General features: G+C 47.5%; 41 protein-coding genes, 4 long non-coding RNA genes and 1 other non-coding gene across 63 annotated transcripts; 20 read left to right on the forward strand and 26 right to left on the reverse strand.

Moving 5' to 3' along the window:
• Positions 1–3768: 3768 nt before the first annotated feature.
• Positions 3769–4780, reverse strand: LOC26533017 (uncharacterized). Its single transcript, XR_001451502.2, has 3 exons — positions 4543–4780; positions 3984–4457; positions 3769–3898 (listed from the first exon to the last, which is right to left on the reverse strand). It is a non-coding gene; the product is annotated as an uncharacterized lncRNA (long non-coding RNA).
• Positions 4781–8802: 4022 nt separating this feature from the next.
• LOC6896700 (NADH dehydrogenase [ubiquinone] iron-sulfur protein 4, mitochondrial-like) lies at positions 8803–9825 on the reverse strand. 2 transcript variants are annotated; one of them, XM_002136878.3, is made up of 3 exons: positions 9671–9825; positions 9285–9587; positions 8803–9210 (listed from the first exon to the last, which is right to left on the reverse strand). In XM_002136878.3, exons 1-3 carry the CDS (start codon positions 9721–9723, stop codon positions 9018–9020), a joined length of 549 nt encoding a protein of 182 aa, XP_002136914.2. In that variant the 5' UTR covers positions 9724–9825; the 3' UTR covers positions 8803–9017. The 2 variants fall into 2 exon arrangements, with proteins under 2 accessions (XP_002136914.2, XP_033232537.1); XM_033376646.1 differs by having other exon boundaries at positions 9667–9766.
• A 517-nt stretch (positions 9826–10342) lies between these two features.
• Positions 10343–11152, forward strand: LOC117183366 (uncharacterized). The gene is made up of 3 exons (XM_033377078.1): positions 10343–10773; positions 10827–11054; positions 11116–11152. The coding sequence occupies exons 1-3, from the start codon at positions 10598–10600 to the stop codon at positions 11150–11152; spliced, it is 441 nt and encodes a 146-aa protein (XP_033232969.1). The 5' UTR covers positions 10343–10597.
• A 69-nt stretch (positions 11153–11221) lies between these two features.
• On the forward strand, positions 11222–12371 carry LOC6896699 (prolyl 4-hydroxylase subunit alpha-2-like). Of its 3 annotated transcripts, XM_033376692.1 has the most exons (5): positions 11222–11404; positions 11456–11640; positions 11703–11833; positions 11885–12119; positions 12272–12371. In XM_033376692.1, the coding sequence occupies exons 1-5, from the start codon at positions 11232–11234 to the stop codon at positions 12325–12327; spliced, it is 780 nt and encodes a 259-aa protein (XP_033232583.1). In that variant the 5' UTR covers positions 11222–11231; the 3' UTR covers positions 12328–12371. The 3 variants fall into 3 exon arrangements, with proteins under 3 accessions (XP_033232583.1, XP_033232582.1, XP_033232581.1); XM_033376691.1 differs by lacking the exon at positions 12272–12371 and having other exon boundaries at positions 11462–11640; positions 11885–12227; XM_033376690.1 differs by lacking the exon at positions 12272–12371 and having other exon boundaries at positions 11885–12224.
• A 15363-nt stretch (positions 12372–27734) lies between these two features.
• On the reverse strand, positions 27735–29470 carry LOC4800302 (uncharacterized). Its single transcript, XM_001357569.4, has 2 exons — positions 29228–29470; positions 27735–29167 (listed from the first exon to the last, which is right to left on the reverse strand). The coding sequence occupies exons 1-2, from the start codon at positions 29375–29377 to the stop codon at positions 27815–27817; spliced, it is 1503 nt and encodes a 500-aa protein (XP_001357606.4). The 5' UTR covers positions 29378–29470; the 3' UTR covers positions 27735–27814.
• A 1772-nt stretch (positions 29471–31242) lies between these two features.
• On the reverse strand, positions 31243–39442 carry LOC6896696 (prolyl 4-hydroxylase subunit alpha-1-like). Of its 2 annotated transcripts, none has more exons than XM_033385719.1 (6): positions 39333–39441; positions 38889–39262; positions 38527–38829; positions 37618–38470; positions 37387–37555; positions 31243–31277 (listed from the first exon to the last, which is right to left on the reverse strand). In XM_033385719.1, the coding sequence occupies exons 2-6, from the start codon at positions 39173–39175 to the stop codon at positions 31258–31260; spliced, it is 1632 nt and encodes a 543-aa protein (XP_033241610.1). In that variant the 5' UTR covers positions 39176–39262; positions 39333–39441; the 3' UTR covers positions 31243–31257. The 2 variants fall into 2 exon arrangements, with proteins under 2 accessions (XP_033241610.1, XP_002136910.3); XM_002136874.3 differs by lacking the exon at positions 31243–31277 and adding an exon at positions 35862–37312 and having other exon boundaries at positions 39333–39442.
• LOC6896697 (prolyl 4-hydroxylase subunit alpha-2-like) lies at positions 33778–35908 on the forward strand. The gene is made up of 7 exons (XM_002136875.3): positions 33778–34065; positions 34142–34293; positions 34349–34499; positions 34557–34750; positions 34809–35440; positions 35503–35671; positions 35730–35908. Exons 1-7 carry the CDS (start codon positions 33851–33853, stop codon positions 35804–35806), a joined length of 1590 nt encoding a protein of 529 aa, XP_002136911.3. The 5' UTR covers positions 33778–33850; the 3' UTR covers positions 35807–35908.
• Positions 39443–39620: 178 nt separating the features above from the next.
• Positions 39621–42446, forward strand: LOC6896695 (prolyl 4-hydroxylase subunit alpha-2-like). Of its 2 annotated transcripts, none has more exons than XM_015183340.2 (8): positions 39621–39675; positions 40085–40347; positions 40413–40564; positions 40620–40770; positions 40828–41021; positions 41080–41711; positions 41774–41942; positions 42001–42446. In XM_015183340.2, the coding sequence occupies exons 2-8, from the start codon at positions 40139–40141 to the stop codon at positions 42075–42077; spliced, it is 1584 nt and encodes a 527-aa protein (XP_015038826.2). In that variant the 5' UTR covers positions 39621–39675; positions 40085–40138; the 3' UTR covers positions 42078–42446. The 2 variants fall into 2 exon arrangements, with proteins under 2 accessions (XP_015038826.2, XP_002136909.2); XM_002136873.3 differs by having other exon boundaries at positions 39630–39955.
• Positions 42447–56788: 14342 nt separating this feature from the next.
• On the reverse strand, positions 56789–59033 carry LOC4800236 (prolyl 4-hydroxylase subunit alpha-1-like). Of its 2 annotated transcripts, none has more exons than XM_015183122.2 (7): positions 58715–59033; positions 58349–58651; positions 58113–58291; positions 57920–58050; positions 57368–57868; positions 57151–57316; positions 56789–57093 (listed from the first exon to the last, which is right to left on the reverse strand). In XM_015183122.2, exons 1-7 carry the CDS (start codon positions 58900–58902, stop codon positions 57023–57025), a joined length of 1539 nt encoding a protein of 512 aa, XP_015038608.2. In that variant the 5' UTR covers positions 58903–59033; the 3' UTR covers positions 56789–57022. The 2 variants fall into 2 exon arrangements, with proteins under 2 accessions (XP_015038608.2, XP_001357605.4); XM_001357568.4 differs by having other exon boundaries at positions 58113–58297; positions 58715–59029.
• Positions 59034–59441: 408 nt separating this feature from the next.
• On the reverse strand, positions 59442–61753 carry PH4alphaPV (prolyl-4-hydroxylase-alpha PV). Its single transcript, XM_001357567.4, has 8 exons — positions 61374–61753; positions 61005–61307; positions 60743–60930; positions 60543–60682; positions 60002–60469; positions 59893–59946; positions 59665–59830; positions 59442–59602 (listed from the first exon to the last, which is right to left on the reverse strand). Exons 1-8 carry the CDS (start codon positions 61736–61738, stop codon positions 59532–59534), a joined length of 1755 nt encoding a protein of 584 aa, XP_001357604.4. The 5' UTR covers positions 61739–61753; the 3' UTR covers positions 59442–59531.
• Positions 61754–61910: 157 nt separating this feature from the next.
• On the forward strand, positions 61911–62753 carry LOC6896694 (uncharacterized). The gene has a single exon (XM_002136872.3). The coding sequence runs from the start codon at positions 62023–62025 to the stop codon at positions 62677–62679; it is 657 nt and encodes a 218-aa protein (XP_002136908.1). The 5' UTR covers positions 61911–62022; the 3' UTR covers positions 62680–62753.
• Positions 62754–99793: 37040 nt separating this feature from the next.
• On the forward strand, positions 99794–102272 carry Spn100A (Serpin 100A). Its single transcript, XM_033377013.1, has 2 exons — positions 99794–101252; positions 101310–102272. The coding sequence occupies exons 1-2, from the start codon at positions 99891–99893 to the stop codon at positions 102159–102161; spliced, it is 2214 nt and encodes a 737-aa protein (XP_033232904.1). The 5' UTR covers positions 99794–99890; the 3' UTR covers positions 102162–102272.
• A 1690-nt stretch (positions 102273–103962) lies between these two features.
• LOC4800268 (cAMP-dependent protein kinase catalytic subunit 2) lies at positions 103963–105335 on the reverse strand. The gene is made up of 4 exons (XM_001357565.4): positions 104887–105335; positions 104649–104814; positions 104315–104592; positions 103963–104259 (listed from the first exon to the last, which is right to left on the reverse strand). Exons 1-4 carry the CDS (start codon positions 105297–105299, stop codon positions 104046–104048), a joined length of 1071 nt encoding a protein of 356 aa, XP_001357602.1. The 5' UTR covers positions 105300–105335; the 3' UTR covers positions 103963–104045.
• Positions 105336–105341: 6 nt separating this feature from the next.
• Pka-C2 (Protein kinase, cAMP-dependent, catalytic subunit 2) lies at positions 105342–106947 on the reverse strand. 3 transcript variants are annotated; one of them, XM_015183019.2, is made up of 5 exons: positions 106602–106947; positions 106298–106527; positions 106063–106228; positions 105720–105997; positions 105353–105665 (listed from the first exon to the last, which is right to left on the reverse strand). In XM_015183019.2, the coding sequence occupies exons 1-5, from the start codon at positions 106770–106772 to the stop codon at positions 105440–105442; spliced, it is 1071 nt and encodes a 356-aa protein (XP_015038505.2). In that variant the 5' UTR covers positions 106773–106947; the 3' UTR covers positions 105353–105439. The 3 variants fall into 3 exon arrangements, with proteins under 3 accessions (XP_015038504.2, XP_015038505.2, XP_001357601.2); XM_001357564.4 differs by having other exon boundaries at positions 105353–105653; positions 106602–106946; XM_015183018.2 differs by lacking the exon at positions 106602–106947 and having other exon boundaries at positions 105342–105665; positions 106063–106246; positions 106298–106439.
• A 99-nt stretch (positions 106948–107046) lies between these two features.
• Positions 107047–122479, forward strand: LOC117183346 (uncharacterized). Its single transcript, XM_033377015.1, has 3 exons — positions 107047–107266; positions 107324–107444; positions 122238–122479. The coding sequence occupies exons 1-3, from the start codon at positions 107179–107181 to the stop codon at positions 122461–122463; spliced, it is 435 nt and encodes a 144-aa protein (XP_033232906.1). The 5' UTR covers positions 107047–107178; the 3' UTR covers positions 122464–122479.
• LOC4800306 (uncharacterized) lies at positions 115133–116808 on the reverse strand. 2 transcript variants are annotated; one of them, XM_001357563.4, is made up of 2 exons: positions 115612–116808; positions 115133–115541 (listed from the first exon to the last, which is right to left on the reverse strand). In XM_001357563.4, exon 1 carries the CDS (start codon positions 116679–116681, stop codon positions 115623–115625), a length of 1059 nt encoding a protein of 352 aa, XP_001357600.3. In that variant the 5' UTR covers positions 116682–116808; the 3' UTR covers positions 115133–115541; positions 115612–115622. The 2 variants fall into 2 exon arrangements, with proteins under 2 accessions (XP_001357600.3, XP_015038607.2); XM_015183121.2 differs by having other exon boundaries at positions 116081–116803.
• A 1995-nt stretch (positions 122480–124474) lies between the features above and the next one.
• On the forward strand, positions 124475–126395 carry LOC117183348 (uncharacterized). Its single transcript, XR_004468507.1, has 2 exons — positions 124475–125241; positions 125341–126395. It is a non-coding gene; the product is annotated as an uncharacterized lncRNA (long non-coding RNA).
• Positions 126396–138724: 12329 nt separating this feature from the next.
• On the forward strand, positions 138725–140410 carry eIF4H2 (eukaryotic translation initiation factor 4H2). The gene is made up of 2 exons (XM_001357562.5): positions 138725–139843; positions 139906–140410. Exons 1-2 carry the CDS (start codon positions 138861–138863, stop codon positions 140336–140338), a joined length of 1416 nt encoding a protein of 471 aa, XP_001357599.4. The 5' UTR covers positions 138725–138860; the 3' UTR covers positions 140339–140410.
• A 15731-nt stretch (positions 140411–156141) lies between these two features.
• Positions 156142–157228, forward strand: LOC4800309 (adenylate kinase). The gene has a single exon (XM_001357561.4). It carries the CDS (start codon positions 156280–156282, stop codon positions 157147–157149), a length of 870 nt encoding a protein of 289 aa, XP_001357598.2. The 5' UTR covers positions 156142–156279; the 3' UTR covers positions 157150–157228.
• A 913-nt stretch (positions 157229–158141) lies between these two features.
• Positions 158142–158713, reverse strand: LOC4800310 (MD-2-related lipid-recognition protein-like). Its single transcript, XM_001357560.4, has one exon. It carries the CDS (start codon positions 158670–158672, stop codon positions 158190–158192), a length of 483 nt encoding a protein of 160 aa, XP_001357597.2. The 5' UTR covers positions 158673–158713; the 3' UTR covers positions 158142–158189.
• Positions 158714–171692: 12979 nt separating this feature from the next.
• LOC117183349 (uncharacterized) lies at positions 171693–172248 on the reverse strand. The gene is made up of 2 exons (XR_004468508.1): positions 172004–172248; positions 171693–171931 (listed from the first exon to the last, which is right to left on the reverse strand). It is a non-coding gene; the product is annotated as an uncharacterized lncRNA (long non-coding RNA).
• Positions 172249–185938: 13690 nt separating this feature from the next.
• zfh1 (Zn finger homeodomain 1) lies at positions 185939–213911 on the forward strand. Of its 2 annotated transcripts, XM_001357559.5 has the most exons (5): positions 185939–186528; positions 196560–196720; positions 196780–197529; positions 208206–210402; positions 210472–213911. In XM_001357559.5, exons 1-5 carry the CDS (start codon positions 186429–186431, stop codon positions 210663–210665), a joined length of 3402 nt encoding a protein of 1133 aa, XP_001357596.4. In that variant the 5' UTR covers positions 185939–186428; the 3' UTR covers positions 210666–213911. The 2 variants fall into 2 exon arrangements, with proteins under 2 accessions (XP_001357596.4, XP_033232903.1); XM_033377012.1 differs by lacking the exons at positions 185939–186528; positions 196560–196720; positions 196780–197529 and adding an exon at positions 207696–207960 and having other exon boundaries at positions 210472–213197.
• LOC117183347 (uncharacterized) lies at positions 207268–207915 on the reverse strand. Its single transcript, XR_004468506.1, has 2 exons — positions 207776–207915; positions 207268–207702 (listed from the first exon to the last, which is right to left on the reverse strand). It is a non-coding gene; the product is annotated as an uncharacterized lncRNA (long non-coding RNA).
• A 988-nt stretch (positions 213912–214899) lies between the features above and the next one.
• On the reverse strand, positions 214900–237005 carry wts (serine/threonine-protein kinase warts). The gene is made up of 9 exons (XM_001357558.4): positions 236623–237005; positions 230139–231473; positions 219229–220731; positions 218280–219168; positions 218099–218219; positions 217327–217442; positions 217188–217266; positions 216927–217122; positions 214900–216860 (listed from the first exon to the last, which is right to left on the reverse strand). Exons 2-9 carry the CDS (start codon positions 230259–230261, stop codon positions 216459–216461), a joined length of 3429 nt encoding a protein of 1142 aa, XP_001357595.4. The 5' UTR covers positions 230262–231473; positions 236623–237005; the 3' UTR covers positions 214900–216458.
• Positions 237006–244327: 7322 nt separating this feature from the next.
• On the reverse strand, positions 244328–246714 carry LOC26532333 (uncharacterized). The gene is made up of 3 exons (XM_033377186.1): positions 245970–246714; positions 245243–245908; positions 244328–245181 (listed from the first exon to the last, which is right to left on the reverse strand). Exons 1-3 carry the CDS (start codon positions 246390–246392, stop codon positions 244486–244488), a joined length of 1785 nt encoding a protein of 594 aa, XP_033233077.1. The 5' UTR covers positions 246393–246714; the 3' UTR covers positions 244328–244485.
• Positions 246715–246817: 103 nt separating this feature from the next.
• On the forward strand, positions 246818–247734 carry dj-1beta. Its single transcript, XM_001357557.4, has 3 exons — positions 246818–246977; positions 247031–247350; positions 247408–247734. The coding sequence occupies exons 1-3, from the start codon at positions 246852–246854 to the stop codon at positions 247562–247564; spliced, it is 603 nt and encodes a 200-aa protein (XP_001357594.2). The 5' UTR covers positions 246818–246851; the 3' UTR covers positions 247565–247734.
• Positions 247735–248239: 505 nt separating this feature from the next.
• Positions 248240–273831, forward strand: cindr (CIN85 and CD2AP related). 4 transcript variants are annotated; one of them, XM_015183343.2, is made up of 8 exons: positions 248240–249237; positions 260885–261119; positions 262228–262339; positions 262470–263022; positions 264995–265147; positions 270663–271241; positions 271306–272527; positions 273492–273831. In XM_015183343.2, the coding sequence occupies exons 1-8, from the start codon at positions 249228–249230 to the stop codon at positions 273532–273534; spliced, it is 2907 nt and encodes a 968-aa protein (XP_015038829.2). In that variant the 5' UTR covers positions 248240–249227; the 3' UTR covers positions 273535–273831. The 4 variants fall into 4 exon arrangements, with proteins under 4 accessions (XP_015038829.2, XP_002136903.4, XP_015038828.2 ...); XM_002136867.4 differs by lacking the exon at positions 264995–265147; XM_015183342.2 differs by lacking the exons at positions 248240–249237; positions 260885–261119; positions 262228–262339; positions 262470–263022; positions 264995–265147 and adding an exon at positions 267959–268037.
• On the forward strand, positions 265433–266634 carry LOC13036322 (UBX domain-containing protein 1-like). The gene has a single exon (XM_003736165.3). The coding sequence runs from the start codon at positions 265565–265567 to the stop codon at positions 266540–266542; it is 978 nt and encodes a 325-aa protein (XP_003736213.2). The 5' UTR covers positions 265433–265564; the 3' UTR covers positions 266543–266634.
• A 973-nt stretch (positions 273832–274804) lies between the features above and the next one.
• Positions 274805–289736, forward strand: LOC4800315 (SH3 domain-containing protein C23A1.17). Of its 2 annotated transcripts, none has more exons than XM_001357556.4 (4): positions 274805–275540; positions 281066–281352; positions 286069–287845; positions 288624–289736. In XM_001357556.4, exons 2-4 carry the CDS (start codon positions 281308–281310, stop codon positions 289469–289471), a joined length of 2670 nt encoding a protein of 889 aa, XP_001357593.3. In that variant the 5' UTR covers positions 274805–275540; positions 281066–281307; the 3' UTR covers positions 289472–289736. The 2 variants fall into 2 exon arrangements, with proteins under 2 accessions (XP_001357593.3, XP_015038549.2); XM_015183063.2 differs by having other exon boundaries at positions 274805–275525.
• Positions 289737–301529: 11793 nt separating this feature from the next.
• On the forward strand, positions 301530–303835 carry tll (nuclear receptor subfamily 2 group E member tailless). The gene is made up of 2 exons (XM_001357555.4): positions 301530–301970; positions 302095–303835. Exons 1-2 carry the CDS (start codon positions 301895–301897, stop codon positions 303381–303383), a joined length of 1365 nt encoding a protein of 454 aa, XP_001357592.2. The 5' UTR covers positions 301530–301894; the 3' UTR covers positions 303384–303835.
• A 14282-nt stretch (positions 303836–318117) lies between these two features.
• On the forward strand, positions 318118–319631 carry Cpr100A (Cuticular protein 100A). Its single transcript, XM_001357554.4, has 3 exons — positions 318118–318366; positions 318437–318687; positions 318763–319631. Exons 1-3 carry the CDS (start codon positions 318355–318357, stop codon positions 319232–319234), a joined length of 735 nt encoding a protein of 244 aa, XP_001357591.2. The 5' UTR covers positions 318118–318354; the 3' UTR covers positions 319235–319631.
• Positions 319632–322013: 2382 nt separating this feature from the next.
• SMC5 (structural maintenance of chromosomes 5) lies at positions 322014–326520 on the forward strand. The gene is made up of 15 exons (XM_002136866.3): positions 322014–322169; positions 322267–322639; positions 322710–322888; positions 322946–323192; positions 323274–323372; positions 323436–323825; positions 323881–324089; positions 324162–324325; positions 324394–324726; positions 324787–325004; positions 325069–325293; positions 325352–325576; positions 325640–325797; positions 325854–325971; positions 326208–326520. Exons 1-15 carry the CDS (start codon positions 322096–322098, stop codon positions 326310–326312), a joined length of 3117 nt encoding a protein of 1038 aa, XP_002136902.2. The 5' UTR covers positions 322014–322095; the 3' UTR covers positions 326313–326520.
• Positions 326521–326894: 374 nt separating this feature from the next.
• On the reverse strand, positions 326895–329051 carry LOC4800318 (eukaryotic translation initiation factor 4B2). The gene is made up of 3 exons (XM_001357553.4): positions 328291–329051; positions 327982–328227; positions 326895–327919 (listed from the first exon to the last, which is right to left on the reverse strand). Exons 1-3 carry the CDS (start codon positions 328306–328308, stop codon positions 327062–327064), a joined length of 1122 nt encoding a protein of 373 aa, XP_001357590.3. The 5' UTR covers positions 328309–329051; the 3' UTR covers positions 326895–327061.
• Positions 329052–330073: 1022 nt separating this feature from the next.
• LOC6896687 (uncharacterized) lies at positions 330074–331870 on the reverse strand. The gene has a single exon (XM_002136865.3). It carries the CDS (start codon positions 331637–331639, stop codon positions 330338–330340), a length of 1302 nt encoding a protein of 433 aa, XP_002136901.2. The 5' UTR covers positions 331640–331870; the 3' UTR covers positions 330074–330337.
• A 628-nt stretch (positions 331871–332498) lies between these two features.
• Positions 332499–338296, reverse strand: LOC6896686 (zinc finger protein rotund). The gene is given in 7 exon segments (XM_033376984.1): positions 332499–333715; positions 333890–334426; positions 334552–334917; positions 335012–335121; positions 335183–335681; positions 337642–337800; positions 337873–338296. Coding segments are annotated over 7 exon segments (2247 nt in total). The 5' UTR covers positions 338131–338296; the 3' UTR covers positions 332499–333397.
• Positions 338297–338411: 115 nt separating this feature from the next.
• LOC4800321 (uncharacterized) lies at positions 338412–340177 on the reverse strand. The gene is made up of 3 exons (XM_001357552.4): positions 339808–340177; positions 339658–339746; positions 338412–339595 (listed from the first exon to the last, which is right to left on the reverse strand). Exons 1-3 carry the CDS (start codon positions 340077–340079, stop codon positions 338847–338849), a joined length of 1110 nt encoding a protein of 369 aa, XP_001357589.2. The 5' UTR covers positions 340080–340177; the 3' UTR covers positions 338412–338846.
• A 140-nt stretch (positions 340178–340317) lies between these two features.
• Sap-r (prosaposin) lies at positions 340318–345710 on the reverse strand. Of its 2 annotated transcripts, XM_001357551.5 has the most exons (9): positions 345595–345710; positions 345305–345453; positions 345112–345208; positions 343483–343765; positions 342158–343414; positions 341537–342092; positions 340990–341477; positions 340780–340921; positions 340318–340715 (listed from the first exon to the last, which is right to left on the reverse strand). In XM_001357551.5, exons 2-9 carry the CDS (start codon positions 345348–345350, stop codon positions 340711–340713), a joined length of 2874 nt encoding a protein of 957 aa, XP_001357588.3. In that variant the 5' UTR covers positions 345351–345453; positions 345595–345710; the 3' UTR covers positions 340318–340710. The 2 variants fall into 2 exon arrangements, with proteins under 2 accessions (XP_001357588.3, XP_033232874.1); XM_033376983.1 differs by lacking the exon at positions 345595–345710 and having other exon boundaries at positions 345305–345584.
• Positions 345711–348795: 3085 nt separating this feature from the next.
• On the reverse strand, positions 348796–348961 carry LOC6896685 (U1 spliceosomal RNA). Its single transcript, XR_053339.2, has one exon. It is a non-coding gene; the product is annotated as a U1 spliceosomal RNA (small nuclear RNA).
• A 2631-nt stretch (positions 348962–351592) lies between these two features.
• On the forward strand, positions 351593–357766 carry Cyp4c3 (Cytochrome P450 4c3). The gene is made up of 7 exons (XM_001357550.3): positions 351593–352029; positions 355418–355650; positions 355715–355874; positions 356011–356080; positions 356545–356830; positions 356905–357184; positions 357258–357766. Exons 1-7 carry the CDS (start codon positions 351795–351797, stop codon positions 357596–357598), a joined length of 1605 nt encoding a protein of 534 aa, XP_001357587.2. The 5' UTR covers positions 351593–351794; the 3' UTR covers positions 357599–357766.
• Positions 357767–357774: 8 nt separating this feature from the next.
• LOC6896684 (uncharacterized) lies at positions 357775–358558 on the reverse strand. The gene is made up of 4 exons (XM_002136863.4): positions 358499–358558; positions 358282–358437; positions 358054–358221; positions 357775–357991 (listed from the first exon to the last, which is right to left on the reverse strand). Exons 1-4 carry the CDS (start codon positions 358556–358558, stop codon positions 357836–357838), a joined length of 540 nt encoding a protein of 179 aa, XP_002136899.2. The 3' UTR covers positions 357775–357835.
• Positions 358559–359992: 1434 nt separating this feature from the next.
• Positions 359993–360764, reverse strand: LOC13036467 (uncharacterized). The gene is made up of 4 exons (XM_033377087.1): positions 360741–360764; positions 360488–360643; positions 360260–360427; positions 359993–360198 (listed from the first exon to the last, which is right to left on the reverse strand). The coding sequence occupies exons 1-4, from the start codon at positions 360762–360764 to the stop codon at positions 360043–360045; spliced, it is 504 nt and encodes a 167-aa protein (XP_033232978.1). The 3' UTR covers positions 359993–360042.
• On the reverse strand, positions 360695–399046 carry LOC6896683 (uncharacterized). The gene is made up of 7 exons (XM_002136862.4): positions 398912–399046; positions 398755–398835; positions 395184–395933; positions 362011–362167; positions 361795–361950; positions 361566–361733; positions 360695–361508 (listed from the first exon to the last, which is right to left on the reverse strand). The coding sequence occupies exons 4-7, from the start codon at positions 362068–362070 to the stop codon at positions 361338–361340; spliced, it is 555 nt and encodes a 184-aa protein (XP_002136898.3). The 5' UTR covers positions 362071–362167; positions 395184–395933; positions 398755–398835; positions 398912–399046; the 3' UTR covers positions 360695–361337.
• Ptx1 (pituitary homeobox homolog Ptx1) lies at positions 377116–393837 on the forward strand. Its single transcript, XM_001357549.4, is given in 5 exon segments — positions 377116–377316; positions 377756–378523; positions 385818–385958; positions 386787–387040; positions 392001–393837. Coding segments are annotated over 5 exon segments (2154 nt in total). The 5' UTR covers positions 377116–377297; the 3' UTR covers positions 392973–393837.
• A 156-nt stretch (positions 399047–399202) lies between the features above and the next one.
• Positions 399203–400023, reverse strand: LOC4800325 (uncharacterized). The gene has a single exon (XM_001357548.4). It carries the CDS (start codon positions 399917–399919, stop codon positions 399521–399523), a length of 399 nt encoding a protein of 132 aa, XP_001357585.2. The 5' UTR covers positions 399920–400023; the 3' UTR covers positions 399203–399520.
• Positions 400024–400056: 33 nt separating this feature from the next.
• Positions 400057–400608, reverse strand: LOC4800326 (uncharacterized). The gene has a single exon (XM_001357547.4). It carries the CDS (start codon positions 400562–400564, stop codon positions 400187–400189), a length of 378 nt encoding a protein of 125 aa, XP_001357584.3. The 5' UTR covers positions 400565–400608; the 3' UTR covers positions 400057–400186.
• Positions 400609–411082: 10474 nt separating this feature from the next.
• On the reverse strand, positions 411083–411871 carry LOC6896680 (uncharacterized). Of its 3 annotated transcripts, none has more exons than XM_033376711.1 (2): positions 411302–411871; positions 411083–411193 (listed from the first exon to the last, which is right to left on the reverse strand). In XM_033376711.1, exon 1 carries the CDS (start codon positions 411757–411759, stop codon positions 411325–411327), a length of 435 nt encoding a protein of 144 aa, XP_033232602.1. In that variant the 5' UTR covers positions 411760–411871; the 3' UTR covers positions 411083–411193; positions 411302–411324. The 3 variants fall into 3 exon arrangements, with proteins under 3 accessions (XP_033232602.1, XP_003736206.1, XP_002136895.2); XM_003736158.3 differs by having other exon boundaries at positions 411083–411231; positions 411302–411870; XM_002136859.3 differs by having other exon boundaries at positions 411083–411234; positions 411302–411870.
• Between the last annotated feature and the right edge of the window lie 11379 nt (positions 411872–423250).

Raw genomic sequence — 423250 nt, forward strand, 5'->3', positions numbered from 1 at the left:
TCTAGTTGTTGGCCAAAGGTAACAGCGGCAATTTATCAAAATTTGCGCACACAAAGAGGCTGAGGAAGCAGAGGCTGAAGCTGAAGCTGAGTGATGGGGCAGGACATGGAGAGATGTGGCTACAATTGGCATATGCGTGTGTGTCTAGGTAGAGAGGATGCCTCTCACTCTGCCCACTCCGCCCCCCCCCCCCCCTCTCTCTCTCTCTCTCTCTCTCTCTCTCTTTGTCTCTGTACTTGACTTAAATTGCTTTTTTCAATGCCAACGGCTGCTGCTGCTGCTGCTGCTGTTGCTGTTGTCCTCCTGTCACATGCGGAGCCAAATGTCATTTCAGCAAAATCCCTCAAGTCGTTCGTGTGCCCTTGTCTGTCGTATTCGAGTATCTGTGTGCGTTGTACCTCCGTGTGCGCTGTGTTTGTGTATGCGTAAGAAAACATTGTGCAAAATATGTTGGGGCAACAACAAGAGAAACAGCAGAAACAACATTTTTCTGCGGCTGCTTAAATTGCATTGGGAAATAGGTTGGGGATCCACTGGCACAGCCACTGCCAAGACAATAAACAGTTGTTGCCACTGCCTCTGCCGCTGCTCGTGCAACACTCTTGAGTGTGTGGCTGTTGACTGCTGAAAGGTGCATTTGTTTCGGCCTCAGCAATGGGTATTCCATCTGGGGATTTCCCTTTGAAATATCGTTTGTCAACTCTGATTCTGGTTCCGAAATGGCTCTAATTGGGCGACTCTCCATAACCAGTTGAGTACTCTCCATCTAATCCTATCAGCCTTATCCCACAATCTCTTTATCCTTGGTCCTGTTGCTCCGTTCTCTCTAATAAAATTAAAATGCCAACCATTTTCACTCTGAGGGCTCCTGAAATGCGATAGCCCCTCCTCCGACTCCTCTGCTGTTAAAAAATTAGCAACAATTTTTCAGCATCGCATCAAAATGTGCCCTACCCTGCCCTGCCCAGCCCTGCCACTGCCACTGCCAAACGCACCGCATCGTGAGGCAAAGCCACCCTCAGTCTCAGTCCTTGCCCCCGCTCCGTGGCACTTATCAAGAAGCTGACTTACTTTGCGCTACACCTTGTGGCACTTCCCATTCCCACTCTCCCCCTCTGCTATGCCACACGCACTTTGTCATCTCCCTGGGCCCCGCCTGGCTCTGGTTCTGTCTCCGATTGAGACTCTGCTTCTATTCTCCTCCATCCATCCAGCTCCGTCCTGCTCCACCGTGGCCCATCCTGCATCCTTCGTGGTAATTTGATATGCCGTCTCGTGGCTTACATTTTTTATCCGCCATTACCGCAAAACGATTTACTTCCGCGTCGCAATTTGCTTTAAATTTTTATTTAAACAACAATTTGTTCAGATTTCGAGCAGATTGAGATTTCCGCTGAAAGATGTGCCACAGAGAGATTTGATTTGATTGTGGGGCAGGACACAGGAGCGGGGGTGGGGCAATGCCATCCATATTGTCAACTCAATGATGCACCTTCAGCCACAGGGCTGCCAAGGATGTGGCTGCAACGGACACTCGACAAATTAATTTGCTGCAGACTCTGCAGCTGCCTCGAAATGTTGGGTGTTGTCTCCAGTCCAGTCCTTGCCTCTTGATGGCTGTCCTTGATGCTGGCTTAGTACTGGGTAGAGAGGGTCAGCCAGAATAAAAGCAGTCCTCTCGATCTAAGAAATACTGTTCTTTTTTCTTTGGATGTGTATGTCGGTCTACATGAGCATCTGGATGCTCAGGACTTCAAAATGTTTATCAGTATTTATTTAGCTTAGTTTTTGTTTCTGCTACACCTCACCCTACGGCCAACCGACCGAGAGGCGCTGCTGCTTGACGCGTGACATGTGCTACCGAACCGTGCACTTAAATTAATTACTTTACAAGCGCTACAAGTTTATTAATACTATTTATATATATTTATATTTACTATTCTTACATTCTCTCTCTCTCTTTTTCTCTCTGAATGTTTTCATAATACTTTGCGTGAAGTCTCTTGACTTATTTGCCCCTGACTTATTGCAGGGTATCTTTTACTTCCATTAGTTCGCCCTTTGCCTGCCTTCCTTTTCTTTTTTGCTGCTTTTCTTTTTCTTGAGCTCAAATTGGTTTCGTGTTCATTTTCATTTGCGCTTTTCCGCGTCCACGCCCACCTCAAGGCGCGATTTAGTCAAGAACCCCCCTTCCATGGAATCCACTCCTCCTTTGGCTTTCCTTTGTCCTTCGCCCACTCCACTGTGGCTCCTGCATTTTTTCTGCGGTTTTTAATTTGATTTCTTGCACCTTTTCTAATTGGCAATTGGAGCCGCTTGGATGTCGCTGACAGCAGCGGCAGCTTTTGCCACTGCAACAGCACTTTCCTTTCGCCCCAAAATTTAAAGGCTTTAAATTATCCTGGAACAGGGGGAGAGATGGATTCGCCCCTCGACTGGTCCGACTCCTGGCGTTAATGGCTCTTTTATGGCCGCCGCTGTGCGGTCTCCCCGTTGCTGCTGCTGCCGCTGTGGCAGCTGCAAATATTTTGCCACTCCGCGGCAGGGCAGTCAGGGATTGGAGATGGGGTCTTGTTTCAGCAAAAATCTAATCTATGCAAGCCCCGCCATGTCCCCTCGCTCCCGCTCCACGCTCTACGCAGTGTGGCAACTATTTTTTTTGCCGCTTGCAACGTTTTTTGCTGCTGCTGCCGTTGGGAAGCTTAACAGTTAATTGCCCCTTGAAGAATACCGCGCCACGGACTCCATAGCTACGGGAGCTATACAGATCCACAGATCCGTAGTCCGTAGTCGATTCCCGTACCACGACACGTGGACACACGACACAAAAGCCCCGCCCCGGACACTGGCGTCCCATTTCCCTGTCCTGTCTTCTCGTATCCGTGGCCGTATCCGTGTCCGTGCGTGTGTTTTAATCGGTTTGACTTTGTTGCCTGACCTGCCTGCTAGGGGAGGGGTGTAGGGGCATGCAACAGCAAGGACAAACAACCAGTGTTGCCAGTGTGTGGCCCTGGCCCTGGCCCTGCAGCAGATTGAATCCTAATCGAGAGGATTTGACTTTGGTTACGTTGCGTAAACACGCAACAACGACAGCAAACGTCCCAGACCCCTCCAGGAATTCCCACTCCCACCCCCCACGCAGTCAGGATTACAGTGGAGACTGGTCGGAACGAAATGAAACCGAATGAAAGCTGTTTCTGTTTCCGTTTCCTTTTATATAAAATATATAGTACATAACGGATGCGTATTGTGTCCAGTTTGGGCCCCTTTCGATCCACAGACTCTATGGCTTCAAGATCCATCCTCTGGCATATCGCTGTCAGTCCGAAAAGGACTCGCAGGAAGCTGATGATTAGGAACGAAGTTCTCACTGTACAGCTCTGTTTCCGTGTGTTTTCTTGTTAATCCGTTTGTGTCACATCTGTGGGGTTTATATTTTCGATTTTGACGGTTTGTTTGTCTGCGCAAAATCTCAAATTTCCGAATGGTTCGCCAATTGATTGCCTGAGTACCAGAGGACCATCCAAGGGCGATCCCTTCCGTTTTACAAGTCACTGTCCTTTTGGGAAGCTGTCTCACGAGCTGATCAAGACAATCGTCAGCTGGCTCAGTATCCAGCCAGTAGTGCTCGACAACAATAATGATATTATATCCAGCGAAGGAACCACCTAGGAACGATCCTCAATGGCATGAACGAGCAGTTTCCATTTGGCTCGGATCTTCCCTATAGGCACTGTGGCTATGTGGCTCGGAGCATTTACAGTGAATCTTGGATCTAGTCTGCCGTCGAATCCAAACGTCAGGGTTCTATCCGCCGATCCCATGTTACTCATCCCATTCACCGCAGTCGATCCTTATCAACTTGCACGCGAACGAACAGGATTGCCCCCAATGGACCCTACAATTTCGTTGTGAAATGGTCGGAAATGGAATTGGTAAAACAGATCGGCGCATCAGTTGTGTCTCAGTAAAACATTTCTCACCTCAAGGACCGACAGTGCAGGTGACAATTGGTCTATCTTCTGATAGAGATCCCTCGCATCTCCAGAGGCTCTTGGTTGAGGACGCTGAATGGCTGTGGATGGCTCTATTCTCAGAGGGTTGCAAGAAAGTTTTGGAGTTTTATCATGAGAAAGAAAGACGCATTGGTGGGTCTGACAAGAAAGATCTCTCGTGTAAACTCTCATTTAGGAGTGGCGACATATCGCAGTTAAGGTCTCAGATCCCAAGTTTCTCCTCATCTCGAACCGCTTCTCAGTGAAGGTGGCCAGGAACCACATGGCCATAACGTAGGCCGTGAGCATAACTACGATCCGTGCCAAGTGGGGGCTGCCTGTTCGTGCCATTGGGGCCCGTTCCAGGGCGTCCCATCGGGGGATATAAAGTCATGTATGTTGACTAGCACTCTGGATACTACCGATATCGATACCAACACGGTGCACCCGGACCTCCAATATCTGGGAACGTCATGAAAAAACACACACAACAAGACACAAAATAATCACAAAATTCACGACAAACCAAAATTTATTTTGTTCTTACTTTTTTCACAAAATCTTTTTAATTTTGTAATTTGGAATTTGATGTTGCCTGGTCGGAGGCGTTTCTAGTTGACTGAAAATTGTCCAGAGCTCCAGGCTTCGATTCGGATGTGTTCCATTTGGGTGATGTCTGATGCCTAATTTGGTCCTTCAATCGGTAGAGGGACACTCGTCGTGTGAGAGTCTTAATCCGACATAGTATGCGAGTAGGCAGTTTTCCTACGTATTGTACATTCAAGTACAACGTAGTGAAATAAGTAATAACTTAAAAGGACCCCTTCAAAGGGAGTGTCATTCGGCTTGCTTTGACATCCAACCAGAGCGATTCCCAGTGGGACTCCTTTGTAGTCTCCACTGTACCCTGCATCCGAGTGCAGTTTATTGTGGCATATACGCAGCTGTTGTTTGCTTGTCCTTGGGGCAATTCGGTGGGCTGTTGGCTGTTGGCTGGGTGGAGGCCTTGTCTAGAGGGTGGGGGAGCAGGAAGGCAATTTGTATGTGTGTGTGTGTCCTTTAGGTAAGAGGAGCCAGTGGGCCGTGTGTGGAGGGAGGCCTTATTCGAGTGTGGAGTGGAGCCTGCAACTGCTTCGGCCGTGGCTCCCTGGTGTTGCTGCTGCAGCTTGCGGTTGCGCTTAGCCATTTCCTGCCCCCTTGGGCCCCCTTGTGCCCACACCCACTTCTCTTGGCCAACTGTTGGCCATTGCTTTAAATGCGCTTTTAATCGCTCGGAGGCTCAGAGGCTCGGAGACTGTGGGTTCTCCGGGTTCTCTGGATTCTCTGGCCAGCCAGAAAGTTGAATCAATATTGAAATTGAACTTCTGCCGGCGTGTGTCCTGTCTGAGGAGCAGAGCAGCTGTTGACAGGCAGCCAAAATCAGCAGCGCTCGACGTTCACGTAGAGAATTGGGCAGGAAGAGATGGAGTGGGAGAGGTAGATAGAGATGGGTATAACTTTTTGGCAGTTTTAAGTTTGAGCGGGACTCCTCGACTGAATCTCGTTCCCTGGGTGTGTCCCTGTGCGTCGTTGGGTGCGTCCCTGTGTGTTGTTTGCAACTTGTGACACAAAGGCGCCGTCCTCCATCCTCGATGTGTCTCCATCTACTCCCTCCTTCCCTCTCTTTCTGTGCCGCATCTTCATGGGTGGTTTCCTCCAGCTCTTGGGGCATGCAACAATGCGCTGACTTGACTTGTCTTACTCTTGTCTGTTGCCCTCCTCCTGCCCTGCCTGCGACCTTCACACACACTCAAGGAAAACTTAGGCATCACGTAAGCATCCATTGCCCTCCTCCCACTCTCGCCGTCCCTCTTTCTCTCTTTCTCCCCGATTTGTACATACATCAAAAATTTTATTATTTCTTACAATTTTTGCTTAAATTCTGCTTTTACTTTTCGTCCTGCTGCTGCTCCTGCTGCTGCTGAAAAGGTCAGACATTGTCAGTTAAGTGTCCATGTCCATGTCCATGTCCAAGTCTCAGTCGAAGAGTCGAGAGTCGAGAGTCCAGCGTCCAGCGTCCGAAAACTCTTGTCCAAGATTTCGAGTGCTTTTCACAATTTTTTAGTGCTCTGATCCCCTTCCCTTTTCATTCTCTTTCCACTGTTTTGGCCTGTCTTTTGGCCCTTATTGAACGCCTTTCGGTTAGGTGTCAATGTGCAGCAGCAGCACCAGAATTATGGCACAGGCAAATGGTATTGGAAAACTTTGCCATGCCAGTAAATGGATATTACAATTCAGATTCAGCTTCTTGGGGCTGGGTGGAAAGGGAAGGCCAAGAGAAAGAGCAGCCGAAAGGATGAGGCAGAACACATAGGAGGGATCCCACTACAGATGTATACGGAATGGTATGATTGAATGCGAATGTACTATAAGTGAACTTGTGGAAGAAGGAGCAGGCTTCTAAGTTCTTAGTTCGAATATTAATATATCATTAATAGCAATTCCTTCATAAATCATTTAAGATGGATATTGTTTGATAATTTTATTATAACTCAGTTATTCTTTTTACATTTACATATGCAGTGCATTTTACCTATTATAGGATCAATCAGATGGTATATACATTTGAGTTCCGGTTCCATTTACTGGATATCCCTCCGCTTCCTTCGATCCGCATGGTGTTCCCTGCTCCACCATTTCCCAGTCTCTAGATATATATATATAGTAGATAGAGTATTTCCTTCCTTCCCATCGAATCTGAATCGAATCGGAGGAGAACGAATGCATACGCACACCGTGACATAAATCACAAAATCAACAACTAACACAAAACGGTATAAAAAATACACATTTTTGATTTATTGGCTGCTTCCTCCACCCTCTCGCCACATACAGATATGTTCACCCCCCAGCCCCTCCCCTAAGTAGACAGCTCAAAGGCCTAAACGTGGCCTAAAGCAAACAGAAGGAACACAGGGCCAAAACAAAACAAAGCCAGAAACCAGATATGAAAGAGGAGCAGAGGAGACCCCCCAAAAAATGGCGAGAGCCTTTTGATTTGTGACTTGCGACTTTTCACGTAGCAATTTTCCCTCCTGCTCTACGCCACAGACACACGCACGCACGTGGAGAGGAAAATCTCCATAAAATGAAAATATGAAAATAAAAATCACGCAACAGGATATTGAAACGTCACACATATGCCACAAGTGCCACAAGGCGAGACCTTGCTCACGTAGTGCAGGGTGGCGGAGAGTAGAAGAGGGGGGAGTACGGGTGTGGGTGTGGGGCAGACAGGACTTCATTCGGGTGGCATTAAAACTGTCAGTGGTGCAGATTGCCTGCGGTGGCTAAGGACAGCGACACCTACACTCACACCCACACCCACACCTTCCATACCAGAAACACACACACTCATGCATGATTTATTTGCCATTGCATTTATTTGTTTGTTGCAGCAGCATCGAACGTGGGAGGGGGAGACACAGACACGGGGGCGTTTGTGTGTGTGTGTGTGCGCTAAGAGGAGAAAGTGAAATTGGCGCAAAAAACTGCGCAAAAATTCGCCCGCAAACCCGTAAGCCCGTAAACAGTTGCAGCAGTTTCTTTAGCCTTATTTCGTCACGTCACCCTCTTCTCTCCTCTCCCCCTCGAGCGAGCACGTCCTGCGAGAGCAGTGTCCTGCGGAGGAGGATGAGCAGCTGTTGGCCAAAATACAGATAGAGGTGGGTCAGAAGGAGCAGGAGCAGCAGTTGGCTCTCGATTGTGAGTGGGTGAGAGAGAGAGAGAGTCCTGGATCCTGGCCAATTGTCAGACGCCGACTGATTGGAACTTTGAGCCTGCAGCAGCAGCTTCTGCTTCTGCCACAGTGAGAACGTGCAGCGAAAGTTTAAATAAACACAGGAGCAGGACTCACTCGATAGCGAAATAGGGGAACGGGAGTAAGGACATGCTCAGGGGATGGGAATCCGAGTTAAAGTTGCGTGAAAGTGCCACAAAAACTGCCTGAAAAACAAGCGTAACCGGAGCTTTAATATACATGTACGTACCCTTGCAATCTCTCCTGCCCTGAGTCTTTTGTTTGTGGGAGTGTGTATGTGTGTATGCGTGTCCTGAAAGCATATCCATTTCACGCACAAGTGCCGTGTGGTGGTCGTGGACTGGCGTGGTCGTGGAGTGTGAACCGTGTGTCAAATCCATTAACCTTCTGTTTACTTTTCTACGTCCAGCCAGAGGCCAGAGGCCAGAAGCCAGGAGCCAGAGCCAGCAGCAGCCGCAAAAAATCACAAGGAGCCACCCACTCGAAACACGAGGGAAAGGAAAAGGGAATCAGGAGCAGGAGATGTCCGAGTGAAAGTGTTTTTGTGTGGCTGAAATTTGATATTTTCACTAAATTGCGTTGCACACTTGAGGAGGTCCTTCCCTCTCCGGGCATAAATCTTACCTTGGTGTCTGGGGCGAACGGTGCGGGGGAAATGGAGCAGCAAATCAACTCCCACCCGCACGTATCGGTGGGGCAGCCACCCACCATCTCCACTAAACCTCTTGCCCCCCAAACTCAGTATGAAATGAGTATTAAGTTGACGTAAATTGCGGTCCATTACATTAACCGAAGGAAGCAGAGAGCCAGAAAGGCAGGGGGAAAGTCCAAGGGTGACCGTGGGAGGGGCGCAGCCAATTAACCTCCGACCGCCTCCAATGAGTGTCTCCGCTAATTGCTTCTGTAGTTTCTCTGCAGCACCGGAAACAAAGCAATATCGATAGGAAAAGATGGACGCGAACGGCAATGGGAACGGGAGAGGTGTTCATTAGAAGATATATGGGCACATGTGTGTGTCGGTATATTAACAGGAATAAATACACTTCAATTGTTTTCAGTTCTTATAGTATATAAATGGGTAATATGTGCTCTCCTTAGCGAGTATTATCGAATGTTTTTGTATGCCACGATCTGTATTTATGGTGTAATTCATTTCGTTTTGTGTCTTTTGTGTACATTGATGGTTCATCGAGTGATCATGTTAATCCCCTCAAAGCTCCAATCTACTTGGTGGAGAGACGCGTTCGCTTGTTCCAGGAAAAGTTGACCCCGTAGCTCTTGAAGCGCTGCTTCTTTGGTTTTTGTCCTCTGTCGCTGTCTCTGTCGACATACCAACGCCAGCCATTGCGTTCACAGTAGGTGATGGCCTCGTTCTTGGATCCGAACTGCAAATTTAAATTGGACAACGGGTCGCCACTGTGGATATAATGCGAGACAAGACTAGGACTAGTACTGGGCCATTAGTTACTGGGTCTGATCGCGATACTCACGAGGAGGCCCAGCCCATTAGGGGGTTCTCCCATCGCTCCCGATTGTCGAACTCAATCAGCCACTTGTTGAGGTAGTTTGTGCCGCTCTGCATGGCATTCTTGGGTGGTATGTGGATGCGCACACGACGCTCCTTCAGCTGCTGCGAGGGCACACCTGAAATGGGACTCAGGTCTACGGCTGTGGGCACGGTGATCGTTCCACTCAATTTGCTGTGTTTCTCCAAGTCCTCGGGACGGGCCAAGGCCGTATTTAGGTCGAGTGGAGCATCGGTATCTTTAGAAGACGCGCAGCGGGAAGTAAATCTACAGCAAAACAATTGAACGATTTAACGGAGACGGTTAGCATCTCAAAGATGTGTGAGGGCGAGGAATAATATTTCACCTACAACTGCAAGGAGGTGGCGGTAGTCCTGCACATTACTCGACGTAGGAGCGACATTTCTCTCGCAAGTTCAAACTTACGTACGTACAATTTGGAACGGAACACAAATATCTCTTGTCACTCGGTTTTATTTTTCTTAGGGCTGGGACGAACCAACAAAAGAGAACTACTACTCACTGCAGTGAACGAACTACTTCAAACAGTTCACCTTTATCGTTCTTTTGGTGCATATTCATTGTATGAACTGACACATCTGTATACTGTTCGTGTATTTGTATAGCCGGCACCGTCTTTGGGGACGCGGGCTCCACATCCACATCGATAACATACTATCGCAACCCTTTTGATTGCAAATGAAATCGCATCCTTTTGCCATCCCTATGATAGAATTTATAGCGATTGCACATCACTACCAGATAAAAGCAGCATCATCGCACAAAAGTCGGAAACAGCTGGCAAATAAGAATCTTTATTAAAAAGAATTGGTATGTCTTCTTCGGTTGAACCACTAACCATACAGTATATATATACTGTATGGTTAGTGGTTGAACGCATAGAGGATAGACGTTCGCTGCACGGCCGAATAGAATTCCTAATAAAGTGGAAGGGCTACCCACGGAGTCAGAACTCGTGGGAGCCAGAGGAGAACAGACTTCCAGTGGCGGTGGCACTGCTGGCGGAACAGACGAGGCAGAAGACGATCTAGGAGGACCAAAATCCGAATGAGCAAGACGAAGAGTTGCAAACCATTTAAATCGATGACTAAAAATATTTGCAATAGTGCAGTCGAAAAAAATAGAGTGCTAAAAAATCACACACATCTGTCTCGTCTCTCATTTTATCACCCCTTCTGCGACACAGGCAGACGTATACCTTACCTTATATACCTTACGACTCGCAAGGTATATTCGGAATCGATAGGCACTGCGATATGAAGTCGATAGGACACCAGCAAAAGTGTAAACAATTGGCAAAGATCTTCCTATTGACGCAACTTTTGATTAGATCTGGATCTTGGATTACGGGACGGCAAAAGGCGAGTTGGCTGGCTCTTCCACACAATCCGATTTCCCAGGACCACGTGGTGGTTGATTTCTGGCTGTCCAAGTAGGCTTGCGTAATCAAAGCATACGGAAATTATTTATTTGTCCAGCTTCCAGACGGGAAATCTATCCTACATTCAAGATGCAGATTCAGTGCTGTCTACTGTCTTTATTGCTCCTGCCGCTTGTTGCAGCAGGATCTCTTACCGGAGCGGAGTACTCCCTCTCAGTGGTGTCGATGAAGCCACTCGTGGAGCTGGAGACAAAGCTGATCCAAAACCTTGACGACTATGTAAAGGCCCTGGAGCACAAGCTGCAGATACTCCGCAGGGGAGGGATACTTCGGTGCACAAGCGATTCAGGTGCAGATTCTGTAAGAGATTCCTTCTGCAGGCACATATCAGAGATGCGATTGGAGAACGAGAAGGCGCAACGCAATGTAGTCCTCTATCTGTCGCATCCACTCAACGCCTTCGCCCTCATCCGACGGCTGCACCTCGACTGGGTGCACCTCGGAAATACATGGAGCAGCCCGTGGGAGGGGCGCAGATGCGAAGCTTTGACGCCTGGCGGGACCATCTCCCCACGCAGTTGGATCTGCAGGATGCGTGCAATGGGATAGCCCGCATTCAGGACATCTACGGCCTCCAGGAGAAGCATATCATGAGGGGACAGCTGGCCGGCATTAAATACAAGTGAGTACAAATACAAGGGAAAAGTGATATATGTATGCCTGATTCCTGCAGCATCAGCATGTCCACTGGCGATATTTTCGCTATGGGCCAACACTTGTCGAGGACCACAAACGCCAAAGAGGTCGTTCCTTGGCTGGAAGAAGTGAAAAGGCGCCTGCGAAACCAAACGCCCGGACCCCTGGCTGTGGATAAAGCAGAGGTCCTGTTGCTGTTGGCAGAGACGTACATCAAATCGAGTATGGAGGATCCTTGAAGAGGAACTGCTTCAACTAATGAACCCAATCACCTGATTTTCCAGAGCACTATGCAGAGGCTCTACCCATCCTTGATAGAGCCTTGAAGCACAACATCGCCGACGCTGTGCTTCTGCGTCGCAGGGAGGAGGTCCAGCAGCTGATTGCGAAGGAGCCCAGCACCGTCTTGGATAACGTATGTCCCGGGATCATCAATCATAACATTTTATGACCCATTCACCCGCAGGCCGAGCCCAAGGACAATTCCAAAGTGGCTATATTGAAGTGGGGATGCAGAGGCTTCTCCAGAGAGCAGTCCCCTAAGGCGCTCCACTGCTGCTACAACTTTACGACTACGCCCTTTCTCCGCCTGGCCCCCCCTCAAAATGGAGCTACTGGGGGAGCATCCCTATGTCGTGGTCTACCACGACGTCCTCTCCGACTCGGAGATAGCCGAGATCCTCGAAATGGCAGAGCGAAGGATGGCCAGGACATCGACCGTGGCGCAACCGAATCAGACTTCGTCGCCGACCCGCACAGCCATGGCGCATGGCATCGCTCCTACTAAAATGAAAGGAAAGGTTAAATAAGGTAAATGAATAACTAATGACTAATTAACTTTACCTGTTGGGGTATGAGGAGCGGATCGCGGCAGGGCAGTTTGTGGCCAGAGAGGTTGCTGGCCAATAGAGCTGGAGGGAATACAAAATAAAGAAGAAGAGCCTGGAAAAAAAGCCAATGGATGAATAGGTGGGAAAGGTAAGGGTAAGGGATGGTATTCGCGGTAAGGGAAGACGATGTCGGTAATGTGTGCACCTGCGAAGCACTTACTAAATATTATACCAGCTGCTGGCGCGATGCACGCGTTCGTGGATGCAGTATCGATCCTTGAGTCAGAGTGCGCTCACTTTCTCTCCGTCTTCAAGAGCTTCTCCTAATTGAATTCTAATTGTCATTGATTTCAGCTCTCACTTTTGGAAGACAAAATGAAAGAGAGAGAATGCGTTGCAGAGGTTGTACTTTCGAAAGCAAACCAAATTTGCATTGTTATCCTCTTGGCAAAGAGAAGCCAAAGGAGCAACAGGAGGAGCCACAGCCACAGCTCCAGCTCCAACATCCTTTTTGCTCTTTTGACTCTGCTACAAATAAGCGGGGCATCAACTTTAATCACCTGCTTAATTAAATCAGTTTCCCCTGGCGACTGGCGCCGGGTCCAGCACTGGCCAGGCATAGCCCCTGTTCCTGCCATTGTTCGCTGTAGGATGCTCCTGTGTCCTGTGTTTTTGGTCCTGCATAAATTACGTGCTGCATAATCACCTACAAGCGTTCCATTTATTGTAAGCTCCTGGCAAGTGTCTTTTGCTCTCCACCTCTTCCCTCTCTTGTGGAGTTTTTCTTGGCTTTGGCTTCACTTTTTGTTTTTGTTTTTGTTTTTTTCGTATCCTTGCTGCTGGTCGCTGATGTCCGTCCGATAAAGTTCTTAAATCATTTACGTTTTCCTCGCTTGCCCTGCCTGTGCTTTTCTTTTGTTTTTTCCGCGATGCGGTTTTCATTTGCTCTGTTCCGAGTTCTCTTTTTATCTTGATTCTGATTTAGATTCAGATTTATGTTTTTTAATTCCATTAGCGAGCCATTTACCTCCGCAAGAATGCTCTGGTACTCTGCAAAGGGGGGAGAGGGAAAAGTGTTTAAAAAGAATTTAACGATCTGTGAATTGTGATATGATGGAAGAGATACAAACGACAAAAACATGGTGTTCTATAGGATCTTATAGCTTAATATGCGAGATTTGGATGAGAATTTGTTTAAAGGACTTTTGGCACTCTATCTCTTAAATTTTTACCAGCCAGCATTCGGTTTCGGTTGAAGTTTTACATAAAATCGATCGATCCATTCGCAGGACACAAGGACACACTTCCAGAGGCCAGAGGCCAGCGAGAACAAGAACGCACTCCTCGACAATAAAACGCCAGAATCAACAATTATGTTAATTCATTTTGTGGGTCAATGTCTCGCACACACACAAAGGGCACACACACTCGCTCCCATACACATTTACATTGAGCTGTATTTTATGGCCGCTTCTTGGCCAACTGTCAGCACACTCTTGGCCAGAAGACGAAGGAGGAGCAGGAGGAGTAGGCCAATAAGAAGGAGAAGCAGACAGTTGCAGTGGCAAAATAAATTAACATTATTTATGATTTTTAGTGCTTAACATTTCTCGCATTTCTGTAAACTGCTAACATGGTTTCATTTCCCCTTCTGTTAAAGGTTAACAGTGCGAGCTCTCTGTTAGGCTAACAGACCAACACGACTCTCTCGCTGTTAGCACTCTCTCTCATTCTCACGGGACTTGATGGTCCGAGTGCGCATGCCTCTTTCTTTCACTCACACACCTCTGCGGTGGGGTCTCGACACGTGCTTTCTTCGTCTTCCGTCGTATATATAATGTACTGTACCTTACGCATCCACCAATCTACCTGCGTCAGTCCCCCATTCCTTTGATATCCGCCCCCCCTCCCTTTTATTACCGTATGTACTACTCTCTCTCTCTCACACACTCGTCCTGTACCTGCTTTAGGTGTTTGTGGGGGGAGGGGGGTCTGGTCTTCGTCTTCGTTTGGCAGCGACGTCGTCGCCGTCGTCGTTTCTCTCTGTTGGAAGAGTGCAGCATGCGCTGAGTGGTAGGTGCCAGCGACACTACCTCTCTCACTTGTACCTGCCGTGGGTAGCCCCCCACACTCCTTTAACCATTCCCCCTTCCACTCACCCCCAATGACAACCGCAAGTAACAGTTGTTTTGCGTTCATTTCTCACCTCTCTCTCATTCGTCGTGCGTTTTTCGTTCGTATTTCGCTCTCACCTACACTCATACACACAGGTTGCTGCTTTCTCGCTTGCTCTCTCTCTCTCTCTCTTTCGCCCACCTATAGGTGTATATGTAGGTATTTTAAGGTAAACGAAAATGTTGGCAGCCAACCAAAGCAGAGCAGCACCTTGACGGTGGTAGGGGTAGGGGTGCAATCTAAGAGTGGGAGGGAGAGAAGAACCTCTTGCCGTAGCCGTTACTGTATCCCTTTTTATGGTTTGAGGTTTTGGGGGTTTTGTGTATGATTTATGGCTCCATAAAACAATTACGCCTCAGAAAATGATTAGAAAACCTCATTTGACTGCTGCCACCTCCCCACCGCCCCTTTTCTTTCACCGTTGCGCTGCCTTTGACGTTTCTGCTGCGCAGCTGCTCTCTTTTACCATTTGTTTCCTTCCTCTATCCTCTTTCCACCTTCCACCTCCTCTTATCAAACGTCAGTAGTCGTCGGGTGCGCGCCGTCAACGTCGTCGTACTCTCGTCTCGTCTCGTCTCATCTCATCTCCGTCCTTCCTTCGTTCGGCTTACACCTTGCTGCTGACGCTGTCGCTGCTGCCTGATGCTGCTGCCTGCTGCTTGATGCTTCTGTCTCAGCTGCTGCCTGCTGCTTCTCTGTCTCCGTCTCTGTCACTGCGTGTGGGGTACTCTCGCTTCGGCTGGAGGTGGCTTTTTGCTGTGTGTAGCGCAGGTCTAGAGGTGCGCGCAGCCAGCCAGCCCCTCGCTCGTTAGGTACTCGTTTCGTGCTTTTTCCTTTCCTTCTTTTTACCGTGCTGTGCTTCCTCCTCCTGTCTTAGGTAACTCACACACACACATACACACACACACACACACAAATGAGACCCGAGCAGTAGCGGCTCCTCCACCTTGCAGCACATCTCTGCTGAGAGGCACGAATAAGAGAGAGAGAGAGAGAGCCAGCAGGTGCGCCCCCCCCCTCACCATCACCACCCGTTCGGTCGTTCTCTTTGGGTTTTTTGAAGGTGTGTCGTCTCTCCGAGTGCGTTAGGTGCGCATCAGCATCATCATCGGTGGGTGCAGGGGAGTGGGAAGTAAGACTGGGGGGAGGGGAGCGTGATTTATGCCAGCCAATGGTTGCGTCTCTCTGGATACGTGTGGTAGGTGTGCCACAAGACCGTTAGTTGGCTCTCTCTGTCTGTCTCTGTCTCTTTCTGTGACTGGAGCACGCTCCACCTTCTCGGTGGAGAAGCCCACGTGCGCTAAAAAATGGCGACGGACGGGCAGCGACAACTCTCGGCTCTTGCACCTATGAGCGTTCAGCTCTGCCTCTTGCCTCGCCGCCCCCGCGCCTTCTGCCACGGGAAACGGGGGAAAACTTTTCTAATTAGCCAACAGTGCAACAGGGTGGGTGGGGCACGGTAGGAGCAGACACAGGATAGGAGCATGCGGAGAACAAAACTTGCTCTTTAAGGCCCCCTTCCATGGCCGCCTCTTTATGGATTTTTCCGACTGCCCGTTGCTTTTTCTTTTCTTTTTCTTTCGCTCATTCCCATTCTTTTCTTTCCTGCCATTTCCCCCTCTGCTCACTCTCTTTCTCCCTCCCAGACGGTCCTGGCGGTGTCAGTGTCCTCGTTAGAGGATGCTGAAACATTTTCCCGCTGGCTTGTGCGCAGCGATTTTCCCATATTTTCCATCCCTCCCTCTCTCCCTCCGTTCCGGAGCTTCGTCTCCGTCTCCGTCTCGCATCTTTTGTTGCAGATAAAATCGATGGCATTTTATAGCAATTTAATATGACCTTCGGTTCGCTTTGGCATACAAATACTTGTACACATATTTTTCTGTACTTTCGCTGTGTTTCTGTACTTTGGTTTTTCTAGGCTCTCCCAGTCCCACTCGGCCTCGTCTCTGCCTTCCCCCTCTTTTTTGTAGGCGGTTTTTGTTTATAAGGCTGCTGCGTTTTTCCTTCGAGTTTTCTGCTTTCTGCGATGTTTTTGGGCTCCTCCGTCAACAGGTCGTATGCGCAATCTGTTGCCCTTTGCCAGAGGTCAGTCGATTCGACATTGAACTCGACTCTTTCTAATACCCCATCGTCGGTCTGCTATTGAACTGCTTATTTTTTTGGGTGGAAATGGTATCCCATCGATGGGGTCATCATAATCAGATATCGTGGTATCTATAGGATTGAATAGATTCAGAACAAGGATTAGGCTGGCTTTTGTTTACTGATTGTTTTGCTGATAAGTTTATTCGTTTCTCTGAAGGATTTTAGTGTATGTACTTTGTTATATTCCTTATTCTTTAGTGGGTTTCCCGGAATCCATGTACAGCCCGTAAAGAAGTTGAGATTTTGGGATAAGTTTTCTACTAGTTAATTATTAGTTTAAAAATTAAAACCACAAAATGAACAGATCTCTGGCTAATCTATTACTGGGATTTATCTACAAAATATGTAGACATAGCGAAGAATGGCAGCAGTATTTAGTACGTTTTCCGCCTCTTATGTACCCATATTTATATTAAATATTAAGTGTTTATGTACAAGTATAGAGAAATTAATTTTAATCCAGCTTTGGTTTAAACATAAACTACTAATAAAAATTTAAACTAAATACTTCCATACTAAAAAGACATAAAACAGTGTGAAATTACTAAATCACTTTCTGTGCTACAATTTACATTCTCAGCTCAAATCAATTGGTATAAATCTATTAAATTTAAGTGTGAATATATGCTATATAAAAATATTTAATTCATAGTAACAATTATTCTTTAGTAATACTTTAGTGAGTGTGAATCGGATGAAATTACAGTATTTCGATATATTTCAACATACAACTCCATCAAAGTGAATAGCAGTCGAGAACAATATCATATCATTCTTTCGCTTTTGTAATTATGTTTCTATTTAGTTCCTGCAATCAAAGCTTACTTTTCGCATCCTCAAAATCCTCAAAAATGTTTTGACCCCGTGTTCATTGGGAGTCAAGTACACACATACCCCGCTCCCATTCCCATTCTCGAAGATACTCGTACTTTGAGGTTTGTCTGTTGGCACAAGCAACATGCCTCACACACACACAACCACACACACATACCAACACAAACTGACTGCATCCCTTCCTCCACCCTTTCTGCCACTTGAGGCACGCAGTGGTTGGGTTCCGTTCAACAATAAGTCAGGGCATTAGTCGCTTGAGAAATTGTCTGTTTACCTTGTTGGCCAACAGTCGCCGCTCCACCGCTTCCATTCCCCCGGTTCCTCGCCCCGCTTGCAGCTTGCCAAATGGAGAGCCAAATGGCACTCAAAGCAGCGCTAAAATATGAAAAATGAGACGCAGGAAACGAAATTACAAACTCGTTGGCCCCAGCACCAAATCCAAGACGGAGGAGGATGCGGATGCGGAGGCTGAGTATCCTGCAATCCTGCTGCACCTCCAGACGCGACTCAACGACAAAGAGAGAGAGAGAGAGAGAGAAGAGAGTGCGGGAGAGCGAGAGAGAACCACCTAGAGAGAACCCAAATGAAAAGTTGAAGTAATAATTGTGCGGACCACGAGACGACGCTGCGGGGCAGCCTCCTTTTTACACATTTTCATTTGGTCATGTCCGGTTGCCGTAGCCTTCGTCTCGGTCGCCATCCTTCTACATCCTTGGCGATGGGTAATGTTTGTCCAGACGACCCCAAGTAGCAGCCACACAACACATCTCCTCCTCATCCTCCTCCGCCTCTCCAGCAGCTCTTTTTTCTCTGTCAACGGCAAATGTTGCCAGCGCCAAAGGCTGACCACTGCACTGTCGCAGGATACTGGCCAGGATAGTGCCCAGGAACGGGGAGGCCTGAACCAGGGACACCTCGTCGCCTAAGTGGCGTTCATCAGTGGCGCTTCGCTGGGCCTCTGTCCTGCTCATCATCTTTTCCTCTTCTCTTTATTCTTCGTTCACTTCTCTTTGCATCTCTGCCTTCGTGCCTGTGTGTGTTTTCTGCCTTTAGCGGTTGCCGTTTTGGGGTCAAAGTTCAGACGCCCGCCCTATCCCTTCCCTTACGGAGCTCTCTCGAGTCTTTATTTATCTTTAAGATTTTCAAGTCAGTGCACAGGTTCCTTTTTTGTGTTCGAATGAGAGAGAGAGAAGAGATCTCCTCCGCACTCCTGACTTATAGCCACAAGAATGCGTCAGGGTAAGGCTGCTGGACACTCGCTAGCTTACACTGAGAGGAAATATGAACTTGAACTCCCTTGGACGATCTGTCTCAGATTGCTGAGGAGCTCAGGATATGCCGGGAGAGGTCTGTGCTTCTTTCTGTTACTTTAAATGCTCTCTAAAAGAGATCTTTCTCTCTGTGAAAAGTAGTAGTAGCTTACTCCTTTCATTTCTCTCAGTGTATGTCTTGCTGGGGGTTTTTTGTCACTGTCCACGTCCACTCACTGGCCACAGCAGCAGCTGCCATTTGCAGCGTGTCCTTTCGCGTGTGTCCTCTCGCGTGTGTGGCTAAGTGGAAACTGTAGTTTTTCTTACTTATGTCCTGGCAGGAGAGCCAGGAGCCGCCAGGAGGCGAGCGACTCATAAAGATTTGTGTCTGCGTTTGTGTCTAATGTCTAAGATGTCATAAGTCAAGTGCTGGTCGCCGCAGTTCGAGAACTCGACTCCTCACGTGTGCCACGGAGGAAGGAAAGGGGAGAAAGCACTTTACTACCATTCTACATACTCCTGTTTCTACTACTCTTTATACTGCCTTTTGAAACACTCTTTAACTCCTTATCTTTGCGCTCCTTCAGCTCTCTTTTCTCTGTTGCTTAATTGAGAGAGAAAGAGAGAGCGAGGAATCGAGAAGAGCATTAAGCAATTACTGAAGGAATGAACGGAGTCGGAGTTGGAGTCGGACTTTGGCCTTTAATTTAATTTGTCACACTTTGCAGGACACCCATCGACAACGAGGACTTTACACTCTGGCCACAGGAAAGTGGAGCAGCAGCTGCGGTGTCCTTTGGGGGTTCTGCTGTCCTGCCATTTTCAATTTGACTACAACGGAAGTTACCTGCTGGCGCCAACATCTTACACGACCACTCAAAAGGACACCCCTACACACACACACCCTACTCTCAGGAGTGGAGAGGGGGATGGGGACTCCGGTGGAGTGGACCGGCACTGAAGTCATTTCCTGTGTGTGTGCCACTGGGGGAACAGGGGGCACAGAGGCACAGCAGCCTGCTCTCCGGTGGTCCAGTGGTTTTACGAGTAAGTGTCCCATGTGGCATGTGGCAAGGGCAGGAACTGCGGGACTACAGGACTACGGGACTGCGGGGCTGCGACGGCGAGTAGATTAAATTGGCATCTTTTGTTGTGCCGCCACCGAAGTGACTTTGTTCTCGCAAATGAGAATGAGAGCAAATGAGAATGTGAGCAAATTAAAAGTTGGCCAAATGTAGGGGGGTGTGCGGGCGGGTTAAGGGGAAGGGTCCTCGGGGGAACCCTGGAGTAAGGAGTGCCCTTAGCTTAGGCGAGTTTTTTTCGAGTTCTCTGTTTTGGAGATTCCTATTCGAACGGGGAGCCTGTTTAGCAGTTTTGTTTTCTCTCCAGTTACCTTTAAGGATTCCTGCCAGGATATTTCCCCCTGGTTCTCAATCACACACGAAATTCGCCCGTTTAAACTTCAACGTTAAGATGAGCCTCACTCTGCGGTTCCTCATCCCTCAAGGATTCTGTGATTGTGACCCATCCATCCATCAAGTGAAACCTTATTGATGTCCTGCATTTGGTGCTGTCGGAGAGACATTTCCGCGAGGATTCCCAGACGATTAATCGCCGATTAACGAAATATTTACAAAACTCAATTCGGCAGACGATGATACGATGCTAATTAATTTCGCTCTTGCTTTTGCTTTTGCTTTTCCTTTCAGACGAGGCTTTTGCGTTTCTTATCTTCACGCTTCACGACATTTCACGCTCAAAATTGATGTCTGCCACTGCTTTCTGTCGCTCTCTAGCTCTCTCGCTCCCCGGCTCTAACCCGCTAACCCTTTTCTTTGGGCAATTTCCTAATTGAAAAACTTGCCAAATTCCCAAAATACAAGTGTATGAGTGGCACACACAGGGAAATAGTTGGCCAAAGGCACATGAAACAAGGCAACAATGCTGTAAAATGCTGTAAATGCCATCAGATAGAGATAGATACATACTTGCGTCTTGCGATACTCGGTTGCATTCAACGACTCTTTGAGATGCGGTTGATTTTTTGGCATGGAAGAAGAAGTTTCTGCCCCTCGCCCCCACTCCCCATTGAAGACGCTGCAGAAGTTTCCTGTGGCTTTGGGTGGGCCAGAAATGAGTGGGTCGGCCTGGGGTTAATGCAATTTGCGGCCATTCGAAGTCCAAGTACGAGCCATATCTGATTCGGATTGTGGGGTTAGCCACACAATTTATGATCCGCACACTTTCGATTTCTTCTGCGTGTCCTTCCTGGTAATTGGAAGGACTCTGCTTCGCATATGAATCGAATGGTCGAATGGCAGAGCGGTCGAGTGCTTCAGACGGGGAACAAAACAAGTTAATTAAACGCTTTGGCCGCCGCAAAAGAAGGAAAGTTTTCGCTTTCTCTTTTGCATGTGCTATCGCAGTCCTGGCATCGGGCATTGCCTCTTTCTCCGAGGGAGGCCTTTAATTATGGAGATTTGTATGCCGCTGCGGCATCCGCTCTCTGCCTGGAATCTCGGATTACGTCTCACATGTTTTTCTGTTTGGGGCGGTTGGGGGTAGCGCTTTTCTATGTAAATTTATTATTTATTAACATAAATTATGGTGTGCTCTTGTGGTCACTCGTCGTGTCGCGTCGCGTAATTGAAGAAGCGTCCGTCTCTGATTTTTGGGGTTGTGCTGATGTCAGCGATGCCCCTAATTAACTGGCAATTTGTTTGCCAGAAGAGTCATCCCACATGCCACATGCCACATGCCACACGTTCGTTGGTCATCCAGGGGTGCGGTGGGAAAGGAATGGGTGAAAGTTTCTGCTTCTTCTGAATATTAACTTGGTATATAAGACTTATATAAGTCCCTTGCCTCCACTAGCTGAAATCGGCTATTCAAATTCTCTATAGAGATTAACCCACCATACATTTACATGAACATATGTACATCCGGTACATATTCGGTGACTCATTCTATGAATACCCCCCAAGAATGTTGGAAAGGGTGAAATTATTCTCCAGAAAAGCGTGAATAATACTCGATAACTCCAATTTCAATCTTCGAAAGCTCAATCCGTACATGAAAACACTTCAAAGACACACTTTCTCCTACCCTTAATATCCTTTCGAAATGCCCTGAAATGTAGGCAACAGTTTTTAGTGACGTCGCGACGCGTCGTCTCCCCATCTGCTCAGGCCTCTAACAGTTACAATTTAACATCCAATTAACACGTAAAGCACTCACCCATATGCCCACATGTTTACGTCCATATATGTAGCTGTGTGTTTACTCCAGTACTTGTTGTTGTTGTTGTTGTTGTGTGGTACGTGTTAATAAAACTAATTTGATTAGCTAACTAGTAAGTAGTGTAAGTAGCGGTTTCCCCACACACATGTCTATCTGTTTGCGTATGCCCAAGCCAACAGACCCTGCCACACTGCCACTGCCACACTCTCTTTGTGCCACCTAAAACAACAACCACACTGTGCTTTAGCCTGAGACTGAGAGGGGTGTTTACAGGAGGCGGGGAGCGAGTGGTGTATCGCACACGTTTGGCATTAATTTAATCCTTCCGCAGAATAAAGTGATAGCGCGCGGGGCTCTCCCTCCTCCTCCGGGCCAGGCCACTAACAAGGCAAACACATTAAATATTTATGCACATACATCCAAGCCAGAGCCCTTTAAAGGATATGTGTGTGAGCCTTTTAATTGCTGTCGTCAAAGGCTGAGGTAAGAATAATTGCAAGATTGGGAATAATGTGTCAAGTTAGACGATGATTGAGGCGGAGAAACAGAGAGGCAAAGGCAGATTACATCAAAGAGCACACACAGATACTCATACCCACGCAGATACATTCACACTTTTGAAGTGTCAACAGGCAAAGGCAGCAAAGCAAAGAGAGAGAGAGAGAGAGAGCAGAGACAGCGGAGACAGGCAACGTGGGTTATCCATCAGGCGGCATCTTTCACTTTTGTCAGCGAAATAACAATGGCCTCTTAATTACGCCTGTATCTGTGCTTGCATGTGTGTGGTATGTGTGTATCTGTGTGGCAGGCAGTATGTGTTTGTTCAGTCAGATGTTTGCCTGACACTTTCCTTTGGCTGCCTGCTGTCCTGCCGCCCTGCCGCTTGCTCTTGTGGCCAACACTTGTTGGGCAGAACTTTTCTTCTTTTTGGCTTCTTCTTATTTTTTTTCGTACGTCTTCCGTCTTTGACTTTGACTTTCGACTGGTTCTGGGTTCTGGCCACAATAATGAGCATACAGGGCACCTCCTGCTACTCTGCTACCCTGCTATCCTGGCATATGTGGAGGAGCAGCCAGTACCCAACAGCCAACAGGATGTTAATTTCAATTTAAATGCTCGACAGCCTGGACTTCTCCTTAGCTACAGCCCCAGGGCATATGGCTCCCTTTTAGCATGTGTCCGTGTCCGTGTGTGTGCCTGGGAATGGAATGTCTCAAGCTCAAGCTCAAGCTCAAGTTTTGTCCACTTTTGGCCACTTCCTTGACTGGCCAACACTCTTTGACCTCTTCTGCAATTGCATTTGGGAGCCTGCGGCAGAGCCTTGACTCTGGGAGTCTATTTCTGACTTTAATTGGATTCTTTGTGCCACTGAAACTCGAGCTCAAAGATTGAAATGAATTCATTTGTGGCACACACACTCTGCCCAGCCTCTGCTCCTGCCCCTCTTTAGCTCTATCTTTTGGTTGCTCTCTTGACTGCTTCCTGTTCCTGTTCTTCCCGCTGTTCTCTTCCTGCATGATTCTTCGTTCACGAAATGAGTCCCTTTTTCCCAGAGATCTTTGGCCACTCATTTTCGCTAATTAAAATGGCATAAGCAAACAGCCAGAACCCCACCCCCCCCAAATGAAAGGAAATCCATTTACATTTATGAATTATCGGTTTGGTTCGGTTCGGTTGTGGCATATAGCACACCGTCATGCCCCCCTCGATGGTTGCCTCATAATTCACATATCGAAAGTCGGGGCTAAATCTTGGCAGGAGCGCGAAAATCACGTTCCGACGGAGAGAAAGTTTCGCTGGGGCATGGATTTTACTGGCATTATTGTCTTTTCAGCTAACCCAAAGAGGCATGCCACACCCCCTCCTGCCGCTGCTTGTGCTGCTGCTGCTGCTGCTGCCATCGACCACAACAGCTAATTAACGTTAATTTATTAAATCAGTGAGTAAGTAAAGGCATCCTGAAGTAAGTTTGTGTGTAGCAGGAGTGGCAGGAGCAGCGCCAGAAGATAAAAGTTGCACACGACTCTTGGAGCTTAAGCACTTTGCTTCAGCTGGGGGTTTTTCTTAGCTGGAAAAGCATGAAAACCACACGCAGCAATTATTAATTCAATTATTTTAGCGCAAACAGAGAGCCACGGCACCACCTCAGAGTCTCAGAGCCAGAGACTCCTCGAAGATGCGGGAAGGAAGATGGGAAGGATAGCTGCTGTGTGGCATAAATGAGTTCTCTTCGAGTCCCTTCGAGTGTGTCTGTGTGTCGCTGTGTATCTGTGTGACTGGATGAAATAGAGTAGCACAAACACAATTAAGACAGCAGCAGGAAAAGAAAGAGCATGGGCACAGGGAATGGGAGATGGAAAAAGAAAAAAGAGCGAGTGGCACAAAATAAAGTGCGGAAATTTAATTAGGAAATAAGAAACGAATGAAAGAAAGAAGTGGAAACCAAAAAGCAGGGATACCTGATGATGGGATAGACCCTGCTGGTGTCCACACACACACACACACACACACACTTGCACCCGCAACACGGATATGTGAATTAATAACAGCATCCGTTTCCGGTGCAAAAATGGTGCATGCCCCAAAATAAGGAGCATTATAATAATAATATTAATAATGAGGCGAGGCGAGGCGGCAGGCGAGTGGCCAAAAATCTGCATCCGCAGCGGACAAACGGCAGACCCGGAGAACGACGCCAAACGGCGGACAACGTGTCCGTAACAACTTCCGGAATGGAGTCGGACTCCGTCGGACATTTCATTGTCGCAGAAGCAGAAACAGCAGCGGACTCGGAGTGGGAGGCAGGAGCAGGGAAAAAGTTTCGATTCCCCAAAGCGAAATGTAGGTAAATTCTGTTGGCTGGAAAATGCAAAAGTTTTCCCCAAGTTAAAGTTAAAGTCACCTGCACGGGTTCCCAAACTATACCAAACCCACGGAAGGAGGGAAGTGGGAAGTCCCTTTGTTTCAATTCATGGCACAGGACAATTGGCTGGGACCGGGACCTCATCAGGCATCAAGGTATAATTCCGAGACCGGGGGGACTATTTCATTTTACGGCCAAAGTGGCGGCATTTGCATAAAGTTTTATTTTCTTTGACCCGCACTTTCTTTGGGGATTTCTTTGGTCCGAGCATCCTTGTTCCTTGTTGTCCTCCTGTCCCCCTCCTGGCTGCTACTGATTTCCATTTCCCGTCGTCTACTTTGTCGCCAGGAAGTGATTTCCTGCAGCTGCAGCGCAGCTACGATTGAAATTCAATATCTTCTGTCTTTCGTATGCCTTTGGCCCCATCCAGGGGAATGGGCGTCTTCCAGGGGGAAGGGAATGGGAATGAGGATAGATACCCAGGGGATAGGAGGGGGCATGAATGTACATATCTGTTAAAGCTAGAGATCCTATGGTTAAGCTTTAACAAATGCCCAAACCCTCAGCCGCACATCGCACATCACACATCACTCCATTCGACATCATTCACTCTCTAGGACCTTCCTCCAGAACCATGAAAAAGGTAATTTGAAAATCAAACAACGCCAGGACGATGATGATGCCGCCTTCGATGCGTCCTTCTTCGGTGTTCGAATGTTGGCTCTGTGCAAATCCTTTCAATTGCTGCAATTTACTGGATAAATAGGATCAAAATCGAATTTAAACGGTAAACAAATTTCTCCCTCGCTCGTGATTTCGATTTTTTATTGACAGAACTTTTCACTTACTCGCACGAATATGTTGCAGGAATAAGCTGATTATGCCACAGCCGCCCCGCGACGACTACAGAAATACGAGCGGGATACAAGGGTGGTACAAGGGGGTTGTCTACACACCTACAGCCCTATGTCTCGGAACCCACATAAGAGCAAACACCCTCTGTCCCCTGTCTACTCTTAAAACCCCATTTACATATGCGTTTTCTTGGCGATTTTAAACGCCTACTACCATACAAAGGTGATTTTAGAGCGAACGGTTTTGAAGCGTTTTTAAACGCCTTAAGCCTATACACACACGTTTTTTTTACCGTTTATAAATGCCTGATACTTTCATATGTTTGTACATATATGTATGCCGCTTTCATGCGAGCGGTTTTCTGGCGTTTTTTAACGTCTTGCAAAAATATTTTAATAAAATTTTCGAATTTTCACCACTTGAATGGTTTTTTCTATCCAGTGGCAAGTGGCAAGTAGCAGAAACTATTTACGTTCCCCGAAACAAAAGTGAAATCATTCGATTTTATTTATTTTCACTCCAAAAAGTTCTTCTCACCCTCTCTACGCGTCCCCCTTTCCATCTCCTTTCGTTCGAGAGGAAAACTTGTGTGCAAAAAGGCAACGCAACCGAAGAAAACTTTCAAGAAAACTTTCTTGCTTTTCTCTGGCGTTCGCTTTTCCTTTTCCTCCCACAAACATAAACAAGATTAATTTCACATGTTTTCCGTGGAATGAAGGATGGGGTGGGAGGAGGAGGACGAGGTGGGGCAGGGGCAGGGGCAGTGGAGAGGGTTAGGAGTTATTACTTTGATTATGTTTATTCTAGTCATGGAAATCCGTTCGAATGCCCGTTTCATGTGCACTTCATTTAATAAGACTCCCATCCCATGGCCCCACCCCGTGGGTATGGAGTGGAGCCGCGAATATTTATACTCGTAGACACATTCCATGGCGTTTTCGCCTACTCTGCTCTGCTGCTGTTCTTTTGTGTGATTAGCCAAGTGAAAAAACAAGAGATTAGGCCCGGCAACTATTTCCAAACTTCATTTGCGACACTCGAACGGAGGAGTCCCCATCTCTACCTCCACTCTGGAAAGTTCTTTAAAGACTGGAGGTGAGTTTTGGGGCAGACGCATCCCACACAACTCTTATAATACTTGTCTGATCTATTCATTGCCATCTGCAATATAACTTATTGGAGTTACAAAAGACATTTGGGGAGTTATGCGTAGTTTAGCCCCGAGCATTCATTGGCCCTTCTTAGTACCATCTGGAAGTCCTTAGTCATCGTATAAGTTCTTTCTATTGACTTTAATCCACTATGAGGCTATTTCTAACTTAATTTGCGACTTCCTCTCCCTCATTTAATCTTTCTTTAATGGAAAATGAGGTCACTTTATGCAGAAGGATCCCCCGTCGAACATTCCTGATCGACAGAAGCATCGTCTGAGATCTTAGTCTCTCTCTCTGCCAATTGCTGGGAAACTTGGCCAACATCCAATGTGCACAGAATACATCCCACTGCAGAATCTGCACCTCGTCTGTCTGCCTCTATAACATATCTCAGTCTCGTACTACTCGTACTATATCTCTGCCGGCAGTGGGGCAATCTCCATCTCCGTCTCTGTGCGGAGTCGGCGACTCTTAAGTGCTTTTAATTACTCGTGTGTCCACTTAAGTCTCAATATCGCCCGCCGCCAGCAGCTTCCGAAGCGAGCAAATCACACGAGCCACGATGTGCCACACGCAGCGCTAGAGGAGGATCGGGGTATACGATCCGCTCCGCTCCGCACTCTAAATAAAGCATAACAATTTATGAAATTATAATTTCTTACACTTAATAACAGGCCGCCAAGTGATGGGCGTGAAACGAGTGAAACGATGGGGCAAGGCAAGCGAAAATTCAGGAGAGGAGACATCGCAACGTTCTATAGAGACATCAGCGAGTGAGACGTTAAGGCAGGTGGCGGCTGCTCCGCGATGTGTGGCAACTTGTGTGGCAAGAGCAGAGCAGAGCAGAGCGGAGCAGCAGCAGACGTTGGGCGCAATTAGAGATGCCCCACCGCTATATTTGGCGGAGTTCCCCCATGCCCCATCCGTTGGAGATTAGCAACGGATTAGATGAATTTATGACGCTGTCCGATGCTGTCTGATGGCTTTACTAGCGGCTTTTCGCACATGCACAGGTAGAAGAGACACTAGGAATAGGAATAGATTGTCGGATTAGTCGACAGCAGGGCTTGATAGCCTCTTTACTTCGCCGAGCATCTGATCGATGAGGATCTGCTGCTGGGCCTCGAACTGCGCTTGGAGGCGCTGCTGCTCCTCCGCCTGCTTGGATACGAGCGCCAGGAATCGCTGGCGCTGCTCCTCCGCCTCCGCTTGGTGGATCGTCAGTGCAGACAGCGTTTCCTTGGGAGTATTCGAGGGAGGATGAGTAGTCGTCGATGCCCTTCCCCTGTCAAAGGCAGCGGACTGCCTCGGACTGAGTGGGAGCTGCCTTCCCGCCACCTTTTGCTTAGCGTCCCGCATGAGGGAGGCCTGTGGGTCGTAGCTGCGCCTGCGCTGCGTGACGCTACTCATCGATGAAGCAAAGTTGTGGCCGCTCCAGGAGACATTGTGGGGTGGGGCAGGGCGTCTCGGAGAAAGAGAGAATCTCCCTTTGGACTTGGGTTTCTTCTCCAGGCTCTGCTTCCGCTGTTTGGGCTCTTCATTCGCCCCTTTTTCTGGTCCTTTCTTTGCCTCTTCTTGAGTCTCCTTTTCCTGGTTTTTCGTTGTCGGAAAACGGTTTGTCCTTGGAGAATTAGGACAGCTGTAGACGATGGTGTTCTGCCGCTTCCACAGTTGTGGGTGTAGCTGGAGACTGGACTCTGTTTCCGAGTGCTTCCGCTCGAGACTGGACTCTGTGTGGCGTTGCGGCATCGTGTGGAAGTTGGCCTCCGTGTGGCGGTGTGGCATCCTCCGGAGAACGGGATGCGTGTTGGAGCGCAGCAGAGGCGCTATCTGGAGGACGCCCCAGGGCAGAGTCTTGGCCACTTGGATGAGTTTCATCGTGTGCTTGTGCTCCAGGCTTAGGTTCTGCTGCTTCTCCCTCTCCCTCCGCCACTTCTCCTTCCTCTCCTCCTCCAGTTCCTGCTCTTTCAGCTTCGACATGGCTCTGGGTGGGCCAACGATCAGGGGCTTCGCAGGAGGCGTGGCACGAGCGACGAGGCTTTTGCTGGGCTTCGCGAATAGCGGGGCGCACAGCTGCACCGCCGCCCGCTGGACGGCCATCAGAGGGGGGTCCTCGATCAGCACGGAAGACGACATGCGGATGGCCGAGGGCGGTGAGGGGGGAGTCCGTGGCGGGGGTTTGATGATCCTGTTGAGGCCATTGTCGTAGATCAACGTTTCAGAGCGCTGCAGCTGCTGCGGGAAGCGTCCTACTACAGATAGAGGGGGAGCTTCTTTTTTCATTTCGGGTGCCCGCAGAGAGCGAACCTTGGATTTGCGTCCATTTTTCTCCTTCAGATACCCCTCGATGGCCAGGGCGGTGGAGCGATGATTCTGCATCTCCCGCCGTCGCTGGGGCGTCATCTGTGGATGGTTTGAGGATTATTCAGAATGGGTTTTCAAATACTCTCTGGCATCTCTTACCAAAGGAGGAATAATGGGGGAACCCTGGTGGCTAAAAACAGAGATAAATGTCGTCTCCTGCTCCTGCTCCAGCTCCTGCTTCTGCGCCTCCACCTCCGGCAGGAGTTTCAGCGCCTGTTCGTTGACCAATTGGAGCCAGTATTCCATCATACCTCGTATATATTTTTGTATATTTTTTTCTATAATTTTATTCTAGCTGGAAAGTAAAACCAAATGAAACGAAACGAAAGGAATGGAATGCTGCTTCGATAAACACAAAAACATCTGACATTCGTGAAATGATTGCTTCGATTGCTTTGAATTCCAATTCGAATGCTGCCCACAGGAGCCCAGGGGCAAGAGGAAAGGGCAAGGACTCTACATGCAGTGGCTGACAAATGCGCCGCTCGTCCCATGTCCCATGTCGCATGTCGGAGTGTGCCACAAAAGGTGGTAGAGGATAGAGGGTGGTACCATTCGAAGCATCGAAGCATGTCCAGCAACAAACAAGGAGCGCAAATAAAGTCCACTCCATTACCGGCGGGACTTCAGGACTCCCATACGTGTGTGTCCTTTGTGTGCACTTCCTACGTCTGTGTGGAAGGTTTTTTGGCCCCGGAAATTTGTCTTGCGGCTGGTCCTTGGTCCTTGGAGGTGTGATTTGTTTTTTAAATTTTCCGGGGCACTCCTTGAGGGAAGTTCCGCCAGGAGTTGGCCAATTTGTCCCTGGAATTCCTTCCGTGAAACAGGGGTTTCCCTGTTCTCGCAGGACTTTTGCAATGGCAGTCACGTAGCATTTTCACTTGCATCAGCCCCCCCCCGATCCGTGCGAGTATTTGCCCAATGACATGCGGCAATTTTCCACTAAATTTGCTCCGTCAAACATATTTTCCAGACGGTAGAGGGAGGAGGAGAGGAAGAGTCCTGCCCTGCTCTTGCCTCCCACTCTGCACCTTCTCATAAGGAATTCAAATTAATACATTAACAATCTGGAGAGAGTGATAAGCGACCTTCAGGGATGGGAGGCAACTCCTCTCGCCAGGTAATAAGCGAAGAAGAGCTTCAGTTCGTGCCACAGTCTAGCATTGCTTGGTAGCAAGCAATCTGCCTCAAGTGGCAGTTAGGGAGCGTGCCAAGTGCCACGGATTACACAAGAACCGGCGGGGGTGGGTGGGTTGGCAAGGGGCTATGGTTAACCGCCACAAAGGTATTTATCCCCATTGTGCTTCGTGGCGTCGTGGATTGGATTAAGTGCTGTTGCTCTCAAATTAGGTGAGTGTCGTCACGTGACACAAGATGTGGCAGGAAGATGAGGCTGAAAATTAGGCTGTAGGTGGCCGTAACGATGGGGTAGGTATACAGGGGGAATGTAGCTCCAAAAGGAGGTGGAACTCAATCAGAAAAGAGGAGGAGCAGATTAGGAATCTCCTTAATGCAGCACTTTGGCTATGGCTCTCCGTCCAAACAGAGCTTAACCCCTTGAAGGTCCTACTTTCCTGGAGTCTCGCCAGGCGACAGACATAGCTGCTCTACTCTTCTCCGGTTACACTTCATAAATCTAAAGAATTATGAGCCGTAACGCAGACGGAAACGGAGTGCAACCGCAATGGCAACACGTCCGTGTCGGTGTCCACCAGCAAGAGACAAAGGGACACAGAGAAAGAGAGGGAGGAGAAGAGCAGGGAGTGCCAAAAGGGAGCCCTGAACAGGTAATAACGGTTGCACGATTGGCTTCCCCTGACAATTTCTGTGAAAATTTACAAGCTCCAAATGGAAAAGGAAGGGCAGACACAACACTCAGGGAAAACATTCTTAAATGTTTTTTCGTTTCACTTTATACTTACCTAAAATGTTCGTAGATTAATATTTCCAATAAATCTATGAAAGATTCAAATTTGTAGATCTCTATATCTGTATAATTTCAACTCACTTTTGCCAGTATTTGACAGTCATTGTTTGGATGACGGGGTCGTTGTCGAATTTGTTAGAGTTGCACGCCGATACCTGGAAGGAGGTTGCCCATCTGCCAACTTATTTTGTCATTCGCGTGCTTACGTCGCAGCTATCGTATCTTTAATTGAAGACGGAAAACTTATGTATTTATTTGTAAAAGTATAAACACTAATTTTATTTTGTAAATGGAATTATTTGTATTAATTCCATGAAATACTAATGAAAAAAGACTTTATTTATTTTGGCTCTATTTATTTCCCCAGCGAATCCCCCCAACCGGCGACAGCCGTGCAATGTATCGGATTACCGCAGCTGCAGCACGAGTTTCAACCTCTTTTCTCCCTTTCCCCATTCTCTCTCTTTCTCTCTCTCTCTCTGCATCGCCTCGAATTTTATGATGCCCATAATTCGATGTCGCATAGAGTTTTATGGGCGGACAATCGATGGCATTGATTTTTGCCGGATCAGATTGTTCCTTGAGGCAAGAATCGCCTTCAAGTGGAGGTTGAAGTTCAAAGCGACGCGACGTGGCAATCGCTTTAATTGAGTTGCGCCACGGCCTCATGCCTTTGTGCCTCATGGCCATGCCCCGTGTCCCGTGCCTCATGCATATGCGGCGCTCAATTAAAAGTGCGCCAAGAAAAAGACAGAAAGACAAACAAAAACGAACTCCTTTTCCTTTGAGGGGGGTGCCACAGCCACCGTCTGGTCTGATTCGAAGTAGATGTCTGCAAGTGACTCGAGCCTTGAGTCCTGAGGAGTCCTGTGTCCTGTGTCTTGAGAGTCCCCTGTCTGTTGACATTTCGCGGTATGGAAAAAATTAAATTAAAATGCAAATTAGGCATTCCTGTGGCTGTGGCAGTGTCGTCTGGATTGCAGTCTTCCCCTTCTTCCTTTTTGGCAGCAGGTCCTTGAGGAGCGGCAGCAGGTTACCAAAAAGTGACAAATTGCTGTAAACACCGAATCGTTACGTATACGCCTCGGGGGACCTACAGGAAGGATACTGGAAGGCCCTCGACTGTCACCTACTAAAAGGATGAGAGGAGAGGAGAGAGTCCTACCTAGTGTTTTATTTTATCTTGTGTATATTTTTGTCTACTCCCAAGAAGTCCTTGGGATTTCCTTTGCTGCCAAGATGAATGTTTTTTTTATTTCTGCGCCCCTTGACTTTTTCTCCACAGTTTTCCTCCATTTTTTTTTGTGGTAAATTATGCAAAGTAGTTGCGTAATGCCCTTGTTACAATAATTTAATCTTGTAATCTGTTTCTGTGTCTCCCGTTCGGCTTTCGGCGGGGCCACAAGGGAGGGAGCAAGTGCCATAAATAATTCACTGGAATCTGCCTCTGCGCGAGGCTTCTGGCTGAGATGGTTTCTTCAAGCGAAGGCATCTTCAAGGAATCTCCTTTCGCATTTTTAATTTCAAGGTAAATAAGCGAAGCATCCAGAAACGGAATCCTAATGAGAGGAATCCTCCACTCAAGGTGACTTCTGCCTCTTCTGCGACACAACCCTCTCTTTTTGCCTCTCTCTCTACCTCAAAGATTGACATTTCAGAGCGGAGCAAAGGCCCGTAATTCAATTTCCGCGGAAGCTGAAAGCTGAAACAAAAATAAAAGTAAAAGGCGCAAAGTTTTCCAAAAAGCCAACCCCTTTTCCATTTCTGATTGGAAGATGGAGTGGGATGGGAGGATTATCTGCGGCTGGCTAATTATGGGACCATTCTTTGAGGAGCAGGTCCTGCCCCTGTCTCCCCGTCACCACATCCTACCCCCAAGGAGCACACGTCAGGCCATAAATCAGCTGCCAGGGAAATGTAAATCCAGAAAACCCAGCGAAAAGCGAAAAGAAATCGCAGACAACATAAAATTTCAATAACATTCTTGTCTCCGTGCCACAAGGTGCACAAACGAGAGGCAATAACACACAAAAGTACAAAAGCAGGAAGAGAAAGGGGAAGGGGAAGGAGCAGGAGAAACGGAAGCAATACACGTTGACACGTCGCACGGATACAAAATGTGGCGCTGTTAGTTCCGCAGCTAGACAAAGGACCAGGGCCAGGACCACGACATGGGATACAAAACGGAGGACGAAGGACATCGGAGCAGCGTAATGTAACGGAAACTCTATTGAATTGCGATAAAAATCTCGTTTGCCAGGCTGGTGTTCCTTTTTGCCATCTAGAATGTAGAATCCTCCTCCTCCTCCTCCTCCAGCAAAAGGATGCACGGCAAAAAGAAGGAGACACGGGTTTAGCCAGTTTAAAGGATACTTTGCGGCTTGTCAACAGGCGGCAAAATTTATTGCAAATGTACGCCAAAATGAGTTGCACGAGTTCTTCGATGTGTTCGGTGTGTGATGAGAGTCTAGAGAGGGGTATGATGATTTTGAGGAGGGGATGGAAGGGACATATGTGGGATAAATGGAAAGGTGTCTAAGGGTGTACAAATGTATTCCTCCATTTGAATTTCACGAAGTTCCAACAAAAAAACCGATAAATCAGCAGATAATCAGTACTGCGACATACTTAAGCCACCGTTGGCTTTGTTTCACAGCATTCGAAGCTCACTAATTAAACACCTTATTATTTCCATTCAAACGATACGTTCAAGTTGCCCTTCACTTTTTAAACACACGAAATAGCACAAAATAAAAGCTATATTCTGCTTTCCAGATGATAAATCCAACACTACAATGCTGCCACTCCTGATTCTCCTATTCCTCACGAGTGCTACTGGTCAGAGTCAGAATCAGACGAGAACGGAAACGGAAACGAGCTCCAATCCACCCAAGGAGTTTATGATCTCAATGGCTGATCGAATGGAGCTGCTGCTGCTGGACAGGGAGCTGATCTCAAACCTCGTGCAATATGCTGAAAAGTTACAGGAAAAAGTCGACGTGCTGCAGAGGTGAGACTAGAGATAACGAGATCCGACCCCCTGAAAACCGTTTGAATCGCTTGGGTGGGGTTGGGTGCTCCCACAGATGTGCAAAGGCGATGCGGACACCTCTCCAGGCTTCGAAGGGAAGGGAGGAGGAGTACCTATCGAATCCACTGCACAGTTTCCAACTCATCCGCCACATGCACGAGGACTGGAGCCATTTGGAGAAGTTCATGCGACAGCCTGTGGGGCAGGGTAAGTGCAAATCTACGAAAGAATAATGGATATAATCGCCACGCATTCTATTCAGATCAGATTAGTTTCCTCAAAAACAAGGCAACAAAATTTCCTTCAGTAGAAGAGACTGAGGATGCCACGGAGGCTATTTATCGGATTATTCTCACCTATAATGTTCAGCCAGCTGATCTCGACCAGGGGCTAATAGATGGCATGCATTACAAGTAGGTCTCCAGCAGGATTACTCTACTTCAGCTGTTTATTCCAAAATCCTTCTGCAGCAGTAGTATTTCAGTCAAAGATTGCTTCTCTCTTGGAAGCCTTTTCTTCCAGTGGGGCGAGTACGGCAAGGCTGCAGAAATGTTAGCCTACTCCTTGGACCAGGTTAATCCAGAGTATTATTCGGTCTACGATGTGCTGGAATTTGAGTCAAGCGAGGTCTTCATGCTCCTGGCCCGCTGCCTCGTGGAGATGGGTGAGTGATCATGATCCGACATTCCTCTGCTGAAGATCTATCTCTCATTCATTGTCAGACATGGAGGAGGACGCTCGAACTACACTGATGGCCCACCCAGCTCTGGTGGAGCACTCGGAGCGTCTGCTCACCCTCTACAGAAACACGAGACACGTCCCTGTTTCGTGGGAGCTGATGCCCTTTCTTCCCGAGGAATTCAATCAGATCTGCCGCTCCTGGCACCAAAATAAACCCTCGCGTCTGCACTGTCGCTACAATACCACAACCACTCCCTTCCTGCGCCTGGCCCCCCTACGGATGGAGGAGCTGTCGCTGGATCCTTATATCGTGGTCTACCATAATGTCCTCTCCGACGCGGAAATAGCCGAAGTGGAGAGAGTTACTGAGCCGCTTCTGAAACGCAGTGTCGTGTTTGATGGAAAGGAAAATAAGATGTCCACCAGCAAGAAGCGCACAGCCCTGGGCGCCTGGCTCCCCGACGATAATATGGACGTCTCGGGCCGGGCAGTGATACAACGCATCTTCAGGCGCATACACGAACTGACCGGCTTAATAATAAACGATCGTCAGGACATGCAGCTGATAAAATACGGCTACGGGGGCCACTACGATATCCACTTCGACTACTTTAATACCTCCTCTCCGATCACCAAGGCCAGAGGCGACCGCATGGCGACTGTCCTCTTCTACGTGAGTCTGATCGAAGCTCTTTTTGAAGGATAACTGAAGGATTACCTCTCTCTCCCTCGAAGCTGAACGATGTGAAACACGGCGGCTCCACTGCCTTTACCGATCTACAGCTTAAGGTCCCCTCGGAGCGGGGCAAGGTCCTCTTTTGGTACAATATGCGGGGGGAGACACACGATCTGGACAGTCGAACCCTTCACGGTGCCTGCCCCGTCATCGATGGCACCAAAACAAGTAAGTATTTCTTGTGGGCTTTCATTCCTCCAGCTAAAATGTGTCATCTCTTTTGCAGTCCTTTCCTGCTGGATACACGAGCTGGATCAAATGTTTATCCAGCCCACCTATCGGTCAGGGAATAGGCACTCATAGAGCATCAAGATGTGGTATATTAAATTCTTGCCATAGCCAGAAAAGAAATCCAAAATTCTCTGTAACAATATATTCTTTATGAAAAAATTCTTCCAAATTCTATTAAAGTGTGTATCATGTCTAGCAGACTATTGAAGATTAAGATAAATACATCGGCTTTTGCTCAATTTAAATGGAACTAGAGGACATAAGATTTGTCATTAGATTTGTTTCAAAAGATATAATCTATCTGGATCTGGAATATATCAGGTGTCGGACACCTTTGTGATCTCGATAAGAAGTAATGCGTGGTACGGGAGTGGGAGTGGGGCCAACCAACGTGCTCACACGCACATTTTCGTAATCTTCTTTGATTTTTCGTCTGTTCTTCCTGTTCGTTCCTACAGTCGACAGTCAAAAAAGGCCACCTTGCGCAAAAGTTGAACAAATTGCTGTTCTTAATTATTTACTTGGCAGTCACGACACACGCAGCACATATACACAAATAGATCAAAGCATTCTTGATTATGTTTACATTTTGTACAGTATATTTGAATATTGTTCATACAATCCCGATTACAAAATTGTGTGTTTTTGGGAAGAAGGTGAAAAATGGATTAGCCTATTCGCATGGCCACCAAATGTGAGGAAGTGTGTGTTTAAAATCACTTGAAAGGAGTAACACTCCCGCCGAATAATTTTGGACAATGCCAGAACTGTGGAATTTATGACTTATCCCTTTCAAATGTCATTGTTCTTTAGTGCCTGTATCTAATCTGTTCCTGTTTATAATACATTCCAATGATTTTAATCCAATTCTACCTCATCTCGGATAAATGTGATCTTTTTATGGCCTCGCGCACACAGTAGCCCAAAGCGAAGCCGTGATGCTGCGATTTGAAAGAACTTTGAAAGCTCTGGTTTTATCAGCAACCTTTGTGCCTACCATCAATACTCTATGATATAGTGGTCCAATTTTCAGCAAATTTTTGTGGGCTATGTACAAGCACGTAATTGGATCTTTGTCTTGTTGGGATCTTAGCTGCAAAGCAAGTGTTTTAATGCTCTATTCCCACTCAAATTACCCTCACTTAGAGGATATATAACTCTTAACAGCTAAGAGAAGATTTCTCAGAGCGCCGCTCTCCAAAAATATCATCAGCGAGTCAGTATATGAGTCGCTGCACCCGTGTCGCGACCTTACAATACTCGATACTGATGCATTACCGGTCTCGGAAGTCAAATCGATCACAAGAAAATACTATTGCCACCACAACGGATACATCTTTGTTGAAAGTATTGAAACAAGTATCAATTGGATCGCTTCATGTGACAAAACCTATTAGTAATCACTGTGGCAATGTTCGTTAAAGATGAGACATTCCTGTGACCCTAATACACTAGGGCTTTCAATAGCTATTCAATAGCTGAAGTCTTAATTTAATTGCCTGTAGTCCTTCTGCCGAGGTGGATAGTAGGTGGACTTGACAAACATCTGATCCCACTCGTATATCCAGCCCGCCATTACTGTACGGAAAGAGTAATAGATATATATAGGCATACTATCTACGCGAGTATACAGATACATCCTCCCGACTCACCCATTTTAGTGCCAACGATAACGGGACAGGCGCCGTGGAGGGTGCGATAGTCAAGGTCGTATGTCTCGCCATCCATGTTGTGCCAGAAGAGGACTGCGCCCCGCTCCGTGGGCACCACCAGATCCAAATTGGGGAAGGCAGTGGCCCCCCCATGCTCCACATCGTTCAGCTGTGCAAACAGAATCTATAGAAATGAGTCGAAATTCTTTGGATTCCACTGGGAGTACCCACGTAGAAGATCACGGTGGCAATGCGATCACCATGGAGACGTGAGGTCGGTGTGTGCACGCTGAAGAAGTCGTGGTGAGGCACGTAGATCCCGCCAAAGCCGTACTTCAGGAATTGAATACGTCTCATGCTCGTTAGCATGAGGCCCGTGAGATCCGTTATTCGTTTCTGAATGCACTCCACCAGCTGTATATCCTCTGTCACCAACTTGGGGTTCGGGATCCCGACTTCATCGGCGGAGCGGACGGGTGAGATTTTGGGTTTTTTTGTCTCCTTATCGAAGATGCGCGCGCGGTGCAGCAGAGGGGTGCTCATGTTTTCCAGCCTGGCCATCTCTTCGTCGCTCAGGACATTGTGGTACAGCACGATGTAGGGGTCCAAGGAGAGCTCCTCCATCCGTAAGGGGGCCAGTCGCAGGAAGGCTGTGGTTGTGGCATTGTAGCGACAATGCAGGCGCGCAGGCTGCGAGTGGGCTGCGGATCCGTCCGTCTTCCGTCTGCTCATCGATCTGCAGAGGCGGTTAAATTTCTCTGTGAAGCCCCTGCTCCCAATGTTGATGGATTGCTGGGGTGGATGCTCCTGGAAGTGCGACACGATGTGGTAGGCCTTGTCCCCGAACGTTTTGTCCCCCCTCAGAAGAATCTCTGCCTCGTGGAACCTGTCTAAGGCCACCAGGCAGCGGGCCAGCAGAAGGGTAATGCCACTGCTCGTGGCCCCCAGCTCATCGTAGTACTCCAGAGGTTGCTCCTCCATCAGATCTTGGGACAGGGTCAGCCACTTGATGGCTGTCTGGTAGTCGGCTACGTGGAAGTAGAACTTCCCCAGCGCCTGGCAGTCCAAAGCAGAGAGCCGACCCCTTTAAGAGCGAGGAATATCAACAATCTGCATCCAGGATCTCTCAGCGGTACCCACCTGTACTGGATGCCATCCAGGACTCCCTCGGCCACATCCTTCGGTTCGAGATTATGCGTGTGGACAATGCGGAAAATTCCCCACATGGCCTCTGCCACATCTTCCGCCCCGGGAAGATGCTCCCGCATCAGCTCCAACGCAGCGATCTGCTCTTGCCCCACGAGCTGCTGCATGAGCCTCTCCACGGGGCCCCAGTCTTCGTGCAACGTGCGGATGAGCGGGAAACTGTGCAGCGGATTCGATAGGTACTCCTCCTCCCTGCCCTTTGCCTCGTCCAAAGCCCGCCGCCAATTCTCAGCCACTCTAAGACCACAGATTATATCTAAGACTGGTCCCATATGAAACTCTCCCCCTGAACTCACCTCCTCAGCACACTGATCTTCTTCTGCAGCTGCTCCGCGTATGCGTTGAGATTCGCCGCCAGCTCGAGGTCCTGCTCCACAAGCTGCAGTCTGCTCTGCTCCGAGACGACATAGTTCTTGCGGTGGGTGTGGTCTTTCACAGTCTCATCGTACCAGCCCTCAGCCACGGAGGCCAGGCCGAGTCCAAGAGCCAGCATCCGCATTATGGGAGTCATCTTTCGTGAGTATCGCTTTGCCAGCGAGTGGGTGATGGAAAATCGATGCATAAATAGCATGTCATCGGGCATTCGTTGCGGTCAAAAAGTGATGTAAAAATGTAGCTGTAGCACACCACAGCTGGAAGTACGCTTGATAAGCACTGAATTGTGATGCCACTGATTTACGGGGAATGTAATAAAGAGGAGTATGACTGGAACGCAACAAACACATTTTCAAATCGATTACCTGCATAAACAAACAGGAAGTCTCAATGCAATACAGAGCCCTATACTAATCAACACGAACAAGTGCGTTCTCCAGAAGCAATCCGACACCGATCGCCAGCTGCAGTCGCGCCTTTTATGCAGTCCCACCGTCTCCCACACTTAGGCCAACGTGCCGATCGCTTATCAGCCGCTCTCAAAAAGTCAACGACGCTGACGATTTAAGCCGAAGTCGAAGCCGAAGCCGAAAGAAGCTTTAAGCTCCGCAGCCGAGGTGCAACGATCAACAGATTATGAAGAATAAAACAGTTCCTTGTGAGATTTTCTAGAATTCTAGTGTACCAAGTTCCAAGTCAAATTTATAGGTACCGAAAAAACTCTATTATAATTCACATCAGTTTCCATTGCAATCTTCAAACAGCGAATATTGCTCTCTGAGAAGTGCCAAACTATTCCTCTAAGACAATCATCGAAAGTCGCTCTTTCCCTTTCTAACCCATACACACTGCTGCAGAGGAACACGCTCAACGCGCGCTTGCTTCATTTTGTCCCCTTTGAGCCTCTCTGAGCGAGTCGTCTCTCTCCTGCGCACTCTCTCACTAACACCTACCCAGCAATGGGACAGACAGTGGATAAAAACAAACGGTAAATTGTAAAGAAGGCAACGAAAGAATACCCTGAGAAAAATACTTGGTCCCGAGATACATACATATATTAGTACCACTTAGGAAAACTGCTGAATACCAATAATATCAACCCCTTTCTGTTTTTCAGATGGTATTTTGTGCTTTTGATGACGGTTTGTAACTTATCACATCCAACACTACAATGCTGCCACTCCTGGTCCTCCTAATCCTCACGAGTGCTGCTGGTCAGAGTCAGAGTAAGACGAGCGCGGAAACGAGCTCCAATCCACCCAAGGAGTTTATGACCTCAATGGCTGATCGAATGGAGCTGCTGCTGCTGGACAGGGAGCTGATCTCAAACCTCGTGCAATATGCTGAAGAGTTGCAGGAAAAAGTCGACGTGCTGCAGAGGTGAGACTCGAGATAACTACTGAGAACCGTTTCAATCATTTGGGTGGTGTTGGGCGCTCCCACAGATGTGCAAAGGCGATGCAAATACCTCTGGAGGATTCGAAGGGCAGGGAGGAGGAGTACCTATCGAATCCGCTGCACAGTTTCCAACTCATCCGACACATGCACGAGGACTGGCGCCATTTAGAGAAGTTCATGCGGCAGCCTGTGGGGCAGGGTGAGTGCCCATCTACGAAAGAATAATGGATATAATCGCCACGCTTTCCATTCAGATCAGATTAATTTCCTTAAAAACAAGGCAACGAAATTTCCTTCAGTAGAAGAGACTGAGGAAGCCACGGAGGCTATTTATCGGATTATCTTCACCTATAATGTGGATCCAGCGGATCTCGTAAAGGGGCTAATCGATGGCGTGCAGTACAAGTATAACTCCAGCAGGATTACTCTGTATCATCCGTTCATTCCATGTTCCTCCTACAGTAGTAGCATTTCAGCCATTGACAGCCTCTCTCTGGGAACCCTATTCTTCCAGTGGGGGGAGTACAAAAATGCCCACGAATATCTTCACTACATCTTCGATCTGGTAAATCCAGAGTATTATTCGGTCTACGATGTGCTAGGATTGGCCTCAAGGGAAGTCTTCATGCTCATGGCCCGCTGCCTCGTGGAGTTGGGTAAATGATCATGATCCGACATTCCTATGGTGAAGATCTATCTCTCATTCATTGTCAGACTTGGAGGAGGACGCTCGAACGACACTGATGGGCCACCCAGCACTGGCGGAGCACTCGGAGCGTCTGCTCACCCTCTACAGAAACACGAGACACGTCCCTGTTTCGTGGGAGCTGATGCCCTTTCTTCCCGAGGAATTCAATCAGATCTGCCGCTCCTCGCACCAAAATAAACCCTCGCGTCTGCACTGTCGCTACAATACCACAACCACTCCCTTCCTGCGCCTGGCCCCCCTACGGATGGAGGAGCTGTCGCTGGATCCTTATATCGTGGTCTACCATAATGTTCTCTCCGACGCGGAAATAGCCGAAGTGGAGAGAGTTACTGAGCCGCTTCTGAAACGCAGTGTCGTGTTTGATGGAAAGGGAAATAAGATGTCCACCAGCAAGAGGCGCACAGCCCTGGGCGCCTGGCTCCCCGACGATAATATGGACGTCTCGGGCCGGGCAGTGATACAACGCATCTTCAGGCGCATACACGAACTGACCGGCTTAATAATAAACGATCGTCAGGACATGCAGCTGATAAAATACGGCTACGGGGGCCACTACGATATCCATTTCGACTACTTTAATACCTCCACTCCGATCACCAAGGCCAGAGGCGACCGCATGGCGACTGTCCTCTTCTACGTGAGTCTGATCGAAGCTCTTTTTGAAGGATAACTGAAGGATTACCTCTCTCTCCCTCGAAGCTGAACGATATGAAACACGGCGGCTCCACTGCCTTTACCGATCTACAGCTTAAGGTCCCCTCGGAGCGGGGCAAGGTCCTCTTTTGGTACAATATGCGGGGGGAGACACACGACGTGGACAGTCGAACCCTTCACGGTGCCTGCCCCGTCATCAATGGCACCAAAACAAGTGAGTATTTCTTGTGGGCTTTCATTCCTCCAGCTAAAATGTGTCATCTCTTTTGCAGTCCTTTCCTGCTGGATACACGAGCTGGATCAAATGTTTATCCAGCCCACCTATCGGCCAGGGAATAGGCTTTCATAGAGCATCAAGATGTGGTATATTAAAAAATGGTGCCATAGCCAGAAGGAAGAATTTTCCAGAAAGGGGTGGCGAAACTCTGTTGGGGTTTTCATAGATATCTTAGTTTCATTCCTTTTTGAAACACAATGTCGCAGCGGCCTGACCGAACTTGGAAAATTCGGAAGATTCCCATAGTACTTCCTGAAAATCCGATATTTTCTGTAACATTATGTTATATTCACAATATATCTTTAAGATAAGTAGACTATGGAAGATTCGGATATTCTCTGATGATGATAGAATTTACAGCAATATCCGGAGCTATATCCGGAAAAAGAAGCATCGAATAAAAGTGGGAAACAGCTAGAAAATATAAATCTTTACTTGCAATCGTTCCTTAATCGTTTTTATTTTCCGTGAAATGCGTGAAGGACAATCGTTATCTGAACGAACGCACTGAATATAACCCAAAGAGGAAGGAATTCGTGAGACCCAGGGGAGCACCTCAAGTGCCCCAAGAATCAGTCAAAGCAACCATACGCATGTGCAAAATGTATGTGTCTTACGGCTTGGACCCCAGACGTGTGAAGTCAATCTTCTCGGACTGCAAAAGCGGCTTTAGTGGCTCAGCAAAGACGCGAATCCCTTCGACGAGACTCTCCTAGAGCGTGAGCCTGGGCACCATACCGAGTATACATACAATGATCATCTGAAATGACTGGTATACCCAGACGTTCAGACGTTGATGAAGACAGCTCCCAAATTTAATTAAAGTTACCTTCCCAATGTTGGAGTTTGACTGTAGACTGCTCTTATCATGGATTTAATTGACAGTCTGTTTAATTACGGTGTGTGGTGCCTCCACCTCGAGGAGCTTCACCATTCCCGCCACCGATGTGGAGTAGCTCTGTTCCCCTTCGACCTGACATTGGACCTGTACCCATCCCCAGTGTGCGATCAGTGTGAAAAGCAGAATCCTCCACTTCATGGCTCGCTCTGTGGCGTCTTGGTCTGTCTGACTGCCAGAGCCAACTGTCGCTTTCGGCGCCAAAGATAAATGCTTACCATGATTATTATTGCTATTGGTATTTCCATTGCTATTTCTGTTGCTCTGATGTTGTGCTGTGTCTGTGGCCCACTGATAAGCGGCGCGCATTGATAGCGACACGCACGATTTAATTAAACCGAAGAGCACCGGCGCAGAGCCCCAACTGAGCGGACCGCAGACGTGACCGCAGAGCAGGCAGCGGGCTGAGAGTCACCGCAGAACGTGCCGCTCGTGGGAGCGGAAGAGATGCTTCTGATCGATGTTTGATCGTTTGATCGATGACGGCGTATGCCCTGATGGATCTATCGAATATAGAAATATGTCAAAAAAATATTGTTCGGATCAAGAGACACCGAGACACACAATACAATCAAAGTTTTGGGAGACACATTGGCTAAGTTTAGAAATTTCTCACCTTTATTAGACATATAGTACATCGACCTGTATTCTTTATTTGCAATATATGAAAAGAGAATCTGGCATTCGTTTTCTCTGACTCTACTTCGTCCTTCTTTACGGTGGAATGTGAGTTGCTGTGCTCCTGCTGACAATGTTATCGTTACGGTTATTGATTGAAATTTGTACACTCTGTTGCCACACATATGGATGCTTGCCCCCAAGAGGATGAGGTGGGGGAGTGCCACAGGAGAAGGCGACAGCTGTTGCCGCTACTTGGCTGTGGCTGTTGCTGTTGCTGTTGCTGCTGCTCCGTTTTTGCTGTCCTTGCATTTGTCTCGCTCCTCAGGCAGGTATCTCCATCTCCTACTCGCCCTCCCCAATTTTGTGCTACACGCACATCCTGTCACTTGCAGGACCTAACACAGAGATACGCTGAGAGAGAGAGAGAAAGAGAGAGAGAGAGAGAGAGAGATGTGTGGGGGAGAGATGGACAATGGCCACATCAATTGTGCATTTCATTTAACTTGCCACGCCCGTGTGACTTTTAAGTGTTGCCACACACTCCCCTATCCACCATGCTCTTCATTTGCACCCCTTTCCCCTTTCTCCTGTGGAGAGAACGAGAGAGATTCTCTGTAGAGAATCCCTGCTGCTGGACATGACAGCTTCTGCTTGAGCGAATGCGAATCTCTGCCCCTATCCAGAGGCAAACATGTTGCTGCCTGGCCCAAAAGGCCGAAAGCCAAAAGTATCTCCCCCCCGCCGCAGCCCCACTCCGCCTTTTCACTCTGTATCTGTATCTCTGTTTGGGTTTTTAGGTGTGTTAGGTATTATCTCTCTGGTCCATCCACACACCCACACCGACACCCACATCCCGCTGTTTCCCTCGGAGCAAACTTTCCCTCTGTGTGCGTCTGTGTGTCATTGTTAAATTTTGCGCTCGAACGATCTGCAACGGATGACATCCGTATCCGTGTGGCAGGCGTATGGCAAGAAGTTACTTTTGTGATTTACAGTATGCTGCCACTCCGGTACTTTTTGTTCATCAAAGAGTGCCCTCCCCGGCCCCCACTCCCCCACGGAGCTCCCTCCTCTTCTGTTCGAAGGTGCAGCCCAAAGGTCGAATGTCGTTTGCTGGTTGTCGCTTGTCGCTTGTCGGTTGCTGGTCGGTCGTTTGGCTCGTCCTGTCGTTAGCATTTGGCTTAAATTGCGCAAAATGCGTGTAATTGCTGGAACTGACGATTGAATGAGTTCTCTCGTGTATTTGTCGTGTATTAGAAGGAGGCATTGGAAGGGGTAGTAGTAGTAGTGTCCTGTTTCCTCAAGATTTAAAGTTTCTGATTTGATTTGCTCAACCCGCAGCCAGACAGACAGACTGCCTGCCTGCCCGTAGTAATTATGAGCGCATTGTTGTGCGAAAAATTGAGTTTAAGTTTCGAATTTTCCAATGGAGAGCAGCTCGTCCCGGAGTTTGTTTTCACTTGGAAACTTGTCTCCTGCCGCAGCTCCTGCCCCTCGAATTGGACTCTGCCAGATGTTTCCGTTTCCTCTTTTGGGGAGAGTGAAAGTGTTGCCGAGGATAATCATATTTAGAAGTGGGGCTACCAGATGAAGTTATACTGGGTTGAAGGTTTGAAGGGTATCCTGGCTATCCTTTGGTCTGGCAGCCACAATTAATGCATTTTTATTGCCCCGTTCATCATTCAAAATTTGTCAATAGAACGAACCCCTGCCAGAGCCCGGAGCCCAGAGCCCGGAGCACAGATCCCAGACCGCAAGCCATTTAATATATATCGTATATAGAAAGAGAGGAGGTGCTGCCGCTGGACACCCAGGGGACAGGAGACACAGCCTATAGGTATTTTATTATTTATCAGCCATTCACGATCGCAGGACCTGCTCCTGTTCGAGGCTGGGGGCTTCTGTTTTATTTTATATAAAGGCAATATTTCTGCGAGCGAAACAATAAAGTCGCGCTGTCATTGATTTATTTGTCTGCTACTGGTGCTGGTGGTGCTGCTGCTGCCCCTTCTGCCTCTGCTGCGTGCAACAATAAACTGGCAGGCACTGTGCAACAACGCAACGAAATGCACTCGCACAATGCACAGGAGCGGCAGGAGTCTGAATGGAGGAGGTCCTGGCTAGGTGTCGAGCCTCCAAACATAATTCATTTCCGCTCATTGTCAGCGCAGTGCAGCGCAGGAGTTGATTCTTTTTTCTGTGGAGCCTGGATTTAAAATAACAGAGCAGAACCCATGAAAAGAATCCTCAAAGTGCGAAAAAAACACCAGAGGAGCCCCAGGATCAGGAGAGGAGGCAGGAGGCTGCAGGACAATGCAGGTAAATTGACTGTGGCAGATCCCCGGGCTTTGTCCTCCACAAATTGTCCTCTCGACTGCTCCTGCCATGCAAAGGCTGTATAAAAATACTTGACGATTCATTGAACAATTCGCCGGGAGCTTAACGCAGTCCTTGAGTCCGATTCCAGGCTCTACCCCTGCTGACATATGCCCCAAAGTGAACTAAGCTTCCCCTTTCCCTCGCCCCCAAAGAAACACAGAGAGAGAGAGAGAGGCAGGATGACATAATTAAATCCTTGCAGTAATTAAATTCCCCAAAAAAGCAAATAAAACCCTTTTTCTCGGGGAACTACCTTAATTGCATGCGATAAGCCGTTAGATTCGGCCAGGGCCAGGGGATGGGGTGCCCTGAAGTTGTGCGGGAGACGGGGCGCATACGTAATGCAAATTATTTTCAACATTTTCACATTTAATTGCGAGGCAGAGGCAGATACAGGGGACAGCAGCAGTAGCAGCATCAGAATGAAAGAGGATTCCGGACGGGACAGGACGGGACACTCGGCACATTCATTAAGCAAACCCCTGCCAGAAGGGTGGTATGGGGCGACTACTGGTCAAGTGTCCCATGTCCCATGTCCCATGTGTCCCATGTCCAGTGGGAGGACAGAGGAATGCGGCGCTGCAGGGGGGGACCATCGCATACCACATGGAAATTAAGTTTTCGCATTTCCTACCTTTCCTACCATATGGGGATTCTCGCATTTCGGGGCTTTCTCTCTCTCTATCTCTTCCTTTTTTCAGTTGATAATCCAGCATAATGCGCTTTTATTTGGAATAATAATGTTGCTGTCGACATCGGTCCGGGCTCATTAAATGCCAAGTGAAATGCCAGCAAATGCCGCCAGCAGGAGACGAACCCCAAAAAAAAACTTAACAAAAAAAACGTAGAGAGATTTCCACATAAAAGTTGTGAAAGTCCCAAAAAGGTTTGTTCACCGCAAAATTGTTGCATGAGGTGTCAAAGTTCATTCCGTGGCTGTGGCTGTGAATTAATTCCAATGCCAAACCGCCCCCGCTGTTTCGCTCCCCCGTTAATTGTGGACATTTTCCGGGAAATTAAGTTTTTCTGTGGGATGAGATGGGTGTGGGCTGGATAGAGTGGGAGATTTGATAAGTCATAGAGCTCCACATTTATATATTTCTATCATTTTATAAATAAATAAATATTTGCGATATTTATGGGATTCTAAAGCAGATCGAAAGATATAGTTTTAGTAGTTTTGTAGGTGCATGTTTTGAATTCCATTCCATTCATAGATGAATCCCCAGACATGACAAACGCAGTGGCAGTCGCATAAATTCCAGATTCCTGGGCCAAAAGGACAACGAACCTTTCGGTTAACCGAAGCTTCCACAATAAATCTCATGGAAAACGATTTCCCAACATTTCCACTATACCCCCCACCCCTCCAGTACACCCCCTCCTGGAGAATGTCGCACTTTTGGCTTCTTAGCAGAAAATTCTTGCGGCCTTTGCTCAAAAATAATTTATCATTTTCCCTACGCTTTTCCCTGAAACATTTCAGTGTGTGAAAATTCCCTGGCTGTGCCACACGGTTGGAGGGGGGAGTGGTGGTTGGCTGCTGCGGTTGCAAGTGCGAAGGAGGGGTTCCTTCTACCTTTTCCAGGGTTTCGTGCGGTTTCAAGTTTTGTCAAACTGTTTTATCGTCATTTAAAGTTTTTCCGCCGCCTGGCGCTTGTTTTTATAGTTCTGTAATTTTGGAATTGTTGGAATTCCGGTACAACTCTCTTCCAAGGGGGAGAGGGAGGACTTTTCCCCCAGGTGGGGGTGTGCCCCGGACTGGGGACTGGGGACTGTGGACTATGGACAGTGGCCTATGGCTGGAATACCTCAACATTAAAATGCCATTAATGCATTTGCGTAATGTTTGCCACGCTCCCCGCTCCGCGCCCCCTGGCACAGCCTCCTCCCGGGGCACACACCTCATTGAAAGCCCATTAAAGTGACTTATGAGTGGGGGAGTCCGTTCCGTTCCGTTCCGATGCACTGTCCGGAGACCTCGTCCTCGTCCCGTTCCCCCTCTCCTTTTGGGTGCGGGAGAAATGTAAAAATTGCATTAAAAGCGAGTGCCATCGGAGGAGGGGATGGCCAGGAGAGTGTGTGTGTGTGTATGTGGGAGTGGCAGGTGGATGCAGCATTTGTCTTATCAGCTCCTGGTTCTGGTTCTGGTTCTGGTCCTCGGCCATCCCTCTTCTCTGGAAACTGGGACTGGGACTGGGACTGGCAAATGGCAATGGAATGGCCAAATGGTCGGCCACACACATTTGCCTGACCATAATGAGCGGCAATTACCCCGCATCGGCCGCAAATTTGCATTGCACATTCGGGAAAAATGTTGCAACACATTGGTGGAACGTGCAGGGAGAAGGGACAAAAGGGGAGTAAACATTGTGCAATCTTTTATCAACAGCAATAATAACAGACATTGCGAATGCAAATGCAAATGGAAATGGAAAATGCAAGTGGAGCCCCGAGTGCAGGAAAAGGGAAAGGAAACCCCAACTGGCATTTGGGGGTTCGTTTTTTGTTTGTTTTTTAATTGCGCCTACTCGAGGGTTAAGCGACTCGAAAACGGTAAGAGGTAATATGCGAAAAGGGAAAGCATATACTTTCACTTTCTCTAACCAATAAATGTGCATCTAAGAATCGAACCAGCTCGACGTTTGATTGAGCTTTAACAGCGCAATAGCAATGGAAATATTCAGAGAAAAGCAGAGAAAGAGTGAATCAGAAATTCCTTAAAACATCAAAGGGTAGGTACAATGTTTAAACGTTAAACACCCAAAAATGCACTTATTCCTGATGAATTGGTGATGGGTTCTCCAGCCTCAACTTCAGAAAAAACTTGAAGAAGTTAAACCGCAAGCCGGAAGCTGCTCTGGAGCCTTAATCCGACTCCCACTAATACGACTCAATTTAAGCACCGCTAAATCAACAACTGCCACTCAGCGGAGAGGCAGAGGCAGGAGGGGAGGGCAATCTCCAGAACGGAGACAGAAAACGTTCTCGAAGATACGAAGATACTCGTACCAAGAAGATTGAATAAACTGTGAGTAAAATTAAAAGTGCCAGAAGGAGAGTACGAGCACGAGGTACTAGAGTAAGGAGAGCACCTAGAGCAGAACAGCCACAGTACACCTACAGGACACCCACTTCCTTAGACCGCTTCCTTAGACATTTTCCCCATTTCCCATTCCCATTCCCGATTCCCGACTTTCCCATTGCTGAAGAACAAGTTCCGTCAGAGTGCGCAACATTTTTACGCTTCTTTTGGTTCATTTTCAATGCATTTAACTTGAGTGACTCTTTAATCCTTGTAAGTATCTTACCAGGACCCCAAGACCAGGACGTGCCACCAGGGGAGGGGAGAGAGAGAGGAAGGAAGAGTGCCTTTTTGGAAGGAAAGGCATCTTCTGCTACAATATTTATTTACCTTGCGCCTTTTGTGCCCACGTGCAAGTTTCGTTTCCTTCTGCGTCTTGGCCTTTTTCTTCCTTAGACTTCAGCTCCCCAATTGTGTGCTCCCTGTCGTCGCTCCCTGGCTACGTGTCTCTCAGGCCAGACCTGTTCCCGGACAGAGGACAGGGGACAGGGGACACGGTATGAGGGGTTGGGATGTCTGCCACTTGGCATATTTTAAATACATTTCATGCGCTCCTGAGCTCCGTTTGCTGCTGCTGCTGCTACTGCTGTTCCTTCAGGATATTTACTTCTTGAGAATATGTTTACTCGTGTTGTGCATATTTTAATCGTTTACTTTGCCACAGACTTTTCGGCAGTTCTTCCCCTCTGCCTCTCCATCTCTTCCTGTCTCCTTCTTTGAGTTGCGTTTAAGTTAAATAAGCCATGCGAGTCCTGTCTCCAGTCTCCGTCTCTACTCCTGTTGCTGTGGCTCCTTTTCATTTTCTTGACTAATTTCTGCTACGGACTTAAAGCTTCCTCTTCAGGGAAAATACTCTCATAATTGTTATGTTCGTGCCACAATTTGTTAGCGTGGAACGCGACTCCGCCAAAACGAGACGCATAAATCAGCAGAGCCATGAAGTCCGCTAATAGAAACATTATGCTATGGACAATGACCACAGGAGCAGTACTAAAAGTACACTGGAATAAAGTTTGAAGTTTCTACTGTAGAAAAATAGGAAATTCATGTAAAACATACCTTTTTTCCATATATTTTCTTTAGGTGTTCAGATCTGTTTATTGTGTCTTTGGGTTGCACTTCAATTGACCCTATCCCATCTGCGATTTTTAGCCAGTAGTCACCCGCACTCTGTGATGCGGGAAACAGTGCAAAAACAGAGAACCAACGGCAAACAGGTGTTGATTATTTATCTGTCTGAGGATTGCACGTCCCCCCTGGAACTCTCCTCCTCCCCTTATGGCTTGTATCCCTGTTTCTGTTTCCTGTGGCTGCTCCTGCGAAATTTATAATGAATTCTAATGAGCTGCAGAAGATACGCCGCGTATCTGGCGGCCTCCGGCGCTTCGTTAGCCGCGATGCGAGCTGCGCTTCAACGCGTACCGGTCCGTTCTGTTCTGCTCTGTTCCTTCTGGAGGTAGCAGCAGAACAAAGCGGGATGCTCTGCTCCAAGGAGAGGATGGGGGAGGCTGAGAGCGGGGCAAAGTTTGGCGCACAAATAGCCAAGGGCTAAGAAGGAGTTGGTTGTCTGCAAAAGTTCGCCCTGGTATGGGACTTACATGTGTTCCACAAGTTTTCAAATCCTTCACTTCATTGATGTTTATCGAATATTAAAGGTAATCCACCCATCCATGCACCCATCCATCCACTCATACTCCCTTGGGTTGGACCCTTTGATTGCTCAGTTTGTCGTAAAACTTTTGGCGAGTGGTTCCCCCTCCGCCTTCTCCGGGGGAAACGCCTGCCAAAATTATTTCAATTAAGTTTCTTACAAAACAACCTTCATCCCATGCCACCCCTCTCAGCTACCCCTTCGTATACCTCTGCCTCCTGGTGGATGGAGGGATTTCCTTTCATTAGTTGCGCTTGTTTTTGTTTCACTCGGAAATTTATCGTCAGGTTCGATGGCTGGCAAAAGTTTTTATTGCACGCCTCTATGCCTCTATGCCTCTGCCTCTATTGCTGCCACTGCCGCCGCTTGTTGGCTTTTGATTATTCAAATTAAGCTTAATTGTTAAGGTGGTCTGGCACCCATAAAAGTCACTTGAGTTCTATGAAGATTATTGCTCCTTTATTGGAGGAGAATCACAGGCCATTCCTCTCGAGATTCGTATCGATTGGGGGCCCCGAAACTAGACCCACTTTTCGGAGGCTCTGTTTCTGTTTGCAGATGGAAGCCCCAAAGAGCGGAAACGTTTCCAGTGCCGAATATTTTTTTGTTGCCGGGCGAAAAACCATTCTGCGGTTCACCTTTTTGTGACACTCCCCGCCATCCGGCCATCCGGTGGCTGAAAAAAAGACACAGACGCATTTGGGGGCAGGCGGGAGTGGCGCGAAATTCGTGCATTAAATGGACTGAACTTCCGCCTGTTGAAAGCCACACATCGAGTGCGGGAACGAGTGCATCTGAATTTATGCCGCAATGCCCCCAATAATCCATTTTTAGGGAGCCATCAGACGAAACCAAAAATATCGGACTGCAGATCCATTGTTTCCGTGCTAATTGTTTGGGGCTGCTCTCTGGGACTTTTCTCTTTTTACTTCCACTCTAGAAGTGTGGCATGTGCCACATACCCCACTCCCCTGCGAACTGCTGGATTCGGAGTGGATTCAGAGGTTTTGCCGGGGAAACGGAACGGGACGCAGCTGCTGGTAAGGTTTGCAATTATTTTGCAAACAATGAAATTGTTGCTTCGTGTGCAAACATAAAATCAAATTGTGTGCGGAGGTGTGTGCAGATGTTACACCACAGTGCAGATACATTCGCACACGAAGATACTTTCGCCCTGGAAGAAGGTGTCTCTCGCTCTCGCTCCGTGCGCGGGACACAGCTGCCGGGCGAGCATTTGCCTTGATTTGATTCCGTTCGGAATCGGTTTACCTATTGGCGAGGGGAGTATCTGCCTGTCTGTCGAGTCTATAGATATGCAAATGAGGGGCGACAGGACCAGGGGAGGCAGGTGATGGCTCCATAAAAACTGTAATCAATATGTCGAGCACTCACACACACACCGCCCATGAGAGGAGGAGGAGCAGAAGGAAAATCGTGTGCCGTGGTTTCGGGGAGGAGTAGTAGAGTGTTCCATTAAGTTTGCATTTATTTCGCAAGTAGATCTGATCCGCATATCCACGGGTGGAGAGCGTGGAGAGGGCAGAACGAGAGCACTCCGCTAACAAAGTGCAAATCGAGCGAAATAAATCAAGTGGCCTCTGCGCGGCCCTGCACTGCGCCTGCGGCAAACGACTCGGCGACAAACTCCGCGATCTGGCTAAATTAATCACTTGGCCATACATCAAAACAAACAGATCATGACAAATGCAGAGCGTAAATCGAGCGTACATGCGGATACCACCCCCCGCCCCCCTACCCTACTCTATCACCCAAAAGTATACGTACCATTCCGCTGGCACACACCTCGGGCCCATTGTCTGCTTCTGTCTTGTCTACCTAAGGGGATAGGGGATAGGGGATAGGGGATAGCGGGTACATATAGATACTCTATCAACGACTGCTGCCTTGAAGGTGGGATGCCACTAATTGGCATCGCTCTGAGTATCGCCCTAGAGCTCTAGAGATGGCACTCAATAGCATGATCAAATATCGAATACGATAAGCCTCTAATTGTCAGCCATTATTTATACAAATTATTTACTTGAATTGTTCATATTTTCGGGATAATGTCTTTTGTTTTGTATAATTTCTAGGATCAATATTTTGTATATCATGTACGTATTAAATATATATAAAGATAATCGTATTTTTCTTACAATTCGATAGGGAAAAGCAATAGCTTCAAGGAGTTCCGTGTTCCTTGGAGTAGAGAATAAATCAGTATTCATTTACCACTGTCTCTTGTGATGCAATATTTTGTACTTTGTTCTCGGGACTCTCCGTGTCTTTGTAGATGATCTCCCCGTCTCAGTGCCAGGGCATTTAGTGTTCGCCTTGCCTTCTTCTGGTTCTCCTTCCTAGTTCTGGATGTTTTTGCCGCTGCTTTAATTAAAATAATTTCCACGTTTGTTGCTGCTGGCTGCACTTTTTCCACGTGAATTTCCCCACAAGCTTGGGGAGGAGCGAACAAAGCAGACGACGAGCGACATAGCCGCTGTCATGTTCGCTTGTCTAGCAATGTGTCCGCTGGCCAGGTCTCTGCATACCCATCTCCATCCCCATCCCCATCCCCATCCCCATCCCCATCTTCTTTCTCCATCTCCAACTGCATCTCCATATCCAAGGCGTCTGGCCAACGCATAAATTATGCTTCGTTGTCGTCGAGGAGGGAAGCCGCAGTCTGAGGTGACACAAAAGGTACAAACAAAACCCAGGAAGAACTGGCAACAGAATTTCTTGGCACAGTGAAAATAGTTTTCCCTGGTTTTTCCTGGCCTTCCCCCTGCCACCCCGCTTCACTGGCTTCACTTCATTGTCAGCGCAATGGAGTTTTAATTGTCGCACGGACTGCACATAAATCTGCGCTGCGCGATTTAAGATTTTCTAAAACATTTGAAGTCAATCTATCGCAGCCCCTTAATGGTTCGGTCGGTCGGTCGGTCGGTCAGCCAGGTGCCAGACGTAGCCGTAGGACGAAGAGCACAAAACATGACCACAACACATAACAAATGTTGGATGCCAGAACAGAGCAGAACAGAACAGAACAAAAACAGAATAGACCTGAAGAATGAGTAGTTCTTGGCCAACGGCCAGCCTCTGGCTTTGGCCAGACAATGTCGAGACGCCAAACGCCACAGACTCTTAAAGTGTCGAACAAGAGGAGTCGTCCTTCCTCCCCACTCGCACATTCGCAGAGGGGAGGGAGAGGGAAATGTTTTGCATTTCAAATTGCATTTTAATCGCATTTCAACCTGAAATGCCATTAGACATAATTCGTTTAGCTGCATTCGGTCTGTCCCTGTTCGAATCATTGCGATATGGCCATGCCATGCGACGACTGACTGTTGCGCTCCACTGGAGGACAATTGGCCGTCCCTCCGTCAATGCGTCCCTCCGTCAGTCCGTCCGTCCGCACACGTAAATCAACTTTGGCATTGATTTCCACTGACTGGCTCTATTCTGATTGCGATTTGTATGCAACTGTGAGGCACTGTCCACTGCCCCCAGATTATGCAATCAGTCTCCATTCCACATTCCACATTCCACTCTCTCTCTCTTCGGGACACACACATGTCAAATTTGTCATCCCATAATTGATTGTAAGCCGTCGACCGTCCACTCCACTGACTGTACGTTTAATCAATTTTGAAACGGTATTCGGGCCTGAGTTTTGGACTCGGACTCTCCGGTCAATTGTCTGACGTGGCCCACACTGATGGCAAATACTCCCTCCACGGGGAGGCAAGTAAATAAACTAATTCAAGTACTGCTAAGATGTGTCTAATATCAGACAATGAGGGGTCAGACTGCAGTTTTTAGATAGATTTCCATTAGCTTTTCGTGATGCCCCGTCGGCAGAGGATGCTTTGTCTCTGACCGCGGCCTACCCGACGTCGTCTGCTCACCAATGCCCAAGCAGCTGAGTCGGTCCACAGAATCCAAAAACAAAATTTAGATGGCATTCTTTGGTCTTTGGTGATACCCACTATGGGACAAGATGATATGATAACCGTGGACCTGCACATAAGATCCAGAATTTGTGCTCTTAACACTGGAAAGATTTCGATTCGAAGAAAAAGGAGTGTCTGGTCTAGTGTGAATCTTAATGTGCTGTTCCTAATGTAGACTCCCCAAATATTGAATGTTTCAAGTGATTTTTACTTAATTTTCAGATATTTTTGATTTTAGAAAGTTTTTTTTCGCTGTGCAGTGCATCGAATCCATCGATCGATCGAGAGGGGGGACAATGCTCTCGTCTCTGGGCGGCTGCAGCCTTGGCACCTGTCAGCACCTCCGTTCGATTCGTCAGTCGGCCGATCGATTGATCGGGCGCATTGCCCCCACCTCAGTGATTTGTTCAGGTATAAATAGCGACAGCTCACCTTGCGGCCTGTTGAAGGTGTTGAAAGGTGTCGATCGATCGTTGGCATATCGCTGAGATATCTTTTGGGATTTAAATTTAAATGTGTTCGAATCGATTTATCGATTTTCGCAACCCAAATGACCCTGAGGAAGGGGCAGGGGCCCAGGCATGTCTATTACCTTTTCTTTCCTTCGAGCAGCTGCTTCTCAAAAAGAAAAACTCAATTTCCTCCCATCAAATGCTTTACGACGGGCCGCAGACCGCAACTTGAAATTTAACACACGTTGTGGCGTGTTGGGATATCCAAATACATATGTATACGCATACACTCGTATATATATGGATATGGACGACATGTATATATTGCTGCATCGGTTGACCCCTTTGGCCTGTGTGTGTCTCTCCGCTGTCTGGGGTCTGGGCGTCTGCGGGTGGGTCTGCTACTTTTTCATTTTTCGCATGTAATGTGTGTAATCAAAGTAACGAAAATCCAAATCATATTTCCTTCATTGACCACAAAATGTAACCCTTTTCCGCTCTTCCTTCTGCCCCTTTTTCGCCCCCATTCGTCTTCGATGCGCATATAAAACATTTTACTAGATTTATACAATCAATGCTGCCTCCGACTCCGCCTCAGCCTCCGCTTGCTGCAGGATTTCTTAACCTTGTTGGATGGGATACGTTCCTTCCTCCCTCTCTCTCTCTCTCACGTTGGGCAAAATTATTGGTCTGCGCATATGTAATCATCTATGTGGCTCTGTGGCTCCAGGGGGAAGGATACTGTCCACAGGACACCACATAAAGTGCACACAATCAAAACGAAATTCGTTTTTTAGGTACAATTCCGGTGTGCGAACATCCAGTCTAGGCATAGCCGACTGCCAGCAGGACGCTTCCCTCAAGGGCTTGCCCTTTGCTATGAAGAAGTGCTCCTGGAAGTCCCTCTGGTTGGATGGTGGCTCATTCGGCAGCCACTTGATTCATTCAGCATTCAGCAGCAAGACTTTTTCGCATATGTCGGCAATTTTTTATTTATTGAGAGACAGTGCGTTCGCTTTATTAAAAGGTGTTTGGGCAAATGCCAGGGTAACCTTTCTCTCTGCCCACTTTGATACTGTAGCTTCAACTGAGAGATCTTTAGAATGATTCCCAGATGGAGGAATAATTGGGGATATCTTCTATAGCAACTGAAGTCTGGCGACCTTTAATGGAAACTCTTGTTAAATACATTTAATTAAATAGCACTCCAAACTGCATGCAAATACGCAAAAAGGTGCTTTCGGGAGACTGGAGACTAAACAAAACTGCGGAGTCAGCGTGGGTGCTGGGGTCAGGGGAAGGGGATGGGGATGGGGCCAAAGGTCTGATGGCTGCCACTGACACGTCGCTTGGCGGTGGGCGAGAGTTCATTATTAAAAGTTTTTAAAAGCAGATAAGTGCAGAGACTGATAGAGATACTCGCAAAGCACATGGCCCCCGTGCCGAGAGATGGAGATACGGTGCCAAACGGTAACGATAGCCTCATGCCACCATGCCACATGCCCCACTGGTGGGCGCCACTTCACCTCTAATTGAAACATTAAGTTGCACGTCACGTACGCGGTGTCAGACACTAGACGCCATCGCCAGGAGGAGTACCAGGAGTGGCGGTGGCGGTGGCGGTGGCAGTGGCAGCGGCCTCCTCCTAGGAGTATGCTAAAATGTGGCTGCGGTTGCCTTTGGGTTTACCTTCGCCCTAGAACCATAGCAATTGCCATAACCATAGCCACATCCCATGGACGACGACTATCAACCACTCAGCACTTTATTTTTTCCGTGTTGGCATTTTAAAAGGCATTTAAGCAGGAGATGGAGCTGCTGGGTGGAGCTGGATCTGGTTGGAGGCTGCTGTCGGATTTTGTTAAGTGTGTAAAGTGATTATGCCGGAAATTTGTTTGTCTATGATCTCCCGCTCCGTGTCCCTGTTAGTATCCGTTTACCCATGTCTGTGTGCCAAATGCGAGTTGAATGAGGGCTAATCCTAGTCGGAGGTGCGGCCCAGGCATGGCCTGATGAAGATCTGGTTACGTTCGCGTATCCATTGGGTCAACACTGCAATAAAAGTTAGGGATATAGCAGATGGCAACCACATCCAGGGATAGTACGGACCCCATTTGGAGCCCACGATGATGGGGCAGGCGGCATGCGTGGTGGACCAATCGCCCTCCCCGTCCGTGTGAAGGTTGTACCAGAAGAGTGCGGTGCCACGACGGGGCAGCACCTTGTGCTCGGCCTTATTGAACATGGTGGCGCCACCCTGCTCCACGTCCGTGAGCTGGAAGGTGGAGGATTAGCAAGGGAGATCGGTGGCAGGTGCTCGACTCACATAGAACAGGACTGTGGCCAGGCGATTGCCCATCACTTCCGGATGTTGGGTGAACCAGTCCTTGTGGGGCACGTAGTGCCCCCCGATGCCGTAGTTGATGACCTGCATCCGCTCCGATCCCTCCAACTGGAGGCCACTCATGTCCCTCACTCGCCGAGCGATGCGACGAGTCAGGGCGTTGCTGGAGCGCTTCAGCCATGCGCCCATGGCTGTGCGGGTCGGCGACGAAGTCCGATTCGGTTGCGCCACGGTCGATGTCCTGGCCATCCTTCGCTCTGCCATTTCGAGGATCTCGGCTATCTCCGAGTCGGAGAGGACGTCGTGGTAGACCACGACATAGGGATGCTCCCCCAGTAGCTCCATTTTGAGGGGGGCCAGGCGGAGAAAGGGCGTAGTCGTAAAGTTGTAGCAGCAGTGGAGCGCCTTAGGGGACTGCTCTCTGGAGAAGCCTCTGCATCCCCACTTCAATATAGCCACTTTGGAATTGTCCTTGGGCTCGGCCTGCGGGTGAATGGGTCATAAAATGTTATGATTGATGATCCCGGGACATACGTTATCCAAGACGGTGCTGGGCTCCTTCGCAATCAGCTGCTGGACCTCCTCCCTGCGACGCAGAAGCACAGCGTCGGCGATGTTGTGCTTCAAGGCTCTATCAAGGATGGGCAGAGCCTCTGCATAGTGCTCTGGAAAATCAGGTGATTGGGTTCATTAGTTGAAGCAGTTCCTCTTCAAGGATCCTCCATACTCGATTTGATGTACGTCTCTGCCAACAGCAACAGGACCTCTGCTTTATCCACAGCCAGGGGTCCGGGCGTTTGGTTTCGCAGGCGCCTTTTCACTTCTTTCAGCCAAGGAACGGCCTCTTTGGCGTTTGTGGTTCTCGACAAGTGTTGGCCCACAGCGAAAATATCGCCAGTGGACATGCTGATGCTGCAGGAATCAGGCATACATATATCACTTTTCCCTTGTATTTGTACTCACTTGTATTTAATGCCGGCCAGCTGTCCCCTCATGATATGCTTCTCCTGGAGGCCGTAGATGTCCTGAATGCGGGCTATCCCATTGCACGCATCCTGCAGATCCAACTGCGTGGGGAGATGGTCCCGCCAGGCGTCAAAGCTTCGCATCTGCGCCCCTCCCACGGGCTGCTCCATGTATTTCCGCCACTGCACCCAGTCGAGGTGCAGCCGTCGGATGAGGGCGAAGGCGTTGAGTGGATGCGACAGATAGAGGACTACATTGCGTTGCGCCTTCTCGTTCTCCAATCGAATCTCTGAAATGTGCCTGCAGAAGGAATCTCTTACAGAATCTGCACCTGAATCGCTTGTGCACCAAAGTATCCCTCACCTGCGGAGTATCTGCAGCTTGTGCTCCAGGGCCTTTACATAGTCGTCAAGGTTTTGGATCAGCTTTGTCTCCAGCTCCACGAGTGGCTTCATCGACACCACTGAGAGGGAGTACTCCGCTCCGGTAAGAGATCCTGCTGCAACAAGCGGCAGGAGCAATAAAGACAGTAGACAGCACTGAATCTGCATCTTGAATGTAGGATAGATTTTCGTCTGGAAGCTGGACAAATAAATAATTTCCGTATGCTTTGATTACGCAGGCCTACTTGGACAGGCAGAAATCAACCACCACGTAGAAACAGACAGACATCGCTATATCGACTCGGCTATTGATCCTGGTAAAGAATATTGTAAAGAAAAGTCGTATTTAAGTTTGGTGCACTTCGATACCTTGACCCGGCCTATCGGCCTTCCTCCTGGGTTTACACACACACATCCACCACAAAACAAATACATATACATAACCCCAAGTTCTTCAAGTACCGGCTATACAAATACCGTGATAAGTTCTGCATCACGTAGCTGCTACTGTTTTGATACTTTCTTTGCTGATTCACCCCTTTGATGTGACAGGTATGTATTTCAACTTGCCCAGACTTTGATGAATGGATGGGTGAGTAGAGTAGAGTGTTGAAAAATATACTCGTAGTATAGGTTATCGACGCAGTTTTGACTGTGATTGCCCTTATCGACTGCATCAGCTGGTCATGGATTTAACTGACAGCATGTCCGATTTCTATGGTGGCTTTATTTATTTTTAGATTCATTTCGGCATGAGGTAATTTCATTGTAATACTATTTTCGATGTCCATGAGCATTTAATCACTTCCCCTCTTGAGACAGGGCCGCTTGAAGAGCTGTGCACGTTCCCGAATCCACTTGTTGCACACTGAGGAAAAGATGCAGAGTGAAATCAGAAAGAAAAGTTTCCTCTTTGGGGTAGAACCTTACCCCATTTGGAGCCCACAAGAACGGGACAGGCGGCGTGGAGTGTCAGCGGATTGGGGTCGCCGTCGTCCTTCAGGTTATACCAGATGATGGCCGATCCTCTCTGAGGAAACACAGCCTTCCGAATGTTTGGGAAGACTGTGGCACCGCCCTGTTCCACATCCGTCAGCTATCGAGAAGAGGAAACGGTTAAACTCTCATTGGAAGATCACCATTTCTAAGATAACTCACATAGAAGAGGACAGTGGCAATGCGATCGCCGTTCATTTGAGTTAAATTGGTGGCCTAAAAGGGGGAGGGAATGATTGAATAATGTAATCATTAGGGATCCTCCACTTACTGTGCTCGCATTGAAGAAGTCGTAGTGCTTGTCGTAGTGTCCTCCAAGGCCATAGTTCATGGCCTGGAGCATCTCGGAGCCCAACAGATCGAAGTTGGTCATATCCGCGATGCGTCTGTTCAGGCGCTCGGTGAGCTCGTTGAAGGTATCGGGGAACCAGGCGACCTTGGACGTTCTCGTCTTGACCACCTCACTCCTGCGGCCGCTCGCCTTGTAGACTGTCGCTCGCTTCAGCCCGGGCGTGGCCATGTCCTGGAGTTGGCTGATCTCTGGGGCAGAGATCACGTCGTGGTAGAGCACCATGTAGGGGTCCAGTCCCACGAGCTCCATCTTGAGCGGTGCCAGGCGGAGAAAGGCCGAGTTGGTCGAGTTGTAGACACAGTGGAGCCTGCCATCCTTGGACGCGGAGGGGAACAGGCCGCGACATCCTCGCTCATACTCACCCAAGGGCTGTGCGGTGCTTTTCAACTGGGGATTGGAAAGCAATGGTAGGTAAATTTAGCTCCCATCGATACGATACGAAACCTTATCATATACGTACCGTAGGTGCTATGCCGATGGAGTTGGGGCCCGTCCTTATCAGCGTTTCTATTTCAGATTTCTTCAGCAACAATTTAATATCATGCCTCTTATCGCCCCCTAGTGCAATGTTGACAACTTTCAACGCATCCGCGTGCCTGTCTGTGGGCCATTCGCCATCGATTAGAAGGTCAGGGAATGAAGCCAGATGCCAGGACTTACCCAATTTCAAGAGCGTCTCGGCGTACACTGCTTGCACCTCCCCCTTGGAAACCTCCACGGGAACCGGCAGCCTGTTGCTCTCCAGCCACGACAGGGCCTGGTAGAGCCATCCAGCAGCTGCCACGTATTTGGCTTGGTCAAAGAGGGTCTGCCCCATGGCATAGGTGTCCAAGGCATTCAGGCTGACACTAACGAAAGACCAGAGCAGAGATTAGAATCCTCCAGAGAATCATCCTTCATCATCCATCGGGCAGTCGCTCACTTGTACTGTCTGCCGTCGAGGATGCCACGGCTGATGTCCGCCACCTCGAGTCCGTAGGTGCTCTGAATGCGGTCCAAGGCTGTGACGGCCTCCTCGAGATCTGTGCTGCTGGGCATCTGCTCTCGCAGCTCCTGAATGCGATCTAACTGCGCCGGGCCCACCGGATCCTCCAAAAACATTTGCCACAACGTCCAGTCGCGGTGCATGCGGCGGATGAGACTGAAGGAGTTCAACGGATTCGAAAGGTACTCTTCCATAGAGTCCTGCGCCTTTTTGCTCTCCTGCCGCATGCTGACTATACCACTATACCAGAAGGGAATATCCATTAGTTATCCGATAGCAATCGAGGGTCCAAGAATGTAGGCTCACCTGCGTACCGCCTGCAGCTTCTTCTCCAGCTCCCCCGCATAGTCCTTCAGGGCATCAATGAGCTGTGCCTCCACCTTAAGGAGCTTCACCATTCCCGCCACCGATGTGGAGTGGCTCTGTTCCCCTTCGACCTGACATTGGACCTGTACCCATCCCCAGTGTGCGATCAGTGTGAAAAGCAGAATCCTCCACTTCATGGCTCGCTCTGTGGCGTCTTGCTCAGTCTGACTGCCAGAGCCAACTGTCGCTTTCGGCGCCAAAGATAAATGCTTACCATGATTATTATTGCTATTGGTATTTCCATTGCCATTTCTGTTGCTCTGATGTTGTGCTGTGTCTGTGGGCCACTGATAAGAGGCGCGCATTGATAGCGACACGCACCGATTTAATTAAACCGAAGAGCACCGGCGCAGAGCAGACGTGACCACAGAGCTGGCAGCGGGCTGAGAGTCACCATAGAACGTGCCGCTCGTGGGAGCGGAAGAGATGCTTCTGGCAATGGAATGCAGCGGAAGCGTTTGATCGATGACGGAGTAGGCCCTGATGGATCTATCGAATATGGACATGTATCAAATCTTATAGTTCCGGTCAAGAGACACCGAGGCACACTCACGAATCAAATCAAATTTTTAGGAGACACATTAACACGATGCCAGTGGACACTGCTGTCTCCAGTGTGTCAGCTGGCGCCCTGCGGCCCGTTCTCTTTGTGTTCTACACCCTGGAGAATGTGTTCAACATGTTCTGCATGGCCTATCACATCACTGGCTTCATGGCCGTCGATCTGAAGATATTCCCGGTGGAGAAGCAGATGTTGCAGTACTGCTACATGTGCTCCTTCTACGTCTTCATGGTTTTGACCCTCTTCCAGAGCATCAGCGTCTGCACGGGCCACTCGCCTACCGTCTGCATGGAGATCATCAAGTCCTCGGCCGCCGCCAGCGCCTTCACCCTGATCTCGATAACCACCATGTGGGATGCAGAGCACGACTTCCATCTCATGTTTACGGGCGAGGAGTCCCCCGAGGGGGAGGCAGAGTACCATGTGGACGAACCCATCCACCCCTTCTTCCACTACATGCGCAGCCAGTCCATTGCCTCGCTCACCTGCGGCATCCTGTACATGCTGCATGCCATTTTAATGATCGACGTCAAGATCACCACGTACTACAACGGCAAGAGCGGCGAGGACGAGTACGAGTACCTGCCCATCCCACTGTATGTGTTTGGCCGCTGGATCCACGGTATGCTAGAGAAGTACGAATGGTTCTTGGAGTTCTGCACCAACACACAAATCAATGTATAGACGTATATTTAGATGCTGCATGTCGCTTGACGTTGTACTCCATGGTATATAAAATTAATGTTGAGTATCGGGAATAACTGTAGAGTCACGGACGTAGCTGTGGAAGTTCAAACTTGAAAAGGTAGAGATGCAGAGTTAATGACTGCCTCTTCGTAGTAATTAATTGGAATTATGAAAGGGCACAACACAAAAGAAGTGTATCTGATGTGAGGAATAATATCTAGAGCTCAAGCTATAGCCATAGCGTGAGAGAGAGCTTAACCAGTTAATGCTGGGAACAATTGCTGACCCCATAATCGGGTTGGGCTGGTCACACAGCGCGCTCTCTCTCACTCACTCTCTTTTTCTCTCTCTCTCTCTCTGTCTCAGTCGTTTTTATCTGCTTTAACCATGAATGAATCCATTGAAAAGGGGATTCCATTTTTGTGGATAAACCTAAATACAATACCATTTTGTGTACGAACAGAAGTCCGTTGCCCGTTGCCGTTCCACTTGTTGTGCGTGTGCCCAAAGGTACGAGTTCGAGCACGAGTACGTACATACTAGTATGACCGGAAAAGGCTTTAAATTTTACACTTTTATGGAGACGCAGGCGGGTCATAGGACGATATGTCCTGCCGTTGATATCGGCTTAACTTTGCCATAAAACTGTCAGCGTCATGCCTATGCGGGGTGCGGGATCGTATGCGGATGGAGTTCGGGTTTGGGTTTGGGTTTGGGTTTGGACAAATGAAATAAATTTTACAACCAAATGGACAGAGCAGAGCAGAGCAGCCGAACAAAAAGCACAACCAAATGCAAAGCAAATGTCAGGGCAGGGGCTGGGGGCCCAGAGATTTGTGTGTGTGGGATCGAGTGGGGGGATGGACAGAAGAACCGAATCTAATGCGGACAACAAAAGCACCTGTGACCTGGAAAGTGTTCAACAGCCAGGAGTCAGACCCAGAACCAGAACCAGACCGTGTCCGTGTCCGTGTCTACGGTTTACGGGTGTGGCTCCTGCTCCTGATTATGCTCCTGTCAGCAGCTGGTAGCAGACTTTAAGCTCCTTTTGGCGGTGGTCCACTTTAAGCCAGACATTAGCAAATATTTGCAGTGTGTGTCCTGCAGGAGGGGAGATGGTAGCTGTTGGATGGATGGGATGTTCATCAATTAAGTGTCATCAATCATCGGCGAATGGATCAAAATCAGCGACAACGTTCGGCGGGCACAAACATGTCACGGTACAAAATATCGTTTAACCTAAACCTAAACTGCCAGCAGCACACAAAAACCTATTTACTTTCGTTGCAAGACTCCCCTCACTGCCCCACAGTCGCCCTCATCCAAGTGGAATTCAAGGGAATTCCCTCCCGCTTTGGAGAACATCCCCCGATGAACTCTCTCCCGCTTAATCTGTGGCGGGCAAATGTTGAACGAGGAGTGGAGTACACCTAAACACACACAGAATTCTATTGGGAAGGAAAGCTAATGCATTTAGCGGTGGGAGAGCCAGAGGCAGAGGCACCTTCGAGGGAAGGGCTGGCCGGGGAAGGGCATATCGGTTTCAATTGGTGACCCACTGGAATCGCTCCACATAAAACTTAAACCGCCAAACTTTTGGCCGCTTTCCGTCCGCCACTTGGGAAAGTTTCGACCGGGACCGAGTCCGAGAGAGAGAGATGCTTTATGGTCCGACCAAATCAAGTGGAAACTCAAATGGAAAGCGGGCGAGCAGTCAAACGCCGGAGACGCCTCGGAACGACTTGTGAAACAATGCCCCATTAATGGCGCCCGCCGCTCAAGATGGGGCAATGCGAATGGGAATGTATCTGCTCGCCAATCTCTTTTCAAATTTGAAATCAATGTCGAGCGGTTGCTGCAGTTATGATTATTGCAGTTGTCGAAAGTTTCTTTCGGCGAACAGGGAATGAGAGGGGAGGTGTGCGAGAGGAGAGGAGGAGTGGGAGGAGCTGAAGCTGAAGATAAAGCCGAGCTCCTTCCTATCATAATGTTCTGGGCAAACAGCAGATTCGATGCGGGAAAGGTTTATGCAAATGCCAAACGCTTTTATACGGCAAACACTAGACATCGACAGGGACATCGACATCGACAGGGATGGAGACGGAGACTGGGACTGGGACGAGGAGGTCCAAGGCGATGGCTCGCTAAAAAATGCTTATGACTTGTGTAAACAATTTCCCCCGGACTAGAGGCCAGGGGCCCAGGCTAGAGCACGATATCCTTTCCAGCTCCATTTACGTGTAGGTATGCCTCTGCCCAGAACTCCTTCTCTCCTTCGAGTATCTGCCTCGGATCTCTGGTGTATAAAAAATATTTTATAGACTTTGGTTCGGGGAAAAGTTACTTTGTGCTCTACTCGTGTGGGCGAGAGTGGTCTGCGTATGTGACTTCCGCTTGTCCTTGCATGTCCTTCCATCTTTCCAACGCTCCTTGGGATCACACACGCACACAAATGTACATTTTTATGCATTTTCTTAGCGGCCATTTTTATGCCCGCACACGTTTTCCATTAGACATCAACAGGACTGTCATTTCCCTATTTCCTACAGCTCCTTCTGCTGCTCCTTCGGCTGCTCCTTGTTTGATTTTCGTCCTCCTGGAGTATACGCTGGCTACGATACCCAATTTTCCAACCTGTCAGCAGAGTCCCGTTCTAATTGAAAACTGGGTCAATCCGGCCATCGCCATGGAGCTCCATGGAGCACATTAATCAACATCGAAGGGACGCGAGCCCTGACAGGTCGCCCCCCACGGGGTCTCGTTTTGCATTCGTCATTAAAGCAATTATCATGTTACGACAATTACTCTTTGTTCCGCCCCCATTTTGCGTTTTCCGCCTCTGCGGAACTCCGCGGGTCGCGCGATTGATTGAAAGATGGAACGGAATGAATTTAAACTGAATGGAAATCGGAAAACTGCTTAGTGAAAACTGTGCCAAAAGGTGGCATTAATCTTCATAAAAGAGTGACAACTTCATTGGAATACCATCGCGGGGGAAACACGTCACTGAAACCCCCCACTTGGTGGTGCTACCCCTTGATGGGCTGCTAATTAAATATGTAACACGCATCTTAATCCGTTCGCCCCCACCCTGTGTTCGCCTGCAATTTATCAAAAGTCTCAGAGAATGAAAAAAAAGGAAAGGAGAGAGCGCTGGATGGTTAGGGTATTGGCATTCCGAAGGGGTATATTGATACCGATTTAAAACAGACCACTGCGTTACTAAAATTGAGACTACAGTCTATCCAGAATTTGCAATATACTTATGATGACTTTTCACTAGACATTAGAAGCGTTGTCATCCTTAAAAGTTTATGGATTATGGATTGAAAAGAAAATTGTATGATCTGTCATACATCTTCAGGTATCTTCAGATATATCTAGCCAAAGCTGATGTTTCTATCCTTTGTAATGGTTCTTCAAATTTGGCATTTTTGTAATTGTAATTTTTCTTTGTATGGTAAGGTCTTATCTTTAGACTTTAGTTCTTTAGCGGCATAAATGTACAATTTATAAAGCTGCCAATCATTTAAATTTGCCAAAGAATGTCCTGCAAAATCTGTCACGGACCCCAAATGTATTGCATTTAATTTGAATATCTAGGCTTTCTCTCCAGGGTATCTGGGAGCCCAAAGGAATTCTCTCACTTTATCTCCCACTCCCGCTTTCTCCGGCTCTCCCCTGGCTTGGGGTTCGCATAATTCCGCGGATATAATTTTTTAGCGAGGCGCTGGAGCGCGCCGTGCCGCGTATAATGCGCATAATTTCTATGCCACGTTGGTCACCGAAAAGTAAATGTAGACACTGCGAAAGTCCCAGACATTTGGGAGGGGCAGGGGCAGGGGCAGGGGACTCGACCTTTGTGCCAGCTAAAGTCCGAGCCATCCCCATACCCATCCCCCTCCAGCAACAACTTTTTGGCAATGGTTTCGCTGTATGGGGAACAAAAGAGGTACATGCGAAAAATAAAACCTATTACCGGAATCATAATTATCTTTTATGGCCGCGTCTGTCATGACGACATTATGGCGGTGGTCTGCTCCTGTTCCTGTATTACTTCTCTCCCTCTCCCTCTCTCTCTCTCCTTCTCCTACTCTCTAGTCCCCGCACGTAGCAATAAAAAACCGCGAAATGCGGCCAAGTAGCAGCAATAGAGAAAAAAGCGTAACATAAATTACAGACACAAACCCCAAACGGGGGCAAGGGGTGAGTGCCACAAATTATATACCTAGCAGCGGAATAATTCTCGTAATATTTTCATTACAAAAACAGTTTCGATTCCCCTGCCCTGAAAGGACATCTGTCGCCAGTGCGTTGCCTCTCCTTGGCCAGAAACAGGTGTTTCCTAATTTATTGGCATGGCCCTGCAGGCCCCACCCTGCCCTCTCTTGCCCCACCACTCCAGTCCACTCCGCCCCACCCTCTTGCCACAGCATTTCCAGCGATTGTTCCTGCGAAGGATATTAACAGGAGTTGGGGCCTCGGCAGAGGCATTGTCTGCGGCTGGCAGACAAATCAAAGTGCAGGAACCAAACACTGCTCCAGCACGGCTTGTCATGTGTTTTTTAATTTCTAATATTTCACGCGTCATCCCTTCCTCCATCGAGCAATGCTAATGCTTTGCTTGGCCGTGACAGGCGGACGACAGAGGGCGCTGCCATTGTTGTGCACTTTGCCGCAAATTATGCGAGACACGTCGTCCCAGAGGCAGCGGTTCGACTGGACGGGTGTCTCGGTGTCTGGAGGTGTGCCTGAGGTGCCTTAGAGCAAGGAGCAGGACTCATGGCAGGACTCCCATCTGCTGGCTGGCAGGAGAGAGTGCCACGGAGTATACGTGTGATAATCCAAGGGCGGCAAAAGTTTTCTTAGACAAACTCCAAGGAATCCCTTCGAACCGTGGCATACCTCGTAGGAAACCAATGTGTGCCTGTGCCCCAGCAATCTGCAGCTACCCTCCTGCTACCCCTTAGTACAGTTTAAGGGGGCTGGGGTCCGTTTCGCCCAAGGCCAAGTGTGTGGCATTCCCCTTGTTAAAAAGCGCAAAATGCACGTGGCTCCCCGCAGCCCGCTCCTCGCCTAGCCGGTTGTTGTGCCAGTAATTGCTCTGCCGCCTGTTGACAGGATACTTCAACTATTGTTTGCCACAGAGCTGTGGAGACTATAGAGAACACCCTGCTCTCCCCCCTGCTTAATTCAGCATGAAATTGGTTTGTATTATTACGAACATTTTGCAGAGACTCTCGCAGCCGCAGAGACGCAGCCCTGAGGCGCCACGGACCTCAACACCTCAGCAAAGTGTCGGTCTTTCGCTCTGCCTTAAAGCTGCTCCGCTCTCCGTCCATAAAGCAGAGGATCTCTCGTATATGGTCGATGGTATGTGCCGGTATATTTCCCTATGAAAAGTTTGCTTTGCTTTGCTTTGATGCTGCTGCCGCTGTTGCCGCTGTTGCTGCGCTTTAATTAAAAAACTGTGCGCTTCGCGTAACTAGCACTTGATTAATTTTTGGTTGCACGCAAAAGTAGCGCGAAAAAATGCAAAGCAAAACAGAGAGAGGGAGAGATAGAGAGGAACGGAAGGGAACCACAAAGAAGGAGAGCAGCAGCAGCAGGAGCAGCAGGAAAAAAGGATTCAAATTAATTATGTCCATGCTGTGCCGGGGTCCAGTCCGGGTACGGCTACGGGTCCTCTACTTTACGTTATCAGCGCGTGCTCTGCATACGTGGCAGCAGATGGGGTGGAGGAGCAGAAGGACCAGGACTCTCCGTTGCACGCTGTGCCCCTGGAGCTCTCTCTCTCGCGCTTCCATTCATTTCGCGTTGAACTTTGGAGCTTAGTGGGCGGCTGTCCTCCGCTTTTGATATTGAATTTCCGCGAAATGAAATACGGCCGGCCCTGACCAGCGGCTATCCGGGGAGAGGAGTGGAGTTCATGAGCATGGGCGTGATCACCGTTTCACAGTGATTTACAGTTGACAGAGATTCCGATTCCCTAATGAAATGGTTATGCTTTGGAGGAGAAGGAGCAGGAGGGGCAGGAGAATAACCCAAATGTGATTGAATGATCACTGAAACTGAAAATCCAATTCCAATCCAATCCAAAAACCACAGAATGGATGCTGCAGAAGAGAAGCTTGAATGGTCCGTCATAAATAAGGGAAGGCCAGAAGTAAATGAAGATGACAATAGTTATACAAATTAATTATTGAAGTGTTTGAGAAACAGCTGATCAAGAGCAGAGTGACAGCACCAACGCTAGAACGTCAGAAAGAGAGCTCAGCAGAGGAGAAGAGGAGCAGCAAAAGTAGTTGCAAAAAGAGATTCGCAGCGGGTAGACGTACCTTTCGACAGCAGCAGCAGAAATCAGCGAGATCAAGCCGCGAAGCACTTACCAGACCACCGCGGTGGTCCGGTGCACCGTGACCCATCAATGCGAGTATATTGGTGTATCGTACATTTTTAGATTTAAGTGTTTCTATCCTATCCGCATCTCTTTCTTAATAGGTGTATGTAAACGCTTTAAAGTTGTACATTTACTGAACGAATGACGCTGCCATATGGTTTTGAACACAGATTGCATTAAGGAACTCCACATTTAAAGATTGGCACTTCATAAAGACGCGACATGTGGGAAAATCCTTTCAGCGAAGATTCATTCGCTCCACTTTCAATGCGCCCACGCAGTTATTAAACCTGAACACACACGCAGGTCCACAGATACGCAGCTAAGCAGATACATATACTCCACCGCAAACAGAGCTACAAACAGACACAGATACAAGCGGCAGACCCACACACACACCCACGCTTCTGCTCTTCATTTGGCCTCGGAAAACAAAGGCTGAAATGTTGAAACAGTTCGCTCGTTCGCTTGCTGCTCAGATACTCAGATACTCGGATATTAAATACAATATTAATAATCTCACATGTGCGGGCTGTTCTTAAAGGAGTGGGTGGATGTGGATCCAGAGTGGGTGGTGGGTGTGTCGACAGCAGCACCCGCCAAGAGTCATCAGTCATCCACTCTTCCTCAGACACAGCAGCCACACACACGGGCTATGGATTTCTATGGATTTTTACCTAGAAGGCGATGACAGACCGCCGCAGACTGGCGCCAGCCGCAAGACAAAAGGGCCAGAACCCCACTTGTACTCTCTCCCCCTGGAGACAGAGAGTCAACCAACACAATCGCTAATGTAAATGTTTGTCTGCTATTTGAATTTTAATTACTTTTCGCCGCTTTTCGCTGTCGGCGGCACAAACTATTCCGATGCCCCGCCGAATCCCAGAACTGGCTGCAGACCTCACCTCAGCGCAAACTTTTTAATGGAATTCCTGGCCAGAAAACCAGAAAAACTTTCCCCCAAGCTCCCGGGCCCCCACCAAGTTCCCACCAAGCCTCCATCCAATCATTGCCGTGTTCCCGAAAGTCGAGCAAAGATCGTAATGCGCCTTAATTGAAATAAGTCCCCGACCAATTGCTGGCGGCCCAACAGCGGCTGTGGCAGTGGCAGTGGCGGCCACTTAAGCCCGCCCGTCCGTTCGTCCTGCCAAAGGTGGAGTCCTTCTCCCAGTTGCACAATCAAGAATCAGCCCCTGCCCCAGACCCTGCCTTATGGGTGGCATAAATTTTGGAATTGTTAGCCGGGGCCACTTGAACGGAAACGACTAATTCCCGTTGCTGAGATTGAGATTCGGAAGAGAGCGGGCTCCAGCCCCATCTCCTTAGAGGCTGCGGCGTCTGGCATCTGTTCCACACAGCAGACAGCAAATAGCAGGCAGCAGGCAGGAGTCGCGAGTATTCGGCATTCAGTTGGAACTTTTGAAATGCTTTTTATCGGATTGAGACGTGCTGCTGCTGCTCCCGGTGCTCCTGGTGCTCCTGGTGCTCCTTGCTGCGGCTGTGGCCAGAGGAAAGTTCTGAATGAAAGAAATTCAATCAAAGGTACAAGTAAATCCCGCGTGAGTTCATAAAGTTCAGCAGTAGCAGGAGCCATAAGTTTTGAGTCAACTTTAAAGGAAGCATCGTGGCTCATGGCGGGAGGATGTTCCCAATTTGTTCGTTAAAAGAACGAACTATTGGAAATGAAGGAGGCACATAATGGATAATGGAGTGGCGGCATATTGAGCTGATTTATAGAAAAGCACGCAGCTTTCTTCTTTCTCCTCGTTTCAGAGAGAGATCTGTTTGAGCAGCAATGCAGCATAAATCACGCGCCTTTGAGCAGCGCCTTTTGAAGTTGAAGCCAAAGCCAGAGCCAGAGCCAAGAGGAATGATTCTGGCTTACAGACAAAAGAGTTGAAAGAGCGTCCTAGAGCGTGCTGGTGCTCTTCGATTGTGTGTCTGTCTTCAATTAGTGTTAAGAGCTTGTCAAACAAGCAGCGAGATTAAAGGCAAAAGAGTCGACTCCCACACTCCCATAGACCCACTCCTCTTCCTATCCTCATTCGATTCCCATCCTCTTCTGATGGTAACATGCAACAAACCATGGCGAACACGTTTCGATTGTGGATTGTGGGCGTTGCCCCATCGAAGCATGCCAGGACTCGAATCGATTGGCAATAGCCGTGAGCTCATTTCACCTCCGAACGAACAGGAGGCAGGACTCTCTGCTGCGCAAACATCTAATTGCCTGGACAGAACAAATACGAGCCCAGTACAGAGGCCACTGGGGACTACTTATTGCAGGACCAAGGACCCAGCAAGGACTCAGGACCCAGGGCTGATACGTCGATAAAGAGGTGAAGGATTAATAGCAAATAAATTGATGTTGAAAAGGCGATTACACCGACAAGGGACTTAGGCAAAGAAGACCTCTTAAAGAGTCTCTCTCTTAAACTTGGGCGAACATTTCATTTTGTGGCTTTGTGGCCTGCTCATAAATCACTCGGAAAATTTACCTATGAAAGGAAAATGTCAGGCTGGACAAAAAATACGAGGATACAAAACATACATATGAATTTTCCTCGCTTTTTCCCCTTGAAGGGGGGACAGTAACAAAAGCCAAATGTTGCATAAATTCAGCTGCCACTTGATGTGTGTATTACAACAAAAGGTGAGGCACAGACCCAGGGATGATAGAGATGTGGCAGGAGGAACGAGGGGAGAGGATGGTGACCGGACAATGCCGGACAATGCAAATCTTGCGAGAGCGAATCGAAAGGCATTGCTTGAATAAATTTTCATAAATTTCGGACTTTGATTTATCTCATATTTCGGTTTTTTTCTGCCGCTCTCCATGGGGGAGTGGCTGCCCCTGAGGGGGAGGACCGGTCATTGATCTTCTGCTCTGCCTGAAGAACCTTTAATCAAGGTTCTTCCTGGTCAAAAAGAGGAAAAACTTTGGCTCACTTTTCACATTCATTTTCGCCGAAATGAAAATCGACAGGGAGACTGGAAGATACGAAAATTGTTTGCATGTCCAACAGAAACAATCAAATCGCAATTTGGTGGGGCTCATGGAAAACCGATTTATCGTTGGGGAGAATTTCGGGGAAGTTAGTCGGTCATAAAACATCCATTAACTTCATGTCAATGTTGCACACGCACCCTCCTCCCCCTGCTGCTCCTGGCCACCGGACAAACGTTCATTTGCGGTATTGGTAGTGGAAGATACAAGGCAGAGGCAGAGGCAGGGGCTGGAGAAGGGGCTGGAGCAGGAGCAGGGAATCCATGTGTTGTCTGTGGGCGTTGCATGCCCCGCGCACAGTGTTGTGTTCAGTGCAAATTACTCGACTCTGGTCCATGGTCTGTGCAACATGTCAGCGTTTTATTATAGGCAAAGTTTAAGGGGTATCCGCAGGATATGATGGCGATGTGATTGAAATGCTTGATATAATACACAAAAATCAGGTATTAAATCAATATTTATATTTAAATCTCGTAGAAATTACATTTTTGTACCCACTCGAGGTCCTTCACCGCCTGTTTAGGGTACTTTGGTAGTCGTTTCTTACTCTTTGGAGTCTCTTCTGGTTGTTCCAGGCTCCAGCAACAAGCTCCAGGCTGAGCCAAAACCCAATGACACGTGATAAGAAATGGCAGGCGCTCGTTCAGGCAAAAAAAACCCTCTCTCTCTCTCGCAGAAGGAACGAAACAAAAAAACAATTGCAATTGCACACGTAGGCAAAAGGCAAAAGCAATTTTCCAATTGCCGCAAAGGAAATGTCGCTGAAATGTTCCTTGCACTTTTTTCTGCGTAAAGGCAAACCCCAAGTCCTGGATTCTAAGTGCCACACACACAGTCCCCCTCACACACACAGAGTCCCCTTTCCATGGCCACAGAGTTAATTGTTGGCTGAAGTCTGGAGTGAAATACTTCTCGCTGTCATTTCCATTCCAGAAATACCTCCATTTCCATCTCCAGAGTGCGGCAGGGGGAGTGGCACTTAATGTGAGCCGCCTTCGAGGAAACTTTTGAATTACCTCAGTTTCCCAGAGAGTTTCCCCGCCAAAGAGGGCCAATGGAGATTGCTACGGTTACATTCGAGCCGCTTCCCCGCTCATTTATGCCGTTTCAAGTTGCTCAGCGAAGCATTCAAGTTTTTCCACAGGGAGAAGCGGAATGGTTCGGGGGAATTTGGAGCTTCAATGTTTGTCTTTCATTTGGCTCATCCTTGGATCTGTACTGCCTGGTTCCTGGGGGTTTCTGGGCCTTCTTTGGGGGTGTCTGCTTAACAAATTCTCTACGATTATTACCTGCTGTTAAAACATTTCATAATCTCACAGATAATAATTTAATGCGTCGTTTTAGTGGCGAGCATTAAAAAGTTTGCCAAGAAGTTTCACTCTCCCCTGGCCCTACCCCTCACTCTCTTCTCTTCGTGCTCTGGCAGATGGGGGAAAATTGAAAAGGAGGCACAGACAAAGACGGAGGAAAAGGAGCCACTGTCTGACATTTAATAATGTTGTAAGCAGGTAATTCCGTTGCCGTTTTGTGGTTCTTTCGGGTGTGCGATAAGCAGACCCTGGCCTGACTCCAATTCTGAGAGATGGAATCATAGCCGAAGTCTTGCCTCTGAGGTCACCATTTCCTGACTCTGGGATGCTCTTCGCGGAGAAGAGTTTCTTTCAGTGTTCTCAGACGTATTAAGAGCGAAATGTCCATGTTATCAAGTCCAGTCTTCAGGGGGAAGAGTTTCCTCAAACATTCTCCAGTCTGTTCAAGAAGAGCATTTCCCATTCATGAATCTTAGCCCTTTATCGAAAGGGTATGGGTCTTTTCTTAGTTCTCCTTTTGGCTTCAAAAGAGTAACTAAATGTCGCTTTGTCCTGAGCATCCTTCCTTCCTGTTGGCCCCAAATGTGCGAACATTAGCACTGCACATCGAAGTTTATCTATGACCAGGAGGTACTCTCCGTACTCTCTCCCCTCTCCGCCCCTTCGGTAGGTATGTCCTTGTCTCCTGCTCTGTCCTGCCTGTCTGCCCAGCATGTGAACTTTCCAAAGTTATGCGCATTTCTGCTGACCATTGGCATTTTGCAGCTTTTGTTTTTGCCCACGGCCAGGAGTTCCAGGAGCTCCAGCCACAGGAGTGGGAGCAGGAGTGGGAGTGGCAGTGGGTGCAGCCCAGTAGAGTAGTCATCCCTGGACAAAGGTCGAGGGCGACAGCTGTTGCCCAATCGTTTTGTCTGCCTGCGCATCCTCGGCCTCGGCCTCCGCCACGTCCTGCGGGCTGGCTGGCAAACGGTTTCGGGATTAATACTTTGGTCTGTCCCCTCCCCCTCGTCCCTCGATGGAGTTTATTGAAAAGGTGACGTTGACACTGCAGCCAGAGGGGATGGGAGGAGGGGAGCCAAAGTTTTTGGGAAAGTTTGCTTCCGTTTTGCTCTCCTTTTTTTCTGGTTCCTGCCTGCTGCTGTTGCTCCTGTCGATAATATCGATGCGGAACATATGTGAACATGTCGTTTGACACATTTGTCAGTTGGCTTAAAGTTCGGCTGTGAAGGTGGATGCTCCATTCGGGGTATGGATGAGGAGTGTGGATGAGGCAGGGGTAGTCTCAATTGAGTTAAGCTGCAATTGGCCAAGGGATAAGGGAGAGCACTATATAAACTTATATTGTATATTGTATGTGTTGGAGTGGATAGCAAACAGGTATGGCTGTGTCGTTGGATAGTTAGTGTCATATTATATCGAAACTTATGTCAGAATCAGTTGAGTCATAGTCACAGCTAAGGATTCCTCTCTCTCCCCTTTCGGTGCAAAGCTAAAATCTATTTACGAGTATATGCTCTACTTTATCCTCTTTTATTTTAAAGGATATTTCTAGGGACACGATAAGGTAGAGGGTATCCAGCTCTGTCAATCTTTAGGAGGATGTCAAACACTATTAAATCCATTGAAAGAAGTACAAACAGATTGGGATCTGTGTCTGAGAATACTAATTGTTCCACAGGCTTACGGCTTAAGGACACTTTTCCTCTCTGTTTTCCCTTGCAAACTAAGCCTCAGGCTCTCAGTTAATTTCCCTTTAAACCCACACAGACACAATTACAATACCGAATGCCGTGTGTCAAGGCCAAATTGTAAGCCACTTCACAGCCAATTAGGTGCTTTCAACAACCTCACACATACACACATGGATAGAGGAGGCTGGAGGAAAGGACGTGGCACTCTCTCTGTGTGTGTCCACATCTGTTGACAAATGACTGGCAATGTTCAACGGTGTTTGGCAGCACTTGTGCGCCCCGTGCCTCATTATGTGGCATTTTGGGCTAACCGCTTTAATTAGCTTTTGCACACACACAGATGCAAAGTGCAGGCGGCGGCGGCACTGCAGTGCACTGCCGTTCGGGCCTGGTCCAGACTGGCTTCTGACCAACAAAGCCACTTGAGTGCCGAGTGCACTGACAGTGCCAGAGTGCCGCCTGCTAATGCGGGGGCTTCCAGGGGGAGCTGTAGAGCCTCGTGCACCTCGCGTTGACTCTAATTGAGTCACAAATCAACCAAAATATATTATGCACCGCAAATTGTGCGGTAATTACACGCACCCATATCCATGCAGAGAGCCGGAGAGCGGGAGAGACAGCTAGTGTCTGCTGTCTCGCTAATTTATGGCCCAAAGTGTAGCATACTTTCCAGCACCTGCACAAGACATCGACTCCAGGCGACAGGCGACCAGGCCACAGGCGACAATGGCGGCGTTAATTTGCCTGCTAATGAGCCACAAAAACAAGCGCGGCTTCTACATTGGAAGGGCAGTGTTCTGGGGGGAAGGGGAGAGAGTGTTTCCGGCTTAATTATGTTAATTTCACCCCACTCAAACTCCAAACATCAGGCTGATGCCGTTGCTCGTGCTCCTGCTCCCCTCCTGTAGGCAACGCGGCGTATGCGTGATGCGAGTGGCTGCAATCAAGGCTAAAGCTCCCTCTCTCGTTCTATATAGTATATATAGTATGTATATCGACAATTCCGGATCAAAAACTCAATCTTTGCACTGGCGCCACTCTGTCCGTCCGCCTCCGGAGTCGAAAGTTTACTTTAAAGAACAAGCAAATTATTTTGCAACCGCATAAAGGAAGAACATTTCCAGTTTGGAGAGGGGGAAATGGCAGCCAAAGGGGGGCAGGGGAGTGGTGGTGGATAGGGTGGCAGTACCAAAGTCAGTGTCAGTTTGTCGCTTCCTTTGCTTTCATATTTTGAATACAAATTGCTTTATTTGCGCTGCTGCGCCAATTTCAAAACTCTCTCCCCCCTCCACCTCTATAAAGCCACCCCCCTTCTGCCCCTTCCTTGACTTGTCAGATTTTTCTGCACAGAAGTTATAAACAAGTGGGTTTTGCTGCCATTTTCATACCTTTTTCCACTCTCCACTAGATCTTGGAGTACTCTTCTTTTTGTTGCTCGTTTGTCTATACTCTTTAAAGAGAGTATTACTACTAAATGGAGTAGATCCTTGTAGCTCCGTTCCTGCATTTCCTGCAATTTAAATATGTATATTGTTGATGTTATGGAGTAATTTATGATAGCTCTATGAGAAAACGATCCAAAGTTTTAAAGTTAAATCTTTGCACCTTAATACAGTTTGCAGTTTGATGTAGATCGTTAGATCTAATCAGTTTGGAATACAGACAGCTGCCACAAGATGCTCTTCGGATGTTCGAAGGTTTCTAAACTGTAGTTCGCATATGTATCTCCCTAGCGAACAAAATTTCTTCTAGGGTATCTATTACTTCGACTTCCACAACTATCCCCCCGTCTCTGTTGTCATTTTTTCTGGGTTGTGCTTTTTTTTGTTGTCGTTTTGAATTTTATAACATGCCACACAGCGAGGGCGAGGGTTGCTCCGACACACAAAAGGAGGGGGGCAGGAGGACAGAAGGACATGGGGATGGGGGTGCTGTGCTCTATATAGGTGATTTTTGAGTTCTGTTTTCCACATAGCAGCATCAGCCGACAACAACAAATTGCTCCCCAATGAGCGTTTGTCCTCACGAAAGTTATTTGCATGCCATTGTCCCCTCCTGCTCTCCTCCTCCCCCTTTCCTTGTCCTTTCGTCTCCTGCTGTTTGCTGTTTTACTGTCTGTTGCCGTACAGTACATAATAATTGAATAATATACAATATTTGAAATTTGACAAATCATCTGATTCTAATTTGACATGGTCTCCGGCAATCTCTGACAATATCTGACGTTCTGACAAGCGAGTGAATCAAGGTAATGGGACGGACGGACGAACGGCTCTACATTGTCGACAAATGAATCTCCGAGTGGCGGAGTTTTATGCGCGGATTAATGCCATCCGACTTTACGATTCGCATCTCTCTGGTCCCCCTGCCTCCCCCTCTGGGGCAACTTTGTTGTTTTGTTGCCATAAAAAGAAATGAAAATGGGAAACCGCAGCCAAATTAGCTCAAAAACCGTGCACTGCACGGCACAACCATTCCGGTTTACGAGCATGGCTATGGCTATGGCTATGGCTCCATATGCAGATCGCATGCAGATCCGTTGCCGTGGAAGTTATGCCCATTGGAAATGCTCTTTTAATTAGCTGCTGACAACCGCCCTGCTGCCCCCCCCCCCCCCCCCCCTGCATCCTGCATCCCACATGCTGCATTCCGCATCTGAACTAGAATATGGGTTAGCCCCAACTTTGTAGCGTCAAAACATCCGTTTGCATCTAAATTTAGCCATCAGGCAATGTTGATGATGGGTCGGTCGCCCGTAGCCCTCCCACTAGATGCCATGCAAAAGGGGGGATGGGATGCCAAGAGGGAACGACTAGGAGATACCTCTAGATTTCCAGATACTCCATACACAATCTAATATTTCGTTCAATCTTTGCTAATTTTGAGATATTTCTTCAGTTTTACATCTCCCCGAACACAAATAATACCCAAACACACTCCCACTACTAGTTCGCAGTATTACACGGTATTTACATTGCAATTTGCAATTGTCGATGTCTTTCTCCGTCGAACCAAAAACTAAACAGAGAATCGAATCGTGGCGCAGCAGAGGAGAACCTTTGGGGCACGCCCGTACGTGCTGCATTCTGTTTTGATTCGCTTGGCATCTTGTTTATGTGGGAATATACACTCGAACACTCGTACACTCGCGCACTCGTGTTTTCGAATGCTGGAATATCTGGAACAAGGAGTCCCCTCCCGGCCACCGCCATCAAGGCAGGTGGCAAGGCATCATCTTTTCCGACTTGTGGCAGGCAGGCGGTGGAAGGCAAGGGGAACATTGATAAACACTTTTTATATTGTACGAAGTCGAAACGAAAACATTTTTATGGGCTCGCGGTCTCCTCCTCTGTTTGCCTTGAGGATGGCACTGTAGGGGTTGTATAATTTTATGACAAATTAATACAATGGGCCCCCGAAAGAACGTATGGCGAATGGGAGGCAGAAGTACAAGGATGGGATGGGATGGACTGGGTCTCAATTTATGCGGTTATTTATCATTTGTGGCTAATATCGAACGAAACATATTATTATTATTATTATATTTTGCACATTGCGCCTCGTAAATGTGTGGAAAATGTTTACGCCGAGCAAAAATGATTCATATTCTTGCGCAATTACCGAATGTTGATGTTAATGTGGATGTTGTTTCGCTGGCATAAAAATCTAATATCAAATGGCGAATGAATGAAAAACTGAAACCGAAATCGAGTCAAAGGTTAACAGCATTAAATGGGCCGCAGTCGTAAATAAATAAATGATTTAGTGCCCCATAATTCATGGCCATCCGTGCACTATAAAAAGTGGAGCTAAAATATAGCACTATAGTGGGAGAGCATATGTATGGAAATTATAAGATATCTCCCATGGAGGGGGAAACCCCTAGCTCTTTGGGTAATGAGAAGATGCTTCTTCTGCAGACTTCTGTTCCCATTCCGTATATCGTAAGGGGAAATGCTGTTGGCCTGGCCCCAACAGTCGCTGTTAGCTGCTAACATACTCTCTGTTACACGCACTCTCTCTCTTTCTCTCTGTTGCGTGATGTGGCTGCTCTTTGGGCCATGTATTTCGCAGGGCCTTCAGTCGCCAGGCGGCCGTCGGGGCCGCAGCAACCAAGGAGGAGGAACCACAGTGGATGCAAGTGCGTGCTTTGATAGGGATCGATTGTGGAGTGGACTGGAGCTCCATGGAGTGGGGTACATCCCATCCCACACAATGAGAGCCACTCATTTGTCGCTACATCTACGAGTATGGCTAAAGTTTGGCTATTAAACGGATGCCAATTGCCGTTGCCATCGCCGTTGCCGTGATTCATATGCTGTCCGGATCGGAGCGGAGCGTACAACTTTTTATGACAAACGGAAGACACTTGAGCGAAAGTTTTCCCTGTACTTTCGGAGCCATAAAACTGGAGGAGGACATGAACCTGTCCCGAGCTGTCCCCATCCGTCCCCAGCTGTCCCGAGTGGCCCCGTTAATGGCGAAGCCTTTGAACTATTGATGAGCCATTTGATACAATTAGCTCGAGATCTGTGTCTGTTTCTCTATTCTCTGTAGATTCCATGTATATCTCAAGTGCTTTGGTGCTCTGGTGCCCTTCCTGGTCATTATTCATGTTCATTTCATTTCGTAATACTTGAAAAATGGCCACATTTCGCGCACCTTTGGTCCCCGTTTTTCAGTTCCCGTAATGAGTTTTGCTCCTTTTTTTTTGTTTGTTTGTTGGATGCTGCCCCATGCCGCGGCGCGCACGTCGCGGGTTGAATGAAGAAGAGGATACGGTACTCTGGGGCAGCCATCGACTTGACAGCCGACCGAATGATTGAACGCGTGTCCATCAAAAAGTGCGTCTAATTGCTTTTTCCCCCTCCCTTCCGCTCCAACAAACGCAAAAAAAGAGTGGAAAAAACTGGGTAAATTTTCTAGGTACAAGGTAATTTTTTGTCTGTCCTATTTTCAACATTTTTGTACTTTTCAACGGGTTCGGTTCCTAATTTGATTTTGCTGGGAGACACACTCGGGACACGGGGGGCTCTCTTTAAAGGGTTCAGGTGGATGAAAATGGTTGGCTTGGATCCATGAATTAAAAATAGCTTCTGTTCTGAGATGTGTTTATATTTGAGCCTAAAAGTATGCTTCACCTTCTGAACAGGATGTAGAAGGATTTACTAGAGTGGGAGGACTTGAGCAAAATGTTCTCAAAAGTTTGTATGGGATGTAAGGAAAACTAAAGAAAATAGACGACTAAATGTTTGTTTTGTTTTCCTTTAAAGCCAATGGAGTAATGGTGTGTTGTTGGTAATAAAGCGGAGAGAATGGCCTAAACCATCAACAGCTGCGTTTCATAGGCTCCTGCTCTTTGCTCCTGCTGCTGGTCCATTTCCCGTAGGTCTTTTAGCCTCTTGCCCCTTACCCATGCCCCTGCCTCGTGCTAATGTTATGTAAGTAATTTACCTCAACTACAATCTCCCTCTCGTGCGTGTGTGCGTGAGAGTGAGCTTAATTTACTGCCTCTTCCCCTACGTCTAAACACATTTACGTGTTATTCAATTTTGCAAACTAAACGTAAAAATATCATGTTTCTGGCCTCCCTCCACGCTCCTCCCTTTTCCAGCGTTTTCCCCAACCGAAGACAGGAAAAACAACAACAGGAAATATGCCTGGCTGTAGCAGGGAGGGGGTGGCGTATGGCAAGGGCAGACATGGCTCGTTATGGGGCAAGAAGCACTTTCCCTTCATGTGCGAGTGTGCAAAAGTAAATATCAGGTTAATGGATTTGACGCCGCAGCACGAAGCAGGCAGCAGTTTCACTTTCACGTTCCTTGGCTTTTCCTTTGCCTTTTCCTTTTCCTTTCAGCTGCAGCATTTTCCACTCAATAAACTCCCGCTTTGAGGCTGCGGCAACATTTTCCCGCCGATAAGCAATTTTCCCGTAGGCACAGCCTCAGTCTCAGCCTCCTGCTTCATTTGCTTCCTCGAACACCTTCCTGGCCATTGTCTCAAAATCGGAGAAAATTGCTTAATGTGCCACAAGAAATTGTTCTTGCCACGAGCAGATGGAGAGCCTCAGAGGCAGAGATGGGGAGCAGGAGCAGGAGCAGAAGCAGAAGCAGGAGCAGGATGTGTCCTCCTCCAGGAATGAAACATGAGTTTCATTCCATTGACAAATGGCTGGCATTTTGTGTGCAATTATTCACATAAAATTTGCAATTGATTTCTGCTGTCGCTTATCGGTGGCATCCACATGTTCATTTTCATTTTCATTTTGCATTTTGCAATTCCCAATCCGATTCCTGGGGCATCGTAAACTCCGCTTATGTCTGGTCAGGGGTTACGGATACGGATACGACACAATGTGTGGAAGGAATCCAATCCAATCCTTCCATATGCAAAGTGGAAGCCAGGGGCAGGGGCAGGGGACAGTACAAGGTACAAATCACACCAGATCTCGTTTCGTTTCCACTCCCTTCACTCCTTTTTGCCTGCTGCTGCGGAGGAGTCGGAGTCCGCCAAGTCGCTAAGTCGTTTTAATGGCCAATAAAAGCAAAATGTTGTCACTTTTTTCGAATTTGTATAAATTTTCATTGCCCCGGATAAGCCGTTCTCAGCATCGCATCCAGTCTCCCATCTGATGCTGAAATACTACGTGCAATATTCATGCCACGAGATGGGGCAGGGGGCATGGGGATGTGTGGGTGGGGGTGGAAGGGTTGCTGTTTCTTGTTGTTTACGATGTAAAAACTCTTTATTTTTTTTGCAACTTATCGCGTGCAACAACAAGGAGAGCCTTCACCGAGAAAGGGGGGGATGTGGGCGCCTCTACGACTTTATGCTTTGCCTTAGTCTCTTCGAGTCTCTGATTTAGTTTTGGCGGGCGAATCAATTTGTTTGCCTACGAATAAATAAATAAAACTCGAGCAAGGGGCTGGCACAGAGCGCAGGGCCGCAGGCACACAAATCGCCATCAAATCGCCAATTGGATCGGTTTTAAGCACTTTTTACGACTCGCGCTCGTGGCCAGATTTGTTCGCATTATGTCGCCCTCTGATTATAATTTATTATTATCTATTTGCAGTGAGCTCCCACATACGAGGACAAATCCTCTCTCTGCTCCCCACTCTCCGTACTGACAGTTTTTTCAATTGCCCCGAAAATCGACCGCTAAGCGGCGGTCGCGGCTTCTACTGAGCCTCCGCCCCTGCTCCCTACCGTTGCATACTTTTGGGCGGAATAATCGAATATCGAATCAGGAGATTGGATATTTATTTATTTTCCCCAAAAACGTACCCTATATCATCGTAAACATAAATTGCATTCTTTGGCAATCTCATTTCACCTTCGGCTAATGAAAGCTTGGCATCTCTTTTTACAATCTAATCAAAAACCATATAAGAAAACTGTTTAGACTGAAGGATACCCTTTGCGGGGTAGCATAATTCACGGAATATATTCAATGATTTTGGATACAACAGTCTTTCATCAGGTGTACTCTTTCGCTTACACTCTCCTTTCCCTCTTCTGTTACATACATCCCCAAGAGTGCTACACACCCTCAGGCGGCAAGAGGGTATAAAAAAAGGAGCAGGCTCCCCGAGCAAATTGTGGTTTATGCCGCAGTCTCTGCATAATTTTCCTATTATTTCACCTTGGGCTTGCCAAAAAATAAACGAGCGTACAGCAAATTTATTGAAGTCATAAACTGTTGTTTAACCTCCACGTTTGAGGTTTAAGACCTTTGTTCTTGCATGCCATGCCATGCCCCCTCTTACATGTGTTTCCATGCCCCTCCCGCCCCCTGTTTCTGGTGTAATGCATCCCATTTTATGGGTATTTAATAGATGGCCCCGGGAAAATGAGTTTTGATTTTTCGGGGGCTTCCTCAATCAAATGAGGGATGTGCTCTAATGATGATGATGCATTTGGCTAAAACGAAAGCGAAATTAAGCCAAATTAAATGAGCAATTTTTTGCACGCCTTCGTTCTGTCCGTCCGTCTGTCTGTTGGCCCCGTTCCAAAATGATATGCAAAAGTGTTTTTAATTCGCGGCAACTGCAGAGATCTCTGACTGCAATTTATGAAACTGAAGTGTCCTCAGCCTCCACGGCGGCTGCAGTTCCTGGTCCTCTGCTTAGTGGGACTCAGGTTCGGGCCACCCTGCAAGCAGATCTTTTAATTGATTGCATGGACGGATGGACGGATTGGTGGATGGATGGATGGACGGACGGATGGACCGCCCTATCGAATGGCAGCGTCCATATGGAGTGCGTTTCTTTATCAATTAATGCGCTGCATTTTATTGTTAAGCACATTAACGCAGTCACGCATTGTGGATACCCTGTTCTCCCCCCTGCCTCTGCTCCTGCTCCTGCCCCACCGCTGCGCCCCCGCTGGGATAATGGTGCGCCTGGTCGGATGGCATGTAAATTTTAATCCAATTGCGTGCTGGCCATCCCTCCTCTCCCCCTGTCCTCCTCTCTCTGGCAATATGTGCAGTATTTATTTTTGCTAGCCGCTTTTCCGGCCGAATGCATTTGATTGTGTTTTCCCCTGCACTCCACTGCTCTCCTGGCCCTTGTATGGGATGCCCTGTTCATTCTGTTGGCCAGCCAGAAATTTCGGCTGATTTTCCAAAGGTAAAACAACAGCCAACATTGCGAGTATTTGGTTCGATTTCTGGGATTGTAAACTGCAAAACACCAGCCAGGATTGGCTTCGGGAGTTGTTCCAGAGCGGGACGTGTAGAGTCCTGGCAGACTGCACAAATAATTTGATTATTACTCGTATTTGATGGCCAAAACATCCTGTGAATATCCCTTAATTTAATATAGGAACAAAATTAGTTTTTCAATCAAATCAACTCCCCACAAAAGCCACCCCATGGATGCAACGTCAGTGGTTCCATTATTCACTTGGAGACATCTTCTTGCCCCTAGATTCTCTTCCCCAACAAGAAGTCACGCGCATGACACCTCATCTTGGTAGAAAGGAAACCTTTCTTCTCTTCTTTTCTCTCTTTTCTCATTAATAATTCCGCTTAAATGCTTTCTAATAATTTCCGCATAATTCATAACGCTGAACGATGGCACGATGGAACGATGGTTGAACGTTGAACGTTTTATGCGTCACTTGCCGCACGATAAGCGTCCTTTGTCGCACTTCCTGTCCTTGTTTGCGCCACACAAACACCAGGGCCGCAGATACACCCCCACCCACACACACACACATGTGTGCGGTGTGCACACACACACAGACACCTCGGATAACCTCTACTACCTCTATCCGTACACAGTATACGTACACGGATACGGTATACCTATATTCATAGCCGATTGATAACCTTAATAAAATGCTTCACATTATGCCAATCGATTGCACACCATGAATGTGTTTATCCTTTGCCAGCGACTACCCTACCCGCCCCACGGGCACCCCCTCCTCGGCGGTGGCTGCAGAGGATGTGGGGGGCGTGGCACACATCAAGACCGGCTGTTGCCAACAAAGGAGCAAAGGACCATGAGACGATGAGACGATGCTGATGAGGCGTTGGAGTCGTCTACCTCTACCTTGTTGGCCTATGGAGGCGGCTCTGGCTCCTTCCACAACTCCTTCTCCTGCTGCCACGCTCATTTACTGCTGCCGGGGTAAGGGGCAGTTGGGGGAAAGTGGATGGGATGATGGGGCAACGGCAATTGTGCAAAAAGTGCCAATAAAGCACATTCTTTGTTCGGCTCGCAAAGTGCTCAACAAAGCGGGGAGGATATAGGGGCAGGCAGGCAGGCAGGACAGGTCCAGGGGCAGAAGGATAACGTGTTACGCAAGCTTAGTCTCCCTCCCTGTCCCTGTCAGAGGCTGTGTGGGTGTGTGTGTGTGTGTGTGTGGCTGAGTGTGCAAGGATAATAATAATAACCTATGAATAGGTAACAACTGAGCGAGAGATTCGCAGGTGCAGCAACGAATAGTTGATACCTTACAGAAAAATATGGAAATTGGGAGGGAAAAAGGAGGATAGGGATACAGATAGAGGCTACAGGAAGTGGAGGCCCCTTTTATTATATCCCAAAGTGGGTATGGCCGTTACTCCTCTCAATATTTATATTATCTTTGGTATTACATTCTCTTCTAGAGAACCATACATTACCGTCTTCCATTACAGGGTATGCCCAGTTGGAGGCTGCTCTCCATGGTGTGGTGTGTGCTGATTCGCCCTGTCCTGTGCCTGCCCCCATCGTTGATTGCACTGTAGGTGGCTCGGCTCGACTACACATGGACCTTGCCACGTTGCCTGCTTTTGATTGTTTAGCTGTTCTGCGTCTGTGTATCCATCAGATACCCAATTGTTTGCCCAGCCCCCCCACCTAGCATCCAGGACCTGGACCTGGAGCTGTATCCGAGGTGCAGCTCCAAGAGACGCGCTCGTCAGACACAGACACACCTCATTGATTTTATTGTGCTTTTTTCGCCTGCCCTGCCCCGGCATTGAAAATGCTCATAAAAATGCCCACACAATGGAAACGATGATGCGGCTGTTAGAAATGAAAGGTGGAAAGGGGTCTTATATGGCAAACCCCCACCCTGACCTGCGGTTTAGCTCTTAGAGCGGACAATGGACAATGGCCAGTGCTCCTGCTATTCCCATTCCAATTCCCTTTCCAGTGGAGACAACCTGATGTCTATTTTAGTCGCCCATCAGCAGCTGTGAAGATGCTTTTGGCTCCTTGCCTTGTGCCCCCATCCCACTCCACTCCACAGATACAGATACAGAGATGGGCCCTTTTTTCGGGGGATAGACTGTCAGAATGGGAGCCGGTTCGTCGCGGTTCTTCGGCTGCTGTCCGTCTAATGAGCTCGTGCTGGGCAAATGACTTTTTTGAAACTCATACGGATGGGAAAACGAAGGGAAATGCTGCCTGAAAATGAGAAATGCATTTTCGAAATGCCAACCAAAAAAGAAGTCAGGGAAAAGTATCGCAATTGCAAATTGCAATTTTCCCTGCCCAAATGAGTTTTGAAGTCTAGACTTCACTCTTCACTCCACTTTCCACTCGGAGACTCTGCGGCTCTCTCTCTCTCTCTTGGACTCTTTTGGCTACAATGTTGCCGTGTCTTGTTGCATCCTGCAGCACCCTCCTGCGCCTCCTCCTCTGGTGTTAATTTGTTAGCACGTTGCACTCGAGGCAGACAGTGATTAATTACTAGAAACACACACAAAGCCAAGAGAGTGCCAGAAATAGTCCAGAAGAGTGCCAGTCCCAACTCTAAAGTTAATTAGTTGCCAGGGAAAATCGGAGTAGCCCCAGAAATAGCCACAACTCCAATGCGAATCCCCCTGTATTTGCAGATGAGTGATTTATTTTGGCTTGGGAATCTCTCTCTGAACCTCTCTCTCACCTGGCCGAAAGAGCACGATTCGAATAAATTTTAAATTCTGTCCCGACCGCAATTTCCGCATTAAATCATTTCCAGGCCATTTCACAGCCGCCGGCGGCGGGTGCCCCAGAGCCACCTTCACCGCAATGCATCCACAGCCACATCCACACCCAAACACTCGTTCACTCATCCACCCACTCATCCATTCATCCATTCCATTCACTGGCGGCGCATTCATTCGTTCAGTTTCGTTTCGTTTCGATCCGCAGGTGAAAAGCAGCCGCCTGGAATGCCCTGCGCCCTGCGCCATGAGTTTTGGGCTTTTGGAATATGCAAAAATTACACAGTCGAGTGCATCAGGTGGCAGGAGGCTCTGCTCTGTGGCATGGTGCCCCTTCTCTTGCCTCGTCCCCCCTTGGCCACTTCAAATATATCACGCGTGAAGCGCGTCCTGTCCTGTCTGCCGTTTGATTGACAAACGTCCATTCCTGGCCCCCACACAGTCACATGGCACCCAGGCACATGGGGAAGGGGCTTAAGGCCTGAAGCACACTGAGGTGCACTCGTTTCGCGTTTAGAAAAGATAAATTTAAGTAATTGTCAATATTTCAAGCGGCGTAATTGCTCTGGACCCGGTCCACTCCGCACTCGACGCCGAGCGGAGATGCAACGCGAAAAAAGGGGCAGCATAAAATAAATCCCATTGCAGAAGTACACTCAAACAACCCGCACACACTCCCATCCTCTCCAGCTGCGGCTTTATGCAGTTCTATGCCATTTCACACTTGACGTTTTACCAATTTCAGAAGAGTTCTTTTTATTGTGGCAGGCACAGGCACAGGCACACTGCACCCTGGAGTTATGGCAGTCGCGAGAGTGTGTTGGACGAGGGGACTCCAATGAACAGTTAACCAGAGTATAATCATTCAAGTTACTTCAAAGACAAGATAATTGTCATACCCACATCAATCTCTGGCTTTAAAAATTAGCACATCTTCAATTTCTATAAAGAGTCAAATGAAGATTTTTCATAAAAAGCCACCAAATAGGTGGTTCTTTAAGTGACTCCATGTTGATTATCAACTATAGCGTGGTGTCCACAAATTCTTAGCTTCTTTTGTGGCCTTATCTTTTGCCACATTGTAATTGTGTTTCCTTTATTTATTCCCCCCCAAAAACAGGAAATTTCCACTTTAGTCCTAGCTCCATTTGTTGCTCTTCGACATCAGTATGCATCTTAAGCTCCTACTTTCGCTTTGGGTATCTCCTATTCCATCACTTTCATCGTCATTATCATCTCCCAGTTGGTTCAATTTTTTGTTGTTGACACTTTTTGTTGCAATTGCCGCTGGTTTTCCTTTTCGCCATATTTTTTGTGTTTTTTAGCTGCAGTGCAGCGGCGGCAGCGGCGGACAATTTTGTTGCGTGTTAACAACTGCAACAATTTAGGTTTAATTGATGCGAGAGGAGCTGCAGTAGCGGCAGCAACAGCAGCGAGAGGCAGGCTGAAGTGTCGGCCTCGGACACTCGCACTCTGCCACGAAAACTCTCGTCATTTGCTGCCGCTGCCCCACAGCACACACCACGGACATGCCACTGCCACTGCACGGCTTTTGTGCAACTTTTCCGGACGTTCCGGATGCGTTCGGTGAGGCTTTCTTTTTGCCCGCTTCCGGCACTGACGAGAGTTGTTAGATAAAAGCTATTTACATGTTGTTATTTATGATTTTGCAGCTAAAATTCTCGCTCGGTGAATTATTTGCACTCCCTGCCTGTCCCCTGTGCCCGTGCCCTGTCTCCGGTGTGGGTTTATTTATATTTATTCGCTGCTTGAATGCTCTTTTCCCACATGTTAACACCTCAGACGGTCCTAACTCCAAAACGTATGCCAGGAGCAACAGCTGGACTGACCAGCGGAAAAAACTAAACAGAAAAACTGAAAAGCCCTCCGGCAATATTGAACACTAATCCGTGTATGAGGATGTAATGGAATAATAGCCCCCTTTATAGCTCCACTCTCTCCATCTCCGACTTGACTTTTACTCCCCTTGAATCTTTATTACTTTCCGCTGACTCATGAGGATTCCAGGAGTCGACATCGAAAGCGAAACTCATGCAAAGGTTGACTTGATTTATGGCCAGAGTGCGATGCGATGCCTTGCCCTTGCCCTTGCCTTGGTCCTGTGCTCTCCACATGTGCTTGACTTTGCCCACACTCCCAGATCCTTTCGTTTTTTATGAGATTTCACCAGAGAACGAACCCACGGGGCGTATGATGAATATGTAATGGCACTGTTATCCACTACGCTGAAACTTTGATTTACTAACTGCGAAAAATAAATATTAAATTTTCAATTATAGAGAAGACGAAGAGCACAGCACCCGCATTCCACATGCCACATGCCCCATGCCACATGCCCCATGCCGATGCCAGACTGCAGCACAACTTTGACTTTTTCCATGCAATTACCTTCGCTCAGAGCCCCAGGACTAGACAGGCGAATGTCCTTCTACTTCGACAGGAGCTGGCCCAGGTTCGACTTCGGTTGCAGCTTCTCTCGCTCTCTCTCCAGCCGACCGTTAAAGGAAATTGTCTGTAAAAATGTGGCCGTATTTCTTTTTGCAAGGTACTTAAAATTAAATTATTGGACACATTAACGTCTTGACTTTGCTACAGACTAGGAGGTCCAACAGCAGCAGGACGATGAACAGGCCAGGACGACTAGGACGCAAGTAAATGCCACGTAATGACGTCATTAAAGCAAGTGAAATGTGCTTTTATTATTGCGGGCACCCAGACAGGACGAAATCATGGCAGTCACAGGAACACTTTCCAATGCGCTCCACATCACCCCCGCACCGTGATGCCCCCTATGGTGGGGCAGAGTGCACAGATCCAGTGCACACGCTCATTAATCTTAATAAAGTTAACAGGGCGACAAGTTTATTAAAAGCGATCCAGATCCACATCGAATGATGGCGCCATCGGGCCCAAAGGTGTCCCAGACAGAGGCCTGGCGCCTCGCCTCGCCTCGCCGCGCCTCGCTGCCAGTCAATGCTGCCTCGTCACGATGATTCCTTGGCAACAGGACGGGACAACATATGCTCATTAGCATAAGCCAAGGATATGATTACGAAGAATTTCATTAGCCTCTCCCCACTCGAGCGGGTACTCCGCCTCCCACCTATCGCTTTCCCTGTGTGACACTGCAAATCGAATCAATCGAAAAGAAAAGCGCCAGAGCCAGAGGCAAGGCATTCCGATTCCGATTGCCATACAAATTATACATCCATTGACAGGAATCGAACGAAGACGAGGCGAGGCGCAAATGGAATTAAATGCTAAATGCAATCTCTTATTGGATTACACGATCCGCGCTACGTGTCGCACAATGTGCGAATTATTTGGCTAATTTACCGAATTAGCGCGACATTTTTGTAGAAAGCGACAGGCGACAGACGATTGGCAAGAAAGGAATTCCAATATGCAGAGAACAGCGTTCCGTTCCTCTTAAATCATGTGGCACTTAAAGCCTGCCGCCCGCAGCAGCAGCAACAACAGCAGCGGGAAAATGGAAACTTTTTCATACATCCCTGTTTGGGACACCCACAGATACAGCTACAGATACTGCTCCTCCCCTCCTGCCACACTGCCACACACTCGGTTCTGTGGATGGCTTCTGAAACTAAGCAAAATGTCTGCAACTGTTTATTGTTGATAAATTGCTGCTGAGGAATTAGTGCGACTGCGACGATGATGGAAGACCAAGGCCCATCCTGAGCCTCGTCCTGCTCCGGACAGCAGCTCCACACACACCTCAGACCCCACTCCAGCTTCTGCTACTGAACGGGGTAGCAGTTTTTAGAAAATGCAAATTTCCCCAGCTCTGGAAAGGAGCAAAGAAGGATGCAGGATGCTGGCCACTGGCCACTAGATCGAGTGGAGTGGAGTGGAGTCGAGTGGAGGCCCGCAAATCTTTATGCCTGCTGGACTGCAGAGTGACACATGTCGGCAGCATAGAATCCGGAGAATCAGAGCGCTTTACTTTTTCTGAGCGATGGCCAGCCGCAGAGATACTCCCCGGACGAACACTCCAGGACTCTCCCACTCCACTGCTGATCTCATAATAAAGTTAGACGGAGCAGAGCCCGGGGTAAAGTTTTGGGTTTGTTTTGGCATTTATTTAGTTTTAGTTTAGTTTACAGTTTTCAGTTTTCCAGAGAGCGGAGAGTGGCGAGTGGAGTGCGGAATGATATGCAAATTTGAGTAACTGCAAATGCAATTGAGGTGCCTGCATAATAATCGAGTTTGCCCATGGGCCAGGACCAGGCCGGACCAGGCCGGACCACTCCTCTTAAAGTCCCTGGCTTTAAGCCCCTGGAAGCCCTTCCCCTGGATGATGATGGTCTCCACTTAACCTTAAGTGATCAGGTATTAAGCGGCCTGTCCCCCCGGGTCCCTCGCCTTGGCCACATAAATTCTGGGAGCAAATCGTTCCGAGCATCGCATAAATCTTCCACTGTCCACTTTTGTCACAGACCGGAAATGTCCAATAAATTGTAATTTTTCCCTAAGCTTTTCTCGCTCTCCATTTGCGAGGGGGTTCCCTTTCCCTTGCTCTTTCTCTTTCTCTGTTTTTGTGTGGATTGCAGCTCAATCATCGTTTAATATTTATGTGCTGTTCGATTGTGAAGTTTATTGGATTTGTTCGACTCGACTTCTGCCGGGACCTCCTCCGATAATTGCTGAAGAAGTTGCAGGTGTGTGCCTGGAATTTATTGTACGACTAGTTCCATTCCACACCACCCCACTCCACAGAAAATACCAAAAGAGTGGACTTTTGCTCAATTGGTTTGTTATTTATGGGATTTCTTAATACTTGCGATGGATGTTCTCTGGGTTCCCTGGGTTGGCTGGGTTCTTGGGGGGGTGGAAATGGTTCCTGCAGATGGAAGTTGTGCAAGATAATTGCCCGATTAGAGGGTGACATGTGTTTAGTCAGGGCTTTTTATTTTTTGTTAAGCAAAAATACACTTTAACTGCAAACAATTCTCCACTCGAATTCAATCTTCAAGCAGAAATATGTATATTATAGTCTGTGAGCAGTCGTTACATATGTATACTTCATGGAGTCCAAAACAATATACCCTCATTCTAAACAGAAACCCCCAACTCACAAGCGAATTATCAACAATAATGCAAATAATGAAGCAATCTCCGAGTCGATGGTTTGTGTTCCTTATTCGTGGTAGCCATGGGATTGTATTCGTATTTGTACCTTCATTAGGTGGGGCGGCAACTGGCGGGCATTCTCTGCATATGTTGCAGATCCGTATCCCTATCCCTTTCTTAGAGACCTTGCGGGGGCCTGGGGGGGTTTCGGGGTGGTGTCACATCAAACGGAATTGATTAAAATCTAAAATGAAATAGTGTTCGTTCGTTATTGTCGCCTGGCCGCAGCACGTACTCGGCTATGGCCCCTAAAAGTATGCGCACACCCATCTTCCATACACACCACGAATGACAACAATCCTTTTGTAAGGATACTAGAGGATAGCGGGCAGAGACGGGGGGTGGTTGCAATTCAAATTTCAATCAAATGCGACCAGTACCCGGGCACCTTTTGGGCACATATGCTGACCGACCACAAAGTATTGTATCATTTGCACTCGCACTCGCTCGGGGATATCTTTAGCCCCTTCCCCTTCATTTTTGGCCGAAATCAAATCAAAGGCTACAACCGAAAAAGAAAAAGGGTGCAACTATGGCCGAGAAGAGAGAATCAGATAAAATTTTCATTACCTTATGGCCGCACATTATCGGCATGCGGCCATCGTCTCCGACTCCGCCTCCGCCTCTGCCTCCGAGTCCATTCTCTGTCTCCATCTCCTTGGATTCTGGACTTCTGGAGCACAATGTGCTGCTGATGACGTCGAGTGCCGTAGTTGTTCTTGCTGTTGTTGTTGTTGTTGATGATGCTTATTGTGTGAGCCATAAAAAAGCAGAGAGAAAGCGAGAAAGAGGACACAGAGAAAGGCAACGGCAGCGGCAGCGGCGATGGCGACGGCGACTTTTTATACAACAAACGACAAACGGAAAGTGTCCAACAGGAAATAAACAGGCGACGGCGACTCGGACTTGGATTTGGACTCGAACTCGAACTCGGACAACGGCTCCCTTCCATATCCATGGCCCATAGCCATCTCCTGTCCAGGGCACCGGCGGCACCCGACACGGCTTAAAATTCAGACAAATCCCAGCGAGAGAACAGCGTGAATAAAAAGGGTAATAATTTTATCTAGCATTCAGATCAGACACACGTCTGTCCATTGCCCTATCCCCCTCCCCTCTCCTCCTGTGTGTGTGGTTTTTTTATCCTTCGGTTTTTTTTAGGTTGCGGAATACTTGAAACTTTGTCAACAGCCACTTGCCATTTTGCATGAGCAAGCTTATGAATAAGCGAACTCCTTTTGATTATCCTGCCGCTGTACGGAAGGATGCCCAGCCCATGCCACTCCTCCCCAAGGGGCTCTGGACACTCCGAATGGATTCAATTACAAGTACCTTGAGCAGCGGTAAGCCATCCTACATCTTCCAGCTGCCACAACTGTGTGACAAACTGTAAGGAGACCAACGACGAGAGTAGCAACTGTCCCTTCTCTCTGGCTGCACTGGGAGAAACTTAGTTTTCGAAGTCCAGATCTCTCACGATTGCCCAATTTCGAGCACGTTTCTCTTTTCGCCGAGTGTACCTCCCTCTCCACTCAATCCCCGACCAGGAGTCTGCAACTACTTCCGCTGCTGTACGTGGGCTTTGGCCAGGGCCAATCTATCAACATAATTGATGGCTTCGATTAGTTACAAAGCGTTCCGTTTTGAGACAAAGCTAAGAGAGAAAGAGACAGTGGAAGGGGAAGTGGAAGTGGAAAAGTGGGAGATATATTTGTTTCCATAGAGAAAGAGAGAGAGAGAGAGAGCTCAGTGAACAAATCGGCGATTAATTAAATATTTACTTGGAGAGCTCAGCGAGGAAATTAATCTGGCACGGCATCCGTATTCCGTATCCCGTATCCGTGTACTCGTTTAGCCGTGGAATCTTTGTGCTCAACTAATGAACTGATGCGGTGACGATAAATGGAAAACTTTAAAGGGTTTTCTCTCCTGCCAGGACAGGGATCACTGTGGAGTGGAGTGGAGTGCTGGAGCCATTTGTCATGCATCTCGTGTTCAACTGCACGGAAAAAAGAAAAACCTCTTCTTCACAAAGAGAGAGAGAGAGAGAGAGAGAAATACTACTTTTTGAGCCCACAGCATTTTGTTATAATTTATAATTTTCGCAGGGACCAGGACCAGGACCAGCGCCAGACTCCACTCTGCTCTTCATCAACGCCCTTCGCTGGGGGGCCATAAACACACCAGGGGCAACGACGTCGTCGCATAATTCCGCCATAACATTTTGGCCAGGACTCGGCTCGGAGAGCGGAGAAAGTAGAACGATGCTCCGCTCCACCTTGGAACTTGGAAGCGGAGCTGCATTGCCGTCATCTCCATTGTGGCTGTCTCGCTGTCTCGATGTCCCTGTCGTTGTCGCTGTCGTTGCGTCGTCTCGACCGTGTACCTTGGTGTCATAAAAGGAGACGGAAAGACTGCAGAGAGCGAGACTCCAGTCTGAGGTTGAGTCTGTTTCCATGTATCGCTGCCCCGTTGGCTGCCTGACAAAATGTAAAAATGTGGAAATGTGCAAATGTGGAAATGTCCTGCTGCTCTTCGCTGCCAGCCCGAGCCCCAGAGTTCAAAGTCAATTGTAATTTTTATGGCCGAGTGCTACGCAATATGAATTACATACCCTTGCATACCCTGCCATAGCCCGGGGTACTCCTCAGCCTGTCATCCTTCCAGCCAAGTGGAGCTCAAAGAGTTCTCCAAGGAAAGAGAAAGAGTGTGGCCGAGTCGAACAGAGGGAAACGAGAGGTAACATTGGTTCTCTCTTGCAACATTTGACTTTTGGGCTCCATAAAAATGACAATCGTAATGTGTGTGAATTTATTTTCGGGGGGGTAAAGGAAGGACACCCGGAGAACAGGCAACACTTCTTCCCTGGATTGCACTTTCCTACTCCGATTGTCAATTAGAAACCCTTTAGACTCCCCCCAAAGATCCTTGCTCTTATCATCACTCGAAACAGGCAGCAAATTGAATTAAGCGACTTCTTTTCACGTACTTTAAAGAATAAAAGTCCTGCAAAAGTCCTGAAATATCCACGAAAAAAGGTAGCAGCGAAAGGGTAAACCACCCTCATAAGCCATAAGGAATCCTTTGAAAAAATCATCAGCCAACTAATCCTTTTAAATGGCTTAAGACCGTCGAGAGAAAAAAGTGCCCGAAAAATTGCTGGAAAAATATTTAAAAGTAATGAGAAATCTGGGACTGGGTTGGGCCTTCATTATTTTGATGGCTGATTTAACCTGAGAACCGCTGATGCCGGATGGCGGATGCCGGATTTATCAGACCATTCCTGATGGCCAGCCAGATGGAGAAAGTCCTATGCAGGAGTCCCTGCAAGGGGTAGAGGAACAACACGTTGTTTTCATTGCTCATTAGCGGCGACAGCGCGAGTTTAATTAGCATTGACGTTGCGCCTCTGATTCCCATCTTGATCTCGAGGTCCGATGTTCGAGGAAGGAAACCTTTGAGAAGGGTTCGGTTAAATTGCTTCCGGCAGTTGCCACTCCATCCATCCATCCATCCAGCAATCCACCATCCATCCGTCCATCCGTCCATCCATCCCCCAGAAGGCACAACACCTTGGACACATTTGGCCAAAAGAAAAATTGAGCAACACTTTGATTCAATGAGCAAAGGACAAAGGTCGAAAGTTGGAGTCGAAGAGAGGGCGAGGAAGAGGGTTGGATGGTGGATCCCCGAGAAACAGAAGCTCCAACTAATTGCCTTTTCGACATGCATTTAATCTCTATTAGATGGAAAAACTTTTGCCCGGTCATCCCCCACATGTGGAGAGCAGCAGTCCCTGCTCCCTGCTCCCTGCTCGTTGCTCCTTGTAGATCCCTGGCACCTTTGCTTCATAAATTATTAAGGGGTTCGATTGGCTGCCTGATTGTTCCCTTTTGGCATTTAAAACAAATTGTTGTTCTACGTTAGTTCGATTATTTGCCAGAGGGTTGGCCCCTGACCGACCGGACGCCGACGGGACAGGACAGGACAGGACAACAGGAAAACTTTCCCCGTCTGTCCCTGATAATGATGGAAGTCCAGACCTCACATGAGAGCATCCATCCCCCCTCGTTCATGCACTCTCTCGCTCTCTGGGAAGGTGTGAGCATGCCTCTTACATATCAATAACGTTTTAGGTGGAGGTCCTCGAGGATATCCCCTGTGCAGCAGCTGTGTCGACTGCTGATGACCTTTTAATTGAAGTGCCAGAAAGCGAACTTTGAGCTTTTGTTCTGCGCTCCTTTCTGTTGCTGTTGTTGGTTTGTGTTGGGTGGTAATTCGATCAGGGAAGGACTCATCGGAGGGAAGAGTCCTGCTTTTAATAGCCAGGGGGCCAGAGTACTCTGTGGAATGCCCACTCCTGCCTCCTCGAGACGACTCCTTCTCCAGCCATGCACACAAAAATGCAAATAAACGCGAACCCCGCGCGGCATTCAATAAGCGGCATTCAAAGCCCAAATCAAATTTTACGATGAGCCAAAGCCACGAGAATCCACGGGAATCTCAATAAACAACGGAAATCTTGAGAAAAGTAACAGATTCCATCCCATTCCCTTTTCCAGCTCCGCCTACCGCTCCTCCTGCTGCTCCTTGCCAGCAATTGCCGTTAATTAAACCCTTTGGGTGGAAATCCTCTGGCCAACCATGGGCAAAGTTTTTCCATTAAAGGAAAGCGCCAGGCGACCGCCAATGCCGAAGGCAAAACGAAATCAAAAAGTAAAAATTTATGAACCGTTTAATTGAATTAATTAAAAGCAATAATACCTTGAAATAATTGCGCCTAATAGAAAAACTTTGCCACAGAAACACGCAGATACAGATACACGAACGGAGATACAGATACAGATACAGATGGAGATGGAGGCAACGGCTGGAGGCAGATCTTCGTGTAGCACTTTTGACAGACGCTCCTCGCCCAGTGACAACGAGTTATGTGACAAATCCTGCACAGAAGCAGACCCGACACGAGCCTGGCCATAAGTCAAAATTATCAACAAGACCAGGAGCAGGACCAGCCCAAGTCCTAGCCACTTTAGTCCTTTAGGCCATGGTCCAGGTCCTGGTCCTGGTCGTGGTCCTGGTCCTCGTTCCCGGCAACTGTCACGCACGTAGGCCACGCAACATTGCGAAAAATATGTCTTTGATGTCATAAATCAATTACGAGTGGGATTTTCACCCCGGCCATCTCTCCGCTACGCTCCGCCAGCGTGTCAGGGCAGGATCTGCGCCTTCACAGCAAACAACTTGTTAGACGATGGGCCCTTGCTCCTGCGCCGTTCCTGGAGCTCCACTTTCCACTCTTTTTCAAGTTTAAAACGTGACTAAATGAAGTGCCATGCCTGTGCCCGAAAAAGTTCGCGATCCAAGGAGTAAGCGAAGCAAATGAAGCGCGTGAATTCCGGGAAAGACTTCAAGAAGACCCCAACCACCTTTCCCGCCCCCTTTCCCCCCGCCTGGAGAGGCTTTTGTTCTCTAATTATGTCACACACATGGCCCTGGAGGCAAAAACAAAACCAAAAGCAGGGGAGATTCATCATCTCTCATTCTCCCGGGGGGGAGGCCTGTCGAGTGCCAAATGTCAACGTGACATGTATGTGTGTGTGTGGATGCGTGGGCTCTGGAGAGGGGGAGGATGTTAGTTTATCAAACATAATTAAGAACTTCTATGCCAGAGAGATCCACGAGAGAGAGAGAGAGAATAAACAGAAGTTTAATTATTGTGCAAGTTGCTGGCGACCCCGGGGCCAGGGCTCACCTTTTGACTTATGATGTATTGCCACCGTCCTGACATCTGACAGATGACAGCCAGCAGCCACAAGTCCACCTCCAGGGAGAGGGAGACGGTATGGGGTTCCTTAAAGCCAAAGGATTTATAGTAGAGGAAAGTATCTTCAAGAAAGTATCTCTCCCAGTCACTAATTACTGCCTCGAAGGAGCAGGCAACGAAACAAGTTTTGCAGTACATTTGCATAAATCAAACAATTAGTCACGCCCTTCTATAAAGACCGAAACTATTTCCCAAACTATTGTCCAGCTCTGGGATAAAGATTCCTCTTAATTCTTAATGTCTCCCCGCGGTGCCGTTTGGGCCTCGTCTTACAAGAAGTCGAGAAGGTGTCCGTGTCCGTATCCTGCCGGATTCCATGCCTCCTCTAATTTATGCGACATTTGTTAGTTTCCTCTTGCTCTCTTTCCTTTTTTGTCTCCATAATAACTTCTAATTCACCTAACCCGCACGACCCTTTCGGGGTCTGGGGTCTGGGGTCTGCTGCCCACATGGAAAGAATTCTCTCAACCACCGCACCACTCGCCACTCGCCACCACTCAACCACTCTGCAGGGCACTACTACGACGCACTAATTTATGGTTTTGGGCATTGAAATTTATGTACGCCACACAAAAATACAAATACAAAATACTATCCGTTTCTGTTCTTGTTACAAAATAAAACCGACAGCCCCAAGATCCAAGGTGACAACAAATAAATGAAAGAGTAATGATAACTTTTTGGCTGAACCGAAGATGGAATACGCTTAGCAGAAAGGAACAACAAATTTGCTTTTTACCTTTATAAAGTATTACATAATTCAAGAGCCATCCTATGTCAGGCTGATAAAGACTGTTTGCATCAGGTGTGAAAGTTATGGAGAGTTCTGCAGCTAACTGGGATATGGTTCTATAGTGTCCTTAAACAGCAGAAAAACACCATTAACATATGCAGAATAATCGTTGGAGTCCCAAAGAAGAGACTTTGAACTAGTGATCTAACCTCCAATCAATAGTTTTCGTAGTTTGAGATGTACGTATCTATAGCCAGGTTAAAAACCAATATTCTAATCGAGAAATATATAATTGTAGCTATAATCGTAATTATATATATCCACCTTTGACGTGGCATGATATTCATAGGCATGAAAATACAATAAACTTGTTCCATTTTTCCATTTCTTAGTAGCCTCAAGAGTCGAGGATTCCATGCCCTACAAAATAACTAATCGCTAAATACACAATCTATATAAGTGAAACAAATTAAGCACAAAGCGAATAATATCAGGTTCATTGGAAGACTCCCTCCGCTTGATGTTAATTGATCTCTGATTAATCACAAAGTTCACTAACCTGCGCTCCTCTGAGAGAGTATCTGTATCTCGAACAGATGCGGAACTTGTTGTATAAATTACATAACCCAACCAGAATCCCAGCCTCTTTGTAAGTCTGCTCTCTGGCTATCTGGAAAGTTCCCTGATCCTCCCCTCGCCACCTCCGCCTGATGCAATTGTGCAACTTTTTTGCCGAGACTTGTTCTGGAAATGGAAAACTCGTTCCCCATAAGGAGAGACACGAGCGATGCTGCTGCTGCCTAACCGCAGCGTGTAAATTTAGCACTTTATATTAGCAAGCCGGCACCTGGTGTACGTATACTGGCTCTCTGTCTCTGTCTCTGTGCCTCTCCGTTCTGGCCGCTTTCCCCTGGCTTCGAGCTGTGCTTTGAGTCTTATTTGGTAATCAGAAGCACGACGCAGCCAACGATGATGATGATGACGACGCGACGGCCAAGTTCAGTGGCCTCCAAGTGTGTTGAAACTGTGTGTTTTGGGCCAGCAAATGCTCGATTTGGCCGTGTCTCGCCACTCGATTTGCATAGAAACTGGGTCAAGCCGCAAGCGTCAAGCGTGGCCAGGTAGTGGATCTCGAGAACTCTGGATGGACTTGCAAAATTCTCCTACTTACAGATATCTTACAGATACAGATGATGCTGTGAGGCAATCTGTAAGCCCATCTCGGATTCATGGAAAAACGATTGCCATTGCCACACGAGACAAGAAAATGCAATTAACAATTAACCAGCCAGAAGATACTCGTACTCGTACTCGTACTGGTACTCGTATAATGTCAATCACGTAGCCGTAGCCGTAGCCGTCATCGGGTGTGGAAACCTGTTGTTGACTGTCCATTTGGAGGAGGGACTGGGTCTTCCATTTGGGGTTTTCAATGACTTTGAACTCTGGAAGGAGGGGGAGGTATACGTACATACGATTATTTGAATACCGAAACAATTGTTTGTTTGCTTGCCCCATTTGTAGGCGCTAGAGAGCCCACGGCCCACGCCACTTCCACTTTCGTTCGGGTCGCAGAAGTCGCAGTAGAGCAAAAGCGACTTTCTTTGTCAAACCAACGATCGATCGATCCAAGACCTTATATGGAAGAGAGGCCCCCTCCCCACTGCTTCTGCCACTCTCTGCTAACCAGTTTGAGGCGCAGTCGGCGACGCGGCCGCTGCCGTTGCTGCTTGGTTCTCGACGCGGATTCAAATGATTCTTGTTTGGCTTTCATAAAAAGTCTTTGGCCAACTTTCTTGAGCTTCATTCGCGCTCCACTCGCGCGATCCGTCAGTTCGTTACGACCCAAAATGAAAGCGGTTCTCTGTGTGCTGCCCCTGTTAGCGGCCTTGGTGTGCTCCCTGCCCACCGCCGAGAAGGAGAGCTCCTCCAAGGGCGCCTCCTTCGCCAGTGCGACCTCGCAGCTGATTGCCATGCAGCTGCTGAAGTTCAACAAAGACATCGACGCCAACCAGGTGCACTCGCCCCTGGGAGTGACCTCCATTCTGGGTGTGCTGGCAGAGGCCTCCGAGGGCGAGACCTACGCGGAGTTCACCAAGGTCTTCGGATATCCCAAGGATCGCTCCCAGCTGCGGGACGTGTACCGTCGAGTGCTAGGACGCTACCAGAACCGAGATGCCGCCGTGGCACTGCCCTCGTTCCAGACCTGGTTCTACATCTACCGCAACCACAGCGCCCGGGAGGAGTTCAAGGAGCTGCTGCAGCAGCACTACTTCGTGGAGGTGAAGGACATCAACCGGAAGGACTACGACTGGAACGAGCCCAACACTTCGCTCCAGCTCCAGCCAGAGGGAAGCGGATCCGATGCCTCCGAGGCCGGGGAGGAGAGCCTCAGCAGCACGGAGCAGAGTAACAGCAAGGATGTGATCGGATTCGAGACCCTGAAGCGCATCAACCTGGACGACGATTTGCTGTCAGTGCCCGCCGACACCTACGGCGAGGAGGTGCTGGACAAGGAGGCCTCCAAGCTGGACCGCGACGTGGACGACAAGCAGTATGTGGAAAAACCAGTTGCCCAGGCGGAGGCCGAGCAGCTGCAAAGGGAGCAGGCGGCAGCCACCACCACCACGGAGGCGGAAGCGGAGGCCACAACCCCAGAAGCAGAAGCAGCAGCAGAAGCAGCAGCAGAGGCTGTGGAAAAACAGGAAAAACCAGCCATCGCCGCAGCTGGGGAAAATCCAGTGGAGAAGCAGCAGAACAAGAGGAGCGACAACGAGGAGAATCAGAGTCAGAATCTCAATCTGGAGGAGAACGAGACGGTGCAGGAGGAGGAGAAGCTGCGCAAAGTGGTCGGCTCTGAGGCGGTGACCGCCGGTGAACCCGAGAAGGTGCGTCTACCCCTCCAGAAACTGGAAAGCGCCGTCAACACAGCGGCGTCCAAGGAGGGCGGTGCCGACGAGATAATGCTGGCCCTGGAGTCGCATCTGGGAGCGGTTAGTCGGGTAAGAAGAAAGAATGCTCTCTGGTTGGACTATCCTTTGATAAGCACTCTCTTCCAGGTCTATGGAGCCCGCAGTCTGTTCCGGCAGGACGACATCACCTCTGCCCTGAGCGCCAACTCCATTACGGGCCGCTCCGCCGGAGCCAAGTCCAAGATGCTGCTCTTCAACGGCCTGTACTACAGGGGGAGCTGGGCCACGCCCTTCTACCAACTGAGGGATGGGAGTGACGAGTTCTTCTTCATGACCAACGAGGACGCCATGAAGGCTCCGATGATGCACGCGCGCGGCCAGTTCCTGGTGGCCGATCTGCCCCAGCTGAAGGCCCGCGTCCTGTCGCTGCCCTACGAGACCTCGCGCTACGCCCTGTGCATCCTGCTGCCCGACGAGACGGAGGGCCTCCACGATGTCATCGCCCAGATGCAGCCCAGCGACTTCCAGCTGGGACGCGAGAAGGCGCAGCTCCGGCAGATGCACGTGTCCCTGCCCAAGTTCCAGGTGGAGGAGACCTCGCGCTCCGAGTCGATGCTCAAGCAGATGGGCCTGCGGCGCCTCTTCTCCCGCACCGAGGCCCAGTTGGGGCTGCTCTCAGAGGACCCCGACGTCCATGTGGATGAGATTGTCCAGTTCGTGAATGTCCGCGTGGACGAGGGCGGCAGCAGCGCCAACGCCCTCTCCGCGGCCACCCAGGCCCGCTCTCCACAGGCTGCAGAGGATTCCGCCTCTGTCCTGCCCGTGCCCGAGCCGGAGCCGGAGCCGGGCGTGGAACGGTTCGAGGTGAACCGCCCCTTCGCCTACTTCATCATAGACTGCGAGGAGCAGTTCATCCTCGCCTCTGGCAAGGTCTACACGCCAGAGTTCAAGGACGATCTGCCCGGTGTTTCTGTGGAGATTGAGCTGGAACAGTCGTAGGTCCTGGGCATCGACTGGTGCTCCTTCTAGATTCTAAGTTTCGTAACGAATTTTCACCGATCCACATGCACATTTCATGCATCAATAAACGTACAATTCATTTTCCCAAAACCCGTTCTGCGCGTCTCCTGATTTTCCCAGCCACTTCAGGACCCATCCTCAGTTCTCGTCGTCATTCTGTGCAATCAAAACAACAATTAATTCGCTTACTTCTCGGGGAAGTGCTACGGGAAGATACGGGAAGGACACCAACCCCCGGGACGCAATTGTCTGTCCGTAATGTGAAATGTATCTGACGGCGGGCATCGCTAATTTCCTCCGTGCTGCAAATTTGTCACTGCATTGCGAGGAGGGTTGAGCCACGAACTTGGACACAGGACAGAGCACACGGGGCCTGGGCCTGGGCCTGGGCCATGGCCTTCCATCAATTCTCAGGCTAGTCGAGCGTGAGGCGCATCCGCCACGTGCCCCGTTTTGGGCCGGAACGAAAGCTGACGGAACTTTTCAAGTGGTCAATGGGCTGCAATTAAAATTCTCATTAGAATGCATGATGTCTTACTCAGTCCGAGTCAGAGTCAGAGTCAGTGAGGTACAGTGAGACACAGTCCGCTGCTGATTCCGATTCTGATTTGGCGATTCCCCGTCTGGCCAGGAAGCACCAGCCCTCTCCTGAAGGAAGGAAACCACCGAAAACGCACAAGTAAAACACAACATTGAGAGGAAAATGTGTCTGGAGACGAAGATGCGTGGTCGGAGGAGTCAGAGTCTTGTCTGGCGGTGGAGCAGGGCGTCCTGGTGTCCTGGCGCCGGCCTGGCGGGCGCCAAAAAGCAGAGGTAAAAACAGGAGTAAATGCGTGCCATGATTATAGTGATGACGACTTCTGCCAGCCACCAGCCACCAGGCACCAACCACCCCAAGGAGACGCAGGCAAGGCGGACGTTGCTGCAGAGACCAAAGACCAGAGAGTAGAGAAGAGCAGACAAGAGCAGAGACGATGATGTTTCATCTTTTCCACATGAAAACTCACGTAACAAAAATTATGATAATCATAACTTTTTTCCTTTCTCCTGCTGGATACCCCATGGCCCCATCCTCGGTGGCTCTTTGTTTTGCTAGCCACTGGACATAGGACAGAGGCAGAAAAGGTATCCCATGGCCCATGGTCCATGGTCTGGCGTCTAGTTTTTGCTTCTCCCGTGCTGTCTGCTCTATTTTTATTAAGTCTTTGCATATAAATCAATGTTGCCCGATATGCAGAAGAGCAGACGAGCAGAAGAGCAGAAGAGCAGAAAAAGGTATAAAAGATTTATGGCGTTTCTCTAGACGGGGGACGAGCGGAGCGGAGCAGCGCCCGTTTAAATATTGTTTAACATAATTTCGTGCAAAAGTTTCGAGAGATGACTGCGAAACTCTTCTCGAGAGAGAGATTCATAGATACAGATGCTCTTGCTTGAGTGTACTCCCACTCGGTTTTCGGGGGGCGCCCAGATAAATAAATAAACAAAAGTGGCCATAAATCCATCCAATTGCATCAAAGATCTTTTCAACAAAAGACGTCGCCCGAGATGTGGAAGATTTATGGCACTGCCACAAGTCTAATTACAACTGAAGTTTGTCGGATCGGGAGCCGAGGGCGTGCAACAAGTGTGGGAAATCGAGGGAGTGCTCTGCAGCAGCTGTTTTCCCAGAAAATGCCAGGAAAATCTTCTACGCTTCCATCCAGTCCACATGTGAACACCAGCTGGCTGTCAAGCAGAAGTCACCCCCGATCCCCGATCCCCAATCGCCGATCGAGTGGCGAAGAGTGGAAATGTTTAGCTTTTTATGCTGCCGAAAACTGTTACAGACTAGAATCAAGAGACGAAAATTGAGGATAAATCCAGCTAGAAGTCCGCAAAAATCTCCTCGTGACGCATGTTCTTGGCCTTGGATCGCGGCTTTTCGTTGATCTTGTCAAAGTGGGTCGTGTCCTCGGAGTTGGCCAGGTTGGGCACATAGGGGGCATGCACCGTCTGATTGAGCAGCGGTATCCATTCGACATCCTTGAACCACTCGTGCTCCTTGATGTCCTTATTGCCGTTGATCAAGTTACCATATCTACAGGATTTGGCAGGGATTAGAAAACACTTTCATTGGCTATGGCTTGGCCTACCTCTTGGACAGATCCACCTGCAGAAGATGGTCCACCAGGTGCCGCAGAGATCCACTGAAGTACGAGGGCATCTTGTAGTCCGCCTCGCAGATCTTGTTGTACATCGCCATCACGTCGCGGTTGTGCGCGGAGAAGGGCGAGCTCCCTGCCACAAACTCAAAGATGAGCACCCCGAAGGCCCACCAGTCCACGCTGGTGCCGTACGGCTTCGACTGGATGATCTCCGGCGGCAGGTACTCGGGCGTTCCGCACAGTGTCATCGTTCGGGTCTCCACCTTCTACACAAAAGGGAATTTTTGGTCACACCAAACCATGTGTTTTTGTTGATACAAACCTTGGCAAACCCAAAGTCCGTCACCTTCAGATAGCCATTCTTGTCGATCATGATGTTCTCGGGCTTGAGGTCCCGGTAGAGCAGGCTGCAGTGGTGGAGGTACTCCAAGGCGAGGAAGACCTGTGCCGCATAGAAGCGGGCCTGCTTCTCGGTGAACTTGCGAACCCTGAAAGGCGGATACAGGATTCAAGATGTTCTCCATGTAGTACGGGAGAAACCAGAGCGAGCGAGGACTCACTTGCGGTGGTAGGAGAAGAGCTCGCCGCCGGCGATGAGCGGCAGGATGAGGTACAAGCTGTCGAAGTCCTTGAACGAGGCGATCAGGTAGACCGTGTTGGGGAAGTGGATGGAGCGCAGAACGTTCTTCTCGCTCATCACGTGCATCACCTGCTTGGTCTTGACAATCTGGTCCTTGCTCAGCTGCTTGGAGGCAAAGTACTGGCCGGACTCCCTCTCCCGCACCAGCTGCACCTTCCCGAAGGAGCCCGCCCCCAGAGTGGACTTGATCTCGAAGGTGTCGAGGCCCGTTCCGGGCGACGGGACGTTCTGCGCGAACTTCTTGTTGAAGTCCTCCCGCAGCTTGTCCAGGATCAGGAGATAGTCCGTCTTGGGGCTGAAGTGCATGGGCGTTTCGCCAGGAGGAGGACCCATCTTTCCGTTTTATTCGAATTTAGAATTTTGTAGATTCAAAAGTTCCCAAAAGGCACGCTTCCGGATCGGAACTTATTTATATTCGATAAATCTCAGACACTATAAACTAACTGACAAAAAAGGAACATCCACAACAGATCCTAGAAATCCATAAACAACTCCGGATGCCGATTGATCCTAGACTTGAGCTTGGCCTTGGTCTCGAAGTGGTCGAAGTGCGAGAGGTCCTCGATGTTGGTCACGGTCGGAATATAGGGCGGCGTAACCTGCTGGTTCAGCACCGCGAACCAGTCGACGCCCTGGAACCACGGGTGGGTCTTGATGTCCGCGGGCCCGTCCGGGGAGTTGCCTAGGCTGAAAGAACACCTTTCACAGCTGTCGAATGAGATGCCGACGCTGTAGCAGGGTCCTCGCACTTACCGCTTGGACGTGTCCACCTGCATGAGTGCCTCCACAAGTGTCTTCAGGTGGGCGCTAAAGTAATTGGGAATGCGGAACTCCCCGAGGCAGATCTTCGAGTACATCAGAATGACGTCCCGGTTGTGGGAGGCGAACGGCGAGCGGCCGGACACGAACTCAAAGAGCAGGATACCGAAGGCCCACCAGTCCACGGACTTGTTGTACGGCTTCAGCTGAATGATCTCCGGGGCCAGGTACTCGGGAGTGCCGCACAGGGTGGTGGTGCGTCCCTCCACGCGCTAAAAACAGATCGATTGAGAGGTAGAAATATAGTCCTAGCTAGTACTGGCACTGGTACTGGTACCTTCGTGAAGCCAAAGTCCGTGAGCTTGATGTATCCGTTTACGTCCAGGAGGATATTCTCGGGCTTCAGGTCGCGGTACATGAGATTCATGTAGTGCATGTACTCGAGGGCCAGCACCACCTGGGAGGCATAGAATCGGGACTGCTTCTCGCTGAACTTCCGCATTCTTGGCCATCGTTAGGTGCTGGGAATAAAGGACTCAGAGCTCGACCCACAGGCAGCTGGGAATACTCACTTGCGGTGGTAGGAGAAGAGCTCACCGCCGTTGACGAAGGGCAGGATGAGATAGAGGTAGTCAAAGTCCTTGGAGGAGTCAATCAGGTGGATGAGGAAGGGGAATCGGGTGGCGCTCAAGACCGTCTTCTCGTTGTGAACATGATTGACCTGCTTCAGCCGCACCAGATCCTCCTTGCTCATCATCTTGGCGGCATAGTAGTTCTTGCCCCCCTTCTCTCTGACAAGGAGCTGTGGGTGGTTGATGGTCAAGGGATTAGTATCGAGGAGTGAGAGGGGATCGTCAGGACTTTCTGAGGACGCACCACAGTGCCGAAGCTGCCATTCCCGAGGACCGCTCGCTGCACGTAGTTCTCCAGATTGGTGTAGGGGGACTTCGTCTGCTTGTTCCAGCGCTCATTGAAGTCCTTGCTCATCGCGTCGAGGATGGTGTTGTAATCTTCCTTGTTGTTGAACTGAAACTGCTGCTGGCTCATAATCACGCATCTTAGAAGCCAGATATAGGCCAGGACCAAGAATGTAGGGACGTATGGGGATCCGATTTGGAACGAACGAAAGAGTGCAACCAATGACTGCGTGACGAACGGAAGAGGCAGAGTAGCAGCTCGACAAATTGAGAATTTGGAATTTCATTAATTTTCTGGTTTTCAGTGACAACTGAGTCGAAGCCCGTCAAAGTTGTTCTCTGTTTAGCTCTCCGCTCCTCCCAAGGAGTTTCAATTAGCCAGAAGGACATTCCTCAAAGCAGACCTCAAGGTATGACAAATTTACCTCACCCTCTAGTCCCCCAGAGAGAGAGAGAGAGAGAGAGAGAGAGAGAGAGAAAGGCTGAGAAATGGTCATTTCCTGTGAGTCTGGAACTGAGTCTACACGCAAACACACATGCACACATACGCACATGAGTGTGTGTCCTGTGCCGACTTCTTGGCATGTCCTGGTGCTCCTGCTTCGCTTCTGGGTCTCTGCAAAAGTAAGAAAAATTGCAAAACGTCCACTTGATAAATGATGCTAACCAAGATTACATAAGTTGGTAATTTTCTAGTACATTTATTTCTACATGTCAGCCAGTCGGAGGACTCAGGGCCCAACCGCATCGAGGACTTCCTCCTGCCCGACGCTGGAGGTTGGATGTTGATATTGATGGACATGTGAGTGTGTGGCTCTTTTTGGGCTTCGAATAGTTGTAGGCCTATCCCGGAAGCTCCGTTTGTGGGCTGCTGGCTGCTGGCTGCTGGCTTTTAAGGTAAACTGTCGACCGAGCCGTTTATTGGCCATTTCTCCGGCCTGTGGCCAGGCTGTTGTCCCACCTAAATTGACAATTAATCATTATCCTACGGATTGCCAGGGCGGTGACATTGACATCCATTCCTCCAGTGGCATGTGAAAATGGCTTTCTAAATATGTTGCGGCCTCTGCGGTGCGGCCTAATGCCCTGGCATTTATTCTGGAGAACTCTTCATTATTGATTGCCGTCAAAGGGATACCCAACCCCTTTTCGGTATGGGGGGATTGCAATTCACTTTCATCCCGAAATTGAAATGCTGGAGGAGTGCCAGTGGCTCTAAGTAGGCCACAAGTTATCCTCGACTAAGACTCTGATTTCTAAGATTTTAATTCCCTTAAAATAATACAAATCGTCACGTACTTAGCATAAGACATGTGTCGTCTCCGCTTTCACTTGCACTGCGATGGAGTCGTGCAAAAACTAAACAATTTCACTTAGTCCCCGGCCCAAATCGCAGTCCCTGTCCAGATCTTGGCTCATTTAACTCCCGGGCTCCACAGCAGCTGCCTCAAAGATAAACTCCAGTTGGCTAAGATATGTTAACGACTGCAATAAATAAGCGGATAATATCTGAGAGAGGCTCCTTCCATAAATACACATATCCTGCGACTCTGCCTCATCTTCCATCTTCCAGATGGGTTTCGCGCTACCCGCTAAGCGGGCCAAGAGCAGATTAAGTCGTACGCACACGTTTCTGGGCCGTTTCTTTTGGCCACACTTAAAATTCATTTGTTGTCTGAAGCAACTGGAGGACTCACGACATCTCCATCTCCGTCCTCAGAAGTTATGCAAAGTAATTGACGCCTCGATGAACTGTTGACACACATGGCATTTGTCTTTCGCTTCGTTTCGGCCTGGCCTGGCTAATATTTGGCTTAGTTATCAGAGGCCATTTTTTGGGGGCTTAAGTAGGTGAATGTCCCTCGAAGGAATGGCCAAATTCAATTATGCTGAAAGGTTTCTATCCGCCCATCTATGTACCCATCCACCCTTCCATCCATCCATCCACTTCTCCTCCTGCAGGACAGCTGTAGTCCTGGCTGTAGGCTGTTCCTGTGGGCTGTGGGCTATCCTCAGCCATTAGCGCTAATCTCTGCACAATCGGGAATAAATCATGGCACGAGTATGGCACGGCCCTAGGTTCAGAGTATGCCCCGGAAAATGCATTCCATTCACAGTTCAGCGGGCAGCAACAATGTCTCCGTGTCCGCCTCAACAACGACAGCAGCCAACAGCCAACAGCCAACATCCTTTGCAACGCGCGTGTGTCTGTGTGTTGTGTGTCCTATGTCCTGTGCCCTGTGTCCTGTGCAAAAGGTGTAACTAATCCGCATGCCATGTGACTTTTGTCATGCGCCGATGTCACTCATTCACCCGACACCCGATACCCCGATACCCCGATACTCCGATACCCCGCCGATTACCCGATGCCCAATGCCCAATGCTCAATGCCCGAACCCTTTGCCAAATGCCAAAGGTTTTCCACTCAATTCCACCCCAAAAGCAAAAGCATTTCGGCTTTCCACCTTCAATCAACGATTGCGCTCGTTATTGTTGTTCATTGTGGAATTGTGAATGGTGTGTCGCTTGTAATCCGTTGATTTGGCTCTGCGTCCTGGGGTCCTGGGGTACCGGAGTCCTGCAGGAAGCTCTGCGGGTGGGCCTGACATTTTGCAGTCGACTGCCTTCATCGATGCATGGTTGAGGTGTAATCATAATTTCCCCTTCTCTTGGAGCCCCAAATGGAGCACCTTTCCAGGGGCCACAGCCATACATAAATCAAAAGAGAGAACTATTGACACGGCCAACGGGTTGTGGGCCATAAATCAACGGGGGAGCGTGATCTGTAGTCCTGGACATCAGGTTCTAAACAAATTGCCCCGTACCCCCAGATGCCCGTATGCAGCACTCTCTCTATTCTCTATTCTATCCGTAAAATGCGTTGGCAAATAATGAAACAATGACGGGGGGGAGGGAAACAATTGTTAGAGTTATACAAAAACATTTCGCCATTTTGCCATAAATAAACAGAAACAGAAACAGAATCAGGAGCAGGTTCCGTTGGTTCCGCTGGTTCCATCCGCTGGTTTAGGGCACATTTCCTATTCACAGAATGGCCAGAATGCAGAAAATACACAAAATGTTCTACATTTTATTGAAATTCAATTAAAGTCGTATTTCAATAATTGGTCACGCATGGTGAACGCTTCCTAAATGCCGCTTCGATCTACAATTTATGAGTTTTCAGTGGCGCTTTTTTCCATTTTAGCATTTTCCATTTCCAATTTCGGGGCAATTGAAATGCTGCCACTTGGACATAGTGAGTCCTTTGTCCTTTGTCCTGGCTGCTGGCCGGAAATTGTTGCAAAATTTGCTCGTTCCCATTTCCAGATACTCTCCTTTCCGGCCACCCCACAGCCCACAGCCCCTCACCCATGGCCTCCCGTGCTGCATTAGGCTGCAAGTTCTTATCAGTCGAATGTTGGTGTGGTCGTAGGCAGGGGCGGGGGCAGGGTCACCCTTGTCAACCTCTCCCTCCCTCGGCGATTCACCCCTAACGCGAGTGAGTGCCTCACGTTAAGTGTGCAACATTTTTGCGTGATTTGTGCGAATTTCTGATAAACGTTGTCTTGTCGGAGGGTTGCCGTCGCCCTCGGCCTCGCCAGGGGGGTGGGTTCCCGGTTAGTTTTTGGCCTACACCACCGTCCCCTCGCACCGCTCCTGTTGTGGCTGTTTAGAGCCATAAATTCTTTTTTACTTGTCATATCTCTGGCTCTCTTCATTTAGGCACAGATCATTAAGTTCTGCACTGCTTCTCCGCATCCTCTACCATTCCCATATCCGATCTGAGACGAGAACATGTGTCCTACTGCTCGTACTCCTTTGGACGGATACTCCACCCGTACTCCTCTCCGTATCTAGTATTTATCAAAATGTCAATTGCTCTGCAGCCTGTCACGGCTCTTTAGCTGCCACTCGGCAGGAGAGCATCCTCTAATTAACGAGGCGTTGATGCCACATTTCGACGGAATTATTTAGCAACGAAATCAATTTGATTCGGAGGAGTCGGTGGAGTCTTGCTCAATTTACTTTTCGAGTAGAACCAAATGAGATCTATCAAAGCATCAGCGAAAACTGTCAACGAACACCAGGCCAAAGACACTGAAGGGGAGCTCTATAAAAGAGAGAGTTTATATGGGGAAATGATATTGAAAGAATTGTATCAGAAGGTGCTAAGCAGAGAGTAGAATATGAATATAAATCCCATTGAATCTTGCGGACGCAAAGAAGGGATTTCTGAGAAACCTTTATCATTAAGGATGTACAATAGTAGCACCCTATAGACCATCTCCAGAGGCCAACAACACTCACAGATCAGTCATCTTTTGGCCCAGTTTTGCGGCCAATTAAATTTGTCACTTGGGTGAATTCCAACCCCACCCCACCTCCGAGTCAATTATCACGAAACTCCAACACGCATGAACGTCATTCGAAAAGGCATTCCTTGCCAGAAGAAGAGGCATGTGGAACAAGCTGCAAACGCAACGCAAATAATCAACCTGAGGCACGATCAAAGCGACACTGACAGCGACATCTCCTGGGTCTGGGTCTGCGCCTGGCTGGTGGCTGGTGTCCCTCGGACACGGGAACTGCGGCGGGTACGGGGGGACTACTGCATCTTTATGATCCCCTTAGATCTCTGCAGGCTGCCAGGGCACTATTTCTACACGGGAAACATTTTATTTTGACAGGCATGCGATTTGCACGCTTAATTGAGACAGGTGCACTGGGGGCGGGGCAGTGCCAGTCCCAGTCCCAGTGCCAGTGGCTGTCCCCATGGAGTGGGGGGCCACGGGAAGTGCGGCCAAGCTGCGACACATGTTCCCCAATGGTGTCGCACAAATGCGGAGATTTATCATCGTGCCACATGCCGCATGTCGCTCTCCTCCCCTCTCCACGTGTGCTGCTGCTGCTGCGCTTTTCACGGGAAAAGCCAGCGACGCACGCCAAATGCAAAATTAACAACCTAATTAATAGTTGGCCAAGACGGAAAGGGAATGGAATGGAATGGAATGGAATGGGTCTCGCTCTGGGCCCTCATCTCCGCCCACTCATCCCACTCGTGTCTGCTCCCCAGCGTCCCCAAGGGGCAGCTGCTCCTGCTTTTCCCGTGTGGCTGTGCCAGAAGACCCCTTGGCCCTATAAGAGTATATCGTAGTGTTGTACATATTCGATCCGAACGATGGATCTGCAAGGGTATCTATGGATATCTTCAGCGCGCCTTCCATTCTGGCCTTCCATTCCGGCTTTTAATTGAAGAGCTCCCTCTGTCCTCCATCTTGGGGCCCGCAAATATATTGGGAGTCCGGGAACCGCAAACTAGGAGTAACAAACGGCCAGCGGGCGGCCGCTGTCAAAGTCAGCTGTTCCTTTCGAGCGTCTAAAAATGTGCAAAATTCCAAATTGACTGCCAGACTGCCCTGCCGCCCCCCCGAGTGCCCCTCCGAACGGGTGTGGCTCCTCCATTGAAGGCGCTTGCGGTTGGCGCTCTTCAGCGCTGGCCGGACGTTTATTGAACATTTTTACTTGTGGTTCCGTCCGGACTGCTGTTTGCTGTTTGATGGCAGGACCAAAGCCGACGCCGGACCGGAGCCGGAGCGCACTTTTATTAATTTTTGTGAGAGAGCGCGTCTCAATTTCACGGACCGCCTTAAATGCAAATAGCTGCAAATGGGATTTTGGAGAAGGATAGCAGATGGAGAGGGAGATGGAGGGTGGGACTTCAATGAAATTGGCCAAAAAAATGCGTTAAATGCAAATTGGATAAGATGGCTTGTGTCGTGGAGGACACGAGAGCCGTGCAGTGGCAGTGGCTGTGCATGTGGGGCTGCCAAAAGCGAGGCAGAAGATATCCTGGCGGATATCCTTGACTGAAGACGAGGCTGAGAGCGAGGCTGATTCGGAGGCTGAAGCCGAGGCTGATGCTGGAGCTACGAAACTTTAAAGTGGATTACGTTCGTAGATGTCCTCCTCCTGCGACATCATGGTGCTATCTCCTGACTGCCTGCCTGCCTGCCTGTGGCCTGTCCGCCTGCCTCATGTCCTTCGCGTGCGTTTCGCAAACATAAATCCGTGAGTTTTTGCGAGCAAAATTTATGGCGCTCGCGACACTCTCAAAAGTTTTGGCGGCATTGTTGTATTTATGACCGCGACATGACCTGCTCACATAAATGGCCAAGTCCTGGCAGTGGAAACGGCGGTGGAAGTGGCAGTGGCAGTGGCAGTGGGAGCCGAAAGTGTTGCCTGCCTGGCGGTACGTGAGCCGCAATCTTCTGTTTCCATCCTCTGCCAAGTCCTGCGCGGAAATTGGATTTGCTGGTCCTGGATGCTGCTGGGTGCAGGGCAGGGCAGGACAGGGCCCACAGCTCTAAGCGAGTTAAGCATCGAGCATCTTAAATCTGCACGCCTGTCAATTTATTTTTGATCGAAATTTATGTCCGCTCCCCTAATGAGCTGCTGCTGCTGCAAGCCGAAGGCAACTTCAACGGCAACGCCAACGCTACCCAAGAACATGGAAAACAGGCTCCTGTTCTTCTCTGGCACTTTGCCCCAATTCCAATTGAAGTTAATTACGTGGAACATTCACAGTTCCAAATGACGATTTACATTCGAAATGTAGCCACCCTCTGGGCCAAGAAATGGACTCCAAGTCGAAGCCAAGTCGAAGCCAAGTCCAAATCCAAATCAATTCAACCGGATGCATAGCGTCGCTGGCCAGGATGTCGATTGTTGTCCGGCAGCGGGCCTGTCAGCGCCGTTTCTGCTTATGACTGCGGAATCCCATTCTGTATTCGAGCAAGTTTGGGGGTATACATATATCCATCCACTCCTCGATGTGTGTTTGCCGAATGTCTCCGGGCTGAATGGTCAACGCAGAACGTAGCCATAATTATTGTTATGTTAATGGGGAAAGCGGACGAGGGCGGAGTGGGCCGTGCCTGCTTTCGGGGTTGATTGGGTATCGGCCATAAAGCCATCCAGCCATCCAGCCATCGACTTGGACATGGCCATCGCCAAATGTTGTTTGTCCATCGGTTTCCACGTCATCTTCCCTGTTTGCCCTGCGACTTTGCATAAAAATGGACCCCAGTCGGGGCATAGAGTGGAGTGGAGTGGGTTCCGGGATTAGCTTTTGCTGGGAACTTGGACAGTAGTCTCTGATTGAATTACGGACAACATGGAGTAGCGCCACTAAGTACTCGTGCAATTCAAAATATTCCTTATGTACACATCATACTTTTTGGGGTAGCAAATGGGAGTTGGAATGAGCAATCCTGAGACAGGATTGTAATGTTTTCTATCTACATGATGGGCCAATAACCTAAAAGATTGTATATAATTCATATCTGTACATAATTCGCTTTAAATTTGTCCAAAACAAACACAAACTTTTGCCTATTGAAACTCAACTGAGGCGCCCGAAAGTATGCAGCCATTAACGACACTCAACCTCGGGACTCTCAGGACACTTAATGCAAAGAAAAGGGGCGTGGCAGTCGCACTCCTTTTTTTACAACGATTCGGCACAGATCTGCCTCTGATACGAGAAGAGCACAGGCGAGGCGGGGCGGGGCGGGGCGGGGCGGGGCGAGGCGTCAGCGGCATGGCATCTCATGCCTGATAGGTGTGACACATCGTGGGTGATTGATGAAATGTTTGGCCATAAACCGAAGCCGAAAAGAGGAGGAACGAAAGGGAACTCCGCGCCACTGCTGTGGACTGCCCCACCGCCAACTAATTTCCACATTTTTCACATTTACGAAGACAAATTGAGGTGCGAACTCGGGTCGAGGCAATAAAACTGCCGAATATCAAAACAACAAAATCTTTGCAACAGTAGTCGCTCGCTGCTAGGCCATAAAAAAAGGAGAAAAGAGTTTGGAAACGAAGGGTTGGGACTGACAGAAGGCTCCAGAGCCCTGAGTCCTGAGTCCTGAGAGTGGCAGGCATGCGAAATTCCCGAATGCCAATTGTTTCTCGATTCGCAGAAATCCGTGTAAAGAGTGAAAACAGGGCAGTGGGGTGGGAGCTCAAAGAAAGTGGTGCCGGGGGTTTGGGTCCACTATAAAAGTCAATATCTACAACAATAAATTGCGAATCTCAGTTACAGAGCCAGAGCTTCGGCTGGAGTCCGGGGGCGAATCGTACTCGTGGCGAATCGAGTTTTCCCTTACTGTTTTCCTGATTTTCTGATTTAGTTTTCCATTTCATTTCGCTTCGTTTTATGCCGGCCGAAAGTTGTCAACGAACGAATAGCCACGGCCAGGGCCATAAAGAGAACTTTTCAATAAAACCCAACACCAGCCGCAGACTTTCCCCTCATTTCCTCATTTCCATTAGCATAATGTCTGGCTCTGGCTCTGGCTCTCGGTCTGGGATGATCCCTGGTTCCTGGCCTCAGAGATCTGATTTCCCGAACTCACTTTCGATTTGCCACAATTTTATTTATTTGCCAGCGAATCGAAATTACATTTTAAAAACTTTCTCCGCTCTCGTTTGCTTTTTGTTTTATTTGCACAGCAGATTTTTATGGCTAATGTATGCGCATGGGAAATTGATTCGCTCTGTGGGGAAAACGGAGGGGAATGGGTCGAGGAACCGACCTTGGCTGGTTTCCCGCGAATCGTCAATCGCGAATCGTGAATCGTGAATCGTGAACCGCTAATTGTTAATCAAGTGCCTCCCCCGAAGGCCATGTCAACGGAGCGACCTTGGGCCATGTGCGAAAAGTATGGAATGGCTGTGGAGGAACGGCGATCCATTATTCCCTCGAATGTGGTTCAAGGGCGGCAGTCCATAAAGAAGGAGCTGCTGCCACCGGCAGCTGGAAAGAGTCGCAGATTTGGAAACTCTTGGCCCAAAAATAGACTGCGGCAACATCTGTTTCTCGTACAAGATTCTGAAACAGAAAAGAAAATCAAATTGTAAATTGAAATGCAGAATGGAAATCGGGAGATGGAAAAGGCTACATTTTCTCGTGCTAATTCCTGCCCCTCAGCTTTCTGAACTTCGCCCGGACAGCGCACTGATCCAGGAGATCCACGGCTCCGGTGCTCACGTGGTAGAGCAGGGCCTGCACGACGAAAGGCAGTCGCTGGCACCGGTCCAGGGCATACCACTTGGTGCGAGCCTCGAAGCGCACCCGCCTGAGGGAAGCCCGCGGCTGCACTCGCCGAAAGCGCCGCATGAAGCTCTGCTGGAAGTTGGAGTACGCCGTGGCCCGCAGCCTCTCTCCGGTGAGCGCTGTCCAGTAGAAGGGCAGCTTCTGCTCGTGCTTGAGTGACTGCCAAGGCGCCCCATCCTTGCGGCTCCTACGCAGCCCCATCTCGTAGTACCTCTTGGCGCAAATTTCTTGCCTGACCATCTCCTCTGCACTGCGGGACTGGCCCTGCCCCCCTCCACAGCTCTTCTTTTTCTTCTCACACCCGAAAAACTTACTCCACCAGCTCTCCTTCTTTTCCGTGCAGATCTCCTTCTTTTCTGGACAGCTTTTCTTCGGGTCCACGCAGATTTCCTTCTTCTTTTCTGGACAGCTTTCCTTCTTTTCTACGCAACTTTCCTTCTTCTTTTCTGGACAGCTTTCCTTCTTCTTTTCCAGGCAACGTTTGGAACTCTTCTTCTCTGCAGAAGATCCCTCCTTCTCCGGACTTTGCGCCCGGCACTTGCTCTCCTTCTTATTCACCAAGCCACTTGACTTCTTCTCCTCCAACAGAATTTTTCCCTTCTCTTTCGCCTCTTCCTCTTCGACCTCCTTGAACACCAGGGAAAGGTAGCTTTCGGTCAGATCCGAGAAGTTAATGAGACGCTTCTCGCCGCGGGACTGCCCGTCGTAGGTCTGTAGTGGCCCCGGATACTTATTCCGGATCGTATAGCTGGCATATGCCCGCAGAGGGTATGTCTTCCGGATCGTGGAGCTAGCCGCGTGCGAAGCGGTAGATCTCTTTGAGCTGCTTGACCTCCGCTTCTTTGGCTTGGAAGAACATGATCTTCGGCGGGATGCTGGCCGGCGAGAGCCTTTAGAATCCGACTGTTCGTCCATGGCAGAAAACAAATTGAGTTCTTATAGATAATATACAATAATTTAAATCTTCTGTATTTTTGTGTGTGTTTTCTGGGTGTGTTGTATGTAAATGTGTCTCCCATTTGTGCCCCCGTATGATTGTCATTTCAAAGGAATCCTGCTCTAGCGATTCCTCCCGCTCTCTCTCTAGGACGGTTCCCCCGGACTCCGCGACCTGCTTTTCAGCTCAATTTAGTGTTCATGAAAATATATGGCCCCGCATTATAAATGCGAAAAATACTCTCTACCATTATATCCAATAAAAGTCATCCAGGGGAATGGGTTTCGCGGGGCGGGGGAGGACGAAGAATATGACAGCAAATTTCGCTATATTAAAAATGCTGCTGTTGCTGCAAAAAAGGAAACAAAAACAAAATAATTATAACGATATTCCGACTAAGCGATACCCGCTACGAAGAATCTGTCGGAAAAGAATGCTCTTGGAAATAGAAGTTATTAGAGGGATAGGTATGTCTGGAGAGCATTCGATCGTCATATTGGGGATAATATAATATAAAAATTTTGTGTGGAGTTCAGAATCTACGAAATGTCGATGGGCCTCGGCTACAAAAAGTCCCCTAAACGGTGACGGTCATGACTGTAGCCGCTGATCCAAGAGCACAGCATACCCTTAGACCCAATACCACTGCCAGGGTATCCACGAGAATGGAACATTAGAGTGGCATCGAAATATGTATAAAAAAGACAGCGGCAAAGGAAAACATTTGGATTTCCACATTTATTCTCCTCTCTCGTCGTTTATTTGTTGTGCGCGTATGCGTTGTGTTCTCTGCTTATTATCCATATTTTTCCAGGGGTGGGGCAGGAGGAGGGGCCCAAACATATTCATATTCATTCTTCCGATTAAGCAGTTTTCATGGTCATCGCGAACCCGTCTCGCGCACTCGCCCCTGATTCGGATTCGGAATCATGGTTGAGAGATAAAATAAAATAAGTGGCCTAAATAAAAGCCAACGAAGAGAGAGGAGAATATGAGAAATCTTTTGGATGCCGAAATCGCTGCAATTATTGAAATTAATTTCATTTATTACATCATGAAAATGCGAGTATTTCCCGGGCCGGCCAGCCAGCGACCAAAATATTTTCGCCACACGCTGTCGCTTGTGTCCTGTGTGTATCCTGTCGCCCGGCAATTAAGGACCAAACCGAGCATTGACTTCTCCAATAGCCCCCACAAACGCCACGCTTTTCTCTGTGTAATTTGAAGTTAATAACGTTGAAATAAAATCCCCATTCGATTTGTATCGCCCTCCCAATTGTCCGACCAAAAACATGACCATCGTGGACTACCTATAAAGTCTGCTGTTAATTGCTTTGAATATGTATTCGTTCTATTCACTCTGTATGCCGTCATAACTTGTGGGAAATGTATGGTTTATATTGGGGACAGACGAAAATTCGATTTAATAATGTTTTTGCCTATGAATTTGTGATCAATTCCGGCGAGGCATACCCCACATGCCCCACTCCTTTTCCTCTCCAGCTCTTCTGGCATTTCTGTCATTGGAAAACCCTCAGTCATGTATCATATCTAGTTCCGCGATTCCCTGAAGAGGAAGAATCTCATTCTTTTCTCGATTTACGATGCCATAGGTGTTCGCTTGGAGCCCGTCGTTCGAGTGCCGTGTAGCGGCTAATGGCGATGCGTCGGCCACAGCTCCCAGAACAATAAAATTCCCATTTAGAAGTCGCGTACTCCAACACCCGGCAGACACCCCACCGCCCAACGCCCACCTCCCAAGAGGAGAAAAGTGTGGTCGCAGCAGTTTTTCCCTGTTTACGTGAAAACAATTTTTATGGCATGTCAAAAACCTATTTTAATGCTTTTAATGAAAGCGAATTTTATTGCATTACTTTTCGATTTTAGTGCCCCGCACCCTGGCAGCCCCTGGCAGCCCTGGCAACCCTGGAAATCCGCTACTGCTTTCAGGCCACCATCGCCAGGGGGCGCCAAAGGCCACACACCACACACCACACGATGCGGTGCGATGCGAGGCGTAAAAATGCACTCAACTCAAAATGTTGACAAGATCGTAAAAAGTTTCGACAGAAGTCAAAAGACAGAGGTGGAGGTGGAGGTGGAGGTAGAGGTGGAGGCGGAAAACAAAAACAGGTGACAAAGCAAAAACAGTAAAGGAAAAGAAGGAAAACGGTGAAAAGCAAACGGAAAACTTGCTCATAACAAAAGCCACTTAAACTGCCAATTGCGGTGGCTCCTGCTGTTCTCTGTTTTCGGTTCATATTTTTCCATTTTCTGCGAAAATTCTGCAGATTTCCGATGGAGAACTTTTGCATAAATTCCATTCTCTGCCTCTGTTTCTGCCTCTGGATCTGGCTGCTACCTTTGCCAAATTCATTTGACCAGAAACTTAAGTTATATTTTGGAGCAGATCCAAAAGAAGAAAAGTCTGGCCATGGAGAAGGCGATGGAGACGGGCGAGAGACATGTTTAGTGGCACGGCAGCGACAAAAGCTTTCAGCCATAAAGGAGCTAGGGACAGACGACGCACACGTCGCATGTCGGAGCACTCAATGTCAGTGCTGGAGATGCTGGCGATGCCGGCGATGCTGGCTGCTGAGAAAGCGGGGAATTCAGTTGCAGTTCCACTTCGAGGACTCGGCGAAACAATGCCCTTTCCTCCTTCGGCCAGTGCAATCCATACTCGTATTGCATGCATTAAATATCTCATACGGACTAAATGGATTTGGGGTCGGAGGGCATCCAGTATTGACAGGGTCAGTCATGCATTGTTGGCCGGCCAAAAACTGTCGAGCTGTCAGCGGCAGCAGCAGCAGCAGCAGGAGTCGGATAGGGAACTTTTCGACTGCCAGATGGGGCATGGGAGATGGAAGCTGGGAGCTGGGAGGGACCTTTAAAACAAAAGAAAGACTCTCCACAGTTTTCGGGGTGACTGCAAATCGAAGCCAGATCTATGGCCTCCCCAACCTCTACCACTCTCTCCTTCTCTCTCTTTCTTTCTGTGTGTGTGTGTGTGTGACGAATAGAATATCCTCGAAAGTGTCATTAGGCCATAAAAACGAACGGCTATGGCAGTGGCAATGGCAGCCGCAGATTCGTTTCATTAGGACATAAAAAAAGAGCACAGACAAAATGCAAATTAGAGAGCGAGTGATACGAGGTAATACTCCCCCATTCCTTCTGAGGAGAAGGCGCAGGAGGAGGTGGAGAGACCCTTGACATCAGAGGTCCTTCGTCCCCAGCATCGCATATAATTACACTTATTTGTGTAGCTAATTAATTGCTAATCAATCATAGGGCGAAACAGCTCGCAGACCCACAATAAAAAAGGACTCGCCGTTGTTTGCCTGTCAGCCAGCCAGCCAGTCCACTCCGCTCCACTCCGTCCGAAGGATGTCTCAATCCCGGGGACTACTTCTAAGGCATCTCCCAGACCCCCAGCCAGAGCTGTCGTCCGAGCATTTGGGTGCCTTTTTGGTCCATAAACAAAGACCCGGCGAAAACAAAAGCTTAGCAAGATTGATCACAGCGTCGGCGGCTGTGAGCCAGTATCCTTCGAGGCTTCGAGGCTTGTAGCCTTCGTCGAGAGCTGCACCTGTTTGCTTACTCACGGTTATTAGCCGGGACACGCGGGATCCGCTTTGGGGCATGCAAATGGCCGGCAGACAGCCACGCCGTCCTTCGACCGAAGGAGAAGTGTCAACGATGTCCTGCTTTTTTGCACCTTGAATCGAGTGAAGTGAATCCTTCCTCATCTGCCTACTGTGCCTCTGCCGCTCTTGTCGCTGTCACTCCGCTGTCACTCAGGGCTGACGTCAGCCCTGCCCTCTCCTGATTTTCCGTTTTCCCTTTGCCTTTTGCCTTTCCCTTTCCTACGCTTTTCCCTCGTCTTGCTTTCGCCTTTTTTTTGGCGCACATTTTATTTTACATAATTTGAACATTTAAGACGTGCCTGGGCATAGACAAGAGGCTTTAGTTTTAGTTTATGCAGGACTCTCGGCCCTGCCCAGTCCTGCCCAGTCCTGGGCGGCGTAGTTTTCCTCTCATTTTATTATTAAACGGCATTCGCATCCTTTACGCCCCGATGGGTTTTATGGAGGAGGCACTACTCTCGGAGTATGTCTTCATTTTGCGGGGACTCTGGATTCCGGATTCCGGATTCCACACTCCGTATTCCGGGTTTAGTGTCCGCCATTCACATTTGTACTTGTCAAAACTTGCACGTTTGCCGTTTGCTGTTTACTGTTTTACTGTTTGCTCTCTGGCTTGCAGAAATTTTACAGTTAACCCAAATTGTCGGCAATTTGGCCAAGATGTCCCCACCTCCCCCGACTTCATTTGATGATCCTTTCGATTCAATTGTTCAGCGGCAGAAGGAGGCGTCGTAAGTGATAGTAAAGAGCATTCATAATGGTTCTGATGGCTCCACATGAATGCAGGAGTATGGGAGGCGGAGGCTCCTGCAGCAGCAGGGGGAGGAGAAGGATTAGAGATGTAACCCTAATGTCGGCACAGGTTCAGAGGTGAGTCCCCCGCCCCCCTCCTCGATTGCCACAACTTGTCGCAGTGCAACCCTGCTGCCGATTCTGATTCTGTTTCTGTTTCGGCTGATTCGCTCTGCTTTCGTTGTCCTTTGTCCTTTGTGATTGGTAATTCGATACAGTTGTTCGATTGTCGGGATGTGCGCCGCGCATTGTTCGCGAATATCTCGGAATCATTTGAAGCGCATCGCCAATTGAGGAAAAACTTTGCCGTTTTCCCACTCTCGCGGCACTCCCCGCGGATCGGATCATCCCCTGTGTGTCTCGTGTGTCCTGTGTGTGTCCTGTGTGTGTCCTGTGTGTGTCTCGTGTCTCCGGTTCTCGGACTAATTTTCCTGCTTGTCGCGCGCCGTGTGCGAAACGTATAAATAATTTTATTTTATTTTTGTTTTCATTCCATATCAATACTATTTATGGACTAATGGATTTATGGCCGCCGCACACCGCCCACCCTCCGCTCGAGCCGATCCATGTTCGATTGTATATCAATATCCAGAAATGATATCAGCGCTGTCATCGGCTCAGGCCCCGGCACGTGTGTTGTCCTCGTTTCCGCGTCCAAAGGATGCAGCTTTAATGTCCGTGCAATTATGAATCCTTCGTGTGGGAACAGGCACTATTCCCTCGGTTTCTATTTCGCTAGAGAGATCTCCACTCCACTCCCCACTCCCCACTCCCCACTCTCCACTCCTTGGCTGCGACTTGGCTTTTTATTATTCTTTCATTTCGGCAAATTGTTTTCGTTTTATTAAATTTCTCTTCACTTGGTATTCCCCTTCCTTTGATTTTCCTGTTGGCTGTTATTATTATTTCGGCGATTGGCCAAGAGAAAGGTTCCATTGCGGGCCAACTCCTTTCGGCTTTCGGCTTTTAATAAATGTCCAGCCAGCAGCTGAAGCCGCTCGTATTTCGCATTTCCCGTTTCCCATTTGCCGTATTTCGGTCCGCCAGCAGCTCGAGAAATATGCACAAATTAATTTTCTTTTATTCCAGCAAAAGGCAAAATTTAAATCAGCCCACAAACGGGGGAAAGGGAATGAAGCAGAAGCTGAAGCTGAGACGGAGACTGTGGACCGAGTCCAAGGAATACGTCATGTCCACTTTCGGCAAGACAAGAAAAGGGTTCTCTCCCAGGGACTCGACTCCGCCAAAGGACAAGTCGAGGATGAAGATGGGTGGGTGCGGGGATGGGTGCGGCATCTTCTCCAGTCTGTTATGAATGCAAATTAAAAGTATACAAATCTAATAAGTTCCATTTAAGTTGCTTTAATTTCACTCGTTTCGCTGCCAGTCTCCGCCCCCTTCTCCGCCTCCAATTGCATTTGGAAATTGTTGCTAATTGTTGAGCTTTTAGACAGCGCATTTTTAATGCAAAGTGCACCATTCACTCATTCATTCGTTCATTCTCCTCTATCCACTAATTCCTCATCTTTCGCTGCCAAATTCATATTAAAAATCTCTGAAAAGCCATTTCGATTTGAAATTAATCAGAAAAGCTTTTAGCTGGTTATTTAATTTGCTTAAAACTATTCCCAGTGCTGGGTAGCAGCAAGGCCTAAGACACAACAGGTTGGGACTCTCATCGGAGACCAGCTTTCTTTGGGATCAGCTTTTTTCGTGACAAGTGCGTGAAAGTGCGTTCACAACGTTCCAGCTCCATTATCGGAAATAATAGATGAAATTCCTGCGATCGTCGTTGTTCTCATCCTTGATTTCCGGTTCAGCTGTTGGTCAGGTAGCATTCAGGATTTTAGGATGCTCTTTACTGGTGTCTATCGGTCAAGAATTCGCTCGTTAGTCAAAGGCGTTAAGAGGGCTCCTCCTACTCCTCCCACGGCCTCGTTTGGTGCCACTTTTCCAATGAGATGCGCCCCCAAAGTATCCTTTGATTGACTAATAAAACGATACGTGAGCTGATTCGAGAAGGTGGCCAATTGGAAGGCGTCTCTAGGTAATTCTCCCCGACAGTCTTTCCGAATTCTGCACCAAAGGTGATTTCCCTTGGACGAAGCCGACTGCGGGAGAGAAAAGGAATATGTGACGCACATACTTAAGCGACTCCTGGACACCCTGGGGCACATTCAGACGGAGCGGCGGTAGATGTCACTCGAGGATTGCCTGCCGTCCAAGGAAGGACTGATGAGGATGGCGACGATGGTGATGATGATGATGATGATGATTCCGATGGCTGTTGATGATGCCAACAACAACAATGAAGGCGAAATAAACTTTATAAAATGTAGCGACTGTCCCCAAAGAAAACGAGTGGTTGTTGGGCTGTTGGGCTGTTGGGTGGTGCGCTGCGGTGACCATATGTTGCCGCCTGGGGCAGTGGCTGTGGCAGGGGCAGGGGCTGGGACGTAGGTGTAACTGCGTGCGCCATAAACTCCAGCAATAGACTCTGGACTCTCGAATCTGGTCCCAAAAAAGGGACCAAGTACGGTGCCAACACCTTAAAGGAGTCCGCCATCACCTCAGGCCCTGCGATTCTGCTGAAATGTGCACAAATTTTCATGGCCCACAACCCGAAGGAAGCAAATCTCCGTCAATGTCCGCACGTTGTCCTTCCCTTTGCCTGGTCGTGTGGGAGGGGGGTGTGGGATGTCCTTTATAGTTTTGTTCATTTCATAAATATGCGTTTTGTCCTTTTTCCAGGGCCAGGGCCAGGGCCAGGAACACAGGGACACAGAGGGAGGCAGCCTGCGGCTTTCTTAACTGAAGGGAAAAGGAGCACACCTTTTAGGTCCTGCCCATAAGCAGATTCATAATTTGATCCTGGGGTAAATACATTTTATTATGGGTTTATGTGTGTGCTCCTTGGGCACAGGTTGTCCCATGTCCCTGTCCCTGTCCCTGTCCCCGTCCCTGTCCATGTCCTTTAAGTGCAAACTTATGAATTGGTCGGTCGAGAGGGCCCAGAGGGTGGACGGACATTGGCCAGTGCAAAAGCAGGCCAGAGCATTGTTTGTCTTTAATATTTCTGCCTATAAACATGTTTTTATTTATTTAGGTCGGGACCCACACACACACCGAGGCACACTCGTACCACAGCTGCAGTTTATGGGGGCACGAGTATATATATATATGAAGTACAACAGATTGTACATACATCTATTCCCAAGAGCACTAGTATATATATATATAGATCTTCTTGAAGGTATAGACACGAAACCGAGCAAATCACTTAACACTTTCACTTCAACGCTAAATTAATTTAAATTTATAATAGCAGCAGCACAAAAGTCTCTGTAGAGAAACACGCACTGAAAATACGGAATACGGCAAACAAATAAATTAAGTAGGCGTTAAAATAGTTCATATTTCATCTGTGGAAAAGTCCAAATGGCGGCAGGATGGAGATGGAGATGGAGAGCGAACGAACAATTGGCAAAGTGCTGACAGGCCATCCCGAATCCCCAAAGGCCCAAAGGCCCAAAGACCCAGAGGCTCTATCCTCCACCGGGCACTCTACAGACTCCTCCGCAGACAATGTAGCCACAAAGTCGAAAACTTGGGACACGCCTCGACGCATTGGGGCGCATTCTGAGAAAGTGCATCTGGGAGCCGCGTCTTGTCTTGATTAATTTCGTGCAGACAGCGACAATGGGCGAAATGAGGTAGAAGAGAGCGGCCATCAATTAGCCAGGACAGACCAACTAATTGGCCCAAAAGGCCCAAACTTAGCGGAAGCCGAAGCCGAGCCACAACCGACTCGAATCGAATCGAACCAGAGTCGAGGCAAACCGATGAAAGCCAACACCCAATCGATGGATGGCATCACGTATCCGTGCATCCACAGAGTGGATGGCCCGAATGATTTTGCACTTTCGGTTTTTATTTCACTCCAGGGAGCTTGTTAGCTTGTTAGCCCGGAAAAAACGTGAGAACAGCCCAGGGAATGCTGCTGGAAGATGGAATAGAACTCCGTTAAGATGTGCTTGATGTGTGTTTGCATTTTAGATTGCATCCCCGGCCCCCATGTCCGATATCTGGTTGCGTAAGTCCATAAAAATTTCATATTTATTGACCATTAGCACCTAGGCCGCAGCTGAGATGCTCACTTATCACTGAATGCCTTGCGAATCCACTCACACAGCCACTCATCTACTCATCCACTCACTCGGGAGCGGAGAGCTGCGTTCGGCTGCCTGTACTCTTCGAATGAATGCCAACAATTCGCGTCGACATCTTGTCTGCATAATTGCAACACACATACTCGGACTCTGGGAATAGAAAGAAGCCTCAGACCACAGACTGACACTGACGCCAGCATGTCGGATCTTCACTGCACCTCTCGCTCCCATTCCCCATTTTCCACCTCTGAGTTTATTCCCATTTCCATTCCCGCTCCCAATCCCTCCTCGGACGTCAAACTCCGCGAATGGGCGCTGAAACCTTTGGGCAACCAAATACTTAGGTGGCGTCAACCTACTTCCCCAGACAGTGAAGGTTCTTCAATGGCAGACCCAAAGGAAGAACAGGAGTACAGGAATACTTCTCCAGGGATAATCATCAACTTCCTTCAAAAGAAGGTAGATCGATAGATCAATTAGCAGGGTGAAAGGGCTAATCCACTTCACCTTAAAAGAGACCATCTCATGGTCCGATCGTTGACTGTTTCCATTCTAAAATGCAAGAAATGCCAGATAAGAAGCCCTTGATCAGGGGATCCACTGTACCCAATGGTCGGAAAATAGACGCCACGGCACGGCACGGCATGGCGTGGCACGGCCCACAAATTATTGTCACTATGCGGGGACGGCATTGTCACACCTTTGGGGCCGTGGCGCTCGGACTGGCGCTGACGGTGATTCTGATTCTGATTCTGAATCTGATTCTGTCGATGTCGATGTCGTTGTCGATGTCGAGGCTGATGTTGCCACAAGATTTCGAGGCTGATGCTGACAGCATCAACAATGCAGAAAGGTGCAACCACTTAATGCCGCTTCGGCGTTTGGCACATTTTTCCCCGTGCAGCGTGCAGCAGAATTTCGGGTGCGGAATCGAGAATCAAGAGCCGAGAGGTGCGACAATTTTCGTTGGCATTTTTGAGGAGTGCCGCGCCTCGCCTCGCCTCGCCTCGGTGGGGCGTTGCCCAGTCTCGTTGGCGTCGCCACGTCGGAAAATGAAAATAAATGAAAAATCATTTCATTTCAATTCGTTTTCACTTAAAAATACAACGTACACGATTCGGATCGGACAAGGGGGGGGGGGATAGACATGGGTATCGTGGGGCGAGTCGTGGGGCAGGCAATAAATTACATTTTTCTCTCGGCTGGCGAAAAAGCCAAACGCTGAAAACGCTGAAAAACTACATTTCAAATTGTTCATTCACATTTCCTGGGAAAACGTGAAAATGCAGCCTTAATCGATGGCGATGTGTGTATCTGGATCTGGAAGACGCAACGGCAAAAGCACCTCCCCCTACCGCCCCTGCCCACACGCTCAAATGAAGCGCGCCGTGTGCCACACTTTGCGCCACACGAAATACGAAATGCGTTTCCAGTTTATTTTTCAACGAAAATTCAATTTCAATCATTTTTTAATGGCCTCCAACGCACGCACCACTCGGGATCCGCGATCCAAGTGCAAGAGTTCTCTCTACAGAGCACCCCCTGCCCCTCTCAGCACTCCCATCCTATATGATCCGATCCGATCCGATCCGATCCGATCCGTAGTGAAGCGTTTGGCTAATTAGTTGAAATGTTTGCACAAATGCCAGACGAGTGCCGGCGGCATATAAAATTTCAAGCTCATCCGCGGCTGATGGGCGCCATTAAGGAGATGATGATCGGGTAGGTACGGGTAGGTACGGGCAGATACGGCCAGATCTGCCAGATATTCATGTCCACGGAATGCGCCTCGACCATCCGCATTTGTTTGTGTACACGAGCTTCAAAGGGGGCCCACGGTTTTGATGATTTTTTCCGCTTTTGCTTTGACATATCTCCAGAAAGCATAAACTAGAGAAAACACCTTTGTGCCACGATCTTTACGATGCCACAACAGAGAGACGTGATGAGCGGGCGAGAGGGGGAGCGGGTATGATCGAGTGTTGCAACAGTTTCATGTAGATGTGCCCCAGAGACTTCCACGAATTCCACGCCGGAAATTATGACCGCCGACCTCCAGGGGCCTCTGCTCCGCTCCACTCCGCTCCGTTCCGCTCTGCGGCGATTGATGCCTCTTCTGAGGCGACAACAATGTTGCCAAACATTAAAATATGAAAATTCACTTAAAAACGCAAACACCACACAGACACTAGCCCTCTCTCTCTCGCTCTCTCTGCCTCTCTGGGGTGAATGCTGCTCCCATTCCCCATTCCCCAAACCCCAAACCCCATTCCTCGATCCCCATTTCCCATTTCGAAATAAAAAAATCAACAAGAGAGACGCAGTCTCTGAAAATTGAAAAACAACCAGAAGAGAAGAGTATCTTCGGCACTGAAGCTTTTGGTACCCCCTGAAGATCGATGGTTCCCAGAGATACCTATGGGAGATCTTCAGCATCCAACCAGTGACCGATCTTTCCGAGGGGATACTTCGATGCACTTTACAAACATCTCCATCAAATCACAATACCCTTCTCCAAGTGTAAGAAAAAACACACAAAAAGAAACCAAAACAGTCGCAGATCTGAGTGTCCAAGGCGGCCGTGGAAGGCGGCAAACGCTTTACGATCGATCGTTAAATAAATTGGCAAATAAATGCAAATGAGGCATGGTCCAAACTAAGCAAGTCTCCGCCTCTGTGGGGCACGCTGCGTGTGTGTGCATCCATCGCGAACGGAGGAAGGTCTGCGATCTGGGATCTCAATGGAACAATTTGCCGGACAGTCGGGCAGGTCGCTGCCTGCCTGCCAGCCGCACGGACGGACAAGTGCAATGGAAATATAAATTACAACTGAATTTGCATGTCAAGTAAACAGAGGAATCTGAATAAATCATGGACTTCTCAATGGGTTTCCTTGAACGGAGCATCAATGGAAGTGTTGTTCTGGCGCCCAAGGGGCCCACCAAATGACTCTTATATAGAAGATTAAAGTAGATAGTTTCAGTGATTTTATGCGATTTCATCTACGTCTTTATAGCTTTTTGCTAGATTTTTCTAAAGGTAAGAAGGGTCACAGGTAGTTTCAAAATGGGTGAATGATTTCTCGTAATTTCAAAGTCGTTTTCCTAGAAACTTCTTCGTTCATTTCTCTTAGAGAGTGTTTCCCATATAGTTTCCACTTCTTAGCTTTAATCAGTACTTCCTTTGGTAGGAATACCATTCAATAAACCTTCTCAAAGCTGTACAAACAAATGAATCTACTCTTCCTCCTCATATGCGTATCGTTTTCTTTTAGGTTTTCCCCTCCAAGAAATGACAGCTGCTCTGCCGAACTTTATCTGCGAACGTAAATCGGGGCAGGGCCACTAAATCTATATAGTTGAATATTAATGAAGATGATTTTTACAGGCACTTGGGCTGCTTTTATCACTCGCCAAGACACGGGCCACGGGCTAGGTCTAAGGCCCACAGAAATGGCAGAAATCACTGCAGCAATTAAAGTGGATTTATGAATCTTTTCCTCCATTGACAGATACATAGATAAATGGATACAAGAGTCGGAGTAGGAGGCGGAGGCGGAGGAGCTATCAATCAGGGCAGGGCAGCGCCAATATTGTATTAAAATTTTTGCCATCATAAAGATTATTATTTTATGGCCAAGGCATGGCATCCTCCGCGCGTCGCAGGCAGATTCAAATAAATTTTTAATGCACTCGCACTCGTACGCGCACTCGTACTCGTCGTTCCTGGTGGAAGTCAAAGTCCTTCTACCCCTCGCAGCACAACATATCGTCGCACTTTTATTATTGATATTTACAGCTCCTCCGCACACAAACATCGCCACACACAGCCATCTATAGCCATTGGAGTCGACATTAACATCCACATCGACGTCGACATCGATGATGCATTATTCAGTGGATGCTGACGTCAAGTCAAGGATTGTGTCGTCCGCCCATCCCCCAGCAGTCCTCCTTCGGGCGGGACAGCTGCCCTGCAGTGTTTGGTAATTAATGAAGCCATAAAAACTAAACCCAATTAATTAAAAATGCACACACATACGAGCACCAGAGGGGGGTTGGGAGAGGGAAAACCAGGGCATGGCGAGGGCATGGCATCGATGGAGGAGGATTCGGATGTCCCAATCGGAGGAATCGCGCGGTGCCAACTGTAAAATGCCTTTTACGACGCGATCTGCACTTGATGGCCATTATCCATTATCCATTACCCTTACCCTTACCCCTCTCACTCTGTGGGGAGTGAGAGGGGTACTCTCTCCACTTGTAAAGTATTTCCCAAGTAAAACGGCGTCGGCCATTGTAAAAGTTTTTATTACAAGACTCGTAAATGTCAAATGTAATTTAAGCAAACATGTGGATCGCTGTGTGGGGCAGGGGCAGGGGCCGGAGTCCAGATAGTCCTCGATCTAACAGTCACTTGATTGAGCCCCTGACCACATTGCCACTGTGCCCCCTCTCTCCACAAAGAGAGTCGCCGCCTCTGGGCCATGTTTGTGCTTGGCCAAATGCAACATGTCTTCAAATGGAAAGCCAGAGCAGGCCAGAGCAGGCCCGAGAGGTGGTGCCACAAACAACTCACTCGAGCAAATCAAAATATTTGGAGAGACACTAGAGAAAACTAGTCTGAACGTCTGAAAGGTGCCACAGTCTTGCCGCCTCGCTGCCACATGAAACAGTTGCCAGCTGTCGGAGGAAAATGCGGAAAAATCAAACTCAAACTCAAGTGCATTCAAGCAGAATGCCCCCAGTCGGGGCAGGGGCAGGGGGCGCATGCAACAGCTTCGGGGAAAAGCACTCTTTCTCACGCTTTCTATCCCTCGTTTCCCTGTGTTAATCGTGTACCGTAGGCCTGCATATTTAAACATTAATTAAATTAAACTACTAACAACAGAATCATGTAAACAGTGTGCCCAGGGGACAGGCGCATAAACACTCTTCGCTGCTGTCGGCGGACAGGACACGACACCTTCCACGCACACAGCGACAGGACTCTGGGCTCTGGGCCCTGGCATAGGGATGCGTACACACGGACACGTGCAGGACGCCCAAATTAAGCATCTCTATGGCTCTCACTCTCCCGCTGTCGACAGTCAGTCGCGTGTTGATGAGCAAAGCAAACCGTAAATTGTCACATCCCCCAACCCCCTGGTGGAAAATGCAGGAAAAGCGGTGGTGAGTATTCGACTCAGGGATACCTTTTACGTCGGAACTACGATTGAGGATATGATTTGAACCCTTAACACGTTAGCACGATCAGATGAGTGCTCCTCATGGCAAAATAATGATCTTTTTCTACTCTAGAGTACTCCCAAGTATTTTCATGGCTAAAAGATATGATTGTTCTTATATTCTTTTGGGAGATTTTATTCAGATAGTATTCTTACTTTGAAGATTGATATGAAAGAGTAAATTGCTCATACAATATAGCTACATATCATATAATTAAATATACTATAGGTGCTAAACCAATTCGATCTTATCCATCTTTTGCTATATTTCTTTGATTATTTAGAATTCCTGTTCTTCCGTTTTCCCGCATGTCTGATATACCCCTTAGACACAAAACACACATTAGCACTGAACACGGCATAGATTTCAAGAAACGTGTGGCATTTGGCATGTGACCCGCCCCCATTCCCCTCTCCGGGTCCTTCTTCCCAGCAGGGGAGCCGTCTCTGGAGAGCAGTTGAGTGCCCGATGCGCTGACAACTATCAGGACGAGGCAGTCGGCACCTGCACCTGCACACCACACACCCATTGCCCAGACGAAAAAAAAAGGGAAAACAACCCGCATTAATCAATAATTTTCTTAATCAAAAACCGAACAACAACAGAGACCCAGAAAATGTGAGAATAACTTGAATAACTTTCCCAACATTTTTTCGCACGTGCGTTCCATCTCTCCATGGGATTGCATCTCCGCTCCGCTCCACTCCACCCTTTTTTGGTGGCTGTGGCTCCGCAGAAGTCCTTGCCCGCTCTCCAGTCTCTCTCCAGCGATGATGATAATGAGGTCTCTGAAAAATAACCACTTTCTGGCCTGTCCGCCGTCGACTGACGGTACGACGGTATGACGGATATGCATTGACATAGCAAATTAATATTAATTTCTGACACACGCGCCAGTGACACTTTCGGTCGCAGGCCCGCCTCCCTTTCGGTCCAGAAAAATAACACGAAATTATTTTCAAAACATTTATTTTGTCTGCGATTCTCCCCCAACTTTTTGGGAGATTGGAGAGGGCAATGATGATGCTGTCTGGGCCTGAAGACGCAGGCCGAGGCCGAGGCCCAACTGGCATGGCAGGCATCCTGTGACAGGATATCAAGTGAAATGATGCGCGCGTCCGACGGTCGAGTCGACTCTCGAGCGGCTTGAGTAATTAGTTTGGATTTTGTGGCATTATAAAATCTCCTTTTTCGGTGGTGCCTCCTGTGCCTCCTGCCTCTGCCTCTGCCTCTGCCTCTCCACTCGACCGACGCACAAATATTTATTCAAGTGTTAAAGTGTCTGCCGCTGCCGCTGTCGCTGCGAAAAAAGTGTTTTCTTTTCGTTTTCGTTCATTTTATATTTAAAAATTTCATTGGCCCCGCGACAAAAGGCCGTCAATCTTTTGCTGCCGCTGCTGCTGCTGCTGCCGCTGCTGCTGCTGTCTGTGCCCCATGAAAAATTAGACACCTTATGCATTCTCGAGCAACTTTCCACCGAAAAGTTTTCCCAGCCAGCAGTGGCAGTGGCAGTGGCAGCGGCAGAGGCAAACATCATTTTCATACACAATCAATCCTTGTAATTTGCCGTTACGCGTTTTCCTCTTCAGATTTTTTCTAGTTTTTCCCATGAAAAACGTAGCGCTAAATGAAACTGCGAGAATGAAACGGCGGCAAACGCAGCAGCCATTTTTTCATTTCAGCGGGAAATCAAAGATCCGAAGAGCCAAAGAGCGAAGAAAAGCCAAGACTCACGCACAGCAAAGAGGAAAAGGGAAATGGGAAAAGGGAAAAGGCAACAGGGAAATGCCAGAGAGAAAAGTTTAATTTCACTAATCACAGCAGAGTAATTACGTGGAAAATGAATTTTTTTTCGCGCTCTCTCTCTGTCTCATTCCGTCTCTGGGTTTGGGGTTTGGGTTCAGGGCTTGGGGTTTGGAATGGGGATGGAAAGGTGCCGCCGTCTTTCGTCTTTCGCGAAGAAGAAAAGTTCTGGGCAAACAAATATCTGGCAATTTGTACGTTTTAATTTTTGTGTGTACTTTTTGGGGCAAAAATTTCGAAATTTACTTTGGTTATTAATCAGAAAGGGAGTTGGGAGAGCGTCGGGGAGACTCAGACAGGGGCTGGAAAGGTCAAAAGACAGGCTGGGGCTCAGATTCGAATTCAAACAAGAACGCTTGAGATGCGGCATCGGATTGTTAGACACTTTTGAGTGATCCACTGATGGAAGCACTTGTTAGTGCCCCCGACTTGGGTCTGGGGCACACATGTGAGCGCACAGAGGGACAGAGAGTTTTCCCACATTTTCGTCGCCCGACGGCAGCCCCGCGGATCCCATAAATTGCTCGGAAAACTAAACACGCAATTCGAGAGTCTAATAAAGTTACGCAAACAAATGATGCGGTGGTGCCCCCGAGGAGAACACCGAAGTGGAGCAGCAGCAGCCCCAAATGCACTCGACAGATACGCAGATACGCCTGCATAGATACAGATACATTCTGCCACTCCGCCCCTCCGTCAATAAGTAGACTGTTCTTCTTTTTTTGTGTTTAATTGCAACGAGAGGCAAAGTGTTAAAGAGTTTATGTGCAACATTTACAGGGGAGGCAGGGGGAGGGAGACTCAGACTGGGAGTGGCATTCATTTCCCAGGCGGTCCACTCCACACACAGATACACGCGCACACACTCGAGCACTCACACAATTATAAATGCAATAAAATACTTTTCAAGCGAAACTCATAAATTTCCCAAAAGCAAAAGTCGATGGCGACACAAAACACAGCCACAGGGAAAAGGGGGAAGGGGGAAGGGGAAAAGTGAAGGAGAACCTCGACTCCGATTCCGACTCCGACTCTGACTCCAAGTGGAATTCCTAGTCCCCCTCTCTCGATGCACTGCCTGCCGTGTGAATGGAGGGGACACTGGGGGACACCCTCCTCCTCCTCCGCCCTTCAGAGCTTAGAGTTAAGAGTTAATCACACCAGATGTTAATGGTTTTTATGGTCCTGTTTACTATATTGTATGTACGAGGCTGTGCCCCAGCCCCAAGGTGACATCATCATCATCCTCAGTCCTTCGGTGGAGCACGGAATGAGTGCTCCCCCCTGTACCCCGTATTCGTACTCTGCTCTTAATATGTTTAGTTAAATGACTTTAAACTCTGTGTCTCTTCATTTGTTCGATTGTTTATTTGTTTGTTTCGCGCCGTTGAATGATTTGTGGGACCGAGACCCCTCGATCCGGTTAACGTGTGGGAGAACAACTCTAGAATAGCCGGGAGTATCCAGAGAAATGATTATTGAATCATTAGATAGGTGACAGCACGATAGAATAGATAATTATACTTCATTCTGATGGGAATACCTATCTGATTAGGATACATTTGGATAGATAGATGGATAATAATCGATATACAGAAGAGATTTATATTTTTCAAATTGTAGACACCACTTCTTCCCTACTAGGACACACTCCATAAAGGAGTCTCCAAAAGAGCTACCAATTGGAGGAATATTTAGGTAGATATGTAGATGGATAATAATTATATCAGGAAGAGATTGAAGGCCATATATTGTAGATGCCACAACCTCTTAATCCATTAACCATTCTACATAGCAACTACTCCTCATTCGGAGGGAAACAACTGATGCCTTCTCTCTGCCACACAGAGAGACAGCATTGGGGAGGGACAGCCATGATCTGTGATGATAATTATCCATTGAATCGCGACTAATCTCCCAGAGAAACCTCTCTATAACTCCGTCTGCCATTCAGCCATTCAGCCAGTCTGCCAGTCGTGCCAGGCTGTAAGTGTGTAAGTAGTGCCATCAATTACGGGCCACAATTGCCTCACTCTGCTCTGCACTGCACTGCACTGCACTACTCGTAGGAGAAAGACAGAGAGATAGAGGGAGAAAGAGAGTGGGGTGTTCCAAAAATAAAACCCCATTCGAAAGCGGAACTGTCTCCGATCCCAATCCCATCGCAATCCTCACTCCATCCAGTTCTGGCTGCCTTCCTGCGTTTCCCTTCCTGCCTGCCGCCTGTCCGACGACTGTCCCGGCCCGCACATGGAAAATAAATTGCCAAACAAATATCAACATGACAAATTGATAAATTCATGTTATTATTCCACGGATGGTGCCCTGTCCGATGTGCGAGCATCTCAGAGATACAGATATACAGATATACAGAGATCCAGTGGCCGCACTGTGAGTAGTTTTTGTTTTTGGTTCTAGTCTCGCACTTTCACACATTAACCAAATGAAAATTCGGTGTTGACGCATTTGTTTTACTCATTTTCCCCCACAATTTCCCCATTTCCCATTGCCAGTGTGTTTGAGGCGACAAATGAGCCAGGCGGTCGTCAGCAGCTGACAAAAACAACAAGTACTCACACCACATACCCGTAGATGCCAGTGGAAATGGAAATGGAGACATTGAGCACGTTGCTGCGGCATTTGTCAACGATTTCCATATGGCCTAGGCCTCCTCCATCCCCTCCATCCTCCTAGAGATAGCTCTTCTTCTATTGGAATTTTAATGATGCGCGAAATGTTAATTTTTCATCTTGATCTGCCACGATTTGTATCCGCAGATACAAGTACGCATCCAACCTCCCATCGACTTAATTATCCAGCAGCTGAGTCAGCGTCCTCCCATCCCACTCGCCGGTCTCCGGTCGCCGTTCGCCGGTTGGCGGTTTCAATTAACGCTGATCACCTCAATTGAGGCACGTCGCCGTTTGTCCGTTTGCCCGTTTGGCCAATTAAGGAGCCAATGTGCTCCTCCTCTCTTATATCTTTTCTTTTTTATACATCTTTCCCTGCAACAACAGTACAACAGTTGGCATTACATGTGGGCTGCTGCTGCTGCTGCAGTTGTTGGCCATATACACTCGTACACTCGTAATTCCCATTAATTGAACGGAATGGATAGAGCAAATATTAAGTTACTTTGAGGTGAAGAAGGAAAGCATTTAATGGCTGCACCCTCCACTGCTCCGTTCCACCAGCAGCTTTTGCGCTGGTCGCGTGTTTAATAATAATTTCTTTGGAATACTCGTATGCCCGAGTATATGTTTATGGTAAGCGGTGGTCTAATTAAAATCAATTGCCTTAATTGGAAGTACAACAAAGCACCAAGTGCTGAAGTGCTGAAGTGCCGAAGTGCCGAAGTGCCGAAGTGCTTCCAAGGAATGGAACTCTCATCGGACGGACACATGAAGGTAGCAATTTGATCGCCGGCATTATTTATGGGCTCTCCTCCGCCAGAGAGTCGACTCGAGCGTAGGAGCGTACGAGTATTTCCCATAAATCAGCATCATTCGAAGCAGTCGTACTGCTTGCTGACTATTTTCGGGCTATTCAAATCGGCATAAATCTAGCATCGTCCGATACAAAGAACTATAACCCTATATGTATTTTTGCCCGGCTGCATGTTAATTTTTCAAAATGCCGCGACAGTTTCTGGTAATTGCAAAGTTTTCTTTTGGCCAGGGCCCTAAACAAGTGCCATATATTATATTATTTGGCCTGCCACTTGATATATGGGCCCGGGTCCAAGCAAATGATAAATTCTCTTTATTCTTCCCACATTCGAGGGCCAGCCCTTGGCGGAGACCCAGGCTGTCGCCAGATTCTGTACTCTGCTTATCTTGGCCACAATTCATACTCGGAGACTCATCCAAATCTCTGGCACTTCATATGCAATTCTGTTCTGTTTATTGGCCTGCAAGAAGCAAGCCTTTCCTTGGCTCTCCTTTCTCTGCCAATTGCTCTCCGGCTTGCATCGTAAATTATGTAAATTGTTGCGAAAATACATTCCGTTGGCAGTTTAATTAGCCATCCGCCAGTGTCAATGGAGTGGGTGTTATTTGTCATCCAAGAAGAATACTTTTTCTTTTCCTAATTCTCAAGAAATTCAAAGACTGGGAAGAGGTTAAAGGCTGCAGATTGGTTGTATACCTTCGAAAAGGCATCGAGGTTTTATCACAGCCTTCCAATTCTCATTCCTACATCAAGATATACAACATTCAATCCCAACCACAGAAATACAAACACCCAAAAAAGACAAATGACATTAACATACTCGTATTCCTTCCTACAAAATATTTGAGCCCGAACTTCGACCTCAATTATGAAAATGAAAGCGAAACGCGACTCGACTGGTACTCATCCCTTCCCCTAAACACTTTCCTCGCCCATCCACCACTACTCTCTTCCGTGGAAGAGGCAATTTATCGGGGGATTCGAACATACCTCAGCTTTGAGCATTTTAAAATGGTTCAACGCACTTACGGGTATGAAAAGAACAAGCCAAATGTGCACATACTCGTAACATTAAATGGGTTCACTTACGTATGCGATATATACGCGATATATACTCGTATAGTAGTGTACATTGTGCTACCCGCAGCATCATATGTGGAAAATGTGTGACAGAAACAACAACAACAAAGGAGGAGAGGAAAAAAAGGAAAACAAATTTCAATTTAGCTTAAAGATTTTGCACATAAAATTTGTAACACTCAATTAGTTTAAACGACAACGGGAGAAATGTTGCCAGAACGAAGAGCAAACCCTGGCAACCCTGGCAGCCAGTGTCTGTCTCTTTCGCACTTGTTGTTTTGGGTGCGGGTTTCCCCGGAGTAAATCGCACAAATGCGGCGACGTATGAATTTCGTTTAATATGATTAGTGGTGTGTTGTGTGGACCTTCCATCCAGTCCTCCAGGACTCAGGACTCAGGATATGCGCATGAAAGCCGAAAGACAAGTGCACTAATGGAGAACTGTTCTGCTGCTCTCACATATTGGGTCATAAAGATATTTACGCTGCATACTTGCGGGCGCTGTGGCATAAATCAAGCCAGAGAGACATCATTACGACGTCAAAGAGAGGGAGAGGGATGCTGATGATGAGGGAGAAAGTGGAAAGTGGTAAGTGGAAAGGTGGTGAGAAATCAGTCAACCCTGCGGGATGGGTACCCCCTTTCTGGATATCCCACGAATGGCGAATGGCGAATGGCAAAATCAATTTAATTTCGCTAATGTAGTGTAATGCTTCCGCCCGGCTCACAAGTGGGTCTTCGGCGGCGATTAGCAGCAAGTGCTCCATTCGATGCTGCTTACAGCCCGGAGAGGGTGAGGGTGAGGGTGGTGCACCATCTGGCCGAGGTGGGTCACTCAGTCAATCACTGGGAGGACAAAATCTTTATTAATTCTGATCGATGGTGCAGAGCACACTGTTGCAACAATCAAATGATGGAGCAGCGCTTACAACAAAAGCTCTCTCTGTCTCTGTCTCTCGCTGCCTGAGATGAAGGATTGGAGGGAGTACAGTAGCTCATACAAATTCGACAGCTGAAAGCGTTTCCGTTTCCGTTTTCTTGTCTTTGTTTGTCCACTAACAAATCCCAATCCCCATCCTCGTCCCTGTCTCTATCTGTCTCTCTGTGCTTTTGTTTTGTGAGTTCTCTCTCCTTCTGTGTCCATCGATGATGCAATGAAGCGCGTTTATTTGTTGCTCGTAATTTATTTACTGCCCGACTCCGAACCCATTCAAACGTCTCTGCCCTGTCCTGGATGCAGCTCTGCAGTAGTCCTGCCAACTTGTTGGTTAAATATTGCCAGAAGAGCTGGCCATCTAGGGGCTGCCACCGCCACTGCCACTGCCACTGCCACTGCCGCCCTGAGAGTGATAAATTAATCGCTACATCAGTTTTTAATTCCGTGTTGCTGGTATGCGATATATCTCTAGCTCCGTTTCCAGTACATTGTCTCGTGTGCCCCCAGCAACCTTTGCAGCAGCCAGAAGCCACCAGCCAGAGCACTCTCTCTGTGTTGCAAGCACTGTTTAAAGATGATGTATGGCTGAAATTTTGACAAATGTACAAAAATGAGTCATGAGTTCTCGCGGGTGGCTGCTGCTCCTGCCCCTCCATGTTGCACTATTTACTGTTGACTTTTTCCATGTACTTTGGCATCGTTATCCACAAAACAAACGCACAACGAAACTGCCACCGAAGATGGAGCTGCTCCACACATGTTTTCCCAGTCATTAATCATCTATGGGTTTACCTTGCCACACACCAGCGCCGAGTGCCACTCCACAATGAACTTTAGACACTCTCTAGACTCGAAATTAATTCAAAACCTAGTGGGCCTTGCTTTCCAGTGTGTCAGTCGATTGCCAGACGAGATATCCCTTTGTGTTTTGCCAGTTCTACGTCTCTCGTAGACTTTTCAACAGCGTCTCGTTTATCGGGCTTTGGACAGCGTTTCTATATTTAATAAGCGTCAACTTTTGAGTGGTTCGGGTTTCAGCAAAACTATGGCCAATCGATCCTTCGACAGTGGCAAAAACCCCCGGGACCGCGAGTACGACAGAGAGTTCAATCGCGACTACAACCGCGACAACGATCGTGGCGGCAATGCTCGTGGCAATTATCGTGGCATGAATCGAGACAACAATCGCGGAGGTCGCGACAATCGGGACAACAATCGAGACGACCGGAACCGACAGGACCGAGGCGGTTGTCGCGACTCTCGTGACTTCCGCAATAACGACCGCGACCGTGATCGTGACCGTAACGGTGATCGTGATCGCAACCGTGATCGCAACAGCCAGAAGCCGCTGCCCACAGAGCCGCCGTTCAGCGCCTACGTGGGCAACCTGCCCCAGGGCCTCGTCCAGGGCGATGTGATGAAGATATTCTCGGACTTTCAGGTGAAGAACGTGCGCCTGATCAAGGACCGCGAGACGGACGAGTTCAAGGGCTATGGCTACGTGGAGTTCGAGACGGTGGAGCAGCTGGAGCGCGCCATCGCCTGCAACGGGCGCATCAAGCTGGACAACTTCTCCGCTCCGCTGCGCATCGACATAGCCGACCATCGCCGCCACACGGCCGAAGGAGGCTTGGGACGCGGAGGAGGAGGCGGAGGCGGCGGCGGAGGAGGACCAGGACATGGCCAGTCGGGGAGCCGCAACTACTACCAGAGGCGCAACTATCGGCGCGACGACAGCGTCGGCTCCCACCAGATCGTGCGCCCCATCGCAGCCACCAACAGCCCTGGGCAGCAGCCCTTCTCCCACAGCAGCCCCACCCAGAGCTCCATATCGCTGCGAAATGCCCAACGGGTCGGAGACAACAGCAACACCAGCAACAACAACCGCTCCATTGGCTACGGTCGGGAGGGGGGGAACCGCTACCAGAGGGAGGACAATCGGCAGCGCAGTCGAAACAACAGCATCGGCTTCCTCGAGCCCCGACAGTCCGCGAGCAGCATCCAGTCGCGCAACCGCAACTTCAATCGGTAATCCCCCAGATCGAGTCCCGATAGATATGTCCCCTCTAAAGATGTCTCCTCTCTTCCAGTTGGAGCAACAACGGCAACAACGAAGGAGGTGGCGGTGGCGGCGGCGGAGGACGCTCGCCGGATCGTCAGCGGTACAACAGCTGCAGCAACGCCAGCGGCAGCAGCAACGTCAATGGAAGCGGAAACTATACTAATTTTGTGCAGAATCGCAATCGCGACCGTCGGGGCCACTACAACCCCAACGGCGGAGGCAACGGCAGCCTCCGCGGCAACAGCCCGGGCTCCACGTCCGTCCGCTCCGCCAACCGCATTGACGACGACAACCGCCCGAAGCTGCTGCTGAAGCCCCGCACTGTAACGGACCCCATCAACGCCCTGGCCAACACCGAGCAGGCCTCGAAGATCTTTGGCAAGGCCAAGCCGCGTCCCGACCAGACCACGCCCACATGCTCGCCCCGCCAGGAGCCGAATGGCGCCCCCAGCAGCGACTAACCGGACAGGACTCGAAAACCACAACAGATTGAAGCGAAACCCACCCAATCAATAGCAGCCGAAACAGAAACAGAAACAGAAACAAGATATCCTCTTAAAGTTCGTGTCAAACTGAAATTATGTTTAATTAAATCTTCATGTGCAAAGAAAAGGCCTCTTCAGTCCTGAATTGATTCTTTGATAGAGGTATAGTCTCTCTTCAGTTCCAGATAGATAGCTTCCTCTAACAGGCCAAGTTCTTTACCTAATTGGACATTATAGCGGCCTACTTATCAGCCATAAACCTCCACAGTGTGCCACACTTTGCTGCGATGAGCCATAAATTTCAAAAGTTAATGCCCAGTGACACAAAATCCAGGAGCGGGTAAGGGCATCCTGCAGCACACCTCCCGCCCGACGGACACTTGCGGGAGCGGCATTAACTAGTCAACTCGAACTAATTGAATTGAGATGAGATTAAAGAATTTTACGCGGAAATGAAGACATCGGCCAGTTGCCAGTTTCCAGCTGGCAGTCGGGAGTCGGGGCTTAGGACACTTGTCGTGGTATTTATGGGCAAAGATTTACGAGCCACAACACAAGGCATCCTCCTGGACAGGGTCCTGGTCCGGAGTCCTGGTCCACGGGTCTACAGGCAAATTGGCTTAATTTCTTTTTAATTTGCTTCCGCTGTGCGTTCGCTTCGGTTTTCCTTTCTTCGAGCGGCCTCTCGAAGTGAAATTCAATTTGAAAAAGTGCCCGACCCCGGGACACGGCTACGGCAAAGCCAAACGGCCGCGGATCCGGAGGTGAACAGGGCGTGGTCGCGCCTTGTTTCCATTTAAATTGTGTAGATGATATGCCTATACCAGAAGCCGAGACCTCCGTCCACGTCCCCTTCCAAAAGCCAATTTACGCACGAACATTTTTTCAATTTACGGCGGACAAACCGCAGGACCCCACTCTCTACTGCACTTTATAGAAATCCCGCGGAAAATTCACGGCATTAAAGGACTTTCCTTCCCATCCCACCACCCGCTTTTCTTTCCTTTTATTTCTTTTGAAGTTCGCCCACTGGCCGCGAGTTTTATTTGCCTTTTTCTTAGCGCGCTTTTCCTCGGCTTTCGCCCGCTTTTCCTCGCTTTTCTTTCGCTTTTTTTCTCCCGTTAATGTGTCACACGCACTTTATAAGCAATTGTTGTTGGAGTCCACGGCGATGGCCATGGCCCATGGCCCATGGGCAATGGCGTCTGGCTAAAGTTGACGACGATGTCGACGCCCATGGCGCAATTATTATGATTATTAGGTACAGCTGCACTTCGTAGCCGGAGATGGAGACGGAGAGGGGGGCTCCTCCACTTATAAACAACAAAACAAAAAAAAATTGTAATTTACCTTCTGGACTCGTGAACGTGGACCAACTTTCGAGGACTGCTGCTGTTTGTTGCTGTTGTCGTTCATTAGGGTGGACCTTCCATTCCGTTCATCCGTTCTCATGAACACGAGACGCTGTGCACCGCCTTGGGGGTCACGCGTTAATAATCGCGCTGAATGACTCCATAATGAAAATATTAAAGGTGTTTGCTGTTGCTGTTGCTGTTGTGCTCTTAGCCGCCGGCAGGGCTCGGGGATCAGGACACCCGCCCAGAGTCCTCGTCCTCGTCATCTCACACAAAAGGCGCAAAGTTTATGTTTATGTCATGCCTCGGAAAAAGGGCAGGGGGCGGAGTGGCGTATCGGGGGTATAATTTAATAATAATGCTCCCTTTTTTTCATTAAACGTAAGTGCAGGCAGGCAGGACTCAATGATGGCAGGTTGAAACGAGCTGCCGACTGGAAGTGTTGGCCTCGAAGAGGGAGAGCCCAAGATCTAGAAACTACTTCAATGGAAGACCCACCGAAAACTTATCTTGGACACATCTTCTCCTTTAATTTCCTAGGAAAACTCATCTTAAATCTTTACAAAACTATCGTACAACAATTCAAATTCCGAGCAAAGGTCCCCTTGGATCCTTGAGCCCTTCTTAGGCATTCACGGCCAATAGTCAATATTTGGGATATCAGCAATCAAATTGTGTTTGCGCTTTCAACAGACCCCAACAAACAGACCCCGAAGAAACAATTAAAGCTGGACCACAGGACAGCGCCGAGGCAAGGGAGAAGGAGGAAAAGAAGAAGTCCTGGAGTCCGAGGAAAGGACTACAAGAGTAATATTTTAAATGTAGTTTCGGGCTAATTGTCATGCTATCGACGGCGTCTTATCGGGGACGACAGTGGCTGTGGCAGCAACAAAACAATTTGGGGCAAATTTATGCAACACAAACGAGCTGAGAGTGCCCCAAAGGACGCACACAGGACCCACACACGTCGGGCCACAGCGATGGCCAGATAAGCAGGACATATCCCCGACATATTAAGTCAAAAATGTGACTATTAAAATGCTAGCATTTGCAAGTTTATCTTGGGACTGCTGTCCGCTGCCATCGACAGCACAGGAGAGTCCTTGTCGGAACGGGAATGGGCAATAGGAGGTGAGCGGAAATCTAGACTTGGCCATTAATGAACGGTTCTCGGTTGTCCACCGGCGACAAGGTCCAGGGGTCCCAGTGCTACAGTGGAGTCCATTAAAAAGGACTAAATGGCAATTAAACATTTGAGAGAGACAGAGAGAGGGCGAGAGCACAGTCCGGCGAGTGGGCTGAGGCAATTAAGGCTCCCCTCTGCACTCCGGCCAAGGACACTTGGCAATTAAGGCCGGACGAAAAGTTAGCTCTGCTCTGCTCTGCCAATCCCTTAGCGACAATTTTTGGACGAAAAAGAGAGAAAGAGAGTCCTCTGTCCGGTGTCCTTAGTCCTTATCCTTTTCACCTATCTCTCTGGCCGAAACTTAAATGAGTTTGAGTCTGTCTGGTGTCTACTGCTGTCTGCTGCTGCCTTCTGCGAGCATTTAAATGAGCCTCAGCTCTGGGCTGCCTCGTCTTGTGCTGCAACTTTGATTGGCTGCCCCTTCGCTCGAGTGGCCAGGAGATTTATCTGCGAAGCCTCTGATTGCGCGTCCCGCACATAAATCCCTACCTAGGACGCAGCAGGGGCCAGGGGCCACTCCCCCAATCGCATCCTCGCATTGCTCGTAAAAATATTTGAAATGCCAGCAATAGAGAGCGATGCACATGTGAGGAGCAGAAGCAGGATCCCCCACTCCCGGTGGACACCCATTCTATGTAGAGTTTTGTCGGGGTATAAATCGGAAGCGGCATCTTCGATATGCTCGTTTAAAATAATTTATTGCACTGCCTTGACACTCATTGCCACCAGTTTCTAACTGGAACGCTGACACTCTGCCACTCTGCCACTCTGCCTCTGCCACACACGCGCATATGCTCTGCTCTGCTCTGCCTGCCACCGAAAATGTCGAGCACCGACAACAAATGTCGAGCACTCGTGGCAGCACCCAGAAGATAAATTGCGCAAATAGAAAAATGTTCTAATTAAAATTATGCACAAATATTTTAGATTTCCTTTCGGGGAATGCCCCTCTCCTCCTCCCTGTCGGTGTAGTAGTATTGATGGGGTGCCAATTAAAATTGATTGGAAATTCCCAAGATTCCTGGCATTCCTCACTCGTGTGGCACGTGGGTCGAGCGGCCCAAGAGTGGCAGCTGCTCCTCCTTCAGCGCATTAGCATGCAGCATGTCCCTTCTTTTGAAGTAGTTCTGCCACAGATATGGCCACTCTGTCCACTCCGGTATCTGCATCTCTAGCTGGTCTCTCGCATGGCCTCGACTTTCTGCTTGAATGACTTTTGAATTGCCAAAAAAAGCAAAGCAATCTCAATTAACACTTTTGTAGAGTAAGCCGTGGCTCGTAGATGCGATTCGAATGGCAGGCAAAATGCAGGCAGATGTCTAAATGCAGGCATTTAAGATCCACCCACCCCCCGGCATGCCCCTGCCAGTGCCCCGTGCTAATGTAGCAAATAAAACGGTCACCTTAATGGATTTCTGTTACGCGGTCTAACTCCGAATTGGACAGAAGGTCCAGGAGGAGGACGTTTCGCTGCACTCGCTCCCGAGGCGTGCTGTGCCATTGATTGTCCTTGAATCGCCGCCGTCGCTCGCCACTTAATCCAATAGTGGCGCACATGTTGAGCGGCTCTAACAAAGGACTGAGGACTGACTCTCCCTTCTCTCTACCTTAAGCGGCTTTCACCTTGCCACCACCACCGTCGGAGGCACCACCAGCTTTGGGCTTGATTTTCGCACTCGCACTCTGATGGCAAAGGGATGAGGGTGGGCCCTGGGCCAGGTCCATGCCAACTGTTGTGAAAACTGTTCGGAAACTGGGAAACGTGTAGTTCTGCGCTTTCCAGGACTTATCACACACACGCACGACCGCACCATTGCACCACCGTCATGCCACGGACCACGGACCACGGACCACGTACCACATACCACCTTTCGCCCCGCTTCGACGTGCCACGGGCTGGCTGAGTGTTGACTTTGCCCCCGTCTGACGCATTATGATGATGTATTAGTAGTGGAATTAAATTTAAAAGCACTGACATGCGCCCGTCCGATCAGGTTGCCCTCTTAATGAAGTCTTTGTTACAGACCTAATTATTAATCCCCCAACAACGACAAAGTGGGAAAGGGAGAGAGAGTGGCCCGGCATGTGTATCCACAAATCTTGGGCAACATCTGCTTGTGTCGACGGATCCGCTGACTGACATTAACTAAAGACCGAAGACCGACGAAACGCCAGAGTTGTGTACAAATTTTAACCGAAATTGGAACCGAATCTCAAAACTTGGGGCCCGGCAACGAAAAACACATTTCGGGGCCAGCTTCAGCTCCAGAATGAAAGATCATTCAGCTGTCAGAATCATTAAGAAATGTGAAATCGTTTAAATATGCTTCGGTTTTGGGGGTCTCATATTTACTCTGCCCTAAACTGAGCTTTCTGTCGGTGGGGAAGCTGAGGGAACGGCTGGAGGAAGGCGCCGAGCCCGACACATGGGCAGGCACGGCTTGAGATGTGAGTCTGCCACATGGCCAGAGTGGGGCACGAATGAGATTATTCGACCGGCGGGGGCTACCTTCAAACTTTGAGGAACTTTTAGCAGTAAATTCCAGCAGGAAATACCAACGGATGATCTAGGCAGAAATTGGTGTGGCTTCATTCATGAAATACGAATGATAGATCACGTTTCTTTATTGGATAAAATATGTTAAAATATATCTTCGAAAGGAATTGCTCTATCCCCTCTACTTCTGTTCCCAAAAATCAATTTATTTTTACAGAACAAAGTGCTCTACAATCCGAATACCCATTCCATTCATAACGACTTCTGAACACTTTTGAAATGAGTTCAGAGAAATAATTTAAACTTCATTTTTTTCTTTTTGGGCAGTAAATAAAAATTCTAAAAAATGAATGCCTGCTTTCAGATCTGTTTCGAAATATGCCACACCCCGAAAAAATCTTCCAATCTTCAAGGGGGGCCACACGTTTGCAAAGTGCGAAACATTTTTATTACGAATTCGTGAGTTTTGCGGCAAATAGCGGCTCGACCCGCGGTCCGCTAATGATTTCTATGCTACACGCAGTACACAGATACAGATACAGATACAATCCCCTATATATCGGCATAGATATTGCACGAGTAGATGTCTAGTTTTTCACTATTATGCAGGGAATGGCGATGGGGCAATAAAAATACTCGGGCATATCAGGAAAACGCTCGTTCCTCATTCCGCAGATGAGAAGACGATGATGAGGCGAGGCTGGCAGCTGCCTCCAACATCCAACCTCGTGTGCCATTCGACACGCCCACAATTGTCGATTGTCTTACGCTCGCACCCACACCGACCCTCACACAGATACTGCGCACACACTAACGAGAGGAGCATTCAAATTTCGGTGCGTTCATTGAAATATGAACGATGGATGGAGTGGAATGGAATGGGATGGGTCGTCGGTCTTTCGGCGATAAAAGTGGTCACAGAGCAGAGCAAAGACCCCGCTGGATGCCGGGGGCAAGAGAGCGATTTTCATATAAAGTACCTTTTGTTGGCATTTTAATGGCGCGCTTTATGGAAGGATTAAGCACATAAACTTGTCAATAACTCGAGTGCCGCCAACACACACTCCACTCGGGGCGACTCTTCTTCCAATACGAGTAATGTCACCGCACTTTGACTAAGAAATCCCACCAGGAACCAGAGACAGAGACAGAGACAGAACCATAGTCAGAGTCATAGAGGGGGCAAAACGATTTTATTTATGAGCTCAACATTAAATTGTTGCCGCATATGTCGTGCTCTTCTTTGGGGGCAGCGGCAGCGGCAGCGGCAGGGGCAGGGGCCAGAAACTTATTAAAAACAATCGGAATAGAGCTCCGAGCACATTATTGATAAACACATAAGAAGGAGAAGAATCAGTTAATGGATTTATGGATGCTGCAGGATGGAGATGGCTGGAGATGGAGAAATGCCAGGGAGACAGCTAAGCGGGCTCTAACTTTTATAGGTATTCGTTAAAGTACGATCTGAATGAATATGGGGTATTCAAGGAGAGAGGATAACAGTGATGTAAAGAAAATAAGTACATATTTGACTGAAAATTAACGATGGTTTAGGATTACGTATCATCAATCATCAATCAAGTAGAACAGTGTCACTTTAGAACTTTACCAGAATGACATATTTAATCAATTTATTGGTATTATTCCAGAATATCTTCAGCACTTCATTGCCTGGCCATCAATTGAAGCTCTTCCCCATAAATAATTCTGGAATAGACTAGTCTTTGAATGTCAAACATTGCTACAGATAGATATATACTGCTTTCCATTGCAATTCCTCGAAGTATTGCCCCATCTTTGAAATTTCTGGATGGAGTAATACAGCATTGCACCTGCACCGAAACAATTCCACGCTGGCCATCGATTTCCCATCGAATGCCTTAATAAACTTGTTTATCCGCCACTCGAAAAAGTCGAGTAAACTCCGTGGATATGCCAAATATGCCAAACATCCATAAAGATGTCCCTCAATAAGCCAGCCAGCGTTTAGGAAACCTTTTAGCAGAGCGGAGAATGGAATGGGGGAAAAATGGAAAACCGAAATCGAGCGAAATGAAAATTGCAAGCCACCGCGCCAGTGGAGGAGAGGAGTGGAGTGGAGTGGAGGGGAACCGAAGCCAGAGGAAGATTACATGCCCCTGCGGCAATTATTTTACGATGCACAAAGGTATTGTTAAAAGGCAAAACATCGAAGGAGGAAGGCAGCCAGGAAGGAAGGAAAAGCGAAACAGCAGCAGGACCCAGAGCTCAGAGCAGGACTCGCAGCAGGAGCAAACAAGCAAACAGCCAAAGCAAAGCCAAATATGTTGAAATGCGGCCAGGACCAAGGACCCAGGACCCAGGACCAAGCAGCCAGAACCGAGGAGTCGTGCGATGCGATGCCGCAGTTCAATATGCAGCGGCAGGCAATATTAAAATATCTTAAGGATATTATGTTATTACGCACACATTACACAGGATCAGGAGATGGGGAAAGGGGGAGGGGAGCGTGGTGCGTGGAGAAGATGGCAGAGAGCTTGAGGGATAGCAGCAGGCAGAAGACTCCACTCAAATGAGATAATTCCCTGTAAAATAATAATAAAATAAGCAACCTTCGGCTCGGAAATCTCTTTCCCATTCTCCCTTTCCCTCTCCCTATCTCTGGAAGCAATCCGAGAGTACGGTTTTTATGATTTTCATATTTTCGCAACCCCCGCGCTTAAGTGCTTTTCAATATGAGTAAAATGCATTAAAGGTATCTTCCACAGAGTCCACATTGTTTGGCCGCCGGCTAGGGAAGCAGCCGCCCAGGAGTGCCACGAGTGGCAGGGGCGGATTGGCCAACCTCCGTAGCAGTGGCAGTGGCAGTGGCAGCATCAGCAGAGTGTGGCAGGAGGCACAAGTTAAGGGATTTTCGTATTAAAACAAAACACACACAGCAATCACGCCCCCAGCTACAGGGCCAAAACCAAAGTGAGCAGAGTCCTGATTCTGGTCGTGGTCCTGCCCCTGATCTGTCGATTCAGCAGAAAAGCGTAGGAAAAACCCCGAATGAGGAGGTTTTCCAAGGCAAATGGAAGACAATTTTTAGTTTTGATCTAAATGCGTCAATAAATTTTAACACTTTCCCGTCGTCGTCGCTCGGGCGACAGAAACAAAAGTCATTTCGAGGCTTACAATAAAATAAAATAGAAAAAAACCAGAATAAAAAAAATGGAGCAGCCAAGTGAGTGGTTAATGGTACCCTGTATTTGCATGAGAAGGAGGGTAGATTCCTTTGAATACAGACTTATTTTTAGTTGTCCTTGCAGTAGGTTTATCCACAAGATTGTTATAAAGAGCTAATAATATTTTTATCAAGAGAAGAAGTTTGGATATTCATCTAAATAATCTTTAAAGAGTTACAATTTGGTCAAACTGTGATCCTTTCTCCTTATCTTTATCACATGTTTATTGAATGATTTTTATTGAGGATGACATTAGCGGGTAATTACCGTAAAGGTTCCAAGGTTCGACATCAGTCGCAATAACCTTCCAGATCTTCTTCGAATATTCATCTCTAAGACTCCCATACTCCCTCTCTCAGTAGTCCCTTCTCCATCTGCATTCCAGGGTATCCCCAAAGTCCACTCCCTGTCATTCCTTCCATTCCAAAACTTACTTTCCTTTCAGCCACCTCAGCATTTTCTTTCGCTTCAAAGCATTCTCTTATCAATGGGGCTCATTTTAAAATCAACGCCTAGTCGTAGTCCTGCACAGTCCTGCGACGTCCTGCTTATTTACGAGAGATGTCAATGACTCGGTTTTGCTGCGAGTTTTCCCAAGTTTTTCATTTCGTTTATGGCTGCTCCACTTATCGCTCCATGTGCATCTCATCTCCCCAAAGAAAAGGCCATTTGGAATGGGACTCCCATCCTCAAAGGAGGATGTAGGAGGTGGCATTGGGCTCGGAGGAGTGTTCTGGGACTGTGACTGACTGTCAGGGGAGTGGCCATATGGTAGTCAGCCCCTCCCCGCCCTTCGAAAGTAAAGCATCAGCAAAGAGTTCGCACAGAGTTAGCCGTAATCCGGCAGAGGACATGGACAGGACATGGCCTGGCAAATTTATCGCCGCTGATAAGCGTTAATAAATTAATTAGAATTATTGAAATGCGTGTGGCGGGGTCCTGCTGCTGCTCCTGTAGCTCCTGCTGCCCTTCCCATGAGGACCGTAGAATGCAGAATGCAAACACAGCTATGGGCATGGACAGGCGACATGTGGCCCGAATATTGGGGGACATGGGGCAGCCATTATGCGCTGATTTGTGTTGCATGCAGAGGGCAGGGCTCTAACCAGGCCTGGTGCTAGGACACGGACACGGACATGGACCGCACACACTTTGAATTAGTTTGTTTGAACTCTCGGCCTGTTATCTCAAGTTGTAGATTTGCAACATTTTGTAGTCATTTCCGGCGCAGGACTCCGTCACGAGCATCACGCATTTGCATTTGCATTTTGGCAGCCCGGACCCCGGACCCCGGACCCCCTACTCTTTCCCCACTTTTATCAATTCAATTTACGCACTTCGCCCCATGAAGGGCCCTGCGAAAATCCCCGAAAAATACTCCCATTTCCCCGACACCAAGGAAAACACACGCACACACAGGGACATTGATTTATGCCCGTTGTCTAAATTTGAGCTTAAATTTCTCCTGCATTGAATTTCCCTACCGCCCTCTCCCACCCACCTTTTCCGCTGCAAACAGAGGAAAACTTTCGGCGTCTTGTTGCGTCATTTTTTCGTTCTTTAATGGCATTAAAAAGTTTTCCCGCCGCTGGCCAAAGTTCCTTCCCGGCACGGAACGCCACGGCACTAAGGTGCCTTTTTTTATTGGCGCCTGGACAAGGACCTGGACCTGTATGCCGGATCCTGTATCCTGGATCCTGGACGTGTTCGCCCCGCAGGAATCCCAATCCCTTGGCTCAAGGTGTCCGGGTCCAGGGCCCTCCAACCATTCGCCAACAGAAGAACAGAAAAAACAGCAAACGAAAAAATTAAATAAAACTTTTTTAGCTCACAAATGTTTTGCTGCTAATTGAAAATATCTGTTGGGTTCAATTAGATGAAGATAAAGGTGCACTGCGAGAAAAAACAGAGGAGATTAATTCAGTAATTCAGTTAAAACACGAGCAGACTTCTCCGATGTCTGAAGATGTTTGAAGACGTTTAATTCTAGAAAAACACGAGAGTAAAATGTAAAATGTACCAATGTTTATCTAATGAATAAATGTGACAAAATAAGTTTCTGGGGAAAGAATCTGTCCATCAGTATAGGGTTTTAAGCGATTTCTATAGTATGATATTATTATCCAAAGAATTATAGTACTTAAACTGCCTTTTCTATGATAATTCTAGATTGAGATTATTGAGATTCTAAGATTAGTAGTTAAAAGTCTTGTTTCGTAAATATATTTTTAAGCATCTCTACATCTACATATGGACTCTTAATAGATGCAGATTATAGATCCTTTCTCTCTGTGTAAGGACACCATTGCACCGTGCGGCGGCGGAGGCGGCAGCGGCTTAAGCGGCTGACTGGCCACGACTAAAACTTTCCCAGGGAGTGGGATATAGCGCAAAAAACTCGCTGATTTAAGCAATTTTTTTCTCCGAGAGAGAACTTTGCACTTGTGTGGCGAGACAAGCGACTTTTCAGCTTTTCAGAGGCTGTGGCTGGAGAGCTGGGGAGCTGCGGAGCTGGAGGGGGAAAGTGCACAGGAATTGATTCGAGGCAATTGTTGGATGAAAAGTTTCCCCCAGTTTAGTGGCATACAAATGAGGCGAGGCTTCACCTGCAGCCAAGGAGCCAAGGAATTGTTCGCGGGCGAAGACTTGGGGTCAAAAGTGAAGGTTAATTGGAGAGACGGATCAGAGCACAGGATAAACTTTGCCCGGTAACAATATTATAGATTTCCATTAAAACTTTAAATTGTTGTAAAGCTTTCCCACAGGATAGATTCATTTTGTGCTTCGACCACTCGATATCTGCCTTCAGTTTGTGTGTCTATATATTGTAATATAATGATCCGAAACACAACCCCACCTGCTGCAGTGTTGTGTACACAATAAATAAACAAAATCAGGCATCAAATTGCCAAACACAAATTGTCAATTAAAAGGTATTTAGGCTTAATACCCACGGCCACGGGTCACGGGACTCTGTCGGGGTCGAGAGAGCGCTTAATCCACGTAAATTAGTGCAAAAATCAAGTGGATACCTTTTGGACGAAGGCTGGTGCGGCCCCCAAAACACGCACCATGACCCCAGCCCCATACTCCCCATCCTCCTGGGGCAGGCAGGCGGCCAGGCAACCGACACCAATAAAGCCAACAAAGCGTTTTTAGGGTTAAGTCCATGTCAAAGTGTCAGTTTAGTATCGGTATCATGTCATGTTGTCTGTTGGTTCGTGGTGTGTGGATGGTACGGATGCTACGGGTGCTACTGGGGCTGATGCTGCCACTGGGGGGGGTTACGGGGGGCAACGGCTGGGCGGAGGGAGGTTTTAATTTCGTGTGTGCTATGCTGTGTGGCAACATCAGGCCCAACAGACGTGTGTGCTCCCCCTTCCCCTCCCTCACCCTCTCGCTCTCTGTGGATTTGCGCTGAAGGTGCAACGTTTTACTAATGAATTTAACAAGGACTCGGACCCCGGCACGTTGCACGTTGCAGCGTTGCATGCTCATTAAAATGTCAGAGCAGAGAAGCGGCAGGCCGAGAGCCTCTGCAGAAGGAAAAGGCCCCGTCGCCTGTCTGGGGGCATCAGCTGCACTTGGCTGCCGTTCTGTTTATCCTGCGATGCCAACATATTTTTCAAATGTTCCGTTTGCATAAGTGAAAAGGCCAAAAAAGGAAGATAGCGTCCCCTTCCAGTAGGGGGACAGGACGGGGGTGGCGGTGTCCAACATTGGCGTCAACACACAGACACGCAGGAGTCCAGGAGACGGCAGGACCAGGAGCGGGGGGAGGGGGAGGAGAGCCACAGGACAACAATGGCGCGTAAATTTACGACTCACCTACGCGACTAGACAGCCCTGCCAGGGTGGCAGTGGCAGGGGCAAGCACATGTGCGGCATATTTAAATTTGTTTTCATGCAGCCAGGAGCAGCCAGGAGCAGCCAGGAGCAGCCAGGAGGAACAGTGGCCAGGATTTGCAGGTTTCGCCTGTTAATCCAATAAAATTCACGTAATTAAATTTGCGCTTCATTTGGCGTCTGTCATTCTTGTTGTTTCGTTCTAACGTTGTTGCGCTGCTGCATTGTTGTTGCGGTGACAAATTTAAAACCTGTTGTCTGCCTGTCGCCCTTTCCTAGCCCCATCCTAACACTCATCCAACCCTTCCCTGCCCTTCCCAGAGGCTGCAGGGATAAAAAACCGAATCAGAATCAGAATCCGAATCACAAATTGTTGTACACGTAGTAATTTTTCAATTGCTGCATAATTGAAGGCAAACCAGTGAACAGGACACCCTCCTCCTCCGCCTCCTCCTCCTCCTCTGTTGGAGTGCAAAAAAAATTGGCAAAATATTGGCAGCAAATTGTCGGCATGACAAAGTTCTACATCCACCCGCCGCCCGGCCCGCCCACATATGCCATATATCCCTGGCCGACAGGCGACTCCTGGCTCCAGCCGCCTGTTGATGTGTGGCTTTGTTTTTTCGAATTTTTTTCTGAATCCCGTTCTCCGGGGGGACTCTGGGGGATTCGTTGACTAGCAATTGTGTGCGTGTGCGCTGGCAGATGAAAAATGATTTTTAATTGTTGAGTGGAGAGTGTTTTGTGGCTGACAGGAACAAAAAAAGAACAGCCAGAGGTGCCTCCCACCCATGCCCTTTCCAGAGAAAAACCCCCCACTTGTATGCTGGTTCTGCGGCTGATAAACTCTTTTGCAATTGTGAAATTGATAACCGAAAGGCGACACGGCACTCATTACTTCCGGCTCGGCAGTCAGACGACCAGCAGATGAGAGCCAAAGGAAGTGTCGTCGTCGATAAGGTCGAGTCCGATAAGACGCCGCCGCACAGATGCAAGTCGCTCTCCAAAGTGCGATGCAGCACTCGGACTTGGGACGGCGGCAGACTTCAAAACGAGCGTGCAACAATCTACAGCTAGAGCTGAAGCTGAAGCTACAGCTATAGCCTTCTCTATGGATCTTCGAGGCGGTGCCTAGTACCGAACGTCACTTTTTCTTATCACTCCGCTGTGGCTGCTGCGGTGGCTGTACTCTCAATCCCACAGGGTACCAGGGGCGTGCTGAGGCTGAATAGATCTCTGCTTAGGCTTGATTACAGGGGGTACTACTCCGTCGAGCACTGCCGCTCTCCCTCCCCCTCTGGACACTGGACACTGGCCACTGGCCTCTGGCCTTTGAGGCTCTTGAAGCGTGTGCCCGTTTCCCATTGCTCACTCAATCAGCGCTTCTGTGGACCCATCAGTGGCGTAGTTTTTCACAAAGCCGCTGAAAGTATTTCGAATACGCTTCCTGGGGGTAATGTACATTTCATAAGAGATAGGGTATAGTTCCAGACATAGACATAAATTTGTACCCATTACAACTATCTTCTTTATGACAATTTTTGGGATATATCTATAATCTTTATAGATTAATCCAGTTACACACAACATTTTTGAAGGTAGAGTTTGGTTTATTTAATCACTTCTACCTTCTGCCTCGACAAAAACCTTTCGACAGGATCTTAAATCTATATTTATTGGATTGATTATAAGTCCTATTCGTTCTCCCCACAATAGATATCAACATATGCCCTATATATGCATCCTTTGTAGAATCCCATTCAAGAGTATCTTTATCTTCGTTGTGACTGCCATGCCCCGCCATCTTGTCTGTCGCTTTTTGTGCGATTTCTGTGACTCGTTTCTTCCAGTGACTCGACTCGGACGCTGCGTCAGATACCGATGGACGACAGCAGCAGCGCGGCTTGTGCCACAATTTTGGCGATTAAAAAAGGATGCACATGAATACTGCGAGCGAATATGAGTGTTTATGGGTGTTTGTTTGAGTGTGTGACCATAATGATGAAATGTAATTTAGCACAGTTCTTTCTCGGAAGAACATCGCAGCGACGCAGTGACGAGAGGTTGACAGACGGAGGGATGGGGGGACGGCGGGTGGGGGGGGGGGATGGCTGTTATCATTATCTGGTTTTGGTTCTGTTTCTCGTTCTCGATGTCGTTCCCGTTGTCGCATTTGGCTTTTCGCTTTGACTTTAATTAAAAATGTTGCGCTTTGTGGCAGCCACACAGTCACAGCCGCAGAGCATAGTCACATTCGCATTCAGATTCGTTTATTCATATTTTGATTTGGATTTCGTTTTTTATATAATTAAAAACAAGAGGAGAAAGGGGTGTCTTGGAGAGCCCGAAACTTTGGACACCCCTTAAAGATCGATCGAGTAGATGGTAGATACATATATGAAATAGATACCAGATAAATACAGAAACGAGAGATGTGTGTGTCAACAAACAACCCCTTTTCGCCATAAGACCCCTATTCTAGGGTACACACAGATCCATAGGTTATACTCTTTGTTCCTTGATCCCCATCTTAGGATACTTCTCCTCCTTTGCATAGTATTCTTCCTGCCAGCTGGAGGAGCCCTTCGATAAACCCCAAAGCAAATGCATTTCCAAGGAGGGGAAGGAGGAGTAGGAGGAGGCTATGATATTAGTGTGTGCAAGATATTAACAGCATATTTGACATAACAATATGGAGAGTGTCCTGCCAAGGACTACAGCCACCCAAGGCAGCAACAGGAAACAATTTCTCATCTTGTGTTGGTTTTTATTAGCCACTCCGAAGGCAGCAGTCGGAACAGAACACTCCACCCACTGAACCACTCCGTGGAGATGGAGGCCACTCCGGAGTCCGCAGTCCGGATAGCAGGCGGCATGCATGGCATCTCCTCATAAGGATCGCCTGCATTCCGGCTTAGCCAGCAGCCAGGACATGCCAAGGATGCGCTGCTCGCCCATAAGACAACATAAAGTATGACAGACATTTTGGCAACACTTGGCAGTCCGTTAGCATCGTTTTTAAATTGTTCCAAGACAAAAGAGCTGTCATAATTCGCTGCAAAATATTGTCACCCAACGAACGGCACTCATATGGCAGCCAATTTGCCTTTCACTTGGCTCTGAATATGGCGCTGGATATGGCTCTGAATCTGGCTGTGGGAAGACATTACTTGGCCATTAAATGGAGAACGTCTTGGCCGCGAAGCCCCAATCCTCCGACTGTCCGGAAGTACGCGCCATTTTCTAATATTGTAACGGAAGCAATTAATATGGTAATAACAATGGAAGAAATCCCAGCAACAGAACTGTCGTCTTAATGGTAATGGACATTCAGTTATTGCTCGTGTAATGAAGTCTCGACGCGGAGATGGATGGCATGGAGAAGTACTTCAAGAGGATATGGCATAACCCTTCAAAAACAAAGATATACATGAGATATGGGACGAAGAAGATGTCTAGTCGGGAGTTTTCTAGTGTGAGAATCATCCCGAGAAGAAAATATGGTATAACCCTAGATATTTCTTAAGAAACACATTAAATCTCTATTTTCGTTCGATATTTCATGTGAAGTGTGCTTCGTTTTTGCTTTCTTGGGGCCGACTTTCGCGCGTCGCCAAAGACAGTGTAGTTTTTGGTGGATTCTTTTATAGGCTTTAATATAATGTAGACTCTTTCAATGCTCAATCATTCGGTGACAACAATTTTCTCATAGCAAACCCTCGAAAACAGCTTCAAACGAGTCTCAAAATCACTCGTTCCTTTCGTCAGATTCCTTGAACTATATTTTTTTCCCCCCAAAAAACACACATTTCGCTGTCTATCCGACAATGTCTTTCCCGAAGACGTTCGACAAGTTGCTCCTCGTGGAGTATGGGGCCGCCTTCATGTACTACATGGAGAAGCACAAGCTCCTGGAGGTGATAAGCCGGCTGCTGGCGGAGGTCTCGGAGCAGCCCGTGGAGGATCTGCGGCACTGGATGGGGGCGAACGTGCGTCGCATCGGCATCGACATCTACACCAAGCACCTGGACGCAGTCCATCGCGGGGTCCCGGGGGACTTCTACCAGCTGCCGAAGACCTGCCTGCACCGCCTCGTGCTCCATGGCAGGCCGGGATCGGGGCGCCGATCCCTGGCCCATGTGCTGGCCAAGCGCTGGGACCTGCTGATCATCGATGCGGATGTCCTCGCGTACCACAGCATCAACGGCCACCGGCAGGACGAGAACACAGGCCAACTGCAAGACGCCATCGAGGAGGACTGCGTTTTCGGGCGCTCCGAGGCCATCGGGAGGATTGTCCAGGAGCGGCTGCTCAAGGAGGACGCCCTGCACCGCGGCTGGATCCTGATCAACTACCCCAACAACCGATGCGAGGCCCGCGAGCTCTTCGAGTGCGCCACGGTGCCGCCCAACCGCCTGATCTTCCTGCAGATCAACGAGCGCATGGCCCGCATGCGCATCCTCACGAAGAGCTACGCGGCGGGGCCCCAGGCGAACTACACCTACCTCGACCGCCAGATGCAGCAGTTCCGCAAGAGCGAGCCCCTCCTGAACGCCTACCTCAGCCAGCGGCGGGAGGTGCTCTACGTGGACGCCACCCCCTGCTTCGAGGAGGTCAAGTGCCACATCATCTCGCAGCTCACGAAGACCCCCTACGTCCTGGGCTTCAAGTACGGCGAGGCCAATGCCACCGTCTGACAGAATCCGAATCGCAAGACAATCTGCTGCAAAATTGAGTAACAATGGACATATTTTATTAAAGGACTTTCGCTCTGATTATTCTCGTTATTATTATTTACTCAAGTGGTGGCTGCTGTCGTTTCACTTTTCTTTTTACTTTGCTTTTGGGGTCAGGCCTATCTGGTGACCTCCGCCCCCCGAAATGTGAATACTTCTCGGGTTTTCGTTTAGGTAAACAAAAAATGAGAGTGAATCGAGTGGCTGTAGGGGAAGATATGGCACAAAAGATACCCTCGGACGAATGAAAGCTATATCTTTGAAATACTATCTTCTTGAGAAAATCTAGATACCAAAACGTTTGATGCTTCGGATGCTAGAACTCGTATAAGTCCTAAGAGAAAAGCTCTCTTTCCGATAGATTTCTATACTTTAGGTATATGTAGTCTGTTCCTATAATACCATATCCAAGAGTACTCTTCCGTCTGGCCGAAGTAGCACTATTCCTCTATTCTTCAAGCTCAAGGCACTCTTTCCAACAGATTGACTCTACCATGAATCCATCTCATATACCGTATCTACAACATCCTCTCCCTAAACCCAATATACCCTCATTCGTCCCCCTTTTAGAGGTCATCAAAAGTGATTTGCTATTTGAATTTTCCACCACTGAAAAATGTGAACAGAAAAACAATAAAAAACGAAGAAAAATGGGGGGAAAAAAAGAAAAACAAATGATTTTATGACCACAACTTAAGTGCTCAATTTTTAATTGTTTGACGACGCTGATAAGACCCTCTGAGGAGAAAGCCGTGGCGAGGGCGAAGGCGGAGGCTTTTTTAATGGCACCCAAAAGTTCAATCAAAGTTTTATACATTTTTTTCTTGTATTTCCCTTCAGCGGACGACAAATGAGTCGCCGGCAAATCTATCTGTTCCGATTCCTGTGTCCGCCGGGATTCCCCAAAGAGCCGTAACCTTAACGATTCCACGGATAATTAAAAAACGCACAAAATTGTTAACAGACGACGCATTTTATTCATTTATTCCCATGACTATCGCCTATCGAACCACCTTGATGTCGATGAGGAAGCAGCACCGCTTGCCGCTCGCGGGATCTTTGAGGGCCCAGCGGATCGTGTAGGCGCTCAGCGGGAACTTTGCCTCGATGGGCACCTCCGTGGTGTAGGTGGCCTGCACGCCGCTTCTCACGGGGCAGCCGGTGGCCTTGCAGGCGTCCCGCTCCAGACTGAGCAGCGGGAGCTCCGTGTTCTCGTCCTTCACCCATCCGAGAGTCGCCCCCAGGCTGTCGGCATCGAATTGCGGCGTAAAGTCGAAGCTCATGACGGCCGGACGGCGGCGGCGGATGTGGCAGGCGGCATTGCTGGCCGCCTGGGGGCAGGGACTCACGCGCACCTGATCCACGGTGCAGACATCCACGCTGTCCGCACAGTTGCGGAAGTTGATCGACTCCCCGTGGACGGACACGGAGACGGACACGATGGCGAGTGCCAGCAGCAGCAGCAGCGAGCCCAGACGCAACATAGCGGATCGAGAGTTATACACGGAATGCACAGATGATAGTCGAAGCGTCTCCGATTATACATGGGTCTGGATTCGGGCTTATCACTGGCCTCCACTGACCTCTTGAACTGAACCCATCGTCAGCGATAAGAGTGCCAGTCCCAAGCGTGTGATCTGATAGGCAATGTACTCAGTCTTGGCAAAGGTTCGACTTCGAAGCCTATCTGCGGCCAGGCGACGGCTATCTCCAAGCGTCAAGGTACGGGCAATATAAAATCTTATCTCTGAACTCGATGGATGCTCTAAGAACTCGTTGAAATACACTAATCATCAAAGAATTTGCAAAGTAACCATGTTGAGACTTTCGCTTAAGAAATTGGCAAAGATACTCGTATATCTCCAACAAGAATTGATAATGGAATCACTAGGATCGACGCAGCACACACGAGGTTTCTCTCTGGAACATCTTCTGTATTTTCTATACGACATCTTCCATTAAAGGACACTTGCATTAGCTATAATCTTTCCATTTTTCTTCTTAATGAGAACTCCATTGGGCGGACATCTCTATAGATTCCAATAGACTATTTAATGTAATCTAATCTGATGTGATTCATTCTGGAATGAACCTCCCAGAGCTGGAAATAACTGAGATTCCAGCTGCTCCGCTCACGTATTACATGGATCGTACACTGAATTCCAGAGTAACTTGAGTAAGGTGCATACATTTCAATGGTACCCGATTTTACAGTTTGCTTTTGAACTGGCTTTTGGTACACTTTAAATATTGATTTATTTTTCATTTAAAACCATACATTCCTCAAACAAAGCATATAGTCGTATATTTAGAACACAATTGTTGATTTTTCGGAACCACAGAATGGAAGATGGTTCCGCTTGTACGAGTGCCATGACAAATGATCGGAATGAGTAGAAGAATCTGTTGAAGCGATGAGCATAAATCTATTAAGATTTCCACAGCCTCAGCCAGAGTCGAATACGATCCAAGACTAATGATGTCCAGTTGAAGCCATAGATCCGAGGCATCTGCTCCACTTTGTTCCCCCATGCCACATGCCACATATGCCAAATAAATCGTCACACTTTTCAGTGTCAGAATTGGGTTCTCGCGATAGAAACCGACGACAGTTGTCAGTCAGGGGCACCCCCCATCCGTGTGCACGTCTCTCGGAAACACGAGACGAATCCCGCGGGGTCTTCGGTGCTCCTCTGGAGCTGGAGCTGGAGCTGCATCAATAGGAGCTGTCAATAGGAGGCTGCCTCCGACAATTGCACGGCTCATTTGCGGCATAGGCAGGGGGCATGTCACCAATCAGCAGACAGCAGACAACAAACAACTGCAACGGAGAGAGAGAGAGAGAGAGAGAGAGAGAGAGAGAGAGTGACAACCTGACACCAGAACCCCAGAAAGCCAGAAAGACAGAACCAGTCCTCAGATCTGGACACACGCTCCATCCTCCATCTGCAATTGGATGCAAGTTTTGTTGTTGCTCGGATCGGATCGGAGTGCCCCCCAGAGGACGCAATTAGCCGCTGAAGGAAAGCGCAACATTTTCGACTAGTTTCCCTCCGATTTTCATATGCAAAACATGTTTTTACGCTCTCAAATTTATATTTCCCAAAAATTGATAGAAAACTTTTTGCAGACTAGCGCATAATTAACACCCCGTTCACCCACCATCCCGCCCTCCCTCTCTCTTTATGATTTCTCCCCGTAATGTTTTCCGCATAAATTATACAAAATATTATTTCTCTGAGGTCTTTCGCCCGTCGTTTTTTATCGCAACTGCTGCTGCTGCTGCTGCTGGCTTTCTGGTTTTTTATCAAAGTCCAGTGAACGGTGAATCAACAGAGAGCCAAACCGAAAGCCAAAACAGAATTAATTCATTAAAGAAATATGCAAAGCATTAAAAACAAGGAAAACGGGGAAAAAGTATCAAGAACTTGATGACGGACGCGGGACGCCCGAAAGAGCAATCACAAAAAAAAGAAATAACGAGAAAAAAATCAACAAAAAAATTTATGAAATTTATGTTTTATTACTTAATGAACTTACCGCAAATTAAGCCAAGGGACGGGACTTTATGGATGGTGGATTGGGGGATCGGGGAAGGGGTATGGTTACTCGACTGAAGGATGAGTCAGGCACCGACCAGGGCGGCCCTGTCTTCAATTAATATGCAAAAAATGTCGCCATCAACGGCCTCCGCTTCATCTGCTGCTCATCAAAGTGTCAGGAGGAGGACGAAGGATGCAGGAGGAGGAGCTGGAAAATCCAGTCCGGGACACTTGAGACACTCGTCCCGCCACAGCCGCCGCACAGACCGGCAGGAAGTGTCCGGACTGCAAATTGGTTAGCAATTAATGGCAACCATTTTTTAATTGAACACACGAGCAGTGGCAGGGGCAGGGGCAGGGGCGGATCGAAGAGCTGTGAAAAGTGAAGAGACCCCGACAGGCAATTGAGAAACGAGTGAACCCTGAAAGCATCCCAGGACGGAGGTTGCGGATCAAAGGTTATCGCGGAGGTTGCGCTTACGATGAAAGACAAGTAATTTTACTCTTCCCAAATTGCGATTAGAAGCTGAAAAGACGCCAAAAGCGAATCGGTAAATACCCTATAAGGAAGTATATGTGTAAAGTCTGAATTGTGTCTGTTGAAGTTCACAAGTGTTCACAAGTATCCCCTTTCCAAGGATATAACTTTTCAGTGTTTCAGCGAAACACCCTGTGCTTATGGAATCCATTATCTTATGGTTCCACCCATGTTGTCAAGAATTTGACTGCAAAATTTCGATGGGATACCGATAGATAAACGATAAACGATCTCTTTTCTCATTCAAGATCATTCTCGCTGAAGGGTATTAGAGGCTTCGACGCACCTATCGAATAATCTTCTACTATTTTTACTATATTTTTAGTGCCAGAGTCCACACATAGGCTGCATACACCCGTCATCCCATAGCCAGTCATAAAAGCAGCAACAACGAGTCTCCACGTGGCGCTAATGATCACATGATTGAAATAAATGACAGTGATTATAATCAATCAAATGATCACAAAATGATAGACAGATGCCCCGATAATCTTGGAATGTGAGCAGGCAAGAAAAAGGTGTTGCTCTTCGGGTCCTCAATGTCCCCAAGGATCGAAAGTACCAGCTATAGAACTAAAAAGAACCCAAAATCCATTTAGAAACGTTCAAATAAAGATCCAGCCTCCTAAAGTATAGCCTTCCATTCATTATCCCGGGAATTGGCCAATCCTGAATGTTCAACCAAAAGAAACTCTTTCATAAATTCCATCTGATGCCAAAGCTGGCCCATCATTTGTGGGTTAAATGGAGCTTGTGATTTGCTCAGATTTGTGCTCCACTAATCTAAGCTCTTGCCCCTGCCCCTGCCCCAGCCCCTGGTCCACGACTAATCTTCAGCCTTCTTCTAGCCCCTCCCACGGTAATGGGGGCGCCCAAATCACCTTCAGGGGGCCATAAAAAAGCAAACAAGACGAAGGAAAATAAAAATACAAATGAAAATGAAAATACAGCAAAGGCAAATGCCGGCAAAACGAAAAAATAATGAACGCTTCTACTCTCGAGTATCTGTATCTGCATCTCCCGCTCTCTCTGTCCATAGTATCTGTATCTCTTACTCTCTCTCTGGCAATGGTAGATCTGGTAGATTTTTATTTCTTGGAATAATCTACGCGGAGCACACGACTAATCTTCGTTTAATTTCATTTGCGCCAAGCAAACCCGAAATTGAAACCGAAATCTTCACGGGGCCAAGGCACATCTACATCCCACTCGTACCTCATGGATGGATAGCGACAAAGAGCCATTCAATGGCAAGGACAATGTAAGGACATTCGCCCGAGAACTGCAACATTTCATTGGCTGAACAAGGAACCCCCAGTCCTGTACCTCCCCCTCGGTGTCCCTGGCGTCCTCGGTGTCCTCGGTGTCCTCGGTGTCGTCGTTGGCGTCGTCAGGGAGATCAAAAGTATGCGACACCGTGGCTTAATTCGATTTTAACAATTGCATAGCACGCCAGCCAATGGCAAATGCCAAAGGACTTCCCACCCAGCAGTCCCCCACCGCCGAAGTTTTTCTCTAATTGAACCAAAGGGAGAATGTCCTGCGATGTGGCTGGATGGCTGGCTCTGGATGATGCTCACTCTTCCTTCCTCCCTTCCTTCCTTGGGGCACATAAAATTAATCCGACGTGTGGCGCCGCTGCTTCTTTGTCAGAGCGTCTTCGAACGATTTGAATTTAAATGTCGCCCCCCTCCCCTCCCCCACGTATATTTTTATTCCCAGTTTTTCCTCGCGTTCTTTATTTTATAAATAAAAAAGAAAAAACGAAACAAGTCAAGGAACCTTCGCGAATTGAATTAAACGTGTCCTTCTGTCTGTCTCCCATTTTTCGGGTAGGTGTGGACACTGCCACAACGCCAGTCCCCGAAGGGGGGGAGGTGGGGAGGGGTGGGCTGCTCGTGCAATCATCATCATCTCAATGTATTGAAAATTTTATTGCCTGGAATAATTATCCGAATTAAGCACACTAATTAATTGCTCCACTCCACTCGCATCGCCTCGCCTCGTGGTGCCACTTGTGGTGGCATATGTGAGAGAAAAATCCAAGAGGCAAAAGAAGTATAGAGAAAAAATGAAAGGGGAGAGGAGAGGAGAGCTCTGAGAACTGATTTACTTTTATAGGCAGCAAGAGCGAGAGAGAGAGAGCGATAGAGAGAGCTCTACAAAAAGTGATTGCTCTTCGCGGCTTTGTGGAGCCTCGGAGCTGATAAAAGTCCCACACAGATACACCCATACTCAGGCACAGGGAGAGAGAGCAGAGTGAGCTCACTCTCGGCTTCTACCTAAAAGATCTCTCTCTCTCTCTCTCTCTCTTTCCCACCGTTTCTGCTGTTGAAACTGCCTGTCTCTTTCTATCAAACCTGATCGAAATGTGGCAAAGAGTGTTTCTTAAGAACGAACTTTATTCGGGGAACATAATATTGTAGCTATGCTTGAGAATACCTATTCGATGTGAATACTATATTGTAGATGGTTTTACAAACAAAATTCCATAGAAAATTCTGTTTAATTCCAATGTAGATATAGCAAATCAATCTTAAAGTCGTCTGTTTTCAGTGAAATCTTCGAAGCCCCATTTCCATTTTGCTTCAGAAGCGAAGCTCTGCTCAGAATATCTGTGTTTTATTAATGAATTTATACAATTACAAAGTCGACAAAAAATTCTTCTAATTGTTGATTGAGTAACGGGCGAACCACTCCTTCCAAAATCTGTTTCTAGATATCATTTTAATGGTAAACACTTGTACTTGCACTAACATTTACATTTGGAATCTTTTCTACTAATTCCTTATGGTATTTCTTCCCTTTAAAGAAGTCTGCGGGTACTCCCCGAAACCTAGAGCTCCATTATCGCCATGTCTTTTCAATTAACATCTATTCGTGTAGCACTAGCCTTTCATAACTCCAACAGACTCTCTCACTCTCTCCCACTTTATCCCATTCAGCAGCGCCACTCGCACTATCTGTTACAATGTAATCTCTTGAGCCACTACCTCCAATCCTCTGCCAGCCGAAGGATATCTGCATGAACCCCTTCGCTGCCCCTCCCCACATTAGTGGGAAACATATGCATCATCCGCTTGCAGGCAAAACGGAAAACATTTCATGCAAAAAAGGTTTTTAATTTAAATTTCTCGACTTGACGTGTGGCATGTGCCGACGTTGTCGTCTTTGTGCTGCCCTGCCCTGCCCTGTCCTGCCCTGCCCCCGTGTTCCCTGATGTTCCCTGATGTCTGAGTCGAAGTCTGAGACTCGACTCGCCTCGCCTCGGATTCTGCCACAAATGTGGGCAATGTCTCCTCGCAGAATGAGAATGGGCCACATCCTCGTGCTTGTGCTACACATCCCATCCATTGGCCAGGCAGCAGCAGCACAATTGACGCTTACATTGTTCCCAAGAATTATTATGTGGTTACCCCAGCATGTGTGTCCCTGTCGCTGTCGCTGAGTCCGATGTGTGCCACTCCTTCCACGTCCTTTCGGGCAGGATGCCTTATCACTTTACCTACAGCCACAGAAGCAGCAGCAGCAGCACCAGAAATTGGTTACAATCTCTCCCAAAAGAGCGGCACATTTATCTGGGCCATCAGCTCGCACAACCCACACACATGTGGCAGCCTCAAATTGAATCCCATCCCTTTTTCGGGAGTGGGGGCAAGTCGGAGGTGAGAAGAACCCTTTTCCTGAGGCTGAAGGCAAGACAAATTTCCCCTAAGACGACCACTACTTTGCCTTCAGCAAAGCCCCAACCAATTAATAAACCCGAAAAGGAAAGCATTTTCCTTGAGCCTCAGCCTCCGCCCCCGCCACCGCCTCCGCCTCCGCTCATGTGTGACCCATAAATTTCCATTTTATTGGCCAAGGTGCCGTGCCGTGCCGCACCGGAGAGGAGAAACTTTTAATTGTTATTAATTTCGAAATAGTATTTTCGTCGGGACTGGCAGCGCGGGTGGTCTCGTGGTCTCCGAATCGCATTTGAATTTAGGTTTTCTCAATTTTTGTTTTCAAGTGCTGCCAAAGTAAACACCGTCGTCGGACACGGACTCGGGACTCGGGACACGGCGGACTATTTTTGCCAGAGGCTGTGAAATTGCAATGCAGCACAAAATTTTGTTGTGGCGCTGCCTGACTGACGTTTTGTTTGTGTTGCAAAAAGCCAAACGCGATGGGTGGCCTCTAGGGCAGAAGATGGAGGATGGCGGATGGAGGTTGGAGGTTGGAGGAGGCTCCTCAGTCCATGTCTGCCGCTGTATACCCCTCTAGATTCTGGGGCACCAGAAGCTGGTGGCGGCACAGGTGATGCTGCTGGCACTTGAACTTCATGGGGAATGTGGCCACAATTCCTGACAAGGACACAGAACGGCATGACAGGCGCGGTCAAACAGAGAATGACAGCTGCGAAAAATACGAACAGAAAATAGAGAGACAATGTTGCTTGAAAATAAAACAAATAAAATTCGTAACAATTGCTTCGGATTTCTTTTAAAATATGAGGAAAAATCGTACCCAAGAATTACCCGAACAAGGTATCATATCTCTCCATTATCCCAGAAAACAAAACTTCCCTCAAGTCCCCTTCCTCCCCCCCTTTCGCCGCTTGGACGAAAGTTTCATCCCCTTGTATGCAAATGTCTTGTGACATTTCAGATGTGTGTGTTTTTATCACTCGAACAACTCGAGCAACAAAGTTTGCATATCCCGCAGGACATAAAGGATACAACGGACCGAATAACAGGATTATAAACTACGAGCACAATCCGTATTCCTCCTCCCACCCACGTGTGCGAGACCAGAAGCTCCCAAGATGTCCAAAGAAACAAATTTCTGGGGCTTAAAGGTGCAGGAACCCCAAGCCCATCCCCAACTCCTGCGACTCCTTCCCTCTTTAACCAATTTATAAAATTTAACTGCGCGACTTTCAAGCTCATTAAGGGAGCACCAATCCAGGACATACAGTAGTAGTTTGTCGTTAAACTATTAAGACTAATGAGGGTTCCCCCACACCCCTTGGACCCCGTACTCGTGCAAATGCAAATTTATCAAGCGAATGATTTCATTGCCCCACAACTGAGGCACCCAGGTCCACTGCCACTGCCACTGCCATGGCCAGGGCCAAACAGAGAACTCGACTCTCCATCTCATCTGGCGGGAGTCACGTAAGAAATGTGTCGCATGTGGGCGTTTCGTCATCTCCATCTCCATCTGAGGCATCAGGCCTTGGGCCATCTCCATATCTGAAGGTGCCGCCAACGGGTGGGTCCGGCGCGAGTGCAGATTTAGCAGATTTCAGCACGTTTCATATTTCGGGACTGTGTTTGTCTTGTGCTTTCCGCGAATCACTCGCGCATTTTGGGTGGCCGAAAACAAAGCTACCAAACATCTCACAACAACAGCCCCAGAAGATCAAAACAATCACAAAGTGTATCATCACTTTTCGGGGAAGTCGGAGGTGGCACATGGATTGAGAGGAGACCACAACGAAGCTTCCAACTAAGATATGGATATAGAAATGGGCTAAAAAATAGGTAAACATCGAAAGAAATATAGGCAGAGAGGTACTTGTGATACAAGAACAATGTATCAAAATAAAACCCAGTGGAAAAGATACCATTTGAAACAGATATTCGGTAGATAGCTCTTTGAATAGTTTTTAGTAAGTGCCCTCCACTCCAGAAGGAGAAGCCTGGTCTCTCTCTCATCTATCAACATCTGTTAACAGGTATTGAATCTGTAACCTCCCACAGATACTTTCCCTCTACAACTTTTGACTCCTGACTCCTGACTCCGGACTCTTACTATTTGCCTTTCGGCTGTCGCGTAGCTGCTCTCGCATCACCTATCCTATCGAAAGCCGAGTCGCAACCGCAAAGTGTTAAAGTTCCTATATGGCTTACCTTCCCCCCTGAACTTCCACCTCTCCACCTCCTCCAATCATCAGATGGGAGACTCCCCGTTTGAGGCCCCAAAAAGCAATTTGCGGACGTGCACGGAAAACTTTTACTGGCAGCAAATTGAAATTAATGTGAAGTTTCAGTAAAAGTGGCTTAAATGCACACACGGGCCGCATTTGGGGAATTGCTGCTGCAGGACACAGAATGGAGCAGAGCAAAGGGGCAGGAGACAGGATTTCGGGATACGAAACTTTCTCGAGAGCGATAGATACTTATGTTATTTTGAAATACTTAGATGCTCCCACACACACACACACATATTTTGAATAGTTTTCCGCCTTGGGCAGTCCTTCGATGGGAGTTTCTAAGCCGCCAAAGCTGTTGATTATAAGTTTTGGGACACCTTTTCCTTTGCGAGGGGATCCACCTACACTTTTCGGAATTATTGTAAGTGATATGGACACACACACACACACACACACTCCCCCTCACAGTCCTTTCTCCAAAAGTAACGCTTTCTTTTCTAACGATTTGTGAATTGCACTTCCTGTCGGTAAATAACAGAAGACTATAAATTCCTGCATCCTCCCCGCCAAGTCCTTGAGAGCCATTTGCATGCGTGCATCTTCCCATACGAGTATCTGAATCAGGCTACGTCTTTGCATTTGTTTGCCTCCTTGCTCTGGCATTTGTTGGTTTAACAGCAAAAGTTTGTCTTTCAAATCGAAAACTAGAAAAACGTTGCATTTTATTCGGCTTCTCGGAGGAGGAAACTCAAAGGAGGAGCGGCAGGAGGAGGAGGCATCACTCAGGCATCTCTTTAAGGGGCAACTTTCGTTAATATGTATCTGAATGAAAGAGGTTTCTCTTACGAGCAAGTGTTTGCCTTTAAAGTTTACTTTTGATTACTCCCTGGCAAAGGATCTCCTCTCCTGTCAGGTGGAGAGGTCCACACATACTCGTACTCGTATCTCCCAATAACTCCTCAATGGAGTGGGGCTTGGCTTTCTTCTCTCCATTTTTTTGCATTGAATATTTGTTTGTTTGTCAGCAGGATGCAGGGTGCAGGGTGCAGGGTGCAGGGTGCAGGATGCAGTTGGGGGACTGACGCCCAGTCCTTTGTCGGTCCGTGTTTGTTCTAAGTGAATGATGCAAATTTGATGCTCTCTTCTACGAGTATAAGCGCAAAACTTTTCCACATGAACATGAGCATGAACAAGAGTTCGACGCTGAGTTCGACGCAGAGTCCTCGCAGTTCTCAAGATGGAGATGGAGATGGAAATCCAAGACCCAGGGAATGGGCTATACGACGATGCAAACTTTTATTGCGGACTAAAATGAACTTCCGCCCCTGCAACTGCAATGGCAAAAGGAAGTTCATAATTTCAGCTGATTTAGGAAAAGTTTCTGCCACATTCGCCCGCTACCCTCCGCCCCGCCCCCTCTCCCGCCATAAGCACTGTTCCTTCTCTGTCTTTTGGCAGTTTAAAGGCAATTTGCTTGGCTTGGCTTCTCTCGCTTGACGCTTGTTGACAAAGACATTTGCCGGGTCAATTCAATGCGGAATATACCCACGGGTACTCTGTGGAATATAAAGGTATGCTGTATTCGAGGAGGTATATGTAAAAGGGAGAACAAAGAAGCTCATTAGATCTCTGAAATCTACTAAAAATCAATACATCCCTGTAGAATTCATAGTTTTTAAGAGTATATGCCTTTGGACATTCATTAATAGACTCCCAGGCGAAGCAGAACAGCCCCTCTCTTAACTTAAGAAATGGCTTCCACTGAATACTGAGTACATCCTGGTCGATCCAATCCCCGATAGTGGAGTTCCCTCTTGTTTTTTGCTCCGATTCTCATTCTGATTCCTCGGAATCGTTTGGCGCGAGACAAAACAACAAACACGAGCAACATTTGATTTGTTTACACAAAGGATAGAGTGGCAGAAGAGCCAGCAGCAGCAGCAGCGGCAGCGGAGGAGGTTGCCACAGCAGCAGTGACCAGAAGGCGTAGGTACACACGAACCAGCCAGCGCGTATCTCTCAGATACGCATCCCAAAACGAAACGAAAGCCAGACTTTCAGTACGTTCAGGTTCAGGCCGATCAGCCCGCTCTGTCCGTTCAGCCCCTGTGCACACACGGACACATGAACAAATTTTGTGCGGTGTGGCCATGTGTTGGCCAAATGTTTGCCACGGCATGTGAAAAATCTCCCTCTCCCTCCCCTCCCCTCCCTTCCTGTCTCTCTCCCCGTGAGGTGTGAATCGGTATGGAGCTGTGCGCCTCGGTCTGAACCACGACCTCGACCTCGCAAGGCAAACGGAAATCAAATGCAGACACAGCCCTCGTGCATGTTTGTGTTCGTGTTTGTGTGTGTGTGTGTGTGTGCCATGTCCTTTCCACAGCTACATCCTTTTGCCGCATTTTTATTTTAGGTACAAATTTCACACTTTGTTTATGCTCGGGCCCGCCTGCCGTGCAATGCTCTATCCGGAGGATTTGCTATGTCCTGTGTCCCGCGTCCTGTGTCCTGGGCTCTGTGCCGTGCCAAGCGGCGTTCCAAGGCGCACCGGCGCTTGAAAATCTGACAACGATTCCAACGATTCATGGCAATGGGCGTTAGCGCCTCTATATCGTATCTCTGACCCGCTAACTGTCTCTCCCTCTCCCTTCCTCCCTTTCACCGTATCTCTCTAGCTGTCTGTCTCTCTTTCACTGGTTTTAGAGTTATGAAATTCAACATTTTTAGGTCCACCGCATGACTGGCGTGAAGGTCTTTAAGTGTATTTGAAAACATTTAACATATCGAAAGGGAGAGACTAAAGTGCATTCGTATGCGTGAGCTTTGGAAGGAGTGCATTGGTATGGGTGAGCTTTGGAAGCTCCGCTTGTAATTTTAGCTTTGATCCATGCGTGAGATCCATGCGTGTGGAAAAGCTTCTATCATTCTTTGATTCGATTTGAAATCTGTGGAAGAGATTCCGTGACTTTTCGCGTGTTGCATGTTCCCATAATCTGTGCCTGTGCGTTTATCAGAATTTCTTCCGGATAAGTTCTCACATAATCTGTTGAGATCATTCTTCAGATAATACGAATATCTGAAACTCTTCTTTAGGGATTTCATTAGTGTTAGTGAGCTTTGAAAGCTTCATTTAAGGATGCTGATGTTCTCAGTGCATGAGTCATGGGCCTGTGGGGGATCTTTTTCTGTTCCGAAGTATCTTCTCTGTCGGCATTCTATCATTCTGCATTTCTAAATCAAAAGACCACTTTGAAAGCTCCGCCTGGCACTTACTCCATTTATCACTCGAGTAAGTGTGGGAAATCTCCAGTGATACTGAATCACAGACTGGATCTCCCCTTCAGCGATTTGTGAGCTCTCTGTGGGCTCTGGGTCGATCACTCTGTCGGGTGTCTGGCTGGTGACCCAGTGAGCGGAATAGAATTTCCATCGAAGTTCCAAAGTCCAAAGTGCGGGCTTCCACTTTGGTATTTCTCATTAATTAGAGAAAATGCACAAAATGCAGCGGCCGAGATCATTTGTCTTCATCAAAGATCCGTTGATAATGTCATTCCTAAGCTGCATTTTCATTTCCATCTCAGGCTTCTTCGGCTTCTGCAGTGCGAAAATTTGTTTAGGCGCCAGAAAATGCATTAAATGCCACCCCCTTCTGGCCTTCTGTCCTTCTGGCCTCCTGGCTTCCGACTGGCGCCTATTCGAAGGCCCAAGACAAACAATTATTACAATTACAATTACAATTAAATGCGAATTGCGAGATGCGAAATGTGACAAGTGGTTGTCGCATACCTCAATTAGCAGCCGAAAGATCAGCCACTCTACGGCTGCCACAACAGTCTCCTATCGTCTATCAACTCACGCCAGTACCCCCCGCCCTCTCCTCCCCTCCTCCCCCCTCATCGAGAGTCCACTCCTAATTACAACGGTTACAAAATATTAATGCAATTGCAAGTGCGATTCCTCGACTCTATTTTTAGACCTCGAAATGACGACATTCCCAAAGTGTCAACTGCCTTTACGGCTCGCTGTCGCCGCCCTTCTCCCTCCTGCTCTTCATATTTTCAAGCTCTTCTTTCACGCGTTCTTTCTGTTTGCACTGAGAGAAATTAAGCTGTGGATTCATGGACGTAGAGCTGCCCAAGTAAGAGGAATGACAAAAGATTCTCCTCCTATTTCCATGTTGAGATGGGAATATTCTCTTTTATGTTGTCCATCAATAGATCTCTATATTTTTCACTATTTTTGTATGTCTTGAACATGGTTATTCTCATAAAGAATGTATTCGGCAATGGAGCCGGAACACCAGTAGAGCATTATCTCTATTTCTATCTCAAATGTCGATTTGCAGAATAGAACAAAGTTGGTATTCCTGAAGGCTAAGCCGAATGATAGACCATTTCCGAACAAATCGGACCTCAATCAGGCGCTTCCTTGTAAAGATTGAGGTTTGTAGCACTGTCTCTAACCTTTTCTTTCGTGACTATCTGTTGCTTATTACCATGTTATTCCCTTCCTTTCAGTGCAAAAAAGTGTTTAATTAATGCCAATCCAGAGCGGCATGAACTGGAACTGAAACTGCAACTGCCACGAGAGGGGGGCGTCCCACCACCGAGCAGGACATTGACTTCTTCTTCGAGGGCATGTGAAGTGGCGGCTGTCGAAGTGTCGGCCGGAATGTGCCGCCAGCAGCAGTACCGTACCGTACCGTGCAGGGCCGTGCAGGGCCGTGCAGGGCCGTGCAGGGCCGTGCTGTGCTTTCGAAGAGCGACAACATTACACAACAGTCAATTAAAATTAATAACTTTTGCAGCGGCAACATACAGGGAAAGAGGCAGTGGGGCAGGCCCAGTGGAGAGTGGTGTGCAGCAACCGTTTCACATGTGCCGGGCGGGAGGAGGAGACAGCCCCAAAATGCATCCGACAGATACGTTCTCCATCTGCATTTAAGCCTGGACTCTGGCGCGGCTTCAGGCACGCACACGCGTGTTTTCCGAAACAGAAAAAACATTAAAAAAACTGAAACATTTCAAGTTGAAGTTTTTTCGGTGTCGTTTTATTTTATTAATTTTGACGCGTCATTTTTATGAACTGCCGCCGAAAGAGAGAAAGCCTGAAAAAATTAAAAAGGGAACAACACGCAAGGCTTGCAACATGTGGCGGCTTATTGGCGTTGAGCGCTTTATTAGGCCCCAGCCAAATGGAAGACTGAATCGAATCGTATCGAACCGAGGCGATAAATCACATGGCGGGGAATATTACACACTTTTATCGGTGGAAAGTCACTGAATACTTGCGCTGTGGATCCATGCAATCAATCAATTAATCATGGGGTTATCAAAATAGCAGTCAACTCTGAATAAATGCGCGATTTTTTATCGATTGCGTATTTTCCGCCTTAAGTGGAAATTGTTATAAAATATTTTGATAAATTCCGATTGGAACTAATCAATCCATCGTTGAACGACAAATACCACTAATCAATAAATATATCATTAATCGATTGTTGATATTTATCGATAATCTTTACAATTATGCGACTCCAACCAAATGATGACCCTCTAAAGGGTAGAGCACTCTGTTCTATATAGCCACATCAAATCCTGTACCAATTTGTTTCCGTATAAAGCCAATCATGAGATATTCTCCCCAGGAAAAAAATCATCCAGGCAGGGCAACTCCTTCTCCACGAAAAAGTATCTTTGTTCCGAGTGCATGATTCCGCTGGACCGTAAATAGTTTTTATTAGATTACAAGTGTTGCCTCCCACTCCCTCCCCGCTCCACTCTCATCTATAATTCAATATAGAATATACATATGTATATACCAACTTTTTCGCTGGAACCCACCACAGACTGTCTGCAGAAAAACTGTAGACAGATGATGACTTTCACTTGGTTTAACAAAAGCCGTATTATTTACACCTCCGGCTACAAAGAACCACCGCTAAGACCATTACGGATGGTAGCAACAGGAACAGCAACAGGGAAAACAAGTTGCAAAACACACCCAAGCGGGAGACAGGGGCATGCAACAACTGTGACAATCTACAGCCAGCCACCGGCTGCAGGGCAGATCCGGGTCTCGTCGGCCGCCGCGCATTTCAATCAATTAATCTAATTTAAATTCTTCCTTTTGTGTCGCTTTTTTCTCTCGAAGTTTTCCCCGGTCCCGGTTTTGCGGCCTTAGCCACCACCACTAAACGAAACGAGTTCTTTTTGTGCGAGTACATGGTATATATTTTTTCAATTTCTGCATTATCATTCGATGCCAGGTCGAGGGTCATTAGCGGATGAGAGGGCGCAAGCTTTCGAGGGTTGCCCGCCTGCCTGCCTGTTCGAGCAATCGGTTTACCTATCGAACAATCCGTTCGTCCGTCCAACCCCTTTTCTGTGGCCCAAAATCCCCGAAATCCAATTGAGTTATGCGGAGCAGAGCCACTGAAGTAGCTCTACTCTCCTCTCACCTCGCGACCCCTCCATCCTCGCCATCGATACGGAAATGCGCCTTAAATGCCTTTTCAGTGTAGCCAAAGTGCAATGAGCCATTTCCTGCTCATCCTCTGCAGATCCTCTTCCTTCCTGCGGGCAAAAAGCTGTGCCATAAATGTTGAGCACGACCACAGGACATACCCACAGGAACAGCTCTGCTCTGCGCTGCTCTAAAAAACTGCAGACAAAACCAATCTGCTGGCCGCCCACCCGTTCAACTGACAGCCCAGCCACGCCCCGTTTTCCGCACAGAAATCAGCAAAAAAGGTGAACGCACACAAAAAACTGCAGAAGAAGCTCCGGAGCGAACGTGTGCCAGGAGCAGGAGCAAACACACACAGAAGGATGCAGTCAATGCGTATCCATATCCAGCAGATACTCGTGCCACAGCCACTGCCACTGCCACTGCCACATGCCACATTCACGGGAGGAGGCTGCAGGACATGCCATCTGTCAGGCAGCATTTGAGATGCCAGCAGAACAAAAACAAAGTCAAAGGATTGGGCCCCTGAATTCGCTAGAGAAAGGATTGGCTCTGGAGAGACAACAGGGGGGAGGGGGTGGGGAAAGGGTTAGAGACAGCTGAGAGCTGAAAGATACTCCAGTCGAGATACAATTGTATCTGTGAATTGGATTATTATTTGCCAGCCCTTTTATGGGGTGCGAGCACGAGTATTCGAGGTTTTCTGAGAAGATTGCGATGCATAAATGAGAGGAATTTCGATTTGAAAATATGAAAATATTCTAAAATATAAGAATATTGTATCTTTAGGTGTATCCAAGATACTCGTAGATATAAGCCGTTCCAATTGCTGCTCCACTCCATTGTGGATTTCCATCTTCTATCTATCATAAGAGTTTCTCAACTGAAGAGATTTCAAGTTGAAGTAATTTCCTTTGCAGAAGATATTAGATACTCATAAAATGTAACCTCCGATACATATTTCTACTACGTAAAGTATCTCTATTATAGTTTCTGCAATCGAATTTCTATAAACAAACAAGAGAAACTCCCTATCATGGCTTTCCCTATTAAATTAGCTAAATATACGCCATTTCTGCCATAGAATCTCTGTCTCTTAAAGGGTTTCTATGAAGTATTGCTCTCATGTAGCGTTCCCACTCCCTCACACCCGCCCCACTTGACTTCCGACGCTCGACTTATGGGCTCTGGGCCACACCTTGGCCTTCGGTTCAGCTCATAATTCATAATCGTCGGAACAGCAGAACAGCCGAACATCTGAGCATCAGAACAGTGCCTCAGGTCTGCTGCAAAGCAAATCAATCACAATCGAAATCTGGCTACAAATGTGCCCTAAAAGCAGGAGGCATCGCTCGACCACCCTTACGATTCGAAGGGGTCCTGCATCCCGGTGTCCTGGTCTGCGCTTTGCGGCATGAACAATTGAACAATTGCGAAAAATCCGAGAGAGACAGAGAGGGGGAACGAGCTACAGAAGGATTAATGCTGGTACGCTGCTGCAGGCTTCCTCCCGTAGCCCTGAGTCCCGAGTCCTGAGTCCCGAGTCCTGGCTAAGGTGTCGCGCTTAAAACCCCCGTGTGTCGCTATCGCGTATCGCTTTGCAACCCCAAATTGCATTCGCCCTCTCCCTGGGCCTCATCATCGGCAACTTTTCATTATGCTAAACCGTAAATGAAGAGGGTTGCCCGTCCAGGGGCTGATGACGGGCTGATCTGGGCGAGGGCTTCGGGGTAGGTGTGCGGACTGTGGACTGAGGAGTGTGGAGTGTGGAGTGGTGCACGCGCTCAGGTAAGGCCCAAGGCCCGAAGGTGGAACAAAGCCCAGCCAGCAACGGGACTGGGACTGGGACGATGCTGCAGCAGGAGGAGGAGGAGCAGAAGGAGGGGTGGCAGCACCGAGCGTGACAGATTAGCGAATGGCAAAATGCTGACATACGGGCGAAAGGAACAGGACAGGAACATGAGTAGCTGCAGCAGCAGGAACGGCAGGAACAGCAGGACTCGACTCAGAGGTAAATGCCTAGGTAAGGCTGTCCGAATGCGGGGCAATCTCGTATCGCATCGTATCGTATGCCCAAAACTAGTCATCAGATCAGGTCCACACACTCCCCCCTGCCACGTTCCCCCCTACCCCTAACAGTCCATTGCCACATTCTCGTGCCACAAAAGTCATTGCATACTTTGCGGCAACTTCCGCACTTCCGGCACTTTGGCTGGCATCCGTTTCCAACGTGCGTCGTCGGACTCCAGCTGCTGCGGCTGCTGTTGCATGGAGCTACCTTCTCTCCAGCGAAAATGCCACTCAGAGATAAACACATGGAGAAAGGGAGAAAGAGATATGGTGAATGTCCAGGTCTCTCCACAGGATATTTATTTACCTTTTATATCAGACAGGCAGCAACAGCAGTGCATATGAAAATTATTTTTATTGCTTTTTATACCCTAACAAAGGGAGGCTATGGACAATGAATCCATGAATGGATAAAGCATTGCTTCAGTGAATGAATGAAATATCTAAAGATTTATAATATATACTCCTCCAAGTCCATCGAAAGATCAAAGTTCTCTCTACCAAAATTCATACAATGATTTCGTTCATTCCTCTTCGATCACTCTTTTCTTTGCTCCATTTACGAGTACAGTTCCCTGGAGATCATTCAATCTTTCTGTGCCCCAGACTACCTTTAATCCAATTCCCAAACAGAAATATCACAAATGTCTGGATTTCTCAGAATCTTCAAACGATTCAGATTTGCGTCAGACCGCAATTCCCAAAGGAACCAGAACGACTTTGATAATGAACTCGAACCCGAATCGGTTTAAAAATAATAAAAGCACAGAAATATAAATATAAAAAATCAATTTGTATTCCTACCTTGATTCGTGTGGGTTGAACGATTTTGGTCGATCCATGGAAAATTTTGGCCTGACCGGAAAAAAGATAGACAGAAGATCGTTATAGATGGCTTGTAGACTGATAAAGACTCAAAAATATATCCATCTGTAGAAAAACTTTCCATTAAGAGAGTCCCAAGACTCTTTATCTCTGATTTTCGTGTCCTCCTCCAAGCTCCTATACGATTTCCTAGAGCATTTCCACTTCGATTTCCCATTGATTTCCCCCTCATTTGCGATTATTTCTGCAGCCCTTAAGTGGACAGTGGATTGGAGGACTGGCGAGGCAGTTGCCTCATTCAGCGTTAATCATTAAATCTCTGCACGCACCCGGCTGAAAGTCGATAAAGGTGCACCCGATTGTTGCGTGCGTGAGTGTGTGTGTGTGTGTGTGTGCCTCCCCCTTGCCACAAATGCTACACACACACACACTCTTATTATAGGGCCCTCAGCAGGCAGGGGGGAAAGGTGTGCTGCCACTGTAAAAGCTACCCCCGGATGGACGCTCGTTTCATCCCACGCCACAGCGTCGTGCCACGCGGAGCAGCACCCAAGGCGAATCTCCTGCGCAATTTCGCAAAAATAATTTCGCAGCAAAAAATAGAAAATCGTTTCGGGAAACCTAATGAGTAAACGTGGCACAGCGACGCTGACGACGACGATGACGCACATGTTGTCGCCAGTTGTCCTTGACGCCGCCCATCGCATCCCACATCCCACACACCACATCCCCCACTCCCATTCCACGCTGCTGATGATGATGATGACGGTGATTACTTACAACAAACCTTACAACAAACCGAAGGTAGCAGCGGCAGCGGCAGCATCACCCGGCGCTTGCTTCGGGGCTGATCCTGGGGGTAAAACTACCCCACGGTACAAGGAATAAGGAATACCACGTGGTATTCGATGTCAACAATGCGATCTCGATTCCAGTTCCAGTTCCTGCCGCTGCTGCTGCTGCAATTGAGGTGAAAACAACAACAGCAGCAGCCGCCGATGAGAGCAATTGCCAGAAAGGTGGAAGGAAGGACACCACATCCCCGTTCCCCTCCTCTGCTTCGTCCTTGCACATGTGACTGACTTTTGTCTTCTGTCTGACTGCCGACCAAGGAATCCACCACCAATCAACGGAGAAAAAACGCAGCCGAAAGGTGACTGAAACTTGTTTTTGCGCCCGTTTTTGCTGGTTGCAACCAATGAACAGTGGGGCAAGGAGGCTAGGCGGACTAGGAGAAGCAAACAAAAGACTGACTAGTATGAATGTTTGGAGAGTCTCCCAATTCGTGTTCCACTTTCTTCCCAATTTTCATTAACTTCTTTCCATGTTTCGTCCCACTGTGACAGACTCCTGGCTCTGCTGCTGCTGTCGTTGCTGCTGCTGTGATTTTGCTGCTCGATTGCTTGCTCGCCGCCTCTCGCCTCGCCGCGAGTCCTGGCTGTTGCCTTTGTCCTCCCTCCCTCCCCCTGTGGTAGGTCGCCCGACGCGTGCCACAATCTGGTGCGTCCCTCCTCTACCGCTGCTGCTGCCGCTGCCTGTGTGCCGTGACTCCCTGCTTTTTCTGTGAGTTTTTTTCGCTGCTGTTGTATTATTGTGCTTTTTGGACGAGCGTTCATTTGCTTATTTGTTTGTTCACTTTGTCCGCTGATGCGGCGGCCGCATCAAGGTAAACCCGGTCGTTCGTCGCTCGTTTGAATCTGAATCAGAGTCCTGGAATCGGGGAATGGAATGGGTGCCCTGCCCTGCCCTGCCCCGCTGGAAGCGCGTGCTCCTTTTGCTGTGTGTTTGCTATTGTTTTCGTTGGGCGGGCAGCCGGCGGCCAAATGGGATTTTGTATTATTCTTATACTTTAAATATTGTTTCAATTTCAATCTCTCGTTTTTTACAATTTTTATTAGCTTCACTTTGGCGCATCCACGGTTCATGTCCAGGGAAGGGCGTGAGAGGCGGGAGGGGAGGGGACTCCTGAGATTGCCTTAACCTTTTAGCGGCTAATGTTACATCCTGGACTGAAGGACGAGGAGTGTATCTCCAACCTATGTGTGTATTGTGCTCCGTGGTATCTCAAGTATTTGCTCAGCTGAGGTCTCTCGCTCTGCGCTCTGCGCTCTCCGCTCCGAGTTCTGGGGGCAAGTGACGTGTGCTGCCCCCTGCTCCTGCCCCTCCAACCCCCCTCTCTGTGAGTATCTTCGTATCTGTTTCAATTTTTCGTTAATTTCAGTCGAATGCAGAGCAAACAGTTTTTGCGTAAAGCAAACAAAAGGCCATAAAATATTAAATTACAGAATTCCGATCTTGGGGAAACGGTAAAGTTTTTCCACCACAAACTATATGCGGGTGCACTCTCTCTCTCTCTCTCTCTCTCTCTCACACACTCTCCTTCCCTCTCTCCCTCCCAGTGATATTTCAGGTAAACCGTTAGGCTGCTTAGTCCAACAAAAAGGCAAACGAACGAACCACAAAATCAATGCCACACCATGCTGCACGCACACGTGCCTCAAATGCTGTCTCTCTTTCTACCCCTACCGTTAGCTCTCTCTAGCTCTCCCTCTCTCTCTTTGTAACTGTCAAGGACCGTTTCCCAGCTGTTTTTGTGAATGGAAAAGGATGGAAATTCGAGGGCCAAGGATGGTTTGACAGACATTCAAATGCATCGATTGAAAGAGTCAACAATTGACAGTTATGAAAACAGATAATGACGATGATGATGATCCCCAAAGGGACGATGACGATGATTATGACGATGATTTTACGGTTGTCAATGGAATAACAGTAAATAAATGTTGGCACACTTTTGAGGTTGAAAGGATTACACATCATCAGGGAAGCACTCCCAGCAATCCTTAGAGTGATTTTAGAGCACTTTTCTTTACCTTCCTTTACATTTTACGATTATTCTTTAGAGATCATATAAGGCTCCCCAGTGATTGAAAGATATATACTTCCTTGTTTAATCCGTACTGCGGATAAATCAGCCAAAAAAATTGTATAAAGAACTTAAAGATGATCTTGCGTTTGCAATTAAAGTAGATCCATAGATTTTGGTACACTTGGTGGCTGAAACCTAAAGAATTACATGGAAGACTTAGAAATCCATAAAGAAAATACTCTATTTAAGGAATTTACAGAATATTCCCAACACTCTTCGAAAATATCGAAAATGAGGATACTGTTTCATTTCTATTAAGGGACAAACCTTGAAGGATTCCACATAGAAAATTGTCAGGAATCAGCCTTAGTTCCGAATCCATGAAATTCTACAGCAGAACATCATTCCCACACATTCTCCATCGTATCCCAAGCTATACTTAGGATTGTCAATGATGAAATACATCACAAGCACTCGATCTAGATCCCGACACACTTTTGAGGTTAAACCCTGAAAGTATTACTCGAGGAACCCCAATTGTAGCCGTAACCGTAGCCATAAGTTCGTCTTGAACTTCTTCCCATAGCCAATCCCCAGAAAAGAGGAGACTTTTCTTTTTGGAGCGGAGGGGCGTAGGGGTTCCCACAGATCTCCCCTCGAAGCCAAACACTTGACTGGGCCTCTGCCAGCCCTGCCCCCTTTTCGAGGAGGGGTCGGTGTCGATCCGGCGGTTGGCTGTACAAGCATTTAGGGCCGAGAAAATTTGACATTTCCCTGCACTTAACTGTCACATAAAGTGTTAAACGAAATGAGCCAAAGGACTGGGAGAGTGAGGCGGTGAGGCAGTGAGGGGCTGAGGGGGCAGCCACAAAAACGGGCCGAACACTTGAGTTTTCGATTGGGATTTTGGTGGCATGGCAGCAGCGGCGGCGACCCCATTGTGCATCACTCGGCACCACCATCGACCATCGCGACACAGCACTACCACCACCACCAGCACCAGCACCAGCACCAGCACCAGCACTTCTGCAGCGTGCAACATACTACATGCAACATACAACACCACCGAACACCGCACTTTAGAAGCGGCAAAAGTATTTATGTTGTCATTACTTTTGGTTCAGTTTCGAATCGAATTGGTTTCGGGTTCGGGTTCGGTTCGGTTCTCCTTTTCTTTTCTTCTTTGGTTTTGTTCGGGGGAAAAGTGGAAAAGTGGAAATGTGGAATGCCGCGCGCAAAGTTTACTGCTAATTAAAAATTGTGGAAAAACGAGAGAAAACATGCATGCAATCCAATCCGAGATCCGATGGGAACCCATCTGGAGATCTATCCCCCTTCAAGGGGAAAATAAAGGATTGCATTGTGTGTTTTCCCACCGCTCGGGCAGGAGGGTGTCCTCTCACTTTTGGGGTATCCTTGGCTCTAAAATGGATATTAATTGACAGAGTTAATGACAGCCGCCTGTCGACTTCCTTCCCATTCGATCTGCAACGTGGGTCTGCTCTCTACGAGTACTTTATGTGGGTACCAGCAGGCGAGAATCGACAGGGAGAGGGAGTTCCGCATCGCATTGAATAGAATTGCAATTCCTGAATACGTATGATCGACAAATCCAATTTAAATGAAGAGCTCTCCGTTCCTGGGCGAGAGCAGTGGGTGTATCCAAGAGCCTGGGAAGAAATCCTTCAGACTTATGCGGGACACCGAAATGGTAATTGAAGGTACTCCACGCCGATGCGAGTGCCCTTCCTTCCTTCCTAAATTGATTTCGTAATGAGGGTCAATGGGGAAGCCTCTCCTTTGGGAGCGTCTAGATTAAGGTTCGATGGAGATTACGATCTATAGAGATGGGAATGGAAATGGAGATTTTACTCTGCAAGGATTGGTAATCAATAGACTCTCGGGCTCTCAGAAAAGGCTGGTGTATGAAGTCATTCGGCAATTTCTGATTTCTGGATAATACAGCACTTATACTAATCATTAAACAACTAAAAAGCTTTCAACTTCTAATAAAGTAGAAAAAAATCCCGATTTGTGCTGTAAAAATGTTTTCGAAATATTTTCTCATACCTTTTTGAATATATTCTATACTGGATCCATACGTATTTTCTTGAAATATATCTTCAATCGCTCTCTGGGTTTCATATTTAAGTTTTAGGAATATGCTTTATTATTTGGAAGAAAGATTTATGCACTTTAGATACAGATACACTCCCCGACACTTGAATACGACATACTAAAATGTACACTTTAGGCACCAATATTTCCGGCACAAGCCATAGAAAACGGTGAATTTGAATTTTCCTCAAATCTCTATTCAATTTAGCATAAATTAAAAAAAAAATAATAGCAATATTCATCTAAGTAGATTGAGGAAAAAAAATTTAATTGACATAACTCAAATTTCCGCTCCCAAAAAATGCGACACTTGAATACGACATTCACATTGAAAAATTTTTTATTTTGGATGTGGTCGCGACCGGACATTGAATAAATTCTCAAAAATCAATTAGGGTGTCCTTATTACGAGAAAAAAATGTGGGTTATGGTAAGTCCTTTTCAAAGGACGAAAGCTCCACAATAAAAGCCTCGAAGGAAGTAGGTCCATCAATAATGAAAATAAGTGATGAAATTGGTAAAACTAGGCGTGTTCTGAGTGATTTCATAAAGAACGGGTCAAATTATGGCAAAAACATAAAAAACCGAACCAAAATTGCTACTTCCGAGACCTCCATAAGATCTCATCTGCGAGCCGCATCTAAAAAACACGACTAAAACTCGATTTAAAAATCGAAAACTGTACTTTTAGCTAGTGCTAAAATAATAAAACATGTTTTTTCGAAGACTCCACACCATAAGGGACTGTAATTAATGAAAAACCCCTCAACTTTGATGCATATTTGACAAACTCGACTTAATGAAAAATCAACTGGTCCACGCCGTTTTAGGATCTTGCTCACCACAGAATAATAGCGCTCACACTGCTGTGAAAACGATCCAATTATAATTCTTCTTTACTCCTCACTTCCTTTACTTCCTTGAGTCCTTATAAATATAAAAAAGAAACCCTTATGACCCTTCAAATTAAAATTTTTGTCCCTTTGAAAATGCTATATAGCGACAGTCTCTACTCCACGCCATATGAATATGCAAAAGTACGGGAGTATTCTAAGTTTTGGTCCGTTGGCTGAGGTTTTTTATTAATTACAGTCCCTTATGGTGTGGAGTCTTCGAAAAAACATGTTTTATTATTTTAGCACTAGCTAAAAGTACAGTTTTAGATTTTTAAATCGAGTTTTAGTCGTGTTTTTTAGATGCGGCTCGCAGATGAGATCTTATGGAGGTCTCGGAAGTAGCAATTTTGGTTCGGTTTTTTATGTTTTTGCCATAATTTGACCCGTTCTTTATGAAATCACTCAGAACACACCTAGTTTTACCAATTTCATCACTTATTTTCATTATTGATGGACCTACTTCCTTCGAGGCTTTTATTGTGGAGCTTTCGTCCTTTGAAAAGGACTTACCATAACCCACATTTTTTTCTCGTAATAAGGACACCCTAATTGATTTTTGAGAATTTATTCAATGTCCGGTCGCGACCACATCCAAAATAAAAAATTTTTCAATGTGAATGTCGTATTCAAGTGTCGCATTTTTTGGGAGCGGAAATTTGAGTTATGTCAATTAAATTTTTTTTCTCAATCTACTTAGATGAATATTGCTATTGTTTTTTTTTAAATTTATGCTAAATTGAATAGAGATTTGAGGAAATTCAAATTCACCGTTTTCTATGGCTTGTGCCCTAAATATTGGTGCCTAAAGTGTACATTTTAGTATGTCGTATTCAAGTGTCGGGGAGTGTACATTAAGACTAAGCTGCAGATACAATCAAGTTAAGGAATATATATATTTTCGTTAGATCTTTGTGCGATTCCCTTGAGGAAACGGGTTTATGATTTGTAGAGACCAATATTTTAAGTAAAAATACGTATTATAGAGACACAGAAATGTTCTCAAACAGATGCCGAACAAAGAGAAAGATATATCTATTCATGTCCAAGAAATTTGTATATTATTATCTGAGGAAAATCATTTCAACTGCCTTTGCAGCAGATTCTTATAGCCCGTCTCGTTGCCCCACACACCCACACAGTGCCCCCCAACCCACTTGCGCTACTCCCCCAGCTCGTGGCACCATCTCTTACCACCTCCGAGCAGCCAATCAAGCGCGGGCAACAGGTGCAACGAAAGGCGAAGCAAAATGTGGCGCACCTATGGTGGCGTCGGGCGAGGCATCGCACCTCGTCGCTCATTAAGAGCTCGGCGGCAGCACCCACGCCAACGCAGCAGTCGCACACACACACACACACACAGATACACCCAACAGCCGCAAAGAGAGGGAAAGAGAGAGGAGAGGCAATGAGCGGAGCGGCAACTAATTAACATACAAAATGAATGCGACGGCAAAAACAAAAAGAACACACAAAAAATGCCCCCCCTCTCCCACCCGTTAACCGCTCTCCATAGCCATAGCCCTCTCCCTCTCTCTCTCTTTCTCTCTCTGGCTTACCTTCTCACACGCTCTGGGCCTCCTCTCTCCCTCTCTCACACACATTCACACGCTCTCTGGCAAAAGTGAGAAAATTATGAGGCTCCACCTATTTTACACTTACACACACACACACATACACACAAAGAGAGTACCTCTCGTGCATGTGCGGCTCTGAAGGTGTGTGTTTACTAGTGGTGGTAGAGGGGGGAGGGCAAAACACATGTTAACCGCATTAAAAAATTAAATATACAAATTGTTTATTATGTTGCTGGAGAACCGCTGCTTGTAGGGCTCTTTGTGTGTAAAGAGGGGGAACGAGAGAGAGGCTGAGTATCCATGAGTGCGAGACAGGGTATCCATACGATCTGCCACAGAAAGGGTATCTGGAATAACTTCAGCAAAGAATACAGAAGAAAAGGAGCGAAACAGAATGAAGAGAAGACCCGAAATGAAACATCACCGAATGGATAGCCCCACAACTTGTTGATGGAGCCACAATCACAATCCCCAGTTCCCATTCCCCCAAAAGATTCCCGCCATTCGCATTCGTTCATTCTCTCTCGTGGATCATTTCATTAGAAATTCTTAATTTCTTTCAAGATTTGTACACATTTTCGTGCTTTGTTCTGTTCTCATTCCGATGCCGATTCTGATGGCCATGATGGACATTCTCAAGAACCCCAACTAAGAGCCCCAAGATCTTCGCTTTGGGCCACACATCAGCGAAATGTCATGAATGTGTGGCAATGTTTTTGATATTTCTTACCAGGAAATCCCCTTCTGGCACATACTTCTGTGGAGTGGAGCGAGAGAAGAGAGATATGGGATATGGGATATGGGAGAGAATTTTGCAATCGCAAGTGCAAATGAGTTTATCCGTTATCGCCAAAGAGAGGCATGGCCAAGGGGCGAGGGTAGGGGATTCCCTTTGAAAAAGTTCCCTTAAACTCAAGAAAAAACCACTATTCCTAAAAGGAGTTCCCAGAATTAATGGAAAGAGCAAGGAAGATGATTAATCAAATCTGTTCTTCAAACGGGAAAATATTTGTGTAAAGTTTTTTTAGAAATACTTAAAATTTAAGTTTTCATTTAATCTTCTATTTGGAAATGGTCTAAGAATTTAAAGAACCCTTTTCTTAAGAGTTAAATAGATTATGGATTATACATTACAGTCCTGTGATTTGATGCAGAGATTCCTGAAAATAAAAATTTAGCTAAAAATAAATAATCTAAAGAATGTAAATATTCCTAATTATGCTAATATTCCAACGCCAATGAGAAAATTCTTATAGAAAAAAGTAAACAGTGGGAGAACAGAACAGAAATTTAATATTAATAATCCCAAAGCATTCAAAAATATCTAAAGCTTCAAGAATCAACATTCCAGATGCTTTTTCTTTTCCGAATCAACAACTTCGAACCTGTGCCTACAAACGGGTCTAATCTCAGCGAATTAATTCCTCCAATAAATGCAATAATCCCTAAAAAGGCAAATATTTTGCATGATTTAATTAGAGGACGAATGAAAACTCAATGGAAAAGCGCTAGCCAAAGTCCGTGAGTCAATAGCGAAACATAATAATTCTGCATTCGACCAAATGTTATTATAATTAAATCCAGTGGCAGTGGCAGCGGCAGCGGCAGCACGAAACCCGTATTGCCCGTATTCCCGTGCCATATGTCGCACCCTTACGTGACGCGACGGGACGTGGCTGGCTTACGTCAGGGCATTGCAGGAGGAGAAGTCTAACAGAGGGCTAACAGAGGGCTAACATTTACGATAAAGCACTGGCAGAGCAGACTGTTAGCGCCGCCGTTGCCTTTACCGTTTCCGACTGTTAGATTCTGAGAACGAGGTTCTGCTCTGAACGTGCTGCTCTGGTGGTGGCTAACGCATACACACACTCGCGGGGCAGAGACACCCTCACATAGATACAATATACATGCAGGCCGGGGTGTTTCTCTCTGTCTCTCCGGTTCGTCGCACGACGAAGCGAAAATAATCCGTGAACGACGACGACGAGTACGACGACGGAGGATGCCTGCGTCGAGACCAAACAGAAATTCAGAATTCATTCAGACGTCGCGTCGGCAACACGCGCGCTGCTCCCCCTAGCAAAAGAACACACACACAAAAACACACAAAAAACCGAACCCAAAAGCCAACTCACAAAAATCGTAATCAAAATAACACGCGCAGCGTTCGCACCGCAGCGGAAAAGTTGTAGAAAAAAGTGAAAAATCAAGAATCAAAAAATTCCGAAAAAAGTATCTAAGAGATAAACCAAGGGCCAGCCATCCAAACATCCCAAATGGCCGCTACAACACGTGTGTGCTTTTCACCCAAGTGATCCAAACCCAAATAAATCCCCCAACCGAAAACAGAGAACTTCAGCGGAAGAGTAGCCCGAAAAGAATCCCCCAAAACAATAACGAATCACAGCAAAAAAGCATTCCAGATGTTGTCCTGCCTGGCGCCGTCGTCTTCACGTTTTGGCCAAGAGGATAACAGCATCATACAGCAGAGCATGCCATCGTCCACAGCCTTCACCATGCAGTGTAAGTGAAGGTCCATCCATCCATCCATCCATCCATCCATCCATCCATCCGTCCATCCATAAGATCTGATCCTCCATTCGAATGTGATTCGGATGAGTCATACACTGGGACACACTCATCATTCGAATCCGAGGCAGGCAGACAGATACAAAATATTGTCTACAAATTAGTTTTTCATTATCAGCCATCGAGCCAGCCAGCCTCTAAAATGCAATTGAACTTTTGTGTATGTGAGTGCATCTGTGTGAGTGTATCTACAAATGTGTGTGCTGCTTTCTCGATTCATTCAAGATTTGCGCGCCAAAGCGTTCCCAAATGCAAAGCTTAGCAGTTTTCAAGATCCAGAGATCCCAAACGAAGCAGCGTCGCCATCTTAGAGTGGACCTCCTGTGTGGTCTTTACCTTCAGAAAACCCGGGGGGAAACCATAAAAAGAAACAGCAAGGAGACGGAGTGGAAGATGGCGAAGAAGTTTGAGAGCAGTAGAAAAAACGACGACGAGAGACTAAGGATCGTTGGCAAGGCATCGGATTACCTCCTACGCCACGAGTATCGGAGTATTTTCCAGGGAGTGTGTGGGTTGAGAGAGAGGGATCTCCCCTCTCCTCTGCCCTTTGCCGAAGGTTTCGGTTGATCAGCAGCAAAACACTCGTAAAATACATTGCAATGCGAGGGACTTGTCCCCGAGAGACAGAGAGAGAAGGAGGATAGCCCGCAGCCAATTGCAGGCACATTTCAATTTGATTTGTTGGCAAACGCCACACACACTCTGCTTACGACAGCCTTGGCGGCACATTCCACAGATACAACCGTACAGGTACAGGCACAGGTACATCCCCTAAAAGAGACCGCAAGTAGGAGGCGCCTGCCACCTGCAGCACACCTCAACCACCATTCAGAGGGTTTGAGTCTGAGGCATGCGCACGCGAACAGGTAGAACCTGACTCACGCTTCTGGCCACAAAAGAAACCTGTTTTTCTGGCCATATTGGTAGCCATTCGAAAGATTCAAAGATACAAAAGATGTGTGTGTGTCTAAACAAAGCATAAAACTGTCAGTGATCAGAGCTCATCATCATCATTAGCGCACACAGACAGACAGACAGAGGGAGAGCGAGAGCATCCATCGGGAAAGAGTCGGGAGGAAGAACCCATTAAAAGAAGGTGTGAAGAAACTAGAAATTAATTGAAAACTCTTAGCGGGAAATCAGCGGAGGAGGAGCGGGATGGGAGCGGGATGCACCGATGGATGGCGCAATACCGGGGAGATTGTCAACGCCCACACAGCCACCACAGAGACGACCCAGGGAGGTGCAGAGATACGGATTTTGGTTCTGTTTCGGTTTGACAATTGATAAGCCACCTAAAGATACGGATTAATTGCACATGTTCCACACACAAACACACGCACACGGGGAGATAGGGAGAAGGGGGGAGGAGGGAACCACATCTCTCCGACAAAAAACTATAAATTATAATTTATGGCTATTTAAGTAGGCAGCAAGGCAGCCAGGCATCCAAGCATCCAAGCAGTGGGCCAGGCAGTGGGTGGATCTCTAAAAGCCCTCGAACACGGGGCACAACAGATAGCAGATAGCGCTGCTAATCGATCAGCAGACGGCGCTGCCGGTGGCTCTGCCGGTGGCTCTGCCGGTGGCTGTGGCACAGGTTGGCCCACATACGTGTGTACAGATACAAATGTATCTATAGCCAGGGACGGAGCCGTAGACACGGTACACTTTTCCGGTTGTTGTGTTACCGTTTGATGGCGCTGGGCAGCTGCGGCCGCGATGGATATTAATCGCCAGATACACTGAGATTTCTGTTCCCAAAGAAGTATCTATCTGTGTGGAAAGAATGTATCTTGTACTAATTTTCGCTGCTTCAACTGCCGCTCTGTTGCTGTTGCTGTTGCTGCTGCTGCCGCTGTTTGCTGGCGCTGGGGCGTGTGTTGTGTCGCGTTTCGAAATTGCTCCAAAAGTCCATAAATCAAAGGCCTTTGGCCATCGAGCGAGCATCGCGAAACCTGTCGCTTGTCTGCCGCCCGTCTCCCGCCTTGTTATCACCTAAGATACGCCCCCAAAACAACAAAAAAGTTATCTAATATTCCTGGGGGCAGCGGGCAGATCGAACTTTCGTTCGGGGCCCTGAAATTAAACGCTTATCTGACGGGCTGCATCTTTTGATTAGTGAATCGAGGATATCCATCCCCAAAGGATGCGCAGATACATTTATAATTAATCATTTCGGGGGGAGGGGGGAGTGCCCTGTCGGTGGATGTCAGTTTTATATGCTGGTGCTGTCGCTGCTGCCATTTATATAATTCCTCATTCTCAGCCGGCAGGACTCTCTGCAGGACAAACTTCAGGCCAAAAACTATCTGGCAAATGGCATGCAAAAATGATTAATCAAAGAAACTCTACCTCAGAGATGCTCTCGTAGAGCATCCAGCAGTAGATACATTTGTATCTTGTGCGCTGCTTTAAACTGCAATTGAGAAGCAATGCTGCTGCAGCAGGATCCTCCACAAAAGGCAAACAAACAAACACGGAAAAAAAGAGGACTATAAATCAATGAGGGGAAAGTCCTCTTTGATATCCTGTAAGCCCCCGCTCTCTCTCCCGCTCCCCGCTCCCTGCTCTCCAGATTCTCTCCAGTGTTCAACCTGCCGCAGCTTTGGGCAAATTATTTGCCACATTTTACTTTTATTTCACATTTTGTAGAAGCCCCAAAGTAAATTGTTTGCCAATATTTTTTGTTCTGCCGCTGCTCCCCTTCGCCTTTTGCCTGCCGCTTGTGCACACAATTGAAACAAAGATAACTTTGAAACAGTTGTAAAGTGAAAATTGCACGGAATCCAGTCGCATCCAGCCCCACTCTCACCGCCTTTTCCTGCCTTTTGCAATTTTTGTGAATATTTTTTCTTATTTATTTAATGCCCCGCCGCACCACGAGACAACAATTCCTGGTCCTGGTCCTGGTTCTGGTTCTGGTTCGGTTTCTGTAGCTCCCAAAAAAAAAGTGCCAAAAATCGGGGGGCTCAAACAAAGGGTAGCACTCCTCCCACTCTCCTGGCAAAGCCATCGCCTGTCTCTGAAAAAAGGTGTTGCCAAAGGGCAGGCAAAATTGCAGCTACCGAAAAAATAAAGGAGGAGCAGCAGCAGCTGCAGCAGTGCGAGTATTCCGAAGGATGGGGCATGTGGCAGGCACAATTTAACATGTAAACGATTTTGGTTAACGGGCAACAGGAGGAGGAGGCGGAGGCGGAGGAGGCACTGCCAGCAAAGGGTTACAAAGGCGTGGGGGGGGGCGGGCAGGGGGTTGCTCCACACTTCCCCTCTGATTGCCGTTCAATTGCAATAAATTTCGCACAATTGCACAATAATTGTTAAAAGTTTTAAATAAACAAAAAATAGTCAACGGCTCGACTCTATTGTGGGGCCACTCCAGAGCGCAGGGACGCAGGGCAGGGGGAGCGGGAAAAGCAGGAAAAAAGTTTCAGTTGCATGAGGATTCGCTTTTTCCACCTCTTTCTCCCACGCTTTCCATAGAAAGATATGAATCGAGGCCGAAGTGAATATCAATTAGCCAAGTTAAGCTGAACTTTGGTTATATTTCGCTTTAATTGAGAGATTTTTTCGGTCTCGGGGTTTGAAATATGAGAATAATTTCATGCAGAATTATAGCGGCTAAAGGTGCCTTGAATGTTGCAAAAAACAGTGTGTTTTATCTACGAAAAATTTTATAAATTATCGAAAAGTATCTTTCCACACGATAACAAATATCTTAGAGATAATTTGTTGGAAAAAGTATCTTTCACTACTTAACAAAATATTTAATGCAAATTGAAGCTCAGTTTAGTATTTTTAAGAGTCTAGAAAAGATACTTTATTAGAAAAGGTATCTTTTGATTCTTTAAAACCTACTTAATGCAAATTGAAGCTTGCTATCGTATTTCTAGCCAACTAGGTACGATTCTACACAATGTATCTTAAAGATACTCTATTAGAAAAAGTATATTTTTACAATTTGAAACATATTTTATGGTACTCAAGTGTTCTATTAAGTTTTTATAGGTGTGGGAATGTTTCTGCGAAAAGTATCTTAAATATACTCTGTAGGAAAAAGTATCTTTTACATTTATATCGATATTTTATACGTTTTCAAAGTATTTTCTGATGGGCAGACACTTGAAAAATGCCTGGAAATGCTTTTGGCAAAGTATCTTGCACTGAAAACGTATCTGCACTAAATATTCGCTCACTTTTCTTCAGTTTTGTAGCTTCCACTGAAGTATTTCTACACCTTAGACTGCCGCCTCTACCCTCTGCCCTAACAGACCCTCTTCCCGTCTGTGGCATATTTCTCTAATTGCTTTCTGTGTGTGCCAGCGCATCGCGGTGCCTCATGCCTCACGCCTCACGCCTCAAGTCTCAAGCAATTCCAAATGCAACTCCAATTTCAGGCCGTAGAACGCCCACACCCGACATCACACGCATTTCTGCATATTTTTTCAAGGTAAATCACAGAAATAGTCGGACCTGGGGCACATATGCCATTGCCTGCCCCTGGTGAGCCCCTGGCGTACCCCTGTCGCTGTCCTGCCACACAGACCATATGTGTAAGCCGAGGGATTGGCGCGGCAGGAGATGCAGAGTCTCAGACTCTCGTGTGGCAGGGACACAAACACGAACACGAACACGGACACGGCTCGCTTGGCTATTAAAATTTCACACTCAGCAAAGCAAAATGTGCTACAAATAAAATAAACGTGGCTGCCTGCAACCAGCAACGGTGCAACGTGCAACGTGCATCGTTCAGCATGCAGCATGCAGCATGCAGCATCGCCCTGGCTGTACAAATAAATAAAAGTAAAGGGCAAAACAAGAGTAGAACTCTCTTTCGCTCAGTCTCCCTTCTGCCTTCTGCCTTCTGCCTGCCCGCCATGCCTCCCGATAGGATGCCCGACGATCTCTATTTATAGGAGCCGCAGTCTGCAGGCCCCGACTGCCTGCAACTCCAACTCCAACTGGCTCTGCACCTTTGCCTTTCCACTTGAGGGGCCTTGGAGGCACCTTTGTGCCCATTCCCAATGGAAGGGAGAGCGGGCCAGGGAGCAGGGCCAAAGGTGCCACCAAAGTGGAGAGATACCTCTCTAGGTAGACGGAGCGTTTCCCAATTCCAAATTTAGAGACCGATTATGGGACTGGTCGGCGGCCATATGCCATATGCCGCTCATGTGCTCGTTCTCTCGAGTGGCACTTGAGAAGGAAACAATGGAACGGAGGAAGGGTATTCGGAGAGTCTTCCCTGGTCAATCGATTGACCCTTCGCATTTCTAAACAAATCGATCATTTATCGATCAAAGTTTTCCATGGGATAGAAGCAAACGAGACTTCCCACAGGTTTTCGCTTGCACAACTGATCTGATCAAATATCTACCTACCCGTATACGACACTCCGATAAGGTACTCTATTCCTAGAAAGCGCGACTCCTACTACTGTAGTTACTATTTCACAGTCGGGCCGCGGCCTTCCCACAGGTTTTCCCTTACAAAAATATGCGAATAATTAATGGAACCCAACAGCAGAGGGAGGGGGCGACAGAGAGGTGCAGTGGGGATAGTAATCCTGTATCTGATAGTGTCATTTTTCAACTGGCAATTAGCTAAGTAGCCCGCTTTCCATTACATTCCATTCGATGCGATTCGATTCCGTTTTGCAGTGGGAATTTATTCCATAAATATGCTAAAACAACGTTCATTGACTGCAAATGAGTGCAGAGTAGCGTTCGGATCGAGTCTGTTTATAATTAAGTGCTAAAATTTATGTTTATTTGCATTAAATATCATCATCATCCGCACCGTCGAGGGGGCCCCTGCTCCGCACCTGCCCCCGCCACCGCCACCGCCACCGCCACCCTGGGAGGCGCCACCTGTCGTCCATTTGTCGGCAATTGCGTCAGCAATTTCTCCTAAACAATTAGACACATCCGCAGCCGTACCTGGGGAGGGAAAGTGTCAACGGTTTGGATTTCCCTTTCTTTTGTTTGACAATCGGCTGTCAGTGAAATATTAAAAAACACTTTGGGCCCCACTGCGGAATTTTCTCTCAAGAAAATCACGGGGAAAATCGTTGGGACAGGTATAAATTATATGTGTGGAAAATGGTTTCACATTCTCATGGCAAAAGCAAGAGCAAAAGCAACAGAAGAAAAGGCAAGCAGCAGAAATAAATAAATTTGCATTAGCCGGGCTTAGTCGAAATATGTCTGGCTAATAAAAGTTGGCTATAAAAAAGGCACATAAAATTAGTGGGTGCCACAGAGACACACGGATGGCCACAGATACAGATACAGCACAGAGCCGTCTCTAGTGATGTCGATGCTGTGTGCAGATACAAATGTATCTTTCAGCGAAGCAAACCAAACATTCGGCTGGGATATTTTTCCCATTGATTTATGCCGCCATCCCATCTACGTATTATTTATAATATTTACCCCATCTGCCACATATACCCGCCCCCCTCTATCCACCCCCTCCCCCTTCTCTGTGTCTATTTCTGTGTGCGCGTGTTGAATGCCGCACAGGTGAACCAACAACACAGCCAAAGATACAGATACAGATACAGATGCAAATACAAATACAACAAACACTTGACACCGTTCCAGCGGATTTCACTCTGATGAAAGCCCTGCCAGATTTTGATTGCTTTTTGGCAAACGTGTGGCTCCACATAAATTATATCGACCGAAAGATAATGTCCTACAAAAAATAGGCACCCCAACCACCACCTCCCACCCCCCTATCAAAGTCCAAAACATTTCATTTTTTCGGTTTGTTTTGGTTTTAGCTTTACGATTTTAGAAATACATTGAAGTGCCAAAGGGAATGACGAATATATCTCCCATTTTCCCTATTCAGATCCTTGAAAATAAAAAATATAAAGATCATTCATGTTGAGATTCTTGTATAAATTACTTAATCGATTTATAGCAGATCTCTGATCCATCGAATATCATTCGATTTGTAGGCAATCTTTCCTTGTTTTGAGGAGAATCAAATTACAGATATCACTATGCCTTTTTCCAGTATTCTTTGATATTCTTGATGGGTTTCCTAACTTTAGCGATTTCCACAGTAATACCACTATTCTTTGATCTAATTTGTTTTCCTCTATACTTTGTTCATCTTTTCCTTCTCCGAAGTAAGAAAAGTGAATCATTTCATCTTAAATCGATATCAGCCTTCATTTGAAGTATCTTTTATAAGTTTCCTCCTCATTTATTCCATCTTTCTTTCAGTTCCAACCATTTCCTTCCCTTCTACTGCCATCTTTCGTTATTTCTTTGGTATTTTTTAGGGATATTCTCCATTTAGAGTACCTGCTCTGTGGCGTAGCTCTCACTTTCTTTAGATTAATATTTCTGTTGCTTTGGCACATTTCAGGCAATGCTCTTTGAGCAATTCATCTTCCTCTCTCCACTCTCTGTCTTTCTCTATGTTTCTCTCTGGTATGTTCTGCTCTGTTCGGTTCGGTTCTGTTCTGCACTATCAATCAACTTCAATTGGTTCGCGTTAAGCGCAAAATAGTTGAAAGACACAGGAGGAGGAGGAGGAGGAGGAGAAGAGGAGGCCTTCTGAAGGCAAAAACTGAAAGTCGAAACCGAAATAAACAAACCATTCAAAAATGCCCAGTTCCCAAAAGAAACACACAGAAAATACACGAAAAATTCCTTAATTTCTTGGGGCGCATAAATTGAAATTAATTTGCGGGACACTTTCAATAGCTCGATATCTGTGTACACCGCTTACGTTGGAAAAGTGGGGAAAGCGAGCGGTGGAAATTCGCAGGGGATGGATGTTTATGGATCCTCCTCCCCCTCGTCCTCCTCCTCCTTTGGGGCTGCGATTGCGTTAATAATTCCGATTCCGCGCCGCCTTGCGTCGGTTATGAAAAAATTGATTGAGCTAAATGAGCGGGTGACACACTTGTTGACGGGCACTGTCCCTCCCCCTCCCCCCTCCCCCCTCCTCACTTCTTTTCGGTGTTACATTATGCTGATGAAACCGACTGTAGGGCCATAAAAAAGTGTGCTGGTGTATCTATGTTCCCTCTCGGATTTTACAGCTTTTAATAAAAATGTCATTAGGCAGACAGCAGGGAAATGAATTTCGAATTAAAATTATTAACTCACGCGAGTGGCTGCTGGATCTCTGGAAAATATAGAAAAGAGATCTCCTCGTGCTTTGATGGATGGCTTTTAATGCCTGTCCCGCTGTCAGCTGTTCCCTTTGATTGCATTTAATGGGTTCTTAAGTGGCAACAAAAAGAATGAATAAAAGGAAAGGAAAGGCAAGGTGGGAGGAACTGGTGTCCTAATTACGGAATACAAATCTATAATCTATGAACCACTTGATGATATATTTCTCTCCTGGATTTCCTTTGATCACCAATCTGTAACTCACATTCCTTGAGAAATATCAATCTGAGCATGATTACCCTCTGTCCTTATACTACAACCATATGTGGAATGATCAATCTACAATCCTCTTCGGTTTGATCAGTGTAAGAACTCGCTCTGACCTTTTACCATCACTACCATCCTGATCAATCCGACTTGTTCTTCTCATCCCATCAGCTCTTTGGGGTAATCTTCATGAGGGATATAATCACTGACTCCATCTTGAACCAAATCAGTGTCGGATTCCAAGCATAATTATGTTCCATGCTCTCTATCTCACAATCTAAGTACAATCCTAGAACCTAAGGTTCCATTCGCTGACTTCTTTCCATCATATACCATTGTAGACCGATCGAAGCCCGCATCTTTCGCCTGCAATCAAACTGTATCGAAATCAATTAACATTCCCTTCCCTTCAGTGCCCTTCCCTTCGCTTTAGCCTATAATAAAAAGTGAAAACGTGCAATGAACTTTTTGATATCTAACGCTTGATTGCCATCCCTCAGATACACAGATGCAGCGCACAGCAGTTGCAGATACACAGATACAAACCTCGGGCTAAAGGTACTACTATGTGGAGTGTGGACTGTGGATTGTGGACTGTGGAGTGCGGAGAGGCTTCATTAATTTTACGGCCCGCCTGCCCCTATAAGAGAGGGTCTGTTGTTTCTCTGGACTCTCTCCCCCCCGTCCCCCTCTGCCCCCTCTCTGCCTACCCTCTCCCCCTGCGGCAGTTAATTGGCTTAAATTAAGGTAGCGCTCAAATGCGAACAAAGACTCTGCTCTGTCGCTGTGTGGCGATGTGTGGGATACAGATACAAACAGAGAAACAGCGGCAGAAACTCCATTTTGTGGAGGAGTCTGTTCTGCTACCTTCTTGGCAATCTTTCAGATACAAAGTTGAGAAAGAGAGAGGGAGAGGGAGAGACAGAGGCAGAGAGAGAGAGACAAACCAGCCATTGAGTGACCCTCGGCATCGGCATCGGCATCGCCATCGCTGGAACAAAGCAATCTGCTTCTTGCGATCCACACTCTATCTTTCTCTCTGTGTATCCGCCGACTCTTTCTCACGATCTGCTCTCTCTTTCCACCCCTTTGGACGTGCTCGAACGCGTTTCATGAACTGATTAAAGCAACTCTTCTTCTGCTTCTGCTTCGTCTTTTTCTTGGATCTTCATCTCTTCTCAAGTGTGTTGTGTGCTGCGTTCGTTCTCCATCTCCTCTCCTTCACTTCTCTCGCTTCTCCTTCTCCTTCTTCGCTTTCTGTTTTCTTTTCCTTCGGTTGGCTCTCTGGCTGATTGGCATCGCCATGAGATCATCGCCTTACGTGGAACCATCCGTCCATTGCGTGGAAGGAAAGGAACGGCGGAGGGGGGGGGGGGGGGGGGGGACCTGCAGAAGTTGATTTGCCACGAAATTAAGTTGATCCCCAGAGGCCCTTGGGGATTCTCTGAGGCTGTTCTTTGTTTGGGGAAACTCTTTGGCACTCGTTTCTTTTCGCTTCTTTTCGCTTCTTTACGGACTGGCAGTTAATTTGTTCTCTCCTCTTCGCTCTCCTTCTCATTGCAGTTCCCTCCCTGGCCTCCAGTCTGCACCACCACCAGGCACCGCACAGCAAGGCGAGCAACGGCTCCGGTGGCAGCCAGGAGCAGCACGCCCAGCCAGGTGTCTCCGTGAATGACTTCCTGGTCAAGTGCCCGCAGTGCCACAAGCGCTTCACAGAGTTTCAGGTAGGTCCACGTCGATATCCTTCCCTTCAGAGGGCTCTACGATAGTCCTCCCGTTGCAGTCCCTCAGCGAACACATCGCCAGCGAGCACCCGCACGATAAGCTGAACTTTGAGGCCAGTCGCGGCTCCAGCGGCGCCGTGCAGCCCGAGAGCGATGCCGAGGACGAGCAGAGCAATCTGAGTGGCAGCCGGTACGCCAAGTCCCCCGCCACCACCGCCGCCACCCACGCCACGCCCAGTAACAACAACAACAGCGATCTGGCCAAGAACCACAACAACAACAACAGCAGCAACAGCAGTAAGATCTCTCCCATGTGCTCGCCGGGATCGGGGGGTCCCGCCACCACCGCCGCAGCAGATCTCTTCGCCCACCTCTCGCACGGAGCCCCGCCCCAGCTGCCCTCCCACCTGCACGCCCAGTTCATGGCCGCCGCCGCCCTGGCCATGCAGTCGGCCCGCTCCGTCAGCTCCTCCGCCAGTTCGCCCAACAGCCACCACCACCACCAGCAGCAGCACCAGCAGCAGTCGCACCACCATCTCCAACAACAGCAGCTCCACCAGCAGGCGCAGCAGCTGCTGCCGCCCCAGCTGCCGGGCAGCAACAGCAGCGTGGGCAGCAATTCCGCCTACGATCTGGACCTCAGCGCCCCGCGGTCCACCTCCAGTCCGGGCTCCACCACGGGCGACCTGAGCGGCGCCTACCCCTGCATGCAATGCACTGCCGCCTTCGGCAGCCGCGAACAGCTGGAGCAGCACGAGCTCCTCCACTCGCCCACCGGGGGCCAGCCCACGGCACAGAATGTCTCTCAGGTGAGTCTCTCTAAGAACTATTGGATCTCGGGATCTATAAGAGTTAGAATAGAAAGACAGGGTATTAAGATCAGTCTCTCTTAGTTTTACAATAGTTTAGGTAGAGATTGTCTATAGATATACCAGTTTTCATTGTAATTGGATGAATATTAGTGGCGGGATCGCAAGAAAACTCTCATTTGAATACTGTTTTCCCTCGGAGTGTGTATATGTATACATATGTGTGTACATATGTACATATATCCCCTCGAAGCAATGACTAAAGAAAGAATTCTAAAGATTCTTTCTTGGAAATTGATAAGCCTACTCCTCCTCCCCCCTTCCCCTCCTCCTCCTCCTCCTCCTCCTCCTCCTCCGCCTCCTCTGTAATGCTTACGTGTTAAAGTTCGTGGATCGTTACTCATGAGTCCCGTAATCAGACCTCAGAAGAGGTCCAGGGCCTCTGGCCCCGGTTGATCTTTGAACACACACACACACGGACACACGGACACACGGACGGAGATCACGTTGAATACAATGCGTGGGCTTTGTTCTTGGTTAACGGGAAATGAGCAAACGATAACGGGACAGCGAGCAACGGTGCCCAGTACAGAGTCGCGTTCGGAATCCGAATCGAATAAACCTTATGCACTGCATGAGGGTACGTTCTCGCCCACGTTTCCTGTTGACAAATCGAAACATAAGAGTGCTCCCTACTATATGGTTATATGGGAATAATTACAGCCAGATAAAGTGGAAATCTTCTACCATACAATACTCGTGCTTAATCGTACTGAAAGTTAAAGAACCTCCGGGCCGAACCTCTACGGGTTCCGTTTTTTCGTATTTAAGAAATAATTATTATTATCGTGTCGTACTTGAGGTTTTTCCCTGCACTCGAGGGTTCGTTCGCGGGAATTCTTTGTTTTTTTTTTTTGTTATCAGTAAAAGGCAGAAAAAAACACAACACAACGGCCATAATAAACTATGATAAAGAACGGCAGAGGGAGAGGCGGAGAGCAGAGAGCGAAACGTACATAAAAATAAAACGTAGGCGTTTACCAGTAACCCGGAACGCGTGAACAAGGGGGTGGCGGAGGCGGAGGCGGAGGCGGTGGCGGAGACGGAGAGAAGGAGAAAATAGTAAAAACGTAAATTCCCCAATGGCCATGGGACGATGACGATGACGCGACACACAGAGCACCAGGGCAAAGCGGGAGAGGGAGGGAGACCTGCAGAGAGGCCATAAAGTCAGAGTGTGTGCGAGTGACCCGATATATCTGACTTTGTATGGTTTTCGCTCTCCCTTGCTCTCTTGCTCTCTCTCTCTCGCAACTCCCAATTGTGCAGTTGTTGTTTCTGTTTCTGTTTCTGAAGAGGCATTCCTAGGCCTAGACCACAGTCTGGTCTGCCATTGTGATAAGGCATTAAAATAAATGTTGCTACAGGCCGTAGACCTGATAACAAACACACACACACACGCACACGCACCGCACACTCACCTCCCCTTTCCAGTCATAAGTTTGTGTTTCTTGTCCTTCTTCATCGTCGTCGTCTTCGACGCCATCTTTCACATCATACGCCGAAGAACAGTAAAAAACAAAACTGAGACTCGCCCTCACACACGATAAGGAGCACCAGAGAGAGTGGAGGGAGAGAGAGATGGCCTGGGGGGCGGAGAGACAGGTTCACCTTGGAGTCGGTGAACAGCCTACAAGCCGAAGAGAACCCCGAACCCCGAACCCCGAAGCCCGAAGCCAAGGGCTATTAAAGCCACATAAATTATAATTTTGTTGCATTCCCTCCCCCCCAAAAACATTCCACATCCACATCTTCCATCCTCTTTATCGCTACACTCCCCATCCTCCCCATCCCCGACCGAACTCCTCCCAAGTTCTGGTCATAAATTCATATGGCTAGTTTGTTGTTGTTTCTGCTGTTTTTTCGCCTTCTTTTACCTTCCATATCCCCCAAATATGGGATCCATGGGCATCCATGGGATGGACGGATGGAAGGAACAGAGAAGCGAAATGAAAAAGTTTGCTGCCCCAAAAAAAGTGATACGATATGATATGAGGCTTGGGTGTTGTTTCTTTTTTTGTGCGACGAGTGCGAATACAGTGGTTAGTGCTTAGAGGGAACTGTACCTAAAGAGGTTTTCCTCCATGGAATTCGAATAGTATCATATTATTTCCGAAAATAGTGCATATTTAAAGGAAAGACTGATTTAAAGACTGAAAAACGTAAGGCATCTCCATGAAATATAGAAATACATCCCCAAAGAAGGGATAAGAGTACATCTTCCTTTAATGGTTCTTTCTCTCTCTCTCTGGGGTTTCTCTTCCCGTGTAACCACTGTACTGGCACTCCTCTTCCCTGCCGTACTTGCCGTCCGTTATTAATATTTACCTAAGCGCTCCGCCGAATGCCGCACGAGAGAAAAAGCTAATAAAGTACGGTCCACTCTGGGACGCTGGAGAACGGGGAACGGAGAGTGGGGCGCGTTTATGAGTTGCAACTCTTGCGGGATGCTGCAGCCATCCATCTGCAGGCCACTCTTTAGCGGGTTGCATATAATTTACGGCTTTGTTAATGACATTTAAACATTTAAACACATGCGGAAAAGGCCAAAATGGCAACACCGAAGCACAGCCACACATTTGACACATGGCAAACTACAGTGCCCCCCCGGGCTGCCACATGCCTCACTACCCACCCCTCCAGGAGCCGAACAAACCAATTATAATTGATGTGGCACATTGCATTTATTTAATATTGTTGGCCATTGGCTTTACACGTGTTCGCCGTATTAAATTATTATGTGTGAAAACAATTAATTATGCGGCAAACAAAAACCAGAACGGAGCAGAACAGAGAGAGCGAACAGTGCAAGAAATAACAATAATACCAATAATAGTCAGGGAGGGGGGACAAAAGCAGATTGCTCATTATGGAAATCACGCCCGAGACTCGCAAAAGTAGGCAACGGAATGGATTCCCGATGAGTGTACCCTGGACTCGAAGGGTCCTACGATTAGTGGGAGGATCTGGGCACAGCAGAGGAGGAGCTTCAGCCTCCACTCTTGGCTGTTCTTCCATCCTTTTGCACCGATAAACACAGAAGTAGCCGCCAGAAGCGGATCACTATACCATCTCCAAAGAGACTTCCAGGGTATCCATCGCTTCTACCTCCAAGGACTGTAATTTTTTATTTCTGGGGCTTTTCCCACCCATGACTTTTTATTGAAAAGGCATTAAAAATGGCCCCATACTGACCGCAGGCGTTGACAGGATGTGTGCGGGGCTTCGGGGATGTCGCATGACGCTCATTGAGAGCCAACATTGTTGATGCAACATTTAACATTTGTTGTTAAGGTCAACATCATTAACGGAGCGGGGAGGGACAGAAGGCCCAGTGGCCAGTGGCCGGTGGCCGGTGGCCGGTGGCCAGGCAGATCTGACAGGAGAGCAAATGGCAGCCCATAAATTATGGCTCAAAAAACCAGAGTCCGAGAAGGGGATGGTGGGGAGGGGGAGGGGCCTGGCAAACTTTCAACAGAAAAAAGTGCAGCAATTAAATATTTGCTTAACTGCAGACACACCCATCAAGAGAGAGGGAAGGAGAGGCGGAGGGGAGAGGAGAGGAGAGTTGCAACTTTTTGGCCACAATTCATTTGGTGGGTTGTTGCCACCTTTCTGGCCATGGGGCCACAAAATGGGGCAAGGCAACCCCCGTGGTGTGTGGTGTGTGGTGTGTGTGGGGTCTGGGGCGTGGACAATTCAAATTGAAAAATTATATGCACTTTAGGTGCGAGTCCTGGCCCATCGCACGGATCCAGGACGGCACTCTCTCCGTGTCTCTCTGTGTGGCAGTCGCCGTCGTCTCGGCGCCGCCGCTTGACGAACAGCCAGTGAAAAATTAATAGCAATTTATTCAAGTCCCTCCTCCTGTACACTGTAAGGTCAAGGGTTCACACACGGGGGACGGGGGAATGGGGGCTTGAAAGTTTAAAAATTATTCGCAATTAAAGCAAACAAATGAAACAACTTTCCCATGGACTAGCATGGACTCCCATGGACCCCCATGGACTCCCATGGACCCGTACGTGGCCGTAGACCGAAGTTACAAATGGATTGCCTTTCGGCTAGCGAGTAATTCATTTCGAATACATTTCAAATAATTATAATTAGAGCAGATAATTGATGCTCTCCGTGCGGTAATGCATCCGTCCATTTCCACTTGAAATTCAAGGAATCCCCGAGAAGGAAGATCGTTTTTTAGGAGGGGAAGAAGGCATTCAACTGCTGCTCCTGTCAGGAGGTAATTTACATTATTCCTCTCTCTCATCGTCATCATCATCATCGTTGGGAGTTCCTGTGCCTTCCGCTTCCTATGGGATACACCTGCACTCTCCTGCACACACGTAGTGCCGCCAATGCCCACGGACATGCCCCGCACACATGTCAGAGCCCTGCCACAAGACGCTCTCCTCTTCGGCACTGGATGAATTTTAAGTTACTCCCGAGATTTATATCAACTTTCACCGTGAGGGTCATAAATTATGTGGCGTTCGTTTCGTTTCACATGGAAATTCCACAGACATTTCCCCAGACTCCAGTTCGGGGTTCTCTCTCTGGCAGTCCCGTGGGTTTTTTCACTCGTGACGTTTATTGTGCGGTTGTTACTTGATATGTTTAATGAGAAATGCGATGTCTTGGGGGATTGCTGGAGAAAGTCGAGAACTACATCGCTAGACAGAGAGACAGAGAGCGAGCATCGCACTTGACATTTCATTGGACACTCCTGTGGATTGTGAGAAGAGATTCGTGCTACTCAAGATGGTTCCTTCATAGAAGATTGTTATGCGAGTTGTGGGGAGTATGGAGTTGCCATACGAAAGCATTGCCAGGCGAAAGAGTTGCCATGCGAAAGCATTACCTGTGAATAGCATTAAAAGCAAATTCCAGTTCATTAAACCACTCTAGATTCCAGCAAAAATGAGCTATAAAATATATTGAAAGCCCCGACACTTCTGGTGAAAATAGAAACATCAAAATATAATTCCATCTAAAAGCGATAACATTAACGATTCAGCTCGGAAGAGATTACAGCTCCGAGCTGATAGTATTCTGTCATTGAACAGGTATTTCCCTTGAAAGAAGATGCCTCTCCTCCTCTCACCCCCCGCCCCAAGACTCTTCTGAGTGGAAAATATTTGCTGTGAAATTGATTGTCGCAGCTGTTGGCTGGCAAAAGAAAGGGGAAAATCATAATTTTTCCACGACACGTTTCCCTAATTTCCCTCGACCCACATTTCTCAGACTCTCGCCCCGTGTGTCCGTCTCTCAGTCCCTCAATCTCTCATCTCTCATTGGCTTTTATCAAAAGTGATAAATTTAATTTATTCCGCGGCGTCGCCTAATTTATGTTTTCCTAATACGCAACTAATTTCGCCAGGTCTCTGTCTCCCGTTGTCCCGTTGTCTCTCTCTCAAGAGAGAGGAAATTGAGGGGAACATTCGGAGAAAAACGTTTTATTTATAAACAATTAAATTTGATTTGTCGCCGGCCGAAGCACACAGATTTCGGTTTCAACAGTTAAATTTCCAGATGATTTATGGCAAAATAATAATATTAAATCCCCCAGTGAAAGTTCTTTCTCTCTCTGTCTCTCTCTGGGCCGTAAAATATTGAGAAATGCGGCAGTGCGGCCCATAAAGAATTAACCACAGAAACGGCTAAAAGTATTTCCCTGTTAATGCTCTTCTGTTCTTCTTCTGTTAATCAATTCCCTTCCCGATGGCCGGAATTAATGTGCTTCTCAGGGTCCAAAGACAGCCCGCCGAACAGAACCGCACAGAAGAAAGCATCTCGAAGAAGATCCTCCTCTTCGTTCCATCCGACACGAGAGTTAATGAACTTTCGCTGTTCGCTGGGCGAAATACGTAATAAATAAATTCTACTAAATTAACCCAGCATCAAGCCAGAGTCTGGCTTCCACCGGACAGGGCGATCCGATCCGATCCGATCCGTTCAGATAACCCCACGAGAGATGATTGATCTCTGATTCCTCGAGGTACTACAATTAGTTCAGGTCTCTCTCTCTCTCTCTCTTTCTCTCTCTCGCAAGGTGGTACGTCAATGGCCCTAGTGGAAATTCATTCATTCCGTGTAGTGGCTCTTACGGGGCGTAATCTCCGTCCGATTCGGTCGCATCCGATTTTCGTTCCACTTCTTAGTCGTATTTCACATCGTGCAGCTGCCGCCAGTCAGAGGCGTGGCGATAAGCCAGAAATTGGGTCGCGTTTCGCTATAAAGCAGTTAGATGTCCGATCTCCGTCCGATCTCCGACGGATCGTTCATTCGTATCGTCCTCTCTTTCGTTTCATCTTTTTGCGCTAAACATTTCTTTGTGGCGTCGTTAATAATTTTTTTTTTTTGCGTTGACCTCAAAACAAAATAAAATAGAAAGAATAAAACAGAAAACACAAGCAAGAGGCAGAAGAAAACTTTGAGCTTGTCGCTTGTTGTTATTTTTGTTTACGCATTTCGTCAGGCGACAGGTGCGTTCCTATATCTATCAGATATGTACATCTATATATCTGCGTATAGAGCTTTGTACAGTGCGTTTCATAGAGCTAAAGAGGCTGTCTTTCGAAAGGAAACCAGTTCAGAATGATCAGTAATGCCACGAATGAACTCGGATTTCCCCGCTGTAGATCTGTCACTGGCAAAGCCCTTACACTTTCGAAACGCACGTTCGTACGAGTATTTTGTCAACGATGTTCTGCGGTTGTCACTCTAAAAGCCCAGAGACATCTCCCTCTGGTCGATCATCTTTTACAGCCAATTATGTGCGCTATTATGGCCAAATTCCCATGTCACTCAATGCATAAAGCATTTTCACCGAATAATCGTGAAATACGTTCACAAATTAGCTCTCTGTCGCTCTGTCAAGACATTATCTATGTATATCCATGGATGCGATGCCTCTGTGGATGTGTCTGTGGCTGTGTGGTCGGGGGCTTTCATTTGATTTGTCTATTAGTGAGGCGGGGGCCTCAGTGCGCCAGGCCAGACGCCCACCTACGTTGCGTTATAATTATAGCCAAAGGCTTGTCGCCTGCAATTAACCAGGCATGGCCGGGTAGCCGGCGGACCCGCTGGACCCGCGCAGGCGGATCCGTGCCAGAATCGTTTAAGTTGATGGGCGCTTTGAAGCGATCCAGTGTGTGGTCCGAGGTTGATAGCTTCCGCTTACTGATTTTGCTGATTCTGCAAGTAATTCCCGTTCAGGCTGATAAGAGGGTTGGGAGGGGGAGGGGAGTGACGATAAGCAGTACCCCGCTGAGGCAATGAACCTCTTTGCACCTGCTGATCCGTGTACGAGTGTGTACTTACCCTTAGAGATCTTGTTTACCAACATTGCTAATCCGTAATCCCATCGCATTCCGGCCCTGATCCCCCAACAACTTGTTTACGCTCTCGGTACACACACACGCGCTCTGATCGATTGAGATCCCGTTTCTTATCAGCAGCATTCGTGTACCCCGAAAATTCGTGGAAGGTGCTCCGAAATACTTTCCCATTCGAAATGGCAGAGGCGAGAGCGAGACCACACTATAAACACACGCACAGATGAACGCACGTGTGCGCCTGCTTATCGGGGCTAGGGCCAACGCCAAAAGGTGGGGGGGTCAGACTGTACCTCGAGTGGCGCTTAACCATGTGTTTCCCGATGGAATGGACGCGAATGGTAGGGAATGCTTAGTGGAATCAATCAAATTTCCAACTTTAGCTCAAGTGCTCTGCCTCCCCCTCAAAATACCACCCGTGCACTTGAGTCATGCGGCAGTCAGTCCACCCCTGGGACCCGGGGCATCTTCGTGGGGGCATTCATTGTTAAAGGTAGCTTCAATTGGCATTTCCGCTGGCAGTCCATCACGAATACAACAATATAGTACAAACAATAAAGCGCATAAGAAGAATCCGGCTGACGCATCCACAAAATGGAGCACCACTCGGAGAGTGCGGCTTACCTTTTGTAAACGTGTGCTGGGCATCCACTGTACTCGGACTCGGACTCGGACTCGGACGGTAGGCGTAGTAGTACGAGTAGTATGGCTGTACGGCTGGGCTGCCATTTTCATTTTCATTTCACTTCACTTTGCTTTGCTTTGCGTTACATTTAATTGATAACGACGACGAAGCGACAACAAAGCGCTTCCATTGTGTGTGGATCTGCGGTTTAATGCCCGCTCTGGAGGTACTCGCTGCGCTGCGCTGCACTGCGTCGCGTCGCGTCGTTCGTAGGTAGGCGTATCGCAAAATACACGATTGCGGTGTGCGGTGCGCGGTGCGCGGCGACAACCTGATTAAGCCTCTCAGTGAGTGGGCCAGAGCGAGAGGCAGATAGCGTGACTTCGGAGATAACGGGTTTTGGTATGCGTGTGCGTGTGTGTGTGTGTGCGCGCGAGGGCAACAGGTAGCCATGCTTGTTTTTTGGACTCTCTCTCTCTCTCTCTCTCTGCTCTGCTCTTACCTGAAGACAAATGATATACGGATGGCCCGCGCTCTTCAATGAAAGAGAGTGTGACGTGACGTCAAAAAGCAGTCAAAGAGAAACATTAAAATGAATGAAAACCAGGTAAAATAACAAAGGAAACGGAAATTTTTGTTGCTTTTCCGGCCATTCAGCATTAGCGCAGCACAGGGCCCGCCCTCCAGCCACCAGCCTCCTGCACAGCCGGCGCCGCTCACATTTCACTCAAATGAAAAATCCCATTCAGGGAAAACCATTTTCCGTTGTTTTTTAACACACAGCACAAACACAAACACGAACACACAATTTAGGCCCCAGGGCCCCGCGCAGCCTATGCACGCTTTATGGGCGTATAAATGTATTATTTTTTTCCACTTGCTGAACAAATAAACACAGTGTCACGTTAATGTACAAACTAATTAGGTGGGGATAGTTTTTGGATGGTCCACGGTGGACCATGTGGACCCACTGAAGAGGGGCGTTCTGATCTCATCTCGAGTGTAAATTGATGATTATGACTAATAGGCTGGCCGCGAGGCCCGTTAATTGAAATTCATGCCAAAGCCCGGCGCTGAGTAACCCCGCGTCGAGCCAAAGTCCGAAATTGTGTTTGCAAAGACAAAGGCCAGGCCTGTGCACAGTCAGCGACCAAATAATATGGACACTGAGTGTGTACAATCGACAATGTCGTGAACTTTGCAACAAAATAATAAATATTTTGGTGAGAGAAAATATGGAAAATATTGAAAAGCAGCAAAGGTGAGCAATGGATGGGAGGGAAAGTTCATTGCCTTAACGGTAAACAAAACAGGCGCACGATGGGAGAGTGGGAGCGGGAGAACAACACGTGTTGCCATATGTCCGCAAAGTGCCGCAAATCTTTCAACGCAGCGGCTAAGTGGAGGAGGATGCGCCACCCCCCAGCACCATGAGGCGGCTCCACTTTCCCTTTCACACACACAAACACACGCCCTGTTTCCGTAGGCTCCACCTTTGGGCGGGAGACGGAATGCAGATGCAACGCGGCTGCATTTCTGACGAGTTCAATTCGTAGCCAAACAAATCAAACACAAAGCACAAACAAAAAGCATTTGATTTGCATCAGCTGTTGAAACATTTTCATTTGATTTGATTTGATTTCACTTTTGTTTATTTCCACACACTTTTGTTAATGTTTTCTTTGTCGCGTATTTATTCCCTGCTTCCACTCTTTCCTCCGCAGCAGACGCAGTAGCAGCAGCTGAGCGCAGCTTGCATTCTTGCGGTACTTATCTTGCTCTCTCGCTCTCTCACGCTCGCGTGGGGTATTTTCGTAGTTTATCTTTTTATCCACCTTTCGCTTGTGTTTCTTGTTATTACTCCACCTTACCTCAACCTTCGGCTCCGACGAGGAGCGATACGCACTGCTCGGTGCTGTTGTCCCTGTCACTCGCGCACTGGCTCTCATTTCGATCTCGTTTCGCGCTGTGCGCGCACGAATTTCTGTTTGATTGAAGTCGTTTTTTGCATTATTTCCCTCGTTTTATAGTCTTTCGCGGGTCAAAAAATATCACAAAATATCGCATTTACGACTCCTGCCACAAGCAGACGCGCGCGGGTTGCTGTGGCTGCCTTTTGATTTCTGATTTGTGTGTTTGCGTCTCTGGCTTTGCCTTGAAACAAATTAGAAAGCCGTTAAATATCAAGCAAATAAATACATTTGTTGTTTTAAACAGTTTTTATTACCTGTGCGTTGGTGTTCGTTTCTCTTTCGCTCTCTGTGTCTTCGTTCTGCATGTGTGTGCGTGTGTATGTGGCCTCTAAATAGAGCAGAAACACAACAACAAAAAATGACATCGGTGGCTGGTTTTGCGGCGGCGTCACCGACCACCGAGATGGTTTTCAAAAGGGTTACAAATGCGGGGAAACAGGCAAGGAACAGTTTAAGAAAAGGTAGATTTCTACAAGAGTGCGGCTTGAGAGTGAGCTCTCTTCGGCCATGCCTTACCTTGTACAAATCTACCTTGTTGCTAAAAGAGAGAATTCAAGTTTGCTCATACGAGGTGAAAGAAACGGAGCTAGTTTGACGCCCGCGACAGAGCGGATCTTAGGACATGTTAAACCACACAATACACATACTCTATAACCATCTCCCTCTAACTCTTGCCTTTTGCAGACTTGCCGAATCTGCCACAAAGCCTTCGCGAATGTGTACCGCCTGCAGCGGCACATGATCAGCCACGACGAGTCGGCGCTGCTGCGCAAATTCAAGTGCAAGGAGTGCGACAAGGCCTTCAAGTTCAAGCACCACCTGAAGGAGCATGTGCGCATCCATTCCGGCGAGAAGCCCTTCGGCTGCGACAACTGCGGCAAGCGGTTCTCGCACTCCGGCAGCTTCTCCTCCCACATGACCTCCAAGAAGTGCATCAGCATGGGCCTCAAGCTGAACAACAATCGGGCGCTGCTCAAGCGCCTGGAGAAGAGTCCTGGCGCCGGGCCCCGACGCTCGCCCACGAACCTGCAGGGCCCCAAGAACGGTGCTGGAAAGATGTCCGAGCAACAGTCCCTGCCTCCGCTGCCCAATCCCATGATCTACTTTGCCGGCGAGGCACAGGCGCAGGCCGCGGCCCCGAATGGAGCTCCTCCGCCGTTCTATCCCAACTACATGAATGCGGCCCTGCTGGCCTTCCCCAATCCCTTCATGGCAGCGGCCCTGGATCCCCGCGTCCACCCCTACAGCATACAGCGGCTCCTGGAGCTGACGGCCGCCGGACAGCAGCAGCAGCAGCAACAACAGCAGCAGCAACGCGAGGAGCGCGAAGAGCAGGAGCAGCACGAAGAGCCTGAGACGCCGGAGGAGCCCAAGCTGGTGATGGACATCGACGAGGCTGAGGCCAAGGAGCGTATGGTGCCACAGGCCAGCCCCCAGACCATGCCAGAGGAGATCGAACCCGTCGTCGATATGGCCACTGCTCCCATCAAGCAGGAGCCCAGCCGCGAGCCCACCCCACTCCCGGAGAGTGCACCGCCCTCGCCCAAGTCCTTCAAGCAGGAGCAGGAGGAGCCCCGTTCCGTGGAGGAGGATCAGGCCATGGCATCGGCTCAGCCCGAAGCCTCTGTCTCCTCCCCCAGGGGAGACACACCCGCCGAGCTGCGGTGCAGCCGCTGCGACAAGCAGTTCAACCACCACACGGAGCTGGTGCAGCACGAGAAGGTCCTCTGCGGCCTGATCAAGGAGGAGCTGGAGCAGCACTACCACCAGCAGCAGCAGCAGCAACAGCACCACCAACAGCTCCAGCAGCAGCAGCACCACCAGCAGGCGTCCTTTGCCCTGCCCTCTGCCAGCGAGGATGACGACGAGGAGGAGGAGCGCGAGAACGACAACGACACGGAGCCGCGTCCGGACAGCAACGAGCGCAAGGTGCGCGTGCGCACGGCCATCAACGAGGAGCAGCAGCAGCAGCTGAAGCAGCACTACGCCCTCAATGCGCGGCCAAGTCGCGACGAGTTCCGGATGATTGCGGCCCGCCTCCAGCTGGACCCGCGCGTGGTCCAGGTCTGGTTCCAGAACAATCGGTCCCGCGAGCGCAAGATGCAGAGCTATGCCAGTGTCCACTCGGCAGCTCCTGCCGCCAATGAAGTGCCCACCACTCCAGTGGCCAGCCGTCCCACAACCGAGGATCAGCCCCTGGATCTGTCCGTGAAGCGCGACTCCCTGACGCCCAAGAGCGACCACTCTGCCGCGTACGGCTTGCCCCAGCAGCAGGCTGCCGGACAGCCAGGCCCCGCCGACTTCCAGGAGGCCATCAACCTGAGCCGCAAGTTCTCCAGCTCGGCCTCCATGTCGCCAGCCTCGCTGTCGCCCTCGTCGGGCGCCTCTCTGCAGCAGTCCTCGGCAGCTGCGGCCGCCGCTGCGGCAGCCCTCTGGCCCTTTGGTGGTCCGCCTCCATCGCCGCCCAGTCAGCTCGAGGTCACGCCCGCGCAGCACTGCTCGACGCCGCGAGGCGGCCAGGCCTTCCCCGGACTCCAGTACATGCTCCCCATGCAGCGGCTCCCCATGGAGGCCCTCTTCCAGATGCGCCCTGGCGGCGAGTACGCCCCCAATCCCCTGATGAACAGTATTAAGATGCCCGACTTCCGCGGCACCAGCCTCAGTCCGGGCGGCTCCGAGAAGCGCTCCTGGCGGGACGACGACTCGCGCATCTCCCACGAGGACGACTTCGGCAACGGCCTGATGCCCCCCAAGCCCCGTCGCGGCAAGGCCGAGACCCACGGACATGCCGGCGATCCGGATCTGCCCTTCGTCTGCGACCAGTGCGACAAGGCGTTCGCCAAGCAGAGCTCCCTGGCGAGGCACAAGTACGAGCATTCCGGTGAGTACTCCCTCTCGAGAGATCCCCCACTGATCGCCGGACTAACCTCTGACCCTTTTCTGTATGTAGGTCAACGACCCTACCAGTGCATGGACTGCCCGAAGGCCTTCAAGCACAAGCACCACCTGACGGAGCACAAGCGGCTGCACAGCGGGGAGAAGCCCTTCCAGTGCTCCAAGTGTCTGAAGCGCTTCTCTCATTCGGGGAGCTACAGCCAGCACATGAACCACCGCTACTCCTACTGCAAGCCGTACAGGGAATAGGTAAGCGACACCTCAGTGCCGCCCACCTGCGCCTCAGCAGCCGCCTCGGGAACGGGGCCACCGGCGCCCAGCGGTCGCCGTGGTCGCGGCCAGTCAGCCGCCGCCCGATCCCAGGCCAGCAGCAGCACTTACCCGCCGCATCCGCATGCACATCCGCACCAGCATCAGCACCAGCACCCTCATCAGCATCCTCATCCGCATCCGCTGGCGGCCATGGCCGCCTTCCAGCAGCAGCAGCAGAGGATGCACCAACACCAACAGCACCAGCAGCAGCAGCGTCTCTCCTGGCCACCGTCCGTGCCTGGTGCTGGAGTGATGCTGCCACCGCCATCCAATCAGCAACAACAACAACAGCAGCAACAACATCGTCCCACGGCGCCGCCACCTCCTCTGCTCTCGGGCGCAGGATTTGGACAGCCGCCACCGCAGTTCTTTCACCACGCCGGCCTGCTGCCGCCTCCGCCGCCCCCAGCCCCACCATCGGGGGCGGGAAATGTGCGGTTCGCCGCACCACCCACGCCGCCCTCGGCAGCTCCGTCCCACGGCGGGGGTCCCGCCTTTGATTTCTTCAATGCCAAAATGTTGCTCCACTAGGGCCGTGGTGCGTGTCTTTGCTGGTCGCGAATCGGTAGCGGCGGTCGCGACGGGTGCGTGTCCCCGCTAAATGTAAACGATAACAGTGGTCGTTAACAGTGCACTTACAGCTGTACTTAAGAAAAGAAAAACAAAACAGAAACGAAACGAAACGAAACAGAAATCTCAAAAATGTGCAGGAACACGTAGAAGGAGATAGAGTGCACCCTAGACAGAGACAGAGACAGAGCGATAGATGAGATATTTTTTATAGCAATATAAACGAGAAGAAGAAGGGGAAGAGGAGGAAGGAAGGGAACGGAGAGAGCATGATCGGATCGAAGAGGAGGAAACCTTTCGTTGGAGCGAATTTATTATTATTTTTTACAATGTTGCATCCATTTTGTTTTTAGTATTCGCTTAGTTTAACACACAATTTGTTTTTAGTTTAGCGCCTAAGTCGCGGCCAGTTTTGGCCGTTCCCCCATGGATATATAGAGTGTATCTATATTTTTTTACATTAGATTTATGTATAATTTACACGCCCCACCCCCCGCCCCCGGCCAGTACCAAGTGCTGCAGAATACTCAGAAATAATTAAGGTTCCACTCCTCGATGGATTGAATGTTTATTTCTTATAGTTTACATCGATATGTATGTGTATATCGTTAATTTTTAAGCGTTCGAGCCAGGATGGGTTACCATTTGCATGAAATTCCTCAAAGAACACACAACTTCCGGACCAAACAAACAGATTATGAACCGCAGACAATACCATACCACACCCCGAGGATTCAAAAGTATTAGCCCCCCCCTGTAAACTGTATTAAAGACCCGCCCGCCCCCTCTTCAGATGGAAAACCCACCGCTTGCAGCGCGTTTCAAGCTCTTTTACTTAACCCCCCGAGCTACGCTTCTAGCCCTACCCCAAACCCCACCCCTACCCGCTCGAATCATCGATAGAGAGAGAGAGAACACACCTACTAGATCATTCCATTCGGCCAAGGACGAGGACCCCCACGCGCACCTTCGATGCGGGGACTCCCTGAAGGGCCGCCTCATGCATTTAGGCCTTCTGCCGGGCTGCTGCTAAAGAAGAAGAACACCCCACTAAAACTACAACTAAAACTAAAGCTAACTCTAAACTAAACCACACCTAACATTTAATACATATACGAACCTAAGCCTACAACTAAAACTAAACCTAAAACTAAAGTTAAACGAAAACAAAAACTTAATTTGGCCTTATTAAAGATTATTTAACAATTAACAAACTAAAAAATAAAAACAAAAAGAAACGTTAGCATGTAAAAAAGAAAAGGAAAAACCTTTTGAAAAAGTCTCGCAGAAAACTAGTAGGAAAATTCCAAGAAAAACCAAAATACTATTAACTATCAAAAGAAAACAAAAAACAAGTGTTTACCATGACAATAAATTTACGAGTATATAATGTAAAAGATAATGCTTTCGATTCTAGCTCAAACTTCAACTTCAATTCTAATCGTTTTCCACCTCAGCCTTTCCACGCGCCTCCGCAAAAAAAAACTATAATTCTTTAAATCTATAATTAATCCAACAAAAATACATATTTGTACACAAAAGGTTTCCCAAACAACGAACATTTTCTTTGTCCAAGGATTTTCTTGCTTTTCCACAGACCCCCGGCACCAAAAGAAAAACAAAAACGAGAAGAGAACCAGAGGAACTCACAAAAAAAAATGCATTTAATACTTAATTAATTTTTATATATTTGTATTTTAACTGAAGCAACGATCGGTGGCAGGATCGAACGGTATATATATGTATATGTATATGTATATGTGTATGTGTATATATAGTACATATATTTTTTGTAAATTATTTCGCCAAAACAAAAAGCTAGAGAATCCAAAAAAAAACCAAAAACCAAACAACGCGCAGATTTCGGAAAAGAAAACACAGCCCGCAAGAGTTTTAGCATAAATTTAACAATAATTACTATTACTACCAATGAACGAATACTTAGCCTAGTTAAAGCCCCCCTTGTCCCCGCCCCCGCCCCCCTCCTTAATAAGAACAAAATGTTAACTTAAAAAAAAAAAGAAAAACCTACTTTTAAGCGCAAATATTTAGTGGTTTGTGATGGGAGTCGATGGATATTTGCACTCTAGGGCCTTATATGAGATACACAAACACACACGACGATTGTTAGTTATTTAAAGGATAATGGATAGTGGATAATGGATAATGGATGAAGGATAAACACTTAATGGAAAGGATCGAGAGCCTTGCATCGTTTTTACTATATATACCTATATGTTCCAAACTACTACCTTGTTTTCTACTACCCCAAAGAACACTCTCTGTTAAAGTTGTTTAACCCACACCCTCACACACACACACACACACTCTTTATGTAAATAAGCCACAGATATAGTATATATATATGTAGGATATATGCGCAGGAATGTATTATTTGTTTAATTCTTATGTTCAACAATAGAGCGATCCCTAAATTAAGCGAAAGCCAAGCCTCAGCATCAAATGTTTTGTCTCTACAGAGAACACCCGCTAAAAGAAACCCCCAGCCCCCAAAAGAAACACTAAAAGAGAGAGACAGAGAGAGAGATAACGATTCAGATAACTTATATTTCAAATATTACGCATAAATGTATTTTAATCAAAGTAAGAAAAGAAAACAAAACAAAACGAACGATTCAATGATTCAATGGATAAAAACACGCATTCATATAAATGAATAAAACATTTTTGTCTTGATAAATTTACAAAAACAATTATTATAATTATTAAATTTACAATGTGAAAATAATAAACACCAAAATACAAAAAAAAACACAAAAAACAAAAAAATGAAATTATTAAAATTTAAAACAAATGATTTCTTATTTTCGGGTGGTTTTGGAATACATTTTTAGATAGAAATGGAGCGGCTTTACGACTCTAAACAGGTCTCAGAATTATCCAAGAAATACTCGTACAGATATTCCAAAAATAATATCCACATTTTCAAAGGTTCATAGAGGTTCTCTGAGACCTGCAGACCAGACATGTCTATATAGACCCTGTAATGGATGCCGATCAGGAATATGCATACTAGAGCCCTGCTTGAACCCACAGTATTCATAAAATAGTAGCTAATGCGTTCGATCACTACGAATCCTAACTTCAGACGGATTCGGATCACTTCTAATCAGAAAACACCAAGTTACTCAAAACAGGATACGGAGTTCGTGTGCCTTCGTTTACATCTCACGGCGAAGACTCTTTTAGAGGCACGACTCGAGCAGCTTAATGGTTGGTTTTGTGGCAGCACTATTTCGAAAATATCCTGAGATCCTAGATCATTCCTTGAGCTGGAGCTGGCTGGAGCTATCGGCGGTAAAAGTGCCTGGTTTTAAAACTATTTAAGTTTAGTGGTGGTTCATTTAGGGTTACAAATATTTTGAATAAACTGTCGCAACGGTAGACGTGTCCAGAAGTGCCTCAAAAAAGGATCCAGAAGATGGATCAGGTATTGAATAATTGTTGGTAAATGGTCGATGCTTATGTGGAACAATGTTGAAGTATAGAACGATTTCCGATTCTTTAACGATAATTGCATATTGAAGAGAGGATGGTGTTTACTCCCATGTAGCCTCTTAAAAAAACAACTTCCGGAACGCTTGTTTGTATAAATTTGTTGTTTTGCATTTATTAATTTGTTTTAGTAAACTAATTGGCCAAGGCACACACAGAGTTGGTTTGTATTCTCCCCTTCAATTAGCTCGATTGGATCCTCTCGTCCCTCGTCTCACATTTAATATACTATATGCTACGTATTCGTACTATACATAATTAGATTGATAAAATATATATATACTATATGGGTAATCATATAAAAAACACACGCACACACAAACTGAGGCTAATTTAAACGGGGAAAACGCCCTACACTGCACTGCATGCTTCAGGGCAGGGCAACGCCAAAATATACGACAAACAAACCAAAAAAAACTGATGCACACCGCGCCTTAAGTGTTAGGAAATTAAACTAGATTATGGTTAGGCGGTTGGTTGTTCTATAAACTAAAAAACATCTTACGCGGTACACAACTTTAGCATAAATAAAAATGTATTGCATATACATACATGTACCTACTATATACTACAGATATATGTATATGTATAATGTGTAACTAGGCATACGGATTAAAATGTAGTTTGCTTTACAATATTACAATAACGCCTGCTCTTCCATTCCATTCCATTTAGTTCCGTTCTCGTTCCTCGTTCCTCCTTCCTCGTTCTGTGTTGAATTCTTCTTCTACTTTCATTCTCATTTAAACAATTTGATTTGGCATTCAACAAGTTGGTCTAACATTGCTATAGATATAGATACAGATACAGTATATACGTATAACATAGATATAGATATATAGTTTGTTCTTTTCTTGTTTTTGTGGGGATTGTTGGACACAAGTTCGAAGACAATTCAATAATGAGCAGTGACAGAGATGGGTGTGGGTTCATAGATAGAATAGCGCAGAGTGGTGTGGTTCTGGTTCTGGTTCTGTTAGATTAGATTAGGCTTATAAGACCCGCTTATATCGCTATCGCTCAACTTATAGTCGCCAATCGATGACATGATGTTCCGTGTCCATCCTAAATCCGAATCTGAATCTCTGCTCCGGTGGATGATGGCCTGGACTAACCAGCCTGCTGTATTAGTGGCCATCCATCGATTGGTCGCCTGGTCCCCTGGTCTCGGGCTGTAGAGTGGATTGGGCTTAGGTAAATTCGCTTCGCTCAGTGTGTGTAGAGGGTAGAGTACTCGTTTTAAGGCATTCTTTTGTTTGAGCACCAGAAATTGGTCCGATTCTTTCAGGTTCATGCACGACGCTTAGTAGACTGCAGATCGTGGATATGTACCATAGATATCTGTAGTTTAGAAAGTGTATTCCAAAGTTATGACTCGTTCTCGCTTCCCTCTCGTTGCTCGCTTCTCGCCTCTCGTTTCTTTTTTAGTTTTTTCTCTTTAAATTTATTCAGTTCATGCACTCAAGCATATGATATATTTGTATTTCTCTTCTCTCTTCTCTTTTTCTCCTATAAATTATATAATCTATATAGTTTCATTCTCCTGTGGGCTGGTCGTCACACATCGGACTCTCCTTTGTGACTATTTGACTAACAATTGATTGGGGGTGGTGGGTTCGGGGTTCGGGGTTCGGTATTCGGGATTCAAACGTAGACCGGCGCCTGATCGTCCGTCATATCCGGCTGCTGCTTGTCGTCGAAGAATCTCCTAAAGGTAAATTCGAAAAATCCATGGAATGGCCTGTCGTTCTGATCGATGTCGTCGCCGCTGCTCATGTTCGAGTCGTTCGAGCGCAGCTTGTCCGGATCGACCGGATCGAAGTTGGACGTGTCCGTGGGATGCTTGATTTCGGGTATGAAGGGCGCCTTCTGCTTCCTCATGTCCGCAAAATCGATGCCCTTGAAGAAGTCATGGCTCTTCACCTCGTCCACGCTCTTGCCCAGCCGCTTGTCCGCCGACGCACAGAGCCGCCGAATCAGATCGGTGGCCTCCCGCGAGAGTTCCGCCTGCGGCGGTATATGCAACGTTTTCTCCCAGTTTATGACCTGCAAAGTGGACCAAAATCGTTAGGTAAACCCATCATTCAGCGAAATATCAATCGTTTGTTCCACCTTCTGTTGCGTCTCCAGTGGGGTGTTGGCCAGGAAGGGCGGCTGCCCCACCAGCATCTCGTATAGAATCACTCCGACGCTCCAGTAGTCGCACAGCTGCGTGTAGCCGCTCCGCTCCAGCACCTCGGGCGCTATGTAGTTCGGTGTCCCCACCAGCGAGTGGGCCAAAACTCTTTGGTGATCGCGCATCCGTCGTCTATGGGATCACAGGGATTTCCAGATTAAAGAATAATCAAAGGGGGATGCAATTCATGGACTTACCGCTCCAGCACAGTGGGTTTGGGTCCATTCTCCGAGTAATCCTCCCAGGGTTCCATCGAGTCCTGACGCGAGTGATTGCCTATGGGGGGTGCAGTTGATTAGAAGAGCTCTCTTTCTGCTCTGCCTTCCTTTGCCTTACCATTCTCCTGATAGTACTTTGAGTTATGCGTCCATCGGAATCCCGTGCAAAGGCCGAAATCGGTGAGTTTTATGTGTCCGACACTGTCGATGAGTATGTTGTCAGGCTTGATGTCTCTGCAAGAAGGAGATCGGGAAATATATATATAAAGATCTGAACATTGAGTAAATGTATAGAAAACTGTCATCAGCTATCAAAAAGTTGCAATCACATCACGAATACGACCAGTTATAGTCAGACTATCTGTTGGAATGGCTGCGATTGTCTCTAAGAGACTGTTTTCAGAAGATTGGACATCAGTATTCGGTTCAAGGATAGTTATTACAGCTACTGTTTCTTAAGATTATGGTCAGTATGTTGTTATTTTATATGGGTTCGGTTCTCAATTATGGATGGGCTCTAGTCCATAGCCTATGGATTAGAATAGGATAACCTTGCATTCAAAAACACCTACATATTCGTAGAAAAAGTCAAGTTATAAATCGTCTGTATCAGATAAGGGTACAACAATTAGGGATTCAATAGATAAGATGTTCGGGGTACATATTTCATATCGGATAGAGTGCAAAATCATATCGAATAGAGGCAGTAATTGAACACATAATTAAATGATTAAATGATTTCAGATATCGAACAAATTGTGCTATCAAATTGAGTTAGAAATAAGATGGAACAGATTAGATCCAGCGTTTCGCTTGGACATAGACTGGACTCTCTGGACGGGACACTACCAATCCCTTAGTTGACGCAGAACTATGCCAAGGGGTATTACCTATGAATGAAGCCCATTTTGTGTACACTGTCCACGGCGCAGGTGACTTCCGCTATGTAGAAACGGGCCAGCTCCTCCTCGAAGATGCCCAGCTTGATCAGCAGCGACATGAGATCGCCACCTGAAGAGACGACAGGTTAGAGGTGGATAGATATACATGGGAGGGACGGGACGGCCTTACCGGGTATGTAGTCCATCACAAAGTATAAATTATCCTTATCCTGAAAACTATAGTAGAGCTTCACCACCCAGTTATTGTCGGCCTCCGCCAAGATATCACGTTCGGCTTTCACATGCGCCACTTGGTTGCGCTTGAGGACGTCGGCCTTGCGGAGCGTCTTCATGGCGTACAGATGGTTGGAGGTGTCGATCTTGCGGACGAGCGTCACCTCCCCAAAGGCACCGACGCCGATCGGCTTGATCTTCACGAACATGCTCTTGTCCATCTTGGCCCGCTTGAGGCGGATGTAGTTGCTCTCCTTCTGGTTGAGCATCTTCCGCATCTCGACCTGCGTCTCGTCCGGCAGCCCCACCTTGAGCATCTCCTTCTCCAGCTGGTTCTTGCGGTAGGTGCGCTGGCGGTACGACTTGATCACGTTCTCGATGTGCTGCTCCATGAAGAACTTGAAGGCCTGCGGCGAGTACTGCCGCATGCGCCCCTCCTTCCGCTCCTCCTCTTTCTCCTTGGAGATCTTCCGCTCGGGTATCGGCGATGCGTGCTTGATCTTCTTGCAGGCGGCGGCGGCGGCAGCGGCGGCCTTTGCTCCCGAAGAGGACGCTGTCGATGTGGAGCCATTGCTTCCGCCCGAACTGTTGGCTCCCGCCCCAGCTCCTCCCGCCCCGCCGTACTTGGCGGGCGGTATTGGCGGGGTGGTGGCAAGGTTGCTGTTTGTGATCTGAATGTTGTTGTTGTTGTTGCTGGCGGGTTTACTGTCGTTGTTGTTGTTGCTCTGGTAGGGGGGTGGGGGTGGAAGCTGTCTGCCAGGATTGCCATTGCTCGCCAGGGTTGCCTTCTGCTGTTGCTGCTGCTGCTGCTGTTGTTGTTGTTGCTGCTGCTGTTGTGCCTGCGCCTGAGGGGAAAAATGGATCATTCAATGATCAAACATCTCGATAAATACCGATACCCTTACCTGCTGTGCCTGTGCTTGAGCCTGGAGTGCTCTCAGTGCCTGGAGCTGCTGCTGCTGTTGCTGCTGTTGTTGCTGTTGCTGCTGCTGTTGCACCTGGACCTGCTGCGGATGCACAATGGCAGCCTTGGCCTGCATGCTCTTGGCATAGGAGGGGGGCTCCATGCAGGCGGGCTTGACGATCACGGACCCGTTGAGAGCGGATCCCATCAGCGGCGGCGTTGTGGGCGTGGGTGGCTTCACGGTGGACGATCCGACCACCACGGACCCCGTGTTCGGGACCACCAGGAGCGGCGAGTGCTGATGGGCGGCGGCTGCCGCTGCCTGCTGCTGCTGCTGCACCACCGCCGGCGACTTCTGGGGGTAGGATGGCGGGGCGGCCATGACGTGCACCGGACTGTTGCTGGCGGAGGCACTGACCGGCGACTGGGGCGCCACTGCCGTCTGGAGCACTGGCTTCTGCACCTGCGTGCTCTTCACGCTCTGCATGATGATGGGCTGCTGGGTGCGCGCCTGGTACGCCCTCGGCTGGGGCTTGGCTAGGCCCACGGACCCCGCGGAGACGGGCGGGGGTGGCAGGATGCCGCTGCTGTTGCTCACGGTGATGGGACTGGGCGATCCCGCCGACGTGGCCGAGTAGATGCCGCTGCTGGGGGACTTGCGGTAGTCCGACTGCTGCGACTGCGTCGGCGACTGGCGGGACTGCATCGAGGCCGTGTAGCTGGGCGGCGGCGGGGGCTGGCTGCTGGTCACCACCACCGTGTTGATGAGATACGGCGGCGGGGGCTCCACCGCGGCGCCGTTGCCTCCGCCGGGGTACATGTTGAGCACCTTCATCTGCTGCGAGAGCTGCTGCTGCGTCTTCAGCCCGTTCTGCGGGATGACCGGCGAGGTGCCGCGTGTCCCGGGCGCTCCTGGCGGTGGGGCTATCGCCGGCGGGCGGTTCAGCGCCGGCGACCTTCGCTTCACGTACGCCTGGTTCGTGGGCGGTGGCGGAGGGGGCGTGGCCGAGCTGGAGGCCGTCGGATTCCGTGGTGGCGGCGCCGGGGGAGCCGCATCGCTGAAGCTGCTCGGCGACGGGGAGTACGGACCCGTGGTGCTGGCCCGGCTGCCACCCCCGCCGCCGCCTCCTCCTCCGCCGAGGCCCTGGTGGGAGTGGGAGTGCGGGCTGTCGGACCGGGAGCTGCCGGCGCCCGAGTCCAGGGCCGGGCTGCAGCGCAGGTAGTGGCTGGGGGTGTCCCGCTCGATGCTCGGCTTGCGAATCAGCTTCGTGGGGATCAGGGGGTTCATCATCTTTGGCACGTGTCCGTTCGTCTGCAGGGCCACGCCCACACCAACGCCCACCACGGGCTGGCCGCCTACGATGGCGGGTGGCGGGGGGATGACCACATCCGGCGACGGGGACGCCGACGACGGTGGCTCCATGGGCGGCTTGACATGATGATAGTCCGGAGTAAGTGCATCATTGCGTCCATTGGTGGCTGTGTATCGCAGAGCTGTGTAATTCTGCAAAGGATGAACAACGAAGAGTGCTCGAATAAGTTTCAATCCAATCTTTAAATCCTTAAATTTTTAAATACTAAAAATTCGACCCCCATCACCCATAGGGGGCTACGCCTCTGCTCTGCTGATCAACATTCCTGCACCTTCCCGACTTGCAGGAGTGTGTGTGTGAATATCAAAAACTAAACAAAAGAGACGCATACAAAACAAAACAAAACCAAAGCAAAGGCAAAAGCAAAAGGAATAAGCAAAGAAGCAGCACCTAAAACAAAAGGCCGAAGAAACACCAGCGCGAAGCGACCGAAAAAGCATTGGAATCAAATTCTTGCCGTCGTATCGTCGAGAAATTCCTAAAAGTCAGGCGGCGCACACACCACACAGCGGGAGAGAGCGAGAGCGAGCGAACGAAACGAAACGAAAGGAAGGCAGGCGCAAGCCCAGGGTATATTAAATAAAAGGTAGGCCAGTCTGGCACATGCATACGCATAAGCATGCACGTGCAAGTCTAGAATGCAACGGGCCTCACTTCCGCACGAAACATACCCTGGACATGCCTGCAAGCAAGAGAGAGCAGAGCAGAGCAAAGAGAGGAACAAGCCATCGCCGGCTGCGACTGCGACTGCGACTTCGACAGCGGCTGCCAGATGCGCCAAGTGGAAGCCCAAACGAACGTCAGAGCGAGCGAGATGCAAGGCCAGGCAAGGGCAACCTTCGGCTTTGATTGTGTATGCGTGTGGTGTGTTGTGTTGTGTTGTGTCGTGTGTTCGTGTGTGCCTTGTTCTTGTTTCCTTCGCATATGCGTTGCTGTTGTTGTCGCTACCTCGGGCTCTGCCAGCGCTCTGCTGCTACCAGTTTTACGCGTTCTTTTGATGCCTCTTCTTCTTGATCTTCTTCAATCTGCTTTTGCCCTTTTGTGACTGATCTGATCCTCGATTTTATGACTTTACCTCTCTCGCTCACCCTCCCTCGCTTGCCTACACCGTTTACCCATTCCAGTAACTGCGGCTGCCTAACGGATGTTGACTTTTGGATACCCTACATAAGCTGGAGTGGATGTGTTCTTCTCTAAACACCATATGGAAACTGTAGTTGTTACATACATACGTGACTGTACTACTGCATACCCTGTACAAGGCTGGGCACAAATTCTTATATTACCCTCCATTTCACATGCATTTTCGTCTCAAGCGTTAAATATGCTTCAAATTGAAACCAAGGACGCGAAACCCAATAAAGAATAAGAAGACCCCCAGCAGATTTTCTGTCCGTCGCCCCCTCTCTATCTTCCTCCCCCTCTATCGTCTTACGAGCAAGCCAATTTACGGCAAATTAGCAAAAGCCAATGGGCACACTAAATCAACAAATGCCAACAAATGCAGGCAGCGAGCAACAAAAGGGGGGGAAAAAGTGTCGCCTACGCGAAATTTGCATTCCGCTAAATTCCCAAATAAAATAAATTGGATTTGTCTCGCGGTGGGCGCCAGGGGGCGGGACTTGTCCAACACTTTCGTTAATCCACTTAAGCGCCTTCTTTGCGGTTCTGGCGATTGGCAATTGCTTGCAATTGGCCATGCGATTACCGGGTGGGCAAGGTCAAAGGAATTTACAGATTACACAAAACAGCACACCCTCCCAGCCCATTCCTTCCCCGTAAAGAAGATGTGGATGATGCAACCTTGACCGAATTGCACATATGTATGTACAAACATATCTACTGTCTGCTACAGATCGAAGAACTACAGTGGTGCTCATACACTTAAGCCACAAGAACTACACCATGCATTTAAGCGAATATCAAGAAAAGTTTTTATTTTACAGCTCCCATTTTTTGTCTCAAATTAGTTCTATATGTCAGTGTTTTAATACAACAACAACCAAGTTATGAAAATATATAGTCAGCGAAATAATTAAAAAATCTGAAATTATCTCCAAAATATCCTGCTCATATACTTAAGCCACCTCAAAAAAAAATGGTTAAAAAAGTTAAAATTTGCTCAGTATTCCTAGTATTTTTAATAAAACTACTTTAATATTTTGTAGGATGACCTTTCTGCTTAAGAAAAGTGGAGCAACGCCTTGGTATTGAGCCTACAGGACGTGCCCACTGTTGAGGGGTGATTTTCCTTCATTCTTCCTGTAAAATTCAGCACAAATCCTTTTAATTGCTGTTTTTTTTTTGGGCAATGACTTGGTTTAGAATTCCCCACAAGTTCTCTATAGGGTTCTGGTCGGAACTCTGCGGAGACCATTACAAAACATTGATTCCCTCTTGGTTAAGCCACGACTTGACTATCCTGCAGCAATGTATCGGGTCGTTGTCCTGTCAAAATATCCAGGCAAGTGGCAAATTATCGGCATGTTCTCCAGATAATGTGTTACTCAGAATGTCCCTCTACATTTCGGCGTTCATAATACCTTGAATCTTCACCAGGAGACCTAAACACGATGCTGTCCATCATGAATGTTAAAAAGCGCCTTCAATTCGCCACAGTGCATACCCACCAAGGTCCTAATTTTTGAAATATGATTGTTTGGATCGAAAAATCCAAGTTTAATGTCTTTAGAAGTGATGGTAAACTATATTTACGACGTCCACCCAACAAATAATTACCTCCAGAATACACAAAGAAGACCGTTAAACATTGTGGCGCTTCGATCGTGGTCTGGGGCTGTTTCACCGCATCGTGTTTAGGTCTCCTGGTGAAGATTCAAGGTATTATGAACGCCGAAATGTAGAGGGACATTCTGAGTAACACATTATCTGGAGAACATGCCGATAATTTGCCACTTGCCTGGATATTTTGACAGGACAACGACCCGATACATTGCTGCAGGATAGTCAAGTCGTGGCTTAACCAAGAGGGAATCAATGTTTTGTAATGGTCTCCGCAGAGTTCCGACCAGAACCCTATAGAGAACTTGTGGGGAATTCTAAACCAAGTCATTGCCCAAAAAAAAAACAGCAATTAAAAGGATTTGTGCTGAATTTTACAGGAAGAATGAAGGAAAATCACCCCTCAACAGTGGGCACGTCCTGTAGGCTCAATACCAAGGCGTTGCTCCACTTTTCTTAAGCAGAAAGGTCATCCTACAAAATATTAAAGTAGTTTTATTAAAAATACTAGGAATACTGAGCAAATTTTAACTTTTTTAACCATTTTTTTTTGAGGTGGCTTAAGTATATGAGCAGGATATTTTGGAGATAATTTCAGATTTTTTAATTATTTCGCTGACTATATATTTTCATAACTTGGTTGTTGTTGTATTAAAACACTGACATATAGAACTAATTTGAGACAAAAAATGGGAGCTGTAAAATAAAAACTTTTCTTGATATTCGCTTAAATGCATGGTGTAGTTCTTGTGGCTTAAGTGTATGAGCACCACTGTATATAGAGACGATAGGGAGAGAGAGAGCGCTGCGAGCGACGGAAGAGAGAGAGGGAAGCAGTACGTTTGGTATTTATCAAAAAATCCCAACAAACGCCAACAAAATACATCAAAAATCGAAATTCTTGGCAAGGGGCAAATATTTGTGTAAAATGTGGCCACAGTGAGCACTTGATAAAACGAACTACCGATGAAATAGGAATAGAGATCGATTGCAGATCGAAAGACGTCAACGATATGTGGAATGATATTTCGTAGCAGAAGTAAAGATTGATGGAAGATAAATCAGAGATCTGATTAGTAGTAGAACTATAAAACATCGACACATTTAGAATTGGATTTCATGTAGAACTAAGCGAGTGTCCCCACTTGAGACTGTCTACTGTAGAAATTTCTTCAAGATGCGGGTGAACACTGGGAATATCTCGCACTGATCGGACCAGATCATGCCACACCATACCATACCATACCATACCATACCATATCATACCATGTACCAAAAGGCACTACAGGAGTCATAGGCATAGGCCAAACATTCTGTCTGTTTGTTTGTGTTTGTGTTTGTATTCCAGGCGAGTGTGTATGGGCTTGTCCGTCTTGTTGTCTTTTGTTATTATTAGAGGCAGAACACACACACACACAGAACCCACACACAGATACTCGTGTATATAGAAAACATTCTTTTTTCGGCGATTGCTTCGTCCGATATATGTATGTATGTGCGTGCATATGTTTGTCGGCTGAGAGCATAGCATACGAAGTATTCGTATATTTAGGTGAAAATTCCTAAGAAAATAGCTAAAAACACAGCGCCCAGCCGCAGAAACACTAATGAAAGGAGAAGGCGAAGGCGAAAGCGAGAAAGCAGAAGAAAGCAACCCAACGACAGGTTCAACAAATTTTTCGCACGAATATCGCGCAAATTAGTCGAAAATTGCCCCCCAAGGAATTCCATTTTGGCTCGAAAATGTAAAATCTGTCCATGTCCGTGTCCCCCCCCCCCCATAAAAGATTCAAAGACAGCAGATACAGTGTGTACAGTGGCCTACAGTGGCGTTGAGAAGTATGCGAACCTCGTAGATTTGTGCCGTTTGGCTCCTTGAACACCTGGCTTTCCTTCGAACACTATTATTGATAGAGCAAAGGCCTCTAGAGTGAGAGATTTCAGTTCGATATACAACTATCCTTCAATCCATTGAATCCCCATCATGCTTTGGCAATTACTTCCCCTACGATCGCATACTTCTTCCAACCACTGTTGGCCGCACACACTCCTTATATAAATAGACGATTAGATGGATGAATTCGCACCAAATCTAAAATTGGGTTTGGGGATTACATGTTCGCGGCGGCGGGCCATAACCGGACCAAATAAGAGTCACCGCCGATCATATGGTCTCTGGGTGTCGTATGGGGATCGACGGAGAGATCGCCGGATCGATGGTCAAACGCACACATTTTCCTCACTTTGTTTACTAATTTATTTATGGATTATTTTAATTTTTATTGTAATGGCTGCGTGCCACCGATGACTGCCACACTGCGTTGGCGTTTGCCGCTTGTTTATTTTGTTGCCTTTTTTGCGTTTGATTTTTTATTTATTATCGGCATTTGTTATTTTAATTAATTTCTGCGCATACTTCTGCCGCAGCTCGGTGCGGCCGGGGTACACTTGGAGAAACAAGGGGGTACCAGGTTGATCTCAGTGTATGATCTTCGGCACCTCTGATGATCCGTTATTCTTGTCATTTGCCTATTCGCATGCCCAAACTGTTTTGGGAGAGAGGATGGATCATCGCTCAGAGAGGATCAAAGGAGTTAGAGGTAATAAGAGGCGTCTTAGGCCTTGGTATTGCTAGGAAGTCGGTTTGAGCAGCACCAGAGAGAGCAGAGTCAAGCAAAGCTCTCCTCTCTCAAAACTCATACTTGAAACTCAATACTGAGCATGATCCTCTCTCAAATATTAGAAGATGCTCAGTACCTTCGAAATAGTGGATCCATGATATATTTTTCTATATATTTCTACTGATCTTCGGGACATCAGAAAACATTTTGCATTATCTTACGATTCGTTCCATAAATACAAATTTCCAGGTTCGCCATTCTCCCTTCAACGGAGACACACACTGAATCCATAAATGTCGACCCAAAAGACCTTCCACTGCATATAACACCATTTTTATCAAGTGAAAATTCTTTCGAAAACAGTGCATATTTTTCTCCCAGTGCATGGGTTGACCATTATTGATGTGCAGATATTTATAGCCCGGCCAGAATGTCTGCGACGGCTCCCCTCTCCCCACCCCCCAGTCCCCCCTTCGAAATGCCGCCAAAATCTAGGCAGGGAGGGAGGGGAGGGCGGAACGTTTTGCGTGGGCGGTGGACATGGCCGCTGAAAAGTGTTGATCGGCGATCGGGTGGCGGCGGTGCATAAATTCCGTATTTATTTATCGTTCAATCGTTTATCGCTTTGACATACGCCCTGCCCCCACACAGCTGTTGGCTGCACTGCGGCGCGGGAGGGGGGAGGAGGCCGGGGGGATGCCTATATATGAGCAGATTATGGGTTTCTGGTATTTAGCCGCTCAGCATGACCAATTAGCCAGTCCATTGTGCCGCCAGAGGCAGAAGCAGAGGCGTGTAGGCAGCCAGACATCGGGCGAAAGTTGGCCGAAAACCTAAAGCCAGAGAGGCGACAGCAGCGACCATGGCCAATGCCAGGCAATTGCAGCATTAAATTGTGGCCTGTCCAAAACTGGCCAAGTCATAACAATTAGCCAACATCCACATATGCCCCCCTGCATGCCCCCCCCCCCCCTGCATCGCCCAACAAACATATTTTTTTATGGCCAAAAACCTGAGCACCGCCCCAAACGCTTGGATTAAGAGAAATCTCCTTCTGCTTCTGCTTCTCGCCTGCCTCTGCCTCTGCCTCTTCCTCTTCCTCTCTGTCTTGTGGAATGCTTTTGGGGGCTGATCCTCAGAGTCGGAGTCGGAGTCGCAGTCGGAGTTGGAGTTGGAGCCAGGGTCCAGTCGGGAATCCAGCGATAATTTACAGTCGCAGCAAACAGTAGCTGGCAGCAAGTGGTGGATCGTAAAATTGTTAATTGATGACCCGTCAGATAATATTTAAGAATTTTTATGATGTCCTCCCCCGTCCCTGGCTCCCCTGCCGCCTGCCTGCTTTTACAGCCCGTTTCAGATATTTAGGAATTCCGCCAGCGATCGATATCTTCTAATGGAAGTGCAATGACGACGATGACGATGTTAATGGCCCAGAGCGGAAAGCCAAACAAATTGAATTAGTTATCAGTTATGGCCAAAACATTCCGCACATCGGGAATGTGAAGTTTTTCCATAATTGCGATTATTACGAATCGAAATGAGGCATTCATTAGGTTTTCCATTGGATAAATTATGATAAAATGGAATCGTTCTGATGGAATGTGAATCATCAAAAGTGAATCAATTATCGATTCTAAAGTGAATCAAAGACACTTCCCAAAACAATTAACGATGATAAATGGGCTTATGAGTAGAGAAATCCATCCAAAAACAGCTTGAGCTTGGGAATCTAAATGATATCTGTTTTCGTATGGGTTACACGTTTTTTAATGTTCAGGGGTCTGTTCAGGAAACAATGAATAATGTTCCACAAGGCACACAGCTGATACTCTGTGGCACATGGCGGCTCTCGAACATTCGCATCGAGCGAGTCGGTATTTTCTATGATTAAATACTAAAACGATACCGATATTATACCACTTCGATGGGGATTATCGCTTTAACCATCGCATCGAAGATTTAAAATGATCCAAAGCAGATTCTACAACATGTAGCTCCAAAAGAGCACAAATCGGGCCAATACTCGATCTATATTTATCGATAAACGAGTCTGAAAGATATGTTTAGATAACTCGGTATCGATAGCTTCTTTTCAGATAAGATTTGGCAGTATTCTTCTAGAAATACATCAAAGTTTTGCCCATGAAAGCCATCGCTTTTGAAGAAATGCAGTAATTCCTTTATTCTTGGGAATTTATAGAACTGATTGGAAAAACGATAAGTTCGAGCGCAGCAATGATCGATTAATGTAAGATGTCAGTCCATTTGAGCAGGTTATCAGTGCATTTCAGCAAGTATTCGAATGAATATCATATTTAAACAACTTCAAACTCTGATATAAAGCCAAAGACACATATCTTACACTCCTGAAACGCACTGTAGCTGTTGCAACGCACTGAATCGAAGTATGGGGACACCGATAGACAGGGAGGGAGGGAGAGACCCGTTCGAGCCGAACAGTTAATAAATGATTATTGCTAGTTGTTTGGCTAATTGCAGAGATGGTGCTGAAATTTACAGCGGATCGTGCGAGATCATTCCGATCATTAGTCATCGCCTCCGACCTCTCTTTCGCTCTCTCTCTCTCTCTCCATCTCTTCTTCGCTTTGGTTTTCATTGAAATCAATAGAAAATCCACTCATCCCGCGATCCGCCAAGCGATCGCTCCTTCAGCTCTGATCCGATTCGATCTGTTTCTGTTCTTTCCAATCTTTTTGGCTCACTTTTTTGTTGGATGATTTTCGGTGTGACGTCAATGGATGGAATCCAGGGCGATCGCGTGTACGCACACACTCGTCGCTCTTTCTCTCTGGCTTGCTGGACACCACTCTGTCTGGCAGCAGTCGGTGCCACCAGCCTCCCACTCATTCTCGCAGAAGGCAGAAGGTCAATTGCATTTCGTTTGTCAGTTCATTAATTTCATTCCCATTCCTCTCTCTCTCTCTGTCTCTCACTGCTCTCTGCGTTTAATTTTAGCTCATTTCGTGGCTCTCCCACTCTCTCTGTTTGTTCAACTCCTCCTGCCACCCACCTCCTCCTCCTCCTCCTCCTCCTCCTACTGACCTTGTTCTATCAGGTGAAAAATCTATGGCTCGTGCCAGTTTCCAGTGAAATTTCAATCTATTTCCAAGGGGTATTTCAGCTGAAAGTGAACCAGCTACTATATATATTCCTGATCTGCATAGATGGATGAGGCATCATCTATAAGGCATAATCATCTCATGGCCTCATGGCCGCCTTTCTGTCTGTCGAGTTCTGTGGTTAAGAAACTGCTAGGACTAGCGTGATCCGATACGATCGCTAAGGCCCACAGATATGATCGGTTGAAAGATCAATCAGAAAATTAAGACTAGCTAGAAAAAATCGGTTGTTGATCTTTCCTATGGATCTACATAACTATTGATCCTTCATAGAACATCTTCAACTTATTGAGACTAAAATCTATTCAGAGTTCACACAAATTTGATGGAAGTCCAGCCAAATTATACAAAAATCATGAGATCGCAGATCATAAATCACTGATCTTTCCTATATTTTGTAATAGTATTGAGTATTTTCACTGTATTTTCAGCTGTAGAGCTGCTAGGAATCTGTTAGGAGTTCTCTGCCATTCCGCATCGCTTCTGTACTCCGAAACAGCATCCAAATTTTCGGATCTCCCATTCCTCCACTCAAAAATTCCATTTAAATTCCACCCACATCAATCTGTATTGTTGTTGGCTCTCGGATTCTGTTTGTGGCTTGCATTTTATCATCTACTTGTTAGGTTTTTATTAGTTGTCGTGATTTTTCCTTTTGTGTCTGTCTTGGCGCACCACACGGAGAGCGGAGGGGAGCGGCTATAAAATGTTTTGATAAGCATTGTTAATGGCATAACTTCGACTCGAATGAACAAAACCCGAGGCTGGCAATGAGTGGACTTTAATCCAAGATGATCCCCGCCGAGTCGAGAGGCGGCGTGCATAATACCAGGCTAAATGGTTGTTGGTTGAATGCTTTAACATCTTCTACGGCTGCTCTTTGGAAACAGCACCACGCATTGAGGGGTTCTTTGGATGAGTCACCACTATGGAAATTCCTGGGAGTTGATAAGAATTTTCACTTGACACTTTCACACTGGTCTGATCTTCGTAGATCCGTCCACGAACTTTTACTCCAGTTGATCGATTTCTTACCTGATTATTTCTTTGATTGTTTTGTACTTCGAATCGTGTTAGATCCTGCTTGATGCTCTCGAGGGCTTCCGCTGTGTATTTATCATTGGGGCGACCGCCCCTTTTCTCCCCCGCTGGATGCATTCTGCTGCTGCTGCTGCTGCTGCGTCTTCTGCTGCGTCTTCTCTCTGCGGTATTTTCCACTCATATCACAAAATACTCTTCTCTGCTCAGCTCTCACTCACACACACACACACGCACACGCACACACACACGAACGCACACACGACGGGCGCGCGAACACTAAGGCACTCGTTTCTCTCGCTCCCACATCAGGGGAGAGATTTTCGTATGTAAATAAATATGTTTTATGTTTACCCTCCTTTGCGGGGATTTACTTTGCTAAAATATTCACTTGTGTACGAGTAAATAGATATGTAAATAAATAAATTATTTAATCAACATTTGTGGCTCTCGCTTTGTTGCTTCTTTCGCTCTTCTTCTTGTGTATATTCTTAGGCACTTTTCTGCATTTGCATTTCTATTGTGGGCGACTTTATAATGAACTACTTAGGCGTGCTTATGCGAAGGTTTATGGTGTTCTATTATCTTTATTGTTGCTGCTGATCTTGAGATTGTTGATCTCAATAAAGATAAATGTCTTTGCATTGCTCCCGCTTGTCGCTGTGTAGGCTCAGTGGGAGCTTTTTCCGTGGCTTTGTTTTGCTTTGCTCCCGCTTTGCTCTCTCAGTGGGCTTAACGGGAGCTTTTGCTCTGGTTATGGATGATATTAACGGTTACTCTTGTCGCCCCCCTCGCTATAATTTCTGCCGCTTTGCACTCGTTCTCGTTGCTCTTTTACTCGCTGTAGTTTTTGTTTTACTGTTTTACTTTTCTTTTGATTTTTTTGGTATTCCTTTTCGCGTTCCCTTTTATTTGCGTTTCAAATCGTATTATTTATCACTCGCGACGCGAAAAACGCACAGAACACCCCGTCCAAAAGGCACTTCTTCACATTTGCATTTCCAACAAAAACTTCTTCATTTTGCATGTAAATAATTCCTCTTTTCTTCGCATTTTGTATTCGATTTATTTCGGTTGTTTTTTTTTTTTATCACAATTCAAATTTTATGCAAACGCAAAAGAGTCGCTCGCTCGCTGGCTGGCGATGAATGGCCGGGCTGGCGGTATACGAATACGATTTGAATATTTGAATACCAAAATATTAGTTGATTTTTTGTTTAATTCGATTTGATTCTTGAGCGGTCTGCGGCCACAGTGGAATTTTAATTGATCGACGGCCGGACCCACAGACACACACACACACTCACACTCGCAGAACAGACGACGTGAAGGCTGAAAATAGACGGAAAAAAACAAAAACAAAGATGTGAAAATTGTGATCAAACAGAAATTGTCACACGCTATGGCCGAGGACGCGTTTCGGACGCGTTTAAAGCAGCCCCAAAACAGCAAAGTCATTCGGTAAACGCACACGCCAGAATGCTGTCTCGCTCACGCAAACGCAGGGATATACTCATGTAGTTGTCTCGCTTCCACATGCACTCATACACAAGAAGTACCAAACGGTAAGCCTAACGGTACGCACCCACCATACGGTAATAATTTCCCTCAAATATCCCTCGCAGACACACACACCCACAACAACACTCTCCAACATATGTACCGTAATCCCATCATTTACATGCCAGAGACGTGAGTCAGAGCACAGCAGACAGCTCAAGAGAGCCGGCCCCTGGCCGGAAAAGCCTCACTCATTGTTCCTAATGACCCACGAACGGGGAGGAAGAGACAAAAGACCAAGAGGAAGTTCACCTGGAAACGGTTTCGCAGAAGAGAGATCGCGCTGCATCACCTGAGAGGGGGGGGGGGGGGCGGACAGTAAGACGCGTGCACATAATTTATGCGTAGCGGCATTATGTCATCCCCGAATTCGAAATCGAAATCGAATTTCTGGGGAAATGAACACAACAAAAAATCCCCGCACCAACATCATTTTTACGATGAACCATTAAATTCACACTATCCCAAAGGGGGGGGAGGGGGAATGGCGTGCGCACCTGACTATGAAATAGCCATCAATATATGTATCTGAGAGATACTACGTAAACACAAAACAACATTCCGAATTTGTGCCAAGTGCAAATGAGGAGGGAAATATGAGAGAAAGATTGGGATACCCTTTTGCAGATCCGATTGGGATGAGGGGATGATTTCGGGTAGATGGGTGGCCCACTATCTTCGAAAATGTGGATGCCACCACCTTTCGTCGGTACACATTCCTCAAGAGAACAGATCTCTGCGGGCCCTAGACATCTGTCAACATTTAGCGGGTCTCGGATCTTTAAACAATATTTTGATTGCCCCCCAACATAAAAAGCAAAAACAAGAACGGAAAATATGAGTTTAATTATTCTGTTGACAAAAGTGGAATTCTGCGTTTACTTTAATTCCTTTACTTTTTCCATTTTTGCCATGGAATGTGTACCCGTAGCCGGCCGTACAATAGATGATAACACCGGGGAGCAGAGAGATAGAGATACAATATGTACATATGTGGGATTGTAGATCTGGTTGGGTAAACACCTCTCTTCCACGCGCCATATCCGCGAATGTCAACAGCGCACGACCCTGGTGGGGTGGGGGGTGTACAGTACAGTATACTCTGTACATAGGTGTCCCGTCCCCCTATCGCGGTCCACCTCCCCAACTTGGGATATTTTGCACATTCCACGAATTCTACAAAATATTTTTGCGCAAATATATTTGCATGTGGGAGTGGGTATACGAACGAGTACATATATTATATATCCGATAACTAATTAACAATACAAATAGCGAATACCCTGGCATTCCACTCGCGTGCTCTCTCTATCTGTCTATCTCTCTTCCTCTCTCCAATGCCCATTGCCATTGTGAGGGATATTTTGATTTTGATGGGTTATTAAGCGACTCGACGCTTTGGGAATTTTTAATTGTTTAATTGCGTCCAAAGCTCGGGCCTTGCCTCAGGCCTCCCTCCCCCACATAAAAGAGAAGCTGCCGCTTAAGCGGAATTCTTTATTTAGCATTAATTGAGACATTTTATTAGCAATTATCCGAATTGAACATTTACCAATGGCTAATCAGGAAACGAGAGGACATTTTCCCACAGCTTTGAGTGATCTTTTAATGGCAGGGAATTTCCCATCAAAATGTAAATATGTATGTGTATTTGGAAGGACAATCTCCATTCCAGCATTCCCTACTGTTAATCTCTCTGTTGTTCTGTTAGCGTATAACAGCCTCTGTAAAGAGAGCAATTGAGTGCAGCCAGCAGGGGGCAAACACTCAAATACGCACTCACACACGCACACACACACACACCCCACGAAGAAGTGTGCGACGTCAACGCCTGCCGCAACGCAACGCAACGCAGTGTCTTCTAGCTGTGTAGCATATTTCAGGCTAGATCTAGCCTTTTTAAAGTGGAATGGCTTATAAAATTTCCAAAATTCTCATATAAACTGTCTACATTACTAGTAAATTTATATTGCATCTCTTCTGAACTGAACTTGATCTTTGGCTCTATATATCAGCAGTTAAGGCCGTTAGACCATCGAATATTTAATATTTTTTCGAATCCAGCTTGTATCGACTCTGAAATTCTCCCAGCACTGCCTACTAGCTCTCGGCGGCAGAAGATAAAAATAGTATTAGTTGCTGATTATTATTGCAAAAATGCGCATTCCACGGCAACTTATTCCACAAGGGAAGTGGGAGAGAGAGGCAGAAAGGCGGCTCGGCTCGGCTCGGCTGCTGTTGCTGTTGCTCTACTCTACGCGTTCACTTCTCTATCTCTCTCTCTCTGACTCTCTGTGTTTTCGTTTCGTTTTCCCTTTTTTCAAGCACTCTCACACACACACACACACACACCCATACAGAGCGACTGCAGCATGTTTCAAAATGTGTGGAAAAGAGGAGGAAGCATAGAGGAGTGAACGGGGGGAGAATTGAAGCAAGCAAGAAAAACGAGCTAAATTGCATTTTCGTCGTCGTCGTCGTCGTCGTCGTTGTTGTTGTCGCTCGGCTAAGATGGGAGGGCAGTGGCGTCGCCCAGGGGGGGTGGTGGGAGGTTTGTGGAAGGCATTGCAGAGCTGGTCATCAATGGCCGCCCACCCAGCCCCCTCCTCGACCGGTCGGACGCGTGAACGGACACGCTCAGATCGGACTGGAAATGTGTGCTCTCTGTCTTACACCCTAGAAAGAAGGAGTACCAGAGATCGATAGGAGAAGTGGGAGTATTTCGAGAGAGAAAGAGTGCTTTGAAGCTTAGGAAAAGGGTATCCCTAGTACGTCACAGCCCACTCCAAATCTTCCTTCATTCCTTTCTTGTTTTATCGTTCATTTACTTTTAAGAGCAGCAGCAACAACAACAACAACGAGCCTCGCCACAAAACCTCACCTGTTCCATGCTGCCGCCGCTGGCAGCGTACCAGCAGAGCACCAGCCACTCACACACACGCACACATACACTCTCGCATAATCCACTACGAATTGCATGCTGGAATGTGAATGGAATCTCAACAATTTTTAGCGTCGGCTGACGATGACGCCGCAGCAACAGCAACAGCAACAACATTTTGCACGTTCGGAATGGAAAGGAACGGAACGGGGGAGGGGAGTCGTCGGGGGCCTGGAAGCCTGGTCAAGCTCTTTTTGGCTCGAAGACAGTGACTTTTTTTGGGGCTTGGCTTTAACCAAATTGCAACATTTACATTTCAACTGTCATGTCTGCCCGCCCGATCCGATCCGAACCCCTTTCCGCTTCCATAAATCCCCTGCCTGGGAAATTATTGTCGCTTTGACATTGAGCGCATTTCTCACAGCAGAGACGTCAACGTCTGCGGCGCTGCTTCTAATTACAAAGTGATCCAAAGGAGAGGAGAGGGACGCGGTATGGCGTGGAGAGAGCATGCAGTTACTTGTGCCACATTTTTGCATCTCTCATATTCACATTTACCCTGTTTTTGCTGTTGCTTTTGTTGTAGATTTGTCTCCATATTTCTTTTGACATTTTTTTTTTTTGTTATTCGTATGTAAATCAGAGGTGCAGCTGCCTGCACGCCTGCCTGCCCAGGGTTGCATCAGCGCGAGAGATAGACATTGTTGTAGGTACAGTGGAGAGTGGCCAAGTGCGAACACAGAACTATGGATATGTTTTCTCAAACGGTTCTCCTGCCTCCCAATTGCTGTTCTCACTTTATTGGAAAAATCTTCCAGATTCACTAAAAACTTGCATATTCCCTTGAGGCAGTCACCACTGTACCCCTCGGCATGTTCTGTTCTTTTCACTGTTTGTCTTGTTTTTCTCATTCCCCCCAATTACGCTTGTTCTTGTTGTTGTTGCAGTAATTCTCGCTCTTGTTTTTCACGATTTATTATGGTTTTTCTTTGCCGTTTTTTTTTTCTTTCCTAAAGAATTGCAATTGTAAACGCCCACGAGACGGGTTTTTGACACCTGAATTATTGCCGCAATTTGTTGCAGTTGACATTTGTCTGCCGAGGGGTGGTGCTACGGAGAGGGGCAACCTCCACTCACAAAAGTGCAGCAGGTTCAAGACACAATGATGCGTGCGCGAGTGCGTGCGTTCGGGGGCAGAGTTTGACCTTGCGACAAGGAAGCTTCCTTTTCGTAAGCACCGTTCTTTAACTATTTAAAAACTAGTGTGAATAGTTTTGCACACACTGAGACAGCAGCTGAAGAATTTGTAATCCGATTGGGTGTAGTAACATGGGTGAGGGGGGAATATCAACTCCTAGGGCACTCCTTGTGCGGGAGAACGTACTCTGGTCATTCCTCACCTCGTATTTAATACACTTTGGCCAGGAGGAGGCCTGTTCTGTTTCTGTGATCCCCTCTCTATCCCACACTCCAACTCTAATCACACACACACACACACACACACACACGAAATAGTTGAGAGAGCGAGAGAAATATGTAAATACTGGATCCAGGGGGGGCAGGGAATTCAGGCATTTGGTATTTTTATGGCAAATCAAACATTTTGTAAACCAAAATGCACTCACTAATACACACAAATACTATAGATCACACTCGATCAGTACTCTTGCACAAATGCAAAAGTTAACAGTGGCACACACACTCTCTCATGCATACAGCTTAACAGTCCTCACGCACACACCTAACCCACATACATTTCCCAGCAGTTTTTGCATTTCGTTTTTAAACACTTTTTCCACAGATTTGCTGCGTTTTTCCTTCAGCTTTTTTTCGAGAGAAATACATTCTCACAAACGATGGCCACAATGGGGGTATGAAGGAGACATACAATTGGAAATACACATGCACACACGAACACCGCCACACCAGCGCACACTCTCGCAATCGAACTGTTGCATTTTTGTTGCTTTTGGAAAATACACAAATTGCGCACACGTTTCGTATGCAAACGTTGCATTTTCCACCTCAACCGTGATTTACCTTCACGCAGCGAGTTTCCCAGCACTTCTCCTGCCACTTTTCTTCTATATTTTTGGTTACTTGGCTCTTTGTTCTCGCCTTTTTCTTCAACTGGGGAACACCACAAACCACACACACGGAACGGAGCACTGAGTAGTATTTTTTTTTTTGTTGGTTGTTGTTGACAAATTGCTCAATGGCTTTCTCTTCACTGCCCCCCCGATGGGTGGCACTTGCCGACGAACACCAAGGCTATAACGTTGCGCACGAGCATATTTTTGTCGATTTTCCGTGCGCGTTTTCAATAAAATTGATAAAAATAAGCTGCTCCGATCACTTTTTGTTGCTGGCTTTTGGATCATCAGATCAGCTGTGACCACGAATTTTTCGATAAAATATACCGTCTGACCCTCAGAAATATACCAAAATATACCGTCTCATTGTCAAAATATACCGTAAGTATACTATTCAATCATACATATTCCTCGTTTTTGATATTCCGTTGAATAATTCTGTCGATCTAAGACATTCAGTTTTGCCCACATAGTTTTATCCCATTGATGAAGGAATTTGCTACTACATATGCTTCCTTTAAGTACTCCCTTTTAATTAATTGTGTCTAAAACGATGTTTTAACAAACAAGTTCCACAAAAATGTGTCACGTCATTTTTTACATGCTGCTGGTATTTGAAGACTGTTGCTGTAGAGCGATAACTCAAAAAATATGCGTTGTATAAATTTTAATTTTATTTCTTTCGATTTTTATTTTATTTTATTCGGTTTGAGATAGGCGTGGCGACGGCCGACGCGGTTGATTTCTCCTCCCGAACTACTCTACTCCTTACAAGTAAGTTCCCAGCACTCCCGACGCTCACTGCTCGTTCTGCAACATTGTTGCGTACCCAAAACTCCGGTGTCGCTGGGCAACATCCCCTGTATAACGGCTGATCTTGTTTTTATATATTTTTTCGATCGATTGTGTTAACTCCTCCTTCACTTAAGTGGAAGACGTCCTCGGATTCCTTTAAGCCGTCAATTAGCACTTGGAGGTCACGTTGGCGTCTGTTTCTCGGAGCCAATCCAGATATTATCGGTCTTCTTACGAGTCCTGATTCCAGTTGGTCGATGTGTCGTAAGTTTCCATACTTAACCTTTATAAGTACGGCAAGCTCGGTACGTCTTCATGGTTTGTTATGTCGAGGAATGTGGATACTGTTGATCCTGGAGACTTCCTCGCGTAGTTCTGTTTATCGATTGTATCCACTATGTCGTTTATGATGATTATGCCATTATCGATGCGTGTTACAGGTTCGAGATGGCTGGGCCGAGTTGGACAGTGCGCGATGACACCGGAGTGTAGTTGCTGCGCACAAGTTGTGTAGGGAAGTTTTTTACAGAATGTTGTTGTAAGAGTGGTAGCGCAGTTTCCGATAGCTGTAACATGGTTACCACCGTCGGCAATTTTTCGTCTTCGGCGAAGTTAATTGTGATGCCGTTGTGCTCAACAGGGTGATTACAGATTAATCTTACAGAATATTTTTTTTTTGTAAACTAGGTAAGGCTTAGGAAAGAATTCATTATTAAATAAAAAATGATTTTAGCTTCCTCTATTAGATCAGTAATAGTTAAATTCGTAGAGTGTTCATTAATTATTCTTCTCAAATCGTGAGAGTCTAATACGGAAGGGTTAACAATTCCTATCTTTGCAAGTGTAACTGATAACATTAATGCTTTTAATTCTGAAATAATTATTCTGTTTCTTGAAAGTAATGTCTCATTTGCGATTGTAGGAATTGGTTTCTTAACTCTTCTGTATCCTCTATTATTGTTGTATATTGAATAGTGAAGAGGAATATGAACTCATTATGAACTGATGTCTATCTTAAATTGTCCTTGTGGACCACCCTTCCTTTTATTAGGACCGTTGTCCCCAAGTCTGCCTCGATTTTATTTTCGGTGTACAAAGGTGTCAGTTTGTTTCCTAATCGTTTGTTTGCTTTTACAAGGACTGTGTCACCTACTTGAAACTGTCTATCATGTCTTACTTCATTCAGTTTTTTCATTTGGAGTTGTTGTGCTTTATGAACTCTATTCCTGATTTCCACCTCAAGTTCAGGGGAGGACGAGTGAATTACATCGACCGGACGTTTCTTCGTTACGGAGTGAACTGTGTTATTGTATTCAATAGTTGCTTGAAGTATCGTTTCCACAGTATTTGTAAGCTTCCTTTGGGCTGTTAAACATCTCGCAATGTCATTAAGGGTGCTATGGAATCTTTCGACTTGTCCATTGGAAGTACTATGAAGTGGTGGAGCATTTATAATTTGAATGTTATATTGGTTACTTAATAATGATTTTATTGTCTCGGACTTTATGGAAGGTTCGTTATCGCAATAGATCGTCTTGGTGTTCCGGTAAAAATTGATAAGTTGTAAAATTGCTGATTGTATGTCAACTATTGTTCTTGAAGCGATGGGTTGGACAACTGCAAATTTTGAAAGCTTGTCTATGCATGTGAGGAAATATTTTTTATCGGTTGAATATACGTCGATATGTAGCATTTCGCCCACATACGAGGGTATGGGTGTTTCCCCAAGTATTTGTTTTTGTGGGTGTCGGTTGTACTTGGCCGTTTGACAAATTTTGCAATTTGCAACAACCTCGACTGCTAATTTGGTCATTTTCGGAAAAAAATAGTCTTGTAAAATTTGTTTTACATTCTCCTGTGCCGCCCTATGGGCTCTATTGTGTTCTGTAATAACTATTTCTTTTTGTTCGTTCTTGTCCAAAATGTCATTTACTATATGTTTTGTGTATCGGAATATTGTTGTTGGAAATGTTTCTATTAATTTATGTTGAATGAATGCTAATATGGGTAATTCGCAGTGGATTGCATTTACGACATCTTTTTTGACAGCGTCACTTATTTTTTTAATTAACGAGTCCCTACTTGAGAAATATATTGTATGTCGGATCTTTTCACCGAACAAAATGGTTGTGCGATTTGAAGCTACTTCATGTTCCTCTATTATAATTTGGTTTCGAAAACAGTTGATTGGTTTGTCTGTTGATTCTATAGTGTATGTAAGTGATATTTCGCTGTGTATTGTGGCCCTGTCTGACTGTGCATCATCTTCTAAGGTATGGATGTTGTGTCGTGATAGTGCGTCAGCGACGAAGTTTTCTTTTCCTGGCTTGTAGAAGATATTTGCATTGTACTCGTCTATGAGAGCTTTCCAACGTCTTATTTTTGCGTTTGGGTTGCGATCAGAAACTGCAAACGTAAGAGGCTGATGGTCTGTAAAAATATTTAAATTTTTTACTCCGTATAGATAGTTTCTGAGGTTTTTCAAAGCCCAAACTATAGCGAGCAGCTCTCTTTCGTTTGTTGCAAAGTTAAGTTCCCTATCATTTAGTGTCCTTGATATCATGGTAATTGGCTTCCCGTCTTGTGATAAGACGGCTCCCAGACCGAAGGACGAAGCATCTGTTGTTAGGTCAAATGCTTTCTTATAGTCAGGATAGAGTAACATTACGCTTTCGGATGCCAGAATCTCTTTTAGTTTATTGAATGCCGCGCACTGACTTTCGTCTAATTTGACTGGTATTTTCTTTGACTGTCCGGCGCTTACCTTGCCATTTTCGCCCTTAAGGATGTCACTTATGGGTTTAGCTATGGATGCAAAGTCTTTAATAAAACATCTATAGTAACTTGCAAGTCCAAGGAATGATCTGACGTTGAACAAAGTGGTTGGTTGTTCGTAGTTACGAATCGCTTCCACTTTATTGGGGCATGTTTTTATACCATTACTTGAGACGACAAATCCTAAGTATTCGACATTCTCCTTGAAAAAGTGCGATTTTTCGCGCGAAACTCTCATATTGGCATCGTACAGTTTGTCTAAGACCCATGCGATATGCTTGACATGGCTTTCCATGTTTTCGGAAAAAATGATTACATCATCGACATAAACATAGCAAGTTTTCCCAATTTGCTCTCTGAGCACGTCGTCAATGGCCCTCTGAAAAATACTAGGTGCATTTTTCAAGCCAAAGGGGAGTCTACAGAACTCATACTTCCCATTTGCTACGGAGAAAGCTGTTTTTTCTCTATCTTTTTCTGCAAGTAAAATCTGATGGAATCCAGATTTAAGATCTAGGGTTGTAAAGTATTTAGCTGTACCCAAGTTGGATAATATAGAAACTATATTGGGAATGGGATATTTGTCATCTGTTGTTTTTAAATTTAGTTTCCTGAAATCTATGACCAAACGTTTTTTTTTATTTCCCTGTTCATCGGTAGCTTTTTTGTCTACAACCCAAACGGGGTTGTTGTATGGTGACCGAGACGGTCGTATTATACCACCTTTCAACAAGTCTTGAGTTTCTGCATTTACGAATTCTGAAACGCCCATTGGATATGGGTACAATTTTGAATATATGGGATCTTCATTTTCTGTTCGGATAGTGCCAATGATATTTGTATTATATGGGAGTGCTTCATTTGGGTCTGCGAAAACCCCTGTTCGGTTTCCTAACATCAGCTGAAACTTTTGGGATATAGTCTCAGGGACCTGTATTTCCTCGACATTTGTGAAATTTATGTTTGCACATTTTAAAAATTGGATTGTTTCGGAACCGAAGTTTGTTATTAATTTTTTATTCTTTAAGTCCAGTAGAACGTCACTCTGTTTTAATAGGTCAAGTCCAATTATACCGTCAAATGTCGTGAGGTTTGGTAGTAAAAAAAATGTTGAGTTGGTATTGAAAAGGTGCATTATACATTTTTTGTCTATGCCACTATAGCCATGGATTGACTTCACTCGGAAGGGTTTATTTACTAGGGTAATATGTTTTAGTTCTTTTAATGGTTTTATGTAGTTTTTGGAAGCTCCTGTATCTATGAGTAATTTGATTGTTCTCCCTGCTACTGTCCTTTCTATGAACGGAAGCAAGGAGTTATGTCTAAAAAATTAATCTGGTCATAATCTGAAAGGTCGTTTTCTATGCCATCAACTTCGGCGTTTGCTATAGTTTGGTAATCCTGTTCTTCCTGATCGAGTAGGGTATCTTCTGCTTCTACGTGGTTAATTCTTTGTTGTTTCGGTCCCGTAAAACGTGCGCTACTATTGTTCGGTCGCTTGTTTGTTTGTCCCTGGTTGTTGTAGTCCGATTGGTTGTTTTGTTGCTGACTTTGCCACTGGTTTTGTCTCTGAGGCGCGCTATTTTGTTGATACTGAGTAGTCTGCCTAAAACGTGAGGATGTGTCCACGTCCATTGGTTGGACCTGTTCTGATTTTGGTAAAAATTCTTGTTTCCTATACTGTGGGAGTTTCCCTAGTTGTCTTTGCCTTGTGTCCGTCATTAAATTCTCTCTGCCATGCTGTCTTTGTTCAGTTCTCTGAGCTTTTTCTTCTATGCTACGGGCGTAGTTTGAAGCGAACATATATCGATCATGATTAGCCTCAACTTCTTGAGCCAGTGCCAAAGCAGAGGGTAGATCTTTTGGTCTTGCCGAGAATAGAACATCACTTAAAGTCTTCTTGGTTCCTGAGATGAACACTCGTAGAGCGTCCGCTCTGTATTTCTCATTCAATGAAGAAGCTACAGTGGTTTCGTTAGTCATAATTGTTTTGTTTATAAGGAGGGTCAGTTTCTTTTCTACTTCGTCATAGTACTGTAATAATGTCAAATTTCCCTGCCGGAGCGTTGACATCTCTTGTTCAATTAAGTATATTGGTCGTTTGTCTGCGTACGTAAAGTCTAGTCGATCTATAATGGCTTTAAAATTAAGGGGAGTGTCGAAAGAAGAGAGTACCATATCAGCTGAGTTCTTAACTTTGTTTCTCAGTATTCCTAAAGCTTGATAATGTTTTGAGCTACCGTCAAATTTCTCATAAACTTTGTATGCGGTATGCGCAGCCTTCCTCCATGAGACATAGGTTTCATTCTTTCCCTCAAAGTCGGGCAGGGATTTCATAATATCAAGAGTCTCATTACAGACAACGTCTGTTCTTATCTCTGCATCCTTGTACGCCACCACTTGAGGAGCGTTAATTTGTACACTATTTAAGCTCTCCTGAATACCCTGTAGTTTTGAAGTGAAGCTCTGTTCCTGTACGGCTAGTGCGCTTGAAACCGCGGCCTCTATCATGAGTCTGAGCTGCTCGTTTGATATATTCATTTCTAAATTTATGTTCTCTATTACGTCTTCCTGATAATTTGTTCCTTTTAGTTTCTGAAATTCTTTTACCAAATCTTGTACTTCCTTATCACTCATAACCTAAACAAAAAATGCACCTGTTTTTATTTATTTCACTATCAATCAACTTGCAAGACTAAATTGTGTTTTATGTGGGGTTTTGAGTTTTTTTTTTTTTAATGAACACTCTACTCACATGTTCTTTGTCATAAACTATGTTAGTATAGCTGCTTCTTGATGTCTTCTTGTTGGTAGGTGTATGGTGGTGTATGGTGTACGGTTTATGGTGTATAGTGTACAATTTATGGTGTATGGTAGTATGGTGTCTTCTTTGTCTTCCAGATGCTGCTGGATTTATACTATGTTAGTATAGCTGCTTCTTGATGTCTTCTTGTTGGTAGGTGTATGGTGGTGTATGGTGTACGGTTTATGGTGTATGGTGAACAATTTATGGTGTATGGTAGTATGGTGTCTTCCTTGTCTTCCAGATGCTGCTGGATTTATACTATGTTAGTATAGCTGCTTCTTGATGTCTTCTTGTTGGTAGGTGTATGGTGGTGTATGGTGTACGGTTTATGGTGTATGGTGTACAATTTATGGTGTATGGTAGTATGGTGTCTTCTTTGTCTTCCAGATGCTGCTGGATCTGTTTTTTTTTTTTTATGTTCAATTGCGTGTATTGGTTTTTTATTTTTGCCGCTGGTTCAGGTTTTGCCGTGGGTTCGAATTAGTTGGGCGCCAATTTTAATTTTATTTCTTTCGATTTTTATTTTATTTTATTCGGTTTGAGATAGGCGTGGCGACGGCCGACGCGGTTGATTTCTCCTCCCGAACTACTCTACTCCTTACAAGTAAGTTCCCAGCACTCCCGACGCTCACTGCTCGTTCTGCAACATTGTTGCGTACCCAAAACTCCGGTGTCGCTGGGCAACATCCCCTGTATAACGGCTGATCTTGTTTTTATATATTTTTTCGATCGATTGTGTTAACTTATACGTTGTTTTTATACCGTCTGTTCGTAAATATATGTTTAAAAATTAAATTTATTAGATTGATAAAATATACCATTATATTCCCAAAAAACCGTAAATATACCGTCGGCTCAATTTTAACCTAAAAAATTACCGAAAGGCATTGAAAATACCATAAACGGTCACCCTGATCATCAGTGTACGAGCAGTGTGACCAGTGTGAGTGCATCAGTGTGACCTTACACAAATAATCACAGCCGTGCAATAAAATACTGAAAGCCGAAATCGTTGTTATTTCTCAATTGATATGTAGCTCGTTACACAAATTCAAATTCCGCCGCCAACGTTTGCGTCGAATAAATAATGGCCGAGTGCTAATTGTGTAGAGTTGAGTGTGAAAAATGTAGCATTGCAAAGAACTTAGATATCGCATGAAAGCGAAGAAGGAGATCTGCAGAAGAAAAGAGTTTAATGGTTGCGTAAATGCGTATTTAGTTACAACATAAGTATATGTTTGCAGAGGAGAGATACAGAAAATGAATTATTTGCATGTGTTCTTCACAACGAACCATCGCTCAGCACTTCCTTTCTTTCAGAAAACTTAAAATAAGTAATTTCATATTTGAAAATTTCGTACGCCCAAGGACCGCACTAGGCTTTTTCTTCTAGGTCCGACGATGGGGAGGAACGACTGATGGCGGTTCGCCGGCTCACAGAAATCCATTTAGATATTCCAACCAAGCGGATACATCGATTTCCGACTGGACTTCCTTTACGAGCAAACGCCGCAGAGAGCGCATGTAACCCACATCGCTGCTGTAGCGAACGCTTAGCTCAGGCACGTTTATTTTGGCCTCTGGCAAATTCACCTTGGGCCTGCCTGCAATCACCTTGGCGTCGAAGCGCTTCTTCCAGGGCGGCACTTCCTTTTCCTTATCAGTCCCCTCGGGGGTCTGCTGCTTCTTGCTCTGCATAACCTTCCAAAAGCGGTTCAGATTCATCCATAGGTCATAGTCCTTGAGGGCGTTCAGGAGTATATTCAGATAGTCCTCCCGCGACAACTGCTCATCGTCGTCGTCCTCGATCTCACTCCTTGGCTTGTATTTCGCCCACTGCCTGTCGGTGAACTCATCGCACACCTTCTTCGGCCCGAACGCGACATTTCGGGGGAAGTAAAACAGCTGTAGAAAGTGATCGGCGAACTCGAAGCGAAGATACGCCTGCTGCCACTGCGGAATGTTCCTAATATAGGTGCCGATGTGCGGGGTATTCTGCGAGTTGAATATCTCGAAGAACTGGGCAATCAGCAGGCGCGTCTGCGGACCCAGGCTCGGGTAGGTCACAGCATTGTCCACGTATTTCAGCTCTGCCGTGTTGCTGACTTCCACAACGAGTGAGATAAGGCGCTGACACAAAGGGAAAAGAGTTGGTAAGCATGGGAAATGTATACATATAATATATAATCACCTGAAGTATTTCCAGACGGTCGGGGTACAGGGACTTTCGGGCCGCAAAGCCGTACAAACGCATCAACTGGCGCACAATATCCGTGAGCCGCATTGTGGCCGACATTCCGAAGACATGGATGGCAAACGGCTTTGTCTCCTCATTGAAGATCTCGGACTCGGACTGGCGCAGACGGTTGTGGTCCAGCCAGGATAGGAACTCCATTTCCAGGATCCGACACAGCATGAACAGCACATCGAAGAGTCGCGAGAGGCGTGTCCCGGGCGAGAGATTATTGAAGTCGTCTAGACAGAGTGTGCCACTCTTCCAGTCGTAGTCCTGCACATGCTGCAGCAATGCCGTCTCGTATGACACGTCCATTTCTTCCTCATCCGTGAAATTGAACACGTGCACCTCATAGAACTTTGTGCGCTCGCGGATTTCCATATCGCTGCATTGCGGCAAGATCTCCTCCAAAAGATCCAGATAGAACTTCAGCTTTGACGTCCCTTTGTCGGAACGGGCGCTACGAATGGACGGATTCGGGATGCAAAGGAAATTCAAGTAAGATGGGCGCAAGCTCGTCCAGCAGGGCGGAAAGGTATCGACCAGGAGAAAGAAGGTGCGTATCACCTTGGCATAGATGTCCCCCAGCTCCCTGACACTCATTTCTTTGGCAATCAGAACCTGGAAAAGGGAAAGGGTACTCAGCTCTTTTCTCAACTCAGTTCAAGAAGCACTCTCCTACCATGGCCATCTCAACGAGCTTGTCGAAGATACCATTTCCCGGGTACACAAATTGCATCGCCATCATCTCCAGCTGGTCCAGGAAGGTGTCATATTGGTGGCCACTTAGCGTTCTCTTCAGTTCTTCCACCACAGAGTTGTTTGGAACATCTGGCAGCTTGGCAGCGCGGTGCTTGTTTTCGCATTCCCTCGTATTTAGCAGACACCTGGGCATAGAAGCTCCCGGCAGACGGTTCTCCGACTTCATATACATATTGGAGATGAAAATACCCAGATTGCTTATCCAGTCCATCTTCGGGGCTGGGGGCTTATTGCTGGCCGAAGCGCGCTCGTTCGATTTCTGCATTTCATCTAATTCCGACATCTCCTTCGTTTCCATGTCCTCTTTCTTAGCTGCAGCGTCGGTCTTCTTGGAGGCATTCATTTCAGCAATATTATATATACTTTCATCCAGTGAAAAATCTTTGATATAATCCAACTCGGGACTTTTTTCACTCACAGGTTGAGTAGTACTTATAGTGCTTAAACTTCACAAAGCTTCACGCCGTGACGCGCCATAAAATATACGGTGTGACCGAAATTTTCAAACTATTTCGCAAATATGGCGTTGAAAAACCGAACTAAGCCCACAAAACCCCATTTATTTACAAAGGATAACCACTTGAGTTAAAACGCAGAAACTAATAAAAATAATAATTCTTGTAGATCCATCATATTCTCCATCTTTACTTAAAAAAAAAAAAACGGTAGGAAGTAAATAGGAAGAATGGATTTACGTAAAGTTTTATTTTCCGCGGTAAGGAGGTTTTTAAAGGTGGCCTAAGTGGGTTAAATCTGAACACAGTGTGACCGTTTGTGATGTGATTTTTTCCTTTTCTGTCGAATGATTTTCTCCGCTTTTTCGCGGAAATTTCATGCTCAAATGTCGAAAACTGCACTGATTATCCTTGCTCCTGGGGCCGAGGAGATGGAGTTCGTCATTGCCGCAGATGTGCTGCGCCGTGCTGGTGTAAGTAGTAACAAAAATGAAAAATGTAACTTTTTGACACTCCTTCGATTTAGATCAAAGTCACTGTGGCCGGCCTGAAAGACTCGGAGCCTGTGAAGTGCTCCCGCGATGTTGTCATCGTGCCGGACACCTCTTTGGCCAAGGCGGCCTGTGACAAGTTCGATGTGGTCGTGCTGCCAGGCGGATTGGGTGGATCCAATGCCATGGGAGACTCTGCAGCCGTCGGAGATCTCTTGCGCGCGCAAGAATCCGCCGGAGGACTAATTGCCGCCATCTGTGCCGCGCCCACAGTGCTGGCCAAGCACGGAATCGCCGCCGGCAAGTCCCTCACGTCGTATCCCTCGATGAAGGAACAACTGGTGGATAAGTACTGGTGGGTACGGATATTCTTACTCTTGATATGATTGCTAATGGGAAACGTTTTGTATAGCTATGTGGATGACAAGAGTGTGGTGAAGGATGGGAATCTTATCACCAGTCGCGGCCCGGGAACCGCCTACGACTTTGCCCTGAAGATTGCCGAGGAGCTGGCGGGTTTGGAAAAGGTCAAGGAGGTGGCCAAGGGCCTGCTGCTGTCCTACAATTAGAAATCTACCTCCCATTGATGTAATCAAGACCTGAAGTTATTTAAACTATTCAGAAGAAGCAAGGAAAGGAAAAATTTGGAATTAATACCATTTTTGGCTGTGGACAGCTACACGAATATATATATATGTTATTAAATAAAAATACGGAAAATTCGAAAAGTCGCATTTCATAAGTGGCGCTATTTGGTATTTTTTCGCATAACATAAACGATAGACGATAGACTTCGTTGTTAAGTGCATGTCTAATGATATTATTCTAACATTTCTTTTAGAAATTGCGCGAAAATTTAAAGATGTTCAAGTAGATTGGTAGTACTAGGTAAATTCCAATAATAGCAAGTTCATTAATTGTATAAAATTATGTCGGCAGAGTTGAGGGTTTTATATAGCTAGTAATATTCGATATAAAAATATACAACATTTCTGACGGTCGGACGGTATATTTTATCGCTCGTCCGCGCTGCTTCGTATGACACTACACTTAGCTAACTCTTAGATTTAGTTTAGATTTTTAGTCAAGCATATATATATATGGATTTAGTCGAGTCTCAAGCTTCTCTACCATCCGAATATGAGAGGTACTCAAGAGTAGTGTCATACGACCTAAAGTCGCCAGTTCGAGGAAAATATCGCCTACGAATATATTATCATCCAAAGGTATATATCGATATATTGATATATCAATAACTTAGCATCGCTAATTGTTTTTGTTGTTGTCGTCGGTGGTTCAAGTCGCTCGTCCGCGCTGCTTTTCTCGCGCTTTTCTTTCGAACACGAACGAAAACAATTTATTAACAAAAGCAGTGCCGCCTCAAAAACACACACACTCGTACTCAAGCACACAGTATATCACCGTTTTTCGAGTGTATTTGTTAAACGCGTATTTGGTGCTTGCGGTTTTTGTTGCGGTGCGCCAGTGCAGAGGTGCAGCGCAAGCAGAGAGGCTGCTGGAAAAACTAGGTGTGAAAATGGCGAAAATCAATAACAAAGCAAAATAAATAAAGTGCACACGAAAATAAGTGGTTTTGCAGCAGAAGAGCGGGAAGAGGCAAAACAGCGTAAAAGTGAGAGAAATCCAAGTGCGTGATGATAAAACGAAACGAATAGGAATAAGAATACGAATACGAAAAGGCTATACAAAGGAGACGAAGGAGAAAAGTGCAGTAGAACGTGTGTCAGTGTGTATGTGTGAGTGGAAAGGAAGCCGCCAACAAATTTCGGTGCATTCGCTGCAGACGTCGACGCTGGCGTTTTTTTACGTGACGCGAATTAAATGCGCCGCTTACAGTAGTGCTCTCTTTCTTCATCCCATTCCATCCCGCTCTTGCGCTTATAATTAATTCCGTTTCTGCCGCCGCTGCGAATAGGGTCAAAATAAAACACGTAAAAAATACATCCAAATGCTGGCCGGTTTTGTTGTTTGCGGTTTAAACAGCGCGCAGCGCGCGTGATTCATACGGATTCGGCTTTATTGTTGGGCAGAGAGGCAGCGGCAGAGGTACATCTACAGCTACACAAACAACACTGCCGTGCATTGAACCGTCGACTGCAACGCAACGGTTTCCTGCTGAAAACATTGTCATACGAGCAGAGGTAGAGGCAGAGGCAGAGGCAGAGGTAGAGGTAGAGGCAGAGGAGCAGCAGCAGAGGACGCAACAGCAAAATGGACAACAGTAAGTTTTTCCTCATTCTTTTCACGCCTGTTGGAAAACTATGAAAATTCCATGAACTGCAGTTTTGGTGTCTTCTCTTCACCCCTCTTCCTCATTTCGGGGTGGGTCCACAGCTCTCGCCGACTCCCTTTTGCTCCCGCATTCGCATTCGCATTTCCTTTGCTGTTGCTTTCTGCTGCAGCGGTGGCGGTGGCGGGCGTGCCTGTCGAGGGGTGGGTGTGGTCCCTGCCAAGGACATTTACCGTTTGCTTTCGAGACTCTAATCCGCATCGAGGCCGCGCGCTCTCTAACGGTACTCGTTCGGCATTTAAGCACTTTTTATACCCTTTTCACACAGAAAGAATCGATTTGAAAGGGTATCTAAAGCCCCGACCGCCCGTTGCTAGCCTCTTCTCTTGTTTAACGCTTTTTATGGCCAGATTTTTACAACAATACGCCAAAAAAATAAAACAAAAGAAAAACATGGCTAAAAAAGAAGTTAAAACAAAAAATGGGAAACCGGTTTTTTTGGGCCAAGAAGAAAAGGTCTTTTAAATGGGAATTTCGGGGCTTTGATGATTTCATGTAGCCAGAAACAGTCACGCCCCTCCCCTGCCCCTCCCGCGCAACTGCGTCCCAGAAACGGAAAGATTTCCATGAGAAAATGATCTGGGACTTGGTTTAATTCGAGAAAATCTCCTCCGTCGCTCCGTGGCATAAGGAACAGCTGATTTCTACAACAATCCACGATCCACTCCAGAGAGCGCGTGTGGATCCCAAGAGAGGGCATGTTTCCACAGATTCCAATGGAAGGACTGACCCGGAAAGGTGTTTCCCGTTGAGAACCCGTTGCAAAAACGATAACTTTTCAGAGGAAATTTACTCTCCTTTCCTAATCTTTCCTCTTTGTTAAACTTTTCCTTTCAAGCTGTTCCCTAAGTTCCCTCCGAATCGGACCTTTTTCTGACCCCCACAGCTACTGTGCAATGGGCCGCAAAGATAATCCTCCATCGGATGCCAGAGACAATATTAATAAATCTGAATGTGCGTCGGGTGCGTCGGGTCCGTCGGTCGCAGCCTTGTTATGGCTTCTTTGTGGAGAGAACAGGGCCCCAAGATTGTTCATCGCGTCTCGGGCTTTGTGTCTTGCAACCAGCTGATAATGGAGTCTGATTGGAGGCCCTCCTCCCTCCCGCCCGTGCCCGTGCCCCTGTCCCAGCTGCACCCAAGCACCGCACCCGCACCCGCACTGATGATTTCTTTTGATGAACCATTTCCAGGGACAGACAATGGAATGGCAATGCCTCTCCATCTCCATCCACCTTTTGCTCACTGTCCCCCCTCTCCCCCCTCTCCCTCTCTCTCTCGTCCAACATTTGCATCCCGAACAAAGCTTTCCTCCGTCCGTTTAAGTGATTCATTTGCTAGACAAAAGACCGAAAGGAAAGGTAGAAAAGTGTACAAAACAAATGAAAATTATTATTACGATTATGGGTTTATATAACGCCAACGCCTCACAGAGAAAAAAGCGACACCAACAAAAGCAATCAATGACCAAAAAACGATTCGACAAATGAATACATTTGGATGCCCTTTGCCATGGACGGGTGCTACGGACTCGAAAGGGAAGCTTGTAACGCAGAGAAGGAAGTATTTTCGAGAGCAAAAACTTTTCTATTGGAACTTCCGGGAGGTCGGGAACCCCTGCGATTGTATACTAGAATATATACTAGAATAAATACTAAAAATACTAGAAAATACTATCAACTGAAATGTTAAGAAATGATCATTTCTCAAAACAAAAACGGAATAGCCCCAGTGATTTATGATTCAAATATGTATACAAAAAAGGTATTTTTATCATCTTTTGTGGGAGAAAGTTTAAGCGAAAAGAGACAAAAATATAATGTAGATTACAGGTCTATAAAAATGGCATCAAAAGGGTATACTCCATGCCATTTTCGTCCACAATTCCTCTCCTTTATTTTCCCTTCCCTATTTCCATATTTTCCTTATGCTTTTATCTTATCAAATCGAGTTTTTCCATTTCCTCAAGACACTCCCCGTCCTCGTGTAGTCCCTCCTCCTTCTCGTCCACATTTCTGACAATTTAATAAATTGCCATGCCACGCCTCCCTCCACACTCTCCGCCCTCTCCGGCCCCCCTTCTCCACTCTTTCGCTCTCGGCGTGGGCCGTAAATCGCTGCCAATGGGTTAATGAAGAGCCTCTCGACGGGCCACGCCCTCATCTCTGTGGCCCATTTGGCAACACTTTTTTCCATGGCTTTTATGTCTTGTGGCCTGTGGCTCTTTCTTCATATTCTTCGCTGAAATTATGAGACCTGATGGATGGGTCGGACGTGCTGTATTTCTGTCTGCATGAATCACTCTCCGTCCGACCGACATTCTCTCGGAATTTGTCACGAAACAATGACAGGAATTAAGGCTGTATTTTAATGATGGTACGGCATGTGGCATCTGTCGAGGGATTTAAAGGAATTTCCATTCCATTCGGGGGTTCTGGGAGTGGTCCAGAAGAACTTATCCTCCAGGAAATGCGGAAGAGCATAAAGTTGGCATAGCTTTGGGAAGTCTTAGAGCGATCTCTCTGAAATACATCCTAGAATCAGGCTTTTCCTATACGATTGATCAAGGATTTTCCATATTTTTTGGATAGAATATCCAATCCAAAAAATATCCAATGGATAGATATTTCTACCTCTTTACCTCTGTTCTGAGTAAGCTACTTTATTTCGATTCTTCGATATTCTTGGTGGATATTTTAGGACCTTTCTGGGACCTATTGAATCACAGACCCCTCGAGGCACTAGGAGAGGATTATGTGAATGGAAAAAGGGAAATCAACGATGGATGGAGCACCGATTTGGGTACCTTTTACCCCTATTCCCTATATTCGCTAGTGACATGAGAATCTGCCCTTTTTTTCCAGGGTATTTGTACGTTTTTTGCAATTATTTTGCACTTCTTTTATTTGCATTTTGTTGCCATGGAAGCGAACAGCAGAGGGGAAGAAGAGAGAGAGGGAGGGATCGCCATATTGATATGCAAATAATATATATTTTTCGTGTTTTTTTTACAGGCGGTAGGGGGGTTGGGGGGGCGTAGGGGGCGGCTCCGAGTGCATTCGGCGCTCCGTTGAACGTGCCTCTGAGTCACTCGCGGGAGTTGTAGAATTTTGATCGTAAAAGCGAAAATCGTATTTTTTTTTGTTTTCTATGGGTTTTCCCTTATCTTATCGGTAGTTTGTTCTCCTTCTCAGACTTATCGGTCCGTCCGTCCGTCCACCAAAAGAGAAGCAAATAAATAGTGTATTTTTCTGTATTTCTAAAGATATGAGACTCCCTCTCTCCCCCTCTCTCTTTCTCTCTCGCTCTCTCTCTCTCTCTCTCTCTGTTCTTTTGACACTGAAATGCCTCGGACAAAATCCGAATCTATGCCAAGTTTTTGTGTAATGTTTGCTGATGGAAACGCTGTTGAAAGAATCCACTTCTCGGGTTCTCTTTTATTGCTTTCTATCGCCAAGAAATGCGGGTCCCCGGCCCCCGTCCCCCATCCCACCCTGTATTATGGGACTGCTGCGGAGTGCAGAGCATAGTCTGATATCAATGGACTGGACTGTTGAGAGTGTGGAGCGCATGTACCATAGCAATGGACTGATAAGCCCCCGCCGAACGGAACCCCAAGGCCTCTCCTGGGGAGAGGTGGGGGGCGGGGAGTGCAATTAAATTCGAAGAATTTCTGTAGCCTTAAGGCTACATTTTTTGTTTGTTTTGGAGTGGAGTTTGTGGGCAGAATATGACCTTTATCGGAGATGTTTGATTGGAGGAATAGTAGGACTCGAGTGTACCATAAGTGCCCAACATTTATCATTCCATTATGGTACTTGTAGATAGGGAAAAATGGTATAGAACTCATTGAAACGTTTTTGTCGAGGCACACAAGGGAGTAATCTGAAATTTTGGAGGAAATTATTCATTAGATTTGATGGAATCCCGCTGCCCTTGACAGATAGTTCCTATGAGAGACCTGTAGTTATCCCAGAGCATTATCAATGATCATTCTTTGCCTCAGTGGACCCTAAAACATTGATACCCATAATAGTATCTTTTGGAGCTCATAAGAGGGAGAATATAGCCGTCTTCCTATGATACACAGTTCCCTTTGGAAAGAACACGATTCTAGCTAATGGATAATCCTAGAAAAGAGCCCTACTTTCCACCTCTCACTGCACTTATCCATCGATTACTCCCCCCATCATCGCACACACTTCACTTCTTCCACTTCCACTTCCATTCCATTCCTTTTCTTCTTTCATTCAATAATAAAATATAGTTTTCCCATTTGCATATTTGATTGCGAAAGGGGAAATCCATTGGAGACTCGCTTGACCTTTGGCCATTGGACCCCCCGCTCCCCTCCTGCAATCGTTTCATTTCGCTAATGCAAAACTCATCATCAAATGCAATTGCTGATGGATGAATGGATGGATGGATGGAGGGGTGGAAGGGGGGCCATGCCCGACTGCTCCGAAACACTTTCCATCGTAAACTCTTTCGGAATTGAGCAGAAGACAGACGGACGGATGGACGAACGGACGGGATGCCCCATCAACGCAAATCAACAGAAAATTAGAGAGGGGGAAAAGCCCGCTGTGGGGCCTGCGGAGGGGTGGGGGGAAGCTCTTCAATTGGAAGTTTCTGAGCACTCGCTGGCCCTTGGACGATGCTTCGATGGTTTCCTCGGGAAGGGGAAATGCATTCGGAAAAGTGCCTCTTGGGGTGGAGGGGGGGGGGGGGGCCCTGCCTCACGCGTGACAATGACGACACCTGGCGGCCGTGACTTAATCGAACCCGAATGTTAATGCCACTGAATGATAACGGGTGTCTCTCCCCCCCGTACCCTCCTCCCACGAACCCCTGACGGCCTGAATCTTATCAACGGGATTACACGTTTCGGGCAGGGCTGTGATTCATCATTGTGGGGCTTTTATATATACGTGGACGAGTGCTTACGTCACTTCCTCTCGCTCTCTGGTGCTCGCTCTTTCTCTGTCTCTCTTCTTCAATTAAATCCAATTGGAATGCATTTCGTTGAGGCGACAAGCGAGAGCCTCTTGTTCTCCTCTCACACGCCTTTCGTGGCCTTGAACTTGGACAACTTCGAGTTGCCGTTACTCGAGAGGCTTTGTAACGCACCTCCCGGCAAGGTCAATGCGCGGAGAGGGGGTGCCCATTCAGGGTTCAAGGACACGAGAGAAAGAGTACGTGATTCTGTAACGCTTCGGGCTAAATTTTGATGGTTTTGTTTGGGAATTTTGGCTTTCAAAAGTTGAGGAACTGCTGGCTTCCTTAGGGAGGGTTTCGAGCAGGAAACCCAATACGGCAGCTGCTTCTGAGAGGGTATTTCGGAGCTTTAGATGGAGCGATGCTTAAGAGATCTTTGTTAATGTTTCAACCACAATCTATGTGTGTACTATGTAGAGTCCTGTAATCCTTCCTGCATGTCTAGTAGCCCTGAGGGCATTGAGTCGGGGTTGTGCTGTGTCCCGATCCACAACGGAGCTCTCTCTTTTCTGTACCAGGCCACTGTCGCATCACCCCACTGCTCTCTGTCTCTCTCTCTCACAGCATTTCCTTTTGGATCTCCCTAATATTTCTCTCTTAGGGACACCAATACTACTGCGCCTCACTCGACTCTGAGACGACTCTCTTCCGCTCTCAGGCCACGCTCTAATAACGGGTTACTCCACTGCGCAGCTTCCGTCGTTGCCTGTTGATCCTGTCTCTTGCTTCTGTGCTTCCACTACAATTTCTGCTCATCGACTTCAGATACGCTTTATGTAAATGAATGTCCGAAATATGGGGAAGGGGAACATCTCAGAAGAGTCCCCTATATGGAATGTTTTATACAAATAATCGACAAATCAATGAAAATTCAGTACTAGAGGTGCCCAAAAAGATATGCCTCCAAAATGAGTCTAGGGGTATATTAGATTTGAGGTGAAAATGGATATGTGTAACATCCAGAGGGAAGCGTTTCCGACCCCATAAAGTATATATATTCTTGATCAGCATCAATAGCCGAGTAGATTGAGCCCTGTCTGTCTGTCCGTCCGTCCGTAGTAATTTTGTGGGAAAAGGTTCTTCAGTTTTTTCTATTTTCTGTGCACCTTTGTCATTATTTATCGATCATTCACCAATAAATATCTGAATCTTATCGTTTTTGGGAGTGTGTTAATGAAATAGAACCATTCCGTATCCAATCTCAGACATACGAGACCCAATACCCTTTCTAATCATTCCTTACTCTCGGTGGCTCCCTCCACACAAATATGGACGTGATCATTCCTGTTTGCACCTCTTTTCCACTCCACACGATAGACAGAGACAGACATACAGACTCTCCCACTCCTTTTTCTAAATGCGTTTTTTCACACTCCTTCTTCTTTCCCTTCTCTTTAGACTCCTTCTACTCTCCCCTCGCACTCCTGTTTTTCCTGCACTCTTCTGCTTTTCTATTCCCATTTTCCCCTTCCTCTGGTACTCTTTGGCACCTCCCCTCCCCCTCCCCTTCCCCTTCCCCTCCTTCAAGCCATTGCATATTCAAAAGTCAAAACGCACGCAAAGGCAATTTACCGTTTACGGTTCACGGCCTCCCCCCTCTCCACCTCCCACCACCGACACACCAACCGAAAAGCCAACAAAAACAACAGTAAAACCAACACCAAAGACGAGGGCCATAAAAACAGAAAACAAAGAAACGAAACGCAGCGAAAAAGTGGAATGGCGACACTTGAATACCCTTTCGTGGAATTGTGGGTCTCGTGTTTACGATTGCCATTCGATAATTCTCCCAAAGAATTGCTTAACGATCGACTGGTCGTTTTATATAGTGCTCTCAATAATCATTAAAGCTCTCTTCTCTGAGGTGCAAACTTCTCTTCTCTCTCTCTCTCTTTGTAGAGTATTCGGGAAGACCAACCAAGCAAAACCACAAAAACAAATCCAAAGACAGCCAAAAACCGATGGTTAAACCAATTAGCATGTTCTTGTTTGGTTTTCGTTCTGAAGGGGGTGGCGGGGGGTGCCGTACAGGGGAGAGCGCATCTTTAAACACACAGAGTGTGTCCCACTCACACTCACACCTACACTGGCAAAGGTGTTTGCTCTGTACGGAACTTTGGCCGCGCGGCACCCTCGGCACCCACCAGCGTCGCGTCGTCGTCGCGTCGTCGTCGTCGCGTCGTCGTCGTCGTTCTTCGTTGCAGCTGCTTTACCGGTTGTCGCTTAACCGATTCACCCTTTTACTCTCCCTCTCTCTCTCTCTCTCTCTGGCTCTTTAATTTGTAAGCTACCTGCTGCATCTGGCGGAACTTTAGCAGGCGAGTGAATGAGAGAGCGGGGAGCTGTGGAGAGCGGGAGGGAGAGCTGAAAATTGCTACATTTTTTATTACACTCGAAAAAGCAGGGTATTGGCGTGCGTGAAAAGGGGTATATCAGGCAAGGGAACAGGCTTTGAAGAGGGTTACTCCACAGAGAATGGTACTCTAATATATCTATCGATGTTCAAGAAGTCTTTCTATGCAAACGGTGGACCCTTGCTCTTCCTTCTTGAATCATTCTCGAATGACAGGCTCCACTTTCAACGTTTACGTGTGACTGGCAGCCTGCAAAACAGCTGTTGGATGTTTAATGGGATACTTAATTGTGTGGTAAATCGATTCCTGATTCATTTTAGGAGTATATTCCACAAAAGACTCATTGGAGGAGTCACTTCTTTGATACGAAGCCATTTACTTATGGAACTTTTTGGCAGCGAATCAACAGCTTATTTGTCGTTGATTGAATGACAGCCAGTGTGCAGTGTAGGGTACTCCCTGGGTCGACTCTGGCCCCCTTCTCGCTTACACCTTAACCTGTTTTTGCGCCACACACTCGACTCCATTCGGTTGTGTTTCCAACAATCCAGCTACCAATTTGCATATCTTTATGGCGGCCTCTGATGTGCTGTTTGACATTGAGGGGAAGCTGCCATCATAACATAACCCTAGACGCTGCGATCCCATCTCCAAACTCATCATTCGATGCGATCCAGTCACTGCAAGGCAAGGCCAGGCCACAGCCACATGCCACATGCCACACCACCCGCTGCATGGGTGGACCACGCCCCGCTCGGCGGCAGTGGGCGGCCGTGTCATGCGATTTTCTCCAATTTTGACACATTTACACATTTCGTTTTCCCATTCTGTGCCTCTCGACGATGGGGTTTTCACATGCCGCCTGCTTTCCACCGAGCATTTCACCATTTCCCCATTTCCCCATTTGCCACTGTTGCTGCCACCACTGCCACCGCTGCTGGTGTTGCATGCCTCCCATTCTGGGCCCTCCTCCTCGCTTGCGCTTTGTGGTCGTCTGGTCGGTTATTATTTTGTTATTCAAGCGTACCACGGCCCCCCTTTCCCCCTTCCCCCGCTTTCCCCCCCAACCACTCGGTACATGAGCAAAAAAGAAAGAAACAAAAGAAATAAATGGTAAAAAGGGGGCTGAAAGGGGGAATGGAAAAAGAGTTTGAAAACAAAAACCGCATTAAAGGTTCATTTGGGGGCTGCCTTGTCTGTCGCGACTGTCGCTTTGTTTGCCTTTTGCTAGCTTAAACCTTAACTGGAAATACGGTCATACGAGAAGACTGGAACACCGGAACACTGGAACACTGGAAGACGAAGGCTGGCGGAAGGGTTGGTTGGAAAAGGCCTGGCCTAGAGAGGAGGCGGAGGAACGGAAAGAAGGTTGCAAGTGAAGGAAGTTCTTATGAATGGAAGATTTATCTTTGTCTTAGACCCCAGATATACCCTACCCCAATGGATTTGCTACAGCTGCTCAAAAAAGTACCATTCGATGCTTGCAATATGGGAATATTTACTTAAACCCGCAGAACCAGTGGTAAAAGTGTACTTTTTCCAGCTGTTCTTTCAAATATATTGCAGAAATCGAAGAATCATTGAAATAATCAAGATAATCGCATCTTGGATCTATTCCTTTGGGGTGGATTCATGCAGGACTCTTAGTTGGTCGGCAAAACCAGTTTCCCTAACCGATTGGCACTCGAAGCCCAGAACCCAATGTTCATGGAAAAAGTATGCGCTGAGGAGAGATTTATGTGGGGGAAAATGGCATTCAAAAATGTGTATTCCACTAATCAAATTAATTGAGTTCAAGTTTATCCATTCGTCATTGAACTCTGTGGTTCCCTTAATTTTACGAATAAATTATTTATACAGAGATCAAAAGTACAGAAAAACCTACTGACTGAATGGTTTGTTAAAGCCGTGTAAATATTAGTAGATGAGTCGTATGCCGTGGAATTTTTCTCCACTAAAACCTCCTTAAGCTTTGTCCAAAGGATTAGCCAACGTTCTCTCCCTTCGCTTCTCAAAGTTCTCTGTTCATCCAGTCCCTGCCTAGTGGGTTTATCCGCAGTCTTTTAGTGGCCCCTTTGTGCCCCTGTTGCCCCCTCCCTGCCCCTGCCACTCCGTTGCAAGAGGGAGGCCACTTCATCGTCGGATCGGACGGATCTTTGTGGCGGGAACTGGAACTGGAAAATAAAGTGAAATTATTATGATTCAGTATTTGATTGGCAGCCACTTGAGCCCCTGCTCTCCGCCCCTCTCCCCTCCCTCCCCCCTCCCACCCCCCTCCCTCCCCCCTCCCTCCCCCCTCCCTCCCCCCTACCTCCCTGTGCCACATTCGGTGGCGACACTAAAAGAAATGTCGAGAGCTGCCCGATGTCGAAACGAGCGTGTAAAATGGAAAGCATTTCGAGTCGCTCTTTAATGCCATTAAGCGGCTGTCGGAACACACACAACGCGTCGCACAGCCCCATTAAGTGTTGGCTAACACTCTCTTCGTGGCCTCCTCTCGGCCAAACACAGTGACAGTTCTTCCACATATCATGGAAGAGACCAATCGTACTCGCACTCGTACAGCCCCCCACCCCATTGACCCATTTACCCACAAAGTGTTTGAGGATTGCTCTCTGGAAGCAAAGAACATCACGTACTCGAAGTATTTATCATTTTCTTGCGTTCTTTATAGACTTTTTCTTCAGTCTTTTTTCCGATTATTGTTTCCTCCATCGACTAAGCCAATAAGCGGTTCCAATACCCATTACTCATAGAGGAGTGCAAACAGGGGTATCCCAAGTGCGTGTCGATGTTTGTAAGAGCCAGAAGGAAGCGTTTCCGTTCCCATAAACCCCAAACGCAGCTTGTTTCACACTCTTTTCCTGTCCTTTTCCCAGTGTGGCTTAGCAGTGTAGGAGGATATCTTGTTATTGATTCATTGGTCGTGTGTGGGGGGTTTATTTGACGAGTGTGGGATGCTCTGAGGAGGATACCCTTTCCCTCTTCCTTGCTTCCTGGGGGCCTTTTCAGCTGGATAGGGTATCCCCCATTGCATATCCACAAGATACAGAGATACAGATGCTGAGATACAGACAGAACTGAGTCAATGGTGCGATTGCGGGGGCAGCCACCTCCTCCAAAGCCAAACAAGTCGAACAATGGCTCTCGTGGAGATGGAGGGGTGGAGGGGGAAGGGGGGCACACATATATAGTTTATGAAAATGTCAGTCATGGTCGTCGCGTTGCTTTCAATACTGCCCATGGATCTCTGCGGACGCCGGAGAGTGAGTCATGACACATCGGATTTTGGCTCCGTCTCTGGCTTTTGGAATATTTGTTTGGGATGCCGAATGGCTCTGGCATTGTGGCATCTCTGTTTTGGGATGCGGATGTGGATGTGTGCCCCCCATCGGGGGATTGTAAAGATTAATCTAGTGGGGGGAAAAATGGAAAACTTTGTAATGGAAACAAACATATTTGCGGCTGTGTTTACATTTCAATTTAGTGGATTGAAAAGGCTATGCAAAGTAATTAAGGGAACAGATGATGGATGGATGTTCGCTGGTGATCCCAGGAATAGAGTTTTCAGAGACTCCCTCCAAGATTACCTTCTAGGCATAGGATAGATGAAGGAATGGACTTGTTTTCATAATCATCCATTCACTGGAGACACATTTTTGATACAGACCACAGCAGCTCTCCCGACAGATCATAAATCCCATCCCATCCGAAGATCTATGCCCTTTTATGGTGCGTGAATTATCGATACAAGACAGCACACAATTGTGTGCCAGATTGTTTGATGGATGGATGAATGGATGGATGGATGGCCGTGTGGCTGGGTGTTTGGGGGAGGGGAATGGATGGGGCTAGACGATCCATGATTTGTCAGAAATTGTCATTCCCCAGTCATGTAACTCTTACTTTATTCGTGTGTTTTTTGTTGTACCGCCGCGTGTGCCACAGCAGAAGCAAAAACAAAAGCAGAAGCACGTTGGAGGAGGGAAAGGCAAAAGACAAATGTCACGTTTCGGAGGGGAGGGGAGGGGAGAGGAGCGGAGCGGGGAGGTTTGTGGAGCAGTGGGTTAAGTGTTGCGCAATCCGAGACGATTGCACAAATATTTGCACACGTCATGCGCCATCCGTCCGTCCAATAATTGGGTAACACCAGCCCCATTCCGGGGTCCTGTGTCCCGTCTGTCCTTCGGCCATTACTCATCCTTGGATTTCCCTCTTTCTCGTTGCAGTTCGGGCGGTCGTCGAGTACGAGTACGCGGCCAAGGAGCAGGACGAGCTGGATCTCCGCAAAGGTGCCATCATCCATCACATCCAGCAGATGCCCGGCGGCTGGTGGATGGGCACCCTCAAGGCCACCGGCAAGACGGGCATGTTTCCGGACAACTTTGTGCGCGTCCTCGACACCAACGGCAGCACCAATGGCAACGGCGAGCACATCGACGATGGCACAGCCGTCCAGCTGAGGTGGGTTCTGCGGTTCCTCGATACCCTAGCACAAAAGGGGATGTCTAGATTGCAAGAAAATAGTGTATATGTATAGCCTTCCCTGAAGGCCAGGAAGATTTGATTAATTTTTGTGTATTTATAAGTCTTTTTGTGCCTTCAAAACTGAAGAATATCTGTAATCGTTTGTGTAATATTAAGAATATATCTTTGAAAATAAATAAAGAAGAGTATTAAGACATTATCTGTAGATCTAGCAAACTATATGATTATCCTAGCATTAGTACTGTCAAAAAAGGCATTTTTTTGTATTATATCTTGTATTCGTGATGTAAATTTCTACTTATATATCCCATAAGGTATTATATGAAACATTGGACTAACTTGTGTGGAATCGACTCTTGGAAGAACTAGCTACATCGATATACAGATCACCGATGACCTAAACATATCATCCCAAAAAAAATAATGATAAAATTACGAGGTGCATATAGAATCTACGACAGCGGTATATACATATATCACGATAACACGTCAATAACCTATCGATAAAAACCAAAGAACTTGACGATAACTTATCAATAGCCTATCGATAACAATTAGATGCGTTCTATGAGTAAATTTAAGTTTCAATGCATCTAATCCATCGTATTTCAACCCATTCCCACTAGGATCTTGTGGGTTAGGAACTTTTTTCAATACCAAAAATTCTTAAAAATGATATGTACATCTATAGATATTCTTAGAATCATCTATAAAGAATAGTTATACAAATTAAACCAATACCAGCTACATAAAATAGATATAACCCCTAGTATTACCACAAAAAATAGTTCTAAAAGTACAGTCGATCTTCCACATCGCGAATCCCAAGAGGAATTCGTAATAGATAATCCATTTTTGCGGAATCAAGCATTGCAGTGGTCTGGAAATATATTTGTTATATATAAAAATTCATTGTAGACAAGTTCTACTGTATTTCCCGTGAATATCTCTAAGTAAAGGGTATCTTTTAGTCTGTATATCGTACCTCTTAAGCGCCCCGATATGACGCAATTTGAGTTCAATTGTTGACCAGCAAAAACACAACATTTACATTCTCTCTCTCTGCTCTCTCTCGCCCTCTCAGGGACAAATCAGAGACATCGAATCGGCGCGTTAAAGTCGTCTACAGCTACACACAAGTGAACGACGACGAGCTGACGCTGACGATGGGTGATGTCATTGAGTTCTTAGGGGAGGTACGTACCGCCACCCTACACTCGCGGCCGAAGGGGGGTGCCACCCCACCCCACCCGCCCCGCGCTTAACCTCTTGGCCAATAAAAATTGAAATTTCACTCTGTTCTCTCTCTGGTTTGCTCCCATTCAGGTCGAGGAAGGCTGGTGGCGCGGACGTCTGCGCAGCAAAGTCGGCGTCTTCCCATCGAACTTTGTGAGACTTATCGAGCCGTCGCCCATACTGGCCTCCAAGCGTCCGCCGACGATTGGTGCCACGGTGAACACTTCATCGCTGGCTGCCAAGGCGGCGAATGTGGCAGAAGCGGCATCAGCAGCGGCATCAGCAGCGGCATCAGCGGCGGCCCCAACAACGAAGCAAACGACCAAGAGCAGAGGAGCACCGGCCACAGTTTCAGCTCCCGCTCCCGCTCCAGCAGCTGCCCCAATCACAGTCCCACCCCCTGCTGCAGCTGCAGCTGCAGCCCCTCCAGTCTCGGATCCGGCACCCATGCTGCCGCCGAAGCCGTCGCGGCTCTGCCGCGTCGAGTTCCCCTACGCCCCGATGAACGAGGACGAGCTGGAGCTCAAGGTGGACGACATCATCACGGTCATAAGCATGGAGCTGCCGGACAAGGGCTGGTGGAAGGGCGAGATCCACGGCAAGGTCGGCGTCTTCCCGGACAACTTTGTCAAGATGCTGGAAGGTGAGTGTTTCCCCCCTCCCCTCCCCCAGAGGATTCCACTGGATGGATTTCCCCCATCGCCATCTCTCTGTCGCTCATCAGGCCATTGCCTTTCGCTCCGTTTTGATTTCGGTCTGTCAACTGTTGTCATCTCGTCTCCTCCCATCAATGCATCTGCACCCCATACCCCCCTCCCCCCTCCCCCCACTCTCTTTTAATTGGAGGCAATTTTTCCAACGCATCGGCCGTAAACCCCCCGTAAGGCGACGGCGACGGCGACGACGACGATCGACGTCGTTAGGCCTCGAAAATTGATGTCGTGACGTAGCCATCATCATTGTGCCTGGATAAAAGTCAATAAACGTTTGTTTGGTAATTGAATTAATTAAGAGAAAAGCCTCCTCAGACACAAACACACACAGGGAGTCCCGCTCCCGGTTGCAGATGGCATCCCCTTTCTCCTCCTCCCCGCCATCGTCTCAAGATCGTAAATGTTTATCGCTTGTGCAAAATTTTCAAACTGCTTTCGATGGCCCATCCACTTACGCCTTGGAATTGATTAGGATTTTGTTACTCAAATGTTACTCATGTTTTTATATGGGAATCTGTGGCTTAATTGGCTCTAAGCAGGAATGGGGGAAGCCCCGGTTAGTCTCTGGATTTCCTTGAGTCAAAGCACAGATCGTTGGCTGTAGGAAGGCTGGATAGTGGATGGATCTATAAAGAATACCAGTTGATGTTCCTTTACCCATTACTCCAAAGCATGAACTTCCACAAAGAGCTGGAGAATGGATTATAGACGTCTTTGGATGTCATATCACCCGAAATCCATTCAAATTGTACTCTAAACTATCGCTGCACTTTATTTAAATGGAATATGCAGACTTTGATCTGGATATAGACGATTTTTAGGCGTATTCCACTTATGACTACGTAGATTCTCCTCCATTCTCTATGGAAAAATTGATTCCAAATCAGGATTCCTCAGTCTAAAAACTCTGGTGCCTACAGATAGATACCTCTACCTACCTTCCTGCCTTAAAAGTGTTCCCAAATCCATCTGTTTCCAAGGAGATTCCTTGATGTGGTAATAAATCTTCCAAGCTATACCTTTTATAGAGATTTAGTTCGGTATTTGGACATACATGACATACCTTTTACCCCAAGCAAATTTCCTAGAATCCACTCATAAATTAGCAGCAGATTACAACCCGTTTAAAGCTATTTTCGGCATAGTTTTTCCCCAAAAAATATGTTCTCCTGAGATGTCTTTATAGATATATTATTACAAATTACAGATAAGCACTCTCAGAACAAAATACACAAGATACTCGTATAATAGGTCTCCCCAAGCTCCCTAAAGATAGACAGCTGAACAGTAGCCATAGGACAGTAGCCCCAAAGATAACGATGTAGATAGCCCCCTCTTGGGATCCACAGAAAGTATCTCTTTCCCCGTCCCCCCCCACCATCTGCGCTGGCACATCATCGCACACTTCACTCTCAAAACAAATCACATTACATTGCCACTCGACAATCCCTCAATCCTTCAATCTTTTAGCCATTTTCATGTTCGTTTCTCCCTCCTCCTTCCTTCCTTCAAAAATGAAAACTGTTTTGAGTATGAGTTTTTATGACTTGCATTTCGTTTGAAGACTTTTTTATTGGACATTTGTTTGGTTTTCCTTCTTCTCTTTCTATCTTTCTCTATTTATCGTATATCCATCTCTCTTTCTTATGACTCCAATGTCGTTTGGGGTTTCTCTGTGTAATTTTTCCTCAATACTTTTCTTTTTCCTTTACTCTACTCTACTCCTCTACTTCTTCTTCTTCTAATCCTCCTTCTACTTCTTCCACGATTTTGCCCACAATTTTTGAACCACACGAAATACACTGAAAAACCACTGAAAACAACACTTAACTGAATTGTGCAACACTGAACTGTGCAACACTAACCTCTGCACTGTGCAACACTGAACCGTGAACTGTGCAGCTCCTCCCATGCCACCGCCACCGCCGCCACGCCCCCGTGCCCGACCCCGAGCTGGCGCTGGAGGCTACTCGGACCGTGCCCCACCGCGGACGCAGCGCGGCGGCTCTTTCGAGTTCTTGGGCGCGCGTATGGCCAGCTTTATCACCACGATTTGTATGTAAACGAGTTTTTCCAGTAGGCAGAGTTGCCCCAGCACCCCAGCCCACCCCAACTCCCCCCTCCCCCTCGAGTGGTGTGCAGAGTTTTCCTTTTTCTTCTGTTTTCCTGCTGTAGTATTATCTTTTCTTTCGTTTATATTTATTTTTCCTTTCTCTCCGGCCTCCATCCTTGGGGCGCTTTTCGTATGAAATGGAAAACTGCTTGACTCTGCCCCACCGACCCCCCCACCAAGCCTTGGTTTTCGTAGACCGCTTTTCCTTTGCTCATAATTTCTTTGATTTATATTTCTCTTGTGCGACATACACTTTCCTTTTGGGGGAGTATGCCTGGGGCTTTGTTTTTGTGTGTCACTGTCACAAATTTTCACAAGTAAATCCCCAATCGATCGTTACGCATCCAAATCCGATCGTTATGAGCTACGTCCAGACTCTGGTGGACATGGGCTTCCGACGGGAGCGAGTGGAGTTCGCGCTGCAGGTGACCGGCAGCGAGGGTGTGGAGCCGGCCATGGAGTGGCTGCTGGCCCATCTTGACGAGGAGGTTCCGTCCGCAGGAGAGCGTAGAGTCGCAGGGGCAGGGGCAGGGGCGGCACCCTCAGCCAGTGGCAGCCAGGAGGACCCGGCACCCAGCAGCAGCGGCGGGGGCGGAGCCGGCCCTGGGGCGGTGGTCAAGTCGGTCAAATGCGACGACTGCGGCAAGGTGCTCAAGGATCACTTGGAAGTCGAATACCACGCTGCCAAGACCGGCCACAGCAACTTTTCGGAGTCCGCGGTGGAGAAGAAGCCCCTCAGCGACGAGGAGAAGGCGGCCCAGATGGCCGTCATCGCGGAGAAGCTCAAGCAGAAGCGCGTCGAGCGGGAGGAGCGTGAGAAGGTGGACGCCCTGGAGCACGAGAGGAACCGCATCCGGCAGGGCAAGGAAATGGCCGAGGCCAAGCGTCGCACGGAGGAGACCGAGATGAAGAAGATCGTGGATGAGCGCAGGCGCGAGAAGGAGGAGGACAAGGAGGCCCGCGACCGGGTGCGTGCTCAAATCGAGGACGACAAGGCCGCCCGCAGGGCCAGAGAGGCTCCACAGATGCCCAGCAAGGAGCCTGCTCCCTCCGTCAGCTCTCCCAGCGGCGTCAAGTCGTCGCCGCGCGACTACACCGAGACCCGCATCCAAGTGCGTCTGCAGGACGGCTCCACCCTCACCGAGACCTTCGGCGTGAAGGAGCCGCTGTCGGCCGTGCGCGTGTTCATCCAAGCGAAGACCGGCATCGAGACGCCCTTCGCCCTGATGACCACATTCCCGCGCAAGCTCTACGCCGAGGAGGACTACGGGCAGCCGCTGGAGGTGCTCGGCCTGGTCCCCACCGCCGTCATCACCATGACCAAGGCGGCTGCGTGAAGAGGGCGCGCGCTATATTCCCCCCTCCCCCCGAAACACAACACTATTATATTAAAATTTTGACAGATCCACTGCAGAAGTGGAGCCTTAAAGTCCGCCTCTCTGTTGATTCCAGAAAGGGTATTCAGAGTCCCACCCAACGCCGGGTCCTGGTTTTCCCCATCTCTTGGCTCTCTTCCATCGTGCGCTTGCGTTTATTTATTTGCTTTTCCCCCATTGCCCTGGGGGGGCGGAGGCAGAGCGAACTGGGCGTGGCCCCCGTTCCGTGGGGGGTCTGGGAGCAAATCGCTTTGTTTACGATCATTTTTCTTTTCAATTTGCGCTTGGATTTTCGTCCAAACTTTGCTTTTTGTTTGTTTGTCTTTGTCATTTGCATGGAAAACGGGTTTCGGCTTGGCTTTTTGTTTGTGCGAAACTTTTCCCAGAAACTTGTGGCTTGGAAAAATGTTGGGGATGTTATTATCTAATTAATAGGTATTATTAGTGCTGCATACTTTGCGGTTGCTCGCGGAATTTCAAGTTTTTGCTTTAAAAATGTATGCTTGACATTTCTTTTCTTTTTTTTGCTTTGCCTTTTGATTTTTTCTGTTTGTCAACGTCGCAGTTTTTTTTCTATGGCGACGTGACCAACGCCACCTTCGACACTTGAGAGCGCGGATCGGAGAGCTTCGACTGAGAGCCGGAGCTTTCATGCCCTTCCATCACTCAAGCACACATCCATTTATACTTTAAGCCGATTCACTCACAGACGAATGTTTGATGCTCATTCTGTAGGTGTTTTGGAGAGGCTGCCTTATCTGCATCAAAATAAGAATACCCTTTGCTAGGGTACAGCCGTAAACAGCCGTTGTTGTAACTGGTTTTTCTCTGCGCCTTTGTCTTGCTCTTTGACTTTACCTGCAGTACCGCTCTCTCGCCTCGCGCACAGAGTCGCCTCTTTCTCTCTTAGCTAATCATCATCGCGATCATCATTATGTTTATCTTCGCTCATCATGATCATCTTCGTCGAGGTGGCGTCGGCAGAGACATTAGCGGCGATTATCAGTGGGAAGCCACAACAACACAAGCGCGCGCTTCAGTTGTTCGCTCTCTCTCTCTTTCTCTCAATCTCTGATTGTGTAAAGGTATATTTGAATAGAAGGTGCAGCAGTCTCGATCTGCACTGCTTATCTCCTACCGTATATGCATACGGCGCTCTCTCGGCCTGGCTCACCTGCTAATTGAATATACCTTTGTCTCCCCCCTCCCTCTAGCCCAGGGCCCACCAAGCCCCCTTTGTTTTAGTTTCTTTATTTTATGCTTATCAACAAAGTTGCGAGAGAGAGCTTGAGCTTGAGCTTGAGCTTCAGCTTCAGCCGACCGACCCACTTGACGTTTCGGCTCTCTCAACATTTGTTGTTTTTGGTTTTTTGTACCTTTGGCAGCGTTTTTGTTTACCTTTTTGCTTTAGTCGTTTCGATTTTCTTGACCATTTACGTTATTGAAATATTTTGTGGTGCGGCTGGCTATACGTTTGTTTTCTTCAACCTTTTGTTTCTCCGATTCTGATTTTCATTCTCATTCTCTCTCTCTCTCTCGCTCCGGCTTGAGCTCGCTTGGTTTTGTTTTTCGGTGCGTGCGTGTGCTACAGTTACCGTTCTTTCGGCTTTCTTTCTGTGTCTCTCGGTCTGCCTCTGTCTCTGCCTCTGTCTGTGCAATTGCATTTGTGCGGCCTGCTTTTTGCCACATGGCAAAGAGATCTGAAGTGTCAGCAGCAGCAGAAAAGCAGAGGCAGCAGCAGAAGGGCAGCATCGGCAGAACAAGAGCTTCGCTTCCCACTCAATTAATGCTGATCTAGCACGATACGTTTTACACCGACGCTTCGACTCTTCGACCTTTCGAAAAATGTTAATATTCAGACTATTACGTTAGATTTTAAACGTAAATCAGTCGCTGTCGATGGTTTTATTAGGTAAAAACCTTCAAATAGTTGTATTTTAAGAAAACGAACAAAAAGCGTGTGAGCGATTGGAAGTTTTTAGGACGTGTTCTACAAGCTTTTTATTGGATTTTGCGTCAGTGAAGTGCTCCATTACTGCGAAATTGATGTGAAAACGTGCCGTGTTACAGAAAATAAAAGAATAAAGAAGAAACGGTTTTGGCACCCCATCCCATAGTAATTACAGATATTGTGTTTGTCTCCTGTGTAAATTAATGATTATAATTTGCTGCTCGCTCAACGTAAATGATTCGCCGTCGCAGTCGCGGTCGCGGTCGCTGTCGGCGTCAGCTTCGTCATAATTAACCCAAAGCTGGCAAACGCAAGTTCGTTGCTTAAGTCGTTCGATTGTGTGCGTGAGTGTGTGTGCAAGGTGTTAGCGTGGCAGTGTGTGTGTGTGTGTGTGTGTGGGGGACAGCCGCTGGCAGAAAATCCAATAATATTAGCAGAGAAATGAAACAGCACGTCGACATTGGAATTCCCTTTCAGTAAAAGTTTTAGTTTTCTCATAGCCAGAGATTTTCCGTTTCCCCAAGATATGACGATGGATAAACTCGAAAGAGTAAGAAGCTATTTGTTATGGCACTCGACGGTCCTATAGCTCCTACTATTCGGAAGAATAGTGCCTCTTTCACTACCCTACAAACCTCTCAAAGACATTGTGATACCCCCTGGAAGGGCATACAAATAATAATAATAATGACAATCCCCCAGAGGCCCCCAACGCTCAATTACTCAATACTTAAAAATATCAAATTCGCGCTGCTTTTGTTTAGTGTCAAACTTAATTTCGTTTCGCTTTTTTGCGCCGTTTTCTGTCATTGTGACAGCAGTAGTGAAAGTCGTCGTTTATTTCTTAAGAAAATGCGGTTTCTTATGGTCGTTGTGGTGCCACCATGAAAATGGGTTTAAGCCATGACAATGGCAATTCTTTGGTTGAGAAATACTCCTCCGGATCGCTGGGGTACGTTGGCTAATGAAATAACGACGGGATGTGGCCGAATCTGGCTCATCTCTGGGCTGGAATCAAGTTTTTGGATGATCCATAGATGACATAAGCAACAGAACAAGTTGCGGTATAATTAGAGATGATGATTGCTGCGGTGGAGGCTGAGTAAATCATTGTCCAGATGTTTCGAGCAAGTGCCTGTATACAGTGCCATCCACAGGGGGTTACTCTAGGAATAGTTATAGATTGGTTCGGGATGCTGGAAAGTGGATTGTGAGATCGGATCTCACAGAATATCTTGCTCTCTCTTGCTGTCATCCGAAGTACACTTTGGAATATTCAAATCTTTTTGCTTTAAGATCTTGTAGAAACCCTTATGGTCTCCTTGTTACCTGTTAAAAGTATTAATATGGATTGTGGCTAAGTACTCTTTGAATAAACACATTTATCATCATGTATTTACACCTGTTTTGACTCCACATCTCAATTTCCCCTGTCATCTTTCTATATCTCCATCTCATCCGTAGATTAGCCTTTAAATTTGGGATACTCTCTGTTAGAGTATATCCCCAATTCGTTGCTTGGATTTTTGACGCTTTTATTTCCTGTTTATTGTTATTGCCATTTCTTTGGGCCTGACCTTTACACATTTTCTGTTGTGTTACCCAATAGCCAATAAGTGTTTTGTTGTTTGCTTTGGCCATTTATTGGCATTTATTTGTGCCCGTTGGCCGTTCATTTTGGATACCCTCTGCGGAGAGCGGGTATAGAGGTTCCATGCCTTCGATCTGCCAGGGTATCCAAAGTATCCAAAGAGCATCTTCTTTTCTGGTTTGATTTCGTTTTGTGTAGTGTTTTTGCTAAACCGAACCGCACCGCACCGGTCCTACGCCTGCGCTTCGTAGCTGTGTGTCTTTCTGTCTCTTCTGTATTTCCGAGAGCGTTTCCACATTATTTTTATTGACATTTGGCAACAAGTTGGCAGCCGAGACGGCTCCGATGGAAACCAGTTTGCTGCCAGCTGTTCTGCCCCCGAGAGACGGATGGGTTAGTCATGGCCCACGGATATGGATGGGCCGCGACTGGCGCATCTTGAATTGGGAATGAGATTTGGCCGTAGAGTTGAATGATTTGCATGGGAACAGAAGGTGCAAACCGCGCACTAATGCCCCCGTTTGCTTGCCCTTTTCCAGTTGCCCCCATCAACGAGCCAGCCACGACACAGCCACTGCCGCAGCCGCACCCCCACTCACTGCCTCAGCAGCAGCAGCAGCAGCAATCCCAGAAGAAGATCAGCAACAGCATCGCCAACGCCACCAGCCACCACATGACTACAACGAATTCGGTCAACGCCAGCAGCAGCAGCACCAGCACGACGGTGAGCAGCAGCCAGCAGCGGGAACAGGTGCGGGAGCAGACCACCAACTCGACCACATCGAAGGTGTACATCAAGAAGACGGGCAGCAGCTCCCAGAGCAGCAGCTCCTCGGGCCGCAAGGAGAGCTTCGGGTCGCGCGACTCCCTCAACGACATCCTCAGCGAGACGGGCCTGCCCACCGGCAATGTGGCCGCCCAGCGCAAGTCCCTGGAGACCAAGAACCTCGACCTGAGCAAGCAGCCGGGCCAGCAGAAGAGCGCGGCCACCACGACGGCCCTCAGCAAGAGCATGGAGAGCCTCGATGAGAAGGTCAAGTCCCCACCACCGCCAGTGCTGAGCAAGAAGCCCAGTGTGCCGCTAAAGAAGACGCCCACAGGCGGAGTGCCAGTGGCAGGTGAGTGTAAACCCTTGGATACCCTCTACGGAAACCATTCTAACCTCTCCTCCTCCTTCTGTAGGCAACCTCTTGGGCGGCAAAAAGAAGAGCAACCCCGAGGGAAAGCTAACCAGCGCCGTGTCGCACGATCTGGCCGATGGTCTGGCAGCCAGCAAGCTGATCGCCGGACATCTGCCCGAGCAGGGAGTCGCCGGCAATCTGGTGATCCGGCGAGCGGCCACCATAGCCGGAGAGGATGTGGAATTCGACCTCGTGGAGCGCGCCTCGATCCTGCCCGATGTGCGGGCAGGGCGCGTGAAGGCGCCCAAGCGGAGACCACCCTCGGCGGCCATCAATGTGCTGGGCGAGAGCAACAACAATTCGGTGTACGTGAACGGCAGCGGGATGGCCGGGACGGGCGGCAGTGCCAGCGAGCTGAGCGAGGACGGAGGCAGGCAGGCGGCCTCCTCCGACGACAACTCCACGGGCGAGGAGCAGCTGGCCAAGCCGAAGCCGCGCGAGTGGGAGAAGAAGAAGGCCCCGTGGATGGAGGAGCTGAAGGCCTCGCAGGTCACCCGCAAGAAGACCTCCCCGAGCGTGGAGCCGCGCGGCGCCTCCGTGGCCGAGCGCACCTCCAAGCTGTTCGCCGCCGAGCAGGTGGCAGCCAACTCTAGTGTGGTCTCCAGCAGTGCCACGAGTAGCAGCAACGGCAGTCAGCAGAACAGCAGCACCACCACGAAAGTGCAGTCCTCGGCCGTGACGTCGTCCAGCCTCCTGCAGCAGTCGATGATCGTGGAGAGCAGCAGCCGGAAGGAGACGTCGGCCATCAGCAGCAGCAGTATCAGCTCTGTGGCCACCAGCACCGATGCAGCCATGTCCCGCAGCCTGTCGGCTGCCAAGGCGGCGGCCAGCGACGAGGAGACGCGAGCGCCACGCCCCAACAGTCTCTCCATAAGGAACCGCAGCGTCTCGCCGCTGGTCAAGACCTCCAATGCCACGCAGGTGCAGTCCCAGACGCAGGAGGAGAAGACAGCCACCACCAGCAGCAGCAACAGCAGCAGCACCACTGTTCAGCAGATAAACGCAAGTTCAGCCCCCGCCCAGCAGCTCAGCAATCACCAGGAGTCGGCGTCGGCGTCAGTGTCAGCGGCGCCGCCACGCGTGGTTCAGCTCGAGCAGCGGGTGGACAAGCTGGAGGCCATGGTGCATACCCAGCAGCGGACCATCGAGGAGCTGGTGCGGTCGCTGCGGGAGGAGACGGACCGCGTGAAGCTGCTGAGGAACGAGCTGGACAAATACGCCCAGTGCGTGACGCAAGTTTGAGCCTGTGTTTGAGCCGAACGTTGATTGTTGTGTTAGCTGCTCGTTTTAGCCCCCCGCCCCAGACCCCCAGCCAAACAGCCCACAGCCCCACAGCCCCCGTAGCAGATTTTAGTAGTTAAAATCGCATTTTAGCTAGCTTTAATCTATGATTTGTATCTATCTGTATGTCGTGCTGTCGGCTAGACGTTTGCGACCCGAACCTCTACATTCCAAGTGCGTAGAACGTAGTAGAACGAACCCAAGACAATCCCAAATATCGTATAAAACTCTTGTACTCTGTACTTATCCCATGGTCCCAAGGAAATGCCAGAGAATCCACATCCACTCCACACTCTTGCATCTTCCGTCGATCCAAGCCAAGCCATTTTTGTGTTGATTTGTGCATGCGAGAAGACACGGCGCTACCATATCCATATCCCATGTATATCTGATAATTTCGATAAGTATTTTTTATATGCAATACATTCGTAATCCCAGAGGAACGAAGGAGGAGGCGAAAGAGGAGGTGCTGGTGCTGGTGGGCACTGTGTGATTTCTTAGATCGGAGCTGCTTTCAATTGCAATTTGTTTTGTTTATACGATTTATGATTATTTTACGATGTATTAAAGTTATGAGTAAACCACACTGTACTATAAACTATACTAAAAGAAAGAGAACTAGAGCGAGAAGAGAAGAGAAGAACTAGAGAGCGGAGAGATCGGAGAGCATAAGCATATGTCCAAGTGGAGATGATGCCTAAAACTTAAGCAATACCAATAAATAATGCAAATAAATATTATACATGTTTTCTGAATGTTCTGTTCTTATGATTTACTATACTCTACCCTAACCCCCCTATCTTATAGATGTCATGTTAGAGAATCCACAACATATCTATCGTACATATATCTAACCCAGTCTCTCTCTCTCTCTCTGTGATCTATCTTTTCCATTTACGAAAACAGCAAGCAATCGCGTCGCGGGAAGTTCGACAATTGGATGTTCTAATTGATCGGAGGAGCAGCCACGCAACAGCTAGAGATCATCCCTAGTTGTCTGTACAACTACCATATGTTTTCCTTTCTTTTTGTGATAAGCCTCTCTCTCCCCCTCTGAGTATACCATTCAGCATTCAGCAATCAGCATTCAGCAATCTGTAGTCTAAACAAATCAATATCTCGGTACCGGAACCAATCCCCCCGATCGCCCATTTGTTAGCAAATATATGTCGCATTTTGTATCGCTTAAACTGTAAATATTAATGTACATTGAATATGGCTTATAAAATAAACATTTACTTAGTAGTTTTTACTATTTTTAATTGAAAAACGTACGACTAAAATGCTATAATGATCCATCAGCCGAAGGATACCTACCAGTCGTTCGAAAAGTATCTTATGAAATATTTTGCAATAAAGAAACAGAAAAACATAAGAAAACCGTCGAGATGTTCTACCATTATTTTGTTCTAGGCTTGTTTTTAAAATTCGGTTTTAAGCCAAAAAAGTTATATGAATCTAACTGAATTACTTCTGCTACATGCTAACTACAAAGAGATGTAATTTTACATACATTTTGTCTAGTGTTGGTTAATATCGAACGACTTCGAAGTGGCGCCATTTTCAAATATTGCCGTGGTTGTTGTATTGGCTAAACGACTCACCAAACAAAATTATTCTATTTTATTTATTCATATATTATATAGCCTCGAATTTGGATTTAAGGGCTAAAAAATAAGTATTACTATTCCTTTGGTGGTTTGTTATGTGGACTTATGGGAGCTCTCGCAGCAAAATCTTTTGGTTTGAGCTGGCGCATACATATCGTACATACTGTATATATTGTGTGGTTGGAGGCTAAGAAAAGCTCTAGTTTCCTTGGTTTCGGTCTCCACTGACACGCGCACAGAGGCTCCGAGGCGGATCTGGTCAAAACAGCGATAGGAGACGGGTGGTGCTGCCAAGATTTGCTTTGGTCAAAAGGCAAGTGGACCTCAAGCTTGGCTTTGGGCCAACGCCAGCAATATGTGCGAATCTGCATGAACATACGAATTCGAAGCGTACACGAAGTCAAAGAGAACCGCTTTTTTGTGGGCCATGTGCAGTCGTTCTGTTTCTGTTGGCCCGAAACCGAGTCTGGCTTTTACTGACGCTGTCGCCGTTGCTGTTGCCTTTCTGACGGGACGGGTCTACTCGTACGTTCTGTGCTGGCTGTGAGCCGAGCTTTTCTTGGCTCTGGCTTCTTGGGCGCTGCTGCTGCTGCTGGCCAGCACCAGCACTTATCAGCCCCTGATCGCTGTGGGAATTCAGTTAATTGTGGACGCTGTAGCCAAACGGACGCAAGACGCGGCGCACGAAACGTTCCCATTTCCACAGACAGCTTTCGACTCTGTTTCGCTGCTCGTGAAAGTACTTGGCCAAGACTCTGGGCCTGGCCCGAACACCACCCACTACCCACGACTCCTCCTTCTCCCGCGCCAGCTCCGGCTCCAGCGTCAGTTGCAGTTGCAGGCCAATTCGCGGAGCTAGCCAATAACACAGCTGAAAACTTATTTAAGGACCGTTCCAAAAGAGCCCCACCGAAAGTCCCCCACCAAAAGGATAGAGGAAAGGCACGACTACCACAGCCAGAGACAGTTTTCGACCAAGTCAGTTAAATAACAAGTTTTCAGAGTGTGTGTGCGCGTGCGTGTGTGCCTGTGCAGTAAACAATAATTAATTGAATAAAACAAACATTCCATAAACAAAAACCAAGTCCGTCTAGAGCTCGCGCGCCAATATTGCTCCAATTTAAATAAACAAAAGAGAAAAAAATCGGCTTAGCAACAAATGCATTGAACAATACACCGAACAGATCGTAAATATAGAAAGCTTAACAATCAATTCCAGCAACAATTACAAGAAGAAAAACAACAAACAACAAACAGCAACAGCAACAACAACAACAACAACAACAGCAACGAGGGATTAAAACAGCAAGCAAAAACAGCCATAAATGTGGTGGGTGCATTATTGGTAAGCCTCGACGTCGGGTCGGGTTTTTTTTTTGGACCAAGCAAAAACACACACACACACACACACACACAGGGTAACAGAGTAACAGTTCCAGTAACAGTAACGGTTAATAATATGCCAGTCAGAGAGACGTATACGTATATATATATATACATATATATATGTATATATAGATCGCTTTGCTGCAAACGTCTAAAATTGGCCAAATCCAAAACGTTTTTATGCGCAAACGCGTTTCCTTTTTTTTCGCCCCTTAAATTTGTTCGGTTTTTCGTTTGTTTTTGCACTCGACGTGTTTTAATTTCGGTTTTTTTTCGGTTTTTTTGCATTGCAAAATGCAATACTGCGAGTATTTCCATTCGAGAGAGTACCCTTGTAACAATTAGGGGGACTTGTGGACTCCTATAAATGGGAAATATATTCTTGATATATGTAGGAATATCTCTTGATAATTCTTAACCGCTATTTTGGTGTATCTACTTGTCTTTTCCTATATAATACTGTCTCCCCTATAAGACCAAACCTTGTTAAATAGATACCGGTACGATTGGTACGGTACGATGCCGATCTATGGAACGCATCTTAACTCTAAAAGAGATCGTATAACTTACAAAAGTACTTAAGACCGAAAAAAGTGAGAAAAGTAGCTGACTTTTTGGAAGAAATTCTACAAAATCTTCACAGATTGTGCTGGATTATGTGGAGTTCTATTGAGATCGGAAAGCTGCTATAGTAGATATATATATAGATATAGTAGAATTTGTGCCAACAAATTGGGTACCTCTTTAGATAATCCAACAAAACATTAGAGGTTCTGGTTTCCTTCAAAATTTGCCAAAAGTCGAGGTCCTACTTGTATATATCATGTATCTGAGATCCGAAAGATACTAAGAGCAGCCTGAGGAAGGGAAACTGCCATAATTGCCATAATAAGTCACATATCAGCCCATACACCCATTAATTTTGGCAAGGGTATCTCCTACTTCGACCTTTATTTCTTCGTTTGGCTTTGGCTTTGGTTTTGGTTTGTTGTGGCTGCTGGCTCTTGGACTTCTTGCAACCCATTGGCCACAAAGTGGATTTGTCTTCAATTGTGGAAATCTGTATAAGGCTCAGGGCGGGGCAGGGGCAGGGGCAGGGGCAGGGACAGTGCGGTTGGTTGGCTGTTAAGCCACCAACCTGAGTCGGTTGCAGCTCCGAAAATATGTCGGCCAAAGAGCTTCAAGGTCATGGATGAAAGTGTGTCTGTCTGTCTGTGAATCAGAGTATTGGCATGCACAGACGGTGTTTCGGTGTTTCGGTATTTCGGTATTTCGGTGGGTCTCAGATTGTTTTTGTACTTGTTTCCAGTTGGCAATCAAAAAAAAAAAAGGTTTCAGAGCGTCTTTTGTCTAGGGCGAAATCCCGATACCAATTTTTGATGTTGATGGACAGCCGTGGATTAATTTGTTTTCGGAGAGGCCCAAAAGAGAGATAAGTATCGCTCCCCTAGGAGATTGTTGCAATTGTCTTTTGTGTGTGTGTGTGTGTGTGTTTGATGGACAAATGGGGTTTTAATGGGGTCGAAATGGGGCTGGGGCGGGAGGGAGGGTCTTTTGATTTGGCATGCATCTTGGTAGTCTGTAATTTAGATCTCCCCCTCCTTATTGGGAATCTACTGTAGTAATTAACGGTTCGCTGTAATTGGGAGTTGATTTACCGACCTACTGTCCGGCCGGGCCCGGCCTGCCTGGCATTCAAATTAATTTCGGATTTGTTTTGTCCAATTGAAAGTCCAGTCCCCGCTGAATGCCAAGGAAAAGCCTCGGTAGTCCGGCCTCCAAGGGCATTGATTGGGTTTCTGTGAGTGAAGTGATGGAAAATGTATGTCAAAGCTTTGTGATCGAGGTTTTATATGGAAAAATATGTAAAGGTAGCTGAAGAATCTCTAGAAAGTAATCATTAGTAGGTGCTTCATGCCTTTTCGATAACAAACCCCATTTTTGTAGGCAGATTCCTTTGTTGGACGATGCCCGTCTTTGTAGTGACGAAACGCATTCCTGCACTCCCAAAAATAGATACCAGCACACGATTTAATGACTCTATCAATGTACGAATAATAATAAACGATTTATTATAATGTTTCCCCCGAAAACCCCTCGAAGTAATTGCAAGTCTCAATCAAACAAATGCTCCACTCATTGAGTGAAGTCCTCGCCTGTCGGCGGCCTCTGGCTTAACCCTTAATCAATCAAAAAGTCGTATCGATAATTTCTATAATCTGTAATCTCCTGACCACCGACATTCTGAGCCAGATTGCAAAAGTTCGAAGCGTTGCCAAACTCGTTCAGCAAATTTTTCAACAAAATTATTATTAAATGCTTAATTGCAGCAGCCGCGCGCTGAGCTTTGGCCAAAACAATTAAAGGCTGCAAAAATGTTAAATTAACAAATTATATGTTGGCCACTAAAAAACAAAGCAAAGTAAACGAAACGAAACGAAATGAAACGGTTGCAAAAACGCCTCAAACTCGTGCGACCTGCCAAAAGATACGAAGGAAAAACCAAAAACAAGTTGGGGATTGCACTATTTTCGGTGTTAGTCTTCGAGCAAGATGACAAATGGCTCAAATGGTGGCATAAAGAGCAGAGGCAGTGCAATAAACTCTGAAAAATTCCATGGAAATATCAACAAAAACAGAAAACGCTCCAATTAGCGGACGCGTACCCTTCCAGGGGGTATTACTCTGCGAAAGAGGGGTTGGCACAGCGTCGATTCTTTGGAGCTGTGGAGCTTCTGGAAGTGTATCTAAGTCTTCGGCTGGAAATTGTCACGATCTCCTTTCTGGTTTGTCTTTGCATTGACTTTGCCTCGACTTTGGAGTGGTGTCGATAACATAACGCATACGACGTGTGGCCTCTCCCTTCTTTTGCCTTTTCGGCTTTCGGTCTGTCCGTCCCTCAACTCGACTGAGGTCCGGTCCCCCCCTCCCTCATGAGGAGTGTTAATGAATTGCAGTCTGTCCCAGGGGGGGGAGTGGGAGGTGGATTGGAAATGAAAATGGAAATGTTTGACAATTTGTCACCGCGTCCAACACTTGTCTCGTCTCGCCAAAGCCGATGCCAATTGCGGGTGCGGGCCACGTCTGAGACCATTTGTTACACATTTTATTTCGTATTATTTGTCTCTTTTATACGAGTATCTTTTGTAGTGGACCCCCCCTTCCTCTACCCACCCTCATCGCATGCATTGGGTGTACTTAGTGGCAATTTATTTGCCATTACCTTTTGCTCTGTCCACTTTTCAGTGTTCACTTCTGGTTTTAAATCAAGTTTATTAACCGGAATCTGTCAGTGTGCGACTACGGGTGCGAGTGCGAGTGCGAGTGGTGTCTGTGAGATCTATCTGTGTTCGCATTCAGGGCGTATCCATAACTATCGATTAGCATTCTAATTTATATACTAACTGCTGCCCCCCCCCCCCCCTATCCCCAGAGAGTGGGGCACAAATTTAGCAACGCCAAGGGGCATGCACGAGTTTGTATTCGCATTCGGATTACAATTTCAAGACCAAGCTGCGGTCGATACTCTATCGAAGCAGGGAGTTGGGACTTCAAGGCCCCAAGTGGCAGAGTCTGGCAGATCTAGCAGATGATTCTGGTGGGAATTGAGAGGTTTATCCCCTGATTGTGTCAGCATTTTTTTAGGAAACCCTAATGAACCGAACCCCCAACCAAACGGCGGGTAATTATTGTTTAAACTTATAATTTGTTCATTAATTTCAATGAACTTCTTGAGACTGAAACTTGTTTCCTCTAAGAATAACTTGGAAGAGTATTCCTGCTACCAACATTTTTCTCTGCACTCTTTTGCTGCTGTTTTTGGCCTTAACCCAAGTGACGTCTACAGCCAATAGCTGCAGCCGAGAGGTACAGACATAGGTGTATCTAGAACTAGAACTAAACCGATTTCCAATTCCTATTCCAATTATGGGTGCAGCAGTAATTCACAGACGTTTAGCTGGAGATTACGAATGTGGGAACAAAACCATGGACTCGTAACTCTTACTTTCATGAATGTAACGCAGAAGAGGCTGCGGCGATGAACCAAGATGAACCCTGCCCAAAGAACCACAAAATCAGAAGAGGGAAGAAGGCCAGACACAAGAGAGTGGAATCAGCATAGAAAAGAGAACAAAATCCATTTGGAATATGGTATATTATATATTAAATGCCGGCTAGTACGTATACGAGTCGAGGCGAGTCGAGGCGAGTCGAGTCGAGTATGGGAGGTGGTTCTCGCTGTCCAACTTTGGCTAATTAATGAGGCGTTCGTTCTCAGAGAACGAAACTTTCGTTTTTAATGAGATGCCTGCCGACTGCCTGCCTGCGTGCCATAAAAAATTGTATTTGTTTTCCTTGCGAAATTCCTAAATAATTAAAGCCATTGAATGTGCTGCCTGGGGAGAGAGGGGATAGACGTTCCGACACCGACACCGCATAGACCATGAGTAATTATATAGACTGTGAAGAAGGGGCTTGATAAGAACTAGAACTGGTTTCTGGTTGCTTTTTGCTCTGTCGTTTTGCCCTGTCTTTAGTTTTTGCTTTGTTTCAATATTTTATGGATTTGACTTTGGCTAGGATTTAATTACATGGTCTGTCTGTCTTTCGGTCCGTTTGTGTGGCGGAAATGCCTGAGAAATGTTAATTAAATTACGGATGGTAAGCGCCAACTCATCTTTATGGTAGAGTACCACGGAATACATGTACCCTCGAATACACTCGAGTGCCCTAAAGGCATCCTCTTGACCTCTTCTTAAGCTGGTTTTCAGATGTGATTAGATGATCACTGGCAGACTGCTTTGATGGGTATCTGAATAGTCGCATTCTTGTCTCTACCGAGTACCTGCGGTTGCAGCAACTCCTCAATGGCATGCCAATTGTTGGCTACAAAAAGCTATCAAAATACTTGCCATTAATTATAAATATGTTGAAATTGCAACACAGACGATGCGATGGAGCATCTGTCTGGCACTGGCACTGGGGCTGTGACTGAGACTGTGACTCTGCGACTCTGTGACTGGGCCTGGGCTTGGCTCTTTTGTGGTGGCCACAGTCTGTGGCACAGTCAATCCGTGGATGGCTGGCTCTCTGCTGCTGCTGCTAACCTGTTGCCAATACAAGTTCAATGATTCTTTGTGTCTCTCTCTGCGGCTGCGAGAGGAGACTCTTCAAATTAGCTGCTGCTCTCGCAACGATTTCTGGTGTGAAATGCACCTTGACATTTGGGCTGGATATTTCCCATTGATTAACGATTAACGATTGAACGCAATGGATCTGCTTTATTTGTTTATAAATTATTTATTATTTTGCAATTATAATGCTATATAATGCTATGTCTGTGTGTGTGTGTGTGTGTGTGTCGAATGTGGCAATGACTTTGATATTTGTTGGTCCGGTGGGAAACCTCTGCTCCGCTCTGTGCTCCGCTCTGTGCTCGGCTCTGTGCACTAATTGCCCGCTTCTTGTTCTCCTTAATTGCAGTCATTAACAAGCGCGGATCCCCCCATACACAGGCCATACACGGACCATGGTCCAGCAGCAGCTGCCCGGGGTGGCCAAATGAATCACGCTTGAGGAAAGTGCGCTCCATTAAGCACAACCACATCCATATCCCAGCGAGAACAAGAGACACCAGCGGCACTAAAACGCTTGATTAACTCCCCGTGGACGCGAGTGGAACAGGTGGACCGTGGACCGTCGATTCCCCCCCTCCTGGAGCTGCCATGGCACACTTTTGCTGGTTCCTCAGACTGGGCTTTCTGCTGCTGGTAAGTGTCACATTAAGGCGGTAATTGCCACTCATGAGGCCGCTAAATTATGGCCAGGTGCGAGCCGCAGTTCCCGGGAATCGGTTCACTTTCGGCCAGGCCCAAACTTAAGTTCAAGGCTTCTCTTCGCTTCTCAGATTAGCAATGTGTGCGGTTCCTAGCCCCAAGAAAAAACTAGTTTAAATCGATGCCGAAATCCCTTCTAAATCGGTCACCATCTGGCGGCAAAGGAGTGCTACTCAGCTGGCAATAGTTTTCGCTAGGAACTCCCAAGTAGTTCAGGCACTCGCTGATATGGAAAGTAGATTGATTTGAAGCTTTGATTGAAATTCCCAAACAGGCGATGGTACCATGGCATTGAAAGAACTTCGATAATCGAAATATCTTCCATTCAGACACTAGAAGAGAAGAAGAATACCCCTCTTCTTCTACTTTCGTGGTCGTTAAATCTCTAAAAACCATTCACAAATTTCCCCGATGAACTCGTGGCCTCACTCATCATCATTTGGACGTCTTGTAACATTATATCATCCCAATCAAATCCATTTTTAGGTCGAACCACTTTTCTTTTTGTCACGGTTTTCCCTCTCTGCAGACCGGGAGAATGCACCTTTATGGCCCCTGACTTTCCTTTCCCGCCAATTCCCAGGCCCCCCCCTCGAATGCAGTTGCCAAATGCAAGTCCATTAACTTGGCCAATGCGTTTTGAAAAATAATTTAATGGTGCGATCGCCAGCCACTTGTGTGTTGGCTTTTGCTTTGTTTCGACTCGGCTCGCTTTTATTGGCCCGAAAATCATCCATAACAGGGGGCTGGCGAATGCATTTGGAATTAATTTTTACCACACTCGATTGTGCCTGTGTGCCTGTCTGGCCCGCACTTTATTGACTGCTCATTAGACAAAGAGACCAACGGACCCGCGGACGGACAGACCCTCGTTGATTGTGAGTAATGTGGAGTGCGGGCTGGAGCGCGGGGTGGAGTGTGGGGCAGGGTAAACGGAGGCTCGAATAAACTAAATAATTGCACGCGATTTGACTGCAGTTGCAAGTTATATGTGCAACGGAGCCGCGGCTCTGTGTCTCTTCTAGGGGTCTGGGCAGTCGGTCTCTGACGGCGGCTACGATTTGCAAATTGTGGACAGCGGGGTGTGTGGTGGGGCAGCGGGGTGTGGTGGCTCCTAGTGGCGCAACAACATTCTAAAGTGAACATTTCTTTCGAACATTAACCCACTGAGCTCCGAGCGGGGCGCATCTGAGCCCAAAGTCTCCTTCGTCAAGGTTCCTGGGCCCAACATGGGTTAATTTCCCACACAGATCTGTTTTTGTTTCAGTCTCTATTTCTGTCTCTCCGCCATGTAATTAATAAATGTGTGGTGCTCGGTACTTGTGCCCCAAACTGTTGCAGTTGCAGTTGCCGTTGATTTGGCTGACTCTGATTCTGCCTTTAGCTCGAATTCTGGCTGTGTCTGAGGCTCCGTCTGTGGCATTGAGCTTCGAGCACTGCCCTAATGTGGGCTGCACTTGGCTGGCAGATCGATAGCCAGATAGTTGTAGCCTGTAATGACACACAGGCCAACTACACTCGACAAAAAATATAAGAGAATGCTTAAACATTGAATCACCCCCGATCATTTCCAGGAAACAGAGAATAGATCCCTCGTGGAACCCATTTCCCAATCTTTTTGCGAGTGTATTGTGGTTTTTAAGCTTGCAACACGGCCACAATGCACAATGCACTCGCCACAGCTGACGACAGCGGGTGGTGAGCCAGTGAGCCGGTGAGCCAGAGAGCCAGTGAGTGGCTGCTACCAAAAAGATTAGACCCCAACTGAAGCTGGGGCTGTAGCTGTGGCTGTAGCCGTTTAGGACCCGCTGACACATTCACTTGGCCACTGGCTTTGTGGTTTCTGCTGTGCGGTGGCGGTGGCGGTGGCTGGCTGCTCCTTTCAACGCCCACCGCTAGGGGCAGACACCACTCGAACCCGAAAATATGCACAAATTCAAGTATTACATGACTTTTTCCGCATTCGATAGCTTCTCGCTGTGTGGCCTGAGTCACACTCAGTACGTACTACGTGCGAATCCTGTTCGGCCTTAGATCAATCATCTCATCTGTGTATGAAGTTTAATGGAAATGCTATAAAAATACTTCCGAAATTTGCATAAAGCATTTGCTGAATCGAAAAACTGTCAACCGTGTCAGCCGCTCACTGAATTGCGTTGTGTTGTGTTATGTCAAGCGTAAAAACTGAAATCACGATGATTGTGGCTAATTAAATTGGAGGTATCAAGTGGCAGCATCAGCATCAGCACCAGCACCACCCGCGGCACTTGAAAGCCAATAGCCAATCGTGTGGTGTGGTGTGTGCTGCCAACTGCCAAATGATCTTAAATAAAAAGAGTGCTCATTAAGGCGTGATTATTGGTTAATTGTTAGGGCAACAATCGGAGTCGACCGAAGGCGGATATATCCCATTGATTCGGAGCGCCTGTTCTGGTCTTCTGTTCTGGACTGAAAATATCTTTTCTGACACTTCCGCTAAGTTGACAGCCGTGAAAATTGTCGCCGCTGTTGTGGCAATTGTGATTGGTGCAACAATCGAATGATAAATCGACAAAAATCGCCAGTGTAAAGTGCAAAAGAATGTCCAACAGGATTAGCGGGCTGATCAGCCCCTGCTGATAAGTCCCCCACTGATAAATCAATCAAGATTAATAACTGCCTATCATGCGGTGGTATCATTGGAGTGATTGGAGTGGTACAGCGGCAGGCACAGGTCTCTCGTTTCATTCATTCATTAAACTGGAGCACGTCACTGACCAGTCGGTTCAAGTAACCCCGGGGAGACAATGGAAAGGAATTCGCATTGTCCACCTGCGTTTTTGTCGATCGTTTGGGAGTACGAGGGTATTTTTAGAACGTTTTTTCTTTTGTTTTAGGGCGTTACGCAAAGACACAGATATGCGTGCGGCCACAAAGCCCTTTTGTAATCACAAACTGGGCACAGAGCGGGCTTTTGGTGTCAATGCTAAACGCTCACCGCCCGCGGTCGAGTACTTCTGCAATTTTAGACATAAAAGGCGAGGCGAGGCGACCGACCGACCCGCTGGAGACTGGCTGGTGACTGGTGACTAACCCCCACAGTGGTGCGGATCGGTCAGATACTTACCTCTCTGACTGTGTAATTTTAGCACATGTGCGAAGGTGTTTGCTAGAGCGACTGTCGACTGTCGACTGCCGCGACTGCTGACTGCCAGCGATATGATCTAAAAAATGCCCGGCGACAGGCGCCCACTTTTTGCTGGATCCCCACTGCCGGATGTGGTTATTGTTCTTGTTCATGAAGTATAAACCTTATACTATATGCACAAACGTTTATTGAATAATTATGCTATTTTTTTCGGATCAATTTCCATTAATATTTGATTCAATTTGCGCGCCTTTCCATTCGAAATCGATTTTTCTTGCGGAGCTGCAAACGATTTGTCCGCCTGCAATTAGCATTGCTAATGCCAGATACTCGCGAGATGGATTTAAATAGCCATAAATATGTTTTATGCGCCTGTCCGATCCGATCTGATCTGATTTCCTTTGGCAGGGCAAGTTCGTGCCCTAAGTCTTTTGTTTTTTCCACTGGAAGTGGTGGTGTAATGGCGGGGGTGGGTGTGGGGGCGGCTGATAACAATTTATTGCCAATCTCTGGCCATGAAATATACTGCATTATTACTGCATTTGCTTAGAGGGAGACTGTCCAACTGCGAAGCTGTTGAAATCTAAAGGAAAAGGCGCACATTCGAACACCGTTAAGTGATTTATCAATGTTAAGATAAGTTTTGCGATTGTTTATGCTGTATAGTTCTCTGAGCAAAGATTACTCATGCCAGGCAGGATCCCTTTAGGCCAGAGAATGCAACCTGATCTGGCAGACCTTTCCCGAGCCGAAGCTGGGTCTTTCCCTGCCCCAACTCCAAGCGAAATTGATATATGATCAGCTGAAAGATGAGTCAGAGAAATGCCTGGGGAAAAAACAACCCCCAGAGGAATGCCTTGCTGACTGGAAATGACATATTGACCAGCCGACAGGCGAGCAGTAATAGCTGTAGTAATGTTGCTCCATTTTCCACTTAACCGATTTCCACTCCACTCCAGTCCAGTCCGATCCGATCCGATCCGATCGAATGCTATGCAAAGTGTTTGCAATCCCATAAGCATTGTGTGTGTTTTCGCTACCTTGCGCCACCCACTTGCAACGCGGCAGCAGCGGCAGCGGCGGCGGTTAATTATGCCACACAGTCGCACCATTTGACTAGGGAGCAACATGCACCACTTCAAACAGATCACCGCTACGCTGCACCACATCCACAGCCACATCCACATCGCATCGCGGAGCCCAGCATTCCGCTGATGTCTTAATAGACCTCTCGGCACATTATTATTCAAATGTCCATTGCATGACTTGTGCATATCTGTATATCTGTTTATCTGTATATCTGTAGATCGGAGCATATGTCTATAGATCGCGCGTCGATCGATCCGAATGATATTTTAATTACGCAAATTTATAAATAGATCGCTGAGATAAGCAACAGCCAATGCGATCACATCGATCGGATCGATCGGATTGATCTGATTTGCATAAAAGATCAATCGAGGAATATGTCGAGCATAACTAATGCTTTCCCTCTTCCCCGTCTCTCCCTCATTCCGTTACAGATGCTGTCCGGCTGCCGGACACGTCCCACGGGGCGGCAGAGTGAGCTCATCGCGGGCAATGAGTTCCTCAAGCTGTTCCTGGACCACGACGAGCAGCAGCGCAGCCTGCACAGCAGCGAGCAGGAGTTCGAGGGCCGGGCGGAGACCCACCGCCAGCGAACGGCCAGCGGCAGGAGCCTGGAGCACAGGACACGCTTCAGGAACACGCTCGCCAACAGCAAGGATCACGAGGCTCGGGCGGAGAGAGGGGAGGTCGTTAAGCTGGTGACCAGCGGCAGCAAGATCGTCTTCCTCGAGGACGAGCCCCGCTCCAGCAAGTCCAAGACGAGCAGCGACGAGGTCAAGGTCGTGGCCGTCAGCGTGAGCTCATCCAGCAAACGGGGTCCCAGTCCCCGCGCCCGCGCCCGCCCCCGCCCCAGCACGAGTTCCAGCTCCACGACTGCCGCGACTGCCAGCGGCTCGGGGTCGGACTTTGTGAATCGCTCGCACAAGAGCGAGCTCTCCATCGAGGAGACAGAGCCCCGGCTCGCGCCCGACGCCATGGAGGGGGACAGCGACTCTCTGAACAGCGCCTCCAACATACAGAGCGTCTTGGCGGCACCAGCACTAGCCGGCACCTTCCCGCGGGGAAGCAACCGAAGCGAGGAGGTAGCCGTCACCCATGAGGCGGTCGAGGGCGAGGACAAGCTGCTGCCGTTCCAGACGGTGATCTATCACGACTCCAAGCAGGGTCGCGGGCCGCAGTCAAGATCAATATCGTACAGCTCCATATCGCAGAACGTGGACGATCTGCAGGCCTGGCAGCAGTCCACCCGCGGCGGCATCCTGGCCGAGGCCCAGAGGAATGTCAGCGAGAGCCTGAAGCCCATTCCCAGGCCCGGACACGGCCACCCTTCGTCCTCGGAGCCGGCCAAGTTCTACTCCGTGCCCTCGAAGATGTACAGTGTGCCGAGCAAGTTCTACTCGGAGCCATCCAAAGTCTACTCCGAGCCCTCCAAGATGTACGGACAGCCGGAGAAGGTCTACTCGGAGCCCTCGAAGGTGTACGGCCAGCCCTCGAAGTTCTACTCGCAGCCGGCCAAGGTGTATGGGGAGCCCGCCAAGGTGTACGGAGAGCCGGCGAAGACCTACTGGCCCCAGACGGTGACCACCTCCACCGTCACTCCTGGCCCCGTGCCCTCGTCCACTTCGGAGTACAGCTCCAGTCCGACGAAGGCGCCTGGAACTAGTACGACTCCCATGCCCATAACTGTGCCGCCGGGGGCTGCCCCCAGCACCTTTGTGCCCTCACGTTCCCGGCCGCGACCTGCAATTGTCTCTCGCATCGCCTTCGGCGAGGCTCAGAGCACAAGCACCAGCACCACAACGGCAGCCACAGCTCCCCCAGCACTGCCAGCCACCACATCAGCCCCGGCCATCGCCAAGCAGCCAGAGTCCAGCACATCTGCCCCCGTCAGACCAACCACTTGGCAGCACCATTATCACAGCTACAACCATCAGCAGCAGCATCATCCGCAGCACCACCACCCGACCGCCTCGCCGCCGCGTCGAGTACTCTTCAATTTAGATAAATTGCCTTATGATTTATTGAATGCACCACAGCCGCAGCATCAGCAGTCGCCCCACCATCTACTGGATCCCAGTCCGAGCCACTTCCAACAGCCGCAGCCACAGCCACAGCCACAGCCACAGCAGCGTCCATGTTGGGAGCAACGTCAGCATTCATCACTGCCGCATCAACATTCTAATCAAAATGCCAAAGGATTGCCCAATAGAGGTGAGTCGCAAAGAGTCTCAGTTTTGAGTCGCGGAGTTTGGTCTGAAGACAAATTACACTGTTTAACAAAGTTCAGAATGCATTTGCATAAATTAAAGAGAGTGGCGCTTTTTGAAGATAGTTTAAGGGAAACTTAATTAGAGTCAAAGGGGGATCGAAATTGGAAGTATGCTTGATAGTATTTCTATATCGTAGATCAGTCACATTCTACAGCTGACACACTCTGAGAAAACCATAGGCATAGTTTAAAGAAATATACACATATTTGAATGAAATAACTAATAGAATTCACTTCGAATTTCAAATCACAAAAGTGCGTTGTTGCAAAACGTAAGATTCTTTCGACTTAAAATCGGTTACCAAAGAGCTTGCGATATCTGAATGATTTGCAAATAAATATAAATATTTATTTGAAATATGAAATAGATTTGGATACAAAACTAATGTCAAGATGTAACTGAAAACACTCTCAGTGCAAATCCTAGGTGTATCTATTCGATACTCTGGGCTTTTTCCTCTGGGTGTATATAACACGATACTCCAGTCGAGTACTCGCCCAGAAAACTACTGAAGGAATGTGGGCACAATCGTCATAGGTATTCTTGAACTTTGTTAATCAGTGCAGCTTTGAGTTGCAACGACAACGCACCATGAAACCCATGCTAACCCCCCTTCTGGAGGGGCAACTAATCTTGAACTTATCAGACATCATCTTTGTTGCTCCTCCCCCAACATAAACCTCTCTTCATCGCTCTCCCTGTCTCCCTTCCTCCCGCAGATCTAGTCAAATGTATTTCCAAATTTGCACACCAACATGGAGCATCATCATCGTCATCAGGGGCACCATCATCGTCATCGGGGGCTTCGTCAGGGGCGGCCGGCTATTCGTACAGCTCCAGCTCGACAAGCTCCTCGTCGTCGTCTTCGTCGTCCTCCTCTCTGGGGCGGCCCCGCGACTCCATCAACATGCCGCAACATCACCACTTTACCACCGAACGCCCCGAGCAGTACACCCCGACCTCAGAGCAGAATTACGAAATTGAAGAGTCCGTAAGTGTTATGACAAACGGACGAGCCCACGGACCGCAGGGCCAGGGCGGCGGGGCAGCGGCTCTGGCCACAGTCACATCTGCAGAGACTGCCACACCACCAGCTGCCACAACCACAGCCAGCAGCGCGGCGGCAGGGGCAACCACTGCAACCAGTGGTCGCGGCCGAGGCATAGACAGGGGACGTGGTTCGGTGGTGTACAACGCCGACGCAAATGCCAACCACGACTACGACGCTGGCCAAGACGACGACGGAGGGGAGGTCGGCGATGAAGCTGGCGAAGATGCAGATGGAAATGCAGACCGCGGCAGAGAGGGGGCTGGGGCTGGGGCCGGGGCCGGGGCCGGGGCCGGGGCCGGCAACGAGGAGGAGGACAAAGTCGCCTATGTGGTGGAGGGACGCAACTATCGCAAGTATCGGGTGGAGGAGAAGACCGACGACGGCTTCATTGTCGGGGAGTACGGAGTGGTGGACCACAACGACGGCAACCTGTGGGGCGTGCGCTATACCGCCGATTCGACCATTAACCGCAGCCTGATCCAGAAGGCACTGCTGGCATTTCTCAAGCTCAAGTGAGAGCTTGCACCTCCTCCACCTTCGCCTCCTCGTCGCCGTCCTACTCTTGCCGATACCACAACAACACAACAGCTGCAAAGCGGCATTCCACATGTGATCCAAGTCGTATTGTAGTTAGCGCGTAGATTAGCCTAAATAGATACACTAGATATAGTAGATACTTAGACTCGTAGATGTGTCCAGCCGTTGGCCAGACGATGTCGATTCCCACGAGATCAGGAGCACACTCGCACTACTCCTCCCCCACACCCCCCCCCCCCCCCCCCCCCCCCCCCCCCACTGAGTGTGTGTCTTGAGTGTGTGTGTAGTCAGTAAACGAATTTGTTTAATGTTTAGTTAATGTTTTAATTAATTTATTGTAGTTGTTGGTATTGTAATTGTAACCGTAACTCCTAATTTATTCAGTTAACCAGCCACGAAATTACAGACCTAGCAACTCTTGCCATACAGAACACGTACACCCGCGAGTACGTACCATTCCGCACCCTGCAACTAGAAGAGCCCTAAGTGCCAACGAAAACTATCCTAATTAGACCCTAAGAGACTCCTTGAATAGTGAAATAAAAGCCTAAATTACACCGAGAGAGTGATTCAGATACAGATTCAGATGCAGATGCAGATACAGATACAGATACAGAATGGTGTGGTGTACTGTGCATTAATCTCGCTGCGGGTGGGGAAGCGGAAAACAGAAAACGGAGCAGGATCTTCTCTAGTCTCCACTCCACTCCTCTCTTAAAGGTAAATGCCACTTAAAATTGATTAAAAACATGCTGCCAGCGGCCAGAAAGCGTTTCCCGGGACAATATCATTAAAACTTAATTGATATGAACAAGTGACAAAGCAGCATCAGCAAACACAGGGCCAGGAGGTCGTGGAGGAGCAGGAGTCGACGCATAAGGTACCCAGGAACTGAAGATAGTGAAGATATCTCTAAGAACCTCTAGTGTAGGGAATTCTAAAGTATCTCAAAAGATATAGCACCAGAATCCTTCGAATTGTGCGATCTGTATCTAGTATATAGTACCTACAGTCATCATCTACAGATCAGATCCAGATTCAGGCCCAAAATACACAAATCAAGTTTGGATAATCCGAATGGCAAGTACGCAGGTCCCTTCCCTTTCCTTTGCTGATCCGATCTGATCCGATACCCTGGCTTAGGAGACCCCTGCATCGCAAATCGAAATCGCTTTCAGCTTTATGGTTTTGTCAAGTGAAACGCGGAAGCCGATAACTGGAATCGCGGCCATTCAGGCATCAGGGCATCAGACATCAGGGCATCAGGCACAAGGCATCCGCAATCGGTATCGGTGCGCCCTCGGTCGAGCGAACAGTTGACAAAGTCAAGGCGGCCATTGAGGGAGTTTTATAGACACATTTGGCCAATTAAGAGCAGCAATTCCATAAATGACCAACAGCTGGCAGTGGTTTACTGATCTGCCCCAATCTCCTCCTTGCGGCCACCACTGAAAGCGAGCCCCATAAATGCGAAATGCGAAATGCGAATCAACTGGAACTTGACTGAGGCTGGGACTGGGACTGAGACTGAGAGGTAAGACCTTCGAAGGTCGCTGAACGACCTTGCTTGCGGTCGCCGGTGCCTCCTCGATCCGTCTTTGGCGTCTGCGTGTCGTCATTTGGATGGGATTTTATTGCTCCTCGGGGAGATGGGCCCCAGACCGAGAGCCTGCAAAATTTCCACTAATGATTGCATGCGCCAGTGCCGGTGTCAGTGCCGGTCCTGTCTCCATTTCTGGCTTCGTCTCGGACTGTGGCTGGGGCAGTGGCTATTTATAAATATGTAAGACAATCGGGGGCCAGGTGAGTGTAGAAGTTCAAGCTTTGGTATGCTGCTGTCTTATCGCAAACCGGCAATCAGCCCCAACCCCTGACTCCAACTCCTACTCCTACTCCGACTCCTACTCTGATTCTGATTTTTACTGGGACTTGGCAGCATCGTCGACGCGATCTGCGTGAAGAAATAAAACACAAGACCATAAAACAAGAAAGGAATGCCAGTTTCGGTAACAGAACTTTAGATACACTAGCAGAAGCTATAGGATATAGTCGTCCGAGACAAGAAGATTATGGTAAGGATCTGCCGAGGTTTCTATTACTTGCAGAAGGCTTTCCAGAGAATGTATACCCTTTCTGCATCCCAAACGTCTGATCAAAGTCCATAACACCCCCTCTGCAAGAGTATAAAAAGAGAATGTTCCTGGTTCTGGGTCTGGGTCTGGTCTCAGATTTAATGCGAAATGCCAGAGCCAGTGCCAGTGCCAGAGCCCCTGAGACAGAGAGATAATGCTGCTGGGGCTCTGGAGGAGACCGAGACCGGGCCGTGCCCTTTCTGCGGTCAGCTGCCTGATGGACATCTCCGAAGAAGGAACTGAAACTGGTTATACCGTTGCGGGGCTTAAGTGAGGCAATTATGAGGCACAACAGAACTGTTTTCTGGTCAGCTCCAAGATCGAGAAAGTGTCTAAAGCATGATGAATGCCAAGTAAACATGTTGCCCGTTTTATTTCCATCTCGCAGTCGGATCTCCTCCGGCTTCGGGGGCGTATAGGCTGTGCGTGTCGACAATAAATTTGAAAACTACACGATTGCCCCTGCCTGACAGGTTGAACGTCGGCACGCCCTTACGCCCTCCCAACGTCCTCCTTAGTGGCTTTTTAATGCGATGGGCGTGCCGCTAGAATGGCCGTTCTGACAGCTGTGAGGAGGCTTCATTAAATGCTGCCCCATCTTCATCTCAAGTCCCAGTCCCAAGTCCCCATCCCCCGTCCCGAAACACAGCTGCAGATTCCTTTTACTTTTGCCTTCAGCTCCAACTAAATTGCTCTCCCATTGATCTGGCTTACAAGAATTTGCACTTTTATCTAGCCCCTGTCCATGTCCATGCCACTGTCCACGTCCGAGTCGGAGTCCTGCTGGCCTCGTTAGTTAATTATTCCTGCTCTGAGGCTCTCAGGCTCTGAGGCTCTCTGCAAGTACTCGGACTCCTTAATGAAGTATGCACGAAGCAGGTACTCGTATCTTTCCACTATTCACGATCCATTTTATTCAATATTCCAGTCTGGTGGATGATCGATCGCGGATTGCAAATTTATGACATGGCATTATAATTGACCGATTTGTCATTATAATTAGCGTACACACACCGCCGAAGCGGACATTCTGTGTGCATCGGAGCCTAATTTATGCATATTGTTGAGATTATTTTTAGAGGGGACAATGCAACAATACCACAAAAGAAACAATGTTGCAGCAACCTGAAAGGAAGGCAAGGGATTTTATGGGAGGATACAGAAACCAATTTATTATAAGCATCTTTAGATCGAAAATAATATGCGTATAATTGAGAGAATTAATTGGATAGAAATACTCGTCCGTATTAATATAGATACCGAGATGCATTCAAAAGGATATACATATTGATGATATATGTGAATATAGATAGATTATAGATAAAGACATGCACAGATAAATGGAGCCGGAAACTCGAATAGATAGATACATATACCCAAGTATAGATTAAAGATGCGTTGAAGGATGGTTAGACACGGACAGATTGATTAGAAATCGTATCAACAGATTTTCGGATTGAGGAAAAATAGTTGTCTGTACTGTGGCGCCATCTGTGTCTTGTGAGTTTTCTCGTGGATAAATTTCTTTGCAGCCATAAAGTATGCTACACTTTTTGGTGCTTCTCTTGAGCCCAACTGCACTACGACCGCACAGTAAAAACTGGACAGCGTGAACTCTTTTTGTGAATGATCAAATTCTATATAAATTACACTAAGATATGATATTTACCCCTTCAAACCATCGCTGATTAAGGCTCGAGGGAGGAACAAATTACTCGTGCCTCCCACCCGAAGCGGCATCATTCCTATGCCTCTTGACTTCGATGGCAAACCCTTGCCATATAATCCGTGAATCTATTTCAATGTCTTGAATCCAAAATCAATATTTATGTGGAAATGAAGGCTAGCAAAAAACGCCCACAAGAAAATGGAACACCGGAAAGAGAGATTAAAGAAAATTACCAAAAGTCATGAATCAAGCTGAAAAGTTAATGCAACAAAAAGAGTACTCGGCCAGTCAAACAATGAATAATGCAATATCATTGCACTGCCCATTCGGCAGTGCAGTGCAGATCCTTGCACATATGCCAGATATCCCGGTATGTCCTGGTATGTGTCTGGCATATGAATTTGGAGCACAACTAATTGTCTGCCGGCAATTAACAGGAAAAATATATTCAAAAACTCAACACTTTACTAATCTGCAAGTGTCAAGCGGAGGACATTGCCAAATGGCGATGACAATGAGGGAGGAGAGTCCTGGCCAAAGGAGTTGACAGGCAGACATACAGGCACGGGCAGGGGCAGAGGCAGGGTTGAAGTGTGCGTTCCGAGTAAAAAACGCGGCAGGCCAGCACCAGCACTAGCACCAGCACCGGCAGAATCAGAATTCACCCGAAACTGAAAAGGGGAAGGACGCCATATCAACAAAGGGGTTGTTGCTGCTTGCCACTGACTCAGACGGAGACGAATGCCAGGACAGGGACAGGGACAGGGACAGGGACGGGGACAGCGAGAGAGACCCAGTCTCAGACGACAACAGGTCTCTACAAAGGACTACCTATACCTTTTCGCATAATGAAATATAAGTACCGCACGGTGCTCCTTTAACGTCTGATATCAAAGGACATTCGATCGGGCATGCAACATGCGCTCATTGTCCCCGCGCTTGTTGTTGTCAGTCTCTTAAGCGTTTCTCGTATTTATGCCAAAGATTACATGTTGATCTCGCATATCTTTCATCTTGACGGACCCATCCCCCATCCCATTCTAGCGCGGTTTTGGGACTCTGTCCCTGAATCTCCTGGAATCTGCTGTGCGTGCTTCCCACGTCGCTGTCATTCGATATGCGATATGAAAACGAAATCAAAATGCCGTCAGTCAGTAGCCCAGTCATGGCTCTGCATTAATTGGACGACAGCGAAATTATTCAACTTTCACATTAATTCATGGAGAGAGTTGAAGAGTCTGTATCTTCCATGGAAATCAGATGGAAATCTTCGCCCGTTGACAACTTGCCCGCTTCTCTGGTAGTCCATTGTGGGACGCTCTCTGCAACTCCAATCTCCTTCTCCTTCTATAGATGATATCGATAAGCTATGCCCAGGATTGCCCCTTTTCTGCTACCTCCAGTTAGCGGCCCTGATGAGGGTTCTATCCCATTGATAGTTCCTATTAATAATTGAAACAAAGAGCATATTGCGCATGCCAGATTGATCGCCCACTTGTTGGCTGTTGGCCCCCGAAAAGGCCAAAGAAAATTTCAGTTGGAAAATCCTTTCATTCACTTTTGCTACCCCTTTTTTGGCTCTCAATTTCTTGGAAGTTAATTCTTCGATATTCGCTATTTATTCAAACCTTTTCAGCATGGATCTTTTTTGGGAAAAATATAGAATTCAAAATTTCCCGCATGGCTGACGGAGACCGAGTCCCACTTGTAGGCATCGATTGTTATGTCTTGTTAGGGCATCAGGAGGATCAGGTGCCTAGGCATTGTCCGCGATAATGGGCCCTGAATTGCTCAGGTTCTGTATTCAATTTCAATCAGCCATGTATCCTCGAGTGGGAGCTTACGCGGCTCTTCCCACGGATGGATCCACGGATGTTTGTTCTGCAGTGAATACCAAGTGCCGGCGAAAGGTTGAAGGTTAATGATCTCTCCCAGATAGAGCAACGAACTCATTGTGATTAGAATGGAACTGATTAAGGGTGGAGATTGATAGATAGGCAATCCAATAACAAGAGAATGAATCATGGAGGGGTCACCCTTTTAGGGACTTGTTGAACTTATTACGTGTATGGCATTGTGGTGATCTTTTGAAAGATTCCGGAGACTTTTCTCACACTTTTCCTAATATTACGATGACGAAAATTGTCTGCTATGATTTCTTAGTTACATATAAGTTCACGGACGAAAGTAAAGGTGCTTTATTGAAGGACTTGCTGGAGACAGATTTGGGGCTCTCCTTAAGATCTCATACTATCCATTCAGAGAAGATCTTATAGGATCTGTTGATTATATGTATACTTTCCTTCTGGAGAAGGAACACCTGCAGATCTCTCATATTCCATTGATTGTGTTTGTCTCTAGTTATATTTCAAAGGTAACCGTATTCCAGGCTTAACTTAAACTTGTACATTCTTTTGCTTAAAGAACTTCCTCTTCTTCCTCTCAGTTATATTTCAATGACCGCCGCTCCTCTCTTCTCCACTCCCTTCTATTCTAATCTAATCAAAGTAAGTTACCGCTTCTAATGCAACTATCTGCCAAGATCTGAGACACTTTTAGCCGGAAAAGTGGCACAACTACGGTAAGCCCTCGTAGATGGGCATCTACTGTATCTGCTGTCGGGAAAGTGAAAACACAGACACATTTTCCTTTGAGATGTTGGCAGGAAATGTGTAAAATTTCCACACTACTCGTACACTCGTACTCTCGTATCTGGGAATGAAATCGGAAACGTTTTTGCCAAATATTGGCAGGCGTGAGAAATGTAACGCAATGGATTCGGACTCGGACTCGGACTTGGGCATAGTTTTGGTCTATCAAATAATCTGCGTATGACATAATCTTCGGGGCTTAGGAATGCAAACGAGACGAAACGTGGCCTGGTTGTGTGGAGGACAAATACAAAAGGCCAACGGGCGAACAGGACATCCTACTTAACAGCAATGAGCCTCGAGACTCGATTGTAAAAAAGGCAAACAAAAAGTCCTTAAGTTATGTTCGGGCTCAGGACAATGGGACTCCTCCACAAAAGAGCCTGAATCTCAATCTGAATCCTCGTCTGGCACTGGCACTGGCACTGGCACTTATGCAAGGAGTCCTGGACCAGGACACAACAATCAAAACTGAAATTGAAATGGAAGCAGCGACTTCATCACTTGTTTCCTCTCTCTCCTGTCCGCTCTCCTGTTGCATAAAAACATTAAACACAGGGCCTTCTGAAACCGGAGACGGAGATCCCGATGATGAGTCCCGAAGCGCATATCAGGTTGTAGATGGAGTCGGAGATGGAGATGGAGATGGGAGCAGAGCGCACACGATCTCGGAGGTGTGTCCCATTGTTAGGAGCGTTTCCGTGGCTGCCACGAACATGAAACTTATCTGCAGAGTCTCCTCTGCATCTTCCAGGGCTCTCTCTGCGTTTTGCACGTGCAACAAGGCTGGGAACCCAACGGCTGAGCAAAAGTTGCTCAACTTTCTGCCGTCATCCGTGCGTCCTTACGCAATTCGTCGGCTCCCAGATATTTGAGCACTTTAATTTCATGTTTTGGATTGTTCACATGATTTCTCAAGATCAGATTGCTATCTGCCTCGGTTCCTGCCCCTGCCTCTCTGTCTCTGTCCCTCTGTCCCTGTTCCTGATTCAATTATTGCGCTTTTTCTAGCTGTTGTCGTCGTCGTCCCTGTTTCTGTTTCTCCCGATGCCTCGGGGTCTAATAGTTCATTTCCTGCCTCGGGACTGGGCCTCTTCCATTTGCACTTCGTTTTGACGTGATTTCGTGAGTCGCTTTCTGTGGATGTCGCCGTGGATTGTCTCTCCTCCTCTTCTGCGTGGCGTTCCCTCCCCTGTCTGTTTGCACTTTTGGGTTTGATTCGCTTTTTGCTTTTATGAACTTTGATGACTCGTTCCAGCGGAAGTTGTCCTCAAAGGATTCCATTTCCGCAGTGCCCGACTGCATTTGCATAAACCGAGCGCCAAAATCTCGGTAAAATGTTTGCTTTAATTCTCCTTTTCTTGGCGCCAAAAAAGATAATTGCTGGGCTGTCATCTTAGGAAGATTTGGTTACTTTTAATGGTTGGTGCCTTCCAAGTAGTACCCCCGAAATCTTTTTCGATTTCCATGTCAATGGCATGGATATCCGCTCTGGGATATGCTTTGTGCTAGATGGAAGATAGATCATAGACCAAAGGACATTCTGAGACGAAGTTTGGGGAAGAGGGAATGCGTTTTTTTTGTGGGTTCAAATAGGCAAATGGATGCTGAGAATGAGAGGTCCCTGGAAGAGGGTTTTTATAGCCCACAGAGAGCTCAATGTAATCAAGGGATAACTCTGCAGATTAAGCAGGGAGATCATGGAAGATCAAGGAAGACCAAGACCAGATATAGGAGCTCAGAGAAGGAGTAATCTTAGGATCTTTAATCATTCCTCAAGTAGGCCTCAATTCGTGGGCTAAGAAGGCATATCTGTTCCTGATTAATTCCTGAAATAACTTCACAATATATCATCAAATTAGTGTGTAAAACATGGCTATAATGCAGTTCATATTCCTCATTTTCTTTAGGTGTTTATATAGCTGGGGGATTCTCCTTTTGTGAGAATTCAAATAAAAGGTAAGACAATACACATTATACGAGTGTGTGCACAAAATCTGTTCTACCAGATATTCAGTATTTATTGGGGCCATAAAACGGGAACAAAACACTCACCTAATGACATTTCGGGTCTTTCCCACCAAAAGTCTGGCGCGATTCATAATGAGGCAAAGGTAAGGGGAATGGAAAACTAGGGAACAGAAGCCGAACATCGTAGAGCAGCCGTCCTCATAGCGACAGGCGGCAGGCGGCAGGTCATTGCGATCCTATCCGATCCGATCCTCAATGAATGCTGGAAGCGTCGGCGGCAACTTTTGGGCCCGGGCCGTAAAACCGAATCGCAAATGAAATGCAAATGAAGTGAATTTCCCAAATGTATCTTTAACCCTTTCACTTTGTTCAGCTCTGGTTTTCTTTTTGTTTCGCTCGAAGTGTCATTAGGTCCATGGCGTCGACTGTGTTTTATGGTTACCCTAACCCTTAACCCTTTCGATGGCGATTCATGAAAGCGAGTTGTCCAGCGAAAGTGGCATAAAAATCGAAAAGAAACAGCTACCTGGTGGCAGGGCATTCTTCGAAGACAAAAAGGTGCTAACTACAGTGCTCCGACATCATCATTAGCCGGATGACCACGCACGACCACGACCACGACGACGGCTACACATAGTAGCGGCAACACCTTCTCCCAAAATCCTTTCGCTTTTCGCAGCAGCATGTCCTGCAGCCCTCCAATAAACTTTGCTAAAAAGTCATAGGATTCGGGGCGAATTTTCATGGAATTTTTATTCATTTTTTAGGCTGCGATACTGCGACCTTGAATGGTCGTCAGTGGGTCGGTACCTGAGTGTTGTGCAGGGCTGTGTAGGTCTCTGACTGCTGTTTCAATTCTTGTGGTGGATTTAGCACTAATCCCCGCGGATTAGCAGCTTGCCGGCATTTCGCATATTTCGGCATTTTTCATTAAGTACGGGAGCTGTACTTGGTCTCAATGAAAGCGAGGGCAAACGGGGGAAAAATAACTATATGGGGCCGGACGTGGGAAGCGCGGACAGATGCTGAGGCTGCGACTGCCGCTGCCTCTTTGCATATTCATGAGTTCCCACAATTAAGTCCTCCCGCCACTCTGGACTCTGGACTGGTCAACAGAATGTCCAAAATTGATATGTCATCGTCATCTGGTTTACTAGAGCATCATCCCACAAGGCACATCAATACGATCATCAACTCCCCGCTGGACGGCACAGGGGCACCCTCTGCCCTCCAGCTAATGATCAGCATAGCATCACACGCAAGCGAATTCCCATGCAACATGCAACACACCTGAAGCCAAGTCCGATTCCCAGTCAGTCCTACAGAGAGGCAAACCACCCCCAACAGCACCAACAGCAGCATCATCCTACTACAACAAGGGGTTGCTATTCCAATTAGAGTCCTGCTACCCTCGCGATAGCTGGTGATATCATGTCAAACATTTTATTGATCAAGTTACGCATCCGTAATACGAATCGAAATATAATTGCTCTTTTTAAGTGTCTATCATATATCAACATGAATACTCGCACTCGCACTCGCACTCGTACTCCCAGCATTTGCATTTCGAACACATCACATCACCCTCTCTGAATGTGCCTCTGGGCTGATCTGTTCCCACGTATTCACGGGGTTGCGGGGTTGCGGGGTTGAGGACGGGATTGGCCTCGTCAGGCCTTAGGCGTTGGGTCTTAATCGCACCAGACTTGCGGGATCTTGCTTAACATTTCGTTAAGTACTCGAATGGCACTCGTGCAATGTTCTTCCTCCGAAATCGCTGATCCTCGGAGAAAGCTTGCTTTAAATTTGCTTGATCTTGATCTAGGTCCTGCAACAGCAGCAGCTTGCCTTTTCTCAGGCAGGAGCAGGAGTCCTCCTTTCGCTCTAATCTTCTTAAGCGGCACACTGCCATGCGATTAGGACTAGCCAGGACTTGGCTGGGTTACGAAGCCCGATTAGAAGGACTGCCACTTGAATCTAATTTCGAGAGCTGTGCTCTGATCTGAACTGATCTGAGCTACCAAAAGGCAACGCCTAAGCAGGCTTACAAGGGGGAGTAGCTGGAGATCTCTTCCACTGTAAGTATCCAACAAATACACTGAGAAATATATATACGTAAATATTATACACATCGAGGATCAAGGATTGATATCCAAAGGTTGAAATGGCATTTCTTTAGCACTCGAAATATAGAATATATAAAAATATAATCTTATATTCAGAAGATCTGCATTTTCTGTAAATTTTAATTTGAAATGTTGCATAAAATAATAAGTTACGTATACAAATTGGAGTTGATTTAGTATAATATTCGTATCTTTGGCATTCGTTATACAATTTTACTGATTTGTAGATTATTTTGTTGGAAATTAATGCCACTAAAAATCTTAAGTACTAAAATATGTAACCATACCATAGAAAACTAAAAAAAGACAAGGTGGAGAAACATTAAAAGTGAGAGAAGACAGCAACTTTGGCTCGATATATCTTCAGGTGCAGCTATATTATCGACACGAATATAAAATCATATGAAACATCATACATACAAAGATCCTTTCAACCGATCAATTGTTTAGGATATTATCGCTGCAAATGCCGAATGACATTTATATTATATGATATTTATAAGAGAGCCCAAAGTCACAAAAAGCGGTTTTTAAAGAAGATGTTGAGGATATATTGCATTTTTTAAGTCTGGGGATGTGATTCACTCTTCCAGGCTTACAACCTAATTTTTGTACTGTGCGAAGTACATTCCAAAATTTTAATTTTTCATGATGATACGAAAAACAACTTGATTTCGAAAAAAAGTGCCTTTTGACTCTGCTTTCCCCCAGTAAAAAGCATTAATAGGTCTCCAATTAAAACTTAATTACTTCATTGTACAAATATGCTCAAAAAGAGTTTTAATTCCAATATTCCCTGTAAGAGGTTTGAGGTGTACTGCCTCAACTTAAAACTTCCTGAAAATAATTATAGATGGTACATGTAGTTTTGGTAGTTCCCCCTTTTTGGCATCCATAAAAAATAGACCCCATTTGATTGCATCATAAAAGACAACTAATTATTGAATGGAAAACAATCAATAATTCCGAGCAACCCTCAAGCAGGGGTCCTCGAGTAGAACTACCCACCAAGCCGGAGAGAACAGAGCCCACAGGTACTTCACACAAATCACAAAGCGGCAATAATGGCAGCGCCATAAACGGAGAGTGGATGGATGCCCACGGCCCGGCCTGGCACGGCGCTGTCTTCATTAACAACTGTCACACCAAAAACCCCCGGGCTCCGGAGAGGGAGAAAATCGGAGCGAGAGGACAGATAAGGGGTAGAGAGAGAGAGAGAGAGAGAGCGAGAACAGGTAGCAGTCGGTCGCAACGGAAAAAGGCCATAAAAACCCATAGAATTGAGAATGAGCGACGTGACGGCTGCTGCTGCTCCTGCTGCTCAATGAATTTTCGCAATGGCAGCCTGCTGCCTACAAGGATCGAAAGGCTGATGCTCAGAGAGTGCGGAGTGAGAGAGACAGGCGCTGCGAGAGAGAGTGCCGCGTTAGAGGCCGTGCGTGCGAGAGAGCTGGCAGGAGCAGCTTCCAACCCCCCGAACAAGCGACGACCAATAAACGGAGCGCTCGACTACCTAAGGGTGATCGGAGTGCTCGATGAATGGCAGGAGGTCCGGGATTTGCGCGGCAGGACTATTAAAACAGGAGCAGGGTGGTGAGCAGACAACACAACCAGTCGTGATCTCAGCGAGTCCACATCATCGTAGTCCGGCAAAACACGGCGTGCTTCCACCAAGGATAACCCAATAAACCGAAAACGAAATCAAAACGAATCGCAATCCAATATCGAACAATAGCTATTCCGACGAGCAGTGCTTTAGTGTCAAGACAAACCAAGAGTGAACCAAAGAAAAACAAATTTTGTGCCCCCCAATCGTGTCTATATAAATCGCCAAAATTACGCCCCACATCGGTATGCAGTCTGCGGAGGGTTCACCAGACATGATGGATCAGAAGTACAACAGCGTCCGGCTGTCCCCAGCGGCATCAAGTAAGTACCCCAAAGATCCCCGGATCAAGCTCAAACCAATGAACTCCCACTCCCCTGTTATAGTCCTTCAATCCACAAATCAAATCAATTCTAACCAACTTCTCCTCTTTTGTTGCTCTTCCAGGCCGCATCCTTTACCATGTGCCCTGCAAAGTGTGCCGGGATCACAGCTCCGGGAAGCACTACGGCATCTACGCCTGCGATGGCTGTGCCGGATTCTTCAAGCGCAGCATCCGCCGCTCCCGCCAGTACGTGTGCAAGTCCCAGAAGCAGGGCCTCTGCGTGGTGGACAAGACACACCGGAACCAGTGCCGAGCCTGCCGCCTGCGCAAGTGCTTCGAGGTGGGCATGAACAAGGACGCAGTGCAGCACGAGCGCGGACCCCGCAACTCCACGCTGCGCCGCCACATGGCCATGTACAAGGACGCGATGATGGGCGCCGGCGAGATGCCCCAGATCCCGCCAGAGATTCTCATGAACACAGCCGCCCTCAACGGCTTCCCCGGCCTGCCCATGCCCATTCCCGGAGTGCAGCGACCCCACCACCACGCCGGCCATCCGGGCCACCCAGCGCTGAGCGCCGCCTTCCAGACACCAGCCGCCGTGTTGGATCTCTCTGTGCCACGCGTGCCCCACCATCCCGGGCACCAGGGCCACCACGGCTTCTTCTCCCCCACGGCCGCCTACATGAACGCCCTGGCCACGCGGGCCCTGCCCCCCACGCCCCCACTGATGGCCGCCGAGCACATCAAGGAGACAGCCGCCGAGCACCTGTTCAAGAACGTCAACTGGATCAAGAGCGTGCGGGCCTTCACGGAGCTGCCGATGCCCGACCAGCTGATGCTGCTGGAGGAGTCGTGGAAGGAGTTCTTCATCCTGGCCATGGCCCAGTACCTCATGCCCATGAACTTTGCCCAGCTGCTGTTCGTCTACGAGGCGGAGAACAACAACCGCGAGATCGTGGGCATGGTCTCCCGGGAGGTGCACGCCTTCCAGGACGTGCTCAACCAGCTGTGCCACATGAACGTGGACAGCACCGAGTACGAGTGCCTGCGGGCCATCTCCCTCTTCCGCAAGTCCCCGCCGGCGGCCAGCTCCACCGAGGATCTGGCCAACAGCTCCATCCTGACGGGCAGCGGCAGCCCCAACTCCTCCGCCTCGGCCGAGTCCCGGGGCCTGCTGGAGTCCGGCAAAGTGGCGGCCATGCACAACGACGCCCGCAGTGCGCTCCACAACTACATCTCGCGCACCCACCCGAACCAGCCGCTGCGCTTCCATACCCTCCTCGGCGTCGTCTCCATGATGCACAAGGTCTCCAGCTTCACCATCGAGGAGCTGTTCTTCCGCAAGACCATCGGCGACATCACCATCGTTCGTCTCATCTCCGACATGTATAGCCAGCGCAAGATCTGAGTGGAAAGGAAAGGAAAGGATCGAAAGTGGAAAGCAAACCTGAGTTGCCGTCGGCGAATCATGCGAATTCGTGCACTTGAAGTGCCTTCCTAGTGCTGGGAACTGTGATAACCTCGGATCCATTTGGCATTTGGCATTGGACAATATTGAATCAGTGAATGCTACACATCTCCAGGAGTTGAGCCTTAAACGCACCCCAATACCTTATCCCACTCACCAGCTTAGTCGGAGTCTCTTAGCCCTTAACTAGCCTTAGCCTTAGCCTTAGCCCAAGCCCAAGTATATGCCCATCCGCGAAGTGATTCAAATTGCATTCGTAAAAGTCTCAACTTTTCCTGTTAATACTTTTAGTTTAGTTAGAAGTTAAAAACATTTACATCTAAGTGCATATCATTCGATTTAAGAAATTAACAAGAACTTTTCAAAAATAAACCTAAAGGTTTTGAAATTAATATTTGTGGACATTTTATTGGGAATGTTAAATAATTTTTGGAAATGATTTGAATTATTTAAAAATTATTGAAAATGGATGGAAATTGAAAAAAGCATTAAAAAGTGCAGTTGAAAACAGAAAAAAACCATTCCCTAATCTTTTTTGCTCTTCCATCACCGATTTACAAAAGGAACCGTGGATAATATCGCAAGATGGTCTCTACTTTGCAATGATTTTTGTAGACGGTGTATACTTCGTCTACTTCCAGATTATATTTTTCAGAACTGTCGCAATTTAAAAATTTAGTCAAAATATATTGATCGAAATACATTTAAGAAGCAAAACACCAGTGTAATAATCCATGATTATTCCATTGCGCAAAATCTTTCCTAGTGATCAGAAATGTTTTTTTTTCTTTTGTGTCGATTTGAGTCGCGTGCTTTGTGTTGTTGCTGTCCCTCCTTATCTAGCTAAAGTTTCGTTGTTGGTGAAGCTCTCTCTTGCTATAGCTTGACTATCTATCCAACGGTTACCTCTCTCTCGCTCATTAAACTTCTCTCTGCAAGCACGCACTTGCATTGCCTTATCTCTATCCATCTCTCTCCTGCTAATCGTCTCTCAATAAATTGTTCTGTGCTTTAGCGCTTTCGCTATGCAGTTGTTATTGTTCGCTCCTTCGTTTTCATTGCTTTGCTTCTACCCGGGTCTTTCTGTGAAGAACCTTCTTGATATCTGGAATCTAATAGCATTTAAATAAATATTATTTTATACCCCGTCATCTGGTATAATTGAAAAGTGTTTGGCATACATGGGGAATCATGGGGATTACAGCGGGACTTATGATACTTTTTTATGCAATGCCATTTTGTGATGCTTTCCATATCTTTTGAGACATCCGAAGCAACCGCATTGCCGGCACTAATCACAAATGAATTATGCAAATATCGGAACAAAGACATTTGGCATTGAAGAAGGAAATCAAACAAATTTGCATAGTTTTTCCACATGAGCAGACCAAAGTCGGGATTAATTTGGGAACCTTCCACAGACAACATAGCAATGGCCGCTCCAGTTCCCATTTCCCTCTCCTCTCCAACAGAACGGCCAAAAACACATGGGCGCACAGACAACACAACGAAATTCGTAAAGTTAAAAAGCAAAAATTCACTTTTGTGACTTTGTCGAGCCGCGTTGGATCGCTGGATTGGGGTGCCGCTGCTGCTTCAGGATCGCTATCCCCGCTCTGCCAAGCGGACAATAGCAATTGAATCCTTTCACAAAAGCAGGAGCAGCAGCAGGAGCAGGAGCCGGAGCAGGCACGGTTGAAAATGAGTTTTCGTTGGGAAGGCTGAACAAACAATTCAGGAACACAGTTGCCAAATTGCGTTGGCCAAAGCAAACAGAGCGGAGAGCGCACTCTCTCTCGCTCTGGGTAGATCTCTGGCCAGATGAGTAGAGTAGGTCTATTCCACTGACACACATCCATAGCCTCAGAGCCAAAGAGCCACAGAGCCACGAGGATGTGCAAAAACCTACCCTAACCCAAGGGCACCCATGGCATGGCATGGCTGCTGCTTCAGTGCCTGCGGGGATTTGGAATTAAATATGCTTCGTTGGTGCTGCCATTTCGACTTTCGGCAAGGTCCCCGGTTCACTCGGATGCTGTTGAACCCGGGTCCGGGGTAACAAATTTGTCTCCCTCTCTCTTCCACTCTCTCTATATTGTCTATAGTCCCTGACATTTCTATTTCTGTTGCTGCTGCTGCTGCTGCTGTTGAGCCCTTTTAAGTCCTAATGGCCCTTTATTATCTGCCTTTAGACTTTTAATAGACTCAGGACAGGCCAGAAACAGGACTCTGTGCTGTGTGCTCTGTGCTCTCTGGATCTCTGCGTGTGTGCCTGTGTGTTGGCTTAATCCTCATCATTCTGTCATCAGTGACGTTTTTCTGCACATTGTCGGGGCCCCGGCATTGTTCTGTTCTTAATTTGCAGTCTTCTCTTGTAGTTTTTGCACTCTCGGCGAGCCAGGGATTTTCACTTTTTGATTTCTATAATGTCTATAAAAAAGAAGACACAAAACGGAGACCAAAGAAGGAGTCATAAAGATGCGGGTCTCTTGGCGATTTTTCCTGGACTTGAGGCTCAGATAAAACTCTGATCTGTCGTGGACTTCGCATGGGATTGGGACTGGGACTAACTTATGCCTCCATGGAACTTAGTTTCATCCCTTCGATGGGGGGTGGACTATTCCTGATCTTCCTTGGACTTGGACTAACTTGTGCCTCACTTGAACTGCTTTAAATCTGCAAGCTTTGGCCCGCCGATCGGTCGAGTGGGTCGAGGTGCTGTGTGCCCTTCTCTAAGCCAGGCGCAGATCAACCCATACCTTCTCAAGTGGTTCAGGATCTGTGGCCTGCTGCTCGGTTCTCCGGAATTTTCCGCTCGTAACAAGTGAGAGAAGCCGGTGGATTTTCGGTAACACTTTTAATTCATAGATTTTCGTTGATTAAGTAATCCCCAGCGCGAGCTCAATGAAGGCGAACCCGAGGGCCCGCCGTGATTAGCGCAGTTCGCGTAAGCGATCCCGATCCCGTCCAGGTCCCAATGCCGTCGTGGGCCCAGGCCCGAAGCAGGTGTGGCAACAGGTTAAGGTCTCGGAAGCCTAAACCACACTCGTTCGCAGAGTCTCTGCCTCTGGCTCTGTCGAGCACTGCCTCTGCGGGCGATCCTTATCCAGGAGCAATTACCTAGCGAAACAAAAATATGAGTATGCAAATAGATTTTAATGGGCAGGATTACCCTTTTGCTAAATGCCCAAATCCTGGCCGGGCGGTCTGCTACGAGGCAGGACTCCTCTGCTCTTGCGGCTGCCTTTGTTTTCAAATGTAATGAGAATGTCTCTAAGCCAAAATATTAAACATCCGTTTGATCCTGGCTTGCAACAGCAGCAGCATCGGGATAAAGAGTATGAGGAGGAGGAGGAGGAGGAGGAGTAGCGGAGCGACAGAGATGGCTAGATCTTTGCAAATCCGGCTTCCGATTGTCCCTCTCCCCGTTGTTGTACCTGAAGTCAGGACGTCTCTGTCTCTGTTTCTGTCTCTTCTGTACGGCTTCAGTCTTGCGGCAAGCAAAAGTCAGCCCGAGGCGGCGTTGTTTTTGTAAATTGAGTAGCCTCGATTTATCGCCAGATCAATTTTCTATATCTGCCGCACAGATAAGGAGCCGGTGAGCGGCAGAGCAGGAGAGCAGGAGAGGCAGCGGCAACTAAGCCCCGGTCCTGCTCCTTAGGCCCTGCTTAGTGCCCTTAAGTTCAGCTTAACTTACTTTAGTGGGCAAATGGCAAATTTTCGGCGGAAAACCGTCCGGAGTTCTTTGTATTTGCATACACCACCAGCCTCGGCATTGTCTTTGACGCTTAGTCGCATAATTTGTCAGACAAGAGCCAGCCCATCCCAAGGAAGAAAGGGGAAAGGGAATATGGTATGGCGTGGTGTGGTGTGGTATGGGGAACCTCATTAGAGAACCCGCTTGATACGTTCAAGCAGCTGTCCGTCCGAGAAAGAGGAGAATCGATCAACATTTCATTTCTGATCATCTCACACACGATCGAGGATCGAGGATCGAGCGTTGTCCGAGGCGATTAGTCGAGAGTGACAATAAGGCCAGGACTTGGCAGGATCACTGAAGCGTTGCCTAATCACAAGTGGAGTGGAGTGGAGTTGTCCCCTCCCTTCGTATGTCTCTTTTTTACGCTCTTAAGTACTTGATGCTTAAGTCTAAGTCCATAGAAATCTTTGCACATCCACGAATCTGCTCGCCTCTCCTTTTGATTGTTGCAATCTGAGGACGGACGGGACAATGGTTCGGCTCGAATTCGGGGTCTGAGGTTGAGGTTGAGTGGAGTGGACCTCCTGGAGGTGAGAAAAATATTAGGGGCAAATCCGTTGAGCCGCTGGAACAATGTCCTCGAGGCTCAAGAGCAACTTGCGTTTAACCTCAAGAAAGTTGCAATTGCCCGCATTTTTGCCGGGGGTCTCATCGATCGTCGATCCCATTGTTCGCCCGGCAGTTCAGTTCAGTTCGCTAGAAATCTGTGGGACAGGCTAACAAGTGTTATACGATCTGCGACAGTTTTACATCTACTCGGCGTCTTGAATCTGAGGGACCATCAAGGACTTGCAATCAAAAGCTGGACCACCGAGATCACAACGTCTTGTGTGGTTCCTTCCATAGGGGTCGCAGTATGAGAAAGAAACTTTCGACGAATTGCCTGGATGATCGGTGGGATGGATGGATGGATGGACGGCTGGCTGACTGGCTAAAAGGTCGGAAGTGGTGGCTGATGCTGCTGCTGCTGCATCTGCGGTCTTTGCCCCCAGGGCGGGCTCACGACGCAGCGTCGTAATTGAATTTGTTGCCTTTTCATTTGATGTTTTCTTTTTTGTTTTTAGCATAACAAAAGCTGACCGCCCAGGGCCCCGAGGCGACCAAGTGATGGCGCATGATAGTTCTTCCTGGCTTCCACTAGTTCCTCCCGGGGTTGGAGCGCCTCATCCTTCCCTTGGAAAATGGCGGCCACCACGAGGTCGGCTGTGCACTCGTGGAAGTAGCATTTACGGCATATCATTTAATTAAGCTGTCACACGAAGCCCTCCACCCACACCCACACCTCCCCAAAGGCTGAAAAAGTTTGAAACTTTTCAACTTCCGGTCAAGGAAGCAGGTGGCCAGGTCAGGTCGATCCCTCCTCGCTGGGTCATCAGGTGCATCCCCGAATGAAGCCATTACAGCCGGGGACGGGGACAGGGTCACGCAATCGCCGAGTCCTGGGAACTGCTCGAAGTTCGAGTCGACCCGCAACGGTGAAAAGTGAAAAGCCGTCGCGTCATCGTCGCATCGCACCGCGTCAATGGGAGGCCATATGTCATCATAACGAGCGCCTCGTCCACGTCCGATCAACCCTGCGGCCGACGATGCAACCCTGCTGCAGTGGCATTCCTCAACAGCGCGACGAGTGCAGGGCAAATATTGGAACTGAAACAACAAGGAGGTGAGAGTGAGAGTGAGAGGGTCTCGGCCTCCCCACTCGAGAAATGTAACAAATCGACTTTGACAAAGCTCCGGCTCCGGCTCCGACTCCGACTCCGACCTCAACCTGGGAAATTGCAAACTGTCGCTGGAGGTCCTCTTGTGGGCTGGGTTTGCGGCACTCCATCAACTTCTGAAGAGGCCACTTAACACTCGGTCTCGAGCTTGCTACACGTCACTCACACCAACACATCATTACGCTCCCAGGATATGGAATACATTCGGGATGTATGGAGCGCCTAAAACAAAAGGGGTAGTTAGCGATTTGAATTTTGCAACTGAACAGAAACTGCAACAGGATATTGGCAAACCAATTTTCGAGAGCTTTTGTTCCGCTGAACGACGCGAGTAAGCCACAAAGGATCAACAATGCTCGAGAATTATTTTGTAGAGCCAGCAAGCGAGCCACTCGAGTCGGGTCTGGGGTCTCGGGTCTGGGGTCTCGGAGCTTGGGACTCTCGCCAATTGTATATTAATTTTCAACTGTAACTTTGTGGCAGAAAAATACCCAAATAGCATTCAATAAAACCCTCTCTGGGGACTTTTATGGCCAGCTGTCGCCGACGACAACAAAATCAACTTCAATTTCATTTTCAATCGCCTGATTTCTCGCTTTTTCATCGAAGCCATTTTGTCAAATAAAAGGGATTTAGCCACTAATCCAAAAATGGGACAGAATCAGCCGAAAGCGAGAGAGAGATCTCGGATGTATCTGCGGCTGCCCTAACGAGGCTGCCGTCCAATTGGTGACGATAAAAAATATAAAAAAAAAAAAAAACCTAAATGAGACACAAAGCCAGGGCGCGTGATTTCTGACATCGCAATTGACGACATCACATCCCAGGCACAACAGCTGCCGCAGGAGACAGGGATATCCTAGATGCCGCAGAGAGAGAACGAGAGAGAGGGTGGGGGCTTTCAATTTTCTGCAGGAGATTAGAGCACGAGCATCGGGATGGCCTCACATTTAAGCGCTTACATGGGAACTAATTTCTGAAGTGCCCTCGAACACTTCATAAAATATTTGCATCAGTTTGCGGCAGCGGACGGACGGGCGACAGGCGACAACCCGCTGCGGGGATTAGCACTAAAACAAACATGGCGACAGTCAAACCGAAAAAAACGTATCTAACGGATCGCGTTAGGCAACGCCGTGGCTTGCCGACTGACTCGTCGTTGTCGTCGTCGTCGTCGTCGTCGTGGCTTGTCAGCTTCATTGTGGGTCGTGGACAGTGGCTCCAGATGCGATTGGAATGACTACCAAAACTGTACTTAAAGCTTTCTTCATGTAAGGAGCTTGATCATAGATCTGTGATGGATTATTTACGATAGTCCTCGAGCGTATATAATGTATGATTTATTTTCTGGATACATGATGCATTGCTGTTGGCTTAATTTGATATCTGATAAACTAATATAAAAATCATGAATCATGATATCTTGGTCTTTTGAAGACTCATTCTATTTGACGGCTTTTTTTCTGTGCGAGCCACGACGGTTCGATTGATTTTAAGCCGATTAAATGTATGTCAACGCGATAGTAAGTTGAACATACTCGTAAGCATTTCTTTGCATAAATATTCGTTGGCTCGAAAAATCTTATATGAATTATAAAGAGGAGTAGATGTACAGAGGAACTAGTGGTGGATCCAGTGGGTTCAAGTTTTAGCCATCATCGTTTAGTAGTAACAATCCACTGAAAATCATTCAAAAGAATTCTGAATTCTATTCAAAGCGACCATGGTCCTGGTTCCACTGTGCTTGGGGTGTCTCTGAGGGACTGTTTTCCAGGACTGCCTGCGCGTGCTGCTCTGCGCTGAGCTGCTTAAAAAACGTTGCCCGAGTCCTGTTTACCGTGCGGATCACACTTGAGGGCCGTCGCTGACAAAACGGTTAAGCCCACGTAACGGAAGCGCCGGGCCATGACATGGACATGGACATGGGCTTTGGTGCGGGGTTGCGGGGCTGCGGGGGCTGGCAATTATAATGTGACAATGTCACGTGAACAGCGGCACACATCCTGATGCCCTACGCAGACGGGGCATATGACCCGCTCCGGGGGGAGTGGCCTACTGCGGCAGGGTGCTGGACGAGTCGGAAGTGCCGAATCCATAATTTGTGCGCTCGTTCGTTCAATTTTAATGAGAGTGGGCCGCCCATTCGGACCGGACTCGAGAGGATGGGATGAGAGCGATGAGCAACTGTTTCAACTGGTTCCGGCGGGCACCCTTAGGGGTGGCAGTCCCCTACCAAACCTCTGCATCCCTCCACTCTGCCATTTGCAACCCGCGATTTGTTGCTGCTATGTAAATTGTTACATTATTGTCATAATTCTCAGGCTGGGAAATGGAAAAGCCATCAACACGAAAATGCCTATGACATAATTTGCGCTTTGTTGTGGTTAATTGTCGGTGTTGCATCCACGGGGAGTGAGGCGTTAGGCGTGAGATTAACGACCCACCGCCGGACCAGGCAAAACACAATGCTGCACCAAAGTGCTTCCAGTGCCAGTGCCACTCCAGCTACTGGTTCAAATCCGCTAACGAAGTAAGCCCCGAATGCCGACTAAACGCTGGGAGAATGGAGTTGGTAGTATGAAATATCACTGACCTGAAATGGGGTTACTATAAACTGAGATATGGATTGAAAAATATTCGAAAGATGAGGCAGAGATATGGTAGTAAACTTTCAATTTACCAATGGACGTATTAAACACTAGTTATGGAAGAGATTTGTACTGCAAATATACAAATTTAAATGAAATGAAATAGGAAATCGAATGGAGTCAAATCTGCTAATGGTTTGACTCTGAATTCTTCAATCAGATTCCATTCAAGACATCTAATACCCATCCAAAATAAAGTGGTTTCGATTCGAGTCAAATACTTGTAACCTACAGATTTGAAAGATGGGATTCATTACCTCCAAATAGTTCACTCCGTTTGAAAGAACATGTTCTTCCAATAGTTTTTGTACTTTAGGTTCTGTAGTATCTTACAGAACCATTTCCTATGAAATGTTTTTCATATTTTTGTACTCTCCTGGCTACTCGCATTGGGTATCGATATCCCAGCATCTTGAGGATTCGTCCGAGCCAATTAACTCGACTCCAATGATGTGCGAAATCGCGCAATGCAGAAGCCGCCGCCCGAAAACGTATCGAGGCTCCTACAAAGGACCTCCGATCATCTGTGGATTCTGCAAAGATCTTACGCATCTCTTTGGTCTCTGCTCGAGACCCGGAATAATTGAAACCAATTAGTTGGGAAAAACCTTTTAATTGTGTTTTCAATACCTGGGCGCAAGTAAATATTTTCATAGGCCGGCCAGCAAACAATGAGGCTGCTGAGGACACGCCGATCAGCAGCAGGAGCAGGAGACGGGCAAACAAAAAATGTGAGAACATGGCAATGACCAAAATAATCCTCCTGCTCGGCCAAAAAGAAAGATATATTGTAATGCGTTTTACAAGCGAAAACGGTGAAAAGAAATTGCCAAATAATTGCCAGGAAAAAAGCAGGAAAAAGAGAATCAAGACAAAAAATCAACCGCAGCCATTGTCCGAGGAAGAGAAAGAAAATGAACCGAGTCTTGAGCTCTGAGTCCTGGTTGTAGTCCTGGTCCTGGTCCTCTGCCAACTGTCGATGGCTGTCAAAACTCGTGTGGGCCCGACTTCTGTTCTCCAAACTGTTGCCAAATGTTGCACAGAGCCCAGGAAATATTAACGGAGTCCTCCTTTCTTGTTGATTTATTTACTTTTTGATTCTCAGTGTCTTGGCAGCAGTTAATTGGCCCGTTGTTGTGTCAGTCAGGCTCAAGATCAGCGCCAGAGTAAACAAATTTACACTGCATTATCCTGCATGTGGCAGGGGCAGGGGCAGGGCAGGATTTTCCAACTGCAAGATTGCGACAGTTTGATGCAATCAGGAAATGATTAGCTACAGTTCCTGGGGCGGGGGATACGCTATGGGAATCGAAATGGAAGCCAAACCCGAATTCTCTCGGTCTTTTATTGTGCGCTAAGCCTGTAAACAATAAATAACAAATGCCAGATTCCATTGCCATAATTAGCCAACTATTTTCGGTTTCAAAATACTCCGGTTAATTCTACTCTAAACGTACTCAATGAGCTGATCCGCTCTACATGCTGCTTTAAATTTGTGATTGGCATATCATTACCGCATGCCGGATTCGAGCCACGAATCGCGTGGGTCTGCACTGAGAGAAATCGTGCTTTGCACGAGCGATAAGTATACGGATGGGTACCCTCTGATCTACGACTTTCTCTCAGTGCACAACTTTTGGACCGCAACAAAAAAACAGTGGCAACAGCGGCAGCAGCGGCAGCAGTGGCAACAAACGGTAGGCTAATTAAGCACTTTGAGCCGCCGCCGCCGTCGCCGCCGCCACCGTAGACGTGGCCAACATCTAATCACCTGTGAAAAAGGAGGCGAGGCGAACGAGAGGCCGTCGCAGAAAAACACTTGAGGTTCTCGAGTCGAGTAGAGGTCGCTCGGTCGGTCTCTGTTGAGGTCTAAATATCGAATCGATTACGAGTGAGCACGTCAAGTGGACCCGTACTTTTTTTTAGGAATGTTTTCGGTGGATAATAAGTTACTGCCGTGTCATGAGAGCGGAACTCCAGTCTTCGGTCTTCGGTCTTCGGTCTTCAGTCATTCGGTGGGATATCTATCTGTTTGTTTGTTGTCTGCGTTGTCTGCTGTGTTTATACAATACATCAATTTTTATGAGCTGTCAGATTCTTGCACTTTGACGTTTGACATTGTTCGGGGGGCCCGGTGTCCGGTTACACCGCACAGCGGCCTACAATGGTGTACAATTATCTGGGGGCTCAATGCCCATTTGCTGGCGATTGTTGCCCGATTCTGATTTGTCGCCGCTGCCATTGCAATTAATCGTTCACTTGTTTGCATGTCACTCTCTCGGACAAAATCCGCTGGAGCTGGAGCTGGAGCTGGTGCTGGAACTGGCACTGAAACTGGAGCTGAAACTGTAGCTGATGGCTGATGATGTCTGAGCTGACATTGAAAATGCGATTATACATGGAAATCATAAATTTGTTAATAGCATTTTGTCAGCTCGCTTGGGTAATTAATGTGTAATGTGCGTTAAGTTCATGAATCATTTTTCGCCAATGAATAGATGGCGACATCTATGGCTTGACCTTCTCTTTTGATGAAGTCACGTAGTAGATGTGAGGCCTTTACCTCAAGCTTTGGGTAAGTTGTATCCTCTGTTGAGAGGCTATACAGATTCCTTCCCCGGACTCTCAGCCCGATTCCCCCGCTACAATCCCATGTAGAGCCATATCAGAGCCGAGTTCATTGAGCCGAGCGGCGCCGGACAAGGTCAGTCTTTTGGGGGGCTGTGGAACAACTTTCGAAAACTGCAACTCAGTTGTGGCATGCCACAGTCCAAGGACAAGGGCAGGAAGATGCATAATGGAACGAGGAACAAAGCCAGCAAAAAGCTTCATCAAATCCAGAACGAAGCCTCTAATGAGTCAGTTCCCCGAAACAGTTTTCCTTCGCCACTGCAATCACCATTACCACGTCACGATTTGACGTCATTCTCCAACTGATTTGCATGATCGGAGCTCGGTGATCGGAGATCGGTTCGGAGCCAGTGGAGCCAACGCCCCAGGTCCCCGAATGCGGAAGTCTGCGCTGCAGCAGTGCGAAAACCGCTACGCATGCGCCTGGAAACCCGTTGTTGCACCCGTCGATTGCCCCACCTCAACACACGCACCTACTCCGGTTCCCAGCCCCCCATTGACCTTGATATTGCGGCAGGCTGCAGTGCGGCGGTGCGTGTGGGGGAAACTGGTCCAGCTCTGGACCGGTGGCACTATAAACCACGTTAGTTATGCGGCAATTAAACGGTTGCGCTGCCATGACGTTGACAAGTGCGGGCAAGGCTAAGCCGAGAGTCAAACGGAAAGTGAGACCGGAGAGCGGGGACCGGAGACCGGGGACCGGAGAGCCTTCTCCTGCGAAATTTCAAGCAGATGCGCAATTAGCGGGCACTTACTCGTACATGAAATGGGAACAACCTTCTCGGATTTCACTTTCATTCTGGAATTTTGGTGTTCCGTGATTCTGGGATGTGTAAAAGAGAATGAGAATCGTCTGTCTGACTTTTGACGAATTCTCGCTGACAGGGAGGAGTGTGTGGCAGGGTCAGCTCTATGAGTCAGCTATCAAATCACCATCTCGCCAGGAACCAACCTTCTCCCCACACCAGAATGGGATTATCTATGGATCTTCCGAATGGATCGTATTTCTCAACAAGTTTAGCGAGTTTCGGTTTTGACTCCAGCCAGGATGAGGACGACGACGATGATGATGGAACTGACTGGGGAACCGATAAGCATTTAGCATTAAATTTTCGTTAACCTTCCGCCTGGAGTTTTGACTCGCTCGCTCGCTCGCTCGATTTCAGAAAACGCTCGACTGCATCTTGAATTACAAATAATCGCAATTGTCTGTCTGTCCATTCCGTGCTTTGTTCGGTGGTAGGTCTCTGACTCTCTCTCTCTCTCTGTATGGCAGCTGAAATAATTGAGAGACAACGCGGAATTAAAGGCGAATCCAGATATGGGAAATGTTCTGCTTTGCATCCCATTCCCCCACCCCTACCCCTACCCCTACCCCGCTCCGGCTCCGGCAGGGCGCAACCCTCATTATCATCTGAGCGATTGTGATTAACTCGGCGAAAGTGAAAGCCTGACAAATAGAACTATGAATAGAGATCTATGTATCTCTCACTCCCTTCCTCTCCCATGGTCTATATGTACATATATCTGCCTCTTGCGCACAATCAAAATAAAACTGCAGAATCAACCTCCCTCCCTCCCCTGCTGCCTGAACCCACCGCCCTTCCAGTGTATCCTTGGGTGGCAGTATCGTCGCATCAGGCAAACGCCTCGAAATCGAAATCAAAATCAAAAAGGCAGCCAGCAGCAGCCGAGAAATGTTAAAAGGAGGATGAAAACACTAATGTACAGTGATCACTGGATAGAGTGGATGGGTTCATGTAGTATCAGCTGGAAAATCTTACTATTAGCTCAAATCTTGTAGAGCTTTAGATAGGGTCTAAGTTCTAGTTGGTTGCTACTCTGTTCCGATACTCCGGTACAGTGGAAACCCTTCCTTCCCCCTCGAGTGTGTCCACTGTGGTTCCGTAGTGGCCTGGCAGTTGAAACCCTCCCTTTCGCACCCTCAAGCTAATCCAAAAAATGCTCTCGGCCTCACCTTGGGCTTACTTCCACTTCTCCTTGCTTCCCCCTACCCTTACCCTTGTCGAACCAATTCCCTCCTCCTCTCAGCACCGTCATTCGCTGCTCTTGTTGTTGTTTGTCAACTGATTTAATTTCCTCCTTCTTCTCCGAGTACTCCGCCCAGGCGTTCATTATTCTTCTTTTCCTTCACCTCCTGCTAGTCGAAAGGTATATGGAATAAAAGGTGTGGCTGTCTGAGGGAGAGAGCGAACTGCATAGCTGCTACGAGCGAGCATAACCGAGCGCCCTACCTTTCCGTTGACATATCCTGGGCCTCTTTCTTCTGTGCTTCTCCCTCCTCCTGCTCTCCGCACACTTCCCTTCCCGCTGTGAGAGGGCGTTTACTGTTTTTGGTCACACAAACAAAACCAGCCATGATGACGGTGATTACCATTATGAAGATGATGATGATGATGATGATGATAGGATGGCGGACTTGCAAAAGGGCAAATAACGGTGTAAATGAAAATGTTTCTACTTGAGACCGCGTGCTCTCTCTATCTCGCTCTTTTCCGACCACATGCGGCTGCTTTGTGCCACACAAATGATTCCGAGCGTGTCCCTGCGAGTGTGTGTGTGGAAATTGCTCATTAAAATATTGAAAACCGATTTGCATAGACTTAACTGTTCCCATTCTAGCCCATATCTGAGGTTGTGGCCATACCTCTAAAACCCCTCTTGCACGTGGCACTCGCCACTTGGCCCTCTCTTGGGGGGATTATGCAATGTAGTCCAGTGGGTCTAGTCCACCAAGAGACTAGACTAGACTAGTATACATACATCCCATATGCCATCCATGCCACAATTTCCCTTGGCCAAGCTCTTTCCTGACCTACTGTATGCCATCATAAATTATGATCAAAAATTATGCAAAATGTTCTCAAACAATTCTTTGATTGGATGTGGGCGGGGCGCATGTGGGTGGCCATAAACAAGGCCCGGACAATGCCTGCAATCGGACAAATACAAACACAAGCACAAACACCATAAATAATTGAAGCCAGTCTCTCGGCGAGAGTCAACAAGTCAAAGACATTGCAGCAACCCTGGCTTGCAGTGGTTCTGATTGTTGCCAGGTGGTTATGGCCACGCCACAAAGTCCAGCGATCTAGATATAAATCATTACCGACTTGTATGCAGAAAATGCAAAAAAAAAGAAACATTGGGAAAGAGGGCTGGCCCCATCATCCATCAACAAATCGAACAGTTTTCGAGAGGTATCCTCCATTCCCACAATGATCCCCCAGAGAGGATCTTAGATGTTTGATTGTTCCACCACAGGTTTGGCTTGAAGTGGAACAAGTTTGTTGGCCAAATTAAACGATTGCCCTGAAAATTACATCATGCACCCGCGGCAGCCGCAGCGGCAGCCGCAGCGGCAGCGTCAGCAGAGAGCAGAACCAATTGATAATTCGCTGTTTTCCCTGGCAGCTCCAGTGGCTCTCAGATGGGATGGGAAAACTCTGAAGCTGAAGTGTTTAAATAATTAAAAAATAGTTTTGTCTTGGGCTGTGACTGGAGCTGCAACTGGAGCTGGACCTGGGCTTGGGCTTGGTATAGAAAGAAAAAGTAGACGCTCGAAGCGAAAGAGTACGAAACTGGTAAAACGACTCGGCAACAACGATAACCACGAGCCACACACACATACCACCATACGGACGGTACCAATACCAGCCTCAAAGTTGACTTATTGGAGCACTTAGCTCGATTCTTGTTATTGTTACTGTTACTGTTAACACTCGTAATACCAACACAATTACAGAGGTAACAGCAACAGCAGCAGTAGCAGCAGCAGCAGGGGCTTGGGGCTTGGGGACAGGGGATCGGGGATCGGGGCTTGGAGTGCCTAGGCGGAGTCGGCGGCAGCAGTCAGTCCAAGGTTTCTGCTGCCCCGAACCGCTGATCGGACTATAAAAAGCTTGGGCGGCGCCGTTGCGGAAGGCAGTTTATTGAATAAATCGGTTGTCGTCGGTCCAAGTCCAGTCCCCCACATCCGAGTCCAAAATCCCCTCCTTGCTAACGGACAGCACAGTGTAAAGGCGCGAGTGATACCCCCATTCTCCAACCATTCTGAGAGAAAGAGAGATCTAGAGTGCAGTTTACGCCGTAGCTTATCAAGGATACAGATCCCCAAAAGAAAATTTAACAAAATGTTCCGCTTTGTGAGTTTTGCTTGATTTAATTGGACTTGATTTGAGAGTGTGTGTGATGCTTATGAGAAATATTTGACAGCTCGCCCTGACCACCCTGGTGGCCCTGGCTGCCAGCCAGAACAACTACCACCAGGACCCCAAGACGGCGGCCATCATCAGTGAGCAGAGGTACCTGTCCGGCGACGGGAAATTCGGGGCCGCGTACGAGCAGGAGGATGGCATCAACTTCAAGGAGGAAACCGATTCCGATGGCACCCGCCATGGCAGCTACAGCTACGTGGATCCCTCCGGACAGCGTCGCACCATCTCCTACACGGCAGGCAAGAATGGGTAAGACTGGGCTCATGTTTATTCTCTCCGGGATTCAGACGATCAATCTCGATCTCCCCCTCTCTACCGCAACAGCTTCCAGGCCTCCGGCGACCATCTGCCGCAAGCGCCGCCCGCACCACCGCAGCCCGTGCCCACCGCCGGTTACCAGCCACAGCCGCAGTACCAGCCCCAGCAGCAGCAGCAGCAGTACCAGGCACCCGCCCCCCAGCACCAGCCGTCCTTCCGCAGCAACGACTACGATGACGGGTCGTACGATCCCCGCTATAACGATCCCAGCTTCGGCCAGAACCAGCAGACTTATCATCAGCCGGCTCCTCAGCCGCAGTACCGCCCCGCCCCGCAGCCCGCCTACAATCCGGCCCCACAGCAGACGTACCACCAGCCTGCCCCACAGCCGCAGTACCACCAGCCGCAGCAGCAGCCCCAGCAGCAGCCGGCGTATTACACCACGACCACGCCCAACCCCCATCGATTCTCGCCGCCCGGCAAGCTCTCCCTCAACCGCACGCCCGACGGCTTCACCTACTCCTTCAACAAGGTCTAAGGGATCTTATATGGAGACATAGAGATAGTTCTAGATGTTGCATCTTCTTCATTACTCTTTACTCTCTCCTCCCCCCTAACGCCCCAACGCCCCAACGCCCTAAAGCCTTCTTCTGTCACCCCGTTCTTATTCTTGACTTCATCAAAACTCTTGTGTGATATGTTTAAGAGCAAATTGTAAACTATGTATCGTACATCGTACATCGCATCGTACTTCCTATATGCGTATGAGCCGCTCTTCGTTTATTTGTAACTTATAATCCTCCTCAGATCCGATTCCCAGCTCTTATGCTATCATTTCTTACTCTAATCGAAGCTGTCTGTCTAAATGTAGAGCGAAGCAAATAAACTTGTTGCGGTTCGCAGATGTTGAATCGAAATCCAAATCAAAATCAAAATCGAAAATTAAATATTCTGGGCCTTGGGACCTCTGAGCAATTTTTATAGAGAACATAGATATTGTAGATCTGTAAGCGCAATATACATATGATACTGAAATTGATTGAATCTTAATCCTGTTCGTTTCTTAAGTCTTTTGTTCAATTATTTTTAGCAGATTTATCTAAGCACCTCCGGCAGAGAACGCCCACTCCCCAGAGCCCAGAGCCCAGATACTCGTACTCGTACTCGTACTTGTACCACCCCCATGTACCCCCATCGACGACTGCATTACACAACCAACTTTCGAGCATGCAAAACGAGTTCCAGTCCCAATCCCAGTTTCGGTTTCGGTCTCGGTTTCTGTTACGATTCTATGCCAGCAGCAGCCAACACAACAAGGAAAGGCTTTTGGAAACTGGTTTTTGCCCATTTGACAGTAATCTTGGCCAATTGTGCAAAATTCCAATAGAAAATGAAATCAACTTGGCGGCTGTCCCCTGTCCCCACACCCCCATGCTGATCCGGAAAACTATGCACAGTCGGGGAGAAGCTAATGAATGACTAATTCTAGTTCGACTTGTCGGGGCAAAGTGTTCGATTTAGCATGGCCTAATCACACCCACGAGCCCCACCGATAGAGGGTAGTACTGGAGCCATACTTCCCCTCGAACATTGCAGCATAAACATACTTTCCACATCCATTGTTAGGCATTCTTTTGCACCCCTACAAGTATTAGCTCCACTAGCAACAGCAGCAGCTTTCAAGGTCAGTTTTGTTGTGGACTGGTGTCCGGCTCTCTGGTTCGATTGGATTGGCTTTTGCTTCTGGCCTGTGCCTGGGTCTGGCTCTGGCTCTTGCTGGCTTCTGTTGAAATTGTTCAGTCAATTAAGAAAATCAATTTGGTTTCGTTTCTTATTGTATTTTATGGATTTTATTTGTTGTTGTTTTGGTAGTACTTTTTTGCACCCACTTTTGTGGCAATCGCAATCGCGTGGACTACGACTCGGATTCGCTTACTCAATGGCGGATTTTCGTTCGGCTTTTGCGAAAGAGGTAAAAGTCAAGAATGTGCTGGCCATCGCCATCGAATGCCTATGGTATCGGAACAAATCGGAACAGGTGCTTGCAAGGTGTGCTGTCGAGGGTACGGGCCTTTTATGGCTGTTTCTTTATGCACTCGTACTCGTAACTTTAATGAATTATTTAACTCTGAAAAATGGCAAACGTTGAAAGATGCTGGAGGTTACTGTTCTGATGATGTCTGTGGGTGTGAAGAGCTCAATTATTTGATCAATTAAGTGCAAAGTAATTAGCTTTTTAGTCGTCGATTGTAGCTTAATCTGATTTTTATATTCATTCAACATTCAGATTACGAATCATCCACACACCTCGGTTTACCTCGGTTAGATTTGTGTGGAAAGTGGATGGGTGTAAAACTCAGGGGCAAGCGTTTCCGACCCCATAAAGTATATACGTTATATTCTTTAAAAGCATTAATAGTCGAGTCGATATATGTAGTCATGTCTGTCTGTCCGTTTTGCTTGACGCCTACTCCTCAGAGACTACATATGTACATATGTATGTATGTACATATGTATATGAGCGAAACACAACACATATTAATAACGCAGAATCATAGAGAATTACCATATTTAGCATATGGGGGAATCTGCACTTGATCGTTTTATTATTATAGCCAGAAGTAACAAATGAAATTGTAGTGGGTACGCAATGCCCTCCACGCGCTTACTTCCCTCTCTTTCACACACTCTTCATCGTGCGCCGTCTGTCGGAGGGAATCGAGATTTGGTTGCTATGCTGTTATTTTTGAAAAAACTTTTTGCAGAGGTCAGGGTAATTTGTCAAATATCAAACATATTAAAAAGTAAAATGTATAAATTTATAATTAATCATTCAATTTTATTTAGATTGTACACACATAAATTTAAAAATATTACGAAATAAATCTGAATGATATCCTAAGAACGATATTCTACAAAATTACAGAATTACTGAGAGATTCAATTAAATAAATTATCTTTCATTTTGTACATATTATTAAGTAGTTCAAGTTACAGTTGTATTAACACGGTTGTTAGAATACCCCAAACAATAGTTTGATTGTGGGGCAGATTTTCAAACATTCATAAAATCTAAAAACATCGATGTTAAAAAACCTTGTTTTAGCCAAAATGATTGGATATCTTGTAGAAAATTTATTCATCAAAGCGATAAAACTTTGTGGGCATGGCTAAATGTTCTATATATCTAATAATATTCCACGGAATATCAAAAACGAGGATTATGTATAGTGGAACTTGAAGTAGTCAGTATATTAACGGTATATTTTTAAAATACGACCGTATATTTCGGTGTATTTCTGAGCGTCTGGCGGTATATTTGAACGATAAATCCGCGGTCACACTGGATACGAATAAAATAAAATTTAAATTTAAAATACGATTTAAAATACGCCAAAAATGGTGAAAGAAAAGCCATTAAGTCAAGAGCAATTGATGGGACGGATCAAATCCGTTTACGTGAAACATTTCGTGTAAGTATGTGGTCGCCAGAAATGTGACATACGCGTCCTCCCATGAATGCAAACCGGCGGTCACGGCAGAGTTAATACAGTTTTTGTTGTTTGGTAGGTCCTACAAGGAGGTAACTTATTATCCCAGCAAATACCTGAATGTATTGACTGGGCCCAATGGAAGCGGAAAGTCGACAATAGTCGCTGCAATAATGATAGGCCTGGGCGGCGAGCCACAATTGCTCGACCGCTCCGCCAGCCTCATCGACTACATACAAAGCGGCGAAACTGAGGCTACAATTGCTGTTACGATCTACGGTCGCTCAGAGCACACTACAGAGGCTTTTCGGCGCATAATATCTTCGGATGGAACGTCGAGTTTTTATGTCAAGAATATCAAGCAGACGAAGAAAAACTTCCAGAACATAGTCGCGTCCTATAACTTGCAAGTCGGCAATTTGTGCCAGTTCATGCCCCAGGACCGGGTTCAGGTAAGACCGGGCCGACATCTAATGCATGTAGTTTGAACATGTCTAATTTAATGTCTAATACTGTGATCAGGACTTTTCCAAGATGAATCCTCAGGAGCTGCTAATGAACACAATAGCTTCCATATGTGACGATGACCTGACCAAAAATTTTACTCAGTTGAAAGCAATGCGTTCCAAGCAAGTAAATGCCCAATCTGATAGCGAAAAGCAGAAGAAAAGTTTGCAGAAGAAACAACACCGCTTGGAACAGTAAGCAAACGCAAATCCAATGGTTAAATAACTACAAATTCTAATACAACCTTCCAGGTTAAAAGCGTCTGTTGCTCAATTTCGAGAACGCGAGGAAACAAATCAAAAGGTGAACATATTTAAAGTAAAAAAACTATGGCTCGAGGTCGAAAAGAGCGCAGAAAAGGCAGCTGAATATAGAGAACAACTGGCGACGGAAAAAAAGAATTTCAAGAAAATTGAAAACACCTTCAAACAGCACAAGCAATCGCAGGAGCAGAGCGAAAAAAAAAGAACAGACCTGAGGAATGCTTGCTTGAACACGGTAATTAACATCCCCTGACTATAGTCAAATTTAAAACTTATTTACATTAAGAAATGGATGAGTAATGAGTTTTCTTTTCAGATTCGATCTTTGGGCCAGGCTGAGGTCGAGCATAATGTTATAAAGGGGCAACTGGAGAATGTGAAGCTGGAAATCGTACACAATAGATCAGCATATGAGGTTGGTAACATTTTGTGTAATTTAAAAGGTTTTTTATTTCAAAAATTTGTACATTTTATAAAGACTGAAAAGCAAAGAGTAGCGCAGTCGGCAGTAGAAGCCGAAAAGGTGAAACAATTAATAGATGCTAGAAATCAGGAGCTGTCTGAATTGAACAAAAACAAGGCGAACATCATGTCCGAATTGGAAGGTCATCAAGAATCATTCAATAATATCAACAAACGGGTAATTGAGCAGTTCAGTAAGCGACAAAAGCTAGAGAACGCTCTAAATGATGAGAAGATTCCGGAAATGACCGCACTGAAAAATAAAATGGACAGACTGCAAAATGTAAAAACGCAAAAGATGCAGGAGCTCAGCCGAACACAGCCGAATTTGGCTGCTGCTATGGATTGGGTTGAGCAAAATCGGCACAGATATCGACTCCAAATCTATAATCCCATGATATTTGAGGTAATTGGAATGGTACACTAGTAGCATTGAGTTTTAACCACTCTCGTCGTTTCAGCTATCGATGGAAAGTGAAGACGCAGCGAAGTACTTGGAGAATGTGGTTAAACAGCGGGACCTCTTTGCGTTTGCTTGTGAGGACAAAACTGATATGTCCGATCTGATCAACGAACTGTGTGTAAGGCAGAAGCTGGGTGTGAATATTATATACTGCGCACCAGCCGATACATGCTCGTATAGTCCCACTGTGCCGAGAAGTGAACTGCGGTAAGCCTGCCCTGCCTTCTATTCCATTGTACACCGATCGATTGCAATACTCTTTCATTCGTTTATAAACAGACCATTGGGATTTAACGCGTATCTGGTCGATCTAGTCTCGGGACCAGCACCCATTCTGAACAAACTCTGTTCGACATACTCAATCCATAATATTCCCATCGGCTCAGACGCCGTGAGCAATCATACATCATCCATTCCAAAGGGAATTCGCGTATATTTTGGAGGTAGGCCTGAAAGGAAGACAAACAATCGGGCACTCTAGTTTAACTAACTGAAATATTGTGCTTTCTAGGCAACAAGAAGTTCATAGTAACCACGTCCCGATACCGGCCTGACACCATACTTACGGAGAGCACGATTCGAGGAAAGAATCAGCTAATTGCTGTTGATTCCGAGCAGCTGGAGGCGCTTAAAAGACAGTATTCCGAAGTTGTCGGACAGCGCGACAGACTTCGAAATGCCATTACATTACTCGATGCAGAGTTTGAACGTTTGCAGGCCAACCGCAGAGAAGTGGCAGAAAAAAAACAAACAGTCGAACAAAAGCTATCGTATATTAATCAAGTTAAAGGCGAAATAGAGAAACTTTTGAAAAGGTTTGACAGGCTTGAGGAGACTTCCAATTGTGAGTACTTACAGCTCTCTCCAAACCAATTCAGATTGCACTTAACATAAATATTTTTAGCATTGGATTCAATCAGAAAACAAGCTCATGACACTCTGCTCGTGAATATGAAAAAAATACGAGACGCCGAGGACAAACTAGTGAACAATTTGGAACGAATTGGAAGGTTAATGTGCGCAAAGAAATTGGCTAAAGAAATGGAACAGGTTTATCTGCGACAACAAGAAAGTCAAACCGATTCCCTGAAAGAGACAGAAGAAATGTTTAATTCAGCAAAGGTACGTAGTGGAATAGTAGACAAACAGCTAACAGATCCGATACATTCAACAATTATACTATCAGAATAAAGTCAACCAACTGTCGGAGCTGTACGAAGGGCAGACGAGAGAGAGCGAAAAGAAAAAACACGAAATCAAGCTGCGGTGCAACGATGTGCTGCCCAGCGATGCGACATTCCCTTTTAAAGACGAATTTAAGAATATGGCGAGCATGGACATCAATCAAGTTCGCGAGGCAATAAACGACCACCAGGCCAGATTAGAGTGCATGCAAAACATAGATACAGACGTAAGTTGACTGTGCTGTGCGTGCAATTGGCTTCAGTATTAAATGGGATTGCTTTCAGGTAATCAAAGATTTCAATGAACTGCAAAATGATGCAAAGGACCTTGAAGAACTGATTCTTGAGTCGCTAAACGCTGAGAAGACGCTGGAATCCGATATGTCTGCCTTATACGAAAGCTGGATACCTAAATTGCACGACCTAATAAGTACGATCAACAATAAGTTTGGCGAATTTATGGAATCTATCGACTACGTGGGAGAGATAAACCTGGCCAAATCCGATAAGGTGTTGCATTCGTTTTGTGTCTCTTACGTTCTCTTAAATCTAACAAATATTTTGTATTATTAGTTCGACTTCGACACATATGGCATCCAAATATTGGTCCAGTTTAGAAAAAATACTCCACTACAGACGTTGGATAAGTTCATTCAATCTGGCGGCGAGCGAGCAGTCTCCATAGCAGTGTATTCGCTAGCCTTGCAACACGTCACTCACGTGCCATTCAGGTAATTAATCGAAACCGAATGCGAAAATATCCAAAATACGTATTTACTCTTTTTAGGTGCGTCGATGAAATAAATCAAGGCATGGACGCTAAAAATGAACGTAATATTTTTAATCTACTTTTAAGGGAAGCCACCAAGCCTGGGTCGGCTCAATACCTTTTCGTTACCCCCAAGGTACGAGTATATACTTACAATGTTGATTACAAAATTTAGGTGTTGTCATCGCTCAGCTGTCTAGCACGAACATCCTTCTTGGCTCTTCCTTCTTTCAGTCTGGAATATACTGATTGTTTGATTTCAGCGAAAAGACCGAGCAATGCTTCCCTTTTCTTTGTTCGCGTTGACAAGCAATCTGTTCCTTCCACAGCCAAAGAGATTAATATATTCTATTTTTTCTTCTATACTTTCAGCTGCTGTACGATTTAGATTATAATGAAAAACTGTGCGTCGCTATTGTGTGCAATTCGCGATCAGTTTCGGAAAACCTGAAGTTTCCAATGATTGACGGATTTTAATCAGTAGTGACATTGTTGAGTATTTTGTAATGAGCCAAAGAAGCATGGCAATAAACTTGAGCCTTGAAGACTAGCGTTTTGTAAGAAGCTGACTTAAATCCAAGCATTGATAAGTCACCTAAATTAATATTTTGTAAATGTGTATATCCCTGCTGATGCACTCAAATTATACGTTTATCAGAGACGAGACTGTTTGGAGATAGCAGAATTGTGTGTTTGCTTTCTTTATTTGTGGCCTTATCCAGCCTTTTTAGAGGGTCTACAATTGATCTCATAAATGTAAAGACCAGCTCGTAAAGTAATTGTGGTTGTGATAGTATGATAGTATCTGTTATAGTATTCTGCTGATTTCTGTTTCCCTGGTATCCCAGAAATCATAGCAGACACACGCCGTCCAGGGCTGGCAGCCACTCTCATTGGCGACTCCGGGAAGGCCGTAGATCAGATGCCCACAATTTCGCAGCGAGATCAGGAGGAGGCAGCAGGTTGATAATGGCGGTTCGGAAGCGCTGCTGTGCTGGCTCATGGCTCATGACTATTAACGAAAGGAAGAGCGATAGAACGACACCAACTCGCAGCAAATTCAGCTTTGTCGTTTTGCTTTTTGGAACATTGGACAGTGACTGACTGAGTAAGAGATACAATTAAATAAATGGTATTTTTTATGTACAGCACTATATTACAACTAATCTACGCACTTAAAGGTAGTATAGAGTACACGTGTTAGGACTAACTGCTACCTCAGCTTTCTACACGTTGATGACCAGTGCCGTGGATCTGTACTTCCGCTTGGGCTTGACGACCGTCTTGGACTTGGGCGGCCGTTTCAGATCTCCGCTGGGCGGACGTCGGCGGGAACGCGTGTCTCTGGGCGGAGGTGGTGGCGGGTGATCGATGTATTTGTTGCGCAGGGGGCCGGGGCCGGAGAAGTTGGGTGGCGGATAGGACTCGAAGTCCTCGATGTCGAGATCGGGCCTGGACTCCTGCTCGTGCTCGTGCTCGTGCGCCTGCGCCTTGAGGAACTTCTGCAGTTTGGGATTGTTGAGAAGCTGCAGCTTGATGGCGTCGTCGAGCAGCTTCTGCTGGTCCTCAAGGTAGGCTTCGATCTGTTTCTTGGAGGCCACGTTCTTGTAGCGGTCATGACTCTTGGGCCGTGACACTGGCACTGGCACAACCTCATAGTCATCGTGATCCGGTTCGAAGACGCTGTAGGAGTTGCTGCTGGACGATGCCGTGGCCTTGGGGGGCGGCACCAGGTGGAAAGGATCTGGCTCTGGCTCGTACTGCAGCTGAGTCCACTTGGAGCGCTTGGGTGGTGACACATCCTCTCCAGATCCCACGTGCACATCGGATGAGTAGCCTCCGCCAAAGCCTCTTCCTCCTCCTCCTCCTCCTCCTCCGCCTCCACCTCCGCTCTTATATGGAATGGCGGTCACGTACTTGGGCTGCTTGGCGTAGCTGGAGCTGGGGCCAGCCTTTTTGGGGACTGTGATCGGATGCTGGACGCGTATCTGGGTGCCGATGGTGTATTCTCGACTGTCTTGGACCGACGACTCGCCCGAGTATTCGGCGGAGTTGTAGCGCTCTCCGGAATAGTCATCTTCCTCCTGGCAGAAGGCAGAGTTTTGATTGAATGGGACTGGATTGACGGGCAACGGGCACAACTCACCGATCCATAGGGTCTGTAGTGGGATTTCTTGGGATACTTCTTGGTCACGTCCCGGCGCTTGCTCTCGTTTGTCTGCAGGTCAGCGCGTAGATAGCCGGAGGGTGCCAATCGAATGGGTCCTGGCACTGATCCCGAGCCCTGGCCGGATCCCGGGGCCAGGGCACTATAGTAGCTCCTGCGATAGTAGGATCTCGCCGGTCTCTGGCCAGAGGCGGTCGCGACCAGCAGCACTGCCACAGCCAAGAACTGTAATGATTATAGTTAGTGCTGATTCTCGTTCAGATTCGATTCGATTTGATTTCCGCTTACATTCCAGTACAGACGCATTGCGAGTGTGGGAGGGCTTAGAGGGTTCGTTCCGATTTAGGCTTCACTCAGGGACCTGTGTCTCTGCAACGTGAGTTGTATCTTTGAATCAACCACCAGCGTGGCAACAACGAAACTGAAAGTTTGGCCAATGAACGCAACAGTTTTATGGAAGCTTCCTCCTCATCGAATCTGCGACTCCAACTCCGCCAGCGACTCGAACCTGCCGCAACAGCAACGGCAACGGCAACATGTTTTGCAATTGAAACCTGCCGGGGCAGGCCGGGCCGCCGACCAACCGATAGAAATCTCTGTCTGTCGGCCTGTGCTTCACGCATGGACTTGTTGCAACTTGGAGAGGAAGCCAGGGTCCAAACCAGAGACACAGCCAGACCCAGAGCCAGAGCCAAAGCCAGACCTGAGGCTGCGGCTGCGGCTGAAACTGAGGCATCATTTGCATTTCCAGTAGGAAATAGAGCGCATGCGCAGAGGGGCATAAATAAAATGTTTCTTTATGGCTGCAATTACGAATAACGATGGCGATTTGCCACGTGGAAGTGGGGGGGAGTGGAGTGGCGTGGAATGGGCTTGGGTTAAATGGTTTAGTTTTCGTTTTTTGTGACTTAATAAGAAAGTAGACAAATTAGCTGGAAGCCGAACACCCGCCCCATCGGCGCTTCTTCATCAGACCAGCATTGTGTGTGGAAAACGGGTTTCTATTGCTCAGACCTGGCTCTAGCATCTCTTACCGCATAGATGTTGCTCTCCTGCTCTCCTGCTCCCCCTCTTTGGTGGCCCCAAGTTCAGGTTCAGTGGGGGCCAAACCGAAAGAGCCAGGAAAGCCAGGAAATGTTAGCCAGGTGCTGCTGCTGCTGGAGCTGGAGGTGGAAATGGCCTTTTTTGCTGGCACGCTTGGACTACTTTCTATGGCAGGATGCGCGCTCGAAATGCGGAAGATGCAGATGCTGCTTTTTCTGGTTGTCTGCCGGTAGGTGGAAGTGGAATTGGAAATGGATGTGGATGTGGATATGGACATGGTCGCGGACAGGGACTTCACTTCGATCCATTGCATAACGTTTCATCGCGGTTCATTTGCACAATTATTTACACGCTTATCCTGTCCATGTGTCCGCCTTGTCCGCCTGTCTATGCATGTCTCAGCCGCCCGATCACATGCCCAGGGAAGATTGAGATTGCCGGCAATTAAAGCGATGCCTCTAATTAAACTCGAGTCTAATGCCGCCTTGATTGAGGCCTTGGGGCACGGCCTGCATAATTGTGCAACTAGCGGCAATTGCAGCTCGTTTGCGGGATGGACCAATGGGTGCCACTCGAACCCACTCGGGCGCTCTTTTGCCAAGGTCAAGCTCAAGTTCAATACGCATGACAATTGCTGTGGCAGCCCCTGCCACAGCCACAATCGTCCCGCATAATTTCCGTTTTCCTTGTGAACAAATCAAAAGTAGACTTGCACTTGGACGTGCTCTGGGGCTGGGGCTGGTTTCCGCTCGAGTCTTAACAATGCCATTGCCACAAACGGTTTTTGCTTGCAAACATTTTGTGAAAGGAGCTGGCCAGAGCTGGAGGACTGCCGCCAGATGGGGCTGGGATTGGGATTGGGATTGTATTTGGGGCTTGGGAAATGGGCATAAGCAGGTGGGCAGCCCCGAGCAATGACTATGCCTGAGATCTGAATGATCGCTCTCTCCCCTATAAAGCCACTCAATTATCGACGGAATTGGGCCTGATTGAGCGTTCCCCAATTGGCGATTGCGGCAATTCGATGTGCATTGTGTTATACATCAGTTTATTAGCATATTTTCCATTACGAACTAAATTAATACCGCATCGAGCTGCTGCTCACAGATTAGTCAAGATCAAGGTTGTGCGTTGGGTGTTGGTTGTTGCGGGTTGGATGTTGGTTGTTGGGGGTTCGATGTTGGGTTTGTGCATATATCAAATCACTGATTCCGCTGTGGGTGATGTCAAAGTTTAGCAGATGATCGTTAAAGTAATACCCATATGCCATCTCTCTCTCTCTGTCGCTTTGTCAGTCTGGCAGTCCCACGCTGATCCGCTGCCGAGCCGAACTTCGGCGCGCCTGTGCATCGCTGGACGACGACTGCGTGCCCACTATGAGAGCGTCGCCGTTGAAGCAGAGGCTGCTCCGCAGGTGTTTGCGTGGGTCAGGGGAGACAGCGTCCCCTCCATCCCCTGCATCTCCCGTACCCGTACCCGCTGTCTCTGACGATGATTTCGGCAAGATTTTCCGTGTGTTGTTGTTGGTGCTGCTGGCAGAGTGGCTATTATTATGTATACTCTTATTATAATTATTTAATGGCTTCGTGCGACTAGTTTCCATATACGATCGCTGCTGCTCTGACTGTGACTGTGGCTGTGAATGTTCCCGACTTCCGGTCGGCTGATGACGCCGACCCTCTGTTGGCAGCGGCAGTGGTGCCTCGTCTCTGTCTCTGTCTCTGTCTGTGTCATCGTAGTAGGCATACTCGTCGGCCTGCTCGTTGTAGGTGACGTGCTTCTTTCGCAGCCCGGGACTTCGCAGCTGCAGGCGACGCAGTCCGCTGTCCATCCAGTCGAGGTCCTCGCCGGGAGCCTGCTTGAGTATCCGCTTGGGCACTGGGGCCCCTTGCAGGGGCAGGACGGGCCGACGCCGGCTCTCGGGCTGCCACTCGGGACGGCTGTCGTTCAGGGGCTTCTTTGTGACCTTCGGCTCCACCTCCACGCTGAGGCTGCGCACATTCCGCTTCACCTGGAGCTTGGGGCTGTTCTTGGAGTTGAGCTCCACCTCGCGCTTGTCGTTCATGTCCATTTTGGGCCGCCTGGCGTTGTTCTGGGTGGGCGTGTGGCAGTCGTCTTGGTTGACGTAATCGTAGAACTGGATCGTGGAGCTGTACGCCTGCTTGCGGCGCTCGCAGGTGGCGTCCTCTTCCGGGTGGGCACTGAGCAAGGGGAGGTTGCCCCTGTAGGGCGATACCTCTGTCAGCTTCGGGGTCACCTCCCGGCGCATGCCTCGCCTCAGAGAGGGACGGTTATCCTTGCTGGGCTGCAGGTTGTCGTAGAACTCGATGGAGGAGCTGGCGAATTCCTTGTGGAACATGCGGCGCGTGTCCACCTCGGGGCCCGCATCCTGTATGGAGGGTTGCCGCTGGATGGCCGGTCGCGGGGGCTCCAGCTGGAGGCTGTTGCGCCGCTTGACCCGCGTCTCGACCGCCGAGTCGAGCTGGGAGTCGTCCGGCCAGAAGAAGTGCGACTCCTGGCGGTTGTACACCTTGGCCCCCTGCCGCTCCACCATCTTCGGGGGCAGGCCCGTGTAGAACTTTCCGTTCAACATATCGCGGGGTCACGTCAACTGATTGGCAACCGATCCGGAGACCGACTGACACAAAGAATCCGACTCGGGGCCTCCAGCCACTCCACTTGCTCGTGGAGACAGACGTTGGCGTCGCCAGCATCGCATCGCATCTGTCGTAGGCGTTCGAGTTCGTTTTCGGTTTCTGTTTCTGTTTCGGTTTCGAGTTTGTTCAGGTGATCGGTGATCGGGGACGCTGATCGGGGATTGGGGATTGGTGATCAGTGCTGAGTGCTGGGGCCTCCGACTAATTTGCGATTCTTGCGAAAAACAACCTAAGAAACACTCGTAAAAAGCAAACGCAAACAGCAATACATTCGAGGCAGAATTTACGAGCATTTGCTGCCACTGCCACTGGCACAGGCACAGGCACAGGCACTGCCCCTGCCACTGCGACTGCGACGCCTGCTGCGACGAGTTTCCATCTAAGGTCACACGGCAGCGGCATTTTTTCCACTTTGCAAGCGAAAAGTCGTTTTTCGTGAGCTCAGAGCTGGCCAAATGTTTTGGGTTCGTAGACGATTTTTGGCCTCTTTGGGGGCTGGAAACTCGGCCAAAACGAGAATAATCAGCGCCAACAGCTGCCAATTATTGGGTGCCTTAATGGATACGATACACTCTAGAAGTTGGTCAGAAGAAGTGCCACACTGGACTGAATGATGCATAGCAAATAGTATACGTAATGTTACAAGATCTTGGCAAGCCAAAGATCAAACTATTCCATTCAAAGATATGACAGTCGAGGGACTGAATCTCATTCAAAGAAATAAGTTTAAAATCAAGACAGAAAATTAGAGCAGCATAGAACAACACTTGATGGTAAATTCAAACGAGTTTTAAATGGAAATTATCATGACTTGGTAGATTTTGTATTTAATTTAATTAAATTTATTTTCGCTTGATCTTTTCACATGGTTGCCATTGAATGCCGAGGGAGGAGACGGGTGTGTGTGTGGGTGTGTGGGACACTACTAGACTACTTTGTAATAATTCCCCTCCTTTGCCCCATGATCTCTCTCTCTCTCTCCCTCTCTCTACCTACCTCTCTCTTTCTATCGTTATCTTTATCTTGTTTTAGAAGACGTAAATGTAGTATCGTAATTAGCTTAATGTACAAACAATGCCATAGAAACACATACAATATCATACACGCGGATTACATACGGATAGTATCTCGATTGGGTTATTCTTGAGGAGGAGCTGCTCCTGCTGCTGCTTCTGCTGTGGATCAAAATAATATTTATCTCAGTGTGGTGGCTGTCTTACGGTATATGGTATATGGGTACGGTATGGTACGGTACGGTATGGGTGGGGGATATGTAAGGTTGCTTAGACTAGACTCGAGTGAGACTGTATACATTTTTGATTTGATTTGTTTTGACTTAAGTGAGTGGTGTGCTCTGCTCTGCTCTGCTGGGTAGTGGCGTGGGCGTGGGCGTTGGCGTGGAGTGGGGTCTAACTCTGACATTTACAAAACTTCATTCTCTACTTCGCTCCGGCGTCGCTTTCTTTCTCTGAAGGGAGGGGACTTTCTTTCTACTTGTATTGTTAAACATATACTTAGGTTCGCTTTTCGGTTGCTTAAGACTCTATTTACAATTGGTATTTTGAAGCGGCTTTGCAGGAAACGCGAATGGGGCTGGCGCTTTCCCCATGGGGGCTCATGAGCCTTGCCTTTCTCCAGTTATAAGTCGGTGCCATTAACTGATCGAATCCGTGCCCAGCCCTGCCTCATTCCGTTTATTGCTGCTGTTGTTGTTGCTGTTGCTGCTGCTGCTGCTGCTGGGGCAGCAGTTGCATCGGCGACATTACAATTATGTTGGTGGTGCCTCCAGCGGCGGCTGGATCGCCGCCCTGTCCATATTCCAGGGACTTCTGCTCCTCGGGGGCCCGGGTGATGACGCAGTACTGATTGCCGTTGTAGGTGACGATGGGCATGCCGCTCATATTGCCGGGCTCGATGCTGTTGGTGGCATGCAGGCCGCTCAGCTGGGCCTGCATGTAGGTGGCCGCCGTCGGAGAATTGGCAATGATGTGCGACACCGGCACCGACACCTGCTGAACGGGTAGAGTGACAGAGATACAGAATCGATTGGCATACATTTGGGGGATAGTACAAGAAGATTGTCAAATGTCTTTCTTTGGGTGTTTGTTTCTGTAGCTGTTGTTGTTGTTGGTTGTTCATTGGTGATTGGTGATTGGTGTACTTGTGGATTGTTAATAGGTAGTTACTTCTTGGCCCTGCTGCTGTGTGCCGTTGCTGCCGCCGCCGTTCTGGTTGTGGTTGTGACTGTTGTGACTGTGGTTCTGGTTGTGGTTCTGGTTCTGGTTGCTACTACTACTGGTATTGTACATAGGCGCACTGGTGGGGGCCTGCTGCAAGTGCTGCTGTTGTTGTTGCTGTTGTTGCTGTTGCTGTTGCTGCTGCTGATGCTTTCTGGCCGCCTTCTTGCCATGTGCAACATGCTGGTGAATCTGCTGATGCTGCTGCTGCTGCTGCTGTTGATGTTGCTGGTGCTGGTGCTGATGTTGCTGTTGCTGCTGATGTTGCTGCTGCTGCTGCTGCTGACTCTGCTGATGGCTGGCATTGAGGATCATCTGATTTTGTATGATTATCTTCTGCTTGCGTGCGTGTGCATGGGCCTCCATCTGGACCTGGTTTTGATTGGCGTCCATCTGGTAGCCACGGTTCCCCTTAGCAATTACTCCGGCCGCCGCCGCTGCCGCTGGTTTTGTTGACTCTACGACTACCCGTTCCGGTTGTCAATACTGCAAATGGATCGCAAAATAAAGACAGAGAGCATTGCGCTCGGGTTATATCCCAGTTCTTGAAGGCTTTATAACTATATCCTCGGGGCTACGCTGGCCTGGAGGCTCTACCGACATTTTCTCACCTCCAGATGACTCTTGGCATGGATGGACCACTCGTCCCGGCTCGAGAACATCCGCCCGCAGAGCTCGCAGGTCCACGAGAGCTGCTGCTGGCCGTGGTGTGGTATGATGATGCCGGGAATGGCCGTCGGCGCCCCCTGGGCCGACTGCACAATGATGTTCTGGGCGGCCACCTGCACGGCCTGCTGCTGCAGCTGCAGCTCCAGGCTCTGTTTGTTGTCCTCCGGCGGCGGGTCGGGCTGCTCCTTCTTCTTCACCATGTTGTTCAGCCGCTTGCCCAGCGGCGCAATGTTCGTGGGGGTCACGTGCTTGAACTTATTCATGTGGATCACCAGCTTGTCCCGCCGCGCGAACGCCTTATTGCACACCTGCCGGGGGGCGATGGAAGAAAGGGAACAGGATGTTAGAGGCTTCTCTCCCAGACAGAGGCCGGGGGCCAAGGGGATCTAGGGCAGTTTATACTTCACAAATATAGGGCTTCTCGCCGGTGTGGATGCGCATGTGGATGGTGAGCTTGTCCTTGCGGGCCAGGCCCTTGCCGCAGACTGTGCACTCGAACGCCTTGTTTGTGGCTGGAGAGAGGAGATCATGAATGAGCCACAATGCCATGTGAGGATGCTCTGCAATACTCACACTTCGAGGGATTCGTCTTGCGAACGCCGGAGGAGGCCTGCTGCACCTGCTGCAGCGCCTTGAGCCGGCTGGCCGGATGCATGGAGCCGCCCTCCACATACGGCTCGGTGAATGGTATGAGGTTTGGCTTGGGTATGTTGTAGGTGAGCTGCTCCGCCGCCGACCAGGTGCCCAGGCTCTGCAGCACGCGGACGCCCCCCTCGAAGCCCATCCCGTCGTCCGGCACCGTGAAGGTGCTCTCACCGCCTGCCGCGGCGGCGGCCACGCTCGAGGAACTGATCTGGGGCACCTTTATGGTGGCCGCGTAGTGCTGTTGCTGCTGCTGCTGTTGCATGCCGTTATTCTGGTTGTTGTTGCTGGGGGAGTTCTGCTGCTGGGAGGATTGCTGCTGCTTGAACTGGATGGCCGCCTGGGCCATCTGCTGCTGTACGGCCATATGGGCCTCTAGATATGCGTTCTTCTGGGCGACCGTCATCTTGTCCATGTTAACGGCGCCGTCCTGCAGAAATAATTGATATATTAATTGATGTATAACCGATTGTGGAAAAAAACAAACGACTTTGGATCAGCGGAAATGAGAAACTGGGGGAGTCCCTATATAGCAATACTGTTGCCAGAAATCACCTCCTTTTCAAGTCGTTTTAAAGATAATTCAACCACAAATTGAACATTTTACTAGAAGATGTCGCTTACAACTGATTAAATCGGATAATTATTTCCAATGGGGTGCCCTAGGAACGATCGGAACATTCAATGTACTTTGGACACACAGATATTGTACATAAAAAAACTAAAAAATAGTCAAAATCTAAATCGTTGCAATAAGTTCAATGAATTTGCAAGGGTATCCGAAGCTTCGGGCCCCAAGTCGGTCATCCGCCTTTCTTTCTTGGTTTCGCGCTTGTTTCGTTTCCGTTTTGTTCCGTTCCTGCTGGCACTGCCACCCCTAACAAACTAGCTGGAGAGCTGTGAGGGAGTGTTGCGAAATTTCGTCAACGTCAGCGGCGCGGCTGTGGATACGCCGCCACACACGCCACCCCCCGGAGGAAAAGCACTCAAGCACTCGGCCTGCCCTTGCGCAAAAATTTGTGACTTGAGCTTTTTCTCGCCATCCAACCCATCCCCCGCCCCACTGCTCTCCCACCCTCCTTTGTGGTTGTGTGTGTATGCCGGTTGCTTCAGCCTGGCCCGGGCCCGGGCCCGGGCTCCGTCTCCGTGTCCGTGTCCGGCGGTGTGGGGCTTTTCTGTGTCTGCCCGGATTTATTTTAAGCGCGCTACCAGCCGTAGTGCAGATCTTTTTCTGTCTTTTCCTTTCGTCAACACGGCACTTTGTCCACCTTTATGAACCCTTGCACCCTGGCACCCGGGCACCCTGGCACCCTTGCACACCCCCACGCGCGCACTTGGCCAGTTTCACAGTTCACTTCCTGGTCCCGTGCCCGTTTCCGTGCCCGTTCCCGTTGCCGTCCCCCGCCGCGCAGGGGCTATTGACGTTTTCACTGCCAGTTGGCGTTTTCCTTCTTACCACAGTCGAAAATCAATACGAAATGGCCGCTCGGTCTGTCCCGGGGCAGCGCTTGGCGCACAAAATTCACACACAGCACACGAAAAACCGCTGATAATTACGGGCAGCTTCTGTTCTGTTCTGCTCTGTTCCGTTTTTATATTTTCACAAACGCGAATTCGGAAATCGGGGGAGATCGCTTAAGCCCAAATGGAATTCGATGCCGTCTACTTCCTCGAGCCAGAGCCCAGCGCCTATTGTTGTGTATGTATATTGCGAAACTGCCACCTCGGCCACAGTCGCTGCCGCAGTCGAAGTCGCAGTCGCAGTAGCAGTCGAAGCAGCGCTCTCGTCAGTCCAGTGTCTCTGTCTCCGTCGCAGGGAAAGCTTTGCTTTGCTGCTGACTTTGCCGGGTCGGAGCGGAGCAGCGGAACAGCGGAGAAGCGGAGCAGAATGTTTGAGTAATTATTTGTTATGCTCGAAAAGACGGAGAGAGGCCGGACGCAGGACGAATGGGAAGGTAGCGACGACGACGACGCTAGCAGAGGCAGCGGCAGACAGATACTGAAAGACCGAGCAAGGCGGAAGCGGCACCACGACACCGGAGCAGAGCAGAGCAGAGCAGAGCAGAAAGCATTGCATAGCGCACGGCGTCGGAACTGAGATTCGCACGAGAGCTTTTTCCCCTCTCTTTCCATGGCAGTGGCTCGCTCTCCCACTCTCACCTCTCGCCATTATGGTACGGTACGGTGGTGGGTACTCAGTGGAGGAACGGTTTGGCATTGAAACACGACACCAGAGGAACTGCAGCTCTCACAATGGCATTGTTGGGGGGCTGCTTATCACAGCACCGTGGTTCGGCGGTCGATTAAGCTGACTTCAAACCAGCAGGGAAGCCAGGGATGTTCGGATGCTAAGGATTTGCACCTGCGGGAGGCCACTGTGCGGAGCTTACCTGAAAGTGTAGCGTGCTTCTCGCCGCACGCATGGCAGTGGCATACTTCCGCAGCGTCTGCTCGTTGTTCAGGCAGATCTGGCGCCACTCGTGAAGGTGCTCCAGCGTGGCCAGGCACCGGTCACAGATGTACTGGGGCAGGAGGTCCTCCTCGGCGACCTGCCAAGCAGTGGGGCTCATTAGCCGGATATACGGATATACGGCGCTCTTGTTGATCCGCAGACTACTTACGTGCGCCAGCAGCAGGCTGCGGAGCTTGTGGAGCAGCTGCCGCTGCATGGCCTCCTCCGCGAAGAGGTGGATCTTGGCCGGTCCCCGGTGGATGACGCACAGGCGACACAGCTCCCCGAAGGAGGTGAAGTTGAGATCGTCGTGGCTGCCATTTGTTGCATGTCCATGTCTCTGTGTCGGTTGCAACAGTTGCTGCCCCGTGTTGACAGTGGCAACTGTTGCAGCGGAGTGCGGCGGTGGTGCGTGTGTATGCAACATAGCGGATTCAATTTGGGTCAAATTACATTAGAGCCGCGTTCATAGACACAAATCAGAATATGGTAATGCCTCCCTCCGACCCGTTCCCCTAGCCACAGGTGAATCGGAAAAATCGATGCAATTTCAATTGGTGGCAATTAGTCCATTATCCATTGTCGGCCCGATAATTGGGTTAATTGCATTCACCCACCGATGCCGTTGCCGCTTTCCTGCCGTGCCTGCAACTGTGCCACACACTCGCGTGGCCCACAAATTACGTGTATTCTGATGCCCACAGTTTGTTCTCGTTTTACTCCATTTTTTATTGGACACTTGCTGGAAAATTGCAAAGGAAAACTCTGCTCACTCTGGCGGGAAAGTCGAAAGCGCTCTGACGACGTTTTTATGCCTCTGCTGCTGCTGCCGCTGCTGTTGCTGCTGCACTTGCCACGTCCTGTGCGACGGTGTGAGTGGACAGACGAGTGAGAAACTACAGGCCCAGTACCCTTTCCTCTGCTTCTGCGAGTGCGCATTGCCCGCTGCAGGAGGGCCGCAGTGGCAGCGGAGGGGGGAGGGGGGAGGGAGGCAAACAAATTGCGCGCATTTTTTTGCTTGCAGTTTTTACATTTTTTCTATGCATGTGGCAGGGGCAGGGGCCAGAGGCAGAGGCAGAACGGAACAGAAAAAAACATTTGGAAAAGCTTAAATGATGAGGCAACAGGTGTGGGGTGGGAGACCTAATCAGCCGCAGCTGGAGCTGGAGCTGGGGCTTCTTCGGCAGCCACTGGAGCAGCTTCTGGAGCAGCTTCTGCAGCAGCTTCTGCAGCAGCTTCTGGCTCCGACTCGGACTCGCTTTGAGGCTTCGGTGGTGGAGGCGGCGCCACCGTGCTGTGATCCGACTCGATATCCGAGCTGTCGAGCTGCTCGCCCTCGCCCTCCTCCTCGACCTCCAAGGCTTCGTCCCTGGACGCCTCTTCCTCCGGAACAACTTCTTCGTAGACGATAACCTCCTTCCACAAGATCTCCTCGCCCACGCAGGCGGGCTCCTCGCTCTGGGGCTCCACGCGCTTGTCGAGATCCAGCTCGGCTGGGCACGGCTCGGAGCGATCGAAGCCGCCGCAAGTGACACACGAGGAGGATGTTAGCAGCATGGAGGAGTGCGGCGAGCTGCTGGACAGCAAGGAAGTGCTGCTCTTGGACTTCTGCTTGTCGCGCGGCTGGGCGTCTCGAGCGGCCGAGGGATATGTCATGACAGTCTGCTGCGCTTTGTTCTGGATGCCCACATCGGGACGCTCCTGGCACTGGTTGCTTACTTGCGGCAGCTTGGGGTTGCTGCGCACCAAGTAGTCGGCTACGCGCATCTTCCAGTTGTCCTGGCTGCAGTCCGCGTTCTGCAGGATGTGGTAGACCTCGCCGATCAGGGGCTTCAGCATGGGTCGGTTGCAGAACCTTTGGCGCTCGAAGAAATCAGTGGGCTCGTGAATGTCTGAGGGTGTCCAGAGAGATAGAGGGATCTCAGTGAATGAACACCAGTCGATTGATACTCACAGTTCGGAAAGATGAAATTGATCTCGCGAGCCACGCTCTGGGCGTGCTTGGTCACGTGTATGTTGCGCTCTAGGTCCGCGGACGTTCCGCTGCGGGTACAATGTTCACATGGAATGGAAGAAGCTTCCTGCGAAAGTAGAGCACACTTACAAATAGCAGATCATGGTGTTGAGCAGCGTCTGCACCGCATTCTCTTTGGTCACAATGAAGGCTTCCGAGACGCCCTTGGACAGCAGTATAACCTCCAGCATGAAGCCCTGCTCGTCGGCATAGTCCGCATAGAACTCGGCCGCCAGCTCCGGGGAGAAGGCCAGCTTGCGGCTACCCTTCAGCAGGAAGCCCTCGGCCAGCAGTTTCAGTAGCACCGGACGACGCTTGTGCAGATAGTCTGGCTTTATGATCAGCAGCGAGGTCTCAAACATGATATGATACTAAATATATAAGGATCCAGGAAACTATGGGAATTTTTGCTTTCTGTTGGTTTTTGAAATATAATTGTACACGGTTCGACTGCTTAAACTACGCCCACTGATCCGTAGTGAAATTTTCCGATTCAATACGGTACAAATGGCGATGTTTTGATAAAAGAGACACTGTCGAGCTGATTCTAGCCGAACGAACAAAACGAGTACCGAATGCAGAGCTCTAATAGACACACAGTTGGGGGCGATGTTCGGATTCGCTAATATTTATATTGAATGTACGATTAGGTTACAGCTTATTGTTAATTTTAGTTTCTGTTACAGTTCAACTTGTTCAGCCCGGTGTTCGCGTGCACTTTAAAATCATCTAGTATCTTCATCTTCATCACAAATCTTCATCTCTTAACCAATTTAGAGCCGAATTTACAACCAAAATCAATCCAAAATACGAGTGCGGAAATATAGTAAGTAAGGGTCGGTCATTTACAGTAAATCGTTATAGAATGTAAACGGATTATGTAAAGATATATGTATATATAAAGCGTGGGACTGTGTCACCCTCCTCCTTCTCCTTCTCCTTCACTCCACACATCATCACAATGCGGTTGTCGCGAATCACAGGATCGGCTGCTTAGGCTGCAATCAGAAATCGGGATACTCGTGAGTGGTGGGATATGCAATTAATGGCTAAATAATTTACCCGAAATCCTGGCAAAGGCCAACGAAGACTTCTCGCTGTCGAAGCACTTGCCGATCTCGGCGCACACGTGCGACTGATCCACATAAGGTCGCTCGGACAGATGCTTAAAGCTGTTGCCATAGATGGAGATCATTTTAGAGCACTACCGAGAGGGAAGATAAATTAAATAACAACATCAGGTTGGGGGTGGGAGGGTTTTAGGAGCCTTACAATGCTGTAGTACTTGGCTGGCAAGTTCTCGCAGGCCACCGAGGTCATTTCGACTGTGGTCACATCGGTATCCTTCGAGCGGGCGCTGAGGAAGGGCAACAGGACTTGGGTGGCGCCGTGGCAGACACCGCACTCGATCACCTCATCGGTGACCACTTGGCTGAAGCAGAGCTGCAGCTTCTGGCACACCTCCTTGGGCGGCACCTTGCTGAGCAGATCGATGACAGCGGCGGCGTAGCCCTCGACGAAGGTGTCGCACGGCTTGCGGACGGTGGCGGGCAAGTGGTCGCACACCGCCAGAATGGCCCGCTTGATATCGTCCTGTTCGGTCTTGTTCTTCAGATCAGCCTCCAGCTTGGTCATGACGAACTCGCAGAGGACGCAGGTGGGCGGCTCCTTGGGCTTGGGCGACTCCTCTAGGCGGGCCAGCTGATCAGCCGGCTGGGGCAGAGCAATGACATCGTACTTGAGGGCCTCGTCAATTTCAACTAAAGGGAAGGACGTTATTTGTGCTGTTTCTGCCTGCCTCGATTCTGGCTCTACTCACGATCATCCAGTTCGGAGAACAGGCACAATCCCAGTTCGGCGCAAATCAGTTTGGGATCCATCTCCTTCAGCAGGAGGTCGGCAATCTGGTCTCCGAATTTGTCGATCAACTTGTGGCACTTGCTGGCAACCGGCTTCTTGAGCTTGTCGCACGACTGCTCCAGGGCCTGCTTGATGCTGTCCTTGGTGGGGTGCTTGCCCATCTTCTTCTCGACGGTCTTCACGAGCTCCTCGCAGATCAGGCAGTTCGGTGCACCATTGTAGTCCCTCTCGAAGACCACCTCAATAGGCAGTTGCTCGAGGGAGGCTACCTCGTTGAAGAACAGCTCCTCGCTGCTGCTCGATTCGTCATCTTCCATGCTGATGCCCATGTCGTCCAGATAGTTCTTGGTCTTGGGGCACAGTTTGAGCTGCACGCAAATCTCCTGCGGCTTGAAGTCGGTGATCAGCAGGTCGATCAGTTCGTTGGAGTACGTGTTCACAAAGTCTACGCACTCGGATCTCAGCTTGCTGGGCAGATGGACGCAGAGACCGGCCAGAACCTTCTTGATGTTATCCTGCACAAAAACACAAACGTTAGAGAAAGATCTCCACGAGTGTGGGACTCCTGTGGGATGCTCACCTTGGACTTGTTGTCGCGGATCTTGATTTGCGCCTGTTCGACGGCAAAGAGGCACAGCGGGCAGGTGGGCTGGTCCTGCTGATCGCCGGAGGTCACGGGCACCGGGTGGAACACCTCGATGTCCTCCTTGTTGTCCACGTTGTGGGGGCACATTTGCAGCTTGGGGCACACTTCGCGGGGATTGAGTCCCTGGACAAGGAGGGCGATCACGGCATCTCCGTACATCTCCACAAAGTTGCGGCACTGGCCGGCCACGCCCTTGGGGAACTTGGTGCACATGTTCTCGACGGTGTGCTTGATCTCGTCATCGGTGGCTGGGGTGGCCAGGGTCTCCTGGATGAAGTGCAGCAAGTACTCGCAGATGGTGCACAGCTCGCCGCCCTCCACGAGCAGGCTGGGATTCGCGGCACCCATCAGATGGTCGATGGGCAGCTGCATGCCGATGAGCTGGTCCTGGGTGAACTTGGGCTCGTGGGCTCCCAGCTTCTGCAGCTTCGTGATGGTCACCTGCACTTGGGCGGGCTCAATGGCGGGCAGGAGAGGCATGATCGGGGCAACAGGTGTGGCGTGTGGTCCGGCAGCGTTCTTGGGGCAGACGCCAATGAGGAAGCAGGCGCCGTTGGCATCCAGCTTATTCACCAGGGTGTTGTAGATCACGTCGTAGTACTGGTCCACGATGCTGATGCACTCGTCCTTGAAGCCGCGCGACTGCTTGCAGAAGCCCTCCAGCACCTGCTTGAACTCCGTTTCCGTGGTGTTGGCCACGAGGACATCGCGCAAATGCTTCACCAGCTGCTCGCACAGCGCGCAGGGAATGTCATCGCCGGCATCGAGGGCAACCAGTGCCTCGGGCGCCTGCTTCTCCTCCTCGTGCTGGTGGTACCGCGAGGCACACACTCCCGAAACGTGGCAGAGCGCATCCGTGTTCAGATGCTGGCGCACATGGTCGTAGATTTCGTTGAAGTACGACAGCACAATGTTGGCGCAGGCGTCCGAGAAGCTGGACAGCGAGCCGCACACGTGCAGAAGCTGCTCGACCATGTCGTCGCGGTTGGTGGCCTCGAACTTCTCGTGCATCATGTACGAGAGCAGGTTGCAGTTGCCGCAGGACAACTGGTTGGGCTTCAGGATCACACTAGTCTCCTCCTCGGACGAGTCCTCCTCCTGTACCTTGCCTTCGAGTGCGGCCTTGTAGGCGCCCTTCAGCTTCTCATCGATGGAGGCGCTGTTGCAGAGCCCGGCTACTGAGCAAACTTGCTGTGGAATCGCCGACAAAGAAGTATAAGCATAAGGGGGTTCAATGGATTGCGGGAGAGCAGACTCACGTCGGGGTTCATTTGGGAGGCCAGGGCCTCGACCAGCTCCGGCAGGAAGTCGTCGGCCATCTTGATGCACTCCTTCTGGATGGGCTTGATGGGTATCAGCTTGCAGGAGCCCTCGAAGACCTCCTTCAGCTCCTCCTCGGTCTCATTGCTCTTCAGTTGGTCGCGGGCCTGCGTCACCATGTCCTTGCATATCTGGCAGATGGAGTCCGTGTCCACGGGAACCACCTTCTTCTCCCACACGGTCTGGATGCAGTGTCGGGTGGCCCGGCATTCCTTCGAGTTGCTGCAGCGGATAGAAAACAAAGAAAACAAAGATACTGTCAGCTTGAATTTCTCCGAAAACCCAACCCCGATAAGCCCAAAGAACGAAAGCAATTAGGATATGGCTGATGCAGCAGTAAAACCGACCGAAGCGCGGATCAAATGACCCGCATTCGTAATCGAATGACCAAGGCGCCGAGTCAGCAGAGAGAGAACCGGAGGGATCAGAGTCCACCACTGGAAAGGGAGAAACCACGAGATGGGGCGCTTCCCTTTCAGTTGAATGCACCCGCAGAGCATGTGATTACTGCTGACTGATGGATAATATTGGATAATATTTTGCATGGCTCTGGTCCGTTTATTGGTCTGATTGAATCTATGGAGTGGATTTCGATGTGCTAATGGCTAATGCCTATTAGCAACAACAACACAAATGTGTGTTTTCCTTTTGCCTAAATACAGACAGAAATACACGTACGTCTAGGGAGAGTGGGACCGGGGGGGGGGGGGGGGGGGGGAGGAAAAACAACAAAAGATAAGCACGGAAACGTCTTGAATACATATGTGTGTGGCTATGTATGTATGGGTTGTATATCTGGGTACATCTACACAAATATTATATGGTTGTTCATTTGTGGTGTATGTGATATTGTTTTTAATATTTTCAGCAATGGCGACGTTTTTTTGTCAAACAAAGAACGGTTAAGAGAAATGCTGGATTTTCCTCGAGAGGTGTTTAAAAATAAATCAATCAAAGAACAAAGGAATCGGTTATGGTACTATATGGTAAACCTAGCGATAAGTCCAACGATAAGGAACCCCGTTTGTAAGAACTACACCCGTACCGTATGTGACACATGCATTTGGGATTAGTCAGGTTCAGTCATATACATAGTTATGCCGATAGCGGGCAGAGCAGAACAGATCGGCTGTCAAATGATCCCCAGATCGCATGAACTCTGGCTTAGTCATGCAAATAGTGGGGCGGTTGATGAAGCAGGGACTGATTAACTTTGTTCAGCTGCAGGCGTCGGATTGTTAATTCGATTAACGGCAAGAGCGTCGAAAACAAAGCGCACTGGAGAACACAGAGAGAGAGAGAGGGAGGCATAACTGCAAAACAAGAATAGGACGGAGGAACTAGAGCAGTCGCCACAAAGGTTATCGGGAATGGCGACGACAGTCGCGTCGAATACTATTGCGGTGATTGCAGATTGATTGTCTTATCGTTGGGAAAGGAACACCTATGGCTCGCAAACAATGAACAAACGGGGAGAGGCCATTGGGTTAAGAACTGCTGCTGTTCTCGCCTAGATAGATTTCCGATGACTAGGCACTTTTCCCCACCCCAACGCGCACTGCACTCACCTTAAATTGTCACACCAGTAGGTGGGTCCCCAGGTGCATTTGCTGGCGCCGACCAGTTGCTGGGCGCCACCGCTGACAGGCGACGAGGAGGCGATGCCTGAAATATTGCAACACACATAAACATACACATATATTGTAGTTTACAAATCAATCACGCTTAAAACGCAATTTGCACCTATGACACACAACTTACCGCAGGCACAAACAGCCAAAATGGCCAAAAGGCCAGCTCTGCGCATTTTGTTGATTGTTCTTAGATTGTTTGAAGAAGTTGAGTCGGGGTCGGGTTAGCTTCACTGTGTTTTCGTGGACTGACTGTTTTTATAAATCTGGAAAAGCGAACTGGAGAGTATAGGAAGTAAGCGGGTGCAGAGGCAGGTGGTAACGTTAAAAGTTTTTCCTTCGATTCAGCTCTCGGACATTGTCGCACAAATATTGCTGCTCGTTGGGTGTCTTCGTTCGCTGTTCGGTCCGGACCATTACCTTTTGCCACGATTTTCGATTTTGTACGAACTTTGTTTTCTAGAAAATAAAAAAACTGAAAAATATTGGCAAATGCAACCCTGTCGATATTCGGTTCTATCGGATTCCCACTAAAGCCCCCTCTATTTAAATAGTTCAACTACTTGAGGTAAATGGCGGAAAATATTACTGATTGTAAATTCTTCTTGAGGATTCATGCCATCTCTACTATGAACTTAAAAAAAACCACGATATTTTTCAGCTGAACTGCGCTAAAATGATTCAATTTTCATTATTTCACAGTGGAAAATTGAAATACCCCCTTGGCTTTTAATAGGTTAATCGTTCTCCGTCAAGGATTGGAAACCATATTCCTCGATTTTGATATTCCGCTGAATATTACTGGTTAGATAGACCATTTAGCCATGCCCACATAATTATATCCGATTAATTAAACTATTCTGGACTTGACTGGCTTATTTTAGACACTTGCTTTATTTGCATTTTGCGTGAAAAGAGGTTTTAGCGAAATAAGACAAACAAAAAACAAGTTGCGAAATAGGTCAATCAAAACAAACGAAAAAGGAAATTCGTTCATATTGCTCAATTTTGATATTCCATTAAATAATGCTGACTAACTAAATCTCTCAGCAATGCCCGCATAGTTTTATCCCAGTGATAAATAAATTTTCTAAAAGATTCGATGGTTTTTAATCCTTGCTTTTATTGTATTTACTGTAAAAAAAGGTATAAGCCAAAAAGTTCAACAAAAAAAGAGTCGCTATATTGCGTGTAAGCCGTAGTATAGGCCTTTGTATACCCTATTTTGTTATTTTTATATGAAAGTATAAATATTGATATGAAGATAAAACGTAACTAATAAAGACCTTTTCTCAAATTTACATTTTTTAGACATATTCATGTACATATATGATGAGTGATGAGTATATGATCTCGTCCCTGATACCTATTCTTGGTCTCTGCAAGAAGACAATAAGCTTTCAAATATCGTTGAAATATTGAAAATAATATTAAAATATATTGAAAATAAATTGTTTTCGCCTGGGATGACAAACATATTCACAATTCTATAACATCCATTTCCCCCAGGGTATGTGTTCATGGAATGGGACTCAGATTCTACCCGATTCATATAAATACCAAAATATACGGTCTCATTTGAAATATATACCGGAAAATACTGACGAATTCAAGTTCTAAATATCGATGCTGTTGTTGATTATAAAATTATTGTTATCGATGATGTTATCGATTATTTTGTAATTAATAATTTGGTGCTGCCAGACCGCTGGAAAACGGTAATGCGCGCTGTCAGACCGATGGATTTGTGTGTTGGCGGGAAATTTGAAATGTCGCCACGAGTATTTTATGTTTTTTTCTATTTTCACAAAAATTTGTAATGCAACACAAAGCTGTTGTATGTATGTGAGGAGGGCAAACATAAAATAATGAAATAATGACTTAACCATCACCACATACCTTTCTTGATAGATTCTCAAAATAACTCTAACTGGTGTTTTAATCGATTTGAAATCGCAGATTTAATAACATATCGCCGCGTGAAAACTATGACAATAACCATCAGCGGTGGTCTTGAACTTTTGCTCGGCTATCAATACGCCCATAAATGTGTAGGCAGCCCAACCGCTTAACCCCCTTTGCGCGGCGGTTCGATTGGGACGACAGACGACTCGCAAGCGCACATTAAAATATAGAGAAGCAGAGAACAATTCCATTGTAATTATGCCCCACAGCCCCACAGCTGAGGTAAATTGATTGATGTAAACGCGAATGGGAACGCACACGATTACATTACCGGAGGGAGGGACGGTCGGACCGGCGGACACACTCGATCTATAGTGTCTGTCGTGTAAGGTTTGCCTGGGAAAATGAATAGTAAAAACAAACACTTTTCGGCTGCGATGGCGATGTCTATCAGAATGTAACTCTCCAATTTGTTTGCGTATCAAATTTTGTATGAGAAACATCTTGAATGTATTTCGCAGATGCATAGATACATTCTCGTCGGCTGACAATGAGCATGAGCCCCACCGATTGAAAGTCGAGGTCATCCAGTGGCGGCGGTCGGCGCTTGGCACTTGGTTGGTGGTTGTCTTGGCAAGCGAAATGCCAAATGCAAGCCAATCCACGATCTATCCAATATGGCTATATCTGTGTCAAAACCACCACCAATTCGGCTGGCCAGGGGCTTAGAAGGAAACCTGAAACTGGTCGCGTTGACCCTGAAGCCAGATGCCTGCATCGCCATTCGGTTCTTTAACTAAATTTTAATTGCACTGCCACCAAATTGAGGCTGCACTTGACCATTGGTAGTGACACAGTGTCTAGGTCTGGGTCCGAGCGATAGTTTGGCCAGAACATGCTGCCAAGGCGCCAAGCAATCATGGCCAATGCCATTGGGAAAGTGCTCGGACCACAACCATTGGTGGGGGGGTGTGGAGTGGAGTGGTGGGGAGGAAGGTAGTTATGGCAGAGTTTTGTTGCGTGAGAGAGAGATTGTACTCTAATTGCCGGCCGTGTGATTGCGAAGACAAGACATGCCGCAAGTGCGTCACATAAAGACCATCTAATAGCTAATTGTTTGCCCCATGTCTGACCCCTTGTGCAACTTCCTTTCCCATGAGACGTGCTGAAGCCCAAATGGATAGTACTCCGCGCTTAAGAGATCAAGTAGATCTCCACTCTCTAGACTCTATGCGGAAATGAACTTGACCTTATCGACGGACCCAGACCGCTAGCTGGCCAAAGCCAAATGCGAGCTAATCAATTCAGCAACAACAACAACAGCCCAAGCAGCGGAAAATACGAGTTGCGCGGCCATAATTTGTGAGTCAAATAGTGGGGCGGCTAATGATAATAAACGAACGGAACAGTAACAAAAGCCAAGCGCCAGCCAACCCAAGGAACAAAATAACGAAAAAGTTAAAATCTACAACTTTTATTTTACTGCAGTCTTTGGCCGAAGGCTTCGGAAGACTTCTTCCGCACGTAGTCCGAGATTTCCAGATCAAGTTCAAGCTCCAAGCTTTGAGAGCTGCTCTTCTGCCGATACAGAGAACTATACGACTATGTAGAAGCAATGAACTGAAACATAGTTTGCTTTGACCCATTGAACTGCTTAAAAACCACCTTAAACATAAGCAGAGGTTTTTGACTGGAGTATTGAAATGCATTGTTAATGTCGGGACGGCGCGAACGCCATTCCCGGCTACCAAAAATTACACGCACGAGTTATTCACATTAGGAATAATCGCAGAGGTCAACTCAGCCGAAGTGCAATGGCCAAGTCTCGCCCCGGAGGAACACGCCTTGGTGATCACGGTTAACCTCTACGCCAGGTAAGTATGCTTTACTCCGCTCCGCTCAGGGATGCTCTTAAAGTGCTGGCCAGAACCAGTTGGGAATTATAGTGCACATGAAGGCAGCACTTTCACAGTGCATGTTTGATATGTGTTTGTGTGTGTGTGAGTGCTGCACCCGGGGGTGGCATTGAATGAGAAAAACTCTTGAAGGGAACTGATTTGAGAACTGCCTTGGGAAATCTAATCGTATCTAAGTATGAGATATATATTCGAAAACTAATATTCTATTATTCTTGATTGAAAAATGTCGCTGTCCTCAACTTCGACAGTAAATTCCTTAAGCTTCTTTGTCTCCATCTGAAATTGTTTATTCTCAAGTTCAAGAGGAGTATTTTCTGGAATTTTGTTTCCCCAAAAATATTCCAAGAGCGGAAGAAGTGGAAACGGTCTTCGTGATAAATGAATAAAAGCCACCACCATGTGGCCTTGATCTTGAAATTTAAGAAGGTAGAGGCTGCCCTCCATATAACATGATTCCAACATCTCTACCGGTTATTAGCATATTCGTGTGAGTTGCAAATCGCCATTGATCGAATGCACGTAGGCACATTAACATAATCCAAGAAGGGAAAACACACACACCGTATTAAAAATAAAAGGCCCATTTACCTTACATATAATTATGTTATGTTATGGACAGAGGGGGAAGATTCCACTATGGTTAAATGGCTAAGATTGACGACATTTGACTGCGCAGGGGCTTCCCCCGAAGCCTGAGTTGTGTCGCTTTTGTCTGACTCTGCATGTAGTATGGTAGAATATGGTGGCTGGCATGCTGGAAGTACCAAGAATTAGACGATAAAATTGTTAAATGAAAACAGAAGTGGACGACGCGTCGTCTCGAACAGCGCATGACTCGGCAATTTCGGGCAATCCGCTTTTTCTTCAACGAAGCTGTTAATTCTTCTATAATTAAAGAACGAGTCGCTGTGGTCCAACAGCTACTTCGACATCTACTTCCTAGATTCGGACTCAGACTCAGCCACAGACAACGGAGTTTAATTCGACTGTGTTTGTGTGTGTTGTGTGTCTCTTTGGAGGTTTCGTAATCACTTCTTTTCTACGTTTCTGATTTACAGATGAGGCCCCCGAAATGGTGAATGTAACATGAATGTATTGGTCGGTGTTTATCGCAGTTTAGATTCTGGTAGAATGCTGGAAATTGGCTGGGACTGTGGTCCCTGACCTTTGGGTGGATGGGATCTCTTTCTCAGCTTGTTATGATAATTTTGTATCCAACTTTCAGATACCTACCACGATTCCCCCATTTCTTTGAGTCCGGTTCTATAATTTATTTCGGGTGCTAGTCTAACAATATCTATTAAAATATTCTCTTCGATGGGATTATGTCACACGGCAAGCCTGGCAAACCCTGGAGCAGCCTGGAGCGGTGGAATAAACCTACTGTTTAGATTATATATTGGCAAGGTTCTGTCGGCATCTGATATTTCAGATCTTAAGGGGCGCGGGCGCACATGTTAGGAACAGGTTCGGCGTCTTACAGAGCAGACACAAAACGAAACCTAAAACGCAAATAACGATATTAAATTAATCTTAACTAAGAACCCCAAAAGAAGTCACGCTGGTTTCAGCCGCAGCACGAGTTCGACGTGTGACGACGGCCATTGAAATAGCTCACAAGGAAGCTTCTCCTTGGCCTTGGGTTACATAAAACATATTTCGATCTCAATGCCAGTTAATTACATGAGAATCTTCAAGTCCACGAGCCAGAGCCCAGTGCCAGCGCAGCGGTTGGTAAAATGATTTTGAAATTCTTTAAATGAACCCCCACTTGAACTAAACGGAGCTCCCATTTTGAAGTGTCTACTAGCGGACATGACAATGCGTTTGAGACAGTGTTTTAATTGCACTCACATACTGAATTGTGTATCTTTAGTTAATGGTCTATCATAGAATCGAACGGCCTTATCCCAATTGCTGTCCAAGGCCACATCTGGGCAGAACCTGGAGCTGTCAATGGTCTATCAGCAATTAATTTCATAGACGGAGATAGATCTTGGCGACTTCTGTTTTTGGTTTTCGAACCCAAGGGCAAGTCATCAAAGTGCAAAAAATACAACGGGGAAAATGTACGTCATATATGAAATATTACACTGAAAATAGTGGGTCCTAAAATGATATATTGGGGACTGGCATTCTGCCCAAAGAGCTGTACATAAACAGAGATTCTATAAGTTCTCGATCGAATAGATTTAATTTTTAGATCGTCACTATTTCTCTCTGTGGAACCCTCGACTGCAACTATTTGTAGGTCTCATAAACAGCAAAAGGCCCAGTCATCTAGGCAACAATGAGAGTGACAGACAGATAGACAGACAGCCGGGTGCAAGGTAGTGCTTTTGGCTACCTTTTTGGCGCCTCCGGCACTGCCATCTCGCGGTCTCTACTACCTTTTCGCGATCGAGCACCGCACCACACCACTGTCGAGCAAACGGAGATACTCTCCTCACACACAGATACAGCCACAAACACAAATGCAGACACAGACACAGGTACAGATAGAGCTGCGACCCGAAGCTGAGCTTGCGCCGAGAGCTCGAAACCCGAAACGCTTGGCCCGAAATTTTTAGCACTTCTTTTTAAATTTTTGTGCAATCTCGGATTTTTGGTTAGTTGTCTATTGGAGTTCGCAGCGCTTATACCCAACAAAATTTGATTGGGTTCGCCGGATCCGGTTCGATCTGCATACGTATACGTGCGACAGGGACATGCATGCCCCGGGCATTACAAAGTGAAACACACTCAAAACGATAATAAACACTATTCCAATTTCCGAATTGCAATCTGGCATAAACGATGTCCTCAAAAGTGATTAGTTCTTTGATGGCCGAGAGCATTCTGCTCACGAAAATGGCCCAAGTGATTTCGGGCTACTCCCCCATAACGATCTTCCTGCTGGCGTCCATCGCCCTCTTCCTGGTGGTGTACAACAAGCGCAGGTCCCGCCTGGTGAAGCACATAGAAAAGATCCCGGGCCCAGCCGCCATGCCCTTCCTGGGCAATGCCATCGAAATGAATGTGGATCACGATGGTGAGTACGAGTTCTAGAGTTCTCAGACGCCCATTTAAAGCATACTCAGTGATTGCTCCAGTTAGTGATATTGACCCTGGTCATTGATACACCTATGCCTATACCCGTACCAAGGGGTGTATGATTGGTTGGACAAACATTGAGCCGAGCAGTCGAGCAGCCGAGGAGGTGCTAATTTTTGCTGATCAACTAGCTCCCAACGAGCCAGGCGACAGATCTTCGATGGATCGATCTGTGGATTGGATTCCAGTGTTAATGAACTTTGCTTATGTTTTGGAATAGGAGATTCACTTTCATCGCGGAAGATAGTCCCCATAAACCCAGTCGCTAATTGATTTATAGAACAGCCTCGACAAACATTTTGAAATGCAACAAAACCAGTCCTTTTACAAATTTTTATTGTAATAAGCAGGTGATTTGTGTGCTTTGTTGTCTTTCTTTTTTGTGCTATTTTGTGTTTTTTGTTTTTGTTGAAACACATAATTTAATTAACATATTTGTCGCTGTTTTTGCGGGGTTTGCCTCATCTTCGATTGGGGCCAAAGATAAGCCCAGAGCTGCATTCGAGCGTGGAACCCACACGAGCTGTTTAGTCTAATGAATTTCGATTAGGGAAAAGTTCTGGCTGCTGGTGGAAGGCATTCACCCTTGTCCCAAAACGGAAGCCAACAGAAGAGTCAACAAACAATCTAATAAAATATGTCATTGGAAACCTCAGACGGAGCTGAGCAGAGGTTAATTGGACACTAAACTTAACTTCAGATGAATTATAGAATTAAAACAGGAACAATGAAAAGTTATCACACAAAGTAGCGTAAATAAATGCCTTTGATCTTCATATACGACCGGACTTTAAAGTCGGTCAGGACTTTCCCTTACGCGTAATATTTCAAATGTAATTTGACTGGAGTTTTCACACGCTCTTTATATGGAATTAAACAATTACCAAATCTGAGAGAGAACGGAGAGAGTCTGCGAAGACTAGTAAGAAATATCAGTGGCGAGAAGCGTGGCATAACAAGCCAAACAAATGCTTACTTGAAGAGCGATAAAAATAGCCATAAACCGTAAGAGGCAGACCCAGACCCAGACCCGGCTCAAACTTAGTTTGCGACTGAGACTGAGACTGAGGCTGGGGCTGGGGCGGGGGCTCACAAAAAGGTCCAAGCGTATAACGTACTGGCACGGCTGTTTTGATAATTTTTTCGTCACAGTCTCGGCAGGAAAGGGAATCGGGGTTAGTGCACTAACGGGCACGTGGGGCGTGAGAGCTCCGGCACGGCCCGGACTCTAGTGACCATGAAATTCCGTAACGGATTCTGACGTCAGTGTATGCACAGAAATTAATTCCCAAATCATCACCAAAGCCCTGCTAATCAATCGGCGATATAAGTTCCTATAGCATTGGTGTTCGAGCTTAAGGGAATTCAATCTTCGGCTTGTTCCCTGGCCACTACAAGCGGACAATGGGCCTCTGGGCGAACCGAAGCGGACTTGATCTTGACACTGAATCGTAGAAGAACTCTGCAGTTCTCCATCCATCGATCGATTGATGTATGATTAATTCGCACGCCTCAGATCCGCTGTCCGGCTTTTGCAACGCCGAAAACAAAGCAAATTAACATAAATTTAAATGCGGAAGCAGCCTCCAAGAGATACAAATTTTTGTAGCCAAACTATTGGACCGCTGCAGCGGGGCTTTGAGCGGATTGTTACTCATTCGATGAAATGCTCTAAGCCCTGACTGGATTCGATTCGATTCGATTCACTTCCGTTTTGTTCTTTGTCTTTGGCTTTCAAGAGATTCATGCTTGAAGATCTCTTGTACCCCGAAATCAGGTTTTCGGTTAATCTTGAGGGTTCTTATGGGCTCTTGGCATCTTCCGTTTTCACTGCCCAATTAGCATTTACTCGTACCAATGTAAAAAGTTTCATTGAATGTTTAGCAGTGTTTCGACCAAGTGATAATCAAGTTAGATCTTTTAATGAGAACATTAGAACTGGTTCGTCAAAACCAGTCTAGTAGTCCTATACTTTTATGAGTGTCATCTTCAAGGCACAAGAGCCGAATAGTCAGAAGATTTGCTCAAATGCTTGCTAAATAAAAGATTATTTTGCAGTCAAGGCAATCAAGGAGGACCAGCTGGTCTACAGTTTATGGAGCGATTAGCAACCTTTGAAGAGGTTTTATTAATATTTTTTTTATTATAAATTAATCTAAGAACGTCTCTGCAATTACGAGACTTTTGTTAAATGATAAACATGAAATATGACGTTGCAGCAAATGGCTGAGCGAACGAACAGCTGCCCAAGGTCAAATGGTTCTTGATCATGCATGTTTCTCTTGGATTGCTCGCCGCTGCTGAAGAGCCAAGAAACTCGGCAACAACTCGGAGTGTGTCTGGCGTGGAGTGGAGCTATGTGTAGTGCTTCCCAAGGCTTCGACTGGTTTCCAGTTCTAACGCTTAAGAACATTCGCTGGCTCTCGGGTCACGGCTGGCTGTGGGTGTTCTGCATTGCGGGTGGGTGCGGCATTGGGTGGTACTTGCGATCGCCATCGCCATCGCCATCGCCGTCTGGTAACTGCTTTTTAATGTGCACTGCCAATGTCAGCCGAGCTAGAGCCAGCTACCAAAATTATGCCAGACATAAATTATTTCAAATTGCCAAAGCAATTTTACGCACAAAACTACCGCAGCAGGCAGGTGACAGGCAATACAGGTACAATATGAAATCAAAATCAAAATTAAAATGATAATGAAGAGACCCCAAGACCCATACACCCATGGAGACAGAGGCTGCTGTGCCGGCATAGAGGCACTGGCTCTGGCTCTGGCTCTGACTCTGTGAAATGTGCTTTGTTTTGGAGAGTACGAAATTTGCTACCCATTTTCGCTACCCCATTGCCTTTGCGTTTGCCTTCCATGCAAACTTCCGACATCATAACTAGTATGTCGGCGTCATCATCAAGTTTGCTTTTTGGGTGTTTTTTGGGGGTTACATAAAGTCATTATTAGAGATCGCTGAATGGCCACGCATGGGATAGGTGTAGGTCCCCCCGGTGTTTGCCTGTGTGCGAGAGAGTGTTTCATCTTTTTAATTAATGCAACACATATGGACTCCAAGACATACATACACATACATACATATGCAAACAATCACACAGTCAGAGACAGAGAGGTGAACCTGCCCTCGCTCTGCTCTGCTTTCTGGGCATTTGGGTATTTTCTTAGAAAATAACTGCAGCGACCTTGATTGTCCCCCAAAGAGGGGGCGGGGGGCTCTAATTGCTGCCATAAATTATGTTCTCACACAAATTTGTCAAAAGCGTTACGACTTGAGCTTGTTAACCGGTTTCGAACCGCACACCAATCCAATTCCCTTTCAGAGCTCTTCAACCGCGTCATCGGCATGCAGAAGCTGTGGGGCACGCGCCTCGGCATCAATCGCGTCTGGCAGGGCACCTCGCCCCGGGTGCTGCTCTTCGAGCCCGAAACGGTGGAGCCCATCCTGAACAGCCAGAAGTTTGTGAACAAGAGCCACGACTACGACTATCTGCATCCCTGGCTGGGCACCGGCCTCCTGACCAGCACCGACCGCAAATGGCATTCCCGCAGGAAGGTAAGGGCTTGGGCCGAGTGTCCGGGAGACTTCTGGAGTAACTCTGTGCTGTTTGTTGTTGCAGATTCTCACGCCTGCTTTCCACTTCAAAATCTTGGACGACTTTGTGGATGTTTTCAACGAGCAGAGCGCCGTGCTGGCCCGCAAGCTAGCCGTCGAGGTGGGCAGCGAGGCGTTCAACCTGTTTCCCTACGTCACGCTCTGCACCTTGGACATTGTTTGTGGTGAGTGTCAATATCGGGTAGCCCCATGACCCATGCCCCATGCCCCATCTCCACCGACCATAGACCATAGACCATAGACCATATATGTACCATAGACCATAGACCGTTGCTAATTGCGTCACTCGTCTTATTTCAGAGACCGCCATGGGTCGCAGAATCTATGCCCAGAGCGACAGCGAGTCGGAGTACGTGAAGGCAGTCTACGGGTAAGCGACTCAGCACATAGCATCATAATGACCAGAAAAGAGTATGGAATTGCGCGAGGGGTTCGGGTGTGGTGTGTGCAACTCTTCCTCATCTGCCGAAAGTTATCAACGCCCCGCCCTGGCAGCAGTTTAATATCGAGAGCTGTCATGCCAGCTGTCAGACAAAGACACACCCCCCAGATACACATGTCCTCCCATTGCCCATCCTTCGGTCGGGCAGGAGCAGGAGCAGGAGTTGAAGTACAGCCATGTGGAAAATATGCGAGATTAAGATGTCAATGCGATGCTTGAAGTGCTCTGATGCTGATAACAGACAACTCCTGCTTCTGCTTCTGCTGCTGCTGCTGCTCCTGCCACGCCTCATGAAGCACACACCCAAGACCCACACTTGACTAACTTTCAATTTAACGCAACACTTTTCCAATCCCAATCCCCATTCCAATATCCATCCGAATCCCCCTTAGGATTGGCTCGATTGTGCAGAGTCGCCAGTCGAAGATCTGGCTGCAGAGCGACCTCATCTTCCGGCTGACGGACGACTACAAGCTCCACCAGAGCTACATCAACACGCTGCACGGATTCTCGAACATGGTGATTAGGGAGCGCAAGTCCGAGTTGGCCCTCCTGCAGGACAACAACAACAATAACAACAACACCCCCGATGCCTACGATGATGTTGGAAAGAAGAAGCGTCTGGCCTTCTTGGACCTGCTGATCGATGCCTCCAAAGATGGAACCGTTCTGACCAATGTAAGTGAAGCTGGAATAGCCACTCTAAGTCACTCTAAGCCACTCTTATACCCTGTCTGTTTGCCACTCCGCAGGAGGACATTCGGGAGGAGGTGGACACCTTCATGTTCGAGGGACATGACACCACATCGGCGGCCATTTCGTGGACCCTGTTCCTGCTAGGCTGCCATCCGGAGTACCAGGAGCAGGTCGCGGAGGAGCTCGACTCCATTTTCGGAAACGACAAGGAGACCCCCGCCACCATGAAGAACCTCATGGACATGCGCTATCTGGAGTGCTGCATCAAGGACTCCCTGAGACTCTTCCCCAGTGTGCCCATGATGGCTCGCATGGTGGGTGAGGATGTGAATATCGGTAAGACATAGGAATGATCTGACTCTCCAACTGAGTTCTCGATCACTGAAGTTGCCGCTTCCTCCGTTTCCAGGTGGCAAGCTTGTACCTGCCGGCACCCAGGCCATCATCATGACATACGCCCTGCACCGCAATCCACGGGTCTTTCCCAAGCCTGAACAGTTCAATCCGGACAACTTTTTGCCCGAGAACTGTGCAGGCCGCCACCCCTTCGCGTACATCCCCTTTAGCGCCGGACCTCGCAACTGCATTGGCCAAAAGTTCGCCATTCTGGAGGAGAAGGCCGTCATCTCCACGGTGCTGCGCAAGTACAAGATCGAGGCCGTGGATCGTCGCGAGGATCTCACCCTGCTGGGTGAGCTCATCCTTCGGCCCAAGGACGGGCTCCGTGTCAAGATCACGCCGCGCGATTAAGGGGCAGCTATCCAAAGTATATAACGTGTAAATATTTAGAGATACCATAATGTTAGGGACTAGTTTATGTTAAACTAAACGATTAATTATAAATGGGGTATGCCCTTGTCTCACTCTGTAATCTATTCAAAGTAGGGCTAAGAATAAAACTCAGTGATTGAATATTGATTTATGGTCTATGCTGATTTATCCGAATTATCCCAACTAAGAGCTAAGTTTATTTGAACTTCAAACAATTTAAGAAAGAGTGAAATAGACGTTGACTTGAGCTCGATTTACATTGTAAGCAAACCAATTGGATTGAAAGAGGTATTCCCCCTCTGGAAATGGCAGGACCTGCGTAAAGTGCCGATTGACAAAGCTCACAGGAAGCTTATCCACCAAGAGGTCATGCTGGGAATAAAAAGGTTGGAATTAAAAGGAAATTGAAATACGATTAGTAGTTGTAAACTCACATCGAAGGGACAGGACTGATTCATATTTGAATGGTCGCTGAACAAACCGTGAAAGAAAACAAACACTGGGTTCGATTTTGGATTTTTCAATACCTTGCAGGCATCCACAGTGATATTGTAGAGGAACGGCTTATAGCCACTGAATCGCTTGAGCAATGCAAAGTTCACCTATAAACGATAGCATCTATACACAAAAATGACTTACACAAAAATGTCTTACAAACATACTTTCACTTTTGTGATGGGAACTTTATACAAATTGACTTTCAGGGACAAGTATTTGTAGCTCCGATTCACCGACTTCAGATAGCAATACTCAAAATCATCGAATTCCTTATCCAGTGAAGTGCATTTGACGTTCGTAAACTCCACTTTAGAGGCGGTCTAGAATATCGTTAATTGTTCATAAAATCTTTAGTAAGGATGTAAAGGATACAATACGCACCTCTCTGACTAGATATAGGAACAACATGAGTTCAACAAGAAGAATGTACGTGGAGCTCATTTTTCTCAGACACACCGAAAATCAGGGCGATACGATATGTGTTACGGACAGTTACGGCACAAGAGTATTTATTCCCCATTTGAAGCAAGCGATTACAGTGATCACATCAGATAATCGATTCCCATATCATGTCAGGCGTGACGGGTTTAAAAATCGATTTTTTGTACACATGTCTTGACAGTACTGACGAGTCTAACACCTCATAGTCGAAAGCGCACACAGTAACACAGTGAAATGACCAATCCAGCTCCATTTAGTTCAAAATTTCATTTCAGAACCTTTTGTGTGGTTTCGATTCCTAATACCTTACTGAGTATGAAAGAAATTTCAAATCGAACGTATGTATGGTGCAAGAGCTGTTACAAAACTCCCACCGGAGTGAACATCCACAAAAGTCGAACACCTAATGCAAATTTATATCAGTATGGTCTCTCTACATTACATGCTTGGATAAGATGCCTTGAATGTATGCTTCACATAGGTTATATGCACCGGTTTATCCGACAGCTAAAATTTGCAAGCGAAATAGCTGGTGTCGATTTAATTTAGTGATTTAGCGCGATACTGAGATTATGGCATGTGGGTATAAATCAATACTGAGGTCTTTCGCGTATTTTGATTTACAACAGCTGAACTATTTGTTGAAAACTATCCATGGTTTTATAAGCCATTCTCAGTGTACAACATATTATAGCATGGAGCCGAAATCATTGGAGGCTCGTAACAAAGGTCTTCGAAATATAAGGCAGCATCTCCCGAAAGTCTTCACGTAAAAATACGATGGAAGATTGTTCTTTACATCTGATCCGTTAATGTCGAATTTACCAAAATCATCGTCAAGGCTTTCCAAAGAAAATATGGAGCTGAATAAAGAGGTTAAAGATTCGCTATTAGATGTTAAGTTTGAAGATTGCGTTTTAAGTTCCGATAGTTCAGATACCGAATGAATATGTATGTTTTTTAGATCCAATATTATTTGCATTCAAATAAATTCATAATCCACTGGTGCATCCATTATTTTGAAAGAAAATTGTTCAATGAGCTCTTTTATTTGTTCGTTGAATTTTTACATGATTTAGTATTACTTTTTTACATATACTGGGGAGTTTTGGGGAATAATATTATATATAAAATGTAATTTCAAAATTGACCCATTCTACTGAAATTTAGGCGCGTTCTATCCGTGTCGCAATACTTAAGAGCATTTTTCTCTTAAACTCTCGCTCCGTGCGACTCTAATTACGGCTTGGAGCATAACATAACTAAAAAAAACCTGTTATTTTAAATCATAATGATAGTAACAAGTGAGCGATTCCTCGCAGGTACGTAACGGTCCATTTGTACATTTCATAGAGACTACTAACATAGAAGCTCTCCCTAAGAGCTAAGAATAAAACTCAGTGATTGAATATTGATTTATGGTCTATGCTGATTTATCCGAATTATCCCAACTAAGATCTACGTTTATTTAAACACCGAACAATTTAAGAAAGAGTGAAATAGAAGTTTACTTGAGCTCGATTTACATTGTAAGCAAACCAATTGGATTGAAAGAGGTATTCCCCCTCTGGAAATGGCAGGACCTGCGTAAAGTGCCGATTGACAAAGCTCACAGGAAGCTTATCCACCAAGAGGTCATGCTGTGAATGGAAAGGAGAATTGAATATGAAATTTAAATACGATTAGAAGGCTTACACTCACTTCGAAGGGACAGGAATGGTTCATATTTGAATGGGCTCTGAATATATCGTGAAGGAAAACAAACACTGGGTTCGATTTTCGATTTTTCAATACCTTGCAGGCATCCACAGTGATATTGTAGAGGAACGGCTTATAGCCACTGAATCGCTTGAGCAATGCAAAGTTCACCTATAAACGATAGCATCTATACACAAAAATGACTTACACAAAAATGTCTTACAAACATACTTTCACTATAGTGATGGGAACTTTATACAAATTGACTTTCAGGGACATGTACTTGTAGGTTCGATTCACCGACTTCAGATAGCAATACTCAAAATCATCGAATTCCTTATCCAGTGAAGTGCATTTGATGTTTGTAAACTCCACTTTAGAGGCGATCTAAAATACCGTTCATTATTTATAAAAGTTTCAGTAAAGATTAAGAAGATACGATACGCGCTTCTCTAACTAGATATAGGAATAAAATAAGTTGAACCAGAAGAATGTACGTGGGACTCATTTTGCACTGACACACCGAATATCAGGGCAATACGATATGTGTTCCGGACAGTTGCGGCACAGTATTAGTTGCGGAGTATTTAATGCCCATTTGGAGCAAGCGATTAAAGTGATCACATCAGATAATCCATTCCCATAGTCAGGCGTGACGGGTTTAATAAATCGATTGACAGTACTGACGAGTATTACAGCTCATAGTTGAAAGCGCACTCAGTGTACAATATATATAGCATGGAGCCGAAATCATTGGAGGCTTGTAACAAAGGTCTTCGAAATATAAGACAGCATCTCCCGAAAGTCTTCACGTAAAAATACGATGGTTTTACATCTGATCCGTTAATTTCGAATTTAAGAAACATATACATTTAAGTACATATATGCTTTTGGGGTCGGAAACGTTTCTTTCGGGGTGTTATTCACATTCACTTTTACCAAAGATCTAATATATGTACCTCTACCTCTAACGGGTATGCAAATCAAATTTATAGATTGTCTCGGTATAGTTCAGCTAGAGATTTCTTTATTTAGAGATAAGACTGCATTGGAAAGTAGCGATGTTTCTCAGTTTATTTCTTTAGTTTTCAAAGTTGTGGGAAAGAGTGCCATATATATCGACCTCAGCTCGATTTATACCGTAGGCATGCCAGCTGGTGTGCAGCTGATAGTCCCCATGAGGAAAGGGTAGAACTTCTGTGATTTTCTGATCAACAAACTTGGTAGAAAGCTTATCCAGAACAATATCGTGCTGCAAAGAAGGATCATTTCATAGTGTGAGTATCATATTCAGTCTGAAGGCACCTACATCGAAGGGGCATGTATGATTCATATTGGAGTGGGCCCTGAACAGCTCATGAAAGTAAGTAACGACGGGGTTTGACTTTCGGTTGCTTAGGAATTTGCAAGCATCCACAGTAAAATTATAGAGGAATGGTTTGTAGCCGCTGAATCGCTTGAGCAGGGAAAAATTAACCTAGAACGAAATAAGCATATGTTTTTAAGTTGTTAAACAAATTTCGCAAAAATATACACACTTTGACTTTAGTGATGGGAATTTTATACAAATTCACTTTCAGCGACATGTACTTGTAGCTTCTGTTCACCGACTTCAGATAGCAATACTCAAAATCATCGAATTCCTTATCCAGGGAATTGCATTTGATGTTTGTAAACTCGAACTTGGACGCGATCTTGAATAATTGTTAATTATTGGTAAAGTTGAAGTTTATGCTCATTAAAAGTATACGCACGCCTCTCAATAGATGTAAAACCACAAGTAGTTGAACCAGAATAATGTATCTCGAGCTCATCTTGAAAAGCAATGAAAACCAGTGGCACAAGGGTATATATCCATTCGGAACAAATGATTAAAATCACATCAGATAATCCATTTCGATTCATTGAGCGCTATTGATCAATCATATATTTTAGTGGAACAAATTGGATGTAGCTTTTGTGTATTATCTTGTAATTTATTTCGTTACGCTTGGATTGTTTTGGGTGCAAAACACTGAAGAATTATTCAAATGAAGTTTATGAGAGAGTTCCTAATACTTGACGTCATACCAAGCATACCAGTTTGATTGGATTGAAATAGATAATCCCCATCGGGAAAAAGGAAGAACTTTGGCTAATTGTTGATTAAAAAGGTTGATGGAAAGCTTTCCAATAAAATATCGAGTTGCAAATAAGGAAAATGTAAAAGAGCTAGTAAATTAGGAAGATCAGGAGTGGGACTCCCCGACTAGATATAGTACCACAAAATATTGAATGTACGTGTATATCATCTCGAAGAACAATGACGCACGATATGGCATATTAACTTTTTAAATAGAAAATTTAATTTAGCAAATTACGTAGTATTAAACAGATTGATGTACATACATATGATGATCATGAACGGTTATTACAGATTATATTCCTTAAATATACTAACGAATTCAAGTTCTAAATATCGATGGTGTTATTGATTAAAAAATTAAAATCGATGCAGTTATTGACTATAAAATTATTGTGATCGATGCTGTTATTGATTATTTTGTAATTATCTACACGATTTCTACATGTAATCTACTCATATATTTGGTACATTGGATCACCTTAGCAGAGACACAAGCCAAGCGATCAGAGAAGTTCCGGAAAGTCCCCGCAGATGACGCCTGTGTGTCCGCTGCAGAACAATATTCTCCCACTAAAAATCATTTAAATTAGATGATAATTTGAATTTTAATATACACTTCTGTTTGCCTTGCCCCTTCTCTTGAATTCGTTCAGGAATTTTAATGACAATCTAGCAAAATGGCCATCAAGGAACGGCGCCATTTGGCTTGGCCCCGCTGCTGCGGCTGTGTGGCTGCAGTGCACTCGTTTCTATATTTTCCGACATTTGTTTTCCTTTGCTGTTTTTTGCAAAATGGAGCGGCGCCAGAGCTTAGTGGGAACTTAAGTGTGCTTATGGCTTGTAATGCACAAATAAATGCCCCGTGTGCGGGCTGGTGGTCGGCCATTGGTTATACATATATCTAAATGGATATTATGCGCACATTTCCCGACGCGGAGGCGGACTCAGACGATTCACGTTAGATAACTCAAATCGGGGCAGGAACACAGATAGCTAGATCGATAACCAGGTGAAGATAAGCATGCGGAGAGCGGCCCATGTACTCAAGGGAGGGATAGGGGACCGGGACCAGTACCCAGGCAAACAATCAATTAGAATGGCAAAATCTTTGTAAATGCAGTAAAAATCCACGGAACGCAAAAAGAGCTTAAAAAGTAATTCCCAAACCAGACAAGAAGTGGAAAAAGGGAAGGAAAATCGCACCGTAACCGTACCCGTATCGCTTCGTAACGCACGGCACAGTGGGCAGCCGAAAAATGGCGATCATTCGATGAAGGGATGTGGGGAGTGCGGCCCTGAATCATGACGATCCCTATCAGTGGCCCTCGGAGCACTCACTCCGCCAGTCCCCGTCATCGAGTCGGTCACGAATTGTGGTAATAAATCGATTCGAATCGCAATTGCAATTGCAATTGCAGTTTGTGTTCGTGCCTGGCCGTTGTACTTTTTATGGGTTTATAGATTTACAATGGCAGCTCGACTAGATTGCTGTTTGTTCTAGTTTACTAACGGGCTTTAAAATCAATCGATCACAATTGGGGAGTGACCACAGAGACCAGAGATATGTACGTCGTATCTCTGGACAGTTTCAGATGGAATCTCTGCCTGACATATGCTTCCCCTCCGGCCACTGACATGCGTCGCTATTCAAACACTTGAGTAATTATGAGAGCTGGCGGCGCTTTGAATCCACTCTCTTGATCGTACGTACCCTTTGTATCCTTCAATGAAATCCAATCCCCGGATGTCGCTTAAACGGATTGCGATTGCGAGACATCAAAACAAATTGCACTCCCTCGTGGCTAGCACACAAATCTGATTAGGAAAACATTTACAAACGCAAATCGCAAGTTAGCGCCGACGTTAGGGATGAGGATTGAGGATGAACATGAACCCACCCCGGGTCTCATTTGATGTGTGAACTTTCAGCAGGGGCTGTGACAGGGGCATGGGCTGGTTGCTCGACTAATTTGATTGACGTCGTCGGCGGGCCAGGAAATTGTGGGAAAATGAAAACAAGCGCCCGCGCTTGGAAGAGACTCTCTCGCAGAGCGGGCCACAAGTGGCACTGTGCCATGGCTGTGGGGCAGGTAGCAGCAGCAGCATCCCAGAAACGATATCCAAACAAACCCAATTTGGTGGGCTGACAACGCCTTTGATAGATTAGCAGACAAAGCGAAAGAGGCGCGACACTGTGACACGTGACCAGGAGCAGGAGAAGGAGGAGGAGAAGGAGGAGGAGAAGGAGGAGGAGTTTGAGTGGGAGTAGGAGGCATGGACCAATGTCAAATTCGTATTCCATTTGGCTGGGGCATACAAAATTGATTTGCTTGTAGCACAAGTAAAATATTTGCCAGCGGCAGGCAGCATCCATTAAACAGCTGCTGCTATCGCTCTCGCTCTCGCTCACGTTCTCGGTTTCGGTGTCGATGTTGGGTCCTGCCTCCGTGCCAAGGCCACGTGCCAGTGGTGCACTTGCCAGCGGTTCTGTCACGTGCCAGCCGGCAAATTAAACAAGGCGCAACATGGGAAGCAAAAGTTTAACAATGCAGAAAATTGAAAAACAATCAGAAGACCGAGCCGCAGCAGCGAGAAAGAGACGGCAGAAGCAGGCAGCCAGTGAAAGTTAAGTGGTGGCATGCCATACGGAACCCAGAAGATACAGCATGCAGGATGCAGGATACAGGACCTTCTCCACCCTGCTATTTGCCCAGAGCGCGCGTCTCCTTTCGTCTCACTTTATTTGGCCATAATTAGCTTAATGCGCACAACAAACAACCAGGAAGAGCAGGCGACGGCGAAATATCCGTGCTGGCCATGCATGTCCTTGCTGGCACTTCGCCAGGCCAGGCCAGGCCAGGCCAGGGCCAGTGGGAATGCCAAAGCAAACAAATGTGGCAGCAACGTGAGGCAAGAGCAGAAGCAACAGCCAGAGCAGTCCGTAAAGTGGCTGAAAAAATTAAACCAATTGGCAAGTTGGAGACGACATGGTGATTGATGAATACTCTTATGCCAAGAAAACTGGTGCAAAATATTGTATCATGTTGGAAAGTAAGGGCGAAGATTGGCAGAGCTTCGATGAGCTATCGAATAACGATCTTTCGTGTTTCAATTGGGTCAAACAGTTCTTGTCTTGTCTAACCATAGACAATACTTTGGCAAAGACATCCCCATAGCAGAGGCACCTCCTGAGAGAGTGCTCGTAGAAAAACAAGAACAGGGCAAACAGAATGCACGGAAAAAATTAAAATCATTAATCCCCTTAAAAGGTTCTTAATCTGTGGCTACTGCTGCTGAATTTTGTTGCTTCATTTGCCTCGCCACCCCCAGCCCCCGCTTGTCAGCCGTTGAGTTTGGTTTTTCCGCTTCTGCATTACTCATACGCAGTGTGACCACTGATGGTGCTAGTGCCAGTGCCAGTGTCAGTGCCAGGGTCCAAGTCGGAAGCCTATCAGCGCTTGGTTCTATGTCTTGTGCTCCCCTTTGTTTAGTGCCTGAGGAGAGCTGTCAATGAAGTGTCTGGCGGCTGTCAACGGGCCATCGCCATGCGACATCATCATATGACCGGCCGACCAATGTGTGCCGTGAGTCAGTGGAATCAGCTTTGGCCAACAAATGGTTTAATGAGCACCCTCTGAGGTGTCGAGTTCGATCTCCGCTGGCGATGGCGATGACGATGGCGATGACCCTGGTGGCCTCTGCCTCCGCCTCTGTCTCTGTCAGCCACTGCGATCGTAAACTGAGCAAACATTTGTGTGGTTTGCTCTGGGGCTGATTGCGTGCACTGCAATGCAAGTTTTATGGCACTCTCCATGCGATGATACGAGTGTGGGTCCGAGTGCCAGGCGAGGGCAAACAGTACGCTTTATGACAGGCAAAACTCTCGTCCGATGGCCATGCAAAAAATGGTCGTAATCAGTCGCCTCGCAAAATGTAAATAATTTCACTCCAAACCAAATTCAACGATCAGAATGGAAAGAGCCTGAGGCTGAAACAGAGACAGAAACAGTAACAGTAACCTGAAACCTGACACAAATAAAATAATAAATTTTATACGAAATTGACAAGCTGGCTTAGCTGCCGCTGATAGTGGTCACCGAGCCCATTGGGAGCTGGATAGTACAACCAATAAAGAATGCACATTGGCCAGCAGGCAGCAGCCGGCGGGCAGCAGCCAGCATACGGTAGCTGGTTTGGTAGTTCGCTGGCGGCTTACCGCGGGGCTGTAAAAGTTAAGCATTTAATTGCGAAATTAAAGACAGTCGAAGGTTGGCTGATTACTGACTGAGAGTTCCGAGGGTTCCAGTATGCTGGTATACTTTTATAATTTTTATAGTATCTACACTCCCGAACCGCCCTCTCAGCACTCAACTCTCAACTCCCAGGCAAATCTAATTAATTTCCACCACCCAAAATTATGATTGAGTAGGAAAATCAAAGGAAAACAAGAGGAAAACTTATGTTCCACTTCCAGCAGAAAGAAACACAATTGCAGGCGTCGCGTCGTACTGTTAAAAAGAAAACAGAGAATAAAATAACAAAGAATTTAAATTGGAATTATTTATTTTTGCATTTTGAAAGCGTTCGCGCGTGTCAAGGATTTCTCACGCGCGGTGTCACTCCCTCTGCTCCATATCTCGCTCTATATATAGTATCTCTCTCTTTCTCAGTCAACCCCTGAGCAGAAAGACCCTCCTCGTACAGCTCCCACCCTTTGGCTTGCAAAAAAGCAGAGCCTCAGCTTTTAAAATTTTAATTTGAGCCTCAGCTTTTGGAATTTTAATTTGAAAATATAAAAATAACAAAGAGCTCAGGCATATTCAAATGTCAAAGTCTCCCTCGCACTCGAACCCACAGGAAAAATCGGTCTGTATCGCAGATATGCGAATACGGTCGTATGTCTGTGTGTTCATGTATTTGTATTTGTGGCGGCCAGACCCCATGGAAACAAACATTTGACTCCCTTCTCGATGAAGTCTAAGAGCAGAGCTCTTGCAATATCCAGAGTTCATCGATGCTTCAATTAATTGGAAAATCACATTCCATATCGAGGAACAGTTCTCTCCTTTTAATAAAGATTAAGAATAGATATTCATGAGAAAAGTCACTGTGCATTGTAGCAATTTGGAGGCGATTAAAATATATGATTGGAACACAGTGTTCATTTCAACCCTAACTCCCTTAAATAGGTATTTCACACATTTAATGTGTCAAGGTCACGCCAGGCTAAGGTCATGGAGAGCATTGCCTTTGAGAACTTCCAAAATCTATTTTCACTAAGGATCAATTGAACAAACAAGATAACCCGGGCCTGAGCTGATCCACCAAGGCACTGCCCGTACTGCCCTTTGCCCATTGAGGAAGGTTCCGAAGCCTTTCCCACGCCCACCCTCTGGAAGAGCAGTAGTAAGCCCAAGACATCATCTCGTAATCCTAAACCAAATACAATACAGTCCCCCTCTTGAAGGAAGGAACTGCCGTGAGAATCTGAGAGAGAACAGGCACCTGCCTGTCCATGGAATATGGTAAATACTCGTACCTTCCCGTTGTCTGATGGATATAAATCGGTAATCACACATTCTTAGGCCGCATCAACGTCGGACGGAACTTCATCGGGGGGCCGTAGTTTTGATCCGGGGGGCTTACGCCGCTGAACCACTGGACTAAGGCAGTCCAATATTTCTCACGTTCCGTTCCGTTCCGACAGATCGGACATATGGCTGGGGAATACGCATCAGGAGGGATATGGATCGGTGGGGGCGAGGCGATAGACGGCGACGGACGACCGACGACGAGCGACGCCCGACGCCCGACGCCCGACCGTGTCTACTGTTGGATATATGTACATAGTCACCCAGTCGACTCCTACTGCCACTCCCACACTCCCACTCCCACACTCCCACAGAGTACGAGTGCGGCTGCTGTCTTTCGGCTGCTATAAATCATAAGCAAACATTTTGATATTGTAATCCCCATTTTAATCCGTGCGCATAAAAAGCCAAAAATCAAACTTTTCGACATGGGCGGCGGTGTCTCTGATGTTCTGTGGGCCCTGGGCCTTTGGGCCTGCAGTTCGTTTGCTTTGTTAGTTTTTCTCGTTGTTTTTCGCTCGTTTCCCCCAAAAAAATTGATGGATTACCTTGGCCCCCGCTCCCGTTTGGCCTGCGATAAGGATTCCTTAGCTTCTGGTTTGCCACCGCCGCTGATGATGATGTTTCTTTGTTGATTTATTAATTAATTATGTGCGGAGGGAAACTGCGTCACTGGCCCCGACTCCCGGATATCGGAGGAGTATCGATAATAGTGCTAATAGGGCGCGATAACTTCCATTCCATGGCCGAGATCGGCCCTTTCGTCGGCCCTTTTCAACTGCGGCAAGGCAACGGGGCGGCAACAGTTGAAAGAAAGCCTTTTCGTGGTGCCTCCTCTGTCTCTGGCTCTTCGCCATGTTTGATGATGACTTTTGGTGGGCCACCACCCATGCGGTGGATCCCTGCTGTCTGATGTGCAACCACCTTTGAAGTCGTTCCGGCAGAAGGTTGAGCAATCCATTGGATTGGGAAAGCGGAAGAAAGCTCTTGGACAGCATATCCATCTATGGATGTATCCTATTCTCTTCCACATCCAATTATAATTACTGCAGATAAGAGTTCTCACTGTGCAGATATATCAATTTGATGTCGGCATAAACAGTTGTACGCACCCTTAATTGATTTTGTCTGGCTTACTATCTTCGATATCCAATTTCCATCTCGAATGGACCTCCCCAACATCCACTAGCGCTCTCCCACCTCACCAAGAGCTTCCCCCATCCTTCGCCTTGGTATCCAGCTCCTCGAGAGGAAATTACTGACGATTCAATTCCGAACAGCTGTTTGTCTTGGGACTGTCCCAAAAGCGAGGAAATGCAACAGCCCGAAGGGGAACCTCGCTTTCGTCCTGCTACTCCTCGTTCTCGTCCTTCTCCTTCTCCCTGCTCGCTGCCTGGGGAAATGTGTGTGCGGCCTTTGCGCATGTAGCACGCAACCCTCGAGGCCACACCCCTGACTATCAGAAGGCGGGGTCTTGGAGTAGCGAGTCACCGCCGAAGCGGACCAATCGGAGCCGCCGGAGCCACCAGCGAGTGGTTGAGTGCAGCGTGGAGTGGCTGGAGATAAGCGGGGGGAGTGTGGGACGGCCCCGGACTGTTGCCCGGAGTGCGTGCGTGAGCAGAGACCGGGTACGGGACCGGGACTGGGTCCGGGTCCTGGCTGCAGGAGCAAACCACCACGTGCCGTGCATAAATCGGCCAGCAATCGATGTAACTTTTGCCAGAGTCGAGTGCCCTCTCACAGCAGGGACCAGGGCCCGGGGCGAGGAGGTGGAAACAAATGTCATCATATTTTTCCACGTTCCGAAATTATGCGGCTCCTTGGACCCCAGCGTCCGTCCAGGCTGCATCCTACGTACACGTAGACGATGTGTGTCGCTTAATTTGTTTGGCCTGCTCCGGCTCCGGCTCCTGTCTGATGCCCTGCTTCCGTTGCTGTTCCTGTTCTCGTTCCTCATCCTGTTTCTTTTCCTATCGCTCTCTCTCTCTTTCTTTCTCTTTTTTTTTTGTGTCGCGTCCGGCATATGGATGCGACATCAGGAGAGAGCGCCGATCCCCGACCCCCGACCCCCAACCCGACCCGGTACCGACACCGTTCCGACTTTGTTACAAGTACTTTACGGTAATGGAGGATTTTCGCTTGAGCATCCTCTAACAGAAATTAATTTAAATCGATATGCTGCTGGCTCGATGCTGGAGAGGATGCTGCAGAGTGGAGCTCTGTCTGAGTCCAGGCTCCTGTTCTTTATTAATTAGCATCGTAATTTATTTTGGCGTTTTGATTGAATTGTAGGTGTAGTCCGCAGACCCCTTACCATTCCATCCCAGATGATGCACTGAGTCAAGATTCTGCGTGGCTCTGACATGGCCAATGTCAACAAGGACATGCCACACACACACACAGACAGAGAATATCCCCTTTCCCTTCCCACTTTCTGTGAGCGTGTGTTTGTATAGTTTATTGACTGCTTGAGAGGGAAGTGCTTTCCATAGAGAAACGGAGAGATTTTTCGCTAAGGAATGTAAGACTGGCCGCAAATCCTGAAAATTGACTTCGTGGCAAGGACAGTGGTATAGAGAATGCGAGAGAGCGAGGGAGAGAGAGAGAGAGAGAGGAATGGGGTTGAGTGGCGGCAGGAAATCAATGCCGCCATTTTGCGAAAGAGTTGCCAGAATCTGCTTGAGGGAGCAGTGGCAGAGCACCCGGAGAACTGCGTGGCTTCCTCTCCATCATAAGGCATACAAAATTAGTTCAGTTTTCGGTGGGGCCGGGGAGGGAATATCACAGGGGAAGTCAGAACGGAGTACGGGAAATGGGGGAGCATTACGCCGTGGATTGGGGCCACGTCTTTGTTGTTGTCGCATCGCATCGCATCGTACACTCCCTACCACGCACCATCGTATTTCATTTCGTCATGTTTCGGGATTAGGCCGGATTAGTTTGGCGACTGAGCAATGGCTCTGTCCTGAACTTTTCAACTGCCTCTATCGCTGTCTCTGTCGTTGTCGCTGCCTCTGAACTTTTTGGTAGTTGCTTAAAAAAGAGATTGGTAAAGGGATTGGGGCGAAAAACGTAGGGAATGGGAAATGTGACGACAACAAGGGCGCGGATGTGGATGTGGATGTGAATGCGTACGCGTACGCGAATGTGAATGTGAATGTAGGTATAAATGTGGAGGGGAATGGGTACTGGGTCTTGGTGTCGGAGAATGTGGCTCCGACTGGTAAAGCTGCTTCTTTTATATAGGGAGACATTTCCCTGCGGATGCGACACTTTCACCGCCTTTGCATTTCAATTTCTTGAGGTGCGTGCGACTTCTTGAATGTTCGGCATTAGCATTTTCCTTCTCCGAGCATCAAAGGATGATGAGAGGACGCAGATGAGTTGGCTCTCTCCCACACCCCATTGCCGACACAGTCCACGGCACGTAGACACCATCTATAAGGTGAGGCGCCATTTTGTTCCGCATAGATAACGTGGGTGGAGCAGCAACCACTGCCAATCCGCTCCAGTTTTTTCGATATCGGAAAGTCGAAAGTCTAATTTCGGTTTCTCTAATAATTGAAATTGCCCCTTGACTAAGTCCCTTCGTACCAGTGGCAGTCCCACAAATAGATATCGTGTCATCAATGGTAAAAGTAGCGTTGATTATGGGGATTTGCCAGGGGATGATTACTGGCGGCAGGATGCGATGTAGTTACACGACACTCGCACACGCAGAGGGATCGCATAATCATAAACAGAAATTCCCATGGGGATAACCCTTTGAACGGTGCTGGCTGGTGAGTGGATGATTGGCAGTAAAAGTAAAAAGTTCCGGCCTAGCCCTTGGACCTTGCACCCCACCCCACACCACACCAGGGCGGCAGCGACAGCACTTTCTTCACCCGGAAAATGTGCCGAGGGTTGAAGTACGACCGCCGTCCACTCGTTGCCTTGTGCCTGTGCCCCATCGAGTGGGTGGATCGCACAAGTGTGCTTGCGACTTATGGCTTATGTAACATTTTGCAGGTGAATTTGTATCTGGGGAACTGCAGTTCAAAGCGCATTCGCCGCCCCAGCAACTCGAGCTGGTCTCAAGTGGGGGCTGTTCCTCTCAAGGGCCTCCGCTCAACTCGATTACTGTACTGTAATGACGCTGCTCTGCTCTGCTCTGTCGCACGTTCGTGGATAGTGTCTGAGCAAGTAGTTACAACAATGTGAAAAGAGAGACTTTTCCAATTAAAGTTTTCAATGGGAAATACTCGTCCCAATACGCTGAAGGAAATCGAATTTACTTTCAAGTTTTCGCGTTGAATTTTAGGAGCTGCTGTAATGTCGTATAATAGATAATCAAATCTGTGTGTTCTGTGTGTGTGTTTTTTCCTGAATTTACAGAGTATTTGCAAGCTCAAGGACATAATCTAGCCCCCAACAGACCCGAAGCCTAGATCTTTAATTGAACGCACATAAAAATGATTAGTGTACCCATGCCCATAGAAAAGTATATCAATTTGCTCGTGTATATCATCTCTGAATAGAAGGATATAAATTGAACAACTTTTCCTGCTTCAGAGACTCTCCGCATGACCCTTTATCCTATAAGCGCGCCCATCCTCCGCCGAGTACCCCTCTCTTCTGCTGCCCCCCGTTTTCCTTGCCACTTGAGGCAGGCAAATGCGAAATAAAAACGAAAATTATGAACTGCACAAAAGCTGTTGTGAATTTTAATAAATTTTGTTTCTCCCTTGGATATGTGTTTTCCCTTGTTGTTTCTTTCGGGAAAGTATCTGCCGCAGTTGGCAGAGCAGAGAAGTCAGAGAAGATACTACAAAAAAAGATACACACACACACACACATACACAATAAGGAATACGTCAAAAGGAACAGTTATTTATTTATTTGTGCGCAATCACAGAGCCAGAGCTACACACTCTGTAAACGCCCCAAGCAGCATCCCATAGCATCCCATAGCATATGATACCATTCCATTCTTTTCGAAAGGGGCACTACAATGGCGCGGCGTCTAACGCAGAATAATGGGATAACAAAACGCCCTTGACACCCAGTAAAAAGACAGCCAGCCCTCACAAAGTGGGCGCCAGAGAGCAGGCCAGGGCATGGCAAGGCAGGGAAGAGGGGAGGAGAGTAGCCTTATTATTATGAACATTGTGGGCACTCGCAGCACGTAGCAATCGTACAAGAGAGAATGGGTGGAGGGGTGGAGTGGTAGTGTGGTGGAGGGGGATGCCGCACAAAGGACCAACACAGCACACACAAAAGTACAAATCAAACCCTCTCGAGAACGGCCGAAATACCAGAAAGAGTGAGGTAGCTGCAGATAGAGAGAGAGGGAAAGACAGAGAGACCAAGTGAGTGCGCGCGCAGTGGAAGGGAAGAGCAATGGCGCACTGTAAACATGTGGTGTGAGGAGGGGTGCCGAGTACTGCTGCCAGCGACAGAGATACAGAGAGAGAGAGAGAGAGAGAGAGAGCGAGAGTGAGCGAGTAGTGGCACACATCTTTGGGGGTGTGTTCTAGCAACACTGAACGGTGCTTGTCTCTCGCTCCCACTCCCGTTTGGGCCGAGCACACTCGCTACTCGCTGAACGGCAAGACCATCTCCCTCTCCCTCCCACTCTCGCACTCGCACACAGATAAGATAGCAGATAGAAGCGTACGTACTCGTATCGCCGCCCGATCCGATTCCGCGCCAGTTGGGAAAATCAAATTCCGTTATTCAGTTCAGTCAGTCGCCGTGTCCGAACGCTCGCTGCCGTGTATCTGTATCTTTTGCGTGTGTGCCCGAGCCCGTGCCCGTACCCGTGCCCCGTGAGTGCGTGTGTGTGCAGCCCCTGCTGCCACTGCCACTGCCATTGTCACTGCACCGTTAGCAACCCCAGGGCCCGGCCCGGTAGTCGGTAGTCGTCTGTAGTCGTGCCCCCTCTACCACAGGTTGACGCACTTTTACTCGCTGCTGTTCGCCGCTGCTGCCTGCCTGCCTGCCGCTGTCGTATCCAACAGATACTTTTGCGTGCGCTTTCGAATTCGTTTTCAATTCAGCCACGTCCTGTTACGGGTGCAGACGCGTTGCTTCCGTTTGTAGAGTGCTACAATCCACAGCCAAAGTTGCTTCCTGTTCCGCACAGATACACAGATACTTACCCTAATTACGCGTCGGATTAAGTTATTAAAACGGATTTAGAATCAACAGTCGGCGACGACCGCAAAAAACGAGTCCAATCACAGAGCAAATCCAATCGAATCCCAGCCAGAGCCACAGCCAGTGCCAGTGCCCCCCGCGAGTGTCTGTTTGTTTGTGGATCCCCGTGTGTGTCCGTGCGTTGGGCATCAAAGTCGCATTAAAAACATATCCCCCAGTTACTTAAAATTAATCACTAACATAATCACTGGGACTTTTACTGATTTGATCCGATCCGATCCGTTCCGCACCGACTCCCAGCCAGCAGCCGCGTGTGCGAAAACTATAAACGGCTCTATTAAATGCTCTTTCGCATTTGATTGGCGCTTCAACACCCTGCTCTGGCAGAAAACTGACATCAATCTGTTGCAACAACAGAGATCATCAACAGCTACCCCACGATTTATAGCCACCCACGCGAACATATCCCGAAGATTTCCGTGTAAAGTCTCCAAATGAAACTGAAAGCGATTTGATTTATTGCCAGTGCCCACGACTTTTCCACCCGAGAAAAGCTCCACTGAACCACAGCCGACACGACAGCCAAAGGTCCGCTCTCGATCTCGATTCCGATTCCGATCGATCGATCCGCTATAGCGCCGACGGAAGTTTGTTCCAGTTGCAGTTCCCGCCGATCGTACGCCCACCCCCAAGTGGATTAATTGAATTCTTTTCCCAAAAATCAGAGGTGAGCATATTGGATAGTGGTATACGAATGATATATGTTTGATCTTGGGTATATATGTTGTGTAGATCGCAGATAGATATGTGATTCTATTCCTTAAATAGGACAATACACTCTTATATTCATTCATCTTGAATTGCCATCGAATTTCTTGGTGAAAGTATAATCTTTAAGCTAAAATACACCCAGAATAGTTGTGAGAGCATAAAGTAGAAAGCAAAACATCTACAATTCAGTGAACTGCCCTGATAGATAGATAGAAATGATAATAAATATTATAATACCATAGAAATACCAAAAGTTGCTATTACAAATTAACCCAAATTCAGGAACTTCTTAGGTTTCGTTCCAAATAATGTCTACATTCTATCTCTCAGAATAATATATTAATTATTCCTTGAGAAACCATAAAATAATCGATGCAATTACCATCAGATCTATATATTTGAACGCCTACGGCTGTTTTAAGCCTTCCCTAACATGTACCATGGATTCAGTAAATAATATAAAATCAGAAGGTAGAAACCCCCCGACAGATTCTCTGCAGATCAACTCTATTGTGTCATCACACAAAAAACTTTCTAAGTAAATTGTTTCCTAGGAAGCTAAGCTTTTGGGTAAGCCTATGTCAATACAGCTGATGCATGGAAAACATGTTTTCGATAAGTGAGAAAGTTTAGGGCTTCCCCATATAAGAGATCACGACGAGATGGCCAGAGCCGAGCCTCCCATAAAGCGAGTGTTGATCAAGGCATTACTGCCTGCTGAACACTTTTGTCCGACTCTCGCGTCGCGCATAAATCATCTCGGAATTGCAGCCATAAAGCGCCTCACGTTCGGGCCACATCCCGACTCTCGAATCTCGAATGGGGGCCTCTCTGTGGGTTGGAGGACAGAATGCTTCCAAAAATTAGAGGGAGACGGTGGCGGTGACTGTGCGAAGTGGTTTGGTTCGGTAATGGCAGTGCCAACGGCCCATTGACGTCACCTAAACAATTAAGATCTTTTTGTGGGGGGCAAACAAGGCATGGAAAAAACCTAAGTACATACAGTACTAGCACTGCCAGGAAGGTGGAGGTGGAGCTGGAGCTGGAGCCGAAAGTTAAACTGAATTTGAATAAAATAATAAAATTAAATGGGAATAAACGCAAGTGGAAAGTCTCGGCAAAACATAGGAGAATCGTGCCTTGCCACCTTCTTCGCAGAGGAAACACCATCGGGCAGGGCATGGCCATACATGCGATAGTATACATAGGTAGTAAAGCCGCGAGATCTCTGTGGCAATAAAGCGACATAAAATAATTTGTGGCATTCTTTGTCTTGGCGAATCATTATGTAAATAAATTCTCACTTTTGAAATAAAATGACGGGGCAGAAATAGAGTATATTATACGAATGTGTGTGCATCATAAAAAGAGGAAAGAATGCCCCGAGAACAATGCTTCTGACGGCTGGCACTTTGAACTGGCAACCGAAATTATTTATTAGACACTGCGGCAGATAATTTAGCCAGAAATTGTGCCGCAGCAGCATGTGGCATGCCATAGCAAAAACACGTAGCGACGTGGCAATATTTGCGGGGGCAAATAACAATAATAATCATGCAATAAATACCCATAACAATAAATGCAGAAACTTTTCATTTCAACAGATGACCCATCACCGCGTCGGCCATAAATTTGGCCTCAAGTGGGAAATGATTGTATGTTTGTGGGGACAACCGCAAATGGATTTAATATTACAGCCGCACTAATCCACTGGGGATCAAGTGGAGATCAAGCGGCATTATCAAGTATAAATTATCCATTGCCCACCCACACCCCCGTGTCCGAAATCAAAGTCACATCTGCAACAGCAATCGAAAGTGACAGCTCAAGCAAATTGGGGCCTAAAGTATTCGAATTTAATTTCAAATTAAACTCTTTTTCAATTGCGAATTTATGCGGGTTATGGGTTATGGTTCGGGTTCTTCATTAGATTCGGACACACACACGCACACACGGGGAGACTGTGTTTACAGTCGTTTACCTTTAAATGTGGCTTTCATTCTGTTGTGATTGAGATTAGATAACCATTTATTGCAACGTTCTGTTCTGTTCTGTTCTGTTCGGTTCGGTTTTGGTTCTGTTTCGTTTGGTTTGCCTTGATAGCTGTACGGTTACGGGTATGGCTACGGGAGAGTGGCCCGATATCGGGAGTGGAGTGTCTGGTAGGGTGGAGGGTCTCGTTCTCTCTCCTACTGTCTTTCCGCGAAGGAGCCGCTAATTGATTTACGATCATTTATGGCTATTTTCGGGCTACTGTCAATGGGTGGTTTCTTTAGTTTTAAAGAATTTATTAGATGCCCTGACAAGGTATTTATCGCGAAACATACGTATCCCCCACACCCACCGGTGCCGCCTGTCCACCGGCCGTATTCCCCCGTTCGTGCAATAATAACAATCATCAACAGCGGGAGAAATGCTCGCCTCGCAGAAATGTAAATATTTTACAACGATAAGGCTTATCGCACCGCTCTCTGATAGTGGCTGTGTGTAGGTGTAGGTGTAGGTGTAGGTGGTTCGGTGGTGCGATGTCATTCCACCACCACTCGTACAATTTACGACAGTAGGTGAACCACTCTCCCGTTCGTACCGCCAGCATCCCAGCATCGTAGCATCGCAGCAGACCCACAGACCCTCTCCGATGTGGTATTAACCCCTTGACGTGTTGGGTGTTAACTTGCCATTCGGCTGGTGTTTGGGTTAAGCCCCACTGTTTGCCCTCGCCTCGCCCGTCGAGGCGATAAAGAGCCCAGTACCATCTTGATTTGCTTACCAAGTAGCCGACTACTACGTATTATACGATAGTTACAATTGGGCATACAGAAAAATCCATATATGATTACTAACGTGCCCCTTCTTGTGTCTCATCTGCAGCTGTGAGGCTCTGGAACGGCCACATCTTGGATTTGCTTTCACCCCAGTTGGAAGATACCGGCCTCAAGACGACGACATTCTTGCAACACTTTAAGGACGTCGTCACGACGAAGTTCACCGGCAGGGACCACCACCTGCCACCGCTGCATCCGGCCCACCCGGCCCATCCGGCGCACCAGCAGTCCGCTCTGCACCACCACCACCAGCCGCACCAGGCTGTGGCCCAGAGCTTCTCCACCATTTTCCCGACGTATCTCGGCATGGACCGCGCCGCCGCCGGCGGCTGTGGCGTGGTCACCAGCTCCGCCACCGCCCTCGGCCCCGGTGGCATAGCCAACGGCGGTGGGGTCGGTGTCAGTGGAGCCCTCAGCGGCCTGGAGGCCATGTCAGCCGAATCCACGGGCCTGTGCCTGCAGGATCTGGTGAGCGCCGGCACGGCTAATGGAGCCGGCTCGGCGGGCTCCGCGGAGAGCGCAAACACCACCAGCACCGCCCTGAGCAGCGGAAGCACTGGCAGCTCCACGGTGAACGGCGGTGGCAGCAGCACCTCTGGCACAGAGCACCTCCACAGCCACCACAGTCTGCACGACTCGAGCTCCTCGGTCAGCATCTCACCCGCCATCTCGAGTCTGATGCCCATCAGCAGCCTCAGCCACTTGCACCACTCGGCCGCCGGCCAGGACCTGGTCGGGGGCTACTCCCAGCATCCGCATCACGGCGTCGTACCGCCGCACACACCGAAGCACGAGCCGCTCGAGAAACTCAGAAGTAAGTATCGAATAAAGAAATAGACTAAAAAAGATCACCAGGAATTTCCATCTCGATCCCGAAATTTGGTGGGCAATTTGTAGTGAAATTTATCCGTGGCTTCTCTCGCATTGACAACTAATTAGTGCCCTCATAATTCACATGGCGAGACATACTTTTGGGCCCCACTGTCCCAGTCACTGTCCTCAACAAGTGTCCGCATTCTCATTGATATTCATGGGGACTTCTCGCTCTGTTTGTGCCACTGTCAGCGGCAGCTGTTGTCATTTCAATATGCGATTCGTTTTGGCAATCATTCACGCCCTCTCTACGAACTTTCGGGCCCAAAGCTTTGTTGGCCACTTGTCGCGCCTCAGCCTCAGCCGCAGCCTCCTGCCCTTTGTGGGCCGCCTCCCCTCATGCATATTCATAATCATTGTGCAATCATTAGCGCATAATCTTCACAAAAGCGTTACAAAGGGAACGGCCCAGGAAAAAGAACCCAAGAGTGGAAAAGCGGATCGGAATCGGAATCGAGTGGAGTGGAGTGGAGGGCCGCAAAGAACCAAACAAATTTCGAATTTTGTGCGCATGTCACGGCTAATTGAGCACCCTTCTGCCGTAGTGCCGAAGGCGACACTACGGTCCCTCCCCTTGATGCTATTCTGAAATTTCCCTTCTGACTTTGTATCTGTATCTGATGCTGGATATATGATATGTTCTGTGCCTGGCAGTCAAGTGTTTGTTGTTCCGTTTGGTCTAATTGTTATGGAAGTTTGGCAGCGCGGGGTAGAGGATGTGTTCTGGGACAAGGAGGTGAACAATTCCACAGCTTCAAGTGCTCCGATATGACATCTCAATTGGTCATGGGATCGGGACGGATTGGTAGCTTAGTTCTTGGGCAAGAATCGCAGCCAGAACCCAAAGAATAGTTCTCACCTTAGCCAGAAAAGACTTTCCATTTAAATCTTTACCCCCCCCAAAGAGGGGCTTCCTGCATCCGATTTTCCATTTGCATAACAGATTTGTCTGCCTTCGCCCAGAGATTTGTTGGCTGTCGCCCTGTCAACTCTGGCCCCAGTCCCCGCCACAGGGTTAACGGCCCGTGCAAACTTTGCACTTGTCTGCACTGTGGAGTGCACACAGACCGCACAGAGTCGACTCCTGGCCACAGATGTCCTGCCATTTATTTGCGTGCCAAAACAATTTAACACAAAAATTGTGCGCATTTAAAATATGCACGACTGCAGTTATCCTTTGACACACGGACAAACACACACAGAGGTAGTATCACAGGATGCAGGTGCGGGCCACGTTAACAGCTCGACTCCCTTTCGGGCCAACGAATTTCCACATCCTCTCCGGTGGGATGCCCTGTACCTCCTCTTGTTGTTCCTGTTGTTCTCGTTATTGTTTACGCTCTTGTTTAAATAATGGCCAGGCAACGTGCCTCTGCTTCTGCTGCAGCCAGGGCCAGGACCTTCATCAGGACACAGACGGAGACGGAGACAGAGGCAGAGACCCCCACTCCTACAGCCAATGCACTGCTGCAATTGGATTTTCAATTATTGGTCAGTTTAATGGCCAGTCGGGCATCTAGCAGACCAGCAATCCAGCAATCAACCCACTCGACAGACCCCATTTATTTATTTGTTTGTTCGCCATACTCTTTTATAGATATTTATGCTCATATTTATATATACTACATGTTGGGGGTAATAACTTTTAACGATTGCACTTTTTATGGGGAAATGTTCACCTTTTAGTTTTTTATTTTTTGGGGACGGGAGGAAATCATTTTATGGCTTCTGTGCGTGTTTTTATTTCGGTTTTTGCGCTCAAAGGATTTCAAGTTCACGTTTTACACTAATTTAGCCCCACGGAGCAGATATTTTTTATTGGTTGGGCCATAAAATCGGAATAGTTGATGCTTTTTTATTGGCGGGGGCGCGCGACAACTCTTTGTGTACCAATAATAGCTCTAATAGCTCCGAGTCCCCGCTTTTGAATTATGTTGTCAGCAGCTGAAAGAGTTCTGTATTCAGTGTGTCTCTTCCCCGAAGCACGACGTAAACACGACCTTGTCCCCCTGGATTTCACCACCTCAAGTAATTAGAGACTTATCTGTGACTACATCCACAGCCACAGCCACAGTCGCAGCATTATTTGCCCTGAGTAAACCCAAATAGAAACACAACCGAAATGGAAATGGAAACCGAATCAGAGCAGTTTACATTTTGTTTTTTTGGTTGCTCGACAAATAATAGAATGTTTCTTTACGAGTTTCTGTATCTGTATCTGCAGCTATGAGTATTTCTTTTATTACAAGCCCTAGTCATTAGCTTGTTTGCCGAGTTCTTGCCACAGATACGAGAGCATAAGATTGAGATTGAGAACTATTTGCCCCTGACAGTGTTTGTGGCTGATGCCGTTGATAAAATTATGAAATTACTTGTGTCGACGGCCCGAGAGAGTTCTGTCGAGTTTGCTGCGTTGAGTTTCCAGTTTCCAGTGAAATCTCCGGCGTTATCTTCGGCTGTGTGTGGGTCTGTCTTCCGTGTAAGTGTTAATGGCACGTGCAGCCAGACAGAGAGTCTTGTGACCCTCTAAACATAAACAATGCCTAAGCCAGACCCACGACAGGGCCAGGACCCTCTTTCTCCCTCTGCCCTGGGCCCTGGCTCTGGGCGCTGTGCCCTATGCCTGTCTATCCATGGGATACACACGGAAAGCTCTCTTGTTGTAAGGACACCCCCTGGCTACTTTAAATTCCACGCTGCCTTCTGTATTTGTCAGCTCTACGGCATTTCTTTATGAATATAAATACATTTTATCGATTTTCTGGCTCCGCCTCGACTCGTTCTTCCTGCTCCACTCTTTTCGAAGTGTTAAAGCTTTAAGGATACAGCCAGTGCATTGCCAGCAAATCTCTTCGAAATTGCTCACATATGTCATCCCGAGATCGGATTCGATTTGGCATTGCACTCAGTCACAGCCACAGCCAAACACCCCATAAATTGCAGTTGCTGACCGGGCAGGATAATCACCCACAGCAGCACAGTGGAGAACCTGTTTAACCTTGTTATTTTTCCCCACTTTCCCACTGTACTTCCCCCATATATCAATCCATCTGTCTTGCTTCTGCCCCTGCCTCTGCTCTCTCTCTCTCTATCTCTCTGTCCTTCTCTGGCACTGATTTCGTTTATATAAATTATAATGTCATTATGGCAACCAGCCACAACCACAACCCCAACTTGCTTTCCATTATCCTTCCATATTCCTCTCTTCTGCTCGTCTGCTCGTCTGCCCGTCTGCGGCTCGAACCGCAATTACCTCGTTGCAGAACTTGGTTCGAGGAAAACTTCATGGGGGATTGTCTCTCTCCATCCAGTCCGGTGTGGTCCGTCTGTCTGCTTTCCGCCTCTTTTTTCATTATCCGGGCATCGTGCAATTTCGTAAAAATGTCGCATTAGAGATTATCTGAGGAAACAAACTTGTCCAGAACCCGGAGCCACAGCTAGAGACAGAGCCAGAGCCAGAGCCAGAGCCCTGCTCCTCTCTGTTTTTGCGGCCGGAATGACCCAATGGCATCAACTGGAGCAAAAATTTGAGCTGACAGTTGAGAAAATTACTGGCAAAGTCGTTGCAGTGGAAAACTACGAAGCGAACGGGGGAATCCAGTCTGGACATGTACATACTCTTATATACAGTATATACAGTATATGTACATACATATATACTATATATTTTCTGGTTTTTTGGGGGGATTGTCCTTCTGCTTTGTCTTATCTGCCGCCTCAACTAATGAGTTTGCCTGGTTTTGGTCTTCTGGTCCTGCTACTGGTCTTGGTTTTGGTTTTGGTCAGGACTCGTCTGGTTTCGGTTGTGGGTTTGGGTCTAATGCAATTTGGCTTTCTGTTGGCTTCGGGTCTAGAGGCTAGAGGGTTGCTGGGGTCTTGGCGATAGACTGGGAAGTTCTTGGGGCATGTCAATGTGATTTCAGTGATTTTTATGGCCTGCAGCTTGGTTGGTCGAGAGCTCATTATATGGCCATAACATATGTGCCTGGCCATTGTCCAGAGATATAACAATTAACTTTCGTGCCGTTGCCTAATTTTCATGGGCTAATTTGTGCCAGACGAGAGAGGGTTGGCATTCGAACCGCAATTCCGGCATATGGCTATCACGGCTATGGCTATTCCCAGGGACATCAACATCAACACCTTCTCTCTGCATGAAAGGAGCAAATGTGGCATGAAATTGGAAAAATATTTATCTCTCCGACGAGGGAACCGCAAGTGTTTAACCCTTTTATGGGCCATCGAGTGGTTTACCGCTTCCTGCAGCAGCCACAAGGAAAGCAACTAACTTGTCACAAGGGATGTGGGGAGGGGAGGGCACATCCGGGGGTTAGGCGAGGGTAAATGTAAGGTTAAGGGAGACAGCAGCAGCAGAAGCAGCAGCAGCCCAATTCCAATTCCAATCTCAATCCCCATTCAACTGTCACATTAATCGTTTGTTTTTGGCCACCAACTAAACGTTGCCGCTGCCTGACAGTTTTCCTCCTGGCCTGTGTCCTGTGCTGTGTCCTGTGCTGTTCTTTTCCCATTTTCCTCACATATCAGGCAGGACTCGTTCTCAGGGCGTAGGGCTGTCCGTTCGCCTCTCGATCCTTTGTTGGTTTGGTTCTTCGTTTTGTCCTTTCTGTCCTTTCGGTGTCCCTCTGTTTGTTTGTTTGTTTTGGTCTTGGATGGCTCTCCCGTGTCCCGTGTCCCGTCTGACAGTCTCTCCGTCCGAATCTCGGGGTAATTTATTGCTCCGGCTGCCGTGTCGTGTGTCAAAAGTTTTTATGTGGAAATCTGTCCATGAATGAGCGACGGAATACGAGTATGTGTGTGCGTGTGCAGGATACAGCATTGTGGATGGCAACAGAAAAAATATCAAACTCATTGCTAGAGCAAAAATGTATTTCAAATTTTTGTGCATTTTCACGGCCCACCCCGCCCCACACCGCACCGCACCGCCGCCTCTTGCATGATTAATTGTGTGCACCCGCCCCGAGGGGAGTGTTTGCCTTTGACTTTTGTCTCGGCGAATCACAATAGTAGTCGCAAAGCCAAATAAATATCCCATTGCTGATTTGTTTGCTCAGTACCCTACCCAGAAAGAGGTACTTTACGAGTACTACTCGTAAATATTCTAGCAGGCAAAAATGGCTGCCAAGGAAAACAAAACAAAGCCGAAAGGCAAGCGCAAGCGAAAGCGAAAGTGACGGCGACACTTGTTGTCACAACTTTTGACATGTGCAAAACGCTCATGTCCCAGAGCAGAGCAACGCCCACAACTATTGACACTTGCCACTCACATTCGGATACAGATACAGCTATACAGATACAGCTATACAGCTGCACATTCCCCACTCACAAACCTTGAAAATGGTGTAAAACTGTGGCGACAACTGCCCCGACAAATGTCAGAGCCCATCTGACAGACGACGACAATTTTTCCCGACCTGTCAGACGGCCAGCAGCCAACAGCCAGAGAATGCAGGAAAATCTAAAACTCAAATTAGTCTCTGGCCAAAAAAAAGAATATAGAACAGAACAGTTTGTTGGGACAAATATTTAAACAAATAAAAATCGCCGCAGTACGTGATTTTCCCTGCGTTTTTTTCGGAATTCTCTTGGTGTTGTTTTTTCCTCACTCTCAGATTTTCTTTGTAGAGCGTGTCGTTAAGAAAATATTTTTACGATGACGACCCATTTAGCTCAGGTTGAGAATCGAATGGGAATGGGAAATTAGAGCAGCAGTCAGGGCTATTAAGAGTCGTTCAGCTGTGGAGCTGGTCCCATCCTCTACGATCCTCAGTGGTTGCACTGAGGCGTACCCTAAAAAATGGAGATGGAAATGGGAATGGAAGATGCGCTGGAATAGGTCCGGGTTGTGGCAGCAACAGATATACACATGTCTTTTACAAGAGAGCTACTAATAGCGATAGTTTTTAGCTATAAATGAAAATAGTCTGGAAAATATTCAGACCCTAAAAAAGGGGATATACAATATATAGCCCAGAGAATACCAAATTCCTCGTTTTTCTTTCCATTTCGTACATCTCATATTCATCCAATGATCAATGCATCTTCGTAGACGTACAGTTAGTCTCTTGCTTAATTATATTAATGTTTTCGTTCAAATAAATCCGACTTTCTTTTCTTTCTTTCTATTCAGAAAATATTTGCAAACAAATCCCAGATATATTTATTTTTATATCCCTTTGTAAATTTGTTATCCAAACACCTCAGAGCGTTGTTTGTTTGTCATATTTGCCCACCATATCGTACGCCTTGAAGTTCTCTCTCGCTCTCATAATGATCCCATCAAATTTTAATTACTTTTAAACGCACTCATTAGAGGCCATAAAAATACTTTCTGGGGAAATTTGAATTTTCCAACGGCATGTGAGGCTGTTGTCGGCGGCATAAATTATTCGGATGGCCATAAACTAATTGAGTCATGGCCCGACTTCCGCGGGGATCGCCTGACATTTGTGACTCCTCCGATGCCCCCTTCCACAAAGTGGCAGGCTAATTGTTTCGAATGTCGCCACGGGTGTTGCTGTGTCCTACACTGGGGTCTCCGTCTCCGTCTCCAGTAGGCTGTGGCTGGCTGGCACTTTAAAAACCACATTAAATTGACACCATGTGAGAAGGCCATAAATTACATTCCCTCGATGGAGATGGAGTCTGGGATGGCCAGGAAGAGAGTCCATAAGATTTAGGAGCAGGGCGGCGACCAGGAAGTCGGGACCCCGATACCCCGGGACCATATGGGTGCACACCTTCGGGTGAAAAACCCCAAAAGAATCAATTGCCACGGCCATAAATCTGTGACGGAACAGAATTGTTTGGTGGGGGAATCCAAAATTGGTGCAAAATGGATGTCAATGGCTGACTAATTAATATTAAAATAGGCGTGACTAACTACGGCAATTATTGCGTCGAGGGGTAGCCAATTGGTGGGCTCATTCAGTGGCAGGAGATTTATGGCAGAGCATTCCCCGAGATTATCTGCTCGCAGGGCAACGGCAACCCTTTGAGGGCGCACTGGAGTCTCCATTAAAACAATTAAGTCGGAGGCTCCTCCAGGAGCAATCCGCTGCTTAATCGGGCTAACCAAGAGCCCATAAATCAGTTTATGAGCGGCTTTTATGGTGCTGCAGAAGCACACCCAGAAACAGAAGTCTACTCCTGTGAAACGTTGAAACATAAATTTTTTTGTAATTTTCTCTTGCCCTTTGCTGGCTTGTTCTTTTCAGTTTGGGCCGAAACTGGCGATTTCCGTGATAGTCATAGCTCCATGACCGCCGTAGCGAATAGCTTGGATAGCACCCATTTGAACAACTTCCAGACATCGTCGACATCCACGTTAACGAACCGGAGTCGGGATCGCAAAGATGGTGAGTATCTACCACCCACCCACACACCCACACACACACACCACCCACCAGCACTCACACATGCATAAGCCTTATCTCTCGCCCGATAAGAAACATAATTTATAATAATTTTGTAAAGCGTGGCCAACTATTCCACCTTTGTCGGCGAAATCTATGCGGGTCCGGGTCCGTTTAGTTTTCGATTAGAATGCCTTTGATTTGCGACATGACGACGACGACGTCGACAACGCCGACGACAACGACGGAGGCGACACTGCTGCGAAAGGAAAATGAACATGAATATGAGAATGTGAATAAAACTGGGAACCGAAATGATATTTCATGGAAGGGCAGTCGCAGTCGCAGTCGCAGGCGCAGTCATTTAGTTTATTTGATTAAGTTTTCGGGCTCTCGGGTTTTCGGTTGGAGAGACCACGTCGTGGTCGTCCACGACACGGACTACACAGAAAGCACGCCGCATGATCGATGACATCGGTGGAACATACATTAACGGGCTATAAATCTGGTCCGTCCGGGAGTGGAGCGGTCTCCGTTTGAAGTTCGGTCTAGTGGGGGTTTTCGGGTTTCGGTTTTGGGCAGTTTTGGTGGCGACGCCTGAAGGTTGCATGGCAATTAGTAACGGTAATGGTAATGGTGACGGTGACGGTAACGGTAGCCCCCCTGCCCGACCAGAAGCCACGCAAATGTTGGGAAATATTCCGCTCTCTCGCTCTCCCTCTCCCTCCGGACTACGGGCTTATCAACCCAGACGGAGGGCATAAAAACAGCAAACAAATTAGAAAAGCGCCTGCTCCCCATCTAATGCGATCTTTGTGCTACTCTTTGCAGGAAATCGGAGTGTCAACGAGACCACCATCAAGACAGAGAACATATCCAATTCGGGGCATGACGAGCCGATGACCACCAGCGCGGACGAGCCAAAGAACGACAAGAAGAACAAGCGGCAGCGCCGTCAGCGGACCCACTTCACCTCCCAGCAGCTGCAGGAGCTGGAGCACACGTTCAGCCGCAACCGATACCCGGACATGTCCACCCGCGAGGAGATCGCCATGTGGACCAACCTCACGGAGGCGCGCGTCAGGGTGAGAGCATAATTATTCTTATTAATTGCCAGCCAAACCGCAAACTGCAAACAGAGTCTGCATGCCACATTATGCGGCCATTATTGTCCGGTCGGGTCCGACCCGGTGCAGCCCCAATTATATTACGGTCGGAGGTCGGTGGTCGGTGGTCAGGAGCCAGCAGCAGGACGCATGTCGTGACCGCAATGCAGCCGCACAGACTCGTAAATATGTCGCCTCGTTTGGCATTGGCTTAAACCCCGAAAACCCTATGGCCGAAAAAGAAAAACCAATTTCCCTGCAGCGGCGTGAATTTATGGCGTGGGATTGGGGCAGGTTCTGGTTGGGGTCGGGGTCGGTGTTGGGGTTGGGGTGGTGTTGCCATAAATTGCAGCAGCTAAAACTGCAGTTTGCAGCGTTTGTGGCATTTGCTGTTTGTAAACCGCGGGCTTATCGAACCTCACTGGAATCGAATCGAAACGAATCGAAACGCATCGCATCGCATCGAACCGGGTTGTTTGCTCCAATATCCGTTCTATTGACAGACCAGACCATAGGCATTTGTACGTGTCCGAGGCCGAGTACGAGAGTTTGTGCTGCATCTGCACTGAGGGAAAAAAGTAATACAGGGAATCAAATCTCTAGTACCAATGAAATCCTGATTCGCAAGCGAGAGAGAACATCCTGGGAGTTCATCCTCAAAGCTGAGCAAATATTCTTGACGCGGATATTGCCAGTTCTTGCGACTCCTTTTCCCAGTGCATGGGGATGTGGATATTGGATTGTGGATGGGGCAAGATATCTTTGGCTCTGCACAACAGTTGTAATTGTTTGTAAACACGATAGTGATAGTTCTGGCAAACAATTGGAGTTGTATGCCAGGGACTGACTGTAAGTGGCGCCAAGCGGCAAATATGACTAGTGAACGACAGTAGCCGAGCCGGGTCGGACATCGACAGTGTACCATGTCGATCCGGGGAAGATATCGAATGCGATATCTATTTGCTGTGACAGTCAGTCAGGACAGGAAGACAATCAGACAATCAGACAACGGCATGGAGATATGATAGACACATGATCGATGATCGGCGATGATGATCGTGATCATTGTCATTGGACGTATGGCGACATCAGCCTGGCATTAATTGTACAGTTAGAAGTGGCCCAGGTCTAGGTAGAAAAGGGTCATTACCCATCCGGGAAGGAAAGGAAAGGCAAAGGGGAAGAGGAAGGCAATTAGCCGACAAATGGAGGAACATCTGCGAAATGCGATGAAAAGCGTTGACAAATATTTCATGGTTTTCCTATGCAAATTTCACTCTCCCTCTGCTGCCTCCCACTGCCGCATATGCCAAGAAAATCTGCCTTCTCCGCAGCGCAAGGGTGCCCTCTCTCTGCACTTGACAGAATTTATAAAGAAATTAGCTGCGGCCCAGCAGCAGGAGGAAGGACAAGTGTGGCAGTGGTAGGACGACTGGAAACTGGCTGGAAGCGATGTCAATCTAAACATGTGTTCCTCGGATAATGCCGAGCGGCCGAGCTAAATGCATAAAATATTGATACAGTTTGTTTTATGGTCCATTATATGATGATGACAAAATGGTTTGTCTTTGTTCCCCGTTCATCCCCCGGACACATGCAAAGTAACGCCAGATCCCCGGCATCGGGGAGCCAGGACAATTTGTCATCGCTCAGCGAGGGTTGTTTAATGAATTAGAAAACCGCACACGAATTAATGATGATCATGATCATGCCTCAAGCGACAGGCAACGAACTGGGGTGGCAGCAGTCTCACATTTGACTTTGGCTCTCACTTCGAGGCTGAAGGCTGATTCCCATTGTACCCCAGTACTATCGGACGGAGGCAATAAAATTTATCAAATATACAAAAGGATTACGGAGCAGGGCCGCATAAATCTGGGTGGGTTTTAAACTGTCAAAAAAGAGCAGCCCCGTCTGAGCAAACAGAGAGAACGGAGAGAACTGCAGTCAGTCCCTGAATCTGCACCAGAACCCAGAACCCAGAACCAGACGGGGGGAAATGTTGCTTCTTCGGCCCCTGATAGCTACTAATCTGGGGATTTACATGCGCCGGCAATTATGGCAATATGTTCGCCCAAACTCCGACCTCCCGACTTCCCGACTCCCCGTCTGTCGGCTGTTCCATTGTCTATCGTTTTCGTCTTTTTAATTTTTCAAATAGAACTCACTTTTTAATTCAATTACCAGCCAGAAATCGGCGCCCAAACAACGCCCATAAAAACATTTGCTGTCCACAGTCGAATCTTTCCCTTTCGGGTTCCCAAGCGGGGAGAGTGGACTTCTTTTAGCGCTCCTTTTTTATCAGGTCAGGTGTCGCCAATGGCCCGGAAATGGGAACAACATTTGCAACATTCGAATCGTTGCGAGTGCATAAAAAAGCGATTGAATGTTGCCACAAAGGAGCCACAATCTGTTCGATGGGAACGGGAATCACACTGGCCAGGGATGAGAATCGAAGGGAGAATGGGACTGGAGAGCTCCCACTACGATAGTGTAACAGACCCAACTTTGAGAGTGTGAGGGTGTGGTAGAGGAATGTGTTTAAGTTCTGATTGAAAGATTCTTCGACTACTTAAACTATTTTATTGATGATTGGGCAATTTTCTGTACGTAATACCAACAACAACTCCACTATTCATATCTCCAGCTGTAGCTTTCGCCATTCTCCCTGATTAAGTTACCTCATTGTTCACATATGTGACCATCTATCCATCCATCCATCCATCCATTCATGCAGCTGTGTGGCTAGAGATCAGACCACCCATTAGTGCAACTGTTTGTACTTATGCGAGTATAGTCGTAGTGTACCCGCAGAGAGGCAGCCGCCTCGTGGAGTAGTTGCCCTTATCGATGTTATCTGGGGAATGACGAAACCAATTTTCACTCTGGCTATCTGTTGGGAGAGAGTGAGAGAGACAGCCCGGAAATGGGAACCCATTTCACACATTTAACTTTCGCAGGCGAGCAAATAAAAAACGTATTTAGCTGCAATTTGCCGCCATCAATCATGAGAGCTACGGCCCGTAGCCCGTAGCCCGCAGCACGTAGCCTGTAGCCTGTAGAAAAAAAACGACTCCCGTAACTTCTGCCACATGGCCACTTTCTGGCCACTCATATTTGCCACTTTTTTCTATTCACAATTTTACCTGATGAAGCGTTGCGTTTGCCGGAGGACCAGCGGGTGGCCAGAGGCAGGAGGCAGGGGCAGTGTCATTGATGCTTTCATCAAAACCAATTAGGATTTTCTGCAGGAGCTCGTTGAGTGGAAAATTGCTGGAGCTGAGAGCTGCTTTTTTCCATTCTCTATCTCATATTTCACTTTTTGCGCTGATTCGCATTTTTCGTTTTTTTTTCCAAAGACAACGACGACATCAAATTGCCATCAGGGAAAGCCCTTTCCCTTTGCCTTTTCTTTTTTCCATTTTCCATTTACGTTTTTTTGGGGGGAGTCTGAGCAAGTTGCTAAATGATACGTGAAAATGACAGCTGACGAGATCGATGACGTTAGTTTTGCATCCATGATGATGCAGGAGACGACGATGATGCCGGGGCTCTCCTGCGCTGATGATGATGCGGATTCGGATGATGATGATGATGGGGCTGAGCGATGTACCTTGACAAATTGACACATTGCCGGCATTGATGGCAGTGGAAAGTTAGTGCTTCTTTGATTTAAGGTCAAAGGAACTCGGAGTTCGTCCCGTTCTCACGCTACCTCCGCTGACTCTGACTCCGACTCTGACTCTACTCGGGGTCCCTGGGCTCATGCGATTTCAATTAACTGCCGCAACTAATTAGATTAAACCAATTGCCGGCAAGTAGACGCGCATTAAATGGTTCTCCTGGCACGCGGCCATACTTTTCCACTTGTTAGCAACGGCTGCAGTACAGAATGTCTCTATTAGAGACAGCTATTTCCCAGCCGGAAAAACAAACACTTTTTGCATAGATCCACGCGTGTCATGCTTCAGTCACGGGCTACACTCGTACCCGTACGCGTACCCTATGTGGGGCAGGGTGTGCGGCGGACCTGCATTGGCCATAAATCTATCGGGTTACAACCCCGCTCCGCACCGCTGCAGAGTGGAAACTGGCGCGTTGATTTAAGGACAATGTGGCAATGCGGATTACAACAATGCGGCAACAAGCCGGATAGTCTGTGACTCTGTGAAATCTGTCGAATTTGCGTGCTTTAATTGCCTCAACCGGAGTGCTTCCAAATGCATCCGAGAGCCCTGCGAGATGTATCTGGGAAATGCGCTAGCTTAGGGCTCTGCTGGCAAATGTATCTCAAGTTGCTCTTAAAGCTGCTGGTGGCTGAGAGCAAAAAACTCATCAGAATGCTGGGCAACGTCTGCGCAGCTCTTTGTCATTTGTATCTGTATCTCAGTATCTTTGTCTGGGCCTCTGCTTGTTCCCCTCTCCTCTCTCTTGCCGTATCTGTATCTGTGCAAACTTTAGCAATAAATTACAAAGTTGCCATTTTGTTTTTATCTTCTGCTGCTGCTGCTGCTCTTTTCTTCGTTTTTTTTTTGTGCACTTTCTGTTTGCAAAATAATTTTGATTTATTTTTGCGCCCTCGCAGCAGCTCCACGGCCGCCATTTTTGCGGGGGTGGCAAGCCGAGTTTATTTATATAAAGCTCTCCATTAAAAAAGGCAACAATGGCACGACTCCGGCTCCACTCCACTCCGCACCACTCCACTCTCCACTCCGGTGGTATATATTTGTATATTTATAATTACTGCACATGCGTATTGCGGGGCCAGAGCCCCCTTTGGGCTTCGCTTTGGGTCTGTGCCGTTTTTGGGGGAAGTTTTGCGGGCCGCGCAGATACATAAATTTTCAAGTAATAAATTATAAAAGAAAATGGCTGCCGTAACTCCAACTAACTGGATCTCTCTCTCTCTCTTTCTCTACCCCGTCTGTTTTATCCGTAGGTCTGGTTCAAGAACCGCCGGGCCAAGTGGCGCAAGAGGGAGCGGAACGCCATGAACGCCGCTGTGGCTGCGGCGGACTTCAAGTCCGGATTCGGGACGCAGTTCATGCAGCCGTTTGCCGACGACTCGCTGTACACGTCGTATCCGTACAACAACTGGACAAAGGTGCCCTCGCCGCTGGGCACCAAGCCGTTCCCCTGGCCCGTGAATCCACTGGGATCGATGGTGACGGGCAATCATCACCAGAACTCCGTGAACTGCTTCAACACGGGCGCCAGCGGCGTGGCGGTGAGCATGAACAACTCGATGCTGCCCGGATCGATGGGCTCCACGCTGACCAACTCGAACGTGGGCGCCCCCTGCCCCTACACGACGCCCGCCAACCCGTACATGTACCGCGCTGCCGCCGAGCCCTGCATGAGCTCCAGCATGTCCTCGAGCATCGCCACCCTGCGGCTGAAGGCCAAGCAGCATGCCACCGGCTTCGGCAGCCCCTACTCGGCCCCCTCGCCCGTCTCGCGCTCCAACTCCGCCGGGCTCTCCGCCTGCCAGTACACGGGCGTGGGGGTCACGGACGTTGTCTGAGAAAACGCGCTCGGTGCTCTGCTTAACCAGCATCAGCACCACTTGCAGCACTTCTCCACCCACCAGTCGGCGGGAATGGGAGTGGGCGTGGGCGTGGGGGTGTCGCACAATGGGATGCAACAGCACCTGGGGGGAGGTGGGGGCCACGGGGGCCACGTCAACGGTATGCTGCATGGCCATGGCCACAGCAACAGCAACAGCCTGCTGATGGATCACGGCGACCTTGGCCACTCCGAAGAGGGGGCAGGCGGTGGACACAGCATCGAGGGGGACAATAAGTCGCCTCTGGACTCCAACGGCCTGATGTCCGGCGGAGGCACCTCCAGCGGCGGTGGCGGCGGCACCAACGACAACGTCGACGAAGGGGAGGAAGACGTTATCGATTGAGAGAATCCTGGAACGGAAGTACGAGATAAATAAATCAATCTATAGGCAAAGCAAAGTCGCAGGAGAGTTAGCTTAAGCATTCAGAAATAATTTTAGATGTTTGCGTAATTTACGGATAAATAAAGAATACCTAAACCCAAATCCAAACCCAAACCCAAAGGAGGCCTGCCCTACCCCCAAAATGCAAATTTTTCAAAGAACAATAATTAAATTTATGAAATCCAGAGAGAGGAGAATGGAGAGAGGAGTGATGTGAGGAAGATTAATTAGTTTTCGATTGAAATTGAAATTGCATTGTTTTGTATTTCTGGTTTTGAGATTAAATGCTAATTACGTTCGATCTGCCCCGCCCCACGCCCCCCCGGGACACACACACAGTCGATGGTAGAAGTTAAGTGTTTTTGTAAATAATAAAAAGCAAATATTGTAGCTATAGTCCGCATCTGTATCTATGGGATACAGGAAGTATAATCGAACCCCAGCCTCAACCCTCAACCTTCCGCTCCCGATCGGCGGCACTCGCCAGCCAAGAGTATAACATATATATATACATATAAATAGGTATATATATACCAGAAACGTATCACGAACAAGTCAAAGTCAAAAGTCAAAGTGTATTGTAACTAAAAGAAAAACCAAAACCAAAACTAAAGCTAAACAAAAACTATATCAAAGCCGTAGAAGTTTTTAAGGAGTTGTCTAGTCGTATAGATCCGCCAGAGAAGAGCATATATATATATATATATATATATGTATATGTACCATATGTATATGGGTATGTATATCTCCCACTAAAGAACCCGCGTATAAATATAAAGCTATTTAATAATTGTAAACTTAATATTAATAGTTATAGAAATTGAATCAAAAAGAACAATAAAAATTATGGAAAAAACACGCCTCTGAATCAATGAATGAGTGAATGAATGAATAACGAGGGCAAATGGCGGTCAACCGCAGGGATAATGGATGGCTTTCCCCCATATGGGGGCAAACGAGGGCGGGGAAGAAATTAAAAAATCAAATTGTAATTTACAGGGCCCAGGGGGAGCTTTTAGCGAAGGGGTGGGAGAACAATTGCCTCCCAGCCACGTTTGAAGGGAGAGCGAAAGCCTTAATTTAAAGATACAAAAATACGTTCTACACACAGGTCGCCTTCCCCCACGGACATCCCCCCTGGTGGCAGGCAGGCAAGTGTTTAATTCCGAGGTGGACCTGGTGCAAAAAGATCCATCCATCAATTTATTCATTACAATGAAATTATGTCGAATTTATATGCACCCCGCCGACCGCCAAGTGACAGGACACTGCCCCTGCCCTTGCCCTGCCCCCCACCCCCACACCCAGCCGACAGGATTTGGTGCTGCCGGAAAATCACCGCACAATAAAAATAATAATAAAAGGACATCCCATCCCCGGTCTTCCTGCCACGACTATGCAAAATGTTCGAGGGGGTTGGTTTGGTTCCCATTCGGGCATCAAATTTGAATTTCATATGCTGCGCGCCCGCCCGACCGGCGTGATTGAAGCGTCGGCTAATAAAGTGCCGCCGGATCGGGGACGTCCTGGATTTCGAGGGGGGAATGTACGGGATGGGTCGGAGTAAGAATTCCCGCTGCGTTAAGCATCCATTACGGGGGGATGGGGGGTGTGGCCGGGCGGCCGGGCGACCCGGCGACCATTTGATTTATTTTATTCCCCTTTGCCCCGCTGTTAATGTTTTAATAAGATTGATTTTATTGCGGCCTCCACTGTGGCACTCTGTGTGTGTCTGTGTGGGTGGCTGTGGCTGTGGCAGTGGCAGTGGCAGGGGACGGGGGAGTCAAAGGGTTAATAAGTTGCGCTCCAGCTGTTTTACGAACTCCCTTATTGTCTCTATTTCGAAAATCTGCCACGCTTTGTGGCCCTATTACTATAGGAAATTCTTGAAGAAGTGTCCTTTCCTTAAGGGGTTTCATATCTCCTCTTCGTTGGCTACTGTATCAGTCCACACTTGCGTAATTAACTTTTCGGCGTAATTAATGCCAAGTCTAATTATTGTTAATCACGCTCAGAGCGGGCCGGAAGACAGGCAAAGGCAGGAGGGAAGGCAGTGTACATAATGGATGAGATACAATTAAAATCAACTTCCTATGCATGCTCGAAGGAAAGCGAAGGAAATGTATATGTGTGTAGATAAAGGAGGAGTGGCAAAGATGGCTAGAGAGTTACACTTGGAGAAATTATAAAGCTTCAGGGAGCTTTACGTATCCTTTCAATGGAGTATCTATTTGTGTTCCAGTGTACTCTGATTGTTTCTTCCAACCCCATCTGGAGGAGACCGGAGACCCTTCCATCTGCGCGGCTTCGATTGTACACATAAAAGAAGCAGATGCGAGCGCCATCTTGAAACTGTCTCAAGACACAACGTATGCTGTCAGCCATTATTTGCCTGCCAGGCACTAACCATCCACCCAGCCACCCATCCACCCATCAGAGACAATCAGAGGACCAGTCGGGTAACCAGGCCACCACATCTCCCTCCTCCTGCTCTCTCTCTTCGCTGCTCTGCTCCACTCCACTTGATTCCCCATCATTTACTTTGTCAGTATGCGGCAGCTCCATCATTATTACTGCTGCTGCTCTTCGAGCTGTTTTCCCATTGTGTTGTACATACAAACTCGTCATCGTCATCGTACTCGTATCATCATCATCATCATCGTCTCCAGATCCCGCTCCATCTCCATCTCCATCTCTGGCTGCTGCTGCTGTATTTTTCCCTTAGGTACTTGTCTTTCTTAACTCATTGCGTTGGCAATAAATCTTCGACGCTCTTATCTGCCAGGCACAGTTTGGGTTAGGATTGCCCCCAGTACCGCTCTCGTACCAGTGCCATCCCAGTACCATCCCAGTCTATGCCATATGTCAGTAGTCGCCTGCGCCTCGGCTCGGCTCGGGCCTGGGGGTAAAAATCTATGGCACCTGCTTGGGGCAAAGGGTTTATGGCTTAATTAGTCCCAGATTCAGGTCCATTTAGAGCAGTTTAAAATTCAATTTCTAAGCCGCTTTTACTGCAGCAGCTTTGGGTCTCATTAAACGGAAATGAAATATGAACTAAGTCTCGGAAAAGAAATCTAAATAATTGTCAGCTTCTCCATGAAAAGGAAACCCCAAATGAAGACAATAACACACAGGTCCTGTGCCCCAATATTCGGGGTTTATGGCCAAAACAAAATGATGGCCAGAAAGGCCGCACATAAAACACATCACATATTCGGCCGCTGCGCCCTGCGACTCCTCCAGACTCCAGACTCCGCCTGGCCGCTGTTTATTTATTTGAAATTTACTTTTTGGCCATTTTATGATGCCAAATTTTGACCTAAAAATCATAAAAATTGTAATCAAAATGTTTGCTGCTCCAGCACAGTTTATGGCCAGCAACCAGGCTGGGATTGGGGCCGCGAGAATGGTCAGATGGGGCCGTGCCAGGGCGGGCCGGGCCGGGAAAATTCTAATAACGTCTAAGCGCGAGTCCAGGCCGGAAGCAGGAGCCGGCGGAAGACCAGGAGCAAGGGCATGGCCAGGACAAGCTGAAGGCTCAACGCTTATGGCTTTTTAATGGTGCCGTGTGTCGGTTTTGTGGCGAATAAAATGGCGCACATTAAAACCCTGCCTGCCTGCCACAAGGAGCCAGCAGCTGGCTCTGCAGCTGGAGCTAGAGGGGCAGCAACCAGCACCAATTGCAGTGAGCCCCGAACCATATTGGGGTCATGCATGGCAGAGCTGAGCAGAGCATAGCAGAGCAGAGCAGAGCAGAGCGTTGGGTAAATAAAAAATACATAAAAATATTTTACGAGCCAAGGCAGCCGCAGCCCAGGAATAGAAGGAATAGATGCCCAAGGAGTAGCCACGGAGGACGCACAGGAGGCACGGAACCCCGAGATTGCAATAAAAATGGCGACAAATAAAATTGACATTATTGTCATGCGCGCGATTTGATGTCGCCTGTGTGGCATGGGGCACTGTCGATCCTCGGAGTTGGCAACAAAATGAGTAAATTTTAATTTACTTAAAAGGCATAAACATAGTAGGAGGCCAGTGGCAGATGGAGTTGATTGGACAACTTGTCTAAATCTCGAGATAGTTGCCACATTTCTAAGTGAATCAATCCATGCGTGAAGGTCATGGGGATTTGGAGAGAGAATAGAAAGCAAGTTCATTGTTTAGATATAGGAATATATATTCCCTTTGTGGAACAATTGCCGACGGCAAAACGGTATCTGGGCGCCCCAAACATCCTTCCAGGCAACGGCAACTCCCCGCTCACACTTTACTCCCTCCGTTTCGAGAGTGCGTGGAGCCAATGATTATTCCGGGTCTTGTCATTCCAATTCGCATTATCCTTTGCACTTATTTTACTACTTTGTGCGCGGCTGCGTGCCCTTTCTCTGCCTCATGCAGATATCTGTGGCTGTAACTGTAATTGTGTGCTGGTGTGGGAGTGGGAGTTGCAGAGGGGTGCGTTTGTATAATGGTGGGTGGCGGGTGTTGCGACGCCCTCACCCAAAAGAGAGAGGTTAGTGTCTGTCGAGTAACTCGTATTGTCATTGTGCAAATAAAATATGTCACGACTCTCCCACTCTCCTGGTCTCCCGATCTCCCCCACTTGGGATGTGCTTTTGGGTCCTGCCTCGGAAGCAACCACCGCCCGAAACACGCCCCTGTGTGTATCTAACCTTTTGTGCCCATTGTACTACAATCCATTGTAGTCCATTGTGCACGACGACACCCACAATGAGAGCAAATGTTTTGGCTGCTTACACTCGAACAAGGAAATGTCTTTTATATAAACTTGGATGAATGGCTGGATGGGGATGGGGATTGGAGAGATATATGTACATGTGCATGTGCGGTGTACGAAGAGTCAACCCACATTGATTTCACTGTCATGCAAGAGGAGGGACTTAATTGTGTATAGTCGTACCTTTTAACAAAACTAAACCCCTTTCGCATTTCGTATTTTCCTTCTGCAGAACAGAACCACACAGTTTTCACATGACAAACACCGAGAAATAAACACAACTATAGGGAAAAGCCAAAGCCAAATCCGAATCTAAATCCATGATTTCACCTGCCAAATCCTTTTCAAAGCTGGCAGTCAGGCGAAAAATAACGAAATATTGTATTTTTCATACACATTTTTATCGAAATATAAATGCACATCTGTGTGTGTGTGTGTGTGTGTATGGGTGGGGGTGAGCCAACTACTACATATACAACTTTATAAAAGACACTCGTCTGTTACTCTCTCCCTCTCTCTCTCTCTCTTACTAACCCCATCCTGCTCTTTCTAACCCCGTGTCTTTGTGTTGAGTGCTTTTTGGCTAAATGCGAAATCGATTGGAAAACAATTTCCAATTTTTAAAGAATTATCGCCGCCATATTCGCGCATGCTGTACTAAATCACACATAAGTAACCTCTAAATCTGCTACCCGGTAGATCCCCTTCCACCACCCACTCAGTCAGGGTGGAGAGGCGGGTGGAGAGGGAAAACCTTTTGGCAAAAAGCTTTTCCTTTTTGGCTCGTTTATTTCTTTTTTATTTCCCCTTTTTCCTGCTCCAGCAATATTTTCCATTTCATTTTCTGCGCGAATGCCGGCAACGCGTTTAGCTTTGGCTGCACGGCTCACTGACTTTCAGTTATACTAAATATATATACCCATATGTTTATATATATACATATATATAAAGAAATAAGAATGATTTATTCGCTATTACGACTATGGGATGCCCAGTACTTACCCATTTCATTGAACAAAGTGTGTAAAGGCTCTTCATCCCAGCCTCTGGATATCCGTACATCGATGTGGGAGTCTCTGAATTCTGTATAGTAATAATATGAATAAAGATATAGTTTAGATACAAGTGAACAGAGTTCTTTCCAGAGAAATGAACATACCCCAGATCCAAAAGAGTACCAGGTACAATAACCGTCGTATGTGTGTTATCTCCACCGCAATAGAGCTGGTGGCTGGGCACGGGTGAGCCGGAGGTGGGGACTGGGGGAATTCTGGGGAACGTAACCCGCAGCCATTTAGTTTTATGTGGCCCGTACGAGTGGGTTATTGCACCTTTGACTCGACTCCAACACCGTGTCTCCGTCTCCGTCTCCATTTTCATTCCCATTTCCATTTCGCAGAGGAACTTGTCACCCCGGAGGGCATCGGCTTGGGCATCCCACAAAGCATTATTTCACATGTGAGCCATTTATTATTATTTGTTTTTAACGAACCCCGGCTGAAAGCAGCCCAGGAGGAGCACAGGAATCCCAGCCGCAAGTATTTCCTAATCAGGTTTAACTACTAATAGGATTTGCGAGGTGCCGAATCGTAATTTACATGGCTTTCGCACGGGATACCCAAAGAATTGAATTGGAAGCCAGAGCAAAGCTACCGCTAATGTATTGTAGCTTAAGCCAAATCCCTTTCGCCACTCCTTTCCTCTGTTTCTGCTGCCTCTCGCCTCCTCTCTTCTGCTCTGCTCCATCGGCCGGGGCACGCATGTGTGCTTAGCACAGGGTGGAGCCGATGGAGACGCCACTGACGTCTTTGATGGGCCTGTACCGGGCGTTGAATCGTTGGCGGAAGAACTTCCGCAGCTGAAGCCCCAGCGCGTAGAGTACCAGGAGCGTCATCAAGGCGGTGGTCAGGGCAGCGCACAGGATCATTGCCCAGTGGAAGTAGCAGGACACTGTCACAGACCGGTGAAGCCAACCAGTCAGGCTGGTGGTGCAGTCCTCCTCGACGCACTGGCCCAGGTCGTTCTCCACACAGCCCTCGACACAGCACCCGTTGGCGCCGCAGATGAAGAAGTCCTCGCTGCTCCTCCTGCCACTCGAGCAGTTGAGCGCCTTTACTTGCCACAGAAGATCCAGCAACAGGAAAAGCATCATCGCATTGCCGTCCATGACGCCTCTTTTTCTCGAGATTTGGAAACAAAACTGGAAATTTTCTCTGTAGCTTCCCCTGGGCTGATGTTGTTGGAGTAAACTCGGGATGGCAATGCTAGCGATAAATCAGAGGTTACTATGCCCAGATACAGATATCTTTTTCGTGCCATTTTTAATGTCGATGTATTGAAAATGTGTTAACATAAAAGATTTGGCCTTAAGAATATTGTACTCCGTTCTGTATTTGGGTGAAACTTGATGAAAAGAGGATATACTCAGATATATTTATTGAGAGTTATCCAGCTTCCCCTGAGCATTCTCCTGTGGGTTCTTTGGGGGAATATACTCCGGCGGATTGTCGTCCTTGTCCCTGGGATTCGGGATGAAAGGGGTGTGTGGCCAGACCGATGGCTTCGCCTGCACCAGCCAGAGCTCGTCGAGCTGCCGCTGCAAGTACTGCAGTGCCTTCTGGTGCCTGCTGGTTATGAAGTAGGTGCAGCCCAGCCAGACGGTGGACAATACGATAGCTCCGATAATTATCAGAACGTTGCGGGGTATTTCTTCGATGAATCGGACCACAGCATTGGTGGCGGCAGCTTCCTGGCAGACGTGGCAGAGCAGCAGCCCGAATGTGGCTTGACGGAGTATCGATGTAGTTCTCATTTTGGAATCGCGGTTTTCATGGTACTGAGCCGGAATCGGTTGGCTGTTCTGCTTTTATACTAGTGGGATCTTGGTGAGAATTTGCTCAAGTCTCGGAGTGGGTCTTTCCCAGTGCTGTTCCTCAGAGACTGCAATCTGGAATACATTCTACAAAATAAAAAGGTCTTTAACTTTTCAATGTATGTACATACATTCGAGTGGGAGTAGATCGACGTCCGAAGATGGTTGAAGCTCTACCTCCAAGAGGACAATTCCATGGGACATTTCCATATTTGAAATATATTTTTTACATATGGAAATTCTTTGGAGAGAGGAAGGGTATCCCATATTCGCGTCAGGCGCTACGCTTTTGAGGCATTGCTTTAATATCGTTATCGTTATGGAACTCCTTGGGGTTTAATTAATGTTGCAACACTTGTCGTCGTAGTTTTGCTGGGTGCGGGGGAGGGGCACTTGAGGGATCCGAATGCCTATCAGCATTATGGAAATCCGAGAAATACCAGAGCTCGGGGCAACTCAAAGCGACCAAATCGCAAAACCAAATCAGCATAACAAAGTGATTCTAATGTAATGCGTGATTTTGCATAATTATAAAGTTAATAATTAAAATTATTTTGTGCTGCGTTGCACAAAACCGAAATGAAAACATTAAATTTTAATGATGCTCCTCCAACTCTGTCTCCCTCTCCCTGTCTCTGTCTGTCTCTGCCTCATGTGGGCGGCGGTGTGGTTGGCCATTTACTGGGGGACTTAGAGGCATGTCTATGGCTATGTACACATGTGGCACTGCCCCTCGGCATATAACTAATGCGTAAATATTAGCAAATACCGAAATGGAAACCCCTTTCTGCTGCCACATAAATTTTGAGCCACATATGCAACGCCGAATGCCGAATGCCGAATACCGAATGCCCCTCTTCCCCATGGTTGCTGTATTTGTAATAAGCAATCAATTATTATTATTGAATTTAGGCAGGGTCCGTGGGCCAGAGAGGGAGGCTGTGCCGCCTCCATTGGGCAGCTGGTCAGCGCCACTAATGCGTCTAATGAGAATTTAAGCACACTTCAGGCACCACCCCCAGCCCCCCATGCCCCACCTGCATTTGTGCGTGGATTTGCAATTCGAGAGGTACAGTTGTGCTCGCCGAAAGTGCAAATACAATTACATTTGGGGGTCGCATTTAGCGGCGGTTTTGGTTTACTGGGTTTATGTTTTCCAATTTCCGACTGCCAATTTGTTGGTCGAAAAAACCCAAAAATCTGTGATTTGCAGAGGCCTGAAAATTCTGCAAAATGAGAGATTGGTATATGCAGGGCTATCATATCATAAGAATGCTCTCTTCTCCTAGACCCAGGCTTCATTCGAGGGGCCTATGGATCCCCCCATCTCCTCTCCGCAACGACTATGCCACTGGCTGTTCCTGTACCCTGCTAACGGCCTACAGAGGTCGATTTGCTAAACCGACATCGTTAATGATAATTTAATTATGGCCCTGCCATTCCGGGCTTTGGCGACTTAGGCACTCCTGCGATTCGGCTGCGGCCTGGCTAATTGCAACAAATCTGCTTTGGGGTCGGTCGGTCCGATGGCCCGCTCGGCGACCGCTTAGTCGCGGCTCTTATTAACTGTTAATTGCTGCAAGCCAGAGAGAGGCCACCACCCCACACCCCACACCCCACCCACGTGCAACGCAAAGCCATGAATATCCCATTCGCTGCTATCCAAGATAGCAGATAGCAATGACAGTTCCTGGTGCCATATGCCATATGCCCTTTCCGATATGAACTTAAACCGGAATTGAATTCCCGCCCCACCCTCCCCGCCCCGCGATGCGTGGCAATAATAAAACAAAAGTGTCAGCCAAAGAAATGCGCTCTCGTTGCCGATTCGGATGTATGGAAATCCATATTGAAAATTGATTTAAATTTTTAATAGGCATTTCTCTCTTGTTGCATGTGGCATGTGGCGCTTTGATAAAAATGCCATGCACGCAGCAGTCGAACAATCGGAGGCTTACGGCGGAAGATACGAGTATGCCAGCCCAACGCTGATGGCCCTGACGGGCAGGGGCTCTATTTAAATATGGAAACAACACTCGTACCACTACGAATACTCGTACGACTACGAATACTCGTACGAATATAGCAAATGCCAAACAGAAATCGAACCTCGCAGCGGATCGATGCGCTCCAGCTTGCCGGGATGGAGCACTCTATGATTGGTGATATCTGGGCATCTGGCATGTATGCGATATGAATATCTATCTATATATATGAAATATACTTGTTTGCGGAGCTGTCAAATCATATTTTAATCTGTTTTGATTGCTGACTTTTGTGCAAGGGATTTGTGCAGACTGCACCTGCCACAGAGGAAACAGCATCGGCATCAGCAGCAGCGCCAGTTGCAGATGAAATGCAGCGGAAAATATTGCATTTTATTTGACTTTATTTTATTTATGCAAAAAACGCAGCAATTTATATGGAAAGCTCGTGTGTCCCCGGCTCTGACTCTGACACTGGCTATGGGTCTGTGCTCTGTGTTCTGTGCGTTTTCCATTTGTTTCATTTGATGTGCGAGAGTTAAGCAGTAAAATCCACTTTTTACGAGTTGTCCCCGGATTTCTCCCTTTCTCCCTTTAGAGCTTTGTGTTACTCATATGTGAAAGAAAGCATAAGACTGGACTGGGAATTTGTTATTAAAAGATTGCACGCCAGAGATGAGCAAGGAAGCACACACTGAACATCTCCAGAGGGAATCCAGAGGGAAAAAGTGGTATCATTTCCTCCAAAAACCATCTAAGTGCACCTCGAATGCACCTTCTTCTGCATTAGCTGCCATTGAAATACGTCGTTCTCTGCTCACAGTCACAGTCACAGTCACACAGATCACAGTTTGCTCCTCAGTGGTCACAGTTTCGTTCCTCGTGGGTCACAGGTTTTCCTAAGCAAACCTCATCACTGGCACGCACTCTTCGCCGCTACAGGACCTCCGACCGACCTCCTACATTGCGGACGCGGCTTTGGCAGTGACTTAAATACACATAACCCTGGATGGTGATGGTGCCACTGGGCGCTGGCGATGTCGTCGCCTCGTCCTGCTGCTTCGTCCTGCGTCTTGGTTGCGTGTCTCTCTCGTCTGGATTGTCAACATATTAGCTTCAAATTGCTAAAGTTCTGCGACTTTTGCTGTGCCCTCATTTTCTCACGCACGCACAGCTAGCCATCTCTCTCCCTCTCACTCTCCAGCACACCCCTCTTGCGCCCTCTTTCTACCACTTGGGGTGGGGGTGGGGGTGTGTGTGTGTGTGGCATCATTGTTTAATGTGGTGTTGCCAACTATTTCAGCCAAAGAGCTCACACGGGTTGCCGTTGCAAAGAGTCGGTTCGGGACCGCCGCCGGGTCCGGGTGATTTGCTTGCTTAGCTTAACAAGGCCCAGACCATGGTTGTCGGAGGAAGAGGGAAAGGCAAAGAGTAGGGGAACGGCACGGCACGGGTCCAGGTCCGTGTCCGTGTCTATGTCCCCGTCCGGCAGTCCCCCAGCGCCATCTTTGAGATGCTTTTGGTGCTGCGGCATTCGGTTGACATTCGTAAAATCTCAAAATCCCGAAGGTCGTTGCCAGGGATTTTCTCAGATTTGGCTAGATTTAAATGAATTAGTTGCTGCCGGCCCCGGCCCGATTGATTTTCTGACCTTTTCGCTGCTTTTTTCTCCTGCCTCTCCACGCTTCACTCTCCCAGGTCCCCTCTTCCGAGCAGTAGGCCAAAATGCAATTTGGCTTAAGAGGAATTGCATGCCATGACTCTCCATTAGCTGCAGTCGCCTCGCCTCGCCTCCTACCTCCGTCCCAAATGAGTACAAATGTGGCATCTGCTGGTGCTGCTCGTGCGCTGGTGCCGCAAAATAATATAGATGACACAAAATTAGATGGTTAAATGGGGAAAAATGCGCACTGCATTCTGCAAGTAATTAAAATATGAGAAAACAGTTTCAGCCTCGTCCGCCCCTCATAAAATATGCCAAAGTCAACAAAAGGGATGTCCGTACTCCGTCACTCTTCCTCTGAAGCCGTGGTCCTGGTCCTGGTCCTGGTCCTGGTCCGGCTGGTGGGCTTAAAAAAGCATCAAATTTCATATTCAAAATGGCACTTTACATGTTCAGCATAATTTATAAATGCACGCAGCACCAGCACCAGCAGCAGCAGCAGAGACAGCAGCGGGAGGCAGCAACAGACCTGAAATGTGCTGCGGTGGCCATATTTTTGAGGCAACATTGTCGACACTCGGGTCCAGGCAGGACTCTCTTTTGGAGGAGGATGGCTAGTGGATGGCAGTAGCAGGACTATCGATGGCATCGTGGCACTATCCGGCCAAGGAGTTGAGTAGCTGTATGACCAGATTGGAGAGCATCTTTGGAATATGGTGGAATCTATGGAGTCCACGTGTATGATAGACCCAACCATTCGAATGCTCATTCTTCAAGAGCCAACCAATGATTACCGTATCTAATAACTGCTTTATCTTACCATCAATCAAACATAATCGAATGATTCCCCGATAAGGGTATATTGTCTTCGTAGTGGCTGCTTTCCTGTTCAGGTTATCCTTGTGTGGACATAGCAAACAGCAAACATGCCACAGTCCTGTTCCTGCCTCTGTCCCTGTCCCTGCCCCTGCCAATGCCACTGTCCTGGCATTCTGCCACCAGCCTTTGTCCAAGGTGTATGATGATTTTAATGGCCTCTCTTCAGTGCCAGGGGCAGGGGGACAGATGCAGAGCCAGAACCAGAGCCTGGCCAACATGTTGAAAGGATTGCTGCGAGTTACGCCATGACCAGGCCATGCCATGCCGCACAGGCCGCACAGGCCGCATGCCGCGCCTACGTCCGTGTCCTGCCACAGTTGATTGGCTGTTATTTTCGGTGTTGACGCAGCCGGAATGGAAGAGTGGAAGGAGTGTACGTGGGGCAGCTGTTGAAATTTGCATATCAAAAACGGGGCAGGACATCCATGGCCATTCCCCAGGACTCGTATCCGTGTATCCATGTGTTTTTGTGTGTGTGCCGTGTCCACAGTGGTGTAATGGCCCGCCAAAGCCTCCTGGCCCGGACAGCCAGCCTCTGGCTGTGCCAGCGGCTCTATGAATTTATGAACATAATATAAATTTATTTTTGCAAACTTTTCATGTTTTTGTTTGGGCCACCAAAAATCTGCATGGATGCCCCAGGACCCCCAGCCTCACACAACTCCATCCACAGCCACATCCTGCAGCTGAATGGCGGAGGACCAGGACAACAAAGGGATTGTTGTGTCAGTTTGGACCGCACACACACATACACTGGGACACTGGGAGTATCTGTGTGTGTGTGTGCTGCTTTCAACTGTGCTTTCGAGCACGTTCAAGTTTATTTATGCGTATGCAGAATACTTAATGAAAATTTAAATGTAAAAGTTACTCACAGATGCTGCAGGGAAGAGCAGGCTCTCTGTGGGGATGCCGCATGCTGCATGCTGCATGCTACATGCCACTCGTAGTCGTACCACCTTCCACGGGCTCAGAGGCAGGAGCAGCTCTCTCCCAAATGGAGTCCTGGGATGCACTTTACTGATCCGAAATTCACAGAAAGCGAGAGAGACATTTTCTTTAGTTTCTTTGTCGTAATCCAAACGATTATGCTTTTCCATTCGGAAACGGAAACAGAAACAGAAACACAAACGAGACAAATGCAGAAAAATATTTAAAATTAAATTGGGAGGGGGCGGGCGGCAGTCGGCGGTGGATACAGCCTCGGCTGTAAGCCCGGCCACTGAGCCCTTGAGTCCGGCTTCAGCTGATTATGCAAATGCAATGCGACCGCACGCCCGGCGACATTCTCGTACGCCTTTTAATGGGATCGGGATCCCCCTGCAGGACCATTCGATTTAGATGCAAATTCATCACAAAGCCAGGACGGGACCCAAGAAAACAATAAAACTGACCAGGGCATGCATAAGGCAGGACAGTCCTCCCAGGAGCACCCGCAGATCCCACCATTTAAATTAGAGTTTTCGGAATGCTAAGTTTCATGCACTCCCAGTCCCAGCCAGAGATCTGCCTCGTTGTTGGCCAAATACACAAAACATAACTCACAAATCCAATTGCCATAAATAAAAAACTTTTGCCTGCATGTCGGCAGCAGCCACCGAACAGAACAGAAAGGATCAAGGATGGCCTCCGGAATGGGGCAGGACTCGGCGGGGCCTGTAACTCCATCAAATGATGTACAAGTTAACACATTTGCTGCATAAATCTTGTTCAGAAAGTCTAAACGGCGCACGAACAATTCTCGCAAGTCGAGTTATTCAAAAATCGCTTCTAAATTGGCTACACTTGCCACAGTCCCCGCCCCCCGGCCACCGCTCGCCACATCTGCCCCAGTCCCCGCTCCTGCCCCGTCCGCATGTGGCTGTTGTTTTGCTGTTGCCATGCAGCTTTCGATTTGTGTGTAGATTTCGTGCACATTTATCTTGGGGCAGCTTAGGCGAAAAGTTATGAAATATGCGCACGAGCGCCGCACAAATTGTCGAGCGGTTCGAGGGGCAGCGTTGCGGCAAGGGTTGCCAGGATGGCTCCACGGCTGGGTCTCGACTGGATATGGATGCTGGCCCTGGCATATCGTTCAGAAATCTGTTTGCTCGTTTGCTCTTTCCGACTGTCCGCGAAAGCACTTGACAAACTTGGGATGCACTGCCCCCAGAAGGATATTGGGGTTTGTTAAATCGGTGAAAAACATTCTTTGCAAAGGAAATATAAATAGACACCAATTTAGCCATAAAAATCGGATTTCTCTGCCAAAGCTACCCCTAAACAAAGTTCGATATTTCTCCATCAATGAGACAGTACCTCTCCCCGCCTCTCTCTCTCTCTCTCTCTCTTCATATTGCAACCCTCTGTCTCACCATCTCTCAACAGCGTGTGTGTTAGAATTAAATAAAATAAAATTAAATGTATATAAAATTAGGTTAATGCCTTTCCCCAGCATCCACAGTCCGTTGGGCCACGACCGAAACAAAGTTGGAAAAAGGAAAGATGCCAGCGAATTTTATTATACGTGGTATGCCACAGAGCACAAGGGTATATTGGATTCATAGAAACGTTGGCAAAAGAGTGAGAGGAATTCTCTTATATCGAAAACTGATTCGGGAACCGATTCTGAGACTCCCTACCCGATTAGCGGGTATCTAATAGTCGGAATGTCTGGGGTGGCCTTCCTACTTGTTTTATTGCTATGTAGATGAGCCAAGGGAGGGAGCCAAGGGTGGGCACGGATGTACTGGGGGTGTCATTAGGAGTGGGGCACGGGCCTGGACGCACTTTCATGCACCCCTCCACATACGTGCCCCAGTGCCTGCCGCTGCCCCACAAAACAAGCGACTTAAACAGGACTTATGGTTATCTTCGCATTTTATGGATATTGCGTTGCCACTGTGCTGCAGGACAGGCGGGGGGAGACGATGCCACGAAATAAATGAACTTAGTCGCAGCCATATGTTTGCCAAATGCCATGCCGTATGTAAATGTTGCACAGCAAACACTTTAATTTGGCCAGAGACAGCGGAAAGGGAGGGAGGGAGACCAGAGAGAGAAAGGGAGAGGAGTGCCGCGGCAAGGACATTTGAGGCATTAACTTAATGGCGCGAATGGAGAAAAGCGAGAGTGACAGGGCAGTGGCAGAGGCAGAGAAAGCAATGGAAATCCTCGCTGAACTTGACGCAAATGAAGAGAAAATCAGCCTCCGAAGATCCACGGAAGAATGCTGCGCCGCAATGGTGGAAATTTCTTTGGCAGCCAAAAATAAAATGCGGCCCTGCAGCGAGAGTTAAGCCTACTTAAGCCCACGTTGCATGTTGCATGCAGCACTCGGCAGCCAGCGGCAGTTGCAACTGAAACTGTTCCAGCACGGGACACGAGACATGGTGCACGGGCACGGACTCGGACACGGACACGATACGTTGCACCATTTGTCGTTGAAGCTAAGCCCACTTAAGCCCTAAAAAACAGAGCAGACAAAGACGGAGCGCGGAGCTCGGAGGAGGAGAAGGAGCGCAGACGTTTCTACATTTTTGGACTGTTGCCGTTCAATTTGACTTATGGGTTCGTTTGCTCTCGCCTGTCCCGCTATTAATAGATACGCGCCCTCGTAATCTGCTCATCATCAGAGCTCCAGAAGCACTGCGGCCCCCATTCCACCATTGCATTGCGCGGAGATGATGATCAAGTGGAGTGGATTGTGGATTGACTGGGATGGCAGGTTCCGCCGCAGAGATGCCTGCCGAGAGGAAAATTATGAAGAGCTCTCCGTCCCTGCTTTGGTCCCAGTCCCGGTCCCGGTCCCGTCCGATAATTGGCAGCAATTTCACGCCCTGCCAGCCCCACGCGCCTCCTCCGCTCAATTGTTTCGTATGAAATACGATCGAATATCCACAAACAGACACCAATTGGGAGATTCCGGGGGAAATTGGAGTTTCCTCTGCGATTTTTTTTCAATTTTTGGGTGAAATTCAGCCGTGACGTGGAGCAAATCGCCCCGCGAACTGCCTCATTACTCTCATGAGTTGTGGACGGGAGTGTGGAGGCGTAATTAGAAGCCGGTTCCAGGGATTAATCCCATGGATATTCAAATTCAGGGAGTCCCCTTCTGTTTGCAGGGATAACAAACAAAATATTAAAACATGTCAATATATTTGTGTAGAGCATCGTTTGGAGACACGCTCCAGCGAGTGGAACGTGATCTCCGAGGAGGCTGAATCTCTGCTGCCGGACTCCAAGTCACGCCTCAGTGGCAGCAGCATGCACGGAATATCTAACCTAAGCCAGAGTTCCTGCCTCCTGGCTCTTCGAGGCATTTCCGAACAGAAGACACAAACGTACAATCACGGCATTCCCAGCTAAAAATATACACAAACTACTCGTATATTCGAATCATTCGCAAGAAAGCCAAAGATACACTTGAAAAGTATCTTTAAGGTTCCTTCGCAAGCCAATCCGTGAGAGGAGCAGGACTCGAGTGCGCCCCCCATTAAAATGCCATTGTGTGCGCCATTTTGCCGGTGCTCTGTTCTGTTCGGTTTTCACCCCTTCCCATAGTAGATGGAACCACCCCCAAGAACCAAGAAGAACAGGGTCGGCCTCCACTCCAGTGCTCCCCCCTTTAATTATGATTCAGTGCACACAAACTTTTTGTTGCGTGCCACTCGCTTTTCGTCCTTGTTGTTTTTGTTGTTGCCACTGCTCTTGTTTCTGTTGCTGCTGTGCCTTGTGCTAACTTTTCAATTCCTAATTATAATTAGAGAATCGGTTGTGTTCATAAATATTAAAAAGGGTCGTCCTGCGCTGCCTGCCCTCGCCTGGTGCTGCTGCTCCTCCTTCTGCTGGATGGTTGGTGCTGCCAACGACATTGTATGAATAATTAACTCGAGTCGTTTTAAGGGACACCCCAGGCAAATGGTGGAGGAGAACTGATGTAGGGGGAAGTGGCGGGAGTGCTCCACCATTTGCCATCGCCTGGCATGCGCCATTTTGTTGTGTACTTGGCCAAGAGAAATTCCTCTAATGGAACAACCAGAAGCAACAGCAGCAACAAGATAACTTCCTTTCAAAGAAGCAGAGAGTATGGAGAGCTAGGGGTAAGGGTATGGCGTGTAACAGTCGGAGGAGTAACGGCGACATGTCATGAATTTATGAATTTTTGCATTTTTAATGTAATTTGGGCCACGCCACGCAGCATTCACCGAACAGAATGGAGTGGAGTGGTCTCGGAGATGCAAGAATAAGCCAGAATAGGCGAGGAAAACAAGTGTAAGATACATCGTTAAACATGAAAGGAAGAGTTGGTCCGGGAGCCAGGGCTTGAGATGCGCTTGACGATCATTCTAATGGCAAGGATATGATATTATTGGCTGCTCTATATGATACCAAAATGAAAATTTAAGATTTTTGTAATATTAACTTTCTTTATATGTAGATCGGTCTAGAAATTTGAGGAGATTCTTTGTCGTTTGAATTTCGCGCCAAATAAGTATTAAACTGGTTCATTTATTATCTGGAACCACTGAACCGAACCGAACTGAAACGCGCCTAACAGTACCGCAAGTACTGGGACGGAAATGACCAACAAATTGCACAGCAGCGCCACGGGACGCTTTTGTTTGGAACTAGCTAAAAAGACACCTGGCGGATTCTTGTGGAAAAATATTCAAAGATATGGCGCCACTCCAACTGGACTTCGCCCGCCATCTAGCGACTTTTTCTAAGTGCTTGTTCTTATCGGCGGTAGGAGGCGGTAAGTTGGGCGGGTACGTTGGCGAAGATCATACACGTTTAAAAAAAGAGACTGAAAAGACATGAATACTAAAATAAATCAAAATGAAAATGCACAAGAAAAAATACAATACAAAAAGTAAGAAGATGAACAAAATATTTGGAAAAAAGTCTTGGGGTTCCAAAATACAACTTAAGACGATAAAATAACAAAGATTTTTTGTGCATTTATGTTTTTATTATCGTCAACCATATTAAGTATTATGAAAGATCTATAACCATAATCGCTGTAACTTAGCTGTTTACCTTTCAGCTCGCCTTCCTAAACTGTGGGTGGGATGTATTTACGTTTCTTTATCGCAGCACTACTAAAATAAAATAGAAAAGGAGTGAAAATTATAAGCCGAGGCTGAGGCCGATCTCTGCTTTACTTACGCGTCCTGTCGTAGATTATTTTCTTAATTTTTCCTGGTTCTTGGCAACACTCGGCTCACCGGTCGATTTTTCTTATTCACCGGTAAACTGAGACGCAAAGAGAAGGCCGTGAACTCCGGCTGGGTGCAGAGCGTGAAAGTTGAGAAAACTGTCTTCTTCTCAAAGGGCTGGAGGATGCAGGACTCCTCGACCCAACCGCGAATGCTAAGTATGTCCTTGATCCGGCCTTCCATAACGCCAAACACCTGCTGCGCCTTCGCGTTGCAAGTAAACCAGCCGTTGACGCCGCGCTCTTCGCATCGTTCCTTGAACCGGCCACGGAAGTAGACGCCCGGCTGGATATGGTATAGCATGAACTCGGTCTGGGCCAGGTGCCGATTGCTGTGTCCAACCCAGAACTCTGGACACTGGTCGCTCTTTTCGATCTGCGAGTCAGGATTCCTTGCCAAGTCCCCCATCGTCGTAAGATGTGCAAAATTCAATTTGAATAAGATTGAACTCTGACTTCGTTTGTGTTTGACTCCTGTGGTTGTTCAATGTGTACCAGTTGGCATTTTTCTAAGAGCTTACTGCGACCAGCTTCTAGATGATGATTCAGACAATATGTGCTGTCAAAAGATCATTTATTATGATTCATATTTGAAATTATAGATCGTCGGATGCTTCGGATGTGTAGGCATGCGCCACAATTATTGATTCAAGGAGTCCTCATTTGACTCAATCCTTCCGATTTGCAGCGCAAATATTAATCGATTCTGGTGAAAGTGCAAGATTAGGTACTTGCTTCCATATATTTATATCATTTATATGTAAAGAAAAGAAATTAAAAAATTAAAAAGAGTTTAAGCCGCATTATAGTTTTTTAAAAACATATTTAAGCCGTGGTTTATTTGTTTTACTTGAAAATCGCATTAAAGGGGATTCCAGCAGATACGATTAGTCCTGTATCCAGCAGATACGAATTGTGTTTGCTTGTAGGTCAATTGGCAGCTTAAAATTCGGAAATAAGTCTAAATAGTTATACAACTATTCCCCAGCGATTGTTTAATTCCATGCAAATATATTGGAATAAAGGGTATCCGTTTAAAATGGCCCTCAACCATCCAAACCACTTTCAGGCTAGAGCAAGTTCAATCCTCGCGTCACTTCATCTTCATTTTATCCGGCAGATTGCAGCAATAGCTGGGCAATGGAAAGCTCCTCGAATGCAGGAATGCAAAAACACGGAATTAATGACACACCGGGCAGACAACCACATGAGACCCATAAACCAATAACCAAGCGTAACCCGAAAGTTAGCAAACAAACACACAGTCGTGCAGGTGCAGGTGCAGGTGCAGAGGCAGAGGCAAGGCCGGATGGGGCATGCAGCAAGAAGGACAACGCACCGGCATTGGCATGCAGTTGGCAAAGTGAAACTAAAGCTACACATGATACACATATCTACTCGGACAGGGGCGGCAACGGCAGCGGCACCTGGCCAGATCAGGGTCATAATCCGCTGGCCAGAAAAAGAAGAGCAGCCAACAGCACAATCAACTTCGACTGTGTGGGGCAGGAGGAGATTGGTATTCGGATTGGTATCTGGGTACACGACAGGTGTATAGTTTTGGCGCTGGCGTTGGCTTTGGCTTTGGGTTCGGGTTCGGGGTTGGGTTCGTGACCACAAATCGTACGCTAAAACCCATTTTGGCTTGCCTTTGGGGAGCAGGATGGATGAGTGGTGGCTGTGGCAGGGGGCGGCGGCATCAAATTAGATTTCAACGGAGGTTACAGACTCCCTCTCCCCCTCTCTATCTATAGTATATCCTTCCACCTGATGTCTTTCCCTTCGCATTTGGCCACTCAAAAGGACAAAGGATGAGGCAAGCGGAAAAGGCCAAGCAAAAGCCTTGCCTGCGGGCCCCGAAAAGTCCAAAGTGACACTGGCAGGCATCGCCTCGCATCGCAACGCAGTCGAAACATTTTAAAAGCATCTTCATCATAAATCCGTAGAATGAAAAACGATGCATGCCACACACGTACCCGTACCCCATGCCCGAGCACGAGGAGTACAAATTTAGTTACATATTTTGCTTGTTAGCTTTCTCTCTGGTGCCACTCCTTGTGGCAAGGCAAAAGCAAACGCAAAGGCAAAGTGATATTGTCCCCTTGTGGCTTAACTTGTCATGCGACTGTGGCTGGGCTTGGAAGGACCTTTTTACATTTGGGGCCAGCAGCAACAGCACTACCACAGAGTACGGGAGTACGGAGCACGGAGTACGGAGCTCCCTTGCAGAGGCCGCATTTTATGAATTATTCAAAATGATCATAATAAATTGCTGCAGTCCTTGGCAGGAGCTCGAACCGGAAAGTGGCTCCCCTTTATCGCCTGCCATATTTTTTCGTTTCCTGGGTGCACTTTTCGTTAAAATGTTTTATCGTCTTCCAGCAGACCCACAGCCCGGTGGCATGCAACACCGATGGCACTCCTACTCGTGAAACAGCGTTGACATCTCTGTGCTATTATCGCAACTTAGTCCATCGGTGCGGTGTATATCGATGGAAGGCCAAGATATTTGCTGAAACTCAAACAGACTTGGGTACTCCATGACCAACGAGCTGGAGCTCTGGAATCTTCAGATATGCTAAATGAATCATGCTGATGGCTTGCTGAAATCTGAAAGCTGAAAGTTTCGCTCATTAAGTCCTTGAACAATGAAAGCACCGCCGCCACCAGCCAAAGTGCTCTCCGAAGTAGTTGCTGCTTGAGAAAACAGAACTTTCCGAACAATATAAATCAATTTCTTGGCAGGAGTCCAGGCCACAATGGAAACTGGAAGCTGGATGCTGCCAGCCGCCTAAAAACAAAGCCCTTCTTCATCTTCGTCTTCAGTTCAGTTCAGTTCGGTTCTGTTTATTTGTTTGCCACTAAGCAAAGCTTCGAACTTTGGCGTCGAGGCGGAAGCACCTGGCAAGCACCTAGGATGCTGCATGGATACGACGAGTATGTTCCCCATCGCCATCGAGAGGAAGGCCCAACTGGCTTAAGTGAATGTTCCACCGATGCACGGAAGCCGTGGCTGGAGGAGAAACAGGCACGTTGATTGATTATCGACACAGTTGGGCACTCAAAATTCCCCAAAACTGCAGCATTGAGTGATGATGATGAGGCCACTGGGTAAATTGCGGCTGCCAAACCAGCTCTCCCGCCTAATGCCAGCCTTTGGGCAGACCTCGGACCTAGAGCCATGGCAATGGTAACGGCCATGCTCCAGCGATTGCAATCGCATCTCGTACCCAAAGTGTTGTCCAGTTCCCATCACGAACATGGTGGGGCTCTGGCCGCAACCAAGCCAGTGCCTTTCATCACTCCTTTGATGCGGACGGGGGCCATCGCACACACGGGTCTCGGTTCAATTCACAAGCCAAACCGTGCAAAAACAGGAACTGCCAATGCGAAATGTTCTGGTCCAGGACGTAGCCATTGATCTTTTTTGATTTGTGCGAATTTTTGGCCTGCTGCCAATCGAGATCTTAAAGCACAAAGCCTCACAGTGCGTATGCGTAATTTGGCGGGATAGCTATCGCCTCAACATGAATTGTTTCTTTCTGTCTAATTGATTGTGATGGCTCCAGTGGCCATTTAGACGCCTGCCAGGATGCGTTCGACAGGAAGTCCGACGGCATCCGGGGCACGCCTAATTAGAGCCGATTAATGAGGCAGCATCTGGGCAGGGGACTCTATTGTTTCCAGCTATAGCTACAGCCATTTGCCATTGTATACGCATTTCGACTAAGTTGCACTCCCATTCGCATACACGCATTTGCAGACAGAGAAACGAGTACGAAACAAATTGTGTCCTTGCCGGGGCCCATTGTCCGCAGTCAGGACATCTGTACATACCTTGCTGGTATGTTGGGGCATTACAAAATTAGTTCGTTTTTGTGTGTGTGAGGGTGTGTATGTGCTTATGTGGGACGTCGGGTATTAAGAAATCAGAAAGGATTACATTCCGATTTAAGCCAGGCCAAGCCGCCAGACGGCCCGTAGCAACAGGTAGCCGAAGGAGCAACAAAAGGCTCAGTTGGGTTGGTTTTCTTTGGAACCCTTCTGGCCGAGCCCCGAACTAAATTAAAAGCAAATGAAATAACCTTCATCTGGTTAATAGAAGGTCCTGCCCCGGCCCTTTGTGGCTGCGGCCATTGTTGGGGACTTACAAAGGTAAAGGAAACAGAAACTCGATTAATGCAGGCGCCAAAAATTGGACGCACCTCGGGGCGGATTGCTCGTCAGGATTAGGGCACGCCCCCCACTGTGCGTGTGGGAGGGGGGAAAGTCTGCAGCACGGCAATCTCAAATTAGTTTTGGTTCTTGGCCATTGTGAAGGTCCGTCTGTCTGCTCTCTAGGAGAGAATCTCGTTAGTGGCACAAGAGATACTCACATTCCAGTCGTACCTTCTTCGTGCCTCTTCTTTTAAAGAACCTACGTCTTAGATTTGTACTTAGTTCGTATCTCTTTTAGTGCCACTAACATATTCCAGATGTCTTAATTATTACGTAAATGATATTGCCAGTAGAGAATACCATCAACGACCTACTTCTTCGGCGGCCATGGCATCGCCACTCATCTCGTTAGTATTCCCTCACCGTTCTGCAGCGCCATTAACGTGTCTCCCCGATGGCTGCATTATTCAGTAAACTCTATTAACATTTACGAACGCTGCGCTGCCCCAGGAGACGATGACGGTGACGGCTACGGTGATGGTAAGTAAATGTTTAACGAAGTTTCTTTCGGAAAACTATAAAGCTCAATTAATAACAATTTGGTGACCGAAACTTTTGGTCCAACCTGGGCTCGGTTGATTCTTTCTACAGCTGAGACCTGATGATTATGAAGAGGAGCTGCTGTTGCTGCTGCTGCTGCTCCTGAAGTCTCCTTCGTCTTCATCTTCATCTAGCGGAGCGCATGAAATTTTACGTTCTATAGGTGACCGACCACAGCAGGAGAGTGAAGAGCAGGCAGTTTTGCTGCGGCTGCTGCTTCTACTTCGATTTACCTTTGTATTTTATTATGCCACTGGGAGCCATACGGCAAAAAAGTAAAAGCCATTTAAAAGCCAAAACTTTTGCAGGCCCACCTCCAGCACAACACCCACCTCGTGGCACTCCTGGCGCTCCTGCCACTCCGACAGTCCACACCCTGACCCCGCAGAACCACTCTGAATGTGGGTTGACTCTTTGTATCCTCGTGCAGCAGCAGCAGCAGCAGCAGCAGCAGCAGGAGCAGCAGCAAAAGTTTCAAGTAAGTCGCACACTTCCGTATTTATGGCAAATTTCAGCGCTGGACTTTTGTTTTGTTGTTGCTCTGCTGCTCTCTCTCTCTTACTCGATGCATTAAGCCGCAAACAACATGGCTGAAAAGAGGGGTGGCCAACAGCAGGGGCTCCTGCTCCGTCCTGACTCATTTCGCATTCCGCGAGTGTCTATCCTCCGTTTTGCTGTTCTGTTTGTTGTCTGTTGGCAGTTTTCTAGTCAGTGGCATAACTCTGCACTTGAGTGCACTCTGGGGCCAGATCTCCTGCTTCTGCCATCCAGCCAGCCAATCCCCCGATCCCCGGATCCCCGGATCTGAGTCACGTACATTTCAATTACTGTGCCTCCGCTTGCTCTCCTTCCCGCCCTGTCCGCTCTCCAGTAACTAAATCAATAATCCATAATTTATTCCGCGCAATTAAGCTGGCCATAGATGTTGTTGCTGCATAATTACATACGAGTAAAGTGAGCCACTGAAAAAATCATGAGCCGTAATTGATTTGCTTATATAAAGGCGTGTGCATACTTTTTACACCCTAGATGGTAGATGGTATTATGATTCTGAGAAAATGTTTGTATCCGACTATACTGTCTATTTTGCACATATTCCCATAGATGAAAGATCGAATCACAGTAGGTATCATCAACACTTCCAGAGATACATTGGATCTTCGAGGGTATCTAAAGTATCGACCCATTGAACTATCGTTTCTCCCCTATTTGTACTCTTTATCTGATGAATGGTCGATGTAGCAATTAAAGACATTAAAAATATTTGATGCATGAATGGATGCTTTGCATAATTGAAACGGAGGGAAATTACTGCTGGTTTGTGGAATTTCATCCTTCCACTTGGACGTGTCCTGCGTATAAGCAGAACAGAACCTTTCATCAAGGGATTGCAATGTCAAATACAGGCATAATTGAATTTGGTTTGCTTTGAATGCTGCGACGGAGCCGCAATCTAATTATGTTTGTGTGTGTGTGGATAACATAATCCGTCGGGTCCTTCGGGTGTTTGCTTCTCCTCCAACCGACAACCGCCATCCGCCATTATGTGTATCCGCGGGAAGCAGTTACTCGCAAAAGGCAGAGCATAGCAGAGCAGAGCACATTATATGCTGCGGCACTTTTTAAAATTGACTGCGAGAGGGCGGGCGTGCAGGGGTGGGGGAGGTGGAGTATCTTTTGTGGCTGCGGCAGACAAATGCTTTTAAGAGCAGCACAAATTTCGCCAAAGGACATGTGTCCTTTCTTGTCCCGGCCACTTTCGATTTTCCGGCATTAGCCAAAGGGAAAGCAAGCAAAAAAGAACGTGGCTGTAGCAGTGGCATGTGGCAAGGGGCAGGAATGAAGGGGCAACTCGCTCCGAAAACTTGTTTTCGCTTGGCCAAGGCGAAGCGAAGGCGTTCAACATTCTCTCAAGTCGGCCACTTTCGTACGTATGACAGGACATTTCATTGTGGCAACAATGTTTCTTTTATTGTAGCACTCGGACTGGGACTGGGACTCGGACTTTTCTTGCCACTTGCCAGCTGCGTGCCACAAAAGTTTGCTGGATCACCGGCCGGGCGTGTTAAATATTTTTGTGTGTCATTTGGGGCCGGGCGGAACGGCAACAAAGGGGTCGAAATAACTTCAAATGCATTAAAATAATTTAAGTACCATTTTGTGCAGTGGTCAAGGCTAAGCAAACATTAAACAAAGTGTAAGGATAAGTGGTCGATGTGTGAATACTCTGCAGTCACAGTTCCCCCGAGAGGACTGAATGGTAAATAAATTGATAGACGGATCTGCGAATACAATCAAAATCCTTATTTCACTCCCCCCTGGCGTAGCTTCCAGCCTCCTTCTCCGTCTCCTTCTAGGCTATAACAAAGCAAACATCACGTATACGCAACGTGCGCCAGGAAGGCGTTCAAGTGCAGCTCGTATGTTTGCTTGTAGTCGAGCAGTCGCAGAGCAGTGGCAGTGGCAGCTCGAGCATGTCACGCTAACCAAGTTGTGACCTTTTTAAAGCCTCCGCTGCTCCGATGGTCCTCTGCAATTTAGCGAGCACTTCCGTTGTCGTTGGTGTTGTCGTTGTCGTTGTCGGCCACCACGCACCACACAGACGGAGGCGTAAATGTTTTCCAGTGCTCGTGGGTCTGCCTCCGTCTCGTCTCGTCTCCCTTTGACACATGCCGCTGTGCTGCACGCTGTGTGCTTCTGCAACAAAGCAAAGTCAGTGAAGGACTCTGCATTCCCTTGCCAGGATTTCTTCAGTTTTAGCTTCAGAGTCTGTTCTGTTCTGTGGCTGTGCTTGCGGCTCACTAGGTTGCATTCTTTTAGTCACCTATTTGGCGCTTTCTCTGGCTCTGCTCTGCTCTGGAAACTCTTGCTTTTTGTTGAAGAGCCATTTGTTCATCTGGGATCAGGCAGAGCTGCTACAAAGTGAACAGCATAGCATTCGTGTGGAGTGGAGTGGCAGCTGTAAGTCTGAGAAGTTGCTTATGGCCTATGGAGAGTGCCACACATCAATACTGCCAGCTCCCTCATCCCTCTCCCCTTCCCCCATGCTCCTTGTGGATGCTTATATCGCTTCTGTTTTACATTTCGCTCACAAAGTAGCAAAGTTGAGGTTATCTGGGTTTCTTCTTTTACGAGTTTCAGTTGTTTTCTGCTGGAATTTGCATGTCTGTTCGTTGACATTGTCCTCCGTTGCAGCTGCTCCTGCTCCTGCTGCTTTGTCAGCTTCTTATTTATGTATCTATTGTCCGAGAGAGAGACACAGAGCTCTAGCTGCTACTGCGGTTGTATGGAACGGCGGTCCAAATCCCCGGATCACCAGACCGCTCGCTCACTACAATGAAGTGCAGCCACAGGAGCGGAATTCCGAAAAACAATTGCCATTCCAATTGCAAGCGGAGCACATTAAGTGCAGTTCACGCTGCTCTTGCTAATGAGTCACTTGCGGATGGCCCCGTCCCAGCGGATAGATCAGCTCCCATCTCCCAGCTTGCATCTCCCAGCGTTTATCTAACTTTCCACATTTTCACATTTATAATGCTAATTCAGCAAGTTGATTACAGCAGCCGAAACGGAGGCAATCCGAGGGCGAATGACCAGGATGCCAGGATGGCAAGACCCGGATGATAAAATACAACATTGTGTGCAGCGGAAATGGGAACAAAAAGCAGAAAAAGAGCTCACCTCCAGAGAGAAAGAGATGGTGGGGAGATGGCTGGTTGGTTTTTGGGATTGGTCTGGTTATGACCGAGAAATGCGCTTTAATGTGCATTTTGGTGGCAATTAGCTGCGCATCAGCAGTCGTTCCTGGGAGCACTTTGCCGGCAATCTTCCCCTGATGGCACTCATAATTTGCATTTTCGTATTTTGTAGCCAGAAATGACCGCTAGTTGCTTTTATATCTGTTGTTGGCTAAACTTTTTGACTGCCCAATGCATACTACTGACTAGCTTAATGGAGTGTTCCCAACGTGACGACATACAACATTTCATGCTGCCAAGTCAGGGTTTTCAGCAGAACTGGCTTTTCGATTGTTGTTTTCCCAAGAAAAATCTCTGGAGATGACTGTGTACTTGGCTGCTCCCGGAGATTTACTCAATTATTTAGGTGGCGAATCCGTTTCCGGGAACGGAATGCAGCGGGCCCATTCTCATCATTCAATCCTCTGCCATATGGGATGGGATGCGAAAACCAGGAGAAGCCTGGTCTTTGTTTGCATTTCAAATTTGGCGTGCTGCATAATTTACCATATACCATATTCGGAACCATCAGCACCGCCTGTGGATGTGGATGCGCCTTTGCCTGCGCATGGGGCTGCATGTTTGGGCTGCTAGTTGCTAGTATTTTTCAGTTGCCAACAGATACAACATCTGGCAGTTACATCTGCCAGTACAACCCACCTCTATCTGTTCGTTGGTGCTGCATTTTTCATGTTTAATTTCAGTTAGTGCCGACCGTCTGCCGATGCTAGCATACCTTTTGGCGCCCATCCACACACTCTCTCGCACGTTGCAGTGTTACTATCTGTGTGTGAGTGCGAGTGTTTGTTTGGCAATTGTTTAGAGTGTGTGTGTGTGTGTGTGCTTCCACGGTCGTGTCAGTTTGACGCTTTTGTCAATTGGCCCAAAACTATGCTCTAGCATTTCATATGCCCTTGGTGATTCCCAGTATACAGTATTGTAGTTGCTCCCTTTGGTAGTGGTGTACTTTTATTAGTTTCTGTTGTTGTTGTAGTTAAGGTGTTTGGTGTCGGAGCTGGAGTTGTTGTTCTGGCTCAATTGGCTCAAAAGTACGGGTACGCTTGAACATTTTGTATGCCCTTGGTGGTTCCTAGCACTGTAGCTGTAGCTGCTGTGGAGGTGGCTGTAGTAGATGTGGCTGTAGATGTGGATTTGTGTGTTTTTAGTTGCTATATCTGCTGTAGTTTTAGGTGTTCGTGTTGGTGCTGGTGTCCATTGTAATTAATAACAATTATCATTTAATTGGGTAAAACTATGCTCCAACTAGATACGCTCGTATGCCCTTGGTGATTATATAGTAGGTATGTACATGTGCTACACAAGTGATTCCTCTCCAAAAACTAAATAAAGTGAACTTTTATGTTGACCAAAAATTGTATCAACCACCTGAAAAATGTGGACAATTTGTGATTGCGTAATGTGTAATTTTATATTCTGGCAGTCTTGAGCTGAAATGGAAGCCCTCCTAATTGGTCCAAACTTTCGTCGACACCTCAGCACTTGAACCGTGCTTATGGGAGGAAGGATAGTTTTTCCATCTCCAGATTGTTGCTCGCAATTGTATGCGAAAAATGTTTATGGAAACTTCCCTAAATGGAACAGTTTCAAATGAAATGGGTCTTTGCAAAGTTTTCCCCTGACCTATTTATGAGTAAGTTACCTTTTAACTCATTCAAATATGAATACGAGTATGCTCGGTTGCTGGTCCTCCCAATGGACAAGCCACATGCCAGAAAATACTTTCCGACAACATGGCCAACCCTCAAAGAGGAGGGCTGTCAAGGCCCAAACTCGACTCAAGTGATATTGGTACGATTTTGTGTTCTGGGGCACACACAGACAATGCGAATACGAGTACGAGTACGAGCACGAGTATAAATAAGCAAGCATGAATTGCCTTTAAGTGAAATTCAATAACGCATAAAATACCAAGTCACAAAAACCTCCCCTTCCCACAGACACACACACACACACACACACAAGTAAGGATAGGGGTCGAAGTGATAGTTCTCCTACAGAGAGTGGGAATTTTGCATATTACAAATCATTGTTTGGCTCAGATGCATGGCCACAATTTGTGTATGTTGGCCAAGCTCTGTTCGCATTTGGCTCCGCTCCGAAATGTGTTCCTACAGACACATAGTAAAGTCGTACTGGAAGCTTCATAAATTCTGGATGCAAGAATGGATGAATTCCCATTTACTCCGGGGCTTGTTCAGAATGCGTTGCCATGCATTAAATCTTGGATAAATACGAGTCTGTATTGTATGCAAAATACATTTGGCAGCAACAAACCGGAACGGAAAACTTTGGCCCCATAAGTCAACAAGTCGTCAGAGGTTTTTGCCTAAGACAAATTAAATTTATAAACAAATGGCGCACACAGCAAACAGCAAACAGAAAAGCAGAAAAACAGAAGCAGGCAAAAAGCAGGCCCGGGACCCGGGGACCCATGGTGTTTTTGGGGTTTCTCGCATTAGCCCCCTAAAAAACTGTTGAACGGCGGAGCAAGAGCAAGAGCAGGAGTCAGGGAGCACCCTCCAACGCCTCAAAGTATGCTTTAAAAATGTTTCACTTAAGCAACCCCCCAATAAAAACAAAATGTGTACATGACAAACAAACATAAAGTTAGGAGCTCGTTAAAGTACGCCAAGGGGTAAAAAATATTCGCAGGAATACGAGGAACAAGCTTTCACTCTTACAGTCGCAGCCTTCAGTATCTGTATCTCCATCTGTTTTCGTGTATGTGTGTATCTGTTTGTGTTTGGGAGGGGAGGGTATTCTGTTGTATCTGAATAATGGGAAGTTGTCAAGATGGCTTCACTCCACACACACCCTTCTCTCACACAAACAAACAAACACACACGTGCTAAGCACTTCCAGCAACAGTTTTCCTTCAATACCAGTGACGTTCTTGGACTGGTTCTGGATTTGGTTCAGGTTTTGGTTTTGGCTTGGCCTCTGGCAACAGCAGCCGAGCCATTCATTCCTAGATAAGTTAAGTGCGCCGCGAGCAAAACATCCCATGCATATTTTTACATACGTACACACATATACTTTATAATCCAAACCCGAGTCCCGGTCTGGGGGCTGGGCGCACGTGATGCCATAAAGCCAGACAGCGAACGCCCACAAAACGACTTAGCCTAAGCCTGGCTTGCGGCATTTCCCAGCCTCAATGGAAATCTCCTGTACGTACCTTCCTCCTCGTGGCTCGTGGCTCGTGGCTGGTGGCACATCTAGGTGAAGTTGCTGATTCACTGGAGCGCAAATTGTTAAGGAAAACAGCGGACGCGTTCAGGCGCAAAAGGCACGAAAATCTGATTTGGGAAAGGACCAAGCCGCAGACTCGAGGCCGAGAAAGGATGTGGCGGAGGGCGAAGGCTGTTGCGGATATTTTTCCGT

This window comes from Drosophila pseudoobscura, chromosome 2 (assembly GCF_009870125.1).
Source record: "Drosophila pseudoobscura strain MV-25-SWS-2005 chromosome 2, UCI_Dpse_MV25, whole genome shotgun sequence".
Taxonomy (NCBI): Eukaryota; Metazoa; Arthropoda; class Insecta; order Diptera; family Drosophilidae; genus Drosophila; species Drosophila pseudoobscura.

Coding starts and splice junctions, on each gene's coding strand:
- LOC117183346 (XM_033377015.1), top strand. CDS start 107,179: ATGCACACATACGCACATGAGTGTGTGTCCTGTGCCGACTTCTTGGCA. Junction 107,267..107,323: donor GCTTCTGGGTCTCTGCAAAA/GTAAGAAAAATT, acceptor AGATTACATAAG/TTGGTAATTTTCTAGTACAT. Junction 107,445..122,237: donor ATGTTGATATTGATGGACAT/GTGAGTGTGTGG, acceptor CTTTTATTCCAG/CAAAAGGCAAAATTTAAATC.
- LOC4800236 (XM_001357568.4), bottom strand. CDS start 58,902: ATGCAGATTCAGTGCTGTCTACTGTCTTTATTGCTCCTGCCGCTTGTT. Junction 58,652..58,714: donor AAGCTGCAGATACTCCGCAG/GTGAGGGATACT, acceptor TTCCTTCTGCAG/GCACATTTCAGAGATTCGAT. Junction 57,869..57,919: donor CCAGCACCGTCTTGGATAAC/GTATGTCCCGGG, acceptor ATTCACCCGCAG/GCCGAGCCCAAGGACAATTC.
- LOC13036467 (XM_033377087.1), bottom strand. CDS start 360,764: ATGAGTCCCACGTACATTCTTCTG. Junction 360,428..360,487: donor TTCCCATCACTATAGTGAAA/GTATGTTTGTAA, acceptor TATCGTTTATAG/GTGAACTTTGCATTGCTCAA. Junction 360,199..360,259: donor ACCATTCCTGTCCCTTCGAA/GTGAGTGTAAGC, acceptor TTCCATTCACAG/CATGACCTCTTGGTGGATAA.
- LOC4800306 (XM_001357563.4), bottom strand. CDS start 116,681: ATGGACGAACAGTCGGATTCTAAAGGCTCTCGCCGGCCAGCATCCCGC.
- LOC6896697 (XM_002136875.3), top strand. CDS start 33,851: ATGCTGCCACTCCTGATTCTCCTATTCCTCACGAGTGCTACTGGTCAG. Junction 34,294..34,348: donor GCGACAGCCTGTGGGGCAGG/GTAAGTGCAAAT, acceptor CATTCTATTCAG/ATCAGATTAGTTTCCTCAAA. Junction 35,672..35,729: donor CATCGATGGCACCAAAACAA/GTAAGTATTTCT, acceptor TCTCTTTTGCAG/TCCTTTCCTGCTGGATACAC.
- LOC6896683 (XM_002136862.4), bottom strand. CDS start 362,070: ATGAGCTCGAGATACATTATTCTGGTTCAACTACTTGTGGTTTTACAT. Junction 361,951..362,010: donor TTTTACATCTATTGAGAGGC/GTGCGTATACTT, acceptor CAATTATTCAAG/ATCGCGTCCAAGTTCGAGTT. Junction 361,509..361,565: donor ATCATACATGCCCCTTCGAT/GTAGGTGCCTTC, acceptor CCTTCTTTGCAG/CACGATATTGTTCTGGATAA.
- LOC6896687 (XM_002136865.3), bottom strand. CDS start 331,639: ATGTTGAACGGAAAGTTCTACACGGGCCTGCCCCCGAAGATGGTGGAG.
- LOC4800321 (XM_001357552.4), bottom strand. CDS start 340,079: ATGTTTGAGACCTCGCTGCTGATCATAAAGCCAGACTATCTGCACAAG. Junction 339,747..339,807: donor AACACCATGATCTGCTATTT/GTAAGTGTGCTC, acceptor TTGTACCCGCAG/CGGAACGTCCGCGGACCTAG. Junction 339,596..339,657: donor CAATTTCATCTTTCCGAACT/GTGAGTATCAAT, acceptor GGACACCCTCAG/ACATTCACGAGCCCACTGAT.
- LOC4800326 (XM_001357547.4), bottom strand. CDS start 400,564: ATGAGAACTACATCGATACTCCGTCAAGCCACATTCGGGCTGCTGCTC.
- LOC6896696 (XM_002136874.3), bottom strand. CDS start 39,175: ATGCCCGATGACATGCTATTTATGCATCGATTTTCCATCACCCACTCG. Junction 37,556..37,617: donor TTGCCACCGTGATCTTCTAC/GTGGGTACTCCC, acceptor CTGTTTGCACAG/CTGAACGATGTGGAGCATGG. Junction 37,313..37,386: donor TATCGTTGGCACTAAAATGG/GTGAGTCGGGAG, acceptor CTTTCCGTACAG/TAATGGCGGGCTGGATATAC.
- tll (XM_001357555.4), top strand. CDS start 301,895: ATGCAGTCTGCGGAGGGTTCACCAGACATGATGGATCAGAAGTACAAC. Junction 301,971..302,094: donor GCTGTCCCCAGCGGCATCAA/GTAAGTACCCCA, acceptor TTGCTCTTCCAG/GCCGCATCCTTTACCATGTG.
- LOC4800302 (XM_001357569.4), bottom strand. CDS start 29,377: ATGATGGAATACTGGCTCCAATTGGTCAACGAACAGGCGCTGAAACTC. Junction 29,168..29,227: donor CCCCCATTATTCCTCCTTTG/GTAAGAGATGCC, acceptor AACCATCCACAG/ATGACGCCCCAGCGACGGCG.
- wts (XM_001357558.4), bottom strand. CDS start 230,261: ATGCATCCAGCGGGGGAGAAAAGGGGCGGTCGCCCCAATGATAAATAC. Junction 218,220..218,279: donor TGTGATGGACTACATACCCG/GTAAGGCCGTCC, acceptor TCGTCTCTTCAG/GTGGCGATCTCATGTCGCTG. Junction 217,123..217,187: donor AAACCCACTGTGCTGGAGCG/GTAAGTCCATGA, acceptor GTGATCCCATAG/ACGACGGATGCGCGATCACC.
- eIF4H2 (XM_001357562.5), top strand. CDS start 138,861: ATGGCCAATCGATCCTTCGACAGTGGCAAAAACCCCCGGGACCGCGAG. Junction 139,844..139,905: donor CGCAACCGCAACTTCAATCG/GTAATCCCCCAG, acceptor CCTCTCTTCCAG/TTGGAGCAACAACGGCAACA.
- LOC117183366 (XM_033377078.1), top strand. CDS start 10,598: ATGAAGTCGATAGGACACCAGCAAAAGTGTAAACAATTGGCAAAGATC. Junction 10,774..10,826: donor GTTGATTTCTGGCTGTCCAA/GTAGGCTTGCGT, acceptor TCCAGCTTCCAG/ACGGGAAATCTATCCTACAT. Junction 11,055..11,115: donor CGCAGGGGAGGGATACTTCG/GTGCACAAGCGA, acceptor CACATATCAGAG/ATGCGATTGGAGAACGAGAA.
- LOC13036322 (XM_003736165.3), top strand. CDS start 265,565: ATGAGCTACGTCCAGACTCTGGTGGACATGGGCTTCCGACGGGAGCGA.
- LOC6896699 (XM_033376690.1), top strand. CDS start 11,232: ATGGAGCAGCCCGTGGGAGGGGCGCAGATGCGAAGCTTTGACGCCTGG. Junction 11,405..11,455: donor CTGGCCGGCATTAAATACAA/GTGAGTACAAAT, acceptor TGATTCCTGCAG/CATCAGCATGTCCACTGGCG. Junction 11,834..11,884: donor CCAGCACCGTCTTGGATAAC/GTATGTCCCGGG, acceptor ATTCACCCGCAG/GCCGAGCCCAAGGACAATTC.
- Spn100A (XM_033377013.1), top strand. CDS start 99,891: ATGGAAGAGAGGCCCCCTCCCCACTGCTTCTGCCACTCTCTGCTAACC. Junction 101,253..101,309: donor ATCTGGGAGCGGTTAGTCGG/GTAAGAAGAAAG, acceptor ACTCTCTTCCAG/GTCTATGGAGCCCGCAGTCT.
- Cyp4c3 (XM_001357550.3), top strand. CDS start 351,795: ATGTCCTCAAAAGTGATTAGTTCTTTGATGGCCGAGAGCATTCTGCTC. Junction 355,875..356,010: donor CACCTTGGACATTGTTTGTG/GTGAGTGTCAAT, acceptor GTCTTATTTCAG/AGACCGCCATGGGTCGCAGA. Junction 356,081..356,544: donor TACGTGAAGGCAGTCTACGG/GTAAGCGACTCA, acceptor AATCCCCCTTAG/GATTGGCTCGATTGTGCAGA.
- LOC6896684 (XM_002136863.4), bottom strand. CDS start 358,558: ATGAGCTCCACGTACATTCTTCTTGTTGAACTCATGTTGTTCCTATAT. Junction 358,222..358,281: donor TTCCCATCACAAAAGTGAAA/GTATGTTTGTAA, acceptor TATCGTTTATAG/GTGAACTTTGCATTGCTCAA. Junction 357,992..358,053: donor ATCAGTCCTGTCCCTTCGAT/GTGAGTTTACAA, acceptor TTTTATTCCCAG/CATGACCTCTTGGTGGATAA.
- PH4alphaPV (XM_001357567.4), bottom strand. CDS start 61,738: ATGCGCGCCTCTTATCAGTGGCCCACAGACACAGCACAACATCAGAGC. Junction 60,931..61,004: donor CTCGACGGCAGACAGTACAA/GTGAGCGACTGC, acceptor GTCTTTCGTTAG/TGTCAGCCTGAATGCCTTGG. Junction 59,603..59,664: donor TCTTGTGGGCTCCAAATGGG/GTAAGGTTCTAC, acceptor TCTTTTCCTCAG/TGTGCAACAAGTGGATTCGG.
- LOC4800318 (XM_001357553.4), bottom strand. Junction 327,920..327,981: donor ACTACAGACCCTATGGATCG/GTGAGTTGTGCC, acceptor GCCTTCTGCCAG/GAGGAAGATGACTATTCCGG.
- LOC4800315 (XM_001357556.4), top strand. CDS start 281,308: ATGGCACACTTTTGCTGGTTCCTCAGACTGGGCTTTCTGCTGCTG. Junction 281,353..286,068: donor GACTGGGCTTTCTGCTGCTG/GTAAGTGTCACA, acceptor ATTCCGTTACAG/ATGCTGTCCGGCTGCCGGAC. Junction 287,846..288,623: donor CAAAGGATTGCCCAATAGAG/GTGAGTCGCAAA, acceptor TTCCTCCCGCAG/ATCTAGTCAAATGTATTTCC.
- LOC6896700 (XM_002136878.3), bottom strand. CDS start 9,723: ATGTCGCTCCTACGTCGAGTAATGTGCAGGACTACCGCCACCTCCTTG. Junction 9,588..9,670: donor ACCGCCACCTCCTTGCAGTT/GTAGGTGAAATA, acceptor GTTTTGCTGTAG/ATTTACTTCCCGCTGCGCGT. Junction 9,211..9,284: donor CTAATGGGCTGGGCCTCCTC/GTGAGTATCGCG, acceptor TTATATCCACAG/TGGCGACCCGTTGTCCAATT.
- LOC6896695 (XM_015183340.2), top strand. CDS start 40,139: ATGCTGCCACTCCTGGTCCTCCTAATCCTCACGAGTGCTGCTGGTCAG. Junction 41,022..41,079: donor CCGCTGCCTCGTGGAGTTGG/GTAAATGATCAT, acceptor ATTCATTGTCAG/ACTTGGAGGAGGACGCTCGA. Junction 41,712..41,773: donor TGGCGACTGTCCTCTTCTAC/GTGAGTCTGATC, acceptor TCTCCCTCGAAG/CTGAACGATATGAAACACGG.
- Pka-C2 (XM_015183019.2), bottom strand. CDS start 106,772: ATGAGCCAGCAGCAGTTTCAGTTCAACAACAAGGAAGATTACAACACC. Junction 106,229..106,297: donor CTCTTCTCCTACCACCGCAA/GTGAGTATTCCC, acceptor ACGATGGCCAAG/AATGCGGAAGTTCAGCGAGA. Junction 105,998..106,062: donor CGGACTTTGGCTTCACGAAG/GTACCAGTACCA, acceptor ATCTGTTTTTAG/CGCGTGGAGGGACGCACCAC.
- Sap-r (XM_001357551.5), bottom strand. CDS start 345,350: ATGCGCAGAGCTGGCCTTTTGGCCATTTTGGCTGTTTGTGCCTGCG. Junction 343,766..345,111: donor TACTGGTGTGACAATTTAAG/GTGAGTGCAGTG, acceptor TATCCGCTGCAG/CAACTCGAAGGAATGCCGGG. Junction 342,093..342,157: donor TCCGCGACAACAAGTCCAAG/GTGAGCATCCCA, acceptor GTTTTTGTGCAG/GATAACATCAAGAAGGTTCT.
- LOC6896694 (XM_002136872.3), top strand. CDS start 62,023: ATGCCAGTGGACACTGCTGTCTCCAGTGTGTCAGCTGGCGCCCTGCGG.
- dj-1beta (XM_001357557.4), top strand. CDS start 246,852: ATGATTTTCTCCGCTTTTTCGCGGAAATTTCATGCTCAAATGTCGAAA. Junction 246,978..247,030: donor ATGTGCTGCGCCGTGCTGGT/GTAAGTAGTAAC, acceptor CCTTCGATTTAG/ATCAAAGTCACTGTGGCCGG. Junction 247,351..247,407: donor CAACTGGTGGATAAGTACTG/GTGGGTACGGAT, acceptor CGTTTTGTATAG/CTATGTGGATGACAAGAGTG.
- LOC26532333 (XM_033377186.1), bottom strand. CDS start 246,392: ATGAATGCCTCCAAGAAGACCGACGCTGCAGCTAAGAAAGAGGACATG. Junction 245,909..245,969: donor AGCTCGTTGAGATGGCCATG/GTAGGAGAGTGC, acceptor TCCCTTTTCCAG/GTTCTGATTGCCAAAGAAAT. Junction 245,182..245,242: donor ACCGTCTGGAAATACTTCAG/GTGATTATATAT, acceptor CCTTTGTGTCAG/CGCCTTATCTCACTCGTTGT.
- zfh1 (XM_001357559.5), top strand. CDS start 186,429: ATGTTGTCCTGCCTGGCGCCGTCGTCTTCACGTTTTGGCCAAGAGGAT. Junction 186,529..196,559: donor CACAGCCTTCACCATGCAGT/GTAAGTGAAGGT, acceptor TTCTCATTGCAG/TTCCCTCCCTGGCCTCCAGT. Junction 196,721..196,779: donor AGCGCTTCACAGAGTTTCAG/GTAGGTCCACGT, acceptor CTCCCGTTGCAG/TCCCTCAGCGAACACATCGC.
- SMC5 (XM_002136866.3), top strand. CDS start 322,096: ATGGTGAAAGAAAAGCCATTAAGTCAAGAGCAATTGATGGGACGGATC. Junction 323,373..323,435: donor ACAATAGATCAGCATATGAG/GTTGGTAACATT, acceptor CATTTTATAAAG/ACTGAAAAGCAAAGAGTAGC. Junction 324,727..324,786: donor GCTTGAGGAGACTTCCAATT/GTGAGTACTTAC, acceptor AAATATTTTTAG/CATTGGATTCAATCAGAAAA.
- LOC4800325 (XM_001357548.4), bottom strand. CDS start 399,919: ATGGACGGCAATGCGATGATGCTTTTCCTGTTGCTGGATCTTCTGTGG.
- Cpr100A (XM_001357554.4), top strand. Junction 318,688..318,762: donor TACACGGCAGGCAAGAATGG/GTAAGACTGGGC, acceptor CTACCGCAACAG/CTTCCAGGCCTCCGGCGACC.
- cindr (XM_015183343.2), top strand. Junction 263,023..264,994: donor CTTTGTCAAGATGCTGGAAG/GTGAGTGTTTCC, acceptor TGAACTGTGCAG/CTCCTCCCATGCCACCGCCA. Junction 272,528..273,491: donor GAGCTGGACAAATACGCCCA/GTGCGTGACGCA, acceptor TTACGAAAACAG/CAAGCAATCGCGTCGCGGGA.
- LOC4800309 (XM_001357561.4), top strand. CDS start 156,280: ATGTCTTTCCCGAAGACGTTCGACAAGTTGCTCCTCGTGGAGTATGGG.
- LOC4800268 (XM_001357565.4), bottom strand. CDS start 105,299: ATGGGTCCTCCTCCTGGCGAAACGCCCATGCACTTCAGCCCCAAGACG. Junction 104,593..104,648: donor CGGACTTTGGGTTTGCCAAG/GTTTGTATCAAC, acceptor CCTTTTGTGTAG/AAGGTGGAGACCCGAACGAT. Junction 104,260..104,314: donor CAGGTGGATCTGTCCAAGAG/GTAGGCCAAGCC, acceptor CAAATCCTGTAG/ATATGGTAACTTGATCAACG.
- LOC6896680 (XM_033376711.1), bottom strand. CDS start 411,759: ATGGGGGACTTGGCAAGGAATCCTGACTCGCAGATCGAAAAGAGCGAC.
- LOC4800310 (XM_001357560.4), bottom strand. CDS start 158,672: ATGTTGCGTCTGGGCTCGCTGCTGCTGCTGCTGGCACTCGCCATCGTG.